General features: G+C 42.1%; 23 protein-coding genes and 4 long non-coding RNA genes across 73 annotated transcripts; 11 read left to right on the top strand and 16 right to left on the bottom strand.

The window, feature by feature from the left end:
* Positions 1–9,221: 9,221 nt before the first annotated feature.
* Positions 9,222–13,727, bottom strand: zic5 (Zic family zinc finger 5). The gene is made up of 2 exons (XM_077616518.1): positions 12,237–13,727; positions 9,222–11,744 (listed from the first exon to the last, which is right to left on the bottom strand). Exons 1-2 carry the CDS (start codon positions 13,345–13,347, stop codon positions 11,302–11,304), a joined length of 1,554 nt encoding a protein of 517 aa, XP_077472644.1. The 5' UTR covers positions 13,348–13,727; the 3' UTR covers positions 9,222–11,301.
* A 2,010-nt stretch (positions 13,728–15,737) lies between these two features.
* On the top strand, positions 15,738–22,170 carry zic2a (zic family member 2 (odd-paired homolog, Drosophila), a). Its single transcript, XM_077616519.1, has 4 exons — positions 15,738–15,882; positions 18,028–19,093; positions 20,189–20,352; positions 21,085–22,170. The coding sequence occupies exons 2-4, from the start codon at positions 18,064–18,066 to the stop codon at positions 21,283–21,285; spliced, it is 1,395 nt and encodes a 464-aa protein (XP_077472645.1). The 5' UTR covers positions 15,738–15,882; positions 18,028–18,063; the 3' UTR covers positions 21,286–22,170.
* Positions 22,171–26,063: 3,893 nt separating this feature from the next.
* LOC144086602 (uncharacterized) lies at positions 26,064–34,524 on the top strand. The gene is made up of 4 exons (XR_013304534.1): positions 26,064–26,144; positions 26,537–26,642; positions 33,786–33,879; positions 34,400–34,524. It is a non-coding gene; the product is annotated as an uncharacterized LOC144086602 (long non-coding RNA).
* Positions 34,525–39,646: 5,122 nt separating this feature from the next.
* On the top strand, positions 39,647–54,338 carry LOC144086601 (uncharacterized). Of its 3 annotated transcripts, XR_013304533.1 has the most exons (8): positions 39,865–39,934; positions 40,035–40,394; positions 45,587–45,660; positions 46,071–46,108; positions 48,284–48,316; positions 51,897–51,936; positions 52,864–52,937; positions 53,292–54,338. It is a non-coding gene; the product is annotated as an uncharacterized LOC144086601 (long non-coding RNA). The 3 variants fall into 3 exon arrangements; XR_013304532.1 differs by having other exon boundaries at positions 39,647–40,394; positions 54,121–54,338; XR_013304531.1 differs by having other exon boundaries at positions 39,647–40,394.
* Positions 54,339–56,659: 2,321 nt separating this feature from the next.
* On the top strand, positions 56,660–58,722 carry LOC144086600 (uncharacterized). Of its 3 annotated transcripts, none has more exons than XR_013304530.1 (7): positions 56,660–57,115; positions 57,601–57,665; positions 57,742–57,826; positions 57,902–57,926; positions 58,023–58,156; positions 58,242–58,306; positions 58,379–58,722. It is a non-coding gene; the product is annotated as an uncharacterized LOC144086600 (long non-coding RNA). The 3 variants fall into 3 exon arrangements; XR_013304528.1 differs by having other exon boundaries at positions 56,660–57,352; XR_013304529.1 differs by having other exon boundaries at positions 56,663–57,020.
* Positions 58,723–58,768: 46 nt separating this feature from the next.
* Positions 58,769–61,530, bottom strand: LOC144086597 (peptidyl-prolyl cis-trans isomerase FKBP3-like). 8 transcript variants are annotated; one of them, XM_077616529.1, is made up of 7 exons: positions 60,689–61,530; positions 60,463–60,563; positions 59,728–59,776; positions 59,525–59,634; positions 59,200–59,309; positions 58,920–58,967; positions 58,769–58,837 (listed from the first exon to the last, which is right to left on the bottom strand). In XM_077616529.1, the coding sequence occupies exons 1-4, from the start codon at positions 60,692–60,694 to the stop codon at positions 59,542–59,544; spliced, it is 249 nt and encodes an 82-aa protein (XP_077472655.1). In that variant the 5' UTR covers positions 60,695–61,530; the 3' UTR covers positions 58,769–58,837; positions 58,920–58,967; positions 59,200–59,309; positions 59,525–59,541. The 8 variants fall into 8 exon arrangements, with proteins under 8 accessions (XP_077472655.1, XP_077472654.1, XP_077472652.1 ...); XM_077616528.1 differs by having other exon boundaries at positions 60,749–60,890; XM_077616526.1 differs by having other exon boundaries at positions 59,696–59,776; positions 60,749–60,873.
* A 44,757-nt stretch (positions 61,531–106,287) lies between these two features.
* On the bottom strand, positions 106,288–116,347 carry tmtc4 (transmembrane O-mannosyltransferase targeting cadherins 4). The gene is made up of 18 exons (XM_077617817.1): positions 116,132–116,347; positions 115,670–115,897; positions 115,328–115,443; positions 114,918–115,134; positions 113,393–113,480; positions 113,219–113,316; positions 112,568–112,660; positions 112,237–112,398; positions 111,450–111,652; positions 111,185–111,359; positions 110,551–110,682; positions 110,172–110,251; positions 109,996–110,103; positions 109,781–109,922; positions 109,369–109,483; positions 107,811–107,923; positions 107,659–107,728; positions 106,288–107,215 (listed from the first exon to the last, which is right to left on the bottom strand). Exons 2-18 carry the CDS (start codon positions 115,829–115,831, stop codon positions 107,067–107,069), a joined length of 2,223 nt encoding a protein of 740 aa, XP_077473943.1. The 5' UTR covers positions 115,832–115,897; positions 116,132–116,347; the 3' UTR covers positions 106,288–107,066.
* A 10,235-nt stretch (positions 116,348–126,582) lies between these two features.
* nalcn (sodium leak channel, non-selective) lies at positions 126,583–160,909 on the bottom strand. Of its 2 annotated transcripts, none has more exons than XM_077616669.1 (45): positions 160,773–160,909; positions 158,746–158,852; positions 158,478–158,539; positions 157,627–157,767; positions 156,776–156,958; positions 154,388–154,471; positions 154,118–154,257; positions 153,892–154,020; positions 153,391–153,542; positions 153,159–153,301; positions 152,696–152,800; positions 152,093–152,179; positions 149,231–149,362; positions 148,187–148,354; positions 147,177–147,368; positions 145,522–145,659; positions 144,613–144,687; positions 137,228–137,364; positions 136,892–137,033; positions 136,603–136,676; positions 136,314–136,485; positions 135,957–136,048; positions 135,717–135,839; positions 135,296–135,352; positions 134,816–134,936; positions 134,596–134,727; positions 134,335–134,502; positions 133,695–133,799; positions 133,131–133,237; positions 132,926–133,046; positions 132,723–132,821; positions 132,165–132,258; positions 131,458–131,564; positions 131,309–131,383; positions 131,113–131,232; positions 130,975–131,043; positions 130,253–130,401; positions 130,081–130,174; positions 129,409–129,541; positions 129,109–129,224; positions 128,842–128,999; positions 128,582–128,732; positions 128,341–128,490; positions 128,162–128,279; positions 126,583–127,321 (listed from the first exon to the last, which is right to left on the bottom strand). In XM_077616669.1, the coding sequence occupies exons 3-45, from the start codon at positions 158,517–158,519 to the stop codon at positions 127,179–127,181; spliced, it is 5,238 nt and encodes a 1,745-aa protein (XP_077472795.1). In that variant the 5' UTR covers positions 158,520–158,539; positions 158,746–158,852; positions 160,773–160,909; the 3' UTR covers positions 126,583–127,178. The 2 variants fall into 2 exon arrangements, with proteins under 2 accessions (XP_077472795.1, XP_077472797.1); XM_077616671.1 differs by having other exon boundaries at positions 137,228–137,358.
* Positions 160,649–174,288, top strand: itgbl1 (integrin, beta-like 1). Its single transcript, XM_077616672.1, has 12 exons — positions 160,649–160,725; positions 162,769–162,928; positions 163,500–163,702; positions 165,836–165,982; positions 166,643–166,765; positions 167,677–167,817; positions 168,182–168,322; positions 169,053–169,199; positions 172,262–172,378; positions 173,406–173,552; positions 173,683–173,796; positions 174,048–174,288. Exons 2-12 carry the CDS (start codon positions 162,843–162,845, stop codon positions 174,134–174,136), a joined length of 1,455 nt encoding a protein of 484 aa, XP_077472798.1. The 5' UTR covers positions 160,649–160,725; positions 162,769–162,842; the 3' UTR covers positions 174,137–174,288.
* Positions 174,289–174,340: 52 nt separating this feature from the next.
* fgf14 (fibroblast growth factor 14) lies at positions 174,341–224,095 on the bottom strand. Of its 3 annotated transcripts, none has more exons than XM_077616675.1 (5): positions 223,862–224,095; positions 186,445–186,555; positions 185,280–185,383; positions 178,636–178,834; positions 174,341–177,782 (listed from the first exon to the last, which is right to left on the bottom strand). In XM_077616675.1, exons 2-5 carry the CDS (start codon positions 186,494–186,496, stop codon positions 177,640–177,642), a joined length of 498 nt encoding a protein of 165 aa, XP_077472801.1. In that variant the 5' UTR covers positions 186,497–186,555; positions 223,862–224,095; the 3' UTR covers positions 174,341–177,639. The 3 variants fall into 3 exon arrangements, with proteins under 3 accessions (XP_077472801.1, XP_077472800.1, XP_077472799.1); XM_077616674.1 differs by lacking the exon at positions 223,862–224,095 and adding an exon at positions 216,736–216,961; XM_077616673.1 differs by lacking the exon at positions 223,862–224,095 and adding an exon at positions 188,849–189,389.
* Positions 221,236–224,059, top strand: cfap97d2 (CFAP97 domain containing 2). Its single transcript, XM_077616676.1, has 6 exons — positions 221,236–221,303; positions 221,397–221,503; positions 222,106–222,180; positions 223,127–223,245; positions 223,307–223,484; positions 223,660–224,059. Exons 2-6 carry the CDS (start codon positions 221,405–221,407, stop codon positions 223,864–223,866), a joined length of 678 nt encoding a protein of 225 aa, XP_077472802.1. The 5' UTR covers positions 221,236–221,303; positions 221,397–221,404; the 3' UTR covers positions 223,867–224,059.
* Positions 224,096–224,302: 207 nt separating the features above from the next.
* Positions 224,303–230,569, bottom strand: asmtl (acetylserotonin O-methyltransferase-like). Its single transcript, XM_077617851.1, has 15 exons — positions 230,505–230,569; positions 229,912–230,035; positions 229,708–229,839; positions 229,270–229,317; positions 228,917–228,981; positions 228,787–228,851; positions 228,607–228,712; positions 228,238–228,403; positions 227,880–228,008; positions 226,542–226,698; positions 226,197–226,396; positions 225,983–226,115; positions 225,573–225,713; positions 225,382–225,504; positions 224,303–224,748 (listed from the first exon to the last, which is right to left on the bottom strand). Exons 2-15 carry the CDS (start codon positions 230,002–230,004, stop codon positions 224,543–224,545), a joined length of 1,764 nt encoding a protein of 587 aa, XP_077473977.1. The 5' UTR covers positions 230,005–230,035; positions 230,505–230,569; the 3' UTR covers positions 224,303–224,542.
* Positions 230,570–231,271: 702 nt separating this feature from the next.
* upf3a (UPF3A regulator of nonsense mediated mRNA decay) lies at positions 231,272–234,780 on the bottom strand. Of its 5 annotated transcripts, none has more exons than XR_013304609.1 (11): positions 234,602–234,780; positions 233,907–234,013; positions 233,730–233,836; positions 233,553–233,651; positions 233,131–233,241; positions 232,860–232,915; positions 232,628–232,786; positions 232,410–232,534; positions 232,184–232,332; positions 232,035–232,113; positions 231,607–231,754 (listed from the first exon to the last, which is right to left on the bottom strand). XR_013304609.1 is itself a non-coding variant. In XM_077617095.1 (10 exons), the coding sequence occupies exons 1-10, from the start codon at positions 234,731–234,733 to the stop codon at positions 231,563–231,565; spliced, it is 1,386 nt and encodes a 461-aa protein (XP_077473221.1). In that variant the 5' UTR covers positions 234,734–234,780; the 3' UTR covers positions 231,272–231,562. The 5 variants fall into 5 exon arrangements, 3 of the variants coding, with proteins under 3 accessions (XP_077473221.1, XP_077473224.1, XP_077473223.1); XR_013304610.1 differs by having other exon boundaries at positions 232,047–232,113; XM_077617095.1 differs by having other exon boundaries at positions 231,272–231,754; positions 232,035–232,332.
* A 387-nt stretch (positions 234,781–235,167) lies between these two features.
* cdc16 (cell division cycle 16 homolog (S. cerevisiae)) lies at positions 235,168–240,440 on the bottom strand. The gene is made up of 18 exons (XM_077617010.1): positions 240,153–240,440; positions 239,963–240,017; positions 239,332–239,429; positions 239,201–239,239; positions 238,670–238,807; positions 238,440–238,599; positions 238,184–238,278; positions 237,961–238,094; positions 237,803–237,882; positions 237,682–237,731; positions 237,531–237,604; positions 237,325–237,450; positions 236,968–237,120; positions 236,825–236,888; positions 236,683–236,744; positions 236,463–236,598; positions 235,822–235,912; positions 235,168–235,657 (listed from the first exon to the last, which is right to left on the bottom strand). The coding sequence occupies exons 1-18, from the start codon at positions 240,198–240,200 to the stop codon at positions 235,404–235,406; spliced, it is 1,857 nt and encodes a 618-aa protein (XP_077473136.1). The 5' UTR covers positions 240,201–240,440; the 3' UTR covers positions 235,168–235,403.
* A 195-nt stretch (positions 240,441–240,635) lies between these two features.
* Positions 240,636–305,218, bottom strand: LOC144086753 (uncharacterized). The gene is made up of 7 exons (XR_013304569.1): positions 305,030–305,218; positions 304,727–304,778; positions 302,080–302,173; positions 301,528–301,644; positions 279,604–279,659; positions 269,124–269,346; positions 240,636–242,813 (listed from the first exon to the last, which is right to left on the bottom strand). It is a non-coding gene; the product is annotated as an uncharacterized LOC144086753 (long non-coding RNA).
* On the top strand, positions 304,819–395,426 carry ppp2r3b (protein phosphatase 2, regulatory subunit B'', beta). 3 transcript variants are annotated; one of them, XM_077616829.1, is made up of 21 exons: positions 304,819–304,869; positions 306,208–306,313; positions 316,387–316,502; positions 337,497–337,573; positions 346,439–346,524; positions 355,709–355,909; positions 376,410–376,474; positions 377,816–377,891; positions 383,374–383,733; positions 390,922–391,110; positions 391,288–391,391; positions 392,420–392,522; positions 393,399–393,473; positions 393,544–393,630; positions 393,694–393,850; positions 393,925–393,973; positions 394,226–394,315; positions 394,385–394,560; positions 394,634–394,752; positions 394,811–394,917; positions 395,007–395,426. In XM_077616829.1, exons 9-21 carry the CDS (start codon positions 383,401–383,403, stop codon positions 395,134–395,136), a joined length of 1,719 nt encoding a protein of 572 aa, XP_077472955.1. In that variant the 5' UTR covers positions 304,819–304,869; positions 306,208–306,313; positions 316,387–316,502; positions 337,497–337,573; positions 346,439–346,524; positions 355,709–355,909; positions 376,410–376,474; positions 377,816–377,891; positions 383,374–383,400; the 3' UTR covers positions 395,137–395,426. The 3 variants fall into 3 exon arrangements, with proteins under 3 accessions (XP_077472955.1, XP_077472954.1, XP_077472956.1); XM_077616828.1 differs by lacking the exons at positions 304,819–304,869; positions 306,208–306,313; positions 316,387–316,502; ... (3 more) ...; positions 376,410–376,474; positions 377,816–377,891 and adding an exon at positions 382,322–382,565; XM_077616830.1 differs by lacking the exons at positions 304,819–304,869; positions 306,208–306,313; positions 316,387–316,502; ... (4 more) ...; positions 377,816–377,891; positions 383,374–383,733 and adding an exon at positions 388,581–388,967.
* On the bottom strand, positions 321,043–329,979 carry shox (shox homeobox). 2 transcript variants are annotated; one of them, XM_077617779.1, is made up of 6 exons: positions 329,664–329,979; positions 328,729–328,940; positions 326,607–326,664; positions 326,395–326,504; positions 323,393–323,605; positions 321,043–323,014 (listed from the first exon to the last, which is right to left on the bottom strand). In XM_077617779.1, exons 1-6 carry the CDS (start codon positions 329,914–329,916, stop codon positions 322,925–322,927), a joined length of 936 nt encoding a protein of 311 aa, XP_077473905.1. In that variant the 5' UTR covers positions 329,917–329,979; the 3' UTR covers positions 321,043–322,924. The 2 variants fall into 2 exon arrangements, with proteins under 2 accessions (XP_077473905.1, XP_077473906.1); XM_077617780.1 differs by having other exon boundaries at positions 326,395–326,483.
* Positions 395,427–395,431: 5 nt separating the features above from the next.
* LOC144086749 (cohesin subunit SA-2) lies at positions 395,432–407,550 on the bottom strand. The gene is made up of 30 exons (XM_077616827.1): positions 407,393–407,550; positions 406,230–406,322; positions 406,064–406,154; positions 405,636–405,797; positions 405,326–405,422; positions 405,169–405,257; positions 405,028–405,099; positions 404,248–404,452; positions 403,765–403,904; positions 403,627–403,700; positions 403,399–403,522; positions 403,223–403,321; positions 402,812–402,891; positions 402,620–402,727; positions 402,255–402,360; positions 401,667–401,775; positions 401,501–401,604; positions 401,344–401,436; positions 401,188–401,274; positions 400,726–400,926; positions 400,572–400,648; positions 400,415–400,502; positions 400,256–400,336; positions 400,029–400,121; positions 399,759–399,933; positions 399,454–399,590; positions 398,657–398,758; positions 398,426–398,583; positions 395,898–396,005; positions 395,432–395,820 (listed from the first exon to the last, which is right to left on the bottom strand). The coding sequence occupies exons 2-30, from the start codon at positions 406,265–406,267 to the stop codon at positions 395,565–395,567; spliced, it is 3,354 nt and encodes a 1,117-aa protein (XP_077472953.1). The 5' UTR covers positions 406,268–406,322; positions 407,393–407,550; the 3' UTR covers positions 395,432–395,564.
* A 289-nt stretch (positions 407,551–407,839) lies between these two features.
* LOC144086752 (uncharacterized) lies at positions 407,840–410,464 on the bottom strand. Its single transcript, XM_077616831.1, has 8 exons — positions 410,088–410,464; positions 409,861–409,979; positions 409,432–409,492; positions 409,282–409,349; positions 408,974–409,076; positions 408,555–408,673; positions 408,331–408,479; positions 407,840–408,132 (listed from the first exon to the last, which is right to left on the bottom strand). Exons 1-8 carry the CDS (start codon positions 410,146–410,148, stop codon positions 408,024–408,026), a joined length of 789 nt encoding a protein of 262 aa, XP_077472957.1. The 5' UTR covers positions 410,149–410,464; the 3' UTR covers positions 407,840–408,023.
* A 256-nt stretch (positions 410,465–410,720) lies between these two features.
* med14 (mediator complex subunit 14) lies at positions 410,721–424,041 on the bottom strand. 2 transcript variants are annotated; one of them, XM_077616843.1, is made up of 29 exons: positions 423,609–424,041; positions 422,913–422,939; positions 422,737–422,842; positions 422,489–422,662; positions 422,226–422,355; positions 422,000–422,128; positions 421,807–421,914; positions 420,481–420,613; positions 419,998–420,148; positions 419,814–419,925; positions 419,321–419,446; positions 419,175–419,253; positions 418,510–418,669; positions 418,236–418,430; positions 417,813–417,947; positions 417,624–417,700; positions 417,070–417,230; positions 416,678–416,824; positions 416,310–416,554; positions 415,568–415,837; positions 415,256–415,499; positions 413,910–414,032; positions 413,548–413,724; positions 413,233–413,471; positions 412,770–412,949; positions 412,551–412,658; positions 412,333–412,458; positions 412,067–412,256; positions 410,721–411,731 (listed from the first exon to the last, which is right to left on the bottom strand). In XM_077616843.1, exons 1-29 carry the CDS (start codon positions 423,782–423,784, stop codon positions 411,658–411,660), a joined length of 4,302 nt encoding a protein of 1,433 aa, XP_077472969.1. In that variant the 5' UTR covers positions 423,785–424,041; the 3' UTR covers positions 410,721–411,657. The 2 variants fall into 2 exon arrangements, with proteins under 2 accessions (XP_077472969.1, XP_077472970.1); XM_077616844.1 differs by lacking the exon at positions 413,910–414,032.
* A 1,635-nt stretch (positions 424,042–425,676) lies between these two features.
* usp9 (ubiquitin specific peptidase 9) lies at positions 425,677–445,294 on the top strand. Its single transcript, XM_077616842.1, has 46 exons — positions 425,677–426,217; positions 429,270–429,533; positions 430,577–430,722; positions 430,840–430,919; positions 431,257–431,369; positions 431,520–431,738; positions 431,840–431,955; positions 432,035–432,286; positions 432,367–432,502; positions 432,579–432,731; positions 432,871–432,975; positions 433,211–433,417; positions 433,562–433,698; positions 433,807–433,940; positions 434,016–434,106; positions 434,173–434,286; positions 434,356–434,584; positions 434,864–434,959; positions 435,058–435,269; positions 435,346–435,586; positions 435,809–435,958; positions 436,123–436,243; positions 436,321–436,451; positions 436,620–436,898; positions 436,973–437,098; positions 437,273–437,410; positions 437,501–437,667; positions 437,754–437,862; positions 437,934–438,080; positions 438,167–438,313; positions 438,516–438,723; positions 438,875–439,095; positions 439,173–439,360; positions 439,429–439,602; positions 439,796–439,937; positions 440,004–440,760; positions 440,996–441,119; positions 441,200–441,425; positions 441,511–441,640; positions 441,731–441,916; positions 442,201–442,421; positions 442,503–442,591; positions 442,665–442,821; positions 442,964–443,176; positions 443,426–443,524; positions 443,605–445,294. The coding sequence occupies exons 2-46, from the start codon at positions 429,438–429,440 to the stop codon at positions 443,845–443,847; spliced, it is 7,770 nt and encodes a 2,589-aa protein (XP_077472968.1). The 5' UTR covers positions 425,677–426,217; positions 429,270–429,437; the 3' UTR covers positions 443,848–445,294.
* Positions 445,295–445,949: 655 nt separating this feature from the next.
* Positions 445,950–447,665, bottom strand: rpl8 (ribosomal protein L8). Its single transcript, XM_077616850.1, has 6 exons — positions 447,541–447,665; positions 446,984–447,127; positions 446,772–446,913; positions 446,471–446,689; positions 446,287–446,402; positions 445,950–446,212 (listed from the first exon to the last, which is right to left on the bottom strand). The coding sequence occupies exons 2-6, from the start codon at positions 447,119–447,121 to the stop codon at positions 446,054–446,056; spliced, it is 774 nt and encodes a 257-aa protein (XP_077472976.1). The 5' UTR covers positions 447,122–447,127; positions 447,541–447,665; the 3' UTR covers positions 445,950–446,053.
* A 518-nt stretch (positions 447,666–448,183) lies between these two features.
* On the top strand, positions 448,184–459,594 carry ddx3xa (DEAD-box helicase 3 X-linked a). Of its 3 annotated transcripts, XM_077616846.1 has the most exons (19): positions 448,184–448,509; positions 449,674–449,725; positions 449,899–449,946; positions 452,093–452,200; positions 452,451–452,589; positions 452,895–452,999; positions 453,077–453,176; positions 453,238–453,373; positions 453,452–453,549; positions 453,614–453,712; positions 453,795–453,955; positions 454,040–454,184; positions 454,501–454,645; positions 454,812–454,862; positions 455,361–455,542; positions 455,933–456,050; positions 456,120–456,273; positions 456,351–456,472; positions 456,867–459,594. In XM_077616846.1, the coding sequence occupies exons 1-19, from the start codon at positions 448,465–448,467 to the stop codon at positions 456,950–456,952; spliced, it is 2,094 nt and encodes a 697-aa protein (XP_077472972.1). In that variant the 5' UTR covers positions 448,184–448,464; the 3' UTR covers positions 456,953–459,594. The 3 variants fall into 3 exon arrangements, with proteins under 3 accessions (XP_077472972.1, XP_077472974.1, XP_077472973.1); XM_077616848.1 differs by lacking the exon at positions 452,093–452,200; XM_077616847.1 differs by lacking the exon at positions 454,812–454,862.
* A 441-nt stretch (positions 459,595–460,035) lies between these two features.
* On the top strand, positions 460,036–464,197 carry nyx (nyctalopin). Its single transcript, XM_077616849.1, has 5 exons — positions 460,036–461,348; positions 461,445–461,506; positions 462,200–462,492; positions 462,637–462,941; positions 463,130–464,197. Exons 2-5 carry the CDS (start codon positions 461,479–461,481, stop codon positions 463,938–463,940), a joined length of 1,437 nt encoding a protein of 478 aa, XP_077472975.1. The 5' UTR covers positions 460,036–461,348; positions 461,445–461,478; the 3' UTR covers positions 463,941–464,197.
* A 256-nt stretch (positions 464,198–464,453) lies between these two features.
* On the bottom strand, positions 464,454–503,939 carry caska (calcium/calmodulin-dependent serine protein kinase a). 23 transcript variants are annotated; one of them, XM_077617611.1, is made up of 30 exons: positions 503,282–503,939; positions 487,587–487,699; positions 486,330–486,435; positions 486,126–486,203; positions 485,966–486,038; positions 478,573–478,675; positions 478,280–478,455; positions 476,881–476,988; positions 476,713–476,796; positions 476,310–476,409; positions 475,694–475,711; positions 475,465–475,586; positions 474,903–474,980; positions 472,783–472,833; positions 472,287–472,367; positions 471,176–471,364; positions 470,839–470,917; positions 470,672–470,757; positions 468,982–469,050; positions 468,355–468,423; positions 467,978–468,013; positions 467,364–467,405; positions 466,989–467,185; positions 466,803–466,918; positions 466,217–466,297; positions 466,043–466,123; positions 465,783–465,985; positions 465,596–465,679; positions 465,460–465,486; positions 464,454–465,027 (listed from the first exon to the last, which is right to left on the bottom strand). In XM_077617611.1, exons 1-30 carry the CDS (start codon positions 503,338–503,340, stop codon positions 464,851–464,853), a joined length of 2,886 nt encoding a protein of 961 aa, XP_077473737.1. In that variant the 5' UTR covers positions 503,341–503,939; the 3' UTR covers positions 464,454–464,850. The 23 variants fall into 23 exon arrangements, with proteins under 23 accessions (XP_077473737.1, XP_077473732.1, XP_077473733.1 ...); XM_077617606.1 differs by having other exon boundaries at positions 476,881–477,024; positions 503,282–503,938; XM_077617607.1 differs by having other exon boundaries at positions 466,217–466,282; positions 476,881–477,024; positions 503,282–503,938.
* Positions 481,934–483,883, top strand: gpr34b (G protein-coupled receptor 34b). Its single transcript, XM_077617554.1, has 2 exons — positions 481,934–482,439; positions 483,349–483,883. The coding sequence occupies exons 1-2, from the start codon at positions 481,934–481,936 to the stop codon at positions 483,881–483,883; spliced, it is 1,041 nt and encodes a 346-aa protein (XP_077473680.1).
* A 2,995-nt stretch (positions 503,940–506,934) lies between the features above and the next one.
* Positions 506,935–517,329, bottom strand: mao (monoamine oxidase). Its single transcript, XM_077617751.1, has 15 exons — positions 517,186–517,329; positions 514,447–514,541; positions 514,040–514,177; positions 511,667–511,771; positions 511,518–511,609; positions 511,300–511,441; positions 511,049–511,198; positions 510,773–510,932; positions 510,432–510,528; positions 510,168–510,221; positions 510,023–510,080; positions 509,838–509,935; positions 509,654–509,765; positions 508,992–509,054; positions 506,935–508,921 (listed from the first exon to the last, which is right to left on the bottom strand). Exons 1-15 carry the CDS (start codon positions 517,238–517,240, stop codon positions 508,763–508,765), a joined length of 1,578 nt encoding a protein of 525 aa, XP_077473877.1. The 5' UTR covers positions 517,241–517,329; the 3' UTR covers positions 506,935–508,762.
* Positions 517,330–518,161: the final 832 nt, after the last annotated feature.

Raw genomic sequence — 518,161 nt, 5'->3', positions numbered from 1 at the left:
TGTTTGTTTGTTTTCACAAGCGACGCAGAGGTCGGCGGACAAACCTTTTGCGAGTACATATTTGTTGCTTTGATTAAATGAATCCGTGCACACGTCGGAACCTAACAAGTGAGGAAAGAATTGCCAAAGTCAAATTAGTTGGACAAAAAAGGGTCCGGGTCGTAGGTTAATGATACGCTGGTGCCAGAGTTATTAGAATTTTGCATATCATTTTGACAATGTTTAAGAAATGCATTGTGCTGAAAGGGATTTAATTTTCAGATCATTTATGCTATTAGCATTAATGTTTAGAATTCCTATTGCAATACTTCGTTGTCTTTTTACCCCCTTTTTTTTATTAGTTCTGAAAAATAAGAAAACTGTTTAACAAATGTGTTTCTTTATTTTAACCCACAAAATGTCATTTTAGTACAGTACAAAACATGGGTTTCCATCACACTACTTTGGCTACATTTGCATACAAAATGTCACTTTGGTACAATACTAAACCGTATTTCGGGTTGGCATCGCAATACTAAATAATTTTTCCTATAAATTCTCATTTTAGTACTTTAGAAAACAGACCCACTCTCCACTGCACCGCCAATATATACTATTTCACATTCCAAAGTGTCTAATTGGGGTGGGTAGAAAGGAGAAGAAACACCTGCATTCACAATCACTGGCTTACACACATTCAATTTCACAGCGTATTGAATTTTTGTGACATTTCCTACAAATATTTATGTTCCCATAACTTTTAGTTGTTTCACTGCCCGGCCTCACACTCCTTTACTATGATTTATTACAATGGCATTTTAAAAAGATGACATTTTAGTTGTGAGAGAATGAGGCGTTTATTGCAGAGCACTTGGCACATTCTAAACTTTTGGGTGAAAGGTCAAAGTCTCTCAAAGTGAATTATAGAAGCGTTCTGCGTAATTTATTTTCACATTTTGAAGGGATTGTGTTCTAAAGTGTTTTTTTTTGTGCAAAAAGTTCAGTGATTTTAGAGAGAAGCATGTTGAGTGTATGTCGCACAGGTTGTTTTCTTTTGCTCAGTCGTTCGTCTCACAACTTTTAGTTCGAGAAAATGACTTAACAGCGTCTTTGTGGCAAAAATGTGTCCGCTCAGAATATCCGACGCGGATGAGGAATGTTGTCCACCGGTTTCGACATTTTTTTTTCTCCCCCTCCTGTGGAGTTCGGCACTATGTGATGGGAGGTCGATGGTGGGAAGCAAAAGTACAGGAAAAAATCATCTGCAGAGGTTTACCTAATATTCCCATTCTCAACTGTCAAATTTGAGTCAAAGGTTTTTATGCTTATCATCTTAGTGAATTTTACTTACGGTGGCATGTCATGGAAACACCTTGTTTGTAAAATATGCTGAGTTTGATGCTTTGCACTTTTCTTTTTTATCATTATTTTGTTGTTGTCAACATACCCCATGCACACCCCCCATTGGACTCATTAGTTCTTGGGGATTCTTGGGGAAATAAATTGAGGATTGTGCTAAGGTACCTGAAAACTGACATGTTTGCAGAATATATTAATTTGTCAAAATGGTATATCATGCATTTTTTTTAAGATAGAGACTGTAATGTTTTGTTTTCTCAATCCCATATGAACTTCTCCACTTCTGAATTTCTCCACTTTGAACAATTTAGGGCCTATTTTGTGCAATTTCCCACTTTTTACTTGTGCATGTCGGAATTTCAACGGGATCCCCAGGAAATGCGGCCCTTCTTACACACAGGTAAAATATCTTCAATGTTTCTTTTTTCATGTTTATATAGAATGAAGCTTTAAATCATCAGTGTGCATAACTGAAACCATAGATGTTTAACATCATGTCTTGTTATTCTATAGAAAATTGTCCAATATATTTAAAAACAAACAACAAAATGATTTATACCAAAGGGTTTCATAGAATGTTAAGCTCAATTAAAACTTAAGACATTTTAGCAAGAAACATCGTCATTTATTTTCAAGTCATCTATTTAAAAATAATGTGGTTGCCAGATCTGCCTCCAAATGTGATATGTATTTTTTGATGCTCTACTGTCAACAGGTCCCCATATATATATACTACATGCTTTGAAGAAGGACCAATCCTATTCCAGAACGGTAAGATATGAGTATTATACATATTTTTGAACATCACATCTGCCCTTTGAACTGTTTTTGTCTGTTTACTCTGCAAAAAAAAAAACAAGACTCCATTGACATTCTGGTAGATGAGATGGATCACTGCGTGCGTCTTCGCACTGTGTAATGCTACGTGACGTGTCTATTATGCACGGAATGGATATGGCCTCCCTATCCCACTCGGCTTCTTTATTTAAACGCCCGTCTTCGGCGTTTCCCCGAGAGAGTCCATTACAATTAACGCGATTAGAAGCTCGCCCAAATTGCGGCAGGAATCAATTAGGCTGGAAGCGGCGTTGAGTCACGTGATGGCTTTTCTAAATGAGGAGGGGCCGCGTGTATGCAAAACACCGTCGGAGGAGAATTAAAACGTGGTGTTTTACATATTTGCCCATTAATCTTAATGGGGCCCGAGTGTGCGCTTTTATCAGAATCTCCCCTGCTCGCCCGAGGATGCTCCCAAATAATGACTTGATGTTTTAATAGACTTCTAATGACAATATATGAGCAGCTAATTGCAGTTGAACGTCGTTTTAGACCAGAGTAGAAATATGATTGGCATCATTTAACTAGGCAGATGTCAGCGGAGTGGACAGTTAATCCAAAGGGGGGCAGTTAAGTGACTAAAACTTCCATATAACTTATTGTTCAATTATTATTTTTTCAATGAAAAATCATTGTAGTTTATCCTTCCATGTAAATATATTCATAAAATAGTTTTTCATTTGGTTAATTCATAATTTAAGCCTTTCAGGGTCACTTCAGTGGATAGCGTTTCAAAATTTAGCACTTGACGAAAACTTCATTAGTGGCAATTATTATGAAATACATGAGTTGTTAATCATTTTTTTTTCTAATTACTAATTTATTTGTAATTAATTCAATCTATGAGTCAGAATACACAAAGACAACTTTCCTATAATGAATCAATTTAGTTTTTTAAAAAGCCATTTATAGGGAGAAACTGCAAGCAAATGATGACATAAGATTTTGGTTTGGCAAACCGCATGGAATGCTCTCAGGGGCCGCATCTGGCCCTCCGTCCATATCTTGCCCACCCCCGGTTTAACGTACGAGGGGAGGACGGAATGGACGGCGGCGTGTCGGTCACGCTCGGGACTCTAACACGACACCCTGTTAATCCAATTAAAAAAGACGATAACCCCGCGCTCGGGTATTCTTCTCTTCTTTCTTCGCCGGAGTCGCTGACAAGCACTCTTTTGCTCCGCCGTGAAAGGAAGGAGTCAAGAGCTCTCTCTCTTAATCCCAGCCACGAACCACCAGTGAAAGGAAAGCCCTCATTGGTCCTCCAGCATTGTATGGATCATGCCCTCAGCACCCCTCCTCGTTTTTTTTTCTTTCTCAGGGGTGCTCATCTCAGTGCAAGGCAGCCTGTTAATTTGGTTCTTCAACTAAAAAGGAGGTGGGGGGAGTTTATTCAACGGTGCTGACAGACAGTTATTAGTTTGTTTGAATGAGGAGCACTAAATAATCACTTTGGATTCAGTGTTCCTCTTAAGTGGCTCAAACATTGTTGCTTTTCCAGATAAGTCATACAGTTTTTGGACAAAAGTGGTTGGACAATTGCTTTGATTTGAGCCATTTTGCGAAGTTGTTAAACAGCTACAACAGGGGTGTTCAAACTGTGCCCCCTCCCCGGTTTTTATTGGCCTACAAATGAAAATATCATTGAATAAGGCCCGCACAATAAGCCTGAATTTAGCCTACATACAATTTCTCACATGTATATTTTGGATTATTTTGTAGCATTTAACTCATTCACTTCAAATGACAGTTATAGACATCAAATCCACTTTAACTCAAAAAACTGGTCTTAACTCAGGTCTGCCATTGACAGAAATAAACACCCAATCAGTTTTTTATCGCTGCCAGTTGTCCAATGAGTTTATCCTTTAAATACATTTTAAAACCTGATCTTTTTTTATCTCATTCCAATCATTTATTTAACAAATGAATGTGGAAGGATTTCAATTTGCATCTCTTGCTTTTCTTTTCTTTTTTTAAAGCAGCTCTTGGAGGAAAAAGTGTCGACACCTCTGGTGTAAACAGTTTGGACCAACAGCCTATTCATTCCCAAAACTCCTCAACGTTCTAAGTGTTGCAAAGTGACAGGTACGTAATGGACATTAATCCTCTGGAAATGAGAAAGCGGAGGAAGGGTTGGGGTTAAGAGCGTCTCCAGTAAAAGGGGGGCCTTGGGGTTAATGAAGTGCCACTTGCCCTCGTGGGTCACGGTTCACACTGTGCGCCATGACAAGTTTCACTTTCTATTTGTTTTGATCACTTTCTCAGCGGGCACATGATGGATTTTCATTAGGCTATAACATAATGCACAGTCTAATGCAGGGGTGTCCAAACTTTTTTTATTCCGAGGGCCGCTTGGGAAGAAAAAATACTAATAATATGTATATACCATTGAAATGGATTTCAAGTTTATAACTGTCAATGACAGTGTAAGCGTTGAGGGCTACAAACAACAAAATAATCCCTTCAGTGCTAGACGATTTATTTATTTTGCACATGCATTTGCTAATTATATACAATGTAAAATAAAAATATGTTTTATTAATAAGAGAAAGCTTCATTTATCACATTTGACTGTTTTTTTAATAGTTCTCATTGTGCACTTGAACGGCAGATATAATTTCCTGTTGTCCCTGTAGTCGCAAAAGCTATAATTACTGCTATACCAGCAATCCGCAGCTAAAAAAGTCCTTTTTTACCCCCACAAGAGTGAGCGCTCATATTGGTGGCGATCCAAATTGAAGAATCGTCCGGCCTTGAGTGCCATTCTACTTGTCACTAAGACGGATTTCTAATGATGTTGTCAGCCGGGGATGCTGTCATTTACGAGCTAATATGTCAGCAGAAGGCCAAAAGGTGCTCATTCTCAGCTCCAGCCGTCCTAATGACACAATTAGTCTTTTTATCTGGTCCGACTGTTGCAAAGACTCCTCTGAGACACATTGATGACGTTCTAGAATTGCCTTGCAGGTTGGAAGAATTTTTTTAGGGGGAACGAGTCTAGAGTCTAGAACAAGGGTGTCAAATGTGCAGCCCGCGGGCCGGGAGTTGGCTTTGATCCGAGCTTGACACCCCTGGTCTAGATGGTGCATTTTGGACACTGTAGGTCATCTCGGCATTCAATCGTTTTTGTCCTAAGCCTCTTTTGAGGCCTCATTCGGTTTCTTTGAAGCCACGCTTTAAATGGAGACTCCCGTATCTCCATCTCATTGCCTTGGCGGCCATTTGGGCTTCCCTTCGGGCTTATCCCGGGCAGACTGCAAACATCAAGACGGCGCATTTTCTTCTGCCCGAGCAGGCGCGTATCAGTCGTTTTGGCTGTGTGAAGTTTTTGCGGATCCACCAAAGTACAAGGAAGGTCCTTGCCGTCGCGTGCCGGAGAGGTCACGCCGTGCTGGAAGGTGTTTTGCCGCTTTATCGCCGCGGATTAGGGGAACCTACGGGGAGCGGCCGGATGGAGTTGCTCCACGGTGAAGGTCCGGTGAAATGCTAATACGCAGAGCGGCTTTATCAGAGCTTCTCTCCTCTGTGATCATGGACATCAGCTTCCTCCAGGCCTCCCGTCAGGTCTAAATGCTGACCTTTTCACGCAGTCAAACGAGTTGCTTTCAAGCACTCTTCTCTGAAGATAGCTCCGCTCGTGTGATGCCAATCTGGAGCCGCCCTATAATGGAAGGGAGTGGTAGTCACATAAAAAAGCAGAGTAATCAGGAATGGGAGGCACCCTAGAATATTCAATACAAAATTCAACGATGAAAAAAAAATGTCATGAGGAACTGAGCACTCGTAATTGACATATTTTTGTTCTGCAAGGCTTGTTTTACTTGTGTAGATACAATTATTTTGTATAGTAACGTCTATGTATTTTTTGTAATACAACTCGGGCTTAGTTTTGTTTTCAGTCCTCAACTCTTTCACTGCCATTGCCACTTTTAGACATCAAATCAAATCCATTTCAACTGGGAAGGCTCCCAGCCCTCCCAGTCAAAGTGGATTGGTCGTCTATCGCCGCCAATGGCGGCCAATGAGTTCCTACTTAATGCCCAAAATGACTACATTTTGAAAACCCGGCCTTTGACGTAACATGCACTATTTACTTTTATGTATACTTTTTTAATAAATCCAGTTTTAACGGGTTACATGTGAAGCGCCGTATTTTGAAAGGACCGCCGCAGGATATCGTTCACACTCCAGCGATGAAGCGACTCCTTGTACCGTCCACTCTCATCTCTGGGCACAAATCAAGAGTGTCCGTCCCGTAAGAAGTCCATCTGCTCCCCTTTCCTCCCACCCCCACCTCCATCTTCTTCCTCCACCTGTCCGTGAAGTGTTTCTTTCCAAGTATGGTGAAGCCTACATCCTGCATTTAGAAGCTTTTAGGCAAAGCGGTCATTCGGCCAGAGGCCGCTGGGCTTAGCTCGCTCACGCCTAGCTGCGCTCGGGCTGCAGAAGGAGCGGCTAGCGGCTCGTCCGTGGACGACCTTGCTCCCCCTTCACCTACTGGCTTGGAGTGGCTCCCAGTCCTCGGGATGGGGCATGTTGGACCAGCACCAAGTCCTCTACCCTCGCAGATGTTACGCTAGCCCACCACAAGATATGATATATTGTCTTCTCGTGGAGAATAGCGCACGCCTGCCAAAGCAGAATTAAGGTTTTTGTGTGTGTATGTGCGTGTGTTTTTAACTCATTTATGGCACATTTAACGTTCGAGGCTTTTGGTGGAATTCAAAACCGGCCTGCCGCCAACTAATTATCGACTCTACATAAACTTCATTTACCTCATTATTTCGACAATGGCGGCGCTAGTCATAATTGGAGATTATTTCTTTGGCCACTAGAGAACAGTGTCTACCTTTGGGAGTTAAATTATAGTACAGAGAGAGTTTTTAAAGCCCCAAAATATTAACTAGACATCACCAAAACACTGTCCATACAGTTAGTTAGTTATTGCGGCAGGTTTTGGAACCTATTAACTGCGATAAGTGAGGTTTTACTGTAATTCTTTGAAGCAGAATTTTTTTTGACAGATTCCGCGGTGGTCAACGTAAATAAATCAGCCTGATGCAGAGTGGTTAGCACTTCTGAGATCTAGGGTTCGATCCCCAGTGGGTTCCCGTGAGTTTGCATGTTCTCCCTGGGGCTGTGTGGGTTTTTCCCAAGAGCTCTGGTTTCCTCCCAAAAACATGCATGCTAAGCTAATTGAAGCCTCAATTTTCCTTTCTTTTTTTAAATATGTACCTGAGTGTTTTTGTATTCCAACCTGTTGCCGACCAACTCAAGAATTGATTTCAACCAAATTTCCCCCTGTATTTTGGGTTGGATGATGGCTTATAAAAAATGCTTATCATGAACATAATTTCCTCTTCGTGAACCAAACATGACTTGAGTGAAATCTTATTTCTTGTCTTTCTTCCCGAGAACCCCCCCCCCCCCCCCCCCAAAATCCTGATGTGTTCACTGAGTAATTGATTTAATGAAGTTGCAATGAAAAGCCTAGAAGGAAGGGTCCAGGTCAGTCCAGTGACCCGCCCGAGAGTGAGTGCACACTGTCACGTGTTTCAACTCCCTGGCCCTGCAAGGTGAACTCGCAGCTGCTCGGAGCTGGCCCAAACGTGCACGAAAGACCAGTACGCACCCCCAAAAACAAATGCGAACCCTTCCTAAGCGCCTGTAGACAATTAACAAATAACTTTTTTTCTTAAATTTAGCTTTATAAAAGTTTGGCAATATGAATTTGCTCTCCAAAACTGTAAATACTTCATTCCCTCGCCTTACAAAAAAGGGGGTTCGCCTTTCAAAAATGCACATTCGAAATATGACCTTTTTATTTAAAAACCTTTTTTTGAAGCACGTTTGACTTTCACATGTTAAATATGTTAAAGGCCTTGTTTCTGTCACTCTACCAATGCAAGAAATAGACGAGTGGAAAGTAATTTTCTCATCACTCGAAAGGAAGAGAGCGCATAAAGGGATTTCATAATCCAAAATCACTGTACTGTGGTTGAAATTGGGTTTCAATTTATTTTGGCACTGATTTTGTTTTTAAAAGTAGTCTTTAACAGGTGTCAAAAAGTTGAAAGTAGGTGATCCGCAAAATATTTGTTTCCTATAATAAAAAAATGACTAACTACCAAACAATGCACATCGACCCACCCCCTGTTTTTTTTCTCCCTAACCCCCTTCAAAAACTCCACCATAGCTTGTTTTGCTGCCAAATTGCCAACTGCATAAATACATAAATAAGCACATATATACAACATAAATTTTTAATTACAGGTATGATTTTCTTACACAACAATTTAAAAAAACGGATCCCCCTGCATGCCCCTGTTTCTCCTAAACCCAAGAAACCACAAGCAACTTGGCATACACAAGAAAATTAATATCCAACCATAATTTTAAAAACTGATCTGTCCGGTGACCCCAAATATAAAAAAAAAACACTTTTCCCCACCCCATCAAAAAGACCCCCTCCCTTTCAAAGGAAAAAAAAACTTCCCCGAACAAATTCCTCATTTTAAACATCCCATTTTTTTTTTCCATGAGCTAATTTTATTTCTGCATGCCCCCTTCTTACCCCACAAAAGAAGACCCCCCCACCCCCTTAGAAGATCCCTGCAGAGTGCGCAGGTGCTAACACCCTCACTTTTTTTTTTTAAAGGTGGGATGAAATTGAAAGCCAAATCATCCTAGAATGCATTTTGGGGGTTTGTTGGTGCACATGTCCAACCTCTTGTCATGGAAGACCTTTTTTTTCTTTTTTTCTTTTTTGGGGGGTGGTGTCTTTGTCCTTGCGTCCAAATAGTGGCGTCTGCATGTCTGACTCCGCCGGTTACTGATTTGCAGGCGGCGTGTTAAGGTGGCCCGTGTAAGTACATTTCCACGGGCGTCCCACTAAAGGAGAACAAATCGCTGACAAAGGAGCGCCTTCTCCCATTCAGGGGCGTCGTTGGGACAACCCCAAAAGTATTCCCGGGATAATAAGTTCCACTTCAAAGCCTTTCCCACTCGAGGGTGACTGCCGCCCGCCTCGCTTCTTTATTTTCTTACACCCCCCTTCTTTTTTTAAATACATTTGATGAACTCTTCTTTCCTTGAGCGCTATGTAAGAAAAACTGTTTGTTTATTTTTTTTTCTTCCTTCGAGAAACACGAGCACCTTGCAGGCAGGCACCTTTATGGGGGATTTTGAGGGGGTGTCAGCATTAGTTAGAATATATTGTCTGACACTGTCATATGTTTTTGGATGGGTAAAATACAGATGATTTTTGGGTTTTTTGTCGTGTGTTAAACAGGAAAAATATTAGGGGGGAAAATTGGAGGATTGTTATTTTTGGCATAAATTGGGGTTTCGATTGTCTTGTGTCTGGTTGTTGTAGTTAAACGTTAAAATACAAGAGAACTGCATCCTAAAATATTTTAACAATTTTTTTTGTGTTAGGGTTGTGATAGTTAATTTTGATAATGAATTAAGCACAGATTGGGTTGTGATTTTTTTTCTATCAGTGGTCAAGATCATCCATATATCAAGAAGCACTTTACACTATTTTATGAATTTAATTGTGCTTTATCAAAATGCATTTTTATTCTAAAATCTGATAGTGATTTTTTTTAACCAATGAACATAGGAATATAGCAGAGGACGACTGCAAAATGTGCAATTTATCGCAAAATACAGTATATTTATTAACGTTAAAACTGCATGTTATTCTCTTGTGTTGATATCGTACATTTAGCTGCATTTGTTTTTTTTTTAATTGCGTTGACATAATGGAAAGCTATTTCAATTTGCATCAACATCCAATGGTTATATTTATAATCATTTGAACTTTTTTTGTGCGGGGGTTCTTTAGGCAGCTGCTTTTTCTTTGTTGCAACTTCATTATTAGCGAAAAAATGGCATGCATATTAATATTGGAGTGCATTTGCACTTTTCCGTGGGCCCCACGCATGCGCAGGCCGCTCCACAGAGGGCCACAGTGGGCCTTTTTTAGTTTTACGTCGACTAGAACAGCCTTAATTTTGTCTACTAAATTGGGGTGACCGTATCTAGATGACAATGAAACATAAAAGCACGTTGTTTTGAATGAAAATGTCACTTAAAATGTCAAATACAGATATTAAATCTAATCCTTTGAAGGAAAGTGAAGCATATTTTCCATAATGATGTGACAAATAGTATTTATTACCTTCCGTACTGGAATTGATTCCTTTTTTTAACTACTTTTTAAAATAATGTTAATTAAATTTGGAACATCAAGGCTCTGCATCCTTTCCCATTTATCTTTTTTTTTTAAATATCAATGTACAAATGGCACCATGCACCTCAACGAGAGACATCACTATTTTTCTTTAAATAAAAAAAAGGCATGCGAGAGATTTCTTTTAAAAAAAGAAAAGAAAAAGGAAAACAGTGGAAATGTTGACATTACACAGCCTATTCAAGTCAATATTTTACAGGACAAAAACGCATTTCAATAGAAAAGCTCCAAATTAAAATGTAAAATATATAACAAAATGTACAAAAATATCAGCAGTTTACTACCACAAAAACGGGTATTATTCATATTTCTTTGGTACTTCTGTAATTTCAATACAACATTGAACGCAGCAAATAAATTACAATATACCAAAAAAAGCTATTTTTTTTGTCGCTCATTAAAAACTAGTACAACATTCACAAACATGAGTACACTCACATATGTACACGTCCAACTAAACATGTGAGCACATTTTAGGGTCTCCGGGGACTTTGTTGCATAAAATATAGACTTAAATACCTCTTAAATATGAACAAAAAAAATCCATCCGAACCGCAGCGAAACTCTTAAAAGTTTCAAATCAAAACCTGTACCTCTTTATTTCCACTATAGCTCCTTACAAAGTCAAATCTAGTCCCAATCTCCAGAAAATGCTCAGATTTTCACCAATTTAACCTGATTCCAGTTACTTTATGATAGATTTATTTATCTTTTAAGACCCTGTTAGTGAACAGCCCTCCACGAGAATGATGGAATTTGAATATTGCTCTCATAGATGTCAACTTTTGCAGTGAAAAGTGTTGATTTGAGCAGTCCACTTGGATTGAGTGCTTTTTTTTAATGGAAAGTGATTTTGTCTGTTTCTATCATAGCATGGTCCTGGAGTGCGAGTCCCTGAACATTTGCTCATCTTCGGACTCTGAGGTGGGCGCTTCGCTGGAGGGCGAGTGCATGTCGTGACGCGTCTGCGGCCGGTGCGCCCCCCCTCCGCCGCTGCCCTGACACACGTACCACTCATTGAGGTTGGTGACCTGCGGGGAGAGGCTCGCCGAGCGGTTCCGTTGCGGGGATCCCAGGGGGTCACCCGGGGGATTGGTCGAGGTGACGTAGGTGGGCGGCGGGGGGCTCTTGCAGTGCACCTTCATGTGTTTGCGCAGCGAGCTGGGGTGCGTGTAGGACTTGTCGCAGCCGCGCACCTTGCAGTAGTAGGGCTTGTCGGACGTGTGCACGTGAGAGTGCTTCTTCCGGTCGCTGCTGTTGGCGAACTTCCGGTCGCAGCCTTCAAACTCGCACTTGAAGGGCTTCTCGCCTTAATGACAGGAGACATGCAGTCACAGGACTTTTGCAAACATCTTGAACGCATGAACGCGCCCGCATAGCCCCTACCCACCCACCGACATGTTTTACAGTGCGAACACGTGTAACGTGCCTTAAGGCCCCCCCAGGTTCCATGTGGGAGTTGTAGGAGGAGGTGGGCTACTGCGAGTTTTATGTACCTTCGACTGGACTGGATCATATTGAATTTATTAACGCTTGAAAGCTCTTGTTTTTTTTTTCTAAATCCAAACAGCTTTGTTTACTTTTTAGGATAACACAACCCAACATTTTTGGGGGGATTTTTATGAACGAGACCTAAAAATGCAATTTTCTCTTGCAATGACTATGATCACTTTTCACCACCTGAACAAGTGAACCAAATTTGTGAGCATAAAAAAGCATGCACAAATGTTATTTATAGTTCATTCCCTTTCAACATTATACTAAATTCCCCATACCGTTTTTAAAGAGTACTTTTACTGACCTGTGTGGGTCCTCTTGTGGATCTTTAAGTTCTCCGAGCGGGCAAAGACTTTGCCGCAGCCGGGGAAGGGGCAGGGGAAGGGCTTCTCTCCGGTGTGCACTCGGATGTGGTTGATCAGTTTATACTTGGCCTTGAAGGCTTTCCCCTCCCGGGGGCAGTCCTCCCAGAAGCAGACGTGGGCGCTCTGCTCGGGCCCGCCGACGTGCTCCACCGTGACGTGGTTGACCAGCTCGTGCATGGTGCTGTAGGTCTTGGAGCAAGGCTTCTTGGGACTCTGCGGCTCCGGCTCGATCCACTTGCAGATCAGCTCCTGCTTGATGGGCTGCCGCATGTAGCGCAAGAAGGCCCCCGCGTTGGCGTTGGCCTGGTTGTAGCCGGGGGGCAGCGCCGAGGCTCCGTAGGGGTCCGGACGGGCCCCGAAGTGCTCCGAGCGACCGTAGAGATCCCCCGGTAGACCCAGGCGCATGTGGCCGTTGAGGGCGTGCGCGCCCGGGGACGCTTGCTCGTGGAGCCCCGAGTAGAGAGAGTGGGCTCCGCTCTCGGCGTGGACGTACGCACCTGTTGGGGAGAGGAACACGCCGCCGCCGTGGTGGTGGTGGTGATGATGAGGATGGGGATGGTGATGGGGGTGATGCGGGTGGTGGGGGGATGCGGCCGACTGGTCGCCGAGCGCGTGCATGGCGGAGGCTGAGAGTTCTCTCCTGAGAATGAAGTCCCTGCCGCTCGTGTAGCTCGGGTGGGAGTGGTGCCCCACGGGGAAGCCCACGGAACTCTGAGTCGGAGCGAAGGAAGCCGCGGTCGCTGCCGCTGCCGCCGCCGCCGCTGCCGCCGTCGCAGCCGCAGCCGCCGCGGTCTGCGCTTCGTGGTGACTCTGGATGTGCTGCGAGGACGGGCTGAGTTTGCTCTGCGCCATGTGCTCGGGTCCGAAAGGAGTGAGCGCTACGCCGGGGTCGTTGGCCAGCTCCCCGGGGTGGAGGTGGGCATGGTGGGAGAGCGGGTGATGCCCCCCTAGCCCCGGGAAGCCTGTCATGTTCTGGGGAGGAAGGACTTGAGTCGCTGCCAAATCCGCTAATCTTAACGCGGGGTTCCTCTTGCTCAAAGGGGCTTCCATGACTACTCCATGCGCGCGCGCGCCCTCACGCACCGCGCATGGAAATATGGAGAGTGCACGGGGCTCTAGAAGTTCTTTTGTCCGGCGTCTAACTCCGCTTTTCCCCCCTTCGCTCTGTCCTCGAGCGATGGGCAGAACGCACAACAGTTGGAGCACGCAGTGGGGGGACTCGCTTTGCAAATGCCATCGCGGGTATTGGACGGATTGGGCTGAGTGGCAGCACGGCCGACGAGCCTATTGGCTGAACTTCAGCCGAGGGGCACGGCGGGGGTCCGCCCCCGCCGAGGCCCCTCTCTTCCTTCTCTTCCTCCTCCTCCTCTTCCTCCGCACCGCGCTCCAAAAAGTTGCGACTCGCCAACTTGCCGGTCGATGGCCTCGGCCGCAGGAAGGCATCGCTTCCGCCCCTCCGAGGACCCCTCAGCCGTCAAATCGTCTCCCCTCGTTTCGTTATGGAATCAACTCGCAATTTCACTTTTTTTTCGATCATCGCGATGAAAACGTCCCTCCCCGTCCGTCTTTGAGTTTGTCCCATCGGGAGGTCACTCGCATGATTTGGTTGGCACGGTTTTACGTCGAATGCCCTTCGGACACAACCTTCCCATTTTTCCCTCTTCAGCCCCGGCTTAGGAGCGTCTCTCACGGGGTTAGCCAAAAAGAAACACCCCCTCGCCGAAAATTCGAGCCCCTAAATATTCACCAATGTACACTTTACACCCAACTTTAATCAGACAAACTCATCTTTGCGAATTTTCTACAATTCCCAGCCATTAATATCATTACATTTTAGGTTTTTTTTAAAGCATAGTAGTTTAACTGCTCGTTCGTTTCTCGCCTCCTTTTGTCATTTAATTTGGTTCAGTCCCATAAAAGACACTTGAGTGTAATTCGCAATCGATCATTTAACTGCGTGTCAACTGTTAATTATCATCCCCTTTAGACGCTTATACACGCCTGCCCACACACACACACGCACGTAAATTGCACATGCCACTCTGCTTTCTTTTGGGTGTAACTGAGCTGAGCTTCACTGACTGATCGTTCACACACATGCACACACACACTCACAGTGACGTGTCCACGTTTGACAGACGGACAGGGAACTGTCACTTGAATGTTTCATCGTTGTTGTCAATTGAATAGTAACAATTCTCCAATGTTAACATGAGAGCTATTTTCACCTGGAAATTAAAAAAATATGTAGTCACTTGATCTACTAAGTCCTCATTTAGAGGAAGGAGAAAGAAGCAGTTTTAATTATTTTCACTATCGTATCTATTTATTAACTTTGATTTGACACGAAATATTTTTTTCATAAAGTATCTTTATGTTCAATCTCAGAGGACACTGATTTTTTTATGATTTAGTTTTGAATCATACGCAGTCAACATTTTAAGCTAAATAAATATTTGCTTCCCTCAGTACATATGATTTTGAACAGATATGGCCTATATTTTAATGTAGCAAATGTTAAATACAAATCACCGTCTTTCAGCTATGCAATTGAAATTAACTTTTTTTTGCTCATTTCTAGTATTAGTATCACATACTGTTTTTGTATGTTTTACAGTTCAGTTTTTGGCTGCAAAAAATTCGGAACACTTCCCATTAAATCCAAAGCTTTCCTTTTCATAAAGCACAAATTTGCCTATGAAACGCAATTAAAAAGAATTTAAAGGTTTCCAGAGCTATTGATATCACTGAATGGCCTACAAATATTACCCTCCGCCCCACACACACACCAATGAAATATCAATTCTGCAAAGTTTTTAACAATTCAGTTATGATTGATCACAATAAAACCCGTCGTGTGCATCAGAATAATTAATATTAATATCATCTGAACAACTCGGCATTTCAAAAGGCGCACCTGCATGGGGGGCTTGTATGCCCACACCCCCTCATCTATGTGTCAACCCCTCCACAACACACACACACACAGACACAGACACACACACACAGACACACACACACAGACACACACACACAGACAGACAGCAACTTTATGACAAACAGGCTCGTTTTACAGCAACCAGTTGAGAGGGCAGCACATGTGGTCTTAAGGGGGTCAAAGTTCAAACATCCATGAAACCGCAAGGTCACAGAGCACATCAGTCACCTCGCCGGCGTGTCAACATATTGATATTGTGGCAAGTATTAGAAGACCCCGGGGAGTGAAGGGGAGGGCTCTTTCATAATGACATTTATCATTTTCAAACCTGTTGGAATGTGACATTCACAACCACCACTTGAAATTGTGTCTGCCTCTTTAAGTAAGAATTTTCTTCCTTTTTTTTTACAGCCTCCTTTATCCCACCCAAGCAGCCCGCGCAAAGGAAAGAATGAAGTTCTTCAATATGGGCTCGACAGTCCCGACTTTGAACTTGGATCAGCTCCTCTGTTTCCCACCGAGCCACCACAAATGAACTGAAGGAAAAGGAGGAGAGGAGCCCCCAAAACGTCGACGCCAAGAGACCATGCAGCAAATTCTCCAGGTTTAATTTCCAGCCGAGTGGAGCGGCCTAAGCGAGGAAAACTGTGAGTTAACTTCCTTCCTAAACTTTTAAAGGCATATGAAAAAAATGGCCAGGTTGCGTCCCACAGCTAGAACGCAACCCGGCCATTTTTTCGTAGTTATGTGAAAATAGTCATTTTAATACTGACTGCGTTCAATGTGTGTATTTTGCTTGAAACTAGTAACGCTTTGGTGGACTTTTGCATGCTTGTTTGGGTTTGGCAGTCATTTTGCTTCTTGAAATAATTTAAAGGCATCAAAACAAATGTGAACTGATGAAGATTTGAATGTTGGGGGATTTTGTGGAGGTTTTATTCGCTTTCAGAAATGGATTTGTGGTATGCTTATAAGGCGGATAGGCTAGATAGGCTATATCGCCCACTATCTTTACTTTGACCACCTTTGATCAATTAGTTTTCCACACCCCAAATAGGGTGTTTGACCTCACTGGTGGTTTGTTTTTAAGGGTGGTGAGGAGCATCCACCATGTCGCCACCTTTATAGAGTGTGTGTGTGGGTGTGTTTGTGGGGGTGGGGGCTTTAATGTGAGAACCACATAGTGGGTTTGTGGGTATAAAAGAGTAAACAAACAAGCTGTGGCAGGACATGTGGTGGTTGCGGTGGCTTCGTAACCGCTGGACTCCTCACATTTTGTTTTCATTTATGTTCCCAAGGCGACTGGATGCCAAATGAATTAGGGCATCGTTATCAGCACAAATGCAAAATCAACAAATCGGCACTGATTGAGCATATGGTGGCAGGAGGGGGCTTGTTCAGCGCTTTAAAAAAAATAGGAAATTAAAATAGTTAGATCTTGCATCAAGCATTTATTTGTTTAGAATTTTTCCACGGTGGCCTTAATGATTGTCTTATTCGAACATAACATACAGGAAATTTGGATTGGGTTTTTTTCTGCACACAGTACAGTGTGGTCTATATTGCAATTGATAAAAATAGATATGCAATCCATAGTGTCAGTTTTATTCAAATTTAAAATGCATTAATAGTAGAAACTGCATCCCAACTTTCATTTTGATATTTTATTATGTGTTTGGTTTATTTAATACATTTTCAACATGGTTTAATTTAGCAAAAATTTTAGAGTTTCTCATTCATAAAAAGTTACGAGTAAAAATAATTTCCCAATAGTGCCATGAATTAGATATGTTTTATATGACATGTAGTCTGCTATGACTTTTTACATAACATTTCATCGTCATTGTGCTCGAGACCCGATCAATGAAACGTATGAAACTCAAGTGTAAAAAAATATGTAACAGCCACTAGGAGCATGCATACACTGTTTTTTGCAGTAAGGAAAAATTCAATCTGATGGAATGCTTCATAAATAGGCATTCATAGTTTGAGTTCCCTGTCAAAAAATGTGTGTAATGCCATGATAAAAGGGGCTCATGTTCCAAGACTCAATCAGGAACATGATTTATATATTTTTTTAAATCACAACTGCTATTTTCTTGCTTTCTAAAATTGTCGAGCATGTACCGTTTTTTGTCTTGACGTTGCACGGCTTGTATTTGTTACTCTTTTGCAGCATGCATGCCATAATCGCCAAAACGAGTGGCAAACTCCTTAAAATTGAGATGCCGATGCAAAGGTCTAAAACCATGCATCGTCTCTCCTTTTTAGCATTTAATGCCTCCCTTGCAAAGCTTCTCCTCAAAAAAGTAGGCGGTAATCATTTCGTGCAACAACGTGGAGTTACCTGCCATTGGAGGGCCACCTGGGATTGATGAGGCTCAACGGCCAATGACGAAGCGAGGAGCCCGTCAAGTGGCCCCAGTTAAAGGGGGCGTTAGAGGAGGAAGGGCCAGTCCGCGGAGAAGCTTTTGGGACCCTCGCGCGAGCGAGTGAGTGAGGGAGAGAGAAGCGACCCCGAAAGCGAAACAGTCGCATCGAGCGAGCGAGAATCATTGAGGGACAGAGTGAACAAAAAAAAAAATCAACAACAACAAAAGCAAATGACACCACTTTGAGGACATTTGGACGCGCGAGAGGAGCTTGAGACATTTGGATTTCGCCTTCCAATTAAACTTGCGCCCAAAAAAGCGAGCGTTTGCAAGTGTCGAGTCGAGTCGAGCTATGCGCTTTCTCACGCCGAGCGCGTGACAGCGTCACTCACCTCACTTGCCGGCCACTACTTTCCGCAGAGAGCGACGTTTTAGCCAACGAGGCCCCGCGGCGTCATGCTGCTGGACGCGGGCCACCAGTTCCCGGCTCTGGGTTCCTTCGCCCGCCACCACCCGACCAGCGGCGACATGCAGGAGCGAGATCTGAGCCTGGCCCAGAACACTTTTGTGGACTCGGCGGCCCACATGGGCGCCTTCAAGCTCAACCACGAACTCTCGCCGCCCGGGCAGAGTTCCGCCTTCAGCAGCCAGGGGCCGGGCTACCCCGGGTCGGCAGCGGCTGCGGCGGCCGCGGCTCTGGGCGCGCACGTCACCTCGTACGCGGGCTCGCCCTTCAACTCCAGCCGGGACTTTTTGTTTCGCGGCCGCGGCTTCGGCGAGAGCTCCCCGGCCGGAGGCCAGCACGCTCTCTTCGGCCCGGCGGCGGGCTCGCTGCACCCAGCCGCGGGCTCCCTGCACCCGGCTCACCCGGCTCACCACCACGCGGACACGCCGCAGGGCCACCTCCTGTTCCCGGGCATCCACGAGCAGCACGGCTCGCACGCGTCAGGCCAGATGAGGCTGGGCCTGGCGGGCGAGGTCTTCGGCCGATCCGAGCAGTACCACCAGGTGTCCAGCCCGCGGAGCGACGCCTACTCGGCGGCTGCGGCGGCCGCCCAGCTGCACAACCAGTACGGCTCCGTCAACGTTAACATGGCCGCACACCACCACCATCATCACCACCACCATCCGGGCGCCTTCTTCCGCTACATGCGGCAGCAGTGCATCAAGCAGGAGCTGATCTGCAAGTGGATCGAACCCGAGCAGTTGAGCAACCCCAAAAAGTGCTGCAACAAGACCTTCAGCACCATGCACGAGCTGGTCACGCACGTGTCCGTGGAGCACGTCGGTGGGCCCGAGCAGACCAACCACATCTGCTTCTGGGAAGAGTGCCCGCGGGAGAGCAAGCCCTTCAAGGCCAAGTATAAGTTGGTCAACCACATCAGGGTGCACACGGGCGAGAAGCCCTTCCCTTGCCCCTTCCCCGGCTGCGGCAAAGTCTTCGCCCGCTCCGAGAATCTCAAGATCCACAAGCGCACTCACACAGGTAAGGTTATTTATTTATTATGTCGTTTTTCGCTATTTACTATTTATGTTCGCTTAAATTTCTGTTGGAGCACTTTGAAATTTCGATAGTCGGACGCATAATTCTTTATTCCAGGTCGTCATCGCTTCAAATATGCATTCATTGCGGTTGATTCGAGTAAAATACAGCTTGAATAATAGAAAATATGAATGGTTAGTAGTAGTTGTACAGGCAAATTAAATCTGCCATGTTAAATGACGTGCGCACTTTGGACTATTTCTGTGGTGTTTTGGAAAAGATTGCATACTTAAGTAAGTTTTATCATGTGTTTCGGACGCGTTTTTTTCTCCTCGATCTAATGCAGATTATTATATAGAACGAACGTGACATTATTTCATGTCAATGTTTTTAAACGAGGGCTCAGCTTGTTCATTCCTTTTCGCATTACAATCAAATTAAGCACAGGCTTTGGTTAGAAAATGCTTTTATTTACAGCCACATTTTATATCACCACCTAAAAAATGTCAAAACTGTTTACATTTTCATAATACTACCTAAACAATGAGCCTGTATTATTTTTCTTTTACACTTACTCCTGCCTTGCATTAATTTAGTGAAGCACTTAAAAATGCACATACAAGCAAGCCACTTTAATGAAATTTTTAATGCTAAAATGTTTCTTTTTGTTTTGTTTTTGTTTATTGATTTTTTTGAGCGAATAATTGTGTGCTATTGTTGCTATTGATGTTAATGTGCAATCCAGGCCTTTCACCATGTGCACCCATCTTACTGAGAAACGCATGATGGGTCCCAAGAAAAAGGCCAGGTGCTAATTAGATTTTTACTGTCTCCCGAGCAAATGGTGCGCCTTCTGTAGGCCTAGTGACGATGGCCCTGGGCCCCCCACCCACCCTCAAACAATCCTTCCCTAAATCAATATGCGCATATAGGCTAAGCAAGCTAACCCCCATTCACATTTGCATATGCAGGAAGGTTGATGTGTTATTTCTGCTGTTGCCCATCTCCCCTGTTTTTATAAAAATAATTTCCAATGCATACATGTCGGTAAGAGGGACGCATTTTGTGCATGTTATTGACTGCATTTTTTTTCAATAGGAGAGAAACCTTTCCAGTGTGAGTTTGAAGGCTGTGATCGGAGGTTCGCCAACAGCAGCGACCGAAAGAAGCACATGCACGTCCATACTTCGGACAAGCCATACCTGTGCAAAATGTGTGACAAGTCCTACACACACCCAAGCTCCCTGCGAAAACACATGAAGGTATGCAAAAATATGAGTTTTGTAAATTGGGAACATGTAAAGTTGGGTTTAAAGGGAGAAAATTTAGTTTCCTTAATTCTACATGGCCAAGCGTAACGTTTGGAACATTAATTCTGAGTCATGATCTAAATTAATGTATCATATATATATATATGATACAAATTCTATTTGAAATTGATTTGCTGTCAAATATTTAGTAGATTGCACTTTCAAGGGGTAATTGAAAAATACTGTGTATTGTTTTTATGAAGTATCAGTAGTATTCTATGTTAATCTCATTATATTATTGTTTTTTTTGTAATTTAAATGGAAAATGTTGAGTAAATATAGGATTAGATTCTAACCTCCCATGTAATGTGGAAAGCTCAATTAGAAAATTATGCATAAATAATTGACAATTAAAAATAATAAATTACATAGTGGTCACACCACATCACCTAATAAAATACACTTGAAGTATGAAACGTGAGAAAGATGTGGGAAAAAGTGCAAAAAATGATAACACCCACCGTAGTTTATTTTCTTTTACATAAAAAAAACTACATGTCTTCAGCCATCCAAATTTGAAATAAAATTCTTCGTTTTCTCATCTTCCCAAAGCAATCCTAAAGTTAAAACAGCGGCCAGCCTTTCGTGCTGTGCCGTTTCTAATGAAATTCAGCTTATTCAGGCAAACGTGTACACCCAAATCAAATAAATAACGTCATATTCAATCGCAAATATCTCCCGTAGGTGCACGAGTCGGCCCCGTCGGTGTCCGACTCGTCACCGGCGGCCAGCTCGGGTTACGAGTCGTCCACTCCCCCGGGCCTGGTGTCGCCCGCCGCCGAGACGCAAAGCAACACCACGCTATCACCGGCGTCCATCGTCCACGGCGGTGGCGGTGGCGGCCATGGCGGCCTCACATCCAATTTCAGTGAATGGTATGTGTAGGACAAAAATGAAGACACACACACACACACACTTTTCACAGCACTGGAACCCCTCCCCCCTCACCAGAAGGAGACGGGGACACACATTCCAATTTCTTTTACTGTACCCTCCACCAGCACGGAAGGGAACATGTATATGAAAACCCTGTTGTAAATAGCGGCTGACTTTGATCGTGCTAGATTTGTCTTTTTCGGTGTCTAGATGTTTCTTCAACGGTAGCTAACACTCTAACTGGACTCTTAGTGCACATAACCCAATAACAATTGTAGGCCATCGTCAACCCAAGCAGGCAAATTGATTGTACTATACTACGAACTCATCAACGCCTACGAACTGGAAAGCGTGCCAAAGTTGAACACACCGTGTTAAATCATGCTTGTGAATGTACATTTTTTAAAATTTGTTTTTAAGGGGGGAAAAAGTTTGCCGGGCTTCACTCGTCCCTTTTTTGTGCTCTGCAAATTGTGACATAAACTGCTATATGTGGAAGGACCGGCGGGGGGTTGGGAGGGGGTGGATGAAACTTTGTGCTGTTATTTTTACCTGTAACTCTTTCCTGTTTTGTGTGCGTGTGTGTGTGTGTGTGTATGTGTGTGTGTGTGAGTGTAAATAGCCAACTGCCATATTTATCCATTTGTAATTAAATTATGGTATTTACTTGCTACAGATGAAACAGTATTTATAAAAAGAATGTTTCTTTTTTTTTTTCTTTTTCTTTTGGACTATAAATATGTACAATTGAAGAGCTTAAAAACTCACGGGGCAGTTGTTTTTCGTCGTGCTTTTGGTTTTTTGGAAAAGTTTTAAAGAGGTGTTTTCATCCTGACTGTGATAAAACATTTGAATCCATATAAATATAATAAAATGAAGTGTTGTAAGTGCTGACTTTTCTCACATGTGCGTCCTTTTTATGTGTTTTTATGCTTCTTCTCCTGTCAGTCAGTGGACATCTTAATTACGGGCCTACAAAAAAAACGAAACGATAGGTGGTCATATCTCGTCAATCTTTATATATGTGTGTGTTGTTTTTAATTCACGATGTAGAAAAATGCCTTATCGTACCCCTGAAGTTCTGATTTCGGCCTGCAGTGCATTTTTGTAGCCTTCTGAATAGAAAAGACATTTGAGCCACCAAATAAAGGAACTTTGGAAATATTTAGGTCCATTTTGACCATACACAAAGGCTACTGTTGTGTGCTCTATTCAACGTGTACTTGATACTTAGTGAATATTTACCTGTGTAGGCTAGAACTTGACTTGTAGGGTCTGAGTTTGGAGCTACTTGAGAGAAAAAAAAGCTGGTCGGGCAAACAGGGAAGTCTGTGTTTGGGTTGGTGGAGCAGAGATTTTTGTATTTTCTGCTTGAACTTGGACTGAGCAGGGGACCGACTGTATTTGGACACTTCTTGCTGAAATTTGAGTTGTTTTGTAGGCGCCTCAAAAGTCCTTCTGAAAACACTTGTTTCGTAGTCTTGAATTCTTGTTGTCCGGGAATCGGGGTCTAATTTTTTTCGAAGCAGAAAATGTTCGACTTTGAGTATAGTTTCAGACTTGTACCAATTTTCTACAAGTGATTTCTGTTTCTGCTAAAGTGGAGCTGGGCTTCAGACTTTGTCGGATTCGCTGCGGTTTGTGGTCCAGGGACTCGAACTTGAACTTGTGGTTGTGACACGCCATTGGGGATAAACATGTGGAGAGCGGATGTTGACACCGAAGCGAACGGCGACATTCTGAGTTTCTATATAATAAGCATGGGAGGGGCTCGGTGACCTCCGACGGGGCGGGAAGCGGCAAAAGGTCATTTGTGCTCAGTGGGTCCGCATGCGGCTCGGTTCCTGTCCTGCTCCTGCTGGGCTCATCGATCCACACTTGAAGGCTAGATCTTCCTCTTCTTCTTCTCTCTTCTTCCTTCCCTTACAGACGTACTTTATTACGCATGCACTGACATTCTTCAATGTTCGGGAAGTCCTCATTTTGCGTCGTCGTGTCCGGATTGATTACGGTTATGCTCCACTTGCAACTGGTCTTGGTGGGTTCTGTAATTTGGGAAAGAAAGTTGATTGGAATGAGCAAAACTCTTGAAAATGTCCTGTGCAGATGCTAATAATGTCACAAAATGTTAAGTTTTTTTTTAAAACAGTTTTCTACGCACGTACTGCCATTTGTTTTTTTATGTCTGGAAGGGATCATTTGGTGTAGTTTTGTCCAAATTGATTACAGTTATAGATAACAATGCAACTGGTCTTGGTGGGATTCTGTATTTTAAAAAGGCAAGGTGATTTGATTGATCAAAACTGTGCCAAAGTCACTTGCAGATGCTAATAATGTTACACAATGTGAAAACGTTTGCAGATTTTTACGCACATGTTGCCATTTTGTCATGTTTGTATGTGATTTTCAATCCAGATTGATTACTAATGTATTTTAAGAAACTAAAGTCTTCACATGCCACTAATGTTATGCAACTTAAACCCTTTTTAACAGATTTTTTAACGTCCAAACACAACTGCAGGTGAGTTTTTTTAAAATTTTATATTCTTTTATTTTTAGCCTCTTTTACATTTCCCCTCATTTCTCATGACACAACGTTTTAACTGGTCCTATTCTGTGCCAATTTTGTACCATTGTGTGTCCGATCTAGCATAGTTCCGCTCAATAATTTTATTTCATTTCTCCCATCTAAATTTATTAGGCCAAGTTTTTATCTTCAGCACTGGCACACGCAAACAAACAAAAAAAAACCTCTTGTTAAGTCATTTAGCTAAGGCGTCTGTGTGCGTGCGGGGGTGTGCTTATTCCCACCTGTTTGCCCACACGCACGCACGCATGCGTCAAAACGTGTCAGAATGAAATGGTGAAATTGAATTACTATTGCAAGAAAACAAGGAATCGGTCTACTGATCAATCTGCAAGAAACAATGATATATTTACTCATGCAAATGAGTTGACACGGGAACAACACGTGAACTCAACGACTACTATTGAACAGCCAGTTTCCGTTTAGAATTTACTGCTACAAGCATGACTACCAATTTAAGAAGAACTTGCTTGGATAAACGATTGTATGGAAGAGTATTAGGGCCATTGAAGAAAAAAATAATGATTCTGACTTTCAAGTCAAAGTTCTGAGATTAAAGTCTGAATTCTGATTTAAAAGTCAGAAATCTCACTTTATTCTCAAACTTCTGAAAACAAAGTCAAAATTCTGAGAATTTAAAGTCAGAATTCTGAAAATCGGGGCCACTTGTTTTTCTTCAATGGACCTAATCCTCGTCCGTACAATTGGATGTATTATATTTTAGCACCATTATATTATCAAAGTCACAATGCAGCTTGCTATGTTATATCGGTGGATCATTTTACACAAAACATGCCTTGTATTTTTCTACGTCGTATTAACCAAGCAGCAAATCCAGCGTAAATATGACCATTTTAACCGCAGACGTGGAGTAAAAATGCAGCTAATACATTTAAATATGGTTAAGATGCATTTATACAAGTGCAATGATCTTACTGTAATCTCTTGGGAGCCAAGCTCTTGTTTGGGCTGCGTCGATAAAGTCCCTCTGCTATTTGGGATTATCCGGTAATCTTCATCATGCAAGTACCTACCAAAAGAGAAAAAAAAGCATTGAAAATCAGACACTGATGTCAGTCTATTTACCCATTTGGCACCAAAATCCATGTTTTATGACATCACTTTTTTATCGGGTCTCCTGTTGTGGGGCTAAAATGTTGGCGTTTATTTTCCTGATCATCAATGACGTTGTCAAACATGCGGCCCGCAGCAACTTCTGGTAGCTCATACGTTTTTATTTTGAATCGGACGAAGTAAAATCAGAAATTTCGTCCACAGTTGCAATTGTTATATCAATAGTGAATGTTGTTGTCATGGTGATCTATGACGTTTTAAGACAGGTTTGTATCCTTATATTAACCCTACATTGGCCAAATATACCATTTTTTTCACTAGGTGATGAATATTGATGTATCATATAATTGATAATATCATTAATTTGATTTTCTGCTATTTTTACTCAATTGCTATTTTATATATAAAACATGGAGTACTTTGAAATCAAATTTTGATGGGATCTTTCTGATTCAGATTTTTTTACAGGCCTTCCGTTTTTCCTGATTATAAGAAATGTTACATACCTGGTGTGTGCCTGTTTTTAATATTTTTTTTTTTGGGAGGCTCTCATAGAGCTTCACAGCCTTCCTGTGCAAAAGCCGCCATCCCCCTTTCGTCGACTTTCATCCTGAGATTTGCGGCCGCCTTTCTCACACACATGAATGCGGTGCTTCTGTCACTTCTCCTGGCACACTGTAGAAACAAACAACACACACACACAAACCACACACACACACCCAACACACCCCCACTTCTGCTGTTTTACTCATTTAAGGAAGCGCCTCCCATTTGTAAAACATAAACATTCTCCTCCAATCTTGAACCGGATTGCCCGAAAAGAAGGAAAAGACGCAGAGTGAATGACGCACTCGGCTTGACGGAGTGTCTTATTGTTATGCCATCAAAAGACTTCACTACTTTCTTCATCCTGGTTATTTAGTTCAGAGTGGAAGCACAGTCATTTTAGGTTTTGGAAATTAGTTTCAGTAATACTTCAATGTGTTTTATTCTTATTTTTCTACATTTCTCCCCTTGATTTTCATTAATTCTGCAGTTTTCTTTTTGATCATTTTGCTGGCAAACACTAAGTTTTAAGTGATTTCTACTAACCTCAAAGTGCTTTTTCTTGTTTTCTCCTTGCTTGACCGCAGGTTTATTAGCCAGAAAGGACCCTTGGATTGGCTGCCTGTGCGTTGCATACCTGAAAACAACAACAAAAAATATTGTAAGTTCTGTACAGTGTTTGAAATCAACTCTATATTGGAGATTTCCCATCTTTTGAAAAATGGTAAAAATTTTATTGGTTCTTTAAGCCCTTCACATGACTTATTTCTGAATACTACATATAATCTATATTGAGGAAATTTAGTTGGAGGTGTGGGATCGGGCTTTTTGACGAAGAAAACGTACAGAACTACAAACTTTTTAGATCTGCTCTGGGAAAAAAAAGCACCCTAAAATTTTACTGGACTATTTTTTTCCATGTTTTCGCTGCCTTTGCAACAATGCCATACATTCAGGTTTAATGAGGTGAAAACCCATAATAAGGGGTCTTTAAAAAAAAGCTTTATGATGGTGAAAGTTGGACTCGGATAAATTCTATTGTTTTTCTAATAGGAGTCGTCTTTTGAAATCACATACCAAAGAGAAAGTGAAGGAGTTGGACTGCTGTTTTGGAGGTTGTACGTGAGTGAGTCCTCGAGAGAAGCCAGACTCGCGCCAGGTACCCGCACAAACTTCCTTTCTCCATTCCACACCACTCTTGGCCAAGGAAATTTTCAATTTCCTCAACACCTGTAAACATGCCGCTTATACTTTGCCGCCTTTTATCTTCAAACACACCAGAGACGTGCCCTCAGGCACCCCGTGAAGGACGGTGACTGGGTGGTGCATTTTTTTTGTTTTATAGAGGAGGCTGGCAGGTAATGGAACAAAGCTTATGGCTATTTTGCATCACATCTTTTTCTGGGAGGAGCAGGGGCTCCCTGGGAAAATTCTACTGTGAAAGGCCACCTTGGGCGAGGCGAGCAGGATTGCTCAAGTTGACTGAATGTAAGAGCTTATTCCGTTCCAAATCACAACAGAACTCATTTCGACGTTAAAATGTCTGCTTCGTCAGTGAGTGCTTCCCGACTTGGGGGGTCGCAGACTGCATGTCAAAATATTTGTTGCATGTAGTATATTCTCAATACGAGACATAACGTATACAGCATGTGAAATAACAATCTACTATACTAGGATTCTACACTACAGCAATGTATACTACTACACTATTGTACACTACACTACTTTACACTATTGTATTCCACACAACGCAATTGTAGTCTACATTACTCTACTGTACATTACACTACTGTATTCTACACTACACTATAGTACTCTAGACTACACTACTGTACTTTATACTACTCTATTTTACACACTACAATACTGTTCATCACTAGTGTTCACCACAATATACAACACTAGTGTACTTGACACTACTGTATGCTACACTACACTACTCTACTGTAATTTACACTACTGTATTCTACACTACACAACACTACTGTACTCTACACTACTCTACTATACATTACACCACAGTATTCTACACTACACAACACTACTGTACTCTACACTACTCTACTATACATTACACCACAGTATTCTACACTACACAACAGTACTCTGGACTACACTACTGTACTTTATACTACTCTATTCTACACTACACTTCTCTACTCTAGTACACTACTGTATTTTACATTACTTTATTCTACACTACACAACACTACTGTACTCTACACTACTCTACTATACATTAAACCACTGTATTCTACACTACACAACACTACTGTACTCTACACTACTCTACTATACATTACACCACTGTATTCTACACTACACAACAGTACTCTGGACTACACTACTGTACTTTATACTACTCTACACAACTCCTCTACCCTAGTACACTACTGTATTTTACATTACTCTATTCTACACTACATTACTGCTCACCACAATATACGACACTAGTCTACACTAGTGTACTTTGTACTACTGTATTCTACATTCCACTACTGCACACTAGAATACAATACTATACTGTACACCGCTATACTAAACTTTAATCTCTAATACACCTTGAAAGACTGGAAAAGTTTAGGTATGGATTGGAAAAAAACACTTTTTCACACATTCATCAGACAAAAGTAAGTGTCATGAATGGTAATTATTTTTAAACGCTGTGACAACCTAAACATTACCACTTTCTTATAAAATTAAAGTATCGGGACTGTTTTAACTTGCATAAGCATTGAGTTAAGGTGGAATGACTATAACTCCCTGCAGGGCAAATAATTGATGCAACACACTTAAAATATACTGTATATTATATATATTATGGGATAAATGGGGGTCGATTCCATTTGAGACACATAGGCCCCATCAAAAGTTTAAGGTTTCGAAGAGCCGTCAGCGGAAAACGGATTTTTAGGTTTACCTAATGAGAACCAAATGAAAGCGCAACTGGGATCAAACCAGCTGCGACCACCATGGTGGACTCTTGCTGGCCTAGTCATTATCAATGCGATCTTCGAAGCTTTTTGGCTCTTTGGAGGGGTCCATTCACCAGAGGAGACAAACAAATACCACATTAGTATGGGCCTTGTCGCATGCAAATGAGCCATAATAAACTTTCATTTTTCCGCCCTCCTACATCGGTTCCTTTTTGTTGTCTTATAGATGTACTGTACTTTATTTGGTTTTGTGCAAAGTCGAGCGGGTTATTTCAGGTTTTAGCAATAGCCTCTCCGCGGGTGACTGCTCTCATAGCACCCCCATGGATATTGCCTAGGATAGGGTCTTCTTGTGCAACTAGGTTGGAAGGAACTAATTTGATTGACTTTCACCTCTGTTTTTTTTCCTCCACCTCCTTGCGACAATGAAGAGACCTTTCTGGTCAGTAAGCGTATTGACGATCAGTCAGTTAGCACTCAACACGTCAATGCGCCGTTCACTCTCGTCATGTTACTTTATGTGCCATTGATTGAACCCAGGTGTCTGATAAATCAATGTATTATCCGCTGCCTCAAACTTTCTGAACATCGGTCAGGTGCTAGGTGTATATTCCATACATAATTTCATTGTTGAGTTAATTGTCGTGATTTTTCTTCCCTCACTAAATGCGACAAAGCGTCCTTCATGGTTTTGTGGAAACATCCAGCTAACACTGCAACATACTAGATTTGACAAAATGTGACTATGAATGGTGATATGTTTGCTAAGATGTAAACAATGTCAGAGTATCTCGTGCAAATCAGATGCTGTCAGATTGATGAATATATTTTGGAAGGATCTGCATTCATTTTGCCAGTCATGAATATAAACATGAATCCCCCCAACCCAAAAAAGATTCTTTAAGCACTTCAGAGTGACACGCCATCCCGTCTACTGCCCCCCACACCCCCCTCGTGCAAAGGAGGCGTTGATGAGGTATGTGTATCACGGCGCCCAGGAGTTCCAGGGGTGTCGCCTCAGTTTACTTCCCACCTTCCGCCTCGTGAGTGGCGGGCGGAGGGGGCCGAAGCTTGCTTTGCCCTCCCAGTAGGGGGACGAGAGCTCCCGTCCTACCGATGGTTGACATTTTTTTAAAAATCGGACAGAAGGCGACTTACGGTGCCGACTGTTGTATGAAAAAAAAAAATTGGTTTAGTAATTTTAAACAGATTGAATGAGAAATTCCCTCTAGTGTCGCTGCACGATATGAATAATGGTTGTCCAAACTTTTTTCTCCGAGAGCTTCACATTTTGCTTTTATTGGTTGAACATATAGGATAAAGATGGAGTTTTAGAAATTAATGTATTGTATCCTTGGGTATTAATTGATTTGTTGACATTGACGGCCAGATAGAGGGCGATAATGCCAGATAGATGCCGATATAGCCTTGGATATGTTTAATCATGTAAAACTAAATATTGCAGTTAATCAATTCAGGGTGCCGTTGTTGGATGGGATAGTTAAGATTAGTAATTAAATTCTAAATAGAATTTCAACATGTCACGTTTTGATCTCACTGCTTCAGTAATGAGCTCCAACTAGTGTTGAAGCTGGGAAGTGCAACAGAGTGTAGGCTGTTTTAAGCTTCTTGTGCGGGTCATATTCAATAGTTTTTTTCATTTGCTGATGAGCCAACCCCAGTTGGGATGACACTGCTCTTGAGGAAGAGAAATCCTGGGATAGGTGTGTTTGTTTTTGACTAAAGAGCGCCTAGCCGCAAGCATGGTCAAAGCGCCAATAGGGCAACGAATGAAATTGGCTTTGGGGAGCCTAATCAGGTGGCTGAGGCGCCCCCGGCCGGGTAAGAGCGGGAGCCCGGCACCGAGCGTTTATGGCATGTTAGCACACGTCTGAGAGTGGAGTGGACATAGAGACAGATGAGTTCACCCGCGGAAGGATTACGGCGCTCCCATGCTGATCGGTAACTACCACCCGGCCCTCGGCGTGTCCTTGTGCACCGTGGCCGCTCATTAACAGCGGAGTAACGGTTGATCGGCAAACGGGCCTCGTTAAAGAAGCCTTTAAGCACCTTTGAGTGAGACCTAACGACTTTGGCCAAGGAGGTTAGCTTTTCAGAGGAGTCCATCAAAATGGGCTTTTAATCATGACTAGTCTTTCAAGAAAGTAAGAAAGTTTCCATTCAATTTATGCTTGAATGCATACATTCTTATTCTAATCGGTAATTTTATTATTTTTCTAAATTCTTTAAACTATTGCTTTCTTTTTTCTTTTTACCACCGACAGCCTATGTTTTTTAAAGATAGTTATCTGAAAAACTGATGTCAACAGATGCCTATGTAGCCTGTTTTGTTACTTTAACAAATGTTTGTTCTTGGTTTCTGATCAAATAAAAAATTGCCCACCTAAAAATGCGTCTTATGTTTTTTTTTCTTCTTTCTGTATTCTTCTACCGATGGGATTTGTAGTCTGAAAAATGCAGAGCGTAAATCCAACAAAGTTATCACTCGAGAGAACAGGAAAACTAGCAACAATGTCCAAGCTTTTTTTATTCTTCTCTGAGGTCCACTTTGAGAATAATCAAAAGGATGCCAGGGCCAATCAGAAATCCTTTCACTTTGATTCCAAGCACATTTCCATTCCCGGTTGATTTTACCGCTTGACTTTGCGATCTGACTTTGTCAACCCTCCAAAAATGCCCCTTTAACAAAATAACCTCTAGGGTGGAGGTTTTTCCAAACTTGGCACCTCTTCCGATGCACGTTTGAAAGCGTTTTCTACGTTCTTGGCTATGCGTGACCCGCCTTTGTCAGAGAAAAATGCACTGTAAGCTGGCGGACATGTCAAGCCACAGTATGTGGTCCTTACATGTGCCGTAATCCCAGCGATGGCCTTTGAACCGTCTTCGGCTCACCGACCTGACATGGAACATCGAAAAACAAATGGGGACCTTGAAAACCATACGGCTCTTCTTGTTTGCCCTCCAACTTGTCCCGTTTTTATTTTTTTCATTTTTTTTATACCACTGGTTGTTTTTTTAATTGTTTTTTTGGATCTTTTGTGTTATTAGCTTCTTAAATGTCAAATATGTGGAGAATGCTATTGATTTTTTGATGGTGTTATCTGTTGAAATAGTTGGGTTTTGTCAATAAGTGATGATATTATACTAATTATTTCGCAGGGTTTATACAAAAGATATTTTACTGAGATTTTTTTCCACATTAACGATTTTACACAATATGCAACATTTCAATTGTCGTATTTTTCGGACTATAAGTCGCATCTGAGTTGCACCCGCCAAAGAATGAATGCACAACGAAAGGGGGAAAAATCATTTAAATGTATAACATTATTGTAATTTACTTGGCAAGTAATTTGTATATTTCTGCTTTCTCTCGTTTTCTATTTAATACTATAATACTATTTTTCTTCCCTTATAAATCATTGTTGATAATCATTGCGAGAGCATTTACATAATTAAATAATGATGGTCAAATGTAATATATAAAATACAATTTGCTCAATTACAATTTCCATTTATATTCCTATGACCTCGCAGATAAAATATTTGTCAAAATGCACAATATAATAATATTGGCTTCCATTTGAAATCTCAATTCCTTGAATAAGTGCTCCAAAACGGACAAGTCTTTGACTCCATCCTCACTCAATGAACATAATTTCACTGTTCTCCCGCATATAGCTCTCTTACTTTTACTAATAAAGCCGTGTTCCCCGCTGATGGAAAATTGTGGGTTTACCTCGAGCAGCAGGGGGGCCTGGCAATCAGTTCTCTGGAAAAGCAGTGCCAGGTTAACCTGCTGCGATAGTGGACCCCAGGGACGGTGCCCCACCTCTGCTCGACGTGAGGAGGGAGGCACGCCCGCGTGACAACGGCGTCGCTGCCAGCTTGCTCATTTTGCACGCTTCAAAAATGGCCTTGTTTTTTGTTTTTAAAATGCGCTTCTGTCTAGTTAAAGCTAATGCTGCACTGGATGATCACAATAGAGAAGATTTTTTTTGTTGTTTTGTGGACTCAAAATGGCGATAACAACGCGAGGAATTATTCTGTTGAAGTCGCTTTGACGCTGGAGTTTGACGATCAAAATTTGAGTTAAGAACTTGAATTATTAATCGCATAAAACTTTGTGTATTAACTCATTGCCTGCCATTGATGGCAATAGAGGGTTCCAATCCATTTTGACTGGGAATTTTCAGTGTGACTTTTATATTGAAAAATCACCAAATGAGTTTGTTTTTATGAAAAAAAAAGATTATTTTAGAGACTGAAAAAATACAACATTGTGAACTAACAGAGTTTAGGATGGGTGGATAGGCGTTAACCCTCAAAAGCACACCCACTCACAGTAGGAAATCTTTTTTCTTTTGTTAATGGGCCACTTAGCGTATCTTTTCGCATTATGATGCCCACCAACAATGCCCATTTTCTGCAAGCTTTCCCTCAAATCGTCCTTTTTTTTTTCTTTTTGACCGGCTTGGGCAATTGAAAGTAATCCAGACCTTCGTCAAGTGTTTCCTGACGTGAGCGCTCACCGGCTATTCTAATGCCGATGCATTCGAAATCGAAAGCACTGTAAGAGCACTGGAATTGGACAATTTAGAGTACGTTGGATTTAGATTCATGAGTGTATTTACATCACAATGTGCTGGCAGCCATCGTTGGCCCGCCATGCAAATGGATTCTACTTGTAGTAGTAGTAGTGGTAGTGTGAAGATGGGGGTTGCTTCTTGCCTTGCCGCTCGCTATTGTCCACAGCCACTCACACAACACCAGTTTGCATCTTTCTTCTTTCCTTATGATTTGGTGCCAGTAATTGCTTTGCCATTCAAACGTTTTTTTTCTTCATTTTAGAGATGATGGGTGTGTGAAGTGTTTTTTTCGCTTTCCCATACGGCTCTTGCAATTTTTTTGCAAAGGAAGGTGCTTCTTGGGAATTCGTTCTAGGGATGTCCCGATACTGAGTTTTTCAATTCCGAACCAATCCGATTTTTCGCTAGATACGATACCGATCCAATGCTAATATTTTTAGACCAGTAAAACACTTATCTTAATCGCTTATCCTCACAACGGTTGGGGAGAGAAAAAAAATGATAAGTTGCACTTGAGTATTAGCGGCAGGCTGAGCCAAACTATCGAAAAGGTGCGACTTATAGTCTAGAAAATGCGGTCATAAAAATAAAAAGCTGTACGTCAACATCAGCTTGGCCTGGAGCTGGCTACTTCGAACGAACGAATGTTTTTCCATTTTAGCTTGAATTTATTTGTGCACCTAGCCTCAACTATGTGTGTTGTATATTCATTGCATCCCGTTAGGTCAATACATTTAATTATGCTGTTCTTCGCAGGGTGCCGGCACAGAGCCGCCTGTGAATGTTGCTTCTTCAATCTGCATATATAAACAAAATCTTAAGAAGAAGCCACAATGACCAAGAGAAGCTTGTAAGTTGATTCTCAAACACTATTACTCAAAATAAATAGCATTGAAGTTTGTGCGGAGATGAGAAAAACTAACTTTGTTAATTGGAAGGAAGCAGAGTTCAACTTTGGTGTGACTTTTTTTAATAAGACTGTTTTCACAGTCATCGATGACATTTTTGGGTTTTCTGTCTTGTTTAACATCATTTGCAACATTCGACTGCAAATTAAATGATGAGCCAGTTCTAATTATAAGATCATTTGTGACAGTAATTCCCAACAAGGTGAAAATGAGCTAGAGTGAGTTTTTTCCTCAAGCTGTGTTTTTTTTCCTGCTTGGAAATGAACTATGTATCAGAACATCCACCCTGGATTTTGACTAATTAAGAAAAGTAATGCTTGGAAAAAAGATTTGAGCAATACTGAAAAAGTGCATCGTGAAACACTAAATGAAACAAAAGGACGTTCGTTTGCATGCACAATGAGTTTTTTTTAATATCAATTAACTTTCATTGAGCAATAAGATGAGATTTTTATGAAACAGGGTCAACATGGCGGCGTTGGTTGCCCGTACTGGCCCTGCTCCAAAGGGTAGATGGAAAAGGGAGGCCAAGTCAGAGCTTGAGGCTGGACGCAAGCTGTGAATGTGAAAAGAGGCCGAGTCTGCGCTCACAGTCAGGCGGCGGCTTAAAGGCATGCCGCTGCATTTGAAACCTTGGAAACGGCGAGGATCCTTCTCAGATAAGTTTGGGGCAAGGGCAAGGAATGGCTAATGCTGTAAACGAGGTCCTATTTCTACAGAATGGAACTCAAATTCCTTGTGTTTATCATAAATTGTTGTAAAGTGGCTTCTTGTCTTCTGCATTTGTCACAGGTGTCCATTTTCAAGGAGAAAAATCCCAATTCTTTTGGTTTGAAGTTGTTTTGAGGAGACCTGGCAGATCTGGGAGCAGCTTGTGTTGATTAACGCGGATGGATAGGCTATACGACATACGGACGTGAGTGGTCGGCGTAAATGAGGTGGGGCAAACCAGTTTTTGAACTGTTATTTTTCACACTTCCAGACTTAGATCATCATTAAACATCTCCGAAAAGATGACGATGTCAGAGCTAGAATGTTTACTAGCTATCTTATGAGGTCACAACCAGAATTTACCCTGCCCATTTTTTATTGATCTGAAATAAAAGAATAAACCTTATACTTTAAGGTATTAGTAAAATAGACCTGTTAATATAACATATGAACAGTTTAAAAAGAAAAAAAGTACAGTAATCCCTGTAATATCGCGGTCAATGTACACCAGACATGGCCGCGATAAACGAAAAAACACGAAGTAGGATCAACCCATTATAACCACCACAATACATGTTTTCACACCTATATAGAAATACAAGTACACAAGTGCATTCATCAAATATTACAGCTATAAGCATATCAAAAGACTCAGATGTAATAATATCTAAGTATAATGTACATATACAAATGTAAATACTTTAAATATTGAACTCAGACTGAAAATAGTTCCTCTCTGCTTGATATAAATCCCCCTAAAACAGGTTCATGGGAGTTTTAGTCCAAGTCCTTTGTCTCCTTGTGGGCATGGGTCCATTGTCAGGGATATTCGAGGTATTACTGTATAAGACAAAAGTCTCACTTAAGCAGGCCCTGCAAAAATATGAAAAATGTGCAACTAATAGTCTGAAAAATACAGACTTTACTTCCACTTCCACCGAACACTTTGTATAAAGAATTGTTTTAACAGGCGCACTTAATCATGTGTAGACTATTTTATCAACGATTTTTCCTCTGGAGGAAATAGGTTTAATTGCTGTCTAAGACTTGAAGATGTGTTTAAGTTTCCTGGTTGTGTGCATTAACCTTTGCAGTGATATTTAATTAAAGGTCCACACCTGTAACAGCAACAGCACCCCCTGCCAACCCCCCCATTCTTCTCAGCTCAGTCTAACTATAGGCCCGCGTATGTCCACGACAATTAGTATGACCTTAAGAACGCCACCGGCTTGCCTCTTTCCTGTCCTCCTTCTGACCCTGGTGGGCCGTGGCCAAGCCCGCCTGCTCAGTGGGGTCCGAACGATTGACTCGCACCCAAGGGGACCTGCGTCAAGACACCAGTAGAGGTCACGGGTTCCCAAGGTTCCTTGAGGAAACTTTGTCTGTCCGAAGCCCAAAATCATCATTGCTTTTAAATGGTGGCCCCCACGCAGCGTGGGCTCCATCGTTTAAGACACATGCTGTTTCCAGAGAGGCTTTAAATAATGAAACTATTCTTTAACAGATCATCTAATTCTCTTTTATCTTAAGTATAGCGATAAAAATTTGTGGCATCCGATTAACCCTCAAGCCAACCAGTGACTGAAGTGACAGTTTCATATATATTTACATACAAAAAAATAATAATACACACACACACACACACACACATATATATATATATATATATATATATATATATATATATATATATATATATATATATATATATATATATATATACACACACGTACACATTTACACACGTACACATATACACACGTACACATACACACGTACACGTACACACGTACATGTACAAGTATACATATATACATTTCCACCAACATATACACATACACATATACACATATATACATATATACATATATACATATACATATATACACATTGAAGACAAGAATGGTCAACTTCCTCCTTGATCGTTGTCATTTTGTCCTGCAAAATTAACATTTTTTAAAATTAATTTATTTTTTAATTTTAGAAATGGATACCAGTGACTTTAGTATGTTTTTTTTTTTTTTAAAAGGTACATTTTCCAGAACAAAATGACAACGATCAAGGAGGAAGTTGACCATTGTTGTCTTCAATGTGAGAAAATCTATTCGGCATAATATCTCAATTGTTATTTCAGTGTTTAATAACACTAATAGCGGTTATTGACCAGATAACTGTCTACCATCAAGTCACGAGCTCATAGCTGATTAGTCCCTCACATGTGCACCCATGCACGTAGCGGCGCACACGTGTGTCGGTGCACATGCTAAATACAATGTACGGAGACCCTGCGGTGGCGCCGATATCCCTGTGGTTTTCCGGCATGAAATGTCCCGTTGCGACGATATTGCGCCGCGGTCGGGCGACTCTTGACGTGCTGTTTATTAGGATTGGCAACTTGTTTTCATTGGGATCAATATCTGGTGCCAGGTTAGGGCACTCAATCTTCTTCCTCAAAAACTGGTGACAATCTGGGACAGGAAAACACTCAAACTAAAATGCCAACAAATACATGATCTTCCTGTTGCCTCATAGAATTTTTGGGGTTCTCTGGATTTTAGGTGTCACCATCTGACTTTAGTATGTTTAAAATGCTGCCAAGTGACCCAATCAAAATGGGCGGAGCACCTATCACCATTATGGCGACCAATGAGCTAAAAGTACCTTTTCAAAAACCTGATCTATTTTACCCAATTCTAATGATGATAAACCTAATTTGACTCCTCCTTCTTCAACTCATGTTCCATTGTAGATTCTGTCAAAATACCAGTGCTGCAGGGACAACTTATTTTTTTCCACCTCCGCATAACGACGAATGCACTCTGTGTCCGAGTGGGCAGCACTAATACCATGTCATGAGAGTTAAGTGGAGGGGAACAAGCTGAATATTCACACTCATTTGGTTAGCACCTGGGGGGGACCTGACCCGCACTCGCCATTGATATGCACCGCATTATGTGCTCCTTTGGCCGACAGCTTTAACACCTTACCTTTAATTTAATTAAAGCCTGCTTTTGTCACGCTCCAAAACTTGATTTGCACACACACCGCTACACACTTTTATTGTTTGACAACCCAACTATATTTCTGTGGCAATGTTATGAGGAAAAAAACAACAAAAATTCTATATCGGGCCTAATCGCGTTGTTTTCATCGGAATTGGGTCAAAAAGATCTGTTTTTTAAAACGTAGTTTTATATTTTGAATAATATTAACTTATTGGCTGCTATTGTCCAATCCAATTTCACTGGTAGGTCTAGCAGTGATCACTGACGCAATAGACGTCCAATCCAATATGACGTCTATCGCCGTCAAAGGCAGTGAGTTAAGAAATCGGGGCCAAATTTTGTCGTCAGAGCTCACCATTTAAATCCATCTCATTCAAAAGCAAATTGCTATTTTCACATAGAGATCTTATTCATTTATTTATTCCTTCCCTTTTTTTGACTGACACTAATAGCAATCAACTTCATAATTAAAATACGACAACAAGCCCACTTTTGACAAGGTTCACCCCATTTCTCGCTTTGATTACAGAATTAAAAGAACCAAACAAACAAATGGCGGCTCACATCAATAATGAATAAAGGGATCCCACAGGGTCACAAGATAAAGCCTTTTTTAAATTCCTGTCCTCTTCATCTGCTTGGACACAGAATAGCAGATCTGAATGCATTCTATGTTTTACTATGGCTCCTTCCCTTCCATTTTTTTAAAGAAAATGGCTCATATCATGAATTTAAGATCACAACTAGGAACACACAAATTCATACATCATAGAATCCAAAAACTACACACACACACACACTCCCTGAGGAGTACTCCCCTTCGCTTCCCAATTCGCACCAACTCTGTCATGTGTCTCCCCTCTGTCATGTGCCTCATTTTTTTCACAACATTCTCATGTGACACTTTCAGTATGATGTGTAAGAGGCAGTCAAACACCATCCCCACCCCAAAAAGCCCCCCTAGACTCCCCACTCCTCCAGCCCAAATCCCTCCAGCGTGTATACATCTGCTACTTTTCCAACACAATCAGCTCTCATCCCACAAGTTTCCTACTGGCAGAATAATGATTACCTTTGGAGAAGAGCCACTCTTATTACTTGTGGCGAGGGGCTGTTTTTTGCCGCCATCTTTTCACAGGGCTGCGTGCGTCCCCCCGTTTTACAGGAGCGCGTTTCCTGTAGGTTTACAAAAGCGCGAGGTGAGCATGCAGTGAAGAACAATGGCTCCTCCTCCGTGGGTTTTTCTGTAGCCTATGAAGGAAGCCTTATCTTTGGAATTGTAATGTAATGAGTGGGCCCCGAAAACAAAGGGTCTGACAGCTCTCGCACCTCTGCGGCTCCCTGGGACCCCAGCATTGTTATTAGAATCCCCAGGAGTGTTGGTGTAGGGCCATAATCTACCTTCCCGGACCTTAATATCAACAACAACAGGCTCCCCCAAAAAAATATCATCATAATGACCCCCTCATTGATAAAGAAAGTCTTTTGTAAGCTAGTTTTAGGTGGATATAGTTTTAAGGCATTTTTTTAAAGTAGTTATTGTTTTTAGTGTTTTTTTTGGTCAAAAACCCTAAATTTAAACTTTTATAGTTTCAGTGGGCTTGCAACCAATATTTAAGTGCCATTTATCTGTTTTTTTCCTTTTTTTTCTGACCAGTCACAGCCTATGTTGTATTTTTGAGCTGATAATTATCTGAAAACTGTTATGTCAACAAATGTCTATTCAGCTAGTAGTTCTCCATTTTATTATTGTTACTTTAACTCATGTTTCTTCTTATTTTCAGATCAAATAAAAAAACTGCTCTCCCAAAAATCCAATTTATACTCCAGTGCGACTTAAATATATATATTTTTTTGACTTGGTATACTCAAGTGCATCTTATTTTCAGAAAACAACAGTACACAAAAATAGAAATTGCATCAATACCCTTTAATTAGCCAAATGTCCTGTAAATGTCTGTAGGTAAAATATGCAAGAGGGACCTCCCCCATTGTTAACCATGTATTTAAGCTAATTAACCTGCCAGATTTCATTCTAAGCCCCAACAATGTTTGCACATGCATAGGTATGTCATCAAAACTTGTGTCGCTTGCACAAATTGCAATTTAAAAAAAAATCTGGACTAAAGAAAGCCAACTATTGACTTATCCGGACTTTCCTTTCCCTTCAATTGTCTGCTGACGAGACGAGACGAGACGCAGGTGCAATGTGAGGCACCCCCGACACACACCTGGGCTCTGTAACAGGAAACACAGGCAGACCAGCAGTGGAATGTGACACGTATGAACCTAATTGTTATTTTTTTTCTTTCTATGAAGCACGGGAAAGAGTACTTGGAGGTGCTTTGTTTTGCCGGTGACAGCTCCCCTCCTTGCGTTAGGCCTGCCAGATGCAGAGGTGTCACCATGTTGATTAATTGTTTACGGTCACCTGTCGGCGTCGGCGCTTGTCTGCCATGTCGCCGTGCGCTCTGGGGGAAACCAGGCGCCGAGGTTGACGTGAAAAACGGAAGGATTTTAAGAAGGGCGGCGGAATTTATGGACGGCTGAGAAAGGTGAAGGAAGGGGAGACGACAGAGGGCGGCCGCTTGTGGAAATGATGCCAGTGGATCGGTGGTGTCAAACACGGCGCCCAACTAGCTTGCAGCTTCAACGGAGGCCCATCTGTGACGCTGCCATTGACGGCTCGTACATCATGACGGCGATGATTTGCAAGAATGGGATGAAGTTACAGTTATGAGGTGAGTCATAATGGCTGGAAACATGCATTTCAATGGAGTAAGCATGCTACTGAGTATAGTATAACAATGAATACTGTTGGAAGGACTTTGAGTTAATGGAGGCAATTGATCTAAATTGGTGTACAAAATCTGGCACATTGTTATTGTGAATAATTTTCAATGCTGCAGAAAATTTTGAAAATTGAAGGATTCTGTGACAAATGATGCCAAACGTGAGTCCACAATTTTGATTGAGATCCATCTATCAAAATTGTGAATGTTTTTTTTCATTTTTTGTCATGTCATTATGTATAAAATATAGCTGTATTTCAAAGACCAGCAAGACATTTGTGCCATTTGTGCACCAGCTTGTTTATTATAAATTTCTAACTCTGTGTGCTTCAAGTTGAACATGAACACAATATTATTATTTGGGGAATTATAATGACCATAGTGAGCCTAGATTACAAGAGGTACAAATGTAAGCTCTTTTTTCTGACATCTCTTCTCACAAATAGATAGCAACTAAATCTCATTTGTAAAGCTAGATGTCACTCATGTTTTTCTATTTTACTGCTTCAACACTTCTGGTTGTCCAGTGGTGCAGTCCACTCCCAGAAATCAGCAACGGACGGCCCCATTTTTGATTCAGTTTGAATAGCTTTTGATTTAGCCAATATTTTCCCTGACTTACTTATTCATAGGCCACTAGCTTTCTCTCGCTTGCATCCATTCAAATCAATATTGCAGAAGCCAGTTGTGAGTGTGGGCAGGGGCTCTCTTCAAAGTGCCAATTGGTCCAACCATCTGTGGCCCCCTCACTCTGGTTGCTCGGATTCCGCCCTTGGTAACAAGCCGCAGCGCGCCAATCTGTGCTGTGATTCGGCAGACGAGGCCCTGCCTGCCTGCCTGCATGCTGGCAGGGAAAGAGCATCATCAAAACTATTCTGTTGCCATGGCGATAAGAATCCTCAAAAAGTTGTTTGCGTGTGTTCACTAGGCAATTCATAGTCGGGGGGTGGGTTCATCGAGGTGGCGTGGGGTGGCAACTGCCACCCTAAGAGACATACTTGCCACCCCAATTGGCGCCGATGGGGGAAAAAATGGAAAAAAACTCCGATTGATTTAAGATTTGCGAGTGCCAAACTCATTTCTAATTGATTTTGAGGGAATTTCCTTCCTGTTTGTTGGTTTACTTTCTTCTGGTGTTTTGGTTTGGGGAATGTTGAGGTTCCTTATTAACTCATTGGTTGCCATTAAGGATGCCGTTTTGACTGCAGGGGGCGACAGAAGGAATGTGATGGCGGATAGAAAGATTGTGCAATGTGCAGTAGTGTACACTAGTGGTCCCCAACCACTGGTCCGTGGACCAGTACCGGTCCACGAGCCACCTGGTGCCGGTCCATCCGAGTAATAAATATTAACGTTTTTAATCTCACCCTCCTACTTGAAATGCGAAAAATTGATATAATAATAATATCGTCGTTCATGCACCTACCCCACCCCCACACAATTTTGTCTTAAGTTGTCACCCTCCCCATTAGCCTGTCTGTGGGAAAATCAAGATATTTACCAGTCCGTGGTGAGAAAAATGTTGGGGACTGCTGTTGTACACAACCCACAGAATACATTTTTTACAGCTCCCGTTTAAAATAACAATAAAAGTATGTATGTCCAGTACAACAGGCAAAATCACCCAGCGGGCCGCTTTCGGCCCACAAGCCGTACGTTTGACATCCCAGCTGTAGAAACAATAATAACTAGTAGCATTGCAGTTGGGTTATTTTTTTACTGCATTTTATGAGTCAGCAGTTATAGTATATCTGCATGCATATTTTACTTTGCAGTCATTGGTACACACTACTGCACAGCTTGATTAAAACAAATGAAGTTAATATTATTCACATGTTTTTGCTGGGAGTGGTGTGTCTGTTGTAACTCTGTTATCTTCACCGTGTCGCAGCCTAACGTTTGTGGTGGAGAAGCGGAAGGTTTTATTTCATGTAATTGGACAATTAATGTGATACCGCATGTCATCTTTCACAGATGAGACCTTGTGATGTGTTCTACGTCTTGCGTTTCTATGCTTCTCTTGTGGTGAAGTGCGCTTGTTTTCATGTTGCTAATGTAAATGAGTTGGACATGAAACGTGGTGAGGTTCTGCCAGGTGACTGGTGCCCCGGTAGCCAATTAGATCCTCCAAATTTAAAAAAAAAAATTGCTTGAGGCCTTATTTTTTCATCTTGGAAATGTCTTTTTTCTGCCACCTTTGGACTTGTCGTTAAAAGACAGGCAAATTTTGTTCTGTAAGGAGATAAAATACAGTTTCTGCCGCTTCTTTGTTAAAAGAATGGCTTCGAACTTAATGATCCCGAAGAAAATGCCCCAATCTTGTCTTGCAAAGTGAACTAAATCTGCCAGTTTAATTCTTTTAAAAGCAGGCATGACCACAAAAAGCCAACTTGCAGCGCTACATTTAGCATTAGGTACCAATACCCAATCCAACCCCGCCTTGCAGTGTCATCAGTAGGTAAAATGAGCATATGGTGGAAAAGCACTATACAAGTGCAAGTCAATTTACCGTATTTTTCGGACTATAAGTCGCACCATCCAAAACATACACAGCTAAGGGGGAAAATATACAAACAAGTGGCATTGGTGTATAAGTCTCATTTTAGGGAAGGCCACTTTTTATTTGATCAGAAACCAAGAAAAAGCATACCTCAAAGCTACAAAACAGAGTAAATGGGCATCTGTTAACATAAGTTTCACTTGAGCCTAAAAAAAGATCTATTAGTCACACTTGACAGGCCAAACGATGAAATAAGTGCGACCTACTGTCCAGAAAATATGGTAACATGGCCACAATTAACAACCGGTTAGAGTAACACTAACAGAAAGACTGACCTACGTTAATCCCCTAATTTGTAATGCTGCCTCCTCGAAACAAGGTCTCCGCTTAGCAACATTATCTTCATTAGCACCAGTACAAGTTGAACACGAGTCAAGCAAAATCTCAATCTCTCACATCTCAACGAAAGTCATGTTCTGCATCATTTTAACGGAAGCCGGCCGCTTGTTTACCCGCTAACGAGCATGCATTTGCGTGTGTGTCTCTATCTGTGTGTGTGTGTCGCCTTATCGGCTTGTCATCAGGGCTTCACTTCCAGATCGCAGTTTACCCTCACTTTAGATGTGGCCTGATAAGCATCTCTATGCACGCAGGCCCAATTGTACTTGGGAGGAGGCAGAGTTTGTTTCTGAAGGCTGGACCTCCTTCCCCTCACTTCCCCCCTCCCCTGAAATGGAGATGTTATTACATTAGCAGCTAAAAGGGTTTATTCACAGTTAGTGCAGTTTAGGTATGCAAATGACGGATTTTAAGTACTGCTGTGTAGCCTCGAGGTACGGCGCAGAAAGCGCAGGAGATTTGCGAGGATTAGTTCCACAGGTTCCTTTTATTATGGAAAGAAGCCCCAACCAATGTAAGGGGGAGGAAAAGGTGCGTGGAAATTGGAGAAAGCAAAGCGAGGAGGGATGTTTTCATTATTCCATTGACATCTTGTATGTGGCGTTAAACACAGAGCTGCCAAACGTTAAAACAAATCATATTTCCTAGTGTGTAAAGAGAATTTTCCGATTTTTAGTTTCACTTCCGCCAAATGGTGGGCCCCGATTGGCCCATCTGGAGAAGTTAAAGCCTCCATTATCGCCGCACGAGGTGTCACCTTCAATGGGCTTCACCGAAAGGGCACCGGCCCATCCGTGGGAGATGAGTTTTTGAGAGATGGTGGCTTTGAGATGGGAAGAGTCGGAATTAATGGTGCCAGCGACCAAGCCAAGGTCATTGTGGCAGGAGACGTGGCACAACTCGTCGGCGGACACACGGGGCTAATGGCAAATGACTCTGATCTGTTCAGCGGGGAAGAGAATGATGGTAAAAGTGAAAGAGGAGATTGATGGAAGCTGCGTGTGTTGGTGTCAGTCTCCATTCTTCCTGCAGCCTTTGACCTTCATCAAGTTACAGGAAAGAGGGGATACAAAAAAATGATGATTATCCCACAAGCTCCTACTTAAAAAGAAAATAGGTAATGGAAAGAAAATGAGGTTAAAAGGAAGTGAAAAAAAAGACCCGTCCCTGTGCCGCACTTCCACAAACAAACACGTATGTCCTGACCCAGTGAGCTGAACTTTTGTCCATTTATAACCACAGTTGAACTGCTCCCCCTGCTGCTACTAAGAAGAAACTGCCTCTGGGGCCCCTCACTCACACCCTTGTATCCTTGCCTGACCAAAGTGTGTGTATAGGACTTACAAGTCTAAATTCTATCCTGCAACCAGGAAAAAAATATGCATGTGACATCCCTTTCCATCCTTGCTTTTTTAGTATCTGCTTGCCCGTTGCTGTCTTATTTTAAATAATACATAATTAACGTATTTTGCGGACTATAAGTCACATCTTTTCATTGTTTGGCTGGCCTGCAACAACTACTCAAGTGTTACTTCTATATATGATTTTTTTCCTCTCTCAGAACAATAAAAGCCTCGTGTTTTTTCATAGTTATCTGAAAAATGGTTATGTTAACAGATGCCTAATAGCCCGTTTTTCTACATTTTACTATTGTAATTGTAACATGTTTGTTCCTCATTTCTAATCATCTCCTAAAAGTTTCGTGCTAACCTAAAAGTGAAATGCCATGATGAATACTAATAACACTAAATATAGACCTTTCAAACAACTCCTAATTCTCCACGGGGGACATTTTCCCTTTTGTTTTTAGCAAGTGAAACGCATGCTCGATTGGATTCGGGTCAGGTAATTGTCTCCCCCATTGGATAACATTGGCCATTGTGTTACATTCTTTTCTGCATTAAAACAAACTAGTATTTAGAGCCCTCCAAAAAGAAGTGTGTCCATTCAGTGATGAGAATGAGAGGAAGGGGGGTAACTGTGGTTAAAAATGGGGTTTCCCTTGCGCAGAGAGATTCACATTGATTGGGTTTTAATTTGTCGCAGGCAACCCCCACCCTAGTCCAACAAAGCCTCCTAATCCCAACCCCCTATTTGTTCTTCCTGAAGAATATGCTTCAGAATCATGGAGGCCTGTGTGGTCAAAAGCAGCTGATAGGAGCAAACTCAGCTCAGCAGGCCTATTGTTTGTGTTTACATTTACATCGTGTGTGTATGTGTGTGTGTGTGTGTTTGTGTGCAGATGTTCCTTCAAATCGTTCTGCAACTTTGCAGGGAATCCATGAAAACATGATCCATCAGGGTCGTCTTTCCCAGGTGGCCATTATATGATTTGCCCTCACCTTTTTATTAATCTTCAATAACTCTAATTAGTTTTTTTGTATGTTTTTTTGCTTGCTTCTTTTTTTCAGTTTCTTTGTCCTCCTCAATTCTCACTGGTGGCGGTGTGATTGTGACTTTGAATGTTCGTCTGTTTCTCTGTGTGCCCTACGGCTGACTGGCGACCAGTCTAGGGTGTAGTTTGCCTTTCGCCCAAAGTCAGCTTGGCTCCGGCACCCCCACAACCCTGCATGGTACCGAAGCTGAATGAATGAATGAATTCCCTCCTCTTTCTCATATGTAAATCCTATATTTGGGACATGCAAATATGCTGGAAGAAAGATCAGAAAAATTAAACAAACAAAACAGCAATTTATAACATCATGTTTCTGTTTCCTTTTTTGCAGCTTCCAAAAACAACGAGCAGAGAGTCACTCTCCACCAGGTGAGTTATTGTCTTCCAAATTTACATTTTCAGCCTTAAGTGTGTTTGTATGATTTGCACGTGTGTGAACAAGAGGTCTTTGGAGGGTCACGTTCAAGTAGAAGGGTGAAGAAATGCTGCAGGGCTGCTTACAGCAAAGTCAGCCTGGCTGGAGGCAGAATAAATGTCTTTTAGAACCATAAAATAGCGCATATGCTAATATTTAATGACATTTCAAAAAATATAGAAAAATCACAAGAGAAATTTCAGGAGTTGTTTTGTTCGGCTAGAGCAGGGTTCCGAAACTGGCGGATTGCGGTCCCTATCTGGACCCTGACACCCTTTTATCCGAGGCCCAAATATTTTTTTAAAATCAATAAATCCAAGAATGTTCTTATTAATTGACAATTTTTGAAAAGGCACATCAGGGTCTTTGGAGAGATTGTGAAATATGGTCTCAAAGATTGAATCATGTTTGCGTATTTTTTTTACTTGTCAAATCCTGGTTTGCTTGCAAAAATTGCTACTTTTTTGTCCCTGAATGATATTTTAATCTTTGCAAACTAGTTTTCAATAAATGCAGCCCTTAATTTAAAAAGTAGGATTCCTGCTTCAGTAAGTGCGAGAATATCTTGGAGGGGTGGGCGGGGTATGTGTGGGGGGGGATTGCTTCTTCTGATTATTGCCAGCCCTGGAGGAAAGCGCTATTCCCGTGTTTCCAATTCTCAGGGAGAATTAATTAGAGCAGCGAACAGTCAGACATGCATGGCGAGCTCCAAAACTACATTAACATTAATCACAGGTGAAATGTATGTCATTCACACTCACCTCCTGGATGATCAGCATCCTCTTCCAAGAAGTCACTGTTCATTGTGAAATCCATCTTGACACTGACCGGCCAAGGAAGTCAGAATTTGCGTTTATTGCATGCCAAGAATATCATCTATTCAGGAAAGGTTTAAAATTGAAAGCCTCATTTAAATGGCAAAAACAGTGGTGATGTATGGACAAACTAATTAAGCATATTGATTGGGCAGCGCTGTGTGGATTTTAATTAGCATATGCTTCAGTGTGTTAAACATGCTTGCGCTCCCTTTGAGTGGAACCAGGCGGAACCGAGCAAAGTGTCTCTGAAACATGCCTGGTTTTAAAAAAAAAAAGCAGGTTTACTTTAACACCCAAATTGCCCTCTTATACTCCACCATAAAAATCGAACTTAAAAACACTTCATTTCCTAAGAAGACAAAATAAAATGCACTTTACCTTGACAAAGTCCCTTTAAAAATCTCCATTTAAGGCTATTTGATTAGGTCACTTTGGCTCTTCGTCCTCTTTAATCCATTAAAACCCCCTTCAACTGTTCTTCTGTAATAGAAGAATAAAACGTGTTGGTTGAAAATGGTTAATCATCGCTAGTGGAGCAAAGATTGGACATCTATTTTTTGGGGGAAGCAAAGATTGGACATCTATTTTTTTGGGATGTGGGACAAAACCGAACTACTCAGAGAAAACCCACGCACTCCTGAAGAAAACATAAAAACTCCACACGTGGAAATCGGAAGCCACCAGGGATTGAACCCTTCATCTCAGAACTGTGAGGAACTAAATCCTTCGTAAAAGTATCAATCTAATTATTTAGTTGCACTTAAGGCAGTCCAATGAAATTCCGCTCATTCTGGCTTACGTGTTCTTACCCATCTGTGTCGCATTTGTGAGCAAACATGGAAACCAGAATTTAACAATTAGCCTTCTCCATTGTTTTCCCCCTTTAAGCACGGACATTGAGAGTCTAATTTCCAGCAAAGTGGGTTTTTGAGAGACGCTCTAATAAAACGCTTGGCCTCCTCGCAGTGGCTGGCCGGCGCTCCGGTTCGAGCCTTTCCCGGGCCCCCTGCCGGGTGTATTGATAAGCAGCACTGAACCCTGCGGTCAGTGTTTAATTGCATTATTTGGAGTCTTCTAGTCACTCTGCCCTCGCCTCCTTGATGGGAGCGAAGAACAAGTGTTTACTGATAAAGTAAGATAAAGATCAAAATGGAGGCACAGTGTGGACCATCAGTCGGGCATTCTGCCTATCATATTGATGGAGATATTAAAGCTCTTTCATTTTTCGGCTATGTAAAATATGATATCACAAGCCAAGGAGAGATTAAGATTTGAAGTATAACCCCGTTGTTCTATCTTTGTGACCCACAGTTCAAGACTACAACCTGGAAGGACCCTATAAAAGTACAGTAGCCTTTCAATATTAATTCACTCATGTTTTACAGTGCAAAATATCATTGAATGCCTGATTGCCCTGATTAAGAAGCTTAAATTCAGCCTGTTAGTGTCAGTAGGGTAAATATGAATATAAATTGCCATATTCCTTCATCTCAAGATTTTTTTTTCTTGTAGCCAATAACTCATTCACGGTTATTGACAGTTCTCAATATCAAATGTATTTCAACTGGTTACACTGAAATTAAATGATCATGTTTCAATGGTATTGACATTGATAGACCTCCAACTTGACTGCGATCAAAAGTAATTGGACACCTATTGTCGGCAATGTTAACAATTTAAAAAAACATTTGCTTGAACAAATTGATAGAACGCTCGCTGTTCGGCCTCTCAGTGAAAATAGATTAGACGCCTGTCGCTGCCAATGGCAGGCATTGAGTTAACACCCATCTTTTTTACCCGATTCCGATCCTCCAAACAGATGGCATAGATGTTCAAGAGTTGAACAAGGTGCAACGCTTGAGCACCTCCCTTACTCCGTTTTTTTGTGTTGACATGTGAAAGTTGATTGTCCATGCCCTAAAGCACCCCCTTCTCCAGCCTCTTACTCCACTGCACAGACATGCAAAGGTCAAAGGGAAGAGCATCCCTCTATTCACGAGCAGCCAGCTGCGCTCTGTCCATCGCCCGGTGCCTCATCAGAAACGGACTCCGAGTATGACAGAAACTTTTTGTGGTCCAAGTGGCTTTTTGTCCGTCAACTTCATTTAGGATGAGACTACATCCATCCGGCGCGCAAGTTGTGCAATGGTGTGGAAGGACACCCCTCGTTCCCGCAGTGGCCATTGTTGGTGTAGCGCTCCTTTTAGAAGGAGCTGGGGCGGAAAAGACTCGCATTGTCGGACGGTGTTCCGCTAGAACCAGGAGGCTGGAAGGAAACGGGGAGTCTAACCGCACTTCCTGGCAGCGCCAGATTTGAAGGGTATCGCCGCTAATTACATCATCATTGGGCCGAGTTGACCGTGTTCTGATGTATGTGTGTTGGGTAGTTTTAATGAGGATTCGTCGATTTCCGGACCAACTTTGTTCTCAACGGAATTGGGCTGAAATGGGACGAGCTTGTTTGTAAAGCGGTTAGCAAGTCCACCATACAGTTCTGAGATGGAGGGTGGGGTTCCACCTTTTTGTGTGGAGTTTGCATGTTCTCCCTGGGCTTGCGTGGGTTTTCTCAGGGTGCTCTTGTTTTCTCTCACATCACCAAAATCTGAATTGTTTATAGCTTTGAGTGTAACTGGTCTCCTTGTGCGCTGTGATTGACTGGCAACCAATTGATGGTGTCCCCGGGCCCATAGTTGTCTTGGATAGGCTCCCCTAAAACCCCCCGTGACCGGACGTTTGGTCGCCGGACTTTTGGTTGCCGGATGTTTGGTCGCCCGGACCCAAACGTCCAGCGACCAAACGTCAGTCAGGGTCTTAACAAGTTTTCTAACAAAACACAAAAGTATGGGAAATTTTGAGCTTTTCTTTAGCCTAATAATTAATAGGGCATTAAGTATGACAAAATAATAATTGTCAGTTTGTATTTAGGGAATTTGAGCAACAATTTTAAATGGTAATTATAAATAACCTTCTGGGTGACCAAACGTCCGGCGACCAAACGTCCAAGTACCATAAAGGTTACTACGGTAAACCGAGGAAGGAATTGCAGGGAAGGCGCTTGGGTAGGAAATGTGCTAAGGAATGGTCCAGAATGTGTAGTTGAAGCGGGAATTGATCTAGGCCGTTTGAACGCGTGTTTGTTAGTGAGACGGTGGATCGTCGGGAGGGTCACGTCCGAGTTCAGTGTGCCAGAGGTCTCCCAGCTCCGGCTCTTTGATTCGGCTCCCTGGCGGCTCGGAGAATTTCCTCTCTGGTTTCCCAGTGCCGAGCCCACGCTGGGCAAGGAGAGCCGCGGCCAGGAAAATTTATGTTGATGTCAGCAAAGAAAACACTCGCAAAGCCTCGGAGCACGTCTCACAATATTTGTCAAACAGCGGTTTGTCCGTTCTTTTATAGCCCGTTCTTCTCTTTTTTTCCTGGAATATTTCCACTCGTACCTTTTTTCTTAATTTTTTTCTTCTTCTTGGATTTATGTCGACGGGCGGTTTCACACTACCCGTGACTTGTTGACTCTGTTGACGGGGGCGCTGGTGACCACAGCTCTGCTTGTGGTTTGTCATTGTCATTCCACGAGATCTGATAATGAGCTTGAATAAATGATGAAAAAAGACACTGTCTTAAAACTGGTGAAATTGCCTTGTTTTGTAATAGAAATAAGTGAAATTGAATGGAAAATAAAATGAAAATAGAAAGCCCGGTCAGGAGTGGTTAGCAGGTCCGCCTCATAGTTTCTGAGAACCAAGGTTCAATCCCCAGTGGGTTCCGACCTTCCTGTGTGGCGTTTGCATGTTGTCCCCAGGCTTGCGTGGGTTTTCACCGGGTGCTCCGGTTTCCTCCCACATCTCGAAAACATGCATGCTAGACTAATTGTACGCTATATTGTCCCTAGGTGTGATTGCTTCTTTGTCTCCTCCTACCCTGCAATTGGATGGCGACCAATTCAGGGTGTCCCCCCGCCGTGTTTTGCTCCAAATGTCGAAAAACAAGTAAACCCACGAAAGATACATACAAAAAATAAAAAAATATGGCGAATTCGTTCCGTCATTCCTGACACGTCCTTGGCATCTATCCGTCATTTTATTGGTTGTCATGCCCAAGAGCTGCCATGGTCACCATGGCGATGCAAGTATCCTCCCACTTGCCATCACCATGGCGATGGGAGTGTCCCTCAGCAACCATCAGCATGGGTTAAGCCTCTTAACAGAGATCACCATGGCAATGAGCGCCCGCTGGATCTCCGGGCCAAGCAAGACGCAGGGTGCTGATATGATGATGGCATTTTTCATTTTTTTTTCCCTTCCCTTTAGAAACTCAGTCGCAGTCGTCCATGTTGGGTTGTGCGTCTGGTGGGTGGGTGCGGCCGTGTGGCCGCCACCTCGAAGTGGTCCCCGCAGGAGGCCTTGACAGCATCGTGGCTTCGAGACGCAACAAATAGAATCAATGAGATTTGCGTCCATGTTGCACACTAAGCTAATTGGGCAAATTGACATACTTGGTGGTAGAAGGCTGATTCTTAAGGCTAGCAGCTGTGACAAGATTGGCTGTGTTCACAGTGGCGTAGGTATTTTCAAGCACAGGGCTCGTTTTTGCTATGGGCAATGTGGGCGACTGCCCGGGGTGCAATCTGTGTGGGGGTGCACAAGCCATTTTTTTTTCAACCATGTTGAAATGTTATGCAGCGATGTCCAAACTATGACCAACTGCAGCCCTTTGCCATGTTTTTATTGACAGAGAAGCCAATTAAAAAAAATTACTATTACTTCTCTGCTTAAAAAGTAAGTCAATTAAAAGTGCATATTTTAAATTAAGGGTCAAGGTGTGACACAATGTTGAAATAAATGAGGCAAACTATTTTTGTTTTGTTTTACAGAAATAGACTTATATATATTTGAAAGTTGGTCCTTACAGCCTTTGATTTTTCTTCCAGGGGCCATTGAGGAAAAAAGTTTGGACACCCTTCCTCGCAGGTATGATATGTTAATAAAATGTGTCAAGCTATGGAGAGTCTGTTTCCTCTTTGTGAAACAGCGTACAGGCTGAGCGCGGCTAATTAGCCAGCCCATCTGTTCGCTTGGGCAAACTTGTTGGGCTTTAGCGGAGAAACTGCAAAAAGACGCGCTGGCGTCTTCTCTCCGCAGCAGATGACAAGTGTGAGAAAGACCACATTCACGTCGTCTTCGCCGGCAGCCCTTTTTGTTGACTTTAATTCAATTTGTTATCACTTCCTATTTTCTATTCATAATGACTGCGAATGAAACTGATCGTTAAATGGTGACCCTGAAAAAATATATTGAAAGGTATTTTTGTCCAGTCATTTAATAATACTGACTGAAACTTAAGAGATCCATTGACTTTTTCCTTACCGCTTTTAACATTTTATGATCATATGCCAGTACAACAATATGTAATAAAAAAACAAAATGTAATCAGCGAGTAGCAATGCGACCGAGGCGAATGGAAAAAACAACAACAATTATGACTGTTGGTGCTCTATGCGCTTATTGTTTCCGCTGTGTAGACTACACGACACCACGAGTAGACATTTCTTTTGCCTTTCCCTATTTTATTCTGTTTAAATAGCCCTCCTAAAGCCCACCCTACATCCTGTGTGCAGGGACCCCATTTTCTCTGGAGGCACTTTTAGTGATTCCCTAACTTGTTATGCTAATCGAAGGCCCATCTGCATGAGCAGGATTTATTGCCCATTTTCTCAGAGGAGGAAAGAACAAAAAGAGAATACAGGGTAATTAATCTCGTTAACCAATGATAATTGGGCTCCAAAAGAAAAGACAGCCACTGGGAGGAGTCGTAGTTAAGACCCCTTCCTGTGTTTTATTTTAAACTGAATGTTTCCTCTTGTTTAAACTTCCAACTTCCTTTTAATCTGTTTGCAGGCTCGAGGAGGAGATGCTCGGAAAATGGTGTCGTGGGAGGAAAGTTAGAAACAAAAATCACCTGAAAAATCGCGGTGGGTGCTGGAGCCAATGCCTAAATAACCAATGCCTAATCAAACATTCATACTCGCACTCATACCTACAGACAATTTAGAGTATTCAATCAGTTTAGCCCACATTTTGGTTGTTTTGCGAGGAAACGGGACTACCCGGAAAAAAAACCACATACAGCTGGGAGAGCAACTCCACACAGGAATGTCGTTCACAGAAAAAGTGTTGCTATGGATGGATAAATACTACCAAAAAGTCCCATCAATCTTTATTGTACTGTTTTTTTTTTTTAATGTTGCAGCAATATTTACTGTTGAGCCAATGAAGCACTCGCGTTTCTGTGCACTTCAACCTTAACGTTTCGTATTCTTTTCTAGAAACGAAGCCCTTTTTACCGATGAGTTCCCATGCACGTTGCTTTTTATGATCAGCTGCAACAACAGGCAGCGATAACCTGCTTCCGTACAAGCCAACGGATCCCCCGGGAGAAACACTCATCTGTTTTTTGCCGGTAACATGCCGCGACGGTAATCGGAATAGTCGGATCCTAATTTCATCTGCTTTCAGGGAATTTACAGGCTGAACCCGGACCTCCTGGAAGTTGTATTTGGATTAGAACAAAAGTTGTTGATGGTTCAGATGATTCATTTATTTATTGATACCCTTGAATTCTTTCTTGTGTACTTATTATTGCTGTTTTGATGGAGGTCCAAAAGCCGGTGGGTTCCGACCTTCTTGTGTGGAATTTGCATGTTTTTTTTCTTTCTGGGTGTTACAGTTTCCTTCCACATCCCAAAAACATATATGCTAAGCTAATAGAAGACTTTACATTGTCTATAGGTATGAGTGTTACATGATTGGTTGTTTGTTGTTTGCTTGAGGGGGTTGGTAGAGATTGAATGATCATGGTAATGAGTTAACACTTAAAAATGAATACATTGACGAAGAAAAACGATATTTTTCAACAAATAAATGTGGAAAGATGTCAAGTTGGCCCTCGCCGTGAATGGCATCCAATGTGGTACCAGCGAAAAATAGATCGTGAGGCTAGTTTCACAAATCGTAGTGTTTTTCACCACAACGATTAATAAGTAGCCATATGGAGTCAGAGGAAATGACGTCCAGGCCAGGTAACGAAGATGCTTAATAACTGACAGTGTCTCTGATTTAATGCTTTTGTTTCAATGTGAACTTGTGGTCCAGCAGTTACCAGATGTCACAGTGGGACTTTCAGCATCCACAGTCTGGACATTGTCAGCGTGGCGGGAGGCGAGACCACGGCCGAGGGGTCGAGCACCAGCGTCCTCTCGCAGCCTCATTAACAACTTGAAATGATTGCAATTTTGTCGATTTTGTTTCCGCATTCTTGCCACATTTTCTTTCAATGTTGTTTATCCTTTGTGTGTTTCTATTTATCTCTTAGCAACCCCCCCCCCCCCCCCCCACTTCGCCTGCACCATATGGTAGCAGATCAAAGAGTGTCAAACATTTGCCCTTGCAAGTTTTGTCAATTTGCAGTTTAGCAAATGTGAGACCTGTTGAAAGCGGGAGTGATAATGGACGCCGACGCCCCCCGTTGTTCGTGTCCCGTCGTAACTGCCTTCAATTAATGCTTCAGCGGGAGCTTCCCACTAATAACACGAGCTCTCCGAAGTTGTCGCGCAGGCAGGAGATGTGTCAGTAAAAAGTAAGCTGTTCTGCCCCTGCTTGCGTGGGTTTTCTACAGGTACTGTGGTTTCGTTACACATGCATTACAATACATGGTCATTTTTAAAGAAAAAAACGACATAGTATAGTAAGGCTTTTTTTCTTAAAAAATGACATAGTATAGTAGGGCTTTTTTTTCTTAAAAAACGACATAGTATAGTAGGGCTATTTTATTTAAAAAACAACATAGTATAGTAAGGCTTTTTTCGTTAAAAAACGACATAGTATAGTAAGGCTTTTTTCGTTTAAAAACGACATAGTATAGTAGGGTTTTTTTTCCGTTAAAAAACGACATAGTATAGTAGGGCTTTTTTTCTTAAAAAACGACATAGTATAGTAAGGCTTTTTTTCTTAAAAAACGACATAGTATAGTAAGGCTTTTTTCCTTAAAAAACGACATAGTATAGTAAGGCTGTTTTATTAAAAAACGACATGGTATAGTAAGGCTTTTTTTCTTAAACTACATAGTATAGTAAGGCTTTTTTTTCTTAAAAAACGACATAGTATAGTAAGGCTTTTTTTCTTAAAAAACGACAGTATAGTAAGGCTTTTTTTCTTAAAAAACGACATAGTATAGTGAGGCTTTTTTTCTTTAAAAAACGACATAGTATAGTAAGGCTTTTTCTTAAAAAAACGACATAGTATAGTAAGGCTTTTTCATAAAAAAACGACATGGTATAGTAAGGCTGTTTTATTAAAAAACGACATAGTATAGTAAGGCTTTTTTTTTCTTAAAAATGACATAGTATAGTAAGGCTTTTTTTCTTAAAAAAACGACATAGTATAGTAAGGCTTTTTTTCTTAAAAAAACGACATAGTATAGTAAGGCTTTTTTTCTTAAACGACATAGTATAGGCTTTTTTTCTTAAAAAACGACATAGTATAGGCTTTTTTTCTTAAAAAACGACATAGTATAGTAGGGCTTTTTTTCTTAAAAAACGACATAGTATAGTAAGGCTTTTTTTTCTTAAAAAACGACATAGTATAGTAAGGCTTTTTCTTTAAAAAAACGACATAGTATAGTAAGGCTGTTTTATTAAAAAACGACATAGTATAGTAAGGCTTTTTTTCTTTTAAAAAAACGACATAGTATAGTAGGGCTTTTTTTCTTAAAAAATGACTTGGTATAGTAAGGCTTTTTTTTTCTTAAAAAATGACAGTATAGTAAGGCTTTTTCTTTAAAAAACGACATAGTATAGTAAGGCTGTTTTATTGAAAAACGACATAGTATAGTAAGGCTTTTTTTTCTTAAAAATGACATAGTATAGTAAGGCATTTTTTTCTTAAAAAATGACATAGTATAGTAAGGCTTTTTTCTTAAAAAACGACATAGTATAGTAAGGCTTTTTTTCTTAAAAAACGACATAGTATAGTAAGGCTTTTTTTCTTTAAAAAATGACATAGTATAGTAAGGCTTTTTCTTAAAAAAACGACATAGTATAGTAAGGCTTTTTCTTTAAAAAAACGACATAGTATAGTAAGGCTGTTTTATTAAAAAACAACATAGTATAGTAAGGCTTTTTTTTCTTAAAAATGACATAGTATAGTAAGGCTTTTTTTCTTAAAAAACGACATAGTATAGTAAGGCTTTTTTTCTTTAAAAAACGACATAGCATAGTAAGGCTTTTTTTCTTAAAAAACGACATAGTATAGTAAGGCTTTTTTTCTTAAAAAACAACATATTATAGTAAGGCTTTTTTCTTAAAAAACGACATAGTATAGTAAGGCTTTTTTTCTTTAAAAACAACATAGTATAGTAAGGCTTTTTTTTCTTAAAAAATGACATAGTATAGTTAGGCTTTTTTTCCCTTAAAAAACGACATAGTATAGTAAGGCTTTTTCATTGAAAAAAGGAGCATGTATAGTATGGCTTTTTTATTGGAAAAAAACGACATAATACAGTAAGGCTTTTTTCTTAAAAAAACACATAGTATAGTAAGTTTTTTTTCTTTAAAAAAAACGACATAGTATAGTAAGGCTTTTTTTCTTTAAAAAAACACATAGTATAGTAAAGCTTTTTTCTTAAAACGAACGACATAGTATATAATAAGGCTTTTTTCTTTTAAAAAAAACACATAGTATAGTAAGGCTTTTTTTCTTTTAAAAAACGACATAGTATAGTAAGGCTTTTTTCTTAAAAAGAACGACATAGTATATAGTAAGGCTTTTTTTCTTTTGAAAAAAACGACATGGTATAGTAAGGCTTTTTTTCTTAAAAAAACGACATAGTATAGTAAGGCTTTTTTCTTAAAAAAACGACATATTTCCACTTTCAATATGGCCGGGCGATGTGGGCGTGGCCTATCTTCAAGGCAGTGGTATAAATTTAGCACATGCGCAGTGCCTCGTCTTCTCCAACAGCCATGTCCTTGCTGATGGCCGTGTAGCACGCCAACTAGGTAAGGCGTCGAGCCATTTACTGGCCTAAGTGCATTTTTATCACGCTACCGGCAGATTTTTTAGGAATCAATTGAGCCAAACCGCCAACAAATCTGTAAGTTTAATGCCAGGTTGACCGCACCGTCGACGATTTAAGTTTGGGCTCTGTGCCACATGTGACAAGCTATCTTAGCATTAGCGTCACGACAACGCTTTCCATTTGACCACGTCAAGCGTCGTCTTGATGTTAATACTAAGAGATCTATAGTCTGTTTTCTCCATTTTCGAGTCGTGTATAAAAGACTTTTAGTGGATTCAAACAAAGCCGAGATATCAACGGACAGTTTGTTAGGTAAAGGCTCACTCAAAAATGATGTATGTACTGATAGTTTTCACTGCAAGTGTTAAACAAATCATTTTAATCAAAAATTCTTATGCCAGTTTCTCCTAGCTGTTAACTTCAGTCTGTATATTTAATCGCCTTGTCTGGAAAAGGGAAATTAGCATGGAGCACTCACTAACTTATTTTCATTCTTTATCTTGATCATTTAGTGTAAGATTTCTCTTTCATGTAATAATTGTTTGTGAACTCCCAAATAGCGTGGTTAAATCAAGATGCAGCTCTTCCCGTGTGCCCCAGGACACTCAAACCCTTGAGGTTACAGGTAAAACTAATCTCATCTGTTCAATCTCCAGTCTCTGTATATGACAACTTTTGCTCTTTTTTTTTGCACACATCAGGTCCATGTCCAGGTCCAGGTGATCTTCCCAGGTTGCCCACTTGAAGATGATGCCTCTCTTGCACGATGTGGCGTCTCTGAACTCTGTAAGATTTCTCTTCCTGTATTAGTTGTTTGGCAACTCCTAAATAGCGTTGTTAAATGAAGTTTTCTCCGTTTAGCATCATCTTTGGTCTTCTCATCAAGGTAAAACTAGATTTAACAACAAAAAGGAAGTCTATTTGTTGAATCTCCAGTGTCTATATATGCTAACTTTTGTCTTTTTTTGCACACCATCTCCAGGTTGCCCACTTGAAGATGATGCCTCTCTTGCATGATGTGGCGTCTCTTCCTGTATTAGTTGTTTGGCAACTCCTAAATAGCGTTGTTAAATGAAATTTTCCCCGTTTAGCATCATCTTTGGTCTTCTCATCAAGGTAAAACTAGATTTAACAACAAAAATGTAAGTCTATTTGTTGTGTCTACATATGCTAACTTTTGTTTTTTTTTTGCACACATCAGGTCCATGTCCAGACTTTGGAGGGTCTCCAAGTGATGCCTCATCTCTGAATGCACTCTTCTGAGAGGTTAGTTTATTGTAGAATATCCAAGTATTCATCCAGATCTATTTTATTGACTAAATTTACTCTCCCTCTTAGGTAAAGTCCAGTTTTCTGGCTCATGGTGACCAGATCCTTAAGGTAAAGAGGATCTCACTTCTTTTCTTCAGTCAGAAATTTTAATAAAAGAGATTTGAGTGTCATTTGTCTTTGTTAAAACACTTGGAGAAAAAAGACCCAAGACCCTCAATGGTCTTTTTTTTCCTTTATTTTTTTGGTGTTTATATTCTAAGTGTTATGTTGATTTTTTTTTCTAAGTCTTTTAATTGTTTAAAAAAAATATACTAAGTGTATGTTGAAATGTTTTTTTTTGCCTAAGTGTTAGAAAAATTTCAACATGTTTTACAAATGTACATCTTTGAATAAAAACTTTCAAATGTCAAGCCACTTGTTTTTTCTTCATATAACTAGCAAAAAAGAATGCAAATGTACATTTCAAGAACTTTTATTTTTCAATATGTATTGCTGTTCATGGACAAAGAATCTCTTCTTGGCATTCTGGAAAATAAAACAAAGAGGGTCAACACACAATAGACTAAGTCCAGGATTAGTTAAGTAAAAAAAAAAAGTTATGTTTTACCAACATCAGAAAGGCTCTCTTTTCCTCAGTCAGCAGGCCTCCATCCCACTGCAAAAGAAGTCACACAATATTAAAGGCCTAGGAGTAAAAAATATTGGGTGACTTAAAAATGTCTTTATAAGAGGGATCTCCAACTGCAGTCCTCAGGGGCCCCAGTCCAGTTTATTTTCCATGTCCTCCTTGATCATTTGATTCAAATGTGGTGGGAGATATGGAAAGCATACTGGATAGGGACCCTGAGGACCAGAGTTGGAGACACCTGCTCTATAATGACAAGTACCTGAGGGGATGTTGCTGTCAAAAAGTGTGCCATCCACCAATGTCACCCTTTTTGGGGAAGTTTGTCTGGTCATCTTTCTTCAGCGTTGATTTGGTAAACTTGGGTGGACACTGAAGAGAAGCAACATACACAATGAGTAGGTTTAGTACACATTACAAGAAAATAAACAACCTCCAACTGCAGTCCTTGAGGGCCCCAGTCCAGTATATTTTCCATGTCCTCCATCACACCTTAATCAGGATCTTGATCATTTGATTCAAATGTGGTGGGGGATAGGGACCCTGAGGACCAGAGTTGGAGACACCTGCTCTATAATGACAAGTACCAGAGGGGATGTTGCTGTCAAAAAGTGTGCCGGCCACCAATGTCACCCTTTTTGGGGAAGTTTATCTGGTCATCTTTCTTCAGCGTTGATTTGGTCAACTTGGGTGGACACTGAAAAGAAGCAAGATACACAATGAGTAGGTTTAGTACACATTACAAAAAAATAAATCACCTGAAACACTTGGGTCCTATATCGTCCACAACCTTTGCCTTGACAGCTGTCACCTCTTCCACCGTGTCCGTGGCTTTAAACCTACAAAACACAGCATGATTATAGAATTGCTCATTTTGACCAGTGGTCCCCAAACTATTCCAGAAAGGGCAGCAGAGGGTGCAGGCTTTCATTCCAAACTGTAAGAGGAAACCTTTCCACCAATCTGGTATCCTAGTAGTACAATCACTGGATTGCATTCAAGTGATTCTTTTTTTCAGCAGAAACCTCATTGGTTAAACTGTTAATGTTGGATCTGTTGGAACCAAAACCTGCACCCACAGCAGCCCTCGAGGACCAGTTTGGAGACCTATAATGAGGGAAAATTGTTATTTTATCATATGTTTAAACTCAAGTGAAAAATGGCCCCTGCGCTTTTGTTGACTGAATGTCTCAAACGCATTTAAAATAAAAAAAAATTAAAAAGGTCCAAGCCCTGAGGTCTTCCTTTAAGAAAGTGAAGGGAAATGTCTATATTCTATAAAAGTATACTGTTTATTCCTTACACCTCAACTGATGGCATTTATGTGGGTGTGAGTTATCCACACAAGTTGTTGCTATTTTAAAACAAAATCAACGCCAAGCCAGTTAGTGTTTTCATTCAAAATTGGAATGTATCATAATGAAAAACAAGCTAATTTAGCAAAGCCGTGAATACCGAACGCTGATATTTAATGATTACACGGATATAGTAAATAGAAACTACTATTTAAAAAAAAAAGACTCACTTTGCTGACAAACAGCTCGTTATGGCGTCGACAAGTTGCTCCTTTTTGGCTGTTATGGCCCCATTCTTGATGTTTCCCAGCAATCCGTGTTCGTTGAGGAACTGAAACACACAATGGAATGAAACATTAAGAGCTGTAGGTAACGCAATGTAGCCAATTTGTTTGCAAACATTTTACTGTCTGCATCCACGTTGGGCCACATCACGCGATCGAAGCATGCTACTACCGTCATAAAGCACTCTTAAAATGAGAACTGGGGCTTCGAAATCCCCAAATGACAACGTACCGTGTCCTGTGAGAACTTTATCAGGTCTTTCTTCGGTAAAGCGTCACTTCTGAGCTGTCTGCAGTCTACTAAAGAAGTGGCAGCTGGCTCATCCGCCATTTTGAAGGGTGGAGCCAACCTTTGAACTATGACGTGGGTAATGCGTATCAAAAATAGACACATAAAAATACATTGTTTTCATAATACTAACGTGTATTATGCGACACATATAAAAAAGCATCAATAATAACCTCATACAATTGAAATATTATTTAGGAATATAGCCACATTTTACTTACCAAAACTATTTTTTTTTGTACATAAAATCCATCCTCCTTTGTTTCCTTCTACCCTAATGCGGATAAAGCGGTTCAGAAAATGAGATGAAATGAGACTATACATTTACTTATTTTACATGATCATTTTAAAAAAAGTCTTAGTATACATGGTCATTTTTTTAAGCCTTACTATACATGGTCTTGTTTTTAAGAAAAAATCCTTACTATACATGATCATTTTTCATTTTCATACATTTTTTTTTAAAGAAAAAAGCTTTACACGGTCAGTTTTTTAAGAAAAAAAAGGCTTACTATACATGGTCATTTTTAAAGCCTCACTATACATGGTCTTTAAAAAAAGCCTTACAATACATGGTCATATTTAAAAAAAGAATCCTTACTATACCTGTTCATTTTTTAAAAAAATCACGTCGCCCAATTTCAAATACCAACAGTTTTACTACCTCATCATCAGCCCAGCATCTCATATCTCCCCGATGGCTAGAGATAGAAACAAATTGAGTAACAAGCCACTAACTGAAATAAATTCCAGTGAAATTAATCACAGCATCATTGTAAGTCCTTAATAGAATGCTTTGGGACGATTTCACGATCACTAACACGTTGCTTTTTTACCTGCTGTCAACTTTATTTTTTGTTTTGAACAATAACTCAATGAATACCTAAACTCTATTTTTATTATCATCAATTTGTTGCAATGCTGTCAAAACCAAGCACAACAGTAAAGAAAACCTCTTTTGGGCACAATTACAACAAGTGTAAATGTTAGCCACTCTTGTTTATCCACGTCCGGTCAGAATCAAACAGTTCCAAAATAACTGCAGTGTCTTAAAAAGCCTTACTATACTATGTCGTTTTTTAAGAAAAAAGCCTTACTATACTATGTCATTTTTTAAGAAAAAAAGCCTTACTATACTATGTCGTTTTTAAAGAAAAATAGCCTTACTATACTATGTCATTTTTAAGGAAAAGAAAGCCTTACTATACTATGTCATTTTTAAGAAAAAAGCCTTACTATACTATGTCGTTTTTTAAAAAGAAAAACAGCCTTATTATATACTATGTCGTTCTTTTTAAGAAAAAAGCCTTACTATACTATGTTGGAATAATCCTTTGTATTTCCAAATTCACAATAAAAGAGGCATCTGAAGTCATATATTTAATTCTTGCAAGAAGAGAAATACATCCATCCACGTATGTAGCCTAGATCATTCTAACAACTCGAGATCTCGCTCGCTACTTTATTCATAAGATTTTAACGCCATGCCCCACAGAAGTGTAAACATATTTAGAGTTTCATAACATTTTGTCACAGTCATCAAAACAATTGTAGGTCTGTCGAATTCTCTCAAGAGCACCAGTTGTGGACCCGACCTGCAAAGCCAAAACAGTCCACTGTTCCCAAGACCGTTTGTTGTGGACTCCTCTTCCGAAGCCGAAAAACAGTCCACCGTTATTGTTGTGAACCCATCCTGCCCAAGGCCATTCCCAGTCCTCTTGATGCGAACCACAGTCCTCACTTTTGCAAGAGATGCATTAAAATGCCCTTTGTATTAATGTCAATTACTCTTCGTTGCAAGTACATATAATATAATAATATTGATACACATCTATAATAATGATAAACCTAACATACTATGTCGTTTTTTTAAGAAAAAAGCCTTACTATACTATGTCGTTTTTTAAGAAAAAAAGCCCTACTATACTATGTCGTTTTTTTAAGAAAAAGCCTTACTATACTATGTCGTTTTTTAAAGAAAAAAAGCCTTACTATACTATGTCGTTTTTTAAGAAAAAAGCCTTACTATACTATGTCGTTTTTTAAGAAAAAAAGCCTTACTATACTATGTCGTTTTTTAAAGAAAAAAAGCCTTACTATACTATGTCGTTTTTTTAAGAAAAAGCCTTACTATACTATGTCGTTTTTTAAGAAAAAAAGCCTTACGATACTATGTCGTTTTTTAAGAAAAAAAGCCTTACTATACTATGTCGTTTTTTAAGAAAAAAAGCCTTACTATACTATGTCGTTTTTTAAGAAAAAAAGCCTTACTATACTATGTATTTTTTTAAGAAAAAAAGCCTTACTATACTATGTCATTTAAGAAAAAAAAGCCTTACTATACTATGTCGTTTTTTAAGAAAAACAGCCTTACTATACTATGTCGTTTTTTAAGAAACAAAAGCCTTACTATACTATGTCGTTTTTTAAGAAAAAAAGCCTTACTATACTATGTCGTTTTTTTAAGAAAAAAAGCCTTACTATACTATGTCGTTTTTTAATGAAAAAGCCTTACTATACTATGTCATTTTTAAGAAAAAAAAGCCTTACTATACTATGTCGTTTTTTAATAAAACAGCCTTACTATACTATGTCGTTTTTTTAAAGAAAAAGCCTTACTATACTATGTCGTTTTTTAAGAAAAAGCCTTACTATACTATGTCGTTCTTTAAGAAAAAAAGCCCTACTATACTATGTCGTTTTTTAAGAAAAAAAAAGCCTTACTATACTATGTAGTTTTTTAAGAAAAAAAGCCTTACTATACTATGTCGTTTTTTAAGAAAAAAAGCCTTACTATACTATGTCGTTTTTTTAAAGAAAAAAAGCCTTACTATACTATGTCGTTTTTCTAAGAAAAAGCCTTACTATACTATGTCGTTTTTTGAGAAAAAAAGCCTTACTATACTATGTCGTTTTTTAAGAAAAAAAGCCTTACTATACTATGTCGTTTTTTTAAAGAAAAAGCCTTACTATACTATGTCGTTTTTTTAAGAAAAAGCCTTACTATACTATGTCGTTTTTTAAAGAAAAAAAGCCTTACTATACTATGTCGTTGTTTAAGAAAAAAAGCCTTACTATACTACTGTGTCGTTTTTTAAGAAAAAAAAGCCTTACTATACCATGTAGTTTTTTAAGAAAAAAAGCCTTACTATACTATGTCATTTAAGAAAAAAAAGCCTTACTATACTATGTCGTTTTTTAAGAAAAAAAGCCTTACTATACTATGTCGTTTTTTAAGAAAAAAAGCCTTACTATACTATGTCGTTTTTTAAGAAAAAAAAAAGCCTTACTATACTATGTCGTTTTTTAAGAAAAAAAGCCTTACTATACTATGTCATTTTAAAGAAAAAAAAGCCTTACTATGCATGGCCATTTTCTAAGAAAAAAAACAAGCCTTGGAATACATGGTCATTTTTACCAAAACCCACATGATTGGCGGTTCGTCAAAACCGGTTTTACGAACACGCTAAGCTCGTCAATCATTGCTGATGAATACACCAAACTGACGCCAGCAAGGTAGCCGCTGACAGCTGTAATTACCTACGGTCACAGTAATGGTTTTCACCATGGACGGTAGACGAACCGTCCCTGTCGGCCATTTCCCCTTCTGTCCGACCGAGCTACCTACCTCCTGGTCGCTCTTTAATCACATTCAGGCTTTCAATTGTCAGGGAGCCAGGGACCAGCCATCAAACCCTCGGAATGGACGGCGTCTACGGGGGTGCCGCTGTTTTTTTAATCACCCAAACAGGAGGATATCAGTGCCTAAAAATATAAAGTTGTTTAGAGACGTGAGCGTAGGTGGACTTTTTTGATTGCTCCACACAGGATGCATCTTTGAGGTTATCTATAGAATCCTTTTGTAAGGCTGTAAAACAGCAAACATCATCATTGTCTTGCTCCTGCTTTTTTTTTGCTTCCATCTTGCCATCATTTATTTATTCAGCAAATGAAATGAGTTTCAACATGACTTAAAAAAGGAATAAATTGACTTATAAATACGCTTTAAAAATTGGTGTTGCAATCTGAGCTATCTTGGTTGTGGTTTTCTTGTCCTTTTTTGTCGCATATAAACATTTAAATGAATATCTACATTTTCTCATGCTGGAAGGATAAGCTGTAAAACTATTAAATGGATATTGATTTAATGAATGGGAGGGAAAATGAAAAGTCACCCTAAGACTAAATGTCTATTTATATGCTTTATTCCATAACACAATATGGCATCCAGTAACGTTTAAGTAAATGAGATAGAAACGGCTGGATAGCGGCTGAAAATGCCTGTGTGGTAATTAACACGGGGTCTTAAAAAGTAGCGGTCCACGGGGAGAGGGCCACTGGTGTGCAGCTGGATTACACTTAATTAACTAATTGAATATCATTTCTCCACTTAGCTGTAAATGAAAACATCGACAAATTGGGACATTCATTCAATGGTACAATCTCAAATGCAGAAGTTATTAGCACAGCTTTGATTTTATTGTCATTATTATTGATGTGAATAATTCATAATATTAGTATTATTATTTAATCAGACTGTTATGTAAACAGTTGAATTCTGTTTCACTGGCAGCCGTTTTTAAACAAACGTGCTTATATGAGTTGACAATAGAACTTGAACTCGTGAAGATTGTAAATATTCATTCATTCATTTTGCTTATCGACAAAAAAGTTTTTAAAAAATGATGAAAACGCCATGATAAAATGTTTTTTTAAAGTCCTGCCAAAACAGAAAAAAAACAAAGGACCACTTTCAAAGTCTATCACTACCATCGTTAAAATGGGTCTCAAAATTATGTGGGCCCGATCAGTAATGCTTAATTTTGCGGCTTTATGATTAGGGCATTACTTCTTCCCTTAGTTCTACCCTTTGACCATTAGATAGACCTAAAAATTCCACATACTTGCTCTCTGTTATGTCAAATCTTGTCAGCCCAGTTGCCAAAATGTCAACTGGCTTTCGGGGGGCCCGGTCCGATGGCTCTCCCCTGGACCCCAATCTGCTTTGTTCCGCCACTGGACATTTTCTGTGAATGGAAATTCATCAGAGTTGACAATCACATTAGACAGAGCTGAGTTCCTCTTACCAATAACAACTCATCAAGAAACTTAAGGGTGAATGAAGGCCAAACGCCAAAACCGACACAAAATGTCCTATCGGGGCTCAGTCGTCGTCTCATTAAGCGTGCCAGATAGTCTGGCGTGCGTCTGTGTTAAGCATTGCGTACCGTAGCTCTCCACGCCAGCTGTCTGGCGACGTTCACTTGCTTTTCACACTGGAATCAGCGTGAGGCATCACTATTCACAGGAGGAGGCCACTCGCTACTCTGCCTCTTGTTTGGTGGAGCGCAGCTTCCCCACATGCACCTGCAGCATCCACATGCTTCTAAACAAATCAAGTGTTGAGAAACTAATCCCTGCGCTTTGGTGCGGTCATCTTCTCGCCGGCTTCCTTTGGAGTGTGCGAGAGATCTTATGAGCCCACACTGAGAGCGGAAACTGTACGTTGGATGAAAAATCATTTTACGTTTACATTCAATACAAACAATAAGGGAAGGGAAATTTGCACATGGTGGGGTTCTAAACCAATAAAAAAATAAATATAGTAATTATTACATTAGTGACATTACACATCCGACACGTATTTCTTACAATAGTGCTTTGCCTTTAAATCACACACGGCACACATGCACACAAACAATAGACATCATTCTTAATGTGTGGGTCAAAAAAAAGCATTTCGCTTTTTGATTCCTAATTAAGAATGTAAAAGGGATTAGGCTTCAAACAGCACTTTTGTAGTTTCGCACCCCCTGCAATTGTTCTCTGAATGCAACATTCATTTATTAGCATTTTTGTGATTTGTCCACTGCTCATTCATTTTACCCAAACTTCATCACTTCTCTTTTTTAAACCAAAACGTTTTTTTTCCTATTGGCCATTTTCTACAGCAAAGTTTGATTCACCACTGTAAAATATACTGTGTGTATTGACAGTTACAGACACCAAAGGTATTTTCTCCAGATTTTCCGAACAATATTTCTTTTTTAACAGTTTTTGTGATCCATGATCTTTCTTTTCAAGCACCCTTCTGATTCACCAGCTGTCGGGGGGGAGCCACCTCACCTCTTACCCTCCCTCCCTCCGTTTATTTGGAACCCACGTCACGGGGAATCATTGCACAACCCCCAGGTAAGTGAAGCGAAACCACACAGATGTTGATCCCCTCCCCTTTGACTCTGGACTTTAGTCTTTGAGGCCTAACTGAAGTAAAGATAAAAGTAGGAGTTCGAGCCTCTCGGTTTCTTATTTTTTTTAAAGGGCGGGGGGAAAGGGGGTGTGTCTCGTACAGGTAGTCCGCCAGCTCCTCTAAACAATCCGGTTATCCGTGTCTATTACAGAAAAGTGGCTGAAAGCTAAAATAAATCCTCCCCTCCTTCCAGACATGTTCGGGGGGCCCTATCAGCCACGGACAGGACTTTGAGCCCTGATGAGAAAAAGGGTGCGGGGAAATTGAATTCACTTTTGTGTGCGGCTCTTCATTGATTGCCCCAAGGTGACTTTTTAATCAGGGGTGTCCAAACTACGGCCCGCCACCCACTTTTTATTGGCCTGTAGAACATGATGAAAATATTATTGGCCCACAAAGGAACCTTAAAAACAGGTTACATTCTGTTGCATTTGTCAGGTTTAAACCTAGATGGAGTTAAACGGTGATATGAAAATAGAGAAAATAAAGATGGCATTTTTCGTAATTTGCATTTTTTGGATAAATAAAGTAATGTTTTTGGGTGTGTGTGCTTGAATTCTTGTAAGAAATGCTCATTTGGATTGATAATTTCAACTTCAAACCTTCACTTTTGAAATGCTATTATTATTCCTCAATACACCAATTTATTTGAAACTCTAGCAAGGGCTTGAAACCTCAATTTTAAATAATAACTTTGCTTAAAATTCCATTAAAAACACCTCTCCACACTCTTGAAACCATTCTGTTAAATCCTAACATTTGCATAAAACAACAACCCTGCCTTAAGTTATCAACTTTGAACCCTTTCTAACCCTGAAGCGCCAATACAATGGAGGCCCTTTCCCTCTTAATTAGAAAGAGAACGCAGACTGTTCTTATTCTAGGAAGAGGAAAACATCAATGCAGCAGGACACAGTGGAATAGTAGACTTGAGTCGAGTGTATAACAATGTGAGTGAGAACTCTCTAAAAATGACAGCTCTTTTGGCTAAGAGATGATGAATGAGGCCTGTGATACACACACTTCCTGTTTCTCTGAGCGCATAAAAGGCTTGTCGTGTGTTTTCAAAGCGGGGGGAAGAACAATAGGTCAGATGAAGAAAGAAGTTCCCTGACCTGGAGCACCCGCACCCTCCCTTCGCATACACATGCACATGCACCCACACACCTCCCAACCTTCTCAATTCTCTAACACCACCTGACTGGCACAAAAAACAGAGTTGCCCTAGAGTTTTATAGTGCACAAATATCTTCATCAGAGGGAACTTGGAAATCGAAAGCATGCGTTGACGGCAATAGACGGCAATGAAAGCAGTGAAAGGGGTCAAAGATCAAGAGATCAAATGTCCCGGCGATCATCTGGGCTTTTTATGACAGCCACCTGCCTCATCTGCTACATGAGGCTTCCCTCAGGAAAGCGGTACAGATGATTGATGATAGTTTCATTGTTTGCATCCCCCTGCTCACCACAATCTCTTAAAGGGACCCTCTGGCCAAGATACTAACAAACTCACCATATGCAGGATTTTCCTCCAAAAAATAAAATTGCTCTTTGTTTTAAATCATCGTCAAACAATTCAAACTCATTTTGGTTCGTGGGCGGGGCCATATCTGTGGCAATTATAGATCTCCTGTTCATTTTTGGCCACATAAGTTAACTCCAGCAACCCCCGCAACCCTTTCGAGGATGGGCAGTATGGAAGATGAATGAATGAATGAAAGTTAACTCACTGGCTGCCATTAACCGGGTTACTGTTAGGGTTGGAGAGTCTTCCAAATACACTTGCCAGATACCACAAATGAAGAGCTGGAGGCTATCACAGTATGAGCTAGAAAGGGGGAGAGGGGGTCCTGTACCTAAGGTGAGTGTTCGGGGTGAAGTGAGGTTGGCCCACATTGGCTATTTCCTATTATTAAGAGGCTGCTTTTGTTGGCCAATTGTGCCTGCTAATGAACACAGCAGTTGTCCACTGCATACTGACCACACAAACAAATCTTTCTATATGCTCCAAATATTTGGCTTATCACAGACTAACAAATACGAATCGTGCAAAATTTGCATGTCATCTGTTTGCCGAGGACGCTGCCGGGTGGCCATCAATACAAAACCTGTTTTTGCCTCCAGTCTGCATATTTTCCTTAATGAGCGGGAGCAGTGGACATCGGAAAATATTCATAATCTGCTCAGTCTACTTTTAGCTAGGAATGAAAAAATGTAACAGTTTTATTTTCATTTTCTTATTTTTTGTACATCTTTTTTTCTGCAAAAAGACATTGCAAGTTCATGAAAAAATAAATACCGTATTTTTCGGAATATAAGTCGCACCTGAATTTTACTACTGTTGAGATTTTCTCAGGCTTAAAGATGTGTTCATGCTTAGATTAGATACATTGTGTAGAACAATTCTGATATTAAAATGAAAAAATCCATTCATTTTCCAAACCTCTAATCCTCATAAGGGTTGCGTTTAAAACTAAAAAAAGTTATTACTCATACTACAGGTAAAAAACAGCTTGTGTTTTTTTGACTTGAAACCCGGGACACCAGCAGCCCTAACTAAAATGTATTATTTTTACACCGAAAACCAGAAATAAGACACTTGTTTATCATTACTCAATTAAGAACAAAAAATATCTGCTGTGTTCGACACCTTCAAATACATTGACCAAACACACACACACGGACAAAAGAGAGATAGGTCAAATGGGTTATAAAGCGCCAGCCCTGACCTCAAACCAGTCTGTAGATTTATTCTAAGTACTTCGCTCGTGACAGGTAAACTGCTGAACTTTGACCCTCTCCCCTCTCCAGGTGTCACTGTCTATGGTGTTCGCTGTCAGCGTTAATGGGCGGCTAAAAGTAAAATGTAAATTTAATTCAGCGCAGAAATAGATTATGGGAGCATGTTCCTCATCTCATCCAGCCTAATGCTGCATTTTTTTTCTTTGAATTGCGCAATGGGTTCCCCTACAAAGTCAAAGTGATGGTGCGTCGGTAAGTCGGCAGGCAGGAGTTTGGACAGATAGGCCACGTTTAATTTTCACACATTTGACGGTGATCGTTCGATCGCTATCAGTCAAACAGTGTGACTTAAATGTAAAAAGTATTGATTTAAAGTGGACTGAAAATACCAACTGTTAGGAATTTTAAATCACCGAATTCAAGGACAGTGAGGGGCGTGGCTTGGAGAACGCTCAATCGAAATAAGAGCATTCAATTAGCAGCGTTCAGCCTCCGTCTGAACAATTTTCCAGCAACGCCTCTAAAATTCTGGGCACACTTCATCAGCGTTATCATAATTCTTTAGCTCTAGGTGATTTGACGGCTGCTGGGCCCCGCTTGGCAAATCGCATTTGCGATGCCGCCATTGATTTTTCCCGGCCACCCCCTCCAGCTTTGCTCAATTCGTTTAAGATTGCTCCATGTGAAACATATTCATTTCTGGTCGCTGGACTGCGGATTTTTCGTTTTTTCCGTGCATGTCGTCAATTCCAACATGAGCACATTGGCTTCGTTAATTTGAATTTTAAGGAAGCAAAAAATACCTGAACAAGAAATACGATTTCTTTATCTAGTCCGAAAAAATGAAAATTTGTTATTTTTCGTAGTACTATGGTTGTGTTATCGTGTAAATTGCTAGTTTTTGTTTCTAATTTGATTGTTTTAGCAACGATGTATTTTTATAAAATTCGTTTTTGCCGATGCAACTATGTTTTATTCATTTATCTTCTAAGACAGTTATCCTCGACAGGGTCGCGGGGGTACTGGAGCCTATCCCTGGGGGAAATAGTTGCTAGCCAATTGCAGGGCACAAGAAGACGAATAACCAATCACACTCATAGGTACAATTTAGAACAAGGGTGTCAGACTCGGGTTGGTTCACAAGCCGCTTTAACATCAACTCGATTTCACGTGGGCCGGACCATTTTAGATATAATATTTAGATTTTTTTAAATAAATGGATTAAAAGAACTGGATTATTGAATATTCAGTTTTTATAGATCTAAAACCATGTTTATTTTAGCTTTTTGTAATATATTTTTAGATTTTACAAAATGATTTTTGAACTAAAAACAGAAAAAAATGACTAAAAAATTACAATTATTGATTTAAAAGGGGGAACATCAGGAAATTTAATATACATCTATACTCTTCATTTTAATTTGATCCTAAAACAGAAAGTCGGCACTCATGATTTACTTTCCCGGGCCACACAAAATGATGCGGCTGGCCAGATTTGGCCCCCGGGCCGCCACTTTGACACATGATTTAGAGTGTCCAATCAGCTTAGCAGGTTTTTGGGTTGTGGGAAGCAACCGGCGTACCTGCAAAAAACATACGTTGCCACAGAGAAAACAAGCAAACTCTACAACAAGACCAGTTTCTTGTAAAATGATGCCATTTCTAAAGAACTCTATTGGAGAAGTGCAAGCAACTCGCAGTTAAAAGTATTTAATCTTCTCTTGGCTACAATGCTAATATTACGATGAGATGGAGATTGTATATGTGCAAGTGTGTAATCAGCGGTACTCCTGCGATGATTGGGCCTGGATGCGCCTTTCTAGAAGCTCTGTGCAGTCTGATGGAACCTATTGATGTCTGACTACACAGGACCTGCTCAATTAGTCCATGACACCCACTGCTTTGGTCTCTATAGGATCCCCCCCACTCTTCTTTGCATATGCCACCCCATTTCATAGAAAGGCTTCTCCTTTTAATTTAAATAATGGGAAGAAAAACAAATGTTACACATGTCGCAATGGGATTGTGTGAAGTTCGGTTGTACGTGCGAGGTGTCTCTCTCTCTCTCTCTCTCACTTTTTTTTTTTTTTAACACACTAATCCGGGACGCCTTTGCCTGGGCATGGCCAGCATTTTGGAGTGTGTCATTGATTTGGAATCAAGCTCAACACACTCTTTTGTCCTTCACTCTGTGTTCAAATCAATCGTGTCTGCCTCTGGGTAAGAAAAAGAAAAACAAAAAAAACAATGATAGAGTGCGTTTGTGTATCCGCTTTTAATCTGCTCTGCATCCGCAAACTGTAAAAGTATCTCCCGTCAAGGACGGTTACTGCTGTATACATTTTAGTGGTCATGCTATTCTTTTTTTTTTGGCTTTTGTTTCCTCACTTTGATTGATTTTCTGGAAGACAACACTCCCAGGTTCAAAAAGTGTGTCTGTGAAGAAGTGGGAGTCGGTGTTCTTTCATGGCTTTGCATTAGAAATAAGAAGAGCCTTGAACCGTAACTTGAGGTACACCTGCACAGTTTCCATCAGGAGCCGTGAGTGAGTGTAAAATTACAATTAAAATAGTTTTCTTGTGAATTAGAATTAAGAAGGCCCTTGAACTGTAACCTGAGGTACACCTGCATAGTTTCTATCCGTACTCGAGTGAATAGTTTTCTTGTGAATTAGCATTAGAATCAAGAAGTGCAGAGTAATGTAACTTGAGGAACACCTGCATAGAATCCATCAGTTAGTGAGTAAATAGTTTTCTTGTGAATTTTTTTCCTAAAATTTAACTTCTCTTATCTCTCCGTTTTTCTTTTACTTGTATTGCCTATTTAAAATTTGATTTGGTATGTACATATATTTTAATTTTACTGCAATAAAATAATGACTATTTTCACCACCATATATATATATATATATATTACAAAAAATATGTTATTTATTTTTTCATGAACTTGCAATGTCCTTTTGCAGAAAAAAAGATGTATAAAAAATAAGAAAATATATAATATCTTCCTACCTAGGAAATTGTCCTCAGGAACACTTGACTCTTCTTTGTATGGTATGCTTTGCTCCATTTCCCACTTGTACAATGGAGTTGAGTTGCTGTTGGGATTGCAGTCGCACATCCACCAAATCATAGTTAATTGTAAAATCTGCCTTTTATTCCTGCGTGAAAAGAAAAGACGACAATAGTCAAGAGAAGGAAAGTGAGGGCAGTTATCTGGGCATCTCATGCGCGCCCCCCGTCGTGCCCGCTTGAATAGAGCGCGAGCAGATGTCAAAGGAGAGCTGCAAAGTACACCTTTCTGGCTTGGACTCGACAATAAGGTGTCCCTTCTTGGTGAGCAGGTAAATATTTTGCCTTCAGATGGATTCTATCGGCTTCAACTTGAAGACTCAAATGATAAAAAAAATCTCTTAAATGAAGTCTTTTGAGCTCTTTAACACATTCTCCATAGAAAATAATGTCGATAGCAATGGTTTGTTCCGTTCAACCTTTCTTCATTGATTTGAAGGAGGAACCTTGCAAAGTAAAACTCCCAAATAAATCAAACACTAGCAAAATTTACGGACTACAAGTCACACTTCTTTCGTAGTTTGGCATGGTTTGGAACTAATATTCAAGTGTGACATATGTTTTTTTTTCTTCTCTTTGACAGATAACAACCTGTTATGTTGTATTGTTTTTAAGCAATCCTAGCTAAAAAACGGTTAACAGATGCCTATTTAGCCTGTTGTTTTCCATTTTACTATTGTTACATTAACAAATTTGTTCATGGTTTCAGATTACATAAAAAATTACCCTCCCAAAAGTGCGACTATATATTTTTTTCTTCTTCATTAAGTATTTGATAGCTGATTTGTCTTACACTGATTGTCTGAAAAATACAGGAATCAGAACACAGATTTTTTTTAATTGCTCTTTGCAGCCTCTGTTGACCCCAGTCTCACTGCGACCACTTGGATGTTTTGAAAACGCGCAAAAACACACACGCTCGCAGACATGGGAGCTTCAGAGGGGTCAATGATCAAATGTTGGCCTGAAACCTTGGAAAACGTTCCTAGAATCAAGCTGTTTTGTGCATTTTATCACCATCGTGAATATGTTTCTAGTTCGTTTTTTTTCTCCAAGTCCTGTCATGGGAGGGAAAAGCAAGCCTATGATCAGACATGGGTGTGCTTGGGTGAGTTGCACATACATGCTTTCCCAACACTGTTATTGCAGCCTTCTCATTTAGGGATCTCATGGAGGGAGGCCTTATCCACCGAGGACAATAGCAGTGGAAATGGATTATGATTATAAAGGCAAGGTGGAGGCTCGGCGGCATGCGGACAATGTGCGGCATTAACATGGCCGACGCTCTCACCGGGAGGCTTTCGGTCCTTCCCGTCTAAACTCTATGATTGGGGATGCCGACTTAGTGTGTATATACAGTAGGCTATCAACCAAATGTGGTAAAACTTCAAAAAAGCTAGCACCCCCACCTGCTCCCACTCTATACACGAGTAATTTAAAGAAATAATACGTAGTAATTTTAGCTTGAAATAACAACTTGAAAGTCCAATTGCTGATTCACTGGTTTGTGATGTAATTATAGATGCTCTGTTGTTGCCATGGTGATTGTAGATCATCTAAAGAAGTAGTGTATAATTTTAAGCCCTCATAGGTGTTGCTAACAGTAATGGGGGGGAGAAACTTTACCGTAACAATTGTACATTGTTTATTCCCAGACAATAGATCATATTCAGATCATAGTTGATTTAATCAACTGGAGATACAATGATGCTAATTCCAAGGATGTCGTTTATTTAGAGCTAGGACAACCGGTGGGGATTTGTATTTTTCGACAAGTATAATTAAGCACCACAAGTAATAGATAAGGAGCGCAAAATTGTTTTGGAGAAAAAATCATCAGGCAGAATGGCATTTGTCATCTTCCTTGTCGAACAATTAGTTAGCGTCAATTCAATATATTTGCTAGCCATTTATCCATGAATAATTCATGCGCGCTAAATCAAAAAAGAAGACATGTCCTCGCAAGTGACATTTGATCCTGCATCTAAGGCCTTGGAGTGTCCCGTTTGCCAAAAAGCCCATCAAATGAATATTTCTTAAAATGTGGCCTCAAAGACCACCCTTAAAAGAAGAAGACCCCCGCTATTTCATTTGGAACCACACTTCCTCCCAATATGTTTGATTCCTTCGACCCTTACTCTTGTCGATGTCATTTCAAGGCTACAGCGCAATCATACCAACCCTCACTTTTTTTTGCGGAGAGTCATTGTTTTTGGTCCGAGGGAACCCGGAGATCAATTATTTTCCGAATTATAAGCATCATTAAAACGACTCGGACCCCCTCTCCTCTCAGCCCTGCCGTTGTTTTAAGTGCGCCATCTGTCTAAACATCTCTCCGGGTTCTTTCCTCTCTATTTTTTCTGATCATTTCCCCGTCTTATTCATGAACCGTAGGAGTCCGGCTTTGTAGTAGTGCTCAATTCGGAGCGGCTTTACCCCACGCCGAATGCAACGCTACCCCCCTTCCTGACCCGCTCAGAAATGACCCGAGATTTTCGCCCAGACCGTCTCCACTCCACCCATCGGACCCCCTCGGCCTTCCCCTGCCTCGCCTCCTTATTGCGAATTTGTATGCTGGCGGCGCCAGCTACAAAGCACCACGCATTATTCTTGATCATTCCTCGGCCCCCCTGCGAAGCCGGTTAGGAGGAAAGATCCCTTAATGATCGCCACTATTAACGCGGTTTTATTTGCAAATGTCTCACTCGCTCTCCGAACACAACGCCGATTCCGGATATCAAGGATTTTACGGAGACGAGACCATCGACTCGTCGTGGCGGTTGTTCTCCAAATGGCAAATTATCTTAAAGTAAATTTCTGGTATCAATTTGAAAAAAAAATACTATGGAAGGGAACTAAAACTAACGGTACAAACAAATTATGTAATACCATAGATTTCCACTGGAGGCTGGCTTCAAAACAGAGCATTCATTATCGAAGCTGTTAATCCTCACAAAGGTCAACACGGGGCACATTCAGGGATTGACCCTTCAATCTCAGAAATGTGAGGCGGACATGCTAACCACTCTCCACCATGCGGCCCAAAACAGAGCAACCCTTCAAATATATTTTTGACAATATTTCAATCTATACGTAACAATAATCATATAACCATAATCTTTCGTTTTCCATTTCGCATATCCCCACAAGTGACGGTGCTAGAGCTGGAACAGCAAAATATGCCCAATGAAACTTTTACATTACTTACATGTCATTTATGCCCGCAAACATTCTTCATGAATTCTCTTCTATTTACTTCTTTGTCTTTATCCATTCAATCTGTAACACACAGAAAACAAAAAATGCAACATTACTTATGAAGCCATCAGTCAATAACACTCAATGGCAGCCATCAACTTTCTAATTAAGAGACTCTAAATTAATCAAGCAGTCACTCAAGGTGGTATCAAGGGGCTGAGGCAGGTATCTCACAAACACGTAATAAAAGCACGTCAATCACATCATGAAGTACATTCTTTAAAAAAGATACATTATTTTGTAAAATATGTCGATGGAAAATTGTCTTCATACAAGGTTAGACAAATAACCTTTGCGCAAATAAATGATTCCTGTTTTTCCTCATCTGCAAAAGGGGATTTCAGGGAAAGTCATTTTTTTTCCTGAAACTGTTTGACATTTAAACTCAATTCTTCTACTTATTTACCTAACCTTTCGGAGACTGTTTTGGTATTTGTGCTCGGTTCCATTTTTGTATTTGAAAACCAATTTGACATTGGACGCATTTTCTAACTATAGTCATGTGTACAATTTGAAGGGGTTGGGGTCTTTTGTGTGTTTGTATTTCAACTTTGTGCCCTCCCCCGCTGACCTTTGAATGTAAAGTGCTTGTTTGAAGGTGCCATATTGCATCAGCGGCTAGGAAGCGACTCCAGTGTTGCCAGAGAACTCCGAAAGTGGGGACAAGCTTTCCGAGGGACCTCTGGAGATCTTTGACCTTTTAATGAAGCTTTTATTACTGACAAGTGCACTCACTTTGCGGATGCGTTTGGACTTAACCCTCGTTGAACTCCAGAGTTCCTCCCTCACCCTTTCACCCCCACTTGATTTATTTCCCTGCTTGGCTTTTGTATCTTCTTCTTCTACTGTGACCCTACCGTATACTTCATTATCCGATATACTAGTTGTCCCAGATCTGATCATGTGATCGGGATCGAACCCTCCATCTAAGAACTCTGAGGCGCATGTGCTAACCCCTCCTTACCTATTACATCTTTTTAAAGGTATAGTTTGCCAAGAAGCTCTTTAATTTCATGGTTTTGCCTCATAAAATGATCCAAGCCAATAGTTTTTCATCCGTTAACTACTTTGTAATTCCAAAGTGCACTTAATTATTCTTCTGCCCGTAATTGAGACACCAATGCAAATCTCCTTCATTAATTGTGACATGGACAATTTCTCCGAGGGTCTCCGCTGGGACGCCATTATCTTCAGAGCACCGCGAGCAGGTTGCGAGGTGTCATCAGATATTCAAATGGCGTTGCTAGTTTTAATTGTAGTAAATGTAGCATATCCCGTCAGCTCATCGGAAGACGTTTTTTTTTTTCTTCTCTTCCTTGTGCGTTGGTATTTGAGAATTATCGGGCGCGAGGTAAGGCAGGAGTCAGGTCAAGGTGTGCACGTGCTAGCGAGTCCCTAGTCCCTCTTTTTGGCAGCTGCTTATTGTGATCCCGTAGCGGCTCCTGAGGGACCGAATCGTTGGACTCTTGTCTTTTATGGCGGCAGCGGTAAACATGACAGGCTGTTTGGAGACCATCTGTTTCCAATGGCTGCCACATGGTAACAGGGAGTTCAACCTGGGATGTGCTGGGTGTCTGTCTCCGAGGTAACGGCGACAACATGACAGCCTGAAGGAATGAGCCCTTCGTGATGTGACGAGCCCGGCGTGCGCACGCGTCGCCTGCCGTCAAACGGCATCCCCAAGGCCCTGCGAGTGCTTTATCATCATCATCATCATGGCCGTGAGTACAGTTGCGTACTTCAACATTGGATGAAGAATAAAGATGAAGTAAAGGGATTTCTAAGCTACCTAGTACCCGAATGGAGCACATGTTTTCTGGTTGTGTGAGACGTTGGTCAATTACAATAGATTAAGTATACGAACGTGGATGGATAAGCGGATCCAAGGAGAAAGTTAGTTCTATTAAAACTTGAAGGATGGGTCTCCATTTTTTTCTCGTTATGGGCTGCATACAGAAAAATCTATTTATATATTTTTAAAGCAACAATTTCTATAGTTGACTTTCTTTGGTCTGGACCAAAATACAATTGGTTGCACTTGTGATGTTCCAATTATTGCATGTGACACAGGATTTGACAGCAAACCTACACATTCGCAAACATCCATCAATCACAAAACAAAACGGAAGGAAACAATCAGTGAGCTCCAGTTAGCAGAACACACTCATATTGATGTGGTTCATCCAACTACATGCATTTGCAGGACATTTGGCCAATCAGAAGCTATTGATGCAATGTCTATTTTATGAGTAAATACTTAAATGAAGAAATAGCAAACTAAGCATTATTAGCTAAATCGAGACTGATTTTTTAATATGGTTCTTAAATGCTTGATTAGGTGTGCATGATGTGATCAAGATCAAAGACCAAGGCTTATCACTTGATAATACTCCCCTTTTAAAAGTTGCCGTTCATCATTGCAGTAAATATATGTAGATGCATTCAGAAAAAGGGGGCAGCAGGCATATCTGCAGAGGATTAAGTAAAAGTATCGCTCGCTCAGTACATTTATGACCTTCACTTTACACCAGTAAAACTTGAGGCTCGCGGGCCAAAAGCTGCCCGCTAGAGTGTCCGATCTGCCTAATTTATACTATATATACAGAATCAAATGCTTTTGTGAAACCCAAATTTTGCAAGTGAGTGGGCAAAATAATGCATGTTGCTCAATTTCCTGCCCAGAAAATTAACAATTTTGGCCCACCAACCAAACTAAGATTGACACTCAACACAACTTGACGCACTTAATACATCTTTTCTGCAACATCCTACCAATCCATCGTGTATTTGTTTGAACAGATTTGCAGAAAAGTACAAATGTTCGAAACACATTCTTTCTTTAGACAAGATGAAAGAAAAACGCTGTTGGCTGCAACTAATTTGTTCATTACATTTATGTGTTCTCTAACAAGAAGCTCTGAGCTGTGTGAATGCACTTGTTTTCAAGGCATATTCCTCCTGTTTTGTTCTTTTGTTCCACTCTGGGACTCCCCCAAATGCCCCTTTGACACAGTGTTTATCTGCCGGCTCTTTCTTGGCCCAGTCATTTACTTGACCATTATGACCTCGCACACCCCATCCTCCCATTCTAGTCTTAGGACGCTCTTTAGTGAGCAGCCATTAAAGTGCCGCAACCGCAGTCCGCCACTCATTATTACGCAGTACATTTACATTGACTAGGTCATTGGGAGCCAACTAAGTGGAACTAATGCAGCGCAGAAGAGTGGAGGGATCAAGTTCAGTGTTACAAAAACCGTCTGCTCGCTAATAAGCCATCTTTGAATGCCTCTAACAAGCAAGGACAAATCAGTGTTTCTACAATCAGCGTATAGGATAAATAGAGGGTATTATTCACTGCTTCCTTTGTTTTATTCTTTGTTGGCTTTTTTGATACAGTTGATCTGTTGCCCCGCATACAACATCAAGCTTGTAATTATGCACACGCAGAAGGCAATGCCATATGGTAGATGTCTTCCGGAAAATGAGAAGAGTTGGGAATAGGCGCTTGGGTCAGCCTGCGAATCCGAGCGCATTGTGAAAAAAACAAAGCCCGTTAAAGCCGGCTTCATTCAACAGAATAAACGACAAAAACTTGGAATAGTAGTCATTCCAACTAACGTTCTGCGTTTGAGGGTATGATCAAGACTGATAATATCGTACAATGCCCAAATGGCATGACAAATGTGTTAAGATCGAAACAACGCAATTGTCACTCTGGCAATTTTTTTATATGAGGGGTCTCCAAATTATTCCACAAAGGGCCACAATGGGTGCAGATTTTCACTTCAACCAACAAGACAACACCTTTTTAACCAATCAGATGCTTCAAGTTTTTCCAACCTCAACAATATTTTTATAAGATGTTGGCAAAATGAGCCAAAAATGGGCCACATATGAGTCAAAACAGACGCGTATAGCAATGAAATTAAATCCAAGTAAATAATCCTTGTTTCTAGTTTATCTGCATTATTTCAATGTTTTATACTTTTGCATTTACAGATAAAAGCGTCCATTGTTTGGCTTGCCCTCAATTCCATTCCTGCCCACCTAACATTCACCTTCAACACAGCGTGCCTAAATTTATTCGACCAAGGTTTCCATCTCCCGTTAAGCTCATTAACTCTGTTTTGCAAAAGCTCAACAATGTTATGAATTGTGCTGTTTTTCCCCTGTGATGTATTATTCAACTTTGGGCTTAAATTTGCATTGAAGAATGCTAACAGGGTTGCCAAGTCCAACTCTTTTATTAAGACAGCAGGAGACAGGCGACAAAAATGAAGGGATCATAATTAAGGTTGGCTGCTGTCAAGGTTATGGCAGGTTGTATTTGGCCATTAGCCTGGTGACTTTTTTGTTGTTCTTCCATTGGTCCAAACCAATTTGAATGGGAAGTTTTTAATGTGAGTCTGGATAAACAAAAGTGGCTTCAAATCCAACAATGGCTTTCTGCGCTCAAACTCATTCAATCTCAAAGTTCCATTATCACAAATTTTAACTCGGTGAATAAATCGTGTCAAGATTACTCAAAAATAAATGAGCCAGACCGACTCACACAGATCCCTAATTATTGAAAGTGTACAATATAAAAAACCATTTAATGGTTTGCCTCTGCAAAGTTGAAACCGACAACGCTATCAAAGGCGAGGAATCCTGCCGAGGACAAATGACATAATGGAAAACAGTAGTGTAGACTCGTTGACTTTATCAAGTGATGAGTCAGAATAGGAAATTGAAAGTGGGTCAGGATACAAGTCCCAAAGAACATGATCCCCAGGACTCCCTGAGGTCATACTAGGACCTTAAATGCTATGCTATTTACTTTTTTTTCTCTGTGAGAATCAAAATCTAAGAGCTTTTGAACTATGGTTAAAATTCAGAAAATACTAGGTCTCTGCTAAGGTTGTTAATAAAGCCATGTGGCATATTTTTATGAATATTCTGGAAGTTGCATTCTGAATTTATGAAGGACTGCCATGTGATAGGAGCATAAGGTATGTCCAAGCAAGGCAGTGCAGAGAGCGCTGGGAGTATACTGCATAGGCCAAATACATATTTATGAGTCACATACACACACGAGGCTGACTTTTCAAACCTTGCCAAGCTCGGGAAGACATGTGGGCACACGAGCCGGGCAGGGAAAGGGCAGAGTGAGCGGGCCAGAATCGGCAGGGGTCTGGGAGTCCACTTGACGTTATTCTAGGCGAGTGGAATCGTACCGTGACCTGAATCGTTTCGATAAAGGACTGAGTTATTATGTAATGGCCAACAATTACCTCAGATCTTCCTGTTTTCCCCCCTCCTCTGATGGCTTCAAGGTTATCATGTGTGATCTGGCAACGCAAAGGAGTTCAGGTACAACCAAGATGGCTCAGCTATTGACCGGCCAATTGCTCTCCTTCACCCACTTTTTCAAGGCTGCCTTTAATCTCTCCCTGCGCACCCCCGATTCCACGCTTTGATGCCTTACTGCTCTTCTTTGGTTTACTCGATTTTTAATCCGTCCGACTTCATACGATCTAAATCCAGTCGAGTTGGATTCACATGGACAAAGTGCTTGCTTTCTTTTATGGACCCCTTTTCTCATACAGTTTATCAAAAGTGACTACTGAGCTAGAATATAGGGCTTGTTTCGCAATTGTTTCATACTTTTTAACAGGCCATTACTGAATTGAATTGAATACTTTTGTCATTATATAAGTATACGGAGATTTAAAGCTTCACCGCGAATACCTACTGACAATTTAGGAATTTAAAGCATTGGCCAACATGCTAACCACCGTTCAGCCGACTGTATATAAATACAGTAATCCATGATCACCACCATTTAAGTCCCGCATAGTGTAGTCTCTCCAGGCCCTGGAAGCCTGTCCACCCTGCGCCCTGGCTGTCAGCATTGCCGGCAGGCTGCGTTGACAAGGGGAGGCCACTAGGGCTGTCTGTCACGGGGTTATTCTCGGGGCGGAGATGGTTCAGCTGATTCGCTGACACTGTTCGCCGGAGACGGGCAAGGTGTGTGTGTATGGCTACGAGGGAGCGGGAGCATTTGGCTGGGGTTAGCCTCGCCAGATGATGGGCAAAAAGAGAGAAACATGGGGTTAGCACTGTCGACATAACTAAACACACACACACGTACGTGAGTGGCTGGATGAAGGACAGTTAATTAGGGCTTCGGAAGCACATCTGGAAATAAAATACCCCAAGACAAACTTTTGCTAAAAGTTTCAGGTCCAAGCTTTAAGCATGAACAAACGAGCAGAAATAAAAATGTAAAGCAAGGCCAATATTTTGGTTGTACTAAGTTAATTTATGGATCAATAAATTATTCATTTGTTTTTCGAACCGCGCATCCTCACAGGGGTGCTGGAGCCCATTGGCAGTAGTCAGCGTTCACCCTGAATTGGTTGCCTGCCAGGTGGAGTAAAAATAAAAAAAAATAATCCAGCAAAAAGTGTAAATCTAAATTGCGTGCATTCTGTTTAACAAATGAAAAAGTCTGAATAGCCCCCGTGTTATACCTTTAATGATTGTACAGAGCGCGCCATTCACTTATACTTCCACTAATTTGACCCGAGGCACCGAACTGCCGTCGCACGCGTCGCAAAGCACTTAGCCTACGCTAAGGATTAATAGCGAGCCATCTAAAACAATTTGGGAGCCAATCAGTCGGAGCAAGGAGGTTGAATCTAATATGATAATTTATCTGCATCAATGCCTGGCGGGAGGGGCGGGCTATGCTAATTGCCCGACCCTTACCTTAAGCGAGTGGATGCACACAGCTGGACGTGCCGGCTCTATTAGGGAACTTTGAGAAGACTTTTCAGTTTTGCTTCTCCTTGGAATGATGTTGACCCCCCCTCTTAAACATTCTCATTTCCATAATGTTCCCACCTCCCATGACATGACAGCGAGGCGCAAATAAGTGCTGATGTTACCATCACATGGCGAGGGTGTAACTTTGGTGAGATGGCCCCGCCTCCTCATCTCACGGGAGTATTTTAGCCCCTGCGTAGCATCGCTCACGCGGCTCCCACAATCGTCCCTTAATTGATTCGTTTAATTAGCCGGAGATTGAGCTGGACCAGCATCCCGCCATCTCCTATCTGAGGGGGTCTCTTCGGTACATGGCCAAGCCACTTAGCCCGTCCCAGTCAGACTCCCATTAAAGTGTAATTATATGTAAATGAAAGCTGCATCAAACACACTATTTATCGTAGTTTTTTTTTCTTACACTGCTTTTTGTTCTCCTTAAAATGTCATGCAGTCGCGCACTGATCAAAGAAACAAGGCTCGCGGAGGTGCTGGAGCCTGTTCAACAACAGGGGAGTACATTGGGAACACCCTGAATAGGGTTGCCAGCAAATCGCAGGGTAAAAAGAGACTAAAAAACAATCACACTCAAACAATATCAAGAACTATGAGCCAGAAGTGGTTTTGTATCTACAATTTTTTCGTAACTAAGGACACATTTTACATGAAAGCCTTAATTCGTCCCACTACTACCAACGAAACCCTTTAAAAATAATAAGTGTACAGATTTTGTATGAACTTTTGGAGCAAAATACCCCAAAAAAGAAAAAAATACTTTTCTAAAGCCATTAAAAACACAAACACATGCAAAAAAACATGTTGCATTGTTACTGAAGGGCAACTGTATTACGTTCCCTTTGTATTCTTTTACTGTAATGGAGAGGTTAGCCTCCTCTTCCTCGGCTCGCTTTGTGTCACATCGAGAGTGTACTTGTCTAAATTGGAAGGGTGGGAAAAAGAGGGGACGTTTGTGAGTGGGGCCCATGTTAAAGTTTCTATTTAAACAACCAGCGCCACCCTTCCATCCAAATCGCCGCCATGCCTCCCAAACTTTTGTTGTTTTGCTTCACAAGACCCCGAACCCCCCCTCCTCCGTTTTTTTTCTGGCTATGAAGTTGGCGCTAAGAGCCGGGGAGTGATTACAACTTCCTTCAGTGTGAATGGTGCAGATGTGAATCCCGGCCTGAGCCAGGCACAACAATGGCCTCAAAGGCGCTCGGACACAATGAGGCTTTCTCCTCAGCCGGCGCAGGGATGCTAAGCAGGTGCCTCGCCGAGGGCCCGCGACGGACCCCGGTGCCCTTTCAAGTCCGAGCGCCTCTGAGCTAGCCTGAAAGGCTCCAGTGTGTGTGTGCTTATGAGTGTGCGCAAAGATCACTACGGTGGTCATTGTGGGCATTAGCGAGCCGAGGTGTCACTTAGCCACGGATTAGTGGGCCTCGCTCTTCATCGTGGATTTGTTTTCATTGAAGCGCTACCGAGGGATCGACGCTCGCTCTGATCCGCCTTGACTCGGCGGAAGATTGAGGAAGTTGCAAAGTCTTTCAACCCCTCCCTCGATTGTCTTTTATCCCCACTTACTCTTTTTACTCGGAAACTGAGTACAGAGCAGGCAATAACTTGGACAGAATTCCGCTTTTCATGATATTTTATGAGATAAGTATTTGATTTTTTTTTTTTAAATCTGCATTTATGAAAATGAAGGTTCCAAAAATGAGTATCCTTAGGGCAATTTCATTTAGGAAAAGTAGCTCTTTGGAGAAAAAAGGATGAAGACCTTGAACTAGCAGAATAAATAACAAAAAGAAAGCCAAGATGGATGAATGATAGCTATCCACAGTATGAGAAATAGATGAAGGATATGTTATGCTTAGGCAAATTATATCCACTGTGAAATGATAGATGGACAGATGACGAATGAATAGACAGAGAATTACAGATAAAAGAGGCGTGAATTATTTGACGGACCTACGGATAAATTTGGCAATAAAATGATGTTAACATCCCATTGTGTGTTTACTTTCAAGTGTGTGTCTCAATCTGATTTATTTCTCATTTCCAAATGGTCTTCATTTTTTTTTCTACCGAGCGACGGGGGTTAAAATGGGGAAGAGTCACCTGGCGTCTCCTCTCCGAGGTCTGGCAAGAGTTATCATGCAATGAATAAATTAATAACTAATGAACGAGGGGGCGCTACGACTGGCCTTGCGCTCAGGGAGACGGCAGCCGATGCTGAGAAACAGACAACAGAAACAATAAGCGAGACGTGCTAAACGCCTCCCATTGTGTAGCACCAGCGTTATTATTTTGGACTTTCCCTACCTACTCTTCTTCTAGCTTTCCCTTTCTTTGGTGATGCCATTCTCCAGAAGCTATTCGGCCCTCCGTGCAACAACAATCCGCCTGGCAGATTTACCTTGGCTAAATCCTTTGTCATTGAGGGATTTAATGCATCGCGGACACACGTGCGAGGCGAGTCCTGCTGGGCCCTCGCTAATGTCCAGACCCCCTCGTGAGAGTACATTATCTCCAAGCCTTCCTGTTATTCCCGAACGCTCTTTGATTCCTAATGCAGCTATAACATCCAACCTACACACGTCATTCATGAGCGTACTAACAATCCACGAGGCTCACTCGTCATTAAGTGGACTTCTTGTTTAGGACTAATCAGTCCACCGTTTGCATTGGAAAAAAAATGTCAAGGGCGTGTCATTGGATTGCGGCTATTGCTGGAAGCTCAGGTGTTTTAAGGGGAAATATATTACTGAGAAAATTATATAGGTGCAAACTTCATTTGACCTTTCGCAAAAGCTCCGCCCCACTTAAATAATGTTTCTACTGCGTAACAAACATGCTGAAATATTTTCAAGTATTGAAAGGCGGTCATTTCACTTGTCCAAATCATAAATTTTATGACCAGGTGGCAAGATCTTTTCAGTATTCTTATAAATGTCATCTTTTTCGTTTTATCTTGACCTATGTGGGCTTTTTTCTAAATTAAACTTCAAAGAGCTGACAGAAAGCCTTTGGAAATCAAATAAAAGCAGACAACTCAAGAAAATCAAATGAAAATGTACATTTTCTACTTCAATATTAAGTCTGTATCTGAAGTCTTTAAGGGGACAAATGTCAAGCGCATTGGAGACCTTTGGCGAATGCTTCAAAAACCTTCAAGATGAATCGTTTTGCCTTTCCATCAACGATGGAGCCAACTTAAATAAAGAATAAAATTAAAACGGTTTCTTGGAAAGTGATTGAATTATTTGAATGGTTGAGAAAGTAAAATGTTAAATATTTTATTGGATATATAATGCTTACAATAAACTTCTGGATATGCGGTGCCCTTGTCGAAAAAAAATAAAGACTTTAATTCTGTCCGTGCCATATGAATGAGCTACAAAGTGCAACGTTAGGCAAAACAGCCCCACGGGACATTTCCGGCCAAGATAAAAATATTCAGCTGGCCTTTTTCAATGCAAAAAGTGTGCCTGAACTAAAAAAAAATGTCGGGAAACCACCGCCTTACACAACGACACTGTCGTGAGCAAAGACTTGGACGAGATGCTCATAACTCCCTCTCAAACTCAACAGCATTTGCCAGCCCCCTCCAACATACAGCAGTGTACGTGTGCGTGGCTAATGAACCCGTCCGTCACGCCGTCCAAAAGAAGCGCTGGAAGCCAGTGCAGCCATTAAAGAGCCCGACCGCAGCTACAAAAACAAGCCCTATCCACCTGAGACCACAGAGAGACAGGATACGGGCTACTTATAGCCAAGCAAAAGCCAGCTACAAGAATAGCAGGAAAAAAGGGCTCACTATGGGAGCCCGCTGGAGCCTTTTGAAGTACGCCACCTTCCAAACTATTCCGATATGGACCGGAGCAGCATCTTTGAAGGCAGGTTATCCTCCGTGGCCGCCTTGTGTCCTGTTGTGAACCAATTGTTTCCTCTTTTATTTTCCTGTAGAAACTGACACGGCTTGAGAGTTCCCCCCAGGGCCAAACAGCGGCGTATTTCAGGAGGACCCCTCGCGGTTCTCCTGACGACGGAGGTGGACACGTGACTTAAACGCAGGTGATATGCAGGGGTGAGTGACCTCTGCTCACTGCATGCCATTTCCTCCGCGCTCAAGGTCAGAGCCCCGCCACCTCGCCTAAGAATGGCCCATTAGGCTCGTTCGTCAGCGAGGTGTCACCCATGTCATTGTGTAAACGGCCACGACGAGGACGACGCTGACATATTTTGTTGTTTTTGTCGTGCGTTGATGACGGCAATGTCATGAATTTTTCTAATTTATGGATTGTCTCAGTGGAGGCGCATGCACCTGCCACTTTTTTTGGGGGAAAAAAACAATAGCAATGGTAGCCAGCAGTAGAATACATGCAGTATGTCATGTCTGAAATAGGATATTATTGTAGTTCAAAAATGCCCAAACTATGACCCGCAGGCCGCTGCCAAGTTTTGATTGGCCCGTAGCAAACTATGAAAGTATCATTGAATATGGCATGTATAAGAAGCTTGAATTCTGGCTACATTCTGCATTTCTTAGCTTTAGATGGAGGAAATTACTTAATCAGTGCTACCCCATTATTTCCAGTCAATGTAGGAAATTGAAGAATTTTAATATTTTGTTTCTAAATAAATACATTGATATATTTTTTCTTTACAAAAAGCTATCTTGGTTGTGATTTTCCTGACTTTTTTGGCGGTCACATTTTCTTTTTGTTCTGGAAAGTGCATTTCAGTAGTGTTAACAAATATTTATATTACTGTTGTCATATTTTTAAATCACGGTTTGCAGTACATTGTTGACTTTTGATTAATAATCTTTTTTATATTTTAAATGCAAAATGAAAATTTGCATTTGCTTGTATATTAACCATGAATGTTACCTTGAAAAATGTAACACTTCCCAGTCTATTTTTTGTTTCTAAAGTGATCATGCAACTTCATTTTGTGTACTTGTGTTCATATGAAATGAATGCAGTCACCTGATTTGTTGGCCAAAAATCGTGTTGACGATGGAGACACTTTAGACTTGGGCATAGTTAATGTCCTCCGGTCGTCTTTGTCCGTATTTTGTAGCGCATCTGTTCAGCGCCCATTTTAAGTGTCACTGTATCCTCCTTGATCTGCTCTCAGCTTCTGCAACACAGGAGTTAAGTACAGGTTAGCGTGGAACTCTAGTCCCCGCTCTCCTCGTGTTCCCCCGTTTCTTCCTTTTGAAACATCTCATCCAGGCCAATCCGCGGTGGTCCGCTTAGTTTCCCCTGCCCCTCCCAGGCACACATGGTCTATTGTTTAAAACGAGTCTCGCAGCCGCCAACCCTATTGGTGGACGATCCACTGAGGACCTCTACGATGTAATTAGATGGTAACCTGGTGGTCCTAAGTGTGCACCTCCACTGCCCATCTTCGGCCCACCTGCACCTTTGTTAGGCACTCAAACTTCCCTTCAAAGGTCAAATCCCCTTCCCCCTCTAATGGTGTTCAACTTTGTCTAGGTTTCCTCTCCAGTGCCCCCCAACCACAGGTCAGACACCCCTTAACCCTCCCCCCAATCATCCATTAATTACAGCTTGTACTGATTGCTGGGACCAAAAAGGGAAAGTGGCGGATCCCGTGCGGTGGGTCCATACAGGACACCGTTAAATGTTTATTTAACCGTGCTAGTTAGAGTTATGCTATTGTTTGCAGGTGAACCCCATGATCCTCGTTGCTTGAAACGAGTAAGTGCAGGGCTGCATCATGGGGGGGGGCTCTATTTACACAAAAAACGCTTAGAATGAGATCTAGGTAATGATTGCCATTTGCTAATTGGTTAGTTAGTCAATCATTGAGTCAGGTGGCAAGATTTATCATTTACGAAAGTAGTTTGGGGGGAGATTTGGACAATATCTTCGTCCTATACCTGTCAATTTATATGTTTTTCCCCGTATTTTATACGTTTTTGATCATTTAAAATTGTTTAGGATAAAATCGGGCAGGGGCTCTTAAGATCCCAAACCACTGTAATATGCATTACTGCAAGGGTGTCAGACTCGGGTTGGTTCGCGGGCCACTTTAACATCAACTTGATTTCACGTGGGCCGGACCATTTTAGATATAATATTTAGATTTTTTTTAATAAATGGATGAAAAGAACTGGATTAAAAGCCCTGAATATTCCGTTTTTATAGATCTAAAACAATGTTTATTTTAGCTTTTTTTAAATCTATTTTTAGATTTTACAAAATGATTTTTGAACTAAAAACTGAAAAAATTGATTAAAAAATTACTATTATTGATTTAAAAGGGAGAAAATCAGGAAATGTGATATACATCTATACTCTTCATTTTAATTTCATCCTAAAACAGAAAGTCGGCACTCATGATTTACTTTCTCGGGCCACACAAAATGATGCGGTGGGCCAGATTTGGCCCCCGGGCCGCCACTTTGACACATGTGCATTACTGCCAACCACAGGGCAGGAGGGGAATACAAGGTAAGTGCCCCTATCGCCAGGAATTTACAACCAGAACGACATTTTTCGAATCGTTTGCCCTTGGTGGAGGGCTGCTGTTTGCTGTATTTTCGGTGCATGGGATTTAATCCCTAGCCTCATATCGTCGGCGTGTGCCGGTTGGCGGGTGAGGCAAACGTGCATGGCAGCTTTCCCTTACGAGAAACTGCGTGTATTACAGTAATCTGGAGGGCCTCCTGCTCACCGTGCTGTGTCCCGGGCGGGCAATCTCGGAGACGGCGGGGGGGCTCATCTTATTTCTGGGCACATTTGGTGTGGCCTATATGCCTGTTAGCAGTGCTAAAAGTGGAACAGAAGTCATCGAAAGACATTTTGGTATTTATTTTTGGGAGGGGGAATTTTTTTAAAGGTGACTTATTCATGCATTTGTTTAGAATACAAACACAAGACGAGGCAGATTAATTTGTCAATAAGTCAATTGTAAATATGCTGTGGGTGCCTTTTTGTGCATGTGAATTTGCTGAAAGGTCGCTGCTGTGCCCGCGACAACTGTGTTTATTGACCTCCAACACTTGACTTTGTACTCGGTAAGAATAAAACGCTATGACACCCATCTTTATAGGTCGCCCCAAAATTCATTCGTTCATTTTCCAATCTGCTTATTCTCACAAGGATGCGGGGGCGCCGGAGCCTATCCCAGCTAACTATGGGCAGTGGGCGAGGTTGAATCGGTTGCCAGGGCACAACAAAACAAGCAACCATTCACGTATACATGCGTTCGGGAAGTGGGAGGAAACCGGAGCACCCGGGGAAAAGCCACACAGGCACAGGGAGAATGGGTAAACCCTAAAAGCCTCGTCTTGAACCCTTGAGCTCAAAACTGTGAGGCAGTTGTGCCAACCATTCTTCTACTTTTACTTTATTTATTTATTTTAGATGCTTATTACAAAAGAAAATGCAAATTCTCGAGGATTTCCAAGATCAGCGTTAAAAATGTGAAAGGACGAAAAGCCCAAAAGCCCAAATTTCCCAAAACTAATTACAATTAAAACCCACAAAAGCCTGGTGACAGAGCAGCCCAGACAAATAAATACGTAAACGCCTCTAAAGACATTGTGCGTATGTGTCGCCCCGTCGTTACCGACCGAACAACGGCGTTGCTCCCAAGGTCGTGAACTCGCATGACCCAGGTTCGCGGGGCGGGGTGGGCGGGGGTGGCCGGCTGTTGTCCGTGGCTTTCCCAAGAATAATAAGTAGGAAATCTTCACTTCCCAGACCTCCCAGTAACCCTCAGAGGGACAAGATTTACGAGGCCCAGCGTGAACTCTGCTGATTTGCTTTATGACAGGACTTCCACCCTGTGCCCAAGCGCTGTCATTAGCACCTCTAAACATAGGCGGCCGCGGAGGGCGTCGTGGAGGGGGGCCAGTTTACTTTGCGTTGACGTGTCGTCTGCTGCTGTTTGATGGTGTCCCAACTCTCCTTAAAAGTTGTTAACTGAAATTTAGCGGCCTCGCATGGCTGAACAGTTGACATTGACTCCAATAGACAGGTACGCGTGTGCACGCACACATGGCCGTGCACCGGCACTAGTGGAGACATGCACGGGTCACCTAGCAGGTCGCGGCCCCCCTACCGGTCATCCCCTGCTGTAAGACTGCATTGATTATGTGCTTGTCTGCAGGCACGCACTCAAGCATGTGCCTTTTTAGCATTAGCACATGCAGCAGAGTGACACATCTTTGAATTTTCCCAACTTTTCTTCACCATAAGTATTTGGTTTGGGTTAATCCTCAACTTTCTTTTTCGGTGCTTGCCGAACTTGGGTGTTTTTTCCTCATTGTTTTATCCTGTCTTACAATCAAGAAGAAGAATATTTGCAACTGTCATGCAAGTGCAAAGAAAGAGTAAGTAGGCGAATAGTGGTTGATGGCTACTGTGCATGCAATTCAGGAATACATTGTTCTAAGTTCTCATTAAAAGAAAAACAGAAACTATAATTTGGAGAAGCAACAAATTGTTTTTTCATGAATGAAGTTATTGATTGAATGTGTAAGAACAGAGAAAATGCCACACACCCACTCTCCTAAAATGATGGTGGTAGAAAAAATTAGGGTAGTCTGGAGTAACAGAAGCAATATATCCCATTATGCAATGGGGTACACAGAAATTGATTTCTAGCCACAGTCAAAAACAATAAAGTTAGCACAAAAAACGTATTCAAAACTCTTAATTGGTTTCCAGCCAATCGCAGGGCACAAAGAGACAAGCAACCAATCAAAGCAAGGAACAATTTAGAGAACACGTAAACTACACACAGGAAGGCACGAACCTGGGCTTGAACCCTTGATATCTGAACTGTGAGGCAGACAAAAATCTGGAAAATATGAACAGCACAACAGAAAACTCCTGAAGCCAGCTGAGCATAACCTATCCTCTGGTAGACCGGTATGTTGTAATGGTGTGACAGCAATGAAGTGGTACTCTTGGAAAAGTATTTTAGTATTTAGTAGGACAGATGAGTGAAATATACCGCTATAATGCCCACCGAGGCACGGGCTGTTACAGCCCGTTCCTAGATCAAACCAAATTGGGTATTCTTGGAGTACGTGCAATTTCGAAGCGAAGATCAAATGAGCGCATTTCATCTCCCCGGACTTGGCGGTAAAAGTAACCTGGTAGACGGTTCACTCTTCCCCGACAATTGCTCTCATCAAAGCGGCGGCAGTGATGATGATGTTGACAGCGCAGGCTGTGTATTGATTTGCGCTCACCGTTTGTCAGAGGTTCACAACAGATTATATCTTTTCCCTGGTCTTTAATTAGAGTGGCCACTATCTTCCCTTTTTCACGAAATGTGCTTTTTAAACTCCCTGCTAAGAAATGGTCACCTAGCGTCGTTCCCTGTTAGAGAAATTGGCCTTATTGGGTTTTCACTGGACTCCCAAGTTTGTACACAAACTCATTACGTTGCGGCTTTGTCATTGATTGGAACAATGTACACAAAATCTTTATCAAGTCAATTCACATATTTGTCAAGGGTTTGAGGGAATGTAGTTGATTGGCAGCATTGATCTAGAGCAGGGGTGTCAGACTCGGGTTGGTTCGGGGGCCGCTTTAACGTCAACTTGACTTGATTTCACATGGCCCGGACCATTTTAGATATAATATTTAGATTTTTTTAATAAATGGATTAAAAGAACTGGATTAAAAGCCCTGAATATTCAGTTTTTTATAGATCTAAAACAATGTTTATTTTAGCTTTTTTAAATATATTTTTAGATTTTACAAGATGATTTTTGGACTAAAAACAGAAAAAAATGGATTAAAAAAATACAATTATTGATTTAAAAGGGGGGAAATTTGGAAATTTAATATACATCTATACTCTTCATTTTAATTTGATCCTAAAACAGAAAATCGGCACTCATGATTTACTTTTCCGGGCCAGACAAAATGATGCGGCGTGTCAGATTTGGCAGATTGATCTAGAGTGAAATAATAGTATGGGCTTTGGGTTGTGACAACAGATATTAAATAATATACTGACTTTAAATTCAAACAAAAAGTGAAATTACAGTTGCCGGTGGATTTGGATAATACACCTAGAATTAGCCTAATTCTGCATTTTCCTGAATTTGAACAAAGTCAGGCAAGTGAAGCACTATACCATAAGGCGGTTTCCAGTATTCAAAAAATGCTAAATCCTGGCTGGTATTACCATTTGATGCATTATTTCTTCTAGGAATTTCCTGATACTGACTTGTATAATGACAATAAAAGCATTCACTTCAATTCAATTCAGCAGAAAAGCACAACAGTAATAAAAACACAGGTGTGGATCGGAACCGATTTTGTGTCTGAATTTGATCATCTGAAATTTGTCGCATCGGGTGCGAATACCGATACAGAGTATTGGTTTGGGACAACACCAATTTTTTCTTCTCCAATACTGATGATTGTTATTTTATCAATATCCACGCAACAGAATTTGAATGCTAGCTTGGATGTGTGTGTTTTTTTTCTAAATGCCACAACTTGTTTTTTAAACTTGAAGGTTTCACTCAACACATGCTTTCTGGCTTTTAAGGAGGCGATCAAACTGTTTGGCGGGGCGGGTAAACATTCTCAGGGGCCTTCCTACCAGCAGATGACGACGATTGAAGCCTTCAAGGGGCATCGGTGCGCTCCTGCCTTCCCTCGGCCAAAAAGCCGAAGGGAAGGCTTGGATCGTGTTCTTACGCAAACACGGGGGGAGCGCAAACGGCACGCTCTTGACACGCATTAGCGTTGCAAATGTTTGCGACTATTTTGGTCTCACAGGCCGCTCTCTGGGATAACTCGCTTTGAATAAATGAATCCCGACGAGGGGAATCTGCATACAAAAACAGCACGCTCGGGAGCGCTCCCTGAATGCTTACAGACATCTTTAAATGGCTTCCTTTGTTTATTGAGAACAAATTTAGTCCTCTGTGCTCCCGTCTGCTATCGCTAAACATTTGCACCTTTTTATTTTTGATTTTTTTAAATCTTACATGGCCGAAAGTACTTCTTAATCGGCAGATTTTTTTTCCAAAGCAGGTAAGCAAGAACATTTCTGTCTTAATAAATCATGTCCTTATGGTTTTTCTTTTTTTTTTTCATACATACATATGTATACCTTTTTCAGACAAAATTGTTATAATGTTATCATTTTAAAGGGTAGCGGGTAGTATTAAAGAATGTGGAACAAATTTTGGTAATTCGATGTAACATTTGCCTCTACTTATGAAATAAATCCAAGTTACAGAACCAATTTTGGAACAAATTCATTTCGTAAGTAGAGGTTTTTTTAATTGTTTCGTATGACATTACTACCTAAAAAATGATTTCTATTTCAACAAAAGCAGTAGTTTTTATACAGCATGCGATATTAAATGTGTGATTATTTAGCATTTTGTAAGGCCATACGTCACTATTTGTAAGATTACTTAAAGCTGGTTGGAACACAATGCGGGAGAAGGATTTAATTAAAAAATGCTACAGTGGCAATAACAGCCATTTTTGGGGAGTAATAGGCCTGATTGAGACCCCTGTCGACTGTGTTAGATCAACTTTCAATGCGTGTTTACTACAAGCAATCTTTTCCTCGCCTTTGTCACCCCTCTTCAATTATCGTCGTAATTAACACGACTGGCAAACAGTTTGGAGGTCTTATGCCACACAATTAACCGCAAAAACAGAAACATTGGCTTCGCTCTCTGCCTTCCCGGAAATGTTTAGTCGCTTAATGCGCAACGCTCATTGTGCTACGACTTGTCGTCACATTAATCTAATTAAACGCTGCCGAAAATGAGCTCGGGCCTCCTATCGGTGTCGCTGAAACCCCCAACTGACTCCCCCTGCAAAGTAGGAGGCAGTATTACAACCAGTATGACAACGAGGCTGCCGAAAAGGCGCCATTCTCTAACGTTGTCACAGACTTGCGCTTGGCGCCTCTTATCTCGTTCCCGCTTGTCTAATTAGGAGCGCGTCGGCATGATCTGGGAGGGGTGGGGGGGGGGGTACGGTGTAAATAGAGCTGTAGGGACCTGTCACATGAGCGGTGTCGGGAGAGAGGCATCGTTGCCACGCTGAGGGATGAGATGATGGGTCGTGATTGACAGCTACCTCTAGACTGGCCTGATGGAGTTGTCAAAGCGTTGCGCTCACGGCAGATGTCGTTGGGTGCGCCGCGTTGCACATACACGCACGCTAGCAAGTATACGAGGAGGGTTTTTTTCTCTCCAAAGAAACAGATCAGATGTTTGTTTCCATCTGAACAATCAGGCAATTCTAGCCTTGCCGTCAAGCAGAGGAAGGCAGTGGACTTTACACCTCAAATTAGTGGGGTCTTCCCCAACTTAAGCCATCTTGATAATGAATGAATATTAGGCAGCACACATCTTTCTATATTTACATATGTTAAAGCCACTTAGACAACCAACTTGGTTAATTTCCATGAACAACTCCTTGAAAAAATAGTTCTTATTCATAACGCTGACAGAAATGGTGCACTCCCAGTCCAGCACACACACAAACCCTCCATCAAAATCTCATTTAATCATGCAAACATGATCGCAAGTCAAAACCTAAAGCTCAATTTTGACGATACACAACCCCGGGGTGCGCACATCCCTGCACCAGAACGTTGTCATTAGGTAGAACAATCATAGATCATACGTTCATGTTTTTTGACACGCGTCCTCCCCTTCCATCTTCCGATGGTGGGAAAAGATTCTATAAACAAATGCACCCCGCTGACTCGCATAAAACACTACCAGGACTGAAACAACGTGTAGATTTTCACGGGAACTCTTTTGCCCTTGTCCTGCCAGTAAGCCAATCTGCCTTGTCCAAACCAAGACCCAGCTCGGATGGCACAAAGTGAGATACTGGATAGTTTTCCCACTGAGTTTTCCCACTGAGTTTTCCCACATGCATGATCGTGGTAGCTTTCCCACATGCCGGCGGTGGCACCCTCGTACGGATGTGGTCAGTTCTTCGCTCATTAACAACTAACCCATTAACTGGCCTAACCTTACAAACGTAATCATCTATAAAGTGCAGAATTTACGATCAACCATTCCACAATGACACTTTTTTACATATCCGCCCTCAATTAAATTGATAAAAGAGCAGAATCCGTGAAATCTGGTGAGAACTCTTCCCTTTTTAATATCGCAATAACAAAAAAGTGGCAAAATCATTTTTTTCAATATCGTTCAGCCTTGAAACAAAAAAAATGTATTACTACTATAATTACCGTATTTTCTGCAGTATATAAGGCGCACCCAAAAGACTCACGTAACCAGTGAAATGTGCATAAAATAATCAGTTTTTCATCAGAGCTTTTCGGCAATCAATCGTTAACGCAAAAAGGGGGTGGGGCAACTAAGGCCACCAAGTGGGAGCCTCACTTGTCTCCCGCGCAGCTGTTATTCAGCCCGGGGAGGCGTTGGCCCTGCGCACCCCATCGCCCTCCCGGCTACCCATCATCTGGAGGAAAGGGGGGCGACTGGGCATCAGCTGACTACCACCCAGGCTACCAACCAGATGATGGCCACATCCTGGAGGGGTGGGAATAAAGTGTGGGGGAGTTCGACCACTGGTGATCCCCGAGACAAGGAAAACAATTCTATGTGAGGGCTGATTTCTCTGCGACAAGAAGTGATAAACAGAGTTTTTTAAATTGATTTCGTCAATTTGGGCATGGATAGATGCATTAGCTCCCGATTTCAAAAGCTGCCGAAATACCACAAGTTGACTTTGACCACACAAGCTTAGCAGATCAGATACCTAGCGACAAACGTTGAGTTTTCATTGGAAAGTGAAAAAATATCAACAGTAATTAACATACAGGAAATGAAGGGAAGGAAGGTGAAAATGAGCCCATTCTGTTGCTGCTTCTTTGTTATCATGATAGTGCCATTAATAATGTCCTGCGGTGTTCTGTTATGCCGCCACTGGGAAAACACCGCAATCGATGAAATAAGCCATTAGCCCCAAAAGAAATGCAGGATAGTGTCAAAATACAAGGGTTGGATTGTTCAGAATTTGGTGCGGACCATGAAAAACGCCAACACTCAAATGTGGATATTGTACACATAGTGCCTATAATTGACTAGCAACCAACCCAAGCTTTCACTGACTCAATTGGCTATCTTTTACCTCCGACCATAGAAATGTATGCTATCCATAACGCATTCTGGCCTGGTTTCATCTGGCCCTGCCACTAATACTTAAGTGTGACTTGTCTTTTTCACCAACAGCCTGTTAGTATGTTGTTTTTTTAAAACAACATACTGAAAAACTGCTATGTTAACAGATGGCCATTTAACCATTTTATTATTGTTACTGTAACGTATGCTTGTTCTTGGTTGGCCCTCTCAAAAATGTGACTTTTATCTATTTTTTCCTCTTCATTTTGTATTCTTTAGCCATTGCGACTAACAATCCGGAAAATATGGTATATATTATGTGCCATAGCAACCAACCCAGGCTTTCACTGACTCAATTAGCTCCAAACCAGTATGGGAAATAAATAGATGAAATAGACAAGTGATTGAACAAAAAGGGACTCCATTGGCATTTTGAGCCAGTTTAAAATCTGATCAGATGCTTTGGAAACTAACTGAGTCATTGAATAACCACCAGCGTAAAAACAATTTGTACCACAACCACACCATAGCGTTTGTGTTAGATCATGTAGCAATAAAACAAGCCTCCCTAAAATAATACGATCCACATCTTGGTAAGATTCCACTCACACGTTTGCATATCCTCACGCGACGCGGCCTCCCGCTGATCCAGCACGTCATTCAAAACAGCGCCAGCCACGGTCTGGCTCGGTCGCCATCACCGCGCTCTTTGGCGGCACCCCGCTCTTCCGCCCCTGTCGCCATGACAACGACCACCAACAAAGAGATTTAACAGTTTGATGTTGACACGGAGCGTCTTTCAAATCAATCTTCACCAAGGTTTCATCTCATCGCAGAGTCGGTTTTAATAGAAACGAGACAGCTGCTTGGGCTGTTTAATTAATAATTTTAACATGAATTGTCCAGCACAAAGTCAAGGAAAGCCTGGCAATGTCCTACATTGAATGACAGGTCGATTTTTGTAGGATAATGTACACAAATTTTGTGTAATAAATACAAAAAAAACTGTGGACTTAAAGCAATTTGGTGTACAAAAAACATTAAAAAATAAAAAGACCAGTGGATCCTTTTATTTTTAATGTTTTTTTTAGCAATTTTTCTCTCGTTTTGCTAAAAAAATTACCCCTCCAGATTTTATAAGCTTGAATTTCGCGAGATAAATATTGTACTTTAAATGCCTAAAAACAATGAGAAAATGACGTTCCTGGTTCATGTTTTGGAGACAAAACATGAATGAAATAAGCGAAAAAACATGGCGCCGTTGCGGCCAGTCAAAAGGGAGCAGACAAACACTATGTGTGATATCACTAGAATTATGTCCCTTTTTTAACAGTCTATGGGTGGAATGGGAGATACAATTTGGTCTCAGCCAGAGGTATGTTGCCATCTTCTGGTTCTGGAGAAAACTAAGGATGGCTTCAAAACTGAAACATTTTCTCGGGAAAGGACCACTGGTTGCTGCTCCTTTGCCTTTTTCATGAGGTTTTAGAATCATAACATTATTTCCCAAATTGATATAACCAAAATGGCCAGTAAAAACATCGCCATATTCTGATCAAATACTACAGATAAGGGACAATAAAAAGTCTACATAACCTGATAGAGATTCCTGTTTGATGATCTGACAACTTCAATCATCTATCAAGCTCAAATAAAACAAATTAAAGTGCGCGTACTAAAGGGAACTAAATGTAATAAGTGTGATACCAGTTCAATCCCAACTATAGTTATGACCTTACAGTAGGCTGTATTGATATCTTTGTCACCATACATACTGTATTTGCTGTACTTTGTTGTGTATTAATATTCTAGATTTAAATCATAAGTATTAATTCTGGTCTTATTTAATACCTCACAGGTTGTATAGCTTCTAATTCATTAAATGATGGCTTTTAAACCACTGTTAAAAAATACAAATTTCAAAATAATGTACTAGACAAAATACCCATATCCATTAGTAATAATTAAAAGTTAGAAAATGTCCTATTATTAAAAAATACATCCAAAAACTGGCATTTAATTGTATGATCGGTTTTGTTTACATTTGCACACTCTACAACGTTAATATTTTTGGGGTTATTTGAGCGATAAGGGGCTGTTTCTAATGTTTCGTTCAGCTCATGATTTCATGAATGTGGTCTATTATATGACACACACACACGCACACACACACACACACACACAGATGAGAGATTCAGTTATGCAACTCAAGAAGAGCGAAGCCAAGAGGTCGCAGTTCTGAACGGACCACACTCGATTGCCTTCCAGCCTAATAGTTTACACCCGTAACTTTACTCATGCGGAATAATATTCTATCTACATGCAAATGCGCTGGTAAAAAAAAAATAAACAAACCAAAAAAAATGTGACTTAATTTGTATTCACCCATTTGCATTGTCATTACTCCGCATACGAGTCCATTTTACGTATCCTAATTGTTCATTATTTGCCGGTGCTTTAGCATGACAGGCCTTCTCTTAAATGGCATTCTCGCTCGGAGGTACGACGCCTCAGCTGTATTTGGAGTGAAAATATTGTTTTGTATGTCGCCACAGCTGGTCCACTTTGCCTAATGTGGGCCTTGGAGGAGCAGCTAAGAGCATTGCGCCCCCCTCCTTTCAAGGCCGGACACAAGATATCCCCCTCGGATCTGGAACGCGGTCCCAGAGTAAACAGCGTCGGTCTGGAGGTTAACTGGGCTGGTACGCTGAAATGCATACGGCTTCAATAAGGGTGACCCCCCCCCTCCCACTTCTGCTTCCCTTTGCGACTTTGTACGCCGTCTTTGAACGGGGTGTACGAGTGCGCGTGGGTGTGACCCGTGCTTGTCAGCGCCAATTATGCGGCTTTAATTGCAAAAACACTTTAGGATGAAGTTAAACCTTTGTTGGGGATGCCAAATGTGCAGGAATGAGATGTGACAGGCTTCATTTTTTTTTCTGTAATTTAGAGGTGTGCAAAGGCTACCCATTACTTTGAGTTACATTAACTGCGTAGATTTTGATGGTTAATATTATTTTTATTGGAAAATAAACATGGGAGGATCCACTAGGGTGCAAAATGCCACCCTAAAAGACCAGCACCACTAAAACAAATAAATAAAAATTGGTTAATTTAAGATTTAGTGCCAAACTTCTATATCTGAACTCCGCTATATGTTGATACTAGGGTTGAAATGATTAATCGATGTCAATCAATATATTGATTCGTTCACCACAATCGAATCTTAGTAGATCAAAAGGCAAAATAATGCCGATGTACTGTTTCGTTTAAAAAAACTGCTTTTTCTTTGACAAAATTGCCATACACATCAAAACTGATTTGAATTAGTTATTGGCGCCTGTTGTTCGAGATTTTAAAGCGTTGCAATGAAATTTATCATTCAACATATTAGATAGAAAATGGTGAAGCAGCACATTACTAATAACATGATTGGAATTCAATTAAACTTTTATGTCTTATTATTTGAATGTAGTTTTGGCTCGCAAATATAATTGAAATATAATTGTTTGACTTTGTTTATGCAAATTGAAAGAACAAGACATGTGCAATTGAAATATTTTTAACTTCAGTTTAAATATCATTATAACATTTGATTTTAAAATGGGTACCATTTTCTTGCCTACAGTCTCATCATAGATGACATGGTGAAAACATTTTGAAAAAACGGTGTTGTTTGTGTTGTACAATTAAACTACAACCACAAATTAAAGGTTATTCGTCTTCTAAATGGTCATGAATAAGTATTTTCCACTAAAATGATTAAAAATAATATATAGCAATAATTTTGCATTGAGTAAATCATTTTCCCAAAATGCTCTTTGTCAAGAAATACGTTCCAAAAGCACGCCTGGCATTTTTTTTGCAAGGCGGTAGTTCTTTTTGCAGGCAGCAGCGCCACTAGTGGTGGCACTCTAAACTGCGCCCCCTTTTCACTCCAGATTTGAGAGCAGAGCTTTTGTAACCAACGACTAAAAAAGTTTAAAGCCTTCAAATTCTCTGTGCACCCCCCCCCCCTATTTATCTTCATTTGACACTCTTTAGGCTGACAGCTGGCGCCTCTCACGTTGCAATAAACACGCACACATAAGTGATTTCACATTTCCAGTGAAAGGATAAAAAAAAAAGAATGCGGGGATTTAATTGCTTTTTCATGATCCGGCGACAGTGCGGGAAAATGCGGCGTAAAGAAGCCCAATTAGACTCTTTTGAGCGGCGGCTGCAGACAGCGGGGTTCGAGCCTTGATTGTCTTTCTCCGCTAGCTGCAAGGTGATAGCGGCCCGGACCCCTATTAGCCTCGGAGCCTTCTGTTAAATTTGCCAGGAGACAAAAAAAAAAATAAAAAAAGAAGAAGAACAAAAGACTCGGCGGTTTGGCAAAAAAGGAGCCGGGAACGAAGGATCCCTAAAGGGGGCATTCATTTGGTCTGCTCTGGCTCTGGCCATTGGAGCAAGCAGCAAACTTCGGCCGCCCGCAAATGCGGTGGGAAGTGGTTCACAGCAGATGCTTCGTATTAATTGGTCTACCAAGGCCTGACCCTGGCTCCTCCGCTCATATTTAGTATTTTCTGGAAGCCTACTTCTTGAGGGAGAGATTGTGGCGTTGCTTCATTGACGGATGAGCCTGTCTTATTTTCTGCATGTGTGTGTGGACGGGGAGCCCAAAGGCGGGCCATATGCCGCTGGCACGGAGCACGGTCCAAACGCCGCCTACTGCAGCAGGCCGGGCAGGATGCGCAAGACAGAGTCAGCAGGACGGAAGCGGAATGGATGGGAGAAAGGATGCCACCGTTGCCCACCCTTGGGTGACTTTGGGAAAGTTGTGGATGGCGTGTTGTTTACGTTCCAAAGCGGATGCGGGAATTATTGGGAAGATTCAGATTCTCTTGTTGAACGCTTGCGTACAAGTTGCGATAGTTACGGAAAGAGCGAAATTAAATAGTGGAAAGGGCAATAGACGTCCAAGTCGTTTCAAATGGATTGCCGCCAAGAAAGGAGAGATTCTTAAAAGAAATAAATGAATACAATTCCAAGACCGTTATACACACAAGCTAAATTTCTGTGATTCGTGGCTTTCCTCTTTTTTCAATGTATTACAGTTTTTGCAGTTTTCTTGCATGCAAGCCATAGGTACACCATTCTGTCAACATGTGCTAGCTAGCCCAGAACTAGAAAGCTATAAATGAGCATCAATTCTGGTTGTGATGTCACAACCAGAATTGCTGAAAAAAGTAGGTGCTCATTAAATGCATTGTTTTGGATGAAATAACTATGAGATGGTTCAAAACAGACAGATTTAGTGCCAAATTGGTTTTCTGCATGTAAAATTAGTTAAGCATTTTTATTTGTTCACAATTTCACTTCAACTTCCTGGATCAGAACTGGATTAGAACCAAAGTTCAAATGTGAAATGCACCTATTCTGAGAGACATACTTTTCAGCATTTAGCTAATTTTCCCAGAAAATAATCCTAATCTACCATTATTTCCAACATTGTCCTTCTCGACAAAATGTTCCATTCATGCTGCAAGCCATTAGCTAAACAAAAGCGGGACTTTGTAAGAAAAATTTAAACCCATCAGGAGGAATGACTTTTGTTTCATAACTAACTCGAACATTTTCACAGGATTTACTGCGCATTAGATGCCGAATTCACACTTTCTCTAACCAGCGTGACGGATGTATTTTTAATAACAGAGGTAAGAGTGGAACTAGGAGGTGGGGAGATGGCACAGGGGGCAGGTCCATCTGTCCCAAGCAGCTTCTCCCCCCCATGAGAGAAGCACAGCTGTTACTGCAAGGCCAGAGACTGTCCACTAAAACACCCCCCCCCCCCCTCTCCGAGGATGAAACGAAGCGGCCCGCGGTGCAGTCAGGCTGCACGTCTGCAATTTCAGACCTCTTTAGATTCATTCTTCATGCTGGCCGCAAATGAATAATGCACACATTAGCCGCTGCCAGTTAACACATTTCCAACTCGTTGCACTGTATGGCTGATTCTTTTCTCCCAATAAGTTTGGTGGCGAAAGCAAAAGGTAAAATAAACACACACAAGCATCCACCCTGAAGAGCACCAGTGTCAAAGTGGCAGCCCAGGGGACTTTGCGTGGCCGCCAAAGTAATTTGCGTGTGTCTACTCCATGTTTCCCAGCCTACCGGTTAATGTAAATAAAAGATAAATTTCTAAAAATATTTGCACTGACTCTCTCTTCATGAGAAAAACAAAATGATTAAAAGATAATATATACACATTTTCCCTTTGTATTGTTTTATTGGATATGGATATATATATATATATATATATATATATATATATATATATATGTATATGTATATGTATATGTATATGTATATGTATATATATATATATATATATATATATATGTATATATATGTATATGTATATATACTTTTAGGTAAAAAACACTAAAAGATTAAAACAGGAGAAACAAATGTCCTTTTTAATTTTTTTAAAATGAAATAAAACGTAAACATTTCAGAAAATATTTGCAAATCGAGAGTATTATGACACATTTTAATGTCTATAAGCGATCTATCGACTATTAGAAAAGCTGTCAATTCATTAAACCGTAAATACAAAGTGGCCCGCGACAAAAATACATTTGACAGCCCTGTTGAGACTCAAAACCAAGTTTTGCTTTGACTACTTCTCCCCAAAAAATATCTATATATACGTAGTGGTGGTAGTAGTAGTATTATGCTATAATTCATTCCAAACCCCCCTCCCAAAATAAACACAAGCACCGGGAGAACATGCAAACACCACACAAAAAGGCCAAAGCCCTCCCGGGATTGAATCCCTCAATATCAGAACTGTGTGTGAGCCGGACATGCTAAACACTCCCTCACCGCGCCGCCTGCATTGTTATTGTTGATGCTTCATTAAATACACTACTTCAATTTTTTTATATTTGGGGGGGTGGGCAGTTGTTTGGCAAAGCAGCACACCCGCTGTTATGAGATGACTTCAAAAATAGTCACACACGCATACACCCAAGCGCATTTATTGACAAATACTCCTGCAACAAACAACCTTTTTTTTCCTCCCTAATGTGACTGCCTTCAAAATAAAATACTGTGAGTACATGAAGTGTTTTTCCCCTCATGGGTAACACAAAGAACTCCACCTGGGGACGGATCTGGTGAATTATTATGACAGACAATCCAAGCGGGTAAAAGGTGTGGAGCGCTGTGCGAGGAGTACAAGGAGAGGACTTCATAAGCCGCTAGTATCCCATCTTTTATTAATGTCACTCCCTGGGAAGTCTCAGGTTTTCCCTCTCAGTCAGAATGGCTAATGAAGATGTCGGGGCCGGACCGGTGAAAGCCGGCCTTAAAAACTGACATATTTTATGGTAATGAAAGGTATTCAAAGAATGATTATGATAAAAGTGCGGCCCCCCTCCCTTCATTGATGCGACCGCACAGCTGCGCAACAGCAGCAGCGGGCGCCGCGTGAAAGCGATCCTGGCCAAAAAGTAAAGAAGAGACTCCAGAAAGTACATCAATTCAGCTAGAGATGTCGCGGACATCATTACATGGCGTGACTGACTGGAATAATACGAGAAAGAAGCGCTCGGTTTTGAATGTCATCATTTGATCCTATTCGATCTGCGTACGCTCAATAGCGAGGCGCTCTTCTACCACGGTGACCTTTGTACGAGTACCTTAGCAGAAGTTGCCGTGTTCTATAACGCCGCATTCAGACCGGACACATTTTGTCGCCAAATGACCTCCACCTCGCCAAAAATTGAAGCCCACGGGAAAACTCCCACTTAATGTCAGCTAATAATAAACCATATAACAACTTTAAACTCGTCATTTTTCTCCCTGAATGTGACTGAAACGTCCTAATATTAGACTAATTTGATACCAGGCAAATTTCGGTTCACGGAAGGTTTGCCCCAAGATAAGTCCGCCCAGTTCCGGCATCATAGTAAAAAAAAACGTATTACTGCACGAAAATAGTACCGTCAAAGGAGTGAGAATTCTAGAGAAGATGAGATGTTTGATGCGCCACTATTGGAGGGAACGTGGTAAGACAGCATTTAACCAATTGACCCTGATGAGCATTTGTATGTAACTTATCAAAGCGTGCTTTTACGGAGCATATTTTCCTCTAAAAATAATGGCAGCCCAAGCGACTGAGGGAGTCCAGACCACCCGCTGATTGATTTCATAATTTAATCAAGAGTCGTGTCCCGAGACTTTTGTCCATATGGAGGACATCCCGCCATCGGTTGCATATTTAGGCGGATGGAGTATCAAATGCCACCACCCCCCCATGGAGATGTGAAGAGCAGTAAGATGTGGAGAGCATCAAAGTAACAAGTGGTGCATTGTACTGTAAGCGCAAACAAACCTTTAAGCAAAACCAGCCCCGTCACAGCTTTGAAAAGTTGCCTGGCTCGCTGGAGGAAGCAGGTGAAAAAATAAAAGTGTATTGACCTATGAACCCGAGTGCACACTTGTTGACTGATGTTTCACACCGAGGTCGCCTGATCCCTCGCCTCGGCGGCGTTCTTCACTGTGTGTATGTGAGCGCGTGTCAGTTGTCCCCGGGGGGAGCATTTTTTCTTCTTCTTTGAAGCTGAAAGTCCGCCATCGGTTTCCTGTCCTCATTGACCCACTGTCTCCACATGGATGCTCTCTCCCTTTAAGGGTGGGGTGTCCGAATAGCAGCCCGCTGCCTAGAATTTATGGGCCTGAAAATATCGTTGAATATGGCCTGCACAAGAAGCTTAAGCTCCGTCTTCCTCCTCGAGGGCCGCCGTGGGTGCAGGTTTTTGTTCCAACCGATCGGACACAAACAGTTTAACCAATGGGGTTTCTGATGAAACAAGAAGCACCTGACTGCAATCCACTGATGGCACGTCTAAGATACCAGATTGGTGGAAAGGTTACACCTCATTCTGGAATAGTTTGCCCACCCCTGGCTCTACATCGTTACATCGTTGAATGCGAGATTGGAGTAGTCCCTTGAACAGTGCGTTTCCTTTAACGGGTGGGTAGAAATTTGACTAAATGTTGAAATGTAGGGAACAGGGTGGAATTTTACAGGGTTTTTTTACATAAATAAACTTACCTTATCCATAGTTTTATTTTGTATTAAATCCCTATTTTGTAACTTCCTTCGGCTGGTGAAACAATGAACTCTGATTGATGGTTTGGATACTAAAAGACAATGATGTCAAAGAAAGCCGACTAGAACAGTCAAACTTTATTTAGGGTTTATCAGAGGCACTTTAAATAATGGAGAGGCGCACCGACTCCTATTTTATCTCACATCCCCACTTCTAAGCGCATGTCTCCATAATTAGGCAAATACATGAGAGCACCATATTAGGCCTCGACAAACTCTAAAACGAGAGAAGTTAACTTACCTTGTCGTTAACAGAAGACAACGAATTACAACATTGAACAATTACAATAAGCCACACCTCAACATGAAAAATAAATCAATTCATTTGTCATATAGATTTCGTGTCATGCTCCCCAACGCCTATCAAAGTGAAATCTAATAATTTGGGTAAAGTTTTGTTGTTGTTTTTTTAAATCCTCATTTCTTTTGAACTGCTATTGAATGGATGTCAAAAAAACAGTTGCAACTGACACTTTTTGTCTCATGTTAAGGATCAAGAGGAGGAACATGTTTGACTTTGGAGGACAAAGGTCAATCCAAATAAGGATTCTTTGTGACCCTCACATGTGTGGTGGCAATGTCGTGTCCAGCTGAGACAACATGGCGTGGAGGCCAATGGGTTCCACATGGTGTGCTTGGAGCACAACAACGGCAACAAATACGCCGTATGACACCTGCGTCTGCTACGACTGTGGAAAATCTAATTAAGATGCATCACCCGCGAAGCGGCTATGAAACGACCCTTTCATTAAACGCGAAAAGTGTTTGTAAAAATCAGTGAGACTGTGAAGTGGAGTGTTTGATAAGGGCACGAGGTGGGAGTACCCTCAGGGTGCGTGGCGTTTGCGCTGGTCCAGTTTGCGTCGCAGCATGTTGTAGTTGTCTCGCGTGCCCGGGGCCTCGGGGTCCAACTTGAGAGACAGCTCGTAATGTTTCTGTGCCAGTTCCAGCTTGCCCCAGCGATGGTACAGCACAGCTTTGGGAGATGCAAAAAAGACCATTTTTATTTTGCGAATTATGGATTGGATAAGACAGGAGAAAATGCTCATTGGGGTATTGATTGGGGGAATAATCACGTATAAAAGGAAAGTACTTCAAATGCTTCTGTTAGGCAAAAGGTCGTAACAACAACAGAAATTCGAAGTTAGGAAATTCCTCTATAATAGCAGAAATCTCAATAAAAATGATAAGCAAATACAGGGATATAGTACGGAGTCCCCGAGATAGAAACAAATGTTGTTTAGTCATCTTTACCCACAGATTATTAAACTGTACTCAAATATTAGTACTCACCGGTTGAATTTTTAGTTTGTAAAAAGGTTCTAGCTTTGGGGGAAAACATATTTTTTTTATACAACAAATTGATAATATAAAAAAAAAAAGACCAGTCTGAAAATAACTGAAAAATGTATTAGTCACCTAAATTGCCATGGCAACCAGCTGCTTTTGGGTTGATTTGAAGAGCGTGGAGGAAAACTCCCTCCGATTCCTAACAATTGAAGACACAATATTAAAACACATCCATAAAAATATATTTATTTATATATTTCGAATTCAAAACTCTTACTGACCTTGTACTTTTCTTGCTTGCCCAGGACATTAGCCAAAGAAAACATGATGGTGTGGTCATTGGGGAGGAGTTTCAGAGCTTCTCGCCCAATCAGCTCTGCTTGACCTAAGTTACCTGTTTAAGAGGGTGGAGTTTAACTACCATATTGCGCAGATACATTGACATCAAATATCTCACATTTACGACCCCCCACTCTATGAGAAAGCTCGCGGCATAATAACCCTCTAGCATCGGAATATTTCACTGCAGTTTATCTTTAATAAATTCATTGGCCACACATATTTTTTACTCCAGTAATAAGTATTTTCATCCAACTGACCAAGACGAAAATTAAAAGGGCTCCCAAAAACAACACAGACATACAAACCAAAAACATTGGTGACTGCCCATTATGATTAAAAATCTTATGACTATTACTTCAGACTGTGCCACATTCAGTATTTGAAAAGTGTTAAGATCCCATAAAGGGCAAATAAAAGACAGTTCACACTGTCGACATGCTGACTGTCTGCTTTTATTTTGGGGATGGAGCTTAAACCCCATGCGCACACGGACGAGCGGTCTGCTCCCTAATTAGGGATGAACACAAGGCACGACTGAGTTATTGATCTCTGTCACTGACCCGTCTGGTGTCTAACTCACCCCCCCAACTCCCACCACCCCGAAAAAAAAGAAAACAGAAAAGCATAAAGAACTAGAGGAGACAGACAGTAAAGCAGACAGCCCAGAGTCATGAGATGTTAAGAAAAATGCCACAGAAAAACAAAAATTGCCAATATCATAATGAAAGTAAGATCCATTGCTCTTCTTTTCCCTTTTCTGTTTGTTTGTTGGCGAGCAAGGGAGAAGGCTATGATCATTTCAGTCAGATTTGCGGAAGGGGGGCTCTAGAAGGACATCGCGCTGGCTGTCCTCGCCCACGTTTGATCAGCGAACACACTGCGCCCTGATTGGATGGCTGTGGCGCCCTCCTGGGAGACTCCACCCCCACTACCCCGCGGGAGCGCCTCCCCGACAAAATGGCTGGAGCGTTCGGAAATCAGAGCATTCTCCACACGCCGGGGAGGAGCGTCTCGGAAAACTCAAAAGACAATAGCCCTAATACATAAATTTCAAGCATTGCTGATTCTCGCTCTTCCGCTCTAATCTTGTTGGGTTGCTTTGATTTGCTTCAAGCAAGCAAACAATTCTTTCCCGCCAATGCTGGGACACAGAATTAAGGGTGTTTAAGTCGAAAATGCAAAAGTAATGACTGGCAATTTGTGCACACTTAAAAAAAAAATGGATCCAAACATTCTGCATTGAAAAAGTAAATAATGCTAACATTTAAAAGATAAAAATACTAGTGATAAACCACTCTGCTACTCTGGGTGTGGCATTTTTTTTTCTCTTAATCCTTTTGATAGTTTTCCTCACATAAATGAGCTGAAGAACAGCAGAAATAAATAAAAAGCACACATTGCATGAGGGCACCATATCGCTTTATGATAATGTGCGAGGAGCACCTGGATTTTGTGGAATCGCTCACTAGGTGTTTGTGGACATGTGGACAAACATACCAATATTGTCCAGTAGGATGACCATGTTGTTCCATGCTAGGCTATGATCAGGTTTAAGCACTGTCGCGTTCCTCCATGCATTCAGAGCGTCCAAATATCTCTGCTGGTCTGCATACTGCCAAGATTAAAACAATATACTTTATGATGTGTCATCAAAATATAGTTAGGAGTGTTAAAGTCGTTGTGCTGATAATCATTTTTTTTATAACAACCAAAAAATTGATATTTTATACCACATTTTGGGAATAATGATTTTTACAGTGAAATATCCCACGAGAGAACGGTTTTAAAAACTGAAATATGTTCTATTTTTGGGACCGCGTGAAATAATTTGAGATATGAAGCCAGTATTGCTTTTTCAAAGGTCTGCATTAATTAGAAGTCAACAATGGAAACGTGGTTTCATTCTCACCAGGCGTCCCAGGTTGTAGTAGCAATCTGGATATTTCCTCCGGAAGTGGATGGCATTCCAGTAGCTCCTCTCGGCTAGCTCAAACTTGCTCAAACTGTTCTGCACGATACCCAGATTCATCCAAGCGGCAGCGAAATCAGGTCTGTAAAAAGAGTGATGTTGGTAAGAGGGTGCGATGCAATGCGCGTTGTTTTTCCACATTACTAACTACGTACTGGATGGAAACAGCTTTGGAGAGCAGTTGTTCGGCCTCAATCAGCTCGTTCCTTTCCTTGAGGATGTTACCTAAGTTGTTCATGGCGTGTACGTAGGTGGGATGGAGCCTGCGAGACGTCCGTGGAGAGTTCTCAATCATTTGAGGAGAATGTGCCACTGTAAAGTAAACACTAACCTGACAGCTTCTCTGTAATAGCTAACAGCTGCTGTGGTGTTGCCCCTGTCGGCCAAATTCTTCCCCACGTTGTAATGTACCTAAGAGATGGGGATGTTATTGAGAATTTCAGTAGGTCAAAAGTAGGGATGTCCCCTGATTTTGAGACTCTAATGAGTTCCAATCAAATACCGAGGAAATGTATTAATGATATCCAAAATGTGTTTTTTTTTTCTTACAAATTTAACAAAAGGTATGGCAAGATTATATATAGTATATATTATTCGGATCCATGAAAAGGACGGGATTGGACTTGATGGCCAATCACGTTAACGGATGGGGGGCATCCCTAGTATAAAAAATAAATAAATAAACCTAAAAAAGAGGGTCTTTTTTTCACCTTGGCATTGAGGGGGCACACGGCCAGCGCGCTGGTAAAGAGGCTTTGCTCTGACCGCCACTGGTGACTGCGGAGAGCGCAGCGACCTATATATGTTAGCAACAAAGCTAAGATGGAGATGCACATGAGCTTCTGCAGAGAAGGGACGGTAATGCAAATTTGTTACATACAGTTTCATAAATGCACAATTTATAATAGATTTTTAAAAAATCATTGATCGATACTAAGCGAAACAGATTTTCTTTTAACAACAATTAGATGCCTTACTAGAAGCATTTTTTACAACACAAAATTAATGACAGTGAAAAATGTATGACTTACTTTTTCTGGCATTTCAAGTATTTTATTGGTGATAATACCACTAAAAATATTTCCATATTGGAATTTGGTCATATCACATCTATTCCCATAGTCAGTAATAGTAGTAGTTAATACAAATAATAGGATTAGTCGTCATTTACTGCTGTAATTGTTTTTCGCATTATTTTTACCGGTCTAAAAATAAAGGTAACGGATGAGTAAAACATCTTGAAAAAATTCAATTCGGAAGTAAAAATATATATATATATACATATCCTCCTGATAATTTCCCTAAATTCAACCATGCCCTTATTTGGGCGAAATGCACTCCCACCTTGTACTTGAGCCAGTGGCAAGAGCAGTGGGCCAGAGCGAAGGCTAATAGGAGGCAGTAGCCGGACGAGGGCAGGTAGAGCACGCGCTCGGCAATGACGAAGCCCACCCGAAAGAAGATATTGCAGGCTGGCAAGAATGGGACCACCAAAAGGACCAGGGCCATGCTAAGAGTCCTGGAGACAAAGATACAGAGTTTCCACCGAGGATCGCTGAAGAAGAGTTTGGCGGCGTAAAACCAGGAGGAGATGGTTCCGCTCGTTTACCTCCTCTGCTGGGCGTCCGATGAGCACAAGGCTCGGCCTACTAAGCCTATCAGGACGCACCAGAACAGCAGCGGCCACAGCACCCTCCAATCGGCGGTGGACTTAATGAGCGGCACACAGCCCATGGACCAATCGAAACACAACCACCAGGGACACAGCAGCAACCAGCCGTTCAGGGCGTAGTAGTAATTATAGTTGACTACCTGTCAATCATCAGCATGGCAGAGGAAATGGAAGGGAGTGGAAAACAGTCAACAATGGGGTACAATTCATCTAGCTGGATGCACTATTTCATTATTTCTTTAGGAAGTTTGACGATCGTGGGATTTTCTTGTGAAATGTCGTATCGTAAAGTTGAATGTTGGTATAGTCACTTCATAATAATATATAATAGATTATAAATACAAATTAACATAATAAGTCAAGGTAAGGACGTAGATTGAAGTGACTATGAATTTTGAAATAAATTGAGTATTTTAATTCATCAGGCATCTCTTTTCAAAAAGCTATAACCTAAAAAAAGACAACATAACAGGCTGTCGATTGTCAAAGGGAGAGAAAAAAAACAGTTGCAGGTCCAGCCATATTAGGGAAAAAAAAAAGATTTATAGTCTGGAGAGAAAAAAAACAGTTGCAGGTCCAGCCATATTAGGGAAAAAAAATTGACTTATAGTCTGGAAAATACAGTACTCAACCCTGATATAGATAAACAAAAGATACACAATCATATTTTCAATACAATAGTTGGTCTTTTAGGACCCGATTATGGCTATCCAATCTCACTTACTCTCAGAAACATGTTCTCTGCAAAGGAGGCGGGGTTGTCCACTTCGGTGAACGCCGGCGGCCCAGTTCCCATGATTCTCCAACGGGTGTAAAGCATTAAGAAGCCGCCTAGAGCCATGAGGGCCAAGCGGCATGGCAGGCCCTTCACCAGCCTCTCGCGTGCCTGTCACAAAACATTACTTACATCATATACAGTCCATACGTACATGCATAATACGTGCAGCTCTAATTAACTGAGCTTTGCATAGGCAATGTATGCAATGTGACGTTTAACATACAAGGGGCCACATGATTTATGACAGAGGCGGTTGGGGGGGGGTACTGTAACTCACATTAAAAGGGGTCTTTCGGAGGAGTAGCCCCTGGGTCAGTTCGTACACGTCAATGTTACAGATGAAGAGGACATCAAAAGCTGCGTTCACGCCCTGGAGGTAAAACGCAAAGACAGATATTTAAAAATCCACATAAAATATAGTGTAGTTCAGTGACAAAAACAATAAAACACATTAGCTCCAATTATAGACTTGGCTTAGAATTTTTTTATGCTAAAACTATACCAAACTTTATTTTTGGTGATATCTTGGTGATCCAGGGTCGAATTAATTATTTTAATCGCTTGAGAGCAGTAATCTATATATTGCTATTTACGCGACTGAAACAAACAGCAGAATAAAAAAAGTGGATCACATTGGTTTATTTTTGTTATGAAAACAAAATACTGAAATACTAGTTTCCTCCATCGACTAAAAACAATGGACATGCACTATTTAAGTGACTAGACCCCTCTAGTGTTAAAGATGAACAATGCAACATATTGATGGCTGAATTTAAGCTTCCTTTGTGGGCCACATGCAATATTTTCATTAATTGCCGTAGTTTAGACAACCCTGGAATAGGCCGCATTAAGACATCATTAAAAACAGGTTTAATATATTTTGTAAAGTTGCTCCAAACTTTCTTAAACATTGTTAAGACTTTCGTACCAGGACAGTGATGCCTTGTTCTTTACAAAGCATGGCGGTGGCGCACAGGGCGAGGCTAACCACAATCCACCACACACAGAAGCTGCCATTTTCCTCGACTGTGGACAGAAAATAAAATAAATAAGATGTGGTTGGTCCAATCAAATAGGTGAGGTCAGGTTAAATGGAACTCACCTCTTTTGAAGGCTTTGCAATAGGTGAGGAAGGACAACAGGAAGAAGAGCGCACACAACAGGTCCGCCCGACCCACAACACCCGCTACCTTGAGTGGAGCAAAGGCCAGACGAATGGATATCATTATCTCGCACCCTGAACTGTTTATCATATATAGATGTGTAAAAGAAATTGAATTGATTTCATTTTGCAATCTCTGGAATAGGCCACCTAATAGTGAAGTGGTGATTCCCACTCAGTGGCGGTGTAATTGTAAGTGCCAATAGTTGTCTGTCTCTATACGTGGCCTATGACTGACAGGTGACCAGTTTAGGGCGTAGTCCGCCTCTCGCCCAATGTAACCTGGGATATGCTCCGGCACCCCGAGTCAAGGTTCAGCAGTGTTGAAAATGAATGAATGAGAACTGGAATATTTTGTCATACATATCCAATCCAATTTGACTGGGGGGCTTGCAGCCATTGTACAATGCAATACTCATTTCAATTCACCTAATGCATCCAACACAGGAGAAAAGACAGTATAAAATATTGGCAAAAAATAAATAAAAAGGGCACCAAACTAAACTGGATATTTATCCAGTCGACTTTGTCGGGAATGCAAAATGTCTACCAAATATACTACTGTTTTGTTTTCGCCAATTCTCCTTTCTGTTTCCTTATTTAGTTCCAACTGGAGAAGTAGTCACTCACCAAGGAGAAAAGGTTCTCTCATTACCACTAATGTGTGAGTCCATAGTGTGTGGGTACAGTGTGGTGTGCATCCTGGGGCTGACTGCTTTGATACGTGTAGCGGGCTCGAGCCAACCATGTGCCCGCCGCACCATCCTTGCCCGTCATGATTAAAGAGAAAACGGGAGAGGGAGCCAGCGCTTCCCAGTCACGCTTCACAGCAAAAACATACATGCGACAGGTCAATAAGCATCCTATAGCGAGGCGTCGGCGGCATCCGTGTGCAATTTGGTCCCGGCGCTCCCAGCTGAGACAGCCCGTTTGTTCTTGGCATGGAAGCACTGCACTGTTTAGTACGAAAAACCTTGCGACACGGACGCCGCTGCGGATCTATCTTGTTAGTTTGCCGCCCCAAAATAAAGAAAAAAAGGAATGCGGCACAATGTCTCTGTAGGTGACCGTTTCAAGATTAAGTTCAAAGCAGCGCATTGGCGCTCGCTTAATTGGCGCCAATTAATCTTGCGGATTGGGGGGTGAATCGGCTTTGACATTCTAGGATGTGAATTCAAAAGACGGTGACTACAGGTTCACAAAAAGAAAGTTTTTTGGGGGGGAAAGATATTGGTAAAGATGTTACAATGGTGTATTTTGGCTATCCATACAGCAGAAGTGTCTAAATTGTTATTAACTCATTGACTGGGTTAAGAGTAGAAGTCAGGCTTTTTTACACCCAACTTAGATAAACGAACTATTCTAATTTATTTCAAGTCTAGTGGACCATCTGCTTGGTGCTAGTGTCAACTGCAATTTCAGAAAAATGCAAAAAGCCTGAACATTTGTCAAATGTGTTACTTACGCTCTCTGTGTGGACAGGGTGAGCAGCAAAGAAGAGAGCAGCCAGCAAGGAGGTCTTAGGAGCGCGATTCACTATACGAGCACCCTTGTCGTAAGCCAGACCACCAAAAAGCAGGGCGAACACGTCGATCATTAGAGCGGAAATGACGGCATGGAGGGCGATGTTGAGCACGTGGAAACCGACAGGATAAAGACCGCCTGCCAGCATGTAGTTCAACCTACGTTCACAGAGAAATAATGAATTTCTGGAATTAAATAGAGCATCTGATCTCCAAATAATAATATTTTCTAAACTATGTTTGTATAACGGTCATTGATTGCATCAGTTGGTGTGTAGACAATCATAACTGAGCATATTTCCAATTTGCTAAACTGACTTATACCGCAGTATAAGTATATTTGAGTACAAACCTGAACGTTAAGACAGTGAGCGGTCTGTAAGATTTGTGACTGGAATTGCTACTCAGGTTGCTTCCCCAGAAGTCATTGCTCCAAATGTTGGTCCAGGGTGTTGTTGGCTTCAAGTCCTGTAATATACACAAAATAGTATCTTATCTTTCAGGGTATAAAGCACATTAGTTCAATCAGGTCCCGCTTTTTCATTGTTTTATCATGCAGTTATGCTCCAACAAAAGTCAAAGGTCATTAAGCACAATCAAAAATTCAATTTCCGTTATTCCTAATTTGAAAAGAATTACAGAAGATAAAAATACAAACTTTGGAGATAATCAGAGAAGTGCAGAACTAAAATACCTTGTTGTTAATGATGGCCTCTGAATCGTCAAAGACAAACTCCCCATCGTAGCTATTGATGAAGCAGAGGAGTGCCACCAGACCCACAGTCACCTTGGCCTGGATTCCATCAAGTCTTGGTAGGGGTACCTTCTGATCCCAGTCAACCTCAGACAACGGCATGATGCACCAGCACCCTGTTCATCCCTTGACATCATCCAAATCCCCGAGGACCACTTCATCTGTGAGCTTTAAAAAACAACAACAACCAAAACCATTTATGAACAACTGGTTGACTATAATGCATTGTTGAATTCTCACCTGATTGTACATGGTGACTTCTTACATATTATTTTACTTCGTTTAAAACTAACATCGAACATAACGCTCTCTTAAAACAGGCATGTATGCAAACACACTACATCAAATCCTGCTTTTCACAATGATCAAATAGTGATTCATGATTATTGAAGTGATACTTACACGCTACTCTATCTAGCAATAGCATCTTTCGTCGAGGGATGGGATCCCAAATATCGGTAGATCAACACAACATGCAATATTAACGATGATTATTTTGCAGACAATGTAAAAAAAACTACTTTATCTAACGATCTACGGACAATTGGGTGAGGGATCCTCGTCCAGTCGCAGACATTATACTGTCACATGTAAACGTACGGACACCCTCTGACTTGATTTACTTCCTTATACATCATATCACATGGCTTATTCCAACCAATGGATGGCTTCGCAGTGATCCTGCCACAAAACGTGGAAACAGCACTACTAGTGGTACAATTGGAATGTCAGCATCATGACCATCAACAAAACTCATCCCAAATCAAAATTAACTGACAAACACTCCAATTTATGGTGAAAATTGTCTCAACTAAACTTACTACTGACTTTTAAGAATTTTACAAATTTAAGGATCAAAAACACTGTTCCCACTCAACCTGAATGGCCATCGATTTACATCAGGGGTGTCCAAACTATCGTTTTCGAGCGAACTGCTGGCTACTTATGATAGAAAATTATGACAATATTGTTAAATAAGGCCCACACAAGAAGCTTAAACTCAGCCTAAATTATATTGCATCTTTAACACTAGATAGGCTGAATTTTTTCCAAGATTTTCCCTTTGTGCTGCAAAATTTGTTTCAGTAGTGTATACATTTTACAGTATTGTTTAGTTCCAAACCCCGATCTTGTTTACCTGATTCTGATCCAGTGCCTAACAAATGAAAGTAGAAGAATTTAAAATTTGCCCTCGCGTCCTTTTTCTGAATGCGGCTCTAAGAGGAAAAAGTTTGGACACCCCCTGATTTCCACAAACACGACCTAAAGAAAGTTCTACAAATTTAAAGCAAACTCCATGTTATTTGCTCACTATATTTCAGGTTTCTAATGAATATTTCATACAACTACTTATTTAAAATCTTCTTTATAGAAAACTTGAAAGACCAAACTAAAGACTGAAACTTTGAATGGGAACTTTTTTGTCTGTGATCACAGCAGGCATCACAATCACGTATTCTCCAATGTGTTGTTTATTAATAAAAATGTTTGTTAATAAAAACTAAGTTCATATTTGGCAGCTGTTTTCAATTTGTTTTTGAGGTTACTCTGGTCCCCGGACATAGACAAAGATACTCTCGTCGCCCGTAGAGAACAAATTCCTTTGATTGTGCAGTTTTAGATACAAAAGAATTAATGAAATATGCATAGTCTGTCACCAGCCCCTCGTGTGGCGATCCATTGGGTTTTGCAGGAAATACAGTTGTGATCATCTACTTCAAAGTCAGCATTATTTTATTTTTTTCAAACATTTGCTATAAATCAAAGCACGGTCAGCGTAGTAATTGGCTCAAACATAAACCATAACGCTGTGGAACACTGTGATTTACACAAATCCATCCATAAATGTATACCAATAAAGTTTGGCTAATGAAGAGTTATTAGCAAAGAGATTGGAACCAAAACAATAAGGCTTTTAACCTTCTTTGTTTACCCCGGCCAGCATTGCCGTGCACCATTAAAAAATTCTGGCTTTAATATTTTCACATGCTAAATTATTAGTTTTTCAGTCTCTATACTAGTAGGGGCATAGATGAAGACATTTAGCATTTAGTAAGCCCCCCAAATTTGATGTTAATGGAGCCAGGGATGCTTCCGGGATCGGCACTCTCTCTCAATTACCTGTGCTGTGTTATGGTGATTCTTCCTCTGGTTGGAATCCCCCCAGAATCATCTATGTTGGGACTCCCTCCTCAGTCCCACTTTCATTTTCGATTCCAGTGCGTGGCACGATAAAGTCATTGGGTCTTGACTGCTGTTCATTTTCCTTCTGCTGGAATCCTTGCCTTTGATTATGTCATTGGTTTCAACTACAGAGAGGAAAACCGTTACAAAATCATATTTATAGCACCATTTAAATAGTTATGGATCTCTGTGACTCTTGACACTTGATTTTTTAGCACTCTTTGACAGGATTCAATCATTTAATTAAAGTGAAACAACTTGTGTGATAGTAGTACTTTAAGGCTAATGCAGTAAAATTGACTTTCAGGGAGTCATTTTTTGCTCATATGAATTTCTCATAAAGAGAATGTAAAAATGTTTTTAAAAAGATGTGTGACCGAGACAAAATTGTGACGATTCCTACATCAATGGGGTTGCGATATACTGAGCTGGTATTTAAACCATATTTTAGCTCCACATTATGAAACACAAGCATGTCCTTTTTAAAGCCGTTGATAAGAACAGATTTCTTGACAATCGGATGCTGACTGGCATTCATCAGTCATTATGATAAGAATATGTCACTTCAGTGGACATCCAGTTTGACTCTTGAAATTCTTACCTGCTGTGTTCTCCCTCATTAAAGTCTGCTATTTTCCATGTTCGCGGGCGGTGAGGGCTGCCACGCCGCAACTCCGACCGGGACGAATGACTTGCTGGCTTTCACGGCTCATTAACAAGCGGCCAGCTAGCGCAGTGGACCGTTGGTCCTGTCGCCTTGTGGTTGGAAATAAATGCCACAGCGCTTGTCGTTGAGCTGTCAGGACATGAAACTTTATCAAAATGACAGAAATGATGGCATTGGTGCAGATATTAGAGTGCCTCATAATGATAGTCACAACATTAAACGATTGGAATGGAGTGATCTGAATATTGTAGAGGAACGAAGGTGTGGGTTTCTTGTAAAAATACCTAATATGCTATGATTATTAAACCTGTCACTGTTTACTTCATCAGCACTGCCAAATTTGATCATTGTTTCCATCTAGGACCTTTGTTTTGGGAGGGACAAAAAAAGTCGATGAGTTGATAGCATGGTGGAAGAGTACGGGTAACGTGTACTCTGGTTTCCCCAAATCTCAAAAACATGCATGCTAAGCAGCTAAGCAAACTGTATCATTCTTTTGCTCTCAGCATGAAGCTGAAAGACAACCAGGTGGAGATGGTGATCTTCTCTGATAAGGGCTCTCACATCAAGACAAACACCTGGGGGAGCGTCGTCCATCGCGGGATTGCCGGACGAGGCCCTCTGCAGGAAGACATCTGATCGGATCAGATATACTTTTGCTGTGACACATGTGCCGACCACACGCTTTTTGCTATTATCCCTATTGCGATAGATTTGCTTTCTCAAACCAGGTCTTACCCACAAAATCCACCCGCCTTGTACTCAAAATATATATATTTTGTTCCTGGTTTCTGATGAAACAAAAAACTGCCCTCCCATAAATGCATTATCCGGCTGGTGGGACTTATAGTTCGAAAAATACAGTATTTATCACACTGCGAGAGTTAGAAGTGGAGATCCGCAACACTTGCTTGCCTACAGCCAGGCGCAGATATTAAAATCCTGTCATATCCCATTAACTTAACCCTTCACCTCCACAGGTGTTTTTGGCCCCTTAAATGACAGAGCTCTCAAAACACATCACCATTCGGAGTGGAAGAGTGGTAGCGCCCGGCCGGCAGCTTGCTCAATGTGAGCCTCGGGGGCAGGCACTTGGATTATCTGCTTTATGCCCAGCAACTACTTCCATCCGAGGGGTCAAACCACAGATAGTGATAGATTTGTTGCAAAGAGAGAAAGAAATAGATGTGTGAGACCTGGTTTTCCCGCTGTTGCTTTCTCCCCGGTGATGTTGGCAAAAGTGTCGCTCCGAAAACCTTCTCAGCATCCCAGGGGGCCCCGGCTTGATTGACGGCCTGTCACATTATTTTACAGAAAGAGAGAGCGGCATAGAGAGGAATAGTAGTGATACTGGGGTAGTGTAGATACCCTAAGGAGCTGCCAGTTTGTGCTGTAGCAGCTGTGTGGGTTTTATGGATGGGCGCAGGTGTTTTTTTTGCGTATGGCTTACAATGCTGATATTTACGGCAAGAGGGTGAAAATATTTTTTTATGAGATGGTCATTAAATAGCTATGGGCTGTGTCTATTACGAGTGTTAGTGATTTAAAAAAAAAGTTTGCTGCCGAATTTCTCATTTGACAAAAAAAAATCTTATTAGAATTATGCAAAAAGAAGAGACTTTACTGTGTGGACTTTGCTTGTTCTCACTGGGCCTCAGTGGCTTTTTTTCTGGGTGCTGGCTAACTTACAGCACATATATGGAAAATGCCCCTATAGCTAAGTAATTCAAAGTTGCCAGTTTCTGACAAAGGCCTCAGTAAGTGGACAACAAGCCACCAAAGTTGGCCAACAGTCAACTTTTCTGAACACTTGTCATTCACTTTGTGACAGGTCGACTTATTGTGACACTTATTAACCAAGAAACATTCACCGTTGGACTCTCAGTAAGTGTTTACTACCTTAGGTTACTTGCAATGTAGTGGCCTTTGGCTATGTAGAGCAAGCAAGATTGACATCCTGGGCTTTAAAAATACAACAACAACAAAAACAGCATTGGAAAATTATTTCCGTCAGCGCCAATCACAAAGCGAGACGTGGTTACCCACATGCGCTCAGAGGCTTCAGGGCTTGGGCCAGTGCATTTTTTAGATCAAATAAAAATGACAGATGTCAAAATGCAACCTGTGTTGAGTCGGAGAGATGGAAGTGACAGACAAACAACAGTGAATTGCTATATAAAACTGTCAGTTATATGTAGTCAGAGTTTTAGTCAAGTTTAGTTGACCTTCGTCCACTTCTCAAAAACTGGCCTGTCACAAGAAATTTATACAAGTGTTGTTGATATTCTCTGCTGCAACATTTGAAATAGTTACCCCCAATCCTTGTACTTACTGGCATGCAAGTGCCCTGCCTCATTTTTTCATTCACTCATCTCTCAATGCAATCGACGGCGCTAAATGTCCAATTTATTTTGACTGGAAGCTAACACTTCTAGCCCAAAATAAACAAGTCTGGCCCACGTGAGCCATAAATACCAACAGACTAAAATTGAATTTGACTTACACTAAATGGATATCATTCTCCAGACGTCCCAGGCATGTTAAAAGCTTTCCTCACATAGCAACAGTAACCAAGTGGACACGTCAATCGTCAATTACCAGGGCAGGTGTAATGAACACCAATAGGACGTCTCCACAAGCATCTGAGACACGCTTTAATTTTCGGCATTCACCAAGTGGAAAAAAACAGTTTAAAAAACACATAGCCTATTCTGGAAGCTTGCATTAAAGATATAGACTCCGCATGGATGAATGAGTCAACAAATTACCTTTAAAAAAATGATCTATACGCCATCCTTACCTCAGCGTTTGGCCCTGGGCTTTTAAATAAACATGATCTTTGCTTACTGCATTTAGTTAAGAGCATGCTTGACTGCTTGCGTCCATCAAGCAGAGGGATCCCAGCCAACGCACACCAAACCCGCTACAGCTGCTGCTCTAACCTTTGAGAGTCTCCTAAGGAGCGCAGTGATATTTGCACTTAATAAAATTATGCCTACCGGGAGAATATGCCGCTGACATTTGCCATTTGTCAAGTTGAGGTGGCAGCCAGAGCTTTATGAGTCATTAGTGTTTCAGAGTCTGTGTGACAGAGTTAATCAGCCTGCAGTCATTCCGGAGTCTGCAAGACAAGAATATCTGTTAATGTCACCCTTTTTATCATGTAAATCCACTTAACATTTGTAATTGAGCCTTTTTTTTTGCTTTAACGTTCATACAAGTGGTTCATTTTGGAGTGCAATCTAAATCAACATTTCAGTGTTGTCCAAATACTATTGATCAAAGTGTTTTATAAATAAGTTGGATTAAAAAATTAATGGACAGCATTTTTGGGGGGGACAAGCTGGCAACAAAACTGAAAACAAATTAACAATACAAGTCATTATTATTCTGTTAAGCAGTTGTGGGCAATATATTTTCATAAAAAGGAAAAATGGGAAGCGGTGGATTGGTCTCCGAGATAACCAGATCTTAAATGGGCCATAAGTTGAACACCCTTTGCTATAAACAAAGCGAGAGAATGGCACACAAGACAAATCTATGAAGGACGGCTGAATTTTTGTGAAGTTTGTGAATTTGGGACGTAAAAGGAGAAGCCCTGTAGTCGAGTTTGTAACGCCTCACTGGTTACAAATCACAAATTACTGATCAAATACAAAAAATAAAGAGAGAAAAGGCTTGTATAGTACGTGTGTAAACAGAATCAAAAGCAATCGAGTAGTCAACACAAGAGAATTGTGCTGCCCTTCATGGTTTGTGTGATCTTATGTTCTGCTCGACTCTCATTCTTCTTCCAGACAGTGAAGATCTGATTTGGAAAGATGATTTTTGATATTCGCCGTGACAACATCACTGAAAATTATTTGCACAGCCACAAGAGACGGACAGAAAAGCTGTCGCCCTTATTATTTGGTCACGAGATAGAAAATTTGGTAGATATGTTTTAGGGACGTACACGCGTCGATCCTTGCACCTCGATTTCTTATGTTTTGTATCAGGGCTGATTCGATATTTATTCATTTTTGGTGCCTGTTAGTTAGGAGTTAGCCAGCAGAGGGCATACGTGCAATTTGTCACAGCCTTCAGCCTGTAGTAGCACACTTGTTTTTTTGTATGCTATTTAGTCTCATTTCATCTCATCTCATTTTCTGAACGGTGTCCCATCAGCCTACCCTGCATGTTTTTGGAAAGTGGGAGTAAACCAGAGTACCCAGAGGAAACCCACGCAGGCCCGGGGAGAACATGCAAACTCCACACAGATGCACATAACCTGGATTTGAACCCAGAACCCCAGAGCTGTTAGGCCGACCCGCTAACCATTCGCTCCACCAAGCCGCTTGCTATTTAGTTAATCCATTATTTGTAGAAGGTCACCCTTTTTTTCATGGCATATCCGTGTTTTGACAAAAACTAACCTCGTTTTTCCAACGAAAATGTTCTATCAAATCTTAGCGTTGCACTTTTGACTGTATTTTCAAGTCACTTTCTAGTTTTGACACATTCTCACAACCCTTTTGTTTTTTTCTGCTATTATCTCGAGCATCTTTCCTGTAATTCCACCTCCATTTTCTGCTTCTTCACCCCCAGAGGACCATATGCACGCACAATTTAGCATAATAGCAGAAGGATCAACGCAAAATGATAAGGTAATGTCTCACCAAGGGCAATACACAGTCACATTAAAACGGCTTTCTCAGTGATCTGTAAGATTGCTCTCTGCGGGGAAATTTAATTGTTTGAACATAGCACCCCCTGTAGGTATGCATTATTTGGTTCTAATCACACCCTGGGTTTGCGCAGGCAGTCTGGGGTAACCTTTCACAGCAATTACAGGCCTTTCTGCTTTGATCATTAGGTATTTGAATTTGATTGGGCGCACACGAGTTCTCCGGGAAATTTCGACCCGTATTTTGAGATCAGAATAAGCATAGGTGGGCCTATAATTAAAGGAGCCAAGTGTGGGAAGCATGGAGGCAAAATCACTTGAATGGGCCTGATTAGGGATTTAGTGAAAAATTAGGTTTTGGGATGTGGGCAGAGAGAACCAACCGCGTTCCGTATTCAGTACGGCGGTAATCGAACGGTGCGTCGATTGGAAATGACTTTTTGGGGGGCCGGCATTTAAAAAGGTTTTAAAAGGACATGGCCTCGGTGGTCTAAACCTGGGGGAGCATATCAAGCATGAAAGAAGATTTTTAATTCAATTTTGGAGGTGATTGGAAAATGTGTTGGGTTCAGACTGCCATTATAAAAAGCCATTCATTCAGATCCAAAAATTAAAATGCTTCAAAAGGACTTAAACCAATAAGAAAGCTTACCCAAAAGGTGAATGGGACTCAAAGACAGACAATCTCAACTAAACAATATCATTTTGTAGCCCAGTTTCTCTGATTCTTTTTTAAATTAATGGGAAATAATAGATAAGACTGATTAACTTCATCTAAAATTGAAAAATGCAACAAAATGTCATCTGTATTTAAAATTCATTTGCGGGCAATATTAAAATACATTTTATCGTTTGCTGCGGGCCAATAAAAACTGTGCAGTAGGCCGTATTTTGGACACCTTTGGATTACTGTCTATAAATGTTTGTCAGGATGACATATACGAAAGGATTTTAATGGCATATACGAGAGGGTTTCCGTTGTAGGACTGTAAATCTGCAGCAAACCGTTTGACACTGTAGCTTTTAATTACAGGAAAGAGTGGCAAAATGAAGGTGATGTTTATGATGACACCTCATACCAAAAAGCCAAATGTTGTCAGGTCAAAAAGTCACGCTTTGGTCTTTTGGGAGTGACAGCTGTGGCCCGTGGAGGGACGCCAAGTGCCTTCGTGCGACTGAGCTTCTCTACTCTCATTTTAGAGTGGAATGGATTTTAATCAACACATTATGCCAGTTGTTAATTGCTTTTCCCACCTGCTGCTAAAATAATTAGCTACTTTTTCAAATGATTGTACTAGTAGCCATCTGTTTGGAAACGCATGGATGGGATGGAAGGCAGGACCGGGCCAAGATGCTGACACTTATTTTAAGGTAAGCTAAACCAGGGGTCTCCAAACTGCCGGGTTTTCTTGACCCGCAGCAAAGTATTATATGAGGCCTGCACATGAAGTTTAAGTTTGGTTTATGTTCTGTTACTGTTCTCAGCCTCAACGCTAGATGGAGCCAGTCACTTAATCAGTGCTCTCAAACTCAGAAGTCAAAATTGACATTTGTAAATCATTGTAAGAAAGTGTGGAATTTTAGTATATCTATATATATAGTATATACTATACTACAATAAGTACAATGAGTTTATATTTAAAAATTGCTTATAATCCTGTCTGTAAAAAATGAAAGTGGAAGGACTTTTGAGATGGCCCCCTAATTTATGTGCTAGCCAGAGTTAAGACCTAAAAATCTTTTTTTGTAACCTGATTCTTTGGAATATATCTGAAAGGGGTCACGGAAAATAAGTTTAGACACCTCTGCCTTATACAGTAATTTAGGCGTTAATTATACCATAATGCGTGGTCATGTTAATACTCGCTTATAACTCTTCATGGTTGTTTCTTTTGCTGGGGCCTGTTTGTACGCCGGTAAAATTGAGGAAAGGTGTGTTCCGGCAAAAGTGCAGCACTTAAGTTAACGTCTCACCAGGAGGGGAACGAGCCTGCGCGGCCAATGGTGGATTTTAATTATAGCTAATCTCCACTCTCAGACAGCCACTGCACTTAAGAACTTCCTGGCCAATTACCAAAGTGCCATAAGTAAGCCGTGGACACGCGTGATGGAAAAGTGACGGTTTATGAGGAGGGGGGGCTTTCGACAAACAACAGCCCCCGTACGAGGCAGTGTCTTACGCCGAGGCAATTAAAAGGCACAAATGTTACAGCACGCAGGGTGCAAATGAGAAGAAAAGAGAGAGGCGCTTTGATGAGTCGGTTTGGAGCTAAGTAGAGCTTAAGAGCCGATGGTGGCGGAGAAGAAAAGGGCGAGTAATAAGGGGCAAATTAAAGGCGGTTGATTAGCACGGGGCCCGGTGTCACACTGGTTCCCTGCGGGACCGTATGTCGCCCAGAGAATTGGCTCATCGAGGGCCCGGAATGTCTCTCCAAATGGTGGGATTTTTGCAGAGCGAGTGGGCGTCCCAGCGGCAGCTGAATCTTGGATCGAGTTCATTATCAAGCCCTTCAAATTCCAGTCCGCGGGCCACATGCGACACGCTGCTCAGGTTTTATGGCCGGCGGCAAATGCCGAAAATGACAATTCAGCCTATATTTTGTGGATATCTCAACTTTAACACTAGATGGAGGAAAACCGTGCCTCTATTATTTTCGATCAATGGAGAAAACCTTTGAATTTGAGTACAGTGCTACCTCAACTTACGACTGTTTCTACTTATGAAATATTCAGGTTGCGAAAGGCCTCAATGGGAAAATGTTGTCAAAGGACACGAAAGAAAGTCATGTTACAAAACACACAAAAAATAAAAATAATAAAACATTCCCATCCACTTGAGTAACCACAAACCCTGAAAAAGTTGGGAGTATAACGAGTTTTCGTTGACAGATGAATAAATTCTCACATATACGGATGTGATTGCATTTTTTATGTATCTAGGACACTACACAATAACATTTGTGCTCGTTTATATGAAGCAAAACAACCTTTTAGGAGTTTTTTTTGTCATGCACGTTCAAAATCTTGATATGCTCATATTCAAAAATCTTTTATTCCTAATAGATTAAATCTAATCCACTTTCATCTTGCCGTCTAAACCTGATAGTGAAAAAGTCCCTTGCAAAGTCATTAAATATTAAAAATACTTGATTGGCGAAATGAAAGACTTGAACATTATTTCTTTTCTTAAATTAGATAATGTACTCACTAGGTAGGATGCGGACGTCCTCCAGATTCCGCTGCACGGCTCCTGCAGGTGGCGGAAAAAGCTATGTTCTCCCTCCTGGAGGGGGGAGGTATCATTTAAAAACCATGAGATTCACCAAACAACGTTCATATCTATGTAGAGTAAAACTTTAATTTTAAATACATTTTTCTGTATAGCTTTAATTACATTCACAGTCATTTATTCAGCGTACACGTCAAAGTATTCCTCTTTGAATCAATTCCAAATCCTCATGTTAACTTTCACTTTTTGGGCTTTGCTATAAATCTCAACTATCTCTCTACCAAGTAGATGTGTATAAAGTATCCGTAATAAAACCCATATGTATGTGATAAATAGTAAGGTCATAGGGAGATGAAACGAGCCTTTACAGCTGAATACACAAACAAGAGCAGCTTTTCCTCCATCGATCCGCTTTGGCCTCGCCGCGCACCAGATGTGCCTACAAAGCAAAACTCGCGGAGGACAGGAAATACATTTCCCAGAGGTATCTGCTTGACGCCCACGTTGGCTCAAAATACCTTCTTCCACTCATTCATTCACCTTTGGGGAAGCCGGAGCCTCTGGGAGGAGTCGCCTCAACCTCCATTTCTTCCTTCAGTTTTAAAATAGCGCCATCAATTCAACAAGGAGTCGAGAGAGCGATCCGTATCCGGACTCGTCGCTAAAATGTCCTCCAAAAATGAACCACAGAGTTAGGGTGCACCTAAATGTCGATGAGGTCGTCGCCGCTTTCATCGCTTTCCACCGTCAGCTGGCGGGTCCACCACTTCTTGACCTCTGACCCCGAGGAGGCCTCGTCGCTGACGGGGTTCATTTTACACACGATGGACTTGACGCTGGTACGACCTGATGCACAGGTGAGAAAATACACAAAAATTAACATGTCAAAATGTTCAATTGAAAAAAAACTCCCACTCGTATATTAAGGTAATCGTGTTCACTTTTGGTTGACATTGAAATGCACAGGTGTCATTTAATATTACTTTATAGGCAAACTTGCAAAGAGAAACCTATTAACTTTTTAAACAATGCACTTTTAATTACACAAATTCCATTGTTTAGAACATTTCTTTTCTGACAGTACTATTATATTCGCTGTCTAACGGCCTGTTGAGTTTTCCATCTTTCTATCAATTGATATTCGATATTTGATATTACTGGCACCTGTATGAGTTGCATAACTACTATGTATAGCCTGAATAAAAAACAACAACATAACAGGCTGTTGGTCAGAAGAACAAAAAAAAGTTGCAGGCCCAGCCAAACTAAGAAAAAAGTGCAACTTATAGTCCGGAAAATACAGTGTATGTTTTTTAAAATAGTTACGTTTCTGGTATTTTTTTTTATTCTCGTTGCTTAAGTGAGTATGAAACATATCTGTTATTCATTTGGGGGTATCACAACTTTTTAGTGTGATGTTGAACTTAATTGGTAATGCCAGGAAACATCTGAATTAATATTATTTTTTTTATATGGATAAAGAACTGTTTCATAGCTGCTTAACTGGAAAAAGAAGAAAATAATTAGATATAATAAATAATAAAAAAGAAAATAATTAGAAATAAATAGACTATATATATAAAAATATAAAAGATATGAGCTGCACTTGAATATTGGTGGCAGGCCATGCCAAACTATGAAAGAAGTGCGAATTAAAGCTTCTCCAGCTAGCTGTTAGTGACACACCTGCAGGCAGCCGCCACTGTCCCAGTTTCCTCTGCGGTTTACCCAGGTCAGAGGAGTCCTGCCGATAGCCCCCTCTGTCAGACAAGGTGGGACTGAGGAGCTGCTGGAGGCCGCTCATCTAAACAAAGAGGGGAGTTGAGTCAGCGCAGTGCACGTGGAGCCGGCGGCGGGAGTCCCACCTCAGGCTGCGAGGCATTGTCCGGACGGTCGGCGTTGGGGTCTTCACTCGGCACCGTGGTCTCGATGCTGGGAGGGTTGAGGAAGCGGCTGAGTTCCTGCTGCTGGCTCTCCCTTAGGCTATGGATGATGCTACAAGACTGCTGTTGTTTCTGCGGAGCCAACGACAACGAGGGTCACGTGGCCGCGGGTCGCCGGGCAGCCGGGCGGCTCCACGGGTGGGGGTCCACGGCGAGCACTTACGGCACGGATGCGTTTGAGGCATTTCTTCAGCCACATGCGGATGGTCTGCTTGGCGACCTCCTCCTCGATGGTGTACTCCAGCTGTTCTCTGGCCAACAGCTCCTCCAGCTGGAGAGACTTGCGAATGTCCACGGAGCGATAGGACAGCATGCTGGCGGGAACGGACGCACACAAAAGCGGATTAATAATTTAATAAGTTTTACATTATTGTTTTTTTAACCAAGGTTTTTTTGCGCTTGATATCAAATAGTCATGTTCACCTGAGCACATCGTGGAAGGTAACGTCACCCCCGCTATGTAGTCGCTCCATCTCGTAGCACATGTGCTTGAAGAGTAACTTGTCTTTGTCCAAGTCCACCTCCAGCCTTCCCCTGAGGAGACGCAGTAGGAACTTCACCCTGGATGTTGGGATGACACCCTGAAGACAAAAGGACAAGCACATTCTCTCAGAAACGTTAATCATGTATTCTAAAAAGTGGAAACTGTTGTACTACATCAGGGGCGCTCACACTTCGCTGTAAACTCACCTCCCGCTTGTCATCAACCATGTTCCAAATGATTTGGAAATGTCTCAAGTCATTGTAGCTCAACAGTTGGTCCTCCTCAGTCGAGTAGAAAAGCGAGAAGTTCTCCACAATGATGGCTGCACCGCAACAATCAATCAAGATCAATTTCAAAACAATGAGGGATCAAATAAACAACACAGGGACAGACAACCATGTGGCACTTGGATGTGCATATCATTTGCTGACATGTTTTCATTCAAGATGTTGTAGTCGTGTGTGACAAGCGGTTGGCGAAGAAGCGAGAAAGCCAAATGAGCTCACCGACTAGTAGGTTCAGCATGATGTAGGCAATGATGACATAGAAGGAGCAGAAGTAGATGAGGGCTCCGGCGTAGTTACCGCAGTCAGTCTCCCAGTAACGATGCTTATCCGGGGTGCAAAATGGAGCTTGCACCTGAGGCGTGAAAAAAAAAGTCACTTCAATGTATTTGGAGTCCTCAGAAAAGATCTTGGAACTCATTAATTCTGCCCAGTCTGTCCTGACTGGTGACATTGTGTTGTTCATTTAAATTTGGCATAAATTGGTCATTTTGTCATGGCCTTGTTACAGTGGCCAGCTGTGAAATGCATCATGGCTTGGAATCGTTGCCATAAATCAGGGGTGTGCAAACTTTTTTGTTGATGATTAGAATGACTTTTAGATTTTTTTAAAATGGATTTATATATTTAAAAAAAAATCCTGAAATTCTACAGTTACCTACATTGATTAGAAATAACAGAGAGGCACTGTTCAACTCTATCTAGTGTTAAATCTGAGAAATGGAACAGAATGAAACTATTTCATATTCAATGATATTTTCTTCATTTGTTGCGGCCCCCCAAAAAAAAGTTTGGACATCCATGAGGTAAAGGGATTTTATGACAGTTGTGGAGACATAACGTTCAAGTCAAACAACTCAAGTCATCGGTGTTCATATCTTTTTGCTTCCTTACCATGCAGTCATGCATAATTTTATTCCAGTCCTCTCCTGTGACGATGCGAAAGAGGACAGTAATCGCTTGGCCCGCCGTGGAGAAGTTAGCGTGCCTGCAAGAGCGTGACCAGACACACCCGGATTCAGAACAACCAGAATGACTTTTCCGTGTTTCTCCACTCCAAACCTACCGGTTGATGTTCTCTCCGTACTTGACGGTGCCGAAGAGTACGACGCCCGCGAAGGCATAACAGAGGAGGAGGAGGAACATCCCTACGATGATGAAGAAGCTCTTGTACATGCTGACGACCACAGTCAACAACAGCATCTTCAGCGTCACCTGTGGACATTAAGCAGATTGTTTTAACAGCCATGGCAAATCCCCCATAGTTAGCGGGGATAGGCTCCAGCACCCCCATGACCAACTAAGGTACATGTGTCAAAGTGCCGGCCCGGGGGCCAAATTTGGCCCGCCGCATCATTTTGTGTGGCCCGGGAAAGTAAATCATGAGTGCCGACTTTCTGTTTTGGGATCAAATTAAAATGAAGAGTATATATGTATATTACATTTCCTGATTTTCCCCCTTTTAAATCAATAATTGTAATTTTTTAATCATTTTTTCTGTGTTTTTAGTTCAAAAATCATTTTGTAAAATCTAAAAATATATAAAAAAAAGCTAAAATAAACATTGTTTTAGATCTATATAAAAACTGAATATTCTGGGATTTTAATCCAGTTCTTTTAATCCATTTATAAAATAAAATCTAAATATTATATCTAAAATGGTCCCGCCCACATGAACTCAAGTTGCTCTAAGGACAAAAATTTCCAAGCATGGATTCTAATTGAAATTGAACAGAAATGCTGCAATAATACCTTACCAGTTAGAACATTTTGTTTCCTAACACTTACGTGCTTGCCACATATTGTAAAGAATCTGAAGACAATCACACATGTGCCCATCATGTAAGTATATGCATTCTGAAGAGGGAAAAAAAGAAATGGATTAGGTTTCTAATGACAGCTTCTGAACGTGAATTCGGTTCTCACCAGGAGAGCAAAGTGAAGCACGATCCAAATGACGCCGAGCGACGTCACCAGCAGGTCGTAACGATTCCGTCGACTCTGCCAGTAACCGGCGGGAGACATGGCTATCAACTTCATCGTTACCTAGGAACAACAAGTACGTGTCCAACATGACTAAGACAAGGACAGCAACGGCAACTTGAAATGAACGCAGGCTCACCTCCAGTACAAATATTAAGGTGAAGACCACTGACAAGGTGGCGAGAGGAAATGTTACTTCATCGTCTACATCCCACTAAAATAAAAGGAGCAGCATGTTAGTTTTGGAAGTTATTAAGGTAGTCTTTTAAATGACATTTTTTTAGGGACCTTGACTGAGAGCAGCACAGACTGGGCCAAAACCAGCACAGCAATACCACGTTTGAAGAAAGGGTGCTGTGTGATGTCATACATCTTGGCCCGGAATCCGCCAGTCTCTGATTGGAGAAGAGATTTAAAAAAAAAAATCAAAGATAAACTTTCATAATATTAAAAGAATCATTTCAACATAATAAAGAGGAGAGTGACTGACTGTTTCGTAATGAAATGTAAGAAAATGTTTCATCTATTTCCTCTTGATGGCAGTAAAGTACTGCTGAATACAATATCGAGTATAGATAGAATACATTGTTTTATTTAAAAAAAAGTACATTTCAAGATATTACATTGGCTAGTAAAAATGGAGGAGAGCAGAAAATGAGTCCAGTAGCAATTGTTTACTGTCTTTATGCAAATAAACTAAAGACAACTATTTATCAATATTTGGTTCTCATGGTGATGTCAGGAAAAAAAAAACATTCCCCCGGGAGAACATTTATCTGCTTTGATACAACTCCAGAAATGGCTTCTATATAACCCAGCCTTGAGACATTTTATGCCCCAAAAAATACAATTTATTTTTGAAACATAGTTTGGATGGCGCGGCATGGATATAAACAGAAAATGCGCAGAAAAGTATGATTTTCTTAAGACTTAAAGTAACATTATGTGTTTTCCGTGAAGGATGCTTGTTTAAATGTTTAATAAAATACGCATACCTGGACGGGGAGGTAGGTGGAGTGGTTGGGCTATTTTAAGACGACTTTTCAAATCCTCCCATCGCCTCTGATCCACAGTAAGCAAAGCAGTGCCCTGGAAGGAGATATAGCCTTAGTAAAAAAATATTCACTTGTCAAAAGCGGCATTATGGCTAACATTAAAAAAATAAAAAACGATTTTATACCCCAAAGTTTGGGTTATTTTCATGAATATTTCTATTACCTGACATTCTGGATTTTTTTCCTAGTTTGCCTGAGCTTAAAATTAATACTGAAGTGAAAATTATAAATATTTTTTCTCTCTCTGACAAACTGTTATGTTTTTTTTTTTTAGGCTATAATAATATAAAAAACTGTTTTGCCAATGAATGCCTATTTGGCCTGTTGTTCTCCAAGTGTTACTTTAATGCATGTTTTCTTCTTGGTTTCTCCTAAAATAAAAAATGACCCTCCCAAATATGCAACTTGTATTTTTCCCCCCTATTCATTGTGTATTTTTTGGCTGGTGTGACTTAACCACCCGGAAAATACAACGCTTAATGTTTTCCCTTCACTTACTTTGTTTTCATTAAAGTTGGCAATGACGACACCAACAAACAGAGTGAGTCCGATCATGCATCCGAGGAACACGAAGACATGGATGTAGATGCCGTGGATCTGTCCATAGAGTAGATAACACATAACCAGTTGTTATTATAATGAGGATTTAAAAAAAAAAAAAGTAAAAGGTAAAAATGGAGACTAGAAAGAACATTCAATACCGGTCCAACACGGTGAATAATGACATCTCGGACTTCCACCCATCCTTTTAGAGATAGTACCTCAAACAGCGCCAACATGGCGTTTCCCACATTGTCAAAATTAAAGTTGCGAGGGTTAGCCCTGGAAGGCAGCAGAATGACATGAATACATTTCATCGAATGAAGGAGAAAGTGTAGAAGTGTAGAAATAAAGGACGTGGTTTACCAGACTCTCGGTACCCAAAATCCTGGCTTCTTCTCTCCGACTTTTAGTTTGAGGTTTAGGTTTTTGGAAACGCTGACGTTAATCCTGAATATACCGTGACAGTCAATCTGCCAGGAATACAGTAAACAAAGTTGCCATTAAATGAAAATAGTGATGTTATAGTTTAAGTGTGGTTTTAAAAAACTTTATCATTACATTTCATGATTCAAAATATGCCCGAATTAATTTTTACAGGGGTGTTTTTGGTGGAAACAAATAGGTGGCTGCACCTCCACTGCTTTGAAACATGTTTACGTTTGCATTGAATGAGGTTTCAGAAATAAACCAATATAAATGTATTTTCATGTCAATTTTGATTAGTTTTTTTCCCATAAGAATATATAATAATCGCAATCATCGTCTTAAGGTGTCGTATCGGGATGAATTATGATCGAATGTTGATCTATAAATCGTGATACAAATCGTATTATCAGATATGAGGCAAAAGACACCCCTACTATAGTTCATCTTACGAGCATTGCGGGGGGAAAGGTGGCTAAATAATGATCATGTCGCCTGCCATACCTGCTTGAGAACATGGGGGTCATTGCACTTGGCCAATTTTCCAGCAAACAGTTGAACTCCAAAGCTGGCGAACACCAACATCAGCGTAAGAAGTAGAATGGAAACCTGAAGATCAACCAATGAGTCAAGATAAACACATTTTAAAAGGATGCATATCCAAGCTATGCTACGACGAAGCTGACACGGCTGCTTGTCATCCATCAGGCTCTGGCTTTTTGAAGGGAGCATCTTCTGTGGCTCATAGTCCCAGTGAGGCCTATAAATGGCCATATGGGTTTTTTCTTTTAAAATTCTGTGGGTGTGTTTTATCATTCAAAGTGCCTTATAGTGCAGCAAATTACATTTTTGTTGTTTTACAAAGACTTATGCTGAGCAAGCAAAAAAGAAAAAAAAGTTATTAGTTGGTAAGGAAGGTGGGATTGTCAAAGCCTTTCAATAGTGATTTAAAATAGAATAAATATGATAATAATGGAAGGATCGCTCCCAGACCTCCCTGTCAAAGTGGATTGGACGTCTCACCTTCAATGGAAACTAATGAATTAATACTAAAAAATCTTTTTGGAAACCCAATCTTATTTAATCGATTCCTTGGAAAATTACACGATTTAAACAGAATTTAGACGAGGGTGCTTTAGCTTACCAGTAAAATCTCTTTGAAGCCTTTGAGGACCTCCCGCACCACCTTCCTCATCTGGGGCACCAGCTTGAAGATCCTGAGCGGTCGCAAGCTCCGTAGCATCATCAGCAGTTGAGCGCCAGACTCGGGAGGGACGTCGTGCGGCAGCCAGCACAAAAAAATAAGACTAACCTGCGACGGCGAGAGTGACCGCAAAGTCGTACGCTCATTTAACACAATTTATAAGCAAACAACGCCACTCCGTTCGCCACGATGGTTCCTCACGAGGTAAATGAAGATGTCCATCACGCCTCCAAAGTCTCTGATGACCGCCGTGGGTGTGAAGAAGAGACCGTCTGCCATGATCTTGAGATTTAGTTCGATGCTCATGAAGATAACAAAGACGTACTCCCCGATCTTTAACGACATATAATTTGTTTTTGTTCCAAATAAGGGAGTTGAAGTGACAGGTGACAGGCTCTCACATTGTTGATGCTTTTCTTACCTGCAGGGTGGGAACGTGCATGATCCTGGTGAAAGGTGACTCAAACATCATGGAGATGCAGGAGCAGATGGTCACGATGATCATCACCCAATCCAAATAGGTGACCAGGCCCAACAGGTCACTGCAGGCATAAATGTTGAAACACATTTACGCACGCATTTAGTGATAAAACCGCTGTGAAACTCTACAAAGTTAAACTTAACATATTTAAAGTGCATGTTCCATAATCTGTGGACAGTGTTATGTCATAAGAATGAACTATTTGTTGCAGTAAATTATAAATTGGTTAAAATGGTTATCATTTGACTTTTTCAATCCTTGCTGTATTTTTTTAAGCATTTCTGCCAGTGGTGAGAGGTTTGACTCGAATCAATAAGAATACAAACCTGAACCAAATAGCTGTTTTCAATTTTATTTCATTTCAACCAAATTTAAGAAGGTTTTTTTCAGGTGTGATATATAATTTTTAACAATACTTACTAAAGTTGGTGGTACTTTGTGTTCCTCACCACTCCTGTGATTGGGTCCGTCATAGATCTGGTGATGGATTCATAGAAATAAATGATGATAATACATGCTTAGAAAGTCTTATCATTTAGTTTTCATAGAAAACCACGTGGATTAAAGTGAAAAAAAAAACATTTGAGAGTAAATCCACAGATTTTTTTTGTAAATGTGTTGAAAAAACAAAATAATTAATGCAGTAAGAAACAAAAAACTTCAAACCATGGAACCAATACCTACAAAAGGTTTGCCTTTACAGACCGAAAGCTTAGTTTAAATGTGGGTGTTAATGATTTTCAAAGCTGTTACTATAGTGTGATTAGTTAAATAAATCAGGCATTTAAATCCAAATAAATACTAATGTTTTGATTTCATCAATAGTAGCAAGTTATCTTACGCGTTGAAGCGAGCTCGAACGATCATTCGGCAAAAGTTCCTGAAACGGTGTTCCCGGCCGACAATGAATAAAGGCTTATCGAAGTACGGGTGGTTTTCCCTCAGCTCTTCCTCTTGGACTTTTCTGTCAAGACCGAAGACCAGAAGAAGGGAAAAGTCAAACAGCGGTTCAGCACCAAAGACAGCGTAAACGTCAATGTAAGCTGTTGCCTACGATGAATGCATTTTTATGTGTGACTACCGTTTCATCTCTGCCTGCTCTTTCTTTTCTTGGATCATCTTGATCTCGCTGTCCTCTCTCTGGGCGTTACGGTAGCGGACCGTGCTGGAATGCTTACAAAATAAAGACTCCGTTACATAAACGTATTCTCTTGGAAATCCAAGGCCGGGTGGCTGATAAAAGCGGACTTTGACAATAAGTTTGTGATAGAAGAATATTTGGTTTTGTTTGCGTATCCGATTTCAGTCAGCCAGTGTCTGCTCTTACTCAACATAGCATAAATAAGATGTTTCGTTTAACACAATGTGAGCGAGATGGAAGCGAAAAAGGACGCAGTAACATTGGGTCCATTGTTTTTCCAAATAAATCAATACTCACATCTTGGGTCAGGGTCTCCAGCGACTTCCCTCGGCTGATCCTCTGACTGGTGGAACCGTGTCGTAAAGATCTGCGCTCTTGGCGTATGTGATGTTGCACACTGAGGATGGAACGTTCCTTGGCCGGCTGCCCTTCCAACGACCCGCTGAGCATCCGCTGCCTTGTGCAAGCCCTACATTAAAGAAAGGACATCGACTACGTTCACCTTGACATATTGTTCTCCATTCCCCCCACATGGATGGCCGGGATCAAAGAACCTTTCAAATAAATGCGTTTTACGTCTTCCTACCGTAGTATTTTGCTGATAGTTGTTTCCTTTTCCAGCAGGTTCCGAGCCTGGATACTAAATATTGACCTGCGAAGCTAAGAGGGCGACACAGATTGCGAAACACAGGAAGTTAATTAAGTTGGAACAACTGATGAATGTAGACCATGGCATATAAAAAAAAAACATCATAGATCGCCATTGGTTTTATAACTTAGGATTAGTCCCAAAGTTATATAAAGGAACAAAGTTTTAAAGCTGATACCTACATGCCTGTGTATTGGAGTTGGCAGTAAATTGAGCATTAAATCACCTTTTGGTCGATATACTTATTGTCTTCGATGGCCGAGCGTTTGGAGTGGTCGCAGGAGGACGAGGAGGCTGAAGGGAGTCGCCGAAAGAGACAGCTGGGGTCCTGATGTTGTCTGTCAATGAACTGCTTCATGAAGCTCTCCCTTGTGGACGTGGACACCGTAAAAAAGGCAGCGGTAAACATTTAGGCACCTTAATGGAGGTAATCGTTGTAGCGGGCACATTTTATAACATGAATGATGAATGGCCATTGTGAGGCAGACTGCTTCCAATGAAGTTCTCTATAGAGAAATTTGAACTAAAGATTTTTTTGTTTAATTTAAAGTCATCCACTTACCTGATTCTGGGCACGGTGAAGTCGGACGGCAGCTTAGAGATCTTAACCATCTGAGGTCTGTTGGGAAACTTTTCAAAGATCCTTAATCGGAGCGGGAGCTTCTCTTTGGTGTCGGCATTTGCCTCACTTTGCTTGAGCTAAATGAGGAATGACAGTGGAAAGTTACCCGTATTGCATCAAACGCAATGGCCGGTAAAGAAGCTAATGTGTTCAAATATGAGCTTTTGCTGATGTAAAACTAAGACACCACAACTACCTATATTTTACAGTATAAATGCTTCAAAAACAGTTAAAAGGAAAAAGCTGTCAAGCTTGCAAGGGGAAGGAATCTTGCTCCCGTTACAGAATTTGGGTTCGGCCATGGCAAAAGCTAAATTATTTGCAAATTAATTGTTTTGATTTTCAGCCAAAATGATGTTTGGAATTAGTTTTAAGACTGCCAATGCACGAGGACATTCATTTTCTGTTATTATATTTTAAGATCATATATATTGTAGGCAGGTGTGATCAAAATTATTTCAACACTGCATATACTGTAATAGTGAGTCGGACATTTGTTTTTTAAATATTCATAAAATGGGTTAAGGTTAGGGGGTAGGGGAAATATAATGACATCTGAATACAAGTGGATGAAATAGACAAAAAGAAAAAGCCACATAACGTAGGAAGAGACACATTACATGGGTTTAGGGGAAATTGAACGATTGATTTTAACAGCGGAGGTGGAAAATAGCGTGGATCTTCAAAATTCTGCCTGATGATGGCAGCAACGCGCTGACCTCCGGCACGCTAACACACGCACATTTCGGCACACTTATTGAGATGTGACTTACTTTTGAGAAAATAATGGAAGAAGCCAACAAAAGAGAGAAAACAAAGATTACTTTGGAGTGGTTGGTGGACAAAAGGGAACAGCAATAGAACAATGTTCCAAGTAGCAAAAGGCTTGACAAAATAAAATGACAAAAGCGAAATGATAGCAATTCTTTCCATTTAATTACATATGGGGGAGGCTGATTATAAATCCTGGCAGGTAGTCTGTGTGTGGGTGGGTGGGTGCCTGGAGATAACCTTTGATGCGTTACCGATCCGAACCGTCGGCGTACTGCCTTGAAAGCAATGGCGAATGGCAGCTTATCATTCAGAGCAGGCCACTTGCTGGGTGGCAAATGGGTTGAGCTTGGTTAATGTTTTGCACTCTGTCCGCTCTAGAAAACACCCTCCTGTCTGACTGTGTGGCGTGACAACACTGCCATTAGATTCCGGGCATTTTGCTTCTTTCTTTTCTGTATTTGTAAGTGTCTTTTCACTTGTGCGTGGGTGAGAGGAAGATTAAAGAGTGATGCGCCACTGTGTGCTTGCTTGCCAAATGTTCTTGAATTCTGATGGCAGATATTATACATACAAAATGTGTTAGACCCAGAAATGTTTGGACAGTGACAAGTTTTTCTCATCAATAAACCATGAAGATTGACACAGATCCATAACTATTGAAATTGTACCCCAAAAAATTATGAGGTAATTTTGTGGGTCAGCATTCTTAGAAAAATGATGATTTAACGGGAGAGGGGGCCGACATTGGAAATGAGGATGTAGTTGTGTTTATCACAAAATATGAAATTGAAAGTAGGTCAGTTGAGGAAGTACAAGAACTTTACAAGTTTAAAAAAGAGACTGAAGCACCATAACTGGGCATCCGTGACTGAAACAAAGAAGGAAGCACGCTAGAGAAAAGCATGGCGATTCATTTATCATCTGGAATTAAAAAACAGGATTTTTTTTTAATGGTCCACTTTTAGTGATGCTGGCCGAGGAAATAAGGTTGGCTAAAGCCTTGTTGTTTTGGTTCCAATGCTATTCACTAGATAACTATGTATATTTTACTGCAGTTTAGCCCCCAAATAAACCCAATTCATTGGCCACACATCACTTGGTCAAGATATGTTATATAAACATGTTCCAAATTTACAACAATCGATTTTGTAGTCTGAGCAGTAAAGCCTCAGAGTTAAAGGAATTTTAATTTGCTGTCAATTCAAAAACACAAAAATAAAATCCCCCTTTGTGGTGTAGGGGAAAAAAAAGGTGTGCTCTGAGGCGCTGCAATTCTCGGATAGAAAAGAAAAGTGTTGAATCCTGTCCAATTGAAAGCACCAAACACAAGAACAATGCCTGCAAACAGGGGACAACAATCCAGAATTAATATGTACCCTACAGTAGTGCTCCCTAAGGTTCAATTGGTCTGACACAAAGAAAGGTCCCATTAAAGCTGAACTTTCAATGAATTTCTGTTGTGCCGACTTGTAACGTTGTTTTTTGCAAAACTTTCCAAAGTTTAAATCACATATTCAACTCGAGATCTTTGACACAAGCCAATTATTTGTGTTTATTTCCATTGTGGGCATTCCGACGGAGAGAAGAAATAAGGCAACGGTACACTGGATTTAATTGAATTTAACCCTGGGAGCACAGTGCCACGTACACTGTAGTACTGGAGAGTATTTAGATTGTATAAGACGTGCTATTTTACCTCACGGCAATTTACGTCCAGAGTTCGTTGTAAAAAAAAAAAGGTGTTTGTCAGCTTTACTTGAACAGTTTCCTTTGTTCGCTGCTCATCTATTGACGCTGTGCAAGGTTGTTCACCTGTGCTGCTATTGCCATTAAGCCACCATGGATCACTATTAACCTGACAGTACATGTGTTAAAACTCGGCACCCTCCGCGGTCGATGTACAGGATCAATAACGTGAGCATTAATAAAGGGCAAAGGGGAAAATGCATGACTTTTCGGGCCATTGTGTTCTGTTCCAGCTTTAGGGCCAATTGCTACAGTCCAGCTACGAAACAGTTTGCTTACAGTACGTGTTGCTGTAAGTCTACATATTCTTTGTATTCTCCAGAGTGTGACGGTGAATGGATGAGATTTACTGTAACAATGGAGCGAAGACTAATGTGTTTTGCCTTGAGGAGTCACTCAGTCGAACCCACCACGGCTTCCTCCTTCATTCAAGCCAATTTCAGGCTCGGCTAAGCTAAACAAGCTGAACCTCTTATTCAAGCCATTTTCCAGACCGAGGCATAAAAAAAGAAGAGATTAATGTGAAATTTAGCTTTAGTCCCATATTTGAACACCAGGGGGGAAATTAGTTGGCCTCTAGGCGCCTAGGTTTCAGGTTGGTTGGGTGAGAGGAGAGTCTAAGATACCTGTCAACTTATAAGTTTTTCCCATATTTTATACGTTTTTTGATCATTTCAAATTGTGTCCGCCATATAACAACTTTTGTACAGGATTTTTTTAGTACGTTTTTTTGTAAAACCGATCTCGTTTTACCCATTTCGGCTCTAATCCGGATCGTCTCGGTCACTGGTAGTAGACAAAAACGTCATCGTCGAATGCCAATATTGTCATGCTTTAACGCGCGTGCATTCCCATTTTCACTATACTATAAATATATCGCGTCAGCAAGCAATGTACCCAGACAGTCAAGCTGTCAGCGTCACACAGCGACATCTACAGAATCTTAAATTTAGTGCATACTGATTAGGCACCCCGTCGTCCACTTTGGAGAACATTTTAGACTTTTAAGTGCGCCCTACATGAGTAAATATGTGCCACGCTACATTTGTACATTTTTTTATCGCTTAATAAGGGGAATTGCAATCATTAATAAAGGGAGCAATTGGCTGAGGTTGACAGGTATGGTCTAAAATAGATGTTAAATGATGTACAGAGCAATAATTCTGGATAAATTTCTTCCGCCACTGATTTACACCAAAGTCAATGGAGCGGATTTGAGTCTGCTGTCCCATGTTTGAATATAATAAAGTTATTTCTTTTTCAAACCTTAGCAGTTTTATTGCAGAGTTTAAAAATTCCTCCTTTTACTGTGACACGTCTATGACTAAGGCTAACATTAATAAGTATGTATATCATGCCATTTAAAAACCTACTTGCACAAGACACATTTGGGTTGAGTCCCCCCATGTTTCAGGGCCCATTCAACCAGCTAACCTACCCAGGGGAAGGAGAGCTGAGTGACGGAGCGGGTTCACCCTCTCCTCCTCTCATTAGTTGGCTAATGAGGCGTGGCGTCGAGCCGCACAGCTCATAAAGCTCTAATAGCTACCTTCACCATTCAAAACAACATACAGCGGTGCACTATTATCTATAAAACACACTTCGTCTCTCTTTCAGGGCTTTTGGCAAATCATTGCTGGCCTTGTTTTTGCGTCAAGTCTAAAAAAAAAACAATAATATGGGAAATAAAACGCATTCGGAGTTTTCCGTTATTGCATTTGAAATGCGATTGACCAACAGCGAAATGGGACTGAAACAGTGTTTTGCCCTTTGTGGGTTTATTTTACAAAGAATAAAAAATCAGATTATGGCTCAGTGAAGTCTAATCTATCGAATTCAGTAAAGCACCCCCTACGGTGTGAGTGGGACTTTAAAGTTGTCAGCTACTGGAGGGAAATATAAACAGATGAGAGGAAAAACAAAAGTGCTGACTGAGAAAAAAATGATATTATGTACCCATGATATTTGAGACCTAGATTGCATAAACACACACTTTGGGATTTATAATATGTGACACCTGCTCTGTTCAAATAGGGAAAAAGGCACAATTATTTCGGTGTGTAATTTACTTCTGATCATTCGTTTTGAAGCTGCTGAGGCATTTATTGTAACGGTAATACAAAATGACAATGTTTCACAACTCGTTTGTGTCAACACTTTTACATGAGCGGCACTTCGTGAAAAAAAACCGAATAAAAGAACAGGTAACTTGGGCTATTTCCATAAAAAATATATCTCCATAAGGTGGTAAGGAATCCTCTCATAGAGCATTTTAGGTGCCTGTAGTGGCATTAAAATGAATCTGTTAGAGCATATTGCCTGGGAATTCTCTGAGGGGTCTCTGGGGGTGGCTCTTTGTCTTTCTGCACTCTCCTCTCTCTCTATAGGCTTTCTTCTCTGTCGCTAAATCCCCCTAAATAAGCCCTCGCTCCATGAATTCCCTCAAATGAAGTGCAGACTTTTAGTTTAATTAAAAACAATCAGCTTTCCTCACCTCCATAATGCATTCGATCTGGTTGAGATACACTGGAGTGCTACTCTCAAGTCAAAGGCAAATTCGCTTTAGTTTTGTGCAAGCCAACATCTATCGTCTTTTTGAATTGTGATTTTCACAGCTCCTTTTTCTCCTGAACAATTTCTCCAATGCATCTCATGACTCATCTACCTGGCCTGAGGTGGTGTGCGACTGCAACACATTTTCCTATAAACACACCCACATGATTACCATCACAACTGCAACCTGAGGGGTAAACACTATTTCCACCCCTCTTTAAATTGGACGATATTTACTCGCACAGGTTAAACATTACTGCCCATCTCCTGCACCCCCACTTTTACCCAGTGGTGTCAAAAATACGGCCCCCAGGCCGGAAGCGGACCACTAGAGTCAGAGTTTGTAGCCCATTCAAACTGTACATGCAGAATAAAATACATTTCAATTTCTTATTCGCAGTCACATTTGACTTTAATGGCATTATGAGTAGGCAAGCAACTTTAAAATGCCCCAAACACAACCGAAAGTAACCTCGAAATCCCCCAAAATCAACAAAAACAATCAATGAACAGGAAGCAGACCAGAAATTCCCCCAAAACCAACAGGAATCAATTCAAAATTTAAAAGAAATACTCTAAAATGACAAGAGAGTGACACAAAACTAACTTCATGTCTAATTCGCTTAAACTGGCAGTGGATTGGACGTCTAGCGCCGTCAACGGCGACCAATAAGTTAACTTTTCTGGCCAAAAATAAATAAATCTAGTCGCAAAATCAAACTGAATTTGGCACGCCATAAAAAAAGAGGCAGGATATAAAGGCATCCTTTGCATCAATCCGGACATAACATAACGTTTTGCATAATTTTTTTGCACATTCTCTGGGCATAAAGGACATGGAAGAGTGTGTGGGTGTGCAGTGACGGAGCGTCACTTCTGGTTTCCTCTACTGTCCGTCTAACAGTCTGCCGTCTTTTTATTAAACCTTTGGAGCCAACCTAATTTCACGCACTAAATGCATTATCCTAATCAACACTGAGGAGTGTGCGTGTATTTTCAAGAGCACACAACAATGCGATGTTTGTTGCAGACGGCGTCCATGCGTAAACGTGAGAGTGATGAAGGCGCCACTCAGGCATGAATTGACATCATTTACCTTCAAACATGTCATTAAAAGTGGCACAGCGAGCTCTGATCATTTTGCAAACTCAATCATGCAACCAATTCGTAATTCGAGTAGCAGAAATACCTCAAATAAAAAATAACAGGCTGCTAGTAGATGTTGATCAGGGTATCAAATATTCTATAATAATATCAGGGCATGAAATATTTGGACTTTGACACCCACCTGATTAGGGTTAGGCAAGCAATTGATTATTTAGTTAATCAACTAATCTATTAATCTACAAAATGGCGCTCAGACATCAATTTATAGCCTTTTTAGGCCTTGTTTCTATTCTTTCTATTCTCAAAATGAATCAATCAAACATATTTAACAAAAAATAACTATTCACGTATACTGCTTTTATCCTATACAGTCTCACCCTAAATTTGTACAAATTCAGAACGTAAGTATGCTAAGGTTTTGAATAAAAATCTCATCTCAGGTCATGTTTTGTTGTTTTATTAGACTTTAAAAATAATAACACTGCTTCTTCCTCAGCAAGCAATACGCTCTATAAAAAAAGACTTGATGAATGGCTCACTGGCAGCATGCATAATTGTGCAGGTAAGCTTTATTGCTTCAAGCTTGACTGCACATTTGAATTTCCATTTCAATGTTCCACACCTTCACACTTGAAAGTCACACGCACACACCCATGCACTGTAGATGTCGGCTTTTCTTGGGTAGACGAAGCATAATACAATGGCACCCAAGTGGAGCTGACATGTTTGGCTGCTTTACCGACACTTATTTCTGATGTATATAGAGCATGACAGAGATTGTGAGAGGTTGAGCTTTGATTCATGGTAACCGCCAAACATCATATGAGCCACCCTGGCTACATTTTTCGAAATTACGTTTTTCACACATGTTTAATGACATTAAAATTATAGGGAAACAAAATACAGTCTTTTGCATTAAAAAATCAATTCCGGTTCTGAGCATGGCTATTGAAAAAGTGCCATTATATCCATTTTATGAGCAATATTAACTTGACAATGCAACAATGTGCAGGATATTTTATGGTATGTTTAGATAGTTGGTAGTATATTTAGTATTTTATTCCCGAGTTGGTACCAGAGAAGTATTTTAAATAAAATGTGACAGATAATATATTGTCTGGGCTTATTGATTAAAATGTCCTTACCTGTTTAAGCTTTTTCAAGTCTTCATCCAGCTCAAGATTATCCAATATAACAGCCACAAAAAGACTGAGCAGAATCTAGAACAACAACGGGGAGAAACAACATTTTATTAGACAGCTAAAATTTAAGATTTGTTTATTTTCCCCCAAATCAAATTGATTTATTTTCATACTGTTTATCAGGAGTCAAAAAAGGTCATGCCAGAAAATAACACAGAATGTGCCATTTTGATTTGAAGTGGCCATTTCTAATGGTTCTTCGAAAAATAATTACAGTAATTCAATTTGATGTGTGTGCCATCGTCAAAGACATCCTCTGGGAAGAGGAGAAGCTATGAGTCATTCAGACACTTCACAGAATTAGGAGGACAAACACTAAAATGTTAGCACTTCGCAAGTCTGCTCTCGATTGGCTGTCAAGCTCGAGAAAGCGTAACAGGGTGATCAGGCAGTATGTAATCAAATGCATTAAGATAAGAAAACAATTTGTGAAGCTTCCGTGACATTTGTTTGCTTTTAATGCTTACAAATATTGTTTGCTCGAATGAAGTGTCTCCCCTGTTTGCCTAAGTGAATGTTAATTTTGTCAACTGGGTTTTACTGGACCATTTAAATTGTTCAGAACTCTAACATTTTTGGTTTAGAACCAAAAAAAGATGATTTGGAAATCCCTTTCAACTTGAATTAAAATAAATAAACTGCAAAAACAAATAGCTTTTGGGCTTTGTCATGTTTTCTATGTATTTACGTTTCGGGAAATGTTGGATTTCTGGGAGATTTTGGGTTTCATAAGTTGAATTTCTTTCCTTTCTTGGAACAAAATGTTTCTACTGAAGCTTTTGGGAACCTGAATATTTTGTAAGTAGAGGTATTATTGTCGTGGTTGTCTTATCTACCAGTTAAAAGTCTTACCAATGTTGCAAACAGATGGTAGAGGATGAAGTAAATGGCCACAACCGGAGCCCACATGTGACCTACTGCTACTAGCGTCTGATCCATAACATCGACCCAGCCCTCCTGGGTCAAAATCTGAAACATGGACATGAAAGCCTACAAGCAGAGAAAAAAAACAAGGTTCACAGTGAGAGTGTAAAGAAGCTCGATAGTGACACAAGATGAAGATGAAATGAACATGATTCATCTTGGTGACTACATTTTTCTCTCCTGCCATTGTGAGATATACAAACATCATCATCTACTGCACGAAGAGGTCGAAAAATGCAAGGGTGTCAGACTCGGGTTGGTTCACGGGCCACGTTAACTTTAACTTGATTTCATGTGGGCCGACCATTTTCGATATAATATTTTCATTATTTTTTTTATAAATGGATTAAAAGAACTGGATCAAAATCCCTGAATATTCTGTTTTTTATAGGTCTAAACAAGGTTTATTTGAGCTTTTTTCTTAGTAAGGGAAAATCTCTTTTAATCATTATATTCCATATTAAAGTGGAAAACAGAAAATATTTCTATATTTTTTTATATTTTACAAAATGATTTTTGAACTAAAAACACAAAGAAAAAAATGGATTGGAAATATCAAATATATATATATATATATCCTAAAACAGAAAGTCGGCACTAATGATTTACTTTCCCGGGCCACACAAAATGATGCGGCGGGTCAGAATTGGCCCCCGGGCCGCCACTTTGACACCTGTGCGCTAGAACATCCTAAATAGATCTTATGAAATTTTGCATGTCTATGGAAAACGCCACCATCTAGTAGATAGCATGAGCACCAGACTTTAATGAGTCACGCTTCTTCGGCCACTGGTTGGATAATGGAAGATGTGTTATTACGGCATAATCGATGTACTCCTCGGAAGTACAAGTGGGTAAAGTCGAGGGTGTCAAGAAAAGACTTCCATTATTTACGCACTTACGCTCAATTACCTCGAAAGAGACATTTATTCAGTACATTACAGAATTAGGTTTTTGTGGCCTGCCATTAACTGTTATTAATGAGCCAAGTAGATGTGTCACAGCATCATCAAACTGAATATATCAAATTAGATTTGAACTCAACTATAGTTATTGTACTTTCACCATGGCAATCTTGAGATTTAAGGTAAACACTTAAAAGTGCTGTACACATTATTAGCAATTATTTTTGTCAGGTTCGCCATTATACATCCACTAAAAAACACGTATAAATAAAGAGAAAATACGTCCTTCTTAATTTTCACTTGCAAGGAGGATGGAAGTTGATGACCGCTCCCCAAAGGCGCTCTGCCCTTTCTTTTCTTTTGTTCATTTTTATTACATCCGGAGGCCCTGATTAGATGTCCCAACTCTAAAGGGAGGGGTGGATTACACGAGTGGGACGTCAAAGTTTTAAAAAGACATTCACAATCTCATAACTATGTCAAAACACAAGGCACAAGGACTCCAAGACGTTATGAATAATGATCAACAAAACGTCCTTCGTTGGTGGCAAGAAATGAGAATAATGGCCAGTCTTTGTCTAGAGCAAGAATGCGTTCAAATTCAGGCAAAGTATGATGTATGATATTAATGCACGCATAACTTCAACATTCCCCGACCGAAGCATGGTAGTTTCTTACCCTTGGGAAAGTGGTGAAGCGATCCAGGTCTTCCACAAAGCAGAACATCTGAAGACTGATGGCCGACATGACGATGAGAAGGCTGGCGGTGAACACCACCAGGCTGCCCAATTTTTTACCCGGGCCAAATATCTTGTAGACAAAGTCTTCTAATGCTGGGGAGATCTTAATCAAACGTACCACACGAAGTACCTTTGAAAAAAAAGGAAAATGTGCCTTTTATGGAAACCTAGCAAGAATAGTTTGGTAAAGCAAAGGTGACAATAGAATAAAAAATATTAATGCAAAATCTCTGTATAGCGTATTTTCTGGATTACAAGTCACATTTTGTAGTGCAATGATTTTAAATCAGGGGTGTAAAAAAACATGGCCCGCTAGTCAAAACAGCTTTAAATATGCATCTTTTGGATTGGATTACTGTATGATGGCATATAAACAGTATTTTCCAGCAGCTACAAATTAGGCAGAGACAATGGCGCTCTCACATCACTGCCAGAATGTTCCTGGCCCTCACAAGACGTTGAAATGATTTGCATGAAATGTAATTATACGATGTATTGTGACACAGACACAGACATCTGATTTATTTTAAACCGATATTGGCAGCACGCTCTCTCACTGCCCACTAAAGGTTCCAGAATCATCCATTGGCGTCTTTCTGAATGAATCAGACGGACTGAGCTGTTGACTCATGCCGCTAGTCGAACCATTGCCATTCTGAGCACAGATAGAGTAGAGGGCTCCTTGGGATGATTAAAAATCATTCTGAGTCATGTCAAAATTGATGAGTGTGGCTGGAGATGCATGTGGAATTTTGTTTGGATTGAAAGACGATCAGTCAAGGCGAAGGACAACCATTCAATTTGATATACAGAGTAAAAATATCATCGTTCTGCATTAAGCACCGCTCGTAAATTATCCTTTATGAATCATCGGCTGTATGGATGAGCAATCTCAGCAATTTAGACACGTTTAGCACAATAAATGGGTATGGGGGGATGATTTCTGACCTGGAAATAGGTGAACTGGGAATGGTAGAGATCTGGGTAGATGTGAAGGGTGGTCCCTACAACCAGCAAGAGTTCAAACTTGTGCAGGGAGGAGCTAAAGTAGCCAGAAAAGCCCAGACACCATATCTTCAGAAGAGCTTCCAGGTCAAATAAAACAGTAAAGGCCACCTAAAATAACAAATATTACAAAAGGACATTTGTATTTTCACAATGTTGACGTAATTATATTGAAGTGTATTTATTGGATTTATTATTATTATGGAACAAATTTGATTTACTTTAGATTGTATTTTGCATCACTATGTATTGTGCTATACAGTAATGGAACCATGGCCAGAAGTAGACAGAGGACTTGGACTAAAACTCCCATTTACCAGTTTTTTTAATTTATATCAAGCAGAGAGGAACTATTTTCACCGCGAGGACAGTACTTAAAGTAGTTACATATTTAAATATATACATTATATTTGGATAGTAATACATTGCAGTCTTTTGACATGCTTATAGCTGTAATATTTAATAAATATACACTTTGATAATTGTACTTGTACTTCTGTATAGGCGCGAAAACATGTATTGTGGTAGTTATAATGGGGGTGATCCTACTTTGGTTTTTTTGTTTATCGTGGCCATGTCTGGTCTACGTTAACCACGATATTCGAGGGATTACTGTATTACACTTTGTGTCAACCACTTGTCTAAGAGTTTTTATTGGCTTTGATTTTTTTCTTACTATTAAACTTCTTATGATATTTGGCCCAAAGGTAGCAAAGTACGTAAATAGGTATTAAAATTTTCATGAATGTGCCAGTCTGACCATAGAACAAATTATTAATTTATCATTATTATATCCCAAATATGGAGGCATTTTCACCTAAGATAGCATTTAACTGGAGAAGAAAAACAATCAAAACATCATAGTAGCTGTTATTTTTCATTTTTAAAATCTAGGTCAGAATCAGGAAAAGCCTCTCTAAATCAAACGGATTAAATGACTGAGTTTGGCGTGGCAATAATGTTTAAAAACTGAAAGGTAACTCTTACCTCTGCCAGGTAAAATTCATCATAATGCCTGCGGTGGTTGTCGCCTTTGTAATAGTTGCTCGCAGCAACGATCACGTCAACGGCGACCATACTCAAGATGAACATGTGGAACACGGACGAGCGCATCAGTTGCTGTGGAAACAAAGTAGTAATTGTGAGAACTGCCATTTCGATTTAACTGCTATTGAAACTCAAGTTATGGCTAATCCACAAAAGGGAAAAACAATTGTAATAGTATATTATATAAGGCACAACACATCCATATGTCAAACATACTCTATAGAATGCGTACGTTAAACGTCAATCCAGCAGGCACAATTCATTGCAAGTGAAAGCAATCAGCGAGCTTTTTTTTCTGAATGCAACATCAAGCCAAACAAGCAAATCAGTGTGTATTCACGGCGGCAGAAACAAGCGGAGAAAGGGGCAATCACCGTGTGTTATTTCTCGTGGGACGCGCTGTGAAATTGAACGCCTACGACAACATCGCAAGGAGGAAACAATCAGGGCACAAAGAAAAAGTGATAGAGGAAACAGACAAGAAAAACGCCCTTGCCCGTCTTGGTTTGGAAACAATTTAACAGATGTGATCACGACCCTGGAAGAACTGCACGCGTGTGGCGAGAACAGCTTGGGAGTGGGCGCAAAATATCACATGGAAAAGAGCCAAATAAGAGATGGGCAATGGGGAAGAGATATTCGACCAAAAAAGACCAAGGGACTTGGGCTAGTGCCATATTATTAGTAATAGTAATGTAGGAACGATTACATTCAGACATTTAGGTTAAGGTCAAAATCTATTTTATTAGGGATTTGGTATTATTAGTTTTCGTGCATGAGCGCACGTAATTGTAAACCCATCGGCATATTCTAATCATGTACGGAGAACATAGGATGCATTATTCCACATTCGACCTTAATATATATATATATATATACATACATATATACATACATATATACATATATATATATATACATATATATACACATATATATACATATATACATACATATATACACATATATATATACATATATACATACATATATACACATATATATATACATATATATACACATATATACACATATATACATATATATATATACACATATATATACATATATATACATACATATATACACATATATACATATATACATACATATATACACATATATATATACATATATATACATACATATATACACATATATATATACATATATACACATATATACATATATATATATATATATATATATATACACATATATACATATATATATATACATATATACATATATACATTTATATACATTTATATATACACATATACATACATATATATACATATATACACATATATATATACATACATATATATATATATATATATACATACATATATATATATATACACATACATATTTATATATATATATAAATATTTGTGGTTATAGTTGCATTTTTGGATGAAGAAAAAGCGTGAAATGGGGTACAACATTAGTATATAACAACAATATAACATTAACAGTTTTTTGGGATAACAATACCCTAAAATACCCACAACATAAGCTGTTGACGGTTTGTTTAGTTTGAATTATTGTTGGGAAACTTCTGTACTTAATAGGAAATGATTGTATAATACTAAAAAATAAAAACTTCACGGAATGGACAGCATTACTGGAGTTCCTCAGGAGTATAGAAAGCCCAGCATGTCTGCCATGTTTGAGGAGTGTTTTGCAGTAAGAATGGCTATTGTTCTGAAGTGCGTTGCCGCGGGGATATCTACAAGGAGATCCTGAGAAACCTGAAAATTTGATTCTAGCGTTTGACTTTCCCTAGTATTCCCCACTAAATTCTCTTGAGAAAATATTGCCCCGGGTGATACATTTAATGGAGCAGAAAGCTCAGAGGGAAGTCATCCGTGTTTATCCCTCTGGTTATCCCCATCTAAATCCTCCCTCCATGCGATGATGGTGCTCTGGAGGGGAAATACTGCATATTTCACATGCTATATCTCCTTTCCACATTCCTCTATTTTTAAATTCTTTCCTCACCCCTCTCATGCGTCGACACACCCCATGTTTCCCGTCGCCGCGCAATCTATCGGCAGTCTCTCGCGGCGTGAGGCCAGGCTTTGGCCCCACGCCGCTATCAACAGAAGTCCAGCTGCAAGCTGTGTTCCGCTTATCTCAAAAGCGCTGCTGTTCGAATCACGCTGACCAAATGGCGAACAGCGGCGGCCTGCCTTGTTTACTCTAGATGTCATTTATAAGTCGTTCGTAGCGACATCATTAGTGCAAACCTACGCTTTATTTAACCTTCTTAGTTGCCAGCTTACTCCACTAATATCCTATTGTCTATTGTCATTTTCAAACACAAATATAAGCCCGAGCCAAATTATGTAGTGGGTTTCACAATGGCTGCGCCTTTACAAAACACAGAAAACAATAATCACCACAATAATACAAATACATAAACCATTCTGACATCCTGCTAGACAATGTGCAATTGAAAGAATTGATTTGAGAAGATTTTAAAACAGGGGTTTCCAAACTATTCCATAAAGGCCCTTCATTAGGTGGCGGTTGTTGTTCTAATTGATCCAGCACGGACTGTTGAACCAATGAGGTTTCTTCTAAAACTATCTACACCCAATCAACTGACAGTAATAGATTGGCAGTAATCGACATCAATTTCATTTTTGCATGAAATCGTTCAAAATATTCAGAAATAACTTTTAGTGCCTCTTTAAGTGTCATTCTATCAAAAAATGAACAATATCAATAAATTCACAAGCAATTAAGGAAAGTATAAATATCATTATATTAGGTGTAAACATAAAGATTTACCTGGAGGCAGGCGGGTGCTCGCCCATGTGGTTTGTTGACATCCACGGCTACGAGTTGCCATCCCCCGGCGGCATCTTCGTGGAACATCTGTACCAGAAATAAAAACAATAACTTATTTAATAAAAGAAAAATAAATAGACACTATTATGAACAAAGGCCACCATACAAACATTCAAAAGTCCTCTTTAGCTACACGTTATCAAATCTGTGGTTTGAAAAGATTTTAGAACGATAGCGACTAAAGAGTTTTTGTCCAAACAGAGCTACCAAAAAAACTAAATCTACTTTTTACAGATCATTTTACAATAATCTCTGGTGAAAAAAAGTAACAATTCTAGAATGAGAAAATATAAACGTGAAACAGCATTGGACGAAAAATAATGACTATATCATATAACTCATTTTAACAGACATTTTTAATATCGCGTCAATGTGTTTCCTTCAGTCTTTATTCCATTTGGTTTTCCTGATTGGAACAAATGCATTATTTGAAAATTCTACATGTCACTGTCCGATTATTATTATGTCATACTAATTGGGCATTTTTGACAGACACTATTTGAGGAAGTCGGTCAGCTTTCTTAAAAAATATGACTACTATACCTGGTTTGTTGCTGTTGATGTCGTGCTACTCCGGGATCCCCACATCTGCTGAAATTGAACTCTAATTTCAGCAAAAGTCTCAATAATGACTGCAATGAACACGTTCTGTTAAAAAAAAAAACGTAAACATTTGTTGGCCACTTGGTGCAATCATTTCCAGACTAAAGAGATACAGTAATACCGCGCCACTTGGCGGATCGACTATCGCCAAATATATATGAATGCTTTATTGTGTAGGAACAATAATAGAAACATGAAATGGGGAAAAAATGCAAATCACAATTGGAGATAATTTGAAGTAAAATAATAGTACAGCGAGGGTTACAAAAGTCTAAATAATAGTAAATTGACACATAAAAACATTGTCCCTACATCATGATTATTCACCAATTTTAGCAGGTCTAGAAACCTATTAACCGCAATAAACGGGGTATTACTGTACTTTGTAAGAAAAAATTCCAACCTTCACAAGCCATGCCAGGAAGAAAATTAAAGTGATAAAATAGAAGTATGAGCGCCAACGAGGAAAACTGTCAATTGCTCGGTACATGAGAAACACCCAACCCTCCTGAGATGCAGCCTCGTACACAGTAAAGATACTTGTCCCTAAAATATAAAGCCCAAAATCAATATTGTGTCAACAGACAATGGGTTTTTTAGTTTTGTTTTGTTTTTTGTTCAGGAAACTATATTACCTAGCTCGTTGAAGCCGCTATAGCCGAGTTCCTGCCTGCTTAGGCCCAGTTCTTCAAGGTCCATACATTTAAAGCCCAAGGGACATTGGTAGCCTTCACCATCGGGGGAGCAGTGGGTGTCAGGAATGGCCAAGCTATTCCATGTCACATTGCTAAAGAAATTAAAAACAACATAACTGTTCAGGTGACTACAATTCATCCTCCGCAACATCTGAAATTTGCTCATGAATACAATAAGTGCTTTGAACCAACGCTCTCTGTTTCAAATTGCCATTATATGACAATTTAAGCACATTATTGGGTGGGCCGTAGTGAATTCCCATCAGCATTAAATGCAGAATCCAGAAATGCAATACAATACAATGATTTCACCATAAATTTAAGACAATAATAAGACAAATTGCATTTGAATATTTGCTTTTTAAGCCTGAAAATGTACATTCCACCATTTAAATTTGTCCTATAATATTTCTCTAATGATAAACAGTAAGCGTTAGTTACCCTTTCTGTGTGTCGTTGGTAACACAGTGATGGTTGAAGGTTCCAAACATCTGCACACCCAGAATTCCATAAAGTAAGAGAAAGAACAGCAGGAAGATCGATACACTCCAGATCTGCTCTCCAGAACGCCTGTCATCAACAGCAAGGATTTTGACAAATGCATTTTAGTGACACAGTTCTTTATGCACAATCAAAATTTCAGCCTGAATCAAATGCTCAAATGTACTTAAGAATGTTAGTGATGCGGGAGCGAGGAAGCTCAAAGCGGAAGTAGATCCTGAAGGCCCGTATCATAATGAGCGCTCTGGGAATTCTCAACATCCCCCACGGAGACATCTGATCCACAAGCTCCGCAATCTCAAACACCTAAAAACAAAGAGAGGCAGACGGTAGAAAAATAGTGAAATATCATCAATAAAGCTGTGGGAGCAAATCGGAAGCGGTAAAAATAAAAAAAAGAGCAAGTGTAGTAAAAACAATAAATGTGGCAATATACCTGCAACACCAGGGACACCCAGATGAAAAACACCATGAATCCGTCAAACATGCACCAGCGATCTTTCACATAGGAGTTATCCCCCTGTGAAAGGAGTAGGAGGAAATGGCAACGGAACAAATCAACAGTTATGGCTCCAAAAACAAGAATGTAACAGTTTTAATGAGAAGCAGCCCACAGCTTTCCTCTGTGCCACATAGACAGCTTGTCGGGAATTAACACCCAGTCAATATAACAACAAACACATCGATGTGTTATAATGACAATGAGTAATAATAAGCCACTATATATTAAAAGAGTAAATTACTATGTAATACAAAAAAACTGCAAAGGTCCTGAGCACAGAGAGCTCTGCGACTGCAAGTGATGCAGACATTTAAAGTCATGCTGTAGCAATGTTTAATATGTTGTTTAATTCATTTTGTTTCAATAATTAACTTGTAATGTGAACCCATGGAATTGCAAGTTAAAAAAATGTTACTGTAAGCATCAATCATTGTTTCTTTGTTTACATATACAACTGCAACTGATGAGTTTGTTACAATATGAAGTGATAGTGGTCAAACGATTCATCTAATCCCTTAAAAAAAACTGTTTTCCCTTAGTAAATATCATTAATTTTCCTTGACCAAACTCTAATAATTCATTTTTTTACTTTCCCTATGAGCAGAAACACAGCTATCAATAGGTAGATATGCAGCCATCATGCTGGGAAATTCAACCTGTTTCCAACATGATAAGCTGGGGAAAATGACAAAAGCCCTGAGGTATAAACAAAGTAAAATGTCAAGTAGACACTGGCTGCAGGAGAGTATGAGAAAGAGAGAAAGACTGCAAAATAGCAGTTTGAGTTCAGATGAACCCCTAAACAAACAAAAGCTTGAATTTGACTGGTTTGTTCATTCAGTCACATTACACATTCCTTTCCAGCAGGGATATTTAATTACAATTTAAAGTGGTCCAGTTGAAGAAGTAAAGGTCAGGAAAATCACGATATATTACTATTTATTATGATATAGTGAACTTAAGTACCTGATTTGTTTTTTTCTACATCTCCATGAAATCGATACTGAACTCAAGTCAAATTCTATCGGTATAATTAAAATCTGTCTTTTTTATTTCCATATACTACAGTATGTATCACTGCAAGTATACACAGCTGTACTTATAAATTGACATACCCTGGCAGACATGGTGAAATGCTAGCCATTTTTCTGACTCATGGTGGAAGTGATTCAGTATTTTTTTTTCCTTTTAAAAGACTTTCATGCTGTTTTCAACCATTTGTGAATCAAACCATGTCCTCATTCGCCTCTTTGTTTGTTATGCTTAACGTGCCACGTTAGCTGTTCGTGCTTTTTATGGCAGCCAGCTGTCTCTTCCGAGATAATTCTACTGAACCTTTTCTGGTTCCCTGAGAAGAGTAAAATTGATGGACTTTTAATCGATACCTCCATCTATTTTCTGTACCAAGAGTGCTCATTAAAATCATGTACGAGCAGGAGCCTACCCCAAATCTTCATTTTAAATTCATTCAAATAAAGTAAAATCTATAAATATAGAGTACTACAGAGAAAATTAGAAAATCCTGTCAGGTCAGCAATCTTCAGTGAGCTCAACCTAAGACCGACGTTTTAAAGGTTTAACACCCTTTTGAATTACACATGCACCAAAGTGTACAAAATGAGCCTTTTTACAGGGTTCTTGATCTTCTGAGTTTGTAGTTTAGGCTGAAAATCTCAATCCGAAAAGTTACAAAAAAGCACTGCTTGAGATACCGTAGTTTTTGGACTATAAGTCGCACCTGAATGTAAGTCACATTCGCCAAAGGTTGTACGATGAAAAGGAAAAAAATGCTACATATGTCGCGCTGAAGTTTAAGTTGGATGGTTGGGGGGCAGTTTTTTGATTTATAAGAAAAAACAACAAACATATGTTAAAGTAATAGTAAAATAAACCATAAAAGACAAAAATATACAGCTCTTAATGTCAGATGTTTACCGTTTTTGATAACTTTCGCCTAAAGAACACAACATAGTTTGCTTGCATAAAAACTTGTTTGCAGTCAGAGTGAAAAAAAAAAGATATATATATATGTCACACTTGGCTATAAGTCACAGGCCCAGGCAAACTATGAAAAAAGTTTTTACTATAATCCGGAAAATGCGGTATATCCAAATCTTTTTTCCCCCATAAATTGAACAGTTACCGCAACACAATCATATAAACAAATCAGTTGTGCAGCACCAAAATAAGGTCGTGTCTAGTATTTACCTGCTCATCTCTCTCTCTACATACATATCGTATAAACAAATAAATCTCTGTCCAATGAATAGTATTATTAATCTTAAAACATGCAATACGAAAAGTTCTAGTGGTAGTCCCTACCTTGATGATTCCCCTGATGTGCATCTTGGCGATCATCTCGGCGGTGTAGAGGAACATGAGCAGCGTGTCCAGGGTGAAAGTCACATACTGCAGGGGCGGATAGTGCTCAAATGTCTTTGGGGTGTTCATGCACACCGAGATGACGCTGATTATGGCACAGGCTCTCAACAAGGTGTGCACCCACTGCAGAAAGAAAGAAAAACAATATTTAATAATATTACAAACTTCATAGGGAAAAATCTGCATTGTATTTTTCTAAATCATGCATGCGTGTATGTAAAACTAACTAGTTTACCGTTTTTGAGCATAATTTGTCCACACACCGGACAGGCGTTTAATTTTTTAATCAAGCATTTTTGGAAACGGGCTATTAAATTAAAAGTCTGATTGATTAAATGAAACATGCCGACATATCACTAAAGAAGCAACAATTGTATTCATAATCATACAAGTTTGGAAATATTTGCGGAATGATATAACCATCTGCTTGTGATTGCCGGGGTGCTGGAGTCTATTCTATATGCAGTGCTTTTTTCCCCTAATATACATGAAGCTTTTACAACTTGTTTTTGGATTTTTGCCTTGTTTTCCCCATTTCAATTTCAGCCAAGAGTTTCCATTTAGGTGCATCCCTATAAAAAGAAATTACTTCTAGTAACACCGGCCAAAATGCCATTATGTGACAAACTCATGCTCAAACAGAAGTCAACGAAAAAGTGAGAAGCTTTATTGATTACTTAGTTCCCAGGTACAGCCCACTAGTTAAGAATGTTTGTTACTCCCCTTCCAGTTAATCAAGGTAAGGGACAGATGAGTTCCCAAAACAAAGAACATGATAAAAGTGCACCCACCGGTTTGTTGATCCAGAAGATATCCGCACTATCTGCTAGGGTCTCATCCGGCCCAAAATCAGTCATGGGCTGGGTCTCGACCCTGGAACTTTGTTTCCTCTTAAGCATGCTGGGGCTTGCTGTGCTATACAGAGAGTGGATCTAACAGAGAAAGCAGGTAGACCACACAGTGACCAAAGATAAACCAGCAAAACCACGGCATTCTGTATCTGCTTTCAAGTTCGGACAGGTCAAGCTTATGTCTAAGCAACTCTACCACTGAACCACGTCATCCTTAAAAGTCAGCAACTACAAGTGTAAATCATTTCTATTAAAGGTAAGACATTTGCTAGCCATTATTATACATAATATTGAGGCGTTTTTTAATGAAATTAAACTCTTTACAGACCTTTCTTTTCAAAAAAGAAAACAGTTGTCTTTTGACATTGGGTGAGATATGTATCCATGTGTGGTTAATTATATTCAACAAGAGCCATTTCGATGATAAAATCAACATATTTTGAATGGTTCTTTAGAGCACACAGTTGTCCTTGTAACCTGTTAACAACGTGATGCATGATGCTGTCATGTTCCACGACAAAGCACACATGGGACACAGGACAAGTGTATTCACATGGGAACACGTCCAGCGACTTACCAAGTGACAAAATCACGCGCGATCGTCATCATGCAGCACGAGTATAAGCAACTTAGTGCGTGTTCTGGATTGAGCGCGAGTGTGTACATTGGATTGAAAAAATTGCCGACTTTTTCAATCTGCTGCACAAAGGGAAAGGAAGGTGTCTACAGGCCATGTTAGCATATGAACAGAAGAAGAAATGGCACTCGGAATGGAGACAAAGCGCACATACCAAAGGGTAAAGTAAAGCTGAAATTGCTCCAGCACTGCACATAACATGCGATCAGGCATACCCTGCAAATAACACACAACAGTTAGTCAACGTCATGGCTTATATGGCGTACATTTACACTATATGCACATCTACAGTACGCTCAGAGAGACAGAAATGTCCACCACGTTTAACATCACGGCATTTATGCGACACGTTCTGTGAATGTGTGACCCGGTGTGGAGGAAGAAGATAGGTGGGATGAGGAAGAAAAGTGAGAAGGACTCACTGTGAGGCTCCTCATTGGTGCGTTCATCCCCAGGGCACAGAGAGGTGGAGGGACCAACCAGCAACAGCAGAGATGCAAAAATCAAGTGTCCTCGGGGTCTGAAGGTGCTGTGGCAGCAACCAGTAGTGGAGATGAGTACATAATAGTACAAAAGAGAAGATGGACTAAAGTAAAGTATATAAAACAGACTGAGTCATTGACAATTACCACACGAAAACAGACATTGCAATTTTTCGGGGTGTTCGCGATATGCATTGCAGGGTTAAAAATTGAAGACGGCACAGGTGTGAAGTGTCCAAGATCAATCTATCACTGTCATGAGCAGCTGTCATCCCTCGTTTATGTCACGCATAGCAATATAAATGTTGAGGCCTAATCCACAGGAATAGTGGATTACAGTCCATAAATTTAAATTATTTGATAAATAACAAGAAAACCGTATGCAGAATGAGCAGAACAAAACAAATTCAATATCTTCTCGCACAATGTTAACAGCTATTCTGGCTGCTCTGTGAACTTATCGACTAAAAAAGAAATTACAAAAAAGACCAAAAAAAATCTCAGCGTGATGACTGCAAACCAAAACCTGGCCATCATTTGGCTTCCCGTTTAAAATGCGCTGACATTTAGAAACAATTAGAGATTGTGATTATTGCACTTAACATGGACATATGTGAGAAAGAGTGACAAGAAAATAACAAGGGCTGGCTGCCATTATGTGGGAGGACCGGCGGCGAGAACTACAATTACCTTTCCATTTGGGGAAAGAGGACATGTTACGCGCAATCTGGATAAAATCACATCAATTGTAAATCAGTGAGCAGAGGTTTTTTCCCAAACTTTTCATAACAAGAAACTCTAACAAGAAGTTTTCACACACTGTAGAACAATGAATGAATCTCAAACTCTTTACCAAAGTTTATACAAGAACACTTACTCCAATTTCATCCAACTTAAATTGATTGACATTGTGTGTCGGGACATATGAACATTGAATCTCTTTGACAGGACTCTGCAATAAGTGCAAGAAAATCAGTTTCTGGTTAAAAATCTAAATGTTATTTTCTCTTAAATATGATTTTCCTGCAGCCCCCTTCTTGTTTATGTACTATCATGATTCCCCTCGCATTAGTAATTGACTTCCCTCACGTTAGCTATTCATGTCAGCATGACAAACGTGCCACAATTCTCCGCTACGTGATTGAAATACATTATTCTAAAAGGGAAGGTTAAAAATGTGTTTTGTGCAAATGCAAAAATAAAGAAAAAATAATTAACTGGAGAAGAAAGTGACACATTTCGCATTTTTGGGGATACAGTACTGAAGATATGTTTCATCTGAGACTTTAAGGCATTTAAACAAAAACTTTTAAGTTTCAGTTGGGTAGCGACATAAATCAATTCATTGGGGAAAACATGCTTGTAACTAATGCACATTGTAAAAAAAAAATTAAAAACAGAAAATAACTTCTTAAAAATGTTATGTAAAAAAACTAAACTGAAATAGTAAAATTTACATTATAAACATCTAAGCAATTTTATTGCTTAGATGTTTATAATGTAAATTTTACTATGTGTTTAGTGAATACACACATTAAGATCAATTCATTTATTAGAATCAACCATATGTCTCACAGTAATTAAATTAACCAAAAGCTGCGCACAATTATTGATGTGAACCAGGAAACGTGCGTCCATATTAAAATGAATGACGGCCAAAGTTACTATGGAAACGCTTAAAGGCAAAAGCGCTGCAACGTCACAATACAAGCCGATTACAATATAAATAAACGGGTAAAATTTTAAAATATCGGACAATCATGTCAATCTGTATTTTAGCAACCACAGATCCAAAAAAGAATATAGAAAATACAAGTCAAGGCCTGCTACAGAGATGGCTACATCTACACTTCCGGTCCCAAACTAGCTAGCAGGTGGGAATGCCTCGCGTTAGTGATACAAACACTGCGGAAGTAGCAGGTAAGCGTCAAAATACGCCGCATTTGGACACGCGATAGATGACTTACGGCAGCGATTTATTCCCTTCATCGATTGCGTCGCATCGTGTCGGTGACATCAGCTGTTTTCCTGCCGTGCGTCTGCGCGTGTTTGCTTACGTGGGGGTCGAGTGGGAGATGTGCGTGCGCGCGCAGCCAGCAATCTCATCAGCAGCTGCTGCAAAAAAAGCCCCCAGCCGTATCCATGGTAACGCAGCATCTCCAACGTCCAAGTCTACATTCTTAAATAGACTTTAAATCCAATACATGCAAATTATTCTTCATGAAAGAAGACCAAAGTAGATCATCTTGGAAAAGTTGACGTACATATATCCATTATTCCATTCAAAAATCAAACTTTTGTAGACTTTAAGTGACTTCAAGTCTTTATTTTCATATCATTTGGTCTTACAGCTCATACAATCCAAAAATATAGGATTTTGCTTTAATTTTTTTGAATCAATGTGTTTCGTGAGTGCACATTTCAGGGTGAAAATGGCAGTATGGGAGTCACCATATTGTCTTGAGATGCTCGATAAATCAATGTTTGACATGGAAACCATGACAATAGTTTTCAATATATTTCAAATGTCCAATATTTTCACTCTCTTTCACTAATTTGGGAAACTTCAATAACCGTGACCATCAGATTGACAAAGTCCAGACGACAACAAAGTCCGCCGTGAAGGTAAACCAAGTTTAGAAGAAGAAAATCAACGACTTTTAGCCTCGTCAAAGTACGAGAAGCACATGTGAAAGCAATAACACCCAAAGGACCGCTGAAGGATCTCAGGAATCCCAATGATTTGACACACACACACACACACACACACACACACCCACAACAGCTGGACCTTGAATTGGAGAAGCTACACAGAACTTTGTCATTGCTAAGCGTGGCGTACAGTAAATGCTAGTGTGTATTTCATGATAGTCGTATTTTTGTGAGGGTAGTTTTGATGTTATTTGATCAAAAACCATGAACGAATATGTGTTTAAGTAGCAATAGTAAAATGGCAACATGATAGTTTTTCAGATAAGATTTTTGTCATTTGATTTCCAACTACATCTAAGTTTCTTTGTGCATTTTATACTTTGGGTCAAATCAGCATCTACACCACATGTGTCAAAGTGGCGGCCTGGGGCCAAATCTGGCCCGCCACATCATTTTGTGTGGCCCGGGAATCATGAGTGCCGACTTTCTGTTTTAGGATCAAATTAAAATGAAGAGTATAGATGTATATTAAATTTCCTGATTTTCCCCTTTTTAAATCAATAATTGTAATTTTTAATCCATTTTTTCTGTGTTTTTAGTTCAAAAATCATTTTGTAAAATCTAAAAATATATTAAAAGAAAGCTAAAATAAACATTGTTTTATATCTATAAAAAACTGAATATTCAGGGCTTTTAATCCAGTTCTTTCAATCCAATAAAAAAAAAAATCTAAATATTATATCTAAAATGGTCCGGCCCACGTGAAATCAAGTTGACGTTAAAGCGGCCTGCGAACCAACCCGAGTCTCATACCCTTGATCTACACTATTTTTGACATTATAGTAACTGTTCATTTGCACCAAAATGTTGCTTTTTTGCACTAACTCAGTGTCACATAGCATCTCGGTACTGAATACTGTAGATGGGTATTTTAATCAGGAGATAAGTCATCTTTTTAAGATTTAGATTTAGCTTTTACACCGTGTATAAGTCTTTGCTGTATTCATGAAAGTTTCTGGAGGAACATAGTGAGTCCTAAAAAAAAGAATCATCTGGAAAAAGAAAGAGCGTGGAAAAAGTGAAAGCAAAAAAAAAAGGAAAAACAGTCTGCTTCTCATTACATTCTTAAACTGGCGAGTGAACTTTTCAGTTTGGCACTTTTCCTCTTGTAGAACTTTAGGCCAGGACTGAGCCTGGGAGTCTCAACTAATGAAAGGCACTTGTAGGAGAAAAGATCGGGCCAGCCTGCTGCTTTTTTTCTTCCCCTCCACCTTTTGCTTTCGCTCCCCTCCTATTTTCTTCTTCCTCCAGTAACTGTCAACGAAGGAAGAGTGGGAAAATTCCTTTAAGCTACTTTAGCTCCAGGTTCACCGTGGGATCTAAACATGCACACTGAAGTTTGGGCGCAGCCTCTGCTAGTGCTGCTAATACTGCTCTGCGGCGTGGAGGACACATTGTTACAGTCTGTGAGGTGAGTTTCAACGCCACTTCAAAACTCTGCATGTAAAAATAAGTTTTTTGGTGTTTATATTGGACTCGGTTGACGGGAAAGAGCTGCGGAATTTGATGACTGAGGCACAGCATGCAGAAAAGTTGAATATACAAAGATGGGCTTTGCACTTTAACTTTTGTGAGGTTGTTGTTGTAGTTTTAAACAAGTTTTTCTCAGCTTTTCAGTTTGTTCTTCAACTTTCCAAATATTATTTTCAATGTGCATCCTCAAAATACGTTGTCATATCCGTTGCTGTACAATCTGTTGAATTCATGTAATTTGCCGTATTTTTCAGACGATAAGTCGCACCAACAAAAGAATGCACAATGAAGAGGAATAATATATAAACAGGAAAACAGTTAATATAACAGTTTATCAAATGAAAAACATACATAAGTCACACTTGAGTATTAGTTACAGCCCCCACCAAGCTCTATATATAAAAAAGTGTGACACATAACCTCAACTTTTGGTTGTGTAATGGTTCACATATCTGACTTGATTACCTTTTTTGGAAGATTCCAAAAATCGCTCTTTTCTTTTTGAACAGTCACGTTGCTGGTGTTTGTCGGCTATCTGCCGAGTCTTCTCTGCGTCGCTGCCGGACGACCGATGGAAAGATCTGTAGCGGGAGGGGAAAGTGTGAATGTGGCGTGTGCGTGTGCCAGGCATCAGATCCGGGGAAATTCTACGGGCCTCGCTGCGAATGCCACGACTGGGTCTGCGCCACACACAATGACAAAAATTGTAATGGTGAGTACACAACGCAGAAGTCGTGACATATACGCATGATTCGCAACAGGTGGAGAAAAACCAAACATAAGAAAACCCACCAAAGCCCACGTAGAACTTGCAAATTAAACACAGTGAAAACTGACCTGGGATCGAACCCTCGACCCCAGAACTGTGAGGCCGACGCCTTAACCACTTTCGCCCACTGGGCTGCCATTAAGAGATCTTACTCGACTGAATTGCTTTGACTTATTTTAAAAGCGAAAAAATCGTTCATTTATTTTCCATATAGCTTATCGCCACAAACGCCACAGGGGGTGCTGGAGCCTAACCCAGCCAAATATGGGCAACAGAAGCAATTCTCAGCAAAATTCTCATTGTGCCCTGCGATTGGCTGGCACCCAATTCAGGGTGTTCTACACCTTCAGTGTATAGTTGGCTGGGATAGGCTCCGGCACCCCTGCAACCCTTGTAAGGGTAAGGAAAATTGTTGGATTGTTGCGCAGGTGCACCAAATGTCGTGGCATGGCTTTGCTAGGACAGCTAGTAAGATGCATGGTATTTAGTTGTGTTTTATAGGCAGCTATATGGACTGAAATCCAAATTCTCAGGTTTAGAGGAGCAAAGAGGGGTAGTTGCAAAGGAGGAGCAGGTCTAGAATCACGGAGCTAGCAATACAGGCACCAGCGTCAGGTGCTCATGATGACTTTGTGATTTATTCGGGCGGACAACATGGCTGCCGCGAAGAGCTCATTACGGTTCAGCAGTCCGGAACGACGAGGTCCCACTTTTTAGCCTCTGATAATGGGCTTTCGCTCACGGCTGCACTGCATGGCATCTGAGCAGGGGTGCTGTTTCACACCTTGACGCACGCCAACGCTAACACACGGGCCAGTAAAGGGTCTGCCTATAGCAGACAGTAAGTACCATGAGTACTAGTAAAAGTGGATAGCAGACTAACATGACATCCATTTCTGGGCTTTCTTGTTATTTCATGGTTTATATCAGTTGCTCCTCAGAAATTGAAAAGCAGTCTTAAAAGCATGTTTCTTCTTTTTCCAGAATGTAAATTTGCAAAATGTAAGATTTGTTCAGCTATTATTGGGCAGAGTGTGCATTCAAAAGTTGTATTTCCTTAAAACGTATCTCAATACTATCCTGTTTTTACGGCTTTAGTGCTTGAGAGGATTTTTGTTGTTGTTATTCTGTTAAAGCAAAGATGAAGGAGGTATTATAGGGACGTGTAGTCTATAGCACCCATTCACATTCAGTATTATGCATGCTCTATTTAGGAAGAGCTGAATAAATACTGGGGTCTCTCTGGCACTTTATTTACAGCAGAAATAACAGGCGCATGATGATGTGATGGAACTGCACGCATAATCCTCTTTTAAACATTTTTTCGTCTCATTTAATTGATTAAAGTGTGCCTGTCTGCGTGTGTTTTGCCTCGTTGTTTATTGTTAAATGGGAAGACACCGTTGGAAAATGTTATTTTTCATCAGGCAGAATGCCTTTTAATTTTATTTTAAAACAACAATAAATAAACACCTTCATAGGCGCATAAAATATAGAGGGTGGATGGATGAATTCATATCTACAGTATAAATAATATGAAGTACAAACTATTCTGTCCACTTTTGCTTCCGTATGCCCGCAATTTTTTTTATGACGGAGTTCATAATTGACATAATTTACTGTTGGCAGAAAAGCAGGGGGGAAAATACCATTTTGGTTGAATTACATTGTAAATTTAAGGCACATCTTAGTACGTACATGGCATTTAGTTGTTTCTTAGTTTTAGAAAAAGTGTATGCATTTGTCGTCAAACATATTAGGTGTAAAAATAATTGCAATGACTCTGCAAAGTATTAAAAATATGGCCTGTGCATACAGCAAATTTCCCCATGCAATTGACTTTGATTCAAACTCTAAAAATTCTAACGACAACCGGCTCCAGCAGAGTAATATTACAGCGGCCTTGACCAACATCTGCTTACCAAATGTGGAAAAATGTCTTGTCATATTTTCCCCTTGTTTGGTTTCTCCCTCTTCTCTACCTCAGCACCACGTTTTGATGACACAATGTGTCAATAACACACCCCGCATTTCAGCATTAATAAACAGCATGCAGCGTTTGGCGTTTCCCTTCAGATCACGGTTACTGCGACTGCGGGAAGTGCGAGTGTGACGACGGTTGGTTTGGAGAGGCCTGCCAATTCCAGGAGGAATGCAAGCTTTCTGGGAAGAAGAGCAGGGAGCAGTGCAAAAACCCGCAGGGGGTGGTATGCTCCAACAGAGGTACACACGTACATTATAAAGGATGCTTTCATGTTTAACCTTTTCAGGGATAGCACTATTATAGTGGCCAACTATTCAAATCTTGGCTGAGATAGGCTCCAGCACCACACGCGACCCTTGTCATGAATTTTCCTAACCTTTTGCCTCAATCTGGGGGATTTAGCACTGGTATTGCTAGAAGATAAATCATTTAAAACACACCGGTTCACGTCGGCCTGCAACGCTTGTGTCGTTGGAGTTACGGGGCTTAGCAACCGTAACTAAGGGGGGCGGAGCTTTTGCGAAAAATTGTTGTCGCACTGGTATTTTTCCAGAATAAATCGCTTAAAACGCTTATGTATACATCTGCTGAAATTGGCGTGTAATTGTCATCTTAGCAACCGTAGCTAAGGAGGGGCTGAGATTTTATAAATTGTCCATTGGAAGGTTGACAATAATTCTTTCAGGAAAATATCATCCTTGAGGAAAAGAATAAGTATATATTTTTTTGTAAATAAGGCATGGATTCACATCGAGCAGCTTTCCTTTGACATTTTTTGATAATTTTAAATAAAAAAACCTGTGTTGAAATGTATTTTAGGCCAATGCTATGCGAGTTTGTTCAACTGACTAGATTTGTGGAATGGAATGCATGCTGAAAATAAATTTGTGGATTTGAAGGGACCTGTCACTGTGGTAGCTGCATGTGCAAGAACGAGGACAACAAAGGCTTGGTGACGGGAGCCTTTTGCGAGTGCGATGACAGCGAGTGTCTGGATGAAGACACTGCTGAAGTTTGTGGAGGTCTGTGCCACATCTTGACAACAAATATCAACCATCACATACAAGTACAAGAGTTGAGCTAAGAGTTATCTGTCAAGATCATCTGTAATGTCTTAATATCACATACCTAGGAGTCTATGTCTGGAGGTGTGGCTTGAAAACCATCCAAAACAAATACACAGTCTATATTCAGATTGCAGACGAGAGCAAAAAGGAATTCTAAACAAATTCTGACACACCAATTCTTAGTCAAAGATACTAATGCTCTAAATTTTAAGGGTTTGGTTGGTTATAAAATGATTCAAACTAATTAAAATGTGATATTTCAACAGATTTTCCCCAATCGAGGGATAATATCATCACCTCAAAAGATTTTTTTTAATATAAAAACCACCAATTACAACAAATATGATGCATTTGCATCATGCAGCAATGAACTGAAATCATGTCAAACTTTAGCTAGGGAGAAATATATTTTTTAATTATGAAATACTAATTAGATAGTTAGAAGTAGCAATCCTCTTGAATATACCTTTTCAATCTTCTGTGGGTTTTGTATTTTCACTTATCTAACATTGCTATTGCTTAATAAGGTAACTAAATAATTGCTTAAAGTTGAAGGCTGAACTTGATTGACAGATCGTGGTTAAAGATACATAAAGAGGCGGGACTAGATACATTATTTTACTGGTTGCTATAACTTTTTCCAAGATAATTTCATTAGAATACATTTTTGGCAGTGGAGTAGATCAATTCCTGCAGCAAAATGGATTTGCTTTGGTGTTATATATGACTGAATGCATACGTGTGTAGGTTTTAGCTTTTGCTTGAATAAAAATGACAAATACTATAGATGAAATATATTCGTGTGTGAGTGTCCAAGTGCAACTTTAAAAGAGGAGTGACCTCATGAGGTTGTTTTGTGCTTCCAGGCCATGGCCAGTGTTACTGTGGAAACTGTTACTGTGCTGCCGGTTGGCATGGAGATAAATGTGAATTCCAGTGTGACATCAGCCCATGGGAGAGCAAGCGAAGATGCTCATCTCCAGACGGCAAAGTCTGCAGCAATCGAGGTCTGTTGAACCGCAGTGATTGAGATGATCTTTCTCTAATTTCATCACATTAGGATTCACAACGGACCTAAATTGACTACAGTTTTTAAATCCGATCCGCTGTACGGAATGGAATAACATATTGTATTTCTATTGTTTATTTTAGAACGGCGCCAACTGTTGCAGTTATTCTGGAATTAGCATTCCATTTAAAATTTCAGGACTTTTTGACATTTACATGCTGTGATCTTTTCTGCAGATGATGCATTATTTCAAATGCCAAACTCAATAAAAGGGGAGAATGTTCCACACTAGAGCTGCACAAATAATCGTCATGTCATCTAAACCCTCTAATAATGTGTGCATGTGTATGTGTGTTTGTTAGGTACTTGTGTGTGCGGAGAGTGCAGTTGTTATGACGTGGATCCTTCTGGCGATTGGGGGGACATTCACGGCGATACCTGCGAATGCGACGAGAGGAACTGCCACGCCACTTACGACCGATACACCGATGACTTCTGCTCGGGTAACTTTGTCCTGCCATTGCGCTGATAAAAATAAATACAGAAAACCTACGGTTATAAATCTGTCCCGTCGCATCATTTTGTGTGGCCCGGGAAAGTAAATCATGAGTGCCAACTTTCTGTTTTAGGATCAAATTAAAATGAAGAGTATAGATGTATATTAAATTTCCTGATTTTTTCCCCCTTTTAAATCAATAATTGTAATTTTTAATTATTTTTTTTCAGTTTTTAGTTCAAAAATCATTTTGTAAAATCTAAAAATATATTTTAAAAAGCTAAAATAAACATTGTTTTGGATCTATAAAAAACAGGGCTTTTAATCCAGTTCTTTTAATCCATTTATTTAAAAAAAATCTAAATATTATATCTAAAATGGTCCAGCCCACATGAAATCAAGTTGACGTTAACGCGGCCCGCGGACCAACCCGAGTCTGACACCCCTGCTCTAAGTCAAACTCAGTTTAGTTTGCAGGCCACATGAATGCATTCAATTCGATGTCATGTTTATTTTTGCCCCAAAACGTTAACTTACTTTTCGCCATTGACAGCACTAGACGTTGGTTCATTCGGCCCTCCCAGTCAAAATGGATTGGACGTCTAGCGCCATCAACAGCATTGAAAGAGGAGCATCCACAGCCAGTTTCAGTGAATTGGACATCTACCAATCTCAAAAAATGAACAAGGGGTGAAAAGTTGGCGATGTGACAATGCTTCTTCTCTCTCTTCCTTCAGGTCACGGGCAGTGTCACTGCGGCAGGTGCGACTGCAAGGACGGCTGGGCCGGAAAGAAATGCGAGCATCCGCTCTCCTGCTCCATTTCTCTGGAGAGCAGCTTGAAAAAGTGCCGGGGAACGTCCAGACTGCCCTGCTTTGGACGAGGTGCACCTTTTCCTTCTTTTCTCTTGTGCTCCTGTTGCCATGGTTACCCCTTACACTCCACTCTCACTTTGCAGTGTAAAAGTGGGTCATTTCTAGTGCCTCTTTTGAAAGGATCCAACCATAACAAAACACATTAAACAAATACCTCTCTGCCGCTGCCAATCAAAATACATCATAAGATTGTTTTTTCTATAACTAAAATCAGTCACTATGTTTTTCCTCCCGTCTGAGTTAGGGACCGTCCATAAATGACATAACCCAGATCGGAAAATATTCATGAGCAGACATAAGGTCACCAATAAAATACTCTATAAATTGTAAAATTTTCAGGCATTTTTAAATGTTAAATGCTTTCTAAAATACGTTATTAATTATTATGGCTGGATTTTGAGAACTCTCACCCAATGCACGATGGCTCCACCAACTCGTAATCTGAATGAAGATACAGTAAATTTGACTTAAAATTAAGACATGAATGTTGCTCTATTAGCTCTACAATTGGTGATCTAAATTAGGATTGGTCGCCTTCGCTGAGGGTTTACTACGTGCCATTCACTTCAGCTTCTATTCGTTCCAGACTTTGGCTTGATGTGCTCATTCCATCTCTCACTGCAATATAATGAAACAGAAGAGATTAACATGTAACAGAAGAGTGAATTATTTCCAACACCCCTAGCAGTGCCCACAAATTTGAATATCTCTACGTGCTGCAATACAAAAGATTTTTTTAAAAAGAACAATGCATCTATAGTCTTCCTATATAAAATTTACATAATTGTTCAGTCACCTGCTGCTGACATTTTTAATTGGATTTCCTATAGGCTATTTTGAGGGGCTAATTTACTTTTTCCCTTTTTTGCATCTTGTAAAAAATATGAAAGACAGGTGTAAATTAGATGCAAGTTAGGTTAACACAGCATCATTGTTGGCAGGAAAAAGTTCATTTAAAACAGACAGAATTATAGCAAGGCAAATTTATATTGTGTTGGAAGGTGTGATCGTAGAGCAGATGGCAGCTCGATCGGGGAAAAAAAACACTCAAATGTGAACCAACAGCTTGGTTTTTCTTCTTTCAATTCTTTTCCCTGAGTTACAAAAAGGGAGCACATTCTTTCCACCCTGTGGTATTTCCTCAAGGAAACACCTGCTTTCATCATCGGGATTTCTTCGCCGAGCGCGATGGTTAATCGGGCCTCACGTCTGGCATTTGTTGTGAGGAAAAAGGTCAGAGTTAAAAGGGAATCGTTGCAGTTTATTTGGTGAGGCCATGCGAAACCATGAGTGACATTTTCGATTGCATTTCCCCCTGCACATGGCCCCCGACAGTATGTGTCATCCTGATGACTTCTCACTTGAATGGTCTCCAGCTGCTATTACGACGCTCCCTTTCAAACAATACTGAAGGTCACTGGCTAAGTAATTAAAGGATATTTTAAACCAATAAAGTCTTTGGAGAAGGAGTACGCTCAACATGAATTTTAGGACAGCCAATCCCATTTCTGACAATTTTCCCCAAAATAATTTAGGACGAGAAAAAATAAAAAGAAGGAAAAAAAAGCAGGCCAGGGTAGGGTGGATCCTATTACCGTCTTTTTCGGACTATAAGTCGCACCAGACAAAGAATAGACAATAAGGAGGACAAAAAAGTCACATTATATCAGAAACCTAGAACAAACATATGTTAAAGTAACAATAGTAAAATGTAGAACAACAGGGATGATAGATAAATCTGGCATTTAAAAAAAGATAACAGGCTGTCGGCTGTAAGAGAGAAAAACAACAACAACTTTAGTCGCAGAACCAGACAATGTTGCTTGAGAAGAAAAGGGGGGGAAAGGGGGACAAAAATAAGCAAAATGTTGTTTTTTATTCAGGCCCAATTTGCACCATATTTCAGTACACAATCCAAACTGAGTGATGCGAGACTCACACTCTCTAAAATAGTAAAACTGAATTGAGCAGCCTTAGTGAATCGCAGGCACTTGCAAGTTTATCCAAGAAAACTCTTGGCAAGCGTTTGCCGGTTGACTTTGTCAGAACGCGTGACCTCACACACAAGCACACACTGTGGCCCTCCAGGTGTGGATAGTTTGACAGGCGGATATAATCGATAAGGCAAGGGTGTTATTACATCAGTGGTTGCCTGGGTAACTGACTCCCTTGCACAGATGGTGCCACAATGTATGCGTGTGCGCGTGTGATTTACATGAGTCCAAAATGTTTACGAAGTTTGCATCCTAAAAGTAAATCTATTGTGTATATTCACCGTTGAAATGTATTTACCGTATTTTCTTGCATATAAGCTGTATTTGTAACTAAAAAAATGCATACCATATTTTCACGACTATAAGGCGCACTTAAGTCTTAAATTTTCTCCAAAATAGACAGGGCGCCTTATAATCCAGTGTGCTTTATATATGGAAAAAATATTAAAATGTGTCATTCATTGAGGGTGCGCCTTATAATGCGGTGCGCCTTATGGTCGTGGAAATACGGTAAATTAGACTTGACATGCACGAAACTGCAAGGTGAAAAAGACGAAACGCCATAACGCAAGAAAATGCGGCTGATATGGTCATTTATCTAAAAAGAGAAAAGATAAAACGCTAAACAAATTTTACTTTGACGTCTATTACTGAAAGAAAAAAATAAACTGTAGTTTGCAAAAAACTTACTCAGGGGGCGTCTTATACTCATACTATATTGTAAAATTCAACGGTTTTAAGGCAATTTTAAGGGTACGGCTTATATGCAGGAGCGGTCAATGTGCGAGAAAATACAGTATTTATCTTACATTTTTACTTTGGTCCTCCAAAACATTAGTAGTAGTTTGATTGGTTTAACCATGAATATGAGTATGCTGTTTGATAGGGTGATTTTTTTAAAGTCATTTTGGCATCAACAGTGAAATTGGGGTTACGTCACCAGTGTAGGAACGGAACTCGGACATAACTGGCCCAAAATACTGGCTGATAGCAAGACTCTGCTGGTTGCCTTTTCTTGTCAAAATGAATGCGGCATTGAAATGTGAACACGCCATTCTGTCCCTGCATCTTTTGTAGGTCAGTGCCAGTGTGGACAATGTACCTGTCACCCACCTGGGGACAGTCGAGTTCACGGAAAGAACTGCGAGTGCGACGACCGCCAGTGCGAGGACCTCTCTGGGGAGGTTTGCGGGGGTGAGTGCACACACTGATGACTGTGATCAAAGTATGGCCTGAAATGACAAGAAGCGACTGAAACTTAGCGCTGGTGTCGCTATCTGGGAGAAAAACATATCTTCTTCATCTTTTGTGAGTGCTCCCACACTAAATCTTGTTTGGGGTCAGAGACAGGCAGCCCTATTTAAGAGATTCACTTGAAGAAGTTGCGGATACAATTTGTACTCTGTGCGAGGCGGAAGCAGCATGAACTGGCACATCGCCGCTCGATATGAACGAGCCTTCGTCCGTACCTTGAGTGATCGAAGCAGCCGTGCGTAGGAGGCCACTGCCGGAAACTTGGACAAGCCATCGCTTTTAATTTAGGGACTTAACTTGGGGCGCCCACTGTACAGCGTCAGCCATCTAAAATGCATTTAATCTTACTGGTATATGAGTGTTGCATTTTAAACTGAATATTACAGTTCAATTAGCCCTGGATGCTTTTTTTCATGATCGCCTTTGTTAGTTTCTTTTTTTTTTAGGGTCCCAAAATGCGAAGGTTGCATTGTAACGCAATTTTTTTTTTTTGGGGGGGGGGGGGGGGGGGGGGGGGGGGGTTGGGGCAATTAAAACTGGCCCATTTGAATGGCTTAACTTGCTCTAAAACGAATGAAAAAAATTGCAGATCTATAGAGCTTGGCGAAAATTTCAGTATCTTGGTGGTCTTGGGGGGGGGGGGGGGGGACAGTGCTCCTCGCATGTTAGAAAAGCTTTCAGTTTTGAACTTATAGCTACAAAATTTGGTGGCTTGTTACCTTGAGCCAAACTGCATGAAACAGTCTTGCAGTTATGTTTTAAACTATACAGGAAGTCGGCCAACTTGGATTGAAATTGAAAAAAAGGGTCATTTTCATCAATATTTGGCATTTTACCAGACCCACATTTGAACACGTTCTAGGAGTTTTAACAATCCGCCTCAACATTTGTAATTTAAGTTGTATTGAAAATGATAGAAACTTTCTTCAAAAGATGATTCATTACGTTATTTTCGTTTCCTTCATAGGTCACGGTTACTGCTCGTGTGGACGCTGCATCTGCGAGGAAGGTTGGTTTGGCAAACAGTGCCGCTTCGCCAGGTCATGTGACATAAGCGACGCTCAGAGCAAGGAGCAGTGCGAGACTTCTGATGCTGTCGTCTGCAGTGGCAAAGGTCAACAATTCCCATTGTTTATTGGAATCAAGTATTTCGAATAACACACATACTGCAACTACACTTACACGAGTTAAGCCAACAACTTTTGAAATGTCCATCAATTCCATTTCAAATGTTTATCTTGTAGGTTCCTGTCACTGTGGCCAATGCATTTGCTCCACCAAAGACTGGTGGGTGTCCGGAGAATACTGCGAGTGTGACGACCGAGAGTGTGACAAACATGACGACCTGGTCTGTACAGGTACACCCGCTGAACTCAAAATCCAGAGGATCTTCCTAAAAAAAATGGTGGCCCCTTTTGACCAAAGTGTGAAACTACAGTTTCTCAACACGGCTACTCGCAATTGACGCAGATACGAGTATTAACTGTCGGCAATTTGCTTAACTAAAAAAAAAAGAAGGTTCCCCAGTTGTGGACTTTAAAGATGTAGATCGCTAAAATCTACCTGTCAAATACAGTTTTGTGTGTTTTTTTTAAATTAAACAACGCAGGGAATGGAGTGTGCAACTGCGGAACGTGTGACTGCTGGGACGGCTGGACCGGGAACGCTTGTGAAATCTGGGTGGGGGCCGATTACTGAGACCCCAACATGAATGCCCAAACCATGCTTGGAGAAGCAAAAGATGGACTTTTTTCAAATTTCATGAATTGTACTGGTTACAAGCTGTTGTTTGTGTTTACGCAATTGATGCATAAAATGTTGTTTTTCCAATAAAGTACATTGAATCGCTTCCATGCTAAAATGAGATTACAAACTCCCCAAAAAATGAGGCGGACAGTTGGCGTCGTTTGAGCTTTTTTATTTCTTTTATATATTTTTTTAAAATAATAAAACATTAAATGTGCCGCATGACACGACATTTGCATGGAAAACAATGCAAAGAAGACTTTAAACATACATACATGGTTACCAATTCGGTTTATAACATGACATAAATCCAATGGGCGTACTTGCAATGGTAATATAGTATTTGTTTTTTATCTTAAAAATAAATAATTTCAATAGTGACTTTCTGTAATCTTTCCGAAAAGAACAAATCTCACTCATAACTGCTAGGTGCGGATATTCCTCTTAAAAAGTGAGAGTGGAGAAGACAGAGTACATGCACTAAATAAAGTATAGGAAAATATGTCCATCAAACGTGAAGTGAAAAATGGAAATAAATATGAATCTGGTCCCCATTTTGCATCTCTAAAAGTACCCACATCATATTTAAAGGTGTTTTCCAAGGCTATTATTGTCCCTCAACTGTCACTCTTGAGAAAAAATGGTTTGTACTTCATAATTATTCTCCAGGTGAGAATAAGGTCACACTGTGATACCAATTAAGTGATGTGAAAAGAAAACACCTAGATCATGTGTATCCCAGCAGAAAAATCACAGAACTTCCTTTTCCTGATGTGTTATAGCATAGAAAAACGTAAATAAGAGTAATAATTCCCGGGAGATGGAATAACCTTTAGTCAGAAATTTTTAAATGTCAGTACTCCATTCTCAACACTGCTTATCCCGGACAGATTGGCGGGGGTGCTGAAGCCTATCCCCGTTGACTTTGGACGAGAGGCAAACTACAACCTAGACTGGTCGCCGGTCAGTCGTTGGGCAAACAGACAACTGGCGGTGTTTTTCAGCCAATTAAATGAGTATCTTAGATTGTCCGCATACTATTTTCATCTACGTTTTGTGTACCCAGTGTAGTATTAGGAAGTTTTACCCACATTTCGCTAATCATTTTGTCATTTTTTGCAGAAGGCCAATAAAAACTGGGCAGCGGGCAATAGTTTACACCCCCCTCTAGTACCACATACACTGATAGTTGCGTCCTTTTAGTGTTAATTGGAAAATTTGACATATATAAATGATATCTCTTAAGGGGGGCAAATGCCAAATCAAAGAAAGCGAACAGTAAGGACGAGCGTAACAATGTGAAAGTGCAGAGAGCAGCTCGTGAGGGTGCCGTAGCCTGCAACATGCCCATGTCAAGTCCTACTCTACGTATATCCCGACACCTCTGAAAGTACATGCAGGTGACTAATTGAAGGTAGACAAACCTCTGCAAAATGACATCAAGTTAAGATCTTTTGGAGGAGCGCAGTCACGCTGAGATCTCGCAAGGGTTGCGAACAAAAAGCGATCACAGTGAAAGCGCGCAGGACTTGAGAGGATTTTCCAAGAATCTTCCTGGTCTCGCTGCATGGGGAGGTAGGAGGGGGTGGGGGGCTTTGGTCATTTGAGTGAGCGGGCCGATTCTCGCTATGCTAATGACGCTACGTGCCCGGTTCATGGATGGTAAGGTGGGCAGGTGGGAAGGTGGGCGAGGCACCTTGGGCCCAGTAGGGGCCGCTTTTTGCATGCCGGGAAAATCCAGGTCGAAAACAGGCACGGGATAGACCAGAATGATCAGTATTGGACTCTGCATGCTGAGCTAGGAGACGATTCCTCTCGATTAACAACCTACTGTATTCTCTGCACTATAAGGCGCACCCAACACATTTGGATTGGATTGGATAACTTTATTCATCCCGTATTCGGGGAATTTCATTTCAATGATCTCAAAATCTGACAGTGTGCCTTTCAATTCCATGCGCCTAATATATGGATCAATATTGGTTAACCATGGTAGGGCATTTCCTCTAGAACAGTGGTCCCCAACCACCGGTCCGTGGACCGGTAACGGGCCGTGAGCTACCTAATGCCGGTCCGTCACAGTACAAAATATTAACGTTTTCAATTTTGCCCTCCTACTTGAAATGAGAAAGGTTGTTATAATAATAACAAATAATTGCTATTATGGTTGGGACTTGTGGATGTCGTTCGTGCACCAACCCCACCCCCACACAATTTTGTCTTAAGTTGTCGCCCTCCCCAGTCCGGGGTGGGAAAAAGGTTGGAGACCACTGCTCTGGAACAGCTCCATCTAGTGGATCCGTAACGCAAAACTAGTTCTACTGCGCCTTTTAATCCCATTTATGGTAACCATTTTAAAATAGGCTATTGACTGAAGGTGCGTCTTATAGTGCGGCGAACACAATGGTTGTTTAAAAAACGGAGTCACCCCCACTGTACTTTTATATCATAAGATTAAAAGGTTACAATATACATTACGGCGTTGCTGCAAGAGAGAGACAACGCAAGATCGATCTTGCCCATGCTTTAGTTTGCAGATGCAGCCGACATATGTGGAGAATGTGGTGGATGCCGCCGCTAAGGGCCGAAAGTTTACAGCCTAAAAGACGTCGGCAACGGAGGCCCACAAGGCCGAGAGATATTCCTAGAGCCCACGCTCGGAAAGAAAACTTTAAGAAAAATAGATATACCAGAGAAGGAAGATGAACCGTTGAACTTTATACGCTCGGAAATGACGATATGTCGACGCCATTCCATAGCAGCGTTTTTCCCACGAGTCTCTTTTAGCGAACGGAGAGCCCCGTCGTGCGGATCGTAGCGGCGCTCCGTCAATAACGACCGCGAGAACAAAATAAAAGTATCCTTTTGCCATAAAAGCATGTGACAGGTTCTAGAAAAGAAAAAAAAAGAAACAGAAGACGGGGAAGATACTCTTTAAAAAATAGAGGACATTCGTCCACGTATTTACTCTATCTAGAGAGCCGTTATCCCAGGGCGTAGCTGGTGAACTGTGGTATAGAAAATAGATTTGAAGGTACCTATCGCAGGTTCCTCTGCATTAAAGAAGGGAAAGGATTTTTTTTTTCGTCAGGATTTTTTTATATGAACCCTCAGCAAGCAAAGTGGCTGGAAAAGACACGTTCACACCGCAACCTCACAGTTCCAGAGGAATTTTTAAAGGCATTCCAGGATCAGAGATGTCCGTTAACGTCCTCGTGTGGCGGGGAAGTCGCCTCGCTAGCGCCCCCCCGGTAGCCTCGGCCTGAGAATCCTTCCATCAGACAGGTGGAATAAGGGTGAGGGCGAGGCAGAGACAAAGGTGGACGAGCAAGAGAAGAAACGGAGGGGAGATTCGCCCGGATCTGCCGGGGAAAGACGCCCCGGCGTCGGGGGAGAGGCCCGCCGCCATCTCCCCGGCGCGCAGCAAACAGTCGAGCGGGGGAGGCGACACGTGGCTATGTGGCGGCTTTGTCCGGCTTGCTTACAGGTTTACCTCCGTTCATCACCACCGGCTCGCTTGTGCTTTTGCTGGCTGGGATGGCCGCCTTGGGCACCGTCTCTCCCACGTCGTGCAGCGATGGCTCTCGGTACATGGCGACTGGGGATGGAAGGAGAGACGCCGTAATCATTATGTTGGACGAACTTAATGCATTTAGGAATGTATACGTCTAGTTCAGGGGTGTCAGACTCGGGTTGGTTCGTGGGCCGCTTTAACGGAAACTTGATTTCACGTGGGCCGGACCATTTTAGGTATATTATTTAGATTTTTTGTAAATAAATGGATTAAAAGAACTGGATTAAAAGCCCTGAATATTCAGTTTTTTATAGATCTAAAACAATGTTTATTTTAGCTTTTTTTAAATATATTTTTAGATTTTACAAAACTATTTTAGAACTAAAAACACAGAAAAAATGGATTAAAAAATTACAATTATTGATTTAAAAGGGGGAAAATCAGGAAATTTAATATACATCTATGCTCTTCATTTTAATTTGATCCTAAAACAGAAAGTCGGCACTCATGATTTACTTTCCCGGGCCACACAAAATGATGCGGCGGGCCAGATTTGGCCCCCAGGCCGCCACTTTGACACATGTGGTCTAGTTGCTTCTCCTCCTTCATTCGCACTCAATCTCAACTGACTGACTTTAGCCAAACTCCACCTCCAGCCTGTACACGCTATAATGGCCAAAGGCCGTACTATTAAAACCGAGCTGGAGGCGGAGTCAGTTGAGGTTGAGGTATCAAGACAATATATAATTGAATATGGCCCAATTGCATTTTCTACTTTTTACCCTACATGGAGCTCGTGAAATAAACCATCCGTCTCCATTAGCTCAGGAGGCAAAACCTGTATCTAGTGAGAAATCAATTCCACTGAGGAACTATTCTTTTATTTTTCTGTAGCGCTATTTAATCTCCGATGAAATTTTTTAAAAATGCACCGTACCTTCTAATGGCTTGGGCAGGAAGTGAGCGGCTGGTTTGGTTTTCTTCACTCGGTTCCCCTTCATGGCTTGACCCTCCTTATTAAGACCGAGGAACCAGGCCCGACCTGACTCCTGCTGTCGGTACAACATGGACGAGTAGATGACGTAATAATTCTCGAACACCGACTCTTTGAATTTGCACTCTGCCGTGAAGAGTTCCTGCAAAGACAAACACAGCAACCTCAATTTCCGTGTAATTGCAAGAAATGATCATGACCCCCACGCACAGAAATGTATTTTGCTCCTTCAACCGAGGTCATCTGCATCAGAGTCCGGCAAAACTATTCGAGCGAAATGTATGTCTATTCGTCGCTAAGAGGAAATGCAGCGTTTGCAATTCATGGAACTCCTACACGAGTGAACTGCAACGCTCAAACCTATTGCTCTTATTTGGCAACCGCTCGCGCGTTTCGCCTCTTTAAGACGCCAGGGATAGTCTCACCCGCAACGCTAATGAGGACATGGACTATACAGTAGAAAATGGATGGCTATTGTTTGCCCAAAGCAAATCACATTCCTGCCTCCATCCTTGATGTTTTTTCGAGTCTAATTCACAAAAGAGTTGATTTTGTCCCAGCAACTTGTTAACGTAGCCTCGTGGGCCCCGGCGCAAATGAAGATTGAGCAAACCGAGCGCCTTCTCGGTCCTCCGTCCACGCCTCCACGTGGCAAAGACAAATGAACTCAGAAGGCGCCACTTCTCTTATTCACTGTCGCCCATTCATCTCCAAACAGAAGGGTAATAAAATTATTTCCACACTGCCGCCCCTACTCTGGCTAAAAATAAAGGGCTGCAATGCGATGTGTTAATCAAGGCCCTTTAAGCACATCTGTTATATGAAAGTCATACGCTCGAGCTAAAATGCCAAATATTTATGATACAATAGGAGTACAGTGGTACCAAATACTATAAATCAACATACAACGTAAAATTTGACCCCAAATTTGTCTCCCGATATACAATGAAATACTCAAAGTACATTTTTTTTGGGAACATAATTGCTACAAAGTTGCCCCCAATAAATCTGCTCATCTCATACCTAGTAAACTAGCAGAAATCCGTTCATTTATCCTCCTTTCCTTCAGAAAATGGAGTTCAGTGTTTCGTAACCTTCTAAAACAACATCATTTCTTGGGGGCGAAGTTGAAGGTTTAGACACCTTTTATTTGTCTGGTTCTCCAAGCACTTATGTGTACACTTAAGTCTCCCTTAAGAGTGACACCTTTATACTAGCCTAGACTGCTTGGGTGACTCATTCAACACGCACAAAAGTGGAAAAAAATCTCAAGGCGACCCAAAGTGAGAAGAATATCAGGTCAAATACATTCATTTTCTTCCCAGATGAGAACAACAACTCAGAGGATGAAGAGTAGCAGAACAAAGTCTGTCCACCAACATTCACAATCAAGTCTATAGATGTCTAAAAAAAAATGTAACTCAGGATAAAATGGAAATGTGTGTTTGTTTGGCATCACTTCCATTTCTGAATTGTCATTTTTCAGTCCGTTTTTCTTGGTTACATTTCTAGTGAATGAGTTAAGGGCTTTCATAATTTGTTGGGGGCCAATAAAAGCTGTGTAGCAGACTACAGTTTGGACAGCCTCATATCACAAAACCACTTGGGTTTTCTGGGAGTTGAGCGTCAGGACGAATTTATTTCACTTAGTGCACCTCGAGTGAAAGTAGCTGGCGGGCCGGCACTCAGCATCGGGTGAGGACACAGGAGGAATCCCCCTGACACGCGACCTTTTCTCTGCGGAGACGAGCAAGCTTGGTTGGAGCGCAAAGGCCGGATGATTCAAACGCTCGCCACCAAAACAACCGGTTCGTCCATCTGGGTCAAAAAGTCTCTCAATGCGAACGGTAGTAATTTGTTCTTCTATTGATTGTATTCTTTTTTTAGGGTTGCAAATATAGATGAATGCATGTATTGATTCGTTCAATTAACAGAATACTCAAATAGCAAGCATTTAATATGTTGCAGAATAACTTTACTAATTAGAAACACAGTTATGTTTGCAAGTGTTCACTTCAAATCAATAAAACAAAATGCAACACTTTCAAAACAAACCTTCATCAAAGTAGCAAAATTTAATTCAAGCCTTTTTTTCCAACCGGATTACCCAATTAATCATTGTAATTCTAATTATTTTAATAGTACCTGCTGGTAAAATTAGCTCCATCAGCAAACCGTAACTTAAAAATACAATTTCTTCACGGTACGAGCATCATAGAAAACACCCAAATCGAATGACAGCCATTTTTTCTACGATAAAGCAATGCCTTTGACAGAACATTGCATAATAAGTCTCAATAATCTTCTAGCCTTCCTTGTGAACGCAATCTATTCACTATTCAGCTCACAAGCTGTTGTGTCGACTCGCAATCCAGATGGGGGAGGGGGCTCACTTCATGTTTGAAAAAAAAATATATGTACTTACAGCCTTTCTGAAGCTCTTTCACGCTTATTGATTATTTGCATCTCATGGGGAGAGATAAAATGTCCCTCTCAAGTCTGACTTCGAAATAGAAAAAAAATGAAAGGACTCCTGTGGAGAATCTACAGTTATTACACATAGGCAGAGAAGAGTGGAGAACTGTGGGCATTTCTGTCACTGTGAAAGAATCCCCATCCTTCACACCCACCCACCCACACTTGAATCCGAGCGACTGAGAACAGCATGAACGAGACGGTAAAATAACACAGTGGCTGAAAGATTAAAGCTGCGGTAAACCAAAACAACTCAAGCAGCAACAACGATGCACATATATCAATGTTGACGTGCCATAAGTGAAATCTAAATGGATTGGGTGTGTGGGTAAAATAGAGTATGTGTAAATCATTGCTTCGTATGTACAGATAACAAACTATCATCCCTTATTTATTCTTTCCATTTGAACCCGATGGCTTTTATAAGAAAGTGGCTTATCATGTTATGTGCTGGTACAACAGACCAAATTATGCTTGATCCCACTATAGAAGAACAGTTTAACTGATTTTTCCTGAGTGTTCCTGAACACATTTCAATATTCTATACACAATGATATGCACTATTTTTTTATTTGCTGTACTACCAGAAACATCAAATAAATAGTCGGGAATATCTGACATCATGTTTATGTTGGCTTCCTTTTTATTTTTCTATTCCAACTAGATTTGAACTTTGTTATCATCAATATTATAGAAATAATTCATCATTTCTGAGTCTGCGTTGGCTATTTCACGACAACAATCTCTGCTTTCGCGCAACAGATCCTTTTAGGGATTCTCCCTAATGACACTCACTTGTTTTAATAGCCCCATTTACCTGTGAACTGTACATATAAAATGTTTTAAAGTAGCATTTAAAATCACTGATCCATGGACGCAGGTGTTGCGCTTTGGTAGACTTGGACTGTGCTTTCCCATTTGAGGCTGTGGTTGCAAACACTGAGCTCAGCTCGCTATTTATGACCCCCGTTCCGCCCTAATTGCCTTCCCATAGCATGAATGTCAAGCACCATGCAAATACAAATTGTACACTTGTCGCCTGGAGAGTAGCGTTAATCTCTAAGTGAGTCGCGGCGGTAGCTTGCAAAGCTGCAAGTTGTCTCCAGACAATAATTGAATGTGTGACACCCATGAGCCTGAACTCACATTTATTAATATTTAGTAGGATTCTTTATGAATACCATTGCGCTCTATTACAGTGTGTAGGAACAGATCATTTGGATGGATGTTTGGGCCTATTCATTGGAACAAATGATTAACGAACAATACGGGATCGTGTGAATTAGCGATGTAGTAATGCTAGAATGGCTGGCAGTAACATAAGTGTGATTTAAATCCCTTGGAGCTTCTTTGAATCAGGGATGCAAATACTACTGTTTATTACAGCTTCCATTTTCAGTAATCTGCTGCTTTGATCTTTCAAATACGCAATGTTGGAGGTGTTTGTGTGTCGGGGGGATGTTACTTGATAAGAAACCAAGATAAAAAACTGAAAAAATTAAAGTAACAATAATTAAAGTGAGAAGAAGCGGCTAATTAGGCTTTTTAGATAACTCTAGACTAATAAAACAACATAAAAGGCTGATCAGATAGAGACAAATTATATATAAAGTGCGACTTATAGTCCAGAAAATATGGATATATGAAAAATAGTCCAATGCAATAAAGTGAGGTCTTTTGGTAGTTTTTGTTTTGTATCTTAAAATAGTAACTAAATATAGTATAGTACTGTATATGTATTTTATATGTACTTTTTGCACTATCCCTATTACATGCCATCTAATGCTGTCAATGGCAGTCAATATTTAAAAATACATTTGAAAAAATCTATCTTTTTGACCATATTACAATCTTCTGTTGTGAAATTGGAGTCATGTCAAGTTGGTGCTTGTATCCTTTGATTTTTCTAAAAGTTTGGACACCCTGGTTTACACTATACGATGTCATCACCCCACTCATCCGCGTTGTTCCATCCGTGTAACCGTAACAGTACAATTGCGTTCAGTCGCGCTGAAAACAGGTTCACGCAAAACCATCTGTTAGCCAATGAGCGCGCACACACATTTTGCACTGGAGGTGTCTGGTGAGGAGGCGCTATGCTTGTGTGAATCCGAAAATTTGACTTCCATTCTGTCCGTATGCTGAAGGCACGGAGCAACGTTATTACTGTATTTCACCAAGTCACTGACGGTGTAAGGCAGGGGGTATCCAACTCATTTTTGGCACGAGCCACGTCAGTCTTACCTTTTTATTAATTGATAAAAAACCCAGAATTTAAAAAAAAAAAATCATTCATTTATAGACATTTTGTTTTTAGAGCAATTTAAACCATGACGAGTTGAGTTACAAAAGCAAGATTTCTCAAAACATTGTTGACTTCTTGGACATTTAGTAGAAATATCATAGAGTTGAGGACTAGGTATAGTGTAGTAGAAACTAAAGCCATCCTCATAGAAACTCCTGCATAATTCTTATTACATCTCAGAGGCAATGTCGGCCATAGCGGGAAAGATAAATTAGCTGCGAGTTCATTGGCTCTTACAGATCAGAAAGGCGCCATGTGATTGAGCTCAGCTTTTGTTGCAAGCTCCTTTTTTTTGTACCGGCGCTTTGAAAGCAGTTGGAAACGAGGTGCCCGGCGGGACTCGAGCACAAAAGAATATATGAGGCACGACCGAGGGGCATTGAAACGTTTGTCGTGTAGTTCCTGGAAAAGCACACGGTTCTTTTAATTCACTTCTCCTAAAAGTGCGTCTTCAACCGTAAAATACTTCACAAGGCAATTCTGCTAATTTGACCTTTGCAAAACAACTGACGTTGAACGATGGCGTTCTAGTTTTGGGGGACTTTTTCTATCGTCTGTGGGACCTGTATTTGTAATAGTGAATACATCCCAAACATCTACAGGGGTTCATGTTAATATAGTTCTCTTTAAAATAATAAAAAAAAAAAACTTATAATAATAAAATACTAAAATCCCACATTGATTAAGAAATAATAAAGAGGCACTCTTTAAGTGACTACCTTGACCATCTAGTTTCATAAATTGAAAAACGCAACATAATGTAGGGTAGATTTAAGCTTCTTGTGCGGTACATACCAATGATATTTTCCTCATTTACTGTGAGCCAATAAAGCTGGGGAGCGACAGGTGGCTCATGGGCCATAGTTTGGACACCCCTGTTTTAGATTAGTATTAGACATTTTCCCAACAAGTTATTTGTCACAGTTAAAGCGGGATTAAAACAACCTTTAGAAGGTTCTTTTCAAATGTAAGTGCACTACTACCTTTCAAATCCAACTAATGGAGAAGGCCCCATCTAAAGCTGGCAAAGTGATAACGGCAGGAGAGGTTGCGTCTTTCGTACGGAGGAGGATGAAGAACGCATCGCAAGGCTGCCATTTGCCCACTAAAAAGGGTCTGGAGGAGTGGGCGGCTTGATCACAACCTCCATTAGCAAGCAGGAAGAAGCGGCGGATTGGCGAGGCGAGCCGCAGATAAGGAACACCGTGGCCCGACCTCAATGATTCCCACTTCAAACGCGCCTGGAGGTGAGTTGACACATGGAGATTAACGGCGTGTCACAAGAAGACCCTTTGTTATGTAGCGACAATACATCAAGGCTCGGGCCCCTTTTTCGATTTCATTTTATCGAGAGCTGAGATTCAGCATCATAAAGTTTCTATTTCAGTGAAATCTTTCGAACAGAAAGGAGATATTTCAATCTGAATTCCCCTTTGATACGCAACACTTAGATGTGAAAATGCCTTCTTAGGTGTGGGGCCGACCGCTGAGCCTAAGATAAACAAGCTGTGACATTAAGTGAGGCGTTGATCTTGGACACTTCAAACGTGTGCAATGCTTTGGTGGTGATGAGATGCGAACTTCCTCATATGCCCCCCACCCCCTTCTCAACTCAGTGTTGTGAAAATTTGAGTATTTTAACAGAAGCAGCACACCGTCTCTCGCATCGGAGTGTTGACGTGCGTGCATATTCAAACGCAACGTAATACCAATAATGTCAAATTGTACATTTGGTTGGCTACTTGAAAAGTAGCAAAGACGTTTTGAGCAACCATGACCTCAAGAGGGCACACTTAAATTTACTCACTGATGTGTAGAGATGACCTTCCCCGTTCATGGCGATGTACAAGCCCGTCTTCACTGATTGGATGGCGACGACTCGGAGGCCCACGGGAATGAGGTTGAACAAAGCTGAAAAATAACACAGAAACATATTCTAAATTATTTCAATCTTGAGCTGAGTTGTCAAGAAAACAAAAACATGACTTTTACAAAAGATTATGTCTGACAACAAAGTTTGCGCTGCCGCCGACCTCAGAACTTCCTGTGAGTCTGCTAATAAAATGCTTGCTGGTGTATCTGCTGTCCATCATGGTTGATATAATAGTCCTATGCTTGCTATAATAGGCAACATCTGCTGGCCTGTTAACCGTCTTTGTATGAAAAGGCAGAACGATAAGATGTATGAATACATTTTATATTGTGGAATAATAATAAATAACCCATTTTGGACGGTGCGAAAATATTCCACTTCGTCCAACTGGGCCTTTTTATCCTACATGAAGTGACATGTGCCACATTTGGTCAGGCTGACATGCAAATGTCAAGTGTCACTCGTTAGCAGATAGCAGTCAAATGAGGCAGCTAGCCTGAAGCTGCAGTGCCACCGGCAGCTATTAATACCATTTCCAACACTTTCCTGGACGAGCGTCCGTCTCAGAGCTTTCCGTGCTCGTGACCCGTAAGTACAAATCAAGGTTAAAAATGCTAATGAAGCTAAATTCCTCACTAGATTACTGTATTTAAATTCAAAGCCCGTGTTCACATGGTGAATAGATTGACCTTTTTCTAGTGCAATTTAAACAGAATAGAATCCAATGCTATGAATCATGGCCGAATGATAATGACTGAAAATTGATTTTGCATGAGGTTAATTATTTAAATGCTACAACCATCATTAGCTCTCTACCTTTTTTGATACTGATACGTTGTTTGCCATGCAAACTGTGTCAAATAATTGAACTGAGGTAGCCATCCACCTTGCTCGGGTACATGAATATGATTTTTTTTTTTAAATTGAGAATTTATGATGTCGATTTATATTGAAGTTATACTGTATCATAAATCATCAATGATTTGCGTTTCCTGTGTGATTCATTACAGTCCCATTCCTGGAAAACGGGTGGGGGGGGTAAAAGACAAATTTTTCATCATGGGCACCATGACAGCTAGAGAACGAGTCGACTACTCACAGGAATTACTGTTGTCATCCTTGGTGCCATCGAGAGAGCCATCGGGATTCATTTGCAAGTAGTAGCCCTGTCTACAATATAACCTGGTCACTATACCCTTGAGCTGGGGATCTGCAAGAAAAACAACAACCAAAAACACAATGATTAGGAAACTCTAGTCCTGCCATAAAAACCTACCTTTAGTCCAAACTAACCACTTTACCATAAACATAATCTTAAATTGAGATTTGAAGATCATCAAAATTAACAGAATGTAAAGAGAACTCAAGCTTCTTGTGCAGGCCATATTCTGCTAAATTTGCTGCAGGCCAATAAAAACTGGGCATTGTGCCCCTGTTGTACACCCCTGCAATGGAATGACCACAGAACTCAATGATGCACCCAAAACCATATTAAAACATGGCCTCCAACATGGAAAAAAATATCTCCATTTACAAGCATCATCCACGAGAGCGTGCTAAAGAGGACCTCAGCATACTCGAAACCAGAACGTCTCAGCTGTGTGTGCGGGTGTATGTATACGGTTGTTTGTGGGTAAATGTGGCTCATTCGTCATGCTTAGTTGGAATTTATCGCTTCTCCGCAGACTGCAACACACACACGAACACACACACACACACATACGTACACAGAAAAAATAAAACTGGAATTATCAATTGAACCACATGTCAGAAAAAATGAGATCCATAGTTAGATCATTCATCACTAATATCTCTATCATTTTTTTATTGTTATTTTTGGGTGCAAAAAGGACACTGATTAAACATGTTTTGCATACGAAAAGAGCTGGCTTGACATATGGGGTGATAGATGATTTATTTATTTTCAATTTAGGTGCCCTTCATTGTGCTCAAAGAAGTAGATGTAGTGGAACATGACATTTGAAAAAGAATAATCATTTTCCCCTCTGAGAATTGCCCTTTGAAATACACAGGGTTCCTGATTTGACATCAGATTAAAGGTTTGAAGAAGGTCGAACTATAATTGGAGCTAATACGCGGAAGAAAAAGCTGTTCTGAATCATCACGGACCAAATATATTTAAAATATTTTCTAGAACAAAGCTATCTGGGAATATAAATCCAAGTGTAAAAGTAATCATGGACATACTTGCAAAGGTTTTATATTGTCTCCTCTCAGAAGTAAATTGATTAAAAAAATTAAAATAAAGAGCATTGGGAAAAACATTGATTTTGCAAGAGGGCAGCACAATGTAAAGGTGGTGAGCACATGCGACTCACAGTTCTGAGATCAAGGGTTCAAGCCCACATCCCTAAAAAAATGCTTGCTAAAATGATTGGATGTTCTAGATTGTCTTTAACTAGAAGTATGATTGGTCATTTGTACCATGTGATTGGCTGGCAACCAAATCAGGGTGTCCCCGCCTACTTCCCACAGTTGGCTGGGATAGGCTCCAGCACCCCCATGACTCTTGTGATGATTTTTCAGGTCTCAAAAGTCAAAGCAGACCAGCCAGCAAAATAATATTACTATATAAAGTCCTTAAATTTTGAGCATGATCCCTGCCATATTTGGACGGAAATCCTAAGAAATGAACAGTGTTCTTGTTTTGATTTTTGACATGAACATAATAGTAAAGCCATCTGATGGTGTCGTGGTTCATTCACTTGACTTGCGTGTGGGCAGCGTGGGATTGATTCCCCCTGGGTGGCGGTGTGATTGCTGTTTTTGTGTGTACCCAGGATACGTTGTGTCCAAGAGGAAAGTGTGCATCCCAGGAATTCATCTAATACCTCTTTCTACAGAATGTAATCTAATAATCGGCATCATTAATTGAGCCAGATCGTTGACGCATTGAGATTACAGATGTGCAGGGAATGTAATCGGATTTACAGATGTTTAATCCTCCCCCAAAATCTGTGTGACCATTAGCCTTGCAGACACTGTCCTAATGGGATGTCCTTGGAAAAAAAAACATAAATGATAATTGACTAGCAGGGCTGGAAATATGATGCTCTCCAGGTGAAATGTGTGATTTTTCAGAAATAATGTGACATGCTAACCGTTTTTTTGAATCATTATATCCTTATATAAGTCAAACTTGACAACAAGTCACAGACCCAGCCAAATTATGAATAAAGACCGTCTTATAGTCCAGAAAATCCGCTACATACCACAAAAATGAACACCCAATGAGAAGACATTTTAACTATAGAATACATTCAACTATACACAAATATCTTAATTTTGAGTGACTCATACGCATCCAGAGTGGACGTGACAATTACCAGTGATCTAAAAATCAATGCTTCCTGACCTCTTACGTCCGTGCACCAAAATATTATCGACACTATACATAAAAAAGAAAGCATGAAAAAAAAACTGAAGGTGATCGTGTAAAAGGAGTGTCAATCAACCGGTGGCTACGCCGGCAAAACTTTCACCTTGTCTCCGTAGCCTGCGCTTCCTGAGGCCAAAGATGCGCACTTTGGAGAAGATGTCCACCAGGTTACTGTTGCACAGCCCCTTGTTCTTGTTGGGACTCTTGCGACGGCGGTTGGTGGCCGGCCGCTCCAAATGCTGCTCCCTCGCTTGCCTCTTTTGCCGGATCAGTCCGCTGGCGATGGCAGCGGCCATGGCTGCGGCTGCCCGATTTCAGCCCTCTCCCGACAGACGCTCCGGGTCCCGCGGTTTGCGCACAAAACCACTCACGGTCCCGGCATGGCGGGACTTTTTTCTCCCCTCCACTACAGTGTAAAATCTCAATCTTTTCTTGATTCAAAACCGATAAGAAGCCCCTCTCTGTCCCAGCACTACATGATAAAAACTGGACTGTGTGTCTCATCCAGGAAATTGTGCGTAAATCCGCATGCTGCGTAAAGGGGGGTGCAGTCTTCAGGAATATTCTCCCAATACGTAGATATGGTTAGAGTAATGCTAAAATAAATCCAGTCCAGTTGTGGCTGGCAGCGTGCATGGAGGCAAATGCACTCCTCTTTTTCCATCCTTTTCACCAGCCGGGCTGGTCCTCCCTCCTTGCCTCCCTCCCTCCCTTCTCGTCCTTCCTTCTGTCAGCGGAGCACGCACGCTCAAGCCGCTGTTTAAGTGACGCTAGTTCACGCGTGCACAAATAATTGGACGCAACTTTGTCCTGAGGCGACACGACCAAATACGGAGGCTAAATGATAAAGCAGTGCGATTTTCTGAAGAGAATCAGAAAAAAAATCATACTAAAATTGGATTTGTGGTCTAGACCTGTCAATGGCAGTGAATGAGTTAAGCAAAACTAGCCACAATGTAATCAAGAGGTATTGTAATATTTACAATTAAGCCCTTGAAACAAATGGCTGCATTTAATATTCGTTTAACAGCACATTTGACTCACGAGCCCTAGTTTGAAAATATCTAATTTAGTATAATTGTGATGTTTAAATGCTTTGTCTATCATCTATCATCAGCACCACATTTTCAGCACCATGGACAGCGGCATTGGTTTAAACATGACACGCATCCATGAATCCGTGGTTTAAAGGTGATAGTAATATACTAGAATCATCAAGTGTGTGTATGTTAAGGAAAAGACAAATAGAGAAGGGGAGAGACAGAGTGAGAGAGGTAGAGAGAGATAGGGAGGGAGAAAGAGAGAGACTTACAGCAGCAAATCACAGGCAACCGAATTAAAACTCGAGAGAGCCATCTGCTGTTTGCGGCTGTAATTAAAAGCTCTGGGCTACAAAGAGGGAGGGTGAGAGGGAAAGGCTAGTCCCGGGGGTCCTCCAACCCCCCGCCATACACCTGTTGAATCCAGCTGTACTATTATTGGATGCCGAGAGCTGAGGGATGCGCATCTGGCTCATTCATCCATCCTCATTAACCAAAAGATCGTATTTGTTGCTCGAGCTAGATGGCGACCGAGAAAAAAAAAAGAACATGACTGATAAGGGAATTAAAATCCAAATATACAATATAAGTATTCCCCACGAAACGTGCAGTGAATTCATCTGCTGGTGGATGCAGTAAAAGGCTGCGACCAGCAGCGGACACTATCAGACCGTGACTGAGACGCTGATCTGCTCATCTAATCATATTCGGGACAGAGTGCTCTCCTTGTTTTACTACAGCAAAAAAAAAAGGAAGACAAGTCAAGCGGAATACTAACCAACCCTTCATGACATGGACTCGATATTTCACCTCCCAAAGGGGGAACATGGCAAGCACACACAGCAAGTAAATGAGGCGAGAAATGTGGGCAGGAATGCGCTCACCTTCACCAGCAAACAATCTCTCGCAAGACACACTTTATGGTATATTGTCTTCGATGGCTACATGCAGGGCCGGTTTTTGCCATGTGCTATTGTAAGCGACCCCCTAGGGCGCAATCTAGTTGGGGTGCATAAAAACACTCCAAAAGAGTTGCCATCATGTGACATTGCATTTTTTTTTTTGTTAAACTGCAGTAAAATGTTAAATGGTAATGGTTAGCTGCAGTTGAAGGCAATAGATGTCCAATCCATTGGATCCAGTCTTTCCATTCCATTCTGTCAACATTCTATCACTGTCAATGGCGGTGAGAGATGATCCTAGTCGAAAGGATTAGATAGAAAATCTTTTCACTTTCATTTATTTAACAACCATTTTGATCGCTGCACACCTGAGACTGGCCGTCAGTCAGTCGTACGGCAAACAGAGACAAACAACCATCGGCACTCACAACCACAACGCCACCGAGCGGGAATCGATCCCACGCTGCCCACACCCAAGCCAGGCAAATCAACCACAAATCCATTCGTACTTTGAATTCAAAACAAATATGAGTCTTTGAAATTGAATTCAAATTTTGAAAAACAATCAATGAAACGTGTTACCCTTTCAAACATTATGATCCAAATCACATTATTTTGAACATTAAAACTGAACAGGGATGTATTTTTGATTTGTTTTCTTTCCTCGGGCCCGCAAATGATTGAATTGCATGTTCCAAGAGGGCGTGGCAGCCTTCAATTTCAACATATTGACTACATGACAAGCAAGATTCACGCTACGAAATAATCACAACCCATTAAAGTATCACTCCAATACCAACAAACTATATTTTCTATAATGATCCAGCACAACAGAAAAGTAGATTTTTCGCAACTACCACCGCCGCATTTCATTACCGTAATGGCGTGAAGATAATTTAGAGGAATGTTCTACTCAGGAAAAAAAAAACAGGTTGAGAGCACACATACCTACATTTTTTTTCCTCCTGCACGTAAATGCGCGAGTCTCCATGACGGTCCCATTCCAAAGCTCACTTTAGCCAAAAGCCTCCCCTCCTGCTCCCAAATGCCGCCCCATTTATACTGCGTCCACTCGGAGCTAACATGGTTACGGTTAACTTGACAGTTGAACCCCCTGAGCACGTTGCATTTGTTGGCCACAAACTGCAGACAAATTATATGCATTTGTGACTTTTCGTCACCAAAAATATATGGTAGGCATATTTTGATACTTTGGCTGTTGTTTAGAAGCAATTTTAAGCCAAGTGAGTCATTTTTGTGAAAATGCAAAGAAGATGGATGCGTTAGTGAAGTGGGTGGCCAAACTTTGAAATCATTCCAAGTACTTTTGTTAAATAAGGGATCGGAATCATGCAAAAAATTAAAGAAAAAAGCAAATAGATGATCTATTTTTTAACGTATTCAATCATGGGCAGCCGTTGATGGAGATAGATAGACATCTAATCTTGTAGAATTTCAGTATTTTGTTTTACATATATACATGTATACGTACATATACATACATATACATGTACATACATGTAAAACAAAATACTGAAATTCTAGATGCTGTTATATGTTCAACATGTCAAATTTTGATCCCTTGGCTAATACAGAGACACTGTTTAAGTAACTACCTACCTCTTGTGTTAAAACTGAGAAATGCAAAAGCATGTAGATTGAACTGAAGCTTCTTGTGCAGGGGATATTCAATTATATCTCAAAATGTTGCAGCAGAGGGTCATAGTTTGGGCAGCTATGTTTTGAAATGTCAATAGTGTTTATTTTTTTATGACACGTGTAGCGGTGGGTGGAAAAAGCAAGGATGCAATAGAATGGGACGAAGGCTCGTCTCATCAGGACCAAACATTCTAATTGAATCTGCTTTGAGGAAATGACATTAGCTTGACTTCAATGCCCTGCAGCGACGCTGCAACCAAATGTCAGGCGACACGATTTGGATAAACAAGGCGATTGATGCTGATTCTCGCTGCTCCGCCTGCAGGCCGCCTTTCTTCATTATGGCATATAATGCAGAGAACAAATACCTCAATTGCGCAAGAACAGATTTGGCAAATTGCCTTTTTGTTTGTTCTTTGGCTTTCTTGGAACATCAACCAAAAAACTGGAGGTGGAAACAAAGTGTGAGAAGGAAGTGGACTTTTCAAAGTTTAAGGTTAAAACTCTGATATTTTATGGCATTGAAGAATGTCCAAAGAATTCAAATTCAATTGGTTTGAGTTTTAATGTGAGGGATGTATATCGCAATGGCAGCCGATGAGTTAGTACTAAAAGATGAATACATTTTGAAACCTGAATCTTTTTCCTTTTCACTCGACTCCGATCGCCTATTTAACAAATAAAAGGATTACAAAGCCGCCTATGGAGAAAAAAAAAAAGTGCTCTATGAATCTTTCTCATATTTGCCTCTGTTGTTTAGATCACTTTGTTGCCTTGCCTGCCTGCCTGCCTGATGCCAGCTCCTTGCCAACTTGGACCACTCACAGGAATCCCCCGCTCTGAAACCCTGTCAAATAAAATTGCCGTTCTTAATGCCCGTATATTTCTCTCATTCAGGTCCCACGCACGGCTCCTGCATTTTTTAGTAATATCCTCAAACGATAAGTCACGTCACTGAAAAGTTGACTTGGAGTCAAAATTTACTAACACAAAAACAACTTGTACACCCCAAATAAAAGTCACGGCGTACTTCTACAACAACAACTGCAATCAAAATGCATTTTGCGCTTTGGACTTGGCCAATATGAAATCCGTGATGACAAAAAAAGGCTTCTCTAGCTTTCGGAAACCTTCCAATAGGGCCAAATGGACACAAACCTTTAGCTCATCATCTGGTAAGCATGTGTCATAAAATCATTGAAAAGTACATCCCATAATGGCTGCCAGGCACTCAAATACGCCCTAGGAGTCAGTGTCACGCCAGGTTAATACGAGTCTCCATTTCGCTAGGATGACGGACGGAACCTTATCCAACCCCCCCCCCCCCCCCCCCCCCCCCCCATCAGCCCAAGAGGACAAAATTAAAACCTAGCCAGGGGCACAGAAGCCTCTGACGGGGACACTAATGAAACGCAGTAAGTGCCACTCAAAAATAGCCCACTTGCCGCTTGAATGACTTCTTTAATACTTCAATTGCTGTGATTAGCTCCCCACGTGAGGGAACCGGTAGAATGGCTAGTATGGAAAGATGACTAGTTACCTAGGGAACATGCAGTACTGATTGAAATGGGATGATAACAAAGTGAGCCACAGTTGGCTGGGATAGGCTCCGGCATCCCATAAATTGTGAGGATAATCAGTCCAAAATGAATAAGGAACAAGCCCATTTTTCTTCACCTTCAATGGGAGACAATGAATTAATACTAAAAAATAAATATTTTAGACAGACAAAAAGAATACACAATGAAAAGGAAAAAAATACGTATATGTAGATGTATATTATATAGCGCACTGGAGTGGAAGTCACATATCTGGGAAAGCATTTTTTTCAGTTTATCAAACCATATGTTAAATTAACAATGGTAAAATGGAGAAAACTGGCATTTACATAAAAGTTTTGAGACAACTGTAGTTTAAAAGAAAAGCAACCTAACAGTCTGGTCAGGAAAATAAATATATAAATAAATAAGCTGCACTTGTGCAGGCCAAGTCAACTTATGAAAAATTGCGACTTATAGCCTGGAAAATACATTTTAAAAACCTGATCTTTTTTTAGTCATTTGATTCTGTTCCTCTTTAACTTACGTGATCGGGCCCGATTTCCAATCAAGTGACGGAATACAATAACGTATGGAGGTAGCGATCATAAATACCTGATGGGACGACTTGGCTAAATGACTTTTACATAAGAAATTTGTAAAAGTGATCAACCTTTATTATCTTCCCCTGACCTTCCCTTGATGGCCTTTTTTCGGGGAGGCACATAGTCTGGCAAGCATAGCCAAACCCTGTCATCTGCATTTTGATCACATATCCATAGTGTCGACGTCCTATTTTTAAGGATGCAGCAGAGGAAGAGGGAGACGAGCTTCCTCAGCAGTTTGCCGTTCCTTTGGGAAGCCCGGGGCGGCGTGGGAGAATATCAATTAGTTGGAGGTGACAACCGCATACTGCGTACGCGTGAAGTTTGCATCTTGCCCAATAGAGGGTGGCAAAATGGTCATTCATATACACACGTGTAGACAAGATTGTTAACACGAATTATCTAATTTTCTAATGCTTTTCAAATGTTTTTTTCAATAGTTAATTCTTGCAAAGAAATAAAAAATACGAACTGTCGTTTAAATTTTGTGGACATCGCTAACACACGTCTTTATCGGAGTGGTATTTTCTTAAAACCTAAAGATTGGAATTCACTCAGCCACAACTTGTCGTCCTTTTCTTTGTCAAATAAACCCCCCCAAAAAGCGCAAAACAAAGGTTTAATCCTGTTTTTGCCGTTGGTCAGAAAGCCAGGGTCACCCACAGGAGTGGCGTAAGCAAAGGTTAACTTGTTCATTCGTTTAGTTTCTTTGCTGTGGTGGCCATCTTTTTTTCCCCTGATAAATTAAATCAATTTTATCAGACAAAAAAAACATTAGTGCATGTTCAGTAGGAAATTGCTCCAACACCAGGTTTGTACATTGGGGTGGGGTTTCTTGGGGGGCCCAAAAGATTGTCCGCCCATGGCGCAAAAACAGCTAGAACCGCCTCTGAATGGATATATTTCACTATGCTGCAGATCAATTTCAGTTTTTGTGTCATTTTTCTGTTGTGAGATTAGACTGGTGCGAATAAAAGGATAAATCCCTCGGCTCAAGGATGATTTAAGTAGAATAAATACTCGCAGTATAAACAAAATAAATTGATAAACAGATGGAGAGGCTGCAGATGCTTTACCGACGTTGAGCCGCTAGAGGACAGTGCAGGGCTCAGCAGAACTTTACCGCAGGATCTGACACCAGACGAGAAAAAACACACACTTTGGCTCTCTCGCTTCTCATAAAAGACTACAAGCCTCGTGGTCGACTTCAGCAAGCAAAAGGGAGCAACCTCTAAATGGAAAGCCATCAAGTCCAATTTGCTCGGGGCCGACACAGCGTGGAGCGACATCATGAATTAAACATGGATCAAATATATCCAAAGGAGGAGAAATAAGCGCTGCCCCCAGTCTGGATTTTACAGTTCAGTCCTCTCCTGGTCACTAGAATATGAAATAAAAGAGATGTTCTATTCATTTTGTTGATTTTCTTCTAAATACATGAAATAGGTTTGACGATAGACACTGAAAACATGGACGAAAACTAATAAAAAAAAAAAAAAAATCGAAGCTAAAAAGAAGTTATGGCCAGAAAGTCTATTTTTTGTGTCAGCAAGTCTAATCATGAATAATAAAAATATTTAAATACATTGATTCTTTGTGAACTTGTGTTGATTTAGTTCACTATTTTATTCATTTATCCTAGGGGTGTCCAAACTTTTCCCACCAAGGAGAAGATAAATCAAATAAAGACCAAATGCAAATCCTTCCACTTTAATTTGTTAAAGAGAGGTCGCACTGGAGTAAAATTTTCCCCCATATTTTATCAGAAACCAAGAACAAACATACATTAGTCACAATACTAAAATGAAGAACAACAGTCCAAAAGGCCTATGTTAACAGATTTTAAAAAAGCTCTAAAAACAAACAAACAAAAAACATAATAGTATTCTGGTGGTCAGAAAAAAGAAACCACATATAAGTTGCACTTGAGCATTAGAGAAGCCAAAATATGAAAAAAGTGTGACTTATAGTCCTGAAAATACGGTGTGTATAATATATATGTATATATATTAGGGCAGGGTAAGTGAATGTTGGTAAAGAGTTTTAATTGTCTTTTTAAGAGCCACATGATTGGATGCCAATCTTAGTGAAACACTTCATATTGTTAGATTTGTGGTACATATATCAATGAAAAAGTGTGCCGTGCCAATTCATTTGCACATTACGTAAGAGAGGCTCATGCGCATAGATCAGCGCCTGAGGACACACTTTCCAATTGCTGTGAGTGAGTGGCGCAGGATGATACTATTATTACGTCGGTGGGAACGCAGATGTTTGATTGGGAGCAGACGTTAGTCTTTAGCGCGTGATACAGCGCTCGCTTTTTCACGTCAGAACAACACCTCGGATTATTAAACAGCAAATTATCTCATTGGGTTGAGATTTCAAGACTTTTCTGGGTGTGCTTATGATGTCATAACACAGACGTCAGTAAAGGGATTTCCCTGATTAGAAATTGGATCGGAATCTATAGAAAAATTATTTTTTTCACATTTTTAGGTATTAAAACATTAGCTGCTAATGGCAGTGATACATGGTGACTTTCTAAGCCTGTAACTGAAATACAAAAGGAACAAAATGCTAAGTATAATGCAAATATTTATAGATGTACAGATATTTTTTTTGATATTTTCATATTATATCAAATCACAAGTAAAATAGGTAATTTTTTGGCATTGGCTGACCAAGTTTATTCACCGTATAAGTTTATTTATGTAAAATACAAGGTTTAAAGGTTTGTTTGTCGCAGGAAGAAGTGGCTTAAAAGTCACTCTCATGGTTGTTGGAGCATTGATTTTCATTGTGCTTTCATTTCGATAAAATACGAGTATAAACCAAATAGGCATGAAATGATGTCAGCATATTGTGTGTGATTTAAGATGCCTCAATACACATTTAAAAAATACATTTAGATCATACTCAAAATCCCAGCAAATAAAAAAAACCCTCAGAAATCCTACAAGTACATGTATTCATTAATTTTGAATAAATGTTTGTTTAATTTATTAATTTAAATCCAAAACAAATAAGCTTAGCGTATTCATTTTTCACTCATCCTTTATTTTTCATTGTCCTTTTTAAAGTTTAATATCACTGTATCCCTAAACTAAGTGCATCTTTGTTCTCATAAAAAAATGTAGTTAAAAATACTCCTTTCTTAACATATCTTTTCAGATTTATTTCCTATTCTATGGTTATCATCACACCCTAATTTAAACGGCCACTATCAAGCCCTAACGAAGACTGACACGTTAGTAATTGCTTTTGGCACTAAAGTGACACACCAGAACTAAAATATTTAAGACATGAGCTGAAAGTTACTCTCTTAATATTGACCTGCTATAATGCTCGAAGGCTGTCACTTTTTTTTTTTGCAGAGTTTAACACAGTCAGTGAGTCCATTTTTTCATAATGTACTTCATACTTTAAAATCTCAACGATATGAAAGGGCCATCGAAGCGGCCTCCACGTCAAGTCAATGAAGATCCACCGTCGGCGCACACCACATAAATTTTTCTGCATGGGTAATTTTATGTGACGGACAATGAGAGAACCGGTGTTTAAAGGTCATAGGTTGGCCAGACTGTCGGATCTAAGAAGTGCTAATTTTAGAAACAATCGCTTGGCGTTTCATGCTATGAGCTCGCGAAAGTGCTTTGGTCAAGCTGTAAAACACTATAAAAAAATATATTATTCGCTATTGAATATTTTCAGAAATACACAGATTAGATTGCTGCATACTAAAAAAGAGGGTAAGAGAACAAATATCTATTTAAATAGGCAAATCGTGCATCTTACAACCTTTTGCTGTCTTGTTATTTTGAAAATGCCGTCAATTGTATTTTCCAGAGGATGTGTATTATTATTTTTGAGCCATTTCTTCCACATTCGTGGCACATGTTAACCTTTCAACAGCTAATGTAATGCCAGAAATAGCTTTGGTGTGAAAAACACACAAAAAAATTGCAGGGGGGATGAATAACCTGCCTCATAAAAGCTCATATGAGCAAAAAAATATTAAAAAAAAACATTAAATGTTCATTTACTGCTACCCTCCCATATTAGATGAATTGGACATCTACAAGTGATAAACCTATTGAATTTTAACAATAGAATGATGAGCTTGTTTGTACTGTAGAATGATTTCCTGACCCATGTACAGTAATAGCATATTTATGACGGTTAATGGGTTCCAGGACCTGACGCAATAAGTGAATTACCGTGATGTTGGGAAAGTGTTTTTATGGTCTCTATTTAATATTTTTGGGGCTTTTAAAAATCTGCTCTGTACTATAATTCAACTCCTAAAGTTAAACACTGCCCTCTAGTAGCTAGTGAAATTATCTCCAATTGTGACTTGGCCATTTCATGTTTGTATTATTGTTCCATCACTATAAATTTACATATATTTGGCGTATCCAAGTCGTCATATGGTGAATCGGCGATAGTCGATCAGCCAAGTGGTTAACTGTATGATCGCCATATCCTGGGATCATCGTTATGGTGGATGTTATCATGTCGGGTGCTACCCGAAGGTTTCCACCATAAGTTTGGACAGCCCCAGCCTAACACTAGCAGATTACATAAACCTTTCAGATGATAAGATCCTTTCTTCTTTGAGTCTTGGTATTAGCGTGAGCAGTGCAATCTTCCCAAAAAGCCTCCCACTACTTCCCAAGCAACCCACTCTTTCCTCCCACAGTGCTTTGAAAGCTGCACTCCCTTCCCAGAGAAACCATGTCATCCCTTTGGGTGGGAGAGGGAGTAAATGGACGGGCGGGAGTGGCGCTCGATACGACCATCGGCGGGATTTCGTCGCCACCAGTCAACCGCATTAGCTGATTAAGAACGCTACAGAGCAACCATCGTAGGACGCCATTTGTTTTCTGTAGTGAAATTCAAATAAATATAATAATATGGGGTGAAATTTATGTTTATTATATACTTTGTTGTATATGATTTCAAATAAGTATCTAACTGCAGTAATGGTTATTATTACTGTGATATATTTGTAAAAATCAAGACTACCTGTCTATGAATAGGAAATGTTTTAATTGTTAACATGAATGCAATACAGAAAGATATATTGGATATTAATTAGGGTATTTTTGGATTAAAAGTCGCAACTATCGCATTAGCCAAAGAATGCATAATGAAAGGGAAACAAATATATAAGTTGCACTGGAGTATAAATGGTATTTTCTAGGGGGCATTTTTTTTAGAAATCATCACCTAGCAAAATGATGACTGTCCCTGCAGGGGTTAAACACAGCGGCATACAGTATAAAAGTGGGGGGGAATGAACACAAAATAACTGACAGAAGGTTAAATCCAATTAAGCATCATTGAAGCAAATGACAAAATTTGATGACGTGGATTTGACAGAAAGCATTTCATTTTTTAAACCTTCTTTAGAGCCAAAAGTCACGCAGAGATGAGGACGTTAGGACAGCGAGGGAAGTAAAGAAAAGCTCTTTTTGTTGAATATTCATGATTTTTTGCTCAATTGATGCGACATGTCTGCAGGTGGAGCTTCCTGCATAAGATCGGACAATAAAGTTACTCAAATAGTTGAAATATGTCCGCTTTTTGGACGCTTGTTTGCACACCCGTTTAAATCTAACGTATCAAATAATGAATGGTTCTCTCCGCTGCCTGTCATTGACCCCTGTAGTTCATCTAAACGCCTCTCATTTATTCCGCGCTGTTATTACAAGCCATCCCTGTCATCAGCTAGTCTCTATTTGGCCAAAGGAAAAAAACCCTGTAGGCTGTTGCGAGGTTGTGACAACAACACCTTGACACGCATTAGCACGTAAACAGCAGGTAATTCATCATGCATAGACGAAACCCCCCCAGTCCGCCCCACCCATGCATTACGTGTTAAAAGGCGCCAAAAGACAGAGGTGGTGTAAATCACCCAGACAGAATCAGGACTGTTCTAAGCGAGCCTCTGCAATCACAAAATCCTCCGATACATTGGAAAATATGTGCTGGCCTCACTTATAAAAAGCCCGGCCTGCCATTGGAATTGAAACGACCTACATTTGCCTTGGACAAAATTGACTTGAGTCATATACCCGCATATTTTGGGTGGAATGTAGCCACGAAAAAAAAAGATTAAGCCCAAAAGGAGTGACTTTGATGGATGGAACATGACAAAAGCTACAGGCCCAAATGCACAAATGCATTAAATAATGTATTCTCAAGTATTTTAAGACACCCAACGTGCAGTAAATTCAAACCAGGCAAAAAAAGATGAAACCCAGGAGAGATCAAGACCTCTACGAATCCAAAAATATTTTCAAATAAAAGTTAAATGAGATATTGTATTGGTTATATTGCTCAGCTATGAAATGCTGCTTTGATTCTGGACTGTTGTGCTAGGGGTAAATTCATTTTTTTTTAAAAATATTTATAGTGTTATGTAATGTAACTATGCCACAAAAAATGGACTGCACTTGTGTAATAATACATGTAGACAACAAAATTTAGCACTCAGATGTGGTGGTTTTGTTGCCTTTTCATAGTTAATGGGTACACGGTCGATTGGTCGCCGATCTTTTGGTCGCCCGCAAGGTAAGTGATAATTACCATTTAAATCGTTGCTCAAATTCCCTAAATGCAAACTGCGATTTACTATTTAGTCATACTTAATGCCCTAGTAATTATTAGGCTAAAGAAAAGCTCCAAATTTCCCGGACTTTTATTGTTTTTTGTTGGAGAACTTGTTAAGACCCTGACTGACGTACCTTCTTAAAGGGACAACGCATGTACATACAAACTCTTCTACACTCACACGTCGGCTCAGTGAAACTGCTCATGGCCATTGTTGGCTTTTATTGATGCGTAGACCGTGTTGTTTTACCTTGTTTTGTCGCCGGTCTTTTGGTCGCCGGTCTTTTGGTCGCCGGTCTTTTGTTCGCCGGTCTTTTGTTCGCCGGTCTTTTGGTCACCCCGACCGTGACAACGGGCGACCAAAAGACCGGCGACCAATCGACTGCACACGGTTACTGCACCCAAAACAGTGCATCACTTTTTTCATCAATTCTGGTTGTGACATCACAACCAGAATTGATGACTTTTTCTAGCTTTCTCGTAACCCTAACCCAGAAGGGTCACACAATTTGGCCGCTTATTCTTTCAGTCACAAGATGGGGCGACTTCTTCCCCGCAACCGAGCCTGCGTAGCGGAAAATGCTGCAAAAATCTGCCTAATTCAGAAGACTCTCCGGATTTTATGCAGGAAGGTGGCACGTATTACTGTGCGTGAGGTCCATCTGCTTCATGTCAACAACAAAAGTGTAAATTATGCTGTTGAGATGACTTTGTAGGCACCTTCAACAAAATCTGACACTTCCTCGCATTGACGCTAAACAACAGATGGGTATGAATATGCCCACCGACAGCTAAACGCTAAATGTTTAGAAAAGCTAGCGCTCACGCCCGACCCACGCGCAGAAAAAAAAAAGATGTTCATGCAAAAATCGCAAAACAACTGAGACCACTAGAATAACAGTAGGTATCAAATTTTTGGTCCTTCAACATAGGTGCCTTTTTTGTGAAATAAAAATTACACTGAGCAAACTCCACAGAAGTTAAAAAACTGCATACCAAGAAAAGTACGAGGTCCATACTTTAAAAATGGAAAAATGGTCAATAAATCACAGTATACAGGATAGGCTCAAGAAACCACAACATGAGGATAAGTGGCTTGGAAAATAAATAAATGAACAAAAATAGATTAAAGTAAGAAAAAGCCTTTGTGATTTTTAAAATAGGATAGAATAAATAAAGAAAATTATTAAAGTATTAAGAAAAGCCAGAGTATATTATTTTTTATCCAGCAAAATGAGAATCTGACAAAATACTTGGTTCCATTGTATTTACAATTGTCTTTAATTATTGTTGCTTTTTTTACTAGCTCATTTGGTATGTTTAAAAAGAACGAACACATAAAACTGGCTTTTGTAAGAATGATGGTAGTCCAGGAAAAGAAAATAAGACTGGGATATATATATATAATAATGTGCATTGGTAAAAAAAATAACTAACTTACTTTTAGAGAGCCCTGAACAAACTCCAAAAAAATGGCATACTTAGAAAAAGTACATGATCACTACTTGGAAACTAGAAGAATGTTCATTACGAAAATGTCAGATGAATGTTCCGGGGCTGATTTGCTAATTCTGACACAATTCTTTCAAACTTCCACGCCATTAGTAGTTACCTACAAGCCTTGTTTGGTAGCATCATGACAAAAAACCAAAACACCCCGGTGTAGTTCACTGCTTAAATCCACGCTGAGCCCAAGTCTCATGAAATTTTCAAGCAATTCTGGCATGACTGAGCATATTCATAATGATAACTCCTCCACCCCCACTCGCTTTCCGATCCTCTGTTCTTACTCCACTTGCCACACGTGTCATCACTGTAGCGGTGTGTGTGTCAATGAGTACGCTTGTGTGACTCGCGAAAAAGGAGGCGAGGAGGCAGAGAAAAGGTTAAGTGTACACAAAGATATCGACGTGTGATTCAGGTGGAGAAGAAAGCAGTGGAAAATAGCCAGCTGGTGACTAAACAATGGAGCAGCAGACGAAAAGGGGCGAAAAAATACATTGGATTACACTCATTCACTATCTGTCAACTTATTAACAACCATTAAGTTAAGGGGCCCTTGATACTCATTGCCCCCTGGCCTGTACAAACTATTTCCGCCCCTGGTCAGCTGCTGTAAATCAAATATCCGTTAAGTGGGACTACTTTTCTAGTAAAAGTACCTGAGCATCATGTGATATTTGTAAACAGAACTTTTCTTAAGAAGACCCCACTTTAATACAAAAAAAATATCATTTGCCATTTCCTGGTTGATATTTTGCATTATTTTTATGGGTCTAAAATGGGCGTATCTTGCGGATCGGTAGTCAAAAATCATCAACATGCTGTTGATAAACTTAAAATTAAAATTGTTGATAAGCAGCCCACTCTGATTAAAAGAAGAGAACAGATAGACACAAACAAGCAGAGTCACATGCGGGTGACAACAGGTCTACTTTTTCCATATGGAACACAAGTGGGAGCGAGTGAGTGGTGATGAGTGGGTTTCATTTTGGAGAAACAGGAGTGACAGAGCAGCTGCCGCAGGTGTGAAGACAGAAAACGCGTACCTATGATAAGGAAGTCAAATTGAGTCTGTCACAGATGTTCAATTATTAAGAAAGTCTGGCTAGGAACCCAGCATTGTAAACATTAGTTGAACGATAATGATTCAGATCTTGCAATATGAGAAGAACGTGGAGAGAAATCAGTACTGCAGGAACGCCTTGACTTTTGGGTGACATAGATTCAGCAAAAGCCACTCTCCCAAAATGCACATATAAAAGGAGAGCACTCTATTTCTTCCTGAAGGCACACAGCAACTTTGTTGGTTTTGGTTGTACACTTTTGTCATCAGGCAAACCTCACAACACCACGTCATTATTACAACTAGTACTATTACTACAAAATAACAGCAAACTGAAATACATGACATCCAGCCAAAACATTATTCTACCATTATTTCACAAAAAAAAATTCTCTCTTAACCCCCAATACCCTGTTTCCATTTCATAGATATCTGAACAAGACGCCTATTTTCCCTGTTGTTCCCCATTGTATTATGGTTCTTTAACCTCCTAAGACACAAACTCTTGCAAGGCATGCATTTTTATTTTCGCTTTGGTACTTAGGCTAATTGGGACCTCAAACAAAGAATTATCTTTGTACCTGATATAGTTACTGAGAAAAATGATGTTCACATCATAAGTGGACGCCAGGCCCTTCTAGTCGAAAATTTAACATTGTAGTCTCTGACAAACAACAATGTGATGTCAACACATGTGGACACCAGGTCATAGTACGTTAAAGTCTTTTGTTTTTGGTTTCTGAATACAGTAATCCCTCGAATATTGCGGACAATGGACCCATGGCGACAAGACGACAAAGGACTTGGACTAAAACTATCATTTACCTTTTTATTTATTTAAATTTATATCAAGTGGAGAGGAACTATTTTCACTGTGAGTACAGTATTTAAAGTAGTTACAGTTTTGACATCCATATAGGTGTAATATTTAATAAATGTTGCTATTGTATAATATTTTGTTAACTGTACTTGTACTTCTGTATAGGCGCGAAAACATGTATTGCGATAGTTATAATGGGGGTGATCCTACTTCGCATTTTTTTTGTCTGTTCTACATTAACCGCGATATTCGAGGGATTACTGTAAGTGGCCCTCCTAACAATGTGACTTGATAATACATCTTTTTCTCTTCAATGTGTATTCTTTGACTGGTGTGACTTCTACCCCGGGGTAATTTATAGTCCAAAAAATATGGATACGCTAGACTAGATAATCTTTTATACATACGTTTTGGTGGGTGTTAGATCCCACCAAATTAGATGATGTCAGCAGACTGTCAAATTGTTCCAATAAGATATTTCATTCCCCGCATTTATGCTGAAAACAAGCAACTAAAGTGCTTTGTGCACTGCTCTAAAAAAAAGAGGCGGGCTTGAGATCATTATAAATTTAACATCGAGATAAGAGTGCAAGAAATGGCTCAACTATATTTCCGCTGTAGCGAATCATAGACAAAATGTACACGCGGGCGCACTTTAACAAAGTTGGCGGCTCCCGTGCAGAGTTTTACAGTACTTTTTGTTTTATAATTGATTCGGGGACAAAGGGAATTCACCAGGTTGGGGAGGACTTTGTTCTATGTTTCCTGTACCGTCAAGAAGTATTGTGGTAGTACTACAGTTTTTGAGAGCAGCTGTCAATAAATAAATAAATAAATAAATAAACAAGCTTTTTAGCTAGGTTTAATCACGCCTTGATTGAATTTTGCTAAAAAGTGATGCCTTCTTATTGTTAAGCAAATAAAAATATTCAATTTCTCAATTTCTGCAGTGGACACTGATTTATTTTGAACATTTTTTTAGATTTCTGGGTCATTTTCTGTAGATTTTCAGCCACTTCTTATTCATTTTGCGGAATTTTTACACTTTTTTTTATAACTCGTTGCTGACATTGACAGCGCCAGAAACCCAATCGATTTTGATTTAATTTTGGGTAACCTGTCAATTTTTGGGTACACTATACATGTCATTTCCTTCACATTTTGAATATTTCCTATTAATTTGCTCCCTCTAAGGGCTGTCTGGGTCATTTCAGAACCTTCCACATGAGACCTGCATCTGTACGAAAAACATGAAGTATTCAAAAGTGTGTAATGCTGAAAAACAATACAGTGAAATATTCATAATGGCATTGTCGTGGTGCCAAGATGTCTAATTTATTGATGAAATGGAAGTGCTGCTGACAGAGTATATGGAGGATAAACATGCTAAGAAAACATGTGTTCAGCCTGGGGTACTTTTAAAGCCCCCGTGACCGGCCCTGTGATTGGATTGGATTGGATAACTTTATTCATCCCGTATTCGGGAAATTTCATTGTGGCAGTAGCAAGAGGGTGATTAGACAGAACAACAAATTGACAGGTATAATTCGTCAGCACCATTCTTAACTTAATGGCAGCCATTTTATTTGCTCGTATGGAAAACAAGTCATTCTGATGAGGGAACTGGCTTCTCCAGGGGCGGAGCTTAAGGGGAGACGGAGGGGTTTTTAAGCTTCTTGTGTGGGCCATAATCAATATTTTTTTATCATTTACTTGAGGCCAACAATAACTAGAAAGTTTTTCTTTCTGTTAAATATTTGATGATTATAAACTAATTCTACGACCTCCTTCAATCTAATGTAAGGGCACGATGAGCAAGCGCTACATCATGTTGTTTAGTGTTACATCATGCTGTAGTACACAGCAATATCATTGCGCCTGGTCGTAAAAAGACACCCACTGCTGTCGGATGGCTTGAACCATAAAAAATGACAAAATATTTACCACCGATGACCACATTAAAAACATATTGCATCATGTCGTTAAATATCTCAGGGAACGGCCAGAATCGATTAATTTTTACACTATAACAGGGGTGTCCAACATATTTTTGTCGTGGTTAAGAGATCATTGGCTAAATCTGCCAACAATTAATCGTATAATGATTTGACAGCTTTCTTCCATAGATCAATAATAGACATTAAAATTTGTCCAGATCCTCATTTGAGGAAATAATCTTTTTTAATATTCTGTTTTTTAACCAAAGGGGAAAACAGTAAATATACTTATTTTTAATGTATGCTGCCATGCCACTTCATTTGAAATTCCCCAAATTTGCGTCTATTTTTACACCGCCGCTGCTAATAAGATCAAAGACACAACAGCAAAAGGTTTGAGGGGCACTTTTCTGAAAAGCTCAGCATTAAAGACCAGCGCTGTATAAGCTAGCGCGTAACGTAAAGGACGTTGTTGCTTGCCGGGCGTCCTTGTCACTTATTCTCGTCATCAACCTCGCTGCCAGCTTCGACTAATAGAATAAGGAGTGGTGCGAATCAGTAAGTTCGACAACTGCATTTAGCTTAAACAGCAAACCGGGAATATTGGGTGGTCACCAAAAACAAGCCTCAAGGAGTAACAATTGTATTTAAATTGGGGGATAAACGCATTTCAATCAGGAAGCATGAGCAGAGTTTTCATTGCCACTACCAACATGGCGACCCTGAGGTCATGTCAAAATGACTACTTTCAGAAAGGGTGCATGAAAAATTAAACAGGGGGGAACTGCCACATTCCAATCCTGTTATTTGAAAAACCAAAACCTGCTATGCAATATGTGAGCCATTGGAGAAGATAACTGGAGTGCTGGTTTTTGTTTTGAGGCTGGTGACCTCTGTCAGGGTCGAAGATACTGCGACAGAAACTTAGCCCCTTTGCTTCATTGATTGACAGGAGAAACTTCTCCTTCTCAATGAGTTGTGCATTTTTTTTCCTCCGTGATCAAGTCACCACTTTCTCTGTCCACTTAGTTTAACTTGCACTAAACTTTTTTTTCCAAATAGTGGCATCCTAGGACACGTTTAAAAGATATTTCTATTACTAATTTTCATTGCACGTGATTTACACACCGAGGAAATGAACCCCACCTGTCTTTTTTCACTATTATGTAGTATTTTCTGGACTAAAAGTCACTTTTTTTAACCAAATGTCAAAAATGGCCATCTATTTTGTAATTTGTCTCTTAAATGCAGAAGACACCAGTGTTTCTGACATTTTTGTTTGGAAAAGTAACTAAAAACTCCACCAAAAGCTGACAGGCGAACTCAATGCAATGCTATTGAAGCCATCACAAAAGGCAGCCTTGGGAGATCCATTGGCGGCGACTGCGCGAGCCCCCACGGAAGTCACGTGTTGAAGCACGAGACGCATCGAGAGTTAAAATGGACGCCTCGCCGAAGTTTGAATCCAATCTCCGAACAACAGATGCCTGCTTTTCCGCCGTTGTCAAATTCACCGAGGAGCTTTCCTTTACATAAATCAGCAACTATGGAACACATGCTAAGATGTTAATGCGTACACATGCTCTAATGGTGACCTTCAGGTTTGATCTGCAATGCGGTAATCGGTTTTATTGACGTTAAGGAACACCGCGCTGATAAGGCCGATCCAATGAAGTTCACTTAAGCTAGTGTACAGACCAATGGGATTTTTTTATGCTTACCAAACGTGTGTTACCAGCAAGAGGGATGGTGTACTCCCCAAACAATTGCCTAAATTGAAGTGGGAGTGGCAAGTTCGAAAGACAAAAAGCTTACTTGAAACACACACGATCACCGGATCGGATTATGACGAAATCCGATATTGTCCGATACTCCCAAAATAACCGTTTCGGCCACCAATACTGAGAACGTGTCATTGAAGAACGATTGTATGTGTCAGTCTTTGCCCATCGGACACAACCACATCTCACCGACGACCAATCAGAGCTAAGAGTTGAAATACTGAATGTTCAAATTGGAGCCAGTCTGCTGCAATTTATTGAGATTCAAGTTTTTGGGAAAAAAATCAAAGAAACATACCAACTGAAAAGCTTGAAAAATGACATTCAGGGCAAACGTGGCATCAAGGCTTACGTAAAATAAAGTTTTACGCCGCTTAAACTAACCGTAGCTGTTTCACAAGACTTACCGCTCACTTCGGCGTTAAGTGCCCTGCGAACTTGTCGCCCCACAATCTTAGCAAGAGATGTGGCCTCCATATTTGACCCGCAAAAAGCTTAAGTTAGACTGGATTTAAGGTATCCTTGCTAGCGTTTACTGTACCAGGGTTTCACACCGTGTTGATATGACCCCAGTGAGGCAAGCGCCACCTTCTAAGCTGCTCTCGCACAAATATTTAAGCTGTCACATGCTTGTAAAGGACGTCGTGAGCGCTAACAAATCCTAAAATGTCCCGCAGATAACAGCGACACCTTCTCAGCTTGCTGCAGGCAATGTCAAGTGCCGGGCTGTCACATTGTGTTCTCGTGGAAATGGTTTTTGCCAACATCCCCCCAAAACTTTGAGATTCCAGTCCAATGTGGGCAAGATTTTTAAAAACCAAAGGCAACAGATTCATTATTTAGGTCAAAATGTGTTTTTTGTTCAGATGAAAATCAATTTCAGAGACACATTTAGAATTTTTTTATCATTGGACTTGAACTTGTGTGGCTTGACACTACTAAAATGAACTTTCCATTGCAGAGAAAAAATGTCCACGGACCACCAAATCACAACCAAGATAGTACTTTATCAAGTTAGATTATTTTTGAATAAATGTATTTATGTAAAACAAAATAATACAATTCTACAGTTTCTTACAATGAATAGGAAAAATAAAGCAACACTGTTCAACTCCATCTAGTCTTAAATCTGAAAAAATGCAACAGATTGAAGGCTGAATTGAAGCTTTTTCTGTAGCTCATTTCAACTATATTGTCATGATTTGCTTCAGGCTAATAAAAATTGGCAGCAGGATATTATTTTTTACACCCCTGACGGAAATACCTCACGTACGGACAAACGTAGTCTAGATTAGTGTTTCCCAACCTTTTTTGAGCTGTGTCACACTTTTTGCATTGAAAAAAAATCTCATTTGAAATATTTTAATTCAAAACTATGTCGCCTATATTAACAATAGTCATTCTCATCAAAGTTTTATCACCAGGAATCACAAAAACCTCCAAAATAATTCCAAAATCAAATTTTCCACACTAACCTAACCTCACCAAAACTGTCGGTGAACCCTGAACAACTTCCATTTCGAGTGATGCAAAAAAATAAATGGTCATGTTTTTAAATTTACATAATTTTGACTTTCTCCAACTGTTACTTAAATCTCCTACGCACACTGCTCGCTATGAACGAAACATACGCCAAGTTCAGCAACTCTGATATGCGCCAGTAAAATATGGGTTGCAAATTTTAAAATTCAGTTTTGCTCCACTTTAAAAATACGACGTACGGACAAGAAATGATTTAAGCAGCATGAGAAAAAAGCAGCAGAAAGTGAGACCACAGCAGCACAAGACTTCCTGCTGCACTGCAGCAAAAATCTACACAGCAAACCTCCAGCTCTTGAAAACCTCCTGCACCAATCATCACTACCCTCCACACAAAAAGCTTTACGTTGCAATTATAACAATCGATTATTAGCACCTAGTCAGACAAGTGGGCGGATCCAGAAAATAAGGATGGAGTTGCAGGAACTTTTTCCGGGGTGTCAAATATGCCCTAGTGGTATACAACATTATCGATTCTTTGGACAGCGATACGATATTCCACTGCGATTCGATTCAAGGAAGCGCGGTAGATTTTAAACAGAATTATGAACACATTTACGAAAATCCGTTCCAGTTTACTTAAAGCAATTAAAATGATCATTAAATTATGATTTGCATGACAATTTGCGACCGTCATGAGGCTGAACGGCTCATGTATTAACGGAATTTATTAACCATGCAGAAAAGCGAAAGCACCATAACACGGAAGACCACTCTTCTCTTTGAAACAAATCAGTGAAGTCGCTGGTAACTTAATCTAACTCTCAAAGCCGGGGAAGATATGGTCAGTAAATGAATACGCAGCAGGCAGACGATCACAACGGTAGATACAAACGGATGCCGACTAGACTGTAACAGTCATACCATTAAAACCAGGATAAGATACTGCAGTCCAGCTAAGGATTTTTGGACAGAGAAATAAACTGAAAAAATATCCCTCAAATCTTATGTCATTTTTTTTTAAATAACTTCACAGCAATATTCAGTCATTTTGATGATTTTCTAAATCAAGGGTTACTGTCCACTGCCCAATTTATTTTATTTTTTTGACAGCTGGTATTGAGTTATCCAATTCATTTGACTGGAACAGTCAAATTGAAATGGACTTCTTTCACCATCAATGGAAACCAATGATTTAATGCTTTAAAAAAAATGAAAGTGATAATTTTTTCAACCTATTCCCATTTTCTGTTCCACAAATAAAAGTGACAAGATTTTTTTTTAATTCTGAAAACTGGAACAGTCAAATTGAAATGGACTTCTTTCACCATCAATGGAAACCAATGATTTAATGCTTAAAAAAATGAAAGTGATACTTTTTTGAACGTATTCCCATTTTCTGTTCCACTAATAAAAGTGCCAAGATTTTTTTTCATTCTGAAAAGTTTGGACACGCTTTTTCTAAATACTAAAAATGTTTTAAGACGTGCAGAAATAAAATCAGAAGCAGTATTTACACCAGGAAAGTCCATAGTTGGCTTTCTTTGGTCTGGCCCAAAATACATTTTAGTCATGGTCGGTTCCTATTAAGTATTGCAATTCTGGCTAAAAGTCCCTGAACTTGACAAAAGACTCACATTTTGGTCAAAACGGTCACTTTGCAATCTCACTGAATCCTGATAGTGTCCTGCATTATATCATAAAGTGGCTAGGGAATAATTTCACACCCAGCCATGGATATCTTTGAAAGCAATATGTTATGGATGTCAAATATATCCAATAGCCCAAGTACATTTTCATTTTTGATCATAAGTGAGCTTTCACCAAACACCTGGCAACCCAAGAGGGAGGCACAAGGAAACATCGGCACGGTAAGATTTCTTTCCTCTTGAGTCAGGAAGCACAGTTCACATTATGCCCCGGCGTAATAAATGAGCTGCAGGCCAGTGGTGACTCATGAAATCATATCAGCAATCATTCATAATCAAATCAATGAGATGCACTCTGGGCGGAGGAAAGTAAGCAGGGCCTGGCGGACCTCGCCATATTTTTCTGCTCTCCTCGTCGCTCTACGGTGAATAGCGGTCCCCTGGATGAATTATTTGCCATATTTTAGACCTTAATTGCAACTTCTAATTAACTGTGCATGCATAGATTCTATCATATACTCTTTTTCTAACACGGGAGAGATTTTTTTGAAGACTATTATTATTTTGTTTGTTTTTCTCAGAGCTACAACCGAGCTAATGTATCTGGTGGAATTTTATCCAAAAAATATTGCGACTAAAGTCTAAAAATAGAGCTTAAAAAGGGGCTATGCCATAGTACGGCAATTGACTTGAAAATGGTGGCAGACATGATAAGGCAGCTATTAAAAGTGATTAAAAAAGACTTAATAATGAAATTAGAAAGAAGTTTAGGAAGAAAAAAGGAAAAGGGATTTTTGTGTTTGCTTTTTGGGGTTTTAAATTCATTTTGGGGATCTAGTGAGAGTAAACAAAGTAGCCTACATGTGCTTAAATTGTGTGCAGACTTGTATGAATATTGATGGGTAAATTCTCATTATAAAAAAAAAGGTCAACAATAAATAAAAAAAAAGCACACGCAAGTGAGTAAATGATTGATAATCGTACTGCAAATGTCAAATTTCAACAACAACAATTAAAATACCAACTGTTTAGTGACAATTTCTCCACCTTGGTGAATCTAACCTTACAGTTTTATGTCTTTCTGCATAAATCAGGGCCCAACTGTTCCACCAAAGAAAAAAAAGGGACGGAAAACAGCACGGGTTTAGTACTCTAAAATGTTTTCCACAATTCTTACAGCTCAGACGTATTAAGAAGCCGACTTTTGCATTTGCGTCATCTAGGCGTTGAAAGTCTGACCATTTCATGTGTACGTCATTAAGTCAATTAAAGTAATGAGCTGGGAGAGAGTAAGGAATCGAGTCCGCGTTAGTTGATCGCCCCCTGCAAGCGATGACGCAGTTGTCGTCTTGAAACTTTGCAAATGTCACTTAAATGGGGGGTGAGTGGAAAGGACCTAATGAGGTCAGAGAATACGGGGAAACGTTGGAGGATAAGGTTGTGTCAGGTATTGTTGTTCTGTGGAATTAAAGGGTGTAGGGGCACTCACTGAAATGTACTTTTTTTCATGGTGGATATTATAAACGTAAGATTTTGCTCATTTTGCTAGTTTCTTCCATGTGTGACAACGGCTGTTTTGTTATGACTTATACGAGTCCCATCCCTTTGACGTGGTGAGCTTGTCCAACTCACAGTTCTGAAAAACCCGTGCCTGCCTGGATTTTCTTCGAGTACCTTTTCCTGCCATTTGGCAAAAAACATGCTCGCTAAAGCGATTGGACACTCCACAAGATTTCTGGAAATGTGAAAGGAATCAGTTGAGGACACGAGTCTCAACCACTGTTTTCCATTGAGGGCAATTGCAGCATCTCACTAGGTCATCCAATGGTTTCAACTATGCAGGGGACAACCGTTACATACGTTATTTTTCAAGCATAGATTTCTTGATCATTTATTTTTTAATATTCCGAGTGCATGATGAGTGTGTAAAAACTGGGGCGCTCAACTGAAATGAATGAATTCCAAATACCAGACGAGACTTACAATCACTTCCAACAGTTATCCTAAATTAAACCACACTTTGGTTTTACTCCGTCCTTAATCCAAATGTACAGTAAGTGTTTTAGTGAACTTTAGATCCCTGTAGTTTCTCAGTGTAGCTATTAACCAAAAACAGAGGTCCGAGTAAAAACAAAAAAAAGATGCACTTATTTGTCATTAGAAATTTTGCCTGAATTATGTATATGAACTCGTTTAACTGGTTGAAACAGACAATGAAAAGCGGCGCTAAAGAGTGGGTGAACATGCAAACAGAACTCCCACAATTAGAGGAGAATGGCAGCATTGCCTAAAAATACCCAGCGCCAACTAGCAAGACACGTCGTTAGGATTTGTCATATGAAAAAATGCATACGGAGGGCAGGAAAAGACCACCTCACCTACAATGATATCATAACAATATATAATTCGCACTGGAGTATAAATCGCATTTTTAAGGACGATTTTTATTTGCTCAGAAACTAAGAACAATCATATGTTAAAGTAACAATAGAAATAAAACAACAACAAGCTAAATAGATGCATCTTAATGCAAGACTTTTTCAGATAACTATAGCCTAAAAAAAATAAAAACCTAACAGACTGTCAGAGATCAGACAGAAAAAAGCATACAAAAGTCACACTTGAGTATTAGTCAGAGGCCCACTAAAACTATGAAAAAAGTGTGACTTATAGTCCGGAATATACAGTATGTAAACATAGATACGGAGAATGAAGATGTTTAGAGAATACAAATTTTATTCCCATGAATGCCAAAACAGGCCAGGATCAGATCATTAAATGTTTTTCTTTCAAACAAGAATAAGATGACTTATTCTTTGTTTTGGTGATTGCAGATGTGTCTTAAATGTTAGCCTTATGAAATTGTGACTTAAGAGCAGGTGTCACATTTATCTTTTAGCTCAACATGAAACGCAGTCTCTGAAAATTAAAGGATCGCTGAGTACACCGATTAATCTCGGAGAATGTTGTTGTGTGTCATGTGTGGTTTCCCTGGTAACCACTTAAAAAAGGGTACGAGGTATTCTGTTTTTGCATATTTAATGTGCCTAACACCCCACGAATATTCCTCTGAAACGTAATCAATGCTATTTGGAAAAATGAAAACAGAGATTGTTTATAGCTGCTCTTTCATTCAATTTAACCTCTCCTTCAAAATCAATTGCTGGCAAAGTGAAGAGGGCGGTTAAGTAGTTGAGGGAATTAGAAGCATTGCAACTGTTGTATCTATCTACCTATGAAGTGAGCTAGCGGCTTACAATACAAAAATAAATAAATAAATAAAATAAACAATGAAAATGAAAAATGCTAAAAATGTTAATCACATTATTGTTTTAACTTTGTAAGGGTTGCGTCTCACACAAACTTCATTTAAACCGGCCACAATCCTTAAAAACCAGTCAACCGCTTACTCGTACAAGGCTCGTGGGGGTGCTGGAGCCAACCAACTATGGGTACCAGGCAGGCTCACCCTGAACTGGGGGTCAGCCAACTGAAAGGCTAACAATGAATCATTGCTAGTGACAATTTAGAGTGGTCAACTAGCCTATCATGCATGATTTTGGGTTATGGGAGGAAACCCGAGTACCTGGAGAAAACCCACGCAAGCCCGGGGCGAACAAAGTCCAAACAAATAAAGAAAAAGGTCTAGTAAAATCAAACATTAAGAGATAAATAAAACACAGGAAACTGAAGTTTTTGGCAGAGTCGTACCAAAATAAAACGAAATGATGAATCAGTTGTACGATTTAAGGGTTATGGTTGAATAGTTGATGAAGTAAAGTGTTTACCAATGTCCTTGAAAACAAACGCCTACACGTGGTGAGTGCTCTTTGTTTCTATTCTAATGCTCTCCTTCCTCTAAAGTATTATCACACATTTGGACGCAATCCAATGTCAAATTCTGGGTTTTGCAAACGGCAAAGATATATTACAGAAGTACAAAGACCTGTATTATTGTGTAGGAACAATAAAACAAACATGAAATGGGGAGGAAAGAAAGGCAAGTTACACTAAAGAGTATTTCACCAGCCCAAGGGGGCAATGTCTACCTTTGGTAGGCCAGCTCCTACTAGTGAGGAGGAGGAGGAGGAGCAAATGAAAGTGATGGAGCCTATCCCAGCTAACTACGGGAATCAGGCGGGGGCCAATCGCAGGGCACAAGAAGAAAGGCAACCATTCGTGCACACACTTATTTAGAGTTCAGCGAGCCTACTTTGCATGATTTTGGAATGTGCGAAGAAACTGGAGTAGCCAGAGAAAACCCATACAAGCCCAGGGAAAACATGCAAACTCCCCACAGGAAGGTCCAGACCTGGAATCAAACCCTCGATCTCTGAACTGTGGGCCAACTCGTCCACCGGCCCTCCCCAGTACTATATATGATGTAATATCAAATGTTATTTTGACTAGTTAGTGTCAGTATAGTGAACCGTATTGTAACAGGTGAGTTATACAATAGCACAGAGAGGCTTTTAAAAGTCTTAAATAGACTCCATCAAAACACGGTCCCTACATCGCGGTGATTCAGCGATGGCGGCAGGTCTTGGAACGCATGAACCTCCATGTGCGAGGTATTACTGTAGATCGAATATCTGCTTTTCTACAAGTGTTTCTCCTGCAGTGTCACAGTGTCTCTCCATGCAGTCCGATGTTGATGTGTGGTGCAGTTGCACTGTACTGCTGAGCTCATCATCTTCCCTTGGCCAGGCTGCACGGAGTAACAAGTAGCCTCGTACAACACACACACACACACATACACACCGCCGCCAGATGCGCTATTATCACACACACACAGATTTTCTCATTCAGCCTGTTGAAATAAACATGGAATTGTTGCATCAGCGCACTACCCCCCTCCCGAAAAAAAAAAGAAAACACTGCATTGCTTTGCCAATGCAGCACTTCTACTGGGGGCCTGTTTAATCGAGAAGTCATGTTGCAGTGGAGGGCTCCTGCTGCTGCAGTATGAACCAGGATGGCATCATGTAGCGCAGGGGTGGGCAACGTGCACCACGTGGGCAATAGAGCGGCCCGCGACAACTGTTAACTGGGCCGGCTGGATCTAGAAAACCATTCTACTCGTAAAAAAAAAAAAGAACTTAGTGTGGAATTTGGAGGAAAAAAAACACCCTACGCCTGAAACTAAAAGGTCTAGTAGTTATGTAATAGCCGCTAGTTTGCTGGGAGAAAAGTTGCAGGTGATGTCATGCAGCTTTTTGGTCGGCGAAGTTGTTCCTCATCCCTCCTGTGTGTGTGTGTGTGTATCTCGGCATTGCTGCATGAATAGCGTTGCAGGTTTGTCCATGGCAAATGATACACAGCAAAGGAGCAATAAAAAAAGACACTTGGTGTGTAATCCCAATCATGACAGGGAGAAGGAGAAATATGTCGCTTACCACTTGGATTCTTGTTTTTCTTGAGACTCTTGCCACAAAGACACTGCAGCATATGCGTTCCTTTGCTGAAAATGTTCCAAAGAAACCACATTGATTGATTTGGGCGAATCCAGTGGTTCAAACACCCGGAGAGAGATGAGATCCTTGCGGTTGCATAATAATAATAACCATGGGAAGAATAATGACAACACAGTTCTCCACGTTAAGCCGGCCAGTTGTATCATATAGGAAGAAGAAGAAAGGAGAAAAATAGATATCCTGTCTGTGCGGGCTTTCTTGTGTTTCTCTCACGTGGCTTAATTCGCAACAAGGCTACGATTTCTTCTTCTTCTTCTTCTTCTTCTTGTGGCGTCCTCAAGTAGAAAAGGTACTCTTTTAATTGCATGTGTCGCACCGGGGAGGAGACGCCAGCACGCACACACACACACGCATGCACACGCACGCACAACACTCACACACGCACACTGCACGACACACACACCGCCAACTAAAACAATAAAAGACAGCGGGCTTCTTCCGAGGAAGAGAGAAGCATCGCCGCGTTTAGTTCATCACTCTGGAGGAGAGGAGGAGGAGGAGGAGGAGGAGGAGGAGGGTGGATCGACGCCGCGTCACACGCCAGGGGAGGATGCATCCTATGAAGACCCCCCGCTCAAGTCCAAATTTGCACCCCTAGTCAGAGCAGACGGCGCCCACCGCAGTTTGCGTGTGCCCGCCGGGTCTCGCACCGCAGCCGTGTGGATCCGTGACGGTGTCAATGCTACGCTATTCCCCCCCTACCATCAAAAAAAAAAAGAAAAAAAGTGCAGCTGTAGCTGAACATGTGCACGGATTTCTTTCCTTTTTTTTCCTCCAGTCTATGATGGAAATAAAAGAGGAGGATGTGGAGGAGGAGGAGGATGAGGAGGAGGCGGCGGCGAGGGGGCCAATGGGAGGAGGAGGGCTCATACTGGAAAAATTGGCTTTCCATGATGGAAACACGTGGTTTGTGCCCCATCATGTCAGTGATGCTCATGTCGTATAATTTAAAAAGAAAAGTTATATGATTGATAGGCTTATATTTTTACGCAGGCATGTGTCATGAGGATTTTATAACTGGGGTACAGTTTTTTTTTTTTTGAACTTGAAGGCATCATGCATGACCCACAAATACATTGTAAGGAATATCTTATTTTTACAACAATTACAATGCGAAACAACACACTACTAAATTTTGAAACACGAAAGAACAGTTTTTTTTTGTCCGATTTAAGTAGGCTTGGATAGCCTCCAGCACCCCCGTGACTCTTGTAAGGATAAGCGTAATGGAAAATGAATCAATCAATCAATCAATTTATTTGGCAAGAAAAAGCACCAGGCTAAGGGCCATGTAACAAGAATGAATGGATATTGTAGAGTTGGTTTCTATAGGAAATGTGATAAATGGCTAGTATTATAGTGTTATGCTGTTTTACAATTAATGTCAATTATTTGTGTTTTAGCTTTACATGAAATCATGCAGTCAGTGTGTAGAGCACAAAGTGGTGGAAGCTTTTTTTTTTTTACCCCCCATTTAAAAGGAACGCCGCATTCTAGCCTTCAATAACCGCTTTTTAAATGCGTACTATTGTTATGAGGTCAAATGTAGTCAGTGTGGAATGGGCACAAGTGGAGGATCTTTCGACCTCAGCCTCTCCATCGATCCATCCGCCGCAACGTGAAGTATCATTGCACCCTGGAGGATATTGTCTGACGAGCTTGTCGGGGGTTATTACAATACTTGTTTTTGATTGCCCAGGGCCCCTCGTGAGCTCCATCCAATGAACAATTATTTATTGACGCTTGAAAATAGATAGATCGATATATAGCTGGCTACATCTACTATACGTTACTGTATTGGTGGTTGTCATTGTTAACTTTGCCTCAAATTTTGAGGTACCTAAAAGAGTGATGATCTCCAACAGCTAGCGCTCAGTACTCGGTTCGTCATCCATTGATTGATGCTAAAAATAGAACGATATAGTTAGCTGGCCAGCTATTGTCAATATTAATTCGAAGTCAGTACTTGATTGTCATGTGCATGCTGGAAATGAAAACATTTGTCTGTATGGCGCGCTGTTATTGTCGCGCAATGGAACCCGAAATTGCATGGTGAATGAATTCCAATTGCACTGGTTAACTGGTTTAACTCCCTGTGACTGTTTCCACCTGTCGCTATACTCGCCGTCTGTTATTTGTGGCAAACACACACTGGGACACTACATGGGAACACTACACAATTAAATCCAGACACACATCTTCATATACCGTGGATCTCATTCTGTACTTGTACACAGACACGATATTCACGCTCTGGACGTACAGCTGTAGCCGATTGATTGGTTCCTGTAGCGGCAACAAGATAATCAATAGTTAAGCTATTTTCTCTTCCCTATTTCACTAATGATCTGCCTGAGTAACGAAGCACCATGTTTTGCCCCCCGTGCCGTCTTTATCCTATAACTCAGGGCGACCTCATGGATCTGCCAAATGCTATTTAATGTCACCAAAAATTAAAGTCCCCATGCTCAGAACAACTGATGCTTTAAGTAATGTAAAAAAAGCCATAAAATGACTTTAATTTAGTTGATTCTATTCTGCTAATGTGACTTCAGTTTGTGTCGATACAGACCTTAAGTCGACAAAGTGAAACCAAACAACTATCGGTTCACATAATGTAAAAAATAAGCAAGAAAATCGTTTTTAAGCTCTTAGTATTACGATTTCTGTAATATTACAATGTGGGATTTTATTCTCATTACGTTAAAACTTTGATCTTGTAATATTACGACTTTACTCTTATAATTCTACAATTTGTGACATTGTGATTTTGGGACTTCCAATTTGATAGCTATTATAAACACGGCAAAATTCTTCCTCCAAAATGATAGTCAAACCCAAGTTAGACCTCTAAAGTACTTTGTACTTTCCTAATTTTTTTACCCTCATAATTCATTCTGCGGCTTTGTAACCGCCCTGGCAGTCTGTTTTACTTCATTATTTATATCCTTTTATAGCAGCAACCTATCTGAGTATTAAGAAAAAGGCATTGAGTGGAAAGTGCATCTTGTATGTGCCAAATTGCGATCAAAACAGCCGCTTTTGGGGGTCGCGGGACCGGCTACATAAAGCGTACTTCCGAGTCAAAGAATTCATCCCGGTGGAGCTCGGCAGTATTAATGGAGAGTGGGCTGCCTTAGAGTCCTTTTCTATTCCACCATCCATTAGTTGGCCCCTAAAAACTGCTTTTGATGAATCAGGTAGGAAAGCTTTTCACGTTGTGTTAGAGTCAGCCTTGCCTTTGCAGTGACTTGAGCATACATTTCTTTCTTTGGAAATACTTTGCCTTCTGATTAAATAGTCTAAAACGGAATGGCGCAATAACAAATGATTCCAATGTTATGAAATATGAAGACTTTGCTTCAGATTTTATCCCCAAAGTGAACTTTACTCCATTGCGAAACTCATTTGACAAAATGGAGGACAGGGTTTACAACCCATTCCACATTTTCCAAAGACATGCTCGTTGAAGACTAAATTGTACCTAGCTATGATTGGTTGTTTGTCCCATTGTGCTCAGGGATTGGCTGGCCAACTTCTCGAATGCACATAGTTGGCTGAGTTAGGCTGCAGCACCCCCGCAAACCTCGTGAGGAGACGCAGAACGGAAAATGAATAAAAACATGGTGGACTAACACCAGCAGATGATATAATCTGAGCGAATAAATTTGGCATGGTGTCAAATTGCCAAAATGTAACTGCATTAAAAGAATAAAAATAAAAATGGAGGTGTGGATTACAGCAAGTGGTGTGGTAAGCAGAAGGGAGCAGCTTCCTCTAAACAGGCGTCCCCCCTGGGACATGTTACCTTAGCCACTTTCCATCACACGGACAAAAAAAACCCTTCTTTCCAGTGACCGTGGGGAAATGCAGCGACTCCTTCCCTCGTATTTGGCCCCCATGGGGCCATTGAGGAAAATATAAGCACTTAGGTTGCTATTTGTCTCAAGCTGAGGACGCTGCTGACATTGGGAACGGTACAAAAGTCCCAACGTGAATGCCAGATTAGATCAGTTTGAAAAATAATGCACTGTACATGTCGTTTTTTTTAGTCTGTCGGATTGAATCCATATGAGGATTTTGTAAAATACTAGTTAAGAGCGGAGAGTAAAAAATAGGAGACACTTTCTGTATAGGCTTCATAACTATTACATCTGGCTATTTATGATGAATTCATGCAGAAATATTCATTAAAGTGGGAACAATGGGCGATTTCTACATGTAGCGTTTATATATTTTATAATGTTTCCCTTTTGACTTGGCTTTACTTTTGCATGCTGGAAGGAAGCAGAGCCTGTAAAACGCCTCATTATCTTTCATTGAGGATGTCGAAACGGTAATCATTCATTTGTGCTTGTCACCGCCGCTGCCATAGCAACCGTGAGCGGCAGAAAACAAAGCATTTTGTTGCTGACTACGGGGGGGTCGTGTACACACCGAAACATTGTCCATGCAGGTGTAACTTCATACTTGAGGCAAACTTTTGCGAGGTGAGTGCACGCTTCTTTCTTTCCCCTTTTACTGGGAATAAGCCTCATTGGGCCTTGATGTATAGTTAAAATTTGTTTTTTTTTGTGCCATAGACTATAAAATGTTATCTCACCTGGCCTATCAACCAATTGTGCCCTGTGGGAACAAGTACCTCCAGCAGAAATGGGACAAAATTTCCTATAATTTTCACCGAAATAAGGTGAAAAGAACAAGGTTTTGCCCGCAACAGATTATATTCAAAATTACAATTATATAAGCCGTAATCAATCTATCTTATTCACCATGTTACAGAAAGAAATATATATATTTTTTAAATTCTGGCTTTTAATCATTTTATTTGTTGTTCTGGGGAACAAACTGCTGTATTCTCCGGACTATAAGTCACATTTTTCGCAGTTTTTCCGCTTTGACCAACGACAGTTTTAGGTTAATGTTAAAAACTGTTAATATATTACTATAGCCAGTGCCTATTTTGTCTGTTGTTCGTTTGTTTTACTAATTACTTTAGCATAATGTTTGTTCTTGGTTTCTGATCAATTTTTAAAAAAAAATCTCCTCCAAAAATGCCACTTATACTACAGTGCGACTTACTTTTTTCCCTTTCATTGTGCAATCATTGGCTAATGTAACTTATACTCAGTCCAAAAACTACGATAAGTGAAAAAGTGCCACTACACAGGTAAAAGTTTGACCTTTTTCACCCCCTGAAAACCCAAACTTTTTGTGACGGAACAAAGTCGGAAAGACAACGTAGTACCAAAGACCAAACTACGTGTTTCATGGTTTTATGTATCTCTGTAGGTAAAGTCCATGCAACCAACACTGGACACAAAAGCCCCCAAGAAATATGATCACCTCTCTCCACAGAGACCAAAGGTAACTCACAGTATGCAAAACTGATATTTTTAATATCATTTGATAATACTACATAGTACTGCATAAAAGCTGGTGAGTTATTCAAATATAGGTTTTTGGTTTCCATTTTTAATGCTTTCTGTTCTAATCAATGAATTTTGCCCAGCGATGGGTAGACTTGTCAATTATTATAATTAGTTCGCATCCTTTACTCTTTTGTATTTTAAAGCAAAATTTGAATATAATTTAAAAACATCTTGTTCAGCAATAAGAAACTATTTTGCAGTTATGAACACGGAACAAAACCATACAAGCAAAACTAGCATTTTCTGCAATAGCCACCTATAGTGGTTGATTACAATAATAATAAATAATATCTTTGTTTTTGGAATTATAATTATGATGGCCTTATGATTTTAATTCATTCTGTGACTTAGCCTGTAATATTGTCTTTGCTGCCATGCAGCAGTTGCGTATTATAACATTGCTCAAGGCTAAAATTCTGGCATAAATTAACTGGAAATCTACAATGTCAGAGGTGGAAATTAGGAGAGAAAAATGAAATTAAAACAAATCTGGCTGTTTTTGAGCATCTCTTAGTTATTCCATTCCAAAAATGCTTTAGTAAACGCCCACTTTTTCCCCCCAGCAATTCTACCTTCTGTTAGGAGATTTTTTTTGTTAGTGGGGCCAATACTGCTGAGAAACGAAGCCTAAATTGGATTTAATTTCATATTTAAGAAGACTTTTTTGGGTGGATTTTTGTCCCAAATATGGCTTCTATCATTTTAAGGTCACTTGCCATAGTATTTTCATAGCATCTTCAAGTCAAGGCGCCCGTTGACACTCGTCGTATTTGTTCCGCCACTGATCGAACTTAAAAAATAAGGTTATCTAATCAACTTAGCATACTAGATAATGTGGACAAAGACTGCGATTTAATCGGACATTGTACTGCACTGTCAAGAGCAAAGATATGTGGACGAGGACGATTGAGAGAGAGAACATCTTACTTCTGGAAAGATTATCCCACATCATGTTGACCAGCGGACGAGTGGACAACAGGAATAGTTACGAGAGGAAAAGGTACGTGTGGATGACCAATGATAACGAATTAAAGTTGCTCATGATTTGCTCTGCGTTTTAGTCTCAACGTGGAGAAACGCCAGCGGGAATTGAGGCAAATCAACATGGAGAACCAGAGTTTGTCGACACGCTTGAGCCAGTCTAAGCCTCATTATGACGTGAAGAAATTGCACGGCGATTGGCTCCAAGCTCGCAAATTGGTGGACGCCATCGCGCGTTACCCGAGCAGAAGTCAGCAGGTTGCCGTTTTTTTCTTTTTAACAGTTTTCACATGATTGAGCGTGTTAAAATGTCATTAAAAACACAATCACAAAAAAAGTGAAAAAATTCCTAAGTGGTAAATGCCTGTGACATGTTTTTTGTTAAGTATTAACTCATCGGCTGCCATTAAGGAATTAACTTTTCCAATAACAGGGTGAAGAAAAGCCCGGCAAAAAATTGACAAGGAAAAAAACAACCAGCAGTGATACTACAGTTGCAGTCCACATCACGGTCAACAATACGTCCAAGAGCACAGGGAATGTTGGCCAAATTGCAAGCGCAACAACAAGAAGCACAGTGCAAGATGACAGTGAAGAAGAGTCTAGCAATGAAAAAACAGAAGAATCCAGCTCACCATAACCAGATGCAGAAGGAAGTCATTCTTTTGCCACTTTTTGTCTTCAAGCAAAGATGCTCCTGGTGAATTTTAGGGCCCCTCTTGAGCAATTCCTGTACCAACATGAGAATAGTATATGATAATGTTCATGTTTATCAAACATGTGCTTGAATAAAAACTTTGATCTTTCATAATAAACTCATTTTGACCCCAAAGAAGAGCACAAAGCAAGCATAGAACTCTAATGGGTGTCCTACAAGAGCAATCAGTGGATTGCAGTCAGGTGCTTCTTGTTTTCTGCAGAAATCCCATTGGTTAAACTGTCTGTGCTGGATTGGTTGGAATAAAAACCTGCAGCCCTCGGGGACCGGTTTGCCCACCCCTTTCATACACAATCACATAAACAGGTAAAAAAAAAAAAACAGCCACCCACCAAACCCCAACAAAACTCTACATTGGAAGAGGCAATTTTTTTATTACATCAGAAACCAAGAACAAGTCAAAGTAGTCAAATGCAGAACAATAGGCAGCTGTTAACATGATCGTTTTTCAGATAACTATAGCCTTAAAAACAGGCTGTCGATGGTCAGACAAAAGACGTGTAAGTCGCACTAGAGTATCGATCGCAGTTCTTTTATTCAGATATCCATCTGGTCGCTACGGCCATTTGTGGTGAAAATCAGGACGTGTCCAAGTGAGTCAGACTTTGACGCAGAGCATGGCATCCAGCAGGTTTCCCGTCCGTTTGATACCGGAGGTGACAAAGGCGTGGCTCTCCAAAAGCAGAACGTATTCGTGGGCGCTCCTCTGCCTGCCTTCGCTCATGCTGAGGGCCTGCAGAATGCCGCGACTGGGCCCTCTTCTACCCTCGTCCAGGAAGATCTCACTCAGCAGGAGCCCGCAACCTGACGACGTGGCGACAGCATCAGTAGATGGAACTTTTTATTATTTGATCAATCGTAACTGCGACTTATATACGTCTTTTTTATTTTGACCACCGACAGCTAGTTATGTTAAGATTTTTAGGCTATAGGCACCCAAAAAATTATAAAAATATATAATTAAGAGGTTGTTAATTTGTCTGCAGTTCCATATTTTACAATTACTTCAGTATTATGTTCTTAATTTCTGATGAATTAAAAAAAAATCTTCCAAAAATGCAACTAGTTTTTTTTCCTTTCATTGTGCATTCTTTGGCTTGTGCAATTTATACTCCAGTGCAATTTTAAGACTGAAAAATATGGATTACTTTAACATATAAATATATTGATTTCTGATAAATTAAAAAACTTTCATCCGAAAATGCAACTAAAACTCCAGTGTTATTTGTGTATATATATTTTTTCCCTTTCATTATGTATTCTTTGGCTAGTGTGACTTATACTCTGGTGCAATTTATAGTCCAAAAATACAGAATTTTTCATTCAAATGAGTATGCGGTACGTATTTAAAAAAAAATACCTTACAGACTTGGATGGAAATTGGTATGAAAAACGGTGTCGGTGCATCACTACAAAGAATATTTCCGAGAAAAATACCTGGTGTGCACACATCTGCAATTCTGCTGAGCAGGAAGTGCACTTTGTCATCGGGCCAGTCGTGAAGAATTCTAGAGAGGATGTAGAGGTCTGCTTTCGGCAGGGGATCTTTGAAGAAGTCTCCTGTTGGTATAACCACTGCGGCATTAGGGCATGAGCATAGCGACAAAAATGACAAGTGTAAAAATGACCTTGGACAAACATCAGCCGGTCTTGATCGCCGGCTGGAATGAAACGCGGACTCATTTCAACCACGGCTGCTAAGTCCAGCACTGTTAAAGTCATCCCCGGGTACACTCTGGAAAATTCCCAGGCCATTGCGCCTGTGCAGCCTTACGAAAGAAAGGCAAGACAAATAATTTGATCAGAAGACGAAAAAAAGGAGATTGCTAAAAAAAATGCAATGTTTGTGTTGTGGCCATTGCAGTTTGTGTTGTTGTAATCGCAGTTCATGTTGTGGCAATTGCAGTTCGTGTTGTGGCAATTAGCATTTAGCCGTTTTTTTTTCTTTTTTCTTTTTGCAAAGCATTTGGATGACACAGTTGGCCTGACCGATTCGGGCAACAGTAGGAAAAGGTGAAGGTAAGCCATGGAATCCCACCTCCGAGGTCACAGGCGCTCTTGAAGGCGGACAAGTCAAAGGCTGTGGCCACTGTTCTCGCGGTCACTTGAGCGAAACTGTGCATGGCTTTCATGAACCTCAGTTTGCCGTCCTGGCTGCTGGAGACAGTGTCCTGTAGGAGCAATACAGAGAATTAAATAAAATGGTATACGCACCGTGCAATTTAGGAATTTGGATGCATTTTTATTTTCACCTGGACTAAGTCAGTGGACTTGTCACCAAAGGCCCTGTGGTGTTGTTGGACGCCCTCCTGCACGGCGCGCTCCAGGTGGTTGAAGAGCGGCCACGTGGATTGGTCGCAGTGTGCCAAGTAGTCCAGCAAGGAAGACGGCGCATCAGACAGCAGGAAGCGTTCCGATAGTATAGTGTTCTCGTACGCGGGCGTCTTACAGTCTGCGAGAATGGGAGAAAAAAAATTGAAAATATTGTGTTTACAGGCGATCGGAGTGTCCAGACTTTTTTTTCGGCGGGGCGTTTCCAAATGATGGTAGTATGGCTGCCCCGAACTTGGTAAAGAGATGGAAAATGGTTGACTAACTTGTTGTTTTCAACAATTTGAGTGACAGGCACGCCTCCAGCAGACGCTCCGTTCCTTTGAGGGAGGTGTTTAGCTCCACGGCCACCTGATCCGCGACCAATGCCGGCTTGCGCTGCAGCAAGTCAAACAGGCCCAACTTGGACGCGGTAAACAGAGCCTGCAAGACGTTTTGTTTTTAGACTCAGATATTGCATTTAGCAAGATTGAACTGTCTACACAACACTTCAAAGTACAGTGGTACCTCGTCATACGACCGTTCGTCATACGGAATGCTCGTCTTACGGGGGAAATTTCGATCGAATAATTCGCCCGTGATGCGGTCAAAGTTTCGTGATGCGACCAAGCCAGGTTGCCATGGCATTTTTTTTGGCATATCTTTCGTGTATAACAATATTTACGAGCACCGGATGAGCTATTCAGACCAGGAAACGCACAACGCGCATGCGCGGTGAAAAGAGGGCTTTCTGGGTAATGAAGTATACTCGTGCTCGCAAAAGTATCCCCGGTAGCAACTCTATCATAGGCGCCGTTCGATGGGACGCGAACACAGATGCTACAAGCTAAAAGGAGCCGCTAGCCAGCGCCCCTGTAGCTCCCATGAGAAATCCGACTCGGATCGCTGCCGCCTGTGCGACGAGGAAACAGAGTCGTCTGAACACTTATGGCTCCGCTGTCCGGCCTTAATGACCGAACGCTACCATCGCGGCTTGGGCAACTCCCTGGATGAACTTATCCGTGTTCCAGTGGCAGCCCTAGCGCTGCTGAGGGTAATCCTCAGGCGCCTGAGGTGAAAAAGAAGAAGAAGAAGAAGAAGAAGAAGAAGAAGATGAGCAGCGGGGCGATCGCTGATAAGACTGCTTGCTGCTCGTTGGCAAGTGGTCGTGCGTTCTCCGATTGTGAGGACATTTGTGTGCATCATTTTCGGAATATTTTGAAGGGAATAGTACGACAGCAAACAGCCCATCGATAGCGAACGTGAGGGTGGAGTGTTTGTTCTGTTTACGAGTGCGTTGTGTGGAGGAAAAAAAAAAACGAAGCCCCTCTCCCCTCGGCGAAATCCGGCCAATTTTAGTTAGATTAAACACTTTATTTCTATTAAACCACTCGTTATTTATTACTTTGTCAATATATGGCGAATTATAAGAAATAAAACATTTTTTTTCAATCCAATATCCTGTTTCTGGTGTTTTTTTCAGAGAGTTGGAACGAATTAAATTGTTTCCCATTCATTTCAATGGGAAACTTTACCTCGAGTTACGAGTAACTTGTCATACGAGCTCAGTCCCGGAACGGATTAAGCTCGTATCTCGAGGTACCACTGTATTCATCCGTGCTCACTTTAGATGCTTTGAATCCGTCCATCAGTTGGATGATTTTCTGCAGGTCGTCTCTGGCCTCCTCACCGTCATCAGATTCCTGGCCAGCGGCCTCCGGTCGGGTTTCCTCGCAGTGTCCGTGCAAGGTGACCTTCAAAAAGTCAAGATTAGCATTCGGTTTGAAATCTTCTTCATTAACTAGGAAGGATTTTTGCTCCAGTCGCCTGATTTGGAAAATCTGCCAATACCAATCCCGTAACCAGGAAAACTATTTTAAAATGCATTATATACTTTTGTTATTTGTTTCCCTAACTCATTAACTGTCATGGGAAGTGATCATATTTGACTTTGTTGGATCCATTTGTATTGGAAATGCTAACCTGCAAAGGGGTAGGTCCATTCGCGTCCCTTTGTCGGTTGTATATTTGGTCCATCTGTTTGCAGAAGTGGTTTAGGGGGAAACCCACCACGTTGAGGAAGTCTCCATGCACGTACTCCACCAGCATTCCGCCCAGCGCCTGTATGCCATAGCCGCCCGCTTTATCCCTGGTACACAAACAACATTGCACTCAATATTTGGGGGGAAAGAATAAGCGCAGTCACCAAATTTCCATGTTTTCTTGACGACATATTTTTGCAAAGTTCGAGTCACCTGATTTTGAGCATTTGGCGATATGGAGGACCGTTCTGATAATTGCTTATTTTTCATTTAATGCTCCATTAAAGGAGAAAAAGGTAGAGTGACTCACATTGGTTCACCGCTGTCAATGTATTCCCACAGCATGTCTTCCGAGAGGTCGGCGAACTTCACCTTAGTTTCTTCGTAGAAGTCCACAATCTGGAAATCTTCGACGCCTCAGGTCAAAAGAGGTGACGTTATTAATTTTTTTTATAGAATTTGGGTCCTCGCGTGTTTGAACACAATTTACCTGTTGTTTCATTGCAAAGGACAATGGCGACGCCCGTGAAGACGCTGTGTTCTTTCCCGCTCAAACTAAAGCCAGACCAGAAGAAAATATTAGATACATATATTTGACAGAAAAAAGAGACTCTGTTCACCTTGAGAGCATTCTGTATGCATCTTGCTTGTCTTGTGGCTTCTCCAGAATCGTGCCATTTACACTCTGCAGAAGTAGATTTCAAATGTCAAACTTTTTTTTCTCCATATATATATATATATTCGCATTATACTATTGAAACAAAGAAAAAAAATGCCCACTCAAAGTAAAAGAGTAAAAAAAAATCAGATCATGCAAGATCAATTTATCACTGTAAATTATTTTTTGATGTCAGTTTATTTGTGTTAAAGGACTATCTTAATCATTAGTTGAAGTTAAAAATAAGAATTTATACTGAATTGAAGCTTCTTCAAAAATATGCAGTATTACAGCCATAACTTTAAAAGTACTTACCACAATGGTGTCCGCTCCGATCACTATGTCGGGAGTTTTTAAGTGATTCTGAAACAAAAACAAAAAAAATTTAATTGGTCTTTTTCAGTTGGTCTTTATACGAAAGAGTTCAGTTCCAACGAGGCAGCGACCAATCGTGACTTCAGTTGCCAGAGTAAAACATCAAGCAGAAGGTAAAAGAAAAATGGGAGTATGAGAATAATCAAAATAATACGTGATCAAGTCGCAATTTCATAATAATTCATATTGTAATATTGTAAGGTTAAAATAATATTACAAGATCCAAGTCATTTTGACGACGTAAGGTCCGTATCAAGCATGACAAAATACGGTCTTACACTTTTGTAACTCTTTCTGAAAACTAGTAACAAATGTACTACTGCAGTACTACTACTACTACTACTAAATAAGCACATTACTATTGATAAATATACTTACACAGGGCATCCTCCTGGCCACCTCCAGGGCCTTCTGCTTGGCCGTCTCCACGGCGTACTGTTGAGGCGCTTTAAAAAGTCCCTTGTCCAGGGTTTCTTTGAACCAGGACGGGACCACCTCGAAGCGCAGACCCTAACGCGAGAAGACGGACCGGACGTGAGAAGAGACCTCTCCAGTTTTTGCAATCTTTAGCCGGACTCTTACGGCATTGCGAAGGATCTCCAGTCGTCGTGGAGACGCACTCGCCAGGACGACCAGTTTGCCGGCCAATTTGGAGATGACAGGGTTCAGCACCATGGTGGTCCAATCACCTTCCTACTTCCACACGCTGAGGAAAAACGATCAGAATTGGCTTTTTAAAATACATGTATTTATTTGAAGTATTAACTCATTGGCTGCCATGGACATGTTGGCCTCCCAATCAATTTGGACAGGGAGGGATGGCAGCAATCCTGCCATCAATGACAGTGAAACATGATCACTCAATGTCGAAATGGATTTGACGTCTATAACAGCCAAAGAGATCAAATAATCCAGATGTTTAGGGATGTTTATAAATCTTTACAACAACATTTGATTGCAAATGTATTTTTTGGTGAGCTACAGGACACGCGCAGTTTACGTGACGTCAAATTCGTGAACTTGGCTTCATTGTGTGGAGTCGAAATCCAGCGATCAATAAATATGCACAAATATACAAGGCATGCTTTACATATTTCACTATTCTTTTGACACGGTTGAACAATATTTAAGGCTTTTACTTGCCAGTGTTTGTCAAGTGACAACAGTTCTCTTACCTCCACAAGACCGGAAATTCGCACACTTCGACGTAACAGTTACGTCATGACGCAACACGCCGGCCCGATATGACAATGAGACTCTATATCTAGTTTGCTCATATCAGTTTGCTGAAGTTTTATATCCACAAATAAAATTAAAAAAAACAGTTTCAAACCCTCTCACGATGACCGTGTTAGTAAAGTGTAGTAAGGAGCACAAAATTAGGACTAGTCGCTCCCAATAAATCCAATATAATCTTAATTTCTTTCTTTCAGGCATACAATATTGGTGATTTTATTATTAAATTTAATCAGGAATTCTTTATTCTGTAATCCAATATATTTTTCATAGGATTTTCTAAATATTGTTATTACTGTCACAGTGTTAAGACTGAAATAGTTCCATTCAATGAATACTTTTTTGTTGGATAGGATGATTTATAAATACATTTGGTTGTGGAAACATTCCTCAAAAATCTGCACTTGGGCGTTCAGGGTTTTGTGTAGGTTACTTCAATGAGTAATTTTGCTGGTTATCCACTAGGTTTTGTACTATGCACCGTTTAGAGAAATGTCCTGCCTGCTGTGCAAATAGTGACGGGAGTAAAGTACCAAAATAGCCCAGAAAAAATACTATAACACTGTTGTGTAGATGTTTATTCCTGTTTGAACATAGCTACTGTCCAATACGTTTGTCATTTTTATTGATAGTGCAAAAAACAGTTGTCGACAATGACACTTTGCAAAGCCTTTAAAATAATCATCAATATATGCAGGAAAAATCATGATGACTAAATCAGTGTAATCTTTATTTTCAAAGCACGTCATGACAAAGCAAGAAGATATGATTTCAGATTTCAGAAAAAAATAGAACACTCATAGATTCATACATACAGAGAATGTGAAAATAAACAGCAAGTGTATGACTTTAAGTGGATGCCACATTTTATACTAAACTCTTTTGTTAAACCTACTTTTTTGCCAAGTTTCTCATGTTGGCGATGTCATATATCGTAAGAAAATAAATATAATGTCGATGGGTTTTAGACCCACTCTTGCGTATGATTGACATTGTCTTACAAGTGCTCGTCGTTGTTATCGTCATAGGTTTTGTCCGACGCCGTCGCCATGGCGACCGGCTCAAAGCAAGACCCCGCCTCGTTCTCCGGCGATTGACCGGCTTGCATGCAATCGTAACCTTTGCCGGCCGAGTTGCCGCCTTTGCGATTGCGTGTTCCGGGTTGGTACAGCTGCATGGCTGGGCGGTCCTAAGGAGCACAGTAAAGAAAATCGGATTAAGTGACTGGCGCCAGCTAGTGCTAGAGCTGGGAAGTGCCCAAAAAAAGTATATATAGGCTTAACTCAAGCTTCTTGTGTGGGCCGCATTAAATGATATTTGTAGGATTTCCCCCAATATTTTCAGAGGATCAGGTTTAAAAAAAATCTGTTTTTGAAAATGTATTTATTGTTAAATAGCAAAACTAAATAGCCTCCATTACCACAAGTCCCGATGTCGATAAAAGACGAAACGAAGCCCAGCATGCTCACCTTCTGGCTCACCTTGTTTCGAAGGCGCTCCTTCCTGTTAGCCAGCTCGTCCCGCTCGCCCTTCATCTGCTTGTCTCCGCTGTCGGGGCAGAAGACGTAGGCGTGGTGATGGCCCTCCTTCTTGGCGCGGTCCTGGCAGTAACCCTTACCCCACTTGGTCTCGTCTTTGCGCCGCGGAAACTTATCAAAGTCGTAGTGGTGCCTCTGACGCTTCCTGTCGTCGTCTTTGCCGCGATGCTCCTTGTCTCGTTGCCGGCGAGGTTGCCGCTGCTCTTTGTCGCTCTCGGGCTGACCTCTACTGGACAGACGGTGAAAAAAAGGTCATTGGGTCATGTGGTAATCCTGTCCCAATACGACGGATTCCATCGGTCTTACTTTTCCTTTGACTTGATCTGTCCACAAGATTTTTCCCATTTCCCTCTTTCCGCGTCCCCGACTTCACTCTTGTCCTTGACGCGGTCCGAATCGATGTCGTCGTCCCTGTCGCTCTTCTTCAGCAGCTGATGGACAGCACCCATGTCCAAAAAAGAGAAATAAAGAACCACGTCAAGGCTCGTTCGTCCCTTTCGCGGGAGACGCGCTAACGGAGCAACCTTAATTTTAACGTCTTTGTCGGAGAGTTTCTTCTGCTTCTCGGCTTCTTTCCGTTTGCGCCGCTCGTCCTCGCGGCGCTTGCGTTTCTCTTCCTCCCGTTGTCGCTTCTTCTCAAACTCTCGTCGTCGCCTCTCATCTCGCTTCTCCTCTCGGATTCTCTGCCATCCGTTTTGTCCTGTTATTTATTCCTCCTGGTGGAAATCAATTCTGCCGTGCATTTGTGTGTCTCACCTGCTTCTCCATTTTCTTGTTTCTGATGTACTCCAACAGGGGCGTTGTCCTTTTGGCTGGAATTGCACAATTGGATTGGATTATAAACTCGGCAGACCTTCATATCAGGTTAATGAGTTCAAAAGAAAATGATGCCCGGTTTTGATGTACAATAGTAGTGCAGTATCTTTTCATTTAAGCATATTTACAAGAATGACGTACACGAAAACAGAACGGAACAGTGTTTGCAACTTGCTAAATATTCCTCTGAGGGCTAAATTTGAAAGCTTACCAATCAGCTCTTTTGTTTTAGCCTCAATTTCCCCCAGAAGAGTCTCAGGATTGGCCATCGACTTCTCCTCATCACAGGAGTAGTTCTCCAAGAAGCGTTTATATTCCGGGTCTGTGGGAGGAAATTCGACAAAAAGTAAGTGACCGTGATGTGAGTGTTTGGCTCATGCAAAAAATTACGCAGTCGTTTGAGAGCCGTAAAGGTGTTGCATTGAAAAAAACAATGTAAATCCTATCTTTTGTCTTTCTGTAGGCATAGAAAACAAGATTATGTGGCACAATTTAAAATTTTGGTCAAAGAGAAAGCTCCAATAACTGTTTATGTGAGAGAAAATGTATCAACTCATACCTAGTAATTAGTATTTTCACAAATGGTTGACATCTTTGGATTGGTTTAGATGCAAGAATTCAGTCTGAGGTTACCTTCCTCGATGCTCCCGGCCTTGGCATCTTTCTTTTTGAGCTTCTTCTTGGAGACTTTCTGGAAAGGGGCAAACTCTACCACAGCAGGAAACTCTTGACCTGAAAAAAAAACCAATCAGCACTGTCACCAATGCATTGAACCTTGTATTACTTCCAATTGCGGCAAATGGGGGTCACCTTTGCCGTCAATGAAGACGTAGCCGTCAAATCTGTCTCTGAAGAGAAGGATATCATCCTGGTTTTTAAAGTTGATGTAGGCTCTGGAGAAGAGATGCGGGTACAGACTACGGACAGCAAGGAGAAGGTCGTGAATAAAAAGATTTGTGTAATATGGAGGCGCCTGTGCGGAGATACCTGGGATCAGAAGGGAAGAACTCAAAGTAATCGTAGGAAGGAAGCGGGCTGAGTTGTTCTTCTAATTGTTCCTTGGTAAGCTGAGGTGGGAGCCTTCGGATCACCACCTGTCAATCAATACACCACAGATCGACAGAGAAATGTAAATAAATGCATCATGAAAATTTGAGGTTAAAGTCCCACTTACTCTGCATTTGAATGCTTATTGGCTTAAGGCTGTTTTTATTTTATTTTATATATATATAAACACAATCAAAATAGCTCAGTTGATCACATTGGATGATCAACTTTATTTTACAACATTTTATATACGTTTATGTAAAAGAAAACAAAATATTTATATCTGCCGAACCGATTTGTAAATAGAAAAGGGTTTTTTTCCGCTTTGTTGAAACCACTGGACTAAAAACCCTTTGATTTGGCTCTAATGTGGGTGCATATTTTTCAGAAACCGTGTTTTCCCTCCTGAATACTATTATCAGGTATCGGTAAATCCGTAAAATCGGGTGACTCGACACGTGCAAAATGATTCCATTATTATTGTAAAACGAAAAATAGTATCTTTTATGGTCATTTTCGAGGGGGATAAAACGGTTTTATCGAATCTCTGTCCACGGTGCTGAAAAGCAGCCGCTGTCCGCCATGTTTTCCCCGTCCAACGTAAACAAAACAAGAGCACTCTGACCACATCGCACCTTTGTAAAAAGCTCTTTCTTCTCCTCTTTCTGTTTAGGAATGTTGTCCTGGTCCCCGGAGTTGTCCCGGAACTGTATCTCGACGAGGAACTTATCTTTGTTGGCCGTCATTTGCTCCTTTTCAGACCTCATCTCTCTCCATTTTCCTTCATCAATCGTTCTCTGTGCGCTCGCGATGCTTGCAGTTGTCGCGAGAAGATGGGACGGCGCACAAACGTTCCTTTTTAAGACGTATTAAAAACCTTTCGTCATGTAGAATATTACATCATTTGTTTGTCCTACGTGCTAAATATCCCTAGCGTCGTAGAATTTCTCTTGTGTTGGTAAACGCAAAAAATAATGATTTGTGCATATTTCATTGTATCTTTAGTTTTTTTTTTAATAAAACAAGCAGACATTTTAAGTACAGTCTATTTTAAGTCATGACAATGTATTCCAAAATTTGACAAATTTGAATTATGATCTGGTGCATTTAATTCTGAAGGCAAACACTCCTTAAACTGAGCCTAATGCAAACGACAATGTCATCAACAGTGGCTGTTCACCCTTAATATACTATCAGGCAATTAAAGACAAGGATTTAGGATTTATTGAAATGGACATGCTTGTAGTCTGTGATGCGCTTCTTACGTCATGGTGAAAATCCAGAGGAGCAATAAAAAAACAGTCTTTCAAGTTGTGAGGTTACATTTCCCCCCGAAAAAAAGGGATCTTCATCCTAAAGAGCCCCAAACAAAGGCACGTTCTGAAGGCCCGCACTTTGGGATGTGTCTCCGCTATCAAAGCTGTGACTTTGCCATCATCACGTGCTGGTGTCCGAAAGGGTGTCCAACATGACGTCGCTTTCGTACATGTCGCACTCCAGCGTCAGGGACAGTCGCAAGGGCATGTCCAGCACCATCTTGTCCTGGCTGGACAGCGGCGTCTCCACAGTCATGGGGCTGGCGTCCTCCGGTCGTGGCGAGGCGCGCGACTGGGAGGAATCGGTGACGTCCAGCGCCTTCATCAGCGTCTGCGTGTTGGAGCTGCCTCGCGCCTTGTCGCCGATGTCGGTGCCTTCGTGGCCGGGCGTCGGGTGAGAGACAGAAGTCAGTCAGTCGGTAGTGATGGCTACATACATTCAATGGTTGGAATCCCCTGGTTATCCAACCAATGGAGTGAGCCTATTCTTTCAAAGCTGGTTTCATGTCAGTTTTTTTCTCATTAATAGTGCCACGTACCTTCGTAAGCGTCCGTTTCACCAATGTACATATCGATGCAGTGGCCAAGCATGGTCACAGAAAACGTGTCGTCTCGCTTCAGTCCAAGTGCCTGATGGGAAGGAGATAGGAGAGAAGACCTCTTAGTAATTTAAAGTCGAACCAAAGTTTTTTTTTTTCACCCATCTTTCTTAATGGAAGGAATTTCAGATAGTGCTCTTATTTGACTGCACTTGTCACCCCGTAAAAATCTCTAAAGGCTTACTACGCCATCATATGGGATTTGTGCTGTCAAACAGTGCCATCGTGCAGCCAAACACGATTACTGCTTTTTCAGTTCCTTGGAAAAAAAGGTAGATGGCGCCATGTTGGCTCCTTGAAGAGTATACATTCTTTTGGAGTAAAATAGTTTGAGCACCCCTGGCTTAGGCTAGCTGATATTTCCTGTCATTTATATACATATGTATATTGAATTCTATGGTAAAACAGTGCAAGTGTATTTTATTCTCATGTTTCGACTTAAGACGGAAATTTGGGTCGCTGTACTTTGTATTCATGTGTTATGGATTCACCCGTGATTTTTTTTCCTGCACTTGTGAGGAGGAAAAACAAAATGAAGAATTTCAAGTGAGCTTCAACGTGAGGTAAAAAAATAGTGCTACCGTGTGGAAGTAGTCGATGGCGCTCTCAAAGTCCCCCATGAGGCTGTGCACGTATCCAATTGCAGCGTAGGTGGAGGCGTGCTGGGGAATGAGCACCAGTGCCTGGCGATGGTACTCCAAAGCTTGCTCGTATTTTCTGCACGCACGCATAGGTCAGGTATTTGATCAACTTATATTCAAGCAAAATTTCAAAATGATCAACCTGCAGGAGTCAACCTACTTGAGTTTGCGACACACGTGACCCAGGTTGTTTAACAAAGGCTCCCACTTGTCTACGGTCACCTTGAAGGGATTGAGTCATCGAACATTAAAATCACCGGTCGTGACATCATAAAAAATGGTTTGATCATTCGAGCAGCTACCTCATTCCCAATAGCTTTTATCTTCTCCATGGCGTCAAGAAAATACCTCTCGGCCATCTTCCAGCTGAAAACCATGTTGCCCATGTTTACACAGGGCAATTGCCATTTTATGAGAACAACTAGTGGAGTATACTTTGACTCACTCTCCATTCTGAAAGGCAACCACGGCCACCTCGTGAATGACAAAGGGGTCCTCTGGAGCGATGCTGAGCGCTTGGCTGAAAAAACGCTCGGCCAGCTTCGAGTTGTTCGTCAGGCCGTACTCCAGGCCAATGTACAGCATTGGCAAATGGCACCTGGAAGAGCAATTCAATTGAATTCAATTGTCATTATACAAGTACCATTGTACAAGATGGGATACTGAAAAAATAATATGAATGTATCGCCGGAAGAATTAGCTAAACTACTATTTAGCTGACATTGTGTTTGCCTATGACAAGGACAAAGACGCCAGTTTCCCCAAAACGAAGAAAATATACATTTTGAAGTCCTTGACATACCCTTTCATCAACTGTGCGGCCGTGAAGTAAGCAGCCATGGCTTGATCATGCTCGCTCTCCATGGCAAAGGAATGACCGTAAGCGATCCAAGCAGGACCATACGTTCTCTCCAAAGTGGTGGCTTTGCTGCAGGACACGTAAAACACCGGCTTGGCATCCACTTCACCCGAAAACGGACTCTTCTGGCGTAAAACTAATGCCAGTACCTGAGATAGCGACGGGCGTTTTCATTTTTATGGCCGACCATGAGGTAGTAGCAGCCCACGGCGAACCAGGATACCTAGAAAGACAATTTTGTCAGCTCAGTATGGCAAAAGTACTGGCATAGAAATGGTTTGCAAGGAGTGTGACGCTTACTGGGTTGTTGGGATACAAGTCCACAAGTTTGTGTGATAGATAAAACAACTCTGCACAAAAAAAGGAACATATTTTTTTAAAATGTATTTTCCAGTCTTTGGGTTCAAGCTTACTACATTACCATTTGATTTTCCCAATTCTACAAGAGTTCCAATATGCACCGGTAAGCAGTTAGCATGGAAGGGGTCTTTAACCATCACCCTAACAAAAAAAACAACAAATGACGACAAAGTAAGCCAAAGCCACTCGGACAACCGGGTAAAATGTTGGTTGACTCACGTGGATGTGAGCTTGTAACACATCTTGAAATCACAGTTGTAATAATGCCTCTCGGCCAGGGACACCACCACGTCCAAGTTGTCTTGCAGGTCGTTGACCATATCGGGCACCACCAGGTCACTGGGCTTATTGTACTAGCAAGACAAGCGGAAAGGATCCCGAGGAGCTCTAACAACAACAAATCTTGATCTTTCCATACATGTGACTCCATAAAAAGATGTACCTTCTTTAACTTATTCTCAAATAGGAAATGAAGTAGCTCCTCTTCTTCCTCTGTGCATTGCTGGCTCAGCGGCAGTAAGCCCAGGAATTCTTTCTCTGTCAAAACAAGGAACCACCGTGACTATTTTTAACATAGTATTTGTGCAAATAATGGGTTACAAGTCTGCAGGAATTTGATGGTGTCGAGATGCAGTCGTTGAAAATTTCCCTAAACCGTTCTGGATCAAATTTATTTGCAACTATAAGGCACGTCTTACCTTCTTGGGCGGTTAACATGTGGTGCGACGTAAGAAGCTCAAAGGCTTCAAAGCAGTAGACGTCATGTTCCAAGGCCTTTGCATAGCTGGCGGTGGCCAAAGGGCGGTTGTCCATGGCGTCGTAGATCTTGCCGCGCAGGAGACAAATGGAGCTTTTGATCTGGGAACACAAATGGAGTCCACTCTCAATACAACACTTTGTCCTTGCTACAGAACAGCTTATAACTTACAGAAGCAGCCGACATGTCCCAATCCTTGTTGGCCTCAGGTGCTCCGGCCTCCTCCTTCACGCTTCTTTCCAGCAGCTTCTTACAACCTGCCTCCTCCGATAAGATATCCAAGGCCTGCTGGAACTCTTTTGCTGCATACTAAAGCATCACTCAGCTGTCATTTGAATGGCACTTTTCCATCCATCTCATTATTGTTTCATTAGAGGGGAACTTCCACAGATAAACACAACCATGTGCAAAGAGTCATTTAAAAATACAGGGCGAGGTGCAGAATATTTTATATTATTAATTATTTTTTTTAAATATTGTTGAATGTAAGAGTTGGTACAATTTAGTAGATCCGATTTCTATATTTGACCACGTTTCAGTTTTACCATTTGCACTGTAAAGAGCACCTCAATGTTTTAATCCTGCTGACTAATGAATTATTTTATAGTAATGACAGTGGATAAGCTCCATGCTATAACAGGTTTAAAAAGCTGTATGTTGTGTTTCACTTTTGAGGTTCCCTAGCATGTCCTAGCAACTTACATGGCATCTCGCAGCAAGATATTGACAAGCTCCATACAGCTGCATAAAAAAAACAACAACCACATAGCAAATAAAACTGGTGCAGTTCAATTTTAAAGTATGATTTTTTTACAATATTATAATAGAAATACCTTATCAAGTTTCCTAGAACGGAGTGCGTGCGAGGCTCTGTGATACTGCGACGTCAAGTAAAGGCACTGAGCAAGCCAGTAGATGTCCTGTGGATCTTCTGCAATCCAAAAAGAGGGAAAGATAAGTCGGTCATTGTCAAAGAAGTGGCTGTAGGGCTCCTAAAATCCTCTCAGAATGTTATGCAGCTTAAAAAAGAAAATAAAAGTGCCTCTGTTTTGGTTTTCTCCACTTGGATATTTCTGAGCAATGTCCCGATAACATCTCCTTACTCTGAGAAGCTCTTTTTATAATTACTTGTCTTGCCCGTAGTTTGCTGGGATAGGCTCCAGCACCCCCGGTGAGGACAAGCGGTTCAGAAATTGAATGAATGTTTTTTTTAGTTTTCTGTTATATGGAGGATTGACTTTTCCAGCCTTTTTGTGTGACCTGCCCCAACTTTTGCTGACAAAATGACATTTAAAATCACCAAAATATCCCCAGAAATGATACATCGATTTGATCCTCCTTTTAAATATAACATTGGAATTTGGCATTGCATTCAGTTTTCTTTTCAGATTGAAGATCGTACCACGTCATTTCTTAAAATATGATTCCAAACATGACCTAGTTGAGACGAGCTAAACAACTTACCATGGGAAAGAGATGCGATCTTGTCAGCCCAAAACAGCGCGCTTTGGTACTGTTGCTGTAATTACACACAAAAAAGGGGAATAACGTGCACATTTATACATAATAATATTTTATTTGCAACATTCCCCGATTCGGATCTAAGCTAAACCTTGCCAGGACGGGCACTAAATTTTCATTGCATTCTCGTTACCTGATCGATGTACTGCCGCACCCGCTTACGAAGTCGGTCAAGATTCATTTCAAATTGTATTTTCGCGCAGATTCCCCGAATCTTAAATGCATGTCATCGTTAAAATACGTCAGATGTCGTAGCTTTGTCTGTACAACCCATGGAAATCAAATCTGCGGTTTTTCCTTCAACTGCGCTGCCGTTGTCTCGTTAAAAGTCCGCCGATGGGAAACAAAAAGGGTTCCGCTAAAAGGTTCCTCCTGAATTCAAACCCCCATTTTTCATTATAAACTGTGCTTATATTTGTATGCACGTCATACCTGTCAACCTCTGCCGATAACTGCCCTTATAAATGATTATTGATTCCCCTTACAAACCCCCCAAAAACCTTACAAACACCGTACGACTCGTACGGTGTTTGTAAGGTTTTTGGGGGGTTTGTAAGGGGAATCAATAATCATTTATGAGGGCAGTTATCGGCAGAGTTTGACAGGTATGATGCATGTTGTTTTATTATTTATTCACAATTCAACTCAAGGTAATTCAAAGTGCTTGGTGAAAAGCCACAAAACTAGAAAACCCCAAACAAACCCACAAACGCTTTTTCCCTCACTAGGGTCGCAGGGGGTGCTGGAGCCTATCCCAGCTGACTTCAGGCCAGAAACGGGAGTTCCTGGAGAAAAACCCACACAGGCCCGGGGAGAACACGCAAACTCCACACAGGTGGACCGACCTGGATTTGAACCCAGGACTCGAGAGCTGCGAGGCCAAAGTGCTAACCACTCAAGACACCGGGCCGCCACCCACTAAATAATTGCTAGAAGAATAAATTAATTAATTAAATAAATAAATAAACATACTCTTTTAGTTTTAGTCTTTACAGACCACTCATACACCATGAAATTCACATTAATGAGATTTTATGATTAAAATATTTAATGTGAGTAATGACAAAAACTGAAATGCATGAGAATTGAGAATTGATATTTTGTGTGATATTGCTACTTTCGAACACCTTTAAAAAGGATATCTATAAAAACAAAAGAGTTATTTGTCATATCTCAGCAAACGTGTGAAACATGCTCCATTGATTTAGTTTCAAGACAAAGAAGAAAAAATAACCCCCAGGCATGTAAGACTTCGAAATAACAATGCAGCTTTGTTTGTTTGGCTTGACATCAGCTACAGAACTTGCTAATGAGAATAAAGGAGGGGGGGCTTATTTGATTCATTTCTTCATTGTTTTCGGATGGAACGGCGCTTTGTCTGAAACGTGTATACGGCGAGCTGAAAAAAGGCAGCCCCGCCGTCTGGATTGCAGCGGTCATACGCACGTGAGACAAAGATCCTCCATGTTTTGTGACGTCGAGTGGTTGAAGACAGGACTTTGATCCGACCCACCGACAATTCTTTGTTGTTATTTTTGGGATTTCTCATGGGCTTAGCGTGAGAGCGCAGTCGACAGACATTTCGGCTCGCTTACCCGCACACGCGTGAGCTAACACACGCTTTTATTTTGTATAGCAACATATTTGCTGTCATGTCACTCAACTGGATTTATGGCTAGATCAAGGCTATGATTGACACATGGCTTAAGACAGAGCAGGGTGTCCAATAGTTGAGGATAACGTATTAAACTGAATATATTCATCCATTCATAATCCGATTCTTTTTTTAAAATTGGAAGGTGAGCCGTAGGAAATTGATAGTGCCTAAAAAACATAAATTTTAACGTATCACTTCAAGTTTTACTTTCACGGGCAGGTAGAACTACAAAACGCTCTCCATGGTGCTTAAATATTCTGTCGGTCCTATTTCTGTTTGGTGCGCCCGGAGAATTTTTCTGATGTAAAATAAAATTCTGTCTCCAAAAGACGAAGAGCATTTTAAAAAGTATTTGTAAACCCACAATCCACCACGGCTGCTCAGTATTTGACGGCGTGTACAAACGTCGTTTAATGTACTTGAATGTGTGGCAACGTTCTAAAAGTACACAACGAAAATGTGCGGGTACAAACGCGAGATGAACAGGAGTCAAACAGCTACGTTTTGCGCACGTACGCATCCGCCGTGAGAATAAACGGCAGCTGTTTGATATCTGGCTCCAAAAGTAACGCTGACCTTTTGCCCTCTGCGAGATACAAAACAAATGTTTAGCCCGCCAACGGTTCGCGTCGCCGGCGTGCGTGTCGCTCTCAACTCGGAGGCGTCACATCAGACGCGGTGGCTGTTCCGAACACGGCGCCGACGCTCCTCTCGCAGCGCGACGCTGACCTTTCCTCTTAACCCTTGCCTGGCTGCGCTACGATCAAACCGGCGCGGCTAGCTAGCGCCCGACGTGGAAATGATATGCATCTCCCGCTGCTCCCATGGCAACCGCATTGACTTTATCGTCGGCTGCCTTTGATCCCGCCAGGCTTTGATTCATTTCTCCTTTCAGCCTTTTAGCTAAACATATCATGCGAATTTGGAGCTTTGTTCCTGACAGGCCCCCGTACGGCTTCCATTCGTCTCGCTCCCCAGAGGAGTCGCTCAGGAGGAGGAATTCCGCCCGATTCAAAGACTTATCTTGACTTTCTCTCTCTGTGGCCTCGCCTTCCCTCGCCGACTTGATCCTCGACGCCGTTTACATTGTCAAGAGCCTCCAGTTTGTAGGTCGAATCACACGTCCAAATTTTGTATCTACATGGGTAAAAAAAGGGCATGTTAAGGGGCTGTTTACATGGCAAAAGTTGAAAAGCGCTCCCAGAGTGGAAATCTTGATAACACACCATCCAGGGCTGGTTTTACCTATATGCAATGTGGGTGACTGCCTAGGGTGCAATCCAGTGGGGGGCACATGAAAGCCCTTCCCATAAAAAAGCTCAGTTTTGTCTTGATCAGAGCTTGGGAATCTTTTGGACCAATAGGGCTAAATATTTTCCCACGTTTAAATTTTAGTTCCATAAGGGATATGAAGTGTGGCTATGGTGGTGGAAAATACATACGTGTGAGTGTTTTGTAGCGCTCGTGAGAATTTAATTTCCATTAATTAACGATGCAGGACAGACTAACTTTTTAAACACACTTCCGCAACTCTATTGCAGCATAGCATCGATCGTTTCGTGTGCGGTCGATTGGTCGCCGGTCTTTTGGTCGCCCGGACCGCGACAACGGGCGACCAAAAGACCGGCGACCAAAAGACCGACGACCAAAAGACCGGCGACAAAACAAGGTAAAAAAAACACGGTCTACGCATCAATAAAAGCCAACAATGGCCATGAGCAGTTTCACTGAGCCAACGTGTGAGTGTATAAGAGTTTGTATGTACATGCGTTGTCCCTTTAAGAAGCGACGTCAGTCAGGGTCTTAACAAGTTCTCCAACAAAAAACAATAAAAGTCTGGGAAATTTGGAGCTTTACTTTAGCCTAATAGTTACTAGGGCATTAAGTATGACTAAATAGTAATTCTTTGTTTGTATTTAGGGAATTTGAGAAAAACGATTTAAATGGTAATTATCAATAACCTTCCGGGCGACCAAAAGCTCGACGACCAAAAGACCGGCGACCAATCGACCGTGTACCGATCGTTTTGGCGGGTCGAGAGGGTTATCCGCCCAGGGTGCAAAATTATGTGTAGTAATTATGTGTTAAGTATACATTGCCAACAATGGGCCAATTTAAACCCCACCTAAAACAAAAACTTCCAAAATTAGACCAAGAGTTTCTGCTTATAGCTAAAGAGATTTAGAACTCACTTATTTACAAACAGATTTTATGTATCTAGATGAAAATCATCAAAATGACCTCACAGGATTTTAAACCATGCGTTGATGCTTAAAAGCAAACACATTTTACTAATCTCTTTTCCGATTCAGATCTAAAAATCACGTGACCGGGGATATCCCCATCAAAATTTGGAGGGACAGTTCCTAATTTTTAGGGGTAGTGCAGTGACAATAAATAATACTTTTGGGACAAATAATAATAATAAAAGCCCATGATTTGAGCTCAAATGTAGCTATTTAGAATCGAAAACGACTTGCATGACAGGCAGAAATTGACATCTCAGTCAAATGAAAAGACGTGCATGTTTTTGGTGGTTTGAATAACACAAAAGATGATCACGGCGAACAAGTAAATGTTGACGTATAATCAAAACCAATCGGATTTGAACACTGGTATTGTTTGCTCAATTAACGCAAGATAACAAACGACTACACCTGTCAAGGATTTTGACGACGACGTACTCTAATTTTGCTCCATAATTTGCATCTCACTTATTCAGGCCGTCTTTGAACGCTGACAGTTTTGCAGCCTGGCGACAATATAAGCTCTCACTAACAATCCATCCAAAAATGTACAAAAGATATTTCCAAAGCATTCGGTTCTGATTGACACCCCCCCTATATGGATTCAACAATGTTTTTCCTTGTGGTTAATTAGTCAAAGATGACCTATTAACCCAGAGCTGTTGCTCCGGGGGGCGACTCTTTTGTTGTAGTTTGATATTTGGTCAATGGAGGGCAGTATGACTGCTGGCAAAAGACCCCTTGTAACATCGAGGAATGACTTATTGGTGGGTTTCTCACGCCTGTCAAAACCTGTCGTGACATTTGATTAGAGCAATCATATGAAGGCAGTTATATTATTATGATAGAATTAAGCAATTTTGTCTTTCTTCTGCGCATATCTTTTCAATTTGCATCACTTTATATTATGCTCTGATGCATTCTAATTTATTTTCACAGTCAAATAAAAATCAAATGTCAATCACCCCTTTTTAAAAATTTATTATTATTTCTCATTCTTTTCCTGATTTCTTAAGTCCCACAAATGCAAAGATTTGCATGATTTTTTTTTTTACAAAATGAAAAAAAACATGGTTGGGCAAAAACATAGATGATAAAAAAAAAGAATTAATATCTGCATTTATTTTTTACTTTCTACTGCACATATATTTTCAATTTGCATCACTTTATATTTATGTTCCGATACATTATAATTTATTCTCACAGTCAGATGAAAATCTTGTTTTATTTATTATATTATTATAAAAGATTCTGTTTAAAAACATTTAAAAAAAATCACAGACATGCCAAAACATATATTTAATGTACATATTTATTTTTTAAAAGGCAAATTTACCCAAAGCAAACCCCCAAAAGCACAATAAAATATAAGTATTCAATTAAAAGCATGTAATTATTTTTGATAGCGTTTTCCTGATTAAAATCGGCAGTTTGCCCGGGGACACTTATTAATGAATTCATCAATATATACAATATTACTAAATTAATTGAATTAAAATGAATAAAACAGAACTGGTTTCAGCCCCAAGTAACACTCTCCATATTATTATGATTGAATTTACAAGGGGAGTATCCAATCCTGATTGATTTGAGCAGTGTTTATCTATCTGCTTATCTTGTTTACAGAAAAGTAACATCCTTGGCCCCTCCCCCCCATGGCGGCCTCTCTACTACACATTTGCGATGTGAGCAAACAGCTGCGTGATGAATAAGTCAGCTTATCTAAATGTGGCTGCAAGTCATGTATCTTTAAAAACGATTTAAGAACGGTAATCAAGATAATCAACATCCTCGCTATTACACTTTCACTTCTTAATAATGGATGGCGGGGAAAGGCGGCGGTCTCACGTGAATTGCTCGTCTTCTGCGTTTGCGAAATAGAAAAGCGCAGCGACCATTCGCCGACGAGAAAGTACCCCTCGCTTATTTATTCACGTACATTTGTTGGGGACTTGTTTAGCATAAAGGCCTCATCCGGTCGCCATGTTGCCTTTGCCGCACGAACCCGAGCATTCCGATACGAAATGTATATAAAGGTTGAATTTAAGCTTTTTGCGCGGGCCCTATTGAATGCTATTTTCATCATGTCCAATAAAAAAGGGCAGCGGGTCGCAATTTGGACACCATTGCTCTACAGCAGGGGTCGGGAACCTTTTTGACGAAGAGAGCCATAAACAATTCATATTTTCTAATGTTATTCCTTGAGAGCCATACTCCGAATTTAAAAGTCAAAATACATGTAAATGGGTGTCTTTTATTTGAGTAATTTCACCACTTTTAAAGTGGAAAAAAAGAAGACTTTTGACAACATTCTTATGCAGTTGCTAATCAATGAGAGTATGCATTCTAGCAGAGTCTAATGCAAAAAAAGAAGACTAAAGCAGCACTGGACGTAGTATCTCAGTTCAGTCACCAGTGGGTTCCATATTTTAGCTCACAGGTTAGCGAAGAGCCAGATGCACCCATCGAAAGAGCCACATGTGACTCCCGAGCCATAGGTTCCCTACCCCTGCTCTACAGAATGAACCTGCTCTCGCATCATCTCAAAACCAAACGAGCTTCCAATACCGGTGTTTGTTAATTATATATATTTTGTCACAAGTGGGTGAAAACGCAAGATGAAACCTGCAGAGAGGCCTTTCCTTTCCTTTCCTTTCCTCTCTCTCTCTGTTCAATTATTTAGACTCCAAGAAGAAAATGAGGAGAGAGTTTTGCTGACACGGGCGCTAGCGAATCCCATATTTATCCAGCCTGGTCTTTGCCAAATAGCTGCCTAATGGAAGCAAATACCTTCAATGAAAAGATCGTGTTTACTTTCAGCTGTACAGATCATTTTGAATCCATTTTAAACAACACCTCTGCCTACATTTTAAGTTTGGCAGTAAACATTACTCGATGTATCGTTTTCTCTGAATGGCTGGCAAGCACTTCAGGGTGTACCCCGCCTCCAACCCATAGATTAGCGGGATAGGCTCCAGCACCCCTTGTTTGGATAAGCGGTTTGAGAAGATGAATGAATATTTATAAACATATATATGTTCCTAGCGGCACGACGGGGAGTGCGTAGCAAGTCCGCCTCACAGTTCTGAGATGGAAGGTTGAATCCCTGGTGGGCTTTCTGTGCAGAGTTTGCATGTTCTCCCGGTGCTTGCGTGGGTTTTCTCCAGGCATACAAACATACATGCCGAGTTAATTGAAGGCTCTAAATTGTCCCCAGCTATGATTGGTTGTTTTTCCTCATTGTGCCCTGCTGCAATTGGCTGGCAACCAATTTAGGCTGTGCATTGCCTATTGGCCACAGTTGGCTGGGATAGGCTCCAGCACCCCCACGACCCTTGTGAGGATAATCAGATCAGAAAATGGATGAATGACTATATACACTCACATAAACATATACTATATCTATACTATATAAACTAATACATTGAAATAAGTGTTATTGAGCATTTTCCTCTTGGAAATTCATTTATAGATATTATATATATTTGTTTACAAGTCACTTTTGATCTAAAATAACTATCTCTAGAAAGTGACCGACAGGAAAGAGATTTTCTCCATAAATGGCCTTTTTTATGTTAGCATAATGCTACTGTACAACCTTTACTTTCAATGGGTCAATCTGTCAAAAAGTGTTAATATTCCAGTTGCAAAAAAGTGTGATTAGCATCGACGCTGGCATGTATACGGCAAAATTCGCCTTATTATTTCCAAAGCCTCTCTTCAGAAAATTTCCTTCACAAGATAACCGTCAAGAAGAGAAGGAAAAAACAAACTCCGCCGTAGCTGTCAGCATTTCCACCCCCGTCGCGGCGTGTAAACATACGCGTGCACAAAAGACACACCGCAAAATAAAATGAAAAAAAAAAACGCCCACGTGCGTGCGAGCCGCAATTTCCTGTCGTGCGGAATGCTGGGAAACCTGTCAGCCGCTTACAAAGAGAACAGCAAATTTATTTATTCCTCCGAGTTCAGAGTAATTACGGGCATTACGGAGGTGCGCGCTGGTGACGTCTCTTTACACCATCAGGTGTCAAAACGGAGGAGGCGAGGCAAATTGACTCTGTTTATTCTCTAATCAAGTTAAATAGCTGAGTGCTTCCTCTTAAAGGCAGTGGTGTCAAAGGTGCGTGGTGTGGGCCGGGAGTGGCCCGCTAGGGGGTCCGATCCGGGCCCTTGTTCTGCCTGACAGGCACTTTATAGCTCGTTCATATGGTATATAATTAAATGCTTTCTTTTTTTTTGACACGGCCACCGCAAAACCAGATGTTTATGAATTGTGTGATGAAGTGCGCTGTGTATGATGACAATAAAGGCTTTTGATTTGATTTGATTGATTTGCGTTTGGTCCATTTACTCTCCCTTCTTTTTCCGCCAGTGATTTTATTCGGAAGCTTAAAACGCCCCAAAACTAACGACAAGTCACCTGGAAATGCCCCAAAAATCATCAGGAACCAAGAAACGAACAAAGAGCATCCCAGAAAGTCCCTCAAAATCAATAAGAAATGATCCGTGGACATTCCCTAAAATCCCTTCTGTGCAATAACTTCGGGATGTGCAATAACAATGTGCAATATTTTAGAATTCACCTTGCCAGGATGTGACTTTTTATATTTTTATATTACTTATTTATGTTTTTTTTTTACTAGGAATCACACTTTGTGGAGTAGCACCACCAATTTTGTTATTCGCAGCTGTGTATGATAACAATAAAGGCTTTTGATTTGATTTGATTTCATTGATTTGACTTTGCTCCATTTCCTTTCCCTTCTTTCTCCGCCAGTGATTTCATCCGGAAGATTGAAATGCCCCCAAACTAACGACAATTCACTTGGAAATGCCTAAAAAATCATCAGGAACCAACAAACGAACAAGAAGCATCCCAGAAAGTCCCTGAAAATCAATAAGAAATGATCCAAAATTTACCGAAGTGATCTGGACGTACCCTAAAATGGATGAGGAACAAAAACGTGATGCAAAATGAACTCATTGCCTGCTCTTGGCAATGATTGGTCTCCAATTCCCTTTCACATGCTGTGGATGCTAATCTTTCAATTGCGGCAAATAAGTAACTCTTTTGCACAAAAATAAACTGCTCTAGTTTCATTAATGTAGCCCTCCAAATCAAACAGAGTTTGACACCCCTGTCCTAAGGTGTATTTATTCATTCTTTCATTGTCAATGGAAGCATAATTGAATGGAATTATTTCCTGGCGGAGAATGTCCAGCGACGCCCACCAAGGAGTGACTCCACCGCCAGTAATTTGCAAAATGCAGATCACCCTCCCCTTTGAATTCCATATAGCAGAATCATCTTTTCATTAGAGACAATGAAACGTCATCTGGGGTTGATCCGCTCATAAATATTTCCTCCAAGCAAATGACTACACAAATCAAGCACCACCTCGGAGTGAAGGGTGGGCTGGAGCGTGCGGCCCGAACGCGCGTCGACTTTACCCGCGACGGCGGCGCGCTCGTATGACACTTTATTATCCTTTAATGTCGGCGCTCGGCGCGGGGCGTCAAATTGAAATATCCTGAACAGATGTAAAAACACATGCGCTCCGCTTTTGTTTCATCTCGCTGTGATGTGAGCCTTAAGGAGAAAGCTTTTTAAAATTTCATCACTATTCAAAAGGATAATTAATACGTACCCCCAGGCTTTGATTATGCGATAGGCCGCTGCCGTTGCCATAATGAGCCACTCGTCGCGGGCGCGCGCACGATCTGCCTTCCCCGCCAAACATACAGTTTGCATAAGGTACTTAAGATTCCGCCCAGGAACCTTTGTGTGTTGCGCGCGGGAGGGGAACGGCGACCGGGCTCCAACGCGGGACTCCCCGCTCTCATTTGTAGTTCGCCGTCGGAAGACGGCGCCGGTTGTATTCGCCGTGTTTACGAGAGGACCCCTGTCCAAAAGCGGCCCCTCTCTGACGGCGGCTCGGCGCGGCGGAGTGACAGGCTGCGGAAGGGGAATATTGGGAGGTCGCATAAATCAGGGCTGTCAATTAGAACGCCTCGAGGCAAAGCACGAGTAAGTCCATCTCGTTGGGTCACTTTACCATTGCGTTATTAAAGATGGCGCCATATGTAGTGTACCTGCAGTGTTGTTCGAGTTACATTTGAAAAGTGAAGAGTTTGTAGAGTCGCTTCTCTTTAAAAAGTAAGCAAATGACTCTAGTCGATATTCCATGTTACTAAAAAGCCGTGACCGGACGTTTCGTCGAAAGACGTTTGGTTGACTGGACGTTTGGTCGACCGGACGTTTGGTAGAACGGACGTTTGGAAGAACGGACGTTTGGTCGCTGGGTTCGCTCGGGAATACTGTTGATATTTTGATATTAGATATTTAGATATTAAACTCTCTCTTTCATGATTAGAATTTTGAGAGCTGGTTTCAACAGTAACAACCAGGCGACCAAACGTCCGTTCTACCAAACGTCTGGTCGACCAAACGTCCGTTCTACCAAACGTCTGGTCGACCAAACGTCCGTTCTACCAAACGTCCGGTCGACCAAACGTCCGGTCGACCAAACGTCTTTTGACAAAACGTCCGAGTACCCTAAAAAGCCCACCCACCGGTCCACTTCTGAGCGACATCTCGACACCGCTGTGGCATGGATGCAATCTCCCGTGACTTTTTATTCCCTGAATGACACTCAATCTCTCTAGGCAGTCAGGGGCTAAAAAGGAGGATGTCATCGGGGATTTACGGCAGCCCCTAAAACAGACAGCCATGGCGCTTTAGCTCGTGAAGGATTTTCACACGCCGGCGGGGCAACGCGACATCATCAGGACAGACATCAAGGGCCAACTCCTAATGTTCTAGAATCCAATCGCATGCCTGACAGTGAGTGGAATTAGCTTTGGACAGGTGAGTGATGGCTTCCCTGGGTGACAAACAGATACGAGTCAGAAGTGAGCTCAAGTTCTTCCTACAGATCCGGATCAATTAAAGACTCGTTGGGAGTATCAAAGCATTGTTTCCCATTGACAAAAAATCTCAAGGCGCACTACCAGCTGAAAAAAATGGCAAACTCCATTAGCGATATTGACAATATAAAATACTACATTCACAACGCTAAAAGTCAGGAAGGGTCCGATTTTTGCTAAGCCCCCAAAGGTAAAGGCTAACGATGTGTCTTGGTAAAATAGCTTATGGGCTCAAGTTGTGATCAATACATGTCCTGGAGCTTGAAATTGATTGAATATATAAACATGCATTGCGCTCAGTAGAGGTTAGTGTTGATGAAATGATTACATCTGCTCTATTTTCATCGTTATCTACTTTAGGAAGTCAATCGGTACAAGTCGGTTCATCAACCTCACCATTCTTGGTCATTTTTATCTATATTTCATGAGTCTAGTATTTTGAAGGGATTATAACCAATGTGATTCAGTAAGCTTCAGCTCAAATAAATAGAATTTATACTTGTATTATTTTTTACAATCATTGAAAGCAATTGAAGATGATGGTCAAAATTCTGTTCTTAATTTGAGTTCAATTAGTTAGTTAGTGTGCATGTCAATCATTGCTGGGGCCACCTGTGATTGGTCTAGTCTTTGGCCTAATCGCTCTATCGAAATTTAGCCCATGGTCAGCAGGTGTCAATCAAAAGTTGGCCCCGACTAAAAGTACACACACACACCACAATTACAAGCGGGCCGAAATATGGATCCCGGCCTGGATGCGGCGCCACTCGCCATTCAGGGGGGCCGGCGGGGTCCTGCCATGGGAAGCAATTATCGCTGGCGAGCAGCTGACAGCCTGATTCGGTTGCCAGCCCGCGACGCCTCTCATCCCCGAGCTTTCTCTAGGCAAATAGCATTCTCATCCTTCAAATCAAACCCCTTCGCCACTTTGGGCCGCCATCAGAGAGGTGGATGCTTCCCTTTGTTTGGCAGGACAATGCTACCAAACCAGGTGGACGGAACAATACGTAAAGAGGCGCTTCTCCATTTTCCAAGAAAGTCGGGTCTTCGGTCAAAGCGCAACGACAAGCATGGCGAGGAAAACGATGGAAGGCAGCCGTTCCGAATCTGCCCAGTTTTTAATGGCCTGCATAAGGAGCTTAAATTCAGCCTTACATTAAGTTGCATTTTTTATGTATAAAATGCAAATCATCTATAGATAGACATTTATATGTACATTTATGGATAGATAGTTATAGACATCAAGTTCCAGTCAAACTGATATGGACGCCTATTACACTAAAAGCCAGAAAATGTGTTAAAACTTCAAATTCCAAAAATCCATTTAGAAAATTTGATCTTTTTATTACTTAATTCTGATCCTCTGCTTAACAAATGATAGAGGAACGCCCATGCATTTTTTTAAAAAGCCCTCGTAGAAAAGGTTTGGACACCCCTAAAGTGACATTTGGTGCATTTCTTCAATGTTAGCCTTTACTCTGAAAATCCAGTGCCATCCAATATATTAAAATCAACTTCAACTTTGACATAAGAGCCCATCAATAAATCAAATTAGCTTCTCAAAACCCAGTTTATCCATTCAAAAAACACGCACATTATGTCACCGGGTGGAGAGGATCGTTAAAATACACGACTAGAAAATGAATAGGGCTAAATCAATGAAAATTGGGACAATTAATTGCTATAAAAGTCAAACAGCCATTTGCCCCTTTGCTCATTATTTGAAAAAACACGGAAAGGCAAAGTTGGCTGAATGCTTTAATCACTTGAATTAACGTACATTGTTGTGCGTTTCCTTCTCGCTCACGGGCTGCCTCTCCCCATACCTTTATTAGGGAAGTCATAAATAAATTAGACGGCGCGTGCGTGCGCTGCCGTGACCTAATTAGCATGCAAATGTAGCAGCAACAAAGCACGGTGGGACTGTTAATCTGTTGCTGCTGAAATTTCCCAGAGTGCCCCACAATTGGCCAGCGTGCAATTAGGAGAGGAAGGTCACTTGGATTTTGGCCTCTAGGCTCTTCCATGCCGTCTTATAATTGTCATATTTGACAGAGAAAGGCAAATGTGTAATAAATGTAAAATATTTGACGTTTTAAATTGGCTCTATTCTGTCTTGTGACTGGTCGTAAGGTTTAAAATTTAATAAAGTGCCTTTTGTATCTATTTTAAAAGGTTTTATGCCAATGTGATGGTGTCCAATCAAATTGGATTGCCCTCTCTTCATTAATATAAATGTAAAAAATGAAATAAATTGGATTTCAAGTTGGTGCTGACCTTTTTTTTTTAATTTATTATTTTTAGGAAACTGTTCTTAAAAGGGAAACAAAAGTTTGGACCCTCGCCCTAACAAAATTCAACCCTAAGATCTATTTTTAAAGTTATTCTAGTTTATTACTCCACTATTTTCAATTTAGCCAATTTATTTATGATGAATTCAATTTAACACAAAGAACCGAACGTTTGATCCAAGTCATTCATCGCAGATTTCTTAATGATGAATTTAATCAAACATCATGACCTCTCCTAGCTATCATATTGTGTGTTTTTTTTATTTTATTTTATATCTCCTAACAAGCATAAATTAAAAGACACTGATATATTTCATCTATTGCATTTTCGGAGCACAGCAAATGAGGCAAAATATGCAAAAGTTAAACGACAAAAGTTTTTCCTGGCCAAAATTGGGTCAAGATAAAGAAAAATCAAAGGGGAAACGGGCTCCAATAATCAGAACATCCACATTGGAGTCGATTTCAAATGAAAGGCGCGAGTGATGAATTGGACTAAATGGCGTCGCTGTTGAAGAAAAGAAAACAATCAAATATTAAAAAAGGGCAAAAGAGCGGGCCCATGTGTCATCAAACCCATGAATGGGATGGTCATCATTGCCTCCATTTAGTGTAAGCGCAATAAAGGAGGTGTCATGGGGAGCCGGGCTCATTAGCGACAAGGGAACAGTCACGGCCGCAATCACAGCCAGGACACCATTTAAGCAAATCAGCTCGTTATGGTAATGGCGCTCCTCGGGGAGAGAGAAAAAAAGCACTTTGGCTCTTATTTGTGTTCTTTAACGGCCTATTGGAGTGAAATGGTGAAAAATAATGTCTATACTTCTAGGCGAATAGCCAGTTTTTATTGGCTGGTGGCAAATTTGGAGAATGCCATTGTTATCGGTTGATTGGCGTCAAGTGCTGCTGCTTATTGATTTCAATTCTGTCCTGGATTAGTTGGGAAAAAAACCTGCAGCCACTCTTTGTGGAATAGTTTGGACACAGCTAATTTAGAGCCTTTAATTAACATATTCCTGATTGCACTGATTACTGTAACACATTTGTACTCCTTATTAAAACCATGAATATGGAGGTGAAAATTGTGAATCCGGGGGCGTCTTATACGAGAGAAATTGTAAAATTCAATGATTTTAAGGCATTTTAAGGGTGCGGCTTATACGTGGAGGGTCAATATGCGAGAAAATACGGTAAATGGATTTTTTCACGTTTTATGTAAGATATGTTATTTTTCTTGACTTTCATTCATTGACGTCAAAATAAATTTTTGTTTAGCTGTTGATCTTTTCTCTATTTTGAAATAAAAAAGCATATCAGCCGCATTGTCTTGCATTATGGCGTTTCGTCACCTTGGACAGTTCCGTGCATGTCAAGTCTAATTTATGCATATATAAGCTGTATCTTGGATTTAGACATCATTTTTTTAAATTTACAAATACGGCTTATATGCGAGAAAATACGGTATCTTAGCGTGAACCCTGCATCTCAGAACTGCGAGACATGTTAACCGCTATGATTCCAAATCCTTTTTCTTTACAGTAGATTTCAAACGGGAGAGTGAGAAAGGAATTAAGTCAAAGTAGCTATTAGTCTGATTAACATCAATTGGTGTCTGAGGTCTGACCTGATTGAGCAGAAGGTGAACAATGACTTGGGGCAGACACAAAGCGCTAATTGTGTCATGATTTGAACTTCAAGTAAGTCAGAGCGCCTCCGTCTGTCTCTCTCTCTTTCTCTCTCTCTTACTTCTCATAGCTTAAATCAGTCAGCTGCGAGCCAAAGTGCTCGACTGCGCACGACAGGGCAATAACGTGAGAAGGAGCATGCGGTCGCACAACTTTTAGTTGGCAGCGGCACAAAGGGAAGCTTAAGTCAGCCGAGACGGTCACAATGCCGGCGGTTCCCTTTCGGGCTTGGCTAGGTCGAGCGCCGTGTTGTGAGAACCTCCACAATCGCTAGCCACTGACGGCCATTTCACGTGTAATGACACAGCAAATAGTTTGGCAAAAAAAGCCCAAACAGATTACAGCAATAGTAGTAAAATGGAGAAGACCGGGCTAAATAGGTTAACATGGGATTTTCAGATAAGGATTGCGTAAAAAAGTAATATAATAAGCTGTTGGTGGTCAGAGGAAAAAAAAAAGTGGCATGCCCAGACGAACTATGAAAAAAGTGCTTATAGTCTGGAAAATACGATACAAATGAAATATACATAATGTAGTTCTTTTATTAGTTTCTTTTGTTCTCCGGCGCTTTGTTGCTTTTAACATTTTGTCTTAATTTTGTAACAGTATAATGTTGTTTACTGTAAATAGACCATTTTCTTTTCTTTTTTTTCAATCATACAAGACAAACTAGAAGCAAAACTGCTCGCCAAGTCCGTCTCCGACGACATTTCAAAAGAAGACGCATGGCATTGAAATTCATTATCATGCAGCGAGAAACTTGACACGGCTCTCTCATCTTAAAATAATCCTAAAATTCATCATCTTTCTCCGCCTTCCCACGAAAACTTGTGCGAAGCGCCCGAATAAAATACCCAGACGGCGGCCACGAAACGCCTAAACGCTCAACAAGGCAAATACGTATCAAACCGTCCAAATCTCCCAGGCGCTTCCCGCAAAGGAGCGCATCCAGCGAGCGCGTTGTCTCCGTGTCAGGGCATTTCATCAGAAATACCCAAGACTCGCCGTCCGTCTGAAGCAAATAGCTCGACTGGATCTCCCGGCGGCCGCCGCCGAGGTTTGATAAGCGCTCGCTAAGTGCGCTAAGCTGCTTTGTAGCGATTCTTTTCTTCCACCCTAGCGATTGCTGACTGCGGGCCATGCGCGCTTTCTGTTCCGTTCAGACGTAACGCAGTGCAAATAGAGTTCTTTCTCAATTGGTCCCTCGGTGTCATGCCGGAATGGGTACTTGGACACCAGACGAAAGCACAAAGGCTTTCTTTTTCTTTGCTTTTTTTTTGGTGAACGTTATAAAACACTCAAATGGCGGCGGCGCACGCTCGGAGGAGGTTGAGTGTTTCTAAGAGGCCCCCGCGGGAAGCCAGGATTCAATGTGATGGGCGGCTCTCGCGAAAATTCGTCCTCAAGTACCTACGTGGAGGTCAAAGACAGCGTTACAAAATGGCATGCTCGCCTAGACCGCGTTCTGATAGGGCAGAAGTCACGACTGTTGAGGCCAAATCCAACACAGGGGCTTGCATTGGAAGCGATCTCTGATTGGCTAATGTTGGGTTTGTTATACATCTGCTTCGCTTTCTTTAGGTTTATACATTATTATATATTGGAAATGCTTTGTTTAACTTTGCTTATTGACACTGAAAAGGGTCACTTTAGAACATCTGCTTGCAACCCTGATAAATAAAGGGAAAGGTCTCTATCAAGTTGGACTTATCAAAATTGTTTTGAAAACTCGTCTTCTCACCCAGTCGCAAGTTCACAATGAAGATCCGGCTCGAAGGACCAAAATGTTGGGTTCACCAATAGATACGCTTTAAGATAAGGAAGACATTGGAGGCATATTCTGCTTTATCTTGCAAGAGAGAATGATCTGGGACGAAGGCGAGTCAGGATCGATTCTCTCTTGCAAGATAAAGCAGAATATACCTCTGATGTCTTCCTTATCTTAAGACGTATCTATTGGTGAACCCAACAGCTAAGAATGTTGAACAATTTTCTGGTCCCAACTAAGCAGAGGACATCAAATGAATTTAGTCGCCGTTGGTAGCCTTTCTCAACATCCAATCAACAAATACTAGTATGAAATGTGTATTTTTTCCAAATTTACTGCTGTTTTAAAAAAAATGTAAAAGAAATAAGGCAGTATGTTATTTTGAGCTCTATTGATTGTGATTTCCTTGATTTTTATGCCATCCGTTTTCCAGTTGTTAATAATATATAATTACTGTATCCATATTTATTGTTATGTTGTTTATAGCCCTTAACTCTCCCTCAGCCATTGATTGTCAAATCCATTTCAATTATAAAGGACGGCATGGAGCGATCCTGTTTCACTGCCGTTGATGGCGATAGACGTCCAATCCAGTTGGACTGGGAACTGGCATCCATCCAATTGAGTCCATACTGGAATATAAACAAATCCATTTTAAAAAGCCCATCTTTTGACCCGATTCCAATTCCCCGACAATGACGAGACGGGGCGGATTTTGGGCCCCCTCTGGTGTTTTCCTAAGGGAAATCCTCCAAAGACAACGAGGCACTCACCAGCGGCCTCTCTCACCCTTTTTAGCGGCAGCTGGCGGCCGACGAGATGAAAAGCACCTCTCGGCAGCTCGCCCGAGTGGTACCGATGGAACCTTTTAGAGAGCGAAAACACGGCCGGCGTTCGGGTTGACGTCACCTCCCAGCTGTCGCCTCCGCGTCCGAGCGACGCGCGGCTCGCTCGGCATTGCCGTTTGAAGCGCGCCCATTTCGGCCCGCCCGGTGGAAAAGAGCCGGCCTCAATCAGCGCTCGCTTAGATGGCCGAGGCCCGGGCTCCCTCGCCGCCGCGGGTCTATCAGCGTTCCCTGCTTTTGCCCTCCATTTTCCGCCCTTCGTAACAGGCGCAGCTGTCGAGGACTTGTACCTGACATCATCCTAATAGCAGCCGGCCCCCCTCTGTTTAGCATCGCTCTCTCAGCGTGAGCTCCTAAGCATTTTTCGACGATGACATCTTCTTCGCGCTTTTTTTTTACACGCGCGGGCCGATGATGAAGCCATCTTTTTTCACGCCGACGCCATTCCAGAGTCGACTTTTTTTTTTTTTTTTCAACTGTCACTACAACGATACGAGTTAATAATACGTTTTGAATGTGGCTAAACAATCTAAATAAATAAAAAAATAAACTAGGAAAAAATTATAAAACACAACAATCCAAAGTGCAAAAAAAAAACCAATGAAAAATAAGTTTAAAAAAATCACTATGGAAAGTAGCATGGAAAACCTTTAATTTTAAATGGATAGAGGACAAAAAGTAACGTAAAAAATGGCCAAAACTGCCAAAAGAAAAGGTAGAAAAATTTGAAAAACTTTTTTTTCCCTTATAGGGCACTCATTTCTTGCCATTAACGGCTCTAGCTGTCCAATACATTTCAACTTGGAAGCTCACAAGACATTGAACTGAAAATGTCCCAAAATGTATCGAAAGTGACCCAAGAATGTACAGCAAAAAAAACAATGGGAACAAGAAATCTTACAGGCATGGTATCTTTCAGTCTTTAAACCACAGGTGTCAAAGTGGCGGCCCACGGGCCAAATATGGCCCGCTGCATCATTTTGTGTGTCCCGGGAAAGTAAATGATGAGTGCCAACTTTCTGTTCTATGATGAAATTCAATTCTTCAGATTGTAGATTATTTCCTGTGTTTCCTCATTTTAAATCAATAATTGCAAACAATTTGTACTAATTTGAATGTCCAAAAAATGATCTATCGATTAGCAAAATCGAGAAAGCTGTCAATTCATTAATTGATTAATTTTGGCAGCCTAGTTGGTAGACACAAAAAATGAGTTTGACACCCCTGCATTAAACTCTATGATTGGCTGGCAACCGCATTCAGGGTGTGCCCTGCCTGCTGCCCATAGTTGGTTGGAATAGGTTCCAGCACCCCTGCAACCCATGTAAGGGTAAGCAGTACCAAAAATGAATCATGAATAGTCTCTAAACTCCTTCATAAAACCTCCTCATTTTTATTCCTCCATGCAATGAGCCTCGCCGTTTCTTTCTGTGTCATCAAGTATCATCAACACTTGATCGAATGTCACCCGGAGGGGAAAAAAAAACGTATATAGACGAGAAAACTCCCATCGGCAACAACTTGATTAGTTATCAAACAACCCCGACTTTAGCGAACGAGTGCTAACAATCCTCGACGGTTGTCTTAAATTCCTTCATCCTTTCCGGAATCCAGCTGTGAGAAAACAACAGCACACAAGCTATTATTTTAATTATGCCCCCCTCTTTTTTTTGTTTTGTTTATTTCGCACACGCGCGCAGCTGGATGTCAAAAAGTGTGCGAGTGAGCGTTAGCGAGCACCCAAGTGGTTGTTCACCAGCTACAAAAGGCGCCAATGTAGGAAATAGCTCTTATTAAAGTCAATACGCATACATATTCTGGATGCATAATTTATGGCTCCTTCAGTAGCGGGAGAATAAAACTTCACACGGCTGCTAGGTTTGGGGTTTTTCAAAGCTTTTCTGAAAGGTGCATAAAATATCACAAAATAAAAAGCCGGTGTGTTTGAGAGGGAGTTAACCGCTTAGGTCAACCAAATACACCTTCAAGTAAATATTGGGTGTATTTTCTGAGTCTAAAGCAACTTTTGGTTATATTTCTTGCCTTTTCTTTCTGACAATGTTATTTAACGACCCACAAAAATGGGTGGTAGTTATGGGGGGCACATTTTGGGATTGCTACAGACCACAGGTGTCAAAGTGGCGGCCCGGGGGCCAAATCTGGCCCGCTGCATCATTTTGTGCGGCCCTAGAAAGTAAATCATGAGTGCCGACTTTCTGTTTTAAGATCAAATTCAAATGATTATAAATGTACATTACATTTCCTGATTTTTCCCTTTTTTAAATCAATCATTGCAATTTTTTAATTAAATTTTTTCTTTTGTTTTTAGTTCAAAAAGCATTATGTAAAATCTAAAAATAAATATATAAATATTTTCCTTTTTCTAGTTTAATATTGAACATAATTTAAAAATATGTATTTTTTTCCTTTTGAAATGAAAAACATGATTAAAATACATTTTCCATTGCCAAGAAAAAAAGCACAAATAAACATTGTTTTAGATCTATAAAACTATAGACTAAAAAAACAAGATAAGTTGGAAGTCAGTGTAAAAAATAAAAGACAGAAGTTGCACTTGAGTACAAGTTGCTGTCCCAGCCAAAAAAGTGAAATTTATAGTCTGGAAAAATACAGCACATAGAAGCGGATCAGCTGATAAATATTCTCCTGTTTGGATTAAAACATTTTAATAAAGTCGGTTCTGATCAAGCGACAAATGACATGTGGCCTGTGAAAAACTGCGACCGATCATATTGCAACTGAAACAGTTTTTCCTTGAGCGCTGTAAAAAACATGGGTTTTAGTGCAAGGCAAAAACACAAGTGTGCTTTGTCAGACAACAGGTTAATGGGGCAAAACAACTCGGTTAAAAAAGTCAACAGTTTGCGGTTCCCATCATTAGCAACGTAGCCACACAGGCCAGCGTATCGTACATTCCAGAGTAAAAGCGGGCCATCTGGTCGCCCAGTGCACAGAATGCCTCTTTCATATTAAGTGTTTATTGTTTTGGTTAGATCGATACTGTTAATATCGGACCTTTCAGGATGACAGATTAGCATCGAGCCCTAATCAGCACCATTAGAAGATAAATATCGGTAATTCGATCACGCCGGACATTTCTTTCGCAATAATGCCATTTGCGACTGTAAGCCATTAAGTCATTAGCTTTACATCTGCGACGATTACAATCAACGCACGTGATTGTCTTTAAGATATGGCGGCTGCATTTTACGCTTGTTTTTTATTTGGTTTTTTTAGGGGCTGTTTTTCTGCAAATGACCGCCGTGTGCCCTCGAGTGAGTTTTAAGTCGTAAATTATGGGAGTAAAGACGAGATTCGCGCCTTCTCAAGGTTTTTGTGGGTTTCTCCAACAACACTCGCCTTTGGGCATCTCCTCATTTCCATATTTTAGCGCTCGACAATTTTATTTCCAATGTAATTTGTCGGTTAGTGTTAATTTCCGAAATGCAACATAAAAGGAGCGCGGCGGTAAGAGAGGGAAAACTTTCAAGGGGGAGAGTGGTAAAAAACAGCAGAGAATTGCTTCCATGTGTTTGCAGCTGGCGGCGGTAAAGGAAGCGAGCGGCGAGCTGCCTAAACGCCACTGACCCGCCGAGGCCGGGCCAATTCGCTTTGAAAGGCCCCGGCTCGCTAATGAAGGCCTAATTTTTATTGCCACTCCGTCGGCTTCAAAGTGACGCGGCTTGCCAAACATAATTTAACTGGAGGTATGTTCAGGTGCACTGCAAATAGTTCATAAATCATTTCCCCATTAGTCCAGCCAAGGCGCTTTCTGGAGTGAAGGCTTTGTCCCTTCAAATTCTGGACACGATGCGGGTAAGCAAATCGTTCGGGTTGCAAAATGTGTTCCTGACGGTACGCTCGCAATACAATGGTCTAACTCACATGTGTCAAAGTGGCGGCCTGGGGGCCAAATCTGGCCCGCCGCATCATTTTGTGTGGCCCGGGAAAGTAAATAATGAGTGCCGACTTTCTGTTATAGGATCAAATTAAAATGAAGAGTATATATGTATATTAAATTTCCTGATTTTCCCCTTTTTAAATCAATAATTGTAATTTTTCAATTATTTTTTTCTGTTTTTAGTTCAAAAATCATTTTGTAAAATCTATAAATATATTAAAAACAGCTAAAATAAACATTGTTTTAGATCAATAAAAAACGGAATATTCAGGGATTTTAATCCAGTTCTTTTAATCCATTCATTAAAAAAAAATCTAAATAATATATCTAAAATGGTCCGGCCCACGTGAAATCAAATTGACGTTAAAGCGGCCCGCGGACCAACCAGAGTCTGACACCCTTGGTCTAACTAATGCTCGACCCATATATGGTCTTTATGCAACCTCGGCCAATAAACTAACAAACAAAAATCAGAAAAAAATCTATTTGAGCAACTGCAATTGCTTTAACTGATGGAAGGACCCCGGAATGAGACCGAGTCTGCAACACTAACCCACAACCAGACAAGAGAAAAACAGTTTGTGTAATCTGAGCATCATCAGAAGGCCCATTTTGCAACCCTCCAAAAGGCAAAGCACTGCCCAACATGCTTCAGCGATCCCTGCACCCGTGTTAGACCCCTGAAACCTTTTCCCCAGCAGGTTTAGGCAGTCACAGACCACTTAGTGGCCCTGGGAGTTCTCAGCAGAGGCAAGGAAAGTCAACGTCTGTTGCCAGGTGCGGCGACACCATTACGGGATTAGATATTCTCCAAAATAAATCCAAGTGGCAGTCTGGATATTGTCAATGGATACTGACTTGCTGGACATACTCTATCGCCAATGTTGTTTTGCATTTTTTTTTTTAGATCTCTTTTACAGATGCTCATTTTTTTAGGGCGGTAAAAAAATAATGCAAAAAAAAACCAAGGTAACCATTCAATGACAAATCATGTATTTATATTCTAAAATAAGCCTTGATCTGTTTACAAATACTACATGATTATCTGTTACTATTATTAGGAGTGTCCAAACTATTTTCTCTGAAGGGCTTTTAGAAAAATACTTTCCCTTTCTTTTTTTAAACAGAGAATTGGAATCAGGTCCAAAATATCGTCCTGTCCTGGAAAAACTAACATTCATAAATGCCGTTTATTTTAAACCACATAACAGATCCTAACTTAGGGCCACACTCGATACTGTTCGATAGTCCAAAAATAGCTTGTTGGAGTCCAAAATATTAAACCTTAAGAGAGCAAATATGTGGGATGTGAATCAGGCCAAATGTTGTGATTTAGTCATTCAGTAAGCACGAAAGTCACCGACCAACAGTACAAGCCTGTGTTTTTAGACCAAATGTACATCTCGCAAAGCACAAAAATTGCAAGATGATTGCTCATTAATCACTTGGCTCTCCAGCCGGCATCTCAATAATAACCCAGGTTTGGCCACCTTTTTACATTTCAATGTTGTGATTGTTCTGTAATTGTGTTTCCTCCCCTGCAGCACAGTACCTCCTTTGAAGCGGGGAAAATGGAACCCTTTTTTTTCTTGAGGGGCCAGCTATTTTTGCAATAAAACTGCCCTGGTGTCATTGTATACACATGTTTATTGAGCAAACAGGCCATAAATCACTGCAGGGATTACCAAATACTCTTCCGCCTGAATCCAAGCGGTAAGTCCGCCCACTAATTATAAGCCACTGTACTTCTTTTGTGGGATTGATGTGTCATTATTTTAGCTGCGATAGGAATTTCAGATGTTTTAAGGGGTGGACCAAGAAAAAATGCCTGATCAGATACAGTAAATTACATACCTGTCAACCTCGGCCAATTGCTCTCCTTATTAATGATTGCAATTCCCCTAATAAAGAGATTGAAAAAAACGTACAAATGCAACACAGCACATATTTACTCACAGAGGGCTCACTTAAAGGTCTAAAATTTTCTCCAAAGTGGACGGCTGCCCATCAGTATGCACTAAATTCAAGATTTTGTAGATGTCGCTGTATGACGTTGACAAATTGACTGTCTGAATACATTGCTGACTGACACGCAAAAAAACATACTTTTTGTAAAAATTGTCTTCCCGTACGAAGGTTGCTATACGGCGTACACCATTTGAAATGATCAAAAAACATAAAATACGGGAAAAAAATACGTTGACAGGTATGAAATTACATGAAATGCCCCAAAATAAGCAGGAACTGACAAACAAACAAGAATTCTCCTGGAAAGTCCCTAAAAATCAATAGCAAATGATCCAAAATTCATCAGAAGTGACCCTTTAATTCACTTAAACTGGCTGTGGATGTTCATCTTTTAGTGCGTCCTATCCATTTTGACTGGGAGGGGTGAATTAACATTCTAGTGCCATTAATGATTGCAAGTAAGTTAACCTTTGGGCCAAAAATAAACTAGTCCGGCCCACATAAGATCTAGCTGGCATTAATGTGACTGTATTCTCACCCTCTTGCTACTGTGACTGTGAAATTGATACAAGATGAATAAAGTTATCCAATCTAATCTAATCTAATCTAATGTGGCCTGCGAACAGTACTGAGTTTGACAGCCCTGCTTTAAACAGTCCCATTTTAACTAATAATTTTTAAAAGCACTGCGGTAGTTTCTTTTTAATCATAACTTGAAGTAAAACACGGGAGTTCCTTGTTAATGACTAGAAAAGACATCTAAAGCAAGAATAATGACACCGTCTAGGAGCACTGACATCCTTAAGTTATTGCTGATGGAAGCTGGCGGCTAAATGGCAAAACATCAAATTGTTCATCTTTGTCCGGCTGCTGTTTGGGCTCCGACGTGCAATACAAGACCGATGCGTCTCGTGATACATGGCTACAGCCGCTCTAATTCCCTAACGTACACAAACCCTCATTAATGACTTGTTATTGAAAGAAAGGGAGCTCTCAGTATCTGTTAAACAAACACGAGCCCTCTTAATGAGCTCTGTCTCGGGAAAGCGAAGCGGTCGGTTCCCCCACCGCCAAGGCATTGTCCCCGAAACTGGAACTCTCAAAGCAAAGGGGGAGAATTCTTTTATATGTGTAGGCGCCGGCATGATTCCCATTTTTTTTTTCCCTGGTTTGTTGGGTCAAGAGTTATACTTTTGATTGATGAAAATGTGTCCGGAATGGCTGTGAGTGCTCTGGAACCTAGAGCCAATTCCACTGACTCACAACAGGAAATGAGAGCTTTAGGGGTAAGCAGTCGGGCGGCGTATTCACATGGCGGGTCGCGGACACATTGCACACCTAAAGCAGATGTGAGCGGAAAGGTTCCAATGATAATAATCGATGGATTAATGACCAAAAACAGCCTACTTGCCAAGAACTGTTTCTCACTCTCACCTATCTTCTCTTTCCCAATAAATTAATTCTTTGGATACCGCCAGATAATTCAAATGGTCTTTCTGTCTTTCTTTTGAAACAAATACTGTAATACTGCAGGTTAGACATCCTCAAAACAACATGGACGACTTTTTGAAATTAGCTTTTTGGCCAAAGAGAAATATTAGTCGAACTACTTTGAATATAGCAGAATTACTGTGAAAGCAAATTGAAATTACACCCGCAGATATGCCACTAATGTTTGAAAAGTGCTTAGATGGAAGAAAAAAAATATTGCTGCAATACACCAAATGCATTGTTTTGCACTTTCTCAATGGGCGGGATTAACAAAAGATTTTTCTCTGGGCCCAAATACTTTGTACATAAAACAATATTACACAGTAATGAACTGGGTTGCATGTGTTCTGCAGATTTGTTGATAAGTGAAGTATCTTAAAAATTATATCCCTAAACGCACTGTGTGACTGATTGGGGGCGTTAGAAAGGAACTTTTAATGTACCTTTAAGTTTGGTATTTACTTTTACTTAAGATAGTTGCAACCACTATCCTAAATGGGATTGAAGCTATTATAAAAGCTCCTAAATGTCTTTGATTTGGCTTTCTGAAGCCCGCAGATACCCAGAAAACGGACTAAATTCAAAGAAGACATTTAAAGTTTTCTTTGAGGGATAACCCTCCCAAGCAGAGACGGTTATTAGATAGCTGGGACGCAATTATTTAAGGGAGCGGCACAATACTGATCTCCATCAAACGATTTGCAGAAACCCCCACCCACATTCTCCACTAACACTTTCTAATCATAAATAATCATACACACGCAAAAAAATAAAAAGGCACTCAATTAGATTAGTCTCCCAAGTTGGGGCTTTTATAAGTGGGAAGCCATTCCTCTGGTCTATTGCTAACTATTAAGCTAAAGCATAATTGCTCTCTGGTGGGTTCATATCAGTTGCGAGCTCAGGGTTTTAACGGGCCTTATTAGGCCAGTTTCAAAGCGCCGCTGATTGAGCGTATTGAATTTAGACTGACGACTCCACTCGAGATTGAAATCATCCCAAGTCGTTGTACGGAGATTACATTGCCCGTGTTTTGATTAGCGGGGAACATGTTGGGAAATAATGATGTCTGGAGTCGGAGCCCAGAGTTGGCCAAATTTCAAGTTAAAAGTTTGCAAAAGCTTATGATGTCGCGGCATTTGATATCGGCGACCATTTGCATGTTAAGTTCCTAATAGCTGGCGCGGCGGCCGTGTGATCCATACCTCCTTCGTAACAAAATATTTTCGTTGAATTCTGTTCTACTCTTTAACGGTTTGATCTTACGGCGGTTTGTACACAATTTTCAATGAAAACTCCCACGCTAAAATTGAATTTGGTCATACAGTGCCATTCAAAAGGTTTATGGTCAGTGTAAACTGCTCTGTAACAAAGATAGGTCTTATTTTGAGACTGCTGTGTCTTAGTTTTTCCTTCCATTTCCCATCAAAGACCCCTTTAGGATTGTTCACTCGGAAAAAATGGCGAGACAGAAGTGATTCTGGAACACATGCCAACTGTTATTTTCCGATAAGAAAATGAATGAATCACTGATTCCTCTCCCCCGACCCCCCAGGTTTTTCTTCTCTTGGAATGCCAACCTGGATTGCCGCACGCGGGTTTTTCTCCTTGCCAGTGCAAGAAATTGCATTGACCTCTCCTATCTATTGCTTCCATATGCAGGCAGTTATCTCTCTTGCGAATGGAAATGAGAGCTGAAATTGCAACAAATGGGGCCGTGCCACTGAATGCAGATGTCCCAGGACCAAAGTGCACATGCCCGATTAAATTAACTTTAACCCCCGCGCCGACAGAACAGACATCTCTTGTACCAATGCCCCCCCCCCCTCGCCTCGTCGGCAATTACTTTGAGGAAAACTGTACGTCCACGCACGGCAAATAAGAAGCGAAGCCGTAGAGCGCCCGGCTCGAGCGCGGTTCAGCGTTACCCGCATAAGAGCGCTCCGGGGGCCCTTTGACGGGACACCTGTTTCTGGGGGTGTCGGAGGGGGTCGCCCTCTGAAAGGGACTGCGATGAGGCTCCGAGGAAAGTGGGGGCCTTCTCTGAGAGGCTACAGGTGTTTCCTCTGAGTGTCTGGGAAAGACAGAGCCTTGATAATATATGCAAATGGGAGCAAGATCTTCGTGCCCTTGATCAAGTCGCTATTTGCCCTTTGTGAATAATAAGAAAACCTTATAAAAGGGGCCTGACAGGTAATTTACTAAATTGGTTAAATGTTGCTGAGAGCCCGGAGTGTTAATATGCTTCCATTCAGCGCAGGCAGAGGTCAGCATCGGGTCTGATGAACCTATTCCACACTTGGCCTTTTGGGGTTTTTCGGAATCTAAGTGAGTGAACTAGCCTGGATCCGAGACGGAAACGTAGATAATCTAAAATCTTATGATTGTTGAAAGACCTGATGCTAAAAAACTGCAAGAATAAGCAAAATAATCCTAACGTTTAAGGTAGACGTGAACAGACAGATGCATTTTTTTTAACACGGAAGTCGTTCTGGCTTCTTGTATAATACTTTCGATATCCTTGGTCAATCTGCGCAAAATATTTTCTTACGAACAAAAGTGGGATAGCTGAATGTCTGTGAAATCCGCATTTTCTATCATAACACTGATCGGAATAAATTTTTGTCAACATAGCATTCTCTATGTCTGTCCGGTTTTTGCACACAAATATTACATCGATGCAAAAGGCAAGAAAAATGATAACAAACAGGTGCTAACTGATTTGGCAACGTCTGTTCACTGGCTAGGCTAATTAAGAACAGGTGACAGGCTGTTGCTTTAATCAAGTGGGGAAAGGGCAGCACACAGATTTTCGGCTTGTTAAAAGACCCCTTGTACACATGGACTTCATTATGGGGTTAAAAAAAATGTAGTCAGCAACAATTGTTGTCCTATCCTGCAGAATATTTTTCTCTCCTTGTGAGTCACAAGCTGCCTGATTCATTTGGCTGACTCGGTGTTGGTTCGATTCCCACTCGATGGCGGTACAATACAAATCACAGTTTTTTTTAATGTTTCGTGACAAAAACGTGTAACATTTCCACTTACCTCATTGTTTCCCATGTTTTCCTGATAAGTCAACACATCAAAACACAAAATGACCCTTGAAACTTAGCACAAAATACTCTTAACGGAGTACAATCTCGTTTACGAGATTTGCCTGGTGCTCGAATCGAGTTTTGACAAGACAAAGGAAACAAAAAAAGTTATGTTGCTTGGCCAGAAAGAACTGCTGGTGATTTATGAAGCACTCTGGAGGTTTAAAAGCGCATTCACACAAATGATTCCAACAATTCAGACAAATGAGCAAATAACTTCATGTTAGCCTTGACAGGGATGTATGACGATGTGGGCGATTTAGCGCGGGGGGCCGCCTCGTTCCCAATTTAAATGGAGTGATTCTTATGGCTTTTGGGCTCTACCAAGAAACTACATAGATCTTTTTTAAATTTTTTTTAAGTCAAATCTGTCTATGAAATATGAGTCTGGATTTGCAAGACTAGTAGTTGCTCTCACTTGACAAATCAATTGGATTCCCACATTTTGTTGGCAGTTGTTATTTTGTCAGACTATTGTTCCATTCACTGGAGAAGGAGCGAAATATTTCCATTTCATTTATTTATGTTTCCCTCTGTTGGTTGTTCACCTATGTTTTCATCTTATTTTAACTCCCACAGCAGACACGTTGGCTTTCTTTACCTAGAAAAAAGATGAGCTGCCATTGTTTTTTTTTCTGTATTCACAAGAGGGTTATGCAAAGCTGCTTTGGCTTTTAGCTCATCTTACTTAAAAATCATATCCTAAACTTGAACTTCCTGGAGGGAATATGCCATGTTTTTGTGTGTCTGTGTGTGTACAGAGAGGAAAAATATCTTAGCAGTCCAATGACCACCCAGTTTTAAGTTATAAACATCACAAATGGCAATCTTTGGAAATAGCTGCAAGTAGAAAATATACACTTTGTGGAATTTCGAAAACCAATCAATAGTGTTTGCTAGAAGTACTGCACTACAATTAAAATCGTCAAACTTCTGATCTATCATTTAATTAATTCATTATGACTACAACTTTTCAAATATGACTTAGCTTTGGTTCAGAAATGCATATTTATAGAACAGTGGATTCATTTCTGAATATTCAAAGTGCAAGTCTTGCATTAAATGTACTTCATTAACCTTATTAATGGACTTAAGTTCATCAATCTATCAGGTCAATGAGGAGTTCATATCAATCCTTGTGTGTCTCATAAATGGTTTCTGGCCTCTTAGCATCTATTAAAAGCGGGTGACATGAGGACTTACCGTCATGGCGGCTTGTCAGGCTGGAAAAATAGTAAGCAGTCTTTTTGGCCCGGTCATTGACACAGAGCAGGGAACAATTAAAGCTTGTTTTTTTTTCCTCGTCCTTTGGCTGTTAAGTCCGCACCTGTAGCCGAGCTCTCTGAAGCAAGGTCAGGCGTGGGAGTGTGAAGAGAACTTCACTTTGACCTTTTAACCTCTCACTTGCTTCCAATGGGTGAAAAGCCTGCAAAAAGGAAGACATAGCTTTACTATGTGGAAAAAAAGGGTGGAGACAATTCAAGTTTAAAGATAAAAGTTGATGTGCCTTAACAAAAAAGCTCCAGTTTTGTCTCATCTGTCTAAAGAACATTCTCATAGAAGTTTTTTTTTTAAACAAATTCCAGTCTTGCTAAATTACGATTTTTATAAACTCTGTTCTTCGGTACATACTAGTAACCAAAATCCGATTTTTAGCCCATTCTGCTTGAAACTGGGTTGCAGTTTTGCAATCTGAACATAAAGCATTCATTCATTTTCAATGCCAGTTATCCCTTACAAGGGTTGTGGGGGTGCTGGTGCCGATCCCAGCCAACTTTGTGTAGTAGACGGGGGACAACCTCAATTGGTCCCCAGCCAATCACAGGGTACGAGGAGGCAAAAAAACACAATCATACCAAGGGATAATATAGCATGCTTGTTTTTGGCATTGGGAGGAAACCCACACTACCCAAAGAAAACCCACACAGGCATGGAGAGTGCATGCAAAAATGTTGTCCTTGTGCGTGTTGTGGTAAAACAATGTCCAGATCTGTAATGTCCAAATTTTATATCTAGATATCAGTTTGCTTTTATCGTGTCAACCCGGAAAATGTATTTTCAGCATGATTTGTAACTAAAAATAAGCCTGGTAAAATTGGGCACTCATTCAAAATATGTCACGGACGGACAGACAAATGTGCTTCAGGTTTAGTGCGTTGAAACATTTGACCTCATCAGACGCAGTTCAGCAGTTGGACGTCTGCAACGCTGAGCTTCCTGTGGGTGTGATTGTGCTTCCTGTTTGGCTGCTCGTTGGCTAAAGTACTGCGTTGTGTGTGTTGCTGGCTGGCAGGCAGGCCGTAAAGCTGTCTTCACCGGAGCCGTGATTAATACAGCCATCATTTGTAAACGCTGCCTGCTCGCCGCGTCGGGCCCGGAGGCTGCGACGCGGCGGACCAATGTTTGCTTTTCCCAGCGCCCTCCCTTTCGTCCGCACGGGGTCAGCGGGAGAAAGAAGCGTTCTTTAATTTGACAATTAGCCAGTGCGCTCGTTTTCGTGGGGGAAGGATTGCCCTCATTAGCTGTAATTGTCTAATTGCCTTTCATCTCAATTGCGTGTAATTTTCACTTCACAAATAATAGAAATGTGCCGCTGTGTTATTTGTATATCCTGAAGGAGTGGGGGGAGGGCAGGCAAATTCTGCTGTCAGGTCTTGATGGAGAGATGGCTTTATTTTGGAGTGCTCACAACGGTTCTTAAGGCTGATTGTTTGTCAAGCGTGGGTTGAAAAAGTGATCGTGTCAGCACATGCTGAATAAATTGGAGTCTTCATGCAGATTAGTGCAACCGTTGGGGGTCATTTCATTTTCTCAATTCAGGGTGTGCCTACAAGGCTCCAGCACCCTCATGACCCTTGTAAGGATAAGCAGTACACAATGAATGAATACAGTATTCGTTCATTTAGCAATTTAGCACAGATTGATGTTTTTATCCCATGTAAGCAGTTGACCGGATAGTTTATGCAAAATAACTGGTCACCACATTTTTCAGATGATTTGGGCCTACAGGGTGGAAATTTCTGGGGCCAAAATAAAACATGATTTTGTTGCGCATCTGTAACAAAGACAGCACGGTCCAACGGATTGGATCGTCTGCGGCAACAGTTGTCAGATGCGATTGTCCGAATGCATTTAAAAGGGGGATTCCAGCACAAATCAAATGGAATTACGGAGTCATTGGGGATCTCCTGCAGGAGTGCGCACAAAGAAGTGTAATGAGTTTTGCATGTCCGTGTCAAGGAGTCTTCAATCTCGGAGCTCTGAATGGGAAATGCAGCCCATCTGTTGAACAAGGACTGGGGGATAGAGATGATTACACGACAGGATCATCTATTAGCACTGTCGTTGGGAATCCACCACGGACAAATTGGCTTGGGCGTGGGCCATCGAGATTGCAGTCTTTGAGACCATATGAAAAGGGCTGCCAAATATGATAGTTTCCTAAACTGTCAAATACACATTTTGCGTAAAAACTGTTACAAAATGGACCACGAAAGTTTAAAAAAATATATACAAAAGAAAAAACTAACATATACGTAAGACTGAGTACTTCTTAACTTGTTTTCTAGTGTCCAGCTACTCCATATTTATTATCATTTCATTTTTTGAACATATTTCAGCCTATATTTAAGGCTTGTCCTTCAAAATGTACCTGTTGAAAAGCTGGCATAATAAAAAATGAAGGGCCCTCAAAAGGGCCATGTGCAATTCCAGATTAATTTGTGCCACTTTGAGCACTTGTCAGCGCTGGTACTCATTTCTAATCTTGATTTAGTGTCATAAATCTTGGCCTACACAAAGGTAGGCTACAATCAAAGTGATTTCCACGCCATGACAAGCAAATCTTCCAATCACTTTGTAAGTGGGACGGGAAAAAAAAGCTCAATGAGTTACATTTATCTTATTTCCAGTCGCTGGATTTCACCTCTTTGTCATCTAATGAGCATAAACTGTCTCGCGCGCTAACGAGCTTCTGGCGGCTGTTGATTTGAATAACAACAACACAGGCATCGCGGAGAGGCAGCAAAGAACAAAGTCTCGTCTTCCTCGTTAGCCTCGCCGCTTGATTGTTCTCGTTCTCTGTGTGAAGACGCGTCCTAATATCATTGGCTAATCTGCCAGCCTCTCCTCCAGATGCCCCCATCGCCACTCGCTTTCATGTCTGACTGTCGTTCAAAGCCTCGCCGTTAATGTGATTTATTCCTGGCTGCTCAGGATTTTGTTCCTCCTAATTTGTTTGGCTTCGTTGGCGCGGGAGCGTGAATCGGAATCAAAGCCGCTCGCCTCGCGTTTTTTCTTCGTCAACTCCGCTAATGGCCTGCCTGCCAGAGCTTTGCCTACAGACGAACGAGGACCGCCGTCAGCCCAAATCACCTTTCCGTGCATTCGTCTTATCGTGCACAAGGCTAACCATGGATGAGTCAATGCCCAAACATCAACTTTGGCCAATTGCTCCCCTTATTAATGATTGCAATTCCCTTTATTATGCGATTAGAAGAAAAAAAAAACGTACAAATGCAACGCGGCACATATTTACCCACATAGGGCGCACGGAAAAGTCTAAAATTTTCTCCAAAGTAGACGGCTTTCTGACGCACTATATTTAAATAAGTAAAAAGGCGGGCGGGTGAATTGGAAATGCGCATATTATGCTTAAAGTACTTTTTAAAATCCCGTACAAAAGTTGTACACAATTTGAAATGATCAAAAAACGTATAAAATACGAGAAAAACATATAAGTTGACTGGTATGACATTGTGAATTTATGTCTGTGTCAAATTGGGTGTTTAAGTTTGCACCAAAGTTCACTGGTTTGTATTCACACTAGTGCAAAACTGACTTTTTTTGTTCAGACTAGACCCCAAAAAAGTGTTTGGTCGCCCTCGTGGGACCAGATCTGAACTCCATCGAAAACCGAATACACTACTATTATATTAGTTCAAGGAGCTAATCCAATACATTCCTATTGAATCAATTAATGTTTAAGAATGAAGTATTTTTTAAGAGTGTAAGTCTAACATTTTCTCCAAAATGGACAGGTCGCCCAATAAAACGGAGCATCTAATGTATGTGTTAAATACAGAAATTGAACCCCCAACCGAGACTACATTAATACTATTGGTAGACGGACTACTGGCTATTGGTCGCAAAAATACGCAAAGTTCCAAGAACTACGATTTTACTGTTTTACCATGCATACCATATTGCTAACACTAAATAAAGAGAGCTGAAATATGTCAAAGTCGATCTTTTCGCAAGCCATATAGTTTGGCACTTGGCAAAGACAGAAATGAGAAGAAAATAGCATCGACGCTCACATTCGACAGACGGCGCGGATGATTGTCATCTGTCCGTCATTTGGGCGAGGCGAGGCGCCCGCCGGATGCCGCGACGCATAATGCGACGGGACAGCGCCGTGACAGTGAGCCGTGACCTTCAGCTGCCAGACGCCGCCTTTCCGGGTTCCGGCGGGGGCCCCGACGCCGCTGATCAATGGGGGCATTGGCACCCGTCACGTCAGATCCGCTCGCCATCTATTTCCCGTCTCTTTTGTCACTGGGCCGGCATTTTCCTCCCGCTAGTCAATCACTCGCTTCCCGGCGCAAAAGTCACACGAATTCACCTTCAGGCTTTCTTGCACGTAAAGTTTTTTCTCGATCTTTCATCATCTCAAAGCCCGGGAATTGTTTACGGAGAATTTCCACCCAACTTAAACAATCGGCAGCCTTTTTCAGTTTTTGTTTGATGTTGCTGAAAGGAAATGCAAACCAGATAAGATTAAAAACAGAAAAGGAGGCCACTCGGCCAAGGGTTTCCAAACTATGGCCCGCGAGCCAACTGTGGCAAAGAAATTTATGGCAATATCCTGAAATATGGCTTGTACAATAAGCTTAAAGGCAGCTGTTTTACCGCCAATTTGACTCCCAGTCAAAATAATAGGATGTCTTTCGAAAATAGAAAAAAATATTTATTTTTTACTGGATCCTGATTCTCTACTGAAAGTGTTGGAATTTTTCTGAAGCGGCCTTGAGATAAAAAATCCCAACACCCCCTGCTTGAGATGCTAAATGCTCCAATTCCCTTCTCTCTCCCAGTTCCTCGGGCCACTTTCCCCTTTTGGTGAACCCAAAGCAGCTGCGTTAAAAGTAGATAACTGGCTCTCGCGGGAAAATTTCACCCGCGCCGTCCCTCTGGAGCCAATGAGGCTATTCCAGCTCTAAGTGGGCATGCTATTGTTTTGAACAGCGGAATTACGGAGAGATCTTCACGACTAGGTTCAGACCGCAGGTCTTCATGCACAATTCCGTTTTTTGGTCCTTTCTGGTCTTTTGGCGAGCCCGTTAAGACTGTCTTTTTTTTTCTATTTACTCGATTCAAGTATTACACACGCGCACTAGTTTGCAGAAATAATATTGACATTGTACGCTACGTTTATTTGGCGTACAAAATGAAAACCAGACATTCTCGATCTAATCCAAGGCTCGTTTTTTTTCTCCATTTTATTCATTTACGACTATAGTCAAGCCCACCCCCAGCCTAAAAAGCCTGTTGAAGCTAGACGCTAACAGTAATGCATGCCTCCCTCACTCTATACTTGCCGCCTAAATTCCGATTTGTGTTGAGAACGTAGCCGATTTCTGACAAAAGTGGCCGAAATCAGATTTAAAACCGTTACGAAAGTGACCCGGATCGGATTTAAAATCGGCCACTTCTACGCAAATGTAAAACCTGGATTTGGGTCACTTCGGACAGAACATTGGGTCTACCAAAGTATCCCTCCCTTATTGTTTTTTGGGGGGGTTTCAGCCCTGATCAGATTGGTCCAATTGTCGTCACGCCGGAGTTGCAAACAAGGAGCGATTTGGAAAAAGGCTGATAAAGGCAAGGGAAAAGAATCAAGCAAAGGGTTACAAACAGGCTAAAGCGAAGGTGGTGTGTCTGGCTACAATTAGTCAGTCTGCTGTGGTCCTAAGTCATACTGGAAATTGCCCCTTTAAGCGACGTATTTTGCCGCCTTTGTTCCCGTTTTCCAGCTCCAAAAATTCACTAGCTTGCACGAACAAGCAGCTGAAAGTGGCAGATTAAAACATTAAAGAAGTCATGGGAAATGTTTAAGTATGTAACTGATTAGTAATGTTTTGCCGTCAGGAAAAAAAGTCCAAAATCTGTTACTAGCGGAAAAGATTGCCTTTTTTTTGCTGAAAAAAAACAGTCAAGCGTATTTGTCAGACCAAGGAATGTGCTTTTGATTTTTGTCCCCCAAAAATAACAAAAAGGTGGCTTTATAAAAAGAAATTGCCCACTTTATGTGCAGTTTACGGCAGCGTCATTAGCCAAATCCTGTCTCGTTAGCTAACGCATGGCAGCATGCTCCATTAATGTGGCTTCGTTTAAGCAATCTCATTAGCCAAAGTGTTTTTATGAGAGGCGGTTACGATTGTTTAATGAAATAAGCGTTACGAGGGTGTTTGCAAACTCATAAAGAAATTGACTCTCATTTCCGCCGCTTTTAACAAGCTCCAAAAAGTGTTGATCATTAGGAGTCCCCAAAGTCTTTCGTAAAGGTCACAGATTTAGAACAGTTTTACACAAAGTAAAGGTGTCTTTATCTTGCGCTTTCTCGCCAGGGACGGCTGTTCAACCTTTTATACATTTAATTTATCACCACGTGTTTCTCATAGGCTTACAGCCTCCATATGTAGGTTTCTAATGATTAGCAAGCAGTCCAGGATAATTTGCTTTCTGCAAGTTATTTATGGCATAATATATCAGGATTAGGGCTCAGTATTTAAAAAAAAAAGGCCTTGTTAGAATTTGAAATTGCATTCCTGGCCCTAAACTGCAGACAACGGCATAAACCAAATATCCATGAAAAGTACAAAAGCACAAAATAACAAAGAAATTGCATTACCTGGAGGAAAAAAACTCCAGAAAACTTTTATTTTTAATAAATTGAATGTCGACAATAATTAAAGAAGCAAGTCATCCCAGATTATCAGCATTTTTTTTTTATTAGTCTACACTTTCAATCTTGCGTTAGGACGTCATGGTCAGAGTTACATGATCTCGACACACTTTTGTGAGCGTTGGGACGCTTAACATTGCTGATTACAAGACGGCGTGTCGGATTCTAATTGACAAATTAAACTAGCTTTGAAACACCACAGCGTGACCAAATCGACGCTGGGGCAAACCAAAGTGACGACGCACGGAGTAAAGAGACGCTCTAAGAAGAACATTTGTTTCGCAAAACGAGATGATTATGCAAAATCCCTGATCATTTTGTTCTTGGACCAAATCTGAGACAGTGGGAGGCTTTCCCACCCTCTGTTGCATCCGTTTCCATAACAACCGGCAACTACAACATTCCATTATGGGAATGATTAGTTATCTTTGGCGCGCGTCTTGGGTGTAATTGCGGCATCGTCACACACGTGTCGCTATGGCTCAATGGGGAGTTGAATTCGGTGTCACAGGTTTTATAAAGTCTGGCGCTTTGATGATGTTAACATGAGAATAATAACAGCGGTCAAGTTTGGCTCATGTGGTTACATGTCGTTTTGGCAGATCATTTGCCACTGCTACACCATTAAATTGGCCCAAATTGGAGCTCTTGCTGTAATTCGTGTGATTGTTACGCTGCACTTACAGCACCACGGACATAAGTATAGTTTTCAAAGCTCGACCCAAACATTATAATGTTAACATGTGGCTGTATGTTATTATTAATATAGTAACTGTACATCAACTTAGCAGAACTTTGCCATGTAATTGTCTTTTAGCAAACTTAGCTCCCGTAAAAAGAAATGAATAGTATTGAACAACATTGATACACGATTATCAAATGCAAAAGTTTAGGAAGGTAGGATTGTTTATGTTAAACAACATTGGAAAAATGCAAAATCTGTTGTAATGATTAGATATTATTTTGATATTTCTTTTCTATTCCACATGAAAAATATCATACAATACTACTGAATGGTATCACACTGCACTACCATTAAGTGACAAGGTGATTATTGTGTACTGTAAAAAGTTTTTTTACATGTCACTATTTATTATATGATATTGAAATCGATATATGTATTTGTTGTTTTTTTTGTACTACCATATAGTGACAAGGTGTTTATTCTGTACTGTAAAAAGTTTTTTTACATGTCACTATTTATTGTTAGTGATATTGTAATCGATATGTATTTGTTGTTTTTTAGGAGGGATGGGGGGTGCTGTGACCGGGAAAAAAACATTACATTTATACATTTTTAAAGTGTCCGTAGGTATGAGTGTGCGTGTGAATGTTTTTTTTGTGTCCTGGCAACCAAGAGTGTCCACCGCTTACTGTTAGCCGGGATAGGATCCGGCACCCCCGCGACTCTGATGAGGATAAGCGACATGGAAAAGCAGTGAAGGTTGTGTACGCGACGTGGAGCACTCCCAAATAAAAGTAAGAAATGGGCGCAGTCTGTAATTGGAGCACGGCTGACGTGAGTGCGCGTGACAGGCCAAATCCAATAGCAGCGGCGGGGCTGACAGGCCTGACATGAGTCTTGCCTCGCCGGCCCCCTTAATTATGCACAGCCCAGTGTTTCCCCCGCATCTTAATTGAATCACACTGTCTGAAACTTGTTACTTCCAATTTGTTGCACTTGATTTCTGACATGGATGCGGTTCCGTCATGAATTATGCAGACGGCGGGACCTTTTAATTGCCGGCGTTATTAAAACAAAACTAATTGCGGATGATTAAAATGTGGCGGGGAAGCCGACGGTTTTGGGGGACGCCACGGTTTGGCTCGTGCCAAACAATGATTGGCTGTCAGGACTGTCGGAGAGCTTGTGCTGTTGTTATTGGGACTGTCACCTTGACTGGAAGGCCACGCGGGGTCGGATGGTGGGACATGACGAGGGCGACGTGAGGGCGATGTATACTTTAGCCGGGGATGAGTCCTTCTATGTTTGTGGAATGCTAAATAATGACTAGAATTTAACAACTTTAAAGTCACACTACCACGTTAGGGTGCGCTTTACGGAACTGTCCACTAGGCCAGAATTTTTTTTACCAGAAATTCTCAAAACATGTCGTATAGAGAATGGATACAATAACAAGTAACCCTCTAAACGGGAGTAAAATATATCGATGTTAGATGGTTAGCATGCAAGCTAGCTGCATAGTCAAAAATGATAAACTGTATGTTTTTCCAGTGGTCATGCTCGATTAGAGACTGGAGGGTTGTAAATGGAAGATGGACAGCGTGGCTTCTCACTCAGTTGATAGTATTTGTATTCGGGTCATGTCATGCATGATGATAGGTTGAAGTCTAAGTAGTGTTTGACTTTTGGGATGCATCTTGATGACAGTATCATTCGTCTTCTAATTCCAATCTCACAAGTCTTTTCACTTCATTGATTTGCTCCTTACACATTCCCATTAGTTCTTCTTCCCGAAAGTGTCTGAATCTCCCGTTCACCGCGTCGAAAATGACTTTCAAATGGTTCGACTGATGCAGGCGTACAACGTTGAATTTCATTCTTTTCATGTGCATTGTCAGGCAAAAGTAATACGGCATTTGGATTAAATGTGGGGCTCTGAAAAGTCCAATAAATCAATATGGTCTGGAACATTTAAAAAATAAGAATTGCAAGGTGATGAGTGTTTCAGAGAACTTGAAATCCTTTGCAACTCTTTTGCTTGCTTCAAAACACTGATGTTCATTAAAAAATAATGTAACAAGGCACAAGTTTTAATTAAATAAATTGTTTGGGGGATAGATAATAAATTGAGAAAAAAGAGACGTTTTGGTCGCGAAAGTACGATACAAGACTTTCTGTTTCAAAAAATCCAAGTGGTGTTACGCAACAGGTTGTTTTCCACCTCACTTTTGAAGTAAAACTGCACTTATCTCGATGAAATCTAAAAATCTGTCAGCTCTCTTGCTTACATGATGAGCGATGGAACAAGTGAATTGTGCCCGCAGCTACACCTGACTTAAGGTGTGGATCCATCCTGGCAAATGTCTGGAAGTCATTACCACACGTGAGCAAGGACTCGCTTTGGTTTCATGAACGCTCAATCAATTCGATAGGACAGCCCAAGTGTCTCTCTGGCTGCCGCTCGGAGCACGTTTGCGGGCCCACGGGCTCCGCTAGGTTGCATTCAAAGGCCTCAGACAAAGAACAGACGTCTCACCTCGGAGCGAGCCGCTCGTCGTGATGGAAAAGAAAGACAGAACAACGGGAGGTATAAAGGTAGTGGAACAAAGGTTGCAAAAAGCAGTCGACTTTAAAAAAAAAATCACAAGCCATCACCAGAGGTGGAATGTCACAATGCACATTGTTCGTGCTTTGTTAATGTGCGAGAGTATATTTTTTTTAGGAAACTGAAGTTGACTTGAGTATTTATTTTTGGGATGTTTCTGTAGTTTGTGCATTTCTATTCTGTGTTTGGCAAAATTTACCACAAAGTGAGATTTTGGGCTAATTTCATGGCAGAGCACATTAATTATGACTTTTATGCAAAATGAGCATATTTCTAAACAAAGTTAGTGGTTGGAATATAAACATATTTGCCATAGTTAGTAAATCTTTATCTATTGCTGTTTTGAAAGGTTCCAATGAAGCACAAAGGCAAGAGATTTAATAACGATGGCACACCAAAAGTCCATTAAAAAAATGAAAGGGCTTACTAAATGAGTGCAGATCTTGATTCGTCTTCCTTTCTCCACTGCTTTGGCCCCGCCCACTAAAAAAAGAACACCAAATAGAAGTGGATTTCACAACCAGAATGCAGACTGAGTTAAAAAGACAAACATGCAAAGCAAGAAGTGACCTACTACAGATGTATTAAGGTATTTAAGTATAAGGTATTGCAGTGGTACTGTATTTTTATTTCTGTGGTTTCAGGATGACCGCCAAAGCGTATCTACAGAAATGACAATTAAGGTCACGTTCCATCCAAGTTAGGTGAAACAGGCGCTGTCAACCAGCAGGGAAGGAAAATGAACAACGACAGCATGTTCTATTTGATCCTCTTGGAAGTGGCGTGCCCACCAGAGACAGAGAGGGGGTCAAAATGGAGGCCAACTATACACCTCCACAGTCCTGTTTTGAAAGGAGCCGTCCCTGAGCCACTGCATTGGTTATTCCCACCTTGCCTTTGGTGGACTTTCTGTGTCCTCTCGCCAAAAAAACGCAATCATCTGCGAGCTCGTAAAGATGGATTGTAGTCTAGGAAATGACCTGGCACTCGACGCACGAAATATCGAATGGATCAAAGTGGGTTTTTTATCGCATTGCGTCACGGCCAACATTACAGACGACAGCGGTCATGTGTGGCTGTTTCTGATGCGCACTTAAAAGTGCTTTGACTCTAAAATGAGAGCAGACCATATTTTGAACCCAAATATATCTTAAAAAGTGACAGGAAAAGGCTTGAAAAAGAAAAATCTTTTTTTCTCAGATGCCTTGGCCACACCCACTAAAAATGATCGCCAATTCTGGTTGTGATGTCATAACCAGAATTGCTGTTGCATTGTTTTGGGTGGAATAACTAAGAAATGGTAAAAAGATGAGCTAGATTTGAGTGCCACATTTGTTTTTATTTAATGTATTTCGATTCTGGTTAACTTTTGCGCCTTTGTTTTCTACATTAAAAATTACTTCAGCTCATTTAATAACATGGTTAGCATCTCATTAAAAAAAAATCTCCAAAAGTTCGATTTTCTGCCACAAGCCTTTGCTTTGCAAACCTCCTAAAAGATTTGAAGTAAACAAGCTCACAGATAAGATATCTTTCTGGTTCTTTCAGGAAGGAGAAAAGTTTTCATTCCTTACTCGCGGCTTCCCATTGAGTGGTTCTCCCCGTAATTGCTGTCAATATTTTCCCAGCAAATATCACATCCGAGGAAATGGGGCTCGCGAGGCGGCTTCCCCCCCTAGGCCTCTGGAGGATTCGATATACGGCACCATAGCGTAAAACCTCCACGCCCAGATAAACGCACCTCTCCTTGTTGTTTACCTCTCATTGTCACCAAGCCGACAACAGCCCTCACAAGGCGGCGGGCCGTTGGCGCCGAAAAACAGAGAGGCGGATAATTGAGAAGATTACGCTCGACATGCCAGCGAGGATTTGATGATGTGAAGGCTTTTTCAAGTGGTGAAAGTTTGCCAGCCGACTGGCGCGCGGCAGGTATAAAGACACACAAAAGGCTTTGGCACTCCCACCCCTAAAAAGACGCGCAGATGTTGACATGTGTTTACTCCAAATGCCTTGTCAACCACTCTGGCAGATTCCGATCCGGCGCCTCCATTTTCCTCGTGATGTCGCCTCCAAACTGACACTCTTTGCAAAGCAAAGCTCTTTACATATCATGTTCAGTTTTTTTCTGTCCACTTTTTTTTTCTACACAACACACGCACTTTGACCGAGTATTATTGGATTATTTTATCCCGTATTTTAAACAGACCAAGTCTCACCAGTCCAAAATCGAAACGCTGCAATAATTCACTGGTTCTCTATCCAAACATGAATGTGTTTTTGACAAAAAAATACAATGACAAAAATATTTATATTTTCCCAATTCACAATAAATCTTGCCCTATATTTATCCAAGAACCATAACTTGCCCAGAAAACACAAAACTTACAGTTTTTACCCAAAACATTGGTGACCCAGTCATATCCAATGCAAAAAAATAACTTGATATTGACAGTAAGTGTCCCCAAAATCTAAAGGAACAGATGAAAATACACCAATTTGCCATTTTAACTCATTGGCTGTCATTGACGTCCAATCCTTTTGAAGAAGGAGGATGGCAGCAAATGACTGAACACATTTTCCAGGCTTCTAGCCACTTTTTTCGTAGTTTAGCTGAGGCTGCGACTTATATATGACTCTTGTGGGTTTTTTTTCAAACAGCTCCTTCTATTATGTTTTTTAGGTTATCATTATCCAAAAAACTGTTAATAGGTTATATGTATAGGTGCCAATTTTGTCTTTTGCAATGTTTGTTCTTGGTTTCAGATAAAACTGCCCTTTTAAGGCCCTGGGCGAAAAAAAGAAAAGTTTGGACGATCTGGTTTAAAATGGCGTGCCAGAGAACAAGAAACAGTGCACGGAGGAATAAATAGCGACAAGCTGGGCCGTTCCACAAAGTGTCATTGGATCTTTTCGCACCAATACATCTCCCTAATGCAGGCAATTTCCTGCAGCTTTCCGCCCCAGGAAGGGGATGTGACCTTTGTGGTCTGCTCCTGAAGACAATTCCAATGTTTGCCAACAAGGGGGATTAACTCACCTATTCTCAACCTGTGCACTCGGATGTTTGAGCATGATTATTTCCAAGTTTAGTTTTCGGGTTCTCGTATATTTCAATTTTTTGTTGATAATATATATATATAAATATATATTTGTATTTTTCGGACTATAGGTCGCACCTGAATAGACATACTTAGGTCGCCCTAGTCAACAAATGCAAATGAAAGAGAAAAAAACTATTTTTGTCATACCCGAGTAGAAGTTGCACTATCCAAAAATTACATAATGAAAGAAATATGGGATCGAATTGAATCGTGTAGTATGAATTGTAGTATAAATCGTATCGCCAGATATGAAGCAATACTACAATCATAACTACAGTCTCAAAAAACGACATGGCTGTCAGTGGTCAGAGAGAGAAAATTAAACATTTTAGTCACATTTGCTTGCCAAAATTGTGAAAAAGTGTGGCTTAAAATCCCAAAAATTTGGTAATTCCACACAAAGTCTTCATCAACACATTTGAAGGGTTCGTGAAAGTTTATGAGATTTGAAGGAGCCCCTTTCTTTCAATAAACGTACAAGTTGATTCTATTTGGTCGTTCAAATAACTATTACTTTGAAAGGCCTGGATTCGGTCGGATGCTGGATGCATATTCTAATCGGCGAAGGCGAACGCTCCCTCACTCCCGCTGATGAGCGTCCACAGAGATGTTGACCTTGCGGTGCGCGTGAATCGATGGCAAGTTGATAAAGCCAAGTTCATTGCTGCCTAACGCAAAACAAAGCTGATTTGTTTACCTAGCGTAGCCGCCTGCCGTCACTCCCATTAGGAGGATGATTTATAGAGCGGCGCCCAACCAAATTGTTTAAAGCAGATTAGGTGGAGCCCGACCATCAGCACTAATATGACAAGCTGATGTGGCGTGACAGGTAACCAAGCAAACAAGTTCCTGAAATTCAGATTCCATTACAATCCTAATAATCCTGCAGGGAGCGGCAGATTTAATCAAGACGGGAAGACGGCGGAAGAGGGGAGGAAATCAAGACACTTGCCTCTTCGCCTGCGCCAGGAGGGGGAATCCGCTTGTTTTTCTATCCGGCCCATTTTTCTTTTTAATTGAGCCGTCAGAACGAGTTACTCGATTGGGGCGAAACGTAAACAACAAGACGTTGTTTTCGATAAGCTTTTGAAATTGTGCAATTTTGCATCCGTTTTCAAACTTCGTGAATCTAGTTTTACAAGTTCTAGGCCAGTTAAAGTAGCCACCCTTTTAGTTGAGATAGGCTCCAGCACCCCCGCGCACCTTGTGAGGATGAGCGGCTCTGCTAATGAATGAACGATGCAATGAATTTCAATCGGTTGTGAGTCTTGATCGTCTATTTTTGAATACTTTGCAAGATGCAATCATTTAATCGCTGACTTAAAAGTTTGCATCTCAATTTCAAGGAATCTAAAAAAATGACTTGTTTTATCACTCCATACAATATGCATGCAGTTTATATTGTGTTGGCGCAAATAGAAATATTAATGCAATTTTAATTGGGAGGAGTTCCTCCAAACAATGATGAAAGACTGCCTTAATGGTATTTATATTGTGTTTGAGATTTGAGTATAACATCAAGTATTTAAAAGTAGAAAACCAATCAAGGAGCTGGATTTAAAACCGCTAATATCTCCGAAAGTTCTACATATTCATCACTCGTCCTCTTTATTTGAAAATAATGAGCCTAAAACGAGGAATAACGTCTTTTCCCTCGTCGGACGGCCAATGGTGTGTACATGATTAAATTTATGTTAAACAAAGGCACAATGTGTGCGTATTTTTAATATAGAATAGAAGTATTTTAGTTCGAGAATGCACAATGTGTAGCTCATACGCAACATTTAATATATCTGCTTACACCATTAAGCAAACAAACATTGTTCAATTGCAATCTTGGAGATGTAATTTTAATAATGAACCAAAATAAAGTAGGTAGAGTATATACGCCCCTTAAAAAAATTATATTGCCTATACATTTTTCATCCAATTTGAGAGCGGATTTTGTCGAATGAAAATACGAGCGAAAAACTTTAAAGGAATAGCCTGCCACTTTAAGTTGACCAATCCTAAAAATTAAAAAATGAAACAAATTACGTGAAGTTCTCCTACTTGTTTTTTTAAAAAAAAAGTAAAATGTGTGCGTACTGTCAATCACATTAGCATCATGTACCTATACTTCAATAGCCTCGGGTTTTCTGCGATGTACTGAAACAAATGTGATTACTAGTTCCGATCCAATCGTGACCAAATCCAATACTGTGCAATTCTCCCAAAAAATAACTATATCAGGCACCAGTACTGACATTGTGTATCGGATAAGGACGTGTTATTATTGTTCTTCTACTCATGCGTAACTCTTTTCAGGTCGCTATAGAAAACGGTCACACACAATTTGATGTATGCAATTACACATGCAGTCTGAACGTACCCAAATAATTTGGTGACGGAAATTTCGGAAAAAGTTGAGAAAATGAAAATCCAGACTCATCCTCACATTCTAAAATTCCAACTTATAAGGTTTTCGAATACTCACATTCAGGGTTTTTTTGTCAGGTGCAAGGTGTTCAAAAATGAATGCAAATGGTCGGACGGAAAAGACGCGGCGACAACTTGACCGAGATCATTTCCGTCAGCAAATGTCGAATACGCAAGTCTCTTTCCGAGCATGTCTCGGCGACGCCAATCGTTAGCAAAACTTTCCCCGACGTGCCCACTTGATTAAACCTCGGTGCATACATGTCAGCGTTTCCCCGTGATGAAGGGACAACGCCGGCGTCGGCGAGGGGGGAAAAGTTTCAGACGGATCCCTAATTAGGCGGCGCACGGGCCCCCGTTTCTCAACCCGCTGCTAATGAGGGGTTTGTTGTGCTTCCGACGAGCGCCGCACGTCGGGGCGAGGCCGGAGTGGTAGCGTACCGAGTGCGACGAAGTGCTTTTTTCCCCCCGTAGTGCGGAATTGTGCACCTGCGAATCCCCCAACACGACGAAAGCGGGCCTCGTTTGATGTGCTATTCTTTTCATGTGCGGAATGGGAGGGACCGAAGAGCAGGGACCCAGTTGAAACCAAACTGGGGGACTTGAGATGCGTCTAATAGACGCTTTAATAATGTTAATTAATGAATAATAGCATTAGTAATGAGCCGGCAGCTCTATTTATTTATGCGATCGTCGCTAATTTTCTCCTTGAGACGTCAACAAGGGACATAAAAAAAACACAAACAAGTGCGCAAATTTGGACAAAAAAAATTGAAGATGAGCCGCTGGCGTGTATCTCGTGGATCAAAACATCATTCATGGTATTCCATACAGACTTGTTTAAACTACATAGGTGAATGCAAATTTCATCACGTTCAACACACTTTGGTAACTAGCGAGAAAATGTCTGCGTTTATGTATGCAGGCTGACATAAATTGAATAAATAAAAGTCTGGCACATCTTTCCTTTGTTTAAAGCTTTCTTTTTGACGCAAAAAGAGGTAATTAAGCAGCATGAGCAACAAACGTAGATATATTTTTGGATATAATATATCATAGTTGGTAATGTATCAATAACAACGCACATTTGGGAAGTGATTTGAAGAGTAATAGTTGAGTATAATATACCGCATTTTCACGCCTATAAGGCGCACTTAAAAGTCTTAAATTTTCTCCAAAATAGACAGAGCGCCTTATAATCCAGTGTGCCTTTTATATGGAAAACAATTTAAAATGTGTCATTCATCGAGGGTGCGCCTTATAATGCAGTGCGCCTTATAGTTGGGAAAATACGGTATATATTAGTTCTGTACAATATGACAATATACTGTCTAGTGTCAAGTTTAATAAATTTAAGTTGGCTCTTCCTTCCTTTGATTTTTTCTAAAGTGCCCCTAGGAGAAAAACGCTTGAACACACCTGATCTAGCATGTTTACAATTAATAGAAATTTCAAAACGTCGACTACCCTTTTTTTCAGCACCGACAGAGCGAATTGCCGTTTCTTCAAGTATAAAACGAAATCTGGCCCTTATTCAAAAATGACATTTTTACTACAAATGAGGACGCATCGGGCTAAGTAAAGCTTGGCTCGGTGATTTATGGAGCTGTCCTCCACAGGAAATGAGAGCATGATCAGGCACCACTTAGACCTTCGCCGTGATTTACACAACCACCTGTGCACATGTGCATGCAACCATATGCACAAATTAAGTGTTTTATTTTACCCAGCGATGGGGGAACCCTTTTTTCTGTCAGGGGTCATTTACAAAATCCTTTGAGGGCCACGCTATATTTTTAGAAGTATACGACGCCGGGATCAAACAATGTGGTGTGATTTCAGATTGGGGGCAAGTCGAGTTTCTGGGACCTGGTTTGAGGAGGCGAGTGGGTGGAGCTTCACAGTCAAGAGTAGGAGGACTTTTAGTGTCTTTTTGTCACTTCCATGGAGCTGAAGAGACAATAAGTCACCACTAGTGGGCCCCGTATAGACGTTCGCTTTGCTTTCAAATTCAGGGTGAACCCTGCTGACTGCGCATTGTTGGTTGCGATGGGCTCCAGCACCCTCGTGAGGATAAGCGGATCGGAAAATACATGTGCAGAAAGTTGTGGCATCGCAAAGCCATCCATTATCGAGAGCAAACGCATCAATAAACACGACGATAGCAATCGGCGTTCTAGTTCTATCCCTCTTAAAATTTCGGAATCGCTGTCCCCATCTGTTCGCGTAATGAAGTTACGGCCAGTTGTCAGACCTCCGTCAACAGCGGTCCGGGTTTGTAAAGATTCTCATTAAACCCGCGCTCATTACGGAGCGGAACGTGGCGTCGGACAACAATGCTTCTTCGAGCGGCTCTCTGGGAACAAAAGGCGTTTCCGCGCCCAATCAGGGGAAAGGGGGTGGTTGTCCCGCTCGGGTCCTAATCAGCCCACTGCTTAATAGAGCAACACTTCCCAAATAATATTAACCTCATCTGTCTGCATTAGGCCTCGCCGGCCACGTATTGTCTTTGTGGCAGCTGCTAATGTACATATATATTAATCCGCTGGCCTCCTTTCCTTTGGCAAGCGGAGATTGCACCGCAGCTCGGGAACAAACGGCGCCCTTCACCGGGCCAGGCAGACGCAGGTTAGGAAGCCACTAATTAAATGTCAGACTTGACAGATTAAAATTATGAAATTTAAAATCCGCAAGCGGCTCTTTGTCATTGTCAAATTAAGGGCCGCGCGCCGCGACGAAGGGGACGGCAAGGCCTAATGGATTGAAAGAGAATGCGCTTTAGCAGCAAGGGGCCGCCAGTGAATAAAGATTCGCCCGTCGCTATCGCTGGCAATGCTGAATTCCTCCGTATTCTTCCCAAGTCTGGAGCGGAGGGGTCGCGCGAGGTCACTCCTATCCCGACCACTCCGTTTAGAGCTTTCATTCCTCTGGCGACACAAATACTCCCATTCGGAAAAAGCTATTCCACCTTTTGGCCACCTGCGTCTCCGTGTCGGGAGCAATGTTCGCAGACGGCGACAGTCAACGTCTCCTTCGCTGAACGGTTGGGAGACGGTTGGCATGGAATTTCGTAAAAAGACGATTATGCAGCAACAAAAAACTTATTCCAGTTTCGTAATCATTCTATCTGTGTTGCTAGGGTAGAAACTCAGAGAAAAGGGGCTATTAAACAGGTACACGTGTGGCTAAAATTAGAGGCTAGATTCCAAAGTTCAAATTTTATGTCAGATTTGTGCAGAAAATAGTTGTGTTTTAGGACAAACTAAGTCTATATTTGATGGATACCTTTGGAGTACTTGTTTAAAAACCCACCATGTAGTAAAACCTGTTTTTCACATGTTGCCGGTAGCCTACGTAGAGATTGACACTATGTTAAGTTCAACTCCTCGTCAAGCGAATTCAACATCAGTCGTTCCTGCCTAAAGCGCTCGTCCGTGGACTTTAACTTCGACCCAAATGAGAGCGAAATCATCAAGCCGATGCTGATGATCCCGATCCAAACGAGAACTTTTAGGGGTTCAAAGCGTTGTCAAACTGGGCTTAGCAAGGTGGAGGCTCCCATAATAAAAGTGCAATAAAAGTGGGTTCGGCGCCGAGGCAGCCGACACTCTGTGAGGATCAAACCAGCGGCGGCATGGGAAGTGACTAGATCCAATTAAATTTAATTACTCAAGCTACTTGATTCATTTTAACTGACAATTCTCATTAAGGTAGGTAACGTGTGCTCAAAGCGAAAAAGAGCCAGGACCAAATTGTACCTGAATAACTTGCTCAACTGACTCTCTGGCTTTAATTAAAAAAAATGACCTGAAGAACCAGAGCAGCGGTCATGGCTCCATGTCTGCTACTCAGTATGGGTCATGGCTTAACAACTTGTAATTAGTGTATATCATTGACTACATTTTATTCATTAATATGTGATAACACAAAAAGGCAAGTACCGTATTTTCTCGCATATTAGCCGCCTTCGCGTATAAGCCGTATCCTTAAAATGGCCTTAAAATCATTGAATTTTACAATTTCTTGTATAAGACGCCCCCTGATTCATAATGTTCACTTCCATATTCATGGTTTTAATAGGGAGTACAAATGTGTCACTTTGAAGGGAAAATCTTCAGAAAAATCATCACGCGTGGTATTTCTGAGATACTGTATAAGTCGATTGCTGGATTGCACATTCGTAAAGTGCGTTGCCTGCACGTAGACAAATTCAAAAAGGAAGTCACTTGAGCAGTACAACCAGGAAGTGTGTCCGCAGCGGTCTAGTTCATCATGCCTAGGTAAGATGGCGGCGCCCTGAGCGAGCAATGGCAGGCACAAATAGGTGAGTTAGTTTTTTCACGTTTTATTCATGATACGTTTTTTTTTTTAATTTCATTCATAGACGTCAAAATAAATGTGTCTTGCGCTATGACGTTTCGTCCTTGTCAACTTGCAGTTTTGTGCATGTCAAGTCTAATTTGTGCGCATATAAGCCGTATCCTCGATTCAGTCATCATTTTTTGAACAAATATGGTGTTTATGCAAGAAAATACGGTATATATATGTACATGTATATATGTGTGTGTGTATATGTTTACATAAAAAAAGAACCCCAATGTAATTTCTCCAATATACTATTTAAAAATAACCTATAACGATACTGCCCTTAAACTGCTACTCTGATCGGTCATTCTTCGTGCTAGCAAATCCGAGAAAGAAAGTTTCCAGAACGAATGGCGGGGCCATCGATAGAAGCTGGCGTCATGTGGCGCAGATTAGCGTCACGAGTTTCATCCCGCCAAATAACCCGCAAATGTGAGGTGACACCTCCACGGGGAATGGTGTGCGTTTGAAAGGTTAGCGGGGAGTCGGAATGGCAAGAACAGCAGTTAGCCTAGGGTGCTTCACGTTTATGGTCACATGCTGTGCACGACACACACACACTTGTGAATATCTTTGACTGGGATGAGGCTCATCTGCTTGCCCTCTGGTGTTTTGAAAGCACCTGCAGCGTTGTTGTTTGTGCAGTGTCACTGATCAAGACGCTCTGTCTTATTTGCCACGTTTCTATGAAGAATGACCACATTTTAAGAGATGGATACAGTATGTCATTCAACCATGAATTTTATATTATTTAATTTAATGCCTACTTATGCTGAGTCCTTGGGTAATTCTCATTTGTAAAATCCTAAAACTACATTTTACCCATTTAAAAATCCTAAAACTACATTTTACCCATTTAAAATGAAGCACCTGGAATATTAGGAGGTTATTTATCTTAATTTTAGAATGTGGCTTGTGCTTGATCTGAATACAACAAAAGACGTGATATTCCGAACTGACTCTTTCCTCTGGGCCGGGCTAATTTTATCATTTTTTCCATGGTTAGTCTTCTATTTTTCTTCTTACGGTAGCACAGTTGAGTACTGTTATTTTATAAATGACTCTAAAACACACACAATGGTGTCGTTATTCTTCATGTTCATTCGTTCCCCATCTGTGCCAGGCTTCATTAATGCTTCCGAGAAGTGTGTGTGTGGGGGTGTGCGAGTGTGTGAGTGAGGGCTGGGTTTGAAGGGGTGGGTGATGGGGGGGCTAGGTCACCCAGGTCAGAACTGACACCATCTTTAACTCTTATTTACTGTGATTCCACGACAAGACAGATACCAGCTCCCGCGACTCCACTGATGTATGTTAAGCGCGCTCCAAATTACCCGCCTGATGGATCTATTGATGGCCCATTCCGAGCTGTCACCTAGTCTCCATCAGCCTCTCAGTTATCCCCCGCCGCCGCCTTCCCCCGGCTCGCCCTGTCGTCCCAGCGGGCCTGAATCAGAAATGAGAAGCAAGCAGATATATGGAGACCTTTTGTACGCCGCCCGCGACCAGACAATGGTCAATGTGGGCCGTGCTGAAAAGTTAAGAGGGTTCAGAACACACGCTTCCATCCCCGGAGATGTGCGGAGGGCAATGTCGACCGTGACCGTGCCTGCTAACAACTGTGTCTTAACACATCCCGCCTTTAATGTGGGGCCCCACGCAAAGGCCGTCTTGGAACGCTGTCAATTGCCTGATAAATTACAATTTCGAGGGCCTTCAATGTTTAAAATCTGAACAAATTTTAACAAAATTGTGAATATTTACATTGGTTGCTCTCACACAAAAAAATCGACCTGACTACTGACAATCAGATTTCCTTATAATCGTGGACTTGGACTGGACTTATACTTGTACATACAGCGCCTTTCTACTTTGACACTATATCGTCAAACACCAGATTGTCCGTAGGAATGAGTGTGATCGTGATTGGTTGTTTGTATCCTTGTGCCCTGCAATTGGCTGGACACCAATTCACGGAGCCCATAGTTGGCAGGGAATAGGGTCCAGCACCCCCACGACTTTGGTTTTAATAAGCAGAAAAGGGATTGTTATTTGGAGAACTCTAGTCTAAACAATACAGCACAACACAACAACCAAAAAATTCATGTTCCTTATGTTTTTTTAACAACTCTACTAACTATGGAAGTAGAAGTTATCCCTACAGAGCCCTTTTCAGGTCTGTCAGTGTGGGGGGGAAACCTATATAAGTACATTTACAAGTAAATATAAGTCACAGGCCCAGCTAGACAATGAAAAAACAAGTGTGACTTATGGTCTGGAAAATATAGTATAAATGTAATTCCATATTTTGTACATGCTTGCTCAAGAAAGTGGCAGTAACAGTTTGATAAGAGCAACTCCAAGCGAGTTGTAGAACCATCGTCCACTTCATTATGCACAAACGGAAACTTAAAATTATTGGTGGGGCTGAGAGGGAAAAAAAACAAAATGAGCCCGCTGCTCAATCGGATAAATACCACACTGAATCTAGATGCGCTAATTGACTCTCGCAGGCATTACCAGGATTAAGTTAGCTCGCATCCAAAGTTCATTACGCAGATGAATGGGTCTTTTAGCCTACGAAGGAACCCTTAATGCAAACTCTACCGCACGCAACGCAGCATCTTTGTTAGCAACGTTCGCCAGACCGGGATCTCATTGGGCGGGAGTCTATCTAATGCTGTGAACGATACGATTACGGCAAAGCAGGTTAGGGCCATCTTTGATATAACATTCGCGGCTGTTTTCTTTGTGTATCCGCGGCGATGAGTGACACAACAGCAGGTGCTCAGAGAAGCGTGGCGAGTGCTTTCATTTGACCACTTACACGACAAATTACCCAGACAATAGACCCAGCGAGCCGGCGCGCTAATTCAATTGCAACTGTTGACTCGGGGTATTCCGCGTGCTCTAGAAGATCATCCCGACAGTCAAAGAAAATGAAAGGCAATATTCTCTCCCGAGGCCAAAGATAGCCGGTCTAATGTGAGACAATAGGATTTAGGGATTCCATGCGTCACTCCGGACCTCCAGTCAAACTGATTTGGATCAATAGTGTTTTCGAAGCGGGGCGGGAACGCCAAAGGCAGTGGAAAAGAGCAAATTTTAGTGCGTACGTCACCTGGGCTGCCGTCAGATTTCAGTGGTGTCAAATTAATTTCCACCTTATATGGGAATTCAATTAGGAGAAGCCCCCCCATCTCTTCCCTTAACCGCCTCCCTCTTCCTCGCTCTTCCTCGCTCGCCTCCTTTGTGAGTAAGAGAGTGTCGGACATCCCGGCGTGACAGATTACACTGCTCAGAGTGCATATCGGTCCGAAGTGTTGAGGCCCACTAATCCGCCCTCTAATTCTCAATTAGTGTAAAATGAGGCCATAAATCACGCAGACAGGCCGATCGATAGAAACGTTGTTTGGCCAGTGATTGGCAGCCTCCCCAAAGGTTACCGTTTAAGTTGGTTTAAGGTTACGGGGAGGCGGCGCGACGCTAAGTGCGGCCGGGCTCGTGGTCGCGAGGGCCCGCGGGGGAAGGGGGGGTGTTCCAACTCAATCTATAAGATGTAGGACCCGTGTCCTCTGGGGGATACAGCAGAGGGACAGCAACAATTTTTAGCCCATCAGCAGTCCAATTTTTCTCCTTTTCATACCTGCTGTAGTAAATGAGAAACAAATTAAATTTCAGCCCACTATCTCCAGCGAAACCATTTAAATCCTTTATGGAAACCAAATTGTCCCCAGACAAATCGCCTCTGGTCCTGTTGGAAATGCGCGCGAAATAAATTTGCGTCAGTGTGGATGCGCCATTGTCTGTAATGCCATTCATCGGGAGGAGGCTGGTGAAAGAGGGGATGAAATAAGGGGGCACACTTTGCCGAACAAAAGCCTCGCCGGTCTCCTCCTCCTTCGCCGGCGCTCTCCCCCGTGCTCGCTCCTCCCGTTATTAATTTTCAGCCAAGAGTTTTTGCATTCATGAGGTTGAGATTGAAATGGAAATGAGGGGTGAGCCGAGTGAGCGAGCTCAGCAGTGACCGCAGCCAAACTGGAGGAGGGGGCGGACGGGGATGGGGAGGAGGAGGAGGATGGGGCGGGGGGCGCGCAACCGTGCCGACACGTGTCAGCGTCAGGAGGGCCGCCATCCGGCCTCTCGTTCCCCGAGATTAGCGGGCCCTCCTGGACATCAATCACTGCATCAGGGAAACAATGCATAAAATGGGCCCAACAAGGGCGATGAAAAATCACTGACAGTGCAGGAGTGGAGAGCAATGCAAGTGGGGGGAAGACATGAGGGAGGAAGGGAGGTTTGGGGGGGGGGGCGCAAGGAGGGAGGGAATGAGAGGGAAGCGGCCCGATGCCAAGTTGGATGATTAGTCACATTCGCGGGGGAGATGCAAGGAGAACGCAATAGCTAGAGAACATGATGATGAAAAAGCCAAGAGCAGAGATTATGCTACAAATTGCTAAGTCACTCCTATTTAGACAGATTGTTAGTATTTGGTGTGTTTTTGAGCATACAACTAAATGCAAAGAGGCTGACTGCATGTCACTTTAACTGTTTTCAAACTCACCGTTTTATGTTGCTAAGTCATGAAAATGGAAGGCATTAGAGTTTGACTCGCAAAAAAAGTGTTAATAAGAAGCTTGTCAAATTGAATTCATTTTCCATATTGCATATCTTCACGGGGGTGCTCGAGCCGCACTTTGACACATGTGATTTAGAGTGTTTAATCAGGCTACCCTGCAGGTTTTTGAAATGTGGCAAAAAACCTGGAGAAAACCCACACATCAACAACATCAACTCCAGGAAGAAAAAACAAATAAAATGGAAAAAAATATTGCAATATCGCAATGTCTGTATACTGACTGACTTACAGACACTGGGTTAACGCATATTGACAAAAATCAACTGATTCATGATCAGATTAGTTACAAGGACTTTTTTCAACTGTACGACATTTGTTTGTGTTCAACCCGATTTTTTGGGGGAACTCTTATCGCTCATATATTATTAAAACGTCATTTCTGGCCTTGTTTGAGATTACGACGCTTCGGTATCGTTTGTGACCATTGCCAGCTTCGTTCGGGTTCTTTCCAAACTTTGGGAGGTGACCTCGGACTCGTGTTATTGGGGACATTGTTGCACTTTGGGGGCTGATTTCTGGGAGCGCTAGAATTCCTTTCCAGACGTGCCAGACGTCTCTATTATTACGAGCGCGCTGAACGGCGGAGGCCTCTTTATTCCCTCCCCTCGGCTGCCTACCTAGCAGTTGTCTGCTTTGTGTCCTCTGCAGCAAAAAGCTAATGTGCTGAAAGGCTTCTTCTCGCCTGAAAATTCCGCCGGTGCCGTTTGTGCTTCATCTGGAGAAGCGAGTCGAGAGACGTGAGGACCTCTGGGGATTCTATTTAAGGTGGAAGTGACAACCTCGCCCAAATGACGCCTCGTAATTTGATTATCTTACGATGACAATTTTTATTTATAGTCCACGTGGGGAGGGAGGGAGGTAAATCTGCTGCGAGGTTCTCCCATCTAAATAAAAACAATCATGTTAGCCAGCCAATTCAGGGGTGTCCAAACAATACGATTTTTATCGGTGTTGCAGCAAACGAGGAAAATATACTGACTACGGCCCACACTAAAAGCTTGAGTTCAGCCTACATTCTGTTGCACTTGTCGGTTTTATTAGTCACTTAATGCCGCTCCATTAGCCGAGGGGTCAAAACCTGATGTGTTGAAATCAATGCGGCAAAGTGGAAAATGTCAGTGTTTTGTTTAACATGAATACAAATTTTAATTGTTATCATAATCTATTAAAATAGAGCTATGTTCATTGGCATTTTCTTGACTTTTTTGTTTTCACTGAACATTTTTCGCTTTTTCTGGAATGTTTGCTTCAGTAGTATGAATATAAATATTGATATTTTGCAATATCCTCAAATTTTTAAACAAATGAAAGAGTAAGGATTTCAACAATCGCTACCGATGAGTTAATAGTTCAAAATAACTCAATTTTTGTCACCAACTGTATTTTCTCGCATATTAGCCGCATCCGCGTATAAGCCGTACCCTTAAAATTGCCTTAAAATCGTCGAATTTTACAATTTCTCTCGTATAAGCCGCCCCCTGATTCGTTGAATTTCATCCATAGACGTCAAAATAAATCTTGTTAAGGGTTTTATTTTATTTATTCTCTATTTTGAAAGAAATGACTGAATCGGCCTGTATCCTACGTTATAGCATTTCGTCTTTGTCACCTTGCAGTTTCGTGTAAGTCAATCCTAATTTGTGCAAATATAAGCGTAGCCTCGATTCAGACACTTATTTTTACCGTATAAGCGAGAAAACACGGTAATTCCGATCGCGAGTTCAACAAACGAAAGAGTAAAGATTTGAAGTTGGTCCTCGCAGCCTTTGAATTTTCTGAAAGCGAACGCAAAAGTTTGAACACCCCTGGGCTAATTAAAAACGTGTCGTCCATCCGGCGCCCGGCCCCTCATTAGCCGCGTGATAGCTTGTTTTATTCCGCGAAAAGGGTCGCCGCCTACTCCGGAAAAAAAAAAAAAAAACACCTTCCATATGCATGAGGTTTACATCAGAGGCGGTTGTGTTGTGGAAGCTTTTGAAATAATCATGCGGCAAATGATAACGCCTGGGGATGCTACAGCACAGCTCGAGAGGCGTCTCTTTCACAAAAAGGGGGAAAATAGGTTGCGGAGAAGCGGAAATGTTATTTAGATTCATCCGTCGACGTCAAATTGTTGCGCCTGCAAAAAAACAAAAAGAAAACAGCAGGAGTTTGAACTCGGGGGTTAATGAAAAAGTCCCCCGGCGTCAAATTACCTGCTCGTCTGTCGAAGCAAACATTTCATTTGCGCGCCACATGTTTCGCAGACGAGAAGCCCGTAAAAGTTGTTCAATAAATTTTACAGCCGAGCGTCATTTCGCCTTTAATTGAAAGTCGGCTATAAACGTCGTTTGGCCCCATCCGAGATCAAATGACGACGCTTTCAACCTCGCCTCGTCTCCCGCTAAACACCCCGACTGCGCCGCGTCTGTCGCTGTATTTTGTCAGCAAAGCGTTATATTTCTTCAGGAGTTTTCAACCCGTCGCTCAGCGGGGCGGGAATGAAAACGAGGCGGCCGTAAATCAGCTAACACGCCGAGCAGGTAGGCGGCAAAGCGGATCGGACACCAGCCATCACGCTTTAATCACGTGTAATAGACACGTCGCTGCTCTCTTTTCCAGCGTGTGCTATTTAAATGTGCCTTATGTTTGTTTGTTTGGGTGTCAGAGGTTATTCTTTGGTGCGACGCCGTTTGAAGCCTTCGCATCAGCGCTCTTCAAAGGTCGCCTCTCGCTGTGATAGACTTTTTTCCCTCCTTTTTTTTGACACGACGCGTGTCAAACGTTAATGTTATTGTTGGCGAGGCTCTTTTGTACACGTGTAATTTTATTCAGACTTTTTTTTTAAAAGGAGACGATTAAACAGGAGATTGTTTAGAAGCTAAGTGTAGTCGCAGAGGTAAGTATTGGGACGCGGGATCTGCTCCCGTCTGGCGGAGTTCATCGCGGAGATGCGAATGTTGAATTCATCCAGACGCAGCATTATGGAAATGGCTGCGCGGTAATGGATGGCGCCGCGGAAGATAAGTAGTTTGTTCAATCGTCTCACAGGTCTGAGGTTGGGAGTTCAAATTTCAGGCCCTACCGGACTCTCTTGAATTCGCATGCAGGGCAAACTAGGCCTGGGTGACTAGGTGCCCGAGGGGAAAGTGTAGTAGCTAGAAAGCCCCCCTGAAAATGCATACCTGGCAACTTCTACATTTTCCCATTTTTTGATCATTTCAAATTGTGTAGGCCGTATAACAGCTTTTGTACGTTTGTACATTTTGTCCATTTTTTGTAAAACCATCTCGTTTTACCCATTTTGGCTCTAATCCGGATCGTCTCGGTCACTAACAGACGAAAACGTCATTGTCGACTGCTAATATTGTCATGCTTTAAGCATGATATACGCACACACATACGCCCTTTTCACTATATAAATATAGCGCGTCAGCAAGCAATGTACCCAGACAGTCAAGCTGTCAGCGTCATACAGCGACATCTACAGAATCTTGAAACTAGTGCATACTGATTGGGCACATTTTGTGCACAAAATGTCTTTGTTACGATCACGCCGAGACGTCGTGGCGCGATCGGAGGGATTTGGACCCAGTAGCAGGGAAGCAGGAGCGGACGAGATGAACTGTGCTCATGATAATAACTTTTAAAAACTCAGGAAGCCTTACAAAATAACAAGGACTTGTACATCCCAAAACGAAACAAAACCGGAGCATGGAGAACAGTACCTTTGCAGCGATGTATGCAGTATCGCACAGTACGATTCCGACAAGGACTACCACTTCCGTGGTGCTTAAATACACACATCAGGAAGTAATCATGAATCACTCGCAGCGGCTCGAACCCAACGGCAAGCCAGCAGGGACAAATGAGCTGCTCCTGACAGTCTTTTAGTTTTATGTGCACCCAATGTGAGTAAATATGTGCCGCATTGCCTCCGTACGTTTTTTTTATCGCTTAGAAATTAAGACGTTAGAGGAATATGCCAATCAAATTTCAATGACCTCAACATCCACTCAAAAAAAGGATAAACAAAGAAAATAAAAATAGGGCTATGAGAATAAAGCGAGATTACGAGATCACAGTCACCATATTACAAGAATAAAGTCGTACATTGCAATCCTACATGATAAAAAGTTGAAATATTCCGAGAGAAAAGACCTACTATCACGAGAATAATATTAAGACATGGGTTATTTCAAAACAGAAACCTCAAATGATAACTTTAGAGTGGGAAATGGAACATACCACCTAGGAAATCATCTAAACGGGTTATACAAAGAATTAAATCTCAATTGCACGAACGGATCGACTGACGATAACATAAATAGAATGTTGCTGAAAACGTCACGCTAACGACGTATCGCCCAAAATAAAAAAGGAAAATGTCACATTTCAGCAACAAACAAAGCTTATTTGGACAAGAAATATCAGTTCCGCGGGGTTCGGTTTCAAATGCATGCCTCAAATGCCTTATTATTAAAATAAAATGTGTCTGAGCTGCTGTAACAAGATTCATCTTGTGCATTTTTTCTTTTCACTGTCAAAACATTACACCCATCAAAAAACATCCTTTAAGGATGAAAATATGTAATAGATCAAGTCTAAGACAACACTCTGACACCCATTGCAAATACCCGACTAATGATGCAAGCATTATGTGGGCGCTTCAAGGCACTCAAGTCTCGTTCACCTGAAAAGTGCCACCGATTATTCACGATCCGATAAGTCTTCTTTAAACGCCCGACGGGTCAAATCGCTAATTCTCTTTTCTCTTCCCTTCCATTTTTAAGTGGAAAATAACTCTCCCCCACCTGCCATTAATTTGCTCTTCGACTTACATAAAATTAAAAGCAGATTTGGAGCCGAATTAAAAAAGCGGGTGGCACAAAAAGAACGATTAAAAAAAAGCTAATCAATCGTGCACTTCATTTTGTTGCATGGGGCTCGTTAATGAAGTGCCGTTGTGAAGAGCTTCCACTTGAGGGGCCGCAATGGCGGTCCCCCGAGGAGCCGCGAAACGTCGACCAGAGGCGTGTGATGGTAAAACGCAACACGCTGGACGTTAGCCATGCGGCTTGACATATGACGAGCGGGAGGGGCCGGGAACAGATGGGACGCCTTTCCTCTAAGTGCGTTCTAACATTTTTTATAGCTTGTCCAAGGCTCGGCGGTATCGATTGAGTTCCTAGCCGCAGATGTGGCTTCGATAGCTACATGTGTCAGTCACGATCCCTGTCTGATGGAAACACAACACCGTGTGGAGGCGGTGCAGGAAGGAAGGAGCGGCGTTGCATGATCGTGGCCCATCTGTCATGCCGAACACGAATTCCCTGACGCGGGGACGGTCGTTATCGCTAATACCGGTACTTTGTGTTGCGACCATTGACGGTGTCACTGTAAAGAATGGATGGATTTTATCCATCAACTGTTTGTTATATGTAAAAAAAATCCAAAATGTTGGGATGCACTATAAAGCTTAATTGTTGTGTTTCTTTACATTGCCCACACAAGAAGCTTAAGTTCGGCTTACAGTCTATAGCGCTTCCCAGTTTGACACTAGATGGAGCTAGTCCCACAGAATGTTGAAATCAATGTAGGAAATTGTCAGTATTTCGCATTTTTCACAGATTCAGCCAATGTATGATAAAAACTCCAATTTATAGTCCGGAAAATATGGTACCGTATTTTGCTGTTTAATATACCCCCCATTTAATATACCCGGGTATATTAAACGGCACGGGTATATTAAATGGCGCACAAACGGGAAGGTACGATCCACTACGCAGTCTTTATGCCGTGATGGGATGCATCAACGTTTTGCAGACTAAAACTACTTACTGCTCAGGTTAAAATTACTTACTGCTGAATAAAGTCTGACTTGGAATTTTAATGAACTTAAGTATCTATAATTATGCCCCCATGAACACCATACAAATCTTGCCAAAAAAGCTGAGTTCCCGTTTAATATACACGGGTATATTGAACGGCAGGGGTATATTAGATGGCGCACAAACGGGAGGCTCAAAAAAGCAAAAATCGTTTAATATACCTGAGTATATTAAACGTCAAAATATGGTAGTTTCTTTGAGAGAACCTGGGCTAAGCACAAGTTATTTTAAAATATGTACATAAATGATAAGCGCGCACCCAAGAATCTAAAATATATAGTTAATTCTGGCATGTCAAAAGGGTAAATTTTGACTTTACAGACACTAATTTGACAAGGGGGAGGGATTAAAGATCAAGATGTACAATGAAGTATCAACAATATCCTTGCCCTTTATTGTGATAATGCTAAAACTACACCAACTGATACAACATTTTGAATGGTTACATTATACTCTCATCCTTTTTTTCGCCATTACATTAAACTTTCAATACATGTAACCTACCGTCATTTGCCGTGTAAAATTACGGCCTTTCAGTCTACTAAGTAATATCATACATAGTACTCGCACGTCTTTTTTATATATATAATTTGTTATCCTTCCTACACAGGCGAAGCACTGAATTAACATTTCCATCACCCCAGCACGGCCCACTCTCTCGTTAACGGGCCACTTCACAGCATCGGAAAAAAAAATGGCGTACATGCCCCCCCAACATTCATCTGGTGTGAAGTGTAAAATGATATTGATATCATTATATAACCATCAGCCACGACCACAGACGTCTCCTGTCAATTATACGTTATTGGAGCCCGTGTATCCCGAGTATTGTGATACGCTTTGATGAATGCGATGCTAGGCGGGTGTTTGGGGTCCCCGGGATATGGTTTCCCCCACTGATGTACTTATTAATAATAAATTGAGCGAGGTGTGTATGAGTTGCGCCTCCCTCTTCTGCGATTGCAGGGACGGTGCAGCGTTTGAAGTATCCGTCTTAATCCAAAGACACTTTATTAGATAAAGCAAACTAGCTGGAGACAAACGGCGATGCCTTCCGAGGCGAGTAACTGCGACGCTCCTTTGCTGTCTTTATTTGTCTTTTTGCTCGTTCTTAAATGATTCCTTTCAGGGGCGGATCGAGCAAAAATATTCATGGGGGGGCGAGAAGGGGGCGGGAACTTTTGGATGGGGTGGCAAATATTTCAAGCCAGTATAATACATCCATAGTACAATATTTACCAGTAAAAAAAAGATAATCTTAATGTATGAAACAAGATATGTTTGGGTATATAACAGAGCTGCCAACCTCTGTCGACCCCTTTTCGGGAGTATGTTTTATGTTTTCAACGGGAGTGAATGCGATTTGCGCAAAATCGATAAAAAAATAACATAGGACAATTTAAATCAAGATGTTATAATCATGTTTTTATATTAAGTGAAATATCATATTTTTGCAAACTATTGAAAAAGTACAGCATAATGAAAATGAGAATAAAAAGTGAACAAAGTATCATTTTTGATCATTTATTGGCAAATTCAAATTTGCACAACATTAACTCAGCTGGTTCCTAACCAGCACTTGCATGAGTGCAAATGTCGGTCCTTTTGGAGACGGCTTCAACATGGAATATTTGGTCGAATACGAACCAATAAACTTACTAGTGCTGTGTACTCGTACTTCCTTTAGAACAACCCCGAAAATGATAGGATTTGTTTCAAAACAAAAGACTAATTAAGTGACTTTTTGGGGGATTTCCGGAGTTTAGGGAGGTTGTCAGGAGTCCGGGAATTTAGTAAACACCGGATATTCCGGAGAAGTTGGCAGCTCTGATATCAGCATAGGAACATTATATTGTTCCTCATGGATTAACTGTCACAACCGTGGTGTTAATATAAGGCAGATTTAGCATATTGGATTTTTGCACTCGTAAATGTCAAATTGATTGGAGTTAATTTTTTACCTTGTTGCCATGTTGGGTGGCATGTGGGGTTGCAAGCCGGTTTTTAGGGTGGCAGTTGCCACTTTGTGCCACCCTGGTAGATCCGCCATGATCCCTTTGAACCATTACGGTTCTTTGCTGTAAAAAAAGCAAAGTGTCAAACGAGAGGAAGCAATCTGAGCTCGCAGCAGCCCGAAACCGCCGCAGGTCGTCGTCAATGGAGTCATATGTCATTTATTCATATTAGCGCACTTGGCCCTTGATGCCCCCCCCCCTGCTGCTCTAACACTAACAATACATAATCTTGGTGTGTCACGCCCTCAAAGAAAAATATAGACTTGTTATTTATGCCTCCTTCTCAGCTCTGCAATGTTATTTTTTTCCTTCTGCGGCGTTATAAATCAGTCCGGAGCTGCACTTTGTGAAAACACACCAATCGAATCACCGCGCGGCGCTCACCCCGGAGAGGCTGTAAATTTCCCTAGTAACAAAGTTAACATTGATTGCGATATAAGTGCTTGTCCGAGTGTAACAACAATAACCTTTTAGTACATTTGCAAACATATTTGACACCTTTTCATTTAAGGAATGATTTTTCTGCCCCCCTCGGAGGACATCACGATGGCTGTTTGCAGACCGGGGGTGTCGAAACTTTTCTCTTCGAGGGCTGCTTTCAGAAGAAAAGAAAAGAAATAAGATTTGTTAAACTGAGGATTAGAATCAGGTAAAAAAAATGACTTCAACTTGTAAAGAAGCTGAATTTTTTTTTAGCTAAAAACTATTCTCAAGAGCTATCAAATATACCCGACTTGCCGTCCTTTTAAGCTGCGATTCTTGCCTACAACCAGCACGTGTGCCTCTCGCGTGCACGCTAACTTGACGCTAAGCGTCTTCCCAAATCGAAATGAAACTTCACACTCGGTCTTTTCATGATCGTCGCTCGATACTTTCCATTTTAAGTGCGCACATGAGAGAAAAAAGCGTATGCGTGTCCGATCTTAAAGAGCAGACTTAGCGAGGAATGTATTTTCACAGTGTCACATTCAGGTTAACATCGACTTCAATGAGATGTGACAAGAAAAGCTCATAGTCTTGAATTTGTAAAAGTATCAAAGAACAAAAAAAGAGCGAACACGTACGCCGCCGCTCTCATTTTCCCTTCGCCCAAAAAGCGGGAACACATGTCAGTCGCTTTGTGTCTGTGTGTGTGTTCTCGGCGAGCGAGCTCAAATATTTTTCCTCGCAAAAGCACCAAAGTGACAACTCCATCAGTGAAAGTAGTTTGTCCGCCGCCATTCAGGGAAAATATTTTGAGAAGCTGAAGTTTGGGAGCGCTGACGGACAGCTCTGACACGCCGGAGCACTTAGACAATTACGAGGAGTTTCTGGCAGTCACCACATCTGACACAACACAAACACGGCCGGGATAATTTTACACTACACTGGCGGGCTACGGGTCACTTGAAAGGAACACGGGGAAGCTTGCGTTTCAAGGCCAATCATCCCAAATTGGCCCCTGTGAACACAACGTATTCTCTCCGACTCTTTCTTTCTTTCTTTCTTTCTCGCCCACTCTCTACGTCTCTTTCGCCTCTTTAAACGGACGTAGCGTTGGAGAGGCTTTGAAGTGCAGCTGTCACTCAGCTTTCCGGCTCGCCAGGGGTGGGAACCGCCGGAGTGAAATGGCGTACAGGTGTGGCCGGACCCCCTCTAGGTCAAACTGATAGCGAATTCGAGCGTGGTAGTCCAGACGGGAGCCATTTGTGACATTGTACGAGTTGACTAGAGGGAAAGCGTAAAGCGTTTTCGTAACTGTGACATGATACGAGTCAAAATCAATGATTTTCTGAGCGACAAATGTCGATCATGATCAAATAGAATAGCAAAACTGGTCTCTGTTAGTTAGTAGCTAGTAAATATGGCACAATCTAAACGCAACTTTATTTCTTTTGTGAGCATCACGTCAATTATGGTAGAATTGAATAGCTAATATAGGCCATGTTAAATATGGTAGGAACCAATCACAACGATAATTAATGATGTTGTGAAGATCAAATGTCAATGATGATAGAATACAATAGCCAAACTAGGCTATGCAAGTTAAGATAATCAATAAGGAAATGTGCTTTTCTTTACGGATCTTTATTAACCACTGGTGACCTTTTGCTTATGCCACATTCATGTTATTAAGTCATTGTTTTGGACAAATCAATGCTCCCAGCTTTGGAGGAATAATATAAAGATGTTCCTGTTCCAAAATGACTTTGTAGATTAACGTAACTGTCCTTTGCAAAGACATGACCTCAATCCAATAAAACACCTTCAGGATAAATTAAGAAAAAAAGAAGCTCTTGGCTTTGTCATCCAAATTAAAGTTTGACCTCAGAATTGTAATTAAAGCAATTGATTATTACAGATTTGCCAAGTTAAAATAGAAGGCACTGGACCAACTAGGAGTCAACAAAAATGCATTGCTGGGATTAAACTGATTTATGATCTGCCACGTAATGTAAAGTATATATATTTTTGGCTTATACAAATGTTTATCTGGCACCTTCTGCTTTATAGTGTGAAAGTTATGCTAAGAAAAAAATAATACTGCTGGCCCAGATGCATGGCATCTCAGTCACGTATGCTAATTCTTTGTGTCGAAGTTTTGGATCTGCTTAAAGGGAAATGGGGAGGGTTTGTGTGTTACTGTCTCATTAATTCACCACTTCCGCCAGTGAATGCAGCATGTCACATAATAATGGGCTTCAAAGGCTGTTTGTTTTCCGCAGCTAGCCGCCTCTAATTCACTGTGAGCCAGCATCAAACGTCCAATTGACAGACATCCTTGTCACTTCATCATTGCTAATTCCCTGTGTCCACTCTCCACGGCTAAAATATTACGACAACGGCTTTGATAGCAGATGAGCCGATATTCATATACTAGCCTTTGAATCGACACACATATAGTAACAAAAACACTATAATTTTTCTATTGCTTTTTAACAGACATCAGATCCAAACTAGGTGATACCTTGCAAAATCAGTGCATGGCAAATGTAGTTTTACAAGAGATGATCAATCCCAAGATTGCATATTTTGTTACTTGGCTTATACTTTTGAGGAGGGGAAAATGGCATGTGGGTGTTCTATTGGGTTAAAGTTTGTGTTCAAGATGACCAACATGCACATCACACAATTCATAAGAGTAATAATACAAAAAATGACTTACCCTCAGGCCGCACTGCAGTGACGTAGCATGGCACCTCGGCACCTGCGATTTCCTGTAAGGAAGGCATCTGATTGGCTGGAAATGTTTGCGTGTTTCTCAAGTGCAGTAAATGAGCGCAGCAGATGTGTCTCAGACACGCACTGGTAAGCACGGATTTCAAATGAAAACTATACATCCACTATATACAATTCACACAAACTTTTGACGATTGTGTTTAGTGTCAAATGTGTTTACAAATCCCGAAATGTGTGTGTGTGTGTGTGTGTGTGTCTGTGTGTTTATTATGAAACAGTACTATCTTACCTGTCAATTCGATTTGCATGTATTCTGCATGGGATTTTCCATCTTTTTGAACGGGCACGGCGATCGGTGAAGTATCATACGGAAAAACGAGAAAGTAGGAAAAAAATATATACATATTGTAGTGTTTACAAGGAAAACGCCAACTTCATTTCATGAGGCCTCGCCTAGCATAACAACAGCCTAACCAAACATTTCTCTCCAATCACTCGGTGCGTTTAGGGACAGCATGTAAATCACAACTCTTCACAGTTAACTGTTTCTAGCCTGAACAACTGCACTGGTAATATTTTATTTTATTTTCCAAACTATTAATTGCAGTAAATAGAGAATATTAAATTCCATAGAGACATATGAAATCCAATTTATTTCACAATATGCATAGTGTCACAAAATCACAGTTAATTGTGTTAAAATTTCATTTATAAATGAACTGTACAATATAGTCACGTTAATGTGTATTATGTGACGATAAATATGATCAAAACTGATTGGGAAACACTTTTTTTCACTAATAGAATAGTATAAAAGGAAAGAAAAAAATCAGCAGGCCAGTAGGCCTAGTGTTGTTTAAATGAATCCTGATCAGACTTGACAGCCATCCGACTTTCCTTTACCGTTCATACCCACCACGCTAATTACGCATTTACATTTGTTAGCCTTTGTTTAAAAGCTCATTTGCAATGACAGCGGTTTAATCAGAGAAGCCGGCCTCCTCGGTAACGCTCGTCTTTGACCCGAGCGACATCGGCTGCTGTAAATTTAAACACGTCCAAGCTGACAACGCCGTCACTGGAGTTCACTTACGGGCTAATTGTTCTCCAGATCTGCGTGCATCCACCATTCGTCTAATCACGACACGTTCTCGTACCTGCGTCGAAGCGCGGGTTAATCTGAATTGAGCACCAATTTCAAGACGAATCAAAAAGCCTCCCGATTAACTGACAGTACCGCTTAGCCGTGCCATCTCCAATAGACCCGGACTTTCTCCTGACGCACGAAAATGTGCGTGAGAGACACAAACGACAAGTAAGAATTCACACACCGTAGCGTCATCGAGTCCAAACTCATAACGGTCGGTGATGGACAGCTTGATGTGGAAAGTATTTGAAATGACGAGATGGACTACGTTCTGCCGTGGGACCCCCTGCCTGATTTGTGTTGCATTTTTCTCTCCTTAGATGTTCAGTGGGAGAATCACAACATTGTCATCTGTTTTGGGGAGGATGCTCAAATGTTTGACAAATTAAGACTTCAATATTTATGAGGAGGAGGCAAACAGGAATGGTAAGTATTGACTTCAATCATTTCATTCATTTATTCATCATCTGGAGTCTAGAATATGGGGGTTCTAATTAGGTTCTAAGATAAGCTAGATCCTAGTCAATCGCAGCGCACCAGACTAGTTTCCACTGTTAAAAATGTATTAATGTAAAGTGTACTTTAAAGTCAAAAGCGGAAATGACTAGTATGGTGAAATCAGAAGCATTGGATAGATAGCTATAGCTAACTGATATATTTCATAGCACCATGTAATGAATCCTAAAGTGCACAGTGAAAGAATTTAAAATAAATTCATTGTAAAAGGGTGAAAATAATTTACAGCAAATAACTCATCAGATGAAAAGAATATACTCAGACGTTCAATTTCTGCTAATTACTGCTATCTATTTGTCTTAAATCGATAATCGGGTATGGGTTTATGGCCATGGGCCAAATCCAAAACAATATGGAGGTTTAGTTTCACTGTGCGTAGAATTTTTCTTTACTTCAATTTCCACTATTCAAACTTTAATGTTACAGTGGATTACAATAATAATATTTCAGGAATTAAAATGTCCTATTTGATTGTTTGATTGATTGTGCATACTTTAATGGTTTTGAATGTTTGTAATTGGAGAGTGTAAATAATAATCCAATTGAAAACAAAAAATAAAAACAGCCAAAATAAAAATAATCATTGTGCAATAAAAGTACTCTCCATTTTCCATTATATTTTTTTACTATCACTTGAAAAAAAGATTACTACAATCATGTTAGGACAATTTCAAATGTCGGATGCAAGAAGAAGCTAACGGCAAGGTACATGCTAAAGCTAGCAGCACTCATTTAGCCGCATTTAACTGTTGAAAAACAATTAGGGCAAAAGCATAACGGCGTCTTCTCGGCACCCACGGTATTGTAAGTATCGGCAAGACTTCATGAATTTTGCATCGGGGCCCTATCATTAGCATAACGACGCTATCAAAGATATTAGGAGCCTTCATTGCTGTTCTTACACGGGGATCTCGCTCAGATCTGCTGTCAGGGAGGTGCAAATCATCTGGTGTCATCTCGCGCACCTCCACATCTAATGAGTGTGCATGCATGTCTGAGCGTACCGTATGTAAATGCTAGCATTGAGTGAAGCAAGAAAGGGGTGTTGTCTGCGGGCATGCGTGTCATAAATCTTCATAAAAGAGGCACTATTGTCTCGGCTCCACTCATCCTGCTTTTTCAGCAACTCCTAGCGCAATAACGAGACCCATTTTTCCCCCCACCGCCGTTCCGAAAGAAGACGTAAAATCGCGACATTTATTAACATAAGAAGCGTTTTGATGGACGTCCGAAACGAGGCGGCGTAATTAGCATGGCACTGTCTTTTTACCGCCGCTGCTACCCTCTCTGACTTCTTCTGAAGCGTTTTTAAAAAAAAATGTCGTCCTTCCCCCGTCGCTGTAATTATTTTCTGGCAGGGACATGGAACAAAGTGCGCAACAAAACATCTTTCGCGAGCACAGGCGCATGGGCGTGTTTTTACGTGTACACAAATCCATAATCACATGGGGAGACCAAACTATTCCCCTTTCACCGTCTCGTTTCCGTCTTTTAGCACAGGGGTGTCCAAACTTTTTTCTCTGCGGGCCACTTTCAGAAAAAAATCAAAGGATGCGAGGCACAATTTGAAATCCTTGCACTTTCATTATTAACGAGGAGATCGGATCAAATTTTAAAATGGAATTTCTACTTCTTTGTCTACCGTATTTTCACGACTATAAGGAGCACATAAAAGTCTTAAATGTTCTCCAAAATAGACAGGGCGCCTTATAATCCAGTGCGCTTTATATATGGACCAATACTAAAATTGTTATCACGATAAAATAAAATAAATCAGTAATAAAGTACAACCAAACTCGGTTTTGCTCCCGTTGCCTTTTTAAAAACGTGTTTTAGCGTGTATGTTTAAGCTGGTGTATGTTTTGCCATGCCTGGCTGCGTCTATAAAAACGGTGTGTCCTTTGTGTGTGTAAAATACAGAAATAGCACTTGTTACTGACACTGCGGCTTAAAATATGATGCGCCATATAATCGTGAAAATACGGTATATGGTGCCAGAGTGGTTAGCACGTCTGCCTCGCTATTCCGAGATCGAGGGTTCAATTCCGAGCACCTTCCTATGTAGGTTTGGATTTGCTAGCTCCATGTACTGTTCAACCTGAGTGGTGAACTCAAGTTTCTTGTGCGGGCTATTTTGAATGATATTTCCGTATTTCCTGCCGTCCAAAGAGTAGAGGTTTTCCCTCCTGTTGTATGACATTTCTCACATTAATGGTGAAAAGCTTTTTGAGTACCAAGCTCAACCATCATCTCAAGGTGTAGAAGGCAGTCTGCGAATGGCATGCCCCCTCACGCTTCACATAGTCTATTTTCATATGCTAATGGTCACATTACCGGTATCGGCATCCCGCTGAAGTGATTTGTGGCGCTCATTTGAGAGCGATGAGACAGAGTAGCAGTCACTGAATTCCTACTTAGCAGCGAGCTAGCCCGTCGTTATTACGTTACGGGCCCGGCACATTGATAATGGGCTGTTGTGCTAATAAGCGCATAACGCATCCCATCCATCACCGGGCCGCCAGTTCTTCCGCTTTGAACGCAAAGCCGGCGTGTAGGCAGTTGCTGTTGGATTGTGTTCGTTTTGAACAAAATAAAGCCAAAACCCGCAGTCGCTAGTGACAAATGGTGTCGCGCATTAAGTAGTCTGTGCAAAGTTGCTCATTATTCACTCCTAACTCTTTGTCTGCAATGGGATTACCTTTTTCTCCTTTCCATGTACACCCCCACTGCTCCCGCCCTGTCCTGCTCCCCATCCATGATTACCACATCGCCTCCAGCCACTGAATTTCAATTGGGTCCACCTATTATTTTCCTCCATGTGATAGTAATTATTTACACATTGGTGAGCCCTCATGTGAAGTACAGGATGTTCCATTATTAGTCAAGGGAGGTTGAAGGTGGTGGCCGGGTCTTGATTGTGAATATGCCATTGGAACCATTACGTTCAAAGATGGCCACAGGTAGCCCGAGACGCCTTTAACCCGACGGGATTATCATTACGGATCGCCGTCACGACCGCTGCGGCGTAAGGGGGTTGTGGTGCCGTTCGCCGTGTGAAAGAATGGCGCCCAAAGAAATCTTCATGAGAGCCGGCAGGACACTCCCCAGTTATATTTCTTCATTTGGTGAAGGCCTCGGGACGAGCTGGAGAACAGATTACAGAGGGCGGGATGTAATTGCAGTGGTGAGCTGATTAGGCAGGAAGGAACCTCGCATTTCTTTCGAAGACTACGCTACAGCATTTTTTCCCCCCCGCGATTCACGGATGTGTATTCCTTAACCCAGGAGCATCCAAAAAATGAAAATATCATTGAATATTGCCTGCACAAGAAGCTTCAATTAAAGCCTACATTTTCTTACACATCTCAATTTCAATTCTCAATGGAGCTAATCACTTAAACAGTGCCTCTCCATTATGTAAAAATCCAACATGATGACATTAATGGAGGACACTATAGAACTTCACTATTTTGCTTAACATCAACAAATTTGTGTATGAAAAAATCTAATTAGTTTTTTTTTGTCATTGTACTGTAAAGTTGGTTTCAGTAGTGCAAGTATACATATTTAAAGATAATATTTACATATATGGACATATATCCAATGATCGCTGCTCACCCTCCCAGTCAAATTGGATGTTGATGGCAGCCAATTAGTTAATAAAAAAAAAATCATTTTTTTGCCTGATTCCGATTCTACTTTTAGAATAAAAGTGGACATATTTTTCTGCAAGCGGCCTCTTAATGAAAAAAGTATGGACACCCCTGTATTTTCCTTCTAGTATTTGTTTTCCCATTAACTTTACATTTACAATGAACCCTCAAGTACGAAGGCGTACGTACGGTCCACGGAACCTAAGATTCCCATCCCCGTTGTGAAGAATTGCTAATTTGTGCACATGTATTTGTGATTGGAACACCATTGTGATTATCGCAACAAGCCCATCCTAATGGAGCCGCTGCACATGCTCGGTTTCATCCAAGAGTAGCGCGCATGGCCCGAAGCACGCCACGAGGCATATGCACAAGCATATAATTAACACTCGCTTTGTATGAGAAACACACAAGGCAAACACCCTGCAGAGACATTGTTTGGTTTTTATTACCAAAGGCTTTCTTTATTATGAGTACGCTAAAGAAACCAACGGAGAAAATGCCACACACAGATCCCAGCTTCTGGCTGGCCCTGCAGTCAATACCTTCAAACTTTTATCCAAAGAAGGTTTGTTTTGATAGTTCTATTTTGTTAGAGGTGGAAACAAGTAACAATGATGAAAATGGATTCCCCTCTTGAAAGTCTTACCTTTTATAGCAGGGGTGCTCAATCAATACGTCGCTCGCGATCTGCCAGTTGATGGCTAAGCTACTTTTGGTAGAGCGCAAGACAAAAATATTTGATCAAGGAAAGGCCACATCATTAATTGAGCTAGCTAGCCTGATATCACCCTTTATTTTTTTATTTGTACATTTTTTTCTCTACATTGATACGTCTGCAACACAGTTCTGAAAAGAAGTGTTCAATCATTGGTGGGTTTTCTCTGGGTACTCCCACATCCCAAAAACATATATACCGTATTTTTCCCGACTATAAGGCTCACTCATAAAAGTCTGGCACATCTTTTCTTTGTTTAAAGATTTCTATTTGACGCAAAAAGAGGCAACTAAGCAGCATGAGCAACAAATGTAGATATATTTTTGGTAATAGTTGGTAATGTATCAATAACAACGCACATTTAGGAAGTGGTTTGAAGAGTAATATAGTATAGCATAATAGAGTATAATATACCGCATTTTCACGGCTATAAGGCGCACTTAAAAGTCTTAAATTTTCTCCAAAATAGACCGGGCGCCTTATAATCCAGTGTGCTTTATATACGGAAAAAACATTAAAATGTGTCATTCATTGAGGTGCGCCTTATAATGTGGTGCGCCTTATAGTCGTGAAAATATGGTACATGCTAAATTGCCCCTAGCTATGATAGGTTTGTCTCATTGTCCCCTGCGATTGGCTAATGATCAATTCAGAATGCCCCCGCCTACTGCCCAGATTTGGTCATAATAGGCTCCAGCACCCCCCGCGACCCTCGTCAGGATAACAGGAAAGGAATGATTTTTTTGAATTGACACCCCCGTTCCATACAATAACAGTAGGCTTCAGAGCATTATTGTATTTAGTTGAAAAGTCGTTCCTCCTGGTGGCTCGTTATTTGTCGAGTATATTTATCCAGTTAGTTTGCGTGCCAAAGGCTAAAGGCGGGCTTTGTACACTTGCTTGAACGCAATGCATAAACCCAGGTTAGCCCCTGAAACCAACCAATAATGGCCAATTAGATCATCAAAAAAGTAGATTCCCAGCAAAAGATAGAGAAGAATGCACGCAAGCAGGGCTAAATGAGGGGGAAAGAAGAAGAGCAAGAACAAGCTTGGGGCTGTTCAACTTCAAATAGTACACAAAACAAATAATCTGACTAAAAGCGTAACCCAGGGAGACCTCGCTCTCTGCCTCATAATTGTCTTCTTTCATGACACCATCCATCCGCCGTGCATTCCCAGGCCTGCCGGCTGCTGGCGCGCTCGGGCAAATGATGGGAATGATGTCAGTTGCGTCCCCGCGGGGAAGAGCGCGCTCGGCCGTCGGGTTCAACGGACCAGCGCATGGACTGTTTACACACGCCTTAACTCTTCTTTGAGGCAATTGCCAGGCTCGTAGCAGATAAAACAACCTTTTGCACTTTTTTTTTTTTTACCGGCAGTTGTATGTACCTGAAGCCAATGTTATTAGCGGCGCTTTTTATTGACGTGCGGTGTAGTCGGCAAGAGCTAATGTTGTGTTTTCACCCACGCCTTCTTCCCCCTCGGACAAACGAGCGCACTCTGGCCTCAAAGCGGGGCCTCACGCTGGATACACGCATCTAATTGGCCGCCAGCGTCAACGCCGAGACGAGCACGGGTTCACCCAGTTTTAGCGTGCAACCTACACAGTGTTGCGAGCAGGTACGAACGGCTTCCTGCAGCCTACGGATAGCTTTTTTTTTTCTCGGAGGCAACGTTCTTTGCGCTCGTTAATATACGAGGCTAAGTCAAGAAGTAGTTGTACTCCATTTTTATTAGGTTAGACAAATGTATTTGTGCAGTTTATTACAAGGTAATTCAAAGCGCTTTACCCATTACAGTCACAATAAATCAACAATCTATTTTTCGATACGCTTATCCTCACAAGGGGTGCCGGAGCCTATCCCAGCCAATTATGGGCAGTCGTCGAGGTACACCCAGGATTGGTCGCACGCCAATTGATAAGATTATAGTACCAAAAATAGCTAGAACAGGACTTAAAAATGCAAAAAAATTGAACTACATGGGCAATTAATCAATATGCTATTGTAAATGATAGCATTTTCAGCGCTGATTTAAAGTGAGCTAATGATTTGAGCACACAAACTTTTTGTCTGCGAGAGGCAAAAGAACTTTCGACCATTTGACATCAAGCAATGTTGTTCTGTCACAATTTGCTACCCAAATGGCTACTTCTGTCATTTGTTTTACGCCCACCCTTTTGATTTTAGATAAGGGAGCCAATGAGTAGAGACTTAAAAAAAACGCTTTGGAAAAACTGACCTGATCCTCATCACCATGTCTCCCACGTACGAAAAGCTTAAAAGAAAAAAAAAGGAGAATACTGATCATCCGCCGCGTTCATTTTGTTCATAATGTGTCATCCCAGCGGATTCACAAGCGTCAATAACGAGTTCCTTGAACACATCGCTGTAGGGTTCTCTGCCCTTTTCTTCAAAAGTGTGTTTTAGCGCCCACCTGATTGCCAGAAAAGCGCTCACCATCTCCGAGGCGGAGGATGGGGAAGCCGTAATGATGGCGCTCGTCGGGATGTGTCACGCCGAGGATGCTGGGACGCCTCGCTGCGAGGCGTCTGGTAAATAAGGCTAATTAGCTGCTCTGTTCTCTTCAAAGACAACAGCGGCGTTGTGTCTTTTACAACTATTGCCTTTTCACGAGTGGATTGCCGTCGTACAAACGAGTGTAAACACTTTCAGAAAATGTACTGTGTGTTTTAAAAGCGCCGATTGTGGTGTTACGTCTCTTAACTTTCAAGAAAGTTGTGGGTGAGACGCATCACACACTGGACTGATCTTCAGCCAATTTAGGTGCAAAAGACACTAGAGTTTGCCTCTCGCACATAGTTTGGAAAAGTGCATTTTTCAAAATGTGCAGCAAATGATACGAAATAATCTTTATCTTTTGCCTACTTTTTAAAAGTCATCCTTTTTTAAAGCTGTATAATAATCTTAGCGTTGCACCTATACTTTTTCTTGCTCTTTATACCGTTACCTGTCTGTATGCTATTGGCTGATACCGATAATGCTTGAAAATATCTGTTAAAATTAACAAATAACTCAGGAATGCCACCTAAGATCGAAAATATTTGCAATCCGGTGGCAATGCAAATATATAGAATAACATTTAATGAACGTTAGTTTGATATTTGAATTCAAATTGAATTTGAATGCTTTTATTGTCATTATACAAGTATAATGACATTTAAAGCTTTCACCACATAGTGCACAAATAACAACAACAAACAGACAAATAAATGGTTGTGTGGTGGGTATTGTGTTGACATTTTGACATTGAATGGAGTTCATAAGGTCTCCCCGTGCCCATGTGGGTTTTCTCCGGCTACTCCAGTTTCCTCCCACATCCCAAAAACAAGCATTCTAGGCAAATTGTATGCTGAAGTTTTACTAGCTATAGTTTGTTGTTTGTCTCATTGTGACCTGCGATTGGCTGCCGACCAATTTAGGGCTCCAGTACAATGAATGTTTGACTTTCACATAATGGAAGTTGACATAATCACGAGACACCAGCTTGAAATTAAATGCACTGTGAGGTGCAAGATGTTCTCAGCCACATGCGTAAAGGAAAAAAGAGAGAAAAAAACATGTCTAAAAATAAAACGCAACACATGTAACCAGTGTGTCCTTGCCCAAAAAGAATCCCTTTCTACCACATGTAATTGCATGCTTGAAAACGATGACAGAGACGGCTCACCCGCGTATGTGGATGTGTTCTGTCAATGCTAGCCTGCACTGTCTGACAAGCGATAACAGCGCGTTGATAGCCAAATGTGCGAGCTATTGATTACCGGTCAAAGGCGTGTAAAACATTTGGGGGAACGAACAGATGAGCAGTAATCAAGCCAGCTCGCGTTCCCTCGTGCTAGAAGGCACCAAGGGTGTTTAGTGTTTTGTTTTGTTTTTGTTTGTTTTTTTAAATATGAACACCATTTTGCTGCCGGGAACTATTTTATTCAGCAATTCTGGTTGTGACATCACAACCAGACACTGCGTGCCTTTGATTCCCACTCGATGGCATTGTGTTTGTATATGCAAATTCTTATTTGGCTGTTTTTGTGTGCCCGATGACTGACTGGCGACCAGTTTCGGGTGTAGTCCATCTTTTGCCCGATTTCAACTAGGATAGGCTCCAGCACCCCGCGATCCTGATGAGGCTAAGCAGTGTTGAAAATGAATGAATGAACATCACAAACAGAATTGATTATCATTTCTAGCTTTCCAGTGATATGCTAGCTAGTACATGTTGACAGAATGCTCTAGTGGCAAAAAACTGGAAAAAATCTGCAGCTCATTCTGGGTGTGACATCATCTGTTTATGGGCGGGGCCAAGGCAGGTGAGAAAGGACCACTAATTATGCTCTAATTTTATGATCAAGCCTTTTCTGTCACTTTTGGTAATGGTTTAATGTCCAAAATGTGCCCGACTAATAGTTTAAACCCACTTTTTGTCATATTTCTGCTTGAGAAATAATACCGCCACAAAACTATGAACACCATGCCGCATCAAGCGGAAAGTGATAGACGCGTGTTGTAAAATAATGCGAAAGAAATAATAAGAACTCCACCAAGGCTTCCTTAAACAATTGTCACCTGTGAACAATCTGGGATATTTCTAGCTAAAATTGGCTAATGTTTTCTCAGATCTAAAGTAAGTAACTGTAATAAGATCCTACATGATCAGCTTTAATGACAATTGATGGAAATATAAGCGTCCGAACATGTTAAACAGGACGTTAAATTGTTGCCAAATGCGAAATGTGGAAAAGACATTCGTGCATACTTAGATGTAATTCAAATCCAGCAATATTTGACACTGATGTGGCTTTTAAATCAACTTCCATTATTACCATTTTGGGGAAAATTTGAGCAATCTCATCCGGAGGCGGACTTTCCAATCATGCTTTGAAGATGACGCACCTATAAAAATGATAAATGAATCGTTTGGTTATTACACACTAACATTTAAGTCGCCACTAAAGGTCACCTGGTGGCCAGTGTTGTTTTATTAGTATTTTTTTCTATTTGGCCGTGTGTAATTTGAGTTTTGTTGCATCCTTTCTGTAAATGTGCATTTTAAATCGTCATGTGTGATGCATACAATCTTTGTCCCAGTGCAAACTGTCAAAGTGAATTTTGCCGTCCATCTGTTTTCCATTAGGAGGCGCAACATGCATAATTCATAGCCGGCGAGAAGTAAAGACGGGACGCTTGCTCCATTCTAAATTCCACTGCTGCCATCTCTCTTATCACTCTTTTTTGGTCTTAATGAGCTCATTGAAAACTTTGGATTTGCGGGTTGTTTGTGTGATTTGTTTAAACGGAAGTTGGTCGTATGATGAGATTATTTCCTGGCAGCGTAACTTTGGCTGAGCCTTTTTTTTATTACTGTAGCTTTTGTATGCTTTTTTTTTGTTTTTGTTTAAAGCTGATAAATATCTGTTTCAATGTGACATAAGGGTGTCAGGCCCGTACTCAAATGTTCCTTAAAAGACCAAAAAAATGACGAAAACGACAAAAAACTTCAATTCACTCTGACCGAGAAGGATAAAAATCAATGTCAAAAAGTTAAAGTGGCAAACAAACTCTGGTTGCTCACCAAAATACTTTCTTTCAGGATCCATTTTACTTCAATAAGATGGCTGTGGAAAAATGATGATTCACCGGAAAATCATACAAAACCAAGGAAGCAACTTGAAATCTTTCACTTGTTGGACACCGGATCGGAATCAGGTAAAAACAAAACTTTTTATACATGTTGATAGATAGATATATTTGCTGTATGTTTCTTATAAAGCCCAAACCACTAAATAGTTGACAAACTACAAACTTTCAATTATAATTAGTCCTATCGTAGTGATACCATACATTAATTCTGAATTTAAAAAGACAGAATTGTTTGAGTAAGCTCTGACTGTAAAGTCAGACTTTTTATTTATTTATTCATTTTCTTCACTACCCATAATCCTCTTCCTGGGAGAATGGCTCTCACGCAGGGCGGCCGTATTAAAAGCCCCCATTGACGTGACCATTCGCCGGATGGTTAATGAAAAAGCAAACAAGCTCCCCCTGCAATTTGCAAAAGGAAAACGGAGCAATTGGCCCGCTTGTGTACTCTGCGACGTTCCCACCTGACCCACAAGCAACACTTTAGGAAAATAGAATGGTTGTATTTTCTGGACTATAAGTCGCACTTTTTCATAGTTTGGCTGGGTCCTCAACTAATACTCAAGTGAGACTTATTCTCTTGTTTTTATTCCACTCTGACAGCCTGTTATGTTGTTTTTTTGAGGCTATAATTATCTGCAAAACTATTAGCTTTACAGATGCCTATTTATACTGTTGCTCTCCATTTTGCTATGAATACTTTAATGCATGTTTGTTCTTGGTTAGTAAAAAAAATTGCCCTCCCCAAAAATGCATCTTATACATATACATATATATATTTTCCCCTCTTCATTGCGTATTCTTTTGTTAGCTTGACTTCTAGTATTCCCAAAAATACAGTATCTGTCATTTACATTATTTTGAGTCACCTTCTGCAGGGTGGATAAAAATATGACGCTTGTTTTGGTCAAGACTGGCTGCGTAACAGAAAAATACGTTAAAATTAGCTGAGTGAATTCACAGTGTGTGGTAAAGACAAGAAACCGCAAGCTTTTCAATGTCAAACAGCTCGTTTGCTATCGATGGCAAGCGTTTTAAATTTGAAACTTTGGCCTTACAAACAAACCAGTGCCTTTACTTGATATCAGGGCTTTAGGCTATGTCAATATTATCTGAAATTGTCTTTAAAAAAAGGAGAAGCAGGTAGTGTGACATCATGTTTGTGGGGCCTGTTTTTTCTTGAATAAAAGTGCAATCAAAAAAGAAAACCAAAAACAGTCATCAAAAATGTGAGCCATTTTGCTTAACTTATTCATGAAACACATTCTAGTCTAAATGGATTGGACGTCTATTCCCGTCAGTGGTAGCCGATGATTTAAAACTGATCGTGAATATATTAGAATATAGTGACATTCACACTCACGCACGCACACACACACGCGCACACACACACACACACACACATACACAAACACAAACACACACACTCGACTTTTACTCAGTTGCACAATTTATTCATACTGCAATACTGGCTGCTGGTACCTATATTATTATTATTTTGTGGAATGTATGTGTTTTTACTCGAGCAGATTATAATTGTATGAATACAACCAAAAGTAAACAGTGAACACACTGGACTTGAATATTATTCCCGACAATTTTAACAAACAATGTAACATATGTGATATATGTATTTTGGCCAGAAACCATCGTATGACTTTTTAGAACATGGCGAAAGTCATGTAATTTTGTGTATAATGTAACTCCAGCCTTCTTAATGGAGTTTAATGTTGACTAAATACATCGGCCGACGCTTGTACACCGTTGTGAAACTCAGTGGAATGCAGAGCCGTTTAAATGTTTGCATATAAAATTGGAATATGTCAAAATGCGTATGAATAATAGATCTACCCAGCAGTTTATTTTTGTATGTGTTTTAATAATGTCTAGAGAATGGAAAGTGATCCAAGGCAAGACTTAGCGATAGCTGCTATTTTGCTTTATCTACTTTTCACTGGTGACTTTACACTGTAAAATATAGCAAAAAAACACACACACACACACCAAATAGCAATATTTCAAACAATTTCATTTTAGCAATCATTTGTCATCTCAACACGATAAATGTATTGACACAGCCAACCGTTTATTTCAATTTTTAAACAGTTACCGTGTGTTTTAATCCCCTGTGAGTTCCGAGCTTGCATGTTGCATGCGTGGGTTTTCTCCGGGCACTCCTCCCAAAACACGCATGCATTCTAGGCAAATGAAACATTTCAAATTTTCCCCAAATATGCACGCAATTGGTTGTTTGTCTCCGCGTGCCCTACGATTGGCTGGCCCGTAGTTAGTTGGGATAGGCTGCAGCACCCCCGCGAACCTTGTGTGGATAAGCGAAATGAAGTTTCAAAAGTTTCTTTCCCGTTAGTAGCGACACGGCCAGCAGCTTTTGTGTGTTCTTCCAATATCTTTACGGATTACAGCAACACAAAGCAATGTCTGGAAATGAAAACAACGTGCTTCTAATGCGAGTGGCATTAATAGCCCAATGGAATGCCAAGTTAATTCCCCCCCGCTCGCTTTGCTCGATATTTGCCGTTGAAATTCTTGACATTTTGCACCTCGGCCGCACGCGGGAGACAGGGTGTTGACCCAGACTTAAAATGTTGGTTTTAATATCGTTCCGCGCTATTGACGTCCACCGATACGTCGGCCGGCAAAATCTCGGCCAAACAAACCAGCGGGGGGATGAAAGGGGGCCTTTGAACCGGGTGACTTCAGCGCTTGAGCTGGATTGTTTTCAGCTGAGCGTTCCCTGGGTGGCTTCGCCTCAAGATGCCGGAAGTGGTCTTAGGTGTCATTTCGAGGCCCGCCATCTTACCGACTCTTACACACTCAATGAGAGAATCACATCACGTGAATATAAAAGTGTTCCTTTTTTTTTTCTTCCTGCTAAAGCCTTTCTGTCGAGTCTGCATTCCGTCTGATCATAGTTGTGTGTGACATTTCAAAGAGGATTAGCCGAATGAAATGTGATAAAAACTATTTTCACGTGACCCCGCGCCACTTGACCTGCCCCCCTTCTCCAAGTTAGTGCCGAGGCTCAGATGGGAGCAGATCTGCACGACGTGGACTCACACACAAAATGTCCTGGTACAAAGAAGGATAGAAGCGGACAAGTTCATAAACGTGCCTTGACAATAAATCCAAAAGGTAAAATTGAAAATGTCATCTTTTGGGCTATTTTTAGGTCGCTTTCTCGTTGACTCGTGGGTAAAACGTCCAAGTCAAAAGGGTCGCACGGCCATTAATTGAATAGTAAAAAAGACATTTTCAAAATCTGATTAGCAAACATACTAAAATGATACCGTTTTTTCCAGACTTGGGCCGTTAGTCTGCAACCGTATCGGCCAAAATCTTGACGTACGAGCATGGCGGTAAAAATGAAATTCAGTACATTTGGGCTAATTCCCGCGCAAGGGCTTCGGACAATAGGCCACTATACCACATGGCGTAATTACTTTGTGTACACACATCTGGAATTAAGCTCTCAGAGGAAGCTAATACTCACCCCCTTCCCCAAAAAAGAGGCAGACTGTTTTTTCGTAGAACAAGGAAAAAGAACGATTCACCCGTGGCGAAAACTCGAAACCCAGGTCGCCAAACGCAGGGGCGGAACTACAAAAAGTGATTGATGGAGTGGCAAGGGGGTGGCAAGAACATTTTGAGGGGTGACAAACAAAAGCAAAAATAAGACAAATCCGTTTTGTTTACCACCATTTTGTTGATGAAACATCTGATTTTTGGGGTCAAATTCATTCATTTTCCATTCCGCTCATCCTCACAAGGTTCGTGGAGGGTGCCAGACCACTTTGGGCAGTGGGCGGGGGGCACTGTGAATGAGTTGCCAGCCAATCGCAGGGGACAAGGAGACAAAGAACCGTCTAGTCATCTTAGCAAGCGTGTGGGAAGAAACCAGAGTACCCAGAGAAAACCCACATGGGCATGGGGAGAACCTGCAGAGGAAGGTTTGAGCCCACCTTTGATTAAACCCTCGATCTGCACTCGTAAACGTCAAATGGTTGGTTCATTTTATCCCACCGTGCCCACCCTGGGGGATCCGCCCATGGCCAAACTGGTCCTCTTTGGACTGGGAGAAGATTACAAGTGGTTCTCCTAATTCCGCCTTTCGTCGTGGACTCGCCTGACTTCTATTTGACCGCCGTCATCGGCGACCGTAAGACGTTGCGTTTTAGAAGGAGGGGCGACCGATTTTTACGACGCTTGACAACATCTGGCTTTCATAGCAGCGCCACCAGATCAGAAGTCACTTAACTAAGACCAATAATCATCCACAGGTTGCAACTTAAGGCAAACATACAACATTTTCTAGATGTCCATTCGCAAAACTGTAAATCGTCAATTGCATGGTGATTGACTATTGATTCTTTGTAGAATATAACCGTTTGTTGATTTTATTAAGCGGGGGTCTCCAAACTTTTTTCTCCATTTTCAGAAAAATCATAGTATGGGCCAACTTGAAAACCATTTTTTTTTAAATGTTTTATTAAATCCAGTAGATATTCAGTTCATTTCAACTGGGAAATCTGGCATCCTTGCGTAATTTCTCCACAATTTGGGTTGAAAGAAACGTAGACAAAACAAATTCCTTGTCAAGTATTGTAACACTGGGGTACAAATACTTATAATTTTATTGATAGTTTACTTGTACAGGATGTACATTCATATTTTGTGTCTCAAAAGAGAGTTTGGGGTCAAACAAACGAACAAACAAACATGATTCATGTTTAAGCATGCCGGCAAATGAAGCGATAAGCGTCGTACAACAAATTCCACATTTAAAATTCAACCATCCCTGAAACTTGTGTAAACTTGGACACGCTACATTTAGTTTTTTTTCTTTTTTCTTCTCCTCTAAATGAGCCACGCCCCCCAATAAAGCACAGAAAAGGCAGACGAATAAATGAAAAAGCAACGTAAAAATGTACAGTTGTCGTCCGACTCTTAAGCTCTTCGCAGACCCTCCGATGCAAAAACCATAAATAAAACAGGCGTGTTTCATTTTCTCAAACCGAAACGTCGACAGTCGTTAATGCGGGTGGAACAGAAAGTGGGCGGGGCGTGAGAAAACGGCGACACAAATCGGAATCCTGAACATTTTTGGCAAATGAATGATGAATGTCACACACACACACACACACGCACACAACATGCAAATTAAAGCTAATCGTTTTGTAAACAACCGCTCGGGCCGCACGTCGATTCTGCTGAAAGTTGTCATAAATTTGATTTTTAGCTGAGCGTGAAATATGGCACCCTGTTTTTCTCCAACGCAATAAAAATGTACACGCCGCCTCGGAAAAACGAACGGCAAACAAAGTTCAAACTCCCAACAGTGCATTGAAAAAAACAACATAAAATCGACTAACTGCTAGCTGTTTAAGTTTTTTTTTGTTCTGCTATTTACAGTATTGCACTTAAACTGCACACCATTGCATTTCAGTTTGACTGAATGACAAAAAATTATATACAGTGCTTAACAAATTCATTTGACCACCTGTGCTTAAATACAAATTTGCATGGTGAAGACATCTTTCGATATTTTAGCATTTTTCAGTGGAAAAGAACTTTAAAAAATAATTTTGGTCAAAAAAATTATTTTGTATGCTGTACAATTATGTGATATGTTTTGACTCAAAGACTTTTGTTGGATTTACCTGCAAATTAAAAAAACGCGTTAATCACTGTCAGCTCCAATTGACCTAAAACAATAAAAAAATACTAATCAATTTGTATGACAATTGTGTTGATGAACCGACAAATTTTTAATAAAAACTGCATATTGAAATTTTGAGTTTGCCTTTTGATTGACTTCAATGCTCAATCAATATATATTTATATCCGTTTTTTAACCCTAGTGTCAACAACTGGTTCCATCAAAGATTGCCGTAATGCACGTAATGAAAAAACCTTAATGTCTGGTGGCAGAGAATCCATTTGTTAGGCACTGTACATCGTGTTTATACCCTTCATCCTTTTTTTTTTTATTTGTGGAACGCGTGGCGCGTATCAAATTCCCCAAGCCCACCCCTGTACTTTTTAATTTAATAAAGTAGTATCTTGCTTGTAGTGCCATTTGTAAACACCCACGACACACGAGACCTGAAGTGCAAAGGCAATCTTCACTTCTTCGCCCGGGATAGAAAGAACCAAAAGTCTGGGGAAGGGCGCTCCGGGTAAAATACAAAACAAAAAACAAATAGAAGGGCCAATGTGGAAGTTGTTGCTTTTCTTATATCACAAGTCCTTAAGAAGTAGAGGGGAGGAGACGGGGGTTGTTTCAAAGGAACGAAAGGAAGGAAGGCCTCCGCGCACGGGCGGTTGCAAATGCGCGCCTTTAAAGCCGGCGAGGAGGTCGGGAGCGGCGAGGCGTCCCTCGCCCCGCCCCGCCCCCGCCGTCCCGACCGTCCTCATCCACGCCGGCCACGCTAACTGTGGCTAAAGTCCTCAGCGTGCGGCGGGGCCCTTCAGACAGACATCCACATGCGTTTGTACGGTCCCTGGGATGTGATCTGTGCCTGGAGTGGACTGAGCCACTGGCCCCGCAGAAGTCCTGCCTGTTGGGCGAAAAGTAAAAGGTGACTTCATTGGTATTTCACGAGCGCTTCACTGGAAAAGTGGTTTGTTTTGGCAGCTGCTCTCTTTCTGACAATTATTTCGCTGCCCCTCCTCCCTTTTTTTTTTTTTTTTAAAGTCTTCCTCCTTTGTCCCCCCCCGAAAAGGCTCTCCGACTACCCAAAACCCCGCCACCCTCTCCCTTCTCTCATTGGCTGTTTGTGTTTACGTTTAGCTTTGAGCGTCACAGCCCCTTTTCACGGGCTCGGTCTTGTGCGAGAGGCCATTACGGGCCGGCGGCGTGGGGGGGTGGGGTTAAAGGTGGGGAGGGGGCGCCCCCGCTGGGGTCAGAGTCCCAGAGCCTCGGCGTGTTTCCTTGCCTTGAGTCGCAGGTCGGCGATGCTGGAGTTCTTGCTGTTGCTTTTGGCGGCGGCCGCCACCGCCGCCGCCGCCGAGGCCGAGTCGGCCAGAGAGGCGATGGGTAGTCCGAAGGGAGGGGGTGGGAACATCAGGTAGGGGGCGTGGGCCGCCAGGTGCGGGTGCAGGTGGGGATGGGAGTGGGCCACGCCGTCCAACTGGAGCTGCGCTTGAACCTGCCGCGTGAACACAGAAAAGGTCACTCGGGTTTGGCCGGCTGCGTTCATTTTCCGTTTTGTCATATTTGTATGCCGCAAGAATTTCGAGCTTAGTGGATTTTCGCATTCGGAAACGTGAGCTGGCAATTGTCGTAATTGTTAACTGTTGGTTTAAAAAAATGACAGTAATTCTTACCTGTCACAGTCTCGATAAAACTTTTGACGCTACCTTGCATTTGACGCTACTTCACTGACTCGTGATGTAATAACCCTCATAGATGGTTTTCACGTGACTATTTCAAATGTGAATTTATGGCTAGGTCAAAATATTCCCGTATCGGTCTAACATGACCCGCAATTTAAGGCTTGAGCAACCAGTGCATGTATGTATTTTTGTGCGTGTAGGGATATTTTAGGGCAGTACAAACCTAGACATCTGACTTTATTATTATTTTTATTATTCTTTCACCCTATTTTGTGTGCGTGTGCATGTGAGCAATGAGTTTAAGTTTGGTTGTGTGGCATTTTTTTCAAACGTAACCTCAAAGTTTAGCCCCTCAAAGGTGTTGCTTACTGTGTGTTTTCTATGAAAATAGCCAGCAGCCTCACCCGACCGACGTGCTTTCATTTCATCCTTTATTTTTGTCTGCGATTCTAAAAGTTAATGAATCTCACACACAAACACAGGCATCAGATTGTATGAGCCAAAATCAAAGTCTTCCTGAGGCCCAGAACACATTTGCTTAATTCAGTCTGCTGTTATACGCCGTCTTGTTACGCTGATGATTATGCATTCCATTGCATAAATAAACTATTTTTTGCACTCGAAAGATACTTGCATATTCCAAGTTATAAATATTTATCCAGACATATTCCTGAGTCTAAAGCGGCAGAGCATTTGAAAAAAAAAAGGTGGGCAAGAGTAGCATAACCTTTTTCATATTCCGGGTACCGTATTTTCCGGAACATAAGTCGCACTTTTTTTTTAATAGTTTGGCTAGTGTTGACATCTACTCAAATGCAACTCATAGATATCTTTAATTTTTTGTACTCTAACCACTGACAGTCCCTTATGTATTTTTTTCTTTAGGCCACAGTTATCCAAATATTCTTACTTACTAAAATATATTCCTAAAAGGTAGGCGAAAACAAAGCATGTGCCGAATTCAGAAAAACATGTTGCCATTTCTCATGTGTCAAATAGCAAAAGGGCCAAAAACTATTTTACGCTTTGCTCTTCCCACACAAATAAAAGCTTAAACATCACCCCGCATCATTTTTTTTTTGTGAATCTGCCTTTTACCCTAAAATGCTGAAAATAAAAATGAAGGTGGGACGCTGTTAGCAGTTAGTCGCTAAGCACTTCAAGGGCAAACAAACACCGCCATACGCTTATTAAAATAGTATATGAAGTTGATTTTTATCAATTGCGAAGTGATGTGTCCACACAAAAGCTTGCGTTCAACCTACGTTTAACTCTAGATCTTTCAAAGTGGCGGGATGGGGGCTGGATCTGGCCCTACGTATCGCTTTTTGTGGCCCGGTAAAGTCAACATTTTTGGATTTTGTTTATATGGGAAGAAAAGATACAAAAATAGGAAATATTTTCTATGTCGGGAAAAAGGTCGATGTCCGAAACGTTCCCGCGTAGGGCAGCAGTGCTATTAAGATGACGCTTGGTTAGTAGCGCGTTTCACCTGCATTTTTTTTAAAAGAAAAAAAAATGTTCCCAGCTCCGTCCTCGTTTTATCCTTCTCGACACGCAGGCCCGCCCGCCCGCTCAAGCCCGCTCAAGCTCCATAAGCCTCATTTCTCTTTTTGGCCCCCTCCCGGCTTTGGTGCTCTCTTTCATGTATGGCCTAATTAGGCCGAAGCCGCCGCGTGTCACAACATAGCGAGACGGCCGAAAGGTCCAAGAGAGCCAAAAAAGAGCTACGGGATGTTTAATTCGGCGGTAGAACGTGAGGTGGAAAAATTGCTGCCGGAAAACTCGCACAAATTTAACCTTCGCTTCCTTACAATTTTTATATGCTGGGGTATTTGCATTTTTTGGGGGGGCTTTTGATCGGCAGTGCTGAAAAACTAAGATAAGATCCATAAGTTCCATATCCGCTTCTGCAGTTGTCACATAGAGTAGGAACTAATCTATTCTATTACCTGTTCTACGGTAATGATTACTTTTCCTTCTTTGCAATTAGTGTCTATTGTGCTATTTAATCTTGATTTAACCACAGAAAGTTCAACTCTTGAATTCTTAAGTCATAAAAACTGCCCGCTCAACAGGAATTTAGTTTGCTGCCTACGAGGAAAAAAAAATCAAATGTTCCGCATTGTAGTTAAACTGCAAGGTTTTGCGTATTAAGTTTCTGTGAAGTTCAGGCATAATTGAAGCTACAAGGTACAAAACTAGACGTACTGCAAGTGTTTAAAATGATTATATTTCAAAATAAGACACACACACCTAAATCGTGTAAACTGAGCCGTAGAGAATTGTTTTGTTTCGCTAAAGTCAAACTCATTACGTTTGAAGGTGATAAAATGTAAACGGGAAATTTATTCTGTCTGGTTTGGGTCACTTTCTGTACAATGAGCGAACATTTATGGCAGTCAAAACGGATCGGTCATCTTTGCCGTCCAATGACTACATTTTATATCGCGTCTTTGTCAATTTTAGAGTTCTTGGGGTTGCTTTCTTTAAATTGCGGGTCACTTCCTGCACGTTTGGGGTCAATGATGGCCGAGGCCAGTTTGTAAAGTAGCCCGAAAAGCAGGTGTTGCAAGGCCTGCTAGCATGCCGGCCTGCCTACCTGTTGGAAGGGCATCCGGAGGGCCCCCATGTTGACGTAGGGCGCCACCCTGCAGGCGTCCAAGTGACTGCCACTGCCCAAGATGACCCCTGGAGAGAAGGGAAAGATGTCTGTCAGACAGCCAGACAGTTATGTGAGATGAGATGAGAAAGGGAAGCATATTTTCACAATAAAAGCCATTGCTTTAAAAGGGTGCCAAAAGCCACGCTTACCCTTGTGCATCTGGTTTTCCTGTTTTCGACATTTTGCTCTTCGGTTCTGAAACCAAACCTGCGGCGGGGGAGGAAAAAAAGTGTGTTTTAGGACAGCGTTTGAAAAATGACAACAGATTTTGATCTTTTTTTCTTGTTGGAAATGGCGTCAAGAGTCAAAAATCTGTGTGAAATATAATTTTTAAAAGCTTGAAAAGCAGGAGGAATTAAGAAATGCGCTCATGGATGTTTTGTCTTTTTATAAAAACATTCATGAATTATTAAACATGTTCCACAAACCCATTTTTTAGTGAACGAGAATTTTGGGGGGATTTATTCACTTTTGTTATTTTCACAAAAGGAACAATATGTCCTAAAATGCTACATCATGAAAAATGCATACGCAAAAATACAATTAGCTGGTTGCATGACATGATTTAATTTTGTTATTTCATTCACAAAATATTATTAAAGCCTTTGAATCTCATAATATTGAAAATATCAATTTTCTCATATGGCCTGTTTTTTGTGTACATACAAAAAAGCAGAACTACATATTTCCCAATCAATGTCACGTCATGCAAATAATGAAACATTAACCAAATATCACTTAATATCCAAAGGTTTTTGCCGTCAACATTGAATGGTTTTAAATATGTATTTTTTTTAGGATATTTTGAACCAAAGGGCAAATCAATTTGGAACCTAAAATGTCGCGCTTTCAGTTTGCTGCCAGCGATTATTAATTATCATCAACCTAATTTGTCCTCATGAATAATTGTAACAAGCTCCGCCTCTTTGACGATTAGAAATGAACCGTTTAGAAATTAACCCTTTCAGTGACAGTTGTAAAGTAGTTGACACTTAAAACCTTTAACCTCTCGGTAGGGCACGTGAATATTTATGTATTATTAGGAAAAGAAAAACAAACAAAAAAAATATTGGACGTCCATTGCCGTCAATGGCATCCAAAGACTGCTCCAACAATTGGATTCGGACAACTACTCCATAAATACATTTTGGACTGGGAAGAGTCGGTATTAGAAAAAGGTAGATTCAGTTATGATTCATATTTTTAGGATACAGATGTGTCAAAGTAGGCCGAGCAATTTCCACACACTTATTTCTTCATGAAGGGCCACTCAATGATATGAATTAATCTCATTTCTGTTTGGACGTTTTTTTTTAGGGCGTGTGTAATGCAGACAGTGAAAAATGACATTTAATAACATATTTGCTCTAAATGCATTAGTGACTGACTCTCATAACTTTCAATTACATCCACTCACACAGCTGCGCTCACACCGAAACAACACTAAAAAAGCAAGAAAACGTTTCAAAAGGGAATGCTTTTTAATATCATATTTTTTAAGCAGAGGAAAACATCCCTAAATTTTTGCAAATTCAATCAAAACCGTTTCACTATTCATTAGAGTAAATTGGATTTATTTTCCTATAGGAGGCGAAGAGACTTTTCTTTCGTCGTTTTTCAATACGAGACGAGCAACTATAAATAGTGCAAATTTAATTTAATTTCCCCTTGAGAATAAATGATGAATTGCATGCAATATCATGTAAATCTGCATATACGCATTATGCACGTGCATTCAATCAAATGCTGTAAAATGTTAGCTACTTTGCAAGATAGCCCAAAAATCCCATTAAAAAAAACCCTATTTTTTTAAATATCCTTTTTTTGCACGAATTGTAATTTTCACTAATTTCCCTTTGAACTGGGAGTGACTTGAATGTCTCCCAGTCCAAATGAATTGGACATCTAACACCATTGATGTCACTAAAACGTGAACATTGAACGCCATCCATGACATGCATTTATTCCTCCTGCTTTTTAACTTGGTTTTTATCAACAGTATGGTGATTCACAAATTATTCGACAAGAATAAATTCCATTTTGTTTTAAAGCAATCATAATCTTAAGGTTTTTTTTTTAAAAAAAAAGCTCTTATTGCATACATTTATGGCCTTCTACCTCCATTCGAAAAACATGATGCTCTCATAATGTCAGATTTTTTCCCTCAATGAAATCTCCTATTAATTCTGGATGGCGAAATATGGTTATTAGGGCTCTTTTTAAATATTTTTTTTTCCTGTCGCGTGATCCGGTTCTCGAACTTTGACTCACCTGGACGCGGGCCTCGGACAGACCGAGGCGCTGACTGAGCTCCTCCCGCATGAAGGCGTCCGGGTAGTGCGTCTCGTCGAAAAGACGCTCGAGCTCGTTGAGTTGCTCGAGCGTGAAGTTGGTGCGACTCCGGCGTTGCTTCAGCTTGCCTTGCGCGTCCTCGTCCTCCGACTTGACGTCCTCCTTCTTGTCCTTGGCGCACTCGTAAATGCCTGCCCAAGTCCACAATCGACGCTCGTTCAGAATAAAACCAAAAACATGGGATAGGGGGGCGATTTTCCCCCGCAATTTTACGACAATTTCAATGCCTTATCGTATTTGCTATCACATCGGATTGTTGTTTTAAGTCGGATGTGTTCACAAGTACTGAAAGCACTGCATGTTAAATTGTTTTTCCCCTCATTTTTATCATTACTGTTTTTAAATAGTGCTCGTATTTTATTTTATTTTTAATGTTTTGCTGCAATATTAAGGCCTATGCTCGCTTCTCTTGCTGCACTCACAATAATGCAACTCCAAATATTGCAGCCTTTGATAAAACGGACAAAGTAATCAAATAAAAATCTGATTTTTGTCCCACGTATACATATTCTAAAAATCCGAACAAACTCCTCCTTTACTGATTATTAAAAAAATGCCCAAACAAAATATTACAAATTGGAATAAAAGCAATGCAGTCTGCTGTAGTTTTCTTTCTGCATCTGCAATTACTTTATTTCTCAGTCTCGGCTCCCGCAAAAAATCCAACAATAAAATGTAGTGACTAAATACACTTTTTTTCGTGTGGAAAATATCTTGATAATCCCTACCTATATAAAAACGCGATCATTTTTCCCCCTTTTGTGTGAACTCCTAAATTGTCGCTCGTTTTTTTTCGTTTTTTTTTTCGCCCCCCCCTCACTGACGCTCGTCGTTCGATCGGTTCGTTCGGTTACCTTCGGCGGGCCTCGTGACGTGGAAGTCCTTGAGCTTGTCCTTGTCCAGCTGCTCCACATGCTCCTTGTAAGCGTGTAGCGGACAATCGCCGAAGTCGTGTTCGCCGGGGCTGGCCAGCTCTCGCGGCCGAGCCAAGCCGGACGTCTCCAGCACTTCCCGGTACGTGATGGCCTCCTTGCTACCGCCTCCGCTCCCGGTCTCTTTCCCCTTGGCTTCGAACGACTTGGACACGAACGCCGTGAGCTCTTCCATGGCTGCCCCACTGCCTGCCTGCCTTTTGTTTTTTTAAAATGATGATTATATTCCCCCCCAAAAAAGCAGGCCCCCCTCCCTCCCCTCCTGGCCCCGATCCCTCTCTTCCTCCGGCAAATGAAAATAGCCCCGAATCATCCAATAAAAAAAATTAAAAAAAAGAAATATAAGAAAAGAATCCAAGCGACGTCGAGAGCTCCGCGCCGTGAAGTTGGGGAGAGAGTGGAAGGAGTGGAGGTGAGATCACTCCCGCTGTTGTGAGTGTCTTTTGGAGAGCTCACTATTTATACCGCCTTGAGACCCCCCCCCCCCCCCCCCACTCCCCACCTCACCCATCCAGAAGCCCCCCCACTTCACGCGCGCGCAGCCTTCTGCGCGTCTAGTGCAATTAAAGGCCTTAACAGCACTCCACGCACAATTCAATTTTAAGACCCCCACACACCCCCACCCCACACACACATATTCACACACGCACACACTTCGGTCCTCTCTCTCTTTTGCACGCTCATGATTTTTATTTCTTTTTTTAACTCATCTAATCAATGATGTACTGATGGAGGAGTTTAAATGGAGTGGAGAAAAGGGGGGTCTTTGAAAATAAAGCCCACCCTGACTCCATTCATGCTAACATGTTTGTTTATTTTTTACAACTTTATTTCTTATGGTTGCTTTACTGCAGTTACTTTATTTGGGAAAGTTTTGGGGATGGAATTTTTAATAGAGTCGCGAATTTATTGTTTTTCTTTTTTTTTTTAAATACCATTGGGCTACTGTAGTGGGATTATATATCGTTATTTATTCATCAGTATTGATTTTTATGCATATTCAATATCCACGTTTATCTACAAAATGGAAGATGAAAATAGACTTATTTTCTTTTTGGACAACTAATACAGTCGTTGTTTTTACTTCACTATTTCTTCAGTTTCTTTTCTTTTCCCACATTTTGGCGAGTCTGGAAAACCAAACGATTTATTTTAATATTTTATTAAGTGTTATTAGTTTGAACAGTATTTTTAGCATTGGTTTTCCAATTCAACTTGCATTTTTATTCAATACACCGAATTCACCGGGGCATTTTTTTTTTTGCAGTGATTCATTTTGACATTTGTCATACATTGTTCGAAACTCATCCGTTTAGTGCATTCATGTCCCCTGATTTTGTATATTTAGCTGATATATTTTCATGAAATGATGCTATATGACTTTGAAGGCATTTAAATTCCATAGAGAATCCATAATGTTTTTATTGGGAGTCTGCTGCAATCCTTTGGGGTTGCAAATGTGGCTTGTAGATCAATACATATTTATATGAGTATTGGGGGGGGGCGATGTTTTTTTTCTTCTGTTCAGACCTTGTAACAAGTGAATGTGTTAGTGAGTCCATGAAGGCTTTTTAACAGGGCCGGCGCCCAGCAAAAATATAGGCCGTTAGAGGCACACGTTCCCCGGGGTCCGCCACCCTGAAGCCGGCCTCCCCCCACTTATTCGCCGGCGTAGATTCAGTCTCATGACGCGCTTCGATGTTTCTCCATTTATCAGACTCGCGCACGCGCACACAACGCCACCTTTCTTCTCGTGCTGTTAATAAATTTCCTCAAAGACGCACAGCAGCAGAGACAAAAAAAGGGGTGTCAGTCTTTTTTTTTTTAAATTCCCCCTCCCCAAGTCGTATTTATGGTTTTATTCTAGGGCCAATTAGACTGCTGCGATGAATTGATAGCTTTTGTGTTTTTTAGATATTTAAAGGTATCCACATTCTGTTTTGGAATCTTTTGGTAGCAAATATTGTCTTGTATTGGCTCATATTTTTAATCAATAAGGGGGAGAAACATATTTTTGTCTTTTTTTAAAGAAAAAAACAGTAAATAGTCATTTAAAAAATGCTTTTATTTAGGAAAGAGTAAATTGTCTTGGCTTTGATTGGTTTTTAACATATTTTGGGATAGAAAAAGTGTGTGTGCGGTTTAACTATTCTGTTTTTAGCTTTCAGAAACGTTTATTTAAACATTCCTAGAAAGGAAAATAATTAAATGTTTCATTTTTCCTCTTTTATTCATTTGTCTTATCATAAAAAAGTAAAATCAGTAGATATATTAACATTCTTCATCAATTCAATACAAAAATTCACATTTTACTTTGAAGTATTTTTTTCAAATATTTAAAAATAAAAATAGCGGAAGAAACAGAAATCCCCCCAAAATGTTTGTTTTTATCTTTCAACGCATGATGTAGTCTAGTATACAGATCACAAACACATGTTAGCATTTCCTAGACTACCTCTAGTACAAGATATGTCTTGAACATGTCATTCTTGGCCTTATTAGCTCAAGCCAGGAGGTGACAAGTGTACAGTAGTCGCCTCCTCATCCTCCATTTATTCCTCATTAGATGAATTCTTCCTTCAACCTGCTTGTGAAGGCTCACTAGTATTCCACAAACGTCACTAGACTTCAATTAGTCGCTTTTTGCTCACTGGTGGAGAGCGAGAGAGGGGGGAGGAGGAAGGAGGGAGGGAGCGAGGGGGGAGAGAGAGAGACTGTAATCCACAACCAACAGCACATGGGCCAATTCAGGCACCGGTGGTGTCAAACTAGTGAGCCGGGGGCCAAATCTGGTCCACCGCGTCATTTTTGACACTACCAAAGTCAATTGTGTGAATCAACATTTTCTCCAAAATAAAATACTCCAGATATTGAAAAATGTTCAGTTTTTTAAACCAAGTAGTAACATAGTTTTCATTTTATTGAAATTTTGCAAATCTTTCTGTTGTTGTTGTTGAGCCTTTTAACCCTATGCAGATATTTTTCCCTGATAAAAAGTGATGTATCATAAAACTATGATGGAAATTATATTTGACATCTTTTAGCCTTATAGATGAAAGAATTTTAATTTGATGCATATTTTGTGGTTTGGGCTTGAAAGGGTGAATATGAAAGAAGAAAGTAGTGATTTATTGGTTTGACACCTTATACCTGGAAACAAAAACACATAGTCTTCAAATAAAATGTAAAAGATACTAATATAAAAATAACATGATTATATATATTTTTTAAATTAAATATATATTTTTTTTCAACAAGCATTGATGTGTAACATGAGCTTTGTTAGTTTAAAAATGACTAATTTCTACCTTATTATTGCTGAACATGTAGAAAAACATCCAAACGGGGTAATATTTCATGTTATTATACATATTTATGTGTCTGCTTCACCTGTATTGCTACCAAAGCTAGCTGACAATATATTTTTTGTATATTTCCGCTTTTCATCATCATTAACCAGCGTTTACGATGGCCCTAAAGGGAGCTTTGTGTGTTTAAAAACCTCCGCTGCCATCGAAACAAAAGCTTCCGGCACCGAGAAAGGGAAATAAAATGCGAGCGGATGTTTTGAGAAAGTCGGATTGTTGCGTACGTTCTGTAGCCGAGGGCCGCGACCATGTTGTGGTGAGGTTGGGGGGTATTGAGGGGCGTGAAATTGACATTGGAGCTGCATTTGCAAGGAAAACAGCAACCCATGTTGCTTTCCAAATGAAACAGGCTTTTCCTGGATGTCTCGAACAAGCTTTGTTACCCCCTCACTTGTTCTTTTTTCTATCAAAAGTGCAAAATCTATTAGTCATATGTATACATGTATATCAGGGCTGTCCAAAATACGATAGAAATATATATATATATATATATTTTATTAACCCACAGATAATGATAAAATCTCAGTGAATTGGGCCCGCACAAGAAGGTTGAGAAAGCCTACATCCCGTTGCACTTTTCGTCTTTAACACTAGATGGAGCTGGTCACTTAAACAGTGCTTTTTAGTTAGCTGAAATGTAGGCAACTGTAGAATTTTGGTATTTTGTTTTACATAGATGAAAAAAATCCAAATAAGGTCATACATTGCGATTTTAGAGGACTAAAGTTGTAATATTTCGAGATTAAAGTCATATATTGTCTATATGACGGAAATAAAGTCGTAATATTATGCAAATTAACTCGTTTTGTTGCTGCATTTTACAGTTCGGAACTTGGAAGTTGTTTGATTTCATGGGCTGACACTTGCAATATTTTAGCATTAAAATTGTAACATAATGAGATCAATGTCATTTAATTTTACGGAAACTGGAAGTTGTTTGGTTTCCCCGTCTCCAACACAAAACTACTTTTGCCGTAATATTGGGAGACGGAAGAAATATCAAAAGAAAAGAAGTCGTACAATTGCAACAAAGTAGCTATAGTTGTTCTAAACACAAGACAGCACTTAGCGACGATCTAATAGGAACGTCGTTCAATGGGTCGATATTTCCGATGTAGAACACGACCAGGCGAGCTGACGGGTTCCTTTAAAAAAAAAAAAAAAAAAAAGCAGGCTGCCGGCGCCCTGATCGCTTCCAAATGAAGTCGTGTAGAAGACGCGGCATTTTAAGGTGCTCGCTTGTTTGCGGTGCGCGTGGCAATTAAAAATAATTGGCGAGCGGATTTTTTCCCCGAGAATCTTCCAAGAGTGCCAGTGATGATCTAATGACGCTTCATTAGGCATGCTGAAAGCTTCCAGCTCCATATGACACACGCAATTAGCCGCCATCACACGCATTGGGAAAAAAAATGGTAGAAAAACGCCTCGGCCAAGACGAGCTCTTCACTTAATGGCCAATTCATTTGCTAATTGATTTCTTATTAGCGGAAGGCAGAGACGACTGTTTGGCCAACCGCTGCCGCTAATTAACGGCGTTTACGCCATTAGCGGCTGGCTTCATTTTTCCGGCGAAACAACATCGGAGGCGAGGAACGCGGCCGCCGGCTTTCTCCCTCTTTTATTTGGACGATGAGCCGACCGGACCTGCTGATTAAACACGCCTGTCACGTGACAGAGCGAGCGGGGGTCCGGAGGCCAGATGTAATTAAAAGGCAGTAATAGCGGCAAATGTGACATATTAGCATCTATATTTCATGGCGTGTGTCAGCAGTGGACTTTGCTGGCTTTTACCAGGGAGAATCAAACAAATTCATGTTTTCGGACCGCCGTCTACGCCAGCAACTGGAACTCTACGAGGCTCGATCCTAATTCGGAGCGTCGTTAATGACCAGATAGCCGGCGTATCTCAATTTTTATAATGCAATTATAATAGGAGCTATGGAGTACAGTTCATTGCAGGGGTGAGCCAGTTTTTATTGGCCCGGAGCAAGCAATGAACATAGAATTGCATATGGCACCCGTATCAGAAGCTTGAGTTCAGCCTACATTCTATTGCTTTTCTCAGCTTTAACACTAGATGGAGCTAGTCACTTGATCAGTGACTTCAATGTGGGGAACTTCAGACAATTTCAGCATTTTATTATATATGTATCCACGTATATGTGTATGTATATATATGTGTATGTATATATATATATATATATATATATATATATATATATATATATGTATATTTGTGTGTGTATATGTATGTATATGTGTATATATATATATATATATATATATATATATATATACATACACACACATATACACATATATATATATATGTATATATACACATACATACATACACACACATATGTATATATATATATGTGTGTGTGTGTATATGTATATATATATGATATATATGTATATATATACACACATATACACATATATACATATATTAAGATGTGTGATGAATTATTTTAGTATTATCATCTTCTAATTTTCTTGACTTTGTTGGTATCACTGGACATTTTAGCTTTGTTCTGCAAAGTTTGTTTATTTTTTTGACTGAAATTTACATTGCCAGACTTTAAAGTGGGAATTCAAAAAATGAAGTCAAAAACTTTTTTATTCGTCAGTGTGTCGAATCTGCTTCATTTTTCAGGTGAAAACTAATTTGATCAAATCCAACATTGATGAGAGTCAAAGATGTCCAATTCAAGAGTCAACATACTCTTGAATTGGGCATCTTTTTTTTCAAAAATACGAAACGACCAGAAACTATTTTCCATCGCGGCGAGCCCTCAGTCGAATCAGCGTCCTCGAAAAATCTTGCTATGATGCAAGACGGCGCGCCTCTTGCTTCCCATGGCGCCGTCCGCTCGATGTTACGGTCACGTTGTCCTCTCCTCTTTTTTCTTCCCTTTCACTCGTGCCGCGTCATTGGAAGGCGGCGGCCTCGAGTACGCCACACTTTTTTTTCGCTCATAATCGGGCCGTTGAGCCGCTGTGGCGTCACTCCATTAAAAAGCCTCCTCGCCTCCCTGGCGGGCAAAGCGAGACACTTACCGCCAACGCGCCTCGTCGCTCTCCGAAGACGTCGTTAACGCGTCGCCCGAGTTCCCCCCGTCGTTAGCGGCCGCCACCGAGCATTCGCGTGGGGGTTCACGCCCCGTCGGGGCGGGGGGGTCATCGTCACGTCCCCCGAGGGCCCGGCGATTCCGATCCCTTGCGAGGAATCCGTCTAAATAATGTATAGACGGCAACCGACGCGCGTCTGGGTTCAGCTGTCTGGGCCCCAAAAATGATCAATGTCCTCCGATTATTATTTATCTCCCCCCCCTTCGTCCCCCCGGCCTCCCCAACTCGCTCTTTCATGTTGCCCTCTGGGAGCCAAACAAAACAGGGATTTCTACTGCAAATCAGGAGCTAAAACACCATGTGATCAGCCATGAATTATTTGCAGGCTATTGATTTGGAGCAATTGTTGCCTTTCCCCCTGCGGAGTCTTTGGCCACAATACCGCAGACCTTTTTTTTCCTATCGGGGGCCATTTAAGCAGTTATGCTTTGGATTTCATGCAAAATGCATGGAAAACACGCGCGCACACACATAGGCCGAATAGATTATAGAGGTTTATATACATGAGGGGTGTCTAAACTTTTTTTTCCCCACGGCTGCTTGCAGAAAAATCAGAGCCAACTCGAATTCCTTCTGAGATCAGGTTTTTAAAAAGTGTTTATTAAGAATTTGAAGAGGTACAAAGCAACAAAATGATACAGATAGGACAGATTTTAACCCAAAAACATGTTTAACAATGTGGGAAGCAGTTAAAGTGGAAGAAACCTAACTGAAAGACTGCATCATGAAGATGTCGTTGTTTACTGTACTGTTTTACTATTGATTTATTTTTTGGGGCTGCAATGTCATTTTACAGCTAAAATGTTCAACCCTGAACATCACTTTGAATTCACAATATTTTTCTGACTCTGTCAACCAATCCAAAACAATACAGATAGTCATCCATAAGTCACACTGGAGTATAAAACACAGGATTCTTTTTAATTACATCCAACTCCAAGAATATATTTTGAGTGCAACTTAAAATATTTTGGTAAAAGCTATGCAGGATAAAGTATGGCAGATTATTATTGAACAAGAGCGCTCTCAGTAACGGTGCCCTAACAAATTACAGTAATCCCTCGAATATTGCGGTTAATGTCAACCAGATAGGGCCGCAATAATAAAAAAAATATGTGGAGTTTTGCATGTTGCCTATGTGGGTTTTCTCCGGGTTCCTCCCACATTCCAAAAAAAGCATGCATGCTAGGCTAATGGCATGCACCAAATTGTTCATAGCTATGAGTGATGGGTTGTTTTTCTCATTTTTCAGGGTGTACCCCGCCTGTAACCCATCGTTGGCTGGGATAGGATTGAGCCCCGCCCCCACGACCCTTCTGAGCTTAAGAGGTAAGGTCAAATTAATTTTTCGTGATAAAACAAAGGTTGGCTTTACCATCGTTTATTCGTAAGCGGCGGAAGAAGTAGCTTCTGGGGAAGTCTCGCACGTTATTGTGCGATTTTCGCAATGGTGGCTCATTGGCGTGGGAATTGCAAGCGGTGTCATTTGTAGGAAACGCCGCCAAAACTGAAAATCTGTCAAAATGTGGCAGTAGCGCTTTGGCGGGGTGGCCCACTTTATTGCAGCCAGAGTCAACAGTTCAGCTGTCGTCAGCTGCCGCGTCGCCGCCCCTGCCGGCGCTGTGTTGACTGCTAAATATTGATGGACATCTGGAGCGTCGCTCAGCCGCCGTCAAACTCCAGAGGCCCGCCCTCTTTTCGCACCTGGAAGAAAGCGTTTGGCACGGCCGCGCCACTTTGCCAGCTCGCTTGGCTGCCGTCTCAAAGCGGGCTTTTTTTTAAATCCCTGGCAAAAAGCAAGCAATCCCATCGGATACTTTGCCAGGATAGGCTCCTGCACCCCCGTGACCCTCGCGTCGTCAAATGAATGAATGAATCATGGAAAAAATAGCTGCTTTTTAACATGTCATCCAGTTTACATACCTGTCAACCTCTGCCGATAACTGCCTTATAAATGATTATGATTCCCCTTACAAACCCCCAAAAAATCTTACAAACACCGTACGACTCGTACGAGTCGTACGGTGTTTGTAAGGTTTTTTTGGGGTTTGTAAGGGGAATCATAATCATTTATAAGGCAGTTATCGGCAGAGGTTGACAGGTATGAGTTTATGAATACAAAGATGAGTCTGCGAGTGGCAAAGACACACATTTCAAGTTCCAAAAAGACTAGAGAATACCAAAAATGTCATAAACTCCTCTCGTGATCTGATGGATTGAAGTCAAGAGAGCAGTGACTTGAGTCAAACATGTGCTTGCAGTGCCCTCAAATCGCATTAGAAGACGTGTAATTGAGCTTTATGATGCAGAGGGGAGCATATGCTCAGCGGGCCAATTGAATCATCGCAAACGCGCGCCGTTCGGGGCCGAGAGCCGCCACAACCCGGGCGCCCCCCCCTTCCATTATTCACGCCGGCAGCGGATGTAGGAGACGCTCCTTGACCGGCCTTGACGCGCAGAGGCGGAGCAAAGCGGACGGAGACGCGCTCCAAAAAGGCAAACAGACATTTTGTTTTATAAGCTCTTCGCCGCCGCCCTTGATCAAATTTACATGACCTGTCAGAAAGAGGCTCTCCGGAGCCTGAAAAATACATCAGTCGCCGTCTTTGGCGAGAAGGAAGCCGATGACACTTTTTGCAAACGGCGGAAAACAAAAAAGTCGACACGGCGGCGTCACCGGGAGTCGCCAGTCGCCTCCCCTCGCCGTCAGCTTTCATCACCGTCCTCTAAATGAATGAGAATGGATGGTGCCTTCCACCAAATGCTGTTAGGGGCCCCCTTGCTTTATTTAACGAAGGCGCCGTCGAGGCAGGCAGGTGTCAGCGGCAGATTTCCCTCCGACGGGGTCGCCGAATTAACAAATCAAGTTAACATAATACTTGGCGGGGAGCGGGAGGGGTCTGGCACGGCTCCGGATTTGGCCCAGCGCGCATGTTCCCCTCTTGTGTCCAGATGTCCTCGCTGCGGAAGCTCCCCCCACTTTCATCTGCGTCAATTTGGCCCCCCGTCACAGGCAAATTTATATCAAAATGATGTCAGTGGTTTGGCGTTCCGGCGGGCCGAAGTGTGCTACGGTGGGCGACCTTTGCGGGCCGAGTGCATAGTCTGAATGTTTTGCGTAAAGGAAAAAGTATGAATCCAAAGGTACCCGGACATTTCGTCGACGGACATTTCGTCGACGGACACTTCGTCGACGGACACTTCGTCGCCAGACAGTTGGCCTAACCTTAACCACTAACCTTAACCACTATTAAAGAAGACAAAGGAAATTCACATATTCTTTATTAAGAAAATAAAACAGTGAATTTCCTTTGTCTTCTTTTTAATAAAATGTTTAATAAAATAATTTTATTTATTGCCTTTTATTTTAAAAACAATCGTTCGTGAGTCCGGCGACGAATTGTCCGTCGACGATATATCTGTTCGACGAATTGTCCGGCGACGAAGCGTCCGTTCGACAAACCGTCCGGGGACGAACCGTCCGGCGACGAAATGTCCAGTCACGAATCCAAATAGCCACAACACAATCCTTAATTGCCACAACATAAACCTTACTTGCCACAACACAAACCTTAATTACCACAACACCAACACTGATGACCCAAAACACCAATTGCCTAAAGCACGAATTTCATTGGATTTGATTATTCTGCCAAAAAGTTTGGCAGAAAAATCGACATTCGTTTGAGCCAGGGAAAATTCTAATCCATAAAACCTTTTTTTTACAGAAAGGAAATGGTGCGAAGAGCTTGATTCTAATTCCAGATTTGCACCGGTCGCGTCTTTGCATAACCTGCTCATTAAAGCCTATAGCCGGAGTGTCCCATTTCAAATCTAAACACACAAAAAACCTGTTATTTCAATTGACCTCCGTCACATCAAGCTGTCAATGAATTTTTTTTTTGCCCCCTTCTCTCTCCCAGGCGAGACGCTATGCTAATAACGAACATTCGGGAGGGAAAGTGAGCCAAACGAGAAGCCGAGGCATTTAGCCGGGTGGCGTTCCTGGTGGAGGTGAGACAGCCGACAGCGTTTATGGAAATGGACACAGTTGGGGGAAAAAAGGGGGAAAAACTCGGGAGAACTTTGGTTCGGGCTCGTGTGGAAAGTCTCATTTCCACTTGTGAGCGTTGTTGTTTTTCTTCCCGTTATTTGTCGCTCATTAGATTTGTCAGCGCGGCGGTGGCGCTCGCAGGCATCCCCGGCCTAACGCTGCCTCCTGATTAGCGGATGAGAGGTGTTTATGATTGACTGGCTGTACACATCCATCAGCGTAACTCCCGCGAAAAAGCCACGCGGCGCTCCGTCAGAACGGCTGTCGTTTATAACCCAGCCGAGCGTCACTTTAAATAGCCTCCTCGACCCAAAAATGTGCGTGGGTTTTTTGGGGAGCGGTCGTCACCATCGCTTTCGCTGGTGCGTTTCGACGTTTTCGCAGTTGTTTACCGCTGTCAGCCGCCGCTGAATAAACGCCAAGGTAAACGGAGGTAATGGACGGCGCCTTTGAGCTTTTTCTTTCAATGCCGCTCGTTCGTTCCCAATTTCCATTAGTATTCCCTTTTAGGGCGGCTAACGGCTGCTAACAGTTTGCGCCGGCGGCGGCTGGACGGACGGCGGAGGCCGTAAGCGAGCGTGACAGCCCGCTCGCAGACCCGTTTAGGCGCTTTTAAAACGCTTGCATTCTTCCCTTTCGTGCACCGCCCCAGCGCCGCTCCAGTCAAATAAATTAGGATTGTTAACACCAGAAAAAAAGTACGGCGCGTCATCAGTAGGGTTGCCGCTGACTTTTTGCCAACTCCGACTCTTTCAAAAACGTTAGTCTTGATCCTCCCTTGGGGGCGGGATCCAAACGGCCCAGTTTTGAATACATTTGGTAAGAAGCTTGAGTTGAGCCTGCAGCCTTGTGATGGTTCGATCGCTGCCCGTCAAATTAGTTTGGACGTCTATCGCCGCCAATGGAGGTGAAACATGATCACTCCATGCCAGTGTTTGATTTGGATAACTTTATTCATCCCGTATTCGGGAAATTTCATTGTGACAGTAGCAAGAAAAGGCATCGTTATAAGTTAGACAGTACAGTCGCAAAGGCCGCAGAACAACAAAGCAAAAGCACAAAGTACAAAGCAAATCAAAGTCAATGGGATCATTAAGAATCACCAAATCAAATCATTAAGACAGAAAAGCAGCAAAAACACAAAACGAGCAAGAGTGGACGGAGCTACCGCCACCGGCTGCCACTTGAATGGCGCCATTTTGGTTGCGGTAGCAAAAACGGATACAGACTCAAAAGACGTAAAGTTGGACAAAAACTGGAACCACACACAGGAGGTCTTCCACAAGATGGGGAACTTCTGCAGACTGTGACTGAGGTAGAGAATATGCAGAGTCACTCTTCCAAGCTTATCCGCACAGTTCCTCAGTAGTCTGGAGCTGAAGACAACAGTAGCAGAGTAGAGCCCCTCGACTCCATTGCTGGTAAGCGCCGACAGCTCTTCCATCTTATCCCAGGATGGAATGGTTGGTCAGAAGCGTTGCCTCTTCTCCCGGCATTTGGCATCTTCCAATCTAAATGGATTTGATGTCTAAAACTGTCAATAGCACTGAATGAATTAACTAAATAATCCAGAGAATTAGCTTAATTTTTACCCTTGAACTTGGGGGAGTCCAAAAAAAACGAAGCAGTGGGCCGCTGTCCCTAGTTTGGACACCCCTTTTTTTACATGGTTACCCGCACGCAGACACACACCTTCAACCAATGAACGCCAATCTTTTAGCCGTCTTCAGGTGTTGTTTGGACGTCAAACGCTTCGGATGAGCCCGCCCGTCAAAGACGTGTGGCAGCAACACATCTGGCGACCCATCTGGAAGTTGATTTACGGCCCCCCTTGTCTAGTGGCGGCAGATGAGTGTCAGCAAGTCAAGTGATGCTCTACTTTTTTTTTAAAGAAAAGTTTAAGGAAAGAAACAACAACAACCTCATCAGTTAAGTTGAACGTTGTAAGAGTTCATATTTTGGTATTTTTCCACGTTCTGACTCTTTTGAAGGATAATATTTTGTTTTTCTGCTTTAAAACGAGGCTCTCACGGGAATGCCGTTCTCCCACTCTTGCAAATGAGCAGATTTGAAATGTAGAATTTCAGCATTTGGGTTAACATGAAGTTGCTTGCTAGTCTGTTGCTTGTAGCCTATTGCGTGCCATTGACATTTATAGATATGAAACCATGTTTGTACTGGGAAGCCTGGCATTGAGCGATGACGTTAGTGCCACAATTTTTAAAAAGTCTGTGTGGGCTACTTGCTTCCAGTATTTGACAATACTGACCGCAGACATTTAAGTTATTGGCGAGGCCATCTTTGGTTACCTTGGCAACCAGAGATGGCTCTCATACTCGGTCGGTGTGTGAGGAGAAAAAAGGCAGACGAAAATAAGCTAACCTTTTTTTGTAGTAGCAACATAGCAACAGATGGTGCACTACACAAAAAAGGAAGTGGCTCATTACCGAACGCCGAACACAAACGATCGGTGTTCAAACTATGGCGACCTGTTTTTTTTTTGTATTGTCCCGCAGCAAAATTATCAAAATATTGACTATGGCTTGCACAATAAGCTTGAGTTCAGCTTACCTTTAATACGAGATGTTGCTTGTCACTCAACGGTTCCTCTCTATTAGCATAGGGGTAAAAAAAAAAACTAATAATAATTGGAATATTGAAAATGTGTGCGTACGCCCCAGTCAAAATGCTTTTGGACGTCTCGCTCCGTCAATGGCGGCTAATAAGTATTTTTTTTTTCCAAACCGATAGCATAGAGGCCATTGAAAGGTGTTGCGTGGTGTGCACAGCAAGGAATTATTATGGTGATTGATGGTAGAGCGCTGGTATAAAAACAGATGGGGGAAGGAGATAATGAAGTGTTTTGATGTGACATAATGGAGGGAGTGCTCACACACATACATACACACACACACATACAAACACACACACACACACAGACGCTGGCACACACACCGGAAGACACTTAATAGAGGGCTGTGGCCTTGTCAGTCACATCTTCCCCTCCATTTTCGAGCTTGACCTTACAAACTTCTGAGAAGCTCATACTAGAATGAATGCATGAATTAGGCTTCAGGAATCGTCATTTCTAGCCGTATGTTGTGATAAAGCTTGATCATTGGGTTTCAGAATAGGAGTAAAATATGCATTTCAAATACTGTATTTTCTCACATATATATTTGCATTGAACTTGATAGTAATGAAGAATATTTTTGCATTTCCCTTGTAACCCATTGGCTGACATTGAAGACACGAGGCGTCCAATCTGTTCGAAGTGGGAGGGTTAGACGTTTATTTCTTTACCCGCTGCCACCTTTCCAGTTCCAATGGATGGGATGTCTACTGCTGATAAGGACATTGAGTTTTTATTTAGTTTTTAAGAGTCACATCATTGAGAATAGATGAAGAAAGTAGAATATCGTTTTTTAAAGCATAATAATACAACTAACTAACTACAATAGATGCCACACTTCAAATGGATATTGATGGCTCGTCTTTTCTCAAGAAATAAAAATAACACCATAATTTAAAAAAAAAACTCGCTGAGCTTTAGCTTTGATTTTTTCTTTTTTTGCAAAAATTGTGGTCAGTTTCCAATCGCGCAGGCTTTTATTTTAAAGCAAAAGATAATGACGGAAGAGGATGCGGGATGACGAGAGGCCGATTCGGATGAGTGCTGATGAGGGCAATGTGAAACAGATGATCCAAGATACAACTGCCCGTTTTCCCATAAAGAAAAACAGGAAATCGTGATTAAGTGGAAAAACAAACACACCATTTTATGCCCGTGGAAAAACTCTAAAAAGTAATGTGTCAAAAAGTTAATATGGAGTTACCTGGTACTCATAATATGTTCATTATCAGCAAAGCTAATACATATACTTGTAATTCCATTAGCAGGATTTACTTCGATTATGTTTTGCTCTACTACTATTTGGCAAAACAAGTGTTTTTACTAATAACCCTCTTCTATGGCTTTAATGTTGGATAGCTTTCTCCAAATTGGCGGGGAAAAATAGATAAATAGCTATTTTCCCGAGGCTTCGGTAGATCCGCAAAATCGGGTTCCCCGACTCGCATGCAAAAATATGTTATCTAGTGAACGTATGTTATGAAGCGCGCAAAGCAACTACGTGTCGGTGAAATAAATCGGACCCATCTGATGCGTGTTTATCTTGCCGAGCCCTGGGGGAATCTGGGTAATTGAGCATGAGCGGATCAGTAATAGAAAAAGCATTTAGCGCGCAGGAGGTGCTGGCCTTTGAGTTAACAAAGCGTGAAGTTGTTGCGCGTGGTGGAACGGGAGGACGTTCGTTGTCGCTTGAGTGCTTTTACTCCAATTGATGACGGCTTCATTAAACATGGATAAAAGTGTGCTAACCGCAGTTCGGCTAGTTTCGCCGATGTGCAAATGGAGAAGACCAAAATGTTCTTTTAGTCGTGCAAACTGACAGTAGACATTGAAAGACTCAACTGGTTCCCTGATTTGATACCCATTCACCAAACACTGGCGCTGTCAGTCCATCCATCAAAAGAAATCAATTCAGTGACACTATCAAAGACTACCTTGGTGATCACACTTTGTATCAATGTGATGTAAAAACAAATAATGTGCTGTAGTTCATCTTTTTTTTAAATTGTATGACTCGCTCCCCTCTTCTATCTTACTTAAATCTTGAAACAAATATTACGCAAAGCAATGTCGTGCTCACAAAGGCTTGACTTGGCCAAAAGTTTATGCCATTAAAACTAAACAATGTAACATAAACACAAGAAAATGTCTTAAATCTCGTAATATTACAATTTATTTAACTCCCAATATTACAGTAATCCCTCGAATATCGCGGTTAATGTAGACCAGACATAATTGAAAAATCGCGATGTAGGGTCACCCCTAATATAACTTTTTCAAGAGTGGCTTCTGCTTACGTGTTTCAGTTCACATTATTATGAACTTTTAAAAAAATACAAATAAAAAAATACAAAGAAATAATAAATAGCGGAAAATCACGAAGTAGTGAATTCGTGAGTAATAGTGAATACCCGATAATCGTTACATTATGGGAAGAGCAGTTTTGTACCGACACACCCAAACATCGCCAAAAGTTCAAGCCAAAAAACCTCCGGAAAATAAGAAAAAATGAATTTAATCTATCAGTATAACGATTTGAATCTTGTAATATAGTACAATTTATGATTTATTATTTGACACATTTTTATTTTAACCTCATAGTGGTTAATATCATTTTTTTCTCTCGGAATATTACAATGGATGACTTATCATTTCCCACGCTACACCTGACCATGGCTCACGGCACCCCCAATTGTTGGCAAACCCTGGTGTAAACAACTTGAAGATGAAGCAAAAATGTAACTATGTTTTCCTCATGAAAATCTGGTGCATATACCATTTCCCCCATTTAGTGTGTGTGCGTGGGCGCCAGCACTTTCCCGCTCTTGTAATGGTGTCATGAAAATTCATGATGAGAGCATGTTAAGTGCATTAGTCGGTCTCCCGAGTTCCAGCGCATGAATAAAACCAACAAGGCGCGCAGGAAGGAAAAAAAAAACATGGAAATTCATTTTGATGCCTAATTATTTTTGGACTTGACAGCCCGGCTTGCACGCGCGGGTCGAGTTGAGGCGCGGCGCAAAACGGGGGGCCCCTTCATTACGGGCCGTAACGAGAACACGCGCTCCGGCTCGGGAACCTTTGTTGCCTTGTTTTGTTCCGGTAACTTTCGTGACAAATCAGCACGCGCCGTGTGACAAATCAACACGGCGCGTTGGCTGGCCGGAGGAGCTTCCTGGCGGCCGTCCCGACGTCGCCGTGTTCGCCGCCTTCTTCCTCTCATTATGTTTTGACATGTACCAATCATTACCACGGCCCTTACACCCCAGGGTGTGTGTATGTGGTGTGTGTGTGGGTGTGCGTGAGAGAGAGACAGCCGTGAAAATGATCATATTTGGGGAAGAGCGTGCCGGCTATTTGCCGAGCTGGTCGCTTGGCGTTTAATGATGTCTTCCATTTGATTTCGGGCCTGCGCAGGATTTAAAATGGGTTTTCTAGTGGTTTTCTCTCTCGCCAGCGCGTTTGTGTCTCCGTCAGCCGTCCATTTATGTGCGCTTTTCCTCGTTAGGGTCGCCGATGAGCTTGAGTCTTATCCCAGCTGACTTGGGCCAAGATTTCGGGAAAATCGTGGACTGCTCGCCAGCCAATCACAAGGCAAGTACACGCAAAGAAACATTCCCATTGATATTGACAGCTATGGACGATGTTTAATTGAACTGTAAAAATGGATGACTTTCTTGCTGTTTGGGAAATATTACTTCCAGTTTTTACTAAAATTATCACTTTTGAAGTAACAATGAAAACATTTCTCAGTAAGCTAGATGGTTTTACTAAAGCGGGAAACCTCAATATAGCCCGCACAAGAAGCTTGAATACAGCCTACATTCTTTTGCATAGTTGGGATAGGCTCCAGCATCCCCTGTGACCCTTGACTATCTGTTTCAGAACTGTAAATACCGTGACCGGACGTTTGGTCGCCGGACATTTGGTCGCCCAGGTGAATATAATTTTGAATTATTATTAGATAATTAATCTCTCTCTCATGGATATAATTTTGAGAGCTGGTTTCAACAGTAAACTCTCTGTCATTTTGTCAAACGTCCGGCGACCAAACGTCCGGCGACCAAACGTCCGGTGAACAAACGTCCGGGCGACCAAACGTCCGGCGACCAAACGTCCGGCGACCAAACATCCAAGTACCGTAAATAAACATATATGTATTGATAAGTAGCCGTAGGCAGGTTGATAGTAAGCCAATGTTTTGATGTCTCTGTTTAACTTTAAATGACATACCGGTGAGATATAAAACTTCCGGCCATTTGTAATTTTTTTATTATGGGCGCTGCTTGGTTGTGATTTCCGACTTTGTGTAATTGTCGTAAAGTTGCTCTTGCGTTTCCGCAAATCTTCACTTGTTTCGCTCCAGCAAAATCTCCGATTTTCCCGTCGACTGATTTCTTACGTCTGATTGCGCCAGTGCGACTTTGACGGAACTTGTTCTCTTGGAGAAAAGCCGCCATTGGCTATGACCAAAGAGCTTCCTACCTTGGGATAATCACAATCACCTGCGTGGGGATGCGCGCCAACGTCATCATTGTAATCAAGTCCATTAGTGGGGGCCGAGGGGGGTGCGGCGGCGATGTGCTTGGCTGCAACGGATGCGGCAGGATGGCCTAAAATCTCCCGGCTTTAGCCGCGGGGACCAGAGCAAAGCGCCGCGTCCGGATGAAATTTATTGCTTTATGATTGGCCTTATCCTCAGCACATTAGGCCGCTGATTGCTCGAGCAGACGTTATTGGCCGCTTCCACTGGAACACGAATGGGGGGTAAAAGGGGGGGGTTAACGGGGAGACTTGCATTTATGCTATGTTAAGGCATGCCCTCTTTTTTTATAGCGCAATGGTTTTCCATTTAAAAGGCTAGCCAATCCAATTTGTTTTTTTTTCATTCACGTGACTTCAGTTGACCGAACCTTTGTCAATTTCCGCTCAACAAAAGAAAAAATTAGGACTACTAAAGCAGTCACAATATTTGATTAGAGTCGCAATTTTATGAGAATTAGGTCATAATTGTAACAATGCGAAAAGTGGTGACATTACGAGAAAAATTCATGGTACGAGATAAAAGTTATTTTGTTATGAGATTCAAGTCGGAATATTACGAGAATGAAATCGTGCATCGTAATATGACGGAATTAAAGTCGCATTATTACGTGAAGGAAGTCATTGTTTGTAATAGGACGAGAGAAAAGTCATAATATTATGAGTTTCAAGTTGTAATTTCACCATATTAACGTCAGAATGAAGTAATATACGCTAATGTTACAAGAGAGAAGCCATAATATCATGAAAATGGATTCATCCATCGAAATATTTTGAGAGAAAAGTGGCAATATTACGAGATTAATGTCGTAATATTAGGAGATTAAAGTCCTCTCTGCAAACGGTCTATGCTACTGAATTGACGTGAAACTGAAGCATAATAGACGTTACAACCACTAAAATTATTGGGAAAAAAATAGGAGGGGGAGGGCTCTTACGTGCCCCCAAATGGAATGGATTCGCCCTCATTGCCCTCAGCCAAAACCAGCCCTGATTGGAGGCTTCCGCCGGGACAAAATCGGTCAAAATGGAGGCCGACGTACAATCACGTTGGCGGGCCAAGCCAGTTATAGCACCGAGAGAGAGAGAGAGAGGAAACGAGAGAGCGAGAGAGGTGTCGTGCTGCTCCCCGGGTGGGAATGCGCCTGATCATCGATTAAAGTGCAATTGTGCAATTTCGTTCCTGTTCCCGCACAATGAGGAATGAGATTAAGCTCAATTTGGACCCCTTGGAGAGATCGCCTCACCTTTGTGTTTAAAGGTGTACACACGCACACACACACACACACACAAAGCGTCAGCGCGCCCCCGAGGGAAATCAGGCATCTGGAGACAGGTCAGCCCAAGCTAGCCCATGTATATATTCATAGCCTTAATCTGGCATCATTCTGCCAGGGAGAGCGCAAATGTATTTCATTTACACAATCGCCATTGGGGGCGGGCTCGGAATGCCCGCCTAAACACGCCCGTATTTCAGGCCTGGTGTCGCGTTAGGACCGGACGCAGATTTTTCTGCTCGCGCGATGGATTCCCGTACAAAGTCGACGGAATGCGACAGATTTCGGTGACCAGCGCCGAGCGTCCAATCGAATTTGTTATTCAAAATAGGATCGAAAGTCTATCAATTGAGTTCAAACCTTCGGTCGAGGGTTCGATCCCAGCTCGGTCCTCAGTGAGTGGAGTTTGCATATTCTCCCCAGGCGTGTGTGGGTTTTCTCCGGGTACTGCGGTTTCCTCCCACGTCCCAAAAACATGCAGGCTAAGATAATTGAAGATTAGATGGTCCCTAGCTCTGAGCGTGATTGGTTGTTTGTCTCATGGCGCCCTGCAATTGGCTAGCTGCCCAGCTGGGTTAGGCTCCGGCACCCCTGAAGGCGGCAAAAGACAGAGGAGATGGGGCGACGGCGGAACAGTGGCATCTGCGCCGGTCGGTCCGAGCGCGGGAGGAGCGTCGGAGCCGGCAGATGCTGGCTGTGTATTAAACAGATGAATTATTAAAAGATGCTTGACACATGAAAAGTGGCTCCTCGGGCTATGAAGGAAAATGTTTATTCTTCTGCCACGAGACTTCTCCGACGAGCTCGGCCAACTCTTTATGTGCACTCAAAGTCGTCAAGTGTAGACTAGCGACGTGCACTTTCGGCTTTGTTTATTTTGGGGAGGAAAATAGTCATAATATTATGGAGATAATATAGTACATATCTATCAGATATGTGGCTCAGCAAATCCTTCTTCAATATTTGACAGTGTTACTAAAAGACAGAAAAACAAGTTCTTTTCATCGTCCTGCTGTCAATTTCAATGGGTTTATCACGGGTTGACGTCCAATCCGTTTGAACAGGAAGGTTGGCAGCCATTCCCCCACTTTAAACTGTTTGTATTTTTTGTAGTTTGTTATAATTTTAAGTCAAAATGGACCCAGGTTAAATACATCTCATGATTTGTGCTGGAAAGGGTTCATTCATTTTTGTAATTTTTTATTTGTAAAATGTAAATTAATATTTTAGAGAGGAAAAAAATGATAATTCATGCAAGAATGAGTTAATTGATTAGCTTTATTTAAAATTGCTTTGCTTTAATTTGAACTCAATAGTGCAAAATACATTTAAAGTACAATTAGATGTCACTTAGGGGCCTGCAAAATATTGTAACGTGGTCCGCCATTGGCCCCTTGGCCACGGGTTTGAGACCTAAACGAATGTAGTATGTAGTTTCTGACTGGAAACATTACTGCGTTTAACAAAGTGAACATCTTCAGTCCTTCATGTATTAGTCCACTCTTTATGTTGAACTCCGTTGCCTTTGAAGAAGTTTAGCTAACAGTCCAAGGACACGTCTCGCATCCGCTCATCTGACAGCTTATTAAAGCCGCCGGTCAAATGCTGGCGAGGACAACCATCCATCATTAGAGTTTACATATTGGAAGGAAGAAGAGTGACAGTGGGTAATGGTTGGGCCGCCACCACGAAAAGCCCTTTTTCAAGAAAACTTTAATGGCCCACGTTATCCTCACTCGGCGCTTTTCAACGCAGCGTCTGTTTGTCTTTCTTTTTGAGCCACGTCGACTTTGCTCCAATTAAGGAAATTCCAACCTTTGAATCCGTCGGCGGCCGCGGCGCCCGAGAGCAAGGTGCGCGGGTGATTAGGGGATCGTCTGGGCGCTTGAAAGCGCCGAGGCTAGTGGAGCGTCCGTCCTCCCCGCGCTTTGGAGTGTGATCAAGGACTCCCGGGTGACCTCTAGGAAGCCGGCCCGCGGCTCGGTGATTAGAGGGTCACGGACCCGAACGGCTCGGCGGCTGGTCCGCCCGTCCCCGGTCGCTAAGTCGATGACATCAGAGGCCGGCGGTGGGGGGGCTCCAGACGATAATGAGACGTCGTCCTCCGCTCCGTCGAGCCGGCCGTTCAATTGCCGTCGGATTTCCCCCACACGGACCGGAGACACCCTACCGTTTCTCTTCCCACGTCCGTCTAATGACCGGCGCGCCAGAAGAAGACGACGGCGGCGACCGGCCGCGGTCCGGCGACTCAGATGTACTCCGGAGGAGGCCGCCGCCGCCAACGCTGCCTCTGGTTCGTGCCGTGTTAACGCGCCGGCTCATTTGTCAGCCAAATCATCCCCAAGGGAGTGCTTTTTGTGCGATAGCCGGCACGGGTCTACTCTGCGGAACGCCGGTTAGCGTTGGAGTGCAGTCATTTGTCAGCAGGCCACAGAAGAAGAGAAGAGGAGACTTTTCTGCCTATCATCTGAGGCCAGCTAAGCCAAAGAAGCTATGGACTCTAAACTAAGGCTACCCGCCTGCTTTTTATTGACCCTCGGCAAATTTTGACCGGCTGTCTAAAGCATTCCAAAAATTTACGAGCTGCGGACCCACTTTCCATGGCATAAATATTTCGAATTTCAATATATCTTGTGCTGACCTTTCACCTCACTCACATCATTTATAAACAAAAACATCCGGAAATCTCGGTGTATAAAAGTTGCATGCCCAAAAACCATAACAATTGGTGAAAACATCCCCATTCATTTCCAATGGTACAAAAAAAGACCCAATATTATCAGGAAGGAACTTGTGAAAAAAAACAAATCCACAGGAAGTGTATTGCCCTAAAAATCCAAAATGTGCAGGAAGTGACCCAAAATCAACAGTTAATAAGAAAATGAGCCTAAATTCACTTATTGCCCACCATGGACCTGTACAGAGATCCAGTTCATTTCAACTGGGAGAACTGGCTTCTTTCAGTGACGGGGGCCCAAGTGGATCCGCGCCCTAAGCACCCCCCTTCAATTTCCGCCCCTGGTCCAGATAAAGGCGCATGAGAAAAACCAACACTCAAACGTGAGTTCACAAGGACGCGCGTTCCAATTTCCCCCAGAATTGGAATTTTGTCCTTATTGGTCTGACGTGAGCACAAATGGGTCATTTTTGTCCCGGATGAATATGAAATGATTTATGCGGCCAGATCCACAATTAGGCGCGGCGCTATGAATGCCATTTCCCAGCAGTCCCCTCCTCAGAAGAGACACGGGCCATTTGTCTCCTCGGCCACGCCATCTGCCGCACGTGGACGTGAAAGATTAAAATCATATACAGTACGAAAGCTTCCCTTTCACTTGCTAATGTCGGACGTCGGCCGCTGTCGTCTCTCCCAGGAAGAGGTCATTAGCGCTCTTGCCGCGTGCCGGCCGAACCCGCTCAGGCGAAGGGGGGGAACGCCACAATGCCCGGATAATCCCCATCGTCTTTTGTATTCATCGAGGGCCCGAGGTGAGGGCCCCGCCGCACGTTGCAGGGATCCGTTTCAAGTCCACGTTGCCGATTAGTGCCCTCGTCGTCCATTCAAAATAATAATGCGGTGATAAATATGTGCTATGAGGGAGCTGAATCAGGAAACATTCATTTGCTACCAGACTTCCTTTGTCAAATGGATTGGAGGTCTAGTGACATTAAAAAAAATGTCTTCTTCCTCCGGCCAAGATGCACCCTCCCGCTTCTTAGCGAATCACTAGTAGAAGTCCAATTAATATATGAATATTTGTTCATCTGATGCTAGCACTCTCAATTCGAATGGATTGGACGACTGGTGGCCGCAATGGGGTTCAATTAGTTTAAAAAAAATCTTCCTCTGGCCAAGATACACCCTCTCACTGTTAAGTTAATCCCAACCTATTTGAATATGACGTCATCTGTTGCTAGCAAATCCATTGGACGTCTGGTGCCATCAATGGCAGTCAATGAGTTTAAAAAAATGCAATGAAGATCGCATTGCATTCATATTTCAAGTCATTTGAGAATTCTAACTGGAAAAAAAGTTATCACAAAAGTGGGGTTAAAGTTTATTGACTGAATTCTTTATTGGAAAATGCTTATTAAAAATAAAGCGAGTCATGACACGACCCTATGATGCAAGGCAGTCCATCAATATTTTGTATATAGACAAAATGTATTACATCCATAAGCAAATCTCCCGTTCAAAAGGAATTATCAGATCAACTTAAGCAAAACGGTCAGCCGACCCGTCGTCGACTCCATCTTTGGAGTTCTTCTTCCCGAGTGATTGTTTCTGTCACTCGTCCCGATTGGATTAAAGCGCCCGTCAACTCGCTTCATGTTTGACCTTCTCCGACTGGTTAAGTGCAAATTCCGTCCGACGAGAGCTGGGCCGGCTGGAGAAAATAGGTGGGATCTCTAATAATCCATGGTGGAACTTTCTGCCTTCTTTCCGATTTTGCCGCAGATCAAAGGCGGGATTCAGGTCTAATTAAGCAAATGAATGCAGATCCCAGACCTTCTGGCTGCAGCTGAGGCCTTGGAGGGATCCCTGGCTGGAAATCCACCTCAGATTTAAATAATTAATATGACACCTTGAGCTCCGCGGAGAACGGCGGAGGGGGGGGCTTCTCCGTCTCCCACTTTTACAACAATGTCAGTGCCAAGTGCAGCGCCGTTTGTCTCCGGCGAAACCAGCCGTCTTTTGTCATGCTAACGGGGCGAGGCTCGGGGAAAGAAGGCCCGCGGCCCGGCCGGCCCAGGACGGGCCGCCGAGCCGGGGTCATTTTAGCCTTTTTAATCCTCTTAATCCCCATTAGGAGAGGCTCGGCGGAGACAAATCTGCTCCCGGAGGTCCTTAGGATTCAAACGCCGTGCTTGAGCGCCGCTATTATTGCAGACCCACGACCAAGAGCGTCAAATTGAACCGGCGAAGAACGGAAACGGGAACCAGGACGATAGGAATCTACAACGGGATCACGGCGGACCGAGACGTCGGGTCGGCAAATCCCGGTCACGCGGCCCTTTGCTGGAGTCTGACTCTCATGCTAATGACCCTTATGTCGACCGCCCCGTCGTCGTCCCCCCCCCCCGCCCCGGGCGCCGTGGGCCGGATAATCCGAAAGGGACCTATTCAAATTGATACACTCATCTCAGACAAGCTCGCTTCATTATCGCTCAATTAAAGCTGCATAGATGAAGAGGAGTGGGCCTCGGGAGAAGGCCTTTCAGTCGAGCGGCCATGCTGACCGGACGGGGATCTGGCTCGGGGGTCTGCAAACTGCGGTTCGAGAGCCACATATGTTTTTTTTTTATTTGGGAACTATTAGTAATGCTCCGTTCATGTGAATTGAAAAGATTGATCGCGAGTAGTCGTTTGAAGTGGGAGGGTTGGCAAAAAAAAAGAATCCATATTTTATATATTTGAATTGAAGTAAACCCTTTCACCCAGGAATTATGATTATTTTACCCTTACGCATTCATTAGCTATGACAGTGCTAGATGTCTAATCCATCCATTTCAACTGAAACGTAAATCTATTTCCATATAATATAACTTTTGTTCCTTCTTGACTCATTCACTGCCATTTGACAGTTCCAGACAACACAGCCATTTCAACTGGGAGGGCTGGCATTGCGTCATTATGTTTCACTGTTCTTGACGGTTGTAGTCGTTTCAATTCAATTTAATCCTATAGGCCATTTTTTCTGATAGAATCACAGGAGATTCAAAAAAAATATTTTATTGTGGCCTGCACAAGCAGCTTGAGTGCAGCCTACATTGTGTTGCACTTCTCATCTTGATCAGCGAATCGGTATCATTGAAAATACCTACGACGTCGTAGCTGCAGGTGGTGTCGAATTGGGTGGCAATTTGCAACGACGGTGACCCGTCGAGCAAACTTTGGCATCCTTTACATTTGAGTCCACGTTTCCTTATTCCACAAGCGTTCCCGCATGTAGGCGGCCGCTTCAAGCCGCGATCAGGAGCGGAGTTTAGGTGTTGAAGCGAGCGTTTTGGGAGCAGGCTAGCTGTCTGTGGTATGCATATCGCCTGCAGCCAAAGAGCCAGCAAAACACAAAGTACAAGTCTGGCCTGTCTGAGGGATGCCAGGACCGCTTAGCGCACCGGCGCTACGCCGCTGTCATGTCGCGGAGAGAATCGCTAGGCCACGTTTTTTCTATGTAGCACGCTTTGGACTATGCGCTTTTGAGGTTGGAATTGAAATCAACTTGTTGCAAGTTATGAGCGCGGTGACGTCATTTCCGATACGTGACTACAGACACAGAACTAAGAGCTTTTCCCAGTCTGACTTCATTTCTGACGGTTCACATTTCCTGCATGCTTTTGGCATCCCACATTTCCACATTTGGGGGGGTAACTGCAGATGTATTTATGAAGTATTGACTCATTGGCTGCAATTGGTGGTGGTAGTCGTCCAATCCATTTTGACCGGGAGTTACTATTATTGATCATGATAAAATATTATTTCTAATGATGAACTATTGGCTTCCATTGGTTGGTTGGAACGTTATTTCATCCCGTATTCTGGCAATTTCTTGGTCGCAGTAGCAAGACAGACATAAGACACACAAGACATTGGAGACCTAGTTAAAAAAAACTGTAGTCACACACAGGAAGTCCACAAGGACTGCAGACTACAGACATTGATGGCAAGTAAACATCCCATCCATGGGATGAATAACATTCAATTCTTTGAGTTATCCATTTTAAAAACCTGCTCTTTCTTACCCGATTATAATCCTCTGTTCACGCTATGGAAGGGGAAGGATTTCCAATTTCCTCGCGCACCCTTCGATTTTCGTAAAAGCCGCTCTGGGAAAATAGAAATGTGCCCACCCTTGTTATAGACTATGGATGACTATGGATTAATTGATGGTTCTTCTTGTTATTTCTCTGGAATGGTCTAGCAGTCTCCGTAAACGTTGTGAACGCCTGTTTTCCAGGGAGAGACCACGCCAAGTTGATTTCAAAAGCTTGAGAGCCCACGTCTTGATGTGCGTCTTCACGTGCGCTGACAGCCTTTGAGCCAGTTCCTCGCTTCAGCTAAAAGCGCTCAGGGCACAAAGCTTGAACCCCTCAACACCTCAAACAAGCCCGCCCCGCGCTACCGAACGTGGCCCCCGCGCCTCTGACAGCAGCTGAAGGTAAGCGTCGAAGACATCCCGACACGCGCGCCTAAAAAGTACTTTTGAAGCGGGGAAAACGGACCGATTTGCCGCGTACAAACAACGGCGGAGTGTCAACACGAGGCGGCGAGTCCGACGGGAGGCGCCGGCGTGTTTACGTTCAAATAATACCCCCTTTCGCTTGTCTGCCTCCATCTTGACGTTGTCGCTATCGGGATGCCTTGTCATACAATGGCGGATTACAAGAGGGAAAAAACACGCACGTATGTACTCGTATTGTTCCGCGAGCTGATGCCTGGTTTGACGCTTTCTTCCACGGGCGGCCGTGTCCTGGGGGCCCGTTCGTAGCGCGCAGCTGTTTTCAGAAAAATACAAGGCCTGCATAGTGCATAGCTGAGAAAATCAGCCCCCCGATTGGCTGATCGTTTGAAGGGCAAGTGGAAACTCCCAAAAATCGTTTGGGAAACCAAAAAAAATCATGCCGTTGCAATTGCGCGAGTCTGAAAACAGCAGATCTGGTTTTTGCTGTGGGCAATGTGGGCAGGCGCCCAGGGCGCCTTCTATTTGGGGGGCGCACAACATGTTTTTTTATACTGACAGTGGTCTAGACAAGGCGTCGGGAACCTATTTTGATGAATAGAGCCAAAAATATTGCGAATGTTTAAATTGTGATTCCACAATGTAAAGTGTGTGCGAACTTTACATTGTGGGATCACAATTTCAACATTCGAAAAATAGGAGTGCAAATGGTTGTCTGTTTCAATGTATGTCCTGGCGACCAGTCTAGGCTTTTGTCCGCCTTTCGCCCAAAGTCAGCTAGGATAGACTCTGGCACCCCGCAACCCTGACAAGTTTAAGCGGTGTGGAAAATGAATGAATATAAAAAAATATGTATATATATACAGTGATTGAAATTGCATTAAGTACACAGAACAGGATGACTTTCTGACAACTTTATTCAGCAACTTTCATGAAACAAAACGTCTTGGTGGTGCCACAGTCCACCCTGCACGCGACTAATACAAATGATTTCATTGTTTACCTGATACATTTGCGTCAACGGACTACGCTAACACCTCCCACGCTTTCCCGATCAATCTCCACGCATTGCCTCCCCGCAGCTCCCCACTCCCCCATCTGCCGTCCCTCTCCCGAGTCTCACCTCGGCGGAGGAGGCGGGGACGACGGGGTCGGGACCCCGCGATGCGGCGGGAGATAAGTGCGTGCTTTAACCCAGGGCTACACCTGTAGGCCGCGGCTCGCCGACGCTAATCCCTCAGGCGTCCGCTAATACGGACAATCCGCATCTGAGACCCTCTCCCGCGGGAGCGTGGCGGGGGCCCGCAGATGAGGCTACGGGGGGGCCGACCTGTATCCGCGCCCGCTCTCTCCTCCACATCCGCTTTTCTGTGCTCGCATCCTTAGCGGCGGGAGACAATGAGAGGAATTGCGTGAGCAGGTGGCATCGCTCTGCCTGCGCCGCTTGCGCGCAACCAACAGATGTTTCTCTGTGCGAGTACCCCGACCATCCCGAGCACCCCGCCCTCTTCTGCTTCTTCTCATCTTCCCCCTCAGGCTTCTCTCTTTCAGCGAATCAATCTATTGTCTCGCAAAGAAAAAATCACAATTCCTCTTCCTTCTCTTTGTCCGCCTCGCATCGTTGGCGAAGAACAACGAGCGCCGTTACGACGCTACGTGGTCTCCAGCCCGTCGAAACGAGTCCCGACGTAATGCGACGATGTTTTAGCGACAATGGCGAGACTTTCATTGAAAATGAATGCTGACGAACGTAATAAATCATATGTTGTAGTGGGTAAAGAGAATTTTCTGATTTTTGTGACCCTTTTTCCGAGTTGCATTTACCAGCAAGCCGTACCAAAATAAAGCTCAATATTATATTGTGCGTTTTGAATAGTTAAATTTATTTTTTAAATAGTTAATTTATGCAAAGAAAAGGTACGAAAAGCAAATCGACAATTACTCCCATTTTCGATTTAGCTAACACGCGTCTACACTTTAAAAATAATTAATCGTTTTGACAATGTGCAAAACCTATTTAAGAACATGACACAGTGTTTAAAAATGAATTGTCATGCTAAGTTAAAATGACGCGCCAAAAACTAAAACTTGCTACGTTTACATTTTTTTTCATGTAATTTGTTGAAAAAAATGTTCATCATAGTATCATAGTTTTGATAAAAAATACCTATTTAGTAGTTGGCTAGTAGAGCAGACCCTAGTACCGTAGTAGTTAGACTGGCATGGAAAACTGCGGAAAATTTGTAGTATTTGGCATCTCTGATAATAAAAATAGTAATACATTTTATTTCCAAGCGCTTTTCAAAACTCTCCCTCAAAGACAAGAAATACAAAGTGGACAAAATCACATTAGAATTCTCACAACAACATTGAATTGTACATAAATACGGATTGCTGAAAAGCACAACAAACAGGAGGAACAGATTTGTCCATCCAAAGAAAGCCACATATAATTAAATCAATTTTGAAGGAGGACATTGGCAGCCAAGTGAGACGTTTAACAAGGACGTTGACTTGCTGAGTGGAAGAGATAGCAATTAAACCAAATCCCTTCCAGTACACCACCATAAAAGGCACCTTGAAGAGTCGCGGCGGCGGTGGTGGCGGTGGTGGCGGTGGCGGCGGCGGCGGCGCTCCTCGGGGGCTTCGCTGCCATCTGATGTGTTAATGTAACCAAACAAAAAAAATCATTAGGCCAAATTAAGTCCTCATTTGAGCGTAAACGGATCCTTTAATGAGGTCAGAGGAGAGGAAGATCATCGATTATCAATCATCCGGGTTATTAAGGCGCATACAACGGTCAGCCTATTGCATTCCATTTAATTAGCAATGCCGATTCCGTTGGCGCCAAGTACGAGCATTTTTAAAATGCAAATAAAAGTCAAATAAAAAAAATTAAAACAAAGGTGCGATGGTGATGTTAAAGAGGCGAGATGCAGTAAAAAGTGACATTTATGCTAATGTAGTTGACTTTGGAACGGCAGGATGCGTGTAAACAGGACGGGATTAGCATCTCGTAGCAAACAAACGTGCGGAATGTTAATTGGATGGCGCTTTGAAGCACGCGTTCATTTAGCCTCCATCAAAACGGGCTCACGTCTGCTCCAGAGGAAATGCCATTACCGCCATCCACTCGTCACCGTAAGTGATGGCGCATCAAAGAAGTGCTTGCTTTTAGATTAATTCAGCCTTTGCTTGTATCGTATCATCACAATAACGCTTGGCTGGATGATCAAAAGGGTTCAAATTTAGGATTTGTTAGATTTCATACACATGGGGGGGCATTCAAAGCCTCATTTCAGCCACTAACATGAGATTTGCTTTATTCATAATTGTTAACTTTGGTTCAAACTCGTGTGAAAATTAAGAATTGAAAAAGTTGACAGGTGAATAATGAAATGATTACTGAAGAAAATGCATTTTGTTGTTTTTAACTCTTAACTCTTCTCTTTAAGAGGGAACTCTGTGTCCATTATTTTAACTGTACTGTTTAAAATTTGATTTGCCATGTAGGTCTTAAACGTGAAAATATTATCCACTCCGTTTCCGCAACCTTTGACAAGCCCCTGGCTCAATTACGGCTTATGACTTTATGAATCTGACTTACCAATTTTGAATTTATCGGAGCCAAAAATATGGCTTTAGGCTTTCCCGAGCGGACGAGAAGACGAAAGATAAAAATATCATTGAATAGAGTTCGCACAAGTACCTCAAGTTCAGCCTGGATTCTGTTGCACTTCTCGGATCTAACACTAGATGGCGTCAGTTCCACTCAATTGACATGTGCGCTCAGCATTTTGATTTACAGAAGCCGAAATGCACAATATTAACGAAAACACGTTGATTCCAATAGAATTAGAACCAAATTTGATACAGTCCGATACCCCAAAAATAGCTAAATCGGTTGCCTATACTAAGTATCAGATCAACACATAGTATTTGAATTCCCAATATTTTGTTCGGGTTGCAGTTTCTAGGATTTATTTTTTTCGTACGCCAATTCCACCAGACAAAAGACTCCTTTGGTTATGATTGCCTGGCAAGAGTAGACACGTGAAGATGAGGATGAAGCACGGGTTATCGGTTGTGAGACAGCCCAGACAAACACGGCAGCACGGCAACACGGCGCCGACAACTCCGCCAACGCGGCATCGGCAGACAAACACGGCGCGTCCCTGATCACAGCCGCTCTCGGGCCTCTTCTGCTCGAACATGATCGCTGCCTGTCATTAGTCAGCCAGCCGCTAAATTATTCAAGCGTGCACATGTTTGGAAGCATCCAAACACAATGCCGTGCAAAACGCTTTCATGCGCCGCACGGGTTGGGCGGGGGATGGTGGGGGGGGGTAGAAATCGGACCCTCGGAACGGATGAATAAATACATGAATGAGCGAAACAAACAAAAAAGCAGCGAGGGAGAAACGCCCTGGCGTCATTTAGCGCTTCCGCTTCAATGCCAGTCAAATTAAAAAGGGAATCTTAATGCACGTGTCTTTCCCGCCATTGATGTGCGCTTGCCGCAATATGGCTGACAATTTATTCCCGCGCCGGCCCGCGCTGCCACTCAAAGCGGGCGGAGTGACGCCGCTGTAGCGATTAGACAGCCTCTTTTGGGGCGCCAGCCTTTTTAGTGGAAATAAAACCATCAGCTCCGTCGCCGGGAAGCGCGGGTGCGTCGACGCCGCTCGCATCCGGTGTCAGCTGTCCCGGGATTATTAAACGTTACAGCGTTTAAAATAGGAATACTGACATTCTAGCGCCGCCAGAGCTTACGTCGCCGAAAGTCAAAGACGGCCAAACCAAATAGTTTCCAGTTGATTTAAAAATAAGTAAAATGACGACATTTTTCTCATAATAATAGCAGAATACAGTACCGTATTTTACCGTTTAATATACCCGGGTATATTAAATGATGTTTGCTTTTTTGAGCCTCCCGTTTGTGCGCCATTTAATATACCACCGCCGTTTAATATACCCGGGTATATTAAATGGCAACTCAGCTTTTTTGGCAAGATTTGTATGGTGTTCATGGGGGCATAATTATAGATACTTAAGTTCATTAAAATTCCAAGTCAGACTTTATTCAGCAGTAAGTAGTTTTAACCTGAGCAAGTAAGTAGTTTTAGTCTGCAAAACGTTGATGCACTCCGTCACGGCATAAAGAGTGCGTAGTGGATCGTACCTTCCCGTTTGTGTGCCATTTAATATACCCCTGCCGTTTAATATACCCGGGTATATTAAATGGGGGTATATTAAACTGCAAAATACGGTAGTTTAGTGTTAACACAAACCTTAGGTCGCCAAAAAGTCCAGTTCCAGTTCAGTTAACGTAGACATGAGTAATATCGCGATTTTAATCTCCTGATTTAACAATTTATTATATATTATAACTATTGCGTATATATGTATTATAACAAATTTAATCCCATAAATGACAACTTTCATCTTAAAATATTAGCAGATAAGACTTTTCAGTGTATTTTGATTTTCATCCTGTAATATTGCGCCTTTTTTCTCATACTGCTTCAATGCAAATGTAATATCATGGCATGCATTTTTTATGATTTTTCGAAATGGGTAGTGTGTCTGGGTTCGGGTTCAATCCCGAAATCTGTGTAGTTTGCGTGTCCTACCCGTGCCTGTGTGGGTTTTCTCTGGGTTCTCCCCTTTCCTCGCACATCCCAAAAAACATGCTAAGCTAATTGAAGACCCTAAATTGGTGTTTGTTTCATTGGAAATGCAATCAATTCCTCGGTGGACGAATGAACGAACGAATATTCCGTGCGCGCTGACCCGAGACGACGCGAAAAAGCTTGGCCGACATCCACCGTGACTACTTTAGCGTCGCTCCCCTGGCTTAGTCGGAAGCAACGCGGGTGTAGGAAAGTGGGTAAACAGCGTTTGACATGTTTTCAATGCGCTTACATTAGAACAAGCTGCGTCGAATTGAAAAGCTAATATTCCAGCCACGCAAATCATCAATCATGGGAAAAGGCCTATTAATTATTCAGTCAAAGCGTCTAATTCAAGAATCAATGTCGGGAAGCAGAGGCAGCGCTCGCTCGAGACGGGGGGAGGGAGGCAACGGAGCTAGGGAGGGGGGCTAATATAAAGGAATAGGGAATTACCCCTCACTCCGCGAGCTGTGGCCCGTCTCGTCGCGAGCTGTCAAAAACAACTCGTTTCATCTCGGCGAGTTTAAAGACGACTTTGGAAACATTTTCCCGCACAAAACTCGTCGGGTCTTTGTTCGTCATTAGCTCCCCTTTTTGGTGGCCCGTGCCTCCGCCCCTTTTGTCCCCGCCGCCGCCGCCGTTCGTCCATCCCGTTTCTTCTCAGACCGCCCGACTGGAACGTTTTCTTGAAGTCCGCCGTCGTGGCCTCTGATCTGCGGCAATTACCGACTCTTCCTGGGGAATTCATTATTTACGTCCGATTAAACAAATCCCGTCCCGGGCGTCTAAGCGCTCGGCGGTAACGACGGCTCTAATACAAAGACGGGCCGGGCCGCGCTCCTCAAAAGGTGCCTTCGCCGGCTTCGTTACTGGCCGTATTCTCCGACGGCTTCAAAGATCATTAGCATCTATTATGAATGATTTAATATCCAATATCTGACTATCGTTAAGGAAAGTTGCGGACTGAGAGTTAACTTCAGAACGCTCTCATTTGTGGATGAACTTTTTGGCGAAAGATTTTGGGCCTCGGAAGCACACTTCAGGCTTTTCTCATTAAGGTCACATGAGTTCATACCGTGCATTTCAAGTGGGAGAGCAACTCGTTCTGCCGGAATGTTGGGTTTTCTGTCTGAATGTGGAGGAAAACGGAATAAAACGACCACTTACCGATAAAACTTTAGTTAAGATATTTCAAGATGTTGCAGGTCCCACCATGTGACCCAATCGTCCAAACCACCTTCCAGTTTGCATGTTCTCCTGGGCTAGTGTGGGTTTTCTCCGGGTACTCTGCTTTCCTCCCATTACCCAAAAACGTGCTCGCTAAGCTTATTGGGGGAATAGTTGTTTGTCTCATTGTCCCCTGCAATTGGCTGGCGACCAATTCATGACGTCCCCTACCTACTGTCTATTGGCATTGGCTCTGGCACCCCTGCGACCCTTTTGAATATAATCAGTACGTAAAATGAAGAAATGAAAATGGCTTGTTGTTGATAGCATATTTGGCACGGTGAAAGAGTGGTTACTACGTCGGCCTCACAGATCGAGGGTTCAGTCCTCATGGATTCTGACCTTCCACTGTGGCGTTTGCACGTCCTGTTTTGACCGTGCGGGTTTTCTCCGGGTACTCCGCTTTCCTCCCACCTCCCAAAAACATGCACGCTCGGCTAACTGTACGTTAGCTGTGAGTGATGGGTTGTTTGTCTCATTGTGGCCTGCGATTGGTTGGCAACCAATTGCGGGTATACCCCGCCTACTGCCCGTCGTTGGCTGGGATAGGCTCCGGCACCTCTGCGAACCTTGTGAGAATAAGCTATACAGAAAAAGAATGAATTCTTGCCCTGTCATTGGCCTGCAACCAATTCCGGTCTGCACCGCCTACTGACCGTAGTTAGGTTCCAGGACCCCCCGGCAGTAAAAATGAAAATTCGTCCAGGTCTTGTTGCCACACGACACCCCCGTTTTAGGTAGTCGAGCCCCCACAAGGTTTTGGAAAGACAACAGCGAGCCTTCGACAACACAGTGACTGTCAACAATCAGGCATAAATTAACAGCCTTGGCCTCTACTCTAGTTATTCTAGTAATTACCTCCCCCGAGGGCACGCACACATTTCTGGCGCCGCACGATGCCTGGCGGGGAAGGGAGGGGCCGGCGCGCATCAACGCCGGCTTCATCGGGCCCCTTTGATTGGCCGCGGAAATAAAAAGGGAAAAATGCTTTTAAAAAAAGCTGGGAAAGGACGGCACCGATGAAAGCTCGTCAGCGCTTCCCATTAGGGGACGGCCACCTCCCAGACAGACGCTGACTGATTGACGGACAGTTGTGAGAAGACGCATCGGAGTCGGGCGAAGGCGGGCGGCGAGACGGACGGGAAGGAGGTGGAAGGCTGACGAGCTCATCTCCATTTTTGACAATGGGGGGAGCGTCTGAAGCGGCGAGAACAGAGGGAGGACTTTAGCGCCTTTCATCTTGTCATAATTATCTCCGAGAAGCCACATGAAACGCCGAATCTCTAATTTTTTTGGTTGTTTATAAATTAGAGAACAAGGACGTTTTTTGGTTGGGTTTTTTTTCTAACCCGTGACAACCTTGATGACCATTCCCCCCCCTCTCGTTCCCCTGTGCATGCTTGAGCAGTCCCTTGCTAATGATGCCATCTCTCCTTAAGGCCAACGGGGGTGCCGGGATGAAAATTGCCATAAAATAAACAACACTAAACACAATTTAGCAAACCGACGGCGAGCTGTCATTATCCGAATTACCGCCAGTCGGTCTGCCAATTGGCTGCAACAGGGGTGTGCAAACTTTTGTTTTAATCTGAGGGCATACTTGTCAACCTCGGCCAATTGCTACACTTATTGTTGATTGCAATTCCCCTTATTAAGCGATAAAAAAACATACAAATGCAAGGTGGCACATATTTACTCACATAGGGTGCACTAAATTCAAGATTCTGTAGATGTCGCTGTATGACGCTGACAGCTTACTGTCTGGGTACATTGCTTGTTGACACGCTATATTTATATAGTCAAAATGGCGGAAGTGACTGATGCTCGTGCGCAGGCTCAAAGCAAGACTGCTAATATTAGCAGTCGACGATGACGTTTTTGTCTGCTACCAGTGACCGAGATGATCCGGATTAGAACCGAAATGGGTAAAACCAGATCGGTTTTACAAAAAAACATTTAAAAATCCTGTACAAAAGTTTTTATAAGGCGTGAAATGATCCAAAATGTATAAAATACGGGAAAAAGTTGACAGGATCAAAAGACTGGATTTAAAAATGTATTTTGGGTATAACCCCATTGGCTGCTGTTGACGGCAAAAGATGTCCAATCCTTTTTGAGTGTGAGGGCTGGAAGACATTTTGTTTGTTTTTGTTGTTATTTTATGTTTTGTTTTGTTGTAGGACTAGCTGTTGGTCTTAGAAGTTGGGCTATTTGTTTAACGTTAGCTAGTATTTAAACAATAGTAGTAGAGTTTGGTGTCTTTCATTATCTTCGTTTATTTGGCCCTAAAAGTAGTTTACAGACGCAAGGTAATCACCTGTTACTTTCTCCTCCTCGGTGTGAATCCCGAGCAGGTTTACGCCGGCGTCCGTGAATCCTAATGTCGAGACGGCGAGCCAGAGCGAGGCTGACAGCGGCGCTTGACACGGGCATTAAATCATGCCCCGAGGAGTCCTCCATCCACGCGCCCCCTGACAGCCGCGCTGTCATCACGGCCCGGCCACTTCCTATGTCTCTTGACATTGCCGCGGCAGAATTAGTCGCCGCATCAGATGTAAATTGGCGCTGTTCAAGGAGGATAACGAGCGCCCAGATACACGTCGGTGTCAGTGACGCCACGCCGCCGTGATGGGCTGTCCCTAAAGCCGCCCTCCATTAGACCTAATGGCGTGGCGGTAAGCGCCGGCGGGGGGGGCGGAGCGGCCCAAAGTTTTCGTCTTTTCGGCTCCTGTTGCAGAGGATGACGTGAAAACAAATTCCAAGTTTTCGCACAGTATTGCATTTTTGGAATAGAAGTCACAACTGATTGCCAAAAAATACCCAGTGGAGAGCAGAAAAAAAAAATATATATATATATATACAATATGTCGCATTTTTGGGAGGGCCATTTTTTATATGATCAGCAACCAGGAGCAAACACGCTAGAATAACAAAACAGGCTAAATAGGCATGTGTTAACACAGGGGTAGGGAACCTCTGGCTCGGGAGCCACATGTGGCTCTTTTGATGGGTGCATCTGGATCTTTGCTAACCTGTAAGCTAAAATATGGAAATCGCTGGTGACAGAACTGAGATCTAGAACTGCTTTAATCTTCATTTTTTTTGCAGTAGACTCTTCTGGAATGCATCCTCTCATTGATTAGCAAAAGCATAAGAATCTTTGAAAAAATATTATTTTTTTTCCACTTTAAAAGTGGTGATATTACCCAAAAAAAATTAAAAGGCACTCGTTTACTTGTATGTATTTTGACTTTTAAATTCGTAGTATGGCTCACAGGGAATAACATTGGAAAATCTGAATTGTTTGTGGCTCTCTTCGTCAAAAAGGTTCCTGACCCCTGTGTTAACAGAATAGTTTTTCAGATGACTAAAGTCTGAAGAAAGAACTTAACAGGCTGTTGGTGGTCAGAGAAAAAAATATATAAGTCATAAGTCGCACTTGAGTATTGGTCATAGGCCCAGCCAAACTGTGAAAAATGTGTGACTTATAGTCCATAAAATACGAGTTGCTTTGAGAGCACGATGCCTTCAAAATAATTAATTATTGCCGTCGAAGACCATCTTTTTCGCACTGGTGAGCACCAATGGGGTGAAAAAAAGGTCAATTTGACACATGTGAATGCCAAAAATCAATACACAACATTTGCCATTTTTTGTTGACTACTTTTATTTGAGTAACAGTATTTTGAATTCCCGTTATACTTACCTTTTACCAGCATTCATAGCATCCCTCCCGCCCCGTTGGCCCCCGATGTCCCGACCGCCGACCAGTCCAGAGACTTGTCGCCTTCCCATTTCCCAATTGACAACGGTCGTACCCTTCCACTAACATAATGCAGTAATGGCTGGCGGTGTTGCCATTTTTCCCACCCGCGAGCCAGCCGGCGCCTGGCCCAGATGCATACATTTGCCGTAATGAGGCAGGTGGCCTCGACAGACGCTCGTTCCGTCGGCGCGGTGACACGGCGGAACACCGCCTAGCGCTCTGGGCGTCTGACTGACAGCGCCAGTCCGTTGGCTCGCTGACTTTTTTTTCCCGTCCTTTTCCCGTCCTCCGCCTCTTCCCGGCCATGGCGAATGAAGATGGCTCAAGGTCATTAAACCAAACGGCGCCCGCCCGCTGACAGCGCTAACGTCTCGCCATAATTAAAATGCCGTAAATAATAGATGATGTATACTTTGTCGTAATTGCCTTCTCGTTAGCCTCCTCCGTACTAATTCGTACGAGGGAGCTAATTATCGTGGCGATGGGTAGCTAGCGGTCCATCCAAAGAGATGTGGAAGATGAGGTCCCGTTGAGGCGATTTCAAGAGGTCAAGCCCCCGTTTCTCCTCCCCCCCCAAAAAAGGGAGTGGTCTTAATTGCAAATTCCCTCACAGCCACTTAGTTACCAAAGTAATGTAGGAAGTGGAAAATGGCACGGATGAAAGCCGGAAGCGAGAGAGAGGCTTTTGCGAGAATTCCCAACGGCCTCAAAGTAAAGACCGAAGCTTAAAAAGGCCAAATGGAAAGTGCCGTTAGCTGCCAGCGAACCGAAAACTTGACAATAGTGATCGTTTTAGGGGGGAAATCTTTATTCACTGGTCGCTTTTTGTTTCAAAACATATGAGAGGTGGGAATTTTCACCTATGAGTGAAAGATTTGTTGTTTAAAGGCCTTCTCTGTTGGCCTAAACATTTCACTGACCTGCATTTTTTTGTCAACATTGTTTTTCCCCTATTGTATACTTTTTTGATCATTTCAAATTGTGTATCCCGTATAACAACTTTTGCGCGGGATTTTATTAAGTAAGTTTTTTGTAAAACTGATCTCCTTTTACCCATTTTGGCTCTAATCCGGATTGTTTCATTCACGAAAACGTCATCATCGGCTGCTAATATTGTCATACTTTGATATGATATGCGCACGCAAATTCCCCTTTCACACTTTACCGCCCTTTTCACGATATAAATATAGCGCGTCAGCAAGCAATGTACCCACGCAGTCAAGCTGTCAGCGTCTTACAGCAACATCTACAGAATCTTGAATTTAGTGCATAATTATTAGGCACTCCGTCCACTTTGGAGAAAATTTTGAGTATTGTGAGTAAATATGTGTTGCGTTGCATTTGTACGTTTTTTTATCACTTAATAAGGGGAATTTCCATAATTAATAAGGGGAGCTATTGACAGGTTTGTTCTTTCCGAAGTTTTTCTTTGCTCGAACTGCTTCTACTCGTGTGTATGTAGATTTGGTTTTGTCCAATCAGATTTCTGCCTTTACCTGTTGCATTGTGTTGCTAATCTTCAGATTCAGGATCGTTGGCCGATGCCAAATATGCATGTTTTAAATTGCTGGGTTTTATATGCGTATGTTTTCTTTCTTTGTTCAGGAATCTGCAGTTATCCGATTTTTAATTGAATGATGTAATCGATAAAGTATCACCAATCGGAACAATTTATGGCCTTTTTCCCAATATAATAGGATAGCTGTTATGTTGTCTTACAAAATCTGATTTTTTTTTTTAAATCGGTATCATCATCGACCTTTCAATATTGTATACTTTTTAATCTCCACAATTAACCGTGTGTATACTGTTTTTAGTGACATTTTTGGAATGGGTTGCTAAGAAAGAAAGTAAAAATATGCGCGTTTTGGATGAGTCAAGGCTGTAAAAAGAGCGTCACGTCACCGGAACATCACACTGTCAAAAGGGGTGTCGTTCAAAGGCGCCAATGCATTGCCCTGTAGCGCGGAACATATTTTCTCCCTTGTTTTTCTATTTGTGACGCGTCTTTGAACGCTCCCCGCACGCCGTCTTCCCGCTGTTTTGCGGGCGTTTAATGTATCAGTCATTCAGGTGGGGAGTGACGGCGATGGCATTGTCTTTCAGAAGCGCCGCGCTCTCCCCGTTTCCCGCCGCCGCTCCGGGTGAAAGTGAACGTGACACATCTTTGGAGGCGTGCGGGAGCCATGTTTATTGGGAGAGACGGCTTTTATTCTCCACACGTTTACATCACGCCGAGCTTGGCCAGGGTGCTCTTGATCCCCATCCCTCTGTGGATGAGCTAGACAGGGGGCGGGGCTTTTGCACACGTGACTGGAAAAAAAACAATTTCAAATCGATAGATGGAGAAGTTCGTAACTTCGCCGATCTTCGTCGGTCGAGTTCTTTCCAGCCAATTCGTCGGCATTTTTGCTTGACGTTTAACGGCGTCGCTGCAAAACGTTGGTATTGGTCGATCCGAACGAAATTCGCAATACAAGGTTACGTGTCAACCTCTGCCAATCGCTCCCCTTATTAATGATTGCAATTCCCTTGATTTAGTGAAAATAAACCGTACAAATGCAAAGTGGCACATATTTACCCACATAGGGTGCACTTAAAAGTCCCTAAAGTGAACGTTTTAGTACCCAATCAGTCAGTGCGCCTTTTGTTTGCACTAAATTCAAGATTCTGTAGATGTCCCTGTATGACGCTGACAGCTTGACCGTCTGGGTACATTGCTTGCTGACGCGCTATATTTATATAGTGAAAAGGGCGGAAGTGTGAATGGGAAATGCGTGTGTATATCATGCTTAAAGCATGACAATATTAGCAGTCGACAATGACGTTTTCGTCTGCTACCAGTGACCGAGACGATCCAGATTAGACCCGAAATGTGTATAACGAGATCGGTTTGACCAAAAAACATTTTTTAAAAATCCAGTACAAAAGTTGTTATACGGCGTACACAGTTTGAAATGATAAAAAACGTATAAAATACGTGAAAAGTTAACAGGTATGCCATATACAGTAAAACCTCACCACATTGCAGCTCGGATTTGCCAAATATATTTTAATTTTTTTATAGTGAAGTAACAATAATTCATCTATTGCGGCAGGCCTCGGAACCTATTAACGCCCCATAAAGCGGGTATCACCGTACCTCGATGCCTCTGACAATGTAAACAAAATGGAATTATTTTCCTCTAATCATTGTACGAAACGACCGAGGAAGTCGCGGCAGAGCGGCTGCTGATGTGGTGAAAAACCCTCGCTGCCCCTTTAGATTAATGAGCACCAGAAGACCGCGGCTATTAGGAGGGGAAACTATTTGAAAGTGAATTCTAGATATCCGGTGGTGGCGCTTTTTTTTTTGCCTGGGAGTGGCTGGCAGGTGGAAGACACGTAGACACGTAGAGCGCCGATGATCAAAAGGGCCCGACGGCTGCCGACCATTACGCCAATGACACTTTGAGTAAGAAGTCCAGAGAGCGCGGCGGCGACATGACAGCCATTAGGGATCCAAAGTGGGACTTTAAAGGGCGGCTGAAGGATGACTGTCAGCGCCCAATCAAAGGCGCACCCAGTTAAATCTTCATAACGTACTTCGCCGGAGAACGTCGAGGAGAGAGGGGGAACAGGGGGTCCCGTGCGCGGAGCCCGGGCCCTCCGACATCAAGCGGACCTCCTGAACAAAGGCCGGTTCAGAGAGGAAGCAAAACGGGTTGCCATTGTGCCAACGGATCATTAAGTCGGAGACGTACTCTCGCCCGCGTCTTTGTTTCCGCGAATGAGTCGCGGGTTCCGCTCGGTCGATTTTGCAAAGTTTCAAACTGAGGAGCGTGCACTTTAAAACTGCCGCCGCGCACGTGTTTTTGCACGTTAATTCGACAGTGGGATCGGGTCAAAGAGTATTCCGGAATAAGTCATTAAGACTGAAAATGGTCCAGAACTATTGAAAAATAGTCGTCAAAAATCATCTTTCCGTAGTCGATTCGCGCGTTCGTCTCGAACACCGCTCGTCCTCGTCAGGGTCGCGGGGTGCTGGAGCCCGGCCAGCGGAGGCGCGGCGTTGGCACGGGCCGAGCGCTCGCCGCCGCGTTTCCCTTCTTGGCAGGAAACGGGCATCTCGATGCATCGACGTGTGGCATAATCAAGGATTTCACACTCTTTGAATCTTTGATGTGGGAGAAGCCCGCCACCCTGGCTGTACACGCGCTCACGCACACCAGCGTATCTGTGATCTGCCTCCAATTAATGATGTCAAATGAGTGTGTTTACAGGCTCATTAGATTAGCAGTGCAGAAGTGGAGCACCGCCCTACCACACGCGCACTTGGACTTGGGAAGGCTTCCTCTGTAGTATTGACATTCCCTTGGAGGGAGGCCTCGTGGCAAAGAACCAAAGTACTTTTGCCACCGCGTTTCACATTTGTACCTCGGCGTGATCGCTCAGCCTCGGCGCCCCACGCGCACTTAGACTCGCGTACATCTGCATTTTAGCGCCAGTTTTCAATTATCCTTTGGAAGTTCCATATGAGTTCACATTGATCGTTGTATTTTGGTGGGGCCTTTGTAGTAGTTTTAAATGAAAAGCTACCTAAATAACTGTTATTTCATAAATGGCAACAAAAGAGTCAACATTTCAAAACAATGAATACCTTTTTTAACCCGATTCCAACCCTCTGAAAATGATATGATATAGCTTGATTTTTCATTGGACCTCGATCGCCCTCAATGGCAGCCAATGAGTTAATACATAAAAATAAATTCATTCCATACAGTTTAGTCATTCCTATAGGTAGGAGTGTTTCATGTTTTATTTAGAAAGCAACTCTTTAGTCCATCTTTCCACACGTTGCGGCTTGTTGGCACGCATAGCAGATTTGACTTCCCTATCCCCCCTGTTGGGTTGGAGGTCAGGGCCCCCGTCTAGGAGGGCTCGACTACCCTAACACACGCCAGGGGGGCCCCCTGCTTTCAATACAGTACACTAATGAGATTAGTGTGGATCACAGGGTAAGGAAAAGCCAGCTGTTGTCATTCATATTTCATATCTACATATATGCTCACTGTACATCTGCGATTGCTGTAATGGCTTCTTTAATTGCAATTATATTAATAGTCCAGTTTGCTGATTACTTTGAAACGGAATTATTTTAAACCTGTTATTAGTAGATGCATGACTTTCAACTATTGTTAGCTATTGGTTGTTTCATTACTTACCAGTAAGGTATTTTATTTTCCGTTTCCATTTGATCTAATTCACATTTGTATTTGGTTTAGTTGTTACCGTGCTGTTTGCATGTTCTCCCCATGCCTCTGTGGGTTTTCTCCGGGTACTCTGGGTTGTACATACAGTGGCCCTCAGAAAAAAGATAATCTGATTTATTACCTTCCACCTGGAAGTCACTGCATTAAATTTTTTCCCCCATTTTACATTCACAAATATTGTCTTAAGCTGTTAAAAGACTTACTGGTGGCAATGTTCCTATCAGGCTTGATCAGCAGCCATTCCTACTGAGGCTTTTTTTAAATTTAATATTTATATATAACGTAGCTCAGGCATCTTTTTTCACTCCCCCGGTCGTCTCTTATGTGATTTCACACACTGGAGGCTTTGTGGTTAAATTATGTATTAAGGTCAATGTCAAAACAGGGAAGATGTGTAATCTGCAGGGAATTTCCCTTTTATTCATTATTATAGTGAAGGCTGAGCACAACTGTCAGCCGGCCATGCTTGTGCTCAGCATGGGATGGAAAACACCATCACCATCATCTCCCCCTTGACTCCCTCCCCCCAGCCCCCTCCACCAGCCTCTTCATCATCATCAGCCCCCCTGTCCCGCCTCCCCCCTATCCTGATAGATTTAGTCGGCTAACCCATCTCACTTTGGGATCTCCCTCTTCTTACGGCGCCAATCTGAGAGCTGTCGAGTGCTCCTCCGTGACGTGTCATCCATCTGATATGGAGGGAAGGGAGGTGTCACGCCGGCCGCTTGTAGTTTGGGCTATTTGTCTAATCTGGAATCGTGTCAGGATACAGCGAGGCGACACGCAAAAGGCCGCCCCGTGTGACTTGGCACTTGTGGATGCCTCGGGAAAGGGGGGCGGGGGGTGTTCGCGCGGGAAACACCAGCCGTCTTCTCTGAACATGCCCGGCTGTCAACCCGAGGTTGTAGCTAGTAGTGACCTATGCCCTCACATAAAAAGGATGCTTTTGTTCAAAATAAATAAATAAAGAATGAATGGGTAATGTTATGGAGCAGTCGAAGAACATTGGATCAAAAAAAGACAATCAAGAATCTTGTTTAAAAAGTGGGAACAAATTTGGCTAATTACCTTAATACTAACAATACAAAACCATTGCACATTTAAAATTGAAGTGTGTGGAATACACATTAAAGTTATTCATATATATATATCCTGCTTAATTTCAAAATATGTATATTATTCAGCCCTTATTGTGCTTTTTAAAGTATTTTTATTTTGTCTATTTTTACTATGTAAATATTTACCATTTTGCTTGGTATAATTCTTTTCAGCACAGCATCATCTAAATGAACTGTTATTATTACACTATATATATGTATATGTATATCTATGTGTGCATATATATACATATTTATACGCATACACATACACTTACTCATATACATACACGTACACACACATACACGTACACATGCACTTATATATATATATATATATATATATATATGTATATGTATGTGTGTACATATATATATATATATATATATATATATATATATATATATATATAAATATATATATATATATATATATATATATATATATATATATATATATATATATATATATATATATATTCCATTTTTCAAGGGACGGTTGGCATCCCTTTGCATAAAATATTATATTTGTGGAATAATCAATCTGGCATTTTCGGCCGCAAATATCCTTTTGCTAAATCTTTCTCAATGTTTGAAATATTTTGAGTGTGAAACTAAGTGTCTATTGAAGAAGCACTTGAAGTACTAAATATGTTTCTTTAGCATTGGAACGTATCAAGTTGACGTCAACGCCAAGTGAAGGTCAAGACTATCTAAACAGCGTTATGTCGTTGCGCATAATGCGTCCCATTGCGTTGTTTAACCTTGGCGCCTCCTCCCATGGCCGCTCCGGCGTTTGCATATTCGGGCGGCGTTGACACGTTGCCGCTGTCCCCGCAGTGCTAATCGTTCATTAGTATTCATTAACGTGAGGCGCGGGGCTCGTGTCCAATCAGTGTTCTGACGAGGCCTTTCGCCCCGGCGCGGGTCAGAGAGGAGCCGCTAATTAGGCCCGGCGGTCGGGAGGCATTTTTGAGGGAGACGGAGGACAGTGGTTAGTGCGTCGGCCTCACAGTTCTGGGGTCGAGGGTTCGATCCTAGGTCGCTCCTCACTGTGTGGAGTTTGCATGTTATCCCGGGCTCGTGCAGGTTTTTAATGGGTAGTCCGGTCCCCAAAACATGCTTGTTGAACACTCTTATAATTTTCCCTAGCTATGATTGGTTGTTTGTCGCATTGCACCCTGCAATTGACTGGCCACTAATTCAGGGTGCCCGTAGTTAGCTGAGATAGGCTCTAGCACCCCCTGAAAAAAACGCTTGTGAGGATAAGCGGTTCAGAAATTGAATGAATGTGTGCTCATATTTCAATGCCATTGACGGGGGAATGAAAAATTCGCCTATTTACGGGATTGGACGTCTCGACCGGTCAATGGCAGTCGATTATTTAACAAGGAAGTGCCCTGAAAATCTAAAGGATAAAATCAAGATATTATAATATTGTGACCTACTGTTTATCATAGTTGAAATGAAAAGTTGGTTTAATTAATGTAGGGGAAATCTGAAATTACGGATGCAAATCCTGACACTTAGGCATGAGGGACAGTGGTCTCCAAGGTGGGGATTATTCTTAGCGTCTACCAATTAACACCATGTCTCTTCTTTTATGTTCACTTCAATTAGGAAGCCTTTACCATTTTTAAATTCTTTTCTTCTCACTAGTTGGAGAGTGTCAGCCAGGCTGATCAAAGGCACCATAGGTAACGCTGCTTTGCATAAAGACATCTGCATATTTCCTTTTCGCATGAATTACGGACAACCAGCGCCGAGGCGAGCTACGGCGCCCCAGACGAGACATGAATGAAAAAAAGATGCCGCTGTGTACCAACTCGTATTTCTTGTAAACGAAAGCCAGTTCATAGTTCGTATGTACGAGCAAATACGTAAATACTTACGTAAATAAGTTACATTAACAGTTGCCTATTTTCTTTATTTACTGTTACTGTATTTTTGCAGACTATAAGTAGATGTTGCAATAGCCAAAGAATAAGATAGTATTTATTTTCCACTTTTCCACAACAAATGCTTGTTATGTTGTGTTTTTTAGGCTATCGGTATTAAAAAAAACTGTTAATATGTTACCTTAACAGGTGCCTATATTCTCTGTTGTTCCCCATTTGACTATTACCGTATTTTCCGGACTATAAATCGCACCCGAATATGTTGCACTAGTCAAATAATACTCAAGTTGGACATATATTTATTTTATTTGTTCGTCTCTGATTTTCAACAGCTTACGTTGTATTTTTAGGCGATTTTTTTTGTAATCGCTCTGATCGAGGCTTTGTCGCCCGAATATTTCATAAGTAGAAGCAAGCATTCGTAAGTAGAGGTACGATTGAATAGAACCAGATTAAAAAATGTCGCAATCGGCTCGAATGCGGGCCCACTGTTTCCATTCCAACGTAAGCTCCGCCCATATATCCAACCTTGTGAGGGGGGGGGGTCGTTTCTTTTGACGTCCGTTCACCCCACGCATATCGAACGCTGTTCAGGCCAAGTGCTGACATCGTAAGAAAGAGGGCGGCCGTGTGGTTGAGCCGCCTCGGGCGAAAGGGAGAAAGAGAAGAAGAAGAAGAAAGCTGGTCTTCTGAGGATGAAGAGCATCCAAAGTGCTCTTTGTGGTCACATTTACTGCTTAAAAAGACTCTTTTAATGATAGTCAGGGCGGGCAATATAAGGAGGAACGGCGTTCCGGTCGTAATTGCAGCAGAACGGCGACGAAGGCTCAAAAAACAACACGGCTTGTTTTGGAATATGTCACTCCAAAGAAAGCCAGATGTTGTCTATACGTAGATCACACTTGACATTGCATAGATTTGGAAAGGAGTATTTTTAAATGAGCTGCACTTTCACCTCCGGCGAGGAACTGACGGCGCATTTGATCCATTGTTCTTGACTCGCTGGTCGTCATCATAATAATAAATAGAATTAAAGGTTGCTGCAGTCAGACATCAAATCTTGACGTCTGTGTGTTTTCATAACCCGGGTGTCACAAGGCATTAGGAGGAAATCAGGCCATGAATACAGCTCGGCCTGCCACCTGCTGGTGAAAATTTTAGTACAACCACACATCGACATTTTGAAACTTGGTTCTTACTGGCAATTTCACAAAATATTCACTGACTGAACCACTGGGAAATTAAATTAAATCTAATTATTTATTACCTAGATTTCCAGCAATAGAGTACTTAGGTTGAAATGGCCGGGAAAAAAATACAATGTTATGGGATACTTCTAGAGAAATAAGTTTCTATACTTTCAAAATTATGTTGCAAAAATGTTTTGGGCAAGTGGGAGGAAACCAGAGTACCCGGAGAAAACCCACCGGGGATTGAACCCTCCATTTGAAAACTGTGAAGCGGACATGTTAACCCGTATTACGGATACTAGTTTTAAATGTATCAAATCTGTATTGTTGCTTTTTTTTCTTGTAAATATAACATCCCTCTTTTTTTTCATCAGAAAATTGTCTTCTTCATCTTTGGGTGCAATTTCCAGATTTCCAGAATCAACGTTACATAACCACTGTAAGTATCAATGAAAATTCTAAATCACGTATTTTCATACAATGTGACGATATTGCCCTCCTTTTTAACAAAAAGTGTTCGTCAGGGGAGAAATATCTTTTTTTATTAGGCAGGACGCCGACCGACATTAACGTTTCATCGCACTAATCAACCTGGGATCAGATTAATCAGCGAGGTTTTATTGTTTGCTTATTGTTGTCGACTCATCCTATTTGGAGGTTTCTTTCTTTCAAGCGTCTTCGACGAGGCTTTCAACATCAAAAAGAGCGTTTACACTCGCTTTATCTGATGGCTGAACTGCACGCCGATTGATTACCTTTTCATGTTTTTTTTCTTTAAGATCAAGATGAGAATCGGTGACATTAGTGTCAACATGTGGAACGAGAGTTTGATTGGGAGTTGAAGCTAATTATCTCAGTTTTATTCCAACTTAAAGTGGAATATGAGAGCTTTTGCCATGCTTTTTTTTCTTCTAATTACAGGAAAAAATCGGAAAATAAGTCAAATATGACAATTTGCTTTTGCCTGGGTTTGCTACAGCAAATGATTAAATATTAAGAAATGAATCGATAAAGCTCCTTGAACAAAATACGTTCCAGACACTTTTTCACTATTTATTCCAATGTATTTTTTGAATTTGTAGTATTTTTAGAATATTATTTAGATCTACTTGTGTTTTTTATTATCCTGGCTTTTTGAATATGCAGTTTTTTTTTGCATTATATGGTAATAAAGAAAAGGTGCTAGTGCAAACCAATTGCAAAATATACACTGAAAGAAAAGTAAAGGTAACTGAAGAGTTTCCAGCAGGGAACCATACACCGCCAGGTTAAGTAAATTGGACATCTAGTGATGTCAATGGCAGGCTTTGAGCTAATTTTGCGGCACTTTCGTCATTTTCGAGGACCCACAGATCACTTTCTGTACATTTTGGATCATTTCCTATTGATTTTGACGGAACTTCTGGCCTGCTTTCAGTTCATTAGTCGATTTCTGATGATTTTTTAGCATTTCCAGATGACTTCCTTTCAGTTTTGGGCCATTTTAAGCTTCCTTGTGAACTCATTGGCTGCCCAGTTTGGACTGCAGGGGCAAAATAACTAATGTAACTGCGGATAGGAACCTGAGCAAAATGCCTTCGATTACACTAGTCACAAAATTCAGGTTTTATGACACTCATGGCAAAGAAATAAAATTGCTTGATTCTGTAGCTACACTATGAATGAGCCAAAAAGTACTTGTATATCATTTCCCCCTTGGATTACGCGACTTATATCCTGAAAAATACGGTCCCGTCCTTCAAGTTATTGGCATTTAAGTGCAACTGATGTGTTTCAACAGAGTGACGTGGATGGCCTTTTCTGGCTAATGAGCGTCCAGACAAACCTGCCCAGTTCTTCTTGTTCACAGCACGAAGGTAAGAAAAAAAAAGATGGAAATAAGCGAGGCCTCGGCGCTGGCCAGGTCGTTAGCGCTCCCTTTTATCCTCCTCCGCGCTTATCGGAGGTTTGGGAATCCTGTTCTCCAGCACCCCGGGCTTCACCTTTGAACACGCGCACACGCGCAGGTACGCCTTTCATTTGGCCCGCTTGAATTTCATCATTCGCTTTTACATCACATTAGCGGCAGGTGGGCGTGTCGGCACGTCACGGGGACGCCGTTACTCCGGCAGAAGGTGTGAATAATGCAGGGGCCGTGGCGGATGGGGGGGGGATGCGGATATTCAAGGATTTTTACGCATAAATGAGTCTCTGGAATTTATCGGGGTGTGACGTGGATCGGTTTCATCAAAGGTCAGTCGGGGGATATCAAAGCGTAGCAACTAACGGGGGTATTTATTTTCATGTTTTTAACGCTGTTGAGGATGTGTTTGATTGACGAAAACATTTTATATTTTTTCAATTGTCCTAAAATCAGTGTAGGAAATTTAGATGTTTTTCAATTGACATTATGGATTTGCATCGTAAAAACACGTGCACTGATGCTAGTGAAGCCGCCGAAAATTCTTTTAAAATATGGTTATGCGTGTTAATAGTGTTGTTTTGGTCGTTTTATTTTGTTTATTTTTTTTCTAGAGGGAAGTTAGCTACTACAAAATGTATCATTCATTAATGATTTTATCTTGTATGCATCCGATTAGCCCCGTATGGCCAAACATTATATTTGGTATATGGATTTTGAGCGATATTATGTATGTTTATCCCTGATAGAATCTGGTATATCACAAATTTAGCATAAATGATTAATGAAATTCTGAAGACTTTGTTCTGAGGGGCCATTAAAGGCTCAGAGTTTAATGAATTTTAATTTGCGGCTAATTATTTAGTGGCTTGGGCTTTAAAGGGTTAATGTGGGAGAAAAAAATAATAATTGAGGGGGGAAAGTGTTTCCAAAATGAAAGGCACTTTAAATGAATTGTAAACGTCATTTTTTCTTTTATTTCTGATGAAAAAATAGAAAACTTGTTTGCCCCCCCCCCAAAAAAAATCCACAAATAAGCCACCCTGTTATAAAGAAAAGGAAAAAAGTGACATTTTATAGTCCAAAAAAAACTGGGTAATTCTAACTTTTTACCATAAATAATCTGCCCTAGTGGTCCCCATGACTTTGAGGATTTTTGTGGCTGTTCAATGATGTAAAAGTTGAAAGTCTCATCTCATCTTTCACTGTCTAAGAAAAGTGAGCAAAGCTCAAAGCCAGAATAAAATGCTGTTTTTTCAGGTGGTATACATTGTGATTTGAACATGTTGTACTCCTGCAGGAATGCGAGCTTTGGCGCTGCTCTTGAAATTTAAAAGTGTGCGCCACTTCAAAGTCATTGTGATAGATTTGCAGATGGATCCGCTTTCCAATAATAGCCACCGCACATTGTGCAAGTACAAGAACGCCGTCGCCGTCGCCACGATATTTTGGAGCGGGGATGACTGTGATCCCAACATTTTGTCTGTTTGATAAGCTTTTCAAATGAACCCTCATGGTTCTGAAGCCTCATAAATTGCATCAGGTAGTCACCAGACTCTTTAATGGCTTAAACTACTTCTTTTTTTTCTTAATTACTATTATTTATCGGAATCGCAAATCGTACAATTAAACTGACTAGACTTGAGATTTAGACTTTGTACAGTAACAGGATTGTATAACATAATATATCATAAATAACATAACACCATTGATTTTGATAGGAATTCACTTCGTCGTCCAATTGTTATTGTTATTACTCGAAAATGCCTTTAATCACTTTTTGCAAATTTTCAGTCAATAATTTTTGGGGGGATGGTGTTCTCCGACCACATTACATTGAATTGAATTGAATTGAATCCATTTATTGTCATTATACAAGTATAATGAGATTGAAACAAATAAATAATCAATAAATAAGTGATAGACAAATAAGTAGTCAAAATAATAAGTAGTCAACATAATAAGTAGTCAACATAATAAGTAGTCAACATAATAAGTAGTCAACATAATAAGTAGTCAACATAATAAGTAGTCGTCAACAACATAAATAAGTAAGGAAGTACACAAATAACAACAACACGACAACTCCATACAAAATAAAACCTCCTTATTCTTTTCAAAATAAAGCACCACTGTCGACAATGTTCAAACAGATCAAATATATACACTTTTTGATCATTTTACTTCTGTATAGGCGTGCAAACGTAGTATTTTGGTAGTAATAATGGGGGTGATCCTACTTCGTGGTTTTTCGTTTATCGCGGCCATGTCTGGTTTACGTTGACCGTTATATCCGGGGGATTACTGTATTACACTTTGTTTTTAAATAGCTTGTCATGTCCTCGTGCCGAAAAAAGACAAACTATAATTATATTGTTTGTTTTGTGGTGGCTCGGGAGTGGAGTGGTTAGCACGTCCGCCTCGCAGTTCTAAGCACGAGGGTTCCATTCCCGACGGAAGGTCGGAACTTGGAGTTTTCATGTTGCCTGCGTGGATTTTCTCATTGTTCGCTAAATTACCGCTAGGTACAATTGATGCGTCGTTGGTTTCATTGCGCCCTGCGATTGGCTGGCAACCAATTCAGGGTCCAGGTTCGCTTTCCAGGACCCCCGCAACCCTCGTGAGGATAAGCGGAAGGAATGAATGTTTGTTCAGTGATAAGACAATAACAAAAAACGGATTTCGAAGAGATTCGTAGGCGAAAGGATCCGATAGAGACGTTTTCGCAGCCGCAAGCGGGGTCGTTTCCAAGTTGTGGCATGGCGCCTTGGCAAATCGCACCAAATAACGGCATAAAAGAAAGTTGCGGAAGAAAGTTGGAGCCTGAGTTTTGTGGATTTCTGCTTGACGTGGCAATAAACAAGAGCAAAGAGCACAAATCCCAGGCCGCCGCACAATACTTTCAAGCGTGTTTGCGGCGCTTATTAGAGCAGATTGCTGCTAGCCCACTTCACAGAGCGCCCGGTTGCAGCATGGCTGACAGCGGCGGCGCTGCACACATGAACTCTTCGCTTAGCACGCGGCTACGCTAAGCGGCGGTACCCCTGTGGTTTCGGCCTCGGCCAAATACTTTGAAATGTCCTTCAAGGCGTGAAAAAAAATAACACGCGCCGCGGCGCTTTTGGCTAAAACATCTTATTTGTACGCTGTAATTACGCTTTGAAAAGTAGCAAAGTTTCAACTTGAAAAGACTTTTCGCTTTTTATCTCGACGCCGCTGATATCGATTGGGTTCTCGCGTGCGTGCGTGCGTGGAGAGAAAAGAAAAGGCTAGATGTTGCGGAGGAGAACAAAGAGCTTTTCGGCGCCCGCCGTCAACTTGGAATGCTTCATGTGTAATTTGATGTGATTATCAAGGGAGGCAAAAGAATACAATGGGGGTTTTGAGGGGGGTTTTGATGGGGGGGCTCTTCATAATCTTTGCAACTGTTCATTTTGATCCCTAAGGGGGGGAAAATAAAAGATTCATTAAAGACGGATTCACAGGTGAGCTATAATTAGACATAGTTATTATTATTATTGCATGACTTTAAACCAGTTCCTTGATTCTCAATTGGTCTTGCATGGGAGCCAATGAAAAGTTGCAACCCAAATCAAAGATTATTTGTTCCTTGACCACTTTGGCACAAACTAGTTGAGAATCACTGATTTACGCAGCACTAAGTAATAGTAACAGTTTGTAATATAAACTGTGTTTAATATAAAATGGCCAATTTTGAAGAATTCCTTGTGCATTTTCTCATGTATACAATGGGATGGAGGAGCCATCATGTCTGGGGCCCACTACGGTAATCAATATAAGGATGTGCAGCTACACACACACACACACACACACGCACACACACACACACGCGCACATATGCACACATGCACACATGCACACATGCACACATGCACACATGCACACATGCACACATGCACACATGCACACATGCACACATGCACACATGCACACATGCACACATGCACAGATGCACATATGCACACATAGCACATATGCACGTATACACACACACATGCACATACACACGTGCACATACACACGTGCACATACACACATGCACACACACACACTGGGTCTCTTGCTTTGGACAGTCAAATGAGTCACAGATGTTGCATTATTATTTATGCAAATTGTTTTAGAATCCTTAATGTAAAGACTTCTAGAAATGACCTGCTATTTTGGAGTAGTTTGTGGTTTCATAGAAAATACCACGTGAATAGTTTTTCTTTAAATGCAAATTACAAAACATAGTTTTGAATTTTGATGACTTATTTTAAAAACATATATTAGAAATAGAGCCTATCTATGTTGTCGAGCAATTTAGATCGTTTAATATTACTGATGGAGAACATTCTAGAGGGGATATTTGGGCAAGACCAATGAGATGGCCAAAGCACCCGAGGACCTTGAACGCCTCAATTCAGATCTCGCGTTAGGCTCCGATGTTTACAACGGGTAGCCGACTTTGAAAAGTTCAAGCCGAGTGGGCTCGTCTCTTGTGGGCTGAACACCGGTTGCATCGTCTGCCTTAAATTTTGCATTCTGGGGGGCTCCGATTTATCCCCCAGCTTCTCAAATGAAGGGAGTAAAGTAGCCGAATTTGGATCTGACCCGCTTTAAATGCAAGGTTGGTATTTATGATGGCTTCCGACCTATTGATGATATTAGCTTCCTGGCTAATGCTAACTTTACAAACAATTTGATTGAATAGTTCTCCTGTATCCAGGTCACGATCAGGACGGATTTTATGCTATTTTTATTTCCCACCTCCGCGATCTTTTAAAATGAACTAACATGGTTATTTTTCTGATGCGAGCCCGGGGCTCAGAGCATCGATGCGCTAAAATTCAATAATGTTTGTGTGTTTTGTGATGTCTAACATTAGTGGAAAACGAGGTCGACCTTTCTATGGGTGGGCGTGCTACATTATAGTGAAATAGAATTTGGGCCATTGTTAGCCACTATGGCATAGTATTATAGAAGTATAAGGTACAAAAAAATCAAGTGATCTTTTTCGCAATTGTTTTTAGTGCAATCACTAAGCTCACACAACCATTGATTGTCAATTTGTATTTAATTCAATTCCAATTAGAATTCAAGATAAAAGTTGAAAAATAGTGTTTATTGTGAATCAAATTAGGATCAATTATAGTGTATTCTAAAATAAAATTGTCCACTGTCATCTTTTTTAAATCTAATTATGGCAAGAACTCAAAACAATTGACATTTGACCTGATAACTTGACCTTTGACATTTTCAGAGCAAAGATCTAAGCAAGATGCTAATGGTTAAAAATGAAATCATTTTCTCACAAAATACTTTGGCCTAGAAAGAACCAAATTTCTGCGTGATATCCCAACAAAACCTACTGTCCTAGCAGTTCAGTGTTAGCAACAATATGAATCATTTATGCTATCGTTTTTTTTATCCTTTAGGTTCTTGACCTGCGGGCTTGCTTCAAAATGCCTGCAAGTCAAATTCTTCAGCCCATCCTGAAGATGAAGGTGGACGAGCTCTTCCTCACCTGGTTGAGCGAGCCCAAAACCCTGGCGGTGCTAAAAGACTGCCTGGATCTGGTTAAAAGCGGACGGCACGACGGTTTGAGCGACGTGGGCATTAAGGAGAAGTGCACTCTGACTTTTAATCAAAATAACAATGTAGCATCCCAAAACAAGACGGCTTCTTTCGCTGTGCCATTGAGTTCCCCGTGTACCTCCACCCTGCCCTCGGGATGCGGCAACCGGGTCACGGGACCCCACGGTCGAATCTTGCGGAGGTCTGTGAGCTCCAAAAAGGTCAGTAATCATTGATAAAAATCCATCTAGATATAGAATTATTTGTGTATTTTTAAGTATTAATTCAGTGGCTGCCATTGACGGCGATGGCAGTCGAATCCATTTTGACTGAAATGGCGGTGTAACATGATTACTCAATGCCAGCCTTCCCATTTAAAATTGATTTGATGTTTAGAATTGTAGTGCATGATTAAGGCCTACAATCAACAATAATAACTGAATTATGTAATTTTGGAGGAAAAAAATCTGAACACAGTAGGTCATTTTGTCAACTTGGATGACCAAGTTGACTTTTTGGAGGTAAGTTTTGTTTGTGAAAAAATGTTGAAATGTAATTTGCTTGCAAACATATTTTATGCTGCGCAACTGATTTAGGGGATTTTTTTATTTTTTTTATATGGCTGTAATGTTTGGATAGGTTTGTTCAAATAGGGATAAAAAGTGGTTCACTTATCTCTTGTAAAAGAAAGTTTGTTTATACTCTTTTACGTTTTAAAGTGTTAAGCAGTTTAACATCATGAACATTGTTTGTCTTTGATAGTGAATGAGTTAATTCATTACCGGCTGATCCTAAAAATCCATCTGTAGTCATTTATAAATATCTTAGTGCAAGGAAAATTGGACCATTTTTGAGTCTCTACATTTAGTCATGTTCCACTAAAGACAACGCCGTTATCACTTTTCTTCTATTTGAATCTTTTTATGATCGTCCGAAGTCAAAACAGGGTGAGAGTGTCCGTGGGGCGGAGGGATTTATTTAGATGGCGCTAGTAGTGTCTTGTTGCTTCAGTGATTTTCCAAACGTGGCCACAAGGGGAGGCTGAATAGCTTGCTCGTCTCCACACGACATTTTCCCACAGGAGGTTCCCCATAGTTATAATTACACCAATGCATTCTCAATCCTTCAACCTCGCCCAAGAATTAGTGGGACTAATGATAGTGGTGCTGCTATTGATCTTTTTTTTTCAACTTTCTACCTTCCGTGCATCTTCACCGAATGTTTTTTTTTTGGGTGGGTGTGCCTCGAAACTGTATTAAAACTCTCTGGTCAAGATGGGCCGCAACTATGTAGAGCGTTAGCAAGCCGTGCATTTGGTGCACGTGTTGCTGCAATGACAGTGAGGACGGAGGACAGCTGGAGGAGGCCTGGGGGGTGCCCACGTTCCTCTAGGCTTCAGCTTCTGCACGTTGCTGGCAAGTGTTTTTCGACTGTAAAGATCAAATTATATGCATAACTACACGCACTAGTAGCTGTTGCGCATGCAAACTGTGCACACGAGATGTGTTAACAGAGTCATTGTCGAGCAAATTGGGCAAAGTGGAGTATAATGCAAACTTCTGTTGATTTTACCTCAACTAATTTTCTGTTTTAGAGGACACTACATAGGCTATTAGAGGTGAAACGATTTGAATCCATACGGTTTGACATCGTTTTTTTTGTTGTAGTTGTTGTTATGGTGTCGAAAATGGTCAAAAACCACGTACACATCTTAGTCCATTGATCATAGGCCCTTGAATTCAAATTGATTTTTTGGAGAGATTGTCGTGTTGGCAATTATCCTTTCCTTATTGTTGTTGTTAAAATAAGATCGGAAGGAAATCGGTGATTTGCATCATATTTGCAGTTTGGCATATTTACGGATTTTTTTGTGTTCAGACTAAATAAAGTATGTCCAAAAATGGCTTTGGCATTTTTTATGGCAGAATAGCAGGATCAGAGGTGGTACTTAAGCATTAATAGTGGGATAGATGTATCAGTCCTGTTTAAAGTCAGCCCCCATTAGAATAAGAAATCCAACCCTTTCACGTCACATTCAAAGGTTCGAAGTTAAGTGAGTTCATTTTTGGGCTCTACAAAACAACATCTTACAGAGCTTTTAGAGTTTTTTTTTTTTGCAATTAATATCATTTTCCAAGTCGTATTTCTGGTTCATTTATGTCAGAAATTTCAACACAAGTTATTGAAGGCTTTCGCATTCCCAAACAGTTCATAAAGTTTTGACGACAGCAATGAAGTAGGAGATTGATTTCCATTGATTCATATGAGAGAAAATATAACCAGAACCAGTTGGCTTTGGAATTTATGAATCAAATCTAAAGCATCGGTTGGATAGATTGCGCACTCGAGCGTGACGCGGGACGTCATGTGGCGCTCACGTGTCACTCAATATTAAAGGCAGGGTGCGTGCTCGTGAAAGGGGGAAGCCAGCTGCTATTTTGGGATATCAAAATGGATTCCGGCGTACTGCTGCATTCTTGGGCAGATTAGTGGAAAAAATGTTATTTATGCCCCGGTGATGCGGCTTGGGACAGCTGGTGTGACTTTGACACCGGACACCGCCGAGAGACACACTCACCCGCCCTACCGCGTCGCCAGCAAATACCCAGAATTCTGCTACCGGGCCGAGGCGTGGTCGCGCATTCACACGCTAGGTCAGATCCCTATAGAGGTTTTCACGACTTTTTGTACGTTGTAAAGGCCTTGGGAACAGTAGCCGACGTATTCTCTCCTCCGAGGCTATTCTCCGCAATGCGGTGATATTATTGCTATTTTAAGATGGCCCGCAAGTGGCTTTATTTAAAGTAGCTTGTAAATGAATGGACGTTGGTATGAGGTGCATGAGGTAGAAATGAGCTACACAATTTTTTTTATTGTCAAATAGAGATGAGGATATAACCCGCATATCTGTCCTATTTCACGTGGTTTTCGGTACATAGAATGTTCTCGAATAGACGACTTATTTGGCTAATTAGTTGTTTTTTATTATATACACTGGGGTGAAGGACAAATTTGGTGGTAAGAAATGTTTAACGTCCCCGATCAAAGAATTTTGAATTTATTGGAAATAGGGCCCTAATTTTTCAGAGGATCGGAATCGGGTAAACACGTTTTTTGTTTTTGTTGCCATGGCAGTTAGAGTTAAGTTGACGATGAAGTTTCCGTAGCAGTGGTCTGCAAAGATTAAGTGTGGTGCAACTACTCTGTGCATTGTTTGCACTAGCGAGGGCAGCTGACATGACAGTTGTCGTGGGAGGTGGGGGCACCGATGCCAGACAGCTGATCCGCTCACGTCACGTTGCCGTCCCGCTCTCGGCCTTTTCTTAAATTGTCATGCTGACCCTCTGTTACGCCTCAATTTTGCCCTCATTCCACTCCTTTTGTGTAGATACTTCACCTTCCCTACGAGTTGCGTCTTGCTCATTTAAGAGCAAAGCTGCAAGCGTTAAACTTAATAGCGTCTCATTCTTGACTCTCAAACTTTCCAACTTTAAGACAATAATTTAATATAAATTTATAGCCAACTATTTTCTCGAAATCTGTCGTGCTGCATTATTCTTTTCACCGTTCAAAACCTTAAAAGCTAAAACACTGTTCATGCCTTAGTGATGGATTTATGACAGCAACAATTGGACACGAAAAAACGATTGCTGTCATTGTTAGTATTTTCTAGAGGTAGATTGTTAACATTTGTTTGTTTGTTTTCAAAATATACAAACAAACACATGAGGTTTTTTTGTACTTAAAGACATTACACTTGCATTGGACCTCATTATAATATGGCCGCGTACATGATAGAGCCTGTAGCTTTATTCATTTTTCTCCTTTCCACACAACAATAAAATTCCAGTTATGCGAAGCAACATCATTATCTCTGTTGGCAAACTGTATTCGTAGCGCAGACTTGACAATTGGTTTGCTGCCAGATATCAAATATAGTGGCCAAACCACAGGCTAGATGACAGTACCATGTGATGTACTGGTTGTTTTGTTTTGCGTATTCTCTTCCACGTGTCCTTTCAATTGATTAACATTAAAAGAAATAATCACAAAAGGTCCAGCGTGGAAAAAGCCGTCAGAAACAGTTTATGGAACTCGCCGCTAACGGGAAGTGCTGAAAAGAGTTGAAATCGTTGGTCTTTGTCATCCTGTCATCTATAAATAACGTCCCCGAGCACATAACACCAGGCTGATAAATATTGGTTTGTTTACGTGAATGTGGGGAGTACACGTAAATAGACGTCTTTTTTTGGGGGGGTGACGGCGTTGGATCAGCAACTTTGCGAAGAATTGATGTAATTGGCGTCACTTTGGGGCGGAAGTGAACGGCGCCGGCGTCGCCAACAGCTCTCGCCTGGCGCTTTTAATAGGCGCGGACTACTTCGGACATCATTCTTTGAATTTGACGTGTCCCGTCCCCCTCCTTCTTCCACCGTCGCCCATCAACTATAATAAGATGTGGAATGGCTGGCAGCCCGAGCGAGCATGCTCGCAGAGGGCAAGCAAAACAAAGAACAAGAACTAGATGTCCATCTTGTGAATTATGTCATTGGCTAATTTGATCAATAGTCTAAGGGAAGTGCGAGATTTTGTCGTCTTGACGTTTATACTAAATCTATAGTGGAGACTTGTTTAGGAAAGAAAAATGACTATCTGTAAAAATGTTATTTCTAGACATCTTTTCATAATTGGAATAAAAGACAAGAGTTTAATAACTTCATGAGAAGGAAAAAAAGGTTGTTTTCGGATTTGGCTGCAAGTTGTTCAGAAAGTTCTATAAAGTGTTAAAATAAAACCCTTTTAAAAAAAAAATCTAAATTACAGTTGGAAAAGTAATTTAAAAAAAGGACCTCCCCTGGCAGTTCTGTTTGAAATGGAGTTTGGAAGGAGTCCTTTGGCATCACCTTGTAAGGTGCATCCCCGATTGGCCGCGACAACAGGTCTTCTTCTTCTTCTCTTTGCGTAACCTTCTACGAGCGCGCAGGAATGCAAACTGGAAAGGGCAGATCCAAGGCGCACACCCCTCCCACCCGCACGGGAAGCCTGTCCCGCACACAGACGTCCTGTCACTCCTTATCTTCCCGCATTGAGCAGAGCCATCTCCTCGTACTCTCCGTAGCCGGCAGGCCCGGTCCGGATCCCCGGACTCTTATCTGCCTCCAATCGAGCCGCTCTCGCTTTGGCCGAGGACAAACGCGGGGACGGGGACGTAGCCGCAACTTAGAGGAACGATAATAGCGGCCGACTCGCCCAACCTGTCCGGCCGGACACCCTGGGATTTGTCCATGCGTTCCCTGCGCCGTGCGTGGTGGTGAGGATGAGGATGAAGGAGCTTTCTCTGCGTCAGGACCCTGACCTAAGGAAGGAGTTGGCATTGCTGGCACGGGGCTGCGACTTTGTGTTGCCCTCGCGCTTCAAGAAGAGGCTCAAAGCCTTTCAGCAAGGACAGGCCGAGGTTGGTATTGGGGTGCCCAACTACCTGGCGTTGTCTGTGGTGGGCCTCCTTACTTTCGTGGTCAAGCCACATCAGGTCTTCCATGTTTACTGGCTAGCATTGGGTTGGGGCCGCCGCTGTTTATTGCCATGTGGGTATTGGTCCGCCAATGGCGCGGGTGTTGCTTTGCTCGCCACATTTGCTGGGGGCTGCTTCCCTGGCGGGGCATGCCAAACCCTAGCGTTGCGTTCAACACGAAGGCCAAGATCAGAACTTTTAGGGATTATGACGATTCCAATCCGTTGGATCAATTGTTCAATTGTTGGAATTTACAGGTATAGTGAAAGGTTGATAACACGGGGTTAAATATTGATATTTTCTTAACGCTTCCCCTTGAATCGATGAATGCCAGACCAATTTTGACAGAAAATCCCAAATCTGGCCTAGAATGACAAGATAACGAGCCTTTTGAGAATATGAACTGATACCATTCATATATTTAGACGGACCGATCTTAGCGCTCGGTTATTGTACTTTTCCAAACATTTTTGAACACGATCTATTGCCGTCGCATTCTTTGCACCTTTTCCCAGCCCCTGTAAGATTCGGTGTGCGCTACATTTAGTGGTAGGGTGCTAAAGTAGCCCTGCCTCTGACCAAGGGTACCCCCCAAAACCAAAGTCTTTTAATTTCCAAACACCAGACACTTTATAAAATCACCCTTGGGCCTCGTGCCGTCTGTTTTCCACCGCGTTTACGTGGTGGCGTCGGTGGTCTCGCGAAGGGACTCCGTTGTGCTCTTCTGTCCTTGCTTCGGACCACATCCCTGGGAATGTGGAAAATGTCACAGGGCTTAGCGGGTGGAGCTTTAGGCGCTCGGGTAGTGCCAAGCGTGGGGGCAAAGCAGAGGGACGCTGCATGGCAGGGTGGCAGCGGAAGACGTTTATGTCCTTTTATAGCCACGGCTGACACCGTTGCTCACAGCGGAGGATCAGGCGCATTCATCATTCAGGCTGTGTTTAAAGTTTGGTCTGTTGTCAGGCGTGACACGGTTTAGCCGAGCCACGGACAGACATCCAGTCACAGTCGCTCTCAAATCTTCTATTAGAGATAACGCAGTGTCATACTTTCCTCTCACAAGTGGATGTGCCTCATAGTATTTCATTTTTAAACTTCCCCTTCAGTTACGCTATTGACTTGAAGTGTCAATTTCATGTCCCAGCACTTGTGTGATGTGCAAAAAAAGTCTTCTGCTCAGACCTAACCTACAGTTTTTTTTCCCTCTTTCACCAATTTCTAATTTAATTGTAAGTTTGTAAGCACTCGAGACCAAAGAAACCAATTGAGCCCCCTTGTAAACATGCACTGTACACATTGGGAAGTTGCCATTAAAAAAATCCTTCATTACTCATGACACAGGGGTTCTTTTCCTGACTTTACAAAACTTGAATCAAATTTGGCGCTTATTTCTAGTCCTCAGGTCACAGTTTGAGACAATGGTGATCCTCAAATATATTAGTTTTGGGCTCTAAAATGACAATTTTATGTCAATCCCAGCACCATCAGGTTTGGCTTTCTTGAATACAACATCTATTCATCTTGCAGACCGCAATTAGTACTCCGCTGTTGGAACACAAACACACCCATTTGTTTTCAATGTGCTTTTATTTGAAAAGCAATTTGTGCTACGCTCATACCATCATTTATGACATTAAACCTGAGACGGTATGGGTTGTGAAATCCTATGCGGGGTTAGTTTACCAGTCGGGAAGACTGACTAAGAGGCATCAAAACAAAAACAGCAGCTGATGTTGATGAACCAGCAAGTATTGCGTTGTTATTATTGGCGAAAAGCTACTATGGTCTGGGGCCTCCGTTTTGTCACGAAAGCAAACGTGAATAGACACACAAAATCTTGCTAAACTTGAATCTTTTGGGTTGGTTCAATAACGTTTTTTTTTTTTTTTAATTTCAGCAGGCGCAGGTGAGGACAGAGAAGCCCGTCAGCCGCGCGCCCAGCGAAAGCATTCCAAAGTTTTACTTCCCGCAAGGTCGGCCGCAAGCCAACGTCAACATCGACGCTCTCATTTCCAAAATTGAGGCGACGTTCTGCCAATTCCCCAATGAAAGGGCCACCATTGAGGACATGGGGCAGGTTGCCAAGGTGAGGAAGTTATTGGCACTCAAATGATTAACGCCTCCACTTTTTCGGGGTTAAAGAAAAAAAATGGGTGGCCTATCCCGTCTGTGGTTTGGAGGGAAACCGCAGGGTTTCCTCTGGGAAGTCATCAAATGTTGTTTACATGTTGCCCGTCGTCACGGCAACGTGTCTTCTTCGCAGGCCTGCGAGTGTCCACTCTACTGGAAGATGCCATTGTTCTGCTTAGCCGGGGGCGACAGGACGGGCTTCGTGTCCGTGCACAAGTTCGTGGCCATGTGGCGCAAGTAAGAGAATGGCCTCTTTTGTTGACCCATCGGGCTCGTTGCACGCGCTCGTACGCCGCCGCCGCCGCCGCTCTCACCGCCTGCTATTTCCTCGGCCTCAGTAAACACAAATGATGGGTGGCAAAAGCCCGGCCAACATTTGCGCTCCCAGCACAAGCGGGGCTTTTATATTCTTACGTTTGTGTTGCTTTCTGCCAATTTCAAATTGCCTTCTATCATGCCGATGAACGTAGACGTCCTCAAACGATTGGATTGCTGAAATAACAAAACTTGGTTGAAACCGCAAGGTGATAAAAAGAACGTGAAATTGGGTTAATGTTTTTCCAAGCTAATATCATTGAACGGTTGGCTTGAGCATAGACCAATGAGAAAAATGAATAGGATTCTATGACAGTTTATTACATGGTGGCGTATAAATTCTTAGAAAACAAGTGTTGCCTTCATGCTCCTGAAATGGAATCGGAAATATTCTGAAACACGTTGGACGTGTACATTTATCCGCAATTTAAAGGATAGGTTCTAAGATTGAAAAGGCTGCTGCTAAATGAGCCCATTTAAAAACTCAAACACCACTCTACTTGGAAAAAGACTACTATTCAACTTTAAGCTTTTTTTCCTACCTTCTTTGCGTTCTTCTGGATTTATGATCGGTAGCCATCTTCAGAGGTCGTGAACTCTAATTCTTCAAATGTGCAGTATTATTGCATAATTCCTTCCAATTTCTTATTAGTGCCATATCGGGGCCCCATTCAGATACTCGTACATGACTACACGATAATGCAGTAGCGATGGCGCGTGCTCTTGAATTCGGGAAGCCGGACAGGCTTGACCTTCGACCTGTGCTCGTAATTGAAGCATTCCCGGCCACCGCGGATGCCCGCCTTTTTCCCCCCCAATCTCGACGCTGATAATTACCCACAAGCCACACGGAATCCTAATTTCCGAATGCATTAGAAGTTGTTGATGACAAAAGAGTTGGAAAAAAAGTAACCTTGGCGCACGCCATCTGTTCTCTCTTTGAACGGCAGGACGTTGCAGACCTGTCACGATGCCGCCGCCAAGTTTGTGCGCCTCCTGGCCAAGCCTGGCTGTAATTACCTGGAACAAGATGACTTTATTCCTTTCCTGCAGGTACCGGCCGGCGATTCATTCCTAGCCGCTTAATTAGGAACACCCTGCGCGTTTTTAACACTTTATGGACACCGTGGCTTTTACTTTTACTGACCTTTGTCGGCTCATTATTGAACACGACAGTAAGGGTGCCCCGACAAATTGCCAAAAATACGGGATATGCATTTCGTTGGAATTTTTTGTTTGTCTCGTACCTACACGAGAGTCCAAATATTAGCGAACGATGTCAGTAATTGATTCTATCCGTGTCCAATTTGCTCTCATTGAACAGGTGTGCCTAACGTGCCTTCCGAATATTTTGCGGCCGCGTTTAAACGCTGTTTGAAATGGATTCGGCGAGCTCGCTTGCTTGCTTTTCATTTGTATGCTCCGGGCTTTTTTGACGGTTGTGATGAATGAGGGAGTGGATGCCGCTGAAGCGGTGATTTATGGCTTTCTCGCCCATTTGAATTCTCCCAGATGAGGCCTTTTCATTTCAGCGCTACACCTCCGCATTCGCGTCAACGCCTCAAAATTGTTCCTTAGCCGCCACGCTGCCCACGCCAGACGTCCAAACCAAAGGGCCAAAACGTCGATTGGCCCCCCAGACACAGTTGGAATCTATCGTTGTTCCTTTGGGGACACTTGGGGGTCCTATTGTATTCCATTATCAACGTGCTCAAATTATTTTTAAAGTATATTCGGCTTAAATATCAGCTTATAAAATAGGCCGAAAAAAGGGTACAAAATGGTTTCCAGTATATTTTGGGAGCATCAAATCTATTAGTTCCTTTATTAAAATACAACAATGGGTGTTGGAATGCAAAGAAGCTGGATTGTATCAGTGTACATGTTGTTTTTTTTGTGATCTACTTCATTTTCATTGTGCTCTTTCAGGACGTGGTCAACACTCACGCTGGGCTGGCCTTCCTCAAGGAGGCGTCCGACTTTCACTCCAGATACATCACCACGGTGGGTGAGCTCGCGGCGCACGCATCCGATGACGACGACATCGTCGCTGAGCGTCTTTCCGCTTTGGCAGGTGGTCCAAAGGATATTCTACACAGTCAACCGCTCGTGGAATGGGAAAATCACTTGCAACGAGCTCCGCAAGAGTCACTTTCTCCAGGTAGGACGGAGACGGGAGACCATTCTCTGGGCTCCTTTCGACGGCACCGCTTTTGTCCGTCAGGACGTGGCGCTGCTGGAGCAAGAGGACGACGTCAACCAGTTGACAGAGTTCTTCTCATACGAGCACTTTTACGTCATCTACTGCAAATTCTGGGAGCTGGACACGGATCACGACCTCTACATCGACCGCAAAGACCTGGCGCAGCACAACGACCGAGGTGCGCCAGACGGCCGCTCCCCGGTCGATGGGACGGACGGTCATCGTCGCTCACCGTTGTTCTTTTTCCTCCAGCCATCTCCCAAAAGATGATCGAGAGAATATTCTCTGGAACAGTCACAAGGTATAAAAAAAAAGATCAGAGTAATGCTAGAGTTGTTGTCATAATGTTGTTTTGAAATTCAACATGATAAAATAGACACCAATTTAAATGTTTAGGTCTTAGGTAACTATATAGTACTCTTTTTTTTTTTTTTTTTTTTTTTCATGATAGAAAAAACAATTTTTTGTCTTAACTTTATTCCCACACCATCATTTTTTGTTTTTCTACGTTACACTTATTCATATTTGGACTCTAACCGATCGATGCTTTCAGGGACCGCCGCGTGTCAAAGGACGGCCGCTTGAGTTACGCCGACTTTGTGTGGTTCCTCATCTCAGAGGAGGACAAGAAGACAGACACCAGGTACGCCACGTCGCCCGCCGGCCTCACCGGGCGTGGCTTTCGTTGACCCGCCTCCGCCGACTCTCCCAGCATCGAGTACTGGTTCCGCTGCATGGACCTGGACGGCGACGGCGTGCTGAGCATGTACGAGATGGAGCACTTCTACGAGGAGCAGTGTCAGAAGCTGGAGAGCATGGCCATCGAACCTCTGCCCTTCCAGGACTGCCTGTGCCAGATGCTCGACCTCGTCAAGCCTCGGGTCAAAGGTCAGTCGGGACAAAGGACGGGGGGAAGGCGTAGCACAGCGCGTGACACCCCTTCCGTCCGTCCGACCGGCAGGTAAGATCACGCTCCACGACCTGAAGCGTTGCAAGCAGTCGCACGTCTTCTTCGACACCTTCTTCAACATCGAGAAGTACCTGGTCCACGAGCAGCGGGACCCCTTCTCCGTCATCAGGGTAAGTGCGCCAAGTCGTCACTCCGCTCGCCGTCCGTCTCACCTCCCACCTTTGACAGGAAGTGGAAGCGGAGGGGCAGGAAGTGTCTGACTGGGAGCGTTACTCCGCGGAGGAGTACGACCTGCTGGTGGCCGAAGAGGCGGCCGGGATCTGCGCCGACGACGCGTAAGGCCACCTTTGACGGGACGCCATGTTAGTTTTGAAGTGTTTAGTAACGCCGCTTTTCACCGGGACCCATGGCGCCGTGTGTTCAGGTACGAAACGCCGCAGAGTCCCCTGGAAATGGACGACCCGGGTGTGACCAAAAGACGCTTCTTCCGGATTCCCGCCTCGCACGGCGACCTGGAACTGGACGACTTTGCCTACGAGGACGACTTCGAATGAGCCCGAGCCGCTTGCTTTGTTTTGAGCGAAGGTAGGGGTCGACGCCAGGCGGCCACCGGGACTTGGCCCCCGTCCCGGCTCACGTTACATTCCAGCGATCGAGCCGGGAGAAGCTTCCGTACAACAACACTCGTCCGTCGGACTCTTGTTTGCGTGTGAGAGATGTGTCGTTTAATTTATCAGATGAATTTATAATTCTATATGGAAGTGTAAATATCGTTTGCTGTGATGTAAATGATTTGGGCAGATTGAAAACTCTTTTCTATGTAATAAAGTCCATAAAACCTGAAGCGGATAAGGTTGTAAATATATATTTTTTTATAAATAAGATAGTTGCTTACCTTAGTAAATACCAGGAGAGTCAAAAGGTTTTGAGGACAAGTTAGCCTTACTGTACACAGTCATTTTTTTTTTAAAGCTTAAAATAGTCAGAGCTCAACTTCCACAGCGGCGTCGTCTTCTTCGTCTTGGTCGGACGTCGCCGCGTCGAATGGCGCTGGAGTTTTTCCGGCCGGACGCTGTGGCGTCATCTTGTTGCTGGGGCCTTCCGCTTTGCCCTTGATGGCGTTGGTGCGTCCGCGGACGGCGTCGGTGTCCCCTTCGGCCAATAGGGAGGCGCGGTAGTAGAGCAGCGGCTCCTCCTCCACCTCCAGTGCTGACGCATGCCGCTGCAAGTAGGTTAACCTGGGCACAAATGAAAGAACAGTTATGTTTGTCCATATGTCCATGGAGTCCAGCCAAGTTGGAGTGGCAGTACTGACACGCTCCTCTTGTCCGCTTTGAGCAGCTTGCCGGAGAACTCGGACAGGATGCTCAAGTAAGGCAGGAGCGCTGGCGAGAAGTCCCGGAACACAAATTCAATGCCACTCCTGCAAAAAAAAGGAAAAAAAAGCTTGCATCAAAAACCTGCATCTTACAATTCTTACTTCAAAATGTTGGGTCAGTCCAGTGCCAAGTGGGGAGGTGGGTTGGGCACTTAGCTCAATAAGTAGAGTAGGTGCTTACCATGCAAAAGGTAGCTGGTTCAGACCCTGCATCTTACAATTTCACTTAATGTGGGTGAAAACATTTGACCTGTCTAGTGCCAAGTAGGGAGGTGGGTTGGGCACTTAGCTCAATAAGTAGAGTGGGCGCTTATGCACGGTGTACTTTTTGTTTATTTTTTTTTCGTGCCCAAAATGCATGTCAATTTTTTTTTTACTAAAACTGAGCTAAGTGCCCAACGCATCTCTACTCTGGTCTCGACTGGTTAACTATTTTTCTCTTTTTCACCCTAAAGGTCACAAATTGAAGGACATCAGTACCGATCCTACTACCTTCCACATGGTAAACTGACACTCTACTTGTTGAGCTAAGTGCCCAACCCAGCACCCTACTGTGCTCTGGACTGACTAACAAATTTTCTTTTTTACCTTAACAGTCACAAGTTGGAGGACTTGGTAATCAATCCGGCTACCTTTTGCATGGAACTGGCTTACTATTTATCTGTTTTACCTGAACAGTAACAACTTGAAAAACCTGCAAATCGATCCAATTAATATACATACATAACATTACGTAAATAATGTTATGTATAGATTCGTTTGCACACACCTATACATACATACAGACATGCGTGTACGTATTTGTGCGGCAAACTTCATGAAAAATGCCAAAGTTTCCTCTTGCTAAAACTATAGATGCTACTCAAAACATCTAATATCATGTCCTGGTTGGTGAAGTCATGTCAAGTCTTTTTTTTTGTAAGTACAACTTTAGCTGTTTGTTTTTTTCATGCCCAAAACCCATGTCAATTTTTTTTTTTTAACTAAAACTATTGGGGGCTCCGCCAGCAGAGTGGTTAGAGCATCAGCCTCTGACATCCAGGGTCCTGGGTTCGCATCCCGGTCACTGCCTGGAAACAAAAATCTTGGTTCCCTCCCGCCGAAGGCGGGAGGGAACCAAGTGTGTTGGTGTCCACCCCCGCCGAAGGCGGGGGTGGACACCAAGTGTGTTGTCCCCTCCCGCCGAAGGCGGGAGGGGACCAAGAGTCCTGGTCCCCTCCCGCCGAAGGCGGGAGGGGACCAACTGTCTTAATGTCCCCTCCCGCCGAAGGCGGGAGGGGACCAATATGTTTTGGTGCCCCCTCCCACCAAAGGCGGGAGGGGGACCAATATTTTTGTTTCCAGGTAGTGACCGGGATGCGAACCCAGGACCCTGGATGTCAGAGGCTAATGCTCTAACTGCTCAGCCAGCAGAGCACACAATAATTTAAGTAAAAAAAAAAAAATTGACATGGGTTTTGAGCTCAAAACCCATGTCAATTTTTTTTTTTTTACTTAAATTATTGTGTGCTCTGCTGGCTGAGCAGTTAGAGCATTAGCCTCTGACATCCAGGGTCCTGGGTTCGCATCCCGGTCACTACCTGGAAACAAAAATATTGGTCCCCCTCCCGCCTTTGGTGGGAGGGGGCACCAAAACATATTGGTCCCCTCCCGCCTTCGGCGGGAGGGGACATCAAGACAGTTGGTCCCCTCCCGCCTTCGGCGGGAGGGGACAACACACTTGGTGTCCACCCCCGCCTTCGGCGGGGGTGGACACCAACACACTTGGTTCCCTCCCGCCTTCGGCGGGAGGGAACCAAGATTTTTGTTTCCAGGCAGTGACCGGGATGCGAACCCAGGACCCTGGATGTCAGAGGCTGATGCTCTAACCACTCTGCTGGCGGAGCCCCCAATAGTTTTAGTTAAAAAAAAAAAATTGACATGGGTTTTGGGCATGAAAAAAACAAACAGCTAAAGTTGTACTTACAAAAAAAAGACTTGACATGACTTCACCAACCAGGACATGATATTAGATGTTTTGAGTAGCATCTATAGTTTTAGCAAGAGGAAACTTTGGCATTTTTCATGAAGTTTGCCGCACAAATACGTACACGCATGTCTGTATGTATGTATAGGTGTGTGCAAACGAATGTATACATAACATTATTTACGTAATGTTATGTATGTATATTAATTGGATCGATTTGCAGGTTTTTCAAGTTGTTACTGTTCAGGTAAAACAGATAAATAGTAAGCCAGTCCCATGCAAAAGGTGGCTGGTTCAAACCCTGCATCTTACAACTTCACTTAAAATTGTGGGTGGAAACATTTGGCCTGTCTAGTGCTAAGTAGGGAGGTTGGTTGGTCACTTAGCTCAATAACTAGTGTCCACTTACCGTGCAAAAGGTAGTTGGTTCAAAACCTGCATTTTACTACTTTTGACTTAAAAATAGTGGGTGAAATCTTATCTGATCCACGCCACAGACCTGTGGATGAGAACGAGGCACTCGCGAAACTTGACGACATCCCCAAAGGTGAGGGCCAAGCGTCTGGCAAGCTCCTTGACACCGGCAAGGGTCCTTTCCCCAAGGCGGCCGTTCGGCGACCCGTCACCCTCCCGCTCGCTCGTCACATGCACAAAGAGCTGGCAGCATAAAAAATAAAAGACGCTGAATGCGCCTGGGTCGACGGCGGTTTTGGAGCGCCGAGCGACTCACCCGCTGCAAAGACGTCACCAGCGCACGAGTGCCCTCCAGCTTATCCACCAGTCGGCACCGGTGTATGGTCTCCTTGATGATGTCCCCCAAGTCGTTATGATGCTGAAAAAAAACAAGTTCAACATCAATCGGACTCTCGCTATGTAAAAAAGCAACAACAACAAAAACGTGGCTGTGAAACGTTATCACATAATGGCAATTTTCACAGTTACTATGGATTTGAAGTCTGTAACTGTCAATTTTGTTTGATTTTTTTATCATTTACAGCAGGGGTAGGGAACCTATGGCTTGGGAGCCACATGTGGCTCTTTTGATGGGTGCATATGGCTGTGAGCTAAAATATGGAAACTGGTGGTGAGGGAGCCAAGTCCCAAACGGACCAATAGGAACGTCACGTCGGAACTGTGGCATTGATTTGAGTCTTCCGCATTCATTCTCTCATTGATATTCATTGATTAGCAACAGCGTAATAATGTTGTCAAAAGAATTGAGAGACTTTTTGTACTTTAAAAGTGTGAAAATGGGACAAATTTGCACATTTTCATGTATTTTGACTTTTAAATTGGGAGTATGGCACTCAAGGAATAATATTTGAAGATGGGAATTGTTTATTGCTCTCTCTTTCAAAAAGGTTCCCGACCCCTGATTTACAGCAAGCCACCGTTGGCCCACGGGCCGTAATTTGGACAACCCCCATTTAAGTACTTAGCGCAACTTCTGTCATTTGGCGACTTCTCTTATGTAATTATCAAAACGGGGACGCCTGCCACGGAAAAAAAAAAGATTTTTATACATACCTTTGCATAGAAGGTAAAGATGTCCGCCGCCATGCTCATCTCCAGCACCCCGTGGAGGACTAGCTTGCAGTAGGCGGCCAGCGTGCTTCTCCTTCTGTGAAGCACCTCCATCTTCTCCTCCTCGGAGGCTGGGAGAGCTGTGAAGAAGAAAACCAGAAGCTTCAACTCTCTGTGGCTCGTGGTCATTAACTCCTTCACGGCCATTGACAGTTATAATATGTCAATATATATAATGTCTATCGCTGCCAATGGTGGCCAAAGAGTTATAATACTAAGAAAGTAAATCAATTCCTTGGCTCGCTCACCTTTGCTTTCGTGGACGCAGTCAGGCCCGACAAAAACATTCTTGCATACAAAGTGCAAAAGCGCCATCTGCAGTTTGGGCGTGGGGGTGTAGGGCAGGGGGCCGCCCGAGGTGGGGTGCCATGCCTGGCGCTGGGAGGAGTGAGCGGTTAGGATGTCGCATACGCCCAAGAAAGCCTGAGATGGAAGGGGTTGGGGGAACAAAGCAAGTCCAGTGAGGAGAGTGTCCTGGTAAAAAAAAAAAAAAAAAAAGAACAGGAAGCTCGTCGTACCTGCCGTCTGACGCGGTGGTCGGGGTGAGCAAGACCGCGATGACTGGCCTCGCAGAGTACGCGCAGCTGAAGCCTTTGGGACAGGGATGCGTCCTGAGAACAAAAAGTGGCAGTTTATACTTCGTCCCAAGAAAAGGCAAATAGAATACAGAAGAACTTGAAGGAGCAATGTGTATGTTTGGTGGGCAAAAATGGTACTTCAACCAGGATTGAAATATCGAACTCACCCTGGAAGTCAGAATTTTGTCGCTTTTGCTCAGAGACCAGAAAACGCAATAGCATAAGCATTGTAACACTTCTGTTAACACCTGTCACAAAAAAAAAAATCAAGATTAGTCTTCAACACACATTTGACATTTTTACAGCTTCAACTGAATCTCAATTACCGAAGCAGGAAGCCCCGCCCGGTCGCCCTCCGCTGGCAGCAGAGGGGATAGCAGGTGGAAGAGATTCCAGCCGGAAAGGTCGTGACAACTGCGGGAAAGCGGAAGTCACGTCGATGGGAAATTGCCTGGAGGACCCCGTTTGTTTGCTGACACTTACTTGTGGAAAGCTCGGACTTTCTTCAGTGTGACTAAAAAGTCTGCAGTTTGTGTTTCATCGGAGAAGAGGAGGCCATCCTGGATAAGACAGCGTTTCTTAGTTGATTTTTTTTTTTTTATAATTCTGACACTTGGTAGTCCTAGTAGAAGCTTACCGTGAAGGAGGCGGACAAGAGTTCTTTCAGGTGGTCCACCCAGCCCCCGACCATGGAATCTCGGACGGGGCGGGCCGCCGTGGCCCAGGCGGACTCTTCTGCGCACAGGCTGAGGAAGGTGCGAGACGTGGCCTCCAGGACGTCCTCCCCCGAGTGGACCTCCAGGACAAGTACCATTTCCGCTAACAGTCTCGAAAACATCTGAAAATGTGGACACCCGCTATTAATCCTTGATTATGTCCATTGGTCTTTTCGCTTAAAGCTTGATATCAAAATAATAGCTTGAAGTCTCGATAATTGAGGGATTACTGTATATAGTTTATATATTGATCGCTATCCCCGCAGACTGTTAACATCAATATTGCAAGTGAAATGGTTTCATCCAAAAATATTAGTTGCCATCACTCCCACTAACTGAGTCGCAAACTGCAGGATGAGGGATAATTCGGCCGGAATTCTGACCTGAGCGTTTTGAGCCTCGGGGCTCTCTGGCAGGAAGTACTGAGGAATCCTCACCAAGGAGGCAACAACATCCCATCGACCTGAAAACTTCAAGTAGCAATGGGGCTCATTAGGTCGTAAATTGACAACAACGAGAGGTGGGCAGAAATACTGTACTTTGCTCATTAAGGTTGGCAGTTCCCGCAGGAAATGCTGCGTTACTTTTGCGCAGTCGTCAACCTGAACTTTCTTTTCTCTGGAACTCATCACCTGGTAGCAGAGAAACAGTAAAATCACTTTGTATGAATTTGGAGTTTGCACTTTTATCCCTCACCTTTTTGGCGCCGCTCCTCCCAGCCAACGCCGGACCTTCTGACGCCTGGCGTACGGAAGCCAGCGCGATTTCCACCAGCGCCGCTTGGTCCTCTCCGGCGAGGCCTACCAAAAAGCCAAGAGTTGTTTGTCCTGAAGCGGTTCCGAGGTGAACGAGTGTTACTGACCTGTCCCCGGGTCCTGGAGCAGCAAAGACGTGATAGCGGGCCAGTCCTTGAGCAGGGCTCCAGCGCAGTCCCAAAGGCTGTCCACCAGGTAAACCACGTGCTTGTGCAACTGCACCAAAGTGTGTTGGTAGTAGGATGGAGGTAAGACAACATTTTTTTTTCATTAGTTACCCTTTTAAAGCCCAAACCACTAAATAATAACAATGTCTATTTGGATAAGACTATGAGTGTAGTCGATGGTACTGGAAAAATAAGCCATTTCACAGCGGGTGTTCCCGACGTCATGGTGTATCTTCCCATGCCTAGAACTAAATATCCTCCTGACTACCAGGAAAAAAAATGTTGTCCAATCACATTTATTTTGAAATTCCCCAATCTATGTGAAGTAATTGGAATAGAATTGCAAAATAAATTTGGTGTCATTGTTAAAGCTCTGAATGTCCTCTATAGAGCACAAAAGGAGTTAATGCGATTGGAGATATTTAGGTTTACAAATTTGTCCTCTAAAGAGGACAAATTTGAACTACTACTGGTAGTCAGGAGGCAAGAACGAATCCTAATAGAAAGATGAAAATATGACGGATTCACCTTAGAGTGCTTGTAGAAATCCAGCAGTCTTGTCAACCCTTTATGACTCTCCCCTTGAATAATTCCATCGTGACGGACAGGGGCAGGATCGCGAGCGCTAAGAATTCTAAAAGAGCCACAAAAAATACGGAATATAATACAATAACTTATGCATTAATGAACAAAACCTTCTGGGGCCAACCAATTGCAACAGTGATTAAAAATTAAGCACAAAAAGTATGTACTAAGGCTGTGACAATATATCTCGATTCTTTGTATACATTATCAAGAATCAGTGTATCATTAAAAAAGTCAAATTAAATTTGAGCATACCACCTTTGATTTTTTTTTACCCAAAAAGGTTTTTGGCTCACAAGAGTATTTACCTTAGGAAGAGCAGCTCGCCGGCCGCGGCCGCGAGAGGACGCTGTGAGGAATAAACGAGCTGGAGGAGAGCCCCGTAGTCATCGGAAGACAGCGCGTCTTCGCATGTTCTGAAAGCGTGGGGGGAAGGAAAAAATAAAATGGAGCCTTTTCCTACAAAGGGGGAGTAGAAATATTGGTGGAAATGGACTGACTTGGAGACGAGGAGTGCTAATTTCATGGACTGCAAAGCCACTTCGTTGTCTTTGTCCAGTGTCATGGAGATCATTCGGTCCTGAAAGACAAATGGGATTGAAAAGGATTGCAGGGATCACCATCTAAAAAAAAATGTTCCTCTTCAATGTGTATTCTTTGGCTGGTACAATAGTCGGAAAAATACGCTAGTAATTAAATTTTCTCATTGAAAGATAAATGTTATTTTGCTGTAAGTAACTATACTGTAATTGAATCCTCCGTTTTAATGTCCAGTGCAGTATTTATGGATTATTACAGCTAATATATCATCATATGACATCATCAGCTCATATACGAACAAATGTGCTTTCCCTGTCAAACTTGGGGGAAAAATAAATGATTCTCCAGTGTGCTCATGCCTAACGATTTACCTTGAAGCGACTGGTGAAAAGGTCCAGTTGAGGCAAAAGAAGAGGATCGCCATACAAGGTCTGAAGACCCAAAACACACTTGAGACGTACATCTGGAATCTAAAAGGATAATGCCAAAATCAATACAAGTGTTTTTGTAATGATATATCTGAGGAGGAGAAATGTGTATTCCTCGCCTTGTCGTATGACATCCAGTCCAAGTATTTGAGGTAAGTGTCATTGAGGAAGACGGAGCTGTAACGCCTCATCCACAGGCCCAACTCCTCCACGCAGATAGAACGGATTTCCGGAAGCACATCGCTGGACGTCACATGTGCACGCAGAAAGGTACGATTGTATTTTATCGCATTTTTTTCCGTATTTTGTCTTTGTACGACGCATTTTTTGATGAGTTCAAGGTGTACCGATATCTCTTGAGAAAAACGGCCTTGAAGATGGTGTCCATCATGCTCTCAATCTCGGCCCTCTTTTCCAGCAGCTTGAAAACAAACATGCAGTTTTGATGCCGGCCGGCGAAGGGAGAGAAGAGCGCTGTTTCTTACCTCCTTGACATTTTTTCGCGCCAATTCCGCCTGCGCCTTCTGTCGGCTCGGCCTTTGCGCCCGCTGCAGCTTTTGACTTTTTTCAACGCTGGCACTCAGGTTTATGGCCACGTCCATCAAGGAGCTCAGCAATTTGACGGCTAATCAAAAACGAAGGAAAACACGTTAGAGAATGAGAGATTTCACCAAAATAGCAAGGTGAAAAATGCACAATGACAATAGGACGCTAAATAAATTATGGAGCAGCAGAACTGTTGTTTAGAAAACATGAGGACCTCAAAAAAGTCCACACGCATAAACATTAGTAGACGTACAATCCATTTGAAGTGGACATCTAGCGCTGTCAACAGCAGTGAACAACAGAAGTTGCTTGGAAATGTATTTATTTTTTTAATCTGTTGAGAAATAAACTAGTTTATGGGCCTGGTGTCTTATGTGAATTTTTGGAAAAATGTAAGACGATCTACAATTTGAACACCGTACCTGCGAGCGTGCAGGTGTGTCGGAAGGCTCGCACGTGGGAGTCGGACAGCTCCGAGAGCAGCGAAATGAGCGTGTTGACCAAGTAGCTGTCGAAGAGGAGGCTCTCCTGACACTGGCGCACCAGAACGGACACAAAGTCGCTAAGCTCCGCGTGGAACCATCGGCCTCGTGGTCCGGGCTGGGTCAGAGGGTAGTCTGGGCTGTCCTGGAATGTAAAGGAAAGGCTCACACGCGTTCTGACTGGGTTCTAGTGGAGCCGATTTGGCAATAAAATGCTGTCGTCACTATCTAATGTTGACCAGACATGGCCGCGTTAATCAAAAAATCGCAAAGTAGGGTCACCCCTATTTTAACTTTTTTTTTTTTCAGTAGTAGCAAAAGTGGCTTCCGCTTACAAGTTTCAATGTGGATTTTCACATTTTTATGAACTTTTAAAAAAATAAAATAAAAAATAAACATTTAAAAAAAAAATTTAATGGCGACATAGTGAATTCGCGATAAGTGAAGACACGATAATCGAGGGATTACTGTGCTTTTGGAGATTGAACGAGAGTGTCGCCCCTACCAAGATGGCCACCACGAGACCATTACGGTTGCAACAAAATAAGCACGACGGACAAGGATGTTGTCAAAACAAACGCAAATGTATATTTCGCTCTAAAAATGAATCAGCGAAGGAAGCTCAAAATCAGGTGACCCAGACTCAAAACGATGTGATTTGGCCAACTCTAAAATGAACAATATTTAGCAAGTTGACAATTTTCGCTAATTTGTACTTACTGCATCCGTGGGCCAGGTGACTGTGAGAATCCATGGAAAGGCCAGAAACTTTTTGTACTGCAAACTGGCGACCTACAGCACAAAAAGCGGTGCGTAAATTTATTAGCGCAGAGTTGGAAATTTGGATTTACGCCTTCTGACCTCATCCAAGTCCTCCACAAGCTCTTCCGCCAAGGTGTACAAGGTCTCGCCACCCCCTTTGGTGTCGCACATTTCAGCGGTGACTACGCCTGCCCAAACCAAAAAATGTCAGCCACCGCACGTGCCTGTCGAGAAAGCGAGCGAAACACCAGCTCGCCTTTGCAGCCGCAGCACTGGATGAAAAAACTGATGAGGTCCAGGAGGGACCCGTCTCGGTCCGCCGCGTAGGCTTCCGCCCAGCCGTCGATGACCACCTGTGCAGACCCCCGTCAAAACTAAACTACAACCGATACGCTGTAGCCGTAGACATGCTTTTTTTTTAGATGCAGTCCCACCTCAACTTACAAAAGACCCAACGAACAAATCACCCAAGTTACAAAACACCTTCACGTCAAATTTTGGCCGCAGAGTACAAAAGAAAATTTCCCTCAAATATCATTTTAGGATCTTGGAAGAGTGGAGCTTACCTGCATGGCGCTCGGGCCCATGGAAATGACGTCAAACAAGGTGACGGCTTCCGCGTGTTCACGTTCACGACGGCAGGCGTCTTTTCGATGGCAGCGGCGACGGCTTTTGGCTTTTTTGCATGTGACGTTCTCCACTTCTTTGAGAGTTCTTTTCCTCCGCCTCTGTGGTTTTACACAAAAAATAAAATTGCATAGTCATAACAAAAAAAAAACATTTATCTTTCCCAAGTGGTTAAACCAAGGATATCCAAACTTGTCTGTCTTTTTAAAATTTAAACTGTGTATTTTTTCTATTTGGGAGCCATTGGCTAGTAATTACTTTGCCAAGTTCTAGTTTAGTAGTACTTCAGACTAGTTGCATTCCACTCAGCGGGGCTCTTTAATTTCATATTTGACTTTTTCCCCCTAATTTAGCATGAATAACTCACCCCTCTCTTCTGTCTGTTCTCATTCCCCGACTCATCCTCGGAATTATTGAGGGCCCCTGAGGAGTTGGCCTCATCCTGGCTTGAGCTCCGACTGCAGAGGAAAAACATAACATGCTTGTACATCCATTTAAAATAAATGAGCCGGTCCAAAAACGTACTGTCTTACATTAGCTCAGAAGGTCCGGAAGCAGGCTCTGGTATCATCTCCTTCTTCACGCAGGACTTAGGTCAGGTGCTTCTTAGGGAACATCTCTTCCACCTAAAGGTCAGAATGAAAGTCATCCAGGAATATCATTTAATCATTTTGCTATTGACCGACACCATTTTATGCGTTCGCCTTTTTATTAACCCACGCAATTCTCTCTAGTCCACAGTCATATTGCGTCTATAAACACAACGTATTATTTGATGAGTGCTCCTAGACAAACAATAGGCATGACAGGCATCCAAACTTTCCCAAAAATGAACCAATTTAAAATCCCTCCCCTTGCATTTGGGAAATAGGTTCAGAATCTGCTTTTTTTTTTTTAAACAGTTTGTTTTTCATTCGATCGCTGCCAGACCCCAGTCAAATTGGATTCGACGTCTGTCGCCGTCAATGGCATTGAATCATGATCAATCAATCAAAGTTTCCTGCATTGATTCGTGAGCTAATAGGGAAGCACAGTTTAGGTACTTAGCTCCGTCTAGTGGACCATCTGAAAACTGCAACATAATTTATATGCTGAATTCAAGCTTCTTGTGCAAATCATATTCAATTATATTTTCATAATTGGCGGCGGGCCGTAATTTGGACACTACTGCACTACAATTGTAATAAAATGGCCCAAATCTCTCACTGAGCCGATATCAAATTGACGCACTACTGATCTCAGGTCAGCGCTGGCGTGTTAAACTGCGTACTTGCATCACAATGCACTAAAATGCTGTACCACATCATAATCCTATGTTTATTTATCAAAGGTGGGAAAACTATACACGCTTCACAGATCTGCCTCTACATCCCTTTTTATGACACATCTGCGGTGGATTAAGACCCCGTTAGAATAATAAATCGACACATTTTAGAAAAAAAAATTCTCAAGGAAGGAGCACTCCGCTTCGCCCAAGGACACTTCGGCAGAATCACATGGGAATTTAACGCTGCTTTGGCAGATCAACTGGAAAAATGGCTACCTTCCACCGCAGTTAATCCAAATATTATCCCCGAAAACCCAAATATGACATGGGATCCATTTGACACGCTGTACTGTTTGTGTATAATACAGTATAATATACTGTCTTAATGACTAGTCAGACATGCTAGCTAGGCTTAACGATCCCTCTTACCTGTCATCGTTGCGGGATTTTTTCCACGATCGTCCTTTGTTATTTTAAATAGTAAATATTTAGACATTCATTTAGTGCAGAATGACTTAAATTGTTTGGCGTTTATTCTAGCAGTCATGTTTGCGGGAAGTAACAGATGGTCTTGATTGGGTGAATTGCTAAACCGGAATTGCATGGTTGGATTCTCGTACAACGTCAATCACTTAAAGTCCGCCCACCCTTCACTGATTGGTCCCGTGTCTGATGCATTCAAATAACAATGGAAAAAGTGGTTATTTGAGGGCTGTGTTTTCTGTTTACTCCTGACTTTATCGAGGAAGAATTTGAATTATCGGTTATTTTTTTCTCGATCACGATACTTTCATTTGAATACTGTCATTCTTTTTACTCTATATAGATGTGGTAGTAGTAGAAGTTGGAGTAGATGAGCTAGGTACGTACACAAACTGCCAATTGCATTCAAATGTATTGTTAGAGGTAGAAAAACATTCATAACAATGGTGACAACTGGAGCAAGTTTCAAACAAACCAATGCAAAAAACAAACATATCAGCAAATAAATAGCATTTTATAATCCCGCTGTGGAGTCAAATGGCGTAGCACCGTGCAAGTCCTCAGCGGGTGGCGCTCATTACGACGCAAACTGTGACATGAAAGCCATGGCCTGATCAAGGTCATCAGTCAACTCATCCGGAAGAGACAGCACTGTAGATGTCAGCTTGTGAGTAATGTCCAATATCCTAAAGAAAGAGAAAGAAAAATAAACTTTTTACAGTTAAAAATTTTAGATTTCGGGCCGATCACGTGAATCAGGTTTTTAAGATGTATTTATAGCTCATTCATACTGGTTTAAACTAGCTGTTTGTCGGACGCCCATTGGACACCCCTGCTTTCAATGGTGATGAAGACACTGTTTTACAGGAAACAGTTGAACTCACCAGTGGACATAATGCGCAGCCAGCTGAGGTTCGTGCCTGGAGCCTTCCTCCTCCACCACCAGAGACTCTTTCATCTGCTTGAAGTTGGCCTCAATGTTCTTTTTTATCTCCAAGAAGACGTTGACACCTCGGAAGGAGCACACCACTTGCTGTGTGTATTCCAAGAGGAAAAAGCCACTTTATTAGCCAGCCGCTGGAAAGTAAAGCGACGTAAGCCATCTTACGTATATGACAGAGAGTTGGTGGGCGATGTATTTGTGACTTCCGAGGTGCCGAATGTCCTCCTCCAGCTGCTGAGTCAGCACAAGCAGCTGATTCAGTTTGGCGATGTGGGAGAAATAGTCTGCAAAGGAAGAATCAGCTTGCCCTTACTGACTGTTTCCATAATGTGCCAAAACGGTTATGCAAAAATATGATGTGACAGTCCTAAAAAATAAGAAGTAGCGCTTTTTGACGAGTGTTTCTTTTGGTTGCGGTTGGTGTAAATGCATTCAACTGGCATTTTTCTAAATGAAACTCCTAAACTCACTTGAATATAGTTCTCAACAACAAGACACTACAAGGTAGTATCAAATAATCACAATATTGTATTAAGCAGTTATTTTAAAAAATACAAAAGTTTAAGCTATTGAGAAAAGCTCACCGTCCATTGGCGGCCTTTCCAACATGTCCACTGGGCTGCCTTGAATGAGGAACACCTCTACACGAGGAAACATGGCGGACAAACCCACCATGTCCAGGTAGTCCTATAAAGGGAACACAAAGATGAATTAATGTCCTTTATTTTTTCATACATTGCATACATCCCCACAAAAGTCATCTGTTATTGCCAGTATTTTAAAATGCTCATATCTAATAACTGCCTTCTTAAAATAATAATTCTCAAAACATATTTGATATTTATTTTGAGTGTGTTGACTAAAATATTTTTTTAAATGAAATGTATGATACCTCTAGTTGTGGCATGGGTTTTGGTAGATGTTCAAGGCACTGCAGCATCTGGTCAAGAATTTCCGATCCTGTAGGACAGCAGCGAGTACATTTAAATACAATACAATGTTCATATTAAATATGTAAAATATGGGGCTGATGCCAACTGACCTTGGGCCTGAAAGGCGTCCGACTCCTCTGGGCTACAGCCTTGTCTTAACTGCTCCTGAAACTATCCAGAAATTGAAAAACACATACTTATTTAGATAATAATGAAATAATATAATTATAATGAATGAATAATATATATTTCTAAATATTTTTTAAGTTGGCCCTTCCATACGTTTTGGACACTCCTAGTATAAGATAGAAAAGGCATGTTGAACAAAATATTTGCATGTTAAGTTAACTGATTCCCCAAGTTAAAAATAAATACATGTTTCAAACCATCTCACAAAGTGATACAGGGCAATCACACGATTTACTGCAAAATAAAACTTGCAATATATCCTCAAAACTAATCATAAACTTCGCACAGATGCTATACATGCAGCACTGCATCCACAACGATGCGTTCATGGCCACTCGGTGATTCAATACCTCCTGCATCTGTGCCCTGATAAGGAGGTCCAGTTGCCCACAGAGACACAGCATCTCCACAGCCACCTGTTCTGGACTCAGTTGGAGGGGCATCAGGGGTCTTTTCACCTGTAGCTCCACTAATAAAACAGAATAGAATATACGTATACATCAGCACTCAAACACAACACAATTGGCATCAGTGTGATCAGTGGATGCATGTTTTCTTTAAGCTAATGTTGACTCACCTTTAAACGCCTGATGGTAGACGCAGGGCTGACAAAGTGGCTCTGATAAGCATCCTGCCATCTTAAAATTCACTTTAGTCGAAATGAAAGTAGAGCCATACAGAGGCTCGCAGAACTAAGACGAAGCTTCTACTTAACGCATGTCTGGGGCGGTGATGGTGCGTTCCGGTGTGCCGCCGTCGAAAAAGCCTCGCGGTTTTTTAATTCTCGACAAAAGTCTCGATTTGTTGGTGGAAAGGCGATGTTCGGTGTTGGTATACGAGCAGTGAGAGGGGGGATACATTGAAGCGACACCCGGCTAACCCACGCCCTGCGATTGCCAGCCTTCCAGCCGCAGTCTCTCAGTGGGGACCCTGAACGCCCCTCCTCGCAACCAATGACGTAATGTTTAGAAAGAGACAAGCCTTGTTTGGATTTTAGGTATAAAATATATCATATAGGGCAAAAAGAAATATTCAACAGAGAAAAATACTCTGAATTTAGTCAAAATGAATATGTTGCAGAAAAGTAGTTTTTTTGGTATGTTGGAATACTAGTTTTTTTTTTCAATAAAGTAAAATCTGAATTTATGAATGAAACTTATGTAAAAAAAATCCTTACATTCCCTATCAAAAAGGTGTCTCAAACTCACACTGGGATAATCCTGCAGTGCAGAAAAAAAGATTTATTCCAAATCAAAAGGAACAATATCATCAAATATACTTTATATACAGATGTACTGATTTATTTTGACATGCTGAACTCATTCACTACCAAATTTATAATGCTCAACGCCTTATAACTAAAGGACAAAAAAAAGAGTCAGGGCCAACTACTATTTATAATTAAAGATGAAAATCTAACCTTTCTTTGTATGAAATCTGTGTTCCTGTAGACATAGAACACAATACGTACTTTGAGACGCTTGAAAAAAAAAATGGCGGTCTGGTGTGAGTGAACATCCTCCAAGAAAAGCAATTACATAATTTTTGCTGGTACATTGTTGTAAACAGGAGCAAAGTGAACCATTTTTATGTGGCGTTGTCTCAAAATGAAATGTGTAACTAGTAGTGGAAGAAAGCGCCGCAAGAAATGCGCTTTTACAAACGTTGCAAGATGATTTAGATTTTAAAAAGTGTCGCTTAGAATTGCCTGACAAACAATCAGGCTCCAGCAGTGGAAGACAAAAGTCAGCTTTTAAAAAGCAAAGTTCCAAAGTATCCCTCATTCTTGATTATACACAGTCAATTCATAGTGCGTCGCCATTGTGAAATAAAAATGAAAACGTCTCTTTCCGAAAGACTAAGAAATCCAATGATTCGAGATCAGAATGTCGCGAAAACAAAAGACCTAGACTGAAATATACAACCATGTACATATTTTGTGAACAAACTCCATTTCAATAGATAATATTCTGTTTACAAGTGCCCCACGAAGGGGGGAAAAAAATAGGACTCATATCCAAAATATACCTCATCTGCTCATCTTTAGTCAGTACCGAGAAGAACAAACTTGATGGTTAACCGCGCGTCACCCGGCCGTAGGATACTCTGTCCGGGTGTTAAAAGCTGAGCTCCGATTGCTCGTTTGTTCAATGTCGGGGGTCCTGGGGCAAAGTAAAGTTGGCCATCAACTCGTGGACTGACGCAAATATGGTGCATTCTCCTGGAGGAAAGAAAACACATTAGAAAAGTAGAACCGTGGTCAAATTCAGTTCCCACATATTTTTTCGGGGACTTATCAACATTTTTTGGTACTGTACATCAAAACAAAACTGAGTTTTATCTCCGAAAACAAAGGCGCTTTTAAAAATGTCGCACAACGCTCTCTTACTATTGTTTGTTTCATTTATTTTCCTGTGTCAGATGCGTTTTTGGACCACTTCGACTTATACCCGAGAGCAACTTAAGTCCGTAAAATAATATGGGTTCAATTTTTTAAATGGGCAAAAATAGTCATGCAAAAAATAATAATAATAATAATTGGCTAGGGGGACCTACCCGGCCTGGCGGGGTGCATTTCATTAAACCTCTTGAGGATGTTGGAGACCATGAGCGCCGCCTTTCCCGACGAGCTGTGCTGCCTGGGAATGTCAGCCTGTTGGGTGAGGCCGGTGGCCATGTCGTACACGATGGGGACGATGATGCTCGACGGTTCCTGCGGCACGGGTACGCGCTGAGTCAGCTGCAACTGCGACGGAGGGGCGGACAAAACACACAGTCTCAAGAGCTTTCCAATCATTCGCTTTGGCCTGGCATGGACCTACAAAGAAGAGCATCTTCGTCTTGAGGACCACGGCGATGGTTCCGGGGGGAGCGATGGGGGGGGCGCTGGGAGGTATGGTGAGGCAGAACTGGACGTTCCACTTGAGTTGGCCGGCTTGATCAGGAAACTGCAAGAGAAAGATGACGAGAACGTAAGGTTTAATCTGATAAAGTGCATCTTTTTAAAAGGGGAGAAAAAAGATTAGAAATTCCAACCAACCAGTTCAAGCTTCATGATGCGCACACAGTCCCGGAGTATGTGCGTATGTGCCCCCAGAAGCTTGGTGAAGGCATTCAACGTGTTGTACTTGAAGGGAGGGCCGGCAACCTTGAAGAGAGAACAGAGTGAGCCCATGCTCAAGGGTCGCTGAGGGTGCTGTTTTTTTGCCTTGACAGAAATGCAAATTGCTCCCTCTAAGAATGATGTGAAGGTACATACCCTAGTTTCAAAGAACCTCTCGAGCACCTGAAGTTCCTCCTGGGACCAGGGTCCCGCATTCTCTGGGGTGACCTTGAGCTGCAGGGTCTGGTAGTTCTTTGGGTTCAGAGCTACACGGCACTTGAGCACGTCCGTCTTGAACATGATGACGCCGGGTTCGTTGGAGTTCACGACGGATAGCTGCACAGGAGGCAAATAATCTAACAGCGGAAAACTATCTCGCTAGCTGTGTTGCCTAACTTGCTTCAGTCAAGGCAAGAACATTCATAAAAATGGATAAAAGCTGTGGTTACTGTTATTGAATATTATATATTACGATCGCTAGCTACAACATGTAAATTTAGCTGAGACATTAGTTTAAGTTAATTGACTTCGTATTGTCGTTAGCAGTTGCTTTGCTTTTAGTTCTATTAGTGCGCTATCATGACAGTTCATTGGCCCATTGGCTCAGGCCCAAACTCACGTTGGCTTCCTGCTGGATGATTCGCAGCAGGTGCCGCCTCATGATGACTGAACCTAGGAAGCGCTCTAGTGGCGAGCACAGGTAGCTGCCGGCCAGACCCGGCACCTGACACGGTGTGGGTGAGGGCAGCAGGAGTACGTGGAGGGCGCTGTGGGTGAGGATGGTGGGGATGGAGGCAGCCCAAGAGCGCTGAGGTAGCTTGCGGGGAGGAGGCATACTGCTGGGCATGATTTGGGAACCTAAAGAGTGCAAACAAAGCTGTATTTTGGACAAACTAGTTTCTTTCACTGTGGTTTTTGCTCAAAGGCCATTTACCAGTTCCGGCACGCGGAGAGTGGGGGTCAGGGATGGGCGAATGCAGCGACGGGTTCCCAGGCGACATGCCGTGGATCCTCGCCCCAGGCGAAGGACCTGAGACCTGGGGAGAGCCCGGCCACTGTCCCCTGTGGCTCGGAGACACCATGGCGTAGGGAGAGCTGGGATCCAGCGCGCCTGGTGAGAGCAATAGCCACATGTTAACTGCACATGAAAATCAAACAACACCAAATAAATGCACAACTGTGGGTGCCTGTTTTTTTTGAAGCCCTGTGCGTATCTGTCCTCTACACAGCCTAATCGAGAGCTGGGCAAAGGGAGCTTGGTGTTCAGACAGGCCCCCAGATCTGTGCCCGTCTTACCGTGGGGGCTGGCAAAGCTTGTCTGACCCATGGCTATGCCCAGAGAAGATGGAGACGGGGTGGGGCCGAAAGGAGAGGGAGCCCTCAATGCTCCGCTAGGGGAGCCAGAGGCATGGATGTTCCCTGCACATACATACACCACATCTGGTCAAACTGAGCAGCTCACACACACACACACACTCGCTCGCTCGCTCACTCTATCATACATAGTGTTGCACTGACACCAATAGGAGCATTGAAAGGCGGCCCGGTACTAAAGCGGCTAAAATGCAGGTATCGTTTTGAGATTTAGTTGCCAAACAATAGTTGTTACGGCCGTAAAAGTGCCGGCGCTTGTCGCTCTTCCTAAGATGGCTGCCGATTACAAATGCCGTTGGGGAAAACAAAGATAGTATTCAAGATAGAAACAAATTGCTTGAAGGGGATGAAACTGTTTTCTAGAAGCAAAGCTAATCTGACGTGTGGTGTTTTGTATTCTGCTCATTTACACGTCATATTTTCATTGCTAGCACCTATACTTGAAATGGTAGATTAATGTCAAACAGTAATACCAGTCAGGATTTAACATACTACGAACCAATGTTCCCTCTAATTTGTTGTTTGTCTGGGCAGAAAGACAACCTCCCTGAGCACATTGAGTACTGGTGTGAGCAACATCATCATTGCTCGCTATGGGCACACACCAGTATCACACCTGCCATAACCTGCATGTCTACTACACGTAAATGATTTAGTAATAATAAAATGTAATGATTAATATCTATGAATGGACGGCCCGGCGGATAAGTGGTTCGTGCGTCGGCCTCATAGCTATAAAAAAAAAAAAAAGGATTTTATTTTGTGCGCTCCATATGATTTACTGTGCGCAGAGAAGACAAGAGTAGTGCGCACCTTAGAGGGAACATTGCTACGAACTCTGACAAAGATATGAGTAGCTATAAAAAGTTAGCTTTGTGAGGAAGAAGTAAAACAGGGAAAAGTAGGCTAGCGAAGTTCTGGCTAAAATGATTAGCACATGAGCTAAGCTAACATACTAATGTGACATAATGGCATTCTAAGCAGGATCTGACATTCAAGTGTGTATGCACAAATTTAGTATTATAAAAATATATATATTTATATTTTGTACCGTCTATCAGAACACAGTCAGGTATCGGTGCAACACTACTCATATGCACACGCTAAAGCTCGGCAGCGCGGTCGGAGGGCTGTGATGGGGCAACATGGCAGGGGCGGACTTCTTGCGTGCATATTGAAACAGCAAGTCAGCATGGTGGTGACAATTCATGTCGCGGTAAGGAAGCTCGCGTGAATCAAACAGCCGTCACGCTTTTCTCCGTGAATACCTGGCGATTGGGTGGGCATCATGGAAGGCGAAGGGGCGACGTTGGCGTGGTAGTTGGGCGGAGGCGATGTTAGTGGCGGGTACACGCCGCTGCCAGCGGGCCTCATGGCTTGCGGCTGAGCCTGCAACTGGCTCATGAGCGTGTCCATAATGTCCACGGCAACCGGGGACGGCGGGTTGTCATCTTCGTTGACCGAACGCCGACGTGCGTCCTGGGTATTGTCTACAAACATGCTCAAGAATGTCTGAAACGGGAATAAAGTGTTTCTTTTAGTATGAGCTCCTTGGCTGCCATTGATGGCACTTATGTTACCTTGAGCCCAGGGGCCGGCTGAAAACCCTCCACAATCTTGGAGTTGTCAAAGAGGCTGTAGGCGCCGTCCCGGATAGCCACCACGCCGCGGCTCCGGCAATAGATGTCGATGCAGTACGTGTTGCGGAACGCTAGGCGGATGTGCGTGGGCGACTGCGGCAGGATGGAGAAGCACTGGTATGCGGTGTTGGTGCGCTGGGTAAGGCCCAACATGGGCACGGTGGGTAATTTGTTGATGGCGTTCAGCGGGGCCTGGGTGTCATAAAGCACCTGCAAAAACAAATGATCAGTCAGAACCATGGATATTTGGAATGGATTTGAAAGGAAACCCTCGAGATGCGCTTTAACGCGTCCACATTGCCGATTTATTATTACAGGCTCAACAGGTTGGCAAGTGATGTAAATATCCAAATAAGGTAACATGGACATCCACAGAACTTCATTAATTAAATCCAACCGCTCCAAATCGCTAATCCTTTGTAATCATTATTATACTGCTTCGATTAGGTATATAAACATAGTCAACATTGTAGGAGTGCTCATATTATTTGGCTTCTTAATAACAAACCAATAGCGTCCCCTCGCGGTTGATTAGTATAAACATTTTTGAAGATGTAAAATTTTAGATTTTAACATATTACAAGTGGCACCTGAGTATAAGTCGCAGGCTCGGCCATGGTATTAAAGAATACCATGGACTTTATGTCCGGAAAACACATGAAATGCCTCCAGTTGTGGTTACCTGTAAAAGCTGAATGACATTGGGGTTCTTGTTGAACATCTCCTGCAGCTGATGGAGGATGATGTTGTGGCAGTTTGAGCAACCCGAATTGGGTCCCACCGTCCCGAGGGACAAGTGAAAGCGTTGGCTGTTGGAATTCCACTGGATGGTGACGGAACTTCCCTTGGTGGTGCCGTAGCACAGTACCAGCTTGCGAAAGTTATACAGCCGCACCTCCGAGAACAAGCTTAGGTACGAGGGCAACTCTGGGATGTCACAAAGAGAAGATAAGGAGGTTTATAAAATACATAAAGCTTATACTTGTGGTTATGTCACTACATAGATGCGACAGATTGTGCTGTGGCGATTTTTTGAACAGTCGCTGGTACCTGGCAGTGCTCGAGAGAAGTGAAGCACACATTGATAAAGCTGACTGATGGCGCTCCAGTCGTTGAGGAACATTTCAACGACTTTGCGTCCACCCACGGGTTCAGACAGGGGGTTTTCGTAGGTGAGGTACACATGCCGCGTGGAAGCTGTCAATAATAAGTTAAGGGATGAAGGGCAACAATGATTATTTCTTATTTATCAGTGAATCCGATTAAAAAAAATAAAATAAAAAAATTCCCCCAACCCTTTTTAACCCAACGGCACTGAACTATAAGCAGTTAGTCCATTAAAGTGCCGTCAAAAAACAACATATTTTTTATTTTTGGGTGTTTTCCTTGTTAAAAGATATATGCGGTATTAATCATAACGCACGGGGGAATTTGGTGTGTACCTTGCTCTTTGCTACTGGTGCTGTTGAGGGGGCAGTTGGCAAGCACGAGCTCTGCCACCCATGTCCGGTTATTTCTGCCCTGCAGACGGAAGGTGCAGTCCAGAACAGAACGCTCCAAAGCTCTTCTGGTCTCCTCTCCGACACTTTTGCAAGGAGGGATCCTACGAGAATATGACAGTTATCTTCGCGTGTAATATTGACATTTAATGTGCTCTAACTAAGCCATTCCACTGATGGCAAACCAGCGAAAAATGAATATGGTGTGTTCGGGGAGCATGTTTTTTAAACTGGTGTGTAAAATGCAGTTGTAATTAGAAAGAAAACAACCTTTTTTCCAATGAAAGATGAGACTCTAATCTTTCTTTTTTTAGATAATTTATTCATACAGCCTTAGAACAGTTTTCTGTGTCCCTTGAAAGAAGGGGATGTCTTAAATGAGTTTAAAGTAAAATAAAATAAGTTTAAATTGAATTATATCATTCACTGTTATTTCCGTGTGGAAAAAAATGCAGTGTATAAGTGTACATGCGTGTTTGTGATGTGTGATGTTTTACTTAAGCAAGCGGATGGCGTGACTGCTGCCGTCCCCTTCCACTTCAACACCCTGGTTGGGAATCTCCATGTTGGACAGCTATATCACAACAGACGCGCAACGAGCGTCGGCAAGGAAAGTGAGTTTGATTGAGCAAGACGCGGGAATGAAGCAGAGGAATAAATTGAGCTCTCGAGTCGCAACGACTCACCTCAGTCCTGAGGCCAACAAAGGGCATGTTGGTGTCACACATGGCGACGAGGTGTGCCAACTCTTTGTTGAAGGCACTCATCTCCCCTGAGCGCTTGGGCTTCTTTGGCTCTGTTTCTGCTGGCTCTGCGGTCATCTACGCAAAATTACGGTGAAAATAATAAATAAATAATAAATTCAATTATTTTGAAAATAGCATCCTCACTTCTTTTTATACGAAACGTGTGGATTTTCATCAATTATTTCAAGCAGTGTTAGCTAACAGGAAAATGTGAATAATAGTTGATTTGCTGTTTTGTTTTTTATTTCTTTTCAAGAATTAACTATAGAAAAAAGGAAACTATTTTTAAAGCATTAGAAAATGAAATAATATAGTTTTATTTTGTACGCCTCAATGGTAAATGCTACTAGGAAAAATCCTGACCTTTCTCTTTGAGGCAGCTCGGTGCAAGCGTATCGACGTGGCATCTTGAACGAGATGTTCGAGATTGGGCTTGAAATGCTGCAAAAGCTGTGCGCACATGGGCCCGTCGTCACCTTCCAGCTGAGTCACAAAAAGGAAGGAGTATTTGTACTGCAAAGCCGTGGGATTGCTGGGCATATCAACCATCTCCACCACCTGAGGGACAAATCAGCCAAAATTTAAAATGTCATGCCACGGAAACTTGATGTGCGCGTCACGGAGAGAAGGGGCTCACAATGTAGTACTGCGGAAGACGCGTGAGCTTGATGAAGAGCTTGTGCTTGCCCAAATTCCCCACCGGGTGTGAAGCAGTGTTGGAGAGGTGGAGGACGTCGGTGCACACGGTTGGAAGATGCTTCACAGACTGTCTGCAGCGCTGCTCACCCAGCCAGAATCTGTTCACAAGATGATGTTCTTTAATTCAATACTATCAGCTACGTTCAACCAATCAGTTTTGTGTTCACGCAAACATACGTTGATAAAATAAAATGGTGTGTTATTCGGTACAGCATTGAATTTGACCATTTTCATTTAATTTTACGTTTTTTTTTGGTAATATTACTCCAATAAAACATGATTTTAGATGTTTTTTCCATAATATTACAATGTATGACTTTAGTCTAGTAATATTGTGAGTTTTGTCTCAGTAATTCAACGCATCATTTCATTCTCATATTGCGAATGTGATCTTGTAATATTACAACTTGTGCGTAATATGTCATAATATGCACTAAAATGTCTATTTCCATAAGGTTATGAGTTTTTTTCTCATAACCCTTAAGAATTTAATCCAATAATATAACAACCTATTACTCAATTATTGTGATATTGTGACTTTTCCTCTTCGTAATACAATATGTGACTTTAGATGTTACAGATGTTTACTGCAGGCACACGCACTTGAGTTGTTGAAGCCAAGACAGGATACGCTTCATGTCATCGTTGATAGTCTTCTCAATGTCGTCCAGCATTGATTGATCTAATGGAAGAAAGCGCCCCGTTTAGAAAGCACAGTGGGACGGGTTAGGGGGATGGCTTCCGCTCACCTAATCCATACAGCATGGGTTGCAGCATGCCAGAATGCAAATCCACAAAGATATGTAGGCACTCCGAACGACCGCACGGCTCCAGTATGGGAATGACGAGAGTGGGTAGGGCGGTTTCAATGAATGCTGCAGTTGAAACATAGAAACATACAGTTGAATGATGAGAAAGGAGTAAATCTGATAAATACTCAAAAAAGGGGGGGGGGGATTATTTCGGCCCAAAGGGCCCTACTAAAATCCAATGGCAAAAAGATACAAATTCACATTTCAATATATTCAACAAATATTTCCAGTGGCCGCATTCATTTCTAATGGTAAAATCATATGAACCACATGGGAAGTGAGTCAATTTTTACATTGGAAGTGACCAAAATGAATAGGAAGGGAGTCCATTTTTACAGGAAATGTGACCCATAGAGCAAAACATCCCCATGCAATTCCACGAGAAATTGTATTTTGTACTTCAATAGGAATCTGGGAATTCAATACATACAGCTGTCAGTTGGATTGCTGCCCTTTAAAACGGCTTTCAATTCCAGCAACTTTTGGTGGGAACGTGCGTGAACGCTGTCAATCAGAAGCTTCTCCACAGACAAATGGTCAATCTAAAGATGGAAGACGTCAGCATTATTAATGTATGACACGTAAACTGTCATTAAAGGGGTAGTGCAACTGACTTTCATTGCCCTCTCCATCAATCTGGAGTCGCACGCAGGTAAAGGCGGGTCGTGGGAGATCTGCAGCGGTTTCGATACATCTGATTCGTCAATCTTGATCGTGACTTTATGCACAGAGGCCGTCCCCGTTTTCCTACCCAGCACCTGTTGGCTGTGGCGAGTACATTTTTACTATCATTGAGACAGAATGTGATGCAACATATTTAATTCAATGACGACTGTCCAAACCCTGCCCAAATGCCCAGCTTTAATTGGCAAATAATGAAAATATCATTGCATTGGGCCGCACAAGTAGCTTAAATTCAGGCTACATATAGCTTTAAAGCTATGTGGAGCTAGTCACTGCCGCTCCATTACTTGAGGGGTCAAAACATGTAGGAACAAATGTAGAACACTGCAGAATTTCAGTATTATGTCTTACATAATACTTCTACCTCAATTCTAAAATCACCCCGCCTTAGTTGAGGCGATTTCAAGGCTTACTTCCAGACAGTGAGGATGAGGTATTTTGCAGGCAAGTATTGCTCCTCCTGCACCAGGTCCCCCCAGCGCTCCCTAATGAGCATCAAGGTCTGCGAGTGGAGCACCTCCAGCTGCAGCGAGAGACAGAAGGAGTCTGGACGCAGCGTAGTTAAAGGAAACGCAGGCGGTCAAGTCAAGTATCAGGCACATTTTCTCATCGGTATTCAAGACGCGCGCTCGGGCATGTAGCCTTCGTCAGAGCGCCGGTAAAAAAAGAGGCGTTTGTCCACCGCACAGACTGCTCTTTGATGTGCCGAGATGCACTGCTCGGACGGCTCGCAGGAAAGGCAGAGACGAGATGCACTCATTTGCATTGATTAGTGCAGTCATGCAGCACTCTAAAAGCAGATTAAGGCTGCTTGTTTTTTTTTTCCTCTTCTAATTTATTTCAGCCGTTACAACACATTTGGTCCATTAATATGTGGCGCGCTTGACTAACATAGTAGATAAAAATAGGTTCCGAAAAGTCTTCCTGACTTCAAGGAGTGACCTATTACATTTCTGATGTTGTGTGACAAGATTGTTAAATGGTATCTATGCAGTGATCACAAAAAAAATGGGAATTTTCCCCCTGCATGTTGGCAGACATGAGCAAGACAGTTTTTTGCAGACCAAGAGTTGCACTTTTTTCATAGTTGGGCTGGGCCTGCGACTTACAGGGGGTGCAGGGTTAGATTTCCACAAATCTGGTATCTTAGAAGTGCAATCAGTGAGTGAATTGCAATCCAGCGCATCTTGTTTCAGCCCAACCCCCGCTCGTTAAAGTGTCCGTGCTGGATCAATTGAAACAACACCTGCACCCACAGCGGCCCTCGAGAACAGGTTTGCCCACCCCCGCTCTAGTGCGACTTCTAATTTTTTTCACTCTGACCGCCAACAGCTTGTTTTGTCGTGTTTTATTAGGCTATAGTTATCCAAAAGTTGCCAATTTTGTCTGTTGTTGCCTTTTTTTATATTACTTTAACGAATAAAGTTTGTTCTTTATTTCTGGTGAACTAAAAAACTTCTATACAAAATGCAACTTTTGGACATCCAATCCATTTGAAGTGGGAGGGTTGGCAGCAAATCAACTTCAAATGAATTGAACGCCTAAAAGTGATAAACTCATGAAAAGATCATTCACGTCCCTTCGCAAAATGGCCTAAATGTTGTTAAAGTCGACATTCAAATGTGGTCATGAACTCAGCCGATTTAATTTCTTTACCACTAATGCCAAAGCATCTGCTGTTTACTTTAGAACCCTGACATAGTGACACAATAACTAGGTCAGACATTCAGAAAGGATACGCAAGCAGTTGTACATGTCTTGCAGTGGTTTCTCATCCGCACATAGACGTGCTTGCACGAGCTCATGGATATAGTTCACCTGAAGACTGTGTACCAAGGCTCGGCCATCTGGTGTCAAAAGAGGTGCAGTCAGCAATTGAGTGGGCCAGAAAAAAATTATAATTCTAGCACAGTACCCATCATCAAGCCTTACCGCCAGTTTCCTTGTCCTCCACCAATATCTCCAACTTCAGGAGCCTCCAGGGGATATCTGGATCATCACCCATCACAGTGAGAGTGGCCTCAAACTCTCCCTCCACTCGAAACTTCACGCGGCCGTTAGCTGCACGCAAACACGTATTCAAAAGAATAATAGAAGAATAATCACATACACTAGCATGAATCACTACTAAACACATTGACAGGTTAAGGATGCTTACCGACTGTGAGGTTGGCTAACTGCGGGGGCAAATCTGTGGTGACCAGGCGGTGCCGTAGAATTTGATTCAGCTGGTTCAAGGTTGTCAATTTCTCAACTTTAGTGATGGGATCGGGTGGAATGATTTTATCCTATTCCAAAAAAAGGCAAAAATGATCAATGTCATATGTTGTCGGAAGTCACATAATTAAATGCATGACTATAGTGTGTATTAATGCGGTGGAAATCCAGGAGAGAAAAGTGAAAACTTCAAATCCGATTTACTCGTATGCAGGTGGGTAAGCGTGGGTAGGAACCAGTTGTGAGGACGTCGATGGCGAAGGGGATGGCGAAGCTGGGCAGGCGAGCGTGCACCAGGGCGTCTCGTGCCAACGACGCCAGTCGGTCTGCTGTGTCCACAAACAAGATGGTCTGCTGATCCAAGAAGCTGGATATCATCTGTCACCACAAGACAAAAAGTTACAAAAAAGCAGTTTTGCAGCTAGATTTTGAAAATGTCCAAATACACTTACAGCACATTTTTCCACCTTGCCCGCGTTACTCGCCCACTTTACCAGGGCCAACAAGCGTACAAATAGCTGCCTGGTACGACTGGCAAACTGGACAATCTCGATTTTCCTTTAATGGAAGGTGACATCAATATAAAATGTGAGGTGCAGGGTAAGTAAAATAAAAATAATCGGCATACCTCTCCATATCCGTTTTTCTTGGAAGCCTAAAAGAAGAAGAAAGAACTGTATTACATACCATGTAAACAGTTTAAACTCTTTCATCTATTCAAAAGTTAAACAGCTTAACTCAGCCCATTGAAGGACTGTGCCTACATTATGTCAAAGGTCAAGTCATCGAACAAGACAAGTAGTACATAAAATTCACGTATTAAAGATTATGTGCTGAACACCATATTAAGAAAAATAAAATTTGGAGTCCCTATTTCATATTGGTTAGGGCTTCATCATTGTGTCAATGAGCCAAGTAAAAATACAAATTTTCCCAAATAACTATATTTTTTTTATTTGGATTTTTTTATGAAATAAAAAGGGTTATCAATAGTTAGGTTATTGTTGGAGTAAAATAAAATACTTCTGGAAAATTGACGTCTACATATTTTATTTTCCATATGCCTCTGTGTCACAAGGGGTATTTGTTGTGAATTTAAATAAGACTATACATTTTTCCAAACCTAATTACGAATTGTAAAATTGTCCGATCATCATACAAAAAAATAGGATGGAAAAGATCGCCCACACTGCGTAAAATCTTTACTTTTTTGTTGCACTTCATTCAATGTGAGCTGTCAAATGACTTTTATTGCTCCTGTTATGAGGGCTAGTCTCTTGGTTATCCTAGCCTAGCTTAGCATCGGAGGCCTTCGTCTACTTACAGCTCTGCCAATAGGGTGATCTCATGGTAGGTTCTTTGCAGAAGGAAGTCGATAAGCAAGCTCAGGCGTATCCCATGCGTGGCCAGGGTACCGGGGGCCGGAGGCTGAGGGCCCGAGACCACCGGCCCCCCGAGTGGCACCAACTGCCCGTCAGCGCCGATCTGCACTGGAGCCATTTTACAGTACGGCGGTAGCCACGAGCAAGCTAACGGGGACCGGCGCTAAAACGCGGGACTGTGGGCTTGTTCCGGCCAAAATGCTGAGCATGAAAGTGTCAGGCCGTTGGTTAACTACATTCCGATCCGCGGAAGAGTTGAATTACTTCATCGGAAAAGTCTACACAGTTCACAAAGAAGTGCAAACGGGGTAAGGGAAAGTAATCAAAACCGCTCGGCCGCCATCTTTGCTAATGATGGTGCTCATTAATAGAAAGCCGGGGAAGGAGAAAACCAAAACAAGAGCCTCAAGGAATAGGAGTTAAAATACATATCTTTCATCGCTTTAATACTAGCTAAATTTAAACTATCAAATGAACAAGCAAGACCTAGAACAGGGCTGTGAAAACATTTTTATTCTGTAAGGGCTGCTTTTAGATAAATCAAAGGATGCAAAAGCCAACTTGAAATCCTTTTCACTTTCATGTTAAACAGAGGATCAGAATTGGCCCAAAAACATTGTGAATTGGTTGACATGTCAGTCACACTGTATTATATTATATATACTTAGAGTAGACTATTGAACCAAACTTGCAGAATAAATACAAAATGACATGTTTAATGTATCACAATGTATACTCTTTTAATACAAATGTATTTATGTAAAACTGAAATTCCTACATTGATATTAACATGTTGTCACATGAATAGGGAGAAAAGTGTACAGCCATCTTTCTGACAAGCTCTCAGCAAAGAAAAAATAAATGTCTGGTGAACTTTTCTATTAAACCTCCATCCTATTTGTACAGCCCAAAGCAAAACATTGTGGCATACTTCTCCTTTACTTTTAGAAAATTTTGGGAGTAAATCCTGTTCTGTGATCTCACACTATATAGTAATTACATCGCAAATGGGATTACTCCAACACACTCACATTTGTATGGATATGGTTTTGATGTTTTAGCATTTCTCCTCACGCAAAAAGAGTTAATTGTTTACATTTTCAAAATAGACACACTGTACAACATCTGAATGATTTACATAAAAACTTTAAATAAACGAGAAGACGCATCTAAAGAAATTCTTTGTTATATAATATTTTGTCTATTCTAGAATTAGATTGCATTGTATAATTTCTAGTGGTGCGACGTTCCATTTTCCTCGGAAAACAAATATTCCTCTTTCACATACACACGCACACGAAATAAATAAATTATTAACGGTTTCCATCAGTATTTCTGCTCTGCACTTGATAAAACTCCACGGTATCCGTGTGCGTATGCAAATATCCACTTATCACAAAATAGCTGCAGAAAAAAAGGGCATACGGGGGTAAGGCCACAATCACGTCCGCGTTATCACCCGAATACACATAAAGCGAATACGCAAATGAACATCACAGGCTTGAAAGAATTCTGCTACGGTTTGTTGTAGTCGCTGAGCATACGAGGGTGAGCAAACAAATGACATACCCGTGAGGCATCAACACTTTCAGTTGGAGAGTTGAAAGTGCTTTTATTGTGGTTCGCTTGGAGATCTTTAAAGTTTGCTTTTCATTTTTTTCTCCCTACGATCATAACGCTGGAGTAGCGGCGACTTGACAGGTAATAACGCGTGTCTTTTACTAGTTAGGCATTGAAACACAACAGGTGCACGATTAATTCGGTATGATTTGATTTATTGAGACAAAATAAGCAAAATAGACTCGGTAGGGTTAAAAAAAAAAAAAAACATTATGGCTTGGTTTCTTCACTTGCGCTTTATAGGCTCGGTGGCCATTTTGCATGGTAACTTCAAAGTCCCTCCGTCTTTTCCGAGTTTCGTGATGGCTAAAGCCGAAATAAAAATGAAATTGTCTACTTTTCGTGTGTCACCAGAACGCAACGTGAGTGTGTTTAGTGGGCGGGGGTCTTCTTTCGCGCAGTGACTGAACTCATCGTTCGGTTTTCACCAAACCACGGATATAGGGTATTTGGGATCGGGACTCCTTTGAAGCTATCAGACGGCGGAGCAGTTAAATGCACTTCCAGTTCAGCTGATGTTGTGTTGACTGGGCTGTCCTCCTCGGCTGCGGCGGAATCGCTCTTAACAGACCAAGGCCGGGGCTGACTCGTCTGGCCTATTTTACAAACGGAACGCCGCTCGCACCCGACTGCGCTTCCGCCATGTTGAACTGATTCAAGTTGTGTGTGAGTGACTGCTGCTGGGACCGAAGTGACAAGCCCCAGAAATTGGTCGAGAGTCAGGGGGCTGTGACTGCACCGGTGACGCAGGGAAAAACACCCAGAAGCGTGAGGGGGGACGTCGGCTTTAGAGATCTTTCTAGCAGCGGGTCGGGGTCTCCTGCGAAAAGCCGTCACCGATACCAGGCCTCGTTTAGATAATATACGACGACATCGCCGCTCAGCGCTGGACCTAGCCGGTGAAGAGAGGGGAAGTCATATCAAATTCCTGGTGAGTTGCTAGCCAACTAGCTCCCTGGGCTAAAGGTAGAGGGGATTGTTAGCCGCACGGCTAGCGAGTTACTAGCGTCAGCTGCTGTGGTGAACGGCAGGTAACTAACTTGCATTTGTGCGTTTCGGTGGCTGACACGTTGTCCACTCGCGGCTATCGCTTTCGGGTTGTATGATCGTGCGTTGGATGTGGCTAAAAGGAATTTCGATGTCCTAGCATCACCTTAGTTCCCACGAACTCCACCGATTTCACTAACCAGAACCAGGCTAATGCTTGCTACTCCGTCAATTGTCGACATCGTCTACCGCCTGGACCGTTTCTAGAAATGGTATGCCTTGCTGTGTTTACTATGTTTGCTTGATCCCACCGATATCCACAATGTAAAAGACATCTTTATAGCCAAGTACTATAGTGTGTGTCTTTTCCTTTGGCTGAAACGCCCGAAGGACTATCGTTGACCTACATTAAAAACTTGGATGATAGAAGTATGAACTCTTGTTTCGTTTCAGGAAATAGACGACTCCTGTGTTTAGTTTTTAGCTCTTATTTTTGAGCATCGGATGCTTTTTTTTCGATTCGCGAAACTACGACCTTCCGATTGTTCACCAGAGCATTTGTTTGACGTGCGATTTGGTAAAAAATTGTTATATGTTGAGTCATTTGAGCTTCTATGCTTGTCAAAATACAACGGGGTTAGCGAACTGCACCAACTTGGGATGTAGAGCTAGCGGCTAGCTTCGGCGGCTAACCCTTCGTTCGGATGTTCGTAGCTCTAGCTGGAAATGGCGACTCGGTCAACTGGGAAGGCCCGGCAGTCCCACCCAACCTTGTTTGTGAATAGACAGGGGCGCTCGTCAAATTGACTTAATTGTCATTTCAAGTGCTTATCAGTGCATACGCTATGGGAGCGGGGAACGTAATGTCAGGCCGGGTCGAGTGATGATGAGGCCTGCACGTCTCAACGCAATTCGCTTTTGACGACAAGGCCTTCCTCCACAACTCGGCGGAGGCTCGTCTTTTTGGGGTGGATATCCTCGCACGTTCGCTAACCTCGACCTCTAAAGCCAAACGTCGAATATGCCAGCGATTTGTAGCAAGTCATGATTTTAATGCTCGCTTTGCCTCCCACCATTGTCGCCGTGGACTTCTTGGGGGCTGAGCTGCGTTCGTTCGCTAGCTGTTCGCACTGTGAATGTTGTAAAGCCGGTTCAGTCCAAAAGGCCGGCCGACATCAAGTCTGTTCTAGAATGGGCTTTTAGCATGCCAATTGCCGTGTCAGGTCGGTTACCAACACCGTTGGATGGTTAGCAGGTGCGTGGTTTTTGCTTAGGCACTTGTTTGGCTTTTAGTATTTTTGATGAGCCGTAATGTTACTTTGGAAAATGATGGGTCAACTATTAAGGTCATTACAGACTCTATCAAGAGCTCTATTATACTTTGCTTTCAAAAAATGTGTCTTTCACAGGCTGTCTTCACATGTAGATCAGTTAAATTTGGAAACCTGGGTTTCGACAAGTTGGCAATTGCAATCACAGCTAAGTTTGACAATTTCAGAGCAAAAAGTACATAAACAAGAGTAAACTGATGCCGATGTTTCTGTGACTGAGTTAAAATGCATAACATACAACATTGCAAGATCACTATCAGAGCTATTTACATTTCTTATCCGACTGGAAGGGCTAGATCGCTCTCTTACCACGAACACATAACAATACAATTTACACGACTGGGAGGGTGAAAACTTTTACCACATGCATAACTGTACCATTTGAAATTGTGCCCAATCCAAAAAATATCTAATCAAAATTGACACTGGATTTATCTCATGCACATCATAGATTAGGAAATTCCATTTATTTGGTTAATTTGGGTGCCATGGGTTGGATGGCTGACAGTCTTTCTGACATTTGAATACGATGTCTTGTACCTTGACAGTGATGTTTGGGACAACAAAAACCAAGTCTAAAAGTCATCATCGATTGTTTCTTTGTGACACGTTTGTTTTATTCTCGCTGCAGACAGATTTGAGACATCACCCTCTTTATGTTCCCCAAATGGGCAAGAATGTTCAGTTTAAGCATATAATAGCAATGACAACATCTTACAATAATTTTCTGTTAGGGATATTAAATCATGTTAAACTTGAAAGTATCACAATCACACAAAAATGCTGCGTAAGACGCATAAATACATTTGAGTTTTATATACATACACCAGTGTATATTTGTTTCAGACACTTAAAATCAACCGATTTGTTTCCCAAATGTGTTTCAGGCATGCAGACTATGAATGTAATCAACAGCGTTTTGCCCTCAATAAGAATTAAAGTGTAAGATCTAGCAAATTACCATGAAAAAAAATCACCCTAAAAAATACTGGCTTGCCATAATAAAGATTTGAAAGGAGTCTTTGAAGTTGGTGAGCACAGTCAACTGAACATCCAGCCATATTTGCCTAGGCTAAAGTTGACTAATGCAAGATTAGAAGTACGCTTTGAATACGGCTACATTGGGCTTCTAAGCGACACTGTCATTTGACGAAAGTCAATACAAATGTATTAACACTCGGCACTATGAAAATTGCTGCAGGGATACGAAGAAATCCGAAAACGAGATTACAATTTGCATGATTATGGTAGAAAATATTTCCCCTTGCCATGCAGACCAAAGTATGTACCAGGCAGTAAACAGGTTCCTCTGATGGTGAAATCAGGTATTTTTTAAATACCAGTGAATCGGGGCGTTGCTCTGTTTTGAAGTCAGCCTCCAGTGGCAATATCCAGTACTGCGAGGTTTTGAGTTTTTGTTTTTTACTTTCTTTTAGTTTCTGTTCAGTTGAAGTAGTTTTATTGTTACCGGGTGAATATGTTTTAAAATAACAAAATAAAATGTAAGTGTCTTTTTCCCTCTTTAAGTAACTAACAGGGGCCATAAATGTACATTTTTAGATGGTCTTTTTTTGCTTGAGACATCAAAAGTATGTGTTGCATTTTTATTGTATGTGATTTCTCCTCCCCTAATGACTAATTCCAACCTGGATCTCTTCTGTTCAGGTTATGCAATGGTCTCAGCGGCACTTCCAGATCTTCAGGTGCTTGTGTCCCTCTCTCGCTTGTTCGGCCTCTCTTCCCTCCGCTCCACGGCTGAGGCGGCTCTGATTTCCACCCTGGTCAGCGCTGTCTAAAGAGGCCAAGATTGCCAAGATCTGCCCCGTGGCGAGCATGACGGCCACCACGCGTGGCTCTCCGGTGGGGGGCAATGACAGCCAGGGCCAGGCACCCGACGCTCAGAGCCAACCTCCGTTGCCACAAAACCAGGTGAGCATTTGAAACAACAAGTCTTAAAGAAGCAATTTATTAAATCTTGTTTGTGTTCCTCCCTTGATCACTTATCAATAACACAGTCAGGACAAACACCACCATTTTTTTTTAAATTATCTTCTCAATCACTAGCCGAGCGCACCCTATTGTGGCTAATGTTTACTCTATGATCAGCCAGTATAAAACATTTCAGAAGATTTAAAGTGATATTTGAACATGATATAAGTTGCTCTGAGTAGAAGTCAAAAGTATTAAAAAGGTGAAAATATAATAGCTTAAATTTAGTGCTAGGGTCTTGTTGGAATTGCACCATATACATTCAAGACAAATCAAATACATGTTGCTCTAACCCCCACCACACACACACACATGCGCGAGCACGCACACACACACGCACAGATGCCCAAGAGGATGAAAAGAGAGGGGTGCCGGGAACGGAAAGAGGGGGGAAAATGAAGACAAGGCATCAATGAACAGAGCCTCCTGAGTGATGGATGAGGGATGTGATGGTGTGTGTGTGTTGTGAGCTGTGGTGATACGTGAGAGGCAAGCTGTATATGTAGGTCAGCCAGGCAGGAGTTTGCACCGCACACCGCCGCATTTCATATTTTTCACTTGTGCATCGGCTGTCACTTCCTTGTTTGACACCTGCGTCCCGCTTGCTAACATCCATCCTTGACCATACAAACTTCCTTTTAACTCATTCCCCGCCATGGACGGTGATCGATACCCAATACGTTTGACATCAAGCCTCTCGTTACTTTGTAACTGGTCGGACTGCATTTTTTCAGGTCATTTTCTATCTGAAAGATGCATCTGTGCCCAAGTTTTTAACTTCCTGGCTGAAGTCTTGAGATGTTTAGCAATTACACTTATTTTTTTTCCTCATGATGCAATTCCTTTTTTTTGTTTTTGTGAATTGCACCAAAGTACTCCAAAGCATGATGGTGCTATCCACCATATTTAGTATTTGTGACCATGTTCTTAGGCTTTCATAGCGCCAAATGCTGATTTTGTTGAATCTGTTTATCATATTTCAGACTTCATCTCCAAACTCATCTAATGAGAACTCTCCTATGAGCCCACCGGGTGAGCACGGGCAAGGAGATGGACCACCTCCGATGGAGGAGGAAGAGCCTGCCTTCCCCCACACTGACCTAGCTAAGCTAGACGACATGATCAACCGGTACACAAGAAGCTTGCAATTTTTCACAACACCTTCTCTATTGTCATCATTGTCTATATTAGATATTTCCATTCACCATCTAAGTTTTATTGTCGATTGTCACATTGCTACTTCCAGGCCTCGTTGGGTGGTTCCAGTTTTGCCAAAAGGAGAGCTAGAAGTCCTCTTGGAGGCTGCTATTGACCTTAGTAAAAAAGGTAAGAATCTTTATACTTGGTAGGGCCATTCCAGGCCTGGAATGTGCACACGACTATAAGCTTGAAATACAAGGTAAAAACATCCAGGCCTAGCCTTATACTGTTCTTCTGTAATGGGATCAAGCATCAGACGGAAACAATCTTGACATAATACTCCTGAGTGCTGCACTACGCACTAAACATTTTTGTTGCATGAGCTGAAATGACACAGATCTTGTGAGGCTGACTGTAAATTGTGCCGCAGTTGAAAGCGTAACATGTAACAGACGCTTCCGAAACTCCTACAGTGGATAACACTTATGTCTGGTATTTCAGAAATCATGTTTTCTTCCTGCAGGACTGGATGTCAAGTGTGAGGCCTGCCAGAGGTTTTTCCGTGATGGTCTGACGATCTCGTTCACCAAGATCCTGACGGATGAGGCAGTCAGCGGCTGGAAGTTTGAGATTCATGTGAGTAACTTATTTTAAAGTCATATTTCATTTGTTTTGGCTGTTATCGCAAGTCCTGTACATGTTGGGGCTTTTCCTGTTAATATATCATTTTAAAAAAGTGAACGTGAATCATGTTTGTTTCCCTTATCCCACAACTGCTGATCTCAGCGGTGTATCATCACGAACACACACCGTTTGGTGGAGCTTTGCGTGGCTAAGCTCTCTCAGGACTGGTTCCCCCTATTAGAGCTTCTGGCTATGGCCACCAACCCTCAGTGCAAGTTCCACATTTACAATGGCACACGGCCGTCAGAGACCGTCCCCGCCGTAGCGCAGCTGGCTGATGACGAGCTCTTCGCCAGACCACCAGACCCGCGCCCCCCTAAGGTTGTGTATGATTTCCATGATTGCCATGAAAGCGTCTCGCTGTTCGTTTTTTCCCCCCTACAATGGTTGACGTTGTCTCGACGCTCTTGTGTCCATTGCAGGGCTGGTTGGTGGACTTAATAAATAAGTTTGGCACGTTAAACGGGTTTCAAATGTTGCACGATCGCTTCATGAGTGGCGAAGCACTGAACGTCCAGATTATCGCCGCACTTATCAAGTAAATGCTTGGATGTTCTTGCAAGAGACTCCATCGGGTTTTTTTCCTCACTCTTGACTCTGCTTTCTCTGCGTTGCAGGCCTTTTGGCCAGTGTTACGAATTCCTCACCTTGCACACAGTGAAGAAGTACTTCCTCCCCGTCATCGAAATGGTTCCACAGTTTTTGGAGAACCTCACGGACGAGGAGCTTAAGAAAGAGGCCAAGAATGAAGCCAAAAACGACGCACTGTCCATGATAATCAAGTCTCTGAAGAATCTTGCATCCCGTGTTCCAGGGCAAGAGGAGACTGTGAAGAATTTAGAAATTTTTAGGTTAAAAATGATTCTTAGGTGAGGATAATGCATTAGAATGGACAATCATTGGAACTTTTTTTTCCTCCCTTTTAAACTTTGACTGGATCTTTCACCAGGTTATTGCAAATTTCCTCTTTTAACGGCAAAATGAATGCACTAAATGAAGTCAACAAGGTGATCTCCAGTGTCTCCTACTACACTCACCGGCACAACCCCGAGGAGGATGAATGGCTGACGGCAGAGCGCATGGCGGTAAGTTCACTACTCGACCCCGTTAAGGCTTCCTTTTGCCAGAGCCGCTTACCCCTATTTATTTTTTGCGCTTTAGGAGTGGATCCAGCAAAACCACATCCTGTCCATCGTCCTGAGGGACAGTTTACACCAGCCTCAGTATGTGGAGAAACTGGAGAAAATCCTTCGCTTCGTTATCAAAGAGAAAGCTCTGACCATGCAAGATCTCGACAACATCTGGGCAGCGCAGGTGGGGATTTCTGGATTGTTTTATAAAACTATTGTTGAACTGTACTGTCAATGTTGTGAAGCCATTTTCCGGGTTAAATTTTGAAGCCTCTTTTTGTTTTGTCCTATTTTTTTTCTTTCCTTTTCCTTTCCCTGTGCAGGCTGGCAAACATGAGGCCATTGTAAAAAATGTCCACGACCTCCTGGCTAAGCTAGCATGGGATTTCTCACCTGAGCAGCTAGATCATCTTTTTGACTGTTTTAAGGTGAGTTGGAATCTTGATGTTCTTTTGGCATTGTACTTTTAAAAAATGATTTTAATTTAAGAATATTGTGTTTCCTATTTTGTCTAAATTTCTCATTACATTCATATACGACAGGGGTGGCCAGTGTATGGGTTAAGCTAATGGTAACTTTTGAATAGATGTCCACTGCTACTGAAAAGGTTAAAGGGAAGGTAATTCTTGTGCTAACCAGCAGTCATCACTCTTTTCCGTGCAGGCAAGTTGGACGAACGCCAGCAAGAAGCAACGCGAGAAACTGCTGGAGCTTATCCGCCGCCTGGCCGAAGATGACAAAGACGGCGTGATGGCCCACAAGGTCCTCAATCTGCTGTGGAACCTGGCCCACAGCGACGACGTGCCTGTAGATATAATGGACCAAGCTCTTAGCGCGCACATCAAAATATTAGATTACAGCTGCTCACAGGTATGTGTATTCTTTGGCGTTATATGAAGGCAGACCAAGCCAAAGTTTGACCAAAGTACGACTTGTTGTCAAGAAAATTCAGCACAGTCACTTTTGTATGAAGCTTGACACGACTGACAGTGTTTGTCCCATTTCCATTCACAGGATAGAGACACGCAGAAGATCCAGTGGATTGATCGCTTCATAGAGGAGCTGCGAACCAATGACAAATGGGTGATTCCTGCCTTGAAGCAAATCCGAGAAATCTGTAGCCTTTTTGGAGAAGCTCCGCAGAATTTGAGGTCTGATTACTGATTGATCAATTGCATCACTAATGATTACCAATAAGAAATCAGCCAATCGTTGGCATCCAATTTTTAATTTGCTGGATATTTTCTTTCTTCTTTCAGTCAAACCCAGAGGAATCCACACGTGTTTTATCGCCACGACCTTATCAACCAGTTGCAAAACAACCACGCCCTGGTCACGCTGGTGGCCGAGAATCTGTCAGCCTACATGGAAACGATGCGACAGTTTTCCAAAGGTATACATCGTAGAAACCGAGATGATAATGCGAATTAATCTGACAAACTCATTTTTTTTTTTGTATCAATCACAGAAGAACAGGCAGAGTTTGACCCTCAGATAGTTCGACCGGGAAGCCGCTACAGCCACGTCCAGGAAGTACAGGAACGACTGAACTTCCTGAGGTAATAAATAGTATAAGGATGGCGATATTTCCGGTTGCCATTAATGATGATTTTTGTTCATGACAGGTTCCTTCTTAAAGATGGCCAGCTGTGGCTCTGCGCCCCCCAAGCTAAGCAGATCTGGAAGTGCCTGGCCGAGACGGCGGTATTCCTCTGTGACCGAGAAGCCTGCTTCAAATGGTGAGACGTCCGTCAGTTCTGTATTTTGCAGAATGTCTGCTAAATAGCATTCCAAACGCCGCCTTGCAGGTACTCCAAACTGATGGGCGACGAGCCCGACCTGGATCCAGACATCAACAAAGACTTCTTTGAGAACAATGTCCTGCAGCTGGACCCATCTCTGTTGACAGAGAATGGCATGAAGTGCTTTGAGAGGTTCTTCAAGGCTGTCAACTGCAGGGAGGGGAAACTGGTGGCCAAACGTAGGGCTTACATGATGGACGACCTGGAACTCATAGGCCTAGACTATCTTTGGAGGGTGAGAACTGTTCTTTTTTTGTCCTCCATGGATTGCACATTCTGAAATCATGACTTTTAAAGCCTTTGGCTGCCCTACACGAGTCTAAGGTTATCCAGTTTCAATGGTCCAAAGGGGGAAACAGTACCGCATTTTCTCGCATATAAGCCACATTTGTAATGATCCACAATTTTAAGGTGCGTCTTATACAGGGGCGGCTTATATGCGAGAAAATACGTTGCGGGTCCCCCAATGTATTTTTGAAGGCTCAATAATCGCTTTTTATTCATTTTGCCTCAGGTGGTAATTCAAGGAAGTGATGACATTGCCAGCAGAGCCATAGACCTTCTGAAAGAGATCTACACCAATCTCGGACCAAAGTTACAAGTCAATCAGGTACACTAGATCATTGATCCAACCTTTGTTTTTTTAGGCTAGATCTACTGTAATTTTCTGCGATGACTCATTTGCACTTGACGTTGTGCCGCTGGCAGGTGGAGATTCACGAGGATTTCATCCAGTCGTGTTTTGACCGCCTGAAGGCATCCTACGACACCCTGTGCGTGTTGGACAGAGACAAGGACGGTATCAACTGTGCACGGCAGGAAGCAATCCGCATGGTGCGAGTTCTCACTGTGCTCAAAGAGTACATCAATGAGTGTGACAGCGACTACCACGAAGAAAGGACCATCCTGCCCATGTCAAGGTGGAAAAACGAAGCCTGGCACTTCATCCGTTTTGCACGCGTGCTTTTTTTCATTGAGATTCCGTTCCTCTTTCAGGGCGTTTCGGGGAAAGCACATCACGTTGATTGTGCGCTTCCCGAACCAGGGTCGTCAGGTGGACGACCTGGATATCTGGTCGCACACCAACGACACCATTGGCTCGGTGCGTCGCGGCATCCTAAACCGCATAAAAGCCAACGCTGCACACACCAAAATAGAGCTCTTCATCGGAGGAGAGGTGGTCGACCCTGCTGATGACAGGAAGCTGATTGGACAGCTCAACTTGAAGGATAAAACTGTAATTGACATCTTTTCCATCTCATTTTGTTTGATATTGCCTCTTTGTTGTAAACACATGAATTGAATTGGTAGCTGTATTGTCATTGTACGAGTACCACAAACAAATGAGATGATTTGCCGCTTTTAACAAGGTCGACCACATGACAGTAAAAACAACAGAAGTTTGATGTGGAATGTTCCGACTGAACGCCGTTATTAATGATGTCATCTATTTGTGTAGTTGATCACGGCCAAGCTGACTCAGGTGAGCGCTAATATGCCCTCCAGTCCGGACAGCTCGTCCGACTCATCCACCGGTTCGCCCGGTAACCACGGCAACCACTATGGCGATGGCCCTAACCCCGAAGTGGAAAGCTGTCTTCCTGGTGTGGTGAGTTTGTGTATGATCACTTTAGAAAAGATGTATATATAAATATAAATCTAATTTTGAGATTGGCCTTTCATTGTGGATACGCCTTACAGTGCAAAAAATATGGTTCTTGAAATCTTGGCTTTTGAAGAGCATTTCTAAAGATAACTTTCCCACTTTTGCAGATCATGTCGCTGCACCTGCGCTACATCTCTTTCCTGTGGCAGGTGGCTGACCTGGGATGCCAACTCAATATGCCCCTCCTTAGAGACGGAGCCCGAGTTCTAATGAAACTCATGCCTCCGGGTACTTGCTTTTCATCAGTGCTTTTGTTGTTCAACTTCAAACTTTAGTGGAATGCTAACTTTTTCCTTCCATAATAGACAACACCACTGTGGAGAACCTGCGTGCTGTGTGCTTGGACCACGCTAAGCTTGGGGAGAACAGCCTGAGTCCCTCACTGGACTCTCGCTTCTTTGGCCCATCACCCTCTCAAGTGCTCTACCTCATTGAGGTGCTTCCCCCAAATTCTAGCCACTGCACGTTACTTGTGTGCGTGTGTGTGTGTGTGTGTGTGTATGTGTATATGTACACACACACACACACACACACACACACGTATATATAGCTATGCTAATTGTAGGGGCCATTCCTGTTTGAGACGATCCCGCCTGTTTTCCAGGTTGTGTATGCTTTGCTGATGCCAGCCAGTGCCACGCTGGGCGAGGATGCGAGCGACTTCCAATACAACTTCCTGAAAAGCGGCGGCTTGCCGCTGGTGTTGAGCATGCTCACGCGGAACAACTTCCTGCCATCGGCCGATATGGAGACGCGGCGCGGGGCTTACCTCAACGCGTTGAAAATCGCCAAACTTCTCCTAACCGCTGTTGGCTTCGGGCACGTGAAAGCTGTGGCGGAGGCCTGCCAGCCCAACGCCGAGGGAAATATCCCAGTTTCTCCGGTGAGGAACACAAAGAAATTCAAAGTACTTCCCGAATGTTGAGTTGAAATTTGACTCCTGATCTTTTCCTCCAGATTAATCAGGCTACGCACGATCAGGCTCTGGTGCTGCAGAGCGCCCTGCAAAACATCCCCAATCCTGCCTCTGAATGTATGCTGCGCAACGTAGCCATACGCCTGGCACAGCAGATTTCTGACGAGGTAACTTCTAAAGAGTCAAATGTGCCCGTCATTTATTTGGAAACTGATACTTCAATGAACTGTTTTATAAAATTCTATATGTATGTACATGTCAAGTAATTGTACATCATATTTTCTTTCTTACGTTTCAATACTATTGGTGATGATAATTGGATTTTGTCGTGGCGCCGTCAGAATTTTTTCCAGACGTCAAAGTCGATTCCTGACATCTGTGTGATCCGGGCCGTCCAGAAAATAGTCTGGGCGTCAGGCTGCGGCACGGTGCAATTTGTCTTCAGTTCAAATGACGATATCAGCAAAATATATGAGAAGGTAGCTATCAAACCGACCCAACTGGGAACTTCTCACTGGCAACTGGTTTTTATATCTAACGTGTGTGTGCAATCTTGCCCTTCTCATTAGACGAACGCCGCAAAGGAACCAGACGGCGAAGACGAGCAGGTGTGTTGCGAAGCCTTGGAAGTGATGACGTTGTGTTTTGCCTTGATGCCCACAGCCCTGGACACCCTCAGTAAGGAGAGGGCTTGGCAAACCTTCATTATAGACTTGCTACTACACTGCCACAGCAAGTAAGTCCCTCCGTTATACGCTCAAAGTCTGAAAAGGCTGCCTTTGTAGTTTTGACGGCACGGTTTTGTTGCGTTTCCTTTGACAGATCTGTGCGTCAGATGGCCCAGGAACAATTTTTTCTGATGGCAACCAGGTGCTGCATGGGACACCGACCCCTCCTCTTCTTCATTACCCTCCTTTTCACTGTGCTAGGGGTGAGCGACACGAACGCAGCATGCTTATCAGTTGCCAACTACGTTTTGACATTTTATCGGTCGCTTTGCAGACCACCGCCAAGGAGCGAGCGAAGCATGCTGGAGACTACTTCACTTTGCTTCGGCATCTTCTAAACTATGCCTACAACAGCAACATCAACCTGCCGAATGCCGAGGTGCTGCTCAACAATGAAATCGATTGGCTCAAAAGGATAAGGGTAGGCTTTTTCCGGTTTAGCATCTGATTTATTTTTTGGAGTCGTCGTCGGCGGCTCGTTACTGATCACGCCCGTCCGTCTTCTAGGATGAAGTCAAGAGGACCGGGGAGACTGGTGTGGAGGAGACCATCTTGGAAGGCCACCTGGGTGTCACCAAGGAGCTTCTATCCTTCCAAACTCCGGAGAAGAAATATTATATTGGTTGTGAGAAGGGCGGAGCTAATCTCATAAAGGTACACCGGACGGATACTTGTCGTCACCGAAAGTTTATTTTCTGCACAAGTGAAAGGAACGGGTTGTCAGCGTGCCCAAATTGATGGCGATGCTGACCTTTTCTGTAGTGTTTACCTGAATTTTACAACAAATTATGCTTAGTAGGCAAATATGTTGTTGTCCAACAAGCATTTCATCATTTATTTTCTTTTTTCCCTTCAGGAACTGATTGACGATTTCATCTTCCCGGCATCAAACGTTTACCTTCAGTACATGAAAAGCGGCGACTTCCCGCCGGAGCAGGCCATTCCTGTGTGCAGCACTCCGGCTTCCATCAACGCTGGCTTTGAGCTACTAGTGACGCTCGCCGTTGGCTGTTTCCGCAACCTGAAGCAGATTGTCGACACGCTGACGGACATGTACTATCTGGGTAATGATAATTTTGGATGTATGTGGATGCCAGGTTTTTAAAATGACAAAACAAAAGAACAGAAGCCATGATTCTTCTACCATGACCCAGTAAAATACCTTCAAAATGTCTTGAAATGTGCATCCAATGGGTTCTTTCTTGTGCCTTCCAGCCTGTGAAACGCTGACAGAGTGGGAATACCTGCCTCCAGTGGGCCCGCGGCCCAATAAAGGCTTTGTGGGTCTGAAAAACGCCGGGGCCACCTGTTACATGAACTCGGTCATCCAGCAGCTGTACATGATCCCACCCATTCGCAATGGTATCCTGGCCATCGAGGGCACGGGCACCGATGTGGACGATGACATGTCGGGCGACGAGAAGCAGGAGAACGAAGTACTGATGGCCGATATATCGTTCGGGCTTGACGGCCGGGCGACGCGGGGACTCACTTTTAGCTTTTGTTCCGACAGACAAACGTCGATCCTCGGGACGAAGTGTTCAGCTACCACCACCAATTTGACGACAAGCCTGCCAGTAAAGCAGAAGACCGTAAGGAGTACAACATTGGAGTGTTGCGTCATCTGCAGGTCATCTTCGGCCATCTGGCCGCTTCCAGGCTCCAGTACTACGTTCCGAGGGGCTTTTGGAAACAATTCAGGTATGCCGTGAAAAGTTTAGTCTGGTTTGACCGAGTCTTTGAGGTTCTTCTACTTGTTGGCCTTGCAGGTTATGGGGTGAACCAGTAAATTTAAGAGAGCAACATGATGCTTTAGAGTTTTTCAATTCTTTGGTGGATAGTTTGGATGAAGCACTGAAGGCGTTGGGACATCCTGCTATGCTCAGCAAGGTGCTTGGAGGCTCTTTTGCTGACCAGAAGATTTGTCAGGGTTGCCCTCACAGGTATGTGTTTTATTTTCCAACCAAGCACAATTTTTATATTTTTCTTGTCACATTTAATCGCCCCCTGTAATGACCAGTGACTGTGGAAAAGGGCTTAAACTTGGTGTAGTGCAGAAGTGAATGTTTTGGATTTTGTCACTGAAACTATTGGTAACCAACCGCTTTATACCGAAATGTTCTTGTTTGTTTTAAGATACGAGTGTGAGGAGTCGTTCACGACACTTAATGTGGACATTAGAAATCACCAGAACCTTTTGGACTCCATGGAGCAATATGTCAAAGGAGATCTACTGGAGGGAGCCAACGCGTACCACTGTGAGAAGTGTAACAAGAAGGTAAGATTAAAAAATAAATAAATTACGCCATTATCAACGGTTTCAAACGCTTCTTGTTGCGTTCAGGTGGACACGGTCAAGCGTCTCCTGATCAAGAAGCTGCCGCCGGTCCTGGCCATCCAACTGAAGCGCTTTGACTACGATTGGGAGCGGGAATGCGCCATCAAGTTCAACGACTACTTTGAGTTCCCAAGGGAGTTGGACATGGAGCCATACACCGTCGCCGGCGTGGCCAAGATAGAGGGCGACGACATCAACCCGGAGAACCAAATGATCCAGCAGAACGAGCCCTCGGAAGCCACGCCCGTTGGCAGCTCCAAGTACCGCCTGGTGGGCGTGCTGGTCCACTCGGGCCAGGCCAGCGGCGGCCATTACTACTCGTACATCATCCAGAGGAACGGCGGCGACGGGGAGAAGAACCGCTGGTATAAGTTCGACGACGGCGACGTGACGGAGTGCAAGATGGACGACGAGGAGGAGATGAAGAACCAGTGCTTCGGCGGCGAGTACATGGGCGAGGTGTTCGACCACATGATGAAAAGGATGTCGTACCGCAGGCAGAAGCGCTGGTGGAACGCCTACATCCTTTTCTACGAGCGTATGGACTCCCTAGACAAGGACGGCGAGCTCGTCAAGTGCATCTCGGAGTTGACCATCTCCGGCGCCAAGCCGCATCAGGTCAAGATGCCCGGCGTCATCGAGTGCAGCGTCCGCAAGCAGAACGTCCAATTTATGCACAACCGAATGCAATACAGCCTGGAATATTTCCAGTTCATTAAGAAACTTCTGACCTGTAACAGTGTCTATTTAAACCCTCCTCCAGGTACGTGTGCTTTTGTCTCTGGACTTTGAGTTCAGATATCGGATCTATTGTCACTATTAGTGGATCAATTGCCTTTAAGACCATTGAAATATTAAATTGGCAGCTACAACTTGAGCCATTGAGCTATCTCTGCGCACACTGGCATTTTCGCTTTCAATTTGGAAGCTCGGTTCAAAAACTGCTTTCAACCAATGGACAGGTACTTTACAAGCCTTTTTGTCTCCCGCTCCGACAGGACAAGAGCATCTTCTGCCGGAGGCAGAGGAGATTGCTATGATAAGTGCTCAGCTGGCTGCTCGCTTCCTTTTTAGCACAGGCTTCCACACCAAGAAAGTGGTCAGAGGTCCTGCCAGTGATTGGTAAGCGCTCTTACCTCCGTGTTGTTTCCCCTCACCCCTCCATCTGGTCCGCCTCCAAAGCTGCTCCTCTTCCTCCTCAGGTATGACGCTCTCTGCATCCTGCTGAGACACAGTAAGAATGTACGCTACTGGTTTGCACACAACGTCCTGTTCGCCTACCCCAACCGCTTCTCCGAGTACCTGCTGGAATGCCCGAGCGCCGAGGTGCGCGGGGCCTTCGCCAAGCTCGTTGTCTTCATCGCGCACTTCTCGCTCCAGGACGGACCCTGCCCCTCCCCCGCCGCCTCGCCCGGAACCTCCGCTCAGGTTCGGCTCGACGTCGGAAAAGATGGGCCGGCGTTTCCGAGGTTTTCGCCTAACGCTTCAATTGTCCTTGTTTCCTGTGCAACAGGGTTGCGATAACCTCAGTCTTGGCGACCACCTTTTAAGAGCCGTGCTCAATCTGCTCCGACGAGAGGTTTCGGAACACGGCCGTCACCTGCAGCAGTACTTTAACCTCTTTGTCATGTACGCCAATCTGGGTAAGGAGCCGGCCGGCGGCTTGCTTTGATGGTGTTGATTGGCATTTATTTCATCCAAATGTATGCTTTCCCTTCCCTTCCCGTGAGCAGGCCTGGCCGAAAAGACCCAGCTGCTGAAGTTAACCGTGCCTGCCACCTTCATGCTGGTGGCTCTGGACGAAGGTCCCGGGCCCCCCATCAAGTACCAGTACGCTGAACTGGGCAAGCTCTACACGGTGGTATCCCAGCTAGTACGCTGCTGCGACGTATCCTCACGCATGCAGTCCTCCATCAACGGTGAGTGAGTTTCTAAAGTTGCCTACGTTGGTTCATCTCCTCCTCATCGTCCATAGTTTTATTTGACAACCCCAGAAATCACACAATAGGAGTTATTAGAGGGCCCAATGAAGAGAATCATCCTTGCTCAGGATGTGGTGACTGACAAACAAAGCCACTTTGAGTATCTGTGCTGTGTTGCCAGATCTCGAAGCTGAGGGCTCTTTTTGAGGGGGGGAAAAAGGCTTTTCCATTTTTTTTCTGCCAAATTCAATGTATTGCTTCCCCGTCCATCTTCGACGCAGGTAACCCCCCTTTGCCCAACCCCTACGGGGACGCCAACCTGACCGCCCCAGTAATGCCGGTGCAGCAGCTGGTGTCCGAGATCCTGTTTGTCCGGACCAGCTATGTGAAGAAGATCATCGAGGACTGCAGCAACTCCGAGGAGACGGTGAAGCTGCTCCGCTTCAGCTGCTGGGAGAACCCCCAGTTTTCCTCCACCGTGCTCAGCGAGCTCCTATGGCAGGTAACGCTTGCTCGGCCGTCATCCAAACCATCCACCTCATCGACTGGACCGGAACTAAAAGTGGGACGCCCCTGTGCGCAGGTGGCGTACTCCTACAACTATGAGTTGAGGCCTCACTTGGACTTGCTGCTACAAATCCTTCTCATTGAGGATTCCTGGCAGACGCACAGGTCAAGCTCCATTGCCAAACTAACGACCGCAATGGCAACAAATGACAGAAATGTTGTTGTTTTGACCATGTAGGATCCACAATGTGCTGAAGGGAATTCCGGATGACAGGGACGGTCTGTTTGACACCATTCAGCGTTCCAAGAACCACTATCAAAAACGGGCCTACCAGTGTATCAAGTGCATGGTGGCCCTCTTCAGCAACTGCTCGGTGGCGTACCAGATCCTCCAGGTAGACATGATTTAGGTGGCGCTAAATACTTGTCTGTGCCCATAAGGTCCAACAAGCAAGTGGTAATAATGGAAAATATTGATTAAGCCCAGCTCAAGAAGCTTAAATTTAGCCTCTTAAGACTCCACGTCTCCTCACGCAGAGTAACGGCGACCTGAAACGAAAGTGGACGTGGGCCGTGGAGTGGTTGGGCGACGAGCTAGAAAGGAGGCCCTACTCGGGCAATCAGCAGTATACCTACAACAATTGGTCACCGCCGGTCCAGAGCAACGAAACCTCCAACAGCTACTTCCTGGAGCGCTCGCACAGCGCACGCATGACCCTCGCCAAGGCCTGCGAACTCTGTCCCGAAGAGGTACAAAATTCGACTTCCTTGTAATATTTCATACACGGCTCAAGTGTACTCGGGGAAGGTCAGTATTCCTGGCACCGCAATATGAGAGAAAATAAAACCGGTTATGTCATAATAAACTGACCTCCCACACAATTCACCTGTGGACAAAGCTGCATTTCCAGTTGTGCAAATTGACAAAATGGATGGAGGAAGAGCAACACTTTCCAAAATCAATCTCAGTCAATAGATGTCTCTGCGTCCTTTCGGCAGGAGCCCGATGAACAGGAAGTCCCCGACGATCATGACACCTCCCCACCCGAGGACACGTCTCTGTACCCCAATACTTCGGGAACGGTGCCGTTTCAGCAGGTAACGGTCGTCACGGATAGGGGACGAAAAGACCATTCCGTGTAAAATAATGGCCGCCGTCTCGTTCCCTTTCTTTGCAGAACAACCACCCTCACGGTCAACCGTACACCGGTCCCGCCGCGCAGCACATGAACAACCCCCAGCGCCCCGGCCCCGCGCAGGCCCCCGCTCCGGCGCAGACCCCCGCTCCGGGCCCCAAGGCGCAAGAGAACTGGGAGAGCCCAGAAGAGACGGTCGTCGCCCCGGCGCCTGCCCCGGCGCCTGCCCCGGCGCCCACCCCGGCACCCGCCTCCGCCCCGACTCCCGCCCAGCCCGCCGAGTAGCGCCGCCCTCCCCTGAAAAGCCCCCTTCGCCGCCTCCGCTCCGCCCGGACGTCGTCGTTCCCTTTCTACTTTCTCCTCCGTTGGGTTCTCAGAGCGCAGCTGGCGAGGAGCGAGCGAGCGGACGGATATCGAGTTGGAAATCGAGTGTGGGGGAAGGGGGAGGGGGTCCAACAACTATTAACCCAGACCTGGCCAAGATGGTGAAAGGTGTACATAATATTGACGTCGGGACGGCCCGGTAGCATCGCCGGTGAGAAAGAGTTGGCTGGCACTTGATATGGAAAAAGGTCCCAAAAAAAGGAAAAACCCAGTTTCGCTTGCCCACCTTCGGCCGTAAGCGGGACGCCATGACTGCCGTTCCGCCGAAGAAGGACGCCGCCGCCCTCGTCGTTCTCACCATTGTTTTGTTGTTAGAATCGCTTCGTTCCCCGGGTGAACTTTAATGCTGTTTGGCGTGGAAAAAGCAGGAATACAAAACATTTTGGGTCGGAGATTCATTGCCTTTCTTTTTTTGTTTTGTTTTTTTTCCTTTTCTTTTATTTCTTTTTTTTTTTGGAAGCTCAGTCAGTCAATATGCTGTAACATTTAGCATGGCTTCTCATCACAATAGCGTAGCCCGAAGGAAGGAACCGCTCTCTTACTCAGCTCCACAACAGGGGGGAGTTTTCTTTTTGGTTTTTCTACTCATCTACAACCGGGGCAACTTTTTTCAGCCAATGTATGACAAAGTGGCTTTTCGATTGCACACGTAATCCTCGGAATTTGGCAGTGGGATAGACGGCTTCGATAACCATACCCCCCCCATCCCCTGCCCCGGCCCCTGACCCGCCTTAGGAAAAAAAAAAAAGAAACATATGCAACAGAATTGCTGCGCCGGCGGCCATCTTTGTGGTGTATCATAGAGCACGTGGTATCTTCCGTGGACCCTCGACGCGCCCCGTTTCAGACCGGGGGCTCGTCACTTGGCAGAGTGGCCACTGGGGGTGTTTAGTAAGTCACGTTGCAACTTGAACTAACTTGTGATTCTGTAGTACAAAGGTAAACATCAGTAAATACTGTATTTAATTGGTAACTTGAATACGTGTTTTTTTTTTTGTCTAAAACATACCAAATACTCCTGCAAATGAAAATATTCTGCCCACCGTATTTAAATATTTTGCTCTTATTTTATAGAATTTATTTTGTTGTATTTCACTAAAAAAATAGAATTTGATTTAAAAGGAACATTTTTGTCCTTTTGTTATTTTTAAAGAAGATATTGACTGTACAGAGTTCTAATCTGCGCCCTGTTTTTTGCCGACTTTTGTTTTGGCCATGGTGTGACGTTGAATTCTGGAGCTACAGTCGCGATGTGGACTTTCACTTTGTGAGGTTTTTTTGTGCACAGAAATATAACAAAAAAAAAAAAAAGCATTGCGCCCTTAGCAAATAAAGAACGTTGAATCTTTGTCTGTCGGTGTTGATCTCCACGCCATTTGAACCGGGAACTCGTGAGTGAACCAATTCAAAAGTTGACCGTTAAGCCCTAATGTTCAGTCAATTAAAACTTTTACAAGGCAAAAAACTGCTTAAGCCCTTGATGCTTGATTTTTCATGTATACAAAAAAAATTAAATACAACTGAAATTAAGTGTAGTGACAGTGTAAATATAGAACATTTTTACATGATCTAAAATATACTTAGACATGCTTTAGTTATGAGTCATAACTAAAGCATGTTTTAAATTTAATTTAAATGAGCTTTTAGCCTATATATATATATATATATATATATATATATATATACACACACACACACACACACACACACACACACATGTATAGAAAAAAACATCTGGATTGTTACTTCAGGTCATAACTTATGACCTGAAGTAACAATCCAGATTTGGTTCTGTAGTATATTTAGTAAGTCATTGCTTGCCAGTCAGCGATCGATACCCACTTCATTGAAGCTGAGTGGACTGGCTGCAAAATTGAAGATTGCATATGCACCTCCCAGTCAAATAAAATTGGACCTCTTGCATTGCCAATAGCAGACAACATTGCTTGATAGACTAAAAATCTACAGAAAATAAGCTATGAAAGATAGAGCAAGCCAATATCTCCATTGAGTTATGTTTAATATGAAAAAGCGATCTTGACATTTGAATCCCAAGAAAAATAAGCAAGTTTTTTTTCTTTCCACTTTGTATTTTATTATGAACAACTCAGTTCTCCTTCTCCTGCACGGTCTTGGTTCCGCGCAGCCTTCCAGTACGTCGGGCGGCGATGAGACCCACTTTGCGACCGGCCGGCGCGTCCCTCCTGATGGTGGAAGGCTTGCCAATATGCTGGTGATTACCACCTCCGAAGGGATGCTCCACCGGCTGAAATGGGGAAAAGGCGTTAAAAGACAGCCGGCGCCGCTTCGGCGGAGGGTCGGCGTCGAGCCGCTTCTTACGTTCATGGCCACGCCTCTGACGCGAGGCCAGCAGTTCCTCTTGGCCTTGTACTTGTGGTAGGCGCGACCCGCCTTCAGGATGGGCTTGTCGATACGACCGCCTCCCGCCACCACGCCTGCCAGGAACGTGCGTTTAGACAAAAGCAGGAGAGTCGGCGGAGGAGGGATTTTGCCGTTTCCTCACCAACAACGGCTCTGTTGGCCGAAGAGATGACCTTCTTGGAGCCGGACGGCAGCTTGACTCTGGATTTTTTGGTCTCCGGGTTGTGCGAGATGACGGTGGCGTAGTTGCCCGAGGCGCGCGCCAGCTTGCCGCGGTCGCCGGGCTTCTCCTCCAGGCAGCAGATGATGGTTCCCTCGGGCATGGTGCCCACGGGGAGGACATTGCCGATGTTCAGTTGAGCTGGAAGGGAAAGCGGGATTGCCGATATAAAATGAGAAGGATTTTTACTAATTATTTTCAGGGAGAACTCCCTGCTGGGTACCTTTCTTGCCGCAGTAGATGAACTGTCCCGTGTGGATGCCCTCGGCAGCGATGAAGAGTTCGGTCCTCTTCTTGAAGCGGTACGGGTCGCGGAAAGCCACTTTGGCCAAGGGGGCACCACGGCCAGGATCGTGGATGATGTCCTAGGAGAGAGAGAGGGTGGGAATCGTCGGGTTAAGTTCCCCAGAGAAAATAGAAGATTCCAAGACTTACCTTGACGATTCCCTTGATGTAACCGTGGCGTTCGGCAAAGTCAATGTGGCGGAGTTTAGCGGCCCCCTTCCTGTGCTTGACGTGGGCTTTGAACACGGAGCCCGCGCCTTTTCTCTGACCCCTGATCACACGTCCCATCGTGGACTGAAAACCCAAAGACCAGTAAGTCGTATGGATCGGACGGAGTAAGCAAGTTAGCTAGCTAGCTAGCGGTCTTATAACACAACAACCCTAGTCCCCTTGTCACATATCAACTTAATTGCCAACTTGGAAAAATGTCACCTTTTTACAACACTTTCGATTTAACACCGGGCGGAACATTATACACTTTTATTATACTATAAGATCGATCGGCATACAGCTACGCCATGTCATCTCAGAGCCACACATAGCGTTGAAATACATTCAATTTATGGGTTATGCTTCCAAAATAATCTAGCAGATCGCTTTGCAGACACGTAAAGCATCTTTTGAGATGTTCGTTTGTGGCGGATGATTCAATAAAATCGTGGGTTGAAACAGATTTAAAGACGACAGTTGTATGAGAGTTGTCCTACCTAAACTCCGTTGACGGAAAGAGGAAGTGATAGGCACGAGCCGGGGTTATTTTCCGGAGGATTCTGCGAAAGGGCTTGTGGGAAATGCAGTCACCGTGTTTGATAAGGTAAGAGCTTTTATTGAGAACTTTCATCTTTCGCCAACCATTTGTAAAAGGGTTTTTTATACGTGTTAAAGGAATTGCTATTCACTCTATGGATGCCATTGACTGGGCTAGACGTCCAATCGGGATGGCACCAAATGAGCAAATGAAACTACTAGATCTCGAAAAGTACATATTGCATAGTATCCACACACTTTATTATTCGCCGATTGCGGATGATTTTTTTTTAATTGGATTTATGGTCATATACTAATTAGCAGCCTTTATGGAACATGCAGTACCGCATTGGCGTTGACTGTCATTCTCTCTTCCCGTATAATCACAATAATATATGGGGAAAAGAACAACAAAATATTTTTGCATTATCTTGGTTCATAGATTGTGAAATTGTGAACATTTTCTAATTATTTTTTAATCGCTTTTTCTTGTCAGCGATTACTCACATCGTTTTTTTGTTTTTCGCTTGAATTACACAACCCTGATGACTCGTTCAAGTCTCGCGATATTTCCCTTCTGCCAAGAAGCCACGCCGATGATATCTCGCGTTACCTGAACGAGCAGCGTCTCATTCCAGCACGGTCAACCCCGCCGGCAGCAGCAACAGCAGCCGCTTTTTTTCCAAACTCAAGTTTAGACCTAACAAAAGCGTCGGCTTTTTATTTATTTTTAAGCGAACGTCTTTTTTTGTCTTTTCGTCGACTCTTGAAACCAGATCCGCCCTAAAACATCAGGAAACAAAGTTGCACCGTAGCCCGGTCGCGCTAACAAAGAAAAAAAAATAATTTCTTCTGAGAACATAATCTCCCACTCCTCTCTAGTTATGAGTCATGTGGTCATTGATAATCCACACGGTCTAGATCAGCAGGTAAGTGTGTTGTTGTAGTGTCTCCTTGTGATTTTGTGCCTTAAAACATCGCGATTTGCCGTCAAGCGCGTCTGGCGTCGAGCCTCGTTGCTAGCTCTTGCTAAAGCTATGGCGACGGCCAAAATGGAGGCGGCGATGTCGCTCTCGGGAGAAGGCTGTGATGGCGGATGCCGTCAGACGAGCCGTCTACTCCAATTTACCATCAAATTCGACTCCGTAGCCGTCTCGTTTGACTTCGGGAGCGCCCCACTTCACATTCGTAAACGATCAGGCGTTCATTTACTGTTCAATTTTTTTTCTGAAGGTAGGGCGAACATGTACCGGCCGGCGGAGCAGGTTAGCTAACGTCGGGCCTTCTCAATCTGAAACGTGGCGCAGAAGGGAAAAAAACAGCAGCGTTAACGGGAGTTCTAAAAGCAAACACTGAATATCTTTAATGTTAACGTAAGGCTAATTGGAGTATGTGTTGCGATACTGCGACTTCGTGGCGTTTCCTGGTTTCGATGTACGTCTCCCGATTAAATCATGGACGTTTACAGCCGTCCGATTAATTTAAACTCTATTGGCTGTCTTTCAATATGATGGATTAGACATCCATAACCTTCAATGTCAACCAATGAGTTAGATGAGTGCCCTCTAAATGGTTAAACTCGAGTTTTCAGCATTTACTACCAGCCAATTTCGGTGAGTCATTCAAAATGGATTGAATGTCTCATATTGCCTATTAGTCACAATGGGCAATAAATGAATTGGACGTCCATTGCCGTCAATGGCAGTCGATTACCTTTGGCGAGTGAATGGTCCTGACTACTACTACTGCGCAGATCCTTAACTTAGCTCCCGATGTCGACTCCTGGCAGTGTTTCAATGGCTGACATTACAACTGAAATTAAAAGAAAATTTTGATTGATTTTCTGAGTCACTAATTGTTGCATCTCCATATAAGATAACATGTTAAATTCGCACCAACGTTCATTAATTTGTTGCCAACTGTCCGACTTCAGTTGGAATGATTGTTTACTCCTGCTGAACTCTGTATTACTAGCCAGATGGAGTCAAATTGTAGCTTTCAACTATTTTTTTTTGCCATTGGGTTTGAATGTGTTGGATTGGTCGTCTACTAGTGATGAACACTGTTGAGATTCACTTTTGTTTTCTCTGCAGCTTGCTGGCCTAGACTTGAACTCAGTTGAGGGACAAGGCGGAGGCACTGGCAGTAAGTATTGGTTTAATATCAACTTTTGTCTGCTTTTATGCAACCGAACTGCGGCGACTATTTGGTATTGGGGGATGTGACCTGTGGGTTAGCCGAATGTCCCTGATCTACCATGTCGTCTAATTTTCTTCCTTTCCTCTTAAAACTTGTAACATCGACTGCTCTTTCCCCAGGACGTTACATTCCACCTCACTTGAGGAACAAAGAGGGTCCCAAAAATGGTGAGTTCTCGTGGTAACCTTCATATACACCACCTCCTTATCCGGTTTCCCCTGTTCTAGCTTAGCAATAATAAAGGAAATGCAATTTTCCCTGATACATTGGATTAAAATTTGACAATTTGCTGTTCTGGGCCACATAGAAACATCAACCAGTGTAATTTTGATATTGGGTGATTTTGACTTTGGAGTAGGAAACTGAAAATAAAGGCATGTTCATTGACTATTTGAAAGGTATACACTGTCATTTCAATGAATTGTCTTCCTTGAGTTTAAAATAAGTCCTAAAATGTATTGGCAATTGTTCTTGGAAATTGTACTGCGTATTTAGCAAACGGGGTTCCCCTTGTTTTTTTATGTCCAGCAGGTGGCAATATTCAGTGACAGAATTAGGAGAGTATCGATTTATATTTGAAATGTGTCGAGGCATTCGCAACACTTCATCGACCCTTCGCAATCATTTAGGGGGAAAAGTGACTTTTTCCCCTACCCTGGCCATCATGCTTTCCTCCAGCAAATTTGGTGAGCGTGAGCACCGTGTTCGCACGGGGTCTTTGAGTATGGCCCGTAGGACCATAGGCGGTAGTAATTCCCCAACTATCCACAACCTCTGTTACTTGCTGAAGAAGGGTTTAAAGACAGATTTTAATGGGATGGCCCTGAGATTGTTCATTTTTAGTGGCGAGCATAGGCCCCCCTCGCTCATATTACAGGAGTGGCTAGTGCCACGTGAGTCTTTTTATAGCTTGCTTCCCCTACCTTTGCTCAGGTTACCCAAGACTGGCTCCTCAAGAGCCCCTTGCCCTTAACCATCCCTACACTGGGGGCTGGAGAAAGATTTGCGGTACACCCTGGCATGACCTTTTGATTCCGTAGGCCGTGGTGTTGTCAGAGATTTAGTATTTTGGTTCATGGAAACGATTATTCCACAGGTTGTCATTTGCATGTTTTGGCTACTGTGACACCAAATAGTAAATCAGCTGCTAGCAATAGTTTTGAAATGCTAATTCCACTGCCACTAGTAGTTTTTAGTTTAGTACGTATTTAGTTAAACCAGGATCCTTTGCCATTTACCTCCGAGTTTAGGGAGGAAAAAAATGTTGTGTACAAGCCAAAGTAAAATTATTTCGGGGACATGTAACGAAAAGCTATTGATTGTCTTTTGAGTTGTGAGGTACGGGTACTCTGGTTTGGAAAAAGGACGTGGAATATTTTCCAATCCTAATGCAAAAGTGTATACTGGGTAGACCTTTGTTCCGCCACTGATTGTGGCAGTTCTCTTCAAGTCTTGTTGATGAAACAGGTACACACAGCATGACCACAGTCAGCAAAAGTGCCTGAGTCTAATCACTACTCTTGTCCAGTTGTTCAATGGTGACTTCGCTGAGCTCTCCAAATGCTGAATTGTTGGCCTTTTATCAAGGAAACCGCTGATAACAAAAAAGCCCATTTCACTCTGGTGATACATGTAGTTATTGGCCAAATTATGGTTTTAACAATTCCCAAATTGTCGGTGCCATTGAGAACAGGGTACGAGCGGCTCAGTCTACTTTGAATTTAAAAGCTCTTGCTTGGGCTAATCATGTGCCCAACTCAAACCTTGCGTTCCAAAGTGAACCAACAGGAATGGTTTCTCGATGTGAAACCTTTTCTTTCAAGTTGCAAGCTTGTTGAAGGAACTATGAGGAAATCCACCCGAGTTATTAGCAGTCTCCTTTTTGTTGTATGAATCATTTCGTTGCAAGATACCTTCTCACGGATTCTTCTGAATTGCAGCGAGAGAAGTTGCCGCCCGCAAATGCATTCGAAACAAAAACTGTTTTTACGTTAGCGGCAACATGTTGAGTGACATTTGTTTGCGTTTGACAACTACAGCGAATGCCAGGCGTCGAAGCGAAAGCCAAAATTCCTTAGAGAATTCCTTTGCTACTGCTTTAGTGCTGCTGCCACTAATTAAAGCTCTTTGGGGAAATGCAGTGGAGAATGAGCACTTTAATAATTAGACTAAAACTTTTTTTTGGCGTGTTATAACATTCTTTGCATCTCTAGAATAGACTTGCGTTTCGCCTCCTAACCTACATATATGCAAGACATCAGTACTAAGGTTATCTTCAAGACTACACGTGCATATTTTCTTTATTCTGCGTAGATTCAGCTGGTTGGGATGGTGGGCGCAGCAACGGATTTGTGAACGGCTACCACGACATCCGCACAAACGGGGGCTTTGGAGGACGAGGACCCCCTCGCCACGATCGTGGTAGAAATGATTTTTTTTTTTAAGCAGCAGGTGGGGAAACCCTTTCTTGCCTTAGAAAATATCTCACGGCAATGCTGTTTTTAGACTCATATCAGCAAAATAGTCCCACCGACACTTAGACACGTAGAGCTTTACATGTAACCGTTCAAGTTTACTTGGGCGATAAGTGGGTGCCACCGGTTGGACCGAAAGTAGATTTCCAGGAGACACCTGTCTTGAAGCTGATGGCTTCTTATTCACTCACTTGTAGGTTTTGGCGGCTACGAGCAAAAGGACGGCGGCAACTGGGGCGGTCAATCCAGGGACAACTCCTACAACAGCTTTGGTGGTCGTAATGACAGATCAAAATCAACCTTCTTTAATGACCGCGGAGCAGGCTCAAGAGGACGGTAAGAACCCCAATTTTAAACAACCGTCGAATCCAGATAGGCATTTTTTTAAAGTCCTCTTCAGCTGCTTTCCACACAAAATGGGAAGGCAGCAGCCGCAGACAGGGGTATTGGAGAGAGAGACAGGAAGAACAATAAGAAATGCATAACTCGATACACATGCCACTTGCTCTAAACAGAGCGATGTGAATGAATATTGTTACCTTGAGTCAACGTTCTAATTTTTCCTATCTGATCATATCTGGCAGCCCGGTGAGTTAAATGACCCCTGTATGGTTAAATGAGTGTCTTTCCTGCTTGGTCAGGTACGAACGTGGCGGCTTTTCTAGTGGTGGAAACAGCCGTTGGTCAGAAGAGTCTAGAGATGAGGATTGGTCCAAGCCTACTGCTCCCAACGAGCGTCTAGAGCAGTAAGTCGCACACTTATCTAATTGAACGGTCTGTTTTTTTGAGATTCACTTTGCAACTCGTTCATCTCGTCTTTCAGTGAGCTCTTCTCCGCCAGCAACACGGGTATCAATTTTGAGAAGTATGATGATATTCCCGTCGAAGCCACCGGAAGCAACTGCCCACCCCACATTGAAAGCGTGAGTTTTGTCTAACAGCGCCGTGTGTTTCCGCGTCACTAACAGTATTCGCTTGCTGTAGTTCCACGATGTGGAGATGGGTGAGATCATTATGGGCAACATCGCCCTGAGTCGCTACACGCGTCCTACTCCAGTCCAGAAGCACGCTATTCCTATTATCAAGTCCAAGAGAGACCTCATGGCTTGCGCCCAGACTGGTGAGATTTGTTCCGATCGTACAAGCGGAGACGGGCTATATCGTTCAACGCGTGGCTTAATTGTGTGGTTTATCTTAGGATCGGGAAAGACCGCGGCTTTCCTGCTGCCCGTCTTGAGTCAAATCTACACGGAGGGGCCGGGTGATGCTCTGCAGGCTGCCAAGAGTAGCGGACAGGTAAAGCGCATAGTGTTTTATACTCTAAATGCCATACTGACCTGCGCCTTTACACGCCCAATAGGACAATGGCCGATACGGTCGTCGTAAGCAGTACCCGATCTCCCTGATCCTCGCTCCCACCAGAGAGCTGGCCCTGCAGATCTACGATGAGGCCAGAAAAGTGAGCACGGCGCCATTCTAAGTAACGCACGCCACAATCGGCGCGCCTTCTCACGACTATACTAATGCGAATCCCGCTCTAGGTTGCCTACCGCTCTCGCGTGCGCCCCTGCGTGGTGTACGGCGGCGCGGACATTGGCCAGCAGATCAGGGAATTGGAGAGAGGCTGCCACTTGCTGGTCGCCACTCCGGGTCGCCTGGTCGACATGATGGAGAGGGGCAAGATCGGGCTGGACTACTGCAAGTCAGTGTTAACGCCATGGCATGTTGAAACTGGGACCATTTCTGAAAGCAACCTTTAAATGCAAGTTTTTAAACCATTTTGTAGCTACTTGGTGCTCGATGAGGCTGATCGCATGTTGGACATGGGCTTCGAGCCACAAATCCGACGCATTGTGGAGCAAGACAGTATGCCACCTAAGGGCATCCGTCAGACGATGATGTTTAGCGCCACCTTCCCCAAGGAGATCCAGGTAAAAATACAGAGTACAAATTGTAAGCCAGTTAGCACTTTATAGGGCAAGTGGCTCTTTTTGCTCATTTAACAGAGCTTGGACTCATGTAGACATTAATGGTCAGCACAGTTGTATAACAATTTGTGAAAGCCAGATCTCCGTTCCCTAACTCATGTTTATGAGCTGCAGCAAAATGTTTAAGTGTTGCACTTTTAGTGCCTTTGACGCACTGGCTCTTGACGTATAGTCAATTTGGATGTCTAGCACTGCAAATGATTTAATGAGCGCCCTAAAGTAAATGATCGGAATCCCTAAGACAGTTTCTTTTGTAAAGATTCTCGCACGCGATTTCCTGGAGGATTACATTTTCCTGGCCGTCGGCCGAGTGGGGTCCACCTCGGAAAACATCACCCAGAAAGTTGTCTGGGTGGAGGATACTGACAAGAGGTCCTTCCTCTTGGATCTGCTTAACGCCACAGGTGAGAGAAGCCGTTCGCCCCGCAATACCCCCTCCCCCACGGAATTCCAAAGTCTCAAAGAGTCCGTTCCGCGGTGCCCCGTCTTAAGTCGGCCGTTTGTATAAAATCTGAACGCTGTGTACCGCGCAGGCTGACATTGGCCTGGTTTTGGTTTTTTATATCTTAGTTATGCCCAATGAGGTTCAGGAAAATGGGACAGATGCCCCAGAAAAGCCAGGTGAGTGTGAAAATGTCCCCCCCAAAAACATCACATCCCACAGCTCACCCCCACCTCTTATTTTATTTGCCCCCTTTCTCCCCAGTCGACATAATGCTCACTTTTTATTTCCAAAGTGATGGCGTGAGCTGTTGTTGAAAGATGGTTGTCCGCTTGGGTTAAGATGAGTGTTCACGCTTGAGGAAAGACAAAGTGCAGCTTGTTTTTTTGTTTTTTTTTTTCTCGCGAAGGAGCTGGCTGTAAATGTGAAGTCAAAAGTCCTCTCCTATCATTAAGACCCCCTCCACCCCCCCTTTCGGCTTTTCTCCCGATGGCCCTTTTTTTTGCCAAATCGAGTCTTTTGGAATTTGTTTTTCTTTACTCTGCCCTTTTGTCTTTTCTATTTCGTCATTTTGATTTCTTTTTGTCATGACCCACAAGAACCAGTTTCCTAGTACAAAAGGACCAAATTGGAATGTTTTTTGTTTTTGTTTTTTTTCCGCCCCTCCATCCTTACAGGCAAGGACTCGCTGACTCTGGTTTTTGTGGAGACCAAAAAAGGTGCAGATGCATTGGAGGACTTCCTGTATCACGAGGGCTACGCCTGCACTAGTATCCATGGCGATCGCTCACAGAGAGACCGAGAGGAGGCGCTGCACCAGTTCCGCTCAGGACGCTGCCCCATCCTTGTGGCCACAGCCGTAAGTACCGTATTTTTTGCTTAGTAAGTTGCGGGGGGAAAAACTAGTAAATATAGTCTAAATAATAAAAATATTTATTCTTTTAAAAAAATACACTTAAAAATGAACCAATTGAATTTCTCCCTTTCTTTTGAATTTTTTTGCGGTCCCTATTTGAGGTCCACTAGTAGATGTGTAGTATTAGTTTTGCCTGCACATATTTTACAATGGAAAATATATATATATTTGTAGGGTCCATTTTGAGGTAATGTACATAAATCCAAATTGCATGAAAATATTAATGTTCAAATAAGGTTGATCTTAAATAAGGTGCTCTGAAAATGTTATGACAACTTTTGTATTGATGTCCCCTGTCCTTGACCGAATAACAAAATGATTTTTGTTCTCCAGGTGGCCGCACGAGGTCTGGACATCTCCAATGTCAAGCATGTCATCAACTTTGACCTCCCCAGCGACATTGAAGAATACGTTCACCGTATTGGCCGTACGGGACGTGTGGGCAACCTCGGTCGGTGCCAATCCACTCTGTTTGCGCCTCTCGTTTGGGCACGCTCGACCTAACTTGCTTCCTATGCAGGTCTGGCCACGTCGTTCTTTAACGACAAAAACAGCAACATAACCAAAGACTTGCTTGACATTTTGGTGGAGGCCAAGCAGGAGGTGCCCTCCTGGCTGGAGAGCCTGGCCTACGAGCACCAGCATAAGAGCAGCAGTCGCGGTCGTTCCAAGAGGTAAATCACACGCGCGGCGGCCTCCGACGCAACCTGCCGGAAAAGATGCCAAAAAGCCCTGTTTCCCACCATCCTAGATTCTCTGGCGGTTTCGGAGCCCGCGACTACCGACAGACACCGGGAGGATCCGGAGGCTTCGGCGGGAACCGCTCGGGCCGGAGCGCCGGTGGACACGGAGGCAATCGAGGCTTCGGCGGAGGTATGTCATGTGGCGAGTCGTCCGTTTTGCCCCCAAAATGAGGTTTTGACGTGTTTAGACCAAAGCCGTTCATCGCCAAAAGCAGATTTGCGTTCGCCTTACAACATCGACAAGAATAAATAAAACAAAAAACCTCTGGTTCATGTAATGTCAAAGACGTTGAGCTAGTGATATTATGCAAATAGTATCAAGACTTTATTCTTGTCATTTTAAGCTGATTGAGATAACAAAGACTTTTTACCTCTAAGTTGCTAGCTTAAGTGTCCACAAAATTGAATTTTCCTGTAACGTTACGGCTTATCTCGTAACAGTGACTTCGATCTCGTGGTATTAGAATATAGGGCTACTTTGTAATAGTCGTTGCGTGGAGCTAACGGGCTGTTTTTGCCTCCAGGAGGCTTCGGGGGCAACTTCTACGGCAACGACGGCTACGGAGGAAACTACAGTCACTCAGGAAGTGTGGACTGGTGGGGCAATTAGTCAACAAAGGAGTAGGTTGCCATGCCACCCACCCTGATGGGAAACCACATGTTTAAAAAAAAAAAAACACCCGAAAAATACAAAAAAAAACCGCCAGACCATAAACACCCTCCCTGTGTAGCATCACTGACGCACAGTTCATACGCAAGCCCAGTTCTCGACCAGGCGCTTGTCTCTAAACAATCACACGAGCGCGGTGTGACGCTATGGAAAGTCGGCAGCAGCGTGCGCGGAAGCGCGTCGGCATCCGAGCGGCATTTTCTGGGGAGAAGAGAACTCCTCGAAAATGGCCGCGCTAACGACCCGGGGTGAAGCACGTTCGCGTTCTCTGCCTTTTCAAATGGGAGGAATCTGTTCTCATTTCACCAGATGGAAAAACAGCCAAGAGCTCTAAATTTTTGGGTTTGATGGTTAAGTTTGGTGGTAAATATTAGGAAGGTTTAAAAAAAAGAAAAAGAAAAAAAAAGCGAGAGCTCGTGTGTAATCAAACCTTGGCAAAAAAACTGGTGTTTTGTGGCTCCCCGAGTCACGATTCCATTTGAACTTGAAATTTTCTGGCAAACAGCTGACGGGCCCACCGCACCGCTCTGAATTCTCCGTATTTTAATTTCTTATTTTGCTCACTCTATCCTGGACCGGCTCCTTTCGATTTTGCGACGGAAATGAGCGTCGGCCAGTTCGGTGCCGACGATGGCTGAAGTCGAACGAACTTGTCACTCCGCCGTTTTCTTTCTTTATTTCAATTGACTTGACAGTGTTACGGCAGCTACCACGTTACCGAACGCAACTGCATTAAGTGGGCTGCTTTTTTATTTTTCCACCCCTTTTTTTCTATTTCTTTTTTTTTTCCTTTTTTTTTTTACACAAACATTTTCAATGTAGAAAATTTTTAGAGAAACTTTTTTTGTTCTGCGCACGCATCCAAACAAAAAAAGGGCCTGCGTCCATGGTGATGATAGCGAGCTGCATTAAAAGGACCAGCGCACGGGGAGGGGCACCGATCGAGCGTCGACCCAATTTCGCACCGCGACGATCCACATGTGCAAGTGTTATGTTTTTTGGTCAAGGTGAAAGGTCACGTGAGTCGTAGGCTTAAACATTTTCTCTTTTTCAAGCTGCGTTTTTTTCCAGGGGGCGCAGTTCACGGCTTTAAAGCGGCGGTTCTTCCATAGGGCCGATTTAAAAAAAGAAAATACGTCCGTCGCCTCTGCTTTAAAGGGGATCGATTCAAATGGAGGATGAGGAGGCGGGCTTTAGCGCAAAGGGGCGTGGCCGTTGGTATAAGCACTGGATGGAAAGGAGGGGGGGCATCTTAAGTACTGTCTGCACATCAGCGCGTGCTCATCAGGGGTGTTGTGCCTTGAAAATGTTTTATAATAAATAAAAAAATTAGCAAATGAACGCAGATGCACTGATCGCGCGTTGAAGCCGAGGTCGAATGGTGCTACTTGATTTTGCCGCGTCGTATGGAGGCGCGCACACGTTTGTGCCCATCGAGTTTTACTAACGTTCGTTTTATTGCACATCAGTACAGAGTTTTATATAGATGTCTGGCTCATGTGTCCTTAGGCTTCCAAATACGGTGCGAGGAGATTCTCGGTGGCTGGAGGGGCGGGGGTACAAAAAGAAATAAATAAAAACGCAGCTTGTTTACAAAGGGGGATGGGTCGTCAAAGTTTAAAAAAAAAAGAAAAAAAAAGGAAAAAAAATAGATATTTGGGACCAGGGGTATTTAGCAGTTGGGGGGTGGGAAATTTAGCCATTTGCACAGATTTCTAGATTCTACTTTTGCTGCTAGTTTTTGTGTAATTTATTAAACATTTCTGACAAATATTTATTTTTGTAAGCCTCAAAAGTGATTCTTTGAAAGTTTCAGAAAACTTGACCAAAAGACAGTACAAAAAAAAACACTGGCACTTGAATGTTGAATGTCACCTGTGTGCGTGAAATTTCTATATTCCGGGTAGTGTGAGCTTTTTAATGTTAAAGATAAATAAATAAATCGGACTCGGTACCTACTTGGTAATGAAACCCACCGCTGTGTTCAGGGCTTCCGCCGGGCCGGTCATCTGATTAATTGAAATTCTCCCATTTGGGCTGCAAAAACAACTAAAGAAATTAATTTAAAAGGAAAAAAAAACATGCCAAGGTTTGGGATCAAGCTGTCAAAGAGCAAATCAATTTCCTAAGCGTAGCGTCAAAGTGTTCTGATTCTCCTAGCGTGTGCATAATAACTCTTGATTTGGTCCGATTATTTTTCTCCAGTGAGAATGTCTGGCGTGTGGCGATCCGAAATGAACATGTGGTTTATTGTCATTGTCGTATTTGCATTATATGATGGCGCTCCGGCGTTCACCGGCGGCATGCCGCCGGCCCGCCGAGCTCTGTAGACGTAGGACTTTGCTTTCTGTACTAGCTTCCGGGCTCTTGTATTATTTTATCAGAAGAAATATTGTTCCAATGCAAAAGTTTCAGGAAAGCCAACTCTAGCATGTTTACTGTCATAGTTTAAAAAAAAAAATGCCTGTAGCAACGCGGCCCCTCGCCTATGGTGGGAGTGGGGGCGGCAAACTTTCTAATTGGTATTGATTGGATGGGCTTTGTTTTCTTTGGAAGAAATTATATAAAGATTTCATTTGTAATTGCTTCATCTTTTGTACTTATTTCCCATCTAAATTAGAAAATATTTGGGCATGATGGAACTTGGGAAAATAATTAGGCGCATTGGGAAAAAATTCGGGTGCATTGAGACTTGGGAAAATCTTTTGATGTGTTGGGACTTGTGAACATATTTGGGCATGTTGGGCCTTGGGAAAATAATTAGGCGCATTGGGGAAAAATTCGGGTGCGTTGGGACTTGGGAAAATATTTTGCTGTTGGGACTTGGGAAAAAAATTGGGTGTGTTGGGATTTGGGAAAATAATTAGGCGCATTGAGAAAATATTCGGGTGCGTTGGGACTTGGGAAAATATTTGGGTGTGTTGGGACTTGGGAAAATATTTGGGTGTGTTGGGACTTGGGAAAATAATTAGGCGCATTGGGAAAATATTTGTGTGTGTTGGGACTTGCGAAAATATTTTGGTGTTGGGACTTGGGAAAATATTTGGGCGTGTTGGGACTTGGGAAAATAATTAGGCGCATTGGGAAAATATTCGGGTGCGTTGGGACTTGGGAAAATATTTTGGTGTGTTGGGACTTGGGAACATATTTGGGCATGTTGGGACTTGGGAAAGTATTTTGGTGCGTTGGGACTTGGGAAAATATTTGGGCATGTTGGGACTTGGGAAAATAATTAGGCGCATTGGGAAAATATTTGGGCATGTTGGGTCTTGGGGAAAATAATTAGGCGCATTGGGAAAAAATTCAGGTGCGTTGGGAGTTGGGAAAATATTTTGGTGTGTTGGGACCAGAGAAAATATTTGACAATGTTGGAACTGGGGAAAGTAATTAGGCGAATTGGGAAAATATTTGGGGGTGTTGGGACTTGTGGAAAATTTGGCGGGTGTTGGACTTGGGAAAAATTTGGATAAGTTAAAGATTGAAAATAAATGTGTATAATTGTACAGTTTCCTATCTTAATTTCAACGTGTCAGGGAATCTGAGAAGTGTAAGGCAATGTAGGCCAGACTCAAGCTTCTCAGGTGGGCCATTTTCAATCTCATTTGCTTCCAGCCGCAGTTTGGACAGACTGCATCCACTTTACTGTAATCGCTGGGCTACTTGCCCCAATTTTGCCAGCTTTTATTGGCGTCGCTGTGGTCACGTGGCACCCGAGGCTCAGCGATGCTTTCATAACTGCTGATCCAGTGACACGCATTCAAATTGGGTCTGCGTCACATCATTTTGCATGCCGGTCAGAGTCGCCGGATATAGGAGGGATGGCACCGAACGATGGAACGTTCATTTGTCGCCGCCCTGCCGGTTTGAAATGGATGTCTCCGGGTGGTAAACTCGTAGGTGGGAGGGTGCATCTTGGCCACGGGAAGAAGAAAAGGTTCTTTTCAACATTGCTTTCTGGATTTTGTTCGTCCACAGGCGGCAATATACGAAAGTGTGTACGCACACAAGTTAACGCTCTGCCTCGCCCGCTTACTTTGATAATCCCGTCACCGACCTCCCATCTCCTCGCGTCAGAACATCAAGGGGGATTTGCTTGCCATTAAGAGATGGATTTTTACACCGTGTGTGTGCGTAGCAGGGGTGTTTGTATGCATGTGTATTTGGAGAAACGCATTAGGCTGAACATTGTGAAAGACTTTGACGGGGAAATCGCCGTTGAGGCTCGATTAAGCAAATGGAACAGTCGCCACGCGTATTTGGAGGATGACGACGACGACTTTCCCTCGCTTTCTTGGTCCTCCCACACATGGACGCGGACATCGGGAAAGATCTCCAGGTAACGCTTCTTTTTATTTTGAAATGCTGATGGCAATTCATATTGGAACAGGACATCATTTTTGCTAAATTGTTTTTTGTTTGTGTTCCATTACAGAAATGCGTTAATCCTGGCATGTCCTCGATGACAGATGACAGTCATGGTCTTTGCATTAACTGGTAGGTTCCCTTGTTTTCCTTTTAAAATAAGGCTTTGTAGTCGAGGGTTGCTTGTTTTCAATGCTTTGGGGGGAGAACATTTGTAATATGTAAAACATTGTCTTTTTTTAACATACATAATATGGCTCATATCTACGGCAGGGGTCGGGAACCTTTTTGACGAAGAGAGCCACAAACAATTCATATTTTCCAATGTTATTCCTTGTGAGCCATACTACATATTTAAAAGTCAAAATACATACATGTAAAAGACTGCATTTTCATTTTTTTTTGTAATTTCACCACTTTTAAAGTGGAAAAAAAAAGAATATTTTTTAAAAGATTCTTATACTGTTGCTAATCAATGAGAGGATGCATTCCAGAAGAGTCTACTACAAAAAAAAGAAGATTAAAGCAGTTCTAGATGTAATATCTCAGTTCTGTCACCAGCGATTTCCATATTTTAGCTAACAGGCTAGCAAAGAGCCAGATGCACCCATCAAAAGAGCCACATGTGGCTCCTGAGCCATAGGTTCCCTGCCCCTGATCTATAGGGAAGTTCTCGATTCGATCACATGTTTGAAAATCGTATCTGATCACTTTATTTTGGGGGGGGAACTAGATCGGGTCTTTAAGATGCTCTATTTCTTTATTTTTTTAGTATGAATTAATTGGCTGTCATAGCTGAACCTAATCCTCATTGTAATTCCTCAGTGTCCGTGCTGTTCCTGCTGGCCGGGTCGGCGGCGGCGGGGGGCCGCTGGGCTTGCGCTCGGGCCTGCCCCCGCTCCTGTTCCTGCACGCAAGAGAAGAGCTGCAGCGTGCTGTGTGACCGTTCCGGCCTGGCTGAGCTACCCAAAGAGTTCCCGTGCGAGGCCTCGGCCATCAACCTGGACAAGAACAGCCTGAAATTCTTGTCGGAGAGGGCCTTCGGCACCTTGCCTTCGCTCAAGTCACTCTCGCTGGACCACAACAACATCTCCTTCATCACCCCCGGAGCCTTCAAGGTTAGCCGTCAGCGTTTCTCAGCCTGTGAGCGGTTTCCTACTTTGATTGTTGTCTAACTCTAACTAGCGTGCAAGAAAAGGCAACCCGTATTTAAAATTCCCTTGCCGGCCGTGTCCAATGATATTTTTTCCTTTGTCCCTCAGGGCCTATCCAACCTGGTGGAGCTGAAGATGGCGCACAATGAGTACATCAGCTACCTGCACACGCGGACTTTCACGGGACTGAAAAAGCTGGCGCGCTTGGACCTGTCCGACTGCAACCTCTTCAACATCCCGGACCGCATCTTCATCGAGCAGACGGCGCTCAGGGAGCTGCTGTGCTACTACAACAAGTTCCGCAGGATCCCCGGCGCCCTCCGGGGGATGGAGAACCTCACCCACGTCTACCTGGAGAGGAGCAAGATTGAGGCGGTGGCCTACAACTCGCTCCTGGGCCTGGCCAGCCTCAAGTAAGTCACGATGCCTGCGTTATTCGCGCTTTGACGTGTCTCATTCATGATGCCTTTTGGTGAATGAACAAAAAGTGAGCCAGAAATGCCCCCAAAATGGACGGCGAGTGACGTTTCCATCCATCTTGGATTCATTTTGATTAGATTGAACGGGAGTCAATGAGTTATTTTTTGCTATCCGCTCGCAGGTACCTGAACCTTCAAGAGAATCGCATCAACGTGATCCACGACCAGGCCTTCCAGGACCTGGCGCGACTGGAGAACTTCTACCTCAACGACAACCTGCTGTCCGACCTGCCGCGGCAGGCGTTCAAAGGCCTGGCCCGCCTCAAGATGCTCAACCTGGGCGGCAACCGGCTGACCAACATCTCCGGCACCTGGTTTGCCGACCTGACGGAGCTCGAGGTCCTGTACCTGGACAGGAACCGGTTGCTCCACATCCAAGAAGGAGCCTTCGAGAACCTGACGGGCCTGATGGCGCTGCACCTGAACAGCAACCGGCTGAGCGCCCTGCCCTTGCCGGTCTTCCGCCCCGTCTACTTCCTGGCTCGCCTCTACCTCTTCAAGAATCCTTGGGAGTGCGACTGCTCCTTGGAGTGGCTCAAGGAGTGGATGGAGAGCTACGGGCTGGTGCGCGACGTGCCCTGCGCCTCGCCCTCCTCGGTGGCCGGCCTGGATCTGGGCCAGGTGGTCTTCGCCAAGGTCAACGGCACCTGCGTCGACCCCACAGACCTCAACCTGACCACCCGGTCCTCGGAGCTGGCCACCGCCGCCACAGAGGACCGCTTCAACAGCCTCATTTCCAGGCTCCTCCAGCAGGAGCTCCGCGAGGAGTCCGGCAACGGGACTGAGAGCGCCGCTCGCAACGGGACGGAAGCCGAGGGCGAGCGGCTCGGAGCAGGAGGCGGGGGGCCGCTCGGCCAGAGGTGGCCGATGGCCGCCTGTCCTCTCTTGACTTGGCTCATCTCCTCGTGGCACAACCGGGATCCACTTTTCTAACTGACACATTTGGCGGAATCTAGTCAACTTTCATCTGTACTGTAGGATTCAGAGTTAGCGTTAGCTTTAAATTTGGGTTTATAGTTAGGATTACAGATAGTGTTGAGGAGCTGGGGGTTCCATTTACAGACAGGATTAGGATTAGAAACTGGCGTATAGTTAAAATTCTGATGGGAAGATATGCTAACGTTAAAGCTTTTTTTCTCATGTATACATTTATGGCACTAAAATTACATCGTTGGGGAGTTTGAAGAAATAACGTGTGGAGGCTGGGAAATATGTATTTTTTTTAGATATAGTTTCCTAGAATAAACATGTGTGCGTACCCACAAGTCAATTTTGTTCCTTTTTTTATGTTAAAGTGTTGTGGGTTTTTTCCCCTCCACATTTCATATTTATAGAGGGAGAAAAATGTTTTCTTCGAGGAAAAAAAGACCAGGTATAGTAAGGCTATTTTTTGGCACAAAAAAATCACTAATGAAATGTAAATGTTCTGAAAGAGCTGCAAAATGATTTCACCTGGAACATTTTCTTTATTCTTTTGAGATGGCCTTCCAGAAGGACACGAGGAACACTGACCAAAATCGCCCACATGCATGTGTCCATCATCATGGTCATCTTCATCATCATCATCATCTTCATCATAACACACGAATGGGTTGATTGACAGTCCGAGAGTGGAGCGAGAGGATTTACAAAAAGAAAAATCAAGAAAGGTAAGAGGCGGTATGAATAAATAATGTCTGTGTGCTTTTTCTTTCCAGTCCGGTCGCTGGGTCCGTCCAAAGAACCATCTAGTAAAAAAAGATCCTAGACTGAGTGATGATTTTTTTTTTTTGCATAACACCACGGTGACGATGGCGAGGCGGCAGAGGGGTTGGTTTGAGAGGTGGGGCCTCACGGGGGTGCTTCAGTAAACCCAGGAAACGGGCACCCACTGGCCACTGTTGCAAAGCAGCTCCACCGCCTCCTCCAGGTGGCCGATGGTGTCGTCGATCTCGTTGTTGATGATGGTCTGGTCGAAGTAGTGAGCGTACGACTTGCGCAGGATCTCCGACTCCTTCTGGAGACGCTGCAAGGACTCGTCCTGGAACGAAGAAACCAACCAAGCAAGCGAGTGAGTGAGTGAGCGGGCGACATCGTTCTTTCTCCCATTTTAAGAAAGCTCTTTCAATTGAAACCTATCCAAATGAACTATTTGGTTAAAGCTACCTTTTCAAGGTCACCTACTAAAATGTTGGTTTTAGAAACACAGTGCCACTCTTCTTTGTGAAGATACCATTTTTGTAAACATTGTGGTCAAAAAAATAAATTATTTTAAAAACACGACGGTATTCTCCGGACTATAATTTGCACATTTTTTTCCCCCCATTACTTTGGCCAAACATGTGACTGGATAAATAGCCCTTTACTCTACAAAAACACCACATCATGTCACAGCCTGCTCTAGAGCGCGACATCGACAAACACACAAAAAACACAAGTAGCTATTGGCTAGCGGGTGTCAGGTGGTACTTACTGGCAGCGTGCGACACCACCTGGGCGTCTGTGGGGGGCGCCAAAGAAAAACATGCAATTGTGCGCAAAGAAAGGCGGCCAGACACGTGAGAAAGAAACAACACGTGTGCGGAGAGGCGGTAGCGCGACGCCGTTACCTCGTCGATGCCCGGCGTGACGGTCGGCGCGGCGATGAAGACCACGTACGGCGCAAACTCGGCCGTTCGAAGGACTTTCAGCGCCTGTGTGCGACAAGGTGAGGTCTCCTCAAATATTTGATATTTTTGACATGATTTTTGGATTATATTTTCTCCAGAGTGATTTTAAGGAGTGGGATAAACAGACCTGAGGCTCCACGTCCAGGATGGCGACCAATCCCTGCTGGTGGATCTTGCGAATGGTCTCCAGGCGCGTGCCGTACATGGCGTCCTCGTGGCTGCCGTACTCCAGGTACTCGTTGTTGCTGATGTCCTGCATCATCTGGTCGTGAGACACGAAGTAGTAGTTCTTGCCGTTTTCCTCGTCCTTCTTGGGGGGTCGCGTGGTGTCTGCGGGAAGACGGGATTAGAGCCCGCTAGCGCCCCGCCCCCTGTCGGCCTTCTTACGTGGGATGGGGTAGGCGAATCTGTCGGGGTGTTTGGTAATGAGGGTGTTCTTGATGTGTCTCCTGCCCACGCCGTGAGCACCTGGCAAAGAAAAGGACGAAAAGGGCATCACTCCAGAAATCACCAAAACAAATGAGGCTATATTAGCATAGATTCAACGAGGGAGGCACTCACCTAACAAAACCAGCGTTTTTCTCTTAAAGGCAGGCAGCTTGACCACTTCTTCGTAGGTCACCAGATCTAATCGGTCGAACACTGACCGGACGGAAGAGGGAGAACAAAAGTTAGTCATGGTTTTCCCTCAACAACCTGACTTCTAAAAATGGAGGCCTGACTAAAGCACGCTTTCGTCTGCTGTTGTTCGGACGATGACGACGATAAAGAGCAAAGAGGAAGCTTTCAAAGTAAAAGGCAGTCAGCGTGGTTACTTACATGCGCAGAGGCCGTTCAGTAGGAGCAAGCGAGAGAAGATGGATAGGAGGGTTATAATGGCACATTTTTTTTAGACACAAATTTAAACAGAATAGACAAGTAGACACACACACACATTGCTGATAATCAGACAGAAGTAATTGATGCATGTATGCATTTGAATGGAATAAGTCGTATAAAATTCCACGCTATTACGATCTTACACTATTAAATACTAGTAGTATTTTCTCTAAATATGTTGTCTTTGTAGAACATGATTTGCCCGACGATTGTGAAACAGGAACTGGAGCACGCATGCCACAAACACGTAGATGTGATTTTGTCATACCGGCGTTGTGCTTGGCCAAATACTTGTCTTTGTACTGCTTCTTCTTCTTGCCAAACCAAGTGCAGCTGGCCTGTTGCTCCTGCTTGGTCTTCTCCATGGCCATGCACGCCACCCGCCTGACGAGTCGCATTCAACAAACGTGGGTGAGTTGACGAAGATAAAGCTCCCAATAAATTTGTGTCTCACCACTCCTGCAGCTCGGGTGACGGGATGAGGCCCGCCGTGCCGTTCTTGGTGTTCTCCAACTTGCCCTGCCACCAGTTGTGGTCGTCCTTGGAGATGATCTGGATCACGTCGCCCACGCCGAAGCGGATGCCGGCCTCCTTGCAGGGTATCAATTCGTCTTTGGACGGGTCGTACTCAAACTGAGCCCTCACGTAGATCTGCGGGGAGCCGGATCGGGGGTGGGGGGAGTGGGGGAGGGTTTAGCGGGGAGTTTGTGAGGAGGACACAGAAAGTGATGGAAGGAGGAGAGGATCTAGGCTAGGCTAGGTGTCTGTGGTAGTCACGGCACAGGGGTTGGCTCGATTGTACAAAGGGCCTTGGACATCCATTTCTTACCTTGATAGACAGTTTGTCCTTGATTGGAGTTCTAGGTACAATCTATGGATTTCAAAGCGTCACAAATATCATGCAAGAACAAAAAGGACCAAAACGGCTTTTTAAAAAGTCGCCAATTGTCAAGTACTTTGGGTTTCACAGGCAGAAAATAGACTGCCCAGCTGATTTTGGGCCGACAATACAAGACTGGGAAGGAATGATGAGATGTTGGTTAGTGGGGGTAACTTTGCTGGTTTTAGGTCAAAGTGGTGTATTGACACTTAACTAATGGGGCTGGTGGTGACATTTTATGGGAATGGGTGGTGTTAATCATGCCTGTGCCATTAATACCACAGAGGAGGGACGGAGGGCTGTGTTATTTTACAAAAGCCAATGACTGGGTGGCCAAAAATCAACCATTCATAATTGCTTTGTCATCAATTGTGGTCAAAGCTTAACATTGGATTGAGAGGGGAAAAATAGACCAAAATAGAAGCCTTTCCACCAAGCAGGACATTCTCCAAGATAAGCTGCTCTAACAGTGACATTTCAAATCACAGCTGGTTTGTTTTTTGTTTTTTATACTGCTGGGCGGAAAGGTGGCTTCCGCGAAGCCGGCGTGTTTTTGCGTTCACCTGTCGACCTTTGGGCTGGATGGTGGAGGGCAGGTCCTAGGCAGGTCCAAAAAGTGTTGCCCGAGAAGAGGGAAGAGAGAGAGAAATATCAGTTAGCTAAAAAACATTGGCAAGGCATTGAAAACAAATCTCCAGGGGGGAGAAAAAGAGAAGAACCGCAGCAAGCAGAGCAAGCAGGATCGATCGATGGGCGTTAAAGTGGCACACCAATTTGTGAACTCATATCGGACCCCCGCCGAATATGTTTTGCCTGCAGCCTGAGGCTGTACAATTTGAAAACAAACATCTGGAGGAATGGTTGAAATGGTATTTCTCAAAATCGGAAGGACTGCTTATCGTGGATGTTTTTGTTTTGGTTCTTTTTTTGAAATCCTTACCAAGATAGAACTGTTAATGCTGGAGCGGCCATTGGCAGGGGACTGCCTGGATGTGTTGGGGGACTCTTTCTGAAATAAGACACACAAAACACACACGCACAGTTGACAGCGCCGTCGCCGTTGACACCGTCACGACAGCTTTTGCCGCTAAACCGCAAACGGGGTTCCCGGAAAGTCGGCCAGTTAGTTTCAATGTTCCCTAAGCCCCCCTGTATCCCCCCCTGTACTTGGTGATGTTCTAACTGTCTGGGTCGGTCTGTACCTGGAATAACAAATTCCAGCAGCCTAAGCTGCGTGCACATTCAAGAACACCCCCAACCCTTTTTTTCCTTCGGTGACAGCTTTTGAACCCTTTCAGGGACGGTGGTTGTCTATTCAAAACTTGACAAAATGTATCGCGGTTTTTGCAGCACTTTTTTAAAAATGGCAGTCACACGGGTGGACGACTGTTTGCCATTTCCTGAAGCGTAGGGAGGCAGGATTGGGGAAGTTCCGGTATCTTGGTCGTGAAATTGGTGTGCTGGGAATCTGAGTGAGCCTCCCGCACGCAGAATACGCCCAGCGCAAAGTGGCTAGCGGTTCATTGGAAGAAGAAGAAATACAAGAGGAGGAGAAAGAATGTTTTACCTCGCAGGAGGAGCCATGTGTCCGGTAACTTGGCACTATTTTAAATGTGATGCTGCCCCGCATCTCCTTCTGCAAACACACAAACACACACGTCGCCTTCCGTGAATGACATCAAATGATATGGGATCAACAAAGGCCCACAATGTTTTTTTTTTGTCTGAAGCGGGTTGTTATACAATCATGTTAGCTATGTATACAGGGTGTTCCGAAATGCTTGACCTCATTTCGTAAGCCAATCATTTTGACCATTTTCGTTGAAATGACTTCAAATTTTTACAGCTAGTGTAGAAACGTTTCAAGATTTTGCCTGTAATGTTGGGCATTTCTATCTTTTCAGGCTAAGAAATGCTGTTCACTTCAAAAGAAAAGGCATTTTGCAGTATGCTGGCACTTAATCCCCGAAGACAATGCAGCATGCTTTTTTCACAAGTTTTGCAAATAATATTTGTTTCTGGGATGCGAACCCAGGACCCTGGATGTCAGAGGCTAATGCTCTAACCGCCCAGCCAGCAGAGCACACAATAATTTAAGTTAAAAAAAAAAAAATTTGACATGGGTTTTGAGCGCAAAACCCATGTCAATTTTTTTTTTTTTACTTAAATTATTGTGTACTCTGCTGGCTGAGCAGTTAGAGCATTAGCCTCTGACATCCAGGGTCCTGGGTTCGCATCCAGGTCACTACCTGGAAACAAATATATTGGTCCCCCTCCCACCTTTGGTGGGAGGGGGCACCAAAACATATTGGTCCCCTCCCGCCTTCGGCGGGAGGGGACATCAAGACAGTTGGTCCCCTCCCGCCTTCGGCGGGAGGGGACCAGGACTCTTGGTCCCCTCCCGCCTTCGGCGGGAGGGGACCAACACACTTGGTGTCCACCCCCGCCTTCGGCGGGGGTGGACACCAACACACTTGGTCCCCTCCCGCCTTCGGCGGGAGGGAACCAAGACTTTTGTTTCCAGGCAGTGCCTGGGATGCGAACCCAGGACCCTGGATGTCAGAGGCTAATGCTCTAACCACTCTGCTGGCGGAGCCCCCAATAAGTTTAGTTAAAAAAAAAAACTTGACATGTGTTTTGGGCGCAAAACGCATGTCAATTTTTTTTTTAAACTTAAATTATTGTGGCCTCTGATGGCTGAGTGGTTAGAGCATTAGCCTCTGAGATCCAGGGTCCTGGGTTCAACCCCCTGGTCACTAGCTGGAAACCAAAATCTTAGTCCCCTCCTGCCTTTTGGTGGGAGGGAACACCAAGACACTTGGTCCTTCGGCGGGAGGGGGACACCTAGACACTTGGGAGGGAACCAAATTTTTTATTTCCAGGTAGTGACTGGGATTTGAGCCCAGGACCCTGGCTCTCAGAGGCCAATGCTCCTGCCACTCAGCCGGCGGAGCCCCCAATAGTTGAAGTTAAAAAAAATTGACATGTGTTTAGGGTGCCCTAAACACTTGTCAATTTTTTTTAAACTTAAACTATTAAGGGCTCTGCCGGCTGAGTGGTTAGAGCATTGGCCTCTGAGAGCCAGGGTCCTGGGCTCAAATCCCAGTCACTACCTGGAAACAAAAATCTTGGTCACCAAGACACTTTGATGTGTTCAGTGCACATTTTTCATCAAGTTTGTCCCACAAATATACATTTATTCAGCCGGGCTGCCAAGATCAGATAATTGATCGCGGCGTTGACCCACGCAGACTCACCAGCATCTTCTGCAGCTGCTCGACCGTCTGGTTGGCGACACTGATGCCGTTGATCTCCCTGATCTCATCTCCGACGTGCAACGTGCCTGATAGAGCAAACCATTGGATTCCTTTGCCTTGCCATTCTGTCCCACCCGCTTGTCATTGGCCCAAATTTTGCATTCTACCTTGTCTGTGGATCATTCCTCCGTGCATGATCCTGGCCACGATGCAGTTGTTGGAGTCGTTCATTTTCAACGTTATGCCCTGAGTACATCAAGAACACACTGTGAGCGTATTTTCTGGACTATAAGTCGCAGTAGTTTGGCTGAGCTATAGTCATCTGGGGAAAAAAATGGGAATATACAATGCTAACAGCTGCCTATTGAGACCGTTGATACTATATTGGAAGAACACTTTCACACTGTCAATTCAGCAAATCATCTGTTTGCTCCTTTGTTTTCCCCCAATGTAAAAGCTGCACCCACTTAATACGTTCCCAAAAAATGTCGAGCGAAAGCGCACCATGGGCTCGTCCGTGTTCTTCTGAAACTGCACCAAGCGCACCCTGGTGACGTTTTCCAGGTCCACGTCTCCGTTGGCGCTTTCGGGCGAGTCGCCGTTCAGGTAGGGCGAAGTCGGCGGCGGCGTCACTCTCAGCGCTTCGTCGCTGTACACTTCGTGCGCCACCACGTCGTGGGCCTGCAGCAACGCCTGCAAAGGCCACCCGCATTTTTAGCATTTTCCGTGTCTCCACCTCCGCCTCCACTCATTTGCGTGGTTCCATTTAGCATAAATTGTTCACACGTGACTTTCAATCAGGATTTTACAGCTTTGGCAAAAATGACATCCAAATTGTTGTTCAAACAGAAATGACCTTCCCATCAAAATGATTGTTTTGAAAAGTTTCTACTTGAAGTGAGGCATTAATCAGTAACATTGGGATAGGATTAGAGGTTGGAACAGATAACACTTAAGTGGCTTTTTCATTCAAACTGATTAACTCTTATAGCTCACATGCTTAAAGTTTCATTTTGGCTAGAGGCCTTGAAACTAGAAATTTATGCAATTTTATGGCACACATTGCATCCCGGCCAGCCCGACGGCGGTGGCTGAGTGGTTGGCTCCTCGGCTTCACAGTGAAGGACCTAGGTTCAAATCCAGCTCGGTCCACCTGTGTGGAGTTTGTATGTTCTGCGTGGTTTTTCTCCGGGTACTCCGGTTTCCTCCCACATTCCAAAGACATGCATGGTAGGCCGATTGGACATTCTAAATTTCCCCCTAGTTTCTCTCCTTGTGTCCTGCGATTGGCTGGCCACCAATTCAGGGTGTCCCCCGCCTCTGGCCTCAAGTCAGCTGGGCTAGGCTCCAGCACCCCTCGCAACCTTAGTGAGGATAAAGCAGCTCAGAAAATGAGATGAGATGAAACATTGCATCCCATATGCAGTAGGAATGTTTTCTTTCTTTCCCATAATCATTATTGTCGGTAAAGTCTTTCATAAAGTCTTTCCACTCCAAATGTTGGATTTAAATGATTTTTTGTCTTGTTGTGGCACTTTTGAGCCAAACAAACTACTCCGACCAGAGAAAGACTTTGAATTGACCCGAATAGTAGTCCACGGGTTCTCGTACTCACCATGAAATGCGGCTGAGTCAGTATCCGTCGGAGTTCTTTGGCGTCGTGGTTCTCTGGGTAGCACGAGATCTCTTCCAGAACCTGAGACAGGCAAAAAAACAAACAAAAAAAACATGCTTTGAAAAGCAAGTCTCCACAAAACCGCACAGGGAAAATCTTCAGTCTACCTCGCCGACAATCCCCCCCAAAAAACAACAAATTCCCGAAACGGTCAATGCCAAGTTTGGACACCGAGTTGACAAAACTCCTCCTTCTCCACCCCCGCCGTTCAGATGGAAGTCAGCTCCAGTTATGTTGCGCCTGACTGGTGAATGTGGCGTCGCCGAGGTGAGGCGGGTGGGCGGACGCACGGAGGGGCGGGGCCACGCGGGTGCCTTTGAATACGAGCCATTGTGAAGCAATCACGCGCTGGCGTAAAAAAAAGCCCGCTCGATGGTTGTCCCCCGCCGACAGATGGAAAAAAAGGTATCGGTAGAACGTGTGATGGAGCGCTTACATATTCCAGATGTTTCAAAGCGTCACTGTCTTCCTGCTGCGAGGACAACGTCTTGAGTGGAGGACATAGACACAATGAGACCAGGTTACAAAGGAACATTCCGCAAAGGTGGTCTTCTCGCTAGCGGGGCGGATGAGTGCCCAGAGCCAAAGCCAATCATTCATTCATTTTAGTCAGTAGTTCAACAACCACACATGGGTGTTTTTCTTTTTAGGGATGTCCCCCATCGCGTCAAGTGATTGAAAATTGGGCCCGGTGACCTTATTTTGGGTTTATTAAACAAATTTTTTTATTGTATTATTTCAATCCAATAAAAAGTGAATATATTGTTTTTTTTCCAATACAAAATGTGGGATTTCTCCCTAGCAACAACGATGCTACCTGGCATTTTTTTAAATTCTTGATTTAAAACAAATCTTAATGGTGCTCGGATGATTCGCCTAAAGACGTTTCGCCGACGGACGTTTGACAGACGGACAGGTCGCCGAATGGACGTTCGACGGCGACCTGTCCGTCTGTCAAACGTCCGTCGGCGAAACGTCTTTAGGCGAATCATCCGGCCACGAATCTTAATGGATGAATAGAAATCAGAAAAAAACTATTTATAATATACATATAAATATACTATATATTTAGACACAGTATGTTGTTTCAGGAAATAAAATTTGCCGAATAGGGAGAAAAAGCAGAAAATGAAAAAGTAAAAAATAAATAATATACAATCACAACTGAAGTATAGCTCACATCGGAAGATCTACTTCATTTTTGTGAAACAAAATGTTTAAAACTATTTTTTGCAACTTTGACTTTTTGCTGCATAACTTATTTGCAAAGAAGAAATATGTTTTTTTTTCATCCCTGTAGGCCTTTTAGAATAAATAGATTAAAATAACGAGTGGACAAATTTCCAAAGGACTCAAAATGAGGTGACGGGGACACAGATACGTGATCGGGACATCCCTAGTGATTCCATTGTCATTAGTGCAGAGTGTCGAAAGCCAGAAATATGAAAGGAGAAACGGGAAGTAGTTGAGCCTAATGGTCTCAAATGAGTTTGAGGAAAGCAAGCCCCTGCACCGCTCCTGCCCCGCCCCCTTTCCTCCTCGACCACAGCGGCAGATGTCTGCCATCTTTTGGTGCCAAGAACCAACTACACGAGGCGCCGCTTTTGCCGTCAGCCGTGTTACTCTTGGCGCTTCGAGGGTTCATTCGTCCAATCGGTACCGTCTACAGAGAAAAGCGCATTTTCCTACCTCTTCTCCTTATGCGACGGACCCAAACGCCAATCAAATGTCATTTGACGGGAGCAGGGCGAGGCAGACCATAATACGACTCTGTGTAGATGCTTGGTTTGTGTATGTGTGTGTGTGTGTGAGCATCAACGAGGGAGGTCAAAGAGCTTTGTGAGGAGAGCCCAACGGCGGCGGCGCAGCTGCTCGGACAATGAGCGCGAGTCACTGGCGGCGCGCGCAAAGGTCACCAGAGTTTATGACCGGCCGGGCTCCAAAACAGAAGAAAAAAATAAACTGGACCAATCCTGACATTGACGCTACAGGCGTGCTGTTAGTAAGCAAAAGGCTAGAAAGATGAATAAAGGTCGGCCGAGACAATTGATTGGAATGAACACTTTCCACTGCTCAGTACAATGTGCTAGCCTCCTTGTTATTTTTACCACCCGAGGCAAAACATAAAACCTACAGACGAGCTGCATTTAACGCATTATTAACAGTAAAACGTGCAGATCAAAAGTACTGCTAGTGCATAAGAGTACAATAAAATTATGTTTTGTATTTTTTCTAAAAAAAATAATAATAATATTGGCACTGTATCGCACAGCCACATATTGTAAGGCCAAATATGACATGAATATGCCAATTTAATGACATTAAGCAGAACAAAAATAGCCGTAAACATTTGGACTGCAGAGAAATTCCCACAATCAAAATGCAATACAAAAATGTCATTGTTAAAAAAAACTAACATTACTTTTATATGGAGGCAGCATTTAAAAAAACGGAAAAGAGCGTTTAGGGGCCAAAATGTGGGTACGGAGCAGTGGAAAATGAACGCCAGGCAAGAAATGTCACAAGTGTGTGTGCTTTTTTTAAATTTTTTTGTACCTCTTTTGCTCTCTGCACACCATCACTGGCCGGATTCCTGATCTGCGGAGACGACTTGGTGTTGATCTTATCGTAGAGCTGCAAAAGACAAACGATCACGTCCGTTCATTAACATCGTTCACTCACGCCACTCAGGTCGCTCCCAATATTTGAATAGCATTAACTCACTAACTGCCCTTAAAAATCCTCAAACAATCACCCGGCGAGTAATTCAAGCCAGATATTTCGGCGAGAGGACTCCACGTGCTGCCGCCCTCCCTCCGTCTTGGACGTGTGGCACTGCGCGTAACTTTCAGCTGGCTTTCCAACACAGCCGTGTTTCTTACACACGTTCTCACAGTGGACGCCATTGTTCTGACCCGCCGAAATGAGGGAGGCGCCCACACAGAAACGACACGACGTCGACTACCGTATAAACTCGGATGTAAAGTCAAATGGAGCTCAGATTTGCGACTAAAACGAAGGAGCTGGCGTGTTGACTTTTTATGAGAACCCATCGAAAAATAGACCGCGAGCTCGCCATTGGCTAGCAAACCATTCGAGGCCTAAATGAGGGACTTACGTCGAGAAGTGTGTGTAAATGTTGGTCCTGAAAAACACTGTGGAGGAAGTCCAGATCCTTCTCGCTGCAGTCGGTCAACGCGTGGATCTCCTCTAAACTGTCCAACACCTGAGAAACAGCTCCTGCAAAGTACAGAATACGTTAGACTGAAAAGAGCCAATCAAAGAACTCCATGTCGTTGGCAAGCGGAAGCGCACGGCGGCCAAGAAGAAAAAAAAAAGATACATACGTTCTGCTGCGAGCAGCCCTGCAGGCGGGAAGCATTAATAGAAGCAGAAAAACAAAATGTAAAAACTAACTAAAAATGACAAGCGCTCTGGTTTTCCTTCCAATCGTGGCTGTGCTTTCAGATTTCAAGATTTCTTTAGTGTGTGTATTGGAAGAGGGACTAGTAGTTGTTTGCTCTTGATAATAATCAACGTCCAATTCTGACTGACGGCCTTAAACGTCCAATCCCTTTCGACCGGGTGGGCAAATGAACCCTCCCAGTTTAATGTGATCGGACGCCAGACGCTGTCAACGGCAGCCTATTAGTTAACAAGGAAGTGGACGTAAATATAGATATATAAATATATATTACAAAAACAAGCTAGCAACTTACCGCCTTATGTTTTTGTATTTTTCTTGGTAGACAATTTGAAAGTTTCAAGGTTTTGGTTACAAAAAATACCTTAAAAACACAGTAATAATACTTTGAGCTGTGTGGCTCACTATAGTATAGTATTTTACTAGACCTGTTTTTTTCCTTCTCTGTACAATAGAACATATACCAGTTTTAAGAAACCAAGGGAGAGTAAAGCATCCCTGCACAATTTCTCGTGAAAAGGCATTTTTTTAGCGTTCACCTGAGGAAGTGGGGTCCTCTGAGAAGTCGTGGAGTTCCTCTGGGGGGTCTCCGTAGTAGGAATTAAACTTGTGACTGGAAACCGCCGCTAGCACGGCACCCTGAAACCACGAAAGGCGGTGAAAATCCTGGCTATGTACACACATTTGTAACTTAATCGCCTTGATAGAATTTTTAGAATCCAAACATGCAAAAATTAATTGAAGAATGGATAGATTCTGGGCCAGTCTAGATAGACATCAAGTTTCAAGCCAATCGGTTCACTAATGAGGGCAGAGTAGGACTTCAAAGTTAGTGTCCACAAGAACAATAACAAAAACAGTGTCTAAAGACTCGGATTTACGATCGTGTTGGTGAGGACCGTGAGAGCTTTCATAAATGTATGAACTAAATTGCTTTCATACCTTTAACTTCCTCCTGGCATTGAACTTTCTTAACTGCTCCACAGTCTCTGGCAAGTGGATTTTGTAGGCGTAGCGGTCCCTCTCCTGCAAAAGACAATTTAGTTGAGAAATGGCGCGAGAAATTAAATGAGTAAAGGACTCCAAAGCGGGGTTGGGGGGGACCCCTACCTTGAGCCAGGGATGGTTGAGGGCCTCGTAAACGGTGATCCTCTCGGCGGGATCCAGCATCAGCATGCGCCGCACCAGGTCTTTGGCGCTCTCCGAGATTTGAGTCCACTGCCGCGGGTTCATCTGAGTTAAAATATTGTACCACTACACAATTTCATCATCCCTTGTCAACTAGATGATTAACAGTCAAACGTCACAATCGCAATGGCATTTTACAGACTAAAGACGGGGGAGCGGAAGAAAATCAATACGGCCAAGAACATCTTGTATTAAAACACGTCATCGACACGCTAAGTGCTACGTGTCGTGACCAAATTTTTCTACAAGATTAGTGTTAAAGTTTACTCATTGGATGCCGTCGATGAGGTCTAGTCATCTTGACTGGATCTCAGTCCAAATAAATTGGGCGTCCACTGCCGTCAATGGCAGTCAAACATGGACATTTGAAGCAATCTATACTTAAAATAATATTTTTTTTCCTCCTTAGTAAGTGTAGAATATCAATTTCCTGATCTCTGTCCTCCATAATACCCTCTCGAACGTGTTTTCAAAAACGTGATGACATTCGACATTACGACATAATTGTATCGAAAATTTTGTTAAACTGTCTTCCTTCATTTTTACTGCAAGTTATTCATGGCATTGGCCAACTGGGGGCAGTGAAGTCAGGTAAAGAGGTGTGGCTTTATTGGCCCAGCAAAGAACACTTGTGATCTATTTATCCTAGATCAGGGGTGTCAGACTCGGGTTGGTTCGCGGGCCGCTTTAACGTCAACTTGATTTCACGTTGGCCGGACCATTTGAGATATATTTAGATTTTTTTTATTTATAAATGGATTAAAAGACCTGAATATTCAGTTTTTTATAAATCTAAAACAATATTTATTTTAGCTTTTTTAATATATTTTTAGATTTTACAAAATGATTTTTGAACTAAAAACAGAAAAAATGGATTAAAAAATTACAATTATTGATTTCAAAGAGGGAAAATCAGGAAATTTAATATACATCTATACTCTTCATTTTAATTTGATCCTAAAACAGAAAGTCGGCACTCATGATTTACTTTCCCGGGCCACACAAAATGATGCGGCAGGCCAGATTTGGCCCCCGGGCCGGCACTTTGACACGTGTCCTAGATGGTCCATTTTTGGTGCATTTTTTGCAATTTTGGCCTGTCAAAAATGGCTAGTGAACTCGTGAATATCATCTTTCAAAGGATGTGTGTTGAAATGCATTTTTTAGATTAGACTAGATTACTTTATCCACCCCGTATTCGGGAAATTCACTGTCGCGGTAGCAAGAGGGTGAGAATACAGACACAGAAAAAGACATTTTAGACATCATTAAATAGGTGGTAAATACAGACATGTGTACAGACATTTCTTTTGATCCTCACCTTGTTCTTTCCCTTGCAGATGGCTTCGAAAAGGCGTTCTTTGGTACCGTAGAAGGGCAGGCACCCCGACACGAGGATGAAGAGGATGACGCCGCAGCCCCACACGTCCACCGGTTTCCCGTAAGGCTCCCTCTTCACCACCTCGGGCGCCATGAAGTGGGGCGTTCCCACGCGACCTGTGTGTACGCTACAACTCAATCATCTGCTATCAAAATGTCGATTCCTTCATAATGGAGTGGCATCTTTTTCCAATTGGATTTATGCAGCAGGAATGTAAGATAACATCTCAGTACCTCCGGCCACCAATCCGGACTCTCCCAACTGAATGGCCACTCCGAAGCCTCCTAATTTGACGGGAGCGGAGTTCTCCTTGGACGCCAGCAGCACGCAGTGAGGCTGAGGGACAAACGGACAGACGGAAATCATTTGGAGCTCCACTCCTAAAAATACGCGGAATCGTTCGCCCGCAAAACTAACAACAATGAGTGTCTAGAAAAAAAAGTAGCAGGGAGGAGGCCTTACTTAAATTGGAATTGATTATAGCACATTATAATATACACAAATATTCAATTGGATTTTTTAAAATAATTTTATTTTGCAGAATTTGCAAAAGTGTAGTAGTTGTCTAACAAGAAAAAAAGCAATTGTAATTGTTTTTTTTTTTTTTTTATCATTCATTTGGACACTTTAGTCCTCAATTTTGGTCATCAAAAAACTTAAACATTTGTAATTATATCTACATATATATAATTATCATTGGTGTATTTTTTTTCATTGATATATAAATGTCTAAATGTATATGCCCTGTCCATGAAAAATGGAGTTTTCAATTAAATTAAAATGTACAAGACAAAACACAAATACAGCCCCAAGCAAGCCTATTTTTTCCATAGTCCTCAGTTTTTGAATTTTTCCGAACAAATACGGCAAGGCTTCGAGGTTGTTTTGTACATTATATTGTCAAAATCTTCTTGGAACTAAACCAGCAATTGTATGTGTTCATGTTCAGTCGGTCACATTTCCTCCTTAAATATACACGACCTGTTTGATGAACACGAATGAATTCTAGGGAATTGCCTTTTTGCGGTAAATGAGTGCATTGAGCGTCTGCTAAATGACCCGCAAATAAAGCAAAACACCCGTTCGGCCTTGCCTGTTGATTTAACTGAGGGATGGATGGCAAAAGTCATCGTGCTTAAATGGGTGCCGTAGAGGTCCTTCACCGAGGTGGGACAATCATTTTATGTGCCGTGTTATTGACCCTTTAGACTGCCAGGGTGCAGCCGTCCAATCACACTCATACGATATATGGACACTATTGAAAGAAAATGCAGGACAAAGAGAAAAATATCCAGCAAAAAAAAAAAAAAATCACCATCAAGCTAGCTTAATTTATCACAAAGAAAGATTTTTATATCGATGTTAAAAATACTGAATTCCTACACCATTTTCTCCATTCATTTGAACATGTCAAGTTTGGACTGCTCTTAAAACAGCAAGCACACTCTAAAGTTGAATGTGAGAAGTGCAACTGAACGTAGGTGGAACTCAAGCTTCTCGAGCGGATATTTTCAGAATTTACCATCATTTGGACAACTTGGTCGTATAGAAAAAGTCTTAGCAGTGGCATCCACGCATCTACAGTGTGGATTCAGTTCTAGTTCCGGGACTGAAAACTACGACGCAACCATGAGTCTCGGTTAGAGAGAAATAAGTCCAATGTCCAGCCATTTTATTGCCGCTTTCCCTGGTTGTCGCGCGTTAAAAGTCCGAGCTAAAGTCAACAGAAAGCAGCTTAGCCTTGCAATGGCAATTGGACTGGCTCTGATTTGGATGGGTTAAGGCAAGAATAAATATGATGTCACAATGGACCGATTTGTTATTTGTAAAAAAAAAAAAAAAATCTTTAGAAATGGCGTTGGGAGGAACTGGTTGCTGATGTTGATTGTTTGGTTGTTTGTTTTCCAACATGTTTTGCAATACCAATCTGATACTTAACTATATTAATGTTATTTACTTTTTCTTTTTTTTTTGTAGCCCAACACACTGATTGTTAATGGAGAGATGAAAAGATAAGTAGGCTTCATTTTACTGCTTTTTGGGCATACAGAATCAATTCAGTTGATTACTATTGTTGATATACTAAGTTTTTTTTAAATGGATTTTTGTTGGTTTTATCCATTCTTCCGCTTATCCTCACAAAAGGTGCCGGGGGTGCTGGAGCTTCAGAACCAAACGGGGATTTAAGCCGAACAGAAATGTGGACGTGCTAACCACGGCTGCCCTTGTTTGTTATATTTTCTTATTTTCTTTTGAGGGACAGTCAAAAATAAAGCATACAAATCAATAAGTACATACAGCGTAGAAAATGGATAGCTGGGTATTTTTAGCTCGGAGAAGCCGGCCCATAGTTGTGTTTTATATTAAGAAGCAAGAATGGAAAATGTATTGTATTGTCCAAGTTGCGCCTGCAGCCACTGGCACCCGAGCGTGGAACCACTACCAGCGGAGTGCCGCCCCTCCCATCCCTCTCCAACTTTCTCTCCGGCTTACAAGTGGCGAGAGGCAGAGGGAGAAAAAAAAAATAAAGAGGTGGACCACAGCGTAGCGTTTTCATTGCGTTTTGCACGTCAGCGTTTCTCTGTTGATTTTGCGCGCCTTCGCAAATGGATGGAGAGAGAACAAAAGATTTGGAAGAAGATGTTGAGAATTTTCTTTCCCGAACGCTGAAGGACGGAGGAACTTGTTTTGTGTGACCGGCACCAATGTTCATGGACTTTAATGATTGGGTGAGTTGACTGCTTTAAAATATCATTAAATGTATTATTTGGCTTGAATGGGTTTTTGTTCTCCGTCACCCCAATGAGGAAATAATCAATAAAAAAGGGGATTGATAGAATTGGATTAGCCCAGCATGTAAACATACTATAGACCACGGGTGTCTTAACTTAAAAAAAACTGAATGTGGGAGAGTTAAATAGACGATTGGAATCAGTTTAAAAAAGGGTTGTTGTTTTTTAAAATGTATTTCAAGTATTAATTCAATAGCTGACATTTCCAAGTTCAAATGGAAGTGAATGAGTTAAGCTTTAAGGGCAACCAAATAATAGTAGTAGTAGTAGTATTTTCAAAAATATATACATTTGTAGTTTTCCCTACATTTTTTCCAACAAATTTTGCTATATTTTCATTTGAAATGTATATCTATAATTTGAATCAGATTTTTGTTATATTTTTGGGGTGATGTGTTAAACTTGATGTCTAGTTTTCCTAATTGCTGTTTTGTGCTCTGCATTTTCAGAAGAAAAAAAGAATACTGAATATGTCTCTTAGTATTACTTGATTGCAAATGTTTAATAGTTTTAATTGTATGCTGGGAAGGATATATTTATTAACATTTTTTCTACTTAATATAATTTGGATTTTTACTAAGTAATTTCACATTCATAATTTGGATTTTTATGAAGTGATTTCACATTTATACGCAAGTTCTATTTATTCGTTCATTCGCTGCCACACTCCTACTTCAAATGAATTGGGCGCCTATAGTGACAAACTCCTTTTCAACTAGTTTTTGAGTGACTGTTAAGGAGGTTCACCCAAAACGATCCCCCCTTTGACCCCTTTTCAGCTGACCTCTGGACACCTGGGAGGATGAATTTAACCACGACGGCCGATCCCCCGCCACCTTGCGTGGAGGACGACGACGCGCTCCGGTGCCCCCTGGCGGTGCTTTACTCCGTTATCTTCGCTCTGGGTCTGCTGGGGAATTTGGCGACCCTGTGGGCCTTGTTTCGCGTGCGCTCCAAACGCAACTCGGTGCAAGTGTTCCTCATCAACGTGGGCTTGGCCGACCTCCTGCTGGTGGTCTGCCTGCCGTTCAGGATTCTGTACCACAGCCGAGGGAACGTGTGGACCTTGGGCGCCACGCTGTGCAACGTGGTGGGGAACTTCTTCTACATGAATATGTACATCAGCATCACTCTGCTGGGGCTGATCAGCGTGGATCGCTACTTGAAGATCCAGCGGGGTGCCAGGCGGGCGCAGAGCCAATTGCAGTCCGCCAGGTGGAGCGCCGCCATTTGCGCCGCCATCTGGATGGCGGCTTTCGGCCTGGCTTCCGTCTTCTTCGCGCCCAGGACGTCGGCGCCGGAAAACAGGTTGGTCGCTATGCCTTTCTTTCTTTGGAGACTTTTCGGTTGGATGGGAAAGAGTCTCAAAACTTTTGACCTATTTGATCGGTGGGTCTCGAAAAGTCCTTCTAGATCAATAACCAGTGAAAATATTATCGGATTACTGTATTTTCTCGCATATTGACCGCCTCCGCGTATAAGCCGTACTGTTAAAATGGGCTTAAAATGGTTGAAATTTACAATTTCTTGCATATAAGCCGCCTCCTGATTTACAATTTTCATCTCCATAATCATGGTTTTAATAGGGAGTCCAAATGTGTTACTTAGAAGGGAAAATCCGTAGCAGTCTAGTTTTCACCAAGTCTCTGGGTGCAATAATAGCACGAGATAAACATTATGCAGGTATCGAGGCTGATATTTTATCGATCGACCGCAAGACCTTCGATCAGCCTTAACAACTATTGGGATGCGCTGACATGGCAAACACTACGAACACATGTATCAAGGCTACTTACATCTGGCCAGTCATAGCATGTTTAACTACAGAAAGATGGCGGCGCCCTGACTGAGTTTTTTTTCGCATTTTATGCAAGATCCTTTTTTTTCTTCTTGAATTTCATTCATAAACGTCAAAATACATTTTGTTTAGCGTTTATCTTTTCTCTATTTTGAAATAAATGAACATATCGGCCGCATTGTCATGCGTTATGGCGCTTTGTCTGTTTTGTGCATGTCAAGTCTAATTTGTGCGCGTATAAGCCGTACCCTTGATTCAGTCATCATTTTTTGGGGCTACAAATATGGCGTATATGCGAGAAAATATGGTGCGTATATCGGTCGTAGAGACTTCCCTCAACCTTTTGGGAGAGTGACTTTGTTTGGAGGGAAACGGCGAAAAGCTTCCAGTGACTTCTCCATTTTGAACACGTCCTCTAGGTGCTTCCACTACAAACATCTTCGAGATGAAAAGTGGAAAGCCTACATCAACATCTGCATGCTGGTGGTCTTCTGGGTGGTCTTCATTTCCCTGGTGGTGTCCTACATGAAGATTGCCCTCAAGCTACTGAGAACGTCGCAAGACAAGCCGGACCTGCCCAACGCTCAGCGCTACTCCAGAACTGCGCGCAAATCCTTCTTCATCTTGATCCTTTTCACCATCTGTTTTCTGCCCTATCATGTCATTAGGGTCTTCTACATCAAGACCCAGATTACAGAAACGCCCTGCTTCTGGAGAGGCGTGGCCGACAGGGCCAACGAACTGGCCTTGCTCTTTTCGGCTCTAAACACCTGCCTGGATCCTGTTTTGTTCTTCCTTTTGTCGTCCGGCGTGCGCAAAGAGATGCGGCGTTTGATGGCCAACACGTTCCGCCGGCAAAGTACTCGAGTGGGATTTAGCGCCAGTAGCTCCACCGTGGAAGTGGAAGGGAGGCCTCACAGAGGGCGGGTCGACGTCAATGAAATTGGATCCTAATTAGTCTTCCGGACTCAGCTACCTTGGCCCCGCCCACTGACAAATTTCCCAATAGAAGCTAACGTCACACTTAGAATCAGCTCCAGATTTTGTAAGTCTGTTAGCATGCTATGCTTAGGCTCAAATCTTTTCTTTCATTCCATCGATGCATTCGCTAACCCATCATCCATTCTGGTTGTGATGTCACACCCAGAATTGCTGAATAGAATTAAGTGTACTTTGATGCATTGTTTTGGGTGGAATAAGCATCAAAAGGGTCAAAAACGGCCAAAAAATGTATTGCCAAATTAGTTTTGTTCATGTAAAATTACATTAGCATGACCATTTTGGACACTATTTCCAATTCGTAACACGTATAAATTTCCTGAAACAAAAATCAACAACTCGACTAAAACATTTGCGTTTGTTGTTTTACACGCGGTTTGGACTAGAGACTTAAAAGACGACAATTGGATTGGGACATTCCGTCATTCCCGGAAATCCAGTCATCCAAAAAGACTTTGGGTGATGGCGCTTGGAAAGAACAACAATGGCGATCCAGAAGCAGACGGCGTTATTCCATTTGTCATTGCAGTGCAATCGCAGACGCGTTGGGATGGCGTCAAGACGGAGAGGACATCAAAGCCCAACTTTGACGCTGGATGATTTGATTTTTTTATAGACTTGAAAGCGTGAGGTTCAGCTCTTAAAACATAATGTCCATGCATTTACAGCTGTAAAGTGCATGTTTTTTTTCCATCCTTTACTTAGTCATGCTACTTTCTCAGTGTAAATGTCATTGGGTGGGGTGACACGAAACTACGCTTGTTTTCAAATTACAAGCCAAAAAATAAATAAAGCCACGGACTGAAAATCAACGGGAATTTTTGAGTGCCACGGACGGACGGCGTTAAAAGTCTGATTCGTTTTGAGGGCTTTCGGGGAGAAATGTTTAATGACATTTTTTTATTGCCGTATCGGGTCAGGAGTCATTTCTTTTGTTGAGTCACGTAAAAACAAAAAAAACTAAATTAACGAGAAGAAAATAGGATTGGCTGAAAGTGCATTGACCTTTGTTCTTTGCCATCACATTAGACGCCACACTGGTTAAGAGTGACTCAATAGTGCCCTGGTAGTGTGCTCTATTATGGCTTCAATGCCTTTGGAGCACCATTAATCAACCTTAATTAATGTTAAGGATTAAATCATCACAATTCTGGCCATCTCTTTTGCTAAAGGTAGTCTGAAATTGGGGGGTTGCATCTGATAAGAGACAGTGGCTTCTGTTATAGGGTGATAATAGTACGCAGGCTATATTTATAACCTGATTAAACGCTTTCTAAGCATGCAAAGTAGTTAAAAGGTGAGGCCGTGAGTTATTTGTGCGCTAAAAAGTGGCTGCTTAGCTAAGGTCAACATGGCACTACCATGGAATTCCATTCAAATTGCACCTTTACTCTTGACATTTTAGGCTCAGAAATGTCAAACAAAAATTGGAGGACTTTTACAAGAGCATTATTCCAGGAAATAACGCAAAGGGGCTAAAATGGACGGAAATGTTCCTTATGAAAACAAGCTATGAGCAAAAGAGGAAAAAAAATAAGAAGAAAAGCAGTATGGTGTCAGCCATCAGGCTACAGATGCTGAGAGAACCCCATCTACAGGAAAAGAGCCGCAATCACAGTTCTCTGCCTTCAAATGTTCACGAAATTATACCTCAGCTACTGCTAAACTCTTAACACATTGCAGTTAAAAGCAAAAAAACATTTTATGACAGAAGAAACTACTTTTTCCTCATTTAAAAAATAATTCTGGAGGGACATGTTTAATTAACCCTTGATAAGCCAAGTGACTAATTATGGTCATCAAAAAAATCAGCAAATACAGTAATCCCTCGCCATTTCACGGTTCAACTTTCACGGCTTCTCTACATTACGGATATTAATGATTGTTCAATGATTCCTTTCTGTTGTGAAAGGCTTAAAAAAGAAACACTGCTCTAAAGAATCATATTTCATCATCACATCATATTTTAACTCATTGCCTGGCATTGACTTAGTCCCGAAAAATACGCGATAGGATTTAAAAAAGATAAATAAATACCTTGACATCCCTGTGGATGACGTTGTTGTCATGGCAGTAGCGCAGCGCCTCCAGAATTTGTCTCATGTAGTGACTAAAAAAAAGCACCAGTGAATCAATCAAGTTAAAAGAAATATTACTATGATTTTAAATAGAATGGCCGCCGTGGGATGCACCTTACCTGGCCACGGCTTCGCTGTAGACAAAACCAGCATCGGCCCTCTTGACGATTTCAAAGCACAGGTCTGCTCCATCCATGCTGAAATAGACAGGTCACCAGATATTTGGCAGATTCGGTGCATTTAAATTCCAGCCCTCAGCACCCATGACATCCAAAAACAGGTTGGCGCTAAAGTCTGGTTTTGCAGCTTCCTCCGTGACTTACAATTCAAAGACCATGTAGAGCATCCCATCGGAACTGTACGTCTCCAGCAGCTCCACAATGTGCGGGTGTTTAAGCATGTGGCAGATGCTGGCCTCCCTCTTCAGGTCTAAGAAAGGCAACCAATCCAAATATTAGTGGAGAAAACTTTGCACATTAGTCTGCTTGTGGACTTCCTGTGTGGCTCCAGTTTTTTTTTACCTAGGTCTACAATGTCTTGTGTGTCTGTCTTGCTACTGCAACCAAAGAAATTTCCCGAATACGGGATGAAATACAGTTTTAATCTAATCTAATGTCAATAATGGATTATTGCCAATAATGTATGTATCAATACGGCCTGAGCTTTCCCTGACGAAACGTCGCTAATTACCTTGAATTATGAAAGAATGACTTTACATTCCAGTATGCAGAAACTTTGCATGAAAAGAATTTTAAAAAGGGGCGGAGCCGAAAAACTGTCCAGTATCAGTGCAATAACAGACACCAGTCTGACAAATTGTCAAACAATGACAGAAATTCCCAATAAATGAATGAGTTTCTTCCGATTTCTTTACATATGTAAAAAAATACATAAAAAATGGGGGTATCAAAGGTGACAGTACAGGAGATGAATGTGTGCAGGAAAAAGGGAGCCCAACAAATCAATATTCCGACAAAGGGAAAGCTGTAAAAACGAGATCAATGGTGGCGCTTCGGTAAATAAAGCGGGACGACGGATGGCCGCGTCTTTGTGAGGAGGAGAAAAGGCCGCCGATTGATGAGTTGCCGTTCAAAGACGTTTTGGCGGTAGCCATTTTGGCCGTTGATCGAGTAGGACGTGGCAGGGGCAGAGCGGCCGTCGGGTGCAGTTGGCATTATTTCACAATTTGTTGTTATCTTACATGCAGCATGGCTCCTGCGATAAAAATAAACTTTCAAAGGCTGGACCGTCTAAATTGGGGGTGGGAACCCCTTTGTACGTAACGCCATTCCGCGAAAGACCTTGGCGTACGGGAACCTGGATGACATATTAAAATATACATGTGCCAACGTGCCTATTACTGAATACCTTCCATCTCGTGTGATGAACTCAACGGTGGCTAAAAAAAAAGTATCATACGCGTCCTTTCATTCATTATTTGACTTCATATCCTTTTTACTTTTGATATTTCTTCCGATTGAATGGTCGGTCCTGTGCGGAATGAATTGTCAGGAAAATTCAAACAAGGATGAGGCTGCAGACATCTTGTTAGATTTACTGAAGGAATCTGAAAATCTTACCCTCTGTGCTGAGTCCTGGACTGGAGGTGAACTGGGCCACATCCACAATTTTGACAGCAAACTGCTGCCCTGTCTCTCGGTTCAAGCATCTCCTCACCACGCTGAACGGACCCCTGGAGAGAGAAAAAACAAACAAACAAACCTTTAGACACACTCATTTGAAGACTGGAAAAGTCCACACAAATTGCGCGAAACCCAAAGACGGTATCCATGGCTAAAAAGCAGATTTATCACGGCGGTAGGCAGAACAGCCGGCTACTGCTGCAACGAAGCGGCTTGCAACCCTGCAATTAAATTTAGTTGACGTCTGGTGTGACCTATAAAATACTTGCGGGGCACCAACCATTGCTTTTAATACAACAGAGTGGGAAAAGTCAAGTCCAGGTGCACCCTGCTTCAAACAACTTCAGAATGTAGACCAGGGCTAGGGAACCCATGGCTCGAGAGCCACATGTGGCTCTTTTGATGGGTGCCTGTGGCTCTCCGCTAACCTGCGAGGTAAAATATGTAAACCGCTGATGAGAGAGCTGAACCCTGAGTGCACCGAGAGACTTTTGTTTACTTTAGAAGTGGTGAAGTGACTAAAAAAATGCACACGTTTTCATGTATTTTCACTTCTAAATTCAGAGTTTGGCTCTCAAGGAATAATATTCGAAAATATGACCACGCCCGGTCATTTTACTTTTCCGTGTGTTTTCTTTGTGTGGTGTTTTGTAGAAAAAATACCCACTTCTACAACAGATGGTGATCCAGCTAAAGCTGCTTAGCATCAGAAGGGTGAGGTGGCACATGGCGTCATGGCCGACCAAGATGCACACCCCACACACACCTAGTCGCAGGTCAATTCATTAAGTACACTTGTCGGCTGGGTGGCGGGCCAAAAAAGTGGACAGGGAAAAAAATATAAGAATATTATATGTGGGGGGCTTTGCTTTGAGGAGCCTGGCCAATGTTTCGAGGGGGGTGTGGTCACAGTATTCCACAGACGGATTCATGCTGACGGAGGATTGTTGAAAGGCAGTTGGGAAAAGGAGCTCGTCTGTGTGTGGTCTTTTTTATGGGTTGGTTTCCAGACGTTGGAGGCCATGTAAGACTTGGTTGATAATGGGCTCCGTCCGGGAGGCCCACTGAAAGCCACATCTCAACATCCAGCTGGAGAGAGAGTAAATTAAGGGAGAGAGATGTCAGCCAATCCAAAGGCAAGATGAGTGAGAGGCGGAAATGGCCCACTCGGAAGAGGTGGTAACGGTCGGGAGCCTTTTTCTGGCCTCAGCTGCTCCCGCAGCCAAGTCATTAGAGCTCTGAATGGAAGTCAGCTGCCCCCCGTGGGGCCGTTCCCAGGACCCTCGCACTTGACTAAGTGACAGGGAGAGCAGAGTCAAACATCGGGAAAGTCCTCTTTTTCGAGTCCTTTCCGATCCTCGCGCCAAGACTCAAGGGTGCGTTATACCTGGGACAATATACACTCATACCCCTCTTACCAAAGACCCGACGAACGAATAATTCAAGTTGAAAAGTGCAAAATGGCAAGAATCCACTTGTAGAGTGTATTTTCTCGCATATAAGCCACATTTAGTCATCCGGTAAGGGAGAAGATTGGACTCCATCTCCCTTTCAGCGACTGGCATGCTCAGCGTCACGTTTCAAAAGCAGCAATATTGCGAAGGACGCGTCAATGAACCCAAATTCAGTCGGCATGAGTCATCGCGGGCCCCCAATTTGTGCTTCGATTGAACGCGGCAGCCACTTGATGTGATGATAAAAGCCATTTTAGAACAAAATACGACAACTTTGGCCACATGGCAATGTGGTAAATAAGACGATAAAATGAGTGAGTGCTTGTTTCTCCCAGTATAAAAGCAAAAACATTGTATAATGAATGTGCGGTATGTTTTTAGTGGAATATAATGACTGCTTAATCAATTTTTTCATCCCAAAACATATTTTGAAAAATAAACACAACTGAGAATGCTTTCTTTTTTTCCACTTTCATTTTTCAATGTGAATAAATACATTTTCTTTAAAAATATTTTGAATTAAAACCTGGTATTAAATAGTAAAAATAAGACATTTTGAATTTTTTTCCCTCTTAAAAAAGAAAAAAAATTAAGAGGCTCACAAAAGGCTTTGTACAAATATTAATCTCTATAAATGATCTAATAACCATTAAAAAAGTTGTCAATTAATTACGACATCCTAGCTGGCAGACATAAGGGACAAATAATAAAATAAAACTACAACGAGGCACGACAAAAAATGGATTCCTGCTCGTGGAACATTTCTCTGGGATTCCTTTATAAAACATTGACATCTTTTTCAACCCATTTATCGATTCCTAGGTGAGAGTGGCGACATTTTCCCTTTAAACGAACGCTAAAAGGTCGGAAGGAGATAAAAACAGATGGGGCGAGCAGAAAGGCGAGATGATAAGGCAGAAAGGAGCAGACGGCAGCTGCCAAAATGGGGGGAAAAGGAAGCAAAAAAAAAATTGGAGGGGAAAAAAAGGCCACAGGAAGAGAGGAAAAACCTCTGAAGTGTGTTTGGCTTTGGAGCCAAGTGTTAGATTAGCCTCCAGATGCTTTTTCAAGACAGTTTGCAGGCAGCCACGATTCAAAGCGGCTCATTTCTTGCCACGGAGCCAACACACGCTAATTAAAGCCAGACTTTTAAACGCTATTATTTTGCCATCCCGATACATTTGCTCATATGTCGGATAATATGGAACAAATGCGTTGGTTTAAATTAGTCAACAAGAGAAATCTTTGCCAATGAAAAAGACAAAAAGTATTGAAAAAACGAGAGAAATCAGACCACCCTCTCCCCAGCCACTTCACCCAAATATTCCGTGAGGACCCCAAGACCTTCCCTAAACATAGTGTTACGGGCAGGTCCCGCTGGGACGAGACGCTGGGGTGGTGTTATGTTTAGGGAAGGTATCGGGGTCCTCCCGGAAGAATTGGGTGAAGTGGCTGGGGAGAGGGTGGTCTGATTCCCCAGCCACTTCACCCCAATTCTTCCGTGAGGACCCTGAGACCTTCCCTTAACATAGTGTGCCGGGCATTTTCCACTGGGAGGAGACGCTGGGGTGGTGCTATGTTTAGGGAAGGTCTCGGGGTCCTCCCAGAAGAATTGGGTGAAGTGGCTGGGGAATCAGACCACCCTCTCCCCAGCCACTTCACCCAATTCTTCCAGGAGGACCCCGAGACCTTCCCTAAACATAGTCCCACCCCAGTGTCTCCTCCTGGCGGGACCTGCCCGGAACACCTCACCGGGGAAGCGTCCGAAAAGCATCCTAATCACATGCCCGAGCCACTTCACCCGGTCCCTCATTACAGATTCCACCATTGGGTTTCCACCAATCTAATAAAGCCAGACACGGGAGGTTGTATTTACTTTGCGTGTCGGCAGTATCCAAACGTTTTGACTGTCCCCTCCCACTCGTTCTCGTTACGTCCTTTTATGTCTCCTTGTCCTCTTTTTACGGGCAGTGTTAAGAATTAAAAGTGCGGGACGTCTCCTCGGCCAGTGATTACTGATGAGTGAAATGATCCTCGTGGCACAGTGAATCACACACACACACACGCACACATCGCTGGCGCTTGCAGCGGAAGTTTGGGAGCAGTGTTACGTAAGACGATTCGCCATTTAAGTGTGTGTGTGAAATGTGAGGAGACAGCAAAAAAAAAAATTCTATCACCCATCTGACTCACGTGAACCTGAAAGCTTTGCGGTGCGTGTGCGTCGCTGCGAAATGAAGTCTGCAATAAGGACTGGGCTACGCCACGCATGCAAGGTGAAGCCTGGAGGCTTCTTTATGCGTCTCGCAAAAATTGGAAAAACTTTTTTTGCCCCCAAAACGACAAAAACATCCTCATTTATTTCAGTTCATTTCCAATGGGAAAAGAATGAGCCAACAGGAAGAGGCCTAAAAAAAGACTTGAAATCCATAGGTCAAATGACCAGAAATGTCTGAAAATCAATGTAAACCCCTGCGAATTCCACAAAAAAATATCTCTCTCACAGATGCATACACAAATGAAACTTGATTTTCCTTCCAGTTAGTACTACTGTACGCCTTTTGCCCATTGGCGCAGAATGTTCCCAGGGCCAAGCAGATACGATCCATTTTATTTGATTTGCCCTTCTTCTGAATCACGTTGATTTGAGCGGCGATGACAGCTTTGCAGCCCTCTCGGCCTCTTTATTACTGGCATTCTTTTTAACGATTTCCCTCTTCTTGGGCCGTAATGCGGCACTGGACTGGAAATGGGAGAAGCCCAGAGCCAACAAATTAGACAAAGTGAAGAATGCTAAGCTTGTAATCAGCACTCTTTTCTCCCCAGATCGCACCACTTCATCCATTATGTTGGGATCTTTGCGAGCAAATCTCCTAACATCATATCACATTGACATTTTTTTTTCTAACATTCACTTTTTTTGGAACAGCTCATGCATTTTGAGAGATTAGCATCGTTCCGACTTTGAAACATTCCAAAAATAGCCATTGGATTTCTCCTGTAATGTTTACTGTTGCACCAAACACGCTATTTTGGGGGCAAATTTTCAAAGTGCAAAATGTATCTCGTCTTACATTATTCATCTAATTCCCATAATTTACTCCTGAGTCCATTTCTCCACTTCCACTGGCGCATGTGGTTTTCCTGCGGAGGTTGGGTTGGCATTGATCCGCACGTCAGGGAGAGTGTTTGAGCAGCCAATCTGCTCCGCCCGCCGTAAGGAGTCAATTGTCTGGCCGCTGACCAGAACTCAATACTCAGCAGGTGCTTCCTTATGCAACAAAATCCGTTGCCTCCTACACTAGCAAAAAAAATCCAGATTGTAATTATGGTGGAGATGTCCCAGGTCTGATCATGTGATCGGAAATGGAGCCTGTAGACATCCTTTCTCCAGAGGATCGGAATTGGCTTCTGTTTTTTGTTTGTAAATAGATTATTTTTAAGTACCAGGTCAAACTGGATAGGACGTCTATTGCCGTCAACGGGAGTGAAACACGGTCACTCAATGACAACCAGTTTAAATAAATGTTATGACTATTGCTGTCAATGGCAGCGAAATAGCGAAGCGCTATAAAAGTGCATACAGTACATTTATACTTAATATTTAGACACAATTTGCAGAACAAAGAGCACAAAGGTCCAGAAATTAAAATCAAAAGAGCTGACTATCATATGATTTTCCATATAAATTCAAATAACCCAGAGGCATATTGCAAAAATGCATCTATGTACAGTACTAGACTACAAATGTATACAAACAATTGCAAAACAAACTTTGCAGAAAAAGTGGATAAAGGTCAATAAAAATCGAAGTATTTAAACCTAATTTAATGTCAATTCCTCACTATTTTACCGAGCACGAAACACTATGTGATGGGGCTTGTTGTTGCGTCTGTAGACTCAAACTTGATGATTTATTTGTACACTATGTGGTGAAAGATTTAAATCTCATTATATTTGTATAATCACAATAAAAGCATTCAATTCAATTCAGATCCGATCAAATGGCCAGTTCACAGGTGTATTTCAAAGTCACGTGGCGAGCCTTGAAGCCAAATGAAAGAGGTGACCTTTTCACCTCGGCCACGTCCATCCGAGAAGCCAATGGGGCGGGACGAGGTCCCAGTCAGTTCAAGGCGCTAACGACGAGACCACTCTCTTTACGGCCGCGCTCGCCCAAGAGAGACTACTAATGTAATCCGTGGCTGGCCGAGAAGCGTCGGCCAGACGGCAGAACGAGGTCATTTATTTCGTGCTTCCTTCTCCATTTGTCCGAGTTATTTCTAGAGGCCACCTGATATGGGATTTCCAAAGGCCGATGCAGATGCCAATTTGAAAAAAAGGGACAAAATTCAGTCGATTGCCGAGGTCTAAAGTCAAATTTGGAAGCCGATATGTCACCGGAAAGAAGAAATGCTTTGTTTACAAATATTAAACAACATAGCTGTCAATCTTGGTCTATTGCTCCCCTTATTAATGATTGCAATTCCCCTTATTAAGCGATAAAAAACATACAAATGCAAATGCCTAATCAGTATGCACTAAATTCAAGATTCTGTAGATGACGCTGTATGACACCAACAGCTTGACTATCTGGGTACATTGCTTGCTGACGCGCTATATTTACATAGTGAAAAAGGGGGGAGATGTGAAAGGGGAATGCATGTGCGCATATCATGCTGAAAGCATGGCAACATTAGCAATCGCCGATGACGTTTTCGTCTGCTGCCAGTGACCGAGACAATCCAGATTAGAGTCAAAATGGGTAAAAAGAGATCGGTTTTACCAAAAAAAGTATTTAAAAAAATCCCGTACAAGAGTTGTGATTTGCCGTACACAATTTGAAATGATCAAAAAAACGTATAAAATACGGGAAAACTGTATAAGTTGACAGGTATGACACAATTCTCTGTTCTGACCATTACTAGTACTGATAGAACTAGCCTAGAGATTTGATTGACAGCAGCCGAAAAGACTGGATCTGGACCCATCTTGTGCCCAAATACGATACATTTCGATACTTTCAAAAACAGCCGTATTGAGCACCAATACAGAGTATCGGATCGGGACATCGCAAATTGATGGTTTTGATATGGTTTTAACAATACTTATCTAATGCCCAACCCTAACTACATTTTAAATTTTAATTCCATTTTTAAGCTACTGTAAAGACTGTTCGTTCACGGCAATCCAAAATAATCAAGAGAGACGTCAAGTACAGAAGCCGTCAGCCACATTGAATTGTTTCTACGTTTGGGCGACACAATAGCGGTTGACTTTTTTTTCTATTGTCATAAAAAGTGAAAGGAAAATGGGTGTCATCCTTGCAGTTTTCCCACCATCTCTTTGTTAAAACGCCTTTAAAAAAAGGTGGATTTGGTGAGAGGGAAGTCGCCATCTGTCACGCCTTTGCTTTGTCTCCGAAACGGCGCTCGTGTAAAACAAAAGATTATCGGCCTTTTGTTTCGCTCTATGAATTGTCATTTGACAAATTGCAATGTTTGCACGTCAAGTGTCAGATTGTAATGGTTTTATTCACTGCGGCGTAACTGCAGTACTGCTGCTAATAACTAGAAGACACGACTTCCCCAAAAATGCTTTGCTTTCTATCAATTTTTGCTCATATACCAATATTTTTTGCATCATTTTCTGGTGACTTGTTTGTTTAGTCATTGATATTGTGAATAGCGGTCAATGAGTGGCCTGTAAAGAGCAAAAATAAATGTTTTTTAGGGCAGTTTTGTTTAAAATCTTAACCTAGTTTTTTGTATTTTGTTTTATCTTTTTGAACTTTTGCAATTTTGTGATTTCCAAGATTTATTGTTATTATTGCATAGATATTAGGGCCTTTCTGGGTCACTTTCTATGGATTTGGGGGGGCTTCAGCTCACTTTTTTTTTTTAAAATCGCTTGGAAATGAATGCCATTAGAAATAAATTGAAAGAGTCTCTGGTCATTTGAAAATAATTTTGGTGCAACCAAGGAAAAAAATCCTGTAAACTTTGAAATAGGAATATTATTACATTCTGGAAGTCCTAATTAGGATGGGTCATGTGACTTTCTCCCGTCCCTCCCGCACATCTCAGGTTGTCGTGCGCTTTTGTATCTTAATCCTGGTGGTTGGCTGGGGTCAGCGCTAAAGCTAAGATTAGCCCACATAAACACAAACAGTAGACACACACCCGCTCGCATGCAATTCGCCAAACGCACAACTCACGCACAAACACAGACAGACATATTAGAGCAGGGCTGTCCAAACATTTTTTTTTCTCCCAGGGCGGCTTTCAGAAAAATCTAAGGACACGAGGTCTGACTTGTAATCCTTCCGTTGTTGTTGCTTAAAGAAAGGATCGGAATCCGTCAGCGATTGGACGTCTCTCGCCGTCAGCGGCCACAAAAAAGTGAAGAAAAACCCAAACAAGACAGCTATTTATCCGATTGGCTATTTATAAAACGCTCATTAGCACTGTTAAAGTGGCTAACTTTGGTATTAGAGCTGAGAAAATGCAACAGAATGTAGGTCAAACTCAAGCTTCTTGTGCAGGCCATATTCAATGCTAATTTTCACCAGAAAACAACTGAGCAACGGTGAAAGCGAGCGGGAGACGTCTCGCCGTGTCGGCCGTTACGCCGTTACGCGAGAAGAAGAGAGCATTCATTCATTCGGCGTTCGGCAAGGAGCGCCGATGACGTTTAACACCGCCGGGCGGCCTCACTATTTGTCACCGTCTCACTCGAGCTAAAAAAAGACTTCTTCATAGATCTTCTCGCTTTTGGCCATTTTTTTGCGCTTTTAAAGCCAATAAGTAAAACTCCCCCCAAATTCTATGCAGGGTGTGAAAATTAAGCTTCAGGGAGACAAATAACTAGGGCAGTGGAGTCAAAGGTGCGGTCCGCGGGCCAGGAGTGGACCGCTAGGGGGTCTGATCCGACCTGTTCTGCCTGAAAGGACGTTTTGTAGCTCATTCGTACTGTACGTACAGAATCATATGCTTCCATTTTTTGGATAATGGAGTCTCATCATCAATAGGAAATGATTGAAGTGACCTACCCTAAAATGGAAATGAAAAAAAAATGACGTAAAACACAAAGCTCCTCCTCCTCTGCAAAAAATCTAACACATCAACAAGTGCTGGCTCTAGAGGTGACTGTGTAGTTCCCTTCAAAAAGAGTGCAATCAGCCAAACCACCTTCACCTGGAACTTAAAACCAATTAAAATATGTGAAATCAAGTCTCTGAACCTCTTGGCCAATCATCTTAAACCGGAAAAATAATGCGATCACAACGCTATCTAAAACTGCTACGTGTGTGCGTGTAGTGTGTCATCATTTATCTTCAACCTACACAAGGGACTAAAGATGGAAATTAGCCCTTGGCTAAAATCTGACATATTTGCATTCATTAATATGAATATAAATATGTTCATTAATATGTGCCGTCCCTCATTAAATAAATTAAAGTCATTGACGGCGCTAGACTTTCAATGCGGAAACAAGCTCATTTGTGGAAACGGTCAAGAATAAGCACGATTTAGACATCAATGACAAGAAGTCTGTGGTTCGCAATGGCTTCAAATCCTGTTGATCTTGAGACTCCGTTTCCATTTTATCAACGGTACACAGAGCGTCTGTCACCGTTGCAAAGAACCCAAGCCGTCTGTGTAACAGTGCTATAATCCTCTGGAAGGGATAATGCATCAGATCAAATAGCAATGATAAACACTAATCACATAATCTCCAGTTTGCCTGACAAAACAACGGTATCGATTTGCGTGCCGGCCGGCTAACTTTAAAGGAGAAAAATGTCTCCCAGACGACGACAGGAAAATAAAAAATAGCATTAAGAGTTAAGTGACCAATATTTCACTGCGTTGTGGTTTTATGGTCACCATTAGGATCAGATTGCTCTAACTTTGTTTGAACAGATATTCTTTATTGAATATTAAATTGATGGACTAGTGTTCTCATTCACGTTAATGTTTTATGCTTGGTCAATATAGCGATATATATACATTTCCATATTTTGGATCCCAATAGGTTGCCGATAGCATCAATTTTGAAAATATACCACTGGTTAATAAAATAAAAACTGAATTTTCTACTAGATTATTCTGTCTATGTTTACTAATTACCTGCCACCGTTCAATCTAAATGACACTCAAACATTACAATTGAAAAGCAGTCCTCCCAGTTTAAATGACTTGGACATCTATTGTTGTCAATGGCAGGTAACGAGTCAAGCAGGTTGCAATTAATTAATATTATGCTGTATTTTCTTTGCAGAAAGATTACACTGAGATATTACATTTATCCATTTTGAGCATCGATAATTGTTGTATCGCCGTATTTTGAGATAAGAGCAAAACGCAGATCTTGGCGGCCAACTAGTTTGCGTGGGTGTGGCGCGGGGACGGGGACGGACGGACGGCGGCGGCGGGGAAGGCGGCTTCTAAATCATTCATTTCAGCCATATGTGTGCACGCGCACGTGTCAGGTTGCAAGCGAGTGTTTGCACACGGAAAAGACGTTTGCTAATGTGCAGCTGCCTATGACGACAACCCGCAGAGGCGCCACGCACGCCAATAGCGAGCGGGCGAAAGACGAGAAGGCCGGGAACACAATGGCGAGCGGAAGGCTGCGCGGTTACATTTAGCAAGCTAGTGTTACCACCGTGTTGACATTCTGTCTGACAGATGGCCCGCACGTGCCCCATGGCGGAAGCGGTAAAAGCGTACGTGGCTTGCGGAGGTGCGCGGGGGTGCTGGATCAAAATGTCGTGCAAAAAATGTGCCATTTTAGCAGTATCTTTAAAGAATATTTTGGGGCTTTTGGGACCTTCCCTGCATACCGCTATCCTCACTTGGGTTGTGAGGGTGCTGGAGCCAATCCCAGTTCACGCTGGCATTATACATAGCTAAGAGGTTTTTTTTTTTTCAAATTGCCTTTCCAGACGTCAGCGAATGAACACGACAGTTACGCCGATGACGGCTGAGAGAGAAGAACAAAAAAGCAGAGATGCTGTCCAAGGACACGAGTGGGAGTGACACAATGGAGTCAGAGTGAGTGTGTCGCTTCTTACAAATACAGTGTTTTGCATATTATTGGTTGGACTGTCGTCAATGTTGTCCAATCTTTGGCAACGATGACAGTCAGTTTCCGTCACAAGTCACGGCTTGTCTTACCAAATCATTTAGTTCCAAAACTTAATTTTTGGGTGTAAATACAGTCAAATTTTACACATAAAAAGCAAGGGGTGTCAAACTTGGGTTGGTTTGCGGGCTGCATTAACATTAAGTCAATAAATAAATAAAGCCAGTAAATAATTTGTTTTTCATTTCAAAAGCAAACAAAATATTTTTACAGAACAGAAAATATTTTTAAATATTAATTTTTAGATTTTACAAAATGCATTTTGAACTAAAAACACAAAAGATTAAAAAAATTGAAATATATTGATTTAAAAAGGGCAAAATCAGGAAATATAATATACATATATAGTCTTCATTTGAATTTGATCTTAAAACAGAAAATCAGCCCTGATGATTTACTTTCTCGGGCCGCACAAAATGATGCGGCGGACCAGATTTGGCCCCCGGGCCGCCACTTTGACACCCATGTTCTAAGATTTATTTTGGGGGTTTTGATTATCTCAGAAAGCGACGTAATCAAGCCCAATTTCCATATCGGGGACACCCCTTGTGTCAATAAAACGCAGACCTGAACACAATGTTTATCTTAACTGCAAAGTGCAGCAAAAATAAAAAAATAAAAATAATAATGATATCCCATGAGAGAGTTTCTGGCCAAAGATTGTGAATTTGTCATCTTGAAAGGCCCATCGCTTGTTTACGATCTCCGGCGCCAACACTGAGATAAATAATAAAAAAAACACAGCGCACATAAGGCTAGTAAAACTGGACACGTCCCACCGTTACGCTACCGAGTTTCCTTTCCCGCCTTCCGCCGCCGCCGCCATGTATAATTTATAACACTAGAGGCAATATCAGGCTAGGTTGGGATTGATTGAAGTCTCGCTCCGGGAGCGGGGCCTCATTAATTTGCAGCGGATGCGCCCCGGCTCAACTTTGGCACCGCAGCATGACATCATCGGTCGAGTACCGCAGTGGTCAGTGGAACGCAATCGGCCTTGCGATCACATATCTGCCAATGATCAGCGTTTTGCACCGTGATTCCATCTGAGCGGGTCCTCCATTATGGATGTCCCAATCGCCGGTTTTTGCCCACGAGTGTGGTCAGAGTCACCGGATTTTGCGAATCTACCGATGCTGGAAAAATATCTTTTTTGCCGATTTTGACCAAAGTGATCCAATATTAAAAGCCGTATAGATGAGGGTCATTATCAAAAACATTTTTTTTAAAGTTGTGCAGCATAAAATGAGGTTTGAACAAAATACTTTAAAATATTTGGTTATCTGGTTCTCCGCCATATTTATAATCTTGCATTTAAACAGGTTTGGACGAAAGTTGCTTTGCTAATAACTGAAAAAATTATACAATAAAAGCCATTTTGTGTCCAAACACAAAAATTTTGACTTTAGTGCTGAGTGAGGTTTCAGAAATGTACTTTTATGTCTATTTTGAGTCGCCTTTTCCAAAGCGATGTACAAAAATGGCAATCATCGTATCAAAGTGTCATATCACGATTCATCGTGACACCAATCGTATCGCAAACCAGGCAACACACAGCCTAGACTGTCTAACTTTGGGATTGTAACAGCATGAAGAGGTTTGTACACATGTTTGTTTTCCTTGTTTTTACCCGCTGAGAAGAGCAAAGGTCTGGTGGGGGTGTTTGTTCCGGCTTCATGCGAATGCATAAATATTTGAAGTGGCCAAGTGTGAGATCTCGCCGCTATATCATGTGTGTAATTGCGCGTGCCGGAACCAGCCTTTCAGCACTTTTTTTTTTGCCCACCCCGACGGAGTAGCTTAGATGATGTACTACTAGCCGCAGACACTCCCCGGAGGCAACGACGAGGCGCACCAGCTCCCCCCAGGAGACCGAGGACCCCATTCAGTCACCGCACACTAGCCCGAGATTTTTCTAAGGGTGATGACGATGTGATTATGAAGCCATTCCCATACATTTTAATACATTGCCGCTAGCTTGCCACAAAAACGGTCAAATCATGCGGTTTGTCATTAGTCCTCACGTCTAGCCTTCACGCAAATTTCAGTCCGGGAGGTCCCGATGGCGTAGTTTTGTAAGCCAGTCGAGTTATATGCATACCTGTTAACCTCGGCCAATTGCACCCCTTATTAATGATTGCAATTTCCCTTACCAAGCGATAAAAATAAAAACGCACAAATGCAATGCGGCACATATTTACTCATATAAGGCGCACTTAAGTCTCAATTTTTTTCCAAAGTGGACGGGGTGTCCAATCAGTAGGCATTAAATTCAAGATTCTTTAGATAGCTTGACTGTCAGGGTACATTGCTTGCTGACACGCTATATTAATATAGTGAAAAGGTGGATGGGTAAAAGGATGCGTGTGTGCATATCATGCTTAAAGGCGATTAGACCCGAAATGAGTAAAACGAGTTTGGTTTTACTAAAAAAAAAAACTACTTTAAAAAAAACGCCGTACAAAAGTTGTTTTACGGCGTACACAATTTGAAATGATCCAAAAAAAGTATAAAATACGGGAAAAGTTGTATAAATTGACATGTATATGTCACTCTATTTTGCAGTATATGAGGAAAAAAAAGAAAACTGCTATATATTGACTACCACATTAAATGACATCAAAATTCTCTTGCGATGTCCATCCGAATGAAAACCAATGGAATTTATTGACAGTAAAGTTTACTGCCATGCCAAGAAGAATGCAAATGAAGGGAAATTCCTGGCCCTCCTATTGGAGTAAATCATCCCTGTCGCAATACAGTACATTACAGGCCAGCGAAAAGTGTTCAATCTTCAGCGTGTCCATTCAGATGGCTATCTTGCCTCTATTAGCGGCACATGGAGACAGATGTTGCTTGGCCTTGTAATTAGCTAATGGATTTGCGGGCGCTGGCGTCAACACTGTGACAACTGCATTCTAATTGAAGTGGGATCGTCACTTCTCAATCTTGCACAAATCTTGAACCACAAAAACACTGGAGAATACATTTGAATTTTTGCATGCAACTCACCTCATTTGGTGCAGATTCCCGATAAATCGGAAATGTAGTAAAGATGGAAAAAGATCGCATCCAATGTCTTTTCTTTCCCCCAATTTCAACAATGATATCCAACAAAACTCATGGCAGCAACAGATCATCATCTAATACCGTAAACAAAGCATTTCTTGTCTTTGATACAAACAAAGTGATTCATCGTTTACTGGTAATGTTATATTAGCCATTATTTTGACTGGTCTAAAAATACGGGCATTGGTTGGGCATGTCTTGAGAATTGTCTTAAGAAAAATGGGATTGGATTGGGTGTCACCAAGTCAATATTGGGACATTCATAACACACAGTAAAACGGAGAAAGGAAACGCGCAGTGGTTGACTTGTATTGGAAGATTACAGGCTATAATTCACTTAAATTAGCAAGCCAACTGGGAATGTCTGTTTGTACAACTGGCATGAATTGGACTGTTTCTGCTGGCCCGCGCGAGCTTTGGCGGTGCACACGTCCAAAGCGTCCTACGCAAAAGGCCCCGAGTAAGCAAATTTCTGGCACGCGTTTAAGACATCCTTTTCAGGCCGACCTAAACACGCGCCGGGGGTCTTCTGGGCCTGTCGAGCATCTCCAGACGAGGATCCGCCCGGATTTCGACAGACCGTCAGCTTATTGCATCCAGAGACGGGCGTCGATCCGATGACGCTGACGTATTGGTGCGTCGCTCGGGGCGGGAATAGACTCCGTTGCGCTCGTTCAAGCAACAAAGCCATCCGGCGTCTCCCTTGGCGGTCTTTCGTTCCTCGGGTGGTCGGTGAAACGCCGCGTTATCAGGTGCCCTGTCCCCTGGTACCCAAGCTTATTTTGCAAAATGAAAAGGGTGGGTTCGATGGACGCGAAAGGGAATAACAGGGCCGTCGAAAAATAAACGCGGCCGTTCATAAGCGTTTTGGGTTATTACTCATCCCGGTATTAGCAGCACGGCAAAGTTAATTGCGTGCACCGTTTTAAGAATATTGCAGCGGTGCGGTTAGAAGCAGTTTACCATTAAAAACACAAATGCAGCAATAACTGGCCACTTGGCGACCCGACTATCGCGGATTCACCACATGGCGCCTTGGAATCAGCAACTTTTAACTTCTAAATATGAGAATTTTATAGCGTAGGAACAATAATACAAACATAAAATGGGAGAAAAACACCAGTCACATTTGGAGATTATTACACTGACAAACAAAAGGCTTTGATAGATGAATAATAGGACAGAAAGGGTTGTAAAAGTCCAAATAATATTAAATAGATACCATAAAAACACGTTTTTTTCAAATTTCAATTTATCTTTTGCTACCCAGTTTGCTAAACTTTGGCTCCCAAGGGTTGCAAAAACACAACAAACAAAGATTATCATCCAAGCAATGAATATAACAGTCGTCTTTTAAGTCAAAATCAGTCTATTGTTGTCAATGGCAGGCAATGCTTTAAGAACGGCGCTCAGGAATAAATACAGTGTTGCTGTAGTTTTTTTTCCAAACAGAAAATCTGCATTGAAATATTCTCCTAGTGTGAGTAAGACAGTTTTTAACCCCCTAAAAACAATTTATTTTTCCCATTTGAAAATACAATTTTGTGGCTTTGATATATCGTAGATTGATTTTGTGACCCATGTATCGCCAATCGTATCGTCTGGGGAGGAACCCACCCCTAACTTCAAGTGACCCATCACTCCATAACCATCACCAGATGTGCGTACTATGACTAAGGCTGGGGGGTTGAGAAGGGGGCGTATTGCTTCTTTCGTCGGTGCAGAAAGTTACCAAAGTGAGATGAGATCACGTTGTGCACCGGGCCGAGTGAAATGCTATTCAACAACTGTTCTCCGTGCGATTTCTCCCAAATGCGTAGTACTCTTGCAAGCCAGTTCAAAAGGTGCAATAAAAAGACAAGTAGGAGAGAGTAAAAAAAAAAACAACAAGTAGGAGAGTATGAAAAGAACCACTCGAATGGATTGGACGCCCCATTGGAAAAGCGAAACAACACTTACTTCCCGATCACCTCGCAGAGCTCGTACACATCTTCGAAGAGAACGTCGTCGTCCGCCATAGTCCCGAAGGTGCAAATCCGCCTTTGGGCTCCAAAGGGCGAGGGGAAAGGGCCACGATCAGGTGACCGGAGAGCGACGAGCGTCGCCGGCGCCTGCGCCCGATGGCGACGGCGGATAATTCCCCGGTTAGCTCAACCCGATCACGCCCGGCTCCCCCCTTTAGAATCCCCGCTGCGTCGTCGGGTACGAAGCGGCGTAGGGGGAGATCGGTAATCCCGGTGTGGGAGATCGTTAGTCCGGCCCCGCCTATGACAGTTTTTTTGGGCTTTTTTTCCCGAAAGCAAGCCTAGTGACTGGCCGTCTAGCCTAGCCGGCTGTTCTCGTTTACTTTGATTTACGTCCAGGTGCGTTTACATCCCGGGAAGCCGTTGATTGACAACCTTCCTGGACGCCAGCCAGCCGGCCAGCCAACCCCGATCCGTCGTCCGTCCCCCCCGATGGGAAAAAAATTAAGTTGTCGGTGAATCCAGAAGAGTGTTGTCACCTCGCGTGGCGTTTTGACTTCGCTCCCCCTCTCCGGTTTCGCTGGTGTTTTCTTCCCCACATCAACGTCTTTCGTTCGGCTCCACAGAGCAAGACTGAGAGCAAAACTCCGCCCACCGCACCACTGCTTATGAAACTGCGCCCCACAGTCTTCCATGTTGGCTCAGGGAGGAATTCCCAGAATTCCTCGAGGCCGGTCGATTCGTTGAGAGCCAACATGGCGGCGCTACGGCAGAAGCGTTGCATCTCTGTGCAATTAGTGGATGTCGATACTGGACTGATACTACTTTTTGTAGAAATAAATAAAGACATGTAGTATTTTTAAATCCTAAATTACCGTAAAGTAATTTCTATAAGGGCTCGGTCATCCTCTCCTCAACTCATGGTTTGCCATTGACGGCCCCAGATGTCCAATTCATTTGAAGTGGGATGGGGTGGCAGCCGAGGAAAAACATGAGTTAGTGTTGCATCCTGGCCAGAGAAAGTAAAAAAGAATGTTTTTTTCCTTTGTGAGGAAGATAAAATGTGTTGTCCTTCAGCCTTCCCCAATATTATCCAAATCCAAACACCCCATTTCAAGGTGCTCTCCAGTACGAAACCATTTGGCACAGGAATTATAGGAATCGGGACATCAGAGAAAATCTTATCTGCGACCAGCACACTCCATTCTCGACTCAGCCGGTGGGCCAAGCTACTGTGTGTGTGTGTGTGTGTGTGTGTATGTGTGTGTATGTGTGTGTACGTGTGTGTATGTGTGTGTGTGTGTGTGTGTGTGTGTGTGTGTGTGTGTGTGTGTGTGTGTGTGTGTGTGTGAGCATGTCCTGTGGACTCTCACACTCCCAAACCAAATTTATAAGCACATTGGAAGGTACACAGACCGACTGCTTTTCCCCCAGCGTAAAAAAAACTACAAAAAAATAGTACTTTTTCGAGAGTTAGAGTGATCAACCAGACGGGAAAAAAAAACAGACTACCCGGAGAAAACCCACTCGGGCACAGGGGAAACGAATCCTGTCGCCAGTGCCGATATGAGGTGTCTAGATGGCTATGGGCATTTATGATTAATATTCAGCCAATGGTCCGCTTACTGTAATTAAAGCCAAATGGCATTCCACGTCTTCGGGTAAGAGTAAACAAAAGAGGAGAAAAGCAGCTCTTCTGCTCTTGCTAGTAAAGCACAAATCGATGCCATTTAGCATGTATCTGATCAATGGACTCCGCAGACAGAAGAGATGAATCACGGGCTCGGTTGCGGCCGACACGCTCGCCTGCCGAGTATCCCACGAGGTGTCTGCTTAGCAGGCGCGACCGGAGCAAAGATGAATGGCGCTGTAAATGCTGTCGTTTGCCTTGTGTACAGCAGCAGCCGCCTCTTTATGGATAATACACTCGCTGGACTGTAACCTTCCTTCTCCTTTCGCCTGTATGTATATGAGGCTTTTGCTGGGTACAAAATTAAAATACTTCCAGTCACTGCCAAACTACGACCGTATTTTCTATACTATAAATCGCACTCTTTTACAAGTTTGACTGGGCCTACGCCTAAAATCCATGTGTTTTTTCTCTCTCTCTGACCAGCAAACAAAATCCCGTGTGCGGTCGATTGGTTGCCGGTCTTTTGGTCGCTGTCTTTTGGTCGCCCCGACCGCGACAACGCGCGACCAAAAGAACGGCGACCAAAAGACCGGCGACCATCTGAAAAACATGGATGTTAACAGACGCCTATTTAGCATGTTGGTCCCCATAGGTTTGTTCTTGGTTTCTAATTTAAAAAAAATGGCCCTCCCAAATATATTGGACATGTCGCATACATTGACAGCAATTCATTTTGACTGGGAATCGGCAAAGGCGGCCGATGAGTGCCGACTTGAATATCAAAGTGCGTTTTAAAAAGTTGCTCTTTTACCCGTAGGCTAATGACTTTAAGAGCAAATAAAGGAACGCTAAACTTGAAAGCGGATTGTGGCTGCCACTGACTGACATTTCTTTAAAGCCAAAAGCAGTGGGGATGAGAGGGAATATTTTTAATCCGGCGAGCGCTCCCTCGCTCGTCAGAAGCTTCCTGGCGGAGAGCGAGCCGCTTAAGATGAGCTCACCGCCCGGGTCGGCGGAAACACGTCTCCCGCAGCCGTCTAACCTGTCTCAAGGTCGCTTATGGGAACATATCAACGTAATAATGCTGTCACACTTTGCACTTCTGACATCATCCACGATTTACCCTCTTGAAAAATTTCTTTATTCTGACCGTTTGTTCATTAGCTGCCAACCTTCCCAATTCAAATGGATTGGGTTAATTGTTGGGAAAGGAAAAGCACATTTATATTTTTTAACTGATCGGCTGCCATTGACAGCGATATATCGCAATTTCGATATACTGTCACACCCCTATTATAAATATATTTCCGCCAAGAAGGCCTAACTCACCTTAACAAAGAACCAACAAATAAATAACGCGAGCTACGAAACACGTTAACTGTTTGTTTCTGGATACGATATAAAAATTAGTTACAAAATGTGGGTGCCTTGAGATGAATCAGGCCTTTTACTGTGAAATGGGAGTCTACTTACATAATAAAAAAAGATCACCTTACTAAAGCACTTCATAAAGGAGATGTATGACCATTGCCGTTGTCATCATCAAGTGAAAAATCTGGGGGTAACCACCCCTCCAACCCCTGCCAGCTCATACACCCTAAGGACAAGCACAATGGAAAATGAATGGTCGAGTGCCTCACGAGACCAATCTGTTCCTGAGGGTGCAACAGTGAATCACTTACTGTAGGATGTATTACATACATGATATACTTGTAATTTTTTGGGGAGGGGGGCTTGCAAATAAAGACTGACTTAAATACAGTTATGGTTGTGAGTAGGACACATTTTCAATAATAATAATTTCCATTACTAGTTTTGAATGCATGCCATTTTACAAATGGCAAGCTACGGCCCTCTAGGGGCCAAAATTATTACTCCAAATAGAAATATGACTTGTATTATCAATATACAAAATCTTTGCTAATGTGCAATTTCTGACTCGAGGTAAGTCAATTGTTCTAAAAGGTGCAAAAAAAAAGGTCCAAATACATTACTTTTATAAAAATAAGCAAGTGTTCCATAGTACATACTATTTAATGCACAATTTTGACACTTTCTTCACGACATATTTATTTAACAATAGTGCACGAATGTTTATGACAAAGCCCAAGCTGTCATTCTAAATAATGAAAAGGATTGGACAAGCAAATCAATTCATCTTATTTCACTTATGATTTTCTTAGAAACTCCCTCTTTTTTTTTTAAATACATATATGCATGTCCCCAATATCCTATCTTTTTTTTTTAAAGTTACTATTAAGGCCAACATCCACTAGACCAAAACCACCAATGGCACTCAAATATGAGCATTTCAAACCAGACCTCCCGGTTTAAATATAACGCCACTGTACTTGTTAACAGAAATGCGGAAATATTCTCAATTTTTGCGCACTATCAATAACGCTAAATTACTTTGTAAGTGAGGGGGTAGGGCACTACACAGGCACTTAAGAAAACCCAAAATATTCATAATAAAAACACCACAATTTTCCCATGAAGGCACAACAGACAACTTCATTAACGACAACAGATACATACAGTACACATATTTGTATCATTAATATTTCTCCAAGTCACTACCACTCATCCATGATTCATCATTAAGACTTGTGACAGTTAAAAACAAATTTAAAGATAAGCTACATTTGTGATTGTGATGCTAACGCAATTATAGCCACATCATAAAACGCTCCTTAAAAAACACTTTTGATATAGGATATTAAGCCATGTGTACAAATTTGCGCAATTACAATGAAGGATATACATTCAGATGCTTGCATCACATCGAACAAAATGCAAAAAAAAATAAAAAATCTATTTGGCAATAAATCCTGGTAATAAATCTAGTTCATTTACCCATTCAGCGCTTGTTTGTTACTTATTAATAATTATTTTGGGGGGGGGTAGATCATATTATATTATATTGGCACCTATTATGAATGGAAAATGATGTTGTACACCAGTATATACACACACACACACACACTGAACAAAAAGAACACATTGCACAACAGCTCAGATATGCAGATTTGAGCTGAATCGGTAAAAAAAAAATCACGTTGTGTCATTGGCAGTGATGATTCATGGGAATCGGATTTCTGTACATTAGGTGTGTCCAACGTACAACCCACAAGGCCAACTGCCTATATTTTATCAACCCACAGCAAATTATGCAATGGAATATGACTTGCACAAAAAGCTCAAATCCAGCCGACCTTAGGTATCATTTTTTAGCTTTAACACTAGATGGAGTTTGTCACTTAAACAGCACCGTTGAAAAAAATAATCCAATAAATCTTGGTTCGGATTTTTACCGCAGATATACTATATTATTACATATATGTAAATATACACATACTTTTTTTTCCTTTCGCAATATCTACTCTTGGCTAATTTGCTTGGAGCCATTAACAATTCTAGACCTCAAATCCATTTCATTTGGCATTGAGTGATTGTGTTTCATTGCTGTTGACAGGGATAGACGTCCAATCCTATTTGATTGGTGGGATGGCAGCAGATCCAATGATTTGGACGTGTATCGGCGTCAACAGCGGCCCACGAGTTAATACTGGAATTTTTTTTTAAACTAAATCCATTTTAAAAGACGATCTTTTTTCACCCGATTCCGACCCTCTGTTTAACAGATGAAAGTGGAAAGATTACCTTTGATTTGGTGGGAACGTTTGGACACCCCTGCTGTAGATGGACACACTTTATTCTAAGAGGTATTCCGTGTGGTTTAACTATTGGCGATTCCATTTGAAAAGCTCTAGTAAAATCAAAAAAACAAAAAAAGAGCTTGGAATCAACAGTCGTAAGTACGCCAGGGCGGCGATGGCCATTTTAACACCGTGGAACCAGGCCCTTTTTATGCGCCACGACGACGCCGGCCGCCGCGGCCAGCGACAAAATGGCCGACGCGCCCAAGAAGCGGAGCAGGCCGCCCACCGAAGGAGAGTTCCTTTCCCAGAAGGTGGTAGTGAAAGGGAGAGGCGGCACGTCCTGCGAGAAATAGGCGGAGATTCAGCAACACAGCCAAAGTAAAATTTTCCCAGAATCCTCTCTGTCTTACCTCCGACACCGGTTCTGCCTGCCAGATCTGGTTGCGGTGAATTTTTCCCATGGTGCACAAAATCTGTACCACAGAAAATAGTAGTTATATCATAATATAATTTCACTTTTTTTTTAAAACGGTTGTACCGTAAACAAATAAGTAAATACATATACATAGTCAAATAGCCTAATTCAGTACTTTGGATTCACGCACACAAATGCACATAAAAGGTTTTTTCCTAGGGATCCGTGAAGGACGCGAGACATGAATTCGTCCACTAGTGACTGTCAGGAATTAAGGTGGGGACGAATCAGGAGAAGAAAGACAAAGCCATCCCCGCTGATAGCCAGCCAATCTTGTTATGTGGACAAAGCAAGAAGCTCTCCTATCGTGCTAATGACATTTGCAGAGGAGCAGGTGCTCCTCTGAAGACAGAAGAAAGGCCACTCTGGCAAGATACGACAGACTCTAATTTCATCTTCCGTAGATCTTAGGACTCCTATCGCGGCATCATTTGGCAAATCGACCTGGCTTTCGTCAAAGAGCCCCGTGGCCTCGGATAAAGCGGGGAGCAGATGCAAAGTTTAGACTGCCTCCGGTGACCGGTATATTGGTCCAATATGGACGGAAGATTTTCCTTGAATCAACACAATTGAAGCCTGAAATGAAAATGTTCTGACCTCTCTGGCTGCCCTTTCTCCAGCCTGCACGGCACCGTCCATGTAGCCGCTCCACTCGGTGGCCGTCTCGGTTCCCGCAAAGTACAAGCGTCCCACCGGCTCCCTCAGCACCCTCCGCGGACACAAAACAGCGATCGCCGTTAAGGTCCGCCCCCTTCTCCTTCCCTTCCTATCCTTTACTCACTTTCCAAACTGGGTGAGGATGCCCGGTGGGAAATAAGCTGTGTAACACCCTCCCGAGTACTCCTCTTCGCACCAGTTCTTCTCCTCGTAATGGATGGCCTGGCGGACACATGATAATTACTTACCGTAATTCGTGGACTATAAGTCGCACGAGACAAGAAATGCAAAATAACAAAGTAAACTTACATGCAGAGCTTTTTCAGTGCCCATCACTTTGGCGAAGCTCTCGCAGATCTTCTTGAATCTAGACAGGGAGACATTTTTTTTTTTTGTATGGCGGTCAAAGTGTAACATGCGTTTGTGTCCGTCTTTTGTTACTATAGAAACACACCTTTCCTCTTTTGTGAGCTCGCAGAGTCTCCTACTTTTCCGCGCCAGAATAAATCTGCCAGAAAAAAAAATTAACATAGACTATTCTGGTGGAAAATTGGACTCGAGTGGAAATTTAGTGGATTTGCTTTATTGGTGGGAACATATCAATAATCTACGGTGATAGAACATATTGTGATAGATCGCTATATTGCTTTATGGTCACGTCCCTAGTTCTAAGCGTTGACTGTTTTCATTTTTAATTCATTTAAATGACTATATTTACCCCATGATGGCTGGCACGGAACCATCGGGCTTGGTGTCATCTAGCGTGAGTCCGATGGGGGCATCCTCCTCCTCGATCATCATGCTGCCGCACAATCCTGAAGAAGACAAACCCAAAAATGAAGAACATCCATACAGGCGCGCAATGAGATCGACAACCATTTAATATACAAGATCTCAATACTCTTAAGAAAAACTAGTAAATCTTAAAAATGGGCTTTTCAGAGAGAGAGAGAGAGAGAGATCAGGAATTTTCAGCTTTGTTATTTTTCGGCCTTTGCGAATCCCAAATCGGTCGACCTCGACCTACTACTAATCTTTTCCCTCCCTGGATTGAGTCACCCATTTTCCTCCAGAAGTTTTCTTTGTAGTACACCATGCATTTGATGACCGAGCCCATGGGGACGCGGTGGATGAGCTGGTTCCTCAGTGGGGGGAGCTCGGGGTTGAAGTGCATCTTCAGGTTGAGATTAGGAGGAGTGGCCACGATCACGTACTTTGCCTGAGGGGAAAAGAAATAATAGACTGGACGGCAAGGTAACGGAGGAGTTTCAGGCAGGTGTATATCCCAAACTCCAAAGACAGAAAACTTGAAAGGTGCACAAAAAGGTGCGTTACCGTGTAGGCCTGTTTGTCGATGGTCTCCACCAGCACCGAGTCACCACTCTGATCAATCCTGAAGACGGGCGATTGGAGCTTGACTCGATCGCCCAGTTCTCGGGCCATGCATTCGCTGATCTGACCCGACCCCCCCAGAAACTTCCTCTCCTTTAAAAAAGGGTTGGATAACAAAAAAAGGAGCATAAAGAGAGTCATGTTTGAGTTTTAACCGCATGAAGGAATGATGAGTTGACCTTTGGAAATCCTACCTGTCCTCCATTGGAGGTGGAAAAGATCCTCATGGTTCCCCCCGCCTGCTTGACGTACCACATGAACCAGAGGGCCGAAACCTCGTGGGGTTCGGAGGTCACGTTGACGTTGACGAACAAAGTGGCGAAGCGACGGGTGGCGCTTTAGAAAAAAAAATCATTTTGTTTTGTTTACATTTTCTGACTTTCACTCATTCATCCCGTGGAAGAAGTCCTACCTGGTCCAGCAGATGTTGTCTATGAGCTGCTTCATGCTCATATTGTCCCACTCCTCAGCATGGGGGGCTTTCCAGGGGGCCTCGCTGGGTATCTGAAATCAATTGCCCCGATTAGAAAATAGAAAAGCGCCAAAAAGTCCAACACTTACCTCTTTTCCCATCTTATCAAAGGTCCTGAATAGATTGACGAAGTCCAACTTGACCAAGGGGTTCCACGTGGGTGGGAAGGAACCTCTGAAGGTAGTAGATTTCCCCTATAAAAATAAAAATAAAATCGGCAAAATTTGATTCATACTGTTTCTCCATTTTGCTATATTAACTACTCCCACGCGTCTGACTGATAGTACATTTCTCTTTTTAGTCATAAAATGGAAAAAAAACACCCCTAGATGGGAAAAACATAATTGCTTCTTTTAAATTTTCTTAATTTCAGTTATGTTTTTACAATTTGTATACACATTTTAATAGCTTTCCATTACAAGAAAGGGCTATAGAGGAAATTGAACTGCTAGCCATAACTTATTAAGTGATGCAAGTTGAACTAAAATGACTTTTTTTTCCAAGAATCGCCTCTTGCTACAGTCACATTATTATTACATAATCGTACCCTCAACAAAATGAGCTATCGACCATTGCTGGAGGAACAAACGTTATGCAAACGATGATATCTGCACTTTTAAGGTCATGACTGCTATAAATGTTGGACTTTTATTGTTTGCGTATCGAGGGGGAGGATTTTCCCTATCTGAGGCCTCAACAGTGCAACCACTCGTGACCCGAAAATGGCCAAAGATGAATAAGGCGTGAGCAAATAAGCTCCAGGAAGTCAGAGCAAATTCTCCAGAATTCATTTTTCTACTGAATGTGCTCGCCACGAATGCATCAGGCGTCTAAAGGAGCATTTCCCGATTTGGCAGAGCGCTCATCAACGCGTGCTGCCGCCGAGCCGCGGTTCGTGACTGTTTCCACGGCAACGGCGGCATAAACGAGCATCTGCTTTAGCTCCATCCGTAACCGCAAACACCCGCGTCCCCTCGGTGGCGCTAAGCTAAACAAAACCGACGTGTAAAACAAGGTATACAACCTTGACAGTGTTACGCTTTGGCCCTTCTGCGACGATTACGCAAGCGGTACTCTTTGAGCGACGTACTGTAATAAGGTGATAAAGAGTCTAATAAATAGTCGACTGGCCAATGAGTGTGAGGAAAGATTGGACGCCTGCGGGCCACAGAAGCTCGCCGATAAGGAAAGCCAGCGTCGGCCTTTTGGATTACAATCTGCCGAGGAAAAGCTGATTAGCAATGTGAGCTAGCCCCGATTACACAATGGCTGTGCGTACGTACGCTGAAACGCTATTAGTCCATTGACTTTCCACGCCGTGTCTGCTTGCGGTTCTAAAAGCATGCTAATGCCCTATTGGTTATAAAATAAAGTGGGATTATTAAGAGTATTTCAGATAACAGGCTAGCCCTGAGATGAGGATCAAGCCGATCCAAACTGAAATTCTGATCTGGTCATTCTGTTAAACAGGAAACGTGAAGCAAAATTGCTAGCTTACGTTAGGTCTCCACAGTCTGAGGCCTCTTGGTCCAATCCCTGTTTTGCAGGTTTCCAAACTCTCTACTAGTTTTTACAGGCTAAGGGCCTGTTGAATCGCAGCTCGGGTTGTTGTTAGTGTTCTTGTGGACACAAAATTTAAAGTTCTTCTCGGGCATTTGGGTCAACAGATCGTCTTGGAACTTGGTAGCTATCTAGACTGAGCCAGAATCTCTCAATTCTCTGAGGGTTTTTTTTTTGTATCAAGGCTAATTGGTTAATTGCAGAATAAGACAAAAGATGGCGGGTTGATTGAAATCATCCCTCGGTTTTCCAAAGGTGTGGATTTAAAGGAGAAGGCTTCTTGATGTATTACTACTACAGGAAATGTGCTAAAAAGCTAGCAAGGAATCGTACTAAGATAACCGTTGGACACAGCGTGCCGCGTGGATAGCATGCTGAGGCTAATGGAGTCCTATTTAGTGTTGGCGTGGCGTCCCAAAGCCTTTCCCAGATATGCGGATTCATTGACCTGAACAAGATGGCCTACATCCAGATAAGACTCACATGCTGGAGTCAGTGGTGTGATTTAGCACTGGAGTGGAAACATGGCAGCGGCACAATTGAATCATGTGGACGGGGGGAAAAAAACAGCGTTACAGAGAGCAGAGCGCCCAATGCTAACAAGATATGGAGGAAAGGAAATGCAAAGAAAGATGGCATCTCTCTTCCCTGTGCGCTTTTAGCAATCCTTAAACACGATAATTCCGCCTGCATTTTTCGCCCCAAGGCTAAGGTTAGCATCTTGGCTACAATGGTAAAGAGGATTTTTTTTCCCCCATGGTGGCTGTTGTAACCTTCCATTTTTCTGAAAGTGGGTCTCAGAGAAAAGGGTTTGGACAGCCCTGGGCTACCTGAACCACTACAAGTGTTCCATCACCCAAGACCACGCCCCCAATTTAAAAAAAAATGATTCAGACACTCACATTGACATAATGCAATAGCTTCTCTTCTTCATTGACTTTGTACGTCTTGATGCCGTACTGCTTGGCCAATCGGAGAAGGCGATTTTGCGTCGGGCCCACGTAAGCCCCGCCCAGGTCCACCCATTTGGTTTCCGGGGTCTGAAATAAAAACACATTATCAGGCCAGATGGAACCTTTCCCAAGATTTATAGCCTAGCACTTGAGAAAAAAATGCTAATTATTCAATTACATGGGCCTTTTATTGACTATGCTATACCGTTTAAGTAAATGGTTAAAAAAAAGAAGTATTCCTCAGCACGTTATTCAAATAATATAAGATTCTACATTGTTTCATTAATTAGCACTGATAGTCTTTAGAAATAATGGCTCTCCCGTATGAACGGCAAACGATGTGACGGCGCTCTTACCCGTGCGGTGAAGGTTCGACCGCCAACTCGATCGCGGGCCTCCAAGACCACGGGATTGAGTCCGCTCTCTAGCAACAGCTTGGCTGCGCTCAACCCTGAAAAGAAAAAAAGTGAGTCAAGAATCTTTTCAAAATAAAACTTAAACGTGTGGCTATTGGAAAAAAGTCATAAAACGTGATTGATGTTGTTTTTCTGACTTTGATCCACTGGGAAATTCCACAAACCCATTCGCCACCCCAAAAGGTTGACAGGACTCTAAACACGATTTGAACCGTGCCTACACAAACACGCTCCGCCCGTCCCGGTTTTGCAGAACACGTAAGATAGCACGTGGCAAATCCATGATGTGATTATACGGATGCTATTGCCTGCACCACAAAGAGCATCTATCTGAATGTTTGGCTTTTTTATGCCCACATACAAAGAACAAAAAAAATGACCGTTTGATGATTTGCTTTGAGACGAAAGCATTTTTGATTAGACTCCAGCTTTTTCCTACTTTGTTTTGATTTTACATGATTGCAACTTGGATGTGATTGTATGGCAGGATCAGAGCATTCCGAATAATTGCGTTGAGAGAAAAAGACAATCGCAGGAGCTTTGAACTTTCGGGTAATTTTGCGCAAATCCGTGACCCGGCTAATGGTGTGCTTTTGTAAATTGCTAGGCCTCTTTTAGCCTCCCGCTGAGTGTGTTTTTTTGGGGGGGTTCTTTCAACTCTAGCGCGGAGGGGTGATATTTATTTTTCAGAAGAAGCTTCCTCTGCACAGAAAAGAGGAAGAAGTTGTTGCTGCCCGTTTTCCTCCTTCTCATGGTGATAGGCGGCTGTCACAAGGCTTTAACATCGGGTGAAAAAGTCATTCCGCCCCCCGGGGAACCAAGTAGCAAAAGGACAATTGCATTTCAAGCAGCGCAGCGGGATGGACAGTGGGAGGGAATTGCTCATCGATCGGACCCTCGATGTTTTCTACCTGCAAATAAATGGTGTTGTCAAAACCCTCCAAATGTGACCAAGGAGTGGGCGGGGTGAAGCCGACCTTCTCCAATGGGCGTTTGGGGGCGGGGCTTGAAAGAAATCTTCAATTAGCTTAGCGTGCATGTTTAATTTAAATTTGAAGACTAATTGGAGGGAGGGTGGAGCGTGTCCAGAGGAAGAACACTTTTGTTTTATTAACAGAATGTCCATTCGCTGCCTGCCTGCCCCTTCATATGGATTGGACGTCTGCTAGGGATGAATTGAGTTGCCAATAGTCCTCCATTTTATAATCCAGTAAGGTTTATATATGAATAAAAAATATTTTGTTAGTTTTGTGGGTGCAGTTTATATTCAGGTCCAGCCTATAATTTTAAAAAAATACAGTACTATATATAAATAGATTTTTAGAACAGCATGATAATTTAGTGGGAAAAAAATGCCAATATTATAATGTTAAGGAGTGATATTTTTATTCAGTATTTTGGATTTTTGTGAAAAGCTCAATTCATAATGTGAGTTTTAAAGTGTGAGGACATACTATTGGTTTGCTGGAGGAACAAGACAACTCCAGATCAATCTCAATTTTCGGCCGCGGCAAACAATGTTTACCCGCCATTTATTAAATCGAGCGGACTGTTTTGTCTCCTTTTGTCGTGACGGAGAATTGTCTGGAAGAATAAAAGAAAAAAATAATAAAAGCGGGCTGGAACTCCCGATACATTCTGTTCACCAAAATGATGTGAGAACAAAACTATTACTATCAGGTTGTGGTATTTAGCAAAAGAAATCACCAATTGACGGCAATGGACGTCCTATCCATTTCAATTGGGAGGAGCTGGAAGCGATTACTCGATGGCAGCCAAGGAGTTAAGTTAAGTGAGATTTGTAAAACAAGACCAAAAATATTTATTTATTTATTTATATTTTAGGAACCTATATGTATATTAATGAACTGGCTTTTTTATTATTATTGTCTATCAAAATAACTAAAAGGGGCATTACAGCTCACTTTTTGTTCAGTCACCCAAAATCAACCGGAAGTGACGAGGAAATGCCCCTAAACCAACAGGAAGTGACCAGAAAATGTCCAGAAATGTCCCCAAATTAAACCCTTGACTGCCATTGACCACAGTCTCAAGTCATTTCAATTGAAAATACCTGCATGAAAAAAATGTTTATTTTTCCTCATTAGTCGCGTAGTGGAATAATGTAGAATAATTCCCTGGCCCTGTTGTATCGCCGTAAAACCCCCGTTATGGTCAATTTCGTATCGCAATTCGTATGGTGAGGCCCCCACAGAATTCCGCCCCAAAAACCACCGCACTATTACGCTGTTTTCTTCAGTTATTAAATGTTCTCTCGCCAGAAATGTACAACAAATGGACGCTAACATGGGCGCAAGCTAAAAAAAAATGTTAGCGGAGCCCACCACCCAGCAGTCAGCACCCTTCCTTTCCCTTTCCCGACTCTTATGTAATGCAAAGTGTGCTGTCGGCGGGCGGATGATTACTAGCTCTCATTGCCAGCTGCTGCTCGTCACCCACCCGAACCGATGTCATAAAACGTCACGCGGTTATTCCTTACAAAGTAGTAGTAAACGAGAGAGACGGCCGATTGGGTGCAACAGTTGTCACCCCTCAAAGTGGCTGGCACGAGTCCCGTCTATGTATTTGCTTTCCTTCTCCGAGCGAATGTGCAATGCAACTACTATTCCTGGCGTTTACTTACATGGGGGACGGTGGTCAAAAGGGTCTGTTTCTCACCTGATATCCCCCCGCCGACCACGATCACGTCGTAGGTGTTGCCGGGCGCCGTCATTGTGCTCCGAAATGCTTCTCGTCGTCCCGTTTGCCGTCGCCTTCATGGCAGGGGCGCATCTGGATTATAAACGGACTCGTGTGGGCGGGCGCTGGCGGGCGCTGGCGGCGGTGTGTCCCCCGGAGGGCTCCGCCCCCCCAGGAAAGCAACTTGTTCCTATTTTTCTTTGGGAATTCACTAGCAATGACAGCAAATCAACCAGAACAGTGTCTTTTCACATTTTTAAACATAGTACACCCTTCCAGACATTAAAAATGGTAATTCTGCCTAATTTTACGTTGGAAAATCTCATAATATGATGTAAATTTACATTTAAAAAGTACTGTTAATTGTTTTTAGGTAATAATATTTCAACAAAGTCAAAACATTACAAGATTAAAGCCTTATGTCATAATATTCAAAGATTAGGAGTCATAATATTACAAGGAAAAATGTCGTATTACAATGTTAAAGTAGTAATACTTTATAACCAGAGCTAATTATACAGTTATGTTAAGATGGAAAGAGAAGTAATGTTATGTAAAATTACTAGAACAAAGTCCTAATATTACCAGATTAAAGTTGAAATATAATAATAATATTTCATTGTAGTCATAGTACTCCCTAATATTACCAGATTAAAGTTGAAATATAATAGTAATATTTCAATGTAGTCATAGTACTCCCTAATTCGGCGAGAGAAAAAAGTTGTACTGTTATGTAATTGGACATATGATGAGATAAGAAAAAAAGTACCTATTATGAAGAAAAAGAGTCCTGATATTTTTACTATTAACATCACTAGTTGTTTTCAATATCAATTTGATTCTTTTCTAACTACCACAACACAGACTTAAAGTATTGACTATACTACTAGTATTCAAATAAATACAGCACAGACCAATTGACAATTCTTAGGCAAAAAGTGCATGTAGGTAGAAC

Source organism: Stigmatopora argus, chromosome 13 (genome assembly GCF_051989625.1).
Source record: "Stigmatopora argus isolate UIUO_Sarg chromosome 13, RoL_Sarg_1.0, whole genome shotgun sequence".
NCBI lineage: Eukaryota > Metazoa > Chordata > Actinopteri > Syngnathiformes > Syngnathidae > Stigmatopora > Stigmatopora argus.
Note: the sequence above shows the minus strand (reverse complement) of the source record. Positions and strands in the feature narration are given on the sequence as shown.

What these genes read in the sequence shown, in the direction of transcription:
- zic5 (XM_077616518.1), bottom strand. Translation starts at nt 13,347, where the DNA reads ATGGAAGCCCCTTTGAGCAAGAGGAACCCCGCGTTAAGATTAGCGGAT. An exon ending in CCACAAGAGGACCCACACAG is followed by an intron (nt 11,745 to 12,236) that starts GTCAGTAAAAGT and finishes CCTGTCATTAAG; the next exon opens with GCGAGAAGCCCTTCAAGTGC.
- zic2a (XM_077616519.1), top strand. Translation starts at nt 18,064, where the DNA reads ATGCTGCTGGACGCGGGCCACCAGTTCCCGGCTCTGGGTTCCTTCGCC. An exon ending in CCACAAGCGCACTCACACAG is followed by an intron (nt 19,094 to 20,188) that starts GTAAGGTTATTT and finishes TTTTTTCAATAG; the next exon opens with GAGAGAAACCTTTCCAGTGT. An exon ending in CCCTGCGAAAACACATGAAG is followed by an intron (nt 20,353 to 21,084) that starts GTATGCAAAAAT and finishes TATCTCCCGTAG; the next exon opens with GTGCACGAGTCGGCCCCGTC.
- LOC144086597 (XM_077616528.1), bottom strand. Translation starts at nt 60,847, where the DNA reads ATGGCGGATGAGCCAGCTGCCACTTCTTTAGTAGACTGCAGACAGCTC. An exon ending in ACGAGCTGTTTGTCAGCAAA is followed by an intron (nt 59,777 to 60,462) that starts GTGAGTCTTTTT and finishes TGTGTTTTGTAG; the next exon opens with GTTTAAAGCCACGGACACGG. An exon ending in TGACAGCTGTCAAGGCAAAG is followed by an intron (nt 59,635 to 59,727) that starts GTTGTGGACGAT and finishes GCTTCTTTTCAG; the next exon opens with TGTCCACCCAAGTTGACCAA.
- tmtc4 (XM_077617817.1), bottom strand. Translation starts at nt 115,831, where the DNA reads ATGCCGTTGTCTGAGGTTGACTGGGATCAGAAGGTACCCCTACCAAGA. An exon ending in ACTACAACCTGGGACGCCTG is followed by an intron (nt 109,484 to 109,780) that starts GTGAGAATGAAA and finishes TAATCTTGGCAG; the next exon opens with TATGCAGACCAGCAGAGATA. An exon ending in GCAAGCAAGAAAAGTACAAG is followed by an intron (nt 107,729 to 107,810) that starts GTCAGTAAGAGT and finishes TTCAATTGTTAG; the next exon opens with GAATCGGAGGGAGTTTTCCT.
- nalcn (XM_077616669.1), bottom strand. Translation starts at nt 158,519, where the DNA reads ATGTGCAGTGCTGGAGCAATTTCAGCTTTACTTTACCCTTTG. An exon ending in TGCACGTTCCCACCCTGCAG is followed by an intron (nt 134,728 to 134,815) that starts GTAAGAAAAGCA and finishes ATGTCGTTAAAG; the next exon opens with ATCGGGGAGTACGTCTTTGT. An exon ending in ACAATGCCTCGCAGCCTGAG is followed by an intron (nt 128,280 to 128,340) that starts GTGGGACTCCCG and finishes CTCTTTGTTTAG; the next exon opens with ATGAGCGGCCTCCAGCAGCT.
- itgbl1 (XM_077616672.1), top strand. Translation starts at nt 162,843, where the DNA reads ATGCACACTGAAGTTTGGGCGCAGCCTCTGCTAGTGCTGCTAATACTG. An exon ending in CACTGCTGAAGTTTGTGGAG is followed by an intron (nt 166,766 to 167,676) that starts GTCTGTGCCACA and finishes TTGTGCTTCCAG; the next exon opens with GCCATGGCCAGTGTTACTGT. An exon ending in CAAAGTCTGCAGCAATCGAG is followed by an intron (nt 167,818 to 168,181) that starts GTCTGTTGAACC and finishes TGTGTTTGTTAG; the next exon opens with GTACTTGTGTGTGCGGAGAG.
- fgf14 (XM_077616673.1), bottom strand. Translation starts at nt 189,041, where the DNA reads ATGGCCGCTGCCATCGCCAGCGGACTGATCCGGCAAAAGAGGCAAGCG. An exon ending in GGATGACAACAGTAATTCCT is followed by an intron (nt 185,384 to 186,444) that starts GTGAGTAGTCGA and finishes GTTATTTTTCAG; the next exon opens with CTTTGTTCAACCTCATTCCC. An exon ending in CCTGCCCAAGCCATTAGAAG is followed by an intron (nt 177,783 to 178,635) that starts GTACGGTGCATT and finishes TTCCATCCCCAG; the next exon opens with TCGCCATGTACCGAGAGCCA.
- cfap97d2 (XM_077616676.1), top strand. Translation starts at nt 221,405, where the DNA reads ATGTTATCTCACCTGGCCTATCAACCAATTGTGCCCTGTGGGAACAAG. An exon ending in TCTCTCCACAGAGACCAAAG is followed by an intron (nt 222,181 to 223,126) that starts GTAACTCACAGT and finishes TGCACTGTCAAG; the next exon opens with AGCAAAGATATGTGGACGAG. An exon ending in AATAGTTACGAGAGGAAAAG is followed by an intron (nt 223,246 to 223,306) that starts GTACGTGTGGAT and finishes TCTGCGTTTTAG; the next exon opens with TCTCAACGTGGAGAAACGCC.
- asmtl (XM_077617851.1), bottom strand. Translation starts at nt 230,004, where the DNA reads ATGGTGCTGAACCCTGTCATCTCCAAATTGGCCGGCAAACTGGTCGTC. An exon ending in TGGAGATCCTTCGCAATGCC is followed by an intron (nt 229,840 to 229,911) that starts GTAAGAGTCCGG and finishes TTCTCGCGTTAG; the next exon opens with GGTCTGCGCTTCGAGGTGGT. An exon ending in CCGGCTGATGTTTGTCCAAG is followed by an intron (nt 225,505 to 225,572) that starts GTCATTTTTACA and finishes TTATACCAACAG; the next exon opens with GAGACTTCTTCAAAGATCCC.
- upf3a (XM_077617095.1), bottom strand. Translation starts at nt 234,733, where the DNA reads ATGAGGTCTGAAAAGGAGCAAATGACGGCCAACAAAGATAAGTTCCTC. An exon ending in AGAAAGAGCTTTTTACAAAG is followed by an intron (nt 234,014 to 234,601) that starts GTGCGATGTGGT and finishes ATTGATTGACAG; the next exon opens with GTGGTGATCCGAAGGCTCCC. An exon ending in ACAAAGACGTTAAAATTAAG is followed by an intron (nt 232,535 to 232,627) that starts GTTGCTCCGTTA and finishes GCTGTCCATCAG; the next exon opens with CTGCTGAAGAAGAGCGACAG.
- cdc16 (XM_077617010.1), bottom strand. Translation starts at nt 240,200, where the DNA reads ATGAATCTTGACCGACTTCGTAAGCGGGTGCGGCAGTACATCGATCAG. An exon ending in GTTCTAGGAAACTTGATAAG is followed by an intron (nt 239,240 to 239,331) that starts GTATTTCTATTA and finishes TTTTTTATGCAG; the next exon opens with CTGTATGGAGCTTGTCAATA. An exon ending in ACTTGTATCCCAACAACCCA is followed by an intron (nt 237,605 to 237,681) that starts GTAAGCGTCACA and finishes TTGTCTTTCTAG; the next exon opens with GTATCCTGGTTCGCCGTGGG.
- shox (XM_077617779.1), bottom strand. Translation starts at nt 329,916, where the DNA reads ATGGAAGAGCTCACGGCGTTCGTGTCCAAGTCGTTCGAAGCCAAGGGG. An exon ending in CGTCACGAGGCCCGCCGAAG is followed by an intron (nt 328,941 to 329,663) that starts GTAACCGAACGA and finishes GGACTTGGGCAG; the next exon opens with GCATTTACGAGTGCGCCAAG. An exon ending in TGTCCGAGGCCCGCGTCCAG is followed by an intron (nt 326,665 to 328,728) that starts GTGAGTCAAAGT and finishes CCCCCGCCGCAG; the next exon opens with GTTTGGTTTCAGAACCGAAG.
- ppp2r3b (XM_077616829.1), top strand. Translation starts at nt 383,401, where the DNA reads ATGCCTGCAAGTCAAATTCTTCAGCCCATCCTGAAGATGAAGGTGGAC. An exon ending in TTCGTGGCCATGTGGCGCAA is followed by an intron (nt 391,392 to 392,419) that starts GTAAGAGAATGG and finishes TTTGAACGGCAG; the next exon opens with GACGTTGCAGACCTGTCACG. An exon ending in ACTCCAGATACATCACCACG is followed by an intron (nt 393,474 to 393,543) that starts GTGGGTGAGCTC and finishes CCGCTTTGGCAG; the next exon opens with GTGGTCCAAAGGATATTCTA.
- LOC144086749 (XM_077616827.1), bottom strand. Translation starts at nt 406,267, where the DNA reads ATGATACCAGAGCCTGCTTCCGGACCTTCTGAGCTAAT. An exon ending in TGGGCCCGAGCGCCATGCAG is followed by an intron (nt 405,423 to 405,635) that starts GTAAGCTCCACT and finishes GGGTCTGCACAG; the next exon opens with GTGGTCATCGACGGCTGGGC. An exon ending in TCTTTACCTTCTATGCAAAG is followed by an intron (nt 398,759 to 399,453) that starts GTATGTATAAAA and finishes GTTTTTTTTCAG; the next exon opens with CATCATAACGACTTGGGGGA.
- LOC144086752 (XM_077616831.1), bottom strand. Translation starts at nt 410,148, where the DNA reads ATGGCAGGATGCTTATCAGAGCCACTTTGTCAGCCCTGCGTCTACCAT. An exon ending in GGAAAGGCCGCCAATGGACG is followed by an intron (nt 408,674 to 408,973) that starts GTGAGCTTTTCT and finishes CTTCCTTTGCAG; the next exon opens with ACTATTTCTCCCACATCGCC. An exon ending in GCTGCGCATTATGTCCACTG is followed by an intron (nt 408,133 to 408,330) that starts GTGAGTTCAACT and finishes CTCTTTCTTTAG; the next exon opens with GATATTGGACATTACTCACA.
- med14 (XM_077616843.1), bottom strand. Translation starts at nt 423,784, where the DNA reads ATGGCTCCAGTGCAGATCGGCGCTGACGGGCAGTTGGTGCCACTCGGG. An exon ending in ATCACCCTATTGGCAGAGCT is followed by an intron (nt 422,940 to 423,608) that starts GTAAGTAGACGA and finishes TTCTTCTTTTAG; the next exon opens with GCTTCCAAGAAAAACGGATA. An exon ending in GTTAGCCAACCTCACAGTCG is followed by an intron (nt 422,129 to 422,225) that starts GTAAGCATCCTT and finishes GTTTGCGTGCAG; the next exon opens with CTAACGGCCGCGTGAAGTTT.
- usp9 (XM_077616842.1), top strand. Translation starts at nt 429,438, where the DNA reads ATGACGGCCACCACGCGTGGCTCTCCGGTGGGGGGCAATGACAGCCAG. An exon ending in TCCTTTTCACTGTGCTAGGG is followed by an intron (nt 437,863 to 437,933) that starts GTGAGCGACACG and finishes GTCGCTTTGCAG; the next exon opens with ACCACCGCCAAGGAGCGAGC. An exon ending in GCGGAGCTAATCTCATAAAG is followed by an intron (nt 438,314 to 438,515) that starts GTACACCGGACG and finishes TTTTCCCTTCAG; the next exon opens with GAACTGATTGACGATTTCAT.
- rpl8 (XM_077616850.1), bottom strand. Translation starts at nt 447,121, where the DNA reads ATGGGACGTGTGATCAGGGGTCAGAGAAAAGGCGCGGGCTCCGTGTTC. An exon ending in ACATCAAGGGAATCGTCAAG is followed by an intron (nt 446,914 to 446,983) that starts GTAAGTCTTGGA and finishes TCTCTCTCCTAG; the next exon opens with GACATCATCCACGATCCTGG. An exon ending in GGCCAACAGAGCCGTTGTTG is followed by an intron (nt 446,403 to 446,470) that starts GTGAGGAAACGG and finishes CGTTCCTGGCAG; the next exon opens with GCGTGGTGGCGGGAGGCGGT.
- ddx3xa (XM_077616846.1), top strand. Translation starts at nt 448,465, where the DNA reads ATGAGTCATGTGGTCATTGATAATCCACACGGTCTAGATCAGCAG. An exon ending in GGAGCAGGCTCAAGAGGACG is followed by an intron (nt 452,590 to 452,894) that starts GTAAGAACCCCA and finishes CTGCTTGGTCAG; the next exon opens with GTACGAACGTGGCGGCTTTT. An exon ending in CAATCGAGGCTTCGGCGGAG is followed by an intron (nt 456,473 to 456,866) that starts GTATGTCATGTG and finishes TTTTGCCTCCAG; the next exon opens with GAGGCTTCGGGGGCAACTTC.
- nyx (XM_077616849.1), top strand. Translation starts at nt 461,479, where the DNA reads ATGACAGTCATGGTCTTTGCATTAACTG. An exon ending in TCACCCCCGGAGCCTTCAAG is followed by an intron (nt 462,493 to 462,636) that starts GTTAGCCGTCAG and finishes TTTGTCCCTCAG; the next exon opens with GGCCTATCCAACCTGGTGGA. An exon ending in CTGGGCCTGGCCAGCCTCAA is followed by an intron (nt 462,942 to 463,129) that starts GTAAGTCACGAT and finishes ATCCGCTCGCAG; the next exon opens with GTACCTGAACCTTCAAGAGA.
- gpr34b (XM_077617554.1), top strand. Translation starts at nt 481,934, where the DNA reads ATGAATTTAACCACGACGGCCGATCCCCCGCCACCTTGCGTGGAGGAC. An exon ending in ACGTCGGCGCCGGAAAACAG is followed by an intron (nt 482,440 to 483,348) that starts GTTGGTCGCTAT and finishes CACGTCCTCTAG; the next exon opens with GTGCTTCCACTACAAACATC.
- caska (XM_077617606.1), bottom strand. Translation starts at nt 503,340, where the DNA reads ATGGCGGACGACGACGTTCTCTTCGAAGATGTGTACGAGCTCTGCGAG. An exon ending in TGACTCAGCCGCATTTCATG is followed by an intron (nt 471,365 to 472,286) that starts GTGAGTACGAGA and finishes TGGCCTTTGCAG; the next exon opens with GCGTTGCTGCAGGCCCACGA. An exon ending in AGCAGCTGCAGAAGATGCTG is followed by an intron (nt 469,051 to 470,671) that starts GTGAGTCTGCGT and finishes GTGTGTTTGCAG; the next exon opens with AAGGAGATGCGGGGCAGCAT.
- mao (XM_077617751.1), bottom strand. Translation starts at nt 517,240, where the DNA reads ATGACGGCGCCCGGCAACACCTACGACGTGATCGTGGTCGGCGGGGGG. An exon ending in GGTCGGCGGGGGGATATCAG is followed by an intron (nt 514,542 to 517,185) that starts GTGAGAAACAGA and finishes TTTTCTTTTCAG; the next exon opens with GGTTGAGCGCAGCCAAGCTG. An exon ending in GTCGAACCTTCACCGCACGG is followed by an intron (nt 514,178 to 514,446) that starts GTAAGAGCGCCG and finishes TTTTTATTTCAG; the next exon opens with ACCCCGGAAACCAAATGGGT.